Below are 528,674 nucleotides of genomic sequence, written 5' to 3'. Positions count from 1 at the left end.
TTGAGAAATATGTAATAAAACTGCAAAAAGTACATAACTTTATTCCAATCATGTGAAAACTTCAGACAAACCCAATCAAAGGACATTCTACAAAATAACTTACAGTACTCTTCAAAGTGTCAAGGTGAAAGATGAGGAAAAACTGAAGAATTGTTACAAGACTGGAAGGGCCAAGGGAGAAACACCTAAATGCAATGTGGAATCTTGGACAATAAGATCTCGACACCAAAAACACAGTGAGAAAACTGGTGAAATTCAAATGGGTCTGGAGTTTAATTAGTAGTATTAAATTAATGTTAATTTCTGATTTTGATCATTTTCTGATCATTTTCCTGCACCATTCATACAACTTAAGCAAGTCTGAAGTTTGTTCAAAATGTGAAAATTTTAAAAAGGTATAGACTAAGAATTTCCCTCAAAGGAAGACTTGAGGTCATATTGAAAGATCCCACAGAGTATCAGAAAAATTGACCCTTAATCGAATCTAAGACACACTCTGGAAACATGACTAGACTATAAAGATAAAAGTTCTCAGGGCCTACAGACAAGAAAAGATCAAATAACTAAAAAGGACAAGATAATTATACTGTGTCAGACTTCACATGCAACATGCGAAGCAAGGCAACATGCAAAAGCAGACTTCCAAAAACCTCTAGAAAAGAAAGTAACCCAATCATTTTAAGTTCGGATTGTCCTCTGAAGTTCCAAGACCACAGAAGGTTTTAAGCATCCAAATATGAGTGTTTTTGAGAAAAGCTAAAAGATTCGTTTTATCTAACCACAAGTTGACTGGGAAGACTTACGCAAAAAGATCAATGGAGTAGGAGCACCTGGGTGGCTCAGTCATGTGTCAGACTCTTAATTTTGGCTCAGGTCATGATCTCAGGGTCCTGGAATCAAGCCTTGCTTCAAGCTCCCTGTTCAGTCTGCTGTCTCCCTCTCCCCACTTGCATGTTCTCTTTCAAAAAAAAAAAAAAGAAAAAAAAAAGAATGACTGATGGAATGAAGGGAGTAACTCTAGCTCAAAAAAAGTCTTGTTCCTAGACTGCTAATGCTTTCCAGTGACTAGCAGAAAGAACATCCTCTCTGGAAAGTGCATCTAAATTATTTCTGAAAATATTTCAAATAAAGTGAAAGGACATGATGAGGCAATATATATAAGCCAAAATCAATAGAAAAATAATAGTAATGGGCCACAGGGACTCTAGATACTAAAATTGTGACTTTCTTTAATTTGAAAAAGAACCAATTAGAAATTCTAGTACTGAAAAAATTAAGAACTTAATGGAGCTGTTTAACATCATTTGAGACACAGTTAAAGAAAGCCTTGGTGAACTGGATTAAAAGAAGAGTTTAAAAGATAGAAAGTGGGTAAGAGACATAAAAGTCATAGAGGACATTGTGAAAATGTAAAGTACACTTGGAGTTCCAGAAAGGGGAGAAGGAATGTATCAGAGACAATATTAAAGAGATAATAGCTGAGGATTTTCTGCAAGTGATGAAAGACATTGAGCTGTAAATTCAAGAAGTCAGCAGAACCCAAGTAGGATAAATAGAAAGGAATCCATACCAAGACAAATCATATTGAGGGGCACCTGGGTGGCTCAGTGGGTTAAGCCTCTCTGCCTTCGGCTCAGGTCATGATCTCAGGGTCCTGGGATTGAGCCCCGCATCAGGCTCTCTGCTCAGCAGGGAGCCTGCTTCCTCCCCTCTCTCTGCCTGCTTATGATCTCTCTCTCTCTGTCAAATAAATAATAAAATCTTTAAAAAAAAACACAACACATCATATTGAAACTGAAGGCAGGCAGGAGGGCGAGGGGGGCGGATGGCAGACTGTGGAAGGAGAAAGAAAGCTGCCAAAGGAATGAACTACCTTCAGAAGATTTCTGATTTCTCTGGATGCTTGGTGGCTCAGTCAGTTAAGCATCTGCCCTCTGCTCAGGTCATGATCCCAGAGTCCTGGGATTGAGCCCCCCGCATTGAGCTCCCTGCTAAGTGGGGAGCCTGCTTCTCCATCTCCTGCTCCCCCTGCTTGTGCTCACTCTCTCTATGTCAAATAAAATCTAAAAAAAAAAAAAAGATTTCTGATTTCTCAATAGTATATTGGAAACAAGTAGACAGTAGAAAAACATCTTCAAAGTGTTGAAGGAAAACTCAACAGAAATATTCTTTAAGAATGAAGGCAAAGTGGGGCGCCTGGGTGGCTCAGTGGGTTAAAGCCTCTGCCTTCGGCTCAGGTCATGATCTCAGGGTCCTGGGATTGAGCCCCACATCGGGCTCTCTGCTCGGCAGGGAGCCTGCTTCCCCTCTGTTTCTGCCTGCTGCTCTGCCTACTTGTGATCTCTCTCTCTGTGTCAAATAAATAAAATCTTAAAAAAAAAATAAAAGAATGAGGGCAAAGTAAAGACATTAAAATAAAAATTGAGAGAACATAATAGCAACAGATCCTCCCTAAGGAAGGAAAATCCCCCCCAGATTTTTTCAGAAAAAAGGAAAATAGCTCTGGTGGAAGATTAAATTTCAGTAAGAAACAAAAAAAAATTGTGGTGAATATGTAAGTATAGCTATGTGAACATATTGCATAAAGTGACTATGATAATGCATTATATAGAATTTCAATATGTATGTATGTGAGTGTTTGGCAATGATAGAATGTAAGCTACAGGGATAAATGAAATGTTTCACATTTCTTACATTGTCTCAGAAGAGGGTAAAGGTAATATTTACCTAGAAGAAAACAGTTACAATGACCTTGGATTAGGCAGTAGTTTCTTAGAAATGACACCTAAAGCACAAACAACCCATTGCCCCTCAAAAAAAAAAAAAAAAAAGATAAATTGAACTCCATCTATATTAAAAACTTCTCCTTCAATGAACACTATCAAGAAAGTGAAAATTCAGAATGGGAGAAAAATATTTGTTAATCATATGTATGATAAGGCTTAATATACCAAATATATAAAGAACTCTTACAATTCAACAAACAAAAGACAACCCAATTAAAAATGGACAAAGGACTTGAACCAACTTTCTCCAAAGAAGATACACAAATCGCAAATAAACTCTATTAACAAGGTATTAGCCATTAGGGAAATGTAAATCAAAACCATAGTATGACATTACCTCATGACCTCTGGGATGGCTTAGTCAGTACAATGGACAATAGCAGGTGCTGACAATGTGGAAGGATTGGAGCCCTCATACTTTGCAGGTGGGGATGTAAAGTAGCATTGCTGTGTTTGGCCGTTCCTCAAAAATTTGAACATAGAGTTAGCACATGACCCAGCAGTTACACTCCGAATTATATACCTAAGAGAACAAAAAAGAAATGTCATACAAAAACTTGTATACAAATGTTTACAGCTGCATTATCCATAATAGTCAAAATGTTACCAACCAGTGAATGGATAAACAAAAAGTGGTATATCCATACAATGGAATATTATTCAACCACAAAAGGGCTGGAGCACTAATGCATATTACAACATGGAAGAGCTTGAAAACAGGCTCAGTGAAAGAAGCCAAAGGCTGCACACAAAAGCCGGGATATCCAGGATAGGCAAATCCACAGGGACAGAAAGTAGATTAGAGATTGCCAAGGTTCTCGGCGAAGAGGAAATAGGGAATGGCTTGCTAATAGTAAGAGGGTTTCTTCTGTGGGAGATGAAAATATTCTGGAAATAGTAGTGTTGGCACAGTTTTGTGAATATAATAAAAAATAAAATGAATATAATAAAAGTACACTGAACAGCACACTTTAAAAGATGAATTTTGGGATACCTGGGTGGCTCAGTTGGTTAAGTGTCTGACTTGATTTCGGCTCAGGTCATGATCTCAGTGTCGTGCAACTGAGCCCTACATCAAGCTCCATGCTCAGTGAGGAGTCTGCTTAAGAGTCTCTGTCCCTCCCCTGCTCTCTAAATAAATAAAAAGATGAGTTTTATAATATGTGAATTATATCTTGATAAAATCAAGTGACAATCATGTGCTCTTAAGGTATTAATACACATTACAATTTCTCTGTCTTCATTTTGACAAATCCTGCCATGTAATATGGTGGAAAAAAGTACAAGCATTAGAGAGAGGCAGATCTGGATTCACATCCAGCCCAGCAGTCACAAGATATGTGGTCCTGGGAAAATCAATCTCACTGAAATCACTTTCCTGACTGGATGAGATAATACTTCACTGCAAGTTTGTGAGGATAGGTGTGATGTACAGAAAGATACTTGTAAAGATCCAGAGCAGCCGGATCTTCCAAAATCATGAGCCAAAACAACAAAAAAATTAATATGTGAAAAAGATGCAATAGACTGCTGACAATCTTCACAATAAGCTTATGAAATATTTAGGTCTTTTTATAAACACATGGTATTTACATAATGAAAAAAAAGCAGTAGGACCAGACTGCTTGCTCATTTTACCTCTTTGGCTTTTTACTTCACTTAATATATGAAGCTATTCAATACTTTCTGGTAAGTGAAATAAGATTAATATTATACCTTGGAAAGTAAATTTCTACAGTAATTTAAAAAGTCTTTAATATAGAATAAGAAGAGGGTAAAACTTGAAACTAATATGGAAGTGGAGACTGCAATAAAAACCAGTAAAAAATAATACGAGGGGCACCTGGTTGGCTCAGTTGGTTAAGCATCTGCCTTCAGCTCAGGTCATGATCCCAGGGTCCTGGGATTGAGTCCCTTGTCAGGCTCTTTGCTCAGGGAGCTCTTGCTTGTGCCCTCTTGCTCTCTCTCTGTCAAATAAAGTCTTAAGAAAAAATAACGTAGGAAAGGAGTGAAAAAGAAATGTGACCAATAGAGAGAAATAAAATTACATAAGAATGTAGTCATTTGAATTCACATTTACAGAAATTACATTAAATTCAAATAGTCTGAATTCCTGGTTAAGAAAAAAGTTGTCAGACTAGATTAAGTAGAAAACCAAAATTTGATGTTTACCAGAGACACATCCAAAATAATTATGGCTATATTCTGAAAGAGTGCTAGTGATATACACTGATGTATATATAATAATAATGATAAACTATCTGGAGTTTGCCTTAAAATAATCTGAGGTGAAGGTGGGAAATGGGGAGATAGGAATATAGATGAAAGAAAGCTGATTATGTACTATTATTGAAGCTGGAGGATAGGTACATGGGAATTTTTATATTATTCTGTCAACTTTTACATGGTTTGAAATTTTCCATAACAAATTATGACAAAGTTGAGCTTATCACTCAAATAAAGGAAGTATTATTTAATACTAAAATATCAATGTAATTTGCTGTATTAACATGTAAAAGAGAAAATGTTAAGATCTGTTGATGCAAAAAATGTGACAAAAATCTAACATGCATTCATAGTTAAAATTATTAACAAGTTAGGCATAGAAGATAATTTCCTTAACCTAATAAAGGTTGGATACAAAAAAAAATGAAGAAAAACAAACAAACAGAAAACCTACTACAAAGATCATATTTAATGTTGAAACATTGAAAACCTGCCCTTTGAGATTGGGAACAAGACCAGATATCCTGTATAACTGCTCTGTTAAACATTGTAGTAATGTCCTAATAAGGATTAAAGAGGAAGAAATAGTCAGTATTCAGATTCAGTAATGATGTGATTGTGTACACAGAAAGTCCAAAAGAATCTATAGATAACTTATTCCAATTAGAGTTTAAATAGGTTACTAGAAATAAAATGAATATAGAAAAACAATTATTTCTATTTACCAAAAAGTTGTTTAGAACATACCATCTACAAAAGCATACAAGTATCAAACACCTGTGAACTAATCCAATAAAAGATTTGTAAGACTTCTTTAGATAAAATGATATTGAGAAAAATCAAAGATATGAATAAGAAAAATCTAATAGATTTACATGTTATGAAAGGGTTGACTTATTATTTATACAGATGTTATTTTTCCTTACATTGCTAGACAATCAAAATTCAAAGATACGTTCATTCTGAATTTTATATGGAAATGCAGAAGTCCAAGTTAAGCCAAGACATTCTTACAGAAGAACAAAGTTCTTTTAGATAAGACTTGCTCTGTTATCGAAACTTAACAGTAGTTCACTAAGAATTAAGATTATGGGAGTGCCTGGGTGGCTCAGTGGGTTAAAGCCTCTGCCTCTGTCTCAGGTCATGATCCCAGGGTCCTGGGATCAAGCCCCACATCGGGCTCTCTGCTTGGCGGGAGCCTGCTTCCTCCTGTCTCTCTCTCTCTCTCTCTCTGCCTGCCTCTCTGCCTACTTGAGATCTCTGTATGTCAAATAAAGAAATAAAATCTTTAGAAAAAAAAAGAATTAAGATTATGTGCAGCTAGGGTAAGGATAGATAAATAGACCAAAGGAACAGAGTGAGAGCCTGGAAACAGAGCCATGCATATGTGAACACTTGATTTATAACAAGAGTAGCACTGCACAGCAGTGGGAAGAGAAGGGGTTTTTCAGTAAATGATACTGGTATCCATTTTGGATTGCATCACACCATACCAAAATCTATATTAGGAAGCTGCTAGCCGTAAATGTGAAAAGGAAAATAATAAAGATCTTGGGGGATATGATAATCATTAATGGTGTCCACCAAATACTTTCTAGTTCATTGTCAGGTTCATGTTAGGATTATAATTTCCTACTTCCTTGAACTAGCTATAGCCATATAACTTGCTTCAGTCAATGTAATATTTCTACAAGTGATGTGCACGCCCTTGTAGAATCTTAAAATCCAGTGAATGATTCATCCTGTTGTTTTTTCCATTGTTAGGGCAACTGGTGATCCTCTAGGGGCTGGCTATTCTGTTCAGTTTGAAAATAAGCCAACCCTGTACTGGATAAGCATGAACAAAAACAAATCTTGTGGTGTCTGGGTGGCTCAGTTGGTTAAGCATTGGCCTTCGGCTCAGGTCATGATCTCAGGGTCCTGAAATTGAGCCCTGCATTGGACTCCCTGCTCAGCAGAGAGTTTGCTTCTCCACCCCACTAGCCCTGCTCATGCTCTGTTTCTGTCTCTCTCTCTCTCTCTCTAAATAAATAAATAAATAAATAAATAAATAAATAAATAAAATCTTTTAAAAAATTAAAAAACAAAAACCAAAAATAAATCTAGCATTTTAATATGATGAGATTCTTGTAATTGCTTGTTATTGCAATATAATCTGAATTATCCTTACTGATAGAGAAATTGCTATGAGAAATGGGATTTTTTGTGACAAAAAAATAATAAAATATATGACAATGGTTTAAGAGTTGATGGTAGATAGCAAGAAAGCTGATATTGAAGTATGAAAAGGAGTTCTATGTTATCCAGGGGTAAAATATTTGTTAAGCTGTTGTCTGCAATAATTTATAAGATGAATAACATACTTAACAAACTTGTAGCTATAGGGGAAAGGGTTGGAAAACAGAATGTGTTGCCTGCTGTTGGCTGCATTACACAAGGCATTACAAGAGCAAGTGAGCTTGGAAAAGAACTGACCATTTTGTAGCAGTAATGAAAAAGAAAACAGTCCAGAAATTTGGGGAATTGAAGAGTTGGAAAACACAGCTTCTCTCAACTGCAATAACTAAAAGATTAAATTGAAAAAGTTTTTAGTAACAGTAAACTCAGCCTCTGGCAAAGATGAAATGAAATTATAGTCTTGACATCATTGTTAAAACCTCTAAAAGGCTTTGTGAAAGTACTTGTTTCAGAGTAAAGATCGAACTAAGGGTGTGGTGTGCAATATATCCTTTCAGTTGGACAAAATGGCTTACGGAAAAGAGACTAAAAATGTGGCTCTCCCAATGAGGTCTGATAAGTTTAATTTACTTACAAATAAGTAGAAAGAGAATCATGGAAGCCAGAGAACAATGATATAGAGCAAATCTAAGAAGAATGTCTAGAAAAGAATTGTTGCTAGAACTTTTAAAACCTGGAAATTACTGGACACCAATAGATAAAAAGTCTACTATGTTTTTTAAAAAAGATTTTATTTTTATTTATTTGAGAGAGAGTGAGCACAAGTAGGGGGAGCAGCAGGCAGAGGGAGGGGGAGACGCAGGCTTCCCATTGAGCAGGGAACCCTACGCAGGCCTAGATTCCAGTATCTTGGGATCATGACCCGAGCCAGAAGGCAGATGTTTAAAGACTGAGCCACCAAACTGCCCCAAAAGGTCTACTACATTTTTAAGAGAGTTATATTAAAGAAACCATGAATCAGGATATTAGAAGTCTGTGACTCTTGGGGCACCAGGTTGGCTCTGTCGGTTAAGTGTCTGGCTCTTGATTTTGGCTCAGGTCATGATCTCATGAAATCAAGCCCTACTTTGTGCTCCCCGCTGGGCATGGAGACTGCTTGGCATTCTCTCTCTCTTCCCCTCTCCCTCTGTCCCACCCCACATGTGCTCTCTCTTTCTAGAAGGAGAAGGAGAAGAAGAATTATTTCTATCTGAGGTAAAATATTTTATTTCAATGTTATGGAGTTTTTTATATTGCTCCACATATTAACTCATATATTCTAGTTTGTTTCCTTCAAAAAATAGATTATATATTTTTTGCTATCCACTTGCTACTAAATTTTCTTTGTTGTCCACATTAGTTGTATCATCTGGATGCTTTACAAGAATCATAATTATATAACTTTATCTCCAGGGTTTTCTTTCCTTATATGACATTTGGGGGTTTTTTTAAGGTTATATTTTTTTCAATGACCTTTACATTTCTTCAGATCAATGCCCTTCACTTTAGTTTTTCCAGAGGGGATATCCATGATAAATGATTATGTAGAGATAATTCCATCACCTCAGAGACCCAAATCTACACAGATGGGTTGCTTGCCTAGAATGTACATTTTAGACAAGCAATTTCTCCTAAGTGCTCTTATTATTTAAAGGAAGAGTTGCTTCAAAAAATTATTCTCTCTGCAGTTTTCAACTATTAATTATTTATAAAATAAGAACTTATGGTTCCCATCTATGATATTATTACCATATATTAACTGCTGTTGATAAAATTTGTCACACATAATTTTATTTCTCTAAAAGATGATACAAACAGGAAGGTTCTTTCAAATCTGTTGGGGAAATTATACTTTTGGTTCTTCTGTGTCTTTTCTCCTATTTGGTGTTTCCGGATATCAGTTCAGTTTTATAGAGGAAAATACACAAAACAAATCCCAGACTGCATGGTAGCTAGCCAGTAGGTCTCCTATCATATACATGTCATTAGGCATTTCTCACACCTGTTTTGTAAGCTCACTGATATTTAATCTGGTAGGTTAAGAGGTTTTTTTTTTAAAAGATTTTATTTATTTGACAGAGAGAAAGAGGTGAGAGAGGGAACACAAGCAGGGGGAGTGGGAGAGGGAGAAGCAGGCTTCCTGCTGAGCAGGGAGACTGACCCGGGGCTCAACCCCAGGACGCTGGGATCATGACCTGAGCCGAAGGCAGATGCTTAACGACTGAGCCACCTGGGCATCCCAGAGGGTTTTTTTTTTTTTTTTAAATATAATTTACCCTACTATTAAAGTGCACTTCCCATACATCAGTTATCCCACAATTCATTTTGCCAACTCTACCTAGAGGGTATAATAGAGAGAACATGTTAGATTAAGACCCTGAATTGGTGGATGAAGAAGGCTAAGCCTGTTAACTAATTACCCTTGTGATTGAGAAAAGCATTTGTGAAAGTACCTGTTCTTATGGGAAATTATCTGAAATGGATGAATACGGAGAATTGAGTGGACTGTCCACTGCTCAGCATTTCTGGTAAGACAGAGAGATGAGAGAATATGGGCACAATTTGAAACGATACCTCAAAGGTGAGGTTGGTTGTGTTATTACTATTGGTATTCATTAGGAAGTCACACACACACACTGTCTTCTCTTGACTCTTGGCCCCAGGAATCCCTGTTTACCATTCTACTTCCTAAAGCTCATCCTTCCTTTTTTTCTCTCTTTAAAAATGTTTTCTCCCAATATCTTCTCAGTTTTCAGCTACTTTGTGGCTTTAGCTGTAATTCCTTATACTCTTTAAGTACAATTTTCTTCCATCAGATTATCAGTTTTATCCCCAAAACATTTTTAAACAGCCTGCTGTTCCTAAAGCCTTGCCTTAGATATTAGATATGATACAAAGCGGAGACATGAGCTAATATTTTTGGAGGGCCTGCTATGAGTAAGAAGACATTGTGCTTGGCATTTCATCCACATTATCTTGTTTAATTCCTATAGCAACCTTAGTAGATACTATTTCTCATTTTACTTATGAAGAAATTAGGCTTACAGAGGCTGATTGGTGCAATGTCCCACAGTCAACAAAGGAGCTGAGATTCAAACTCTACTTGAATTTTAAAACCCATTTTCTGTCTTCAATATTTTGCTATATCGAAAATGACTGAGGTGATTGCAATGTTAGGAATGTTCATAAACCGTATTTCTAGGCAGACTTAAGTAATTGTTAGAATGAAGTGCCACAGGAATGCCAAGGAGGATTAATTCCACCTGGGACATCAGAGAAGCTCAATGGAGAAGACGGCTTTGAAAGTGCCTTTGAAGGATGCATAGAATTTCATTAAACAGGTAAAAGGGACAGTGAAGGAGCAGCGGAATAAAGGCAGTGTAGCTCTACAGCACACGCTGTTATCTAGGGAATGGAGGCCTTTCATGCCAAAAGGAGGAGTTCACCTTTATAAGCGATGAGCCATCCTGGGAGCGTGAGCAGGGGACCATTCCAAGTTTTGAGGGAAAGAGCACCACAGCACTGTGAAAGAGAATGAAATTATTTTAGTGATGCACGTGAGAAATAATCAGAATCTGAGGGAAATGCAGGAAAAACTAGGGAACCACAAAAATGTACTCAAAAGACCAGTCTAGTGGATGCTGGAGGTGAGGGATATGAAGGAGTTAAAGGTTACTGAGGCTTCTAGACTAGGTGACTGAGAGGGTCATGATTCTAGTTACCACAAGAGGGAGCACAGTGGAGGAGAAGTTTCAGTGGAATAATGGAGTTGAGTTCTTGGTGCTAGTGCCATGCGCGGGGAGCTTCCTCACAGCAAATTGTCTGGAGCTAGACTCGCAAGCTGGGATGATTTCCATGGGGCCATGAGGATAAGACACAGTAAGAAAGAGTAGGGGACAGAGTCCTGGGAACACCTCTACTTAGAAGTACATGTCGGGTAGGGTTACCTGGGAGAGGTGGTGGTACTTGTTAGATTAGGCAGGCCAGGCTCTGACTGAGGGATTTGAGGATTGGGTGCAACTCTTAGTGAGTGAGAAGCCAGAGAACGAGTGAATGGTCCATGTTAGGGAGAGGCAGGGCTGAAGATAAAGGTTGAGCGCACCACTGGGGGGCGATGTAGCAGGAAAAATTTTAATCTCTTCCTACTTGAGAGTTTGTCTCTCAGGGGAGTCGTAAGCAATGGTGGGAGTGCCTCAACCAAGAATTCCGAACACACTGGAGAGTCTGGCTTTAGTGACAGTTCATGGAGGGTCTTCTCCTGCCATCACCTGTCTCCACACACACATCCCTGAATGTGCTCCCAGACCCCGGGCTTTTAATTCACTCTCTTTCTACTTATTGTTACTTTCCTTACAAGCAAACTGAACTCCCCACTGTGTCTGAAGCCTGATGTGGGGCTCGATCTTAGGACTCTGAGCTGAAACCAAGAGTCGGTCACTTAACTGACTGCGCCACCCAGGCGCCTTGGAGAACTTTCTTCTTTTCTTTCTGGTGCTTTCTTAGGATTTCTATCTCTCTGCTTACATTGCCCATCTGATTTTCCATGCTGTCTATCCATTGGAGCTCTTGGCATGTTAATCAAAGTCGTTTTATATTCCCAGTCTGATGATTACAACATCCCAGCCATATCTGGTTCTGATGCTTGCTGTGTGTTTTCATATTGTGTTTCTTACCGTTTGGTATGCCTTGTAATTATTTTTCTTGACAGCCAGACTTGATGTACTGGGAAAAAGAAACTGCTGTAAACAGGTCTTTTCGTAACATGATGGTGTGGTGTTGGGGGAGGGGAAGTGTTCTGTAGTCTTAGGATTAGGGCTCAGGCTTTTACTGAGCCTATGCCTCTGGACTGTGAACTTCAGAGGTATTTCTCAGTCTTGATCTCCCTTTTATCTGGGACAAAATGGCCAGAGTTGGTATTTCCCTTCCCCAGGTCAATTAGGCACTGAGAATACCCCAGCAGGTTAGGCTCCGCTTAACGAGTTTCCCCTGTGGGCAGGTCTTGGTAAGAAGAACGCTGTGCCCCGATGCAATTTAAAATGGTTTCTTTTCCCCTCCCCCTGCCAGAAATATGAGGGATTCTTCTTTGATACTTACTGTGGGAACCTAGTCAAGCTCCTGGAGGTAAATCTCGTAATATTGAGGGCTTCCCTTATGACCAGAGCCCCCCTGAGTTTTTAACTCTGAAACCTGTCTACACAGAGTTTTCAGCTAAGTATCAACTCCGGGCAGGTGTTCTAGCCTGGCAGTGGCTCCCACAGGTTTTTCTCCTCCTGAATCTCTGCTCTAGTCAGCGGCACCTCCCTGTATTCGCCTGTCTGTCCAGTCTCGGGGGCAGCGGTTTGCCTCGTGTCCTCCCCCGCGCTTATGGATCCCACAAGAGTTGCTGATATTTCAGTCCATTCAGCTTTTTACTTGTTAGGGTGGAGTGCTGACTTTCAAGCTTCTTCCCCGTGGAAAGGAAAAGCAGAAGTTCCAGAGCATAGACTTTAAAATCAAATAATCTTCTGATTAGCTATTGGACCACGGTAAGTTATTTAGCGTCTCTTGGTCTCCATTTTCTCATCTATAAAATGGGAGTTATAGGCACAGTGACTTCTGTGATCATTGGGAGGATTAAATAAGTTAGAATGGAGGCTCCCGTGATGTTTTAGATGCTGCAAATATCTTCTCATAGTTGGTTATCTGGGTGCACTTTGAATTCTGCCTATAATGTTATTTATGGAAGAAAAATGTTTAATGTTTGATGTCTAATTGTTTACTTTGTACTTTGGGGAGGACTTGTTTACATCAGTAAAGAGTACTTGGAAACCCAGAAGAAAGATGGGCAAAGGATAGGAATAGGCAGTTCACCAAACCAGTAATCTAAACGATTGGCGCATCTATGAAAGAAATGCTCTACCTTTCTAACAATCAGGGAAATACAAACTGAGAGCATAATGGGATACTACGCTAGAGAGCTGCATTTTGGCAGTACCTAGCAAAATTAATGTGCATACTTGGTGACTTAGCTATCCCAGCCTTGGATACGTAATCCAGAGAAATATTTTGCACCGGAGATGGATAGGAGGATGCAGTGTTTTTTGGTTATTCATTACAGAAGAAAAAGATGGATAAAAAATTGGAACATACTCATTGACTAAACTCTGCAGCAGTCAGAAATAATGAACTCGATGTGCACACAGCATGGGAGAATTGGTCAAAACCATGGTGTCAGGTGGAAAAAAAAAAGAGTAAGATCTATGGCATAAATCATTTGTATAAATTAAAAATTTATACACATTAAAAACTAATTTTTTCAGCTTTATTGAGGTATAATTAACAAATAAAAGTTGTATATGTTTATGCATACAGTATGAGACTTTGATACATATATACATTGTGAAATGTTTACCACAATCAAGCTAATTAATATAATCATCACCTCATATAGTAATCATTTGTAGTGCGTGTGCTTGTGTGTGTGTGTGTTGAAGATGTTTAAGATCTCCTCTCTTAACAAACTTCAAGCACACAGTATAGTATTGTTAACTATAGTCATTGTGCTGTCCATTAGATCTCTAGAGTTCATTCATCCTGTATAACCAGAACTTCCTACCATTTATAATTTTAAAGAGTACATTAATAGCTAAGGATAATCACAAGGACATTCTCTAGTTACTTATGTCTGGGGGCAGGGGAAGGACAGAGAGGGAAATAGAGGAATTGCAGATGCTAGAAACAAACAAAAAAAGATGGACCTTATGTAGACAGGGGTTATCCCAACTCTCTGACCCTAAGTCCAACCATCCCCAAATGGAGACATCCTTTGTAAGGACGATTAGTGTTAGCCACTGTAACAACACTTACTATCATTGATAGGTAACAGTGCGAAGAAAATTTGGGTGAGGATGATGCAAATTTTATGAAACAAAAATATTCAATGGAGAGCTAAACATCTTTGTAAATTAGGTCAAGTTAAATTAAATTTGATTTCTCAAATCATTCACCTACTGTGAATTAGGTGAATTAACTGATTAACCAACTAACCGAATTGGTTAATGCCAAATTAGAACTGCCGTTTCAAAATGTAGTTTACAAATGTTTCAAGACATGACAGCACTCTGTATTCTCCTTTCATGTTTATCAGTGTTATTTAAAAACTTGTTATGGAGAACATAGAAAAGTATGCAGTTCACAGTAGTTTATTTTAATGAATGGTCATGAAGTAAAGGTGTCATCATCACCCGAGGCAAGAAATGGGACAGCACCAGAGAAGCCAGAAGTCTCTCTGTGTCCTTCCTCAAATACTACATCCTTTCTCCCTGCCGGTGATGTCTCTGTCTTCTAGTACCACAGCTTACCTTTTACCTGTTTTTGAACTTCAGGTTAGCACTTTCACATGCTTTATTTAGTGCAGTAGGAATTTTAAAAACAATCTAGGCTCTATATTAGATTTATACCCGAAACTTCGTCTTATAAGTGGCATTTGAAAAATTTTTAGTTTCCAACAAATGTATAGAAGCCATTTTTGTGTGTTGGCTTTGTATTTTAAGACCTTATCAAACTCACTTTTTACTTCTAGGAATTTTTATACCTTTTTTGGGATCTTCCATGAGGACAATCATGTCATCTGTGAATGGGTCCAGTTTTTTCCTTTCTAATTTGTATGCCTTTTATTACTTTTTATTGCCTCATTGCACTAGCTAGGATGTCGGGTGTGGTATTTAATAGCAGTTTTAAGAGCAGACATCTTTCCCTTGTTCTCAGTCTTAGCAGAACAGTATCCAGTCTTTCACCCACTAAGTATGATGCTAGCCATAGGCTTTTTGTAGATGTCCTTTAATAGAAGGTCTTTTCTCTTTCTAGTTTGTTGAAAGTTTTGACTGTGAACAGATGTTAAACTTTGTCTAATTCTTTTTCTCCATCAATTGATACTGTCTTCAGATTGTTGATAGGATGGATTACATCGATTGGTTTTTGATTATTGAAACCAGTCTTGCATTCTGAGCATAAGCCCCATTTGATGATGCTGTATTTTTTTTAAATCTATATTGCTGGATTCAATTAGCTAATATTTCATTGAAGGTTTGTTTTTTTTTTAATCTATGCTTATGGGAGATATCAGTCTGTAGTTTTCTTGTACTGTCTTTGTCAATTTGTGGTATCAGGATAGTGCTGCCCTCATAAAATAAGTTGGAAAGTATTTTTTCCTCTTCTGTTTTGTGGAAGACATGGTGCAGCATTTGCGTTATTTTTTCTTTAAATGTTAAATGGGATTAAGCAGTGATACAATCAGAGGCTGGAAATTCTTTTTTCAGAAAGATTTTGACCATAGATTTAATTTGTCTAATAGTTTTAAGTCTACCTAGATTACTTATTTCATTTAGGGTAAGTTTTGGTAGTTTGAGGTTTTTACAGAATTACTTCATTTTATCTAATTTTTGAATTTATGAGCATTGAGATGTTCATAGGGCTCACTTATCCTAGTAATGCATATTTAATTTATAGTGATGTCTTCATTCCTGATCTTGGAAATTTGTGTCTTTTATCACTTTTCTTTTCAGTCTTCCAAGATGTTTATCAATTTTATTGTTATTTCCAGACAACAAGCCTTTGGTTGTGTTTTTTCCCTGCTTTCAGTTTTACTAATTCCTACTCTGACCTTTATTATTTCCTTCCTTCTGCTTCCTTTAGGTTTATTTTTCTCTTCTTTTCTTCATTTATTAAGGTAGAAGCTTAGATAACTCGTTTGAGATCTTTTTCCTAATATAAGAATTTAATGTTTGGAGATTTTCCTGGTTTTTCTTTTAGTTACTGACTTCTAGTTTAATTCCATGGTGATCGAAGAACATATATTTATGACTCAAATTCTTTTAAATTTGTTAAAGTTTATTTTATGACCAAGGATATGGTCTTGGTTGGTGAATGTTCCATGTGCACTTGAAAGGAATACATATTCTACTATTGTCAGATGTCAGTTAGGTAAGTTGGCTGATGGTGATTGTTCAATCAGCAATTATATAATCTTCCTGATTTTCTGTGTACTATTTCAATCAATAACTGAGATGCAATGAATGTATAGAAATTGCACAGTAAGTTGTCCATCTCCACAGAGAATGGAGCAAAACTTGATGAGTCTTGCAATGAGACACTTGGTTAAATGTAAGGAAGAACTTCTTAACTGAAGGGCAATTAAACACGGAAATGGCTTTGCATGGGAGGCTATGGACTCTTGCTCCCATGTGATCTTTAGGATGAGGCAGCAGCTGTTGTGGTTAACATAGACTCACAGAGAACCATCTTGGAGTGAGATGACTGAACCAGGTAGTCTCTTGAGGTCCACATCCTGGCGATGATTCATTTTTGGTTCTGAGAAGTAGAGGGAAACGACCCTTTATTCTTCTTAGGAGTTGATACTGGTTCTCTAAGACTCATGATGTGATTGTAGCCCTCAAACAGGCTTTCAAAAGTGTCGTTTTTATACCTGAATCAGAATTACCTAGAATGACTATTCAAAAATGTACCCCAGACCTGGTGATTCTAGAAGAAGTTCCCAAAACTATGCATTTTAGTAAGTTCTCCAACTGGTCCATATGCATACTGCAGTTTGAGAAGCATAGTCATTTAGAAATGAGAGGCTTTCTTGTTCTGCTACAAATGGGCCTTTGAGACATATATAGTTTTGAATGTGATGACTGAGGTCCCTCCTAAACTTATTTCCTGGAGGGGAAATACATGTGCTAAGAATGGAACTACAGAATGGAGATACTGAAGAATTTAAAGAGGATTGTGGTCAGGATATTCTAGGCCAAATGGAGGCATAGATGAGAGAGAATGAAAAAGGGATTTATGGGATCCTAACATTTGCCAGGTACTTCCATTACGATAAAAAAAAAAAATCTCTTGAAATTATTTTTGTCCCTCTTTGTTTTGTCTTCTTGAAATTTTCTATCCAAACTTTTTTTTTTTTAGAAAAAAGTTGAATAGTATCTTTTTTTAAGCCAAAGAAAAGGAATTTTTCTTTCCATTCCATAGTCAGAATAGATTGCAAACCCATAATATCCCTAGCAGCTATGGAATGGATAGCCATCTCTTCTGAAATATTTTGGAAAGAACCAATGGAGCTGGTAAAAGTACATGGAAGAAGATCTCAGTGTCGCCCAAGAGACAACTCAAAGCAATTTAATATCATAAAAAGAATCCCCAAACACCCAGAACTCCCAAGTTCCACTTTGACCCTGTATTTTAAGAGTTGTTGTGAAAGTCCTTGATGAAAAAGAACTAGGAAGGAAAAACTCATACGTAGAACATTCCAGATTTCCTCTCCAAGGTCACTGGAGATTCTGTTGGAGCAGGTCCCCCCAGCCAACCATGTAGGCTACACCTCAGTTCTGGGTCACTTTTGAAATCTTCTCCAGACTCCTGCCAAGGTCTGAATTGCTTGTCCCTCTCCTCCTCTTGGCATTTACATGTATATCTGTTTCAAGTTTGACTGTCTTTGAGTGACCTCCTCTTGTCCTCCCAGGCTCTTTCCCCTCCTTTCTAGATTGGTGCAGGACAGGTAATGGGCTTCTCTGGATTTTTGGCTCCTCTGCCTTAGACACAGAGCCCTGACCCTGTTTAAGTTAACTGTTGAGTTGGGGTCCAGGGACAAGTCTGCTACTTGCATACTCTGATCTCTGAAACATGCTGGTGTTTGCTATTTAAACAATCTCAACCAGCCATTTAAGCCCAAATGGAGTAAATTCTTCTTTTAGCCCACATCCACAAAACTTGCCCCACAGTGAGCTGCAGCTAGTCTTTGTCAATGGTGGTTGCAAACTAATTCTAAAAGTTTCTTCCAGTACATTTACACAAAATAAATTTTTCCCTTGGCAGAGCAGCTTGGTTTGATTTGGGTTATTTGACTACAAAAGCCCAGAGGCCAAGCATTTATTTAGAAATATTAGGAATCAGCAGCACAAATGAGATTGAGTTTTCGTGAAAAGTTAAAGATTTCTCCTTTAGGGAGGGAGTTCACAAAAGACCCCATTAGCCAAGCCTCACCAGTAATTAGTCTGATTTCTCAGGCAAGAGGCAGGCTAATTGTCTGCCATCCATTTCAGAGGCCTAGAGACACTTTAAAACCTACCACCCATTGAAAAATATCTTTGGAGAATTTCCTGCTGCATCTAAGTTTTTTTCTATTTACCAAATTTCAAACTGAGATCAATATGTGAAAATATGAACAAAATGGCTGATTATAAACGTGTCTTTTCACACAGCAAATCCACGGGCCTGGTAGGACACACGACTATAAAGAAGTGGGAAGGGGCTGCTACTTAGTAAGCAGTACTGTGAGATACATGTCACAATCCAAGTTTAATACAAGAGGGAAATGAAGCTCAAAGAAGGTAAATAATTTTCCCCAAGTCTCACGATGAGTCGGTGGCAGAGGCAGGATTCAGTGAGCTCCAGTGTGTGTGGTTTCCACTGCCCAGCAGAGAGGTGGCGAGCCCAGCAGCACTGACTTCGGGGTGTTGGAGGCTGGCTAGTTTGCTGGCTGTCTGTGGACTGGCGGATGGTCTAGTTGTCATCGCACGATCCCTCATGAACAGAAGCCAGTGACCGGGTGCACCCGATAAGACCAATGTCAAAGCCAGTGTAGATGAACCGGCTTAGGTCTAACACAGTCTCACCTGTGAATCTGGACTCATCTCCTCAGTGGTCCCTCTGGGGTATATGTAGGGAAGCACACAGACTGGGGACTCAGAGGCCTGGGGGGACGAGGCTCCATTTAAAGAGTGGAGGAAGCTGTAGCAGCCCTGGGGCCAGACACTTCGGAAATGCCCAGAGGTTTCTTTCCAAGCAGACGGGAGACCTTGGCAGCTCTGGTGTAGACAGCTCACTCACCTCCCCACCCCCCAAAACATTCTCCCCTGCATTCAGGGGGCCCCCAGACTGCGGCACAGCCATGCTAGACAGACAACGCCGACCTCAGGGCTGCTTCCTCCTTACCTGACATGGGAGGGGGGCGCCATCAGCCTTGGGTAGTCCGCTTGACTTGCTGCTCCTGCTTCTAAATGGTGGTGCCTAATGGCCTCTTCCACTTCCTCTCACGCTGCACCCCAGCTTCTGTCAACAGTCACAACACTGAAGTGGGGTGAATCCCCTTTACCTTCTCTTGTGTCCCCAAAGCTCCAGGTCTCCCATTTACTGAAGAATTTCCATGGGTTGTGCTAGCCCTTGATACCTCCTTCAGTCTCCTGGGCTCCTAGGAACCCCACAGAAATAGATCTTTGATGGGCCTGTCCTGCTGGCCCCTCAAAAACTCCCAGAGGTGTCTGAATTTGTAGGAGGGTAGAAGGCAGGTCTGTGAGTTTTCAACGTTGGGGTATCTAAGGCTTCGCCACTAAAATGTTGATCTCAAGGCCTCTGATCATTCTGCCTCTGGTAGGTCTGGTGTGCTAGGTAGGGCCTCGAGACTGTGTTTTCAGTAAGCTGTTCGGGGATTCTGGCACAGATGGTGGATTGAGGAACGCTGGTGTTTGAGCCGCAAGTCTGCCCTGTGTTGACTGTCTGTGTCCATCTGTCTGCCTGGATGCCAAGCTTCTGATGGGCAGGGATGATGGCTCATTCTTCTCCACGCCTGCATGTCTACCCCAGTGCCTGGCTCACAGGCAAATGTCCAGAGCGTGAATGAGTGGAGGTCTGGTGTGAGGACAATGTTAACCAAGTTAAAGAACTGTCTGAAGAAATCATCTTGTCCGTGGCTCACAGTGTTGACGGCAGGCCACCTCGGCTCTCGCGTGCTGAGAGTAGGGTATAGACAGAGGGCAATGGGAAAAGAATTTTAGAAATATAGAGAGTTCACTCCTAAAAGGAAAATGGTGTTCAGGCAACAGGCATTTAGGGCCCAAATCAGAATCCACATTGGCTCAAGTAAGCGTCTCTGGAATTACAACAGAGAGGACCTCGGACAACTCCAGAAGAGCGGGCAACAGACCCAGGTTGTGTGATGACGACCTGCAGAAAGGAGCGTCGCCCTCCTTCCCCCGACACTGCCCCAGACTCTGGTTCCTTCATGCCTTCAAGATTTCTTAGAGGCGAGTTCATTGTTTAAAGGCATTTTTATTTGTTTGCAGTGTTTGTTGGAGGCCAAAGTGTTTGACCTCAGTGGAGGGATTGATAATTCCTACAGCAGAGATTTGGCCTTTGTGGTAAAATTGTCCTGTATGCACAGCCCTTTGATCCAATAAAGGGTGTGTGTGTGTGTGTGTGTGTGTGTCCGTGTCCTTATTCAACAGTGAAAGTGGAGGAAGTCCTGAGCAGACCACGGCTTCAGTTGGGGGAAGCTCCTTAGAGCAAACAAGGTCTTGTTTAGGTGGCTTTCTTGGTGAGGCTTTCTCCCACCAAGGAACCCTTCTTCCCCCACAGCAGCCATGTCTCCCAAACCGCACCCCCTGGATGTCCCTTCCCTTTGGCTCACCAGAGCCTTCATAACTGTGAGACCGTGTCCTGCGACATCACTGAGTTGGGGAGCAGATACCATCTTTGGGATCAGAATACCTCATGGTTGCAGAGCTCTCGCCACGCCTGCACTTCATGCCCTCCCCTGAGCGCCTGATACGTACCGCCTGGCTGAACTTCCTGACCAAGCTTCGCACACAGTGCCTCCACAGAGAAGGAAACTGAGACTCAGGGGCAGTCACTTGCCCTGGGAACCGGGATTTAGACCCAGGTCCACGCGAACCCCCATGCCACACTCAAACTTCTGTGCTGCATCTCTACTTTTTGCTCAAACAATGGAATTTAAATTTGAATTTAAATTTGCATTTGTTGATTATTTAGTAATGATGGCCAATTTGTTTGTTTTCCAAACCAGACCCAGGATGGGCTTGTGTCTTCCTCAGTCCATCTGGATTCCTTTCCTCTCGTGGAGGCCCAGAGTGGTTGTCATCATAGAACACTGGCCTCAGAATTATAGGTAAGTTCAAAACTGGTCCCGGCTCGCGAGGACTGATGCGCCCGAGAGGCTTCACGGAGATGTGGCCTCGTGTCCTCCGCCCAAGTTCCGAAGGTTCAGTGAACAGAGGAGAATGGAAAACCTGTAGCCATATTTTTGAACTTTTTGTCTGGGAACAATTTCAAACTTTACAAAAAAGCCACAAAGATAAAAATACTACAGGAGCACCTGTATTGTCTTCATTTTCCTCCACTTGCTTTATTGTTTGCATGTTTCTCCCCCACTCCTTATATGTGCGCATTTATAGAAACCATTCAGAGGAAAATGTCATATATATAGAATATACACCTGTATTTATTTATCTCTCTAGCTGTGCAGATGTATATGTACATGTGTAAATGTAATTCTTTTCAGAACAATGTTGAAGTAAGTTCCATACTTCATGGCCCTTCACTCCTAAATATTTCAGTGTGTGTCTTCTAGGGCTACAGGTATCCTATTACATAACCATAGAGCCCGGTGAAGCGCTTTATCTGATCTACCCTCCACAAGTCAGTGTTGTTAGTTGACCTGTCAATGCCCTTTACAGCACTTCCCCTATTGTATGGGTTCCAGTCCAGGGTCAAGTCCCACATTTGGCTGTCATATCTTTTTAGTCTCCTTTAATCTGGTTTTTATGATGTCAATCCCCTGTCTCCCCCACACCATTTTTTTTTCTTCACAAATTTGTGTATCTTTTTTGTCCGGGGGCAATGCTAATCTTTCCAGTATTGTTCCAGCGTTCGTCCATCTGCTGCCAAAGTGAGTACTGGGTGCCATTTTGTTTTATGCCGTGTTCCTCCTTCTGTGTTTGATGTCCCCCGTGGTTACGTTGGTTATGTAATCACAGCCAGAATTCTGCCCGGATGAGGTGTGTCCTGTCCTCCACATCTGGAGCCACACCATGTCATCTGTCCCATGCAGATGATAATTTGGACCACCCAGTCAAGCTGTCTTATAATTTCTCCATTGCCTGCTTGCTGGTTTTTTTTAACCTCCCTTGACACTGGTAAGCGGTATGTGGGGAGTCACTTCAAGAAGACACAATTAGTCTCTGAAGAGCAACTATTGTAAGAACACTTTTCCCGTGCCAAGCGCTGTGAGTTACAGATGTGGTCCCTTTTCATCTTGGGGATGTTCCTTCCATTTCTCCTGACCACAGGCCTGTCTTCTCTTGGCTCAGAACCCTCCCTTGGTAGGCTGTCTCAGGAGCGGGATCGGATCTGCCGTTGTTACTGTTGGGATTAGGCAGCTGCAGATAGACCTGGAGCAGAGAAAAAGAGGAGAGAAGAGATGTTAATCACAGGGCCTCGTTGAGAGGGGGAGACCGCCTCCAGAAGCCCGGCTCAGCTCCAGGAAAGAGAGAAACCAACTGCAGGGGATGGGAGTAAGGAAGTTAGAGTCACTGAGCTGCACGAGGAAAGCTTGGCCCGGTTCCGTTAAACTGAGCCCCCGACCTCCACTCTGTGGGTCTTGCAGCCTCGGCTGCAGCATTCTCGGGGGGCCAGGAGCACCCAGGAACATCTGAGGGGGGATGCCCTCTGGAATGGGGCCAGCAGTTGCCAAGGCTTCTACAAAGGCCACAAAACCCAACAGCCTCATGACAAAGAAGAACAAGTCCCCACTTCAATTGCTTCAGAGCCCCAGAGGAGCCGCTTGAACTCCTGTTCAGACCCCGGTTATGTGCAGCCATTCCAGGACCAAGTGGATGCCAAGGTGCCCGACTGCGCTGAGCTGTACGGGAAACACAAAGCCCTCCAATCAACCACTGAGAAATTCTACCCAGGACTGACAGAGCTAGGTCTTCATCCAGCTCTTCTGCAAAACAAAGACATAAGTAAAAGTGTCTTCAGCATTTAATTCTATTGCATGAACCCCAAATAGGCCTTTGATCCACCTTTGGTTGGTGGGTCCTGTCTGAAACCAAACCCTGCATATAGTGAATAAAACAAAACAGAGAGAGTTTATTGCAAGACTTTTAAATGGCAGACTGGGAAACTCATGGCTATGGGAGAAGTGAGTTCAAGGTTCCTTACAGACTAAGATATTTTATGGGGTAAATGCAGAAGTTATTTGGCTTTTTCAGCTGATGGGCTGCCTAGCAGTCTTCTTTCTTATTTGGATCAGGGTAGCTGAGTCGGGGAAACAAGTAAGTCCTGAGATGTCATGAACAGACTTAGTGTTTAGGGATTGGCTGGTGCCTTCTGCTGATTTTTTAAAAGACTTATTTATTTTCTTATTTTAGAGAAAGAGAGAGAGAGAGAGAATGTGGGTGCGGGGGTGGGGGGGGGGCAAGGACAGAGGAAGAAGGAGAGAGAATCCTTGAGCATAATCCACTCTGAGTATGAGCCCAATGTGGGGCTCCATCCCAGGACTCTGACATCATAACCTGAGTCAAAATCAAGAGCTGGCCGCTTAACTGACTGAGCCACCCAGGCACTCTTCCTCTGCTGATTTCTAAGAACCATAAATTCCTGTAAGGTTAGGTAAAGTTTCCTTTAGGCACCTATGCTGGCCATTTCCATTTTGTCTCTGACATAGAGATTCTATTTTGTTTTGGTTCAATGGTCCCTAAAGAAGATCTGCCAAGAACCATTGTGAGGGGTTCTCTACCTAGTCGGGAGGGTGCCCTGGAAGAAAACAGTGCACAGATGTTTTTCTACCCAGCCATCCTTCCATTCATTCTTTCAGCCAATGAATATTTCTCTCTCTCTCTTTAAAGATATTAAATAATCTCTATACCCAACTCAGGGCTCAAACTCACAACCCTGAGATCAAGAGTCTCATGTTCTACTGACTGAGCCAGCCAGGTCCCCCTCAATCAGTGAATATTTCTTGAGTAGCTGCTATGTACCTAGAGACCCAGGTCACTGAGCTGGAGATGGAGAGGGGAGAAAACTTCTTAACAATAAAAGCAGAAACAATTCTATCCTGACTGGGTGAATAGATGAAATCTTTACTTTTCCTACCATTAAGAAAACATATAGCTTCTAATGATGTTTAGAAATAAAGAATCTAGAATCTTCTAAAAGAAAAGAACTTTTTTTCTCTTACTCTAGGGAAAGAAAATAAAGAAACATAAGCTGATCTTTAATTAGTTGACCACTAAATCTATGAGACATGGGGCTGCTAAAAGGGTGGTATTTCACTTTGACATTGGGCTTTATGACTGGACACAATGCAGACCCTAGAGTGATTCAGCATTTTCCTATCCCCTCTGTGTTGAGCTTGTGGAAAATAGGTCAAGTAAGCCAGAAGCTTCCCAGAGGGAAGAGGCTGGAAAGAAGCTCATGGGCCAGCCTGTCTGGGGAGCAGGGGGTGAGGCCATGAGACACAGGCACCAGGATAAGAACCCCTGTCTCTCCAGGGGATCCCCCTACAGCCATTGTGCTAACAGATGATGGATGCTGCAGCCATCCTTTGCCAGTGGATTTTTGGGAATAGAAGCAGCAGGGTTTTTTTCTGAGCCAATGCACAGACTCCTGGGAACAGTTGAAGCTTCTGCTGTTTAAGGAATTAAATGGTTGGAAGCTCACTCATCCATTGAAAACACTCCCCAGGATTATACTGAAATGTTGGGCAAGGGTTTTTCCTGGTACAGAGAAATTCTGGGACTGAATGGGGCACTGCTGGAAGAGACTCCAGAGAAAAAGCCATGCTTGGGAGCCAGTTCTGCAGGATGGGAATGTGGTGGCTGACAGCCTGACTTCCCCTCATGGGATTCAGCCCGTTCAAATCCAAACCCATGGAACAGAGTTCTTCCAAAAAGGCCTGGGACAAGAGCTCATGCTTTTAGTCATTCTGGCTATATTTTCAACCAGGCTGATGCCCATGATGATGCAGAGAGAAGGAAACACACCAGAAGCCTAGTCTCTGTTGTGGGAAACCTCCCATTCATCATCCTTACCAATACAGGACAGGGCCAAGAATCACAAAGTAAGGAAAACAAATTAACCAACAAAACAACTGAGAATCCAGCATTGATGTTACACAATGTTCCATTGGTTTTGTTTGTTTACACCCTAAATATTTTCAAAAAGAGCATCAGAGCAACTTCAGATTGTTTACTTGTGAAATCTTCCAGGGCCCCATTCAGAATCCATTTATACAAACTTTATACATAATTCTCATCCATTGTCTAAACTCTCAGCTATAAAAAGCAACAAATAAATGTGGAAGAACCTACTATAGTAGGTAACTGATAACAGCAGGAAATGACAGGTGCCAACAAGAAGAGAGACAAAAAAACTACAAGAGCCAGAAACCAAAAACCAGCCACCTGGGCCCATTTAGTGTAGGCTTAAATAACCCTTGGAGTCTTAAATCTATTCTGGATTGGGCCATTTATGATATCTTTATGAGTAACCTGGAGTCTCTAAGAAAAGGTATGATTATGTTCATTTTGCCTTGTTTATGAAATTGGAATGTATTTGTTTAGGAAGATTTTTGTCTCATATCATTAAATGATTAATGATTAATGATTAAATGATTAAACTTTCAAGTATCGGAAGACTTAGTCATCTAGAAAGACTCATGGTACAAGGTTCAGAGAAGCCCAAATAGCAAATTTTCAGCTTGAACACAGGTGTGTTTGGGGTTTATCAGTTGATTCTTGGTACAAATTATACTTCCCATCTTGAAAGGTATAATTTGGGACTTCACATAGACCTTTGCAAATAGCATTAATGTGATTCACACAGCAATGAATCAGAACCTCAGGATCAATTTTTCAGTTGGAATCCATATGCACTTAAAAATGGATTTAGTGCTTCCCTAAATTAAAAAGGAAATTTAGAAATAGAATTCAGGGTGTTTCATCTACTATAACTATGTATCCTTTTTATTGGTTATATCCTGGATCCCTGAAATTGGTTGGTGTAGGGAACACTAACCATAGTCTTTTGCTGCTAAGAGTCCATTCCCCTTCTTACTTACAGGGGAATTGTGGTGTAGAGCTGGGCCCAAACATCTTTCCTAGACTCTAAGGGTATGGGCATATGACTAGGATTGCCCAAAATTGGCCTTGCCTCTTGAATCCACAAGAAGTGCTAATAATTGATGAAGTCTATACTATTTTCATAAGATAGGGAGGGATATTGGGAGAGATGGCTGCCCACAGAAAAAAGCAAGGTAGCCTGTGGTATCAATTGTCTGTGACATGATGTGATGTGTGTGTGACAGAAAGATCCTCATGTCATACTTTGGGCTATGAATGGTGGTAAGCCAAGGGAAACAGAAAACAATATCAGAGAGAGACCCTGGATCTGCCCTAACATTAATATACTAGTGTGAGACATGGGTTGGATCTAGTGATGCAAAGGGTGGACATAATTTTGATAATAGCAACAATAATATCTTATATTTTTAAAGCCTACTATGTGCTAAGGAATTAGCATGAATTTCTTATTTAACACTCATTGTTAACATATCTGGTACAGCCTATTCATATCCCTATTTGACAACATCAATCATGATTGTTATCAAATTCAGGGGCCATTATTAAGTTCTTGTTTTGATCTTTAGTGACATAGAATATATGAATCTCATTGCCTTCTTTAGGATTACCTACTTTGTTTTCTAGGGCTTTATATTCTTTTGGTTATCCCTTTTTTCTGGCCATGCTCTTTCTTTTGTGGTCTATACTTTTTCTGCTCTCATCAGTTATGTAGGGGGGTGTCTGTCATTCTAAGCCCTAACACTCTGTATGAGCAGTCCCATAATTTATAATACCACCTATACATTGATGAAGCTCAAATAATAACAGCTTATTGAGTAGTTTCTAGGTTTCAAATTCTTTTCTAAGGGTTTCACATGTAATAACTCATTTAATGCTCACCACCTTGAAGTAGGTCCAGTTTTCATCCTGGTTTTATAGATGGAGAAATGGAAGGAGAGAGGTTGTCCCAGGTCACAATGCTAATAGGAGGTGGAGGCAGAATTACAATCCATGTGGTTCAGCTCAAGAACCTGAGTATGAATGAGAGATTAGACAACAGATAAAAATTAAGTAGAAAAGCGAACATTTATTTAGAATGAGGAAAGAAATCATAATAAATTGAAAATTTAAAGGGTTGACAGAGGCTTCCACTTTTGGCTAAGATGGAATAACAGGCACCACATTTGCTTCCTACCATATACAACCAACAACACTACAGAAAAATGAGCAAGAGAAATGAGACAGTGATTTTTCAAGAGATTTGATATTGAGAAGCCAAGGACACTAATCTCCAAGAAATGGGAAACAAATAAAATAAACCTTATAGTTGCCCTAACTTACTCCTTTGAGTGTTTCCAAGCTACAGGGCAAAGAAGAAAAAATCCAGGGAGAACTTGGTTGATTCCCTGGATAAAGAGGCTGAGTTGAGCTAAAGTTCACAGAGTACTGGAAAGGACAGAGCTGCACAGAGAGAGAATTTCAAAGAACAGATTGTTCCCTTTAAGTATTTGGCAGAGCATGCCTTAGTGTGTGTGTGTGTGTGTGTGTGAGAGAGAGAGAGAGAGAGAGAGAGAAAGAGAGAAAACTATACAAGGCCAGGAAAAAACCAACAAAAAGATGGGAAGGAACAATACCTGGAGTTTGTACAAGGCCAAGAGTTGTACCTCCTCCCACCACACAGACTGGAATTCTTTATAATTTTCAAAACATTAGGTAAAATAATCAGAAGCACATCGCCTAAGAAGTGGGAAATAATTAACTCTAGACTGAAGACTAGTCTGCTCTCACCTATGAAATCTTAGAAACAACATGACAAAGAATCAAACTGTTTCCTAGTAATTTAACCACATCTCAGAACACAGCCAATAATATTTATATTCAAATTTTCGAATATTCAAATATTCAATAATATTCAAATATTCAGTATTTATTCAAATATTTAATATTTATTGAATATTCAAATATTCAATAAATATTCAAATATTTAATTCCAAAAATATCCAGCAACCAACAAGAAAAATTCATAATTGGCATTTAATATAAAATTACCAAGTATGAATAGAAGCAGGAATATATGACCTGTAACAAGGGGGAAGAAAAGTCAACCTAGAAACTATACAGATGTTAGAATTGGTGGGCAGGACATAGGGCAGTCATTTTAACTGCATGACATATGTTTAAAAAGTTAAGTAAAGATGAGAGTCATTAAAAGATGCAAGTTAAATTTCTAGAGATAAAAACCATAATGCCTGAAGTGAAAAATATATTACAGAGAATTAATGCAGAAGAATTAATTGCAGAAGAAAAGAGTGGTGAACTTGACAAACCATGAGAGACTGTGACTCTGTGTCACATGTGACACATGTGGCTGTGGACTCTGAGAAACAGAGGGTTTTGGAGGGGAGGGGGTGGGGGTTGTGTGAGCCTGGTGGTGGATATTATGGAGGGCACGTGTTGCATGGAGCACTGGGTGTGGTGCATAAACAATGAATTTTGGAACACTGAAAAAAAATTAAATTTAAAAAAGGAGAGAGATTTATCAGTTCTGAAATGAAAGAGAGGAAAAATAATTTAAAAAAATAAACAGGGACATCTTCAAATGGCCTAGTATATATAAGCAATTAGGGTTCTGAAAAGGAAATGATCAAAGAAAAATTATTTGAAGAAAAATGGTCCCTAACTTTTTAAATATCATTAAAACTACACTGACCCTGACCACTTTTTAAATATCATTAAAACTACACTGACCCTGACCACAAAAAAAATGAAGGAAACTACACCAAGGCACGCCCTAATCAGATTGCTGGGAAAATCTTAAAAGCAGCTTAGAGGAAAAAGGACAGGTTACACTCAGAGGAACAAGAATAACAATGATGGTAAGTTTCTCATCAGAAAACACACATACACACAAGCACATAAGGAAAGCACAAGACAGTGGAGCAACATGTTAAAAAGACTGAAAGGGGGGGGGGAAAACCCTGTCAATACAAGATTTTATACACAACAAATATATTTTTCAAAAAGTTAAGGCAAAATAAAGACTTTACAAACATAAAATTCTGAATAAATTTACCACTTATTGACCCATAGTACAAGAAATAAAGTCCATCAAGCAGAAGAAAAATGCTACTAGATGGAAATAAGAACCTAGAAAAAAGACCGAAGAATATTGAAGGTGATAACTATGTGGTTAAGTGTATATGGTTTTAAAAATATTTAAATCTAATTTTGTAAAAGATAATTAATTGGTCATCAGTCATCAGGGACATGCAAATCAAAACCACAATGAAATACCACCAGAATGGCTATAGTCAAAAAGACAGTAACAAGTGTTGATGAGGATGTGGAGAAATTGGAACACTTATAATTGCTGATGGGAGTGTAAAATGGTGCAGCTGCTCTGGAAAATGGTATAGCAGTTCACAAATGGTTAAGCAGAGAATTACCATATGACTCAGCAATTCTACTTATAAGTATATACCAAAGTGAAATGAGAACTTATATCCACACAAAAAACATGTACATGAGTGTGTTGACCTTTTTTTAAAAAAAAGAGCCAGCTATTTTCTCAGTAAATTAGTTTATTTGGAAATAGCAGAGAACTGCAATTTGGGATGAGCCAACTATGGTGAACCATAGGTAAGATCAGGGAACAGAGGAGAGAGGCTTGCTTGTACAGGGAAGGAAAGAAGCTGGTCGGGGCGGGGGAGTGCTGTTATAGATTCTGAATGTGGTGGTTTCTCATTGGCTGGGCAAGGAGGAATCCTTCCTTCTTCCGGATGGGGTATGTAGAGTGAGCTTCTTCCTGTTAGGGAATTCGAGATATGCTTATTACAGTGAGTAATAGTTCTTGAGAGGGAGTGCATCAGAGCTCCTGACTCTAGTTTAAATGAGGTTTCCTGGGGCGCCTGGGTGGCTCAATCGTTAAGCCTCTGCCTTCAGGCTCAGGTTACGATCCCGGGGTCCTGGGATCCAGCCCCGCATCAGGCTCCCTGCTCAGCAAGAAGCCTGCTTCTCCCTCTCCCACTCCTCCTGCTTCTGTTCCCTTTCTCACTGTCTCTCTCTCTCTCTGTCAAAAAAAAAAAAAAGTAAAATCTTTTTTAAAAAATGGGGTTTGCTTTATTTATTTTCGGAGTGTTCATATCAATATTATTTATAATAGTTTCAAAGTGGAAACAACCCAAATGTCCATCAACTGATACAAGTATTTAAAAAAGTAATATATTTATATAATGGAATATTATTCAGCAATCAGAAGGAATAAAATATTGATACATATGACAACATTGTTAGGTCCGTTATTAAATGAAACGAGACTGAGACAAGTGAAAGTTATTTAAAGCTTTATTCTATGCCAAGCATTAGAAGTAAACAAAGTTGAAGTTATGCAAAGCTTTAAACTATGCCAAGCATTAGAAATCAGACTGACCGGCCGGGGCTGCTCCGAGGAGAGCGACCCTTCCCAGCCTTACAGACTAATTTTTATAGAGCAAAAACCTGGCCACATATAGGTAGCCACTGAGATTGTAACATTGTATAGTCATGTTAGGCCACATGCAGGTGGCCAATTGAATTAGAATTGATCCTATAGTAGCTGTTTGACCTAACCTATTACTCTGGTCAGAATTGGTGCTCAAGGTTGGTGCCCAAACGGCGGGGTTTACATTCTTTGGTGGTTAGGGAAAAAGTATGTGTGTTTCTTACTGATTGGATGTCTCCACCTGGCCTGACTCGTCCTTGTATTCTGGGCTCTGTTATCAGGAACTGGCTGACCATATTTTACTGGTTTCCCAGACTTGCTTCTAAGTAAGTTTCTCTGGGGGGACAGGGTCGGTTTAAGTTTTACTGCACAAACAATAAAATGGCTTTTGACCAAGATGGAGTCGCTCTGGCTAAATAGGCCCTTACAACATGAATTACACCTTGAAAGCATGCTAGGTGAAAGAAGCCAGTCATAAAAGATCACACATTATATGATTCCATTTATAGGAAATGTCCAAAATAGGCAAATCTATAGAAAGGAAATTAGTAGTTACTTATGGCTGGAAGGATGGAGGATTTGGGAGATAAAGGAGAAAAGGGGTTTCCTTTTGGGGTGATAAAAGTATTCTGGCATTAAATAGTGGTAATGATTTCACTATCTGCAAATATACTAAAAAACACTAAATTGTACACTTTCAAAGGGTGTTTTGTGTGGTATATGAATTATATCTCAATAAAGCAATTACAAAAATGATAACTGTTTAAACAAAAATAATAACAATTAATTGTGAGTTTTATAACATATGCATAGGTAGGATGCATGAAACACAGTATAAAGGCCTAAAGGGAAGAATTGGAAATATACTATTGTAAGGTTCTTTTTTTAAAAAAAATTTTAAAAAATATTTTATTTATTTATTTGACAGAGAGAGACACAGTGAAGAGAGGGAACACAAGCAGGGGGATTGGGAGAGGGAGAAGTGGGCTTCCTGCCAAGCAGAGAGCCCGATAGGGGCTCCATCCCAGGACCCTAGGATCACGACCTGAGTCAAGGCAGACGCTTAATGACTGAGCCACCCAGGCGCCCCACTATTGTAAGGTTCTTATACTCTACATAAAGTGATATAATTTTACTTGAAAGCATATCATCTATATTAATGAAGTAGAGAACAACCCCCCAAACCAAACACTAAAATAAGGAAATGAAGAGTTATAGTCAACAAGCCATGTAAGGAGAAAAAATGAAATTGTGTAAAGTACTCATTCAAAGAGGAGGCAGAAAAGTAGAGGGAAAAGATTAAAGAACAGACGGGACAAATAGAAAATAAAAAAAATAAGAGAAATAGACAAATCTTTGATTACAGCTAGAGATTTCAATACCTCTCCCTAAAAAAAAATCAATAGAATAAGTAGATAAATAAGAAAATCAATGAGAATGTAGAAAAACAAATCAACACCACCAGGCAACCAGACCCACCCGACATTTAGGAAGCGCACCATCTCTGATCACAAAGGGGAACACATTCTTTCTAGAATCCGTTTACTAGGGTAGGCCATGTTCTGTAGCACGGAATAGTCTCAACACATTTGAAAGAATCCAAGCCACTCAAAACATGCTCTGTAATCATAATGGAATTAAATAAGAAACCAACAAAAGAAAGATCTCTGGAAAGTTTCCAAATCTTTAGAAACTAAAGAATATACCTCTAAATGGGTCAAAGAAGAAATCAAAAGGAAAATTAGAAAGTATTTTAAACTGAATGCAAATACAGCCACAACCCATGGGAGAGTAGGTAAGAGCAGCTTACGAGGGGTAATAAAGGGTCCCAAAGTTTTGAGGGTAATGGCTATATTCACTATCTTAATTGTGATATGATTCACTATATTGAGGGTGATAATTTTATGACTTTATAGAAATGTCAGAACTTATCAAATTGTGTAGTCTAAATATGTGCAGTTTATTCTGTAGCAATTATGTCTCACTAAAGTAGTTTGAAAAGTCATTAAAAAGCTGACAGATGCTATAAACATAAAATAATCCAGAAAATAACAGATTTATATTAATTAACCTTCTGGCACATCTCTAAAGTCCTTTTTTTTTCCTAGAAATTTTTGGTGAATACTCTTTAATTGCCTTTCTAGATGGCAAAGATTTCGTAACATTTTATTTTACAGCTAGAATAGAAAAAAATTCAGTCTTTCCTCTATCATTGTTAATCAGAATTGGTTTTTAAATTTTTTATATTTGAGAAAAGTTTCAAACTATTTTACTCCACTGGTGACAATTCTGCTTCTGCTTGGTATCATTAGATATCACCAGTAGAAGGTGATTAAGATGCACTAAAATGAGATTTGTATATGTTTTCATTTATGACGTACATGCTGGTTTTAGTGCTTCTCTAGGATTGGCCCCTATTAACAGAAGAACTTCGATATTTTCTCTCTTCTGCAATTTCAATTGTATAAGCTGCATTTTAAAGTATAATTACTGAGTGCCTCTAGGTACCAGGCACTATTCTAAGTACTTCAGGTATAGGGGCACCTGGGAGGCTCAGTGGGTTAAGCCTCTGCTTTTGGCTCAGGTCATGATCCTAGGATCCTGGGATCCAGCCCCGCATCAGGCTCTCTGCTCAGTGAGGAGCCTGCTTCCCTTCCTCTCTCTCTGCCTGCCTCTCTGCCTACTGTGATCTCTGACTGTCAAATAAATAAATAAAATCTTAAAAAAAAATAAGTACTTCAGACATAGCCATGAATGAAATTGGCAAAAAAAAAAAAAAAAAATCCTTGTCTCCATGAAGCTTATATTTTAGTGGCAGGAGACATAAAAGAAAGTGATAGAACTCAAAATTTATAGTATAGATATATCATTAAGTGCTCTGGCAAAAAATGAAGCAGGAAATGAGGACGAGAGTGGAATTTTATACAGCACGGTTAGGGGAAGCCTTGCTGAGAATGTGACTTTTGAGAAAAGATCTGAAGAAGCTCAGGGTGAGAACCATGAGGTTATCTGGAGGGAGAATGTTCTCTGCAGAGGGACAGCACATGCAGAAACTTGAAGCTGGCATGTGTGGGGAGTGTGGGGAGTAAAGGAGCTCCTGCAGGGTGAAGAAGATGAAAGAAGTAGGAGAGGAAAGCAGAGGTGTAGCATTCAGAGCTGTGGACAAGTGCAATTTTTACTCAGGGCATGCTGGGAGCCATTGCAGGATTTTGAGCAGAAGAGTGACACGATCTGATCTGTGTTTTAACACTATCACTGTAGTGGGTTGAACAGTGGACCCTAAATGATTTTCAAGTCTTAATCCCCAGTACTCGTGAATGAGAATTTATTTGAAAATAGAGTCTTTGCAGATATAATGAAGTTAAAGATCCTATCCTATTGGATTTAGGATGGGCCCTAAACCCAATGGCTGTTGTCCTTATAAGTAAGAGGAATGGACACGGAAACACCCAGAGACATGGAGAAGAAGATAATGTGAAGACAGAAGCCAAGGTTGGAGGGATTCTACAAGACCAAGGGAGGCCAAGGATTGCCTGCAACTGGCAGAAGCTAGGAGAGAGGTGGGAACATAGAGATTCTCCCTCAGGAGGCTGCAGAAGTCAGCACCTCTGCTGACAGCTGGATTACAGACCTCTGGCCTCCAGAATGGTGAGAGAGTAAATTTCCGTTTTAATCCACTGAGTGTGTGTGTTAAAACACTGAGTGTTTTAATCCACGGCAGCCCTAGCTATAAGTACAGTAACGTTGGCTTCGGTGTGGAGAACTGACTGGAGGGCAAGTAAAGGAAGCCCCTCGAGAGGCTACTACACCAGTCCAGGTGCTCAAACACAATGGTGACAGAGCAGTAGTGAGACACAGCTGAGTCTTGGAAGTATTTTAAAGGTAGAGCCAAGTGGCAAGTTGAGAGAAAGCAGTTTGGTAGAAAGGTGTGTGGAGGCTAAGCAGCTAAAGGGGTGGACTGTGCTGGTTCTTAAGTTCAAGTTTCTAGGCTCATGTCTCTCTGCAGACTAGCCTTCCGCTTTGCCAGTTTGTTCCACATTAAGCTCTGCTGACAGGAGGTGCTAGGAGGGTTTGTAAGCCTGGGGAAGGAGGGGAGACATGTTCCATCATGAGGACTTCCTGTTCCTCTCAGGGACCCTGCCACAGTAGCTGGTTCCAATTTCCTCACCACCACCACCCCCAGAACCAGCCTCATTGGGCCCCCTCAGAGGCACCAGCGCCTGCTGGCCCTGGTTCTGTCGTCACAGGTCTAGCTGTGCAGGCCCCACCTTGCAGACTGTAGGTTCAGATAACCCCAACCCTTCTTCTGTTCCCCTACCTCTTGGGGTGGTGGGTGCTTCCAAAGCTGACCGCCACGGTGTTACCTCAGGGGTCTTCTTTTGCCTTTTCACTTAACAATGATTTATATTCAACCCTCTCTGTTAAAACAACTGTTGTGGCATCAAATTCCCAAACAGACTCTGATTAATGCCAAAGGTATCAATGACTCCAAGAAACACGTGCATGGGGACGCTGTGGGAATAGCAGGTTTGGAGTCTGGGTTTGAACAACTTCTGTTTGGATGCCTATTAGACAGCACGAGATAACCAGGAGAAATGCTCTCTCTGAGTTTTGAGTTCAAGGGAGAAGTTTGGGCTGGAGATAGCAATGCGAAGGTCACTGACAGAGACAGGCCTTTAAAGCCACAAGACGTCAAGCCTGTTTGGAGACAATTTGGTCTTATTTTTCTTTTTGATGCCAGTGTCTCAGCACAGATCCTGGCACAGAGAGAGGCTTGAATGAAGGGTGTAGGGTTGAAAGAATCAGCAAACGGCTTAGTTGAGTTGTTGTGCTTGCAATAGTAAACTGTTTTGAAGATGAAAAGGAAGTTTCTAAGGAATGGGAACTACCGAGGACATGAGGAACGGGAGGGACCCCTCACAGTCCACTTGCGTGTGGGGCCAGGTGCAGAAACCAGTGTGACTGGCTCCAAAGAGGGCATTTTCCTCCAACAGCAAGTCTCTCCTTGGGATTTTTTGGGAAACCAAGGCTGATTTCTCTCGGTCCAAAAATAGGGGTTTGGAAAAAGAGGCTCCAGTCCCCAGCAGTTAGTTCCACATGAACATCCTCTGTCTGAGCTTCCTTACAAACAAAACTTGGCCTTTTCGTTTAGTGTTTCTTTCTTTTACTCACCCTGGCCTCACACTTACCATCCGCTTCAAGTTCCAGTGAATTATTAATTATTCATCCCTCTTAGTCCTTTATCTTGGGAGCCGGACTTCCTCGGGGTTAGTCTCACCTGTGGTCAAGGTGAACAATGGCAGGTAAGGCCCTTCCTCCTCTGGCCAGGAGCTGAGTGAGTGACAGTGATGGCTGTCCTCCCCACCCCCACCGCTGTCCCTGGTGGCCACTGAGGCCTGGTGCAGGCTGGGGGCTGCAGGTGTCAGATGGCTGTCACCATTCTGTGTTTCTTCTTGTTCATTGCAGCGGCATCATCGGAGGTGAGCAGGGAAAGCCCCGAGGGAAACAAAACAGGGTAAGAGAAAGAATCCCCAAAGCCATGTCTTCTCCACTTGGAGAACTGGACTGTAGGTCTGGTCGATGAGCCTAAGTTGGGCTTGATCTTTCTGGCATGTGTTTTTGTTTTCATCCTGAAGAAGAGTGTATACACACATACACACACACGTATGTATGTATGTATGTATGTATGTATGTAATATAATTATATACCTATATCCTGAAGAAGAATCCTTTCATCCTGAAGAAGAATTTATTTATATATATATACAGAATATATAGAATATCTTCTATATATAGCAGATCTGCTAATCATGTGATGATGATTCTGTTAGGCACGACGTAAGAAGAATTAAAATGAGTGAGGTTTAAGTAAATTTGATTTAAGATACGATTGAAAACCACTCATTGTGCACCCCTCCACATATATGTTTGTTTAACACATTCTTGTCAGAAGTGTGTTAAGCAACAGCTGTGAATTTTGGTGTAACTATGTTTGTATAGTAAACACGAAATTTTTGCCTGCCTTCTAATTAGATCCTTTGGTGAAACAATGTTTGCTGTGCTCTGCGTGTCCCCTGCTCCCCCTGTGAGGGGTCCTGCTTTCCAGCCTTCCCTTCCTCAGGCTGTGTGAGACCTTGCCTTTGCAGACGAGCCCTGAGGAGCCATGCAAGATGGGGTGTCCATGCAGACGGAGGCCGTAGACTCGTCCTTGCTGAGCGGGAATGTTGGAAGCAGGCGGGTTGCTGAATTGCTCAGACCTTCTTGCTCTTTCCTGGGGCTTAGAGGAAATAATCTACCTGTTTTTTTTCCCCTACAGTCCCCACATTTTAGCTTGCAATCAGTCTCGCCACATTTTGGGAGGGCTTCAGGGTTGCAAGCACCGGTAGGCGGTGGAAATAAGGAGGACTTGTCTCCTTCTCTGCCCAAGGGAGGCTGAGCACACTTCCTTCTTCCCCATCTCCCAGGGTTGGCATCGGCAGGGCAGAGGGACAGGTGGCTGATGGAATACCATGCAGTGTCATCGGGAGAGGAGGGTGAGATGACAGGATTCAGGAGTGGGAAGCAACAGCAGAGAAGCAGGTGGTTTTCCCTCCCCTCATCACAATCCCTGTTCCTGAATTGATATGGGCCCTTTGGCGGGCCTTGAGCCAGGGTGGGAGCACCCTCCAGGCAGCCCGTCTGCAGACATGGGGAGACAGGGAGACTGGAGGGCTGGTAGTCAGGAAGCATTCACAGAAAATCGCCTGTCTTCCCAGGGCCATGTTTTAATACTCACAGAGCCCACCAACAGACTCTACACAGCCTTTTTGGAGAGTTTTATGATGATTTTTAAGTGACTGCAGAGCCTGCCCTGTGATCACAGACATCTCAAGAGCTCGCTGTGTTCCCCTTGAGTAATGTTTAACAGAAAAGTTGGTCATCGGCCCCACCTCCGTCCTTGTGATGAAGCAGAAGCAAATTGAGCAAGCACGGTTTCTTCTGAGGCAGTGGACTCTGTGAGAGCTGGGGCGCCGCTGGCCCTTGTCGGGAACACTCAGGGCAGTTTGCTGAGAGAGGCCCTTCCCAAGCAGGTGCTTCTTCTCCCACAGAAGGGAATGCTCTGTGTCCTCATCCCCACCGCCCCAGCCCATCCCCAGACCCTCAAGGTGGCTACTTCTCCTTTGGGAGTAACTCCTGGTGTCGTCAAACCCTGGAAACATGAAGAATACTTTCTGGGAGGTTACCCAGAAAGGTGGGGGACCGCTCAGTGGGGGTTGTTAGAGACCTTGTTCTCCTTTTCTAACCAGAAGGAAAACAGTCATTCTCCATGTGACATCAAAACCCTCACTAATGAGTAAGAAATGAATTTAGTTTGCATAAGATATTTTTTGTATCATAAGAATTTTTTTTTGCCTGAGAAGATGATGTATTTTGGGCTTTTGGCTCTGACACATGGCTTGGGTGTATTTTTAGCCAAAAACATTTATTCTAGAACATTTGAATGCCATCAATCTGCTTTTCTTCAGAGATGACCTTGGAGTCAGCCAGAATCTTTGGTTGGTTTGTGACTAGGTACTTTTCCCCCCCTTTTAGCCAAAGAAACGCCTTTTTTTTTTTTTTAAAGATTTTATTTCTTTATTTCACAGAGGCACAGCGAGAGAGGGAACACAAGCAGGGGGAGCGGGAGAGGGAGAAGCAGGCCTCCCGCAGAGCAGAGAGCCCGACATGGGGCTCGATCCCATGACCCTGGGATCATGACCCGAGCTGAAGGCAGACGTTTTATGACTAAGCTACCCAGGCGCCCCAAGAAACGCTTTTAATGTCAAAACAGGAGGTGATGTGACAAGTTAATCAAATACTGAAAAATGTGTAGTCAAAAATTTGTGATAGAAATTATTACTATTTCCCCAATTCGCTCTATACTGCTAAACTCATAATTCCTTTACATTTTTTTAAATAAATGTGTTTTTTTTGTTGTTTTTAAACGTTCAGGAAGCAGTGGTGCTTTTTACTATTTATAGGCCCAGCATAACTTTCCAGTGGCCTTGGGCTTGTGCACATGTTACTGAGGGTTAATTTATAGATACAGTGTGCTGGGAAAGACAAGTAGGATAGAGGCTCTTGGCTCATTAATTGGCTTGCCCAGGACCCCGAGACGGATGGATCCTGGAGCCAAAGGAGACTTAGATTGATTTCAGGGAAAATGCCAACTTGGCCCCTCTCTCTCTCTCTATCCCTCTCTCCCTCACATACCTCTGATTCTCTACTTTAGCCACCCCTTTTCTTACTCTCTCCTTTTTGGGAAAACTCCACCAAATAGTGTATATAATTGCAGGCAAACACACATACACACACTGAAAAAGTTCTGAGTGAGAGGATTACATAAGATTTTATTTTTTCCTTCAGCCATGTCTATATTTCTCAGTTTTTTCAGTGAGCACACATATCTTTTTTCATCAGAAATTTTTGACAAAACCGAGAAGTAGGGTACTGAGGAGTAGTCTCACCTCAGATGAAGGTAGAAGGCAACTTTCCCTGGGATGGAAAAAGCAGGATGCCCAAGATTCTCCCGCATGCAGCTGTAGTATCTGTTTGGGGTTGAGACAGCACAGTGGTCACCGTCACATCCCCAGGCCCGGCATGGCAGCTGTCACAGCGCGGGCTCCTACTCGTGTGTGCAGAGTGAATAATTGGAGAAGAAACTATGGTGAAAAGAAGGTGCTTTTGGAGGAGGCAACTAACTGTTCAGTGTCCAAACGATGCCACCAAAGATTCAGTCTACTTGACATTAAAAGGACAGTGTCCTTTTAATGCTTTGATTGCATATAACTTAGGAAGGATCTAATCAGACTCACATGTGAAACCCTACTAGTCTTTATTAGAGAGAATATTAGCGATGGGGTCTAGAAGTGGTTGTCTCTCTCTCTCTCTATGTATATATAGCATATATATATATTTTTAGCCGAGAAAGCCCTTTGTTGCAATCCTAAATACCAATATTTGTCCGATGCTAAAAATATCTAGGACAGCAGTCGTGGGATGTGGGGGAATCTCCATTCTTTTGGCATTTGACAAGCCTGTTCCTTCCAAGGGGGGAAATAATGGATTTAACCGGTGCCAAACCCGCTTGTGGAGGGAGGAGCCTGACCTTCCAGTCTCCCCATTCCACATCATCTGGGTGTTCAGCCAGCCGGGACTTGAGGTGTCTGCCTGTCTCAGCCAAGTGCCCTTGCGGGGAACTTCCAAACTCCTTGGAAACAAGTGCCTACATGTGTCTGGTCTAAAGACTATAAGAGTTCAGCCAGTTAGGAAACATTAACCTGCTTCAAATGGGAGACTCACCCTGGCTACAGCTTTGATGGGATGTTAAAGCTCTGCCAAAGAGATCTTTCTAGAAACTCTAATTCTAAAGCAGAACACTCTGGGATTTTAATGGTAGAGAATCCACATCCATAGTCTTTTTCCTCAAACCACTTATCTAGTCCTCCTGTCTCCTCAGAACTCAGTTCTGTCACTCTGATGTTTCTAGGCTATTTTTTTTTGCCGAGTTGCTTAGAAAAAAAAAAGAAAAAAAGAAACAATCAGTAATAACTCACAGAGCTTGTGTTGGTGATAATCGTCTAAGGACTTGTGTGCAATTCTTGCTTATCAAGTGGTCACTTTGCTTATGTGGCAGGATGAAAACAATTTTGTGAGCGAGTCATTTTTATTTATTTTGGTCCTATACAAAGACCTTAAGGTTTTGGTTTTTTCCCCCTATAGTGAGTCCAAAGCAAATATATGTTTAAAGTCGAAATAATAAGAAAGAAGACTGAAATTTCAACAAGGGGAATTTCCTTAAGCATATTTTATGCTCAGCATGAACTCAGTTGTGTTTCCTTGTGTGGGTAATCTGTGGTTTGCTGTCAGTCTAGAAGCTGACATATCTCCCATCTCATGAGCATTCATGGAAACAGGACTGCCTGAGAATGGTCTTGCTCCTGAAGAGGGATCCCTGCTTGGCACGGATGGGTGACCTTGAATGTCCCCGCTGTCACCCCCCTGTGCTTACTGTAAACTCCTCTTCAGCCTTGAAGCCCATTTGAAAAACTAGAGCCCTCAAATGGATACAAATGAATTTAGGAAGGTTCTGACCTTCTAAAGCCTTTGTGGCCGCTGCTGGCTGTCAGGGACCCATGAAAAAAACATCTATTCATCGTCCCTGCCTCCCGCACTCTCCCTGCCTCTCCTTATTCAAATATAAATTTGCTAAAATGGTTAAAGAGTAAGTGAGTAAGTAAAAACAGTCCTGCTTCCTGTGCAGAAATTACACGCTTGTTTTGATGTGGGCCATTTATTTCTCAGACGCTTTGCTGCGCGTTATAACGTCTTTGCAGTCCACTGAGCCGCCTTGATTGGATACTGGGAGGAAATGGTTTCTGAACGTAATTTTGTGCTTAATTTATAGATTTGAGGCCCATGTTTTTATCATTATTTCTGCTAGCTTTTAAAACTCTATTAATACTTTAATTATGAATTTTCTTTGTTTTTATAGCCTGAGGCCATCTGACGGGCAGGCAGAAGTTTTAGAAATAAGTAGATATGGTTCACTTAGAGAGGAAAAGAAGAAAATAATCAGAGAACATAAACTATGTGGGGGAGGGACTATAATCATAATTTAAATGGAGATCTGCCCATAGCACAGAGCTTGGTAGACCTGGCCAGACCGTGGCTCCCTGAAATAGTGGAACCTTCAGGGACACTTGTCCTCAGTGCCATGGACGTGAGAATGTTCTGAACCCTCATGTGTTCTTGATATGAAAAAGGAGTAAAATGGTTCAGGAACCTGAAGGCCTGGGGATGCTAGTCTTGACTGATACCAGCTGGCCACGTGAACTTGGGCCATTTACCTACTACCTCTAAGCCTGGGTCTCTACACCTATACAATGTCAGTAAGAGCTCCTATCTCCCCCGTCATTATGGAGGCTTTATAAGGGAGAAATGACAGAACAGACATGAAACTACTTATTAAGCTAAAGAGTGTTGTGCAAATACAAGTCTTCAGCCAGGATCTAATGGCTTCTGGGCTCGATAGGGAATATGCATTTTATTTGGCCGTCACTGTATTTTTAAAAATAGACCTAACATTTAAAAATAGGACAATTTACACAACATTTTGGGTTTCTGGCTTCTCTTGCAAAACCAAGCCTTCAGGCCACCTGGACCCCGTTTCTGTGTGGTGGCAAATTGGCCTGAGTTGAACTGCGGCGGTTCCTTCAATGAACCACATGCTTTCCACTTCCCTCAATCTCTGCCCTTCCCTGAGCACGGTGATGATGCGAGCTGTCCCCTTCGCCATTCATGTGCCCACCTGGCTCCTGGGTCCATTAGAGTTCACGATTCTTGAGGAATATGTTGGACAGGCTGCTTTGATTTTGAGGCAAAAAACCCCCAAACAAACCCATTGCATTTGGAATGTGAAAATCAGAGCTAAACCCACAGCTCTGGTATTTTTCAGATGGAGTCACTTGGACAGATCACTCTATCTTTTTGAGTCTTTTTTAAAAAAAAAATATTTATTTATATGACAGAGAGACACAGCGAGAGAGGGAACACAAGCAGGAGGAGTGAGAAACTGAGAAGCAGGCTTCCTGCCGAACAGGGAGCCTGAGGCAGGGCTCGATCCCAGGACCCCGGGATCATGCCCTGAGCTGAAGGCAGACGCTTAAGGGCTTAGCCACCCAGGCACCCCTGAGTCTTTTTCTTTCTATGTAAAGTGATAACTGGTAACTGCCTCGTAAGATTTTGTAAAAGCTTTACACAAGAGAAGGACCTCAGCCCATTTGAAAAACCAGAGCCCTCAGAATGGACACAAAGAAAGAGCAGCACATTTATGTATGTATTAGTAAGTATACAGGTATTTATTCCCCCAATGAAGCATCGTGTTATAATCACCACAAAAATCTCAGTGACCTATAGCAATACATGCTATTTTTGCTTAGGAGTTTATACATTGGATGGGTGGCTCTGCTGATCTTGGTTGGGCTCTGTCATGTGTCTGGGCACTTTTGCTGAGACCCCTGTGCCAACTCAGCTCTGGCCCATGTGTCTCATCCCCCAGCAGGCTAGCCTAGGCTTGTTCTCAGGGCAACATCAGAGGAATAAGAGGGAGAAAGTGAAAACGTGTAAGTGCTTTTTCAAGCATGTGTTTGTGTTATATTTGTTAACGTCTTCTTGACCACAGTAAGTCCAGTAAGTCTTGTGGCTGAACCAAGAGTCAAGGGTTGGTATAGAAATCCTCACCCAGAATGGGAAGGCACTGCGAAGTTCTGTAAGAAAGAGATCCAGGGAGGAGAGAGGATTTGGAGCCATTTTTCCCATCGATCTGCCACAGGTAAAAGAAACTAAACTCCTGAAACAAATAAATTCCCAAGCCATATAATGGCTCAAAAACAGTAGAAGCTCATTTCCCTTTAACAGTACAAGTCCTGGCTAGGGGGCAGCTCTCCTCACATAGTGATCCAGGAACCCAGGTACCTTCCACTGTCTAGCTGAATCATCACCTAGGTCCCATCATTGTCACTGTCAACCCCCGGATACCAGGGGTTGACCAAAGTCCTTCCAAAAAGGCTGGGTAGTAAATATTTTAGCATTTGGGGGTCATGTGATCTCTCTTACAGTGACTCAATACTTCCCTTATAGTGCAAAAGCAACCATAGACCATAGGTAAAGGAATGAGGGTGACTGTATTCTGATAAAACTTTATTTACAAAAACAGACAGCAGGTAAAATTTAGCCCAGGAGTCATAGTTTACTAGCCCCTACCCTAGAGCTATAGGCCTGATAAATACCGGGTTAACCTGCTAAGTTAACGTAGAAAATAGTTTTATTAAATATTTTGGCCACAGGACAAGAGGAATTTCCACCTTTTCATCCTGCTATATGTATTTCTTTGCTATCTTGTACTAAATCACTAAACCAATTCTCACATACACATTTTTCATACAGCAGCTCCCCACTTTGAGGTACCAATTTCTGCATCAGTGAGAGTAGATTAACTGCTAACAGCCCACTGCACCCCAAGCCCCAAGACGTCTAATAGCACAGACATAATAGGAAAGTCATATGTAACAGTTAATGCAGGCATTCCTGGTCAAAGAGTCTCCTCCTTCACATGGAGATTCAAGAATATGACTCTATTTCCTTTCCTCTTGGGGCCTTTCCACCCTCTCATTTGGGACTGCCCCTAATAGATAAAAGAGGAAAGAGCATAGAGGAAGCATATCTATTTCTAAAAAGCTTGGGTCATAAATGGCGCATGTTACCTGTCATTCTTTATTGGGCATAATGTAGACACATGGGCAGGTGTAAGTGCAGTAGAGGCTGGGAAATCAGTCTGACCGCACATCCGGCTATAGTCACATTACCATGAATGAAGGAATGGCTTTGGATGGACAGGGGTGTTCTTTAACTCCTATGGAATGATTCTTAAAAATATCCCAGTGCCTTGTGAAAAAATGTTTATCATCACTAGCCATCAGGGAGATTCAAATTAAAACCACATTGAGTACCACCTTACACCAGTTAGAATGGCCAAAATTAGCAAGACAGGAAACAACGTGTGTTGGAGAGGATGTGGAGAAAGGGGAACCCTCTTACACTGTTGGTGGGAATGCAAGTTGGTGCAGCCACTTTGGAGAACAGTGTGGAGATTCCTTAAGAAATTAAAAATAGAGCTTCCCTATGACCCTGCAATTGCACTACTGGGTATTTACTCCAAAGATACAGATGTAGTGAAAAGAAGGTCCATCTGTACCCCAGTGTTTATAGCAGCAATGGCCACAGTCGCCAAACTGTGGAAAGAACCAAGATGCCCTTCCGCAGACGAATGGATAAGGAAGATGTGGTCCATATACACTATGGAGTATTATGCCTCCATCAGAAAGGATGAATACCCAACTTTTGTAGCAACATGGACGGGACTGGAAGAGATTATGCTGAGTGAAATAAGTCAAGGAGAGAGAGTCAATTATCATATGGTTTCACTTATTTGTGGAGCATAACAAATAACATGGAGGACATAGGGAGATGGAGAGGAGAAGGGAGTTGAGGGAAATTGAAGGGAGATGAACCATGAGAGACTATGGACTCTGAAAAAAATCTGAGGGTTTTGAAGGGGCAGGGGGTGGGAGGTTGGGGGAGCCAGGTGGTGGGTATTATGGAGGGCATGTATTACATGGAGTACTGGGTGTGGTGCATAAACAATGAAATCTGTTACGCTGAAAAGAAATAAAAAAAAAAAATCCCAGTGCCTAACAGAGTGCCAGGAATGGAATGAATGTTTGGTAAATACTTATAGAAGGAAGGAAGGAAGGAAGCAAGGAACGAAGAAAGGAAAGGAGGAAGGCTCCAGTCCATGTGTATGATTGCCCATTTACCAATAGACAGCACTATCTACAATATGCTTTCCCATTTGGCAACATGGTTTATTCTTCTTGGTACTAAGTAATTATTTGTGTCCCTTGAGTTCTGTAAATGGTATACCACAACTGTACACATGTTCCCTTTGACTTTTATAAACCTAGAGGGAAGAGAATGAAACATTATTCATGTGACTTAAGGAATGAATTCATTCCTCTTGTCACCCAAGTGTAAGTCAATGGGGAAGGAAGGAGGAAGAAACAATATAAGAGCAACTGAGTCACAGCCTCCGTAAGCATCTAGAGTCAGGGTCATCATGGTTTGCAGGGTAGTGGGGCTGTGCCTGTGCCTTCCCCCTTGCACCTTTAAAGTATATCTAAGTGGACTTTATTAAGGTAAATACTTATAGAAGGAACGAAATACTTCGTCACAAGCCCTTGAAGAAAGGCAGATGGCACAGTCCAGGGGCTGCCCATGTCTGGCCGAGGGAGAGGCCCCTGAGTCATTGTCTCTCTCTGGCTGCACATGTGACACTGCTCTGCTCAGTCACCTTTCACTGCCTGCTGCCGCTGTGGTGACTGTGTGGGACGCTCTCTGTTGAAATCTCAAGAGATCCTGGCATCTCGAGCAGTGGGGACAGTGCTGAGGGCGCAGGGACCGAGAGATCCTGGGCACAGTGCTGTTACTGCAGGAGGGGAGAGAAGGCTGGAAATCTCAGAGAAGTCTCAGGGGAAGAGGAGAGGATGGACGGAGAGGTCTACTGGTGCAGTTTGACATGATGGGAAGTGGGCTGGTATCTGCTTTGGGCCCTGCCCCAGTGTACCCACCAGACTAAAGGTCTGAAATACCGTCTTAGCCTGACCTTTTCTCACAGAGCTGGCCTCCAGGTATAGGTATGTATGGTCCATTAGACACAGTGAGGACTGACTACTGATGAAGGGTGCTGGAGCTGGGGCTCCCAGCTGTGAGTGGTGATCACTTTTTCAAGCAGGACCCCAGGCCCCACAAGTACTACCTCCAGGCAGGGTATGTGGGTCTACAGAGGAAAAGAAAGTAAACATTAAAAAAAAAACAAAACCAACAACCCAAAACCCAATTTCCAGATTATATCAAATCTGGCCAAAGAACATAACATCCATCTAATACTTGAGATAAGTGGTCCAGGAAAGAATCCAATATTTCCCAGTAGGGTAAAAGAAAATTTGCTTTTGAGCATTTTGACACTGGCATTCTGGCTTGAGTGGAAAGGATGGGGCACAGGCTCTGTTTTATTACGTCGCGTGTCGTTCATCCCCGTGCATCCCACTGCATCATTTCCATTTCATGACCCGAATTCACGCTGAGTGCTCACAGCCCACTTGTGTTTCTTCAAGTGGAATGCTGGCTAAGCTGTAATCACTTCAACAACCACTGGGAAAAAAACTATGCACAGATATACAGTGAGAAAATACATAAACAGATTTAAATGGAATACTAAAAAAGATGTTCAAATCATCCAAGAGAAGGCACAGAGGAGACTAACTCCAGCTAACAGTAATAGAAGGCAGAGATTGTCAAAATGAATAAACACATATATCCATGCACATTAGAACAACAGACCAAAAAAAAACCCAAACAATAGAACAAACAGAAAACAATAAAACAGGAGACCAGAATCCAAATTTATCAATAATTATGTCTAAACACACCAACCATATTCTGTCTATAAGAAACTTACTTCAAATATTGTCATACTGCTAAAGGGTGGGGAAAGATTGTGTTAGCTTTCTATGCTGTGTTAACAATGCAAATTTAGTGGTTAAAAACACACACACTTGTCATCTCACAGTTCTGTTGGGCAGAAGTCTGGGTGTGCCTGAGCAATATTGTCTACCACATGGTTTCACCAGACTGCTGCTGGGGCTGTGTGCCATCATGTGGTTTGGCAGAATTCATTCTTTTGGGGCTGTGAGGTTGAGGCTTCTGTTTCTTATGCACATAAATTTATCATCTTAGATGAAATGGACCAGTTTTCAAAACAAAGAGAAACTAGCAAAATTAAGCCAGGATAAAATAGATAATATGAATAGTCTTATAACTACCAAATGTAATTGAGTCCATAGTCAAAATCTTCCAAATACCAGAGGGTTTTACTAAGTCCACCAAATATGTCAAAGAAGAAATAAATATTACATAATCTCTTTCTGAAAACACAAGAGAAAGAATTCTCAACTCATTTTATGAGGCCAGTACTACCCTGATATCAAAACTAGACTAAGGCAGTAAAAGAAAATACTCTAGACCAATATCTTCATAGACACTAAAATCCCCAACAAAATACTAGCACATCAAGTCCAGCCGTTTAAAAAAAATATATATATTGCACCACAACCAAGTGGGATCCATCCTGGGAATCAAGGCTGGTTCAATATTTGAATACAAATCAATGGAATCCATCCTAACAACAGTCAAAGGAAGAAAAAGCACATGATCATATCACTTGTTGCATAAAAAGCATTTGAAGACAGAATTTCACATTGACTTGTGATTAAAAATTTGCAGTAAACTAGGAACAGCAAGGAACTTCTCCACCTGATAAAGGGCATCTACAAACAGCCTCAAATGTGGCAAAACCAACGAAGGCTTCTTAGATTCCAGACATTACGTGTCAGTTGCCTTCCTTGTCCTAGTGTGGTCTAGCCATCAAGTCCCAGGAAACACAGCTTCCAGAATTGTGCTCATTAGTTCCAACAATCCAGAGCCCAGCAGTTGGTGTGGACACAGGTGCAGCAGAAGTGAGCCCTGTTCCTTAAATCACGTGGCACTGGCATCAGGACTGCACACCTGTCGTCTTTCTGTGATGACACTGTGCCCGGACAGCGCGGTGAAGACATTAGGCTGGAGAAGCAGTTTGCTGAGCAAGGACAGAAGCTCTAAGAACAAGGCCACGTGGTGTGAAGCTGGCAGTTCAGCTGAGCCCCGGCACCTCCTGGAAATCAGAGCTGGCCACCAGCCTCACCCAGGAAAATAGCAGAGACTTAGCAATGAGATTTCTGAAAGTCCATAAGTACGTTAGGGTGGGGTCAGAGCTGTAGAACCAGCTGGAACACATACCTATAGCTAGCAGCACCAAGGAACAAAGTAGCAAGAAAGGGCTCCTTAACAAGACCAGGGAGATTTTTTTTTTTTTCCTATTATGAAGGGACTCAGAAATAAAAAAGATCTGCTTAATTGATGTTACAGCCTGCCAGAGATTGCAAACAGCAGAGTCATAAAGAGAAATGTCTCATGAAAGTTATTCTCTTGTGCAAATGGGTGCACTCGAATTCGTGGTCAGGCTCCTCTGCTTTTGAGCCGATTTCTGTCAGCCAGACTTCCCATACTTTCTTCTTAATGACCTGGAACTTCTGATGTTTCCAAGGTCTTCCTTGAGAAGTTTGGTCTTTCAGTCAGTTCAGGCAGAAAAAAAAAAAAAAATGAAAAGTTCACTGATGAGGCCAAGGTGGAAGTATAATTTGAGGGGTTCTAATTCTGGGCACACACTCAAAAACGGGTATGGGATATCTTTTTCTTCCTTGGCCCTACTGGAATTGCTCATGAAAAGCTTCAGTTTAATTGTTCAGAGAACGTGTCAAAGGGATGTTTACCTGTAGCTCTAAAGTTGGGCATTTCTGGTTCTCAACAAGATCTCAGCAGAGAGAAGCATAGAATGTTGCATAGAAGGAGGAGAAGAAGGGGGGTGCCTGGGTGGCTCAGTGGGTTAAAGCCTCTGCCTTCGGCTCGGGTCGTGATCTCAGGGTCCTGGGATTGAGGCCCGCATCGGGCTCTCTGCTCTGTGGGGGGCCTGCTTCCCCCTCTTTCTGCCTGCCTCTCTGCCTACTTGTGATCTCTGTCTGTCAAATACATAAAAATCTTAAAAAAAAAAAAAAGAATGAGGAGAAGAAGTGGTGTGAAGGTCTCCAAGAGAAGGCAGCTGTTCTTAAAGAAAAACCCACTGGAGTTCTCAGTGGCGGACAGAACCCCCAAGGTCCATACCTGAGAATCATGGGCTTGGACGCAGTGTGGTGTGGTGGAGAGTGCCTGGCCTGGGAGTCAGAGAGTCCAGGTTCAGACCCAAACTTGGTGGGCTAGTGGTTGTGGTGGGCTCTGGAGTCAGGTGGTCTGGGTTCAAAGGCTGGGTTCAAAGGTCCCACTGTGTGACCTTGGGCAACTTAGTTCACCTCCCTGTGCCTCAGTTTGCTTACCTATGTATACAAGAGATGATGCCTGTCCTTACCTGGTAGACTTGTGAGAATTAAAGGGATGGCTTCTGCACCCAGGGAAACTCTGGAAGAACACTTGCTCATGGCGATGGCCATAGAGTATCTGTTCTTGTTGAACACTATGTGCGTCCTAGGACAATTCCTTCTCAGGTGCCGTTCCCTCAGCTATAAAGCGAGAGGGCTGGGTTAGGCCATTTTCCTCAAAATGTGGTCTGGAGACTTCTAGTGTCAGAATAATCTAGGCCATCAGTTTAAATAAAATCTCTTAGAGTAGAGCCTAAAGATGGGCATTTAATAATTCTTCCAAAGTGATTCTTGGGCATGTTTATTCAATTGTAGCCATCCCTGTGTAATTAAAAAAGCTACGGAGTGTATTGAGGGGCTGTGGGAGAAAGGGAGAATGTATGTCCGTCAGGGTGCAGGTATGCCTCTGACCCGTGAATGGAGGGCCAGGCCAGAGTGGGACACAGGCTGTGCCAGTCCCCGCTCCCTCCGGAGTGGGAATCACAGCTATAGATGGATGAGCAGCCTTTTCCATGAGTGTTCAGACTGGCCGTGGAATCATCCATGAAAAGTCCCCTTCCCAGTTGTATGGACTCAGGTGAACCCTTGAATCTTGGTGATGGTAGCATTAAAAGAACCCACTTGTTGGGAATCAGAATGAATTGCTCTCTTGTTTATGCCCCCATCTTCATTATTTCTGTCCTATTTTCATTTGCATTCTGCCATGTGTGTCTCCCCCAGAAACAACAAGCCCCCTAAATTCAGGGCAGTGTTTTAATCCATCTTGGTGGTCCTCTCTCCTCACTTGTTCTGGCATTTAGCATGGTGATTTGCACATGGCCATCATTTCATAAATCTTCGTTGAATGATTCAGCAGAGGACCCAGTTTGAACTGAGTCCCTGGGATGGAGTTTACCTGTCTGTGATCCCAGCACGTACACTTGTAACTGATGAGACCCACGAACACAAAGACAGTGGAAAAACCCTACCTCCCTCACAAAAGCCTTTGCAATATTAATACCATGGAAGATATAAATCTTAATTAGTAGCAGGAAAAAGTGATGATGTCTCAAGGTTCTCAAAATGTCAGCTGGTGGCTGGGCAATCAATTCATTTGCAGCCACTAACCATTGCACTGTGTTACTGAAACCAATACTGCTCATTAAAGGTGTAATGACAATCAGCCAGATCGCTGCTAATTGATTCTTAATACTTCAATTACTTGTTTTTATGCCAGCCAAATTTAATTGAAAGGGGTCAGAGAGTACTACAGGGCTTATAATTTTTAAAGGATTTGCATGTATTAGCTTTTATGTTTATCTTTCTCAAAATCCAAGTAAAAAAATCACCTATATTTATATATACTTTACTCACTCATTAACAGCTTTTGGGAGGTGAAGTTAATTTTTTATGACAAATAGACATAAATATTTCATCAACAAGAGGGGAATTTTATTACTTTAAGACTTTGGTTCCATATTCTATTTCTTTATCGTACGTTTGAAAATAACCCTAGGTTGTTTCCTATCTTGAGAAAAAGTCTCAGTTGATCATGGCCCCCTTTCTCCAATATCTTGTTTTCCCCTTCCTTCACTGGTATGTGTTTGGGGAAAGTAGTTTACAGCTCCTCTGTTCTTCACCCCTGCAATGTGGTTTCTGCCTCTGTTGTTCAGCATCTTTGAAAGCCACCATTAACCTTCAGTAGTTAAGTCGAGGGGCTGTTTCCTGTTCCTCAGTCTCCTGGTAGCCTTTATCACTACTGACCACTCTGGTTGTCTGTGGCTGGGATTCCTCACTCACCCCTCTGCCAGAAATAGTTTATGGAAGTGGGGTAAGAGCCTGAAAGACAGGCAGGGAATATGAGCATTGGGTCTATTGTGCTTAAGAGGGTAAGGAAAGCCCTGAAGGAAAGCAGAAGAGGTGGCTTCTTTCCAGGAAAAGGCCAATGGCCAGTGGGTTAGAACACCCTGGAAAAGGAAAGGCCATAGAAAATTCCAGTTCAGTTCTGGGCCACTGTCAGTATTTAAGGGAGCAGAATGGGAGCAGGTCTCTGAGAGGGTAAGCAGATACGGGATTTCAGATGCAAAGCAGGCTGTGTTCAGAGGTAAAGAGAGGCCTCTCAGCCTTGGAAATAGGATTGTCAGGAAGAAGAGAAAGCTGGCCCCCACATGGGTACCAGACCTGGGTACCAGACCTGGGACAAATCCCCATGTGGAGTTGATTGGAGAGCCTTCATGTAGGGTAGCGACTTGAAAAAACTCCTTGTTTCTCCTTTACTATCACTACTTATCACACCCCCATCACTTCTGATACCAGATGTGTGGCTTTTCCACACCAAGCAATTCTGATACTAACTGCCTGGAGTTAGAGCTGACCCAACAGGTTAAGGACTCAGGGCTCAGTTCTACAAGACTCTTCTCCTACCATACACACACACTTCAGACACCAGTTGTAAGTAGTAGGCCCCTAGGTTACCCATAGTGCACCTTGGCTACAAATCTGAGGTTCCCATGACCTCCTCCTTGGATTAGGTCATTGGCTAGAACAGTTCATAGAACTCAGGGAAACACTTACTTACACGTACTGATTTATTATGTATAAAGGATATGATAAAGGATACAAGATGAATCGCCAAGTGAAGAGATACATAGGGTAAGGTCAGGAAGAATCCCAAGTGCAGTAGCTTCTGTGCCTCCCTATGGGATCAGGGTGCACCACCCTCCTGGCTTGTAGTGTGTTCACCAACCAGAAGTAGGCTTCATCATACAGACATGATCAATCATTAACTCAATCTCCAGCCCCTTTCCCATTCCTGGGAGGATAGGGAGAGGGGCTGAAAGTTCCAAGCTTCCAGTCATGGATTGTCTTTCTGGCCTCTATCCCGAAGCTAACCATGAGCCCACCAAGAGTTGCCTCATTAGAGGATAGACACTTCTGTATTACCCAGGACATTTCAAGGCATTTAGGAGCTCTGTGTCAGGAACCTAGGTCAAAGACCAAATATTAGAACAAAGAAAGCTTCTTGTGGTTTGAAGATTTAGGAAATTACAATGTTTTGAGATCTCTGTGGCAGGAACTAGGGACAGAAACCAATATACGATTTTCTTTCATTATTTTTTTTTTTCTATTATTCCAAGACAAGGCCATTTGAAGACAAGGCCACCGCTGCCCAGGGTTTTTTCCTCTTTTAACTTTTGGACATTTGAAGAACAGCCCTATTTGCCAGCTTATAACTATAATTTGCAGATGGCAACCATGATTACAAGACACTGGGGAAGGACAGACATTCCCATGGCTCCTCCTGGTCTCCTTTCCCTATGTTCATTCCTTATCCCTCTTTCCCTCTCTCATATTTCTGGCTTGATGATCTGGTCTCTCAAATAGTTTCAGCTGGAGAGACCGCAAGCTGTAGGGATTGAGGGCTTTGGAGTTAGGCAGACCCATACTGGAAAAGCTACCCTCTACTCAGCCTCTGTAGGTCACAGTTTCCCCATCTGTAAATGACCTTACTCAATTGTGAGAATTACATATAACAAGGCTTTAGAAGAGCCCAGAACAGTGGCAGTCACATTGCTGGTCATTGCTTATTTTAAGCTCTTTCTTTCTTTCATCCCTATTCCACATTCTCCAGCCATGAACTCATTCCCAAGCTCTGGGTGCCACACTTCCAGTGGCCTGGGGACATCAAATGAATGGCTTTCTCTTTGTCAGATATTGTGCTAAACCCTGATTTATATCATATCAGCTGAAATACTCCCATTTCAAATGAAGAAAGAGAGACTTAGAGATTGTGTAACTTGCCCAAAGCCACACAGCTAAATTCAAACTCAGGTTTGTTTGACTTCAAGGAGCTCATACTTTTCATATCATTTTCACTCATTCATTATCATATTTGAACTCATCTTCCCCAACCAGACTTCCTCCTCTCCAGAGGAAGCATACAAATAAAGAGTTCAAGTTCTCTTTGACTTTTCCTTTCTTATCACTTTTAGCACCACTCCTTTCCCCCCATTCAACCATTCATCATTTTGTCCAGTTCATTATATTTCTAGTGGGTCCCTTCTCCTCCTCTCCTTCCACCATTGCCTTGACTCAGTGGTCAGCTCCCAGGGTTGGAATTCCCAGTCTGTTTCCAGGAGGTACATTTTTTCCTGCTTATTCCCTGCAAAGCATGGTCCTGTGGTTCACAGCATAAATCCTGGAGATAGACTCCTGGCTGTGAATACTGCCTCTGACCCATACTAGCTATGTGGCCACAGGCAAGTTTCTGTACCGCTCTGTGCTCTGGCTTCCTAGAATCTACCTCAAATGGTTATCATCATGGTCAACTGAGTCAGTGTTTATAAAGCAATTAGAACTGTATCTGCCACATAACTAGCAGTATATAAAAATAAATAAATTGTAACCAGACAAATGGTCTGGGTTAAGAAACTTCTTAACCCTAAAGAATTCAAGGCCAGGGTTATCCCAAAATATTTACCCAGGCAGACTCTGCTGCTCCCCCAGAGGAATCCTCTGCTGGCTCTCATTGATCAAATGTCCCTTTTGCTTTCCAGCTCTGAGCCTCACATACCTGATTTTCAACCTACCCTTCCTTCTAAGTTCCCTACCCATTCATCTAGGTCCCCTCCAGGAATCTCCTTTTCCATGCAGTCTTCCCAATCCATAGTGCTGGGCCCTGCTGGGACTTAGAATGTATTGCACTCATTTTGTAATTCCTTATGACCTGCCGGGTGATATTTCTTATACTCCATTCTTGAGCATTTTGTTTAACTTGTCAAAGTACTTATGTTTTGTCTACACGATTTTAATTACATGTTTTACAGAGGTAGAGACCCTACCTTCTGCCTCTTTATGTTCTCCACTGTTTCTGGGAAAATATCTTGCATGTGATTGATGTCCTGTAAATATTGTTGATTGTATCATGAACCACTTTAAACAAAAAATGGCTAACATGAAAGTTAAAAACAAAATTAAGTGTTACTTGGTTTCTTAGTGGGAGCTTTGTTACATTTTTTAAGGTTTGGAAGTCTTTAATTAGCAATGCATTTATCCTATCTGGTACTTAGAAACAGAAGATATTAGCATTATAGTACTTTATTGTTTTCTTGAAGTGTTACATGATGTGTAATAGAAAATTGTTTGACTAAATTATTTACAGTTAGATATTTTAAAACATGAAGGGGACATTTGTAAAAAAAATGGCCAAAAGTCAAGTGAAAAGAATATAAATTATTACATAATTTAATTTTAAGATTACACAGAAAACCTCAAGAGACCTTAGCATCACTTAGTTCTCCTTGCCTTTGGAAAGAACTGGCAATTTCCAATCTATCTACTGAATCCGTAGTCTCTCTCTCTCTCTCTGTCAGTCTCTTTCTCTTTTTTTTTCAATAGTCAGTTCACTCTAGTAACCATTTTAATTTCCAGTGCCTTTCACTAGTAGGATTTTTTCTGTCATTTTCAGATGCCCCAAATTCTTTCTGTCAAAAGGCAGAGCAGGGGGGGGGGAGGGAAAAATAAATACAGTTTATTCCAATGTCTGGTACAACTCTTGAATATAGCAGATAAGGACCATGTCATCTCTCTGGTACAAGTTCTTTATTTAATCTTCTTAATCTTTTCTTTGCACTGAAGAATTCGAGATTCTTGAGCTTTTTCAGGAACTTATTCTCTGACACTTTAATTTTGCAGCTCTCTTTTCAACTCTCTCCAGTTCCATAATAAAAGAAATTAAATGGAGTTTTGATACCTAGTGCTTTTTTAGGAGGAACTTTATTGGAAACTATCCTCCTCCCATTTCTTTTCGTGTAAAGATGGACTATACAAGAACTGAAGAAGTCATGGGGTCTGTTCATTATTCCACATTAGCACGTGCCTCTGTGTGTGCTGTGTTCTCTCCAAAGATCTGACTTTATCCAACATCAGTAAGAGATGTCCAAATTCCCTTCCTGGACTGGAGCTTGTCTTTCTGGGAATCTGGTGTGATGGAGAAAGCAGAATGGGTATATGGTGAAAACATGGCTTATAGCATGGGAATCTTAAAGACCATTTAGTCCAACTTCTTCTAGAGGACATCTGTTGTTTTTGCCCATTCAGTTTCCTTTCTCCTTTCATCTGGGAATGTAAGTCCCATTTCCGATGGGGAACCCACTCTGTGTGGCTTGAGTGTGATGGACCCTGCCCCCCCCCCCCTCAGGAGTGGGTAGTCACTGAGGCCTGGCCAATCAGAAGGCTTCATTTCTCCATTCATACTGATTGCTTCAGGGCTAGACACGTGACCCAAGCAAGCTCAGAGGCCTCCCTGGGACCTTGCTCTTGGAGCTTTTAGCCCACTGAGGGGAATATAGGTGGGATACCCTTTTGTTGATGATGGGTACCTGGTTTTCATGTAGGGAAATCCTGTTAGAAAAACAGAGAAAACCCTGATCAGATCTTTTTTTTTTTTTTTTTAAGATTTTATTTATTTATTTGACAGAGAGAGAGATCACAAGTAGGCAGAGAGGCAGGCAGAGAGAGTGAGAGAGAAGCAGGCTCTCTGCTGAGCAGAGAGCCCGATGCAGGACTCGATCCCAGGACCCTGAGATCATGACCCCAGCAGAAGGCAGCGGCCTAAACCACTGAGCCACCCAGGCGCCCCACTGATCAGATCTTTTGAGTGAGGTCTGAACTCCTTTTTTTTTTTTTTTAAAGATTTTATTTATTTATTTGACAGACAGAGATCACAATTAGTCAGAGAGGCAGGCAGAGAGAGAGAGAGGGAAGCAGGCTTCCCGCTGAGCAGAGAGCCCGATGTGGGGCTCGATCCCAGGACCCTGGGATCATGACCTGAGCTGAAGGCAGAGGCTTTAACCCACTGAGCCACCCAGGTGCCCCTGAACTCCTTTTATCCCAGGACATTTCTGGAATGTGAGTCAAGAAACTACTTTTTTAAGAAAGGTAGCTTGGTATGTCTGGGTGGCTCAGTTGCTGGAGCATCCGCCTTCAGCTCAGGTCGTGATCCCAGCATCCTGGGATCGAGCTCCACTTGGGTCTCCCTGCTCAGTGTGGAGTCTTCTCCGTCTCCCTCTCCCTCTTCCTCTGCCTCTCCTCCCTGGCTTTGCTGTCTTATTCTCTCTCTCAAATAAATAAATAAAATCTTAAAAAAAATAATAAAGGTAGCTTAATGTCTTCACTCTTCTCTCCTTACCTTTATCACTAAGATTTGTTTGCTGATCACAAAATAATTCTGTAAGGTTTTTACTGTAATGCAACATAGCAAGAAATGCATCTTCATCATCACTTGTGGTTCTAACCACGAGAAAAAGAGGGAAAAAAAGCTGGTTGAAAGTATGTTTCTGTCGCTTAGAAATAGTATACACGTCATTTTTATACAGGAGGACACTGACAGTCAGAGAGGTACAGTGACTGTGGTAGCCTCTTAATTTGAATTCTTGCCGCTGGGTTGAGATTCCTCCTTCCCCCCACTTCCAGCCTGCTCTTCCCCTTTTCTCTCTGATGCCAGAATAATCTTTCTAACCCATTTACACGATCATGTTATCGCGCTGCTTATGGTAACCAGCGACTCTCCAGTTGCCTGTGTTCACAGCATGGTTCACAAGACCCTATGGAACGCGGTCTATCTATGTCTCCACACTCCTGCCTCTGCTTCTCCTGGATATTTATACTCCAGTCGTGCTAAAGTACTTGTGGTTCCCAAGCATGTCGGGCCATTTTATGCTTCCTTCTTTTGCCACCTAGAATTCCTTTTGTCTCGAATGCTTTTTATGTTCTTTGCAAACTTGGAGCTTTTATTTGTCCTTCAAAATTAGCCCGATAAAAAATTCAACCCAGTCATCATCCCTTTCCCTGAAGGGGCTCGGTACCTAATTTGAATTCAAGTGACTTCCCTGAGATAACTCGGCAGGTGGCCAGGAGTAGAACCCAGGTCTCCTGACTTCCAGCCCGATGCTTTCCTGGCCCACAAGACCCGGAGCTGGAAAAGCCGTGGGCCCTTGATTCCGCACCATTTACCAAAACCCACCAGTCGCCCTGGATCAGCACCGTAATCACTCCCCTCCCTGGCATCTGGGATGAGAGCAACAGACTTCATTTTACAGGATTCTTAATGTGCTCCCAATTATTGCTCTCTTTCAGATTATGCTAATGGTATAAAATGCACAATGCTGCTCATTTTTCTCTAATCTGTTCATACATAGTGGTAGCTCCCGGCTCTAAGCATCTGGCCTGCTAACTGCATAGTAAATAATAGTAAACATGCTGTAAGTCTTAATGAACTACTTGAATGAAATTGTTTCTGTATAATCAAGACGCTATTGTGGTTATTAATAATATCAGCCATTGTGAACAGGTGCCTGGGCCCTGCTCTGTCCCAATTAAGTACGAATTGCTGAGGGAAGAGCCTGTGTTTTTGAAAGCTCCTGTGGTGATTCCAACAGGCAGGCAGAGATGAGAAGCCGTGAGCTGGTACGTTCCTCCTGAAGGGGAGATCTGGCTAGGATTTACAAACTTTTTGAGCTACGGACAAAAATAAAGTTGTAAGGAAAAGATGTGACCTATTTCAAGAGTTATGAAATGGGTTTATTTTTGAATTGTTAAGGCTAAATGTTGTCTCCACCCCTAAACACCTTTTCTTCATTTTCATATTTTCCCCTTATTATCTCATTAAAATATCCTCATAAACTGCTGCCTCATTGGCAGGGCAACCTGGAGGGGTTCACCTGGTGAGGGCGACCTTTCCTGAAGACTTTGTTCTACTTGATCATACAAGGTGTTCTTGACTCTTCCCATTCTCGGTAGTGGGAAGAATAAAAAGGAGTCTCTGGAAAGGTCTCTTGGCTTCTTCCTCTTCCCTTGGTCTCGCCAAGGTCACAGTGACCTGTGTGTTCTTATTCAAATGTAGTAACTACACCGTTTTGTTTCTACATCTATCTTCTCTTGAATCATAGATTTCTCCTTCTGGTTAAGGTAACCCACATTTAAGGATATTTGAAATTAAAAAATAGCTGAGAGATCATCCTCATTTGCTTTTCCTAATGTGCCTGGTGTACATAGAACCAAGGATTCAGTGTATGGATATCTTGGCAAGTGGCAACAGGGCTTTCCTTGTTTTGAGATCCACTTATGGAAAACCAGACTCCATAGAGCTGCTCTCAGGCTTATGAATGTTGCCCTATGTTTACCCTTTCTCTGGTTCAGAGTTCTTTATTTCCACTTGTCCAGTTTTCTCTCACAGAGGAGAAATCCATCCGCATTCTCCTCCTGTGCTCCCCAGCCACAGACCTCAGAGCCCAGGCCACAGCAGTATCACAAAGGCACAACAAATGGGTGCGTCCCTCCAAAAGGCATTGCTTCTTTAAAACAGACACAGCCCATGTTACTGTGGGAAGAATAAAACAGAAATTCATTTAGAAGTGTTACTAAATTCATAGTAACTTACGAGGATGCGTTTCTCCAACATCAGATGGTGAAAGTACAGTGTCTGTTACGGTAGGAAGTAGAGTCAAAAATTGGTAAAAGCTTTTGGCTCTAACAAACGGGTCTCTATATCATTTTCATTATTGTGCATCCAGGAGCTGGCAGATGGTGTTCTCACTCTCACTTTCCCTGCTGTCTGTGTCCACTTTACAGTCATTGAATTGGTGAGTTTAGAGCAAAGTTCCTAAATCTGAGGGGTGCAATGCCCTCCCCTCAAAGACAAGGGCTTATTGATGCCGTGATTCTCAGCCCTGTGTCCGTGATCTCCCAGGGAGAGCGGGTGGGATCTGGGCGGGGGCGGGGGTGTGTGTGCATAGGCCAGAGGTGGAGGCAGAGATGACCTGAAAAGAGCCACAGTGGTGTCTGATATTCTCACTCCTGCTCAGATAGTCGAGGAATGTGATTTGAGAGTTGGAGGGTAGTCACTATTTGATGGCAGGATCAAAGAGGGTAAAAGAGTTGGCTGCTGTTTCATTCTGGCTCTTTTTGCTTAGCCTACTATTCATTCATCGAGATTTTGTTGAGAGCCTCTTGGGTGCTGAACACTGTATGAGACAATGGGGTTATAATAGGAACGAGACAGACAAGGTAAGTATCAAACAAAAACAACATCTCAACAATGCCGTCTTGGAATATGCAGAACAATTATGAACAGAGAAGCCCGAGAAAACCCACAAACAGGGCAGCTCCTTAGCCGCTGGCTCTGGTAGTCCAGCCCACAGTGTGTGTTTTTCAGAACCACTTCAGCTTCCTCCAAATGGCTTTGTTTTGTTTTACATGATTCCCCCCAACTCTAGTCACTTCTTTTTATCTTTGTAAAAGAAGTTTTACTTATAGTGGTAAAAAAAATTTCTTGGGTTATTTCTATTCAAATACAAGTTGCTCTAACAAGTCCAAAATAGTTATTAATAATTTAAAATATTTATAATTACATTAAATTATAAACTACTTCAAGCATATAAAAAAGAGCATAAATTTAAATTTTAAATTTTAAATTTTAAATTTTAAATGAAAGTAAATCCGGGGTGCCTGGGTGGCTCAGTGGATTAAGCCTCTGCTTTTGGCTCAGGTCCTGATCTCGGGGTCCTGGGATTGAGCCCCGCATCGGGCTCTCTGCTCAGCGAGGAGCCTTCTTCTCCCTCTCTCTGCCTGCCTCTCTGTCTACTTGTGATTTCTCTCTCTGCCAGATAAATAAATAAAAACTTAAAAAAAAATGAAAGTAAATCCTATGGCCCATCAATACTACTCCAAGGCATTTAAGAAAAAAACGCATGTCCACAAGAAAGCTTTGTCAAGACTATTCATAGCAGCTCTGTTCATAATAGCCCCAAACTGGAAGTAAGCCACAAATCCACCAACAGGAGAATGGATAAGCTGTGAGATAGCCAGAAAAGGAATACTACTCAGTACAAATAAAATAAAATAAACAACAAAAGAACTATTGATAAGCATAACAACCTGGGTCAATATTTTTTAAAAAAATACACTGAATGAAAAAAACCTAACACAAAACAGTATATATATATATATATATATATATATATAAATTTATATAAATATAAATTTATATATATATAAATTTATATATATATATAATTTCCATTTCCATTATGTGAAATTTTGAACTGGCAAAACTAACCTATGGTGATAGAAATCTTATCAGTTGTTATGTCTGAAGGGGTTAAGGATTGGCTAGGGAATTGAGCACAAACTTGCTGGGGTAGTGGAAATGTTTTCTCTTGAGATGCGCTTGACAAAATGAGATTGAATGGTATGTATAAGATTTGAGTATTTTACTCTAGACAAATTATATTGCAGCTAAAAAGTAACAAAATTAAAGGGGAAATTTTATAAAAATAATACGTTTCTGTCCCTTTCCCCATTATCTTGACAGGGCCTTGAGGAAAGGCAACAAGAGTCTTACTCATCTTTTAATTCTCTTTTTATTTTAATGTCTACAACAGAGTAAAGATAAAATGTTTGTTGAAGGAATAAAGGATGATAATATCCTATACATGTATAGTGGTTTCACATTCAGTCTTAGTTAATCCCTGTAGTCACCCTGACTTCACAGATAAGACTCAGAGAAGTAATGTGAACCCCCTGAGGACACACAGCAGAAGAGTGGGATAGGTAGGACTTGGATGTGGGACTCCTGATAATCATAATCATCTGATTCCAAATCTAAAGCTAGATCCATGACAACTCAATTTATGACATTCAATAATTACTGCATTGTTTTCTTTAGTCAGTCTTGTCAACCTAACATATATTATGCATATATAACTTCCAAATTTAAAAAAGTATAATGAAGGTTAGTAGGAGGTAAGATTTAGCATTGTTTAATTGCCCTTTAATATGAATTCCACTATATTCAATCTTTTCCTGCTATTTCAAGTGTAATTTTAGTAACTTCTGGCTAGAAATATCTCACCAAGGAAGTAACTGAGAATGAGAGATAAAGAGAGATCCTTTCCGTTGCTTTAAATCAGGTTGTCATTTAAGCTCCTGAGTAGAGCAGATTTTTTTCAGGCAGCTCTGCTAGTGTCTAACAGTGTTGTCTAACAAAGAAAACCTGTAATCGACTGTCCATCCTTAACTTTCTGGGCCAGAGGAAACCTCTCTGTACTGAATTTAATAATAATTAACCTCATGTCAGGACAATAAAAATCAGCATGCAGGTGGTTGAATGTTTCTGTGCCCTTTTAATGCGTGAGTAGGAAGAATTGTCTCCTATTTATTCCACACCCACTGTGAGCTGGGAGCCAGCTGCATTAGGCTTGTTTTCTCTCTAATCCTTGCAACAATAAATGAAGTAGTTATTGTAGCCCCATTTTACAAGAAAATTTTACAAAAAATTTTACAAAAAATTTTACAAAAAAAAAAAAAAACAAAAAACTGAGGCTCTGAGGGTTTAAGATGCTGTGTGCTAAACACCACATACACTAAACAGCCAAACCCTTACAGCTAGTAAGTGGCCAAAGCCAGGATTCAAACCCTGCATTCCTCCACTCCCAAAACATGTTCCGTCTGCTGCTTCCGTGCCATACCCCTCTGGATAGGGCTCGATGCTAAGTGCCAACTACAGTTTTAGAAGGGGGGGTAGACAGAATAGCGGCCTTGGGAGATGTCCATATCCTAATCCCTGGAACCCGTGGATGCTAACTCACACGGCCGAAGAGACTTTGTAGATTGATTAAATGAAGGATCTGGGGAGGGGAAGATGACCCTGGATTATCGGGTTGGGCCTGATGTGATCACAAGGGTCCTTGTAAGGAAAGAGGGAGGCTGGACAGTTGGGGTCAGAGCCAGAGGGATTTGAAGATGTTACGCTGCTGGCTTTGCAGGTGGAGGAAGGGCCATAGCCAAGGACTGCTGGTGCCCCCTAGACATGGACCAGGCAGGGCAACAGAGGCTCTACTAGACCCTCCAGAAGGAACACAACCCTGCTGGCACCTTGAATTGAGCCCAGGGATACTTTTTTCAGGCAGCTGACCTCCACAAGTATAAGGTAATAATTTTGGTTTGTGTTAATTTGCAGCAGCACTAGGAAACTAATACAGAAAGGCAGAGTTGTTACACAATACAGAAATTATCTTGACACGTAAAGGGAACAAATTAATTATTTTTATTTTAGTAGCCTGTATCTGGATTAGGAATCCCTAAGGCCAATGACAAGTTAAAATAAGCTTGTATTATAAGAATTTTAGTATGATTGGAGAAACCAACACTATCAAGCCTTCTCTATAGAAACGGCAATAACAAACAAGGTAGGTTGCATTAAAATTCATAGAGTACTGAAGTAATTTGCTAATCTATTACTTTCTTTCCCATCATGGACATTATCTACTGCCATCATAATTTACAATATTTATTACACTCATTCATCATTCATTTAGCAATGATTGGATGCCTACTATGCAGCAGTCATCATACTCGTGGGGATATAGGTAAGTGGATAGATAAACAGACACACAAATTCGGTGGTGCTCCGAGTTCTGACAGGCAGATTTTCATTTTCAGGTTTAATTCACTTACCGTCTTTGAATTAGGTGGATGTATAAATGTTTAAAAGTTTATCAGGCATCTGATTACAAGAGAATATAAATAATTCAATATAGAAAATTACCTCTTTAGAGTTGATAGAAGTGGCAGATAATATAAATTTAATATAATATAAATGAGGAATTTCAATTTTATACTAAGTTGCTTTGATGATTAATCTTTTTTTCAAAAAAAGAATTAAAACTCCTGCCACAGAAAGAACACTCTGACATCTATTAGATCTTATAAAAGTTTGATTTATTTCTTTGCTATCAGAGTTCATTTTGAAAGTTAGGGGAATATCTTGATGTGAGGTGATATGAAAAAATCATTCATGCAATATAACGACTCAGTTGGAATTCAAAGTCCCAGTCAGATTGCAGAGCTGCTCACTTATCATTATACTTGCTTAGCAGGGGACCAAATGGTTGGTCCTGATGGTTATGATGTGCTTGCTGTTTAGGGCCTAGATTAGCAGAGAATTTAGTTTACATCTGACTTTGGCTTAAGAATGCTATTCTAAGAGTCCACTAATGTAGGTGACAAGGCATCTCTCTACCCCTCTGTTTTTTCTATTACATGAGGACGACATGTTTTCTGAATCCTTTTCATCTGCTAAAATGGTATTTGTTCCCCAAAGAGTAAACCATAGTTCAGTTGGAATTTCCCACCACCATCCCCATTCCAAAGTAGTTTTTTTTTTCATTCCAAAGTAGTTTTAATAAAAGTATCAATTAATTGTCAGTTAACAACAATTCAATCTAGTTGATGTATATTGATGGGGCACCTCCATACTTAAGAACTTTGCTACCTGAGGTTGAAGACTATGAATAAAATATAAGACACAAAGGACCCATCCAGAGTTTTTGGTGTGAATTATGGAATGCTGTACAGCTTGGTGAGAAACTGTGCCTTTGTGACCATTAGGAAAAGTTTTCCTTTTCTCAGGATATGAAGCCCCATGCCAGGGCACAAGTGTTTCAACACCCTCTTGTCTCCTCAGCTGGGTGACTTTGGGCAGTGTACAACCTCCCCAACCATACTCAGAAACCACAGTAAGATTGTCCCCCTTTATGATCTAGCTGGGGAAATAACACTACTCTGTCTATTCAGTTCTTATGAATTACTTCTAATGGGTGCATTGCTAATTCAGTTTGGATCAAATCAGAAGAACTAGGAGATTTTCACTCTTAACAAGTCTTGTGAGGAAACCACCATATGGCTGTTTGCAAACTGTTTTTGTCTTGTCAAGTTTGTTTTTAAATATTCAAAATGCTTATGAATTTTACAAGACTTGCATACAAAAGGGAGGTCACTTAATCTCATCTCTTCATTTAGCAAACATGTTTTGAGAACTGTTGCCAGACATTGGGAGAACAGCAGTTGATGGTAAAGAAGACAGTCACCATTTTTGCCCATATGGAGACAGAATCTGGGGGAAAAAATGTGGTAAAATAGAAACAGTTCAGATCCTGAAAAAGAGTCTTCTTATTTGGTAACATTAGGGACCTAGTGAGCAGGAGGAGTTGGGGCAGTGATTCAGATGGTTACCAAGGAAAACTTTCCCCGTTGAAAAAAAGAGCAGGTGTGGGGATATGGGTGTGCAGATGTGTGTATCATTGTCCTTAGCCTTTCTATTCTGACATGGAAAGAAGAAGCAGCTGAAGGCTTCCCCTTGAAGAGATAGGACAGACAGAGAGTTGTCAGCAGTACTTAGGAGAATTAAGAAGGCTAATGTGTTGGTCTTCCTGAAAGGACATAAGCAGCTAGTTAAGACTTAGAGGCTAGGGGCGCCTGGGCGGCTCAGTGGGTTTTTAAAGCCTCTGCCTTCGGCTCAGGTCATGATCTCAGGGTCCTAGGATCGAGCTCCGCATTGGGCTCTCTGCTTGGCGGGGAGCCTGCTTCCCTTCCTCTCTCTCTGCCTGCCTCTCTGCCTCCTTGTGATCTCTGTCCGTAAAAAATAAATAAAATAAAAAAAAAAAAAAAAAGACTTCAGAGGCCAAAGCAATGTGAGAGCTTCCCTGGGAGCCATGAGCGTGCATGTTCCCTGAACTATTCTGAAACCTGAGTAAGAAAGAGAAACGTCTATGCTGTCTTTTACTTATAAGAAGAACAAATGATTGAAAAAAACGTCATTTAGCGCAAGAAATATTCTTAATATATTAAAGTATTTTGATTATTCTCTATGCTATTATGTTCTCCCCCAAATTTATGCATAAACCTTGAAAATATTCAAATCCTTTGACCCAAAAATTCTGCTTCCAGGACTTTGGCCTAAAATCATCAGGTATGTATACAAGAATGTACTTCACTTAGAACTTGTTAGAACCGCACATTCTGGGGCTCTTCCCCACAACTAATGCCCAAGACTCTGGGTTTGGGGCCCAGAAACTTGTGTTTTATAACTCTTGTGGGGAATTCTGGTGCACTCGAATGTTTGAGAACCACTAGCTATGATTCTCAAATGTTTCTGTGCATTCGACTCCTCTGGGAAGCTTTTAAGACTGCTGGAGCTCAGAGCTACACTCCCAAACAATGAAATCAGAATCTATCATAGCGGTGGGATCTCAGAATCAGTATTTTGAAATCTCCCAGGTGGTTCCAATGTGTAACCAAGTTGGAGAGCCCACCACCTCATGGGATGGATTAGCTCTGTTTGTCTAGGCCTCCTGCACTATCTTGTCCTTTTCTTCCGAAACACTCATGAGCACAAGGACTCTGCTTTATGTCACTGGGAGCTGTCGTGCCCTGGCACCACTGAATGGTGACAGAATGAATCCAACTGTGCTTTGATGAGAGGGTGTGTTAGAAGGATTAATTAAAAAATACCAACACCAAAGGATGTCAACATGGTGTTATCCAAAATATGACTGGTGCAATCTCATATTAGTTTCTAATGAAGGAAGATGGTCCTTTACATTGATCAAGGTTTAAAAGTGTAGGAACAACTCCCCAGAACAATCCCTCACCCAGGTGTACAGGACCTACATAAAAACCACTGTCCTCAGTCTTTGTCTCTGTCCTTCCGCCATTCCTTCTTTCGTGTTTTTTTCAGACACAGATGAACTGTGTGTGTGTGTGTGTGTGTGTGTGTGTGTGTGTGTCTGTGTAGCTATTACAAAACAGGTGAAATCCAAGCCTTCCAATCTTTAAAATCTCAAGTTGAACATACTATTTGCTATTTTTCAGTGGCCGTTCCACTCAGGATAGACTTAATATCCAGAGATCTTATTTCCTTTTACCAAAGAGATCTACTTTTTTCAAAAAGTACCAGCTGATGACTTTGGTTAAGTTCTCATTTGACTTAGAATGTCATTTGGAATTGAGGGATAAAACCCATGAAATGAAAATACGGATATTAAAATAGAGCAGAAAATGGATTATTTGGCCCTGCCAAAAAAATGCATCTGTTTAGAGTAAAACTTAATAGAATGTTCTTTGGAAAAATTATCCAGGGGAAGAAACCCAAAAGGAAGCTTTTTTCCCCTTGCTTTGCAATTCTTTAACCACCAAGTGTAGTGCCTGGCGTTCCATAAATAGATGAAGGTGACTAAAAGGTTAATCTGCAGTATTCGTTTTCAAATGTTATAATATGCTTTGCTAGTTTTGGGATATTTCTGCTGTGTAAAGACTTTAAAAACTAAAGCCTTTCTTTTTGATGTACTTACCTTCTGAAGGTGTTTTTGCTTGCAGTCTGGGCACACTTTTGTCTACATGTAGGCACATATGAATGGACACAATGACATTCTTGCTATTTCTAGGTTTTTGGAAAAATAAATCTCACGTACACATTTTTAAAGTATATGGATTGCCTTTGTTATATAAATAAGTCACATTCATTCTTCCGTCCTTCATCCAGTCAGTCATTTCTTTCAACATCTTATAGTCACACACCAGGCCTTATGTTAGGCCTGCAAGTTTGTGACCTGATAGGCATGGTCCCAGTCCGTGTGTCACTGACCATGTAGTGATGTCAGCAACTGCAAAAGTCATCTATGACATTCTTTTGCTTCGGGGTTCTTGAGTCATTACTTACTTGACGTGTGTATATCTTACTTTTGATATATTATTATTATTATTATTATTATTATTTTTTCCCTAAATGAACAGGCTCAGGTCTATGAGGCCAGAAGGGAGCTGAGGAACAGGTTTTATTTAATTAATTAATTTATTTAAGATTTTATTTATTATTTATTTGACAGAGAGAGATCACAAGTAGGCAGAGAGGCAGGCAGAGAGAGACAGAGAAGCAGGCTCCCCGCGGAGCAGAGAGCCCGATGTGGGGCTCGATCCCAGGACCCTGAGATCATGACCTGAGCTGAAGGCAGAGGCTTAACCCACTGAGCCACCCAGGCGCCCCTTGATATATTATTATTGATACTATTATTATTATCTTGATACCATTATTATATATTATTATTTTTGATACTTTTTTTTTTCTGCCACTCATAGATGAACTTTCTAAACAAGCTACCTTCCAACTTTATTCCAGAGCAATTGGACATTCCAGAATCAGCTGGTGATTCTATAGTAACACAAATTAAGTGTCCATTCTGCAAAATATCTCCTTGGAAAAAACAAAGGTTACACTATGTAATTCGTGGATTTAAAATCTTCATAGTGCTTAGTATTTACCTCCATTAAAAAGAGCAGCTCATACAAATTTAAAATTAATGGATTCGATCCAGTTTGCCTATTGTTATTTTTGAGCCTGTTACAGAACAGAAATTATGCAAATGGCTGTCAGGCTGCCACTACTGCACTCACACTGGGAATGCACCATAACTCGTTTCTTAGAAACACTTATCTGGAGCAGGTCGAGCTCTCAGCCATTTGCAGGGGCATGTCCCTGACTTCAGATGGTTCACTTTGAACTAATAAGTATTGTTAGAGGATTGAGGGAGGAGGTGGGGAGATAGGGAAGGAAGGCAGGATAAATTACTGGGACCCTATAATCTGGAAGGGCCAGGGAAAAATCTCTGGCAAACCTAGTTTAGCTGGTCCTCTTGACCAGGCAGTCAGTGACCTTTGAAACTGTGTCCTGCTGCCCTTCTGTTCTGCTCTTTTCCGAGAAAAACAGTGGCATCAAATTTTAACCCTCTAGGCTGCCTGAAAATTCCCCCATCAATTCAACTTCATCTCCTGATTATGCCTCTGGCTCTCCTCCTGGAATGAGGTCTTCTTCATATCCTGTTACATTCATTCATTTATCCATCTGGCACACAAATGGGATGATCAAAAAGTTCAGTCCAACTATATGATGCTGTAGTTGTATAAGCCAAAATGCGAGCATCTGTTATGTGCACCATGAGGAATACAAGAACACAGAACACATTATCCTTATTCTTAAGATTCTTAATGACAGTAAATGGAAACACAAAAAGTTGCACTGACCAGAAGACGTAGATCTTCATTCTCTAAACCATGCTCTTATAACTGCATTCTCTGAGTGCTGTTCCTGCCTGTGCACGTTAATCCTTTGTACTTCTTCCTTCAAAACCATAACTATGTTTATCTACTCCAGGAAGTCATCCCACTGGAGCTTGGTTCCGGGTTGAATCGACTCTTCCTCAGAAATTACGGATGCAGCTAATGCAAAGTTACTTGGCTCTTGCTGTCTGCTGCTTTGCAGTCTTCAGCTTATTTCACAAGGGCCTCCATGCCACCTTGGCTGACCAGAAAAGGAGCTCACTGTGGGCTGGCAGGTCCTGCTTTCCTGTTTCTAGCTCCTCCTCTGTTCTGTTAGCTGGCTGCTCTGCGCAGAGCCCAGGGCATGCTACTGAATGTTGTTGAAAGTCACTTTTCCTTCCTTGGGAAGCCAAACCAGAAACTCAGGTGCGTCTGCCTATGGGCTTTGCTTAGCGCTTGACTTAGAAAAAGATGATGTTTGTACCATGTCTGGAATGAAGGGGTAATGCACCCTCAAGTGGGGAGAATATAAAGTTGGCGTTATTACGTGATGTGCACGTGGGACCTAGGAAGATGGTTTTGATTCTGCTGCTTCTGCTGGTAGAAGACACTAAGCAGATCAGGTTCACAAGCCATTAGCATCATGTTAATCTTGGCTAGCAGGGAAGCAAAGCCACCAAGGATTTCGTAGATTTACCAGCCCCTCCCACAATAGCCTTCTGAGCCTAACACCACTTGGAACCTCGGTCATAAAAAAAGTCGTCTGGTGACAATGTGTCTGTCATACATTCTGGTCCATACGCTCCTCAAAGACACCATTTTCTGGCCATGAAGTGTTCTGCTGCTTTTTGGAGCACTGAGAATCCAATCTCGGATAAGCCGGATTCAGAAAATAGGTCATCGGTGTGAGTTGCAATTATTTTCCTTCCGGCTTGCTTCTGTGTTTGCTTTAGATTGCTTTTCTGCAAAGGGCAGGCGCAGCTGGCTTTGGCTGGTGTGCAGCAGAGGTGGGGGGGCTGGGGGAGGGGGGGACACACGACCACTCTAGCCTCAGGCCTTTATGAAGCACCACCCAGATTCCTGGAGCTTCCGAGCTTGAATCTATCTGCCTTTTGCCTGGGCTGTTAAGTTCCCATTAAAGGAGTGAAGAAATACCCTCCTTGAGTATTGATTTTTCACACACACACACACACACACACACACACACACACACACATCATTGTTCATAGCCACTTGATTTGCCACCTGCAGTTTATAATAGAACGGACGTGTGGGATTATAAACCACTTTATTCTGCACAGAATTTCTCAGCTTGAGGCCAAATTGAAGGGCATTAGTCATCAGTAATTTGCAGTTATTTTTAATGTATTTCACTCGGAAAGGTTTAAGGCAGCTAAAGCTAAGTTCCCCATGCTTTGGTGAGGAAGTGAAAAATCTGATCATTTAGTTAATCATTGGTCATAGCTGAGGTTGTGTATTTTTCCTAAGTGAGTGCAACATCGTGACTGATTTGTGATTTGGTAACATGGCAATTTGAATGATAGTAAATAATTCAATTATGCCATGACTCTCCACCCCCATCCCCAATATTTGTATAGGTTTAAGGTTTAAAATTCATGGAACGTTAGAGAAGGGAACTTAGAGATCATTGGGATCACCTTGGGTGCTCTGTCAAATGCCAGTTCCCACCCTGCCTAAGATTCGGTGTCAGCAGCCCTGGGTGTGAGCAAGTACAGTGAGCAGTGCCTGCAGTAAACTTTGAGAAACAGTGATTTTCGTTCAACCACCTCATTCTTCGGAAGAGGAAACAGAGACACAAAGAGATGAAGAGACTTAAGATATTTGCTGGGATCCCAGAAAGATAAGCCTGTCGCCGCAGACCAGGTGTCCTGCTTTCCAGTTCAGTGCAGTCCCTTGCTTCTCTTGCTCTGGAATTAGCCTGGCACCGTGCGGTTACCGGCTTTGTCCGCAGCAGCCAGACTTGGTTCCCTTCGTGAGCACGCGCAGTGGGGAGAAGGGAGACCTTCCTTTTACCCTTGCTCCTGCTTCCTGGCCTCCCTCGTCGTCGTGGGGTGCTCCTGTAGCGCCTCTCCCTACTCCCTCGCCCCATCAGGGCCACCTGCCCAAATGGAGGTCCAACGTAAGATTCAATAGCCGAGAAGCCCCACACAAACCAGCTTTAGACTTTCTCTGCTGCAGCTTGGGAGTCCGCCGGAAGAGCCCCTCACAGAGCTCGCCTCCCTCCTCAGGCGGCGCTCTTCCTCACTCCTGTTCCAACTGCAGCCTATGGACGGCTGCGGGGGACGCCTCGCGGGACCCCAGCCCATCCCACACACTCCGGCCCACCCACCTCAGGGTCCACCGTGAGTAAGGTGGTTCCAGACGATTCCTCAGAGGCCTTGGTAAACAAATGGAGCCGTGAATGGCGGGAAGGAGGTTGCCGTACTGCAGGGTGGGAAGGAGCAGGCGGAGGTACCCCCCCCCCCCGAAACAGCAAGGGTAACCAAACAGCCCCGAGGTGGCAGGGAATGCTGCGTGCTGCGTGGACAGCAAGATGGCAGTGGCGAGTGACCCGCAGAAGGCGCGGCCAGAAAGGGAGAGAGGGGTCTCTCAGGCCGCGGTGGGAGAAGGCTGGATCCGGTGCTAGCTACAGTGGCATTTTACACAACTGTGAAAAAGATGACACTCATAGCTACGTGGAGAACAGACTGGGGGCGGGCCGGGGGTGGGGTATTGCAAGAGGTGAGAACTGAAGTCGAGCACCGGCAGGGAGCCCGAGACTGTGGGCCAGGAGGGACGAGCGTGGCCTGGTCACCTGGAGGAGGTGGCTGTGCTGTGCTTGGTTCCCTGGCGGAGGGGCCTGGCTGAGCTGGCGAAGGGTCTTTTTTCTCATTTGCGCAAAAGGCTCCTTGGTGGCTTGCGGTGGCCCCGATTGTGGGGCAGTGGTGGTGGTTGTGGCAGATATCCATATTCAGGAATTTGTATTTAGAGCAGAGCTGACAGGATTTATTGATTGTCCACAAGGAGTGCTGATTAATTACTTACATACAGGTGAAATAATTTGGAACTTGTTAGAAAAAAAATCTTGTAAATTTGAAAGATTTTCTTCCCATCCATATATCGTTTTCAATGATCGGATCATATAGTTTTCCATTTTGATCCATGGTGTAGCTTGTTGACTGTCTTAATCAGTTTGGTCGGCTACAACAGAATACCGTAGACTGGGTGGCTTAAACAACAGAAATTTATTTCTCATCATTCTGGAGGCTGTGAAATCCAGATCAAGGTACCAGAACAGTTGAGTTCTTTTGAGAGCCCACTTCCTGGTTTACTTTGTTCTCACATAGTAGGGAGAGAGCACTCTCTCTAGTGTCTCCTTATACGAGTAGGAAGCCCATTTATGAAGTCTCCACCCCCATGACCTAATGACCTCCCAAAGCCCTCACCTTCAAATACCAGCATATTGGGGATTAGGGTTTCAGTATATGAATTTTGGGGTGATACCTGTAAGTAAAAAAGTCTCATTTACCTGCCTAAAAATGCATCTCATTTGTGGAAACACTTGTACTTTACAAAAACCACGGTAGCTGAAAGAGCATTAATGAATAGAACACATTCTGTAGAATCCTTATTTTTACTTAGAAAAATAATTTTAGTTTTCTCTGGTGAAATCTTATGTTTCAAGGTAAAAAGCCATTGCTCATACTCTATGGAGTAAATCAATTGTAAATAAATAAGTAGATGCAAAAATAGTATCTGTAGCAATTAATGCTTCGAGGAAATAAACAGGATTATCTGAGAGAGAATAATAGGGGAAATTACATGGGATGGTTTTAACTCATCTCCACCATTGTTTCTCAAAGTAGGTGTAGAGTTGATTGGTAAACTTTAAAATTACTTGAGGGTTCTTGATAAAAATATAGATTCTTCTACCCACTATTGACTCAAAACTGCTGGGGAGTGAGCCCAGAATATGCATTTTAAATAAGTTGCTAAGGGATTTTTATGGGTGTCCCTGGGTCCTCCCAAACTCTCCCAACCATGGTTCCCATCTTAAGTCCCCCATTTTCCATTCTCTACTTTTGCTCCATCTGCCTGGCTAGCCTACTCATCTGTGTGTATCCAGCTCCAGTTCCTCTTAAGGCCCAAGTCAGATGCCATCCCCAGATCCTCCTGGCTGGATGGACCATCTCCCTCCTTATGTTAGCTATAGTATATAGTCTGCAGTCCATAGTGTATACTTATTGCTGTATAGTAACTTGCATTTACGCTGTATCCTTTCACTGTATGAACCATATACTAGGTCAGGACTGAGTCTGATTCATTTTAAAGTCTTTCAATGGCTTGCTCAGAGTGGGTACTCAAGTATGCATTTTGTGGAATGTCTGGCTAAGCTTAAGCCTAGCTCTCTTTGGACTTTGTGCTTTTATCACTTGACCGTGTTCTAAATGTCTCAAGTGTAGCAGGCCAGCTTTGTTCTAAAAACGGACAACCAGTTCTTTGCTCAAGTTCATGTTGTAAAAGGTAACACTGAGAAGTGATGAGTGAGAACACAGGGATTTCTAGCCAGCCACTGTGGATGCATCTGATAGCCTGTTTTAGAAAGGCTCCCAGTGGCTGTATAATTGAATGAGGGTTCCCTACAACTGTATTCAACAAGACATCATAGATAGGGTGGAAAGAGGCTTCCCAAGTACTTTGCTCTGAAAAAAAAAAAAAAAAATCCATTGTGATCACACCTGCTGGAACTGAAGAAGGCATTGCTCCTTTTTCTGCTAATAATAACTTGGACCGTTCTTAAGGGATCTTCAAGTGACACCTCCTTCAGTCTACTGTCTGCATAGCGACCAAAGTAACCTGTTAAAACATAAATTAGATCATGTCCTTACCGTTCAGATTCCACCAATGGCTTTTGATCTCAGTTTAAGTAAAAGCCAGATCTTTAACTTACAAGGGTTGATAAAGACCTATGTGATTTATCTGCTCCTCCCTGTCCATATCTCTCTGATTCCACCATCCATTTCTCTCCCTTGCTTATTCCAGTGCAGCCACAACTGCCTTCTTTCTGTTCCTTGAATATGCTAAGTAAACTCCTGCTTCAGGGCCTTTGTGCTTACTGTATTCTCTGTCTGGAACAGTTTCTCCCCAGATTTTACTCTTCCATCTTTTCCTGTCATTTCTTTTTTTTTTTTAATTTTATTATTATTATTTTTTAATTTTTTAATAAACATATAATGTATTATTAGCCCCAGGGGTACAGGTCTGTGAATCGCCAGGTTTACATACTTCAAAGCACTCACCATAGCACATACCCTCCCCAATGTTCATAACCCCACCACCCTCTCCCTACACCCCTCCCTCTGGCCACCCACAGTTTGTTTTGTGACATTAAGAGTCTCTTTTGGTTTGTCTCCCTCCTGATCCCATCTTGTTTCATTTATTCTTTTCCTAACCCCCTAGCCACCCCCGCCTTGCATCTCCACTTCCTCATATGAAGGAGATCATATGATAGTTGTCTTTCTCCAATTGACTTATTTTGCTAAGCATAATACCCTCTAGTTCCATCCATGTTGTCGCAAATGGCAAGATTTCATTTCTTTTAATGGCTGCATAGTATTCCATTGTATATATATATATACCACATCTTCTTTATCTATTTATCTGTTGATGGACATCTAGGTTCTTTCCATAGTTTGGTTATTGTGGACATTGCTGCTATAAACTTTCGGGTGCACATGCCCCTTTGGATCACTACGTTTGTATCTTTAGGGTAAATACCCAGTAGTGCAATTGTTGGGTCGTAAGGTAGCTCTATTGACTTACTTTCTCCATAGCAACATGAGGGGTTCAAAGATGGATGGTGCTGGGTGTTCTTCTCACCTCTTTGGTGGAAGTAATTCTTTTGCTCCAGGCAGATATGGTCAGGACTCATGAATTCCCTCTCCAGATGCCCATGGCCCCTCTATAGTGCCTTCAATTTATCCCTCTTACCTGGAAGCAGTGCTGGGGGATGTTTTTGGTTGTCACAATAGAAAGGGGCTGGTACATAATGAGCTGGGACACACAATTCTGAAATTTATGGAATAGCCTTGCACGATGATGGGCTTTCTTATTGAAATGCCTAAAATGGGGGTGCCTGGGTGGCTCAGTGGGTTGAGCCGCTGCCTTCGGCTCAGGTCATGATCCCAGGGTCCTGGGATCGAGTCCTGCGTCAGGCTCTCTGCTCAGCGGGGAGCCTGCTTCTCCCCCTCTCCCTCTCTCTCTGCCTGCTTCTCCGCCTACTTGTGATCGCTGTCTGTCAAATAAATAAATAAAATCTTAAAAAAAAAAAAAAAGAAATGCCCAAAATGTCTCCGTTATTTTTTTCTTTTTTGAATGTCTTTCACACAGTCCCCACTCCGCTAATCCAAGGCGTATACTTTCTTCAAGGATCAGCCGAAGTCATTGCTTTGAGACTCCAACATTTAGCACTCCCTGTTTAACTATACTCAGTCTCTTCCTTTGTTTCACAAATGTTCGTTGAGTGACAGCCAAAGTAAATGCAGAGGGGATTCATATGAATTAGACAGTCTCTGCCATTATGGTGCTTGGGACCTCATTTGGCAATTGAGGTTTATTCACAAAATGACGCCACAGGCCAGCTTATCATATATGAGCACTATAGAGTTTCAGAGGAAAAGGAGCTGCCTATTCATGGAGGGATAAGGGAACATGAGCTGGCTCTTCAAGGACTGGTAGGAGTCGTGATTAATGGATATGGTGGAGTGAACAGTCTGATGGTAGAAATCATTTGGGCAAAATTACATCCAAGGATGATTCAGGAAATGACGAGGGGTTTTGTTGAAAATCATCATAAGCTTGATACAGAGAAATGAAAGGAGTTTTAAGACAGGAAAGGAAGGCTGCATTTAGGTTGCTGAGGTCTTAAATATCTGACTGAAGAATTTAGACTACAATGAATTTAGTAATAGGAAGTCATCGTAGGTTACTTGTTTAAACAAGGTTGTGACATGAATGAATCAGTGGTTTTGTGTGTTTATCTGCAATGATATTTATAGCTAAGAGTGGTTATGAGTTGGGATGGTGGAATTTTGAGTGTTGTTCTCGTTGTATTTTTCTTCATTTTCTTAGTGCTCTATGAAACTACAGCTGTTGTTTTTTAATTAGGAAATCTTTATTGGTTCTTAAAGTTCTGATTTTTAATCTTGTATTCAGGAATTTATTGAGCACTTATTATACAATGGGTATTTGCCTATGAGGCATAAAAAATTATGAAGGCATGACCCCTGTTCTCTAGGAGACTACTTGGAGAAGACCAACATGTGATCTGTAAATGTCAGGCATTGTGGTAACTGCTAGAAAAGAGTATTGATATGGTGAGACCATAAAGGAAAGGTCACCTCTAATGGGAAGATTAGGAAAGGCCTTCTAGAAGAGATGGCATCTAAGCTGTACTTGAATGGTTCTATGTAGTCTTGTGCAGGTAGGTTCTGTTTGTTAAGAAGTCAGTTCCTAAAAATGGCTCTAGTCTCTTACCAACATTTACCATTTTATCACATACTTGCTTATATGTTAGTTTGGAATTATACTGTAGTGTGTTCATGCTTATATGGTGTTTTCTTTTTCGAGGTGTCTCTGGGTGTTTATTATATTTGATATTTGTGTAACTTTCCCCTTCCTCTAAACTTTCACCGTTTACTTTTCTGATTTCTTTTTAAAAATTATTCTCTGAGTTTAAAAGCATTCCTCTATGATTTGTAATTCATACAGAGCTTACTATAACATTTAGACAAAATATTCTGAATAACATGCAGAGATGGAAATCTTTTTCATAAATTTTCTCACAAGTAGAAAATGTTGTTGGACAAGTTTCTATTTAAATCATACTTGCTAGGCCTGACTGACTGCAGGAGTTCACAGGGTACATGCTTCAGATTGCTTCATTTTCAGCAAGGTAAGGCAGCACCTCCACTGTGGAATAAAGCAAGGTATTCAAAAAGGGTCCAGGCCAGGCTCCTTTGGGGTTGTTAGAAATTAAAACTAGCTTATAAGGGACGTAAATTTGCTTGTGAGAAGAGGCAGCTTCTTAAAAGAATGCAGTAGGAAATTTCATGGATGTACAAGGACAGACAAAGCTTAGCAGGCCTCAGAGGGCCTGGATTTAGAATTTGTAGTGAACCCCCTTGCCAGTCCTCTTTTTAGCATGGTTCTTTTGGTTTCTTCCTTCTCTGTTTTCCTCTGCTTCTCAGATGGGCTTCTACGGCTTCACACGGTTTCTCTTCTCCCATGACCTCAGCAGGCATCTGGACCAGAATGATCTCCTCTATAGAGAGCTCTTATTTGCTTAAGAAAATGGTTTAGCTTTTAAAATAAAATAATATATGTGCTAACAAAAAAAAAAAAGAATGAATAGTATAGAAAGGTCTAAATTTTCTAAAAATTATATTAATCTTTCCCTTTTCTAATTTCTCTGACTCCTGGTACCTCTTCCTAAAGTTTAAGAATTTTTTTTGTAGCTTTCTGGAAAATATGTATGTAAAGATACAGATATATAGATACACATAAACATACACATAAAATAGTTATACATGTAAATATTCTTTTTATTTACACAGAAGTTATCTTTACATGATGTTCAATAATTTTTAAAAACCATAATTTTTTATTTTGTTATTTTTTCCATATTAATTGACACAAAATTTATTTTCTTTCTTTTAAATGGTTACATGTGTTTGGATAGTATTTCATTTTATGTAATTCTTATGATTTATTATGTGATCTTTCTTTAATGATGGAGCTTAAGGTTGTATCTGGTTTTCTTTTTTTTTTTTTTTTAAAGATTTTATTTATTTATTTGACAGACAGAGATCACAAGTAGGCAGAGAGGCAGGCAGAGAGAGAGAGGAGGAAGCAGGCTCCCCGCTGAGCAGAAAGCCCAATGTGGGGCTCGATCCCAGGACCCTGGGATCATGACCTGAGCCGAAGGCAGAGGCTTTAACCCACTGAGCCACCCAGGCGCCCCTGTATCTGGTTTTCTATTAGAAACAATGCTACAATAAACATCCTTGTATATTTATCTAGTAGAAGTTTAAACTTTTACATTTGTTCTATGCTCAATTAAAGTTAATTTTTGTATATGAGAGAAAAAGGTAGAGGTTCCTCTTCTCTTTTGGTATATGGCTATATAATTGTTTCAGCATTTTTTGTTGAAAAGTTTTCCTTTTTAGTAATACAGAAATATTATTGATGTTAAAATATTGACCTTGTATTTTATAATTTGGATAATTTACTAATTCTAGTAGCCTTATTATAAATGCTATCAGATTTTTTATGTAGATGAACATGTCATCTGCAAATAAAGTCCATTTGTTTCTTCCTTTCTAATCTCCAATGTGGATGCTTTTCATTTCTTTTTCTTGCCTTATTGTACTGGTTTCCCTGCAATGTTAAACAGAGGTGGTGAGAGCAGACATCTTGCCTTGTTCTTGATCTTAAGGTGAAAGCATTCAGTTTTTCACCATTAGATGTGATGGGAACTCTAGGTTTTTTGTAGATGCCTTTATTAAGTTGAAGACGTACATGTTTATTTCTGCTTTGCTGAGCATTTTTAAAAAAATCCTGAATGGATGTTGAATTTTGTCAAGTGCTTTTTCTGTATGTGTTGAGGTGATCACATGGATTTTCTTTTTTAGTCTCTTAATATGATGAATCTAAGTTTCCTTCTCTGATTAAAATTAAATTTAAAATGAAGTACTTGAAAATAAGTTTATGTTAGATATATCTATATCTATAACTGTGTTGTTATAGCTATATATATATATTAGATATCTATGTAGTTATAGATATATATCTGATGGGTTAGCCATCAGATATTTTAAATATTTTAAAATATTTAAAATATTTAAATTTAAAATTTAAATTAAATAATTTAAAATTAAATTTAAAATTAAGTACTTGAAAATAAGTTTATGTTAGATATATCTATATCTATAAATGTGTTGTTATATATATATATTAGATATCTATGTAGTTATAGATATATATCTGATGGGTTAGCCATATTGATTGTATTGTGTATATTTCTTATTACTTTGTCTTCTTGTTCTGTCATGGTTAACCATGTCTATTACTATTATTGTCTTTTGTTGGTTTCTTCTAGGGTTTTTTTTTAATGAATTTCATCACTTTGTTTTTGGTGGTGATTTTTAACATGTGTAAGTACATTATTGACTTAAACTCTGGTGATTCTAATAGTGTGTAGAACATTTCCTGGTGCATAGTAATTGCTTACTTATTATTACTGAATGTATAAATAACTCTTTATGTTCTTTATATGTTCTTTAATAGTTTTTGCCTCAAATTTGCTCCTTTCTGATATTAAGATTATGAATTTTTTTCTTTTTCCTTACTATTTTCCTGGTTTATCTTTGATGTCTTTTTTATTTTTAAACTTTCTGAGCTATAAAGAGTCTCTTGGAGAGTTTATTTTAGATGTGGATCTCTACAGTTTGGTTTGTTCTATATTTTGGCCTCATTAATAAATATATTTATTATAAGATGAATACTTTCAAATTTACATTATATTTTCTGTTTTTATTTTATTTTTTTTAAAGGATTTTATTTATTTACTTGAGAGAGAGAGAGAGAGACAGAGCACACATGATGGTGGTAGGGGGCGGTCCAGGAGAGAGGGACAAGCAGGCTCCCTGGTGAGCACAAAGCCCAGGATCCTGACCTGAGCTGAAGGCAGACACCCAACAACTGAGCCACCCAGGAGACCCATATTTTCCGTTTTTAATGATTCCTTCATCCCTACCCCAAACTCATCCCTTACCCTATGGATTGTCTTTTCTTTGTATGGTGTATGTATGTGTCAAATGTGAATAAGTGTACTTTTTTATGATAATGTTGAAAATTTATAGTCTATTTTTTGGTGTTTAGAGATTTCTTTTATAAATTTACATAGTGGCTTTAACCTCTACTTATCAATTAATCAATTATCTATTAACTACATACTGAGATGGATAAGAAAATTATCACATAGACTTTGTCCTTATTTTTGCTAATATTGTTATTTTACTTGGTTAACTTTAATCATTTCAAATACTTAAGTCTCAATTTCTTGATTTATCATCTTTATAAGTAAAGAAATGTTAGGAAATTCTACCTTTATTTTTTCTTCTACCTCTCCCCAAGTTGCTGAATTTGGTTTATTATTGCTTTTTATTGTTGAAATGTGTAACATTGCATGTATGAAATAAGTGTACTTCATACTGTCTTTTAGCCTAATTTCTAAATGTGTCTAGGTTCAGTTCTCCCTATAAGACTTTTTACTAGAGTTCCACATTTATCTCTTGGTTTTCTGGATTTGGGGCTCAAGTCATTTTTTTTTTCAAGAGAGAGTCACAGAGTCATTGAGTTATTGCGTCAAGGTCTGTTGTCTTTATACTTGAACAACAATCTGGCTAAACATAAAAATACTTGTTCAAACCTTTTTCTCCTTCAGAACTTTGTACACATAGATTATGTATTTTTTTTTTTTTTTGTACTAAGTATTGAGTGTTGCTGTGGAGGGCAGCCTGAGAGTTTGTTTTGTTTTGTTTTTTGTTTTATTTTGGGGTAACTGAAAAATTCTCTCTCTGCTGTGTTATTCAGTAACTATATCAGGAAATGTCTATCTCTATAAGACCTATTCATCTTGTTCCCTGATGTAGAGGTGTTAGGCATTAGGTGCAGTCATGGTTGATGGATACTGGTTTTGCTCTTCTTTCTGAAATATTGTTTCAAGTGCTGAGCTAGGGTCATCTCACCTGTCAGGAGGCGTCTTTCCTACATATCTTTGGAAATGCAGTTTGTTTTCTAATAGAACCTGGTTATTTCTTCTACTTCCTTTTAATGACCCAGGGAGCCTAGTTTTGAGTGATTATGCAAGAGTTTCTTAATAAATTCTTATTGAATATCTAAGTGAATGAGCCTTGATTCATTTCCCTGCTATTAATTCTCCCTCTCTGATTACTTCTTTTTAGATAGAGAGTGTTGATAAGGTTTTTTAGCATTCTGTCTACTCACCATCTCCAAAACCTACTACGCTTCTGAGAGAAGAAAGAGCATGGTTGAGCACAGCAGTAACTGTGGGATTTTCTATCTCTCACTTTCCCTGAATGCTGCTTTTCAAAGATTATGGCATGAAATTTTGTCATTTCTTTTATTTAATTGCTGCTAATATGTTATTGTTTTGTTTGCTGGATTTCAGCTTTTTGTTGTTAACATTGTTCATTCACTTAGTTTTAAGGAAAGTCAGTACCTGACTTCATTTCTCCATTTTGCCCCAGAAGTCATAAAGGTTTTCTAGACAAGTTTAGAACCTCAAAATCAGAGTTGAGTTTGTTATTCTTACATATATTTGTTGTAGAACCTAATCGGGGGTTGCATACAATGAGCATTTAGAAACTACTGAATGCACAGGACTAAATTTTATGGTAATTTTGTCTAATGTATGACCTATTATTGAAAGACGGGGAGATGGTGTACAACCACCTTGGAATTACGAGGTCTAGCTTTGGATTAATCAAAGAAGTGACGGGTAAAGCACAAGGAAAAAGCCAAGGCCCTGGAAGAAATGGCCACACTTCAGAATGAGGATGTTTAGTGCTCACTTCAACCCTGGAAGAATTGAGATCATCTATTTGTTTTTGACCCCATGTTCATGCCAGCTCTTAGAGCCTCTGAAAAGATACAGGTGAATGAACAAGGAATTTATCAAGAGCATTTTCCTCCTTTGAATTAGTTTTTTTCCCCCTTCTTCAGTAAACACATCAGTTTTAAGGGCATCATGTGAAATTTGTTCCATCAGTTCCTTTTATTGCCAGAGTCAAAGCTCACCTTAGACTATTCTTCATTTTCTTTCTGAGCCTTTCATCAGCTGCACAGGGGCCGCCCACACAGCTAGTTAGTACGCATTTCTCTCTTCTTTTATGCGACTCCGTGTTTTTAGCCTTGGGCAAATTCAACTTCATGCCATTGGGCAGTTTCTTTTTCAGGGACATGATGAAAAGGTTTATAGATCTTTGTGATGATGAGTCTTTTTGTTCATTTCAGTGTCTGTAAATTGATGTTCCTTCCTTATTCTTCCTTCAGAAAGAAAGAGCAGAAGTTGAACGGACAGAAGAAGGTCACTTGCTGCTTCTGCCTATTGATTTTCCTGTGCTATTCAGCGGTTCATTAGTTACTCCTAACTATGGTTCTGTATTTAATGTTTGGGCTGGGACATCAGCCATAGAGGGGCACTGACTATGCCTCAGTCAGCGAGAGGGGGAATGAAAAGGTGACTTTCTGATGGTCTGAGTGTTGGTGCTTTAGTGTCAAATTCTGGGGTATGTTTTTGTTGGTTAAAGGTTTATTGTTTCTTACATGAATAAAGTGCTAGCCTACATGGGACTTTGAGACTTTTTAGAATATTATCAAGAGTGGTGGTGGGGAAACTCTTCAGGGAGGTAGGGTTGACCAGGTGTATAAATTCCAGAATGTACACTGATATACCTTAGTTAAACTGAATTTTAAAAACTTCATTATGGAAATTGAAAAACATAGAAAAGTTAACAGAATATAACCATGAACTGCACCCCTGCCCCTGCCATATACTCAGCTTCAGTAATTACCACTCATGGCCAATGTTCTGTCATGTATACCCCTTCTTATTTTTTCTTCATATTGTTACACCTGTAAATATTTCAGTGTGTACTGCTAAAAGGTAAGGAATCTTTTTTTTAAAAAAGATTTTATTTATTTGATAGAAAGAGACAGAAAGGAGAGAGGGCACGAGGGAGAGGGAGAAGCAGACTCCTTACTGAGCAGGGAGTCCAGTGGGGCTTAATCCTAGGACCCGGGATGATGACCTGAGCAGAAGGCAGATGCCTAACTGACCGAGCCACCCAAGCACTCCGATAAGGAACCTTTTTGAAAACATAGCCAGAGGGGTGCCTGGGTGGATCAGTGGGTTAAGCCTCTGCTTTCGGCTTGGGTCATGATCTCAGGGTTCTGGGATCGAGCCCCGCATTGGACTCTCTGCTTCTCCTCTGCCTGCCTCTCTGCCTGCTTGTGATCTCTGTCTGTCAAATAAATAAATAAAATCTTAAAAAAAAAAAACCAAACCCACAAATACGATTATAACAACTAAAACAAAATTTAAAATTCCTTCCTTAATAATCATTAAATAACTAATTGGTGATCTGAGTATCTTATAAATGTTATAATTTAATGTTTTTTTTGTGAATCCACATTTTATTTCACAGTTGATATGTATTATAAGCCTCTTTTAATCCTGAGGTTATCCTTCTCAATTTATTTTTATTTGCAACTTATTTTTGGAGAATATTGGATCATTTGTCTTGGAGAGTTTCTTGGAGAGATTTAAGTCTGGATTTTGCTTATTGTACACAGACTGTATTATTTAACATGGGCTCTGCCTTTTTTATTGAAATATAGTTGACACACAATGTTACATTAGTTTCAGAGGTACAACATAGTGATTGACAGTTCTATGTAATACTATGGTGTGACTGTCCTGCTCTTTTTTATTCATGTAAATTGGTAATTAAGAAGCTTGATGAGATTCGGGTTTAATTTTTTTGGCAATACCATTTCTTAGGTAGCGGGATATTCTTCCTTTGGGAAGCCTAATGCCTGACTTTGTGTATATGTTTGAAACTAGAAATCTGTGGGATTGTGTTTGACAAAACCTAACTATGGGATATTCCATAGCTTATTTTTTAAAGTACTTTGTCTGCTGATGATTGAAACCCAAACTCCTGAGGAAGTCTAAACATTCAATTCTGATAGGATAAAGCAGCCACTGAGCTATTACTTTACAGCCATATGGGAAACTCCTCACTGCAGTGTGGTGTGTAACCTGGGCAAGCCCCCACTTCTGGTGGGAAGAGGGATCCAGAACTGAGCTGCTCTCTGGTGGTGTGAGCCCTGTCGCTGCTGTTAACTGCAAGCAGCAGTCATGTTTGGTCCATTAGTCCTCATCCACAGAAAGATATTCTCAACTACCATATGGGGATGTGGCTTCTGACCTCTGCAAGTTTACCTCCTCACAACAGAACAAAACAAGAAAAAGGACAATTATTCTTAACTTCCAAGAGACTGTGTTACCATAAGGGTAAAGTCTCTTACTAAATCAATGAGTATGTTTCTCCCTTGGCTTAAATAATGAGAGTTTGGGCTGTCTCCTAGATAATTGGCTAATCATGTGTGATAAAGATAGGAATATATTCCTTTAATATGATATAACCCCTTTTCACACAATGCAAAACCAGAGAGTGTTCGTCGAGTCTTTGCTTGAGAGCAACTGCACACATAGACTTGTGCAGGCGGATAGGACTTCTGATTGGTTTGTGAGCTGCTCGAGCCTACCCTGCGCTGAGAACTGTATCACTTTCTTCTGCTGAGACAGACTAGTCCTGTTTGTCTTTCAAAGACAGTAGCCTGTATAACCTGAGTTTTGTAGCCTCCTGAAGTTACCCCTTCATTTCTAGACCAAATAAATGACTGGGGTCCTGTTTCAGGGCTTGCAGGAAGCCCAGGTGCCCCTGCAGGGACTTCTGAGGTTCTGCACAGGCCTGAGGTGTCGGGTTCATCCCTGCACACATGGCTATTTCCATGAGGTCCAGCTCTGTCACGCCCCAGACACGGACATAGACAGAAGTGCGGTCTCCCCCAAGGTTAACATTCTGAACAGGAGCAGCTTTTTGGCTCTCAGCAGGGCTAGTCCAGCTGCCCCTTGAGAGCAGATTACTACCATATTTATAGAGCTGTATAAGCAGCTACTGTTGGGGCTATTTAATCAATTGTCAGAAAGTTGATAGAGTCAGGTATTGATTTTAAAGAGAGAAGGACAGGCAACCATGTTATTGTGCAAATGTTCTGTTGCACATTTATTTAACCTTATCTATGGATGCCCAGACAGACGTGATGGGCATGGCAATGGAACCTGGTCCTCCCTCTGTTCACCTATCATTGGTGCTAACTGTAGATGAGCTCCTCCAGGTAAGTTGTTTTTGTTCTGTGGGGAGCAGAGATTGCCATCCATTAGGTCTGTGGGGCATTTAGGCTCCAGGTGCTTGGGAGTAATCCCACCACAGAACTTTTAAATATTTGGTGCAGTTGGTCAGGCCCGACCATTGCTAACCAGCTGACTCCCTTCATTCTATTCTGTGGACAAAGATCACAGGATCAGGCCCAGGGAGTCCTGGATTCCCCTTCTTGCATTGCCTGTAAACAGTCATGACACCAATCTGGGTTTCATTTTCTTCATCTATAAAATGGGAGTGCACTAGTTTGCTAGGGCTGCTATAACAAAATTCCCCAGACTGAGTGGCTCAAACAACAGAATTTCCTCACAGTTCTGGAGGCTGAAGTCTGAGATAAAGGCATTGGCAAGATCTTTCTGTCTCTCTCCTTGGCTTGTGTATGACCATCTTCCCTCTAGGTCTTCACATGGTCTTCTTTCTGTGTATGTCTGTGTCCTAATCTCTTATAAGGATACCAGTCATATTGGATTAGTGCTCTGCATATGACCTCATTTTCCCTTAATTACCTCTGTAAAGAAATCTCCAAATATAGTCGTATTTGGACGTACTGGAGGTTAGGACTTCAACATATAAATTTGGGGGGGATACAATTTAGTATATAACAGGGAGTAAGGGGGTGAAGTGGGGATGCTTGAACAGTGTTTTGGGTTTTTTTTTAATAATGCTCTGAGGGGGCTTCAGAGACTATCTCAGTTTTCCCAGTTCTGAAAGGCTTCCCAGGACATAGTATTTTCAGTGCTAAAGCAGTCCTAGGTGAACCAGGATAGTTAGTCACCCTACATGTCTCCCATGGGGGCACAGGGGTCCCCAGCCTGCCTCAGCCAGACCTGTGCTGCTGCTTTCAGCTTCAACATCAGCATCCTAAGTGAGATTGAATTTAACAAAAGGGTTTTGTGGCCCCAAATCATTAGAAAACCACTTGATTCAGTGGCCTCTAGAGTCCTCTCCTGATGCCACATTCTGTGATTTAATTTCATTTGCACACACCAAATTCCAGCCTTTTGTCTGAAACTATTAACTGATTGGAGTAAAACTAATTTGGTTCTCATTTAGTTCATGGCTAAAAGTGAGATAAAACAAAACAGGAAACCATTAAGCCTTGCCAATTCGGAAGCAGAACTTGGTACTATTCTTTTATGATGGCAGCTGCCCTCTCTGGGCTCTCTTTATGCTCACTTTATTCTTACTCCATCTCCAAATCCCAATAGCAACTCTGTGAAGTGGGTCGCATCACCAACAGCAGCAGTTCCATGATGCAGATGAAGAAACCAAGGTACAGAGAGATGAGTAGCCAGTTCACGTCTCAGGGTTGGTCAGGAAGGGCCAGGATCATGCAGACAATTTGACTTGAGCACTACTGTCAGGACACTGAACCTGACACTACTGTCAGGATACTGTCAGCACATGTGAGTGTGCCGGCTAGTGGGGGAGAGACTACACTGGCAAGTATAAAGTGAGTCCATCTAGCTGATGGGCCAGATTCTTCTCTCCAGGAAGCACATTTCACTACCCAGTACCCCCTGAGCCTGTCTGGCCTTGACCAGTACTCCTGGCTGGTCCAACTTTTTGCTGTTGTAGAAGCTAGGCCTGGAACAGTTCTCAAGGTGTTGAGAAGTTTGGGGGATCTCAAACACATAGAAACAAATAGAGACAAATTTATTTCCTTGCTCATTTTTTTTTCTGATGATGTTAAGGAATACTTTGTGCTTGTCTGTAATTCTCTTCCATTATTTGATGATCTGTCTCCCCCCGCCTTTTTATTTTGAAAGTGCAAGCGCGGATAGCAGTATCTGGCTGAACTTTTGAATAACTCTTTATTGTTTCAAGTGTAATCATCCAATAAAAAATATTAAACATATTTAATAACTAATAGCATAGGTACTGTACAGATGGCAAAAATAGTGAAACATGTGGTAAGAAAGATTTTTTGTAAAACACTGGCCAGGAGAAAAGGCTGGAATTTATTGGAATCTTGAAATGAGCAGATGAAAGGCAGGAGTTGTTTGGGGTCCAGCCAGTGTTTTGGGGTCAGTTCCTCAGCCCAGGGTCAACTTTGCCTGGGCTCTTGAGGTGCTGATTGTAGGCTCCTTTGGAAACTTGGTGTGCCTGCCAGGTGAGATCTGAAAAGACAGGTTCTTTCCGGCATCAACCCCATATTCACTGGGATTTTATTTTGTTTTGGTGATGGTTTTCATTATCTTTGAAATGCCCCTGTTATAAAGGGTAGGGATGAAAACTGGTTTCTTGTGCCAGGTTAGAAGGCTGCACCTTGGGAGGATGCAGTATAGAAAATAATCAGAATTAGAAGTGCAAATTGGGATGTCCAGGATGAGGCAGAAGTGCTCACAGTGGATGGCTACCAGGCCACTGTGTGGGGATTGGATGCTGAGACTCTTGTTGTTGGAGCCGGATTGGCCCCTCCCCTGCAATTAGAAACAGACCAGGTTTGAGACCCTTCTTCAGGGAGCAACTGAAGTTAAGCAACTGAAAAAAGGCTTTTTTCATGGGATTAGTCCTAGATGACTTAATTTGCCTGTCAAGCTTCCTGCTGGAAGCTTGAAAGTACTTGAACTCCAGAGGGCTGTGTTCTTATTAAATAGGCAAAGTGAGTTTGCAGCTCCTGGTTAAGTACTCAGTGTGGTTCCCACACTAGGCTATTGCTGTATAGATAGAATCTGAGCTTAACTAATCCTCACAGGACCCAAAACCTGGTCAGCAGTGGGTAGAGGCACCAGATCCTCCTTCATAGCAGTCTAGACTTTGCACATAGAGGTTGGAGACTGGAGTCCAGTGACCATCAGGAAGGCCTACTTGTGGTTACCAGAACCTGAGCACGAAGATCTTAGACCTTTAGCTTTCAGACTCTTCCCCCAGTAGCAACCGTTTTGGCCCTTTGGCTCCTTCCTGTAGGGGTTATATAATCTTATCATTTATAATCATTGTTTTAAAAGATATATCAGAGTCATGTTGCCCACTCCTCCACTTTCTACCCCCATTACTTACGAAGGCTTCAAATACTTTTTTTGTAATCTACTTAAAAGGGGAAAATAAAAAAGAAAAAGTACCATAATGTTGCTAATTAAGAAATAAGAATATTCTTGTTCCGATGGGCGCCTGGGTGGGTTAGTGGGTTAAGCTTCTGACTTCGGCTCAGGTCATGATCTCAGGGTTCTGGATCCAGCCCTACGGTTGGGGCGGTCCTTGCTCAGCGGGAAGTCTGCTTCTCTCTTTCCCTCTGCGCATTCCTCTGCTCATGCTCCCTCAATCTCTGTCTCTCAAATAAAATAAAATCCTTTTTTTTTTTTTAAAGAATATTCTTGTTTTGAAAGCCCACTGCCCCCAATCCTGTGATCTGTTGCACATAACAAACTTTTTTCCCCATCAGGAAACATCTGTATGGATTGTTTCATTATAACCCCACAATGCTTGGACTTGAATCGCTTCCAGATCCCACTGATACCTGGGAAATTATAGAGACCATAGGTAAAGGCACCTATGGCAAGGTCTACAAGGTAACCAACAAGAGAGATGGGAGCCTGGCCGCAGTAAAAATTTTGGATCCAATCAGTGTAAGTAATGGAAGTAAATTGCAACCACAATATAATTCATACACATTAAGCTTTCAACTTCTTTCCTGGTTTTAGTTATGATTTTCATGAAAACTGGCATGAAATTCAAAATGAGTCATGATTTGTCAGCTTATCTGAATGAGGGGACTCCATTTGGAGTTAAAAAATTCTTTGAATTTCTGTTTCTTATCCATTTTACTGTTGTTTTGGTTTTGACCCTCTGAGTTCTTCAAAAGTTATTTTCTTGGAAAGGGTTATGTTTCTCACTCCCTTATACAGAGTCTAGTCTCTTTCTAAGTTGCAGGATGGTCTAGACTTGTGGCATTCATTCATCTTCTTTCAGAGCACTGAACACCTTGTAATGCTGGAAGCTGTCTTGCACAGTGAGGTTATAAGGTGTTCTAAACTGAGTTGGGTCCCTTCAAGCTACTTCTCCTTAACTGCTTTGGAAATTCAGACATTTTAAAATAAAAATAGATATTTTTAATAGTGTTATTAAAGAAGAAAGGATGTAATAAGGACATTTTATTGATGTAAAAATTAGAAGCTTTTATTTGAATGTGAATGCCTATTGTTAGCTATTTTCAAGATACAGTAATGATGACATTAAAAATATAGAATAAATATGCTTTATTAAATTATATCATACCCGTACCCTTCCTCAGATGTTAGACTTAATCCAACATGCATTTTTTACTCTGTATAGGATATGGATGAAGAGATTGAAGCAGAATACAACATTTTGCAGTTTCTTCCGAATCATCCCAATGTTGTAAAATTTTATGGGATGTTTTACAAAGCGGATCACTGTGTGGGAGGACAGCTGTGGCTGGTCCTGGAGGTAAGAGGTCCCGTTGGGTAACCATCCATTTAAACAGAGCACCAGGGACAAGCAGATGCATTGTTGCCTAAAGAGTGTAAGATACTCATGTGAGGAGTTGGTCCCTCCTGTGTGTCACAAGTACCTTACAGATGTGACTTTCTCCTCCGCAGTTCTTATAGGTAGGTTGTTAAAAATGTTCATGTTTCTCTGCTTCAGAAGTTTAATAATTTCTTCTCATCCAGAGTGAATACAGGAATGCAGTTGGAAAAGGCTATTTTTTTCCTTAAACTGGGAACGTTTCACAGAAAACATGTTCCAATTGATTGCAACTCATTTTCAAAAATTGCTAACCCAAGGTTTATTTGGCTTGGCAAATCTGGATTAGCCCATTCATGTTCATTAATCTTTAGCTTAGATTATGTTCCCTTCAAACAGACTCTGAGTGTCACATGTGCCAGGTTTATTGGAGAGTTCTTACAGCAGCTAGACCTGGGTGGAAGTGAGGAAGGCAGGACTGGGCAAGGGAGACATGGAATGATAATGTAGTTGCAAGAGGCTGCTGCGCATTCTCCGGGAGATGGAGAGCTGGGATGCTATGGCAGAGCGGTTCTGAATTGTATCTCTGCACCAGCCAGTCACAGCTGTGGTGCTGCCTTGGGAGGGGTGTTACCTAAGTGGAAGCAGTTCCCTGTAGCTGGGGGAAGTTCCTGGTGAGTGGTACTGCCAGGAGCTGGGAGCTGGGAACAGGGAGCAGGCAGTCTTCCTGGCAGCATGTGCTCTGAAGAAGGAATCTGGGAAGAGCACCACTGTATACACATATAATGTGTATACACTGTATACACTGTATACACACATATAATGTATACACACTGTATACACACATATAATGTATACACTGTATACACGCATATAATCCTGCCTTTTTCTTTTTTATTAATAGTAATGAATGTGTGTATCTGGGTGCAAAAGAGTCGGTCCCTACAGCTCCATTCCCTGTGAGACCTAAAATGGGAAAGACATAATAATGGCAATATATGAAATTAGTATATTAGGATAGGTCTGTTGCCTTGTGCTCACTAGGGCCACCTTGATTTGTTCTGGATTCCACTCCTCTGAACAGACATACCTCTGTGCCTGACTTCACATATGCAATCCAGGAGCACAAGCACATATGTGAAAGCTTAAGAGAGAAGCACTAAAACAAGAGGTCGGGTCTCAATACATCTTTAGCTTCTTGTCCCAATCTTTTGCTTGGCTCTGAGAGGGCCTGGGCATGGAACAATATATTACTGGCTGCCATGGCAACTGTGTACGGGGAATTCATTTGTTATATTCATTTGGGGTAATCTTCAGGGAAACCAGTTTGAACATTTCTGTCAAATCAATTGCCTTTCTCAGAATATAAATATGTAAGGGGTTTTGGTTTTCAGAGATCATCTTTGTCTATTTGGTTGGCTGGTTGTTATAGAATATATTCTTATAGTATCTTCTTTTGGATTTTATTATTCCCTACCCCCACCCTGAGAATATATATTTTATCCGCTGATGAGCTCTAGAATAACATTAATTTTTAAAATCCAGCTTTTCTTGGGACATGCGAAGTATTGTTTCTAGGGTCTCTGATTATATTCTTCTTCAGCTCTTAAGGATCTCCATGTTTCAAACCTTGTTGCAATTTCATAATGGAAGAACAGTGACCAAGAAATCTTAGTTTCAGTTCGTTTTTACTTGCTGACTGATTAACGCTCTCTATTCAAATATGGAGGACTGGAATTTCCAGGAATTTTCTGAGGCCTTAAAAGGGGCCTCCCCTTGATGTGACCAGGCAGGCAGATGGGCTGCTCGTACCTGTGGCCCCCTAAGAATAAATGCTCTTCCTGATGAGGAGTGACTGAATATCAGCCCCTCAGGCATTGGCAAGGCAGCTTAAAAGGGCTGGACATGGTCTTGAAAGATGAGAAGGAGCCCAGAACTATGAACTAATAAAGCTCATGCAATTGCTCCCCTGCAGACTGTTCCTAGTTTTTTTCAGGGTGACAAAAGGCAGTTAATGAGGCTGCCTTGAGATACTGAATTATTCAAATCTCAGCAATACAATATGCTGATATGTATGCCTTTTGCAAGTTGTTTTGGCCGATGCCAGAGTTGGTAGTGTGGAGAACCAGATGTCCTTAGTTTTTGGGTTTTTTTTGTTTGTTTGTTTTGTTTTGTTTTTTTATTCCTGGAATGGGCCATCTTTGCCAGGCTGCTGGGTGGTTAGGTGTGTCCAGTACCTATAATATGCTTATAAGAAAAGGGACTCTTAGGCTCCTAGAACTGGCTGGAACCTTGGCTTTTCTTTAGGTCAGTCCCCTGGTATTCAGTTGGAGAACAGAAGCTCAGGGAAAGAGTGACATGCCTGTGGTTACATAAGGAATTACCTGTGGCAGAACTGGTTGGAGAGCCACACTTGAGAATTTTTCTCCCATCACGTTTTGCTACAGCCTGTGGCACTGCCTTTTGGGTCCTGGGAACACAGACTCCGCCTCTCTGGCTGTGATCAAAGCAGCTCCTGGACACCCCCTCCCCCCCCAGGCAGCGGAAAGACCGTGAGGGTCTACATAGCACCCTGACCATTTTGCTTTATCTGCAATTTTTTAGGCAGCTTTACACAACAAATTTATGGTCTGTTTAATATTGCTCATCTCATTATATATACTGAGATTAAATTTATGTCACTTTTGCTCTTCCCTTGCTGAATGAAATGAAAGGACCAGGGAGAAGCTATTCTATAGAGCAATTCTGGAGGATAGGAAAATGTTATTAATAACCCCCTTAAATCACCACAACTCTGAAAACAAAAGCAAATAAAAATATCATTTCTGAAATTCATTACTAATTGTTAGCAGAAAGTCAACACACACCTACTGTATCAGAAAGGTGTGGAGAAAAGACACACATAATAATGTTTTGGAAAATTTGTGAATAAGTTTTAATCTAAATATTAAATTTTAAAAATCTGTAAGTCCTATTATCTCTCACCTAAATGGAATATAAGAATTTAGACCTTTAAGAAAAACATAATACTTAGAAAAAATACTTAGTGCGGTGCTAAAGTATAAACTACATTTTCTCTTTTTGCCTTTTAGTGTAAAATGTTTGGCAGATAGAAACTATTAATTTCAGCATGAATCACATGTTCATCTTAAATGGTTTGAAGTTTAAAGAACATAAGTGAGTCTGTAAAGTGAAATATTTATAAAACCTGATAAAATAATTAGCTTTTTTAAAAAATCTGGTTTTTTCTATCAGATCTGTGTATAAGTTAACTAAGCTAGGCTGAAGTGAGGGGAGACATCTTTGTCCAGTTTTTGCTTTTCTTTAAGGCCCTAGGAAGTCTGGTATGGGCTGATTATCACTGCAAGTGTCATACTTTAAACCATTTTCACCCGCTGATACAGTGACATGAACCAAGTTTATCGCGTTAACAAATCAGGATTGTAGTAGGGCTCTGAGGGTTTGGATAATAGGACAAGTATGTTTTGGTTGGCCATAGATGGTTAGCAAGCACTGCTTCGGATGGCGGCCTCTCGCAGGGTTCTAGAACGAGAGTCACTGGGTTGCTTGGGGGAGGAGGAAGCTATAGGACCCTTGGGAGTGGAGAAGGGAGGAACTTTGAAATACAGTAGTGTTACAGCCTATGTATGTGTATTGTGTGTCCTCAGCAAAAGCAAGAGAGAGAAGCTGAGGAGTGGGAGGGATTCTGCCCCCCCCCCCCATAAGCAAGTGTCCTGGGGAAAGATGAGATGGGAGGTGGGAGTCTCAGGACCCACCTACCTCCCCACTCTGACTGGAACTCTAGGTTGCAAGTGACACAGTTTTCATTCTTGTAGTGCAAGCCATTGACTTCACCTGGTATCAGCAAAATAAATACAATCTGCTCCAACGGTGTGCCGGAAAAAATCTGTTGTTCTGGCTTTATTGAGAGGAGGACTGCACCAGCGCAGTGCTTCCTAATGTCACAGGGCTGCAGGGTTCTTGCCTTATGGAGTCAAAGAATGAATCTTGTGGATACAAGAGGGTGAAGTGAAGTGAAAGTTTATTTACTTATTTATTTTTAATTTGAGAGAGAGAGAGAGAGAGAGTAAATGACCATGAGAAAGAGCATGAGGGGGAAGGACGCATAGGGAGACAGCTCAGCAGGCTCCTGCTGAGCTGGGAGCCTGACTCCGGGGTCAATACCAGGAGCCCGAGATCATGACCTGAGCTGAAAGCAGATGCTTAATGGACTGAGCCACCCAGGTGCCCCAAAGTGAAAGTTTATTAAGTGAAGGTGAGAGCAGAAACAGAAAAAAAAGCTCTCGAGTCAGAGCGGTCCCAAATGGGTTGCCACTGTGGGGTTTTAGTGGCAGTCTTTTATTGAGAACTAACTGGGAAGCTTGTGACCTTGAGATTCTTGTGCCCTGTTGGTTTGAGCAAGGACTGTTGATAACACCCTTGTCATTTCCTGTGATTACAGTGTAGCTGCCAAAAAAAAAAATTACTTGCTAACATTCAGGGCCAGGTGGTCTGGTTTGTGCCCTTATCTCTGGTTTTGTACCCCTCAGCATTTCTCCGAATTTGGAATTTCTGTGAGCCTGGTCATGTAAGCCCCTTGCCTGAGCAGTGTCAGGGGAGTCAGGGCCTGCTATCTCACCCTGCCTATACCTTAACCCTTTCCTTACTCACTAAGGCATCTTACTGAGTAATTTTGATGATTCTTGACTTTTGCTTTATGCTCCCTATTGAGCCCAACACCCTTGAAGGATAAAATCCACTGAACAAAAAGACACCGAAAAGAAATTCCTCTTAATTCTGCAATTTGACTGGGTCAAATTAACATGCCAGTACAGAATCTACTTTAAAGTTGGAGCTTTGACTAGAGTGAAGTTCTGGTGATTGTACTGCATGGGCCATTCTTTAATAACATGGAGGAAAGTTGATGGCTTATTGAGCAAGGAACATTTTATTGCTTGAAATTATGGCCATCTTAGCAAATGCACATACTGTGATTGAATCAATATTCAACGCTGTTTTAGAAAATAGATGTGGTACATAAATGATTTTTCTATTTTTCTTGGTTTGGAGCAAAATGCTCATTAAATTCTAGATGCATCCAGCTGCCACATTTCCTGAATGCTGAGGCCGTAGGGAAGTAAGCAGGGATGGAGACACACCTCTGTTTTTGACTCTGATGGCAGGCAGAGTGGGTGGGAAGGAAGGGCTGCAGGCGCCAACCTTCAGGGGTGGGGCAGGAGGCTTGGTTGCCTTCTTAGAATTCTAAGGGGACTGTTTATGTGCTGCATTTAAATGTAATTTCTTGTCATGCTTTTAAAATGTTCATTTCATTTCACCGAGCATTTACACTGGGAAGATAATTGTCAGCGTGTCCCTGCTTTCCTTTTTTGTACAGAGGACCCAAGGTCCTTTTCTGTAACCCATAGGTTACAGAAATTTTAAAAATTTTAAATTATACTGGGGGGCTTTTCAATTTCACAGGACAGCTTCCCCTAAAGGGACCATGAGCAGTTTAATTTTGTGTTTCTGTGAATCACAGGAAGTGACACAGCTCTTAAATTGTGACATTTAGTGAACAAAAGGCACCTACCAAGTAGGATCCTTTTGTTGTTTTTAAATCCACAGCTCTGTTTTGATCCTGCTATGGAAATGGCTGCTCTTAATCTCTTCACACGTTCTAGGGCTATGAAGAAAGTTTGTAAGTTGGCTACCTATATAAAATATCGCTGAATAGACTGTGTTTGTTGTAGAAGTGGCTACAGTTAAAGTAGGGCATGAGAGACTAAAATGACATTTTGGAGGAAAATTCCAGGGTTGAGTTAGCTTGGATCATCACCCAGCATTTAATTTAAATTTTCTCTTGGTAGAATTTTAACAGCGCACTTGGAGTTCAACAAACCATGTGCTTCCCGGAGACAGGAGCCAGGCTCAGGAGAGGCTCTGTTTGAAGGTGTTATAGTGCCTTGCATTCCTATTACTGTTTTGATGTGGTTTGAAGTGGTAGGGTTCAGAGCCAATGGCCAAGAAAGAATTTTTGAGACGTTTTTGGTGCAAAAAGGTGGTGTTTTATTAAAGCACAGAGACAGGACCCGTGGGCAGAAAGAGCTGCACTGGGGTTGTGAGGTGTGACTGATTATATAAAATTTTCTACTCTATGAAGGGGAGGGTAATGTTAGGACCTCAGGATATTGAGTCTGTAGGTTCTGGAGTTTGGTTTTTTCCTTGTAAATCATCAAGACAGTTGCAAACTGATGGAGACTCCTGTCCTGCATGATCATGATCTCTATCAGTTAACCATATGTTTCTCTCTTTCCTTTGTTCTAGGGCAGCCAGGAGTGCCTGAGGAATGTCATATATCTACCACAGGGGTGGGGGTGTGGGGTGTTGGCTTGTGCTTTGCTCTCAGCCTGCCTTTTGCTCCCTTATCACTTTGGCTTTGGAGGATCAAAGAACTTTATTGATTTTTCCTTTACTCTCACAAGATCCCTAGGCTCTCCTTCACCGTGTACATCCAGTTGGCCAGAAATGATAGCAGGTTCTATCTCATAAAAGCCTCCTATATCTGTCCCTGAATCTTCATCTTCATGACTCTTGACTTTTAGACCCTCCCTTTCTTGATTGCTTGAACACCTCCTAGCAGGTGTCAGCTTCTGTTGTCTTCCTGTTCTGTCCACTCTCTAGTCTGCTGCCCAGGTCTTTCTAGACTATAAATCTGAATAGAGACCTCTTGCCTAAAACCTGCTGATTTGTTTACCCTTCCTACCTAATGATATATTATGGTGTTATAATAGATGTGTGCGCAGTAATAAAGCCTGTACTCATTAGCAGGGCACACTTGTCATTTTGTGTTTCCCACCTTCCTTCCCCATCTCCCTGCCCTAGGAATCTGGTACTCTTTGTCCAAGAGTAGCTGATTATTAGAATTCATAGGTGCCCTTCCCCTTCTTATCCATTAAACTCATTTGTCCTTTAAATTCATTGTAAATGTTGCATCCTCTAAGAAGATTTCACAGACTGTCTTCTCTTCACCTTGTCTCAGTAGAGGCCACCATTCCCTCTTGGTGCCACCACATTCCCTAGGCATACCTCTACTTCCTTGTGCCATGCCTTCATTACTCATGTGTCTATGAGTGTCTGTGGTGAGCTTTTTGAGGTCAAAGACTGTGTTGTATTGAGTAATGGGTTATAAACTGGACCGTCACAAACTATTGAGAACAAAGTGGTAACTTTCTTTTCAATAACTGAACTCAACTTTGTTCTTGAGCCCCTAGCCCGCCTAGAGGAGACAACTGATCTTAATTTATTCTATTAAACTTAGTCCAACTGGGTGACTGCTTTGGAAAGGGGCAAATTCTACTATTTATATTCCATTTTCACAGTCCAGGTCAAAGCTAAGTCATGGGGATAAAGAGTCAGTATTTGTAGAAACTTTTCTTTCCTCTTCCTCTTCCCTTCATCCTGGATGGCATCTGGATCTGTGTACAACAGATGCTAATGTAAAGCTATAGCAGTGAGGACAGGGGCCTTGAATTGTGTGTGAACCTAAGTCCCTGTATTATCTGGCTTTGGTATCTGCCCATGTCCTTGGTCCCTGATACTCCTTTTTATCATGAGGTCCTTACTCTCTTTGTCCTTGTCATTCAAACTCTAGTCTTGTCCCTGTCCTCAAATGGACCATAAAGTTCTGAATCTTCTGTAAGTCATGAATGAGCTATAAGGAACTGTTAAAATCCCAGCCTTGGTGAGCCTCACCCTGCCCTACTACCATTTCCATTCAACACGGACACCTCTTCATTGGCATGAGCTTCCTATGAGGAGGTCTCCCCTTAAATTTATAAGAGAAAAGAGGGTCATAGGAAATTGAAGTTTCTGTGAGAACTGTGTCCTTACTTAGAACCCCTCAAGAGGGAGCACTGTCACTCCAATCTTGTTCTCTCAAGCTCTCCAAGCTCTATACCACCAGCTCCAGAAGGGTTTTTCTTTTTCTTGAGAACTTACCTTCTGTCATGTCATGATCATCATTTGACTTGTCACTTCTCCAGTATTTGTTCCTTGAAATATAGAATCTAGTTCAGGGATTTCTGGACAATTATTTTGGTCTGTTGAAAGCTTAGCTTTTAATACAGATCATGGCACTGAAAATGCATTCATGGCCTAAGAGGATATTAGATTGAATATTGAATGTTATTTGCCCTTTCAGGGTCATGTAAAACATAGTCATAATCAAAAGAATGTGGAATCCTTTGGAAGACAGGATCCTGGGATTCACAGCATTAGGGACTTCAGAGTGATGGGTGTTGAATTACAAGTTATACCTGACATTGGTAGAGAGTAGATTCGAAGAACACTATAATTGCAAACTGATGGGACCATCATAGCCTTCAATGCATTTCACCGCTTTTAGGGTCCCTCCTAAATCATTCTTGATAGTAATTTTATCATAGTTTTAAAGATTGCTAATTCTGTATTAGATTTTTAGTCACATATTATTACTTTTGAGCGATTTAAATGGTAAAAAATGGGCAGACTCAATTCCAGGTTATTTTGATAGTTAATGTGTATGCAAGGTGTCTGCCGTGTATGTAACAGGGAATAATACATATCAAATAAAAACATCGACTCACCCTTTGTTAAAACATTACCAATATTCATAATTAGAGTGAAATAGATGTATCATGTTGACAAAGAGTTGTCTTCTTTTAACAAAGGTGCTAATCTGTGTTCCTTCCCTCATATTTCCTTGCTTATGAAAGGCCAGTTGATTCAAGCAGCCACATCCCAGGGGGCCTGCCACGTGTCACTAGTTAACTCTTTCCCAAATTGCTGACAAATTGCCAGGAGGAAACCTAGGTCTAGAGTGGGGTCTTAACCTCAAAAGAGAAAGAATGGCTCTGATAATCTGAAAAAAGCTCTGAATTTTCTCAGAAAAAATATAAGATGCATATATAACATGCTGGCTACAATTTTAGGTTTTTAAATGTCCTGCTCAGACCAATTAAGAACCTTTAAGACAGCATGTAGCAAGCCCAAACCTGCATATTGACTTCTACAGTTAGTAAAAATTATCCTTGAAAACACTTAAGTTTCCACTAAGGTATAGTATGCCCGGTTCATGTACTCTCAAATCTCAGTAGCATATAATATATAACAATATATAATATGTAACAATATATAATATATAACAATATAGAGCGAATATGCAAGATACACTTTTGCAGTGTTTTTCATTACAGAAAAGAAGGGCATAAAGTTGCTGAATGCCCATGGTTGAATAAGAGAAGAGTAAATGCACAGATGAAGCAACTGCACCCCATAAATTTGACATGCAGGGCTTCTGGCACCTGTAGTGCTGGTCCTGGAGACAGAAAGGGTTGAAATGAAATTTATTTCCTCCCAAGTGTCAACGACATCTATCTTTGCCTCTTTTGGTCTTCTCTTATCCTTAAAATGTGTGTGTGTGTGTGTGTGTGTGTGTGTGTGTGTGTGTGTTTAAATAGACAATATTCATGTAAAATGAAAAATATCCAGTAACTCACCATGATTACTCATGCGCTTTCTCTTTCAAATGTCTAAGTAATTTTGTGCTTTTATATTTCACTTGACAGTCAACTTTTTGGACAGGTACTTTCACTTATAAATCATCACCCTGAATAAATACACACACATACCATAGGTTTGACTGCATAGCGTACATTTGAAGTTTAATTATTCTGACCTGGAGTTTTGTGATCTGTAAATTTACTACATCAGGTCAATAATCGGCTTTTCTTCTTAACATCTTTTTCTTTTTCTTTTGTATGTGTTCTCCCCCTGTCTCTCTCCTTGGCACCTCCTCATGCAGTTGTGCACTGGGGGTTCAGTCACCGAGCTGGTCAAAGGTCTGCTCAGGCGCGGCCAGCGGTTGGATGAAGCAATGATCTCATACATCTTATATGGGGCCCTCTTGGTAAGACCGTCCATCAGACTGGGGATCACATCTGAGGGAGCAATTTGTAATCAGTTGGATCACCATTGCGTATTAAGTGGAAATGGCCCTGTGATAAGCAGGGCGGTATAGCCAAATGTCGAGGTTGATTGGATTTTTAAAGGTAGGGTAATCGTTTTAAAATAACCATTCACATTTCCCCTTTGTCTTTCCTGTTGTTTTGTGGTGGTGGGACACCACGCAGGGCCTTCAGCATTTGCACAATAACCGAATCATCCACCGTGACGTCAAGGGGAATAACATTCTTCTGACAACAGAAGGAGGAGTTAAGCTCGTTGACTTTGGTAATGACTGCTTGTCGTTTGTTTTCTTGATGTGTGCAGTTTAGCCCAAGGCAACAATTTATTGCAATCTCAGAAGACTGGGGCCTCTCTGCTATCCCATAGGCTGAGGGACTTTTCCAGTCAGACACAGACTGGAGAGTGGGGGTTTTACCAGATGGATCACCCTAGGAGATGCTGTTTGTTAATCTATTTTCAGCTTTAGAAGCAATTTTATTAAAGATAGAAAATAAAAGTGTTTCAAAAGAAGAATTTGATGGAAAAACTTGATTTTCTGGGAAGAATGTCTCGTCTCAGGGCTGTTGTCTATAATTTACATTTTGTCATTTCTTCTTTTGCATGTGAAAAGAGAAAGCAGTTTGGTCTTTCAAATGACTTTTTCTAGCCTCAGGCATACTTATTCCCAGTGAGCAGAAGGTAAACTAGTCCTTTGGGTCTGGCAGCTAACATCCCTTTAAATTGTGATTATTGCTGCTACATGTGAGGCTGGTTGAACTGGAAACATTAACAGGAAATGGAAGTGTGAGAGGAAATGCAGAGCAATATCACCTAAGGCCAGAGACCTATTAAATATCTTCTTGCGATATTCATTCATGTATTGATAGTCACAAACCAACAAACCATTTGGTTTTCTTTTTAAAGCATATTGAATGTTTTAATCTTCTAAATGTGTTCAACACCAGTTAGTACTTCAGTATGATTGTTACAAATAATGAGAAAATATTTACAGAAGCACTTTTTAAAATGTTCTTTATAAACATCAACATGGTAGGAGAAAAGATTGATAATTTTGAATATTCATTGTTTTGTTGTTAGGAAAGAATTCAGTGTTAAAATGTATTAGTGAATGATTTGCTCAGAAGAAATTACTCAAAAATAAATGAAGTTACTTTGAGTACTGGTTTAAGAGCAAGCGAAGAAAAATAGTAGAGGGATACTTTGTTCAAGTCTTACGCTCCTCCTCCTTCTTCCTTTTTTAAAGATTGCATTTATTTATTTGGCAGAGAGAGAGATCACAAGTAGGCAGAGAGGCAGGCAGAGAGAGAGGGGGAAGCAGGCTTCCTGCTGAACAGAGAGCCAGATGCAGGGCTTGATCCCAGGATCCTGAGATCATGACCTGAGCCGAAGGCAGAGGCTTAACCCGCTGAGCCACCCAGGCACCCTTTACACTCCTCCTTCTATATGAGGAATGGTGTAACCCTATGAATATGCTGTGGATAACGTCAGATCTGTATTTTACACATGGTCCCAAGGGCAGTCAATGTATTGTGAGGGAAAGAGCCTAGAAGGATGAGGATGGGGATTAATGCTGTTTTATCTACTCACTGGCTTTGTGATTTGGAGTAAGTCTCCTAATCTTGCCAGTAGAAGGTTCCTAAACGTCCAGTTGCTGCTAAAGAAATTTCTAGAAATTAAAAACAGAAAAGTAAAATTTGTTTTTTAACCAAAATTACAGTAGAGAATTTGGCAAAATTACAATTATCCATGGTCGATAGAGTTTAGAGAGTGCACTTTGGAGAATGCAAGTGTCCAGCAATGATCCACCAAAATAACCCATGGGTCCTTGGCAAATCTGTGCCTGATTCAGGTTTCTAAGTTTTCATCCTCAATAGTGTTAGTGGCAATGCTTATCATTCTGTTAAGGGCTGCCTTAGATTTCTGCTTGGTATAAAAGAACACCTTATATTTGTAAAATATTTTACTATTTTTAAGTTGTTTCACATTTGTTTACTTATTTGATTTTTAAGAAGAACTCTTTGTGTTAGGTGTGCCAGGTATCATTATCTCCAACTTGAGGATAAGAAAACAGGCTTAGAGTGAGGGGGTTTACTTTAGGTCATACAATTAGGAAAAGGCATAATTGGGATGGAAAACAGGTCTTCTGACTCCTCATCTGGTACATCTTTACTTCTACTTTATTCACTTGTTGTATAAAGAAGAGAGCTGTCTGAAGACTAAGATAGATAAAATACACTGGAATTACATTAAAATTCAGATCCTCAACACTGAGCCCATAGATAATAATATTTTTAGGCAACTTCTTTTTCCACTTGACAAACAGTTTTCTTGCCAGGTTTCTAGGATTCTAGGTAAGATAAGGGATTAGAAGCTTTTTATGTCTACACACTGATGCTTTATTATAAATAATACTGATTTTCTTCCTCCATGAAATGAAGCACTACTTTAAGAAAGAAATCACCTGAAATATTTTGGAAATATAATAGGATTTTTTTGGGTTTAGTTCTTGATATTTTCTTTCTTTTCTCTTTTAAAGACTTATTTAAATATTTATTATTAGAGAGAGAGAGTGCATAAGTGGGAGGGGCAGAGGGGCCGGGAGAGAGAATCCCAAGCGGACTCCGCACTGAGCTTGGAGCCAGACGCAGGGCTCCATCTCACGACCCTGAGATCATGACCTGAGCCAAAACCAAGAGTCAGATGCTTAACCAACTGTGCCACCCAGGTGCCCCTTGATATTTTCTTTTGATTCCAATTTTGTAGTAATATGGATAGGAATGTTCATTAGGGAAAAAATAATCTAGTGGTTTAGATCGAGTGGTAAGTAAATGCTCCCACACAGTGATCGGCAAACTACAGTGTGTCAGCTGAACCTGACCTGCCTCCTATTATGTGACCTGTGAAAAAAGAGTGGTTTCTGCATTTTTAAATGATTGGGGGAAAAAAATCAAAAGAATATTTTATGACCTGTGAAAATTATATGTACCCATAAATAAATTTTTATGGAAACACAGCAACACTCTTGTTTCTGTGTTGTCCATGGCTGTGCTTTTTGCTCTCCAGTGGCAGAGCTGAGTAGTTATGGTAGAGACCACATGCCTCTCAGAGCCTATTGACTATCTGACCCTTTGGAAAAAGTTTGCCAACCTCTGATCTAGCACAACCTTCTGTTCACTGCTGAATTTACGGTACTCTTTTCTTATAGGTGTCTCAGCTCAACTCACCAGTACGCGTCTACGGAGAAACACATCTGTTGGCACCCCATTCTGGATGGCTCCTGAGGTAAGCAGAAGACATTTATCTGTCTGTTAAGTGTGTTGGTACTATGCCTTTTCATGAGAAAATCATATGCTTCCCCAAATTTTCGGAACTGTAAATTCTGGTTTGGGGAGTGATAATGATGGCACATAATCTGGGAAAAGCAGGATTAAGTCTTAGCTAGCCTATAAGTTACCTTCATGCAATTAGAAAAAGGTGTTCCCAGAATATGCAGCTCTCTCCAGGGGTCATGCCTTAGCAAGTTTACCCAGCCTTGTATAAATCAGCAAGTCACCTTCCCTGATAGGTACAGCCCCAGTGACACATGGCTTGGTAAAGAGAAAGATTTCAGTTCCAATTGGACTACAGCACTATATCCAGAGGTCCTGGTTGTTTTTTGTTATGAGGTCGATAGCAATTTCTCTTGTGTGCTTTTTTGGCTCTCTAGTAAAACCTGGGATTTGGTCCTAATTTAGTTCTGGCATCATCACAGAGCCCTCCGTGAGATGAATCATGTGGACGTTTGGGGAATTTTCCAGCGAGATAAGGCCTACCCTGAAACACCGACACAGCTTTGCTTACACCGTCAGCATTTAATTCCACAGCCTCTGCCCTGAGCAGGTCTCTGGGATTAAGCAAATGGGAGCTTTTAATAACAGTACTCAGGCCGTCTTCTCCTTAAAGGTCTTTCTATCTCCATTCTGCCCCCATGGCCGTTCTTCCTCTATGTGACTGCACAGGTGGTCTCCTACCACCGTAATCGGTTCACACCAATGTGCTGAAAGTTTTTCAATGGCTCACCGTTGTCTATGGTCCTTTTTCATACTTGGGTAATGGACAGGCTCCTTTTGGAGAAAAAGAAAAACCCTGTAGATTTCATTGTTTACTTAACTCTTAACTGTTTCTTAAATAGGATTTCAAAAACATGAAACTAGATATAAACTTCTTGTGCCTTATGTTTATAGAACTATAAAACTAAAAGGGAAAAAATGTGTTATGAAAAAGCTACAAAGCCAGTATCATTCAAATAAACACCTTTAATTTAATGAGCCAAATGATACTGTTTTATGAAACTTAGTTGTCCTCTGCTGTATGAATATGTTTCAGAGTATGACAGCATATATTATTTTCAGTTATCTTGTCCTACTTACTACTGTGTACCATGTAATGACCCAGTTCTCCCACCACTTTGCTCAATTTCAGCTAGGGTAATCTTTGTTCAAACAGCTTCTCCTTTGGTCTCAGACTGGTACATTTCTGTTGGCTTATGCCAACTTAATAATAAACATAAATAGGGGCACTGAAATTGTGAGGCAAGTGGTCATCCAGATGATTTGGAATATGTTTTTATCATTGTTCCTGCCATTTTATTACCAATAAAATTATTGTAACAAAAACATAAAAATTTTCATAGGGACCTTGTGAACCCCACTTTGAGAAACACTGTAGGACAGAATCAAAACTCCTTTAGTTGGTAAACAAAGCCCTTTGTATTCTAACCTGTATCTACCTATCTACCCTCTTCTCAGGTTATTGATTCCTAATTTACTTGTTCTTAAGCCTCAATAGTAGTGAACAACAAGTTCACCCCAAATCCATGTTGATATAGCATTCCTTTAAACCCTTCCATGCATTGTTATATCTTCTGGAGTAACCCTCAGAACCATGAAACATTCCTCTTTAATCTTCAAGTGTTAGCGCAAATGCCTCTCTCCTTGTATAAAACCTTCCTTAATCCCTGGCTGACACTGAGGCTCCTATCCCTGTTTCTGTTGCAGCCTTTAGAGCCCCCATTAGCACACTGTGACCATCCTATTATAATTGTCGGCAGGGTTTTGCAATGTCCACCTCTCAACATAGTGCTTGATACACTAGGTGCTCGGTGAGCATCTCTTGGATGAATGAATCTATTGGTTAAAAAAGAAGCCAGAGGAGAAGATGAATTTGGAGGATAGTTTGAGGAGGCTTTACAACTACGGGTATCAACAAATTTTTCTGTAGATTTTGATTGATCTGTTATTAAAGCATAACGGAGGCCACTCAGCTTATATTTAGGGTGACGTAACACAGAAGATGGTGTTTTTGTTCTAACCCACAGCAAGCTAGTGTTTCCAGAATCACAAAATGTAAATAAGAGAAGCCTGCCCTTGACTTTCTACATTTCTCATGAGGTGTTTGTGACTTCGGTTTCATTCAGGTTGAATAAAATATTTGGGAATGTTTCTAGAAGGGACAGTATAGTGGTCTGTGGTGAACTTCTGTTGTCCAGATTGTCTGGAACTGGCTGTGTTCTCAGCAGGGAAAAGCCAGCATGGCATCCTACCTGCTGGAGTGTTTAAGTTGAGGAGTAGGCAGATGGCCGCATGGAGACCTTGACGGTGCCTTTCAGCAGCAAGTGCCTGATGGCTCGTGCCTGCCTCAAAGATTCTCTCAGGATGCCTGCTTCTGCCTGGGTATGCTGTCAGTCCCAGGCTATGGTTCTTGAAACTTAAGCCTACACAACCCTCATGTTTTTATTTTCTAAATGGAGAATTACTCTTTCCAACAAAGCTGCTTTTTGCTTCATAACTCTCCATAAAAATGTCCACAGGAACAATCTTCCATTTGTCAGGTGGATTCCACAAACATTTATACCCTCCCTGGCGAGCAAAGCTTTGGGTCAAGAGCAGTTCTTGAAAGTATAATCAGCAGAGGTTCAAATGAACATTGTCTTCATATGACAGCCTACATAGTATATTGATCTTAATATGCATTCAGTTCTCTAGTGTGAATAAGTGGTGTTCAGATTAAACATGACAACAATGCATGCAGTGCCAATACCAGTGGGATGAAATTACAGGTGACCAGTGCTTTTACTTTGAAAATGCAGCTGAAAGATCCTTGAACCATTTATTTTTAAGAAATGGGACCTAATTATTCTTTTCCCAATTTTATTTTCATTTTTATTTCACCAGCTTGAGTAACTTCAATATTTAATTCAAATAGGCTATACTACAAACCAGGTAGCTAATGGAATGTGACCATAGCACAATCCAATGTTGATGAGCAGTCCTAACGTACAGTTCACTGGGGCAGCTCAAGGCTGCGGCAGGCATTTACTTGCAGGTTATCAGCACTCTCCATTTATTCCCTCTCTCTGCCTCATCTGGATATGATTAAAGTTGAAAAATACCGGGTAAAAGCAGTATCAACTCAGCAATATAGAATAAGAAAAATTCTAGGGGTGTCCTTCATGTGCTAGTACTTCATACTATGTCAGGGAAGATAAGAAGGAAAGAAAACACTCAACATAGAAACTATGTATTTAACAGACGACCCTGAGCAAAATGACCTAACCAATAGGAAATTTAGTTTCTCGTGTAAGAACAGAAGTAGGTAGTTGCAGAGTTTGTTGATTCAGCAGCTAAGTGAAGCCATCAAAAATCCAGACTGCCCCCTGCAACCTGCACGTCTTTGTAGTTAGAAACTGACTTGGGGACAACCTTGCCTAGGCAGTAGTGGCTCCAGCATTCCAGTAGCCACCAGTTAAAGTACCCTTGGTACAAACAGATACCCTCCTTTACTTCCATGAGGCTGATCTTGTGTTGAAGAAGGTAAAGAAGGTTCTCTTCTGTCCTGGGGGTCCAACGCTGTCGGCTCTGTATTCATTTTCTAGGGCTGCCATAGCAAAAGTAGTACAAACTCTGTGGCTTAAGACAAGAGAAATTTATTATCTACCAGTTCTGGAAGCTAGAAGTCCAAAATCAGGGCATCAGCAGAGCTGTGCTGCCTCGGAAGCCTCCAAGATCCTTTCTCTCTTCTTCCTAGCTTCTGCTGGTTTGCTGGCGGTCTTTGACGTGTGGCTGCACAGCTCCAGTATCTGCACTCTCCCTCTGTGCCTCTGCCTTAACAGGGCAGTCTTCTCATAAGGACGTCCATCATATTGGATTAGGCGCCCACTATGCTCCAGTATGACCTCACCTTAACTCAACTAATTATATCTGTAGCAACCCTGTTTCCAAATAAGTTTTCATTCTGAGGTTCTGGGGGTTAGCACTTCAACATTTTTTTTTTTTTTTTTTTTGGAGGATACAACTCAACCCATAACAACCCTCCAAATACTTAACACCCCTCCTCTGTAGTAAATAATTCAAGTTTCCAAGGTAATCAGACAGTCATTTGGAATCTACAGGTCTGCATGTTAGAGGAGCTAGCTTAGAGAGCCCAGCTTTGGCTGTCTGTACACACACACTTGTGCTCACACACACACCATTCTCTCACAGCCTCAGGTGTTTAAGGTAAACACAGTTCTTTCTGGATGTACTAAGCATAGCAGACTGCCTTCCTACCTGGGTACCTAGCACCTTCAGAATTTTGTTCTGTCCTATCTGATCTCTAGCCAAGCATTTTTTGTTATCTTCTAAGATGTTTGACACAGGTTACCTCCCTCAACCCTCTGTTTACATTGAGCTCTGGTCTCTGGCCTCTTACTTTAGCCTATGTCTTAGATATTTATATATATTCCTATTAGCCATGTTTATTGTCTCTTTTCTCCTCTACTGTCTCCTGACAGCCAATTTCATTTTTAAAAATTTTATTAACATATAGTGTATTATTTGCTTCAGGGGTACAGGTCTATGAATCCTCAGTCTTACACAATTCACAGCACTCACCATAGTACAGACCCTCCCCAACGTCCATAACCCAGCCACACTATTTCTCCCCCCGCACCCCCAGCAACAATCAGTTTGTTTCCTGAGATTAAGAGTCTCTTATGCTTTGCCTCCCTCCCCGCTCTCATCTTGTTTCATGTTTTTCCCTCCCTTTCTCCCACGAACCCCCACCCTGCCTCTCAAATTCCTCATATCAGAGAGATCATATGATAATTTTCTTTCTCTGATTGACTTACTTAGCTTAGCATAATACCCTCTAGTTACATCCATGTCATTGCAAATGGCAAGATTTCATTTTTGATAGCTGCATATTATTCATATATATATATACACATATATATACATATATATATGTGTATATATATGTGTATATATATATATGCCACATCTTTTTTATCCATTCATCTGTTGATGGACATCTAGGTTCTTTCCATAGTTTGGCTATTGTGGACAGTGCTGCTATAAGCATTCAGGTGCACGTGCCCCTTTGGATCACTACATTTGTATCTTTAGGGTAAATACCCAGTAGTGCAATTGCTGGGTCGTAGCTCTATTTTCAACTTTTTGAGGAATGTCCATGCTGTTTTCCAGAGTGGCTGCACCAGCTTGCATTTCCACCAACAGTGTAGGAGAGTTCCCCTTTCTCCGCATCCTCGCCAGCATCTGTCATTTCCTGACTTGTTAATTTTAGCCATTCTGACTGGTGTGAGGTGGTATCTCATTGTGGTTTTGATTTGTATTTGCCTGATGCTGAGTGATGTGGAACACTTTTTTATGTGTCTGTTGGCCATCTGGATGTGTTCTTTGCAGAAATGTCTGTTCATGTCCTCTGCCCATTTCTTGATTGGATTATTTGTTCTTTGGGTGTTGAGTTTGGTAAGTTCTTTATAGATTTTATAGATTTTAGGTAGTAGCCCCTTATCTGATACTGACAGCCAATTTCTTATAATAAAAGGCATAATAATATCTCACATTTGCGTATAACTTTTATAAATATTATTTTTTAAGTGCTCACAACTATCTGTGAGGTTGCCAATTAGACATGAGTATGTGACTTTATAGATAAGGAATATGAGGCTCTGCCAGGCTAAGTGCCCAGGGATACTGAGTGGTAGGGGTAGGTCAGTAATGGTGACTAGGATCTATATTTTGTGACCCACTGAACTAGATTTCCAATACAACCCATGTCCACTGTCAGTGTTGGTATTGCTCCACTAGTATTTGCATCACATTCATGCCTCATAATATCCTGGTCTATAGCAAAATGGGATATAAGCCTACTTGATGTATATTGACAGTGATGGTGGGGGTTGGGGAAATTGGGGAAATTGATCCTTCATCTTCCCTTCCCACTGTCACATGTAGCAAAGAATTAAACTGAATGTTTGTAAATGACTGAAACTCAAGAAAAAGGATCAAAGTATCATTATTACTGGGGACATTTGTAGACTATGTCAGAATAATGCCTTAGTGTTAACTGATGTGCATGTGTGTGGCCATGCTGATTGGTAAATTATTGAAATACTTACATTCTGGATGGTGAATGGCTGGCATCCAGAGCCCCTTGAATTCTCCTTGGCCATCAGAGGTGCCTGTCTCTTTCCTTTGGACACCCCAGATCTTCTAATGGTTCAGCCACTATAGATAGTATCTGTCAAGTAAGGGACCTCAAGGACCAGCTCCAGTGCCATGAGCCAGCTGGGTGTCAGAGAGTTTGAATATTGTACCTGCTAAGCAATGTATGATGGGAAGGGGACTTTCACTTGCTGAGGGTGCATTAATGTATCAGGAACTAGCTTAGGGATGCTTAATACATGATTTCACTTCAACAGCTCTCTCTAGTAGATGCGGTTTTCTCCATTTTACCACTGAGGAACGTGAGGTTCAAAGAAGTCATGCTCAAATCCACATACCTAGTGAGTCCTGGAACTGTTTGGCCTTACAGAGAGCATGGAATACAAGTCCCATTTGACAAATGAAGAAACTAAGGCAGGGAGAGGCTATTCTCTGTGCCAGTTCAGAGCAGTCTTTGTCCCAGAATTCAAGTTTCCCAACCCACTAGCCCTGTACTCTTTCACTTTAGTGTGTTCACAGAGCGTGTTCAGTGTGGAAAATGTGTGCTGAGATAGCTCATACAACAAAGACACACAGAGATGTAGTGGAAGAGTATTCTGAAACTGGAGCATGAGACCATCGTTTTAAAAGACATACACACATGAAGGACCTATCACCAGTAATTTATAGTTGACTACACTTTACAGTCCCACCAGTAAGAGAAGTAGCCCGTATATTAAGGATGCAGTTTACTCAGCATTTTCCGAAAACAACTAAATGTCTGTTTCTGTATTAGAAAGCAGACTTGTGGATAAAGTAAACATTTGCTTTTTTTTTAGAAAAAAATTTTTTTGTTTTTACTTCCATCCGCTCATTGTTGCAAACAAGAGCTAATCAGCTGAGCAGAGAAACAGATGCGCTGTGACGGCTCCAAAACTGGGTCTCTGCCTGAAAAAGGGTCGTTGACAGGGGACGGTTGCCATAACAACAAGCTGACACCAATGCAGAAATATCACAGGCTTTTTGTACTACTCTTGCCTTCATTAATTATGCTTTTCCTAGCTAAATGATACGATAATGCTATTTCCTTTAGTACTGCCAGGACTAGAGATGACAAATGAGATATTTCGTGTTGAAGGGCTCAGAAAGCCATAAAAACACTACAGAACTGAAATAGTATTGTCGTTATTACCATTTTGCTTCCTAAGCTCAAGTTAATGGATTTGGTCCCCAAATAAGAGTTAGCATTTATTGAGTGCTTACTATGTACTAGGTACTAAGTGCATTATTTTTTATTTTTGTTAGAAAATGATTTTTTATTATTTACTTATTCTTTTATTGAAGTGTAGTTGACACACAGTGTTACTTTAATTTCAGGAGTACAATATAGTAATTCAACAACTCTGTCTGTTATGCTATCCTCACCATAAGTGTAGCTATTGTCTGTCACTATAAAATGCTATTAAAATACCATTGACCGTATATTCCCTGCGCTGTACCTTTCATCCCCATGACTTATTCATTCCATAACTAGGACGCCTGTACTTCCCATTCCCCTTTACCTATTCTGCTCATCGCCCCATCCCTCTCCCCTCTGGCAACCACCAGTTTGTTGTCTGTATTTATGGTTTTCTTTCTGCTTTGTTTGTTCTTTTGTTTTGTGTTTTAGATTCCACGTGTAAGTGAAATCATATGGTATTTATCTTTCTCTCTCTTAGCATAATGCCCCTGTGCATCTGTGTTGTCACAATCTCTCATTCTTTTTTATGGCTATATGATATTCCATTGTATATAAAGACCACATTCTTCTTTATCCATTCACCTATTGATGGACACTTGTATTACTTTGTATCTTGGCTATTGTAAATAATGCTGCAGTAAACATAGAGGTGCAGACATTTTTTGGCACTAAGTGCTTTATATGAATGAATTCTTTTATAATCCTCACAATAACTCCATAAATTCAGTGCTATTACTAGTCCAGTGGTTAGGATTAAGTAAGTCACAGAAAGACTCTTCTTGTCCTTGGACAAGGTATTATGATGTCACCAGGATTTGAACCCAGCTATTTAGCTCCAGAGTCCTTAACCACTACACTAACGCAAACAGTTTGTGACCACCAGTGTACCAGATAAGATTTAAACATTTTCAGTTTTATAATTATTTTAGATAAGAATGATCCTTCCTAATATGTTGAGGGAAATGTAATAATTCAACATGATGCTAAAAGCCAATGTGATTAATCCCCAAGGGAAGGATCTGAAAAAACAAAATGACAAAGTTCTTCAGAAGAGAATTTAGGAGATTTGGATTTTAGTTTTAGCCCTGCCACTCATTTTTAGAAAGTGATTGTGGTTCAGTTATTTTAATATGGCTTCAGTTTGGGGAGAAAAGTTAAGAGCACACATTTTGGAGTCAGACCTGGGAGCAAATTGTAGATCCTGCTTACCCACCTAACTGTGGACCTTAGGCAAGTTCCTGAATATTTGTGATTAGTAAGGTGGGGAGAAATTAGAAGAGGTAAAATGAGAAGGAAAAAAAAAAAAAAAGAACAGCTTCAAAGGACAAAATTAAACGATGCACTGAACATGTTTTGTGTAGTCCCTGGCATAGTAAGTATTTTTAAAAATGGTGGTGCATATTGTCTGCAACCTGGCCCTCCCTAACTTGGTCTCATCTGTAAGAAGAAGAGATTGGCTTGGGTAGTTTCTGCCTCCAAGCTCTCTTCTATTTCTCAGAGAAGATTTACAGGTTTTAGGGAAAAACCTCTTCTAGCTCACATATTCCATGGCTCTGGTGTTCCTCTGATGATGAAGACAGGATCTCTCCAAGCTCTCAGTAAGGGAGAAGCGGCATAAATGGTGAGAACGTCAGAGTCCATTTTTACCTGACATTTTTTAAATGGCTGGGGATTATTGGGTCCCATGTACCAGTCATATCTCTGAAAGGAATGCAGGCCTTGTTTGCTCAGGAGATTCAAGTGAGGGGTTTAGCACCCAGATCACTGACTGGAAGACTTGTGTGTCTTCCCCCAAGACATTCATTCCTGAGATTCTGTAGTCATTTGTCTTCCCTGATTTCCTCCAGAAGCTTGTGTCAGCTTCTAAGAAACAGTGGGGATTCCTTTCCTTCTTATTCTGGGCTGACCCTACCTGCATTCCCACAGTGGTTCTGCCTTGAAGGGCTCTGAAGCACAACCCAGGTACTTGGGGCTCTGATGGGTGAAGGGCCCAGGGTAAGGGTAAAATGATTGAGTGCAGCCCCAGCCTTTAACCTCAGCTTCAGCAAGAGGTCCCCTCTCAGCTGGAGCTCTGCAGGGAAGTTGAGTCATGTGTCATATGTTAGTGCAGAGGTGGGGGGCTGGCCCTGGAGGTGGTAGTGACGTGTTGTCACCCTCCTCCTGGTGGGTCTAAATATAGAACTCCATCTGAAGCTTCAGCTCCCAGATGTGCAGAAGCATGTGAGGGCCAGAGCAGAGGCCTCTTACCTCCTCTCCTCCCACCACCCCACACTCAGTGCTGAGCAAGTAGTATCAAAATAAGGGCCTCTGTGAACAATTGGAGCTTTCAAGGCTGTCCTCCCACCCCTCCCCGGAAGGGCCAAACTGTTCCCACAGGGGCAGAAGTACTTGCTGAAGGAATGTCAGACCTGGCCTTGGCTCTTCCAGAGCTCTGAGTCCCAAATTACCTGGTGGCTACCCTCCCATCAGGGCCTCCACTGCCCTGCCCAGGGCCCAGGGGCTCAGTCCCATGAAAGGGAATTCATGCCTAGGCCAAACTTGCATTTGGTCTTTTTCCTGATGGTCACTGAGAAAGCAAAGGGAGGAGGGTATTCAGCCTCAGGAAAGGGGTGGGGCTGAGGCAGGAGCCTTGGGGTGGGGGTGAAGCTGGAGCAGGTGGGGTATGGGGAGACTAGTATTTGTAGTGTTCTATTACGTCCCAGGTTTTTTCCATACCTTCTTTAGTTTTAGAAGGTTGAAGGAAATGACTCCGTGGTAGGAATGTATGACATTCCCAAGGGCATCCTGATTTGCATGGTGACATCAGCCTGTGAGAGGACAGAATCCAGAGACAACTTGCAAATAAAGGGGTATGCCTATGTTGGAGCATTCAGATATTTTATTTGATTTGCTTCCTTTCCTTTTCTTCAATTCTATTATAGAGGAGAAAATCTCTACCCCCCCCCCATTAGTTTCTTTTCTTTTTTTAAGATTTTATTCATTTACTTGACACATAGAGAGAGACCACAAGTAGGGGGAGAGACAGGCAGAGAGAGAGGGGGAAGCAGTCTCCCTTCTGAGCAGAGAGCCCGATGTGGAGCTCGATCCCAGGACCCTGAGATCATGACCTGAGCTGAAGGCAAAGGCTTAACCCACTGAGCCACCCAGGTGCCCCAGATCCCCGTTATTAGTTTCTTATTGTGGGCTCATGCTTCCATTCTATTACCTACTAGCTGTGTGACTTTGGGCACGTTTCTTAACCTTTCTGAATCTGTTTCCTCACTGGGGTAATAAAACCTGACCTAACAAGCTGAATGACCTAATGCCCTGAATTATAGAACTGCTATTCATTCTTTCCTTAACTGAACCCTGGTAGAAATGGAACATTAGCTGGCAAAGGGCAGGGGCAGCAAGGAAGTGAGAGGCAGCAGTAAATCCATCTGCTTAAGTGGAGAGTGTGCTTACATGCTCCCAGGTATGGAAGTTACTGTGGCTATGGCTTATGGTACATGAAAGCTCTTTGGCAATGACCTAGTGTTCCCTGTTTGATAAGAATTCCCAGGAGATGCCTCTCAGGAGGGTAGTGGGGGAACCATGGATCTTGCTTCTGGTATAGCCACAAATCAGCTGTGTAACTCTGGACAAGTCACCTCCCGCCCCTCCCCCCCCAACTCTGGGACTTAAGTTTCCAGGGGGGTTGAGTGAATCCTAAGATCCCTTCTAGCATCCATTTCTGGTAGGGAAAGCTGCTGCAGCAGGGGAGGACAGTGGGATTATCCTGGGTTTCCAAGCAAATGTGTTCATTTAGAGCCTTTTTTCTTTTTTTAATTAAACAACAGATATTTATTTCTCACAGTTCTAGAGGCTGGAAGTCCAAGATCAGTATGTCTGCAGATTCAGTATCTGGTGGGGCCTCCTAGCCTCCTGGTTCACAGATACCATCTTTTCGCTGTGTCCTTACATGGATTCAGAACGTTTTGAATACTAAGGACTCATAGAACAATATGGGCACACTAATTTACCTTTCATAAAGGAGTTCTGTGAATATTGGTCCTGAGATGGATATGGGGCTTATCACATGAATAAGAATAAATGACACGTTCCTGGGGTTTGGGGGAATTTAAGTGCAAAGTCAGCCTGGCCTCAAATCCAAAACCAGTTCACCTCTAACCTCTACTACCATGGTGGGAAGTTGGTATTGTGCAGGCATTAATTTGAACCTTGTTTTATTGAATGTTAGCAATCCTGAGAAAAGACTTGTAAACATTTTATTTTAATTCGAGACCTTCCTGATTTTCATAAGGATAGTTTAAAAATAATTTAAATTATTTTTGGTAGTTTATCGGTATATAAAGTATAGTTTCAATTCTAGCCTTGAGTTGTATGAAAGAACCCCCCCCCAAAGAAAACCCAACCAATCCTATCAATTTCAGATCTTCTAATCCACATCCCCTTTGGAAAAAAAAAAATATATCAAGCAAATCTCAAATGTATCCTTCCTTGAAGTTATATTTCATCCAAAGGAAGAGACTTCATATATTTATTCAGTATCTCAGCTTGTAACACTTTAAGATGTTTGTATGTAAATCTGGTGAATAATATTTGCCACTGAAATATTTTTGACTGGAATTTCCAATTCAAGAAAAGTTCTGTTTCAGAAATGTTTAGGATCGATAACGTATATCAATTATGCTACATAAATTGCATAAGCAAAATTAGGAATCCTATTTGCCGGTGCACCTCTCAGCCCATCTTATTTGGCAGTGTGTTGACTGAATTTTTGGGTTCAAGGTCGGCCAAGGATTAATAGCTTTAGGTCTATTTGCCTTGCCGATTTTAGAGCTGAATTTAGCTCTTGAAATAACAGCATTTTGCCTGCGTACTTGAGTGAAATTTTAATCTTGAGCTCTGATTATAATTTTGTATCACACCATCAATTCTAGTAAGGTAAGAAATCAGAACATATAAGGCAAGCCTAACTGCATTTTTAATGACATTTTAAAATTTTAGTGGGAAAATGAGAGTGTCCGAATGATATCTATTATTTTTTAAGTTCGATGAACTATTTTTTTATAAGAGTAAAAAATATTTTTCCTTATATTAGATGGTGCTCCTATAATACTACTTGCTTGAAAGTATTGGTTAAAGTCACATTATTGAAAGAGATTTCAGCCCAGCAGCTCTTTGATATATAATTTGATAAATGGTTTAAGTTAAATATCTTGTCAGAGAAATCTAGGTTTTCTGAATGCAGGAGCTCATATGTTACTGTCTTTTATCCCCTTTACATCTATTCTAATACAGGTGTTCTTTTTAGATAATGAAGACCTTGAGATGAGGAGACTGTTTTGTTCCCTCAGGTTCCTATAGCCCGAGTCTTTTTGCAAGAGATAGAAAGTGGATCTTACTTCTATCTTCGGAGCTTTATCAGCAAGCCCTACTCTTGGTCGAGGCTGAAATGAAACTATAATCATGGGGCATTTCATGGGATCGTGATGGCCTAAGAAAGTGAAAGTACTACCTGGAGCCTTGTGCTTACATAGAAAGGGATATTGTTGGGAAGGGAATTTCTTTAATTCTTCTTGTGTTAATCTCATGGGAACCTGGTTTCATGACCAAGATACTACCTTTAACCTGCCAACTTATTGATGAAAAATCCCAACATCCAACAAATACTCTAGAGGAATGAAAGATGTCCTTGAAAATTAAGGCAAACTTTTCAATACTTATTTAGGTTTTCAAGACAAAAAACAGACAATATTTGCTTTTTGTTATAGAAAGAATTCATGCTCCCTCTAGACACTTTAGAAAATGTAAAAAGGGTTAAATAAGTAAACAAAATAGGTATTACCCATACATCAGTGACACAGTAATATCTCTAATTAATTTTGATACCATAGAAAAAGCTGGGTAACCAGCATTTTCATAATCGGTACATCAAACAAGGCCCAGAGAAAGGAGTTGCTTGGTTTGCATGGGAAGAAGAGGTGCAAGGAGTTGAGGTAATTTGCCAAAGTAATCTAGTAAGGGATTGGGAGAACCAAGATGAAAGTGCCTGGCTCTGGGATTTTCTTTCACCAGCCAGAGGTACAAATTTTCCTACAATCCAAGAGCTACTAAGAGTTGTTTTTTCTCTGCCATTCCCCTGGTAACTGAGGAAAGGGTCACTTATCCTCAACAGAAATCTGCTGACCATGCCCAGTGGTGGACTAGGAGATGATATGCATCAAAGCAGTTGTGTTATCAAGTTGTGGGTGCAGTTTTAGCCCTGAACTCCTTCGGAAGAGGGGAGGAGGTCCTCCCTCTGTGGGGTGGGAAGGAATGACAAGGGAGATTTAGAGGGCCTGGAACTTTGGAATACATTAGCCTGAAGAAGGCTAAAGAGAACTGCCCTAACAAAGAGGTTTGACTGCTAGCCTTTGCTCTAAAGACCAGTAGAGCTAAACTGTTAGTGAAAACTGATTTCTTGTTCTCATGCCCTTCTAGAAAGAAAAGTTTTTGGCAGCCAAGGAAGTAATGACTGACATTTGGGAGGCTCAAGCCCATCTCAGGTTAAAATAGCTATTGCCATTGGACACTGTGGCTGCTAATGCATAGATATTGCTAGTAATCCAAGCATTAGTGCTTTTCCTCTTCTTAAAATAAACAGCAGTGTAGTCTAAGGGTACCAGAAAAGCCATAAGTTCACATTTCAAGGTAGGAACCCAGACATACTCCATTAACCGGCATCCAAACCATTGTTCTGATGTTGAAGCTTGTCCTTCCTAACAGGCATTATCACAGCAACCAGCATCTTTTCATAGACTTTAAGACCTTTTACAAAATATTGACAATAAAGTCTTTAAGGTTCCAGCCTTCCGGTTCACACCCCAGAATAATCTGTTTGCTCTAGCTAATTTGCATGGAGGGGTTAACCTCTGTTTGAGATCAACCCCAAAATCACTTATTTGGAAAGCATAAAGCCATAAGAGTATATGAGCTGGAAGGGATAGCAGAGATCATTCCTTCCCACCTTTCCGTTTTATAGATAGAAAGTGTGAGCCCTATAACTCAAGAAGCCTCAGCTCAAGAGTTTTTAAGGGACTTGCTCAAAGGCACTCAGCTAGTAAATAATGGAGTTCAGACTTTCTGAATTCCATTCAGATTCCAGTCTGAAGATTTTTCAACACAGCTTCCCTGAAGTGTGCCAGAAATTGATGTGGACAGGAAGGAAAGAAAGATAAGACATAATCCTTACTGTGGGTTACTTCTGTTCACTTAAGGGGTCGCTTTACTGAGATCATCAAGGCTCTGGCCCCTTTAAAACATAAAAAAAAATGATGAGGTTAATAGTAGATCAGCACCAAGTGGTTAAAGCTATTTATTAAAACTCAGAAACAGGGGTGCCTGGGTGGGTTAACAGTGGGTTAAAGCCTCTGCCTTTGGCTCAGGTCATGATCTCAGGGTCCTGGGATCGAGCCCTGCATCGGGCTGTTTCTGCTCAGCAGGGAGCCTGCTTCCCCCTCTCTCTCTGCCTGCCTCTCTGCCTACTTGTGATCTCTCTCTGTCAAATAAATAAATAAAATCTTAAAAAAAACAAACAAACTCAGAAACAGTATAAACACTGATATGCCAGAGACTTGGAGGTTGTTAAAGGCAGCTTGCAGAATTATGTAAAGATTTATGTACCTCTGAAACTTATCAAGACTCAGAGAGTTAATATTTTATTTTATTATTATTATTTTAAAGATTTCATTTATTTATTTGACACAGAGAGAGAGAGAGAGAGAGAGAGAGAGAGAAAGAGAGAAAACAAGTAGAGGGAGCAGTAGGCAGAGGGAGAGGGAAAAGCAGATTCCCTGCTGAGCAGGGAGCCTGATTGGGATTTGATCTCAGGATCAGGATCATGACCTGAGCCGAAGGCAGATGCTTAACTGACTGAGCCATCCAGGCACCTCAAAAAGAGAATGTTTTAATCTTGGAGTCATTAGGCCACTAGCAAGTACTGTACTAGGACTCTCTCTCTGTTTTGAATCATTTAATGCTATGCTCTTAGCCTTTGCTGGGTACACTAAACATTTGTAACTGCCCATATACATGTCTCATGGGACATTGCAGAAGGCACATCCTCTTCACATCAACCTCCAACATGCTATGGGCCTTTATTATTTTTTTAAAATTTAATAAACATATAATGTATTTTTATCCCCATGCTATGGGACTTTAAAATCAACTTTGGAGAATCCATATTTTATAAAATTGACATTTATTAGCAGGTTTTCTATTCACAACACTGGATTAAGATAGACATACAAATTTGTTAAAGTTTATGATAAACAACCTGGTATCTGCTTCTGGTACTTATAACTGTATTAAAACTACAGATTTTGAGGAGTTTTGTTGGCAACTAACAATAGGAAGATTTACTATAGAGTTCTGAGATGTAAGATATATTTACTGTAACATAAAACTTCATGTAGTCACTGAAAACATGTATTTTATTGTTACCCTTTAGTATATCGTCTGCTTCTGATCTTAAGAGAATTTCACTTTTCTTATCGCATTTATGTGAAAAAAAGTGAGTTCCCAAGAGTACAAGCGATTTTTCTACATCTGGTGAGGGGTAGAACTCGGACCCAATTTGAACTTGTCATACTGCCTGCCAAACTGACTTCTCCTCCTGACATCCCTGACGGCACCATCATTCTCCTGATCACCCAGGATCAAGATGTCAGTCTTTCTGGGTGTGTCCCTTTCCCTAACCTCCCATATTAAATCCCTCTTCAAGGGAAGACCAATCCTGCAGGTCTTCCCTTAGCTCTTTCTTATACCTATTCTGTCCTCCCTATTCCACTGCCACCAACATCGTTTATACTCCTATGATTGAAGCAGAGGCTTGAGGTCAAGGAGTGTATGTATACACTTGCCTTGGGCATGTCTCCTTCTTGGGGTGGTGATAGTGAAGTGAGGTGAAGAGATATAAGAGACTGAGGTGTTTGGGGTTCTGGGCCTGAGTCCATGCCATCTCACTCTGTTTCTCTCTACCCCTCATGTTAAACATGACTTACAGAACCTGGGAAACTTGATCTCAGCACCATATACTTATTTGCTGTTGCCAGTCTCCTTTTCTTAGGAGAGTAGCAGAACATCTGATTCAGAGAGCTCTTTGAAAGGTTGCCTTCTCCTTTGGGCAAGGGAACCAAAGGCCAATGGACCATCTAAGCATTCTTTTTTTTTTTTTTTTTTAAGATTTTATTTATTTATTTGACAGGCAGAGGTCACAAGTAGGCAGAGAGGCAGGCAGAGAGAGAGAGGAGGAAGCAGGCTCCCCGCTGAGCAGAGAGCCCGATGCAGGGCTTGATCCCAGGACCCTGAGATCATGACCTGAGCCGAAGGCAGAGGCTTTAACCCACTGAGCCACCCAGGCGCCCCCATCTAAGCATTCTTAATGCAACTTTATTTTACCTAGAAATAAGGAGAATACTGTGCTGAGGAGAATGGGGTTACTTCTTCTTAAGAAATAGTTGTAGATTTTGGTGTTGGATAGAGAAGGAATCCAGGTCCAGGATGTGCTGACCCCAGCTGTGGTGCATCCTCTTAGGGTGTGTCTGTGAATCCCATCACACACGTAGCTCACATAAGGGGTCTTTTACTTCTGTGCAGGTTTGCTCCTGAAAGAGACTCCTTCCAAGGAGATGGGAGTTTAAGTGACAAAAATCTCAAGAAACCTGGTTAATTTATTCAAAATATGAGTGCAGAAGCTGATAATTCAGCCATTCTTTGAACATAACCTTTATTGTGTAGAACACTTATCATATTGTAATGATTTGTTTACTTGTCTCTTCTCTGCCTGGATTCAAATTCTGGCTTTGACAATGACTAGCTGTGGGCCATGGGTAAGCTATTTAACTGTGCTATGCTTCAGTCTCCACACCTATGCAAAGTGAGGATAGCACCTACCTCAAAGAAGATTAGGAAGATTAAATTGTGAATTTAAATTCACAATGTGAAATTAAATTGTGAAGATTAAATGTGTGAACTTAGCTTTCCCTCCCTAGGACCTGGTACCATGCCTGACTCATGAGTACTCAGTAATTATCTGTGAATTATTTTAGTAGCAAAATTTTCTGTAAACTTCTTTGGAAGGCTGATCTTAAAGAATTTCTTTGTTGAATTACAAACTAAGTTTCGGGAGGAGAATTTGGCCAAAAGATACTATTAGTCAGATGGAACCGAAGATAAGATCTGTCTGTAAAGAGAAGTTGAAACCAGATAAATGTTTTGAATATTTTATGACTGCACTTGTGAAACATTAGGATATCTCCGTTCTCACATTTGGGTGGGTTCTTGGACTTGCTTTCTGTGTCACATCCAAGATGGCTAGAAGTTGATTTGAATTTCCTCCCAGAAAGTGTGGACTTTGGGCACTAGACGCTTTTTGTTGTCTTGCTTCCCCAGGCATGGTCTCCCTCTAATATCCCAAGCATTTGGATCTCGTATCCTTTATTGGACATGCTAGTTCACATTGTCTTAGGACATTTAGAGTGGACATGGTTTGTCATTTACTTTTTATAGGTTCACTTTAAATTTTAATTGGCTGTAGCTTTTGCTGGAGAAGGACAGAGTCTTATTTTTCTTTCCCTCTTAGGAACATGTAAGAATGGTGAACTGTTTGCTGATTGATAGGTCTAAAATTATGTTTGTTCCACATGTTTAGAAATGTCATTTCTGAAAGGGAAGGTGTTGAATAGTCTTCTCTGGAGATCTTTAAAAATAGCAGTGTTTCTCACCTGATTGGGGTATGGAAGGGAGGTTTGGGGAGGCTGCGAAATGGCTTCTGCTTCTGAAGTTGGAATTATTTGAACTTTGGTTTGAATGCACACTTGAAAATCATGTTTTTAAAATGACAGGATATTGGGGCGCCTGGGTGGCTCAGTGAGTTAAAGCCTCTGCCTTCGGCTCAGGTCATGATCCCAGGGTCCTGGGATCAAGCCCCACATCAGGCTCTCTGCTCAGCAGGGAGCCTGCTTCCCTTCCTCTCTCTCTGCCTGCCTCTCTCCTTACTTGTGATCTCTATCTGTCAAATAAATAAATTTAAAAAAAAATAAATAAAATGACAGGATATTCTATGGCAGGCTAGTCTATTCAGAGGATAGGGCTGGGTTCAGGCCAGGGATGCAGGAACATGAAAAGAGGTACTTAGGTTCAGAAACCAGAAGAGAAGGGTAGAGGGCAATGATAAAAGCAAAAGCACCAGGTCTCAGGCAAGACGGTAGGCATTATTTGGCATTGCAAGGCCAATTAAATGGGTCTGACTAAGAGGAGATATAATAGTTTTCTGTCACTACCATTGTAATATTGCACATGTGAGGCTTAAAACAACACACGTTTGTTCTCCAGGTCATTAGTCAGGTATAAGACTCACCCAGCAAAAATGAACTTCTCCATCTGGAAGTCTCACCGGCATCTCAGACTTAACATGTCCACAGTGGAGCTCCTGCCTTTTAACCCGAAGCTGCTTCTCCTCCTCCTGTCTTCCCCATGTCATCAAATACCAGTTCTATTCTAGAACTGCTCATGTCAAAAACTGTGGACTCGTCTTCAACTCCTCTTTCTCATAAGCCCCAGTCAGCAAATCTAGTTTGCTCTGCCTTCAAAATTATGTGATCAGTCTGATTATTTCTCACTGTCTGTAGTTTGGATTCTTGTGGTAGCATTTTTTTTTTTTTTGTGGTAGCATTTTAAACTGGTTTTACTTCCTCTACTCCTGTCCCATTTTAATGTATCCTCAGCATAACAGCCACAGTGATCTGCTAACATGAAAGCACAATCTGTCACTCTGCTCTTCATAGCCGTTTGGCCCATCTTACTCAGAATCAAAGCCAAATACCTTCCAGTGGCCTAACAGGGCAGGCAGGCCTGTCACTCTGGCCCCACAGGGCTCTTCAGTGATGTCACTTGTCTACCGCATAGGTCATTTAGAGCAGTACAAAATTTCCTACCTGCCTGTAGCCAAGGGTCATCCTTGGTTGAGGAGACAGACTTGGGGTCAAATAGGGACACCAGGTACTTCCACATTTTCTGGTCTACCCCAGCTTTCTTCCAGTCCCACTGTGACAGCCCCAAGTCTCAGTGGAGGGGCTTTTCCTGTCTAACTCAAAAGGCTGATAGAAAGAGGTTTCCTCACAGGGTTCCATGCTCCCCAAACCAGGGACAAGCCCAGGGACATTTCTGGTTCTGCTGCTCTTGTACACAGTCAGCCCAGTAACGGATGCAGCTGGTGCTACTGAACTACAAACCAGTTGCTGGGGTTTGCAGAAGGGGCCAATAGGGCATCCCTATTCTTAGAGAAAAGGGATGGAAGGGAGTGGTTCCTATTTTATGTTAACGACATCAGTCTTCCAGAATTCCAAACATCTTTCTGCTCAATTGGCCACACTCCTGGGGATTTTGTGCAGGAAACAAGCATCTTTGCAAACAACTGTTCCTTGCTGTTAATTCAGCAGCTGGTAATAAGGTGAAGGCAGACAAAGCCTTTCCTTAAGGGATGTCAGAGCAGGCTTAGTGAGGTATGAACCCTCATGCTTCCTCTTGCACTGTGTTTGCTACCCGGAGGGTTGAATGCATGCTTATTGTACTGAAATATTTTAAAAAGTTAATGAACATCGAGCTGACAAATCAGTCACATACAAATAACATCTAGATGACACATCCCTTACTATCACTGGGATTCAATATCAGAATAACCAAAGGAACTAAGAGGGGGCTCGGATAGTCCATGGGTCTTTTAGGACATCAGAGGTGGCAGTGGGGTTGACGTGTTTTGCTTTTGTCTGATAGGTCATTGCTTGTGAGCAGCAGTATGACTCTTCCTATGACGCTCGGTGTGACGTCTGGTCCTTGGGGATCACAGCTATTGAACTGGGGGATGGAGACCCTCCCCTCTTTGACATGCATCCTGTGAAAACGCTTTTTAAGATTCCAAGGTAGGACACAAGATGGCGCTCTTGGCTCATTAGTTCTTTGTGAAAGAGGCTGGTTAAGAGGAATAATAAATAGTTCGTGAACAATTTCTGGCTAAACCAGAGAAAGCCTGATTATAAAGTGTATTTCTTTTCTGGGAAAATAGGGGGAGTGGAGGAGGAAAGAGGATGGATATTCCTGAAAGACAACATATCCCAAGAAAATAGGACGTGTTGTAACCATTGCATATATTTTCAGTACTTTGATTTTTCTGAAATATTCCTTTATTGTGCTTTGCACCAGAGGACTAAAATGCAATTTTGGATTAAGTAATCTGTTTACATACTGGGGTTTTCTTTTTTATTATATAATCACATCTGGTCATTTTGTTTGTTTGACTCTTTCTCAAATATTCAGGAAAATTTGGGGATGAAAAAGTATGTATTATATTTTCATATCTACTCAGAGCAGCACTAAAAAAAAATCAGAAAAGTGAATCAGTTAAACGACCTTCTCTCCGTCCCGATTTCCATCTCAATGGGACATTGTGCTGAAAGAGGTCCGTTTGGAGGGCATTTAAATGCCAGTATATTTTCTATTGTATGTATTCATAAGAGGTTTGTGCAAGAGGTTTGGTTGTTTGTTTTTCATCGAATTGGGCTGCTGTTTGGCTACTTAAGCTTCTGGTTACCGAAAAAGAAGCAATCAGGGAGCTCTGTCCAGGGCTGGGTTGCAGATTAAGAGATTTATACTCTCGAAAACATTTCTCTCTCAAAGGAAGACTCTGGGCGGGCTCACTACTTTAACAATGCAAGTGTTAACCTTTCCTTATCTGTACAATCACACAGCCTTTAAAAATTTCGCTTGATTGCAATTTGCATTTCTGATTAGGTCTATTTATATGCAGATGAGGCTCTGTGGCGTTCATCATCATAATGTTATCGTTTTATACCTAATCCAGATGTGAACAACCACCCACCATTATTCCAAAAATGATTCCACCCAACTCAGGGTTGGTCTTTTTGCCTTTTCCAAAGTACAAAAACAAGTCCAGGCAATTAGAAGAACAGACAAAGCGACTGACTTTTAAAATTAATGGTCTGGTGATCATTCAAAACGATGTAAGAATGCAGGACCAAAACCAGTATTGTATGCAGTAATATGTCAGAAAATGAGAAATGGTGTCTGGGATGATTTGTATATGTGCTTTGATTTTTTACAAATCATTTACTTTTCACAGTTTATTTACTGAGACCACATAATTTCCCAAAGAGCAGAATTAAGGTGTGGCTTCTGATTAGCAAGATAGTACTTTTGATAAGAGATCATCTACTTGGGTGTATTTTTTTCTTTCCGTTTTTTAACATGTGTTTGTGTACAGACCACCTGTTCAAAAATGTCGTAGGGTGGTAAATGTGAGGCAGCGTAGAAGGGCTATGTGAGTGTGCGTGTGTGTGCACGCACATGCGTGTGCATGTTTAAATAGACTTGGTCTCCATTGACTCCTCTGAGCTTGCTTCTGCGCAGCCACGTCTCTGGTCCCTAGTAATCTCTGGATCCCACTTCTTCCATCTTGGGAGAAACTTCCAGATCTGAAACACAAATAACCAAGCCCCCAGTGTCTGCTTCCAGGCAGGGTGAACCCCAGGAACAAGACAATTGCTAGAAAAAGATCTCAGGGGCAACAAGGATTCTTATCCAAACATAGCTTGAAACTTTCTTTTTCTCCTCCCAATGTAACCTCCTGCCCTTTTACAACATCTCTTGGTTCCTGCCCAAGTGATGAATCAGATTGAACTAGGTAATGTCAACAATAATCAGTCAGCAGATCCTTAGTGTGATTATATGTGCTGAACACTTGCCATTGTCCCAACCTTAACAGTCAGCTTGACATTCCCTGGGCAGGAAGGATAGAGGTGTTTTGTGTTGTTGTTGTTTTTTTAATGTAGCATAATTTTATACACTGCATAGCTTTTTATACTCATTAAGTTATTTACTTAAAAATTACCCTGATAATTAGAATCATGCAGTTCTCTTACAAAGTATTGTGAATTGACAAAGCGCGTGTGTGTGCATACTATTTTAATTTTGAGTGCTAAAAATGTACATTTCCTCAGAAAATCTCTCTGATAGAGAGGAAAAATTAAGCATTTACGTATTTTAAATAGGCACTCAGATTTACCTGTGTGCTCCATGGGGTTCTCTCTCTCTCTCTCTCTCTCATTCTCTCAGCATTTTCTTCCCTGATGGAGAAAAGAAAATGGCAAGTAACGACAAAAATCCTTTGAATCCGTTTGGCTTCTAATTTTTTTTCTTCTTTGGTTATGAGTGTTTTAGGTATTCTGGAATTCCCTTCAGTTAAGCAGTGAGGTCCATTTCAGAGTATTCTGGGATCCAGAACACTGTATGTGGCTTCTTGGCACTGTATGTGTCTTTCCTCACTTGCCTCTTCCCTTTACAACCTTCTTAACCAGTAATAAACTGAGTAAATTACCAAAATAAGGGAAGAAAAGAAACCCTTTACTGAGTAAGGGAAGACCTGACTTTCACAAGTTACAAAGGACTTAGGAATCAATGAAGTGTTGCTTGCATGTGAGGTGAGAGCCTCAGATGTCAACAAAGCAGATAATTACATAGGTTCCCTGGACACTGTCAGGAACTATGAAGCGAGACCTGCCTGGATGTGGTTGAATTGCCTGCACCCAGGTCTCCTTGCTCTTCCCTTCTCTGCCTCCATTTCTTTGGGAGCACCTTCCCCTTTCTTTTGACCTTCACGTTAGAAGATGACACATGGAGTAATCGTGACCTGTCTTTGAAATACTGCGTGACTCACGGTCTTTCTCACATCGCAAACACACAGAAATTATCTGCTGTTATGACAGCACCCGCTATTTGCTGAACCTTTCAGCGTGTGTCATCTTGTCTAATGCCTTTGCTCCAAAAAAAGTCACCCCTCTCTGACAGTTGCTGCTCTGTCTGCTGGTATTTTTCTCTAGAAGTTATAGGAGAGGCAAAGAATGAAAACCCTTTCTCTGGGCATCCGTGGATTTGACACCATCTCTCTGATGACTCTCCTGAGGACTCCTTTAAAATTTCAAAGGCTTAGAAGGATCTTGCAGATGACCTGGACATATATTTTTTAAATTTTTTAATTAACATATAATGTATTACTTGCCCCAGGGGTACAGGTCTGTGAATCATCAGGTTTACACACTTCACAGCACTCACCATAGCACATACCTTCCCCAATGTCCATAACCCAACCACCCTCTCCCTACCCCTCCTCCCCGCCCCCCCAACCTTTAGTTTGTTTTGTGAGATTAAGAGTCTTTTATGTGTTGTCTCCCTCCCGATCCCATCTTGTTTCATTTATTCTTTTCCTACTCCCCAACCCCACCACGTTCCCTCTCAACTTCCTCATATCAGGGAGATCATATGATAATTGTCTTTCTCTGATTGACTTATTTCGCTAAGCATAATACCCTCTAGTTCCAGACCTGGATGTATTTTTCACTTAAAAGGAGATCTGTTTCATAGATGTGATTGCAACAACCCATAGAGTTGGGAGAGGATCTTTATCTCAACATATACACTTATGTTGCTCTCTTGGCAATCAGATAGCTTTCCTTAGCTTGGAATCTTTGGCTAATGACCTCTTTGACCTCCATGGATGGGAATCAGAAAGGCAGTGGGGACCAGTGCGAGTGTATTTATTGGACACCATCTAACAGCCCTATTGCTTGCCCATTTATTTGGGGCCAGATAGAGGCTGATTCTGTCCACTGTCTTACCACACATCAAGTACTTCCACTTCATTCCTTGTGGAAAAATGCAGAATGTTTTCAGGGTTCCTAGCCAAATGTCTTTGGCTGGGAGTAGATGGGACAGAATGGCCTGAACATTCCAGTCTCTGAAGCCAGTGATTTTCCCTTCCTAAAGAGAAGTTTCCCTACAGTATGCTGAAAAAAGAACCTCATGATAATTACCAGCTCATGTTTGGGCTTGTTTTCATCACCAAACTTAGGTTGTTCCGAACTGTACCCAACCTGTACATTATTTTCCTAAGACTGCCACAACAAATTGCCACAAATTTGGTGGTTTAAAACAATACAAACGTATTCTGTCACAGTTCTAGAGACCAGAAGTCCGAAATCAAAATGATGGCTGAGCCATGCTCCTTCTGAAGGCTCTAGAGGAGGATTCTTCCTTGCCCCTTCCAAGTTCTGGTTACTTCTGGTATTCTTTGATTTGTGGCAGCAGAATCCCAATCTCTGCCTCCATTTTCATGTGGCTTTCTTCTCTGTCTCTTGATGTCTTCTTGTCTGTCATGTCCTAGAAAGTTACTTGTTACTGGTTTAGAAAAACCCATCCTAATCCAGAATGATCTCATCTCAAGACCCTTGTCTTAATTACATCTGCAGAAGATTTTTTTATCTCAAATGAAGACACATTCTCAGGCTCCAATTGGACAATCTTCTGGGAGCCACAGTTCAACCCACTATACCATCAACTTTCATGTTTTCTAAATTCCCTGAGAAACTAATTTGGGGTAGAATCTAGGTAGCTAGCTAAATGATGATGGAAAAATAGTAATAGTTTAGATTGTGGCTGGCGTGGTGCTATGTGTTTCACAAATATAAATGCATCAATCCCTACAGTGACCTTGTGAGGTAGAGACCATCACCACCCTTTTTTTTTTCCTTGAGGAGAAAAATGGAAGCCCAGGGAGAAAGCCCCTGTTTATGCACCCAGGAGGAAAATGGTTTGAATCTGAGAACTTTGACTCCAAAGCCTACATGTTTTACAACTATAGCTGATCCTTGCACAGCAGTGGCACCAACCCTCTGAGGTTGAAAATCTGTATTTAATTTTTGAGTCTCCTAAAACAGAACTACTTATAGCCTACTATTGACTGGAAGCCTGACAGATAACATAAACAGTCAGTTAAAACACATTTTGTATGTTATATGTATTATATACTGTATTCTTACAATAAATTAAGCAAGAGAAAATGTTATTAAGAAAATCATAAGGAAGAGAAAATACATTTACAGCACTGTACCATGTTTACTGAAAAAAAAAAAAAAACTACCTGTAAATAGACCTACTCAGTTCAAGTCCATGTTGTTCAAGGGTTAACTTTGAACATTGAAAAGTTAAAGCCCCTTTTATGTTTATTCATCGATGAATTATGAGTGAAGCACTAAGGGGACTGGAGTATACAGAAATAAATGGGACATCCTAGTCTTTAAGAAGCTGATAATCCAGCATCATTCTTTTTGCTCCCAATTTAAACTGCCACTATAAACCCAAGGGTTAGAATTTTATTGGCATCAATGATTGTGTCAGCCATGAAATTGAAGAACAGAAATCAAGAGTGTCATCACAGGTGAACGTAGGTCTTCCTTGGCTCATTGATTGATTTATGACCCCCAGACCAAAGATCCCTTTCTTCTCCAAACTCCCTTCTAAGTAACTGCCTTCTAGTTCCTAATTTGGAGCACTTAAGACAAGTGTTTGAACTAAAGAATTGAAGAATATATGTTATTTAAAAGCAGAGAGGCATTTCAGGTTATCACTGGTACCCAGAAGTTCCTGTCCCATCCTACCCTCCTTGGAAAACCTGCACATGCCACATCAGGGCTACTTTGGTAGAGCCAGAATCTCCTCCCCCTTCACCTAACTCTTTTTTTTTTTTTTTTTTTTAAATAGGAAAAGTTCATTTTGGTTCTTGGGTAAGTGGAAATCTGTTTCTGGCATCCTCTCATGCATTCTCTCATGGAAACTATTTTAAAGTTTAAGGAGTTTAACTTAAACTAGAGTTTAAATAGAAGGAGGCAGTGTAACACCTAAAGTTCTCACTTTGAGTGCATTATTACCCTTGTGGCCATGTAGAGTTTTATAGTTGAGTCTGAGGATTTAGCCTATCCCTAGAACTCTACGCTTATGGGGAAAAAGGTGTCTAAGCTCTAAACTACCCATTCACAAAAGTGTTTTAGAACACAGTTTGCTGGGAATTTGGGGATGACTATGCCCTCTAACCTAGGACATCTCTAACTGTTCACTCTCAGTTAAGCTCTGGTTGAGTGTTTGAGTTGTAAGGCAGGGTTTGTCAGTTTTTCTCTCAAGTGGAGCACAGTTTTACTGTTTTCTCCCCTATTCATTGTCAAAGGTGAAAAGGGAAGAAATTGGACAGCAGAAAAAGAGAAACAAGGAGGAGAAATCAAGAAGGATACTCTTGGGGTTCCTGGATGATGTGGGTGGTGGGCTCAGAAGAGGTAAATTCCCAGTTGAAATATTTGTGAGTTTAATTGAAAGGTTTCCTCAGGCACCCACAATTGACTACAATTGACTCTTGTTCTGAAACAGAATCCTTGAGCTAAATTTTCGTCAAATTTCATCTGGATTTCTGTCATTTTTTAAAGGTAAAGATTCTTTTTATTCTGACTTTACTAATTCACAAAGCAAATTGTTCCTACGTGGGAAGCCTGCTCCTCAGCTGCGAGAGGATGCAGAGGCAGCAGGGAGCCCTGAGTCACCAGTAATTGTCTTACTATTACAGAATTGTCACAGGACATTTTCCCTTAGGGCTGTGAAATATAAGGAAAAGAAATTAAAACTAAACTATTGTTGTTGAAGTGTAATGAGTGAGGGGGGTGGGTGTTTAATGGCACAGTAAGGCTAGATTTGCCCCAGGGAATTTTGGTTTCTCTTCACCAACCCAGGTCACTTAGCTATTGGCCTTTTGAGCAATGAACCCTCACAATCTCGGCTTCACTCCTAAAGCAAGAAGAGCTAGAAGAATTAGCATCATTTAGCATTTTTTGAGTGCCTAACAGAAAATAAAGTTTTGAAATACTCCAGTGGAAAAAGCAGTAGTCTTTTATGAGTCTTCTTCTTTCCTTGGGAGATTTCTAGTCCCATTTTTAGTGGATTGTGGTCCCTATCCCTCAGGATGCCTTAAGGGTGTCCCTTCTCCCCCATTTCCTTGGGAACACAGTAGCTGGAGGCAGCTGGAAGAAATGCCCAAGAAGGCTTCCACTCTGCGGAACATGTTTCCAAACTCTTTTTTAATTTGACTTGAGCAGCAGGGGCTGTTAGTTCCTGTGGAGGTGCAGCTTGCTGCCCCCCTGAATCCTGGCAGACAAGGAGAGTTCAGCTCTACAAGGTTTCACGGGGATCAGGTGGCAAAGCAGAAGTGTGCCTTCAGGGACTGCCAGTCCCTATCCATGTTGAGTAAGAAGCCTATCCCAAGAGAAGGGAAGGGCCTGAGAAGGAGAGGTATTGATTTACAGCACTATCTACATGCTTTCTCCCTCATTACCCTGATTTCATTATTTTGGCACCACTTACTTTGGCTAATTCCAGCTTACCTCCTAAATGATGGAGAGATGGGCAAAGAGGATAGAGAAGGAAACAGAGCTCAAAATAGTACCAAAGGGTTTGAAGTACCCTACTTTCCTCTTGATTCCAGAAAAAACTAGGGACTAAAGGTGAGGAATATTTATAAACTGTCTCGATAAGTTGGCATAGTGGTAGGGCAGGGGGCAACACAAGGAGGAAGAGAGATTAGGTAGTAGTCTAGAGGACGGGTTTTCACAGCAGAAACTTTCTTTTCCAGGAGAATCTTAGAGTCAGATGAAGCCAGCGTCATCAGAAAGAAAATGTAGTGTAGTGGTCAAGCATTTGTGTATCAGTTCTTTACTGGTATGTAACAAACCACCCCCAAACTTAGCTGCTTATAGTAGGATTCAGTTATTATATTTCATGAGTCTGTCAGGTCTCAGGGTGGTTCTGTGGATCCTGGCTGGGCTTACTCATGCATATGTGGTTAGCTGGGGATTTGGCTGGGGTCTGCTGGTCTAGGATGGCCTTGGCTAGGATGTCTTGGCTCTGCTCTGTGCGGTTTCTCATCCTCTAGTAGGCTAGACAGGGTTGTTCTCACATTGGTGACAGGATTCCAAGCATAGATGCAGGAAGGGGTAGAAAATTGTCCCATTTTTGCAATCAGTTTACCACTAGGTAATTGTTCTACAGTCAGTCTATGTGGGTTCAAATACCAGCTTTATTGCTTTCAAGCTGTATGAACTTGACCAAGTTACTTAATGTCTCTGTGGTTCAGCTTCCTCCTCGGTAAAATGAAGGTGTGAATACTATCAGCTTCACAGAATTGTTGTGAGCGGTTAATCAGTGTAAAGTGCTCAGAACAAATAAGCATTTGATTTTTGCTGGGTGCTTCCAGAAAAAAAATCTCTGGGTATAGTTGTATTTTAAGGAATTTGCTTTCCCTTGTATTTCAAGAATTGAAAACTCCTATTCAAAGGAGCCATCCTGAGATCAGTCATTTGAAAGTTTAACTAATTGATTGATTGATGATTGTATGGGGAATTGAGAGAGAACGAAGACTGATTTTCAGTAAATCCTTACTACTTCTACTGCACCTGTCTGAAGGACTGGGCCGTGAATATCCATTTCACAACTCCTTTGTTAATAGACATACTCCTAAGAGATAGGGACTCTCTCCCTACCCCCATACACACCTGTGAATGTGATGACATGAACTGTCCATTGGGAACCAGAGCTGGCCTTGGTCTCTACTCCCCGTGTCTACGACGAGTAGTGATGCTGTCATCCTCTGAAGATTACTGAGGCTGCAGTGCTTTTCCTTCCCTGTCAATTCCATCTTTGTGATGGCTTTGTGCTTGGCTTTGAGTCGTGTGATGGGGGTTTGGCTGCCTCCCCCTTTAGCTCCCTTTATAGGGAGGTCCCTTTAGCTCCCTTGATAGGTACAGACTTTCCCCAGGTTCTGGAAATTTCTTGTCCCCAGGTAAAGGGACAGGAGTAGGAGTTCTAGGCAGCACTGAATCTAGATTGGGCTCCAGTTTGCTCCCATTTTTTTCCACCAAAGAGAATGACTTTTTTTCTAGCCCAGCCTGGAAAGACTAAAAACATTAGCAACCGGAGATAGAAACCCAAGCCAGTCAAGGGGATTGTAAGGAGAGCACTTATTTGTTTCAGATGAGTTCAGGTTTCTTGGCTGGGAGGAGTGATAGCCCAGGTACTGAGAGAATATACAGGTAAGACTGCTGACCCACTATCAGTGATCTTGGAAGAATTCTGCAGAACAGGAACAGTGTCCAGGAAGTGGAAAGGGGAGGATGTGCTACAATTCTTCAAAAAAGGAAAGAAGGCAGAATTTGCAAATTACCACCTGGTGAGCTTGACTTTCATTATGAACTAGTTACTAAGATTTTTCTTCTTTTCCTTGAATAGTTTGTGAATTCTTAGAAACAAAAGTTGTGATCACTAGGAATTAGCATGGGTTCACTAAAAGTAAGACATGTCAGGTTAATGTCCTTGTTTGGCATTAGGGCAAGACTGGTACAAAATGGAGAGTGTTTTAGACATAATATATTTGTAATTTTGCCTTTAGGTAAAATCTGTTGTGATATCTTTGTGGCCACGATAGAAAAATATAGGCTAAAGAATGGTGGTAGTAATGGGTCATACCCAAGGAAGATTGTATTAAGGAATGTTGAATAATGGTGTCAGTGTCAACGTGGCAAAGGAAGTCCTAGAGGCCTCGGGCAGAGGCCTCGGGCAGGGTCCTGCTGACCACCCTGTCTGTTGAATGTTTTGCAATTTGTAATGAGTTAGAGGACATTGTTAGCCTATTAGACACATTCATGGAAGGGTAGCTGGTATGGTGGATGACAGACTGGGAACCCCAAAAGATCTCAGTTGTAAAGAACAATGAGGGTTTCTAACCAGTAACTCAGAAACCCTGGTGAGCTCTATTGGCTGCCAGCCATGGCTTCATAACCCACAGGGGAAAAATGAATTTGATTGTAGCTGTAAGTCCAACAGAGTCAAACAGTAAGATAATCCTGTGTGGTTAACATAAGGTTTAAGAGAACAAATACCACCCCACCCCTACATTGGCTATGTCCTAGTCAGACCCCTTTGGAATAATGGCTTCCTTCTCGGTACCATACTCAAACTATTTCAAGAGAGTGCTACCCAGGCAGAGCCCTAATGCTCCTGAAGTTGGCATTTCAAACTGGGATGGACACTTGGGTACTGTTTCTGGTCCTGCTCTGTCACCAGTCCATCATTTCACCCGTCAGAGGGGCAGAAATGGCACCACCCTTAAGCAGAATGCTTTACACTCAGATAACTGGGCCTATATAAACTATTTTCTTCAGTTTCCTCCCTACATTCTGAAGGGGCTCAGTACAGAGGAATGTGAGTAGTCACCCAGCTGGTAGGGATGGTCCCTGCAGTGGTTCCCTATAGTTCCCTGCAGTAGTGAGTTACCCAGAACAGGATTCCTCAGTTTTAGCTCTAGGTTAGAATCCCCTGGGAGCTTTAAGCAATAGCAGCACCTGGATACCACCCCCAGAGAGTCCAGTGTAATTGATCTGGGGTCAAGAGCAGCATTTATATAAATATATAACTAACTTACCCAGATACGTATTTGTAATAACATGCATATATATATTTTTTAAAGATTTTATTTATTTGACAGACTGAGATCACAAGTAGGCAGAGAGGCAGCAGAGTGCGGGGGGCCGGGGAGAGCAGGCTCCCTGCCAAGCAGAGAGCCCGATGCGGGGCTCGATCTCAGTATCCTGGGATCAGGACCTGAGCCAAAGGCAGAGGCTTTAACCCACTGAGCCACCCAGGCAACCCTGTAATAACATGCATATTGTTTTATATTTCAAAGTTGCCCCAGATAATTCTCAGATCAAAAAAAAAATTTAAAGATTTTATTTATTTGGGAGAGAGAGACAGATTAGTGACAGAGATAGTGAAAGAGAGCACAAGTGGATGAGAGAGGGAGAAGCAGCCTCCTGCTGAGCAGGGAGCCTGACGTGGGGCTTGATCCGAGGACCCTGGGATCATGACCTGAGCCAAAGGCAGATGCTTAATAACTGAGCCACCCAGGCGCCCTCAATTTTTTTTTAACATTTTATTTTTAAGTAATCTCTACACCTAACATGGGGCTCAAACTCACAACACTGAGATCAAGAGTCACATGCTCCACCAACCAAGTCCACCAGGCGCCCCTCCCCAAGTGATTCTAAGGTATAACTGGGGTTGAGAAAAATCCTGCCCAGAAATAACCATTTGACTGTTGTTTGTTTATTTGTATTTCAAAGCTATAATCTCTGCTGGGAATTCTGGTTCCTGCCTTCTCCATCCCCACTCTGTGGTTGAGAATTGAGAAATAACAGACGATACAGATAAAACTGTATCGCACATTATGAAGAACATTAAAGTAGAAAAGAGAATTCCTGCAGAATAGTCAACCATGACTGCTTTGGACTAAATGGTGGTGTGTTCCCCACAAAAAGGTACCTTGAAGTCCTAACCCTTCAGTACCTCAGAATATGACCTTATTTGGAAGATGGGGTCACTGCAGATGTAATTAATTAAGTTAAAATGAGGTCATACTGGAGCAGAGTGGGCCCTTCATCTAACAGGACTGGCATCCTTACTTGAAGAGGGAAATGTAGACGCGGACACATACACAGAGACACACGAGGACAGGGACACACAGGAAGACAACAGCGCTACCACAAGCCAAGGAATAGTCTAGGCCACCAGAAACTGGAGGAGGCAAGGAAAGAGCCTCTCCTAGAGGCTTCAGAGGGAGTATGACTCTGCTAAAACTGATTTTGGACTTCTGGTCTCTGTAATTCTGAGGGAATGAATTTCTATTGTTTTAAGCTGTCTAGTTTGTGGTATTTTATAATGATAGCCCTAGGGAAAAGATACAGTGACTTCATGTCGTTTTGAGTCTCTTGCTCCCGGAGCGCTGCCAAAGGCATGATTAAGGGTGGGGAGTTGGAGGAGGAAGGGAGATGCTCCGCCTAGGAGAGTCCTGGGGGTAGGGGAGGGTTAGAATGGCCACCCCATCAACCCCTAGGTGGTATTTTTGTAGAAATCAAGACATACTTACATAATGTACCTAGCAGGACTCAGTGTGCTTCTAGATAGGAAGTGGGTACATGAGAGGTTTCTCTTCTCCCTTGTTCTAGACTTTTGAGCCAAGAATTCCTTTCCTCATGCAGACCTGCCTGGCCAGGGAAGGCTCCCTTCCTTCACAGTGTTCAGTGTGGAAAGAGAGCTCTGGATTTTTTTCTCTGAGTTCTCCCCCAGACTCAGGACTTCTGGAATGGGGTGTGGAATGAAAGTAGATGGTTCTTAACTGTCAGTTGGCCGTCTTAGAACAAAGGGGACTGTGTGGTACAAGTAGTACTTGGGCATTGAGAAAGAGTTGTGGTGGCCTACCTGAGACAGGTGCTGTGAGGCTGAGGCGGGTTTCCTAGAAAATCCAGGTGTCTACCTGGGCAAGACCAGGCACTGTGGAGATGATCCAAGGAGCAGTATCCTCTGCTTCTCATGTCTTAAAGGGCCTTCACGCCTGCACAGAGGGCAGGTGGGCATCTCCGAATTACATTTTGTGCTGGTGTGAGACGTGGGCATTGATCTCCACCAGGCCTCACCCAGGTTTTGTTCTTTAGCTTTACGCAAACAAGTGGCCAGTTCAGGGAATAGCGAGGCAAACGGGGTGGGGTAGGAGGGTTCCTCCTGGACCCTGCCACCTTATTGCTTCTTTTGTATCTGAACCCTCAGCTCCCACTTACCTTGGTTTTGTATTCTTTTTTTGTTTTTCATTATTTTTCTTTTTCTTTTCTTCTTCTTCTTTTTTTTTTTTTTTTAGAGAGAGAGAGAGCCAGCATGGGAGCAGGGAGAGAATCTTAAGCATGCTGGGCATGGAACTCACTGTGGGGCTTGATCTCATGACCCTGAGATAATGATCTGAGCCGAAATCAGGAGTCGGACTGCCAATCCCTCCTGCCCCTCTTTTTATGCCACCTGTCCCTTGGGCTGGAAGCTCCTACATGCACCCCACATTACTTATTAGTCTGGGTGGGTATGGCATCTTCTGTCTGTCCTTACTTTACAGTTCATACTTAGCTCTGATGAAAGTATCCCTTTGTTTCCTTCCTTCCAGAAGAGTGAGGGAATGGGAAGCATAGTACCTGAAGAGCTGAGGAGGTGTCTGCCACCAAGTCACAGCGATCCAGGCTAATTTGGAAATTTCTGGAAGCCATTCAGCTTCTGCATGATAATACTGGTTTATATTTATGTGTTTCTTATGTCTTCAGGCTAAACTCCAAAATAGGAAGATCTGAGCTGCACATCCCCTATGTTAACTTCCTATTGCTGCTGTAACACATTATCACAAACCTGATGGCTTAAAACAACATGAATTTATTACCTTATAGTTTTTAAAGTCAGAAGTCTGACCTGGGGTCTCACTGGGCTAAAATCAAGGAGTGACCAGAGCTGATTTCCATTCTGGAGGGTCTAGGGGAAAATCATTTTCTTGCCTCGTCCGGCTTCTGGAGGCTGCCCACATTCCTTGGCTCATGTCTCCTTCCTCCATCTTCAGAGTCATCAGTGGCTGGTCAAGTCTTTCTCACATTTCATCAATCTGACACTCATTCTTCTGCTTCCCTCTTCCCGATTAAAGGATATTGGTGATTACACTGGCCCTACCCAGGTAATCCCCAGTAATCTTTCTATCTTAAGGTCAGGTGATCAGTAACTGCAATTCCATTTGCAAACTTAATTCTCCCTTGCCATATAACCTAACATATTTACAGATTCTAGGGATTAGGACGTGGACATCTTTGGGGTCCATTATTCTGCCTACACTGTCCCCCAAAGTATTGCCCAGAAATTCTAAGAAATCCTCAATGGTGTGCTCCATTTGTGCCCACACCCATTTTGAGCTACCATCATTATGTGGCCTCTGCCCTCATTTCTTTCCTGTCTGGCTCTTCTTTGCCCTTATATGTTGTCCACTTAGTAACCATAAGAACACCCCTGCTTGTGGGGCTGCTGGTTCTGATTACTCTTAAAACCTCCAGTTTCAGGATGCCAGAACTCTGTGTTTCACTCAGAAGATGGGAAGTAAGCCCCTTCCTCAGCTCTGAGCCACACTCTGTCAGTTGGGTCCCTGAGCAGCCCTACTTTTGCTCAGAGCCTCTCCATTTTGGTCAGCTTCTGACCCTCTTCTATCAGAGTAGCATCAAATCCCTCCTGAAAAGCAGTTCTTTCTATTTTTGTCCTCATCCTTTAATCAGTCCAGGGAACCAGAGAGGAAACAAACCCATACCACTTCCTCCACTTTCTTCCACACTTCCCCTGCCTCAGACCTCACCCTCTTGGCCTCATGGGTTCCTTATATACTCATTCATGTCAACATAAACTTGAGGGAGAAGAGGAATAAAGTAGAGATACTGACTGTTCCAGTGGTCCCCAACATGGGAGGATACAAAACAATTCATCAGGGTGCAGAGAGAAAATACTAGGACTTCTATTTATTTTTTAACTAAAAAACAAGAAACAAATTATACTTTCCTCTTACTATGTCTGAAGTTCAACACTAGTGTGTTTACTCAGTCTAAACATTGGATGGTTTTGTCTGGTTGATCTGCAGATGAATCATGAGGGAGTTCCATCAAGGGGTTCAGGAGGCCCCACTTGTGGGTTCAATTTTAGAGTCCTAGAAAGCACTGAAGTAAAAGGTGCCTTGTTAAGTGGTTATATGGCAAATGCCATAGAATTTCTGCTAAATCTTCACAAAGTGGACCAGTGTCTTTAAAAGATTTCTTCAAAGAAACATCAGATTGAATCTAATTCTAATGCAAGCATAAGTGAGCAACAGAAAAAATGCCTGAGATGATGAAACTTTTCCTCTTAGGACAAGCTCTTCATCAGCCATGTCAGGCTAAAAACAATGACAAGGTAATCGTATTTACACGGAATAGTTTTTAAAAATTCAAAATTACCACAAAGACTATCTGAACTATGGATTTATGTTAGTGATGAACCTCTTCCTTAGTGTGTATCATGCAGGAAGTTATTAGTATGGTACCATCAAACCTCTAGAGTCTTACCTGCAGAATTCTTTTTAAATTTAAACTCAATTAACTAACATCTAGTGTATTGTTAGTTTCAGAAGTATAGGTCAGTGATTCATCAGTCTTATATCATACCCAGTGCTCATTACATCACTTGCCCTCCTTAAAGCCCATCACACAGTTACTCCATCCCCTCACCCCTTTCTGGCAACTTTCAGTTTGTTTCGTATAGTTATGAGTCTCTTATGATTTGTCTCCCTCTCTGATTTTGTCTTATTTTATTTTTCCCTCCCCACCCTTATGATCTTCTGTTTTGTTTCTTAAGTTCCACGTATGAGTGAAATCATATGATAATTGTCTTTCTCTGATTGACTTATTTTGTTTAGTATAGGACCCCCATAAGTCAAATTAAAACAGAATTTACTAAACAAAATTGCAACATTACCATTGTTGCAAATGGTAAGATTTTTTGATGGCTGAGTAATATTCCCTTATATATTATATATTATATATATACTGTTATATATAATATATATACACCACATCTTCTTTATCCATTCATCTGTTGATGGACATCTGGGCTCCTTCCATATTTTGGCTATTGTGGACATTGCTGCTATAAACACTGGGGTGCAGGTACCCCTTTGAATTACCATGTTTGTATCCTTGAGTAAATACCTAGTGGTGCAATTGCTGGGTTGGAAGGTAGCTCTATTTTTAACATCTTGAGGAACCTCCGTACTAGAGTGGCTGCACCAGCTTGCATTCCCACCAGTAGTATAAGAGGGTTCCTCTTTCTCCACATCCTCGCCAACACTTGTTGTTTCTTGACTAATTTTAGCCGTTCTGACTGGTGTGAGGTGGTTTATTATTGTGGTTTTGATTTGTATTTCCCTGATGCTGAGTGATGTAGAGCTTTTTTCATGTTTCTGTTTAACTGCAGAATATTTTGGATAATGTTAAAAAAACATTTCATCTCATCCATTCTTAAATTTAGTAACACTTGTACACAATTGATAAGAAAGAAAATTGTTATTAGAGGGTATATTCAAAAATGTCTTACTGGTAAAATGTGTAATCAAAAAAAATTAGAGACCCCAGTCTAAACCAATAGCTTTGGGCCCCATTTCAGCCACTGTAAATTGTTCTTTTATAATTGTTTGTCTTTTCACAATTTACACTTACTGCCTTATACGGATTTCTTTGCATCTCCACTGCAACTCTGATAAGTAGAGTTTTGTTATTTTAGAATTGAGCATTGAGGGCTTAAAAGACTTATGGTTTGCTCCAAGACATATAGTTAATAAAAACTAGTAAGTGGCTGAGCTTCAAAGGGCCTGTAAATTTCCTAAGATTGAATGCAAATGGACTGTTTTTAGGAAGATGGTTGTGTTTCATGGGTTGAATTGTATTCCTTAAAAAAGATAGGTTGAAGTCCTAACCCCCAGTACTTTAGAATGTGACCTTATTTGGAAATAATGTCTTACAGAGATAGGTAAGTTAGAATGAGATCATTAGGGTGGGCCCTAATCCAATATGATTGGTGGTCTTATAAAAAAGGGGGTTAATTTGGACACACAGAGAGAGACCTACAGAGGGAAGACAGTATGAGATACAGAGAGAAAACCATGTGAAGATTGCAGTTATGCTGGAAAGCCAAGGAACATCTGGGGTTACCACAGGCTGGAAAAGCAAGGAAGAATCCTTCCCCTACAGATTTCAAAGGGTACGTGGTCCTACTGATACCTTGACTTTGGACTTCTAGCCTCCAGAGCTGTGAAACAAGTAGCTTCTGTTGTTCTAAGCCATCCAGTTTGTGGTACTTTGTTATGGCAGACCTAAGAAATTAGTACAATAGCTTATAGTTCTGAAAGGGGTCTAGGACCCCAAAACATTTAAAATCACTGATAAAATCCAATGCAGCTATAAGCAGAAGAAGAAGCCCAGAGGCTAGAAGTGAATTTTCTTAGGTGATAGGGCTAATTAAGAGAGATACATGGCTGAGTCCCACATATTCTGACTCCTAAGTTCAGCTTCAGTGGCAGGAGAGCTAAATGTGGGGAGATTGACCTGTCCCTTTCATCACTAGATTTGGTATCAGTCCTGCCTTAGTGGTCTACCGTGACCTGGCACAGCTCACCATTCTTCTAATGACTTTAAAGGAACAAATGGAAAGTGTGTTGCATGTTTGCCTTGATGATGAGGCAATTCCCTGGAGATCATGGTCCTTCTTCTGGCCCCACCCTTCACTTCCTTCCCAAAGTTCACATGTTGGCACTTTTATATCTATTAAAAAGAAAAAAACCCCAACTGTAAATATGTATGTATATCAACAAGGAAAGAATTAAATGACTTGGTAAGGATATACTCTCCAACTGGAAAGTGGTCGAAAAAAAATTAATGTGCTGGCACACAATTACACATAAGGAAAGAATGACCCCAGGGTAAAAATGTTTGCCAAATGAGTTTGGCAAAATGTAAGACTTTCCTAATTAAAACTTTTTCAGGTCTTTAGGAGCATATGTGTAAATAGTGACCTACTTAAAAATGAAGTTTGAGCTGATGCTTGGAATCACCTTATTCAATTAACTTAAGTGTATACTGTGATCAGGCACTGTATCAGATGTAGCAATGAACAAATCAAATTCCCTGTCCTCATGGAGTTTATAATTTAAAGGGGGGAAAGAAATAATAACAAATTATATGCTATGCTAGGTGATGATAGGTGCCTGAACTAAAGAAAGTAAAGTGGGATAAAGGGAATAGAGAGTGACAGCTGGGGTGGGATTTACTATCATACAAGGTGCTGAGTGAAGCCTGTCTGATAAGATAAAGGGAAGAGTCTAAAAGGAGTGAGGGAGCAAGCCATGCCTTGGGAAAGAGTAAGAGCAAAGGCCCTGAAATAGGAAGGAGGAGGGCTCATTTTAGGGATGGTAAGGAGGCCAAGGCAGCTGGAACACAGAGAAAGGGAGAAAGGTAGGAGATGATGGAAGAGAGAGCTAGCGACAGACTATGTAAGGCCTTAAGTCCTCCATATGATTCTGGATTTTTCTATGAATGAGATAGAAGACCATTATGAGTTTGGAGTAGTGAAGTGACATGAAGTGATTTCCGTTTAAAGATCTGGATACTACATGGAGACTGGAATGCTAGTGAATAGGAGGGAGGTGGTGGTAGGAATAGAGGCAGAGAGACAAGGTAAGAGGTTCTTACATGTAATAATCCGGGTAAGAGAGAATGGCAACTTGGATCAAGGTGTGAATGATGTGAGAACTAGTTGGATTATGGATATAAATTGAATGCAGAGTTGATAGGATTACTGAGGGATTGGATATAGCACATGAGAGAAAAAGAAGATACAGTAAAAATTTCAAGGTTGTTGGCTAGAGAAACTAGAAAGTGGGAGTTGCCATTTTCTGAGGTGGGGGTGACTGTGGGAGGAGATGATGTTGTGGGGGATAGGGCAGGAATCAAGACTTTTGTTTCAGACATTAAGTTTAAGATGAAAATTTGTCCTCCAAATAGAGATAATGAGTAAGCAGTGAGACATAGGAGTCTGGAGTTCTATGGAGACATCTGGGCTGGAGGCATAAATGTAGGAGTCATCAGAGTGTACATGATATTTAAAGATTTTATTATTTATTCATTTATTTGGCAGAGAGAGAGAGAGAGAGAGAGCGCAAGAACACAAGCAGGTAGAGCCTCAGAGGGAGAGGGAGGAGCAGAGAGCCTGACATGGGGCTTGATCCCAGGACCCTGGGATCATGACCTGAACTGAAGGCAGATGCTTAACCAACTGAGCCACCCAGGCATCCCGAGTGTACATGTTATTTCATCTCATTGGTCTAGTAGTCTTCCTGGCAGTGGATGTAGATGAAGAGGGTAAAAGGTCCTGAAGGCTAGTTCCACATTTAGACATGGAAAAGAAGGAGAGAAAGCGGGAAAGGAATTTGAGAAGGAGTGGCCATTTGAGGCAAGAGAACACCTGGAAAAGGGTGGTGCTCCAGAAGCCACAAGAAGGAGTTGAAAGAGAGAGAATGATCAACTGTATCAGATGCTCCTGAGTTAAGTAAGAGATTGAGAATTGACTAGTAGAGTGGTGGTAGAGAATTTGCAGCTACCTTGAAACCACTCTTCCAACATTCCTGGATTTGAATCCCTAATCTTCTACCTGCTGGTTGTGTGATTTGGCATAAGATATGTGAATTCTCGTAACTGAGATAATGTCAACATTATTGGGTGCTATAAGGAAAAGAAATGATGTGGCAAAGTGCCCTAGCATGCAGTTGGTGCTCAATAAGTAGTAGCTACTATTATTACTACTGTCACATGCACTTACAAGGATAAATACAATGAAAATTGGGAAGCAGATGTTTGTTGATTTGACCTATGGTGATGGCCTGATTTTGTAAGAGAGTAGTGGCGGGTTGAGGACCAGAAGCCAGTGGCAAAAGTTAAGCTGTAAGTGGATTTGAGGGCAGTTAGCACAGCTTGACAGTGAAAGGGCCTGTCATGTGGGAATATCAGGTTAGGCCGAAGGGCAAGTGGAGAGTAGAAAATGAAGGTATGTGAGAGGAGATCATCAATGAGGGCAGGGTTTTAAAAAGCCTTCTTTAGATTTTACAGATTCCTATTTAGAATGCTGTGATTATAAACCGGAAAGCCATTGGGTTTTATTGTCATGGCAGGACTCAATCTCTTTATTTAACTTTTTTTGCCTCCTGATGGAAGGCTCTTTTGTCCTCGTCTCCCAGTCTTCCTCTGGTTGGAGATAGACACTTAAAGAGTATGTAGCTCCTCTAGATTTTTAAGTCTTGGCTCAATTTCAGAGAACTATGAATTCTTTGCCTATAAATCGTACCACTGGAGACTCCAACACTCTGAAAAGATTCATGCATTCCAGAAAGATTCTAAAAGAAAGCACTTTCTGTACAGCTTGGAAGGTAAAAGTGATAAAAACCTATATCATATGTGCATTTGGGAGGAATTATAGCATGGCTGGGGCCAAAATCAGCAAATTAGACAGGGACTCAGGTCTCTATGCCAAGATGCAGGTAGTTATAAGCAGAGGACAGTCAAGGTTTAGATGACGTAGGGTCCAGGAAAAAAAGTGAAGGAGCCAACAAGTCAGAGATGTTAAAACCAGGAGCTTCAAGGTAGATGGAGATAGGCAGGGAGTTCAAGGAATTTAGTCCCCAGGTTGGATTATGGCCCAGGTAATGCCAGGCTTTGTAGATTGAACAAAATCTGTGATTCTGTTGAAGGTTTATTTTTAGCTTCTACTCTTACACCTTGATTTCTCTCTTTTCTCTAGTTCGATATCCATTGCTTCATCACTTAGCTCATTCCCAAAAGTATTTAAAACCATTTACAAAAACACAGACTATACAACCAGATAAAATATGTGAGGAAAAGAATTTTGCACAAATAGAAAACAAAGATAGGAAAAAGATTAAGCCAAGGCGAGCTTGATAAACAAAATGCACACCTTAATTTCTTACTCACTCATGGACTACTCATTTGTTTCTGAACTTTCTAGTTGCCAACCCAAAAAGCAGAATACATTCAGTTGCACAATTTGCAGTGGTCAGAAGAATAAAAACAAGTAGTGTGCTCAAGATGGGTAACATAATAGACAGTGTTTTTACTATCATCTTTATGATAAATCCAACAACAGTTTTTCAGTATAGATTGGCATCATGACTGTAAAGAAAAAAGTCAGTTGAAATTAATAAAACAATGCAGCTCACATGTGTAACTTTCTGGTGGGTTGGCCTAATACAGATTAATTTTTGGATTTTATAGAGTAACAGATTGAATGCCTACCTTGGCTGTAAAAATACATTGAAAGTCAACAGTGCATTTAATTTTAATTTTTAGACTAACTTTAATCTATTTAATCCATTTCCTGGTATACTCTGAGTTTAAAAAAATAGATTTCTAGGTAACTGATTGATTTGGTTTATTGCTGGTTATAAACTAACTATATTTTTGTAGTATATCTACAGGAAATTATTACTGCTTTTAGAATACTTCTTTTTTTTTTTTAAGATTTTATTTATTTATTTGACAGACAGAAATCACAAGTAGGCAGAAAGGCAGGCAGAGAGAGAGGGGGAAGCAGGCTCCCTGCTGAGCAGAGAGCCTGCTGTGGAGCTCGATTCCAGGACCCTGGGATTGTGACCTGAGCTGAAGGCAGAGGCTTTAACCCACTGAGCCATCCAGGTGCCCCTGCTTTTAGAATACTTCTAAGTAATTCTTTTTTTTTTTTTTTTTAAAGATTTTATTTATTTATTTGACAGTCAGGGATCACAAGTAGGCCGAGAGGCAGGCAGAGAGAGAGAGGAAGGGAAGCAAGCTCCCTGCTGAGCAGAGAGCCCTATGTGGGGCTTGATCCCAGGACCCTGGGATCATGACCTGAGCTGAAGGCAGAGGTTTTAACCCACTGAGCCACCCAGGCGCCCCTCTAAATAATTCTTTTAAAAAGATTTTTTTAAAGATTTTATTTGTTTATTTGAGAGAGAGTGTGTGTGCCTGCATGCGTGCCTGAGTGGGGACAGGGGCAGAGACAGAGACAGAGACAGAGAATCTTAAGCAGACTGTGCACTGAGTATGGGGCCCTATACGGGACTCAGTCTCATGACCGATGAGATCATGACCCTTGAGATCATGACCTGAGCTGAAACCAAGAGCTGGACACTTAACTCAGGTGCCCCTTTTAAGTAATTCTTTCCATGGCTCGTCTATTTCTTAACAGTTTTTGTGTTTAAAGAAAAAATAATTACTTTGTATATAGAAGTATGCTTGCCTTTTTTTTTTCTTTTTCTGTCATGAAGGGAGTGGAAGGACTGATATAAGTGAGGGAAGGAAAGCCCAAGTTTTAGAGAAGCATCATAATGAGGGATCTCTAAAGAGTTCATTCCTCCTAGTTTATGACAAATTCTCATCCATGGAGTCAAAAATTAAAGGAAGGTCTATAAAACTTTAGACAGTCTTATATGGTTTCTAACAGATTTCTTCTGATGGTAATAATGTAAAATAGTGGATAATGGACAGAGTGTTTGAAAGAAGGAATCCTAATGGAAACTGCTCAGACTATTAAATATTGAATAACATGTGGTTATGTACTTAAGGCTTTGCTTTTCCTATATAATAATTCATTCAGTTTATTGAACATAGAACTTGTAACTCTACTATAAACTTGGGGGCTGGAGAGGTGAGGAGATACATTTTAAAATACAAGGCACGCTCACTGCTCTTCAGTCTTATAGTCATCTAGTTGGAAAGACATAGGAATCAGATAAATAATGCAAGTATGTAAAGGAGTACCAAATGAACAATACTCAAATAGACAGAACATATTTGTAATATCATACCATGAAAAATTAATGTCCAAAATATATAAAGAACCTCTTCAAATAAGTAAGAAAAAAAGTAGTCCAATTGAAAAAGGCAAAAGATAGAACTTGGCATTCTATGGAAGAAATACAAATGGCCATTGAAAACCTGAAAATCTGCTTAAAATGTCCAATTGCTATACATAAAAACCAAGAAAATGTAAAATAAAAGAATGGAACACACTTGAGATGCTTCAAAGGGGCACATAAGTTACCTGAATCCAGTTCAACAGAGGGCTCAGTGGGGCGGTGAAGGTAAGGTGTGAGCTGAGGAGTTGCTGTTTGCTCACATGGTTGCATATTTCACAGGCTGCTTCTTGATGTGAGAGACTCCTACCTTATGGAGTGTGAGTCTGGTGTTTAAAGATGTGTACTATGGGGCGCCTGGGTGGCTCAGTGGGTTAAAGCCTCTGCCTTCGGCTCGGGTCGTGATCCCAGGGTCCTGGGATCGAGCCCCGTGTTGGGCTCTCTGCTCAGTGGGGAGCCTGCTTCCCTTCCTCTCTCTCTGCCTGCCTTTCTGCCTAATTGTGATCTCTGTCAAATAAATAGATAAAATCTTTAAAAAAAAAAAGAATCTTTAAAGATGTGTACTGTGAAAAGAAGGGCCATACGCACCCCAATGTTCATAGCAACAATGTCCACAACAGCCAAACTGTGGAAAGAGCCAAGATGCCCTTCAACAGATGAATGGATAAAGAAGATATGGTCCATATACACAATGGAATATTACTCAGCCATCAGAAAGGATAAATACTCAACTTTTGCATCAACATGGATGGAACTGGAGGGGATTATGCTAAATGAAATAAGTCAAGCTGAGAAAGTAAATTATCATATGGTTTCACTTACTTATGGAACATAAAGAATAGCATGGAGGACATTAGGAGAAGGAAGGGAAAAATGAAGGAGGGGAAGCAGAGGGAGAGATGAATGATGAGAGACTATGAACTCTGGGAATCGAACTTAGGGTTTTAGAAGGGAGGGGGGCGGGGGGATGGGTGAGCCTGGTGCTGGGTTTTAAGGAGGGCGTGGATTGCATGGAGCACTGGATATTAGATGCAAACAATGAATCATGGAACACTACATCAAAGACTAATGAGGTACTGCATGGTGACTAACATAACATAATTTTTAAAAAAGATAAAGATGTGTATTTTTCTTATGACAGTGTCCCCAAACATGTCATCTTGATCTCCAGAAACAGCCTGGGAAAAAGTCTGTTGGGCTGTCCCTATGGGAGTGAGTGTGTAGTCTCCAAAGTAGCTATCCTTCAGAGATCATCTAAGTAATTTTGACTATACATGGTTTTCACTTTACCACTTTAGAATCTGAACTTACCCTGAACCCTCTGGTAACATGTGATTTTACTACGTCATTTCTGTTTCACTCATCAGACTGGTAAAACTGAGGAAAACTGCTAATAACAACTGTTGTTAAAAGGGGGGGGGCGCCTGGGTGGCTCAGTGGGTTAAGCCTCTGCCTTTGGCTCAGGTCATGATCTCAGGGTCCTGGGATCGAACCCCACATTGGACTCTCTGCTCCACGGAGAGCCTGCTTCCCCCTCTCTCTCTGCCTGCCTCTCTGCCTACTTGTGATCTCTGTCTGTCAAATAAATGAATAAAATCTTAAAAAAAAAAATGTGGGGAGATGAGCACTCTCACCCTCGATGGGAATACTGGTAAACACTTTTGGAGGGCAACTTGATAGTATCAAAATCTGAAAAAAAAAAATACACTTCGGCATAGCAGTCTGCTCCTAGCAATCCATCTATAGACATACCACAGAAGTTCATGATAGGAATGTTCATTGCTGCAGTTTTTGTCTTAGGAGAAACTGTCAGGTGGACAGTGGCTGAACAGCTATGATATATTCAGTCTATGGAATAACGTGCACCCATTAAAAAGAATGCATAGATCTGTATGGCCCAACCTGGAAAGATTTCAAAAACAGAGATTCTCAAGCTTTAGTGTGCATTAGAACCAGCTGTAGGACTTGTTACAAGACAGATTTCAGGGCTTATTCCCTGAGTTTCTGATTCAGGAGGTCTAGTGTTGGTGGCAGGGCAGAAGAATTTGTATTTCTAAAAAGCTTCATGTGATAATGATGTAGTTGGTCTGGGGTCCATACTTAGAGAACAATTGTTCCAAAAACTCAGTACTAAATGGAAAAAATCAAGTTGAAGATTGTTATGTACAGTATGTTTCCAGTTATATGAATCTCTGCATATTTGAATGGACATGTAATGGAAAAAGGCTCAAGGGATATACATCCAACTCTAAACAATGCTTTCCCCTGAGAGGCCTCACTTTTACTTTGATTCTGTACTTTTGTATTATTTCAGTTTTTTATATGGAGGATATATTTATATATTACTTGTGTTAAAAGGAAAAATTATAAAAAGAAACAAGAGAACTAGTAAGTCTGTTCAGTAGTTTTAAGAGAAACAGGACTAGAGTTTGGATGAGAATGACTGACAATGATAGCGTGGTGGAGATAAAAATCATGTTTTTTACTCCAATGTTGCTCAGCTTTTATACAATCTGGGCACACAGCTGCTTAGATCTGAGGTACCTGTTTCTCCCTGGGCCTGTTTTCTCAGATTTTGGATTTCACTTTTCTGTTCTTTGGTCTTAAACCCAATGCTGTTTTAACTTGTGGTATCTAACAACTTGCACGATGCTCTGCCCTGCATAGAAGTCTGCCATAGCCTGACCATCCCTGCTAGAGCCACCATTCTGTATTGCCTCCAGCTGTTGCAAGGTTGTTGGAATGACAGCTGAGGATAGAGCTCGGTGAGGCTGAGGGGTCAGAGCTGTGGCCCAAGGAAAGGAGTTATTCACCTAGGGAGCTATCACTTATGGCTATTGCATGAACTTAGACATTTGGTAACTTTCATCAACCTTTCTTTAGCTGAGATTGTATGGTAAATGTGAGAGAAGAGAAAAAAAGATATCTTACTCCAACTACCACTACTGCTACTACTACTAGTTCTACAATCATGGAGTTGTGTAATGCTTCACCATTTATAAGCTGTAGCCATAGGTATTTATTTATTTGTTAAAGCTTTTTTTTTAATTTTAAAAGGTATTTATTTGTTAGAGAGAGGGAGAGAGAGAGAGAGAAGCAAGCATAAGTGGGGTGTGGGTAGAAGGGAGGGAGACGCAGGCTATCCCTGACATGGGGCTTGATCCCAGGACGCTGGGATCATGATCTGAGTCCAAGGCAGACACTCAACCAGCTGAGACACCTGGGAACCCCCATGTATTTTTATCTCAGTTAATTCTCAGGCTCTGAAAGTAAGTATTATATTTATTTTCCAGATACGGAAACTGAAGCCCATAAAGATTGTTACTAAATAGCAGATTCGGAATTTATATCCAGTCTAATAAACTCAAGTCCTTCCCAAGAATTTAGAAATGAGGAGGTCCTCTTCCTTTTCTCCTCAAGGTATTATTTTAGTGTTTGCTAATGGGGTAAAGAAGTGGATGGGGTACAGGGAATACAAAAGTGGTGAACATGTTTTAGCTCTAAAGCTCCTAATTGGAAAATGGCATAATCTTAAAATAAATATTATCATTTTGTTTTTCAATAATTGTACACATTTCCTTTCGACAAAATAGAATTATATAGGTAGCTCATAAATCTCTTGACTAGGGAGCCTTCGGTGCCTACAGATATAGATAAATCATGCTGAGAGGACGCTGAACCATGAAATGATTCTGTTAACATGTCATCTGTCTAGAATACATTTTCAAATCTCCAACAGAAGGGTCTAAATTATGAAGGGAGGTCGCCTAGTAAAGCTGATACTTTGGTATTTGATACTTTCAACCTCCTCCATCTGCTGCCTCTGCTTGTGTTGAGTCTGTCTCAGTGGGTAGAGTACAGCGTGGCCTAATGCTGAGAGTTACTGGAATGAACCATTTTAACATGCAATGAACCCAGAAATTCTTTAAGCTAAATTATCTTGTGAAAAGTGATACATTAGTGCTACTTATCTGATCTTATTAAGAAATTGTGAAAATTGCTAAGTCATAATGAGAATTTTGACCACTGAGAAGCCAGATTTAACGGCTTTATGCCCAGCACTGACTCGGATTCTACCTGCAATGAAATTTGGAAACCTTCTTTAAAATTGCTTTTGTTTTCAAGTTGCTTCGAATGTAGTCTCAGAATTTGGTGTGGGGACTGGTAGATTTGGGTAACTCTGTACCCAGGTTCAGTATATAACAATGTGACAATAGCTTTTTGTGTATAGGTACCTTTCTGACTGGTGAGGGACTATTAATGTTCTACATTTTACCTTAATGCCCCTACCGCAAAGGACGTACCACTTTACAAATGGGGACAAAAGAAAATGCTTCATTATTTACTTAGTTCATGGAATGTGCTCTTCCATTAGTTCTCAAAGCTTGGTCCCTGTATCAATAGCGTTAGCATCACTGGGCAGAATGGTAGAAATGCATTATCTCAATTCCTAACCCAGACCTACTGAATCAGAAACTCTGGGGATGGGCCCACATACCTGTGTTTTAGCAAGCTCTGCTGGTGCTTCTGATGCACCCTAAGGCTTAAGAACTCCTTTCCAAGCTCTATACCACCGCTCTGTTGTGGTCCTTCATCAACATCCCACCCAAGCCGATGGAACAGTTCTCCCAACTGGTCTCCAGTCTCCACAGTCAAACTGTGCAATTCATTCTTTAGATCACTATCAGCCTTCTTCTTCTTCTTTTTTTTTTTTTTTTAATTTATTTGACAGACAGAGATCACAAGTAGGCAGAGAGGCAGGCAGAGAGAGAGGAAGGAAAGCAGGCTTCTCACTGAGAACAGAGCCGGATGGCGGGGCTCGATCCCAGGACCCTGGGATCATGACCTGAGCTGAAGGCAGAGGCTTTAACCCACTGAGCCACCCAGGTGCCCCCACTGTCAGCCTTCTTAAAGAAAGACTGATTTAGTCTTGTCACCACTGGAACCCTCAACACTCTGAGATCCCAAATTTCCCCCATTTATTCCACTCACTCACAAACAGTTGGCCCAGACAGTGGATGCAGTAAGACCACAGTAGGGATAGAGCCATAGGTGGGGAGATGGTAACCATTGTGGGAAGGAGCATTGGGCAAACTGCTCTTTTCTTTTCTTTTAGATGGGGATGGTGGGGAGTATGTATTTCCCTTGGGATCAAATTTATATTGCCAGCCAGGGTGCAAGCTCAAGAGGGTCATGATTTAAAAGTGAGTCTCCAGGAAGGATCCAAAAAGGTTACTCAGCCTGCTTTGGGTGTAGGTTTGAGGGCCCCCTGGAGCCAAGTCAGAAGTGGTCCTCTCAGCTCTCTGAAGTCTGGCCCACCTCACCCAAAGACTATCCTGGGGTTTGGAATGAAAGCCTCAGCTGATAATTAACAGAGTGATTTAGCCGGGAGCAATCTTTCTGCATTTCTCTCTTGGGCAAAGATAGGGTCTGAGAATTCTGGGACTTTGGGACTCTGAGTTCTTAAGAACTCTGAGTTCTTAAGTTTATTATATCAACAAATCTAGAGTCTTTCTCTTGCCTCAAATCTTTGAATTACTTATAGGATGAAGTTCAGATCTCTTGTTATAGCGTGAAGGCCCTTCATATTCTGGTTCCTACTTATTTCCTCTTGTCACTCTCCAAATGTACTCTGCTCTCCAATTATATCAGATTAAGTTCCCTGAAGAAGATATGCTCTTGCATGGTTCTTCGTGTTTTTCACATACTGTATTCTCAGCCTGGAATGATCTCATGTACTCCCTCTTCCACATTACCCTTGGACTCTGCCACTAGTTGCGCTGGTGACCACCTATTAAAACCTGGTTAATCTATCACCTCCTCTATGAAATCTTCAAACCCACCAAGCAGGATTGGTCTCTTGTATGCGCTTACCACATAATGTTGGTCTAATAAATACTTTTTGTGATAATTGCCCTGTCCCTAGAATAAGGTATTTCCAAGCTTGAGGGACATTTAGGTGGGTCAGTTAGTTCAGTGTCCAACTTTTGATTTCTGCTCAGGTCATGACCTCAGGGTTGTGCAATTGAGCCTTGCATCACGCTCTGTGCTCAGCAGGGGGTCTGCTTGAGATTCCACCCCAACCCTCACCTCTGTTCACTTGTGCATACACTCTCCCTCAAAAATAAATAAATCTTAAAAAAAAAAAAAAAGATATTCCTCAGCTTGAAATGACCCCAATTTCCTAGGCCAAAGGTAGTAAAAAGAGGCCAAAGATAGTAAAAAATGAATATTTTATTTAAAATTTTTTTTATTATTAAAATTTTTTTTAGGGGCACCTAGGTAGCTCAGTTGGTTAAGCATCTGCCTTCAGCTCAGGTCATGATCCCAGGGTCCTGGGAACAAGTCTGGTGTTGGACTCCCTGCTCAGTGGGGAGCCTGCTTCTCCATCTCTTCTGCCTCTCCCCCTTGTTCCTGCTCTTTCTCTCTCAAATAAAATCTTAAAAAAATTTTTTTTAACATAGTTGACACACAGTTTTACATTAGTTTCAGGTATACAAGATAGTGATTCAATATCTTTATGTTATACTATGTATACTTTATATTATGCTCACCACAAGTGTAGCTACCATCTGTCACCATACAATGCTATTACAGTCAATATCATTGACTGTATTCCCTATGCTGCATCTTTTATTCCCACAACTTATTTGTTCCATCACGTGGAAGTCTGTATCTTCTACTCCCCTTCACCCATTTTGCCCATACTTCCAACCCCTTACCTCTGGCAACCCCCAGTTTGTTTTCTGTATTTATAGGTCTGATTCTGCTTTTTGTTTGTTCATTTATTCATTTGCTTTTTAGATTATACATATGAATGAAATAGTATGATATTTGTCTTTGTTAGTCTAACTTATTTCACTTAGCATAGCACCTCCTAGGTCCATGCATGTTGTTGTAAATGGAAAGGTCTCATTTTTTTTTTTTGAAGATTTTAATTATTTACTTATTTTAGAGAGAGCGTGCAGGTGTGGGGGCAGGGGCAGAGGGAGGTTTCAAGCAGACTCTCTGCTGAGTGCAGAGCCAGACCACGGGGCTTGATCTCATGACCCATGAGATCATGACCTAAGCCAAAACCATGAGTTAGAAGCTTCACTGACTGAGGCACCCTGGTGTCCCAAGATCTCATCCTTTTCATGGCTGTACAGTATTCCATTGTGTGTATACCACCTCTTCTTCTTCTTTTTTTTTTAAATTTTATTTATTTATTTGACAGACAGAGATCACAAGTAGGCAGAGAGGCAGGCAGAGAGAGAGGAGGAAGCAGGCTCCCCGCCAAGCAGAGAGCCCGATGCGGGCCTCGATCCCAGGACCCTGGGATCATGACCTGAGCCAAAGGCAGAGGCTTTAACCCACTGAGCCACCCAGGTGCCCCTATACCACCTCTTCTTTATCCATTCATCTATTGATGGACATTCAGGTTGCTTCCATATCTTGGCTGTTACAAATAATGCTGTAGGAAATACACAAGTGCATATATCTTTTTGAATTAGTGTTCTCATTTTCTTTGGTAAATACCCAGTAGTAGAATTATTAGGTCATATGGTATTTCTATTTTTAATTTTTAGAGAAACCTCTATACTATTTTCCACAGTGCCTGTATCAATTTAACATTCCTACCAATAATACACAAGGGTTCCTTTTTCTCCATATAATCGCCAACACTTTTTGTTTCTTGTCTTTTTTATTTTAGCCATTCTGACAGGTGTGAGGTGATATCTCATTGTGGTTTTTATTTGCATTTCCCTGATGATAAGTCATATTGAGCATCTTTTCATTTGTCTTGTCATTAGTATGTTTTCTTTGGAAAAATGTCTCTTCAGATTCTTCTGCCCATTTTTAAATTGGATTGTTTGCTTTTTTGATGTTGAATTGTATAAGTTCTTTATATATATTGGTATTAACCCCTTATTGTATATATCATTTGCACATATCTTTGGAGATCCCCGCTTTAAATGGGGGAACCATAGATTAAGGTGCTGGGCCAATCAGATTTCCTCTCTTGGAAATTTTAACTGAGACATAGAGGGTTGTTCCAATTGGAGGTGTAATAGAATACCATAGACTGAGTGGCTTATAAATAGCAGAAATTTATCTCTCACAGTTTTGGAGGTTGGGAAGTCCAAGATCAAGGTGCTAACAGACTCAGTGTCTGAAGAGACCTGCTTCCTCATTCATAGGCAGCCATTCTGTTGCTGTGTGCTCACAGGGTAGAAGGAGTGGGGGACCTCTGTGGGATTTATTAAAGACACTAATCCCATTTATGATTGTTCTGTTCTCATGATTTGTTCACCTCCCACAGGCCAGCACACTAGGGATTAGTTTCAATGTATGAATTCCTGGGATGGGACACAAATATTCCATCTGTAGCATTATATGAGCTGAAAGGCTGGAAAGAGTTGGGGCTGGGGTGGCCATGTTGGATCTATACCAAGATGGATAAGTAGAGCAGGCTGGGAGGGAGAGGGGGTAGGGGAGAGAGAGGCTAGGTAACTTTAGGAGGAGTTGGTGAGACAATATGGTGTAAGGATCCAATCCAAATTTCTTGCCCTTTTTTTTTGCTCCCAGCCTGGTTCACTTGGGGTCTGTTTGAATGTAATTTTTGTTTTCAGGTTCACTGGAGTGCTATACCCTTAAATAAAACTCCTTTTTCTCAAGCTATTTGAAACAAGTTTTTCTTAGTGCAACCAGGAGAGCTTTGACTAGCTTATCTCTGGGAGCTTTCTGAGGAAAGGCACAAGGCTTCTTCTCTCTTTATATTCTCACTTCCATATAGCACAGTGTCTGGTGTTAATAGGCATCAGTATATATTGAATGAATGCTGCTATAGAGTGTTCAGGAAATTATTCTGTAGAATTAAAACTGAAAGACATAGGAGTGAGGTTGGAAATTGACCATGGAGACAACTGTTTGGAGTGATGGAAATGTTATGTATTTTGATTCTGGTGGTGGCCACATGACTCTGTATGTTTGTCAGAATGCACAGAACTGTACACCTAGAGAGTGTGAGTTTTGCCAAATGTCAATTATAATGCAATAAACTCTACCTAAAAAAATGAATCTATCGGGGCACCTGGGTGGCTCAGTGGGTTAAAGCCTCTGCCTTCGGCTCAGGTCATGATCCCAGGGTCTTGGGATCGAGCCCCGCATCGGGCTTTCTGCTCAGCAGGAAGCCTGCCTCCCCCTCTCTCTCTGCCTGCCTCTCTGCCTACTTGTGATCTCTGTCTGTCAAATAAATAAATAAAATCTTAAAAAAAAATGTATCTATCGAAAAGGAAAGAAAGCATAGGAAAACAGGATTTTCTTCATATAACATATTAATTTCTCTTAATAATAAATCTTAACACTTTTTTATGTATAGTTTTACTCAATTCTCATTTTTTATTTTCTTGTGACCTTAGGCTCCAGGTAATAGGGATGTTAATTATGGAATATGATTTTCCTTTTGGCATCAAAATGTCACCAAAATAGAAGGTACTATTTCTCCATTTTCTAGTTCTACTGTTCAAAGAGAAATAAATCCACATTCCTAAGCTCCAGTTTCTGCTAGGCCCTCATTTAACATTTTGCCTATTCACTATTTGAGACCTTTAAATAATATTGATTATTATTATTATTGTCCTAAGCCAGCATCTCCCAGACTTAAACACTGGCTCATAGATTGTTTAAATAGGCTAATTGAAAACAACAGTTATGACTTATGAAAGTTGCTGTGATCAGGTGCATTTGGGCCTTTTGGTTTAAACAAAGTAAACAGGCTTTTTTGTTTATTTCAGGACTTTTTGATGTCTTAGGATAGAGTCCACCAAATGAGATTTTGAAAGTTGCACATGTCTCCAATTACTGTCAATCCTGTTTCATCCCAAATTTCCAAATGTTGTCATCTCCTTCCTACATTTTACTTTGGAACTTGGTTTAATTGAGTCATTAGCATTACTATTACGCATTTCATGTGTATTATGTCCTATACAGTGGTCAGTTGCATCCATTTTATTTTGTTTCATTTAGAAAGATAGCATTAGAGCCTCTTGAACTTTCTATTCACATATTAGCTTAGTACTACCTTATTTTAAAACTAAGTTTGGTGTTTATAAATAGTACTCATAGTCAGGGCAAGACATTCTTGCCTTTTGTTTTGATTTCTGAGGCATGTTTATTAAGGAATTGTTTCATGCTTTGCAGAAAACACATAGTGTTGTAAAACCAGTAAAATCTATGCAGAAAACAAAACAAAAAATTGATTAAACCAGTTATCTGACATTCTATGAAGGTAAAGGAAGAAATTTTTATTTTCAATAGTGTTTATATTTTGTTCACACAGGAAAATTAAACAAAACAAAAATAATGTATCTGCATATAGTTACAGTGGTTGTGAAGCTTTAAGTAATCCCCATCATGGGGCTTCTGAGTGGCTAAATTGGCTAAGTGTCTGCCTTCTGCTCAGATTATAATCTCAGGGTTTTGAGATTGAGCCCTGTGTGGAGCTCCCTGCTCAGTGGGGAGTCTGCTTCCCATCTTCCTCTGCCCCTCTCCCTGGCTTGTGTGCTCTCTCTCTCTCACACAAATAAATAAATAAAATCCTTAAATAAATAAATAAATAATCTCCATCATTTATGGTTTTTTAACAGCAGAATTGTTTAATCTTTGCTAAATCCAAGCTGCTCTCCTCTCTGTAATGAGTGAAGATTCTTGGAGTTGTGGTTCCATATTTTTTCATGCTAGCCAATGTCATCTTCTGGAAGATGTCATTCATAATTTACTTATGAATTGTATTCCTGACATAGTAATTAATTATTGCTTTAGATGAGTGGAGTTATACAAAGAGCTGGTATAGATTTCCTATCTGTACCCACTGTCATAGAGATTTTTGCCCAAGTCAGGAGTGGGTGATGCAGAAACTGGTGTGGGATCAAGTCCTCACTGAACTGTTCCTACAATGGTTCATTGAAATGGCAAATGGGTCACTTAGAGAGCCTTGCAGCAATATGACTGAGTCCTCTGTTATTTATAGATTACTTGCTCGTAAAACCCAAGCAATATTAATTCTGGTTTCATGATGTCCCAAAGAGCTTTCTAGAGTGGAACCTATATGCTTATGGTTATCTAAGAGCTCCCAGAATCAACTTTGGTAAAATGAGAAAACATTTTATATGGTATGTAAATCCTATAACTTAACAGTCGTGCCATCTTAATTGTACAGTCTGTAGCAGTAATTAGGTCGTAAATGTGTGGGTAGTCACGTAAATGGCCAATTATAGGAAGCACAAAAATAAATCATTTAATCATTATTAGAGTCTCAACTGATGACCATCAAAAGGCAAGTAGAAGTTAGTATTCAGTTCCTCACAGGTGGATAACGTGATGCCTGCTCAATACATCCCATTGTTTTTCTTGTAAACATAGTTCTCTGACGTCCATTCTCTTTCATAGCTGCAATTGCCTATGTAAATTTCACCAGCAGAAAAAGAATCAGGACTCTGATACAAAGGGCTGTGTTTTGGATTTATTATTTACTTATTTATTTGCATCAAAGTTCCTATCTCTAGTTTCTGTATATTTTAGTCTAAAAGATGAAGATTGTTCCATGAGTCCCCCTCCCAAACCCCCAGATGTGGGCCATTTCATGCATTATATGGTAAATGGGCTCCAAAGGTAAATTGTTACTGTGCAAAAACCTGCTGCTTAGGCAAGCAAGGGCAGCTAAGATACAGTGAGCACCATGCTGTGTTGCTCCAGTGGAAAATGTCCTGCTGACAAGGCCACTGCTGGAACTGGGTGTCATCAAGCAGCACAAGACCCCTGCAGCACCTGGAGAGGGTTGAGTGGAAGGGCCCTGCTCTGTCTGTTGGCCAGGTGAGCAATTAAATCCAGGGCTCCAGCTGCACCTAGAAACTCAGGTTTACCGGCAGGTTTGGTGACTTTGGCAGCACAGATACTCTATTCTAGTGATTGTTATTGTTAATGACATCATTACTGGAGTGTTTTTCGAGTGTAATATGCTTTAAATAGGATTTTCCAAGAAGCTAAAATTTAATGGTGTTTTTCATTGACCACAGCTGTTCTGTGGTGAGCTCTTGGGCAGTCAGCATCCATGGGTCACATACACATGAGTGATTAAATCAGTATACATCAATTGTTGATTCTCAAAGAGATTCTTGATTTTTGCATAATATAACATACGAGAATAACTGTGCTGTGGCTGAGTGTAATTGCACAAAGAACTCACTGGGCACTGCTTTTACAAATGAAACATTTTAGAGGGAAATGTGACCTTTATAAATGGCTTCGTTTATTCACTTAATTTAGGAAACTATTTCTTTTAGGCTGGTAATTTAAGGATAACTCTGCTAGGGACTAGGAATTTTGTTTTACCTGGACTATTTTATCTGATTACAAAAATAATATATACAGACTGCAAAAATTTACATTATCAGGGCACCTGGGTGTCTCAGTGGGTTAAGCCTCTGCCTTCTGCTCAGGTCATGATCTCGGGGTCCTGGGATCAAGCCCCACATCAGCTCTCTGCTCAACAGGGAGCCTGCTTCCCCCTCTCTCTCTGCCTGCTTGTGATCTCTGTCGGTGAAGTAAATAAATAAAATCTTTTAAAAAAATTCATATATCATACAAATGTATGTCTTGTAGAGAATGAAAGCCTGCCTCATCCTCCCCCTCAGAGGGTACCACTGAGGTATATATAGTCTGCTGCACATTTTTCATTATTTTCCATGCAGAGTGCACATACACACATATTTCTGCAACTTGCTCTATTTACTAGCATTTAAAGGAAATGTATTTTAGAAGGAAATTTTCTGATATCATAGTAGAAACTAACTTTTCCCTATATTAGATTTTTCAAATTATGTTTGTGTGTCTGGAATAGCTTAAGATAGAGGCATTTTCAATGCCAATTTATCTCCATAATTATCCAAAATCCCTGAGAGGCCATGGATGGTTTATTAGATAGATTTAGAAAGAGTAACTGCAGTATGAAGCTTTTTCCTACAGAGTGGGCCTCCAGTGCACAAAGCATTACAATTATTTGGAGACAATCTGTAGCCTTGGAAACAATATGGCAGTAGTGACATCAGCAGCAATTATGTGTAATTTTTATCCCCAGTTTATCACCAAGGTAACCAGAGCAGGTTTCCCTGCTTGAAATTTTAAGAATGTCATAGTCCTATATACAGCAAAGATGTAGGAAAGGATTATACTCAGAATCTATTCTATAATTCATTCCATTTCCCTTATAAAACAGCTCTTTGGAATTCAGATAGCACACATTCTATTTTAGGCAACAGCTGCAAGCTTTTGAAGCTATTAAGTAAGATTCCAAATATCTTAAATACTAAAAAGAATTCATTATAATGTTTAAATTTTATGCTATTTTTCCTTGTTAGAATATCTCCTCTTGCTTTGAACTGCAGTTATGGGAAACAACCCTTTATAAAAACAGAAGAAAGGAAGTAAATGAACCATCTTTTTGGTCCTTTGTAAAGCAGCACAAACTGGCTCATTCCTGAACCCAACTGCCACTAACAACAATGGTGATTTCCTCTTCCTGAGTTGAAAGATGCTGGTCAATTCTCTGTGCAGATATCAGAAAACTCACAATGAAGAGTAGTTGAAGATGGCAGTTAAATTGGCACAATACACTTGAATTCTTGGGTTGTTCCTAGTAAGTCTGGATAAGTTGCATCTGATTCTGAGCAAATGAATAAGTGAATGAATGAATGAATGAATAGATACATAGACATGCATCTTCATGCATTAGTGTAGCAGTACACTGGCTTCTCAGTTTCCCAAGAATCCCTTTTCCCCACAGCTGAGCAGCTCTTGTGAGTTCTTTGCTCACCTATTTTAATTCTAGCTCCTTCCGTAGGTAGAACTCCATGAAGCAAAGACCATAGGAGTGACCACTCCAGGGCTCCTTGATGATATAGGTGGAAAAAATGTTTGTACCAATTATCTACCCTTTCAAATCTAGAGAGAAGAGATTGAAGAAGAGGCGTAAGAGGTATGACTATCCTTAATGGAATCAGTTCAATTCAAGTGACCACTGAACACCCCTATTATACCCCTGCACAACACTGTGCATCTAACATGAATACTTAGGGGGCCCAGAGTCTGGTAGGAAAGGCAGATACCTAAATGTAATTATCGGTGGAACCGTATGACATTCCCAATATTCAAATGTTTTTGACCTAGAAAGAGCAGCAGTCTTTTGTGGTTCAGTCCGAATTGTCAGTGTGGTAACTCTGGTAACAGTGTATCCAGAGGGGGTGTCCAGTGGGGCTGCAGAGGAGGGAGGGGGAGAGACAGGCAGAGTGAAGAGTCAGGGAGATTTTTCAGAGGAGTTGAAGCCTATACAGAATTTTTGTGAATAATGGAGAGAAGAAGAAAGAGAGAGGAGGGAACCTTTTGGGAAAAATGTTTATAATAATATATTCCCTGGAGGGAGTGGGTTCTATTTGTGAATTTTGATTTAACTTTTGTGTTAAACATTAAAACATGCAACAAATCTTAGACCTGTGAACCTCCCACATCTTCCTAAATTCCTTGTTCTTAAATAAAATGTAATAGAGAAAGGTAAAGAACCCCCCATCTCATTCCTCTTTCTAGAGGTGACCATCACACTAAAATTGGTGTATATCTTTCCCATGCATTTTTAAAACTTTAATTACATATGCATTTGTTAATAACAATAGAACATTGTTTCAAATGGCACATAAACTGTCTCATAATGTATATGTTCATTTGCAGCTTGCTTTTGTATTGTTAAGCATCATGTTTTTGAGGTTTATCCATGTTGATACATGTAGGTCATTTGTTCATTTGATCTGTTGCATAATATTCCATTATTGGACTATGTCCCTTTATCTATCCTTGTCCTTATTGATGGGCATTGACATTGTTATTATAAGCAATACTATACTTGTCTCCTTGTGTCCATGTATGAGGATTTCTCTGGAGGACACACCTAGAGGTAAAGCAGCTATATTTTTTGTATATGCACATCTTCAACTTAATCAAATAGTATCAACTTGCATTTCAAAGAACTTATTGTCTTCATTAATCTATAGGAATTTCTTATAATTTATGGATACTAATCCTTTATTTTATGAGTTGTAAATATCTACTCTCCTGTGGCCTGTATTCTTTTTTCCTAAGGATTTTACTTATTTATTTGACAGAGAAAGAACTTAAGCAGGGGGAGTGGCAGGCAGAGGGAGAAGCAAACTACCCTGCTGAGCAAGGAGCCCAATGTGGGGCTTGATCCCAGTACCCTGGGATCATGACCTGAGCTAAAGGCAGACCCCCAACAGACTGAGCCACCTAGGTGCGCCGTGGCCTGTATTCTAATTTTGTTTATGATATTTATTATTGTGCAGAAGCTTTTAATTTTAGTGTGGTCAAATTTCTCAGTCTATTTTTCATTTTATGTATTTTTTGTATTATAGAAATCGTTATCTATCTAGAAGCCATAAAGTTATTCTCTACATGTTTTTTAAAGTGTTGCTTTTATTTTTTTTAACATTTAAGGTCTTTAACTTGGAATTTTCAATTTTTCGATAATGGGAGAAAGAAACCTAATTTTTGGTTATATGGAAAACCAGTTGTGCCAATACCATTTATTGATTTGATCTTTCCCCACTGACCTACAGTGTCATATCTACTGTACGTCTAAATCTTACTAGATGTAGATCTATTTCTTTTTTTTTTTTTAAAGCTTTTATTTATTTGTCAGAGAGAGCACAAGCAGGGGGAGTGGCAAGCAGAGGGAGAAGCAGGGTCCCTGCTGAGCAACTATCCTGATGCAAGACTTGATCCCAGGACCCTGAGATCATGACTTAAGCCGAAGACAGACGGTTAACCTAACTGAGCCATCTAGGTGTCCCTATAAACCTATTTCTAGACTCTGTATTTTGTTCCATTGGTCTATTTGGCAATCCTCGTATGAATACTGCCATAATTCTTTTACACTGTCCATGGGGTTCTTGCTGGATCAGCCCTGGGGCAACTGGCCTCTGTCTGTACCTGTACTACATGGTGTGGGAAGTTTCCCATTTATGCCTACTTTAGGGGTTTTCCCCAAATACATCTAGTCATGGCCACTACATTCCTTCTTCTCCCTTTTCCCCTTCTCAAAAATTATTATGGCTCTTCTTGGCATTTTACTTTTTCATATGAAATTTAGAAGCAGTCTGTCAAAGTTCTGTCCTATTGGGAATTTATTTGGAATTGTAAATATTTAAAGAGTAATTTGGGAAGAATGAAATTATTTAAAATATTTAGTCTTTCCATTTGTCAAAATGTTATAGCCCTCCTTTCATTTTGGTCTTTTATGTCCTTCAGATAACTTTTATACTTTTAATAAAAGTTTTGCATATTTAAAAAAAGATTTATTTTTAGATACCTAATATTTTTGTTTCTGTTTTAAGTGGTATTTTCTTGTTTGTTCTAATATTAGTTCTTACTAGTTCTGATGTTTATTTCTTGTATTATATTGAATAGAAGGGATGGTGGACATCTTTCTTGCTTCCTAATTTGGGAGAATGGTTCCACTGTTTTATAAATATTTTTTGGTGATAATATTCTCTGGGCTTATAAATTTTTTCTGACATTGCTAAAAGTTTATTTTTTTAAATAATGAAAAAAATGTTGAATTTTATCAAATGTTTCTTAAACATTTAGATGATCATGTATTTTTCTTCTTTAATTTGTTAATGTAATAAGTTAGTAACTATAATCAATAACTATATTAATGAAACTAGCTTTTCAGTCTTTTTTCTCTCTATTCTTTAGACTGGATAATTCTTTTTAAGTTCACAGACTTTTTCCTTTGTCATCTCTGTTCTGTATTTAATTCTTCTAGGAGTTTAAAAATTTGATTATTGTATTTTTCAGTTCTAAATTTTCTGTATATGCGTATTTTATTCTTCTGTTTCATTGTTGAATGTTTGTTACTCTTCCCATTCATTTCTGCAATGTTTGTCCTTACTTGTTAGAATATTTTAATAATAGCTGCTTTAAAATCTTTGTCAGATAATTCAAACATCTGTGTCATCTTAGTATTGATATCTATTCATTGTCTTCCCATCTGAGTCAAGATTTTCATGGTTCTTTGTGTGCTGAATAATTTAGGATTGTGTACTCAACATTCTGAGTAGTATATTTTTAAGATTCTGAGTCTTGTTTAATTCTATGGGGGAGTGTCGATATTTTTGTTTTAGCAGGAAATTGACCTGGTTGAGTTTAGGCCAAAATTTCCATCCAACCGTCTGTGAGTTGTGATTTTACCGTCAGTTTCAAAGCCTTTACAGTATCATTGAGATCTGGAGACCATCCAGCGGCCAATCTGGGACCTGGGTAGTGGTTTATCTCCTAGTTTAATTCTCTAAGTTTTTTGGTATGCTGTTTAGGATCGGATCCACACAGGGAGAATTTGGGAGTGTGTTCATGAGTTCATGAACAACTTTATGGGTTGCTTTCCTAAGCTCTCCCCTCTCTGTAATCTCCATGGTATAGTCTGGCTTCCTGGAGTTCCCGTTTTAATCATCCAGCCACGAATCTGGGGATTTATTCACCTTTCTCCATTATACACTTTCTATGACAGCACATGTATCTGGGGCCAAATGATTGGATGATAGAGAAAAAAGAACAGATATTCACTCTTCCTCTTTGGGACCAGAGCATATCTGATCAGAGAGGAAAGTTCTCTTCTTTCAGAGTGTTAGGTGCCAGTTCCTATCAGGAGACCCCCCTTTTTTTGCCTTTCAACCCTGAATTAGAGGTATTGTCCTGGAGCCTTCTCTGTCTATGCCAATATTCACTTCTGAGTTTTAGTCTGTCTTTAGGATAGTCTGGGGGATATGCAGGGGAAAAATGATTAATTCACCACTGGTTGAGTGCTGCTTAGAATTTGGATCATTTTTCTCAATATACCAGCTCCCATTTACTTTTCAGAGTCCTCAAATAACTGCTTCATGAATTCTGTCCACATATTGTAGCTGCATTCAGTGTGAGACAAGACTGTGTGTTTACTCCATATTTTTAAAGAAAAGGTTTTGGTTTGACCAATCCTGTTATTTCTTCGTTTTCTATTTTCTTAATTTCTATGCTTACAAATAAAATTCACTTCATACTATTTTATTTGGGCTTATCTTGCTACTTTCCTCTGTAATCTTTTATTGAAGACTTAGGTCAATGTTCCTGTTTCCCTTTTGTTACACACATAAATACAACGTGTTATAAAATTTCTCCTAAAAACCGTTTTTGTTGCATCTCACAATTTTGAATATATAGTTTTTTAGTGTTAGTTCTAAATAGTTACTAATTTCTATTTTTGTATTGTTCTTTAGTGCCTAAATTATTTGTAAGTTTGTTTTACTCTTGCAAAAAATAGTTTGCTATGTTTAAAAAAATTGAATTCTGGTTTTATTGTACTGTAGTTATACACTGTGCTTTGTATGACCTAAGTTTCATATTACTTATTGAGAATTTGTGAACTAGTTCATGGTCAAATGTGTGCTCTTTAATCATAAGGATATGCCATTAAATTTGGCATATTAAAAATTCTCACACTGACCTTGGATTGACTAATTTTTCCTTATAATTTTTCCTCTTTTCAACTATAGAGCTATTATTTAATTTTGATGAATAATTCCCTTTGTTATTATGTAATCTCCTATTAGTTTTCAATTAGCAATAATAGCGCCTCGGATAAACCTCATTGGCTACGATACTGCCACTGTGCAAAGCTATTCTCCTATTAGTTTTAAACTTTAATTTTATACCTTATAAATAACATATAGTTGGATTTAAAAAAATCAATCTGAGATTCTTTCATTGGTTAGTTTGTTCTGTTTATATGCATAATTTCTGGTATTTTTGGATTGATTTCTACTATTTAATTTTATTTTTTATTTTTGATACATTTCTTTCCTTTTATTGTGTATATTCTATTACATTGATTTTCCTTATTGCTTCCTTTCCTCCCTCTATATCATTTGGAAATTGTATATTAGATTTATATTTTAGTAGATACCCTTAAATTTTGGGGGGATGTTGGATACCCTTAAATTTTTAACATATATTAACTTAACAAGATCTAAAGGTAATATGTATCTTTACCTATTCCCTAAACAATAAAAGAACCTTAAAAAGATTTAACTCTATAAATCTCTCAATTCTTCCCTATGAATTTTCTATGTATTCTACTGTACCTCACTTTTAATCTCCTGAATTAGTCATTACTATTATCTGTTTTTAAAAAATTTACTCATGTTTACCAAATCTCTTTGTTCAATGTAGCTTCTTGTATCCTATTTTTTCATTCAGGGTCAAGGTACAACCTTGAATAGTTCATTTATGGTATTTGAGTAATAAGCTTCTCTATGTCTATCTTTCCAAAATATTTTTATTTTTTACTATAAAACATCTTTACTTTTGAAAAATAACCTATCTGGGAATGGAATTCTGTATTGAAAGCTATTTTCTCTCAGTATGTTGAAGACATTATTGCAAAGAATTCTAGCTATCCTCTCCAAACTTCTATCTGAAGCCCACTCTAGACTTGCTGAGCCAGTGGGCTTCACCCATTTTGGGGGTCCTGAGCTTATAGGAGCCTGCTGAAAGTCATACAACTTCCTATTTAGAAATTGGATGAAATATTGCCTCTTAATCTGAGAGTTTATGGAGCTCTGAAACTCATCCATGGCCCCAGATTAAGAAAATTTATTATAGGCCCTTCAAAGGTGGGATGTCTTTCCAAGTGGGAGAAGGCCCTATATATTTTTATGTTGGATTTTGGTCTTAATCCCATCTCTAAGATCCCACTCTGGTGTGCAGAGCGCTGTACTGTGTGTGGGTTGAGAACTTCTCTTATCTTTCCCATCTGAGGCTTAGCTGAAAGAGGAGTGGTAAAAAGAAGAAACTGGGCAGGTGCCTGGGTGGCTTAGTTGGTTAATTATCTGACTTCAGCTTACAGTGGGGAGTCTGCTTGTCTCTCTCCTCACCCACCCCCTGCTCTTGCTCACTTTTTCTCTCTCTTTCTCCCAAATAAATAAATAAAATCTTAAAAGAAAAAAAAAAGAAGAAGAAGTTGGTCCAAAGCAAAGGAGATTGCTAAAGGCCATCCATCAATCTACGTAGAAGCTAAAGGTGAAATAAAAGTTGCTGGGATGTTACTAATCTGTGTAACCACTGGTGACTAATTGTACAGCTCCACCTGCATGGTTTACAACAGAGTGCCATTCAGCTGGGCTTTCCAGTAGGATTACTTAGATGTCTCCATGTTAGTGCAGACCTGTTAAAGAAGATTCTTGTTATCCAGGTATTGGGGAACTACAAAATGGCATCTTGTGGGATTAAAAGGAGGTTGTAGAATTGAGCAGAACCCTATGATGGGAAGGTATCAGGGTCTTCATGGGCCATGAGACCACTCTTCAAAGCCCAAAGGAGCATACAATCTTTTCATCTACTGCTCTCCTTCACACATTGAATAGAATTATTAATGGGAGGGAGTCATAGGAGAAATTCATAAGAAGATACACAATTTCTCCTTCATCTTCATTTTCAGGAAACTGATCTGGCATTCATTGTGACTGAGGCATTCAGTGGGTGCTGGGTATAAAAATTCACCCTAGGAAAAGATTCATTCTCCCACTCCCCATCCCACATTATAGGTCTGAGCAACAGCCCCTCCCCCCCCCCACATATCACATTGTTGCCACAGACAGTTAAGAACACGTGGGTGTTCTTATACCTTATAAAATGAATTGAACTAAATTATAGCTTCCCATTTATAAAACAGTGGTAGTCTAAAGCTGCAGATGCAAGATTCAGAGATTGCCATAGTAACTCTGCTTTTCCCAGGAAGTAACTGAAAAATAAGGCACTTTTAACAAAAATAGAATATTGATGTTCATATCTATAAAGAAATTAATTTACTGACTGATAGAAGGGAAGACAAAAGATGAGCCATCGAGCTGCATTTTAATGTGATTGTGATTATATTCAGGGTGGCAAGCAGCTTTAAACATGTTCTTTTATTTTTTACAGCAAAGAGCACATTTCTTTTCAGCTTGGTTTGTATATAGAAATAGTTTCCAGAAATATATAGAGTAATAAGGAATTAGAGAGCACATCTGGTAAAACACTGAAAGGCTCCAATTTGTTTCTTGCCATTATCAGTTTGATGAATGTTAAAATTGCTTGCAAGATATTTAATCACTGTTCATGATTAGTAGAGCAGCAATACTATAGGAATAGCTCATGAATGTACTTTTAACAATTAGGGAACTCTAGCCTATCACAGGTGCCATCATGAGACCAAAGACTCAACTATATGAAGGAAAAATGATTAGGCAAGGAAATAATAATGATGATAATTGTGTTCTAGAAATAATATTTGGAGAGTTGATAGAATTTTGATGAAGGCTTGTAAGTGTGTGTATTTATATCTGTGTGATATAAATATATGCTATATATATTTCAGGGCTTGTTCTCTGGGAATTTTCGTCTAGAGAATTAGAATCATTCTAAAGGCAATTTGTTTTCTTTCCAAATCAGGTCCCAGGTGCCTAAAGAATGATCCAAATGAATGAACCTTTGTGAAATATTAGGTCCCATGGCAGGATTAGGGAGAAGAGTTTGAGAATAGGACCCTCCCCAGAAGCCAGCTAGATCATACCCCTGAGAAGTCTCGTATTGGTTGGCAAGAAGTGAGAATGTGATTCTTCTCTCAGTGCGATTTTCATTTTAACTAGAGAGGTAAATCTTTACACAGAAGGACTAGAAATCTTGGGACAAGATCTCAAGCAAGGTAACCTGGCATGGGAGTTCAGGATGGGGGGTGACTAAGGACTGTGTTGGACTTCACTTAGGATTTATATCTCATACCATGTTTCTTATGCTCTGGAATAACAGTAAGTTTATGCATCTGCTTCCCCTAATAGATTGTGAGCTGCCGGGGGAAGGATAGTGTTTTAATTATCTTTGGAGTCATGGGCCTAGCATAGTGCCTGGAGTAGAAAGAATGGTAAATGCCTGAATGATTGACTAATTAAATGAGTGACTACTCCACGGAGGCAGCGCCAGATCGCATTTTCTAGGACCATCCTTGCTCCCTAGACATTGCTGCTATCTTGGTTGACCTAACAGTTACCTTCATTGCTACCATGGCCCTTTAAAATAACTTTATGGTTTCTTTTCTCTTAAAAAAAAAAAAAGACAATGTTAATGAAATGCTTATTGTAGTCAGGTACTGGGTTTAGGACTTTCTATGTTATTATGTACATTTATTCCTTTCAAAAACCTTTGGTAGGGCAGGGCTGCTAATAATCCCACTTTTCACAGGACACAGATTCAGAAAGATTGGCCAAGGTTTCTTTCTTTCTTTCTTTTTTTTTTAAAGATTTTATTTATTTATTTGACTGACAGAGATCACAAGCAGGCAGAGAGTCAGGCAGAGAGAGAGAGGAAGAAGCAGGCTCCCTGCTGAGCAGAGAGCCCAATGCGAGGCTCAATCCCAGCACCCTGGGATCATGACCTGAGCCCAAGGCAGAGGCTTTAACCCACTGAGCCACCCAGGTGCCCCTTGGCTAAGGTTTCTTTCTTGCTTTTTTTTTTTTTTCTTTTTTTCTGCCAAAAGTTTTATTGTTTCCATTTGGTCTCAGGCTTGGGAGAGGGCTGCAGGTAGTTACAAACCTGTCTAGTGGCTTCAGGAAGAGACTCCCGTACAAGCCTTGGCACTGGGGGAGCTCAGAAGAGCCCCACCCAAAGGCCACTGGGCTCTGGAGGCTCCTAGTGGTACTTGAGGGTGAGCCTTTCCAAGAGATACTTGCCCAGCCCAGGCTGGGCAGGTGAGTCAGGCGGTTGCCCATCTTCTTGATGGGTTTCACCTCCTCATTCAGGAAGTGGCTCTCCAGGAAGTGACGGAGCTGGGAGTCGGCGTAGGGAGAACCCAGGCATGCAGCCCAAGAGGACCGGGGTCGGCCTCTTCTCTGGGACTCTGGCGGCTTCCAGGGCTGCACCCCGCTCTTCTTGCGTGTCCTGGGATGGGGTGTGGCTGTGGGTGGGTCCCCTGGTCCTGATGCACCTGAGCCTTTGCTCTCCTCAACAACTCGGGAAGCAGGGGCTGCTGTGCTCCAGAGCCACATCCTCGTGGGGTCAAAATGGAAGCCCAAGGAGAGGTAGTTGTAGGAGGCCTGCGGATGCCTGTCAACCAGGGGGTTGACGGCAGCCTCCACCTCAGTGGAATAAACCTGGGAGCTGCTGGTTGGTCGGCAATAAGGAGGTAAGCCCCCAAAACGGAGGTGGCTGGCCCTGGAGGCAGAGGATGGCTAGAGTAGGGAAAACTCTTTTCTGAAGGGAAAAGAGTCTGGAGGGTGGTCGCAGGCTGGAAGAACAGGCGTCTCCTGGGTCTGTTATACCCAAACACTCTTTTTTTAAAAAGGATGCATTTATTTATTAGAGAGAAGGGTCAGGAGACTCCCTGCTGAGCATGGAGCCCCAGGAAGGGCTTGATCCCAGGACACTGAGCCAAATCCAGAGTCTTTGGCTTAACTGACTGAGCCACCCAGGCACCCCAGTGCAAACACACTTGAAGCAAGATGCAGGTCTGAGGTACCGCTAGGCGCGCTGCTGGCTAAGATTTCAGGACCGAGTAGTTTAGCTTACGTTTTCTCCAGCTTTGTTCCCAGGACAGTGAGTATAAACAGATTTGAACCCAATTTTGGGATCTCAGAAATAGGGGTAAAAAGCTTTTTAGTGAGGGGAAGGAGCATTATGGAAAAAAGTTACATTCTTAGATTACAGGAAGAATTATGTGGGGTCTCTGATGAGATCTAAAGCATCTTCCGAATGCCGGAAAACATGCTTGCATTGTTGGGTTGAGGTTATCCAATCTCAGTGTGACAAAGGTGTTGAATACTGTCAGTGAGTGGTGGGGAACTCATTAATAAAAGAACCCACTGTTGTATAGGGCTTGCAGTTTTTAAAAGCACTTTCACATCTTGTTTCATCTGATCCTCAGCCCCTTCTGAGGTATGCAGTACAGGCATGGTAGTGGTTAGAGCTGGTCTATATTCTGGTTCCCTTCCTTTGGCACAGGGTTTCAAAACTGGGTCTCACCCTGGGAGTTGCTTTGACCAAGGAAATGTGAGTGGAGGTAACACATGACATTTCTATGTGGTTCATATGTTCTCTTTCCCCTATTTTGATGGACAGCATTCTTGATAGTGTAGGCTTTGTCAGTCTTTTTGCTGGAGTTCTGATATGTTGGGGGGGAGGTGGTGGTGGCCCATATTAAAAAAATGGAGTCATTATCTGCATATCAGCACCTCCCTTATTTCATACCATACTAGGTGATTTAGAGCCACAAGAGAAGACTCACTTTCAACCTTCAATTTAAGGATCCTGAATTCTTTTCTAAATTCTTATATTGCATATCTCATTCCAACCTCTTCCCCTACTCCACCCCTCCCCCCAAGTCATGTCCCTCTGGCGTAGAGTAATGTGGAAAGCCTTCTTCGGAGACTGGTAATCAGGCATAAGGCACTTGGTGGCTGGACCAGACCAGAATGGTAGGATAAAGGACTTAGTGCTACAGATGCAAGCCTACCTATTTCTCCTTTTATTTTCACCACTGGGGTTTAAAAAAGGACGGGGTTGAGCCTTAGAAGAAACAGTAACAGTGATAATAAGATTGAAACCAGTTCCTGGCTGTTTTCATCCTGACACATCTAGTTTGCAGCCAGCTTCAACTAACACTCATGAAACAAAAGTGAGATATATGGGGGCTATTTTTCTGCTTTTTTGGAAATTTGCCACATTATATCTTAAATGACTTATTTGGTAAAACTTGAGAGTTAGTGTTTGTTTTTGTTTTTATGGTCTTCTATCTCAAAACTAGCTAAAAGTGAAGATGAAACAGATTTCCACACACCAGGTCTCTCGGAGAATCAAAACAAATCTGGAGAAGAGGTGCTAATTACAAAAAGAAGGTTTGTTCACTTAGTTGATGAACCATGGTGGGTGCCGGCGTGGAGGCATATCAGGCTTTTAGAGGCTACATCTGTGCAGGCTGCCTGTTGAGGAGACATCCCAGCCTTGGCAAGATGTTCCAATAGACAGGGGAGCTGGAATCAACTGATGGCAATGAGAGTAATTTCCCTGAATGTTAAACCAATGTATTTGTCTGTGTGTGATGGTTCCTCAGCCAACAGTAAAGACCACAAGGACCCTAATTATCTGCACCATCTTCTCAACCAGGTTTTATTTTGGTGACTGAAATCCTAGGAAAAAGCATCCGAGTTGGCTAATGAAGATGTCCTAGACTTAAATGAGTCCAGACAATGTATTCATATGTCGAATTTGGGGATGTTGCTATTTTGAGTTACTTTGTACATCAATTGATTTATCTGAAATTTGAGGGAATCATGGGTCCCTCAAATTGAATTGTTAATAGTTACAGATGATTCTAATTTTATGTTCTTGGCACAAAACACAGTCACATTAAGGTAGGATGTTACTAATAAATTTCTCACATTCAAATGCTTTTGCTAAATTCAATTTGTGTTTAAAATGGTCAGATGGGGAAAGAGGCAGATTTAAAGAGAATGCCCGTAGTCAGAATCCTAGCTTCCATCAAACAAACAAAACAACAGTTGGAAGTTGTTGGAGTGGTTTAATGGCTAATCTTCAATAGTCTACTTGCAATAAGAAATGATAATTATCATGAGTAATTGTTTCCTGATTGTGTGGTACACAGTTATGCAGAAGGTGATGTTGGGGACACACAGCCCAGTATTTCAGGGCCTTTTTCTGTGTCCAGGTCTATGCAGGATGAGAAAGCCTACAGGAAACAAGCAACATAGAGCTGTCATAGAGGCAGAGTGGAAGCAGGAGGCTGGATTTTCCCTTTCAGGCACTGGCTAGATAATTACAGCTAGCAGCAGGAGGCAAATTAAAGCCTTACTGGGAAATTCTAAAGAGCTAGGTGTTTGTGAGCTTTGGATACTTCTCTGAAGCCCTGAAGCAAGACTGAACTGTGGGAGCAGGCGTCAGCAAGTCTTTCCACCAGGCTGGATGTATCCTTCAGCAGTTCTCGAAGTTCCTAAAACCCTCAACACTGCTGCAGATAATGAGATCTGCGTGACTTCTGATTTTAAAAAAGGAAGAGGCACAATGAGTAATAACAGTGTAAATTGAAATTTTGTGAAGAAGAGTCTTATTTTGTATGTGGTCTTGTATTTCTTTAACTCTTACTCCACATGGTATTTCTTAGAGTTAATATATAACCGTACACACTTGATATCTAGTTAATATGATTATGAAGAGTTTTAAAATTTTTTGACTTTTGAAAAATTACTATTATTATTATTTTTTAAAGATTTTATTTATTTATTTGACAGACAGATCACAAGTAGGCAGAGAGGCAGGCAGAGAGAGAAGGGAGGAAGCAGGCTCCCCGCTGAGCAGAGAGCCCGATGCGGGGCTCGATCCCAGGACGCTGGGATCATGACCTGAGCCGAAGGCAGCGGCTTTAACCCACTGAGCCACCCAGGCGCCCCTACTATTATTTTTTAAGTAGGCTCCGTGCCCAGTATGGGGCTTGAACTCTGAACTCATGACCGAGAGTCCCAGGCTCTACTGACTGAGCCAGCCAGGCTCCCTAATTATTAAGAGTTTTAAATGGGGAAAAAAACATTATATGGAATGAAAGTACACCTTGAACGAATTAGTTTCCTGTTTCCCACAACTGAATGAGTTTGACTTTGTTTGGGACCGTACAATCAATCTTAAGTATTACTGCCCATTAAGTATTAAGTAGTGGAAAACAGTCCCAGTGTCACTAGGGGATTTCAGAAGATCTAACTAACCAGCCCGTAGAGCAGTGGTTGGCAACCTTCTTCCTGCCTCCAAACTGCTGAAGGGTATAGCATACTCCTATTAGCAGGAGTGACTTCCTGTATTTGTGAAGTTCATTCTAGTGAAAGCCCAGATATGCCATGGTTGGGTAGGGGAAAGGTTTTACTGTCTCCAGGGCATGAGGCACATGTGGTTCGAAAATTTTTGCCCTCCCTCACTGAGATCATTACTTAGGGAATGAGTCTTACAAAAAACTCTTGTGCTAACTAACCTCTCAGATGTTAAGCATCTTATAGGAGAAAGAGGCGGAGGTAGAGATGTTGACTGGGAGGCAAGGGTGATGACGGTTTTGAAGTCATGATGCAGCGACAAAGAGAAGATGGTTTGACTTATTACCCTCCCTTTTTTAATCACTTTATTCCTTGATTAGCTTTTCTATTCTGAAAGGACTGCGATAGGTATTGATAAAAAAAGATTTTACAATTCGGACTACTGTGCATCTTTCTATTAGATGTAGTGACTGATTACAGCTTGGCTTGTACTTTCCCAGACATTTTCTCTTTTCTGGTATGCGTATATATGTATTCATGTGTTTATGTGCATTTATACTTTTCTTATGCACCTATTAATATATATTTATGTAATACACTTATTTGTAAATGTGGTTTTTGACCAAAACATCATAATGCTCATGTTTTACTTTTTTTTTTTCACTTACCTATTTTATCAAAGATCTCTTTCCTTGTCAGTACTTATATAGGCCCAGCTTATTCTTTTTAAAATGGCTGTGTTGTATCCCACAGTACCGGAGTTTTGTAATGTATTTATTCTTTTATAGATGGGCATTTTGGGTTGTTTCTTTTTTGTTGCTATTACAAAGTTTCAGTGAATATCATTGTGTGTACATTGGTATATCTGTGTATTGTTGTGAGCATTTCTATAAGGCAGTTAATAAAAAGTGGAACCCATGAGTAAAAAGATACATTTATTTTTAATATTGACACACATTGCTAAATTATTTGAAAAGGTGGCTGTACCAGTTGTATTTTTCTCACCTGTGTATGAGAACACCCATTTCTCTGCCTTTTTATCCACACTGAATATTATCAGTCTTCAACATTTTTTTCAAAGGTGGTAGGTAAAAATAATTTTATTTTCACTACTTTGATTATTGGTAGAGTTTAATATATTTCTATGTTTTTGGCCATTTGTTCTTTATCTGAGTGAATTGGTTGTTCATGCTTTCATTGATTTTTTTTATGGGGTTTATATATTCTTAGTAATTTGTAGATGCTTATAATATGACTCTAAACTGTTATATATTATAGGTATTTTTTTCTGTGTTTTTCTAATTTTATTTATCTTTTTCTGTATAGTATTTGAAATCTTAATGCAGTTAAACCTCAGATTTTCTGTTTATGCCTTTTGAATTTTATATCATGCTCATGACATTCTTCCCTATCTTTAAAATTTTGAAAGTTTTTATCTTATCATTTGAGGTTTTGTGTTTAGATAATAGAAATATATGGGTTTTCATATATTTAGATTTCTCGGCCATCTGGAATTTATTTTTATGATAAATTCAAGTCAGAAGGTAACTAGGCTTATTAAAATATGAGTAACCTATTGTCCCAGTACCACAGGATACATTCTTCATCCCCTTCCACTCTAAAGGATAGTTCATCCTTTCCCAATGATCAAAATGTCTGTTTATCGTACATTAAAATACCACAGACACATGGGTCTGTTTCTGCACGTCCTATTCTGTTCTGTGATTAAAACAGTGCCACACTGTTTTCATTACTTTAAGGGGTATTTTTTTTTTTTTTTTTAGCTGCAGGGTGAGTCCTCATTCCTTCCCCCCGCCAAAACATTTCTGGCTATTTTTCTATATTTACCCTTCCAGAGGCTATTCATTGTAGAATGTGGCAGTGATAATGTCAGAGTTCTTTAGGACTATAGTTGAAGTGTGAAGGCAAGACTCTTTGTGTCATAAACAGAAGGAATGATTTGTCTCAGTTAAAAATGGGAAGTCATTCTTTCCTGTCTCCCATGTCTGGCCTGTTCCGGCTCATGGTAAGTACTCAATAAATATTTATTGAGTGACTGGCTAGGGTAAAATGATTTGAATGTGCTGGCCTCCTATTTCCAGCCTTTTGTTTGCCCTATTGAACCCCATTGTCTCAGAACATACTGTGGTAATAGTTCTGGGAAAACATGAATGTTCTGTTCTTGCAACATTGCAAGGAGAGGCTGTAATTGCTGTAGGCAGTGCCCCTTGGAGGCCTTTCTGACATGTAGAAACCTGAAGGCAAAAATCAAAGAAACCATTGCTTTCTGTAATTATTTTTGTAGCCGTGTTGCTTAGCACGAGACATGTGCACCTCCCTTCTCTTTCTTTGCACAAGGGCACCTCCCTGGTACTGGTGAGTATAGATCGATTCTCCATGCCAAGGTTTGTGTCAACGAATGTGCAGAAATCACTGCTACCACAACAGTCTTGACTTGTGTAAGGATCACACTGCCTTCTCCTTGATCTTTACTTCTGGGTATATGTGGGTCTCTGTGCTTCATGGTCCAAGGGGGCCAGGGTCACACACTGATTTTATTTCTCACCTTTCTCTCAAGACCCCTTTTATTTTTTGCTATATTAGAAATACCACTTTAATTCTGTATTATGGTTGATGAAGGACCCCCTTCTCACATTCCTGCACACCTTTTTTTGATTACAATATCATGCTCCTCCCCTCCCCAACCTTGAAGGAAGACAACAGCAAAAGGCAACCAAACATAACTTGATAAGCTTGTTCTTTGTGGGGGGCGGGAGGAGCACAAATTCAAATGTAGTCAGAGGCCAAACAGAAAGTGAAAGTAAGAGAAACAGGTTCGTGTTGTCAAATTAGACAGTAAGAAGAGGAGCCTGGAGCTAGACTGGAGAGGTCATGCCCTCCCGAAAGACATTCAGAATCTTATTTTTAAGGCCATGCAGGCCAAACAAAATATACTTTGTGGCCGAATCTGGCCATTTACCAAAGATTTACTCTCTCTGTTGAGTCTACAGGGCACTGGCTATTCTCAAGGGGACCTCTTGGGATCTTTGAAATCATATATACCACCATGGCATGTCATTTCCTCATAAAATGCCACAGAGTATGTAAGACTTTTAAGTGTCCTCTTCAACAACAAAAGAAAATGCAGTAATGAATATAACAAAGTTGACTAAGGCCACTCACATATCCTCACAATTTGAATTAGTGTCTCTGTAAAATTGTAAATTACTACATGTAATAAGCCTGTGGGTGGCTTGCAAATAGTAAAAACTGTTAGGGATAAATTTTTCAAATGCCAAGGTTGTATTGGCTTCCTTTTTGCCTCCACCGCAGGATCTTTGCATGCCTTGTTTCCAGTGAATGGAATGTTATTTCCAATTGCCCCAACCCTTCCTTCCTCACTTCAGTTATTAATTCTAACTTACCTTTTCTATCTCAGCTCATTTTTTACATCTTCAGAAAAGCCTTTCCTGATCTAGTCTAGAACCATTTTCTTTCATTCATGATGCTTATGCTTCAAGAAAATGATTATTTGATTAAGGTCTGACTTTGCCATTAGACTGGTGCAGGTATGCTTACCATTTTCTCCCCAACAAAGTACCTTAATACATAGTAGTGTTTCCTCATTGGACCTTTTCTTGCTGTGGCATGAATGGATGAATAAAGGTTCTGTAGACATTTTATATATTTATTTATTTATTTATTTTTTAATATGTAGTTACTGGATTTTTTAAGGCAAAATTCACACAACATAAAATTAACCATTTTAAAGTGAACAATTCAGTGCATATATTTGAGTGTATTCACAATGTTGGTATAAGCACCACTTCTATTTCTAACACACTTTCATCTCACCGAAAGGAAACTATGTGCCCACTAAGCAATTATTCCCTATTTCTCCTCTCCCCCAGCCCCTGCTGACCACCCATCTATATCCTGTCTCTATGGATTTACCTATTCTGGATATTTCATACAAATGAAATTATACAATAAGTGACCTTTTGTGTCTGGTTTCATTCATTTAGCATAATGTTCTCAAGTTTCATTCACATTGTAGTGTATCAGTATTTCAATCCTTTTTATGTCTAAATATTCCATTGTATCTATATACCTTAGTTTGTTTATCCATTCATCTATTGATGGACATTTGAGCTGTTTTCACTTTTTAGCTATTGTGAATAGTGCTGCCGGGAACGTGAACGTATTTGTTTGGGTGCCTGTTTTTAATTCTATGGTAATTTTACATTTAACTTTTTGAGGCATCACCAAATTGTTTTCCACAGCAGCTGCACCACTTCACATTCTCACCAGTAAAGTCTAAGGGTTCCAATTTCTCTATATCCTCGTCAACCCTTGTTACCTTCCAAATTGGGGTTTTTTTGTTGTTTGTTTGTTTTTTGTTTTTTTTGCTTTTTGAGAGAGAGGGAGAGAGAATGTGCACAGGATGGAGTGTGGGAGGGGCAGAGGGAGAGAAAGAGTATTAAGAAAGGCTCCACACCCAGCATGGAACCCAATACAGGGCTCGATGTCATAACCCTGGGAGGATGACCTGAGTGGAAATCCAGAGCCTGACACTTAACCAACTGAGCCACCCAGGAGCCCAGTTATTTTCTACTTTTAAAAAAATTATAGCCATCTTAGTATGAAGTTGTGAAGTGTTACTTAATTGTGGTTTTGATTTGTATTTTCTGAATGATTAATGGTGTTGAATGTATTTTCTTTGGGGAAATGTCTATTAAAATCCTTTGCCCATTTTATAAGTTAACTGTCTTTTTGTTATTGAGTTGTAAAAGTTTTATATGTGCATATATATTTATGTATATACATACATTTATATATGTGTGTGTATATATATATTTATATATATATATTCTGGATACTAGACTCTGATCAGATGCATGATTTGCAAATATTTTCTCCCATTTTATGGGTTTTCTTTTTAATATCTTGATGGTGTCCTTTGAAGCACAATTAATCTATTTTTTCTTTTGTTGTTTGTACTTATAGTGCCATATCTAAGTATCAGTTGCCAAATCCAAGGTTGTAAAGATTTACTCTTATGTTTTCTTCTAAGAGTTCTGTGGTTTTAGCTCTCCTATTTAGATTCTCATCCATTTGAATTGGTCATTGTATATGGGGTGAGGTACAGATCCAACTTCATTCTTTTGTGTGTGGGTATCCAGTTGTCCCAGCATGCAACAGAAGGGACTATTCTTCCCCCACTGAATGATCTTGGCACCCTTGTTGAAAATCAGTTAGCCATGGATATAGGGGTTTATTTTTGAACTCTCAATTCTATTCCATTTATCTATCTGTCCTTATGCTACCATCACACTATTTTAAAAAAATATATTTTATTTATTTATTTGAGAGAGAGAGCGAGGAGAAGGAACAGAGGGAGATAGAGATGCAGTCTCCCTGCCAAGCAGGGAAACTGATGCAGGACTTGATCCCAGGACTCTGGGATCATGACCCAAGCCAATGGCAGACGGTTAACCAACTGAGCCACCTAGGTGTCCCAGTACCACACTATTTTGATAACTATTGATTTGTAAGTTATGGAATCTGGAAGTGTTCATCTTTTAACTTTATTCTTATTTTTCAATATTCTTTTGGCACAAATAGTTTTTTCCTTGCAACTGAGACTGTCTTATTTCTTTGCATACCCTCTTCTCCATCCTTTGTACCACTTAAATAACCATGTGCCCTAAGATGCTCATTTTTTCAGGTTTTTATCTTTTTTCATAGCCGCAAAAAAAGTTTCCAGGGAGAAGTTAGGGTTTGCTATGATTTTATGACATGAACACCTCTAAGACTGGTGTAGAATTTGATGAAATGATAATAGGGAGCCGAAATCTGGCACAGCCTCCTTCTGTGACCCATTCAGCTGGGACTCCCATGCAGCATTTTGCAATGGTCCACTTACTTATCAGTGATTGATCTGTAAGCAGTGGAAACATGAGGAAGGTACTCCTAGTATTTAATACTACTCCTGGCCTTCAGTAAAAGCTTTCTATGCCTACTTAGTATGTTACTGAATAAAGAAATCCCTGACCAGAACAGTTTTAAAATTGTGATCCATGTTTGATCTAAACCAATAGGCAAAATGCCATCAAAGCAAACCCTGCATGGAAGGCTCGTGGTTAAAAGTGGAAATGTTTATTTTGCAATTAGCTAAGGCTAAGGAAGACTTTTCTGAATATTTTATTTGGCACCTCCATGTAGTCCATGCAGACCACTATGCTAACCACCCTCCCTGGAGGTTAGGGGCCTATTGAAATATGTTCCATCTGTTAGGGAAATTACGCCTACCTGTGGTTTGGAGGACATGTTTACCTACAATTGTTGTCTGAATTATAGTAGCACTTAAAGCTGCTGAGTTCCTCAGTGCCTTACACAGAATGATGATCTTATACCCACATATCTACAAATGCGTCTAAGTTACACATAGAGGAGCTATCGATATTTTATTTGTGATGTAACTATGTTGTTTATTTTTTTATTTTCATTTTTTTAAAAGATTTTATTTACTTACCTGACAGAGATCACAGATAGGCAGGGAGGCAGGGGGAAGCAGAGCGGAGTGCCCAATGTGGGGCTTGATCCCAGGACCCTGGGATCATGACCTGAGCCAAAGGCAGAGGCTTAACCCACTGAGCCAGGTGCCCCTGTTGTTTATTTTTTAAACCACTATGTTTTTCATGGAATTTTAGGACTTAGACAACTGGTTATCTATTTTAAAGAAGAGTAATAAATATGTTAGAATTGCTCCCTTCACTACTTGGAGTAACTGGCATTCTTGCTTTCCAAAGTTTTAGTTTTTTGATTATAATAGAAACAGAAAGTTGCCTGGGTGGCTCAGTCAGTTAAGCGTCTACCTTCAGCTCAGGTCATGATCTCTGGGTTCTGGAATAGAGCCCTGCATCTGGATTCCTGCCCAGCAGGGGAGTCTGCTTCTCTCTCTCTCTCCCCCTCTGCACCTCCCCACCGCTTGTTCTTTCTCTCTCTCAAATAAATAAAAATCTTTAAAAAACATAATAGAAACAAAATATTGCAGAAGTATTTTATTAAAAATAAAATCTTTTGTTGTACTTCTGCATCCTTGATGCCAGGTTTGATCTGTCTCTCTTGCTTTGGCATGCTATTTCAGTAACAGGAATGATTGGATGAAATACTGCAGGCACATTGCATTTAGCCTGAAGGGTGACTATTAGCAAGTGAAAAGGTATTTGTCTTTCCCTTCCATCTTATAGATGAGTTTTTAGTGATCCAAATCTGTCTGTCCTGTCCAAGTGAAGCTGGAAACAAAGCAAGAATAAATAGTTCTTGGTCAGGCCCTAAGTGAAATGCCATACCTACCATTTAGGCCTGTAACCTGATTTCCCTCCATTGTGTTGAGAAAAAGGTCAAATATGGGCCAGCTGTTCCAAAGGAGGGTTTGTTTTTATTGTTTCAATCATTTTCTTACTTATTTTTGTGAGTAGGAGGCTATGGTATAATTCAGTTAGGAGATACTCTAAGCAGATTAAGGAAGATTTACAAAGTCTCCTGTAGACTGAGGAGTATATGAGAATTCTTACATCTTGGTTCCCTGATACGCAGGTTTGCTTGAAGATGTCTGACTCATTGAAAAGCTCTATCTAAAGATACACCTGTGGTCTTCATATATTCAAAAGGCACACCCCCTTGCCTTGACACTGGGAATGAGGTCACAGTGAATGCTCATGCCACACCACCTGGGTACCCTTGCCTGCCCTTTTGTAGTGTCTTAATGTTGTAGGGACACAATTGCTGGTATGGTCTAGGATGGCTAGGTATGGATTGCACAAACAACCCTGAATCAGGGCTAGTCCAAGGCAAGGTGGGAAGTAGGTTGAATTTGTCTTTGTGCTCAGCTTTGCCATCCTTTCCCAAGACCTGCCCTACTTGTGACTGTCCTCTGCACTCCTCTTGCTGCTCCTATACTTTGTGTTTTAGCACCCCACTGAGAGGGTTCTCGAAGAACCACACCCAGCACGTGGGGCCTTTCTTGTTCTGTTTTGTATTTGCCTGTACCTGTGTCCCACACTCTGGTTGACTGTCCTTGATAAGGCGATAATAGGTTCAGTAATAGGTTCCAGTGGCCTGTGAGACAGTATTTCAGAGAACCACAGAACCTTGTGACTGGATGAAGGCTCAGCGTTGCATTGTGGGTGGGAAACTCCTTTTGAAGTTGACCTGCCAGTTGCTCACCCTGACAGTTAACATCTGTAAGCTAGTTGTTTTTCCTCTCTGAACTTCGCTTTCTTCCTCTGTAAAATGAGGGTTATGACCTTTCCTTCTGAGGGGAAGTGGTCTGGATTATATGGGATATGTACCGAACTCATGGGACATAGTGGCAAGCATATAGTATTAGGTAAGTAAATAAGAGTTCCTTTGCAAAAAAAGAAAAAATAGGGTGGAGTGAAAGGAATACAGAAATCATCTCATCTGTCCTCTTGGAGAAACATACCCGCTGTAACCTAGTGAAGCAATTCCAGATGTAGAAGCAGAAATATGTATCTGAGCTCTTTGATTCAGGGGTGTGGACTGTACCCATCCTTAAGTCCAGTCCTGGTTCAAGTCTGATCTTGCTACTGTATGATCCTGTGATAGAATCTTTGGACCTGAAGACCCAACGTGTTCCTGAAAGGGACCTGCTTCCTGCAGATACACAGGCCAGCCACCTGGACACCAGATTTGTTTTCAATATTAGCAACCCTGATGTTTTAAAAATACCTTTGAGGATGTTTGCAATCCATTTTGTATGGTCTTCTCCTCTCCTGACAGGGCTTCTTTTTTTCTCTCCACACCCACCTCTTGGCCACCCTCTCATCCCGGCAGCTGCAGGGAAGATTTCTCTCCAGCTGTCTATCAAGTCTTCAAAAGCCAGCCGGAATGTAATTGTAATCTATTTTTCCACTCCTCAATAGTAGTGGGTGAAAAACACACACACGCACACAGCTCAAAATTGCCAGGAAACGGGAGCCAGAGCTGCCTCGTGACTCACACAGAGCCCTGCATGGATAATTACTGCCATTCATTACTGGCCCAGGAAAGAAAACAAGGGTCCAATTGGGTTTTAGTGAACCAGAAGCCTGACAGATAAGAGGGAAGAAGGGGCCTGTGCTCCCTCCCTACTGCCTCCCCTCTCTGATATCCCCTCATCCAGTTCATTCTCATGTGCCATTCTCAGAAAAATAACATCCTGCTGGCAGTTCCCCTCCCAGCTCACATCTTTTATTATGCTTATTTAATGTGCAGTTTAGAATTGGTATTGGGGCCAGATTTTACCAAGCACTTCTCCCCAAAAGGCCTCAATAACCTTGAGCCAGGACCTGACTTGCCCATTTTCCCGGTTGAGGGTTACATAGGTTCTATTTCATCAATTCATACAACCAACAGTTGTCATGAATTCACCACAGAGTGCTAGATTCTGTGGGAAATGAAGCTGCATTCCTCCTGATGAAGTGTTTTTCACTCCCTGCTTTAAACCTGCCTTAGTAACCTCTCTTGCAGACAGGTAGTGATGCCATTTACTGACTCCCAGTCAGTGTATTCTTTCCCTCCGTTAAATTCCTTCAGTTATGCTGTTCTGTCTTGGGATCTTTCACTGGATCTTTAACTTATGGAGAACAGAGAATATAGCCAAGAAAAGGGAATATATATATATATACACACACACACACACACACAATATGTCAACATCAGCTCTGAGCACAGAGTTTTATATATTGCTAGGTATTGTTTGTAGGCACTCAAGCAGCATGGGATGAATGAATGAATGAATGAATGTTCAAGTAAGGAACAATGTATTTTAAGCTAAATGTCTTGGGATGGCTGTGGGGAGAGGCAAGTCCTAAGAGAAGAGTAAGATTTTAGTTAGTTGATAGAGATAGGAAGTTCTTCTACAATGGGAGTCCTGGGGGGTACCTGGCTTACTCGATTTGGAAGAGCATGCAACTCTTGATCTCAGGGTCTTGAGTTTGAGCCCTGTGTCACGTGTAGAGATTACTTTAGATAGATGGATAGGTAGATAGATAGATGGAAAGAAAGATTGATTTAGAATGGGAAGTGTTGGAAGAAAAGCATCTCCTGCTGGAAGTAAATCTCTGGAAATAGAATGTGTTTAAAAAAAAAAAAAAGAACATACTAAGGCTACATTAATCAGCATTATTCAGTTTGGTCCACAGTTATGCTCCTTAAGGGTCGTTGACCGATATCCATGTATTTCATTTAGCATCAGCCATTCCTTATAGGAGCTCATTAACTGTGTGGAATTTGTATTATGTGGTTAAGGCCTTGAGTGATATTTTCAGTGCAGTCAGGTTTTACTTCACATCATACACATCTTGCCACTGTTCTGTTGTTATTTTTTGGATCCTAAGATTCTTAAACAGCACACAATGTCTCAGCTCTTTTACTTTTGAACAGACTGAAGTTACAGGAATCAGAAGCAGCATTTAACTTATGATTCATGGGAATCTGCTTTATTTTATAGACAGAATCACTATTAATTGTCATTGAATTTTTAGGTGGAATAATTTTCTAAGTATTCCATACTGGGAACCCCAGGTGTTACAACCTTCAAAACTCTAACCATACATGCACATGTTTACTCATACACACATACATATATTTGTGGGGGGGTATAAATAATAATGAGGTGTATCTAATTTAAAGTTGATTATTTGAATTTGAACTCTTTACCAGTTGCTACTAAACCAAATTATTCCCCGGAAAATCAACTGAAATTCTTCAAATGATCACTAAGTGGATCATTTACTCTTCCAAAGAGCTTTTTTGTTGTTGTTGATCCCAAGAACAATCTTCTCTAACTGCATCTTCTGAATACTCACATAATCTTTATTCTAAAATCCAAAAAGGTTTATCTTGTCTACACACCTGTATCTGAGTGGCAATTACCTCAGAACATTGTATTTTGATTTGTAATGATCCGTAGAGGATACCATACCACCTCTCTTGGTAGCTTATTGCCATTCCTAATAATCTAGATAGTCATCAGATATTTCCTGATGTGCAGTCCACATCTCTCCTGCTGCTTTGGCTTATTCCATTTGATTGCTATGATACTGATGTTATCCTGTTCATGGTCCTTTTCTTGAGGCCAGGCAAACACAGCATTTATAACTAAGTTGATAGTTACAGTTATATTCCAGTTTCCTTAAGTGCCTCCATCTTGAGCAGCCCTCTGAGTCCCAATTTTTGTAATGTGGCTGAGGAGCTGTGAGAATGCCATCTGTTTGCAAGAATGGGGCCATACACTTAACTCTGAAGATGGCACTACTCATCCAAACTAAGATTGGAGACTTAGAGAAGCTTGCTTGCACAGCTAGGTTGACCCTCACTTTGCAGGGAGATGTGACTATTTGAAAGTAATTGAATGGAAAGATGAGCCTGGTATGGCATTTATATAGCATTTTTGTTTATGGAGTGTAATTGCTATACTCAGCTTTGTATAAAGCATGGGAGTAATAAGATCAAATTAAGGAAAGCTACTTAGCTGGAATAGCAGGGAAATTCCCTAATGAAGAGATCTGATAGACCATGGAATAGTCTTCCCCAGGAAGGCTGGTCTCATTGAGATGTGGTTACTTACCATGGAACTAAATCGTCCCCCACTGGATGCATCTCAGGCCCTTTTCATTTTGGTTTGTGACTTTGATTCAATTGGAAAAGTCTCACATCTGTTGTTGACTACCAAATGTTATGCCTCTCAAATTCTAGTTGTGGCATAATCATCTAGTGAGCTTTTAAATGTGGATTCTTAGACCCCATTCTCAAAGATTCTTTTTCATCAGGTTTCTGTGTTGTCTTGGAATCTTCATGTTTACCACATTTCCTGGATGATTCTGATGTACATGTGTTGTAAACTCCATTTTGAAAACCAATGAGCTAGGGCCACTGTGGGAAGATTCCCAATCTTATATTATGTAGACCTGTGAATTTTTATTTGTTCCTTATCCTCGTTCTAATAGTCCACTTTGTCCTATCAACAGGGTTCTTTTTTACTTACGGAGATCATGTTTGGTGGACAAAATGTTTGGTGAAAGGCTAGAGGTTGCTCAAAGATGTGTCCTGCTCCAAAGAACCCCCCAGCCTCACACAATCTGGCCTTCCCTCTCTTTCCTGTGAGGCAGCTTGGTGTAGGGCACCATTTCTCAAAGTTCTATGGCATATTAACAGTTACAAAAAAAAAAAGGGTTGGTGTGGATTGGAGTCTGATGATATCTAACACCTATAAGCATGAGAATCAAGGTCCAGGCCTTCCGGAGAGGGGGCTAGAAAAATCTGTGTCATGTGCTACAGTTCTCACCAAGTGGGCAGAGCATTAGCCCAGTGGTGTAACTATAGTGTAATTTTAGAGAAACCCAAATATACCAAGGGAACAAACATAGTGGAATTGGAACTTGGGAAGAATAATTAAAAGGATCACCTACTTGGGGCTTATTACTCTTATGCTAGATTTCAGACTTGCAGTACAAAACTAATTCCAGACCATATCCACTACTGATGACCAAATTCCTACATCAGCAGTAGTAATAATAGCAAAGAGTTATTAGGTGCTCACATTATGGCAGGCTCTGTTCTAATCATTTTATATATATTATCTTAATTCTCATACTGCATTCACTACAGAGTAGGAACTATTAGTATATCTATTTTATAGATAAGAAATTCAAGATAGAGAGGAGTCAAGTGATAATGCCTAAGGTCACACAGCTAATAAATGGTGGTCTATAGACTTGAATTCATGAAGCTTGACTCCAAAGCTATGTTTTTTCCACTATGCTAGGCTGCCTCTATTCCACCACAAGGACAGTATGAAGTATAATAATTGAAATGACAAAGTCACTGGAACTCAGCATATTTAATATGGTAAAAGAAAGTATCAGTAAACCTGAAACTAGGTCAGTAGAAATTAACTAGTCTGAATAAGACAGAAGAAAAAGAACCAAAGAAAAATGAAAAGGGCTGCAGAGACCTGTGGGATACCATCATAAATTTCAGCAGACTCATAAAGGGAATCCAGGAAGGAGGTAAGAGAGATAAGGGTCCAGAGAAAGTATTTGAGAAATAATGGGTGAAAACATCTCAACTTTGATGAAAAACATTAGCATAAAACAAAAGCTCAATAACCCAAAGTAAGATAAATACCTATACACATCGAAATCAGTCTGTTAAAGATGAAGACAAAATCTTGAAATCAGCAGGAGAAAAATAACTGACAATATACAGAGGAGCATCAATATGGTTTATGGCTAACTTATCACCTCACTCGATCTGGCCTTGGTAATCAGACGACAATGGAATGACATATTCAAAGTGCTGGAAAAAATTGTCAACCAATAATCTTGTACCTAACAAGCCTATCTTTCAAAAATGAAGGCAAAATAAAGGCAATCCTAAATAAAGACTGAGAGAATTTGTTGTTAGCTAACTTGCCTTATAAGAAATACTAAAGGTTGTCCTTTAGGCTGAGAGGAAATGATAGCAAATGATAACTGAAGTCCACAGGAAGAAATAAAGAGCTGAAGAAATGATGAACATTTGAGTTACTATGAAAGACTCCTTAAATATATTTTTCTCATTTTCTCTCAACTTCATTGAAGAGAAAAGATTTTGTGAAGCAATAATTATAGCACTGTGTTCTTAATATTAGACAATACTGCATCCAGGACCCAAACCGTTAAATTAGTCTAAGAAGGGCACTTTTTAATAAATGATATTTTAAATGAAGGTATAAAAAGTATATTTATGGCATCATGCTCATAAAGCAGGAACTACAAACTACATAAATTACTAGAAGATATACAGGGCTGCAGAAGTTATTTATTGAGCCTCTTTCAATCCATGACAGACACAATACATAAAAAATAAGTGATGGTATAAGTTTTTGTGAAAGTTTCAGAGGCACTTGAAAAGGGCATTCTCTATTTGTAAGGGACAAGTTTTGATCTATATATTTTTATATGAGAGTAATATATACTTATATTACATATGTTATATAAATGTACTATACATATATACTTATTTAATAAATATATATTTATTTTTGTCTCTAAAAAAAATCTACTTGGAAATTGAAGAATATATTAGAACATATTATCAAAACACTGTATATCAGAATTAAGGGGAAATAGTTAAAGCAGGGATTAGAGGCAAATTCATAGCCCTAAATACTTATATTAATAACCAAGAAAGAATGAAAGTAAATGAATTAAGCTTCCCATCCAAGAAATTAAAAAAAAAAAAGACCTAAGTAGAAAAAAGTAATAAAATAGAAGTGGAAGTTAATGAAGTAAAATATAGGAAGCAGTAGAACCAATATATAAGTCATGAGCTTTTTTTTGATAAAAATAACAAAATAGATGACTTGTTATCTAATCACGAAAAAAGAAAAACATAAACGACTTTAAAAAGAGGTAAGTAACCACAGACACAGAAGTAATTAAAAGAATTATGGGAAACTACTTTACTCAATTCATTGCAAATAAACTTGACACCTGCACAAAATGAGTTGTTTTTGTAGGCATATATAATTTAGTAAAAGACAGGACAGGAGGCAAACAAGAACGCAGCATTATCCTCTAGTTACAACTAGGATGAAATGAGAGCTTTCTTCTGGCATGGTCTGAGACCTTAAGAGAGGACAGTCAAATGGGCATTGTGTTTACTCAATGAGTTTCTGATGTGTTTATTCATCTTCATCTGTAGTAATATGCAATAGTCCGTTATAACCTCCCATTTGCTGAATATGCTTGTGTAAATATATCTGCTGGCATTGAATGTTCCTGCTAGAAGAGTAGCAGAACTATGATAGTATCACACAGACTGTCACCCACACCCACCCCAGGAAGGGACAACAGAATGACTTTAAAAAAGGAATCTGTGAAATAAATACAGATTCACTCATTAGTATGTCCCCAGCATCCCTCCTCCATATTTCTGTTCCTTCAAAGGTTGCTAGGCAACCCAGGAGAAAAATAGCCAAAGCCCTTGTAAAGAGAAGACATGCTTACAATGTCAGAAAAATAAATGTGGGCTTGCTCACTTGGGCTTGCTCACAAACTGCCAGGACTTGAGACATAATTCATTCAGTAGCAATGATTGTAATTGATTTTGAGGATGGTGAAAACAATTGACCATAATCTACACAGAGGAGACATGACTCAAACCACCCAAGTGTGAGAGAGGGTGCTGCTCTGATGGTACCTTTTGCCCTTGAAAAGGGATGAATGTTCAGTGGTTCCTGCTGGGACCAGTCTTTGCCTAAGTCTGATTCCATTCTTGTAGTTATCACAGTCTTTCTGAAACCTCTTTAGAGCTCACAATTGTTAACACCCAGACCTCCTTAGGAACTGCTGCTTTATCTCCCCTGGCATTTGGTATATTAAGTGGAGCCTGCTTCTGTGGGCATTGGCATGCATATTGTCTCTGGTGGCCCAGGCTCAGATTGCTCTAAGGAACTGCACAGCCTTCCTACCTGGTGTGTATGCCAGGGTCTGCTCACAGTGACAGGTGTTGATATTCAGCTGTTAATTTCCCCCATTAGAGACAATGTGGTAGGATCTGATGATACAATCTGTTCGTCTTAGGTCTGCCCTGGTTTTTCCTGTCTAGAATATATTGCTAACTTTATTGAAACAATAAAAGAAGGAATAGATTTGCAATCTGCCCTTTAAATGGTTTTGCTTTGCTAGGAAAAAAATCCATAGCAGTCAAATTCTTTTTGTCTATTATAAATTTATTAACAGTGTGTTGTAATTAGGTGCATGGCTTTGCCTCAGAGGACAAATGGTGCTTCTTGAACTGTGACGTTAGTCTGATTGTGGTAAAATGACCCATTTGGTTTTACCAGCTGTGACTTTGGAGGGAGCTGATGACAGAGGATGCATAAAACTCAACAGATGAAAACATTCCCAGCTCATACTCCCGATTACTGATCCTTCCGCATCCCAAACAAAATATTCTTTGGATTTGCTTGCTAATGTCTTGGTGATCTAAAGAGTACTATGCTTGAGCTGGCTTATCAAATTAGCCCCCTTTTCTCCCATTAATATGATATAAATTGCTCTGGCAGACTCTAAAGATGTTGTGTTGTCTAATTAACCAAAAGGAATTCCTAAGTGGGGAAGCAGGACACGCAAAGGTTGCAGTTGTGCTCTTTGGGATCAGGCAGCCTGCACTGAAAACTGTCTAGCTTCTCTAAGCCTTGGTTTATCTAGGAAGCAATTGTGTAACATGCCTCACAGAGTATATGTGAGGGTTAAATGAGTAAATTTTTAGCACAGTGCCTATACATAGTAAGTGCTCAAGAAATTAAGGATAAAGACCATAGAAATACTATTAGACTCCACGCAAAAATAATCCAGCTGAAGGAAAGTCATGGGTTCCTGGCTGGCTTGAGAGAATAGGGGGGAACCATTAATCAGCTCCCTTCAGCCTGCTCACTATCTATCAATTACGTGGGTGGGAAAGGGGGCCCAGAAGAAAAAGGAGTTCCCCTGTATGGCTGTTATCCTGGCCATTATCCAAAAAGAATTTTGAACCATGCTGACTTTCATTAATTCTTTTCTAAGAGAAATCTAAGAGGCAGAGAGAGTCTGGAAAGAATAAAATCAGGTGTCATACTACCAGACTCCAAAGTTTGTCAGCTTACACAAAATTGAGACCATAGAAATGGAAAATCACAAGTCTGTGGTTGTGGTCCTATCTGCTCACTGGTCCTTGTTTGGGGTGCCTTTTTCTAAGTTTTTATTCTTGTCTTGCCATTTATCCCAAGTAAAGTTTTGGCCAATAAAGGTTTACAGTAAGATGCTTTCCAGAACATTCCCATTTCAGTAAGGAGCTTCTGGGATAGAAAACAGTGAGTCTTAATGAGGAAATTTCATGCACCATAACAAAACAGATTTTTTAAGTGGGGGAAGTTTCCATTAACTCTTCATTACCTCTGAAATATATCGAATAAGTGCACCTAATGTTGGAGGATACTGGACTCATTCAGTTGATGATGGCTGGAAGTAGTCTATTGCAAGCCTGAAATAGAAATTTCCTAAAGAATTTTAGTTTCATCTAAAAATAAAAAAGAATACTGTAACACTCCAGCATCTCTCTGTTTTCCCATTCACTTCCTTCCTACACCCATTATTAATTTAGTGCTTTTTGGCTCTGACTCTACCCTTCTTTGCCCTGCTTTGTGATACTGGAGTAGACGCCATAAACATTCCTCCTTTGCCATATGGCAGATGTTAGGCTTTGTCAGTAGAGGGCACTGGAAGGCCACTGCAGGAGGAAAGGGACCTCTTCCTGGTGTTGGTATACTTTTTTCTTCTTGTTTCTGTGGCTTTTGGGACACCCAGTGGTGCTCACTCTACATCGAGTTTTACCAGTACTCACTGAGTAGCTTCCCACTTAAGTGTCAAGGGCATCTGGGCAGGTGGTTTCCTGTTTGCCAGCGCTGGCTTGTCTTACCTTAGAGAACTTCAGCACCTGTGGGTCATGGTCGCATCCTTTCCAGAGAGGTCTGGATCTCAGTCTTGGTTTTGGGTCAGGGGCTCTTCTCAATTAGTTTCTTCCTTGGGTATTCTGTCTCAGCTAGAGGTAGTAGCTCTTTTCCAATATCTGCTCTTCCCGTACTTGTTAGATTTCTTTACTCCTCGGTATCTAATTTCCTATTACAAGTAAATAATTATTTATATTAAAATTTCCCTGTTCAAATTAATAGTGTTTTTCTGCCTTCTGATTGGACCTAAACTAAGATCCTCGAGGATCAGATGTGATGTACACAAATGGTGAGTTTGGGGAGGCATATCCTAGCTCCTTTCACTTCTCCCTTCTTATCACTAAAAAAATAAAAAATAAAAAGATACTTCAGGAAAGAACAGCATGTCTAGCATGTCTGTTTAGCATTGCCTATCCCTCGGCCCACTACCCTGTCCTTCTGACTTTCATGCCACTGTATAAAGCTGTTCTTTCCTAAAATGTCACCCTAATTGGGGAGTGACTTTGTACCGCCAGAGTTCTTAGACAGACTGTAATATTCACCTTCAGTGAGTGGGTTCCCACAGAACCCACATAAATAGTCCAGAATTTGATGATGGGGAAACATTTAGAGAACAACCTGGTGTATTCGAAACATATCTCTTTACAATCATGAATTAACAGATAATGCATTTAAAACTGTGTGAGAAAAATAGACTTGTGACTTCGACTCTGTGCATGGAAAAGGAGAAAAAGGGTCATTAGCCAGCCCTTGGGCAAGATCTGTTTCCCTGATACATTAGACTTTAGCAGTGGGATTTGATGGCATTGCTGAGTTCTTATTGAAGGAAGAAATTGAAGAACCAGGTGTCAGCAGATGATCACATTGGCTCAGACAGTGAGCCACACACCACTTTGTCCCCTCCATCATCTCTATTGACATGGCACCTTTTATTGTCCTTGACTTTCTCCTGCGCTCAGCATGCATGGCTGAATTGCTTGTGTGTCCTATGTGTTTGCATAGGAGAGTACAGTGGAGAGAAAGGTACCCCAATGTGTTTTAGAGAGAATGAGAAAATGCAACTTTTGTGAACATTTGAAACGTCGGTGTAGTGGCCAAAGAATAATAAAGCTCTGTAACACACCCAAGATCAAACTTAGGCCTGGGGTAGTTACCCCTGACATGGGGAATGTAATGTAGTCTTGAGATTCTGAAATGACCTTTGAAACAGATTCTTGCAGGGCTGAAAAGCTGGAGGAAGTGAACATCTTGTCACTTACTGGTGGTAAATAGTTAAGAAGGGGTTTGTTATGAGCCCTGTGATTTGATGTGGTAACTTTATATTTCAAGGATTATAGCTTAACATCGCAGATGGTGTTATTTAGGGACAGGGTCAAATTTGGTTATTAAGAATCAGAATCAGGGGTGCCCAGGTGGCTCAGATAGTTGAGTGTCTGCCTTTGCTCAGGTCACAATCTTAGAGTCTCAGGATTGAGCCCTACATCGAGCTCCCTGCTCAGCGGGGAGTTTGCTTCTCACTCTGATCCTCTGACCTTACCCCCTCTCATGCTCTCTCATTCACGCTCTCTCAAATAAATAAATCTTAAAAAAAAAAAAAAAGAATCAGAATCAGGGATGCTTGGGTGGCTCAGTTGGTTAAGCATCTGATTTTTTATTTTGGCTTTGGTCATGATCTCACGGTTGTGAGAATGAGCCTCTTGTCATGCTCTGCACTGGGTGTAGAGTCTGCTTAATATTTTCTCTTTCCCTCTGCCTCCCTCCCCAGCACCCTGGCCCTGGCTTGTGTTCTCTCTCTCTCTCTCTCTCAAAAACAAACAAAAACCATTAAAAAACTCAGGTTTAGCCATTTCTTCAAGTCTGCATTTCCTTATAAAGGCTACCATGTCATGTAAAACTTCTTTTAAATAAATTTGTATGCTTTTTTCTAATTAATCTGTTCCTTGTTACAGAGGTCCCAGTCGGGAACCTAAAGGGTAAAGGAAAAGATGCTTTTCTTCTTCTACATTTATTTCCTACCAGACACCTCATCTAGTGTTCTCCTTGCAGATGTCTTCCTCTCCTTTTCCCTACTTCAAAGGATTGACCCTGATAGGGAGATGCCTTTATGGTGCAGCACTTAGCACGGATGTCTTTTCCAACTGCCCTTCATATTTACTGAGGTGCAGTGTATAGCATTGTGATTCTGATTTTTTTTTAAAGGTTTTATTTATTTATTTGAGAGAGAGAGAGACACAGCGAGAGAGGGAACCCAAGCAGGGGGAGTGGGAGAGGGAGAAGCAGGCATCTGGTTGAGCAGGGAGCCTTATGTGGGGCTTGATCCCAGGACCTTGGTATCATGGCCTGAGCCTAAGGCAGATGCTTAACCACTGAGCCACCCAGGCACCCTGTGATTCTGATTTCTGTGTCATTTTCATATCCTCTATTTTCTGATTTTAAAGAAATATCTTCAACTATTTAATTTTTTCAAATGATTCCTCTTTAGCAGATTTATAGCATATATATTTTGAATAAATCTTGGTCTGTGCCCCATATATCAGGGTAATTACTCCGAGATACTCACTGTTCAATCCATGTAGCAAATTCTTGCAAGTTGCAGAATGGAACCCAGCAGCAGGGTTCAAAGCCTGACACTGGTGAAGTTCACCAATTCAGAGTTCCCATTCACAGTGTGTTCTGTGGAGTGGTGACTTAGGGGCGCTCTCCACAGCCTGCAGGACCTTTTCGTGGCCACTTACTCCTCAGCACTCCTCAGCTCTGGAATTGCTTACTGGGCTACCTTGAGAAGGTGAGTCAATCTTTGCCTATTCTCTTCTGCATTTAAGTTACATAGTAAGATCCTAACTGTTCAGTGACAAATGTTCGGTGTTTGTCACCTAAGAAACCTTTTAAAAGTTAGAAATCACGTATGACATGCGGCATGTGTAAACCATTTCAGCCTTCGTTCTAATAGTGAAAAAAATAGAAACTGTCTGAATATCAGGCAGTAAATGGATAAACTATAGTATGCCTATATTGTGGAATACTATTTAGGTATCAAGTTGTCATGGGATGATCTTTAAGCCATGTTATTGAATAGAAAATAGAAGTACCAGGACACTTATATGTAGCATTTAATCCCATTTCTACCATCCCCAACTATGTGTATCACAAAATTTATATTGTATTTATTATATACTCATTGCACAGCAGAACAGTCTATATGCATTTATAGAAAATACTAAAAACGCATATAAAAAGGTCTAAAAGATTACAAGTCACACTGATACAGGCGAGACTCTGGGATTACAGGTGGTAGCAAGGAGGTACTTTGCTTTTTGCTTCCTGTTGAATACATGCAGGATGAGATGCCCCAGAATGTGCCACTTTGGCATAAAGATTACTTTGTGTTAAAGGTAATCAAAACCCAGTAGATGCAGGAAAAGCTCTCTGCCTCTCCCTCAACTGCCTCAGTTTACATTGGGAGGGAGAGACTGGACCAGGAAGAGAGTTAGGAATAGAGACTCTCCTTTATCTAAAAAATGATCTGCATAATAGGGCAAACCTTTGTTTTTCTAAACATTTCCTTTCACTTTCTTGCTAATGGTCTTTCTCCTCTTTGTGTTCTCAGGCTCCTATCCCTCTCCTTAGCTCTCAGAAGCTTCATGTTGCTTCATTGTCTTTGGAACTCCATGTTGGGGTGGATTCCCCATGCATATGCTATTAAACTGGACTTTCCTTCTTAGTCTCTCTCATGTCAGTTTGATTCTAAATCCAGCTAGAAGGACCATACAGCTGAGGAAGGTCTTCTGCCCTGACACTATTTTCCTGCGCTGGGGAATTTTCTATATTAAGATTTTCTATATTAAGATGGAGTCATATATTGTGAATGAAAAATTTTAAGTAATTGATTTTGAACAATTAAGTTATGCCCTAGGGAGAAGAGCAACTTTGGCTAGAGCTAGGTGGTGATAACTTAGGGACGAGACATAGATACACACCTAGCCATTCAACCTCATTAATGAATCTACCAATTGTAGATCAGGATGGCAGATCTGCTGCTGTGGTTAATACTCTCAGAACAGTTAATTGTGCTCAGCTTCTTACTTTATTGCTTTTATGAGTAAATAAATAGAATACCATTGGAACACATCTAAGAGTTTATTTAACTGCATGTTAATGATTACTTATTAGTTATTATACTAATGTGTATTCCTCTTTATATTCTCCCTTTCGTTCCTTAACACCCTTCTCCCCTCATCAAATGGTGTATGTACCCTGTAGGACCTGCCTCAAAATTCACAGCTCCCAGGAAGCTTTTCTTAATTAACTCAGTCTTATTGAGAAATTTTTTACTCAGCATCTCTTTGGTGAGTGTGCTTTTGTGTTTGAGGACTTCATTTTGCACCTTCTACAGGTGTTGCTTGCTAATTGTTTTTCTGTCATTTTTTGCATGTATGTTCTCTTCATCTTCCAGTGTAACGGACTCTTCGTGAAATAAAATACGGGAAACAGTGAGGAGTATGGATATCGAGATAGAAATACTTGTTTAAAACCTGACCTGCCCACGTTTTGTTAGATGTTTTTAAGAAAATTTCTTCTTTTAAGCTGCATTTTCCCCACCTGTGTAACTGGAGTGATAATTTCTATTTCATAGGATTGTTTGGCAAGGAGATTGGTGGTACTTAGCACTCAACATGTGGTAGTTATTAGTATTGATCTCCTCTTATCTCCAGCCCACCATGCATATGTGTATAATGGTCCTGACATTAGATAGTGTCTGTGATGAGATTTTAATCATGATTTATTTCCTTCTTTTGGTCAGATATGTTCAAAGATCTGGGGACATTCAGGGTTCAGAAGAATAAAGATGAGGCTTGTATTGTCAAATCCAACCTGAATCACCACCCAAGGGGATTCCTTTGTTCCTCAAATCCTGCTTGTATGAATAATTTAGTTAGAATTTGCTCACATCCAAAGGAGCTGTTTCACTTTGTCTAATTTTACGCCACTTTGGGGACCAAGTCATATTTTCTCCTGGCATCATTTCTTGGCTTACTTACAATAAATGGATATTTGTGTGCATTCATTCATAAAGTCATTCATTCAGCAAAAATTTATAGAGTGCTGCTATGCTGAGTACTAAAGAAACACATGAAGCATGAGTAGGAGCATGAGTAAAAGCATGTCCACTAGGTGGACAAATTGGGGATAGCACTCTGAACTGAAGGTATAGCATATGCAAAGGCCCTGAGGCATGAAATAACAGGACCTGCTTTAGGAGCTACAAGTACTGTGCAATACAGTACTGCAGCATCAGGTGCACACGGGGAAGTGGTTTGAGATGAGACTGGTTAGATGAACAGGGAAAGCCATTTGTATATCAGGCAGAGGGGTTGAAATTTTATCATGCTGGCAGTGTGGATTTACTGAAGAATTTTGAACAAGAGAATAACAAGGTCAGATTTGTATGTTATAAAGAAATTCTAGCTGCCAAGTGAAAGATGGATTAGAGGGAGATGAGGATGGAGGCAGGGAGAAAAATAAGGAGGATATTGGAGTAGTCTGGGTATGAGATGAAAAGTGACTGAATTAGGACATGAGAGAGGGGATGAGGTGATTAGAAAGGAATTTAGGGAGTAGAATAGATAGGACTTGGTACTTGATTGATGTATTAGTTTTCTATTGCTGTCATAACAGATTACCACAAATTTAGAAGCTTAACATAGCACAAATTTATTATCTTCCAGTTTTATGAGTTAGAAATCTGACATAGATCTCATGAGGCTAAAATCAAGAGTGTTGGCAGGGCTGCACCTTTTTCTGGAGGCTCTAAGGGAAAATTTGGTTTCCTTATTCATTCCTGTTGTTAGAAGAATTCAGTTCCTCACATTTATAGAATTGAGGTTCCTATTTCTTTGCTGAGTATCAACAGAGGCCTGTTGCCGTCTTTCAGAGGCCACGTGCATTCTTTGGCACCTGACACCCTTTCCTTGCCTTCAAAGCCAGCAGTGACAAATAGAGTCCCTTTCACTTTTCAAATCTCTCCTGCCTCTTCTTTCTGCCTCTCTTTTCTGCTTTAAATAAGTAGAGATTGGGGCACCTGGGTGGCTCAGTTGGTTGGGCATCTGACTCTTGATTTCAGCTCAGGTTGTGGTCTTGGGGACATAGGATCGAGCCCCGTGTCATGCTCCTCACTCAGTGGGGAATCTGCTGGAGATTCTCTCGCTCCCTCTGCCCCTCCCCACAATGCTCATGCTCTTTCTCTTTCTCTCTCTCAAATGAGTAAATAAATCTTAAAAAACAAAACAAACAAACAAACAAAAAACTAAAGGACTAGAGTTTAAATTGAGTCCATCCAGATAATTTAAGGTAATCCTTCATGTCCTTAACCTTAACCACATCGGCGAAGTCCCTTTTCAGCGGAAGGTAGAGTATTCATAGGTTCTGGGCATTAGAATGTGGACTTCTTTGGGGAGCCATTTTTCTGCCTTCTCCAATTGGATGTGGGGTTATGGGAGAGGGTAGAACCCAAGTTTCTGACTCCAACAACCAAGTGGAATGCAGATTTAGGGGAAGAAGAGAAGTTTGGTTTTGAACATGCTGACTTTGAGGTGCCCCTGGGAAATAAAAATGGATCATCTAGAAAGTAGTTGGATGCACTAACTGAAAGACAGAGGAGAAGTCAAGGCAGGAGATAGAGATTAGGGAGCCACTGACATGTGGTGAGCTCTCAATTAATGTGGAGAATGGGAAGAGAATAGGGCCAAGAACAGAATATTCTAGATGCACCAGAGAGAGCAGCACTCAATAAAGGAACTCAAGAATAGCCTACCGGGTCTCAGTTTCTTTGTGACACATTTCTTCCTTTCTCCTCTTCCTGGCCTGTTTTCTCCTCATTCCCTGGTTTTCTGCCTACTCATAGTTTCTGCTTCCTAAAACTTTAGCGTGTTCATTGTGCTCTGTGACCTCTCCCATATTCCCTGTCATCATGGATCTCTTAGCTTCAGCTCTCTTTCTAAACTCCTTCATTCTTTTGTTAGTTTTGTGTTTATTTTTTTCAGTGCAAGGTGGGGAAAAAACCTAGAGAGAATCACATTGACCCGGATTATCATTTTGCATCATACCCTGGCATAGGCCAATGGTTTAAATGGGGATTGGCTACCCAGAGGCCAGGTGCTTGCCCCAGCCAGCTCCTTCTCCATTTCAGGAACTAGAATGAATTCAGTGCAGCTGTTCAGAAAAGCAGTTTATTAGGCTTTGGGAGAAGAAGGTTAACTTGATTCCCATTGTGTTTGCTGGACCCAGGTAAAAAATGGGTAAATAATAGGTTCAGGACTCTCTTTAATATCACCCCATTGCTCCTAGTCTCATCTAGCCCTAATGCTGTCTGTGTGCAGCAGATCATCTTTATAGAAATTGAACTTGGGGTCCAAATCACAGGAGTAAAATCCAGGCAGGCAAAACTCAGATCAAATACAGGTTTCCCCTGCTACCTGAAAAGTAGAATGTTCCTATGAAATCTTTTTTGAGCCAAAAGAACGTAAAACAAAGAAGCGATTGCCATTAATTTATTTAATTGCCATTCCAAGACCAAAGGCTTTTCTGATGCCGTAGGACACATATTGGTAACGAACACACAACATAAATCGAGACAAAGTACAGATGTTCCCAGACAGGATTCAAGGCTATGACAGCGTGATGCTGAGAAGTTGAGTGTAGTTCCGAGGGAAGGAGCTTGGTTGGGCCTCTTTCATTGCTCGGGCTTTGCACTGTCCCTATAATGGCTTGCTGCAAAACAAACACTGACCACTATTTTTGCTTTTTGCCTTTTTTCAAAAAACAAAATGTATGTTTATAAACATTATCCAAATGAGAGCTGGTTATTTAGATTCACAGTCCTGGCCACTCACCACTCACCATTCATCCATTCTGCAGGCTCTTGGCATCCATACATGTAAGTGGGGGGTGCCTGCTTGCCTCTGAATCACAGCTATGCACTGACTCTCCCATCGCACTGAATATGAAGCATCTCTTCTTTTGGAGAGAGACCTGCTGGGGAGGGTTGCAGCTTGCATCTGTGGTACTGATAGCCAAAAAGGTACTACTGTTACTTTTTGGTGCTCCTTCTGGATGGCAAGAGAACTGGAATTTATATTGCTGTTGCAAACAAAGTACCATAAAGCCTTTCAAATTCCTTTTAGTTTTCATTACACACAGATAATCATCTTTCACAAGATCTCTATTTACTGAACCTGAGTATGATAGATCAACTCCAGGAAAGACAGAGCACCTACCTACAAGGTCTAATAAGCTGCTCTGAAACCAAATTCCTATGATGCTGGAGCTTCCAAGAAGTTTCCTTGTGTGGGGTTCATGTGAGGCCACCAGAGATTGGTGATGGTCTGGGTGAGTGGTGATCTCCTGCTCTCTCCTCTCTGCTCTGCTGCAGAGGTTCAGGCCAGCTCAGGAACCCATCGCCCCAGCCTGTAGTTCCTGCTGATAATCAGATTGAAAACAGGAAAGTGCAGTGTTCTCTACACAGGAGTGGATGCTTGCCATCCATTTCTCCAGTGGACTCTTGCTGGGTCACTCTTTAATTGCAACAGAGGGCTGTCCCTTCATGCTCAGCTGGCCAGTGTTGAGCCTACTAAGGTTGTTTTAATGAAGTCTGTTTATTCTGTCTACAAGTGACTTCTTGGTCATGGTTAATTGCTTTAGGGTGCATTAAGTCTATTAGATAGTAAATTGCTTAAGCATGTCTTCTCTGTGGAACTGACCTCAGTGAGAACAGAAGGAGAAAACCTAAGAAGAGCAAGGAAAGTTCAAGTTCTGGAAAGGGCTCTAAGAGAGGATGTAGGATAGCCTCACTGAGAGAGGCTACACTGAGGCCCACAGCTGGGACCTCAAAGAGCTGGAGCCAGTAACAACAGGTCAGTTCAAATAAGCCCAGAAGCAGAAGTTATATGATGGTATTTTTATTATTTAAAAAATATAAGGGAAAGATAACGACAAATATTGTTGAATAAAATGAATGAGATAGAGGCAGCCTCCGAAATAACTGAAGGCCAACCTTGAGCTGCTTATTCTTTCTAGCTGGGCACACAGGTAATTTTCCTTTGGGTCTTTGAATCAGAAGATCTGAAAGGTAATTAAGTTCTAATGTGTAACAGAGAAGTCATATACTTCTCTCTTATCACTCTTCCTTCCCTCCTGCTCTCTCTCTCTAGATCCAAAAGAATCCTAGAGTCTAGCCTCAAAAAATTACTCATATTCTTTGAACTTCCCAGACTTTTTTATACTTCTGTGACTTGGCACATGTTGTTTTCTAAGCCTGTTGTGGCTTCCCTCTCCTCCTCTGTCTCGAAAAATCCATCCTAAACTTAAGGGGTCCGTTTAAGCTCATCTTCTTCAGAAAGTCTTCTGGGACTCACCAGATTGGGTAATTTTTTTCCTTAATTATGCTCCCACATGTCTTTGTGTATTTCTACATCATTTATCAACTTATGTTCTCATCATGTGATAGGATAATACTCTGAACTATTATTGGCTCACTTATGATTAATTGCATTATAACAATGGCCTAAAAATGATGGACATTTATTTCTCTCCTGGTAAGGAAGACTAATGGGAAGCAGTCTAGAGCTTGTACAATAGCTTGCCATGTCATCATGAATCCAGTTTCCTACCTATCTTCTTTGCCATACTCCACTTATAGCTCTCATTTTCAAGTTTACCTCATGTCCAAAATGGCTGCTCAAGCTCCAGCCATCACATCCATACTCCAGGAAGCAGTAAGGGAGAAGAAGGAACATGGCATATCTCCCCTCTTTTAAGAAGGGCTCCTAGAAACACCACTGAACAGTTTTATCATTGGCCAGAACTCAGTCACATGGACATATCTAGCTGCAAGAAACTCAGGAAAATGTAGTCTTTATATGGCAGCATTGTGTCAGAACAAAAATTGTACTTAAAAAAATGAGAGAGGTATTGAAAGGCAAATTGCAATAACATTATCTGATACTTTTTTAAAATTTCTGTCATTCTCACTGCTTCCCATTCTTCCACCTATTGAAACTGAGCAATCTATATGACTTCTCTGTTATGCATTAGAATTTAATTACTGGGAAGCAGTTAGAACCCAGATGAAAACAAAGATAACATATGTAATGTGTTTAAGGTTTACAGTCATATTTTAGATACTCAGAAACGTAACTTTCTCTGTTTGGTATGTTTGATTTGCCCAGAAGCCCCTACTTCCATTTATGGCCAGGAAAAAAAACGCTTACCAATTAAAAGTAATGTCAGTTCTGTTTTAAAATTTAATCTCTGGGTAAATACTAAGCCAAATGCAGGGCCCTTACCTTCCCCTTAACCTGCCTTTTCACCAGGAAGTTGCCTGGTTACCAGAATCTTTCTGCAACTCTCTAGTTGTCTTGAACCTCCAGTACTTAGTTATGTTATTTGTCTGTCACCCTCTCTACCCAGGGACCCCATAGGGTCTGGAACACTGCCTGAGCTGTTTTGCTTTCTCCAGTGCTTATTGCAGAAGTTGACATACAGGAGGAAATGGTTAAAAATTTGACTGATAAATGTGTGAGTGTACTTTAAATGCATCCCAAATTAATTCACATGGTAGTATAATGATCTGAAAATCCTTGTAAAATTTCTCTAAAGCCCCTAGCACTAGGTTTATAGCTTTCTTTCTTATGGCCTTAATAATACTCAGCTCTCAGTTATAGTGGTTGTGTGCTTGCCTCACCCCTCATTAGTGTCTTCTTGGAGAACGGTCCTGATCTGTGTAACTCTCACAGCTCCTGGAGAAAGCCATGGACATAGTAGGCCTTTAATCAGAGAAAATGAAGGACTAAATGAATAGGGGCTGGCACTTTGTAATTTATCACTAATGAATGACCCCCACCCAGGAAGAAACAATGGATTTTATCAGAGCTATTTAGAACAATATCAGTAAAGACAAGTTGATATTTTGCCTTTAATTAAACACTTTTTTTTATAAGAAAAAATTGCTTTTGTTTTTCAGAAATCCTCCACCTACTTTACTTCGTCCGGAAGAATGGTGTGAGGAATTCAACCACTTTATTTCACAGTGAGTATTTCTTCCACTAAAAATTGCTTATCCAGCAAGGCCTTGAACAGTGATTGGAAATCCAAGCTGTGGAATTTACTTGGCACTAGAAGTCGTTATGCCTTTTAGCACGTTATGACACAGAATTTGTTCCAGTAAATGATAGAAGATGCTTCTGTAGGATTTGAAAAATAGGAAGTTCCGTTTGACTTTTGACTATAATCAGACCTGATTGTATGGGTCACATTTATCTGAGAATCTACTCACATTTCTCTAATCTATTTGTCCTGGGGCAAATACTGCCAGTGGCCTTTTTAATAAGGGAGGACAGACACTCAACATCTGAAACTGTAATATGCACACTAGGCCCAGGGAAGAGACAGAGGGTGGCAGCCTTCAAGTGGGGTCTTAAAGCTTGGAAGTTGGGCTTTGCTCTAGGATCTCTGGGGTGGGAACACAACTCCAGTTCCCAAGATGATTGAGCAGGCACAGTGGGATCTCTGGCGTGAGGCACCAAGGTAAACAGACCCAGCCATGGCTCAAGGTGGGGAGAACAAGATGAAAACCCAAGTGATGGGTGGCATGTCCAATGGGAACTATGTTACCAGGAGCTAGGCAAGATAGAATGGGACTAAGACAGGAGCAAAACCAATAGTAACACCAATAGGATGGTGACTCAGTTCTGGGAATATGAGCTTCTGGCCTGGCCCCTGGTCTGGTAGAAAACCACACAGATCTGGGGAAGATGCTAGAAGAGACTGTGTGACCCCAGGCTAGGGGCCTGATGAACTGTGTGGGCAGAAATCCAGATGAGGCATTACAAGGCATATTCAGGTACAGGGACTGGGAAGAGGTGTGCTCAGTATTTAGTAGATCAAACAAGGTGTTCAGAGGTCATGGGAGGAGAAAAGAAGTGCCCAAAATAGCTCATCAACAGTACATAGGGAAGGGTCAACACAAATTGCTCTAACGTATGCTTATGTGTAGACTTAGCTTCCTTAGAAAAGCAGGGCAATGAAAGAAACTGAGTCCCTTGATTATCTTCCTTGCTCTCATCATACAGATCAGTAATTCCTTATCCACAATTCTAGAATCCAAAAAGCTCTGAGAAATGAAAGCGTTTTTGTTTTTTTTTTTTGTACTTGACTCATTTAGCTACAGGCCCTGGCCTTATGTGAACTGATTTGGTGGCAACACATGACCTAAACTGAAGTGAAACTATTTATAGTCATTATTTATCTCACTCGGTGTGAATATTCATGTGAATTGTTGCAGATTTATTAATGTGTTTGATTATAGCGTGCTGCCCCAGATCCTGCTGGGGAATATTATGTAACATACAGTAAATGCACTGGTTTACATTTCTAAAATTTTATAAAATTCTGAATTTCAAAATATATTTGACCCCAAGGATTAGTAGAAAGAGCTATAATCCTATATTTAATTTTTGTTTCAAGTGCATTATAGTTCACAGTCCCTAAAATTGTTTGCTTGTCCAGCCCCTCCTGGACTTGTTCCATCTTTCTTAGTACTCCAAGAACTCTACCAAGCAAGGCTGTATTGGAATGTGACCATGAAATTCAAGGCTAGGGCATTTCCTCACCCCTCTAGTTCCCACTCTGGTGTTTCTACAAAGTCTGAAGAATGCAGAAGCAGCCACAGCTCAAGGTGGCAATGGCAGGCAATAGTGAGAGGAGCAACAGATAGAGCAAGAAGGATGATGCTCATGTAGGAGCAGAGGATGAGGCACCTCCTGGGATTTGGGAGCCAAAGGGGGAGGAGGCGGAGAGAACTGGAGAACTCAAGACACCCTGGTTGCTGGGAGCACACCCCAGGGAGAGAAATCCAGGGCCTCTGGGTTCCAGTGATTTTGCTAGCAAAGGCTGGATTTAAAGAGTTTTCCTTTTTGTTCCATTGCTGCATACAGATTCCCTTGATTGACCTTCTGGAAGCTGTTGGCTTAGAAAAATCCATTACATATTCACAAATATGCCTTCCTATACCAAGCTCTTGTGATGCTTCTAAAATGTGACTTGACTCACCAAATTTTATCTTCTATATATATTTTCAAGCATATATCCATGTTCTTAAACCAAGCATGGTATTGCTTAGATGGATTTGGGAATAAAGGTACATACTTGATGTTGGGGTTGGGACTCTCAGGGTTAAACAGTGTGCAAATACCTTCCAACTATTGATTTCTCTTTGCGGCAGGATCCTATTATATGCCCATTTAAATATGCTTGTTTTTCCCAACACTGAGAACTCCAGATGCACTCATTCTGATTTGCTTTAGACTTAGAGGACCTTGATATTAGAATGGAAGACAGAACACAAAAAAATGATGCCTTTAGTATGCATACCATCAGGGGCAAAACAAAAGCATCTTGTTGAAATGGCTGGAGAGGGAGAGTCTGAAAACGTTCTTATGAACCAGTGAAGGTAAATAGAAATCAAGTGATTTGTGTGCTTTACCACTAATTTAAGATATGGAAAAGTGTCCTCAGTCTTCTGTTTACTTAATGAATTGCCCTTAATGGTTTTATTAGTGAAAATATTCTGTATTATAGTTGCTCATAGATTCTTTCCTGACTTCAGCTCCCAATCCTGCTTTCCCCATACCATCTTAAATTCCTCAGCCATGAGTTCTTTTTTTTACAAGATTTTTAGGAATATGAGTCTCAAGATTAGGGACTAATTATTATATTTTGTATCTTTGTGTAGAAACCTGCCCACTATTCCCAAATAATAACCTTTGGTTACATAGGTGAGCCTGCATACCCCAGGCTGTCATTACCCTACCAATTGAGTTTGACTTTACTATTTCATTCTGTTTATTCAAATCTCTAATGAAATACAAACAATGACACTCACTGGGTTAGAAATGTCTATTTAAAGAGAGCCTTGGTTTGCGTTTATACTTATCTTGCTCATATTGGGAGAGAACTGGGAACAGGATAGAGGATTAAGGCCTTCAGATTATAAACTTCTCATTATTGGTGGGACTGGGGTGGGGAAGATGATTTTCTGGTAATTTCAGGAAAGATGTTTTTAGCTGGAACTTTTCAGATAATTGTTTCAATTCCCATTGTAGACTGAATAACAATGCATTGTATTAAGGTAAATAAACTGATTCTCTCTAAAGAATAAACAGGACTAGAAATTCTTTAGCAGCTTTAAAACTCTTAATACCCTATCCCCATGCGACTGCTAAATCATAGCAGAGGTGAGTCAATAATCTTGATCTTTTTTGGTCCACGTTGGTTACCACTTACCAAGGACCTGTATGGCTTCTCATTGATTGCTGCGGTGGTCCAAAGGGACTGACCTGGCTATAGCCTACTGATTATAGCTGTGTAGACAGGGGACAGGATGTGTGTGTGTGAGAGAGAGACAGAGAGAGAGAGTGTGTGTGTGTGTGTGAATGAGAGAGGGAATGAATATGAATGTACATGAGGTGGGGTGGGGGCAGGACATGAGTGCTAGGAGGTGGCTTGGTGTTTTTTAGGTTTCCAGTCTTTTTAATTTGGAGACACTAGGAGAGATTTTAAGAAGGTCGCAAATCTTATCAGTAAACATGTTTTGTGGTTTAAAAAAGAAAAAAAAAAGAAACATCAGTTTGGTTCTAAACCTTTGGTCGTTAGTGATAATTGACTCATTTATATGTGTTAGTTATGCATTTGTCAAAGCATGACTCCTGACAGCATAGTTATGATAAATTAAACATGATCCTCACATAAATTCTGCATTGCTTTTTATCCGTATGCTAGGACCCTGCCTGGTGTTTTGGTCACCCACATAATGTGTGGTGGACTTTGTAGAGATTTCATTATCAGCCCTTTCCCCTATGGCTAAAGCTATTTGCATAACAAGTTTATCTGGTTCAGGTTTCAGCCAGACTTCTGTTTTGTCAGGAGGCTCCATTCAGACATAGCCTTTTGACAAGATGACAGTAATTTTCCTTTGCCAGCTTCACCTTCATCCCAAAGGATATCACTTTTTTTTTTCAATTCAAACTAATTTCACATCTTTGACTAAACTATAATACTTCCCCAACCATTGTCTAAAAGGTATCTGTGAACTATGCTTTTTCATTTTGTGTCTAAAATTTTGGGGTTTTATTAGGAGTTAGTTTTAGGACTTTATCATCAGCTCCTGAACTGATCAGAGAGACAATAAAGAAGGATTTCTCTGAGGCAAGGGCGAATCTACCAGGAGCACCAAGGCTTCTCAGCTTAGGATTTAGTGATGACTCACACTATATGGTCTCCAGCACACACTGCTTTCTTGGGTTGGCTGGCCTGAGCAGCTAAGCATGCAGGTGTATCCATATCCCAAGGTGAGCTTTGTGGCTGATCCTTACCATTTAGTCATGTAATGAAGAGGTGGCCTTTTCTATCCCTCCAAATGACATTCACGTGGCTACAAGCAGTTGTATTGCATGTTAACAAGGTGTGATCACTCTGAGCTACAAAACCGCTAAAACTAATGCACATTTGCAAAAATTTATTCCTTAAAAATGGAAACTCAGAGCTGGAACATTTGCTTTTCCCTAGGCCTGAATGTTTATAAAGGTAATCATTTATTTTGGGGTGGTTGCTTCCTTCACATTGATTGTATTTCCTTCGAGGCAACCACTCTTAGCTCTTCTCCATCCCCTATTATGTTTCAAGGCAGCTTTATTTCGCATGGTTTTTATAATGTCCATGAATAACACACTTGGAATGATAAATATCCTAAATTAGTTTATTGATTAAGCTCCACAAATATTCTCAGCTTTTTAAGTCTTGTTAGATTCTCAGGTGGCTGTGCAAAGGGTTAATACTTCCTGGAGTGGAAGGATACAATAACCTTTATTTACATTACTTTACAAATTGGTAATTTTAATTAAAATGAGCAGTGGTATCTCCAGTGACAGACTCTCTCCATTTTAGATTTATTTAGCCAATGATTAGCTATTATGGCTTCTTGAATTAATTAGCATCTCTTGAGCTACAGGGAATTAGTGAATTAATAAAAACTCATGTAGAAGCACAAAATTTAAAAAATTCTAATTTAAAGCACCCCCAAATCCTTCTCTCTCCTCTTAACATATATTGATCAATATACTTACAAATGCAACCCAACTTCTTTCTCACCTTGAGAAATTGGGGTTTTTTTCCCCTCTTCATGAAAAGAACAGATAAAGCTGTGTGTTTCAAGGTTATGTTTCCCTGAAGAATGTCTAATTTATATTACCTAATAGATCATCTAAAGGCACCAAGGGCCTGATTTGATCCCCCTTAGACCCTACTTAGAAACTCAGCCAGTAAAATCCGATTTTCTCATGATGTAAACCAAAACGTGGTTCAGTGTCATTTGAAGTTTGGAACATGGTACAGTGCCCACATATATCTGAAATATACTGTTATCATAGAAACCTTAGCAATGAGGGTTTTAGCCTTATCTGAAAGAAGCAAGAGGCAGAGAACCTGGGTGGCTCAGTTGGTTAAGCGACTGCCTTTGGCTCAGGTCATGATCCTGGAGTCCAGGATGGAGTCCCAGGATTGAGTCCCACATGGGGCTCCCTGCTCATCAGGGAGTTTGCTTCTCCCTCTGACCTTCCCCCTCTCATGCTCTCTCTCTCTCATTCTCTTCCTCTCAAATAAATAAATAAAATCTTTAAAAAAAAGAAGAAGGAGGAGAAGCAGCAGCAGCAGCAGCAGCAGCAGCAAGAAGCATAGTAAAGTGGGTAATCCAGACTCTAGGCAGCATATTCTATTTGTCTCCCAACAAACTCTGGGTTTGGGTCTTGCAAGAAATCAGATCTGTAGCATATGTTGTAGATTTCACATTATTGCTTATAGCCCATTATGTCAGGTGACTTTTAGATAGGTTATCCTAGGTGATATTCTGTTCCATTTACCTCATACTGGTTTTTCTTTCTTTCTTCTTTTTTTAAATTCATACTAGAATTTTGTAATATAAATCAAAGAGAGTCTACAGTTGAAGTCAACAGAAGTGATGGTGAGCTCTGTGTTTTGTGTCCATGCATAAGGTGTGGGTTTGGGGCTGGGGTGGTGGGCATGACTCATACCTCTGCCCATAGCCTTCCCCAGAGCACCACCTGGTTCATCAAGAAAAACAGTGTGTGCATTCAGCTGTGTCACTTACTAGATGTGCCCCTCTAGGGAAGGTATTTAACCTCTCTGACCCTTAGTCCTCATTTGTCAAGCTGGGAGAGAGAAGACCTGACTCATAGGGTTATTGTAAGGATTAAATTATATAATGTGTCTGTAGAACCTGGCAAATAGCTTTTACTCATGCTAGGCTCTGTTCTTAACATGTCATGTAATGCAGGTAATTCTCATAGTCCTATGAGGCAGTTCTCATATCTCCATTTTACAGAAAATTGACATAGAAAGAGGTCAAGAGTTCTGAGACCACAGTTAATAAGTAGGGGAGCTGGGATTTGAAGCCCCAAAAAACTTGTTTCAGTGTTCATAATCAACAATAGTTATTATTTTTATTATTCTTTGCATTTGGTCTGTGCCACTATTCTGAAATTGGTTTTTCAAAGTGTCACTGGCTCGCTCTCCTTTCAGAACCATCATGGTGTGTGTAGCTGACTCCATTCCTTTGTATGTCTCTCACAAGACCATCAGCTAGGAATTCCTGGCCAAGAAACAAAAGTGGAATTATCCCATTCCCCAGTGGTTTCAAATGAAAACTTACACTAAAATCAGGTACAATTCCAAGAGGAGATATTAGAAAAGAATGAAGCTGGATCTGTAAGGAATACCACACGAGATGCCACATATATTTATGTTGTGGCAAAGTCATTAGCAGCTTACTATATCAAACTACAAACATCACTGCTATCTGCACACTTGGACATGTTTTACTGGGAAAATTATTTCTCTATTTGTTTCTTTGCTTCTGTGCTAGTAGTTTTAGTAATAAATAAGAGACCTTTTTGTTCTGAAAAATAAGCGTCAATGACCTTCTCATTTTTAATACCTCTGGAGTATTTCAGTCTTCTGTCCACCTTCTCTTTATTGAAGTTTCAGCTCACTAACTTCCACAGCTCTGGCACAACACATAGACACACACACTCCTCCACTCCCTTCTGAACAGCAACAGTACCACCCCCCCAAACTCAACCTGAGAAAATCTGCTCCAGCAGGAGTCAAAACAGAAGGAGTGCCTGGCATGTACACTTATCTTCTCATGTTTGCCCCACGAACAGTCCTACTTCCCCATCCCATCCCGGGGCACATCTTGTTCAGGCTCAATGCCTCTGTCTCTGCTGTCAGCCAGCCACAAGTTTCTTCATGGGGAAGGAACAGGGGGACAGGAAATGGATGCCTGCACTCTGGGAGGCAGAACCCATAGTGCTTGATAACTAATGATGGGAGGAGACAGGTGCTACAGAAAAGGAACAGTTGAACGTGGGGACGCCAATATTTTCATTTGGGAAAGGGACTTTTTAGAGAATATATGTTGGAGAGGTTAAGAACACTAGACCTAAAGTCAGATTGTATTCTAGCATTGCCACTTAGATTTTTAAAAAATTTTTTTTATTTATTTGAGAGAAGAGCGAACACACAAGCAGGGGGAGGGGCAGAGGAAGAGGCAAACTCCTTGTTGAGCAAACCCCCAATGCGGGACTGGATCCCAGGACTCTGAGATCATAACTTGAGCCAAAGGCAGATGCTTAACTGACTGAGCCATCCAGACACCTGCTACTTAGATTTTTTGCCTTGGACAAATTACTTAATGTTTCTGAGCCTCAATGTCCTCATCTGTAAAATAGGAGTACTAATATTTATATGATAACCTCTTGGGATTAAGACAAATTCTGCTGTAATAGAAAATCCCAAATAACAATGGCTTAAATAAGTTAAGTTTTTATTTTCATTTCTTATGAAATAATCTGGGAGGCCGTGTAGGCACTGCTCTAGTGCTACCCCATTAAGTGTGATTTCCATTCCCAAGGTCACCTCATGGGCCAAGATGGCTGCTATAGCTCCAACACTTACCTACTTATTACAGCCAGCTGGAAGGAGAGAAAAATGAAAGTTTCCTTACTTTAAGAAGACTTTCTGGCAGTTTCATGCAGCATATCATTAGCTACAACTCAATCACATGGCCACATCTAGCTACAAAGGAAGCTAAGAATTGTGGTCTTCTAACAGGGCAGCCCTGGTCTCAGGATAGTACCAGCATGATGTCCTTAAGTAGAATGAAGAGTGTATAGATAGGTTATAGCCTGTAATCATTCTACCTTATAGAGTGTTGTAAGAATTAAGTGAGATGTAGAGGGAGAGCTCAACAAATGTGAATGATAATGATGAATATTATAACTAAATAGTGGTATCAGCAAAAGAGATGTGAGAGTCAGGAAGGAGAGCCAGTAGTGTCTGCAAGGTGATGAGTCACAACAGAGTGGTCATGAGAAGGGACAATCATGATCCCCACTGAGGCTGATCTAGAGCCCGAGAGGGATGGGGAAAGTAAGGATAAGGTGGGAATATGAGGTGGCCAGGTTGACACCTTTCCTGGATCTTCTCTTAAAAGCTGTGATCTTCTTCTCATTCAGTGCTAAGCTCCCAGGTTTCTGCCTGCTCCTCCCTTCCCTGCCTACTGTAGTTTCCACTGTGGAATTTCCACAGGCTCTGGTGCAGAAGGAAATCTGGCTCTGGGTCAGTAAGAATTTTAATTAAAAATGGAAATGAAGGCTCATGTCACCAGTACTACCTTCTTCCAGCCCACTGATGATTTCTGGCAGGGATAAAAATAACAGACATAGCCTGTTGACACTAATGAGGAAAGGGCTGTTTGTGTTTGTGTGTGTTAATAGATTCAAAATTTATAACAGCAATATTAAATATAATGAGCTATCATAGATTCTCTTGGTCTTCCATCTCCTTTTGGGTGTGTGTCCAGCTTCCAGCTGACCTTCTAGTATTGTAATTCAGAATCTCCTAAGGAAATAAGGAACCTCATCAAATACATGCTATAGGTATCATACCAGGTCAGTGAGTTGGGTGAAAATCCTGTATTGACTTTTTAAAAAAGACTTTTTTTAAAAAAAAAGAGCACGAGAGAGAGAGAGAAGGGGAGGGCGGGGAGATCAAGCACGTGCACACTCATCAGCTGGGGAAGGGGCAGAGGGATAGTGAGAAGCAGACTCTCCACTGAGCAGGGAGCTGGATGTGGGCTTGATTCAGGATACTGGGGTCATGTCCTGAGCCAAAAGCATATGCTTAACCGACTGAGCCACCCAGGTACCCCTCCATAATTGATTTTTAATGTGAAGGACAATTGAATGATTTTTAAAGAAGAATTTTCTTTAAAAGGTTATATTTTAGTGAATAGTGGGAATTCTTGCCTTTAAGGGAAGCCCAAAGCTTAAACACTTGGGCTCAAGTGGTGCTACTCATACATGTACAGAATGCTTGGTTTTGATCAACCCATGTTATGGGTTGAATTATGTCCCTTAAAACTCCATATGTGGAAGTCCTAACTCTCAATATCTCAGAATGTGACCTTATTTGGAAATAGGGTTATTTCAGATATAATGCATTAGAATGAGATCATATTGGAGTAGGATGGGCCCCTAAACTAGTATAACTGGTATCTTTATAAAAGGGGAAATTTGGATGCAAATGTGCACACAGACAGAATGCCATATGAATATTGGAGTTAGGCTGTCATAAGCCAAGAGACAACCCAAAGCTAGGAGAGAGGCCTGGACCAAATCCTTTGTTAGCACCTTTGAGGGAGCATTGCCCTACCAACATTGAGTCTTGATCTCAGACTTCCAGCCTCCAGAGCTGTGGGACAATGAATACCTCAAGTTTAAGCTACTCAGTTGGTGGTAACTTGTTACTGCAGCCCTAGGAAACCAGTACAGTCCATGACTTGGTGGTTACAGGATACCTCATTTGATCTCTCCAAGCCTCTGCTTCCTTAGCTGTGGGTGAGGATAGCAGTGTCCACCGATCTACCAGTAAGGATCAAATGTAAAAAATTTTAATACAGTGGAACATCATCACAAAGTCAAGTATTAGTATTATACCATAATGCCATAGCATTTTCTTCCTTATTTGTTTCCTTCTTTTCCCCTTCCTTCTTCCCTTCTGTTTTATTTTTTAAATACGTCTCAAATGTTAAAGGTTTATATGAAATTCTTCCCAAGCCTACTGCCTAATAGTGAAAGAGGGGTATTTCCATAATTATCAATGTTTGCTGGCCTTCAAGAATCAAATTCATATTCAGTGCTAAGACTTCTTTGTCATATGTGCCTGTCTGAGAGAAACAAATTACATAAAAAGAGAGGGCAGATTGGTGTCATCTTGTATCCCCAAGACTGACCACCTGATTGCCTTCCTAGAATGCTGTGTTAGAAGGATTCTGAGGCTATGTCCAGGATAGAGGATCATGATCACTTAGTGATATTTTCTATGACACTGAACTGGAGTAACCGTATAAAGGTAGCTTATACCTTTGTGGTCCTAGAATCCACTTTTCTTTTTAATTATAACCAAGTTCTCCATGAAAATCTTTGTTCATGGCAAAACTCATTTAGCCAAAGAAAGCTTACATTCAGCCAAATCAAGTATAGCCTAAAAGATACCTGAGAGTTAAAATCAAAGTAGTTGAATAAATCTGGGGTTGTCTGTTTCAGGGGTACAGATAATATTAACAGTAAGATTTATTTAAAGCTTGCCATGTGTCAGATGTGGTGAAATGCACTTCACACGCATTATTTCAGTGATTGTAACTGCTGCCCTCTTAGAGAGGTTACTGCTCAAGGTGAACCTTTTAGAAAAAAGTGACTGTCCTGAAATTTCACAGCTAGAAACTGACAGCTAGGATTCAGACCCAGGTCTGTATTATAGTCCAAGACTTGTTCTCAAGCTCATGATGCTCTGGGCTGTGTGTGTGTGTGTGTGTGTGTGTGTGTGTGTGTGTGTGTGTGTTTAGGTGAAATTTACATCAATAGCGACCATTTAAAGGGAATAATTAAATGTTATTTAGTACATTCAGCGTGTTGTACAACCACCCCAATCTAATTCCAAAACATTTTAATCACTCCCCCAAAAGCCCTATTCCATTAAGCAGTTATTCTCTGTTTCCCCCACCCCTCTAGCCCCTGAAAAACACTAATCTGCTTCCTGACTCTGTGGATTTACCTATTCAGGATATTTCATATAAATGGAACCATACAGTGGGTGGCTTTTGGTGTTTGTCTTTCACTTAACATAATGTATGGAGGTTCATCTGTGTTGTAGCATATGTAAGTATTTCATTCCTTTTTATGGCTAATTACTCTGTATCTTTGAGGAGGAATGTCAGAATTTACTCCATCATGCTCTACCACTTGGAGCTATGAAGAGGATCCAAGTTTGGTTGCTCAGATATCTTTAATAGTTTTCCCTGTCAGACCCCCACATCATATCATAGGTGACCAGACTATTGTAAAGCCTCCTTCTTCCCCTGTACCTACATAGGTAAGGGTATTTGGATATGGTCTTCTGTTCCTCTTGATATCTGGGGCCAGAGCACCCAGAGGTTCTAGGAGTAGGAGCACTGGCTACAGCCTACATATGTTGTTTCCCCAATCTCCCAATTTAGAGTGGTGGTTTTGCTATCTGGCTTCTTTTGGATCCCCAGAACATTTCATCATACAGGTGTCTGGTGTTCTTGGATGATGATTCAGCTCTTACTGCAACTAAAGCAAAAGCTTCTATTTTACTATTTTTGATTCTGTGACCATAGTCATTGTGAACTCTCCTCCACAAAACAGAATGATCTTTCTGAAAGCCAAACTGATCAAGTCATGCCCTACTTGTAATCATGCTGTTGCTCTCCATTGCTTATAAGACACACACAAAGCCTTTAATAACACACAAGGTCACTCAGTATAAGGACTCTATATATGCAATAGTATTCTCTCCTAACTTGCTTTACATTCTAGCAAAATTGAATAAGTGGTGCTTCCCTTTAATTCCCCAGGAGGATTCAAAGGTCCTTTCCCTCATTCTTGTGTATCAGCATGGCACATTTCACAAATATTCATAGCAAGGGGGGCAGAGAGGAATGGGTCAAGCCATCCTGAAATTGTTTATTCACCAGTTTCCCCACTCAAGCTGTAAATTCCTTGAGAGCAGAAAGTGTATCTTACTTGCTGTTATCCCAAATGTGTGGCACAGTTTTTAGCACATGGCACGTGTTCCATAAACATCAGTTCCTTTTGAAGAACCAAAAATTACAGAGAGGAGGCAATACGTTCAAAATCATACATAGCATATGATGGACTTGGGTTAGAAGTTCAGTGTCAGGACTCTTGGTCTTCGTAAACTTTTCATAACTGCAAACATAATATTAAAGAAAAGAGTGTGAGGTGAAAAGAGTGATCAATGCACTCCCCAACACACTTTCCTAAACCAAAACTAAAAGTTCAACCATCAGAAACATGACAGGCTTGTTAAAAGTGGATTAAAAAAGAAAGAAAAAAACAAAAGGTTTGTTAAAAGTGTAGCCATAGTTAGCTATGGATCCTTTTTTTGGTTGCTTTGAATAAATGAAAATGATGTCAAAACAAATCTTCCCTGGCAATCTCAGTGGTTATTCCTTTCCAATGGCTTCTGCCTATTCCACTCCATTTCCCCCGCACTGACCCCCTGCCACCCCACTTTTCCTATTTTCCACCACCATGTACTCCATCACCAGGTTCAGAATTCCAGAGAAAGGTTGAAGAAGAGCCATTTCTGAATCCAGGATTAAGATAAAGAGCTATGTCTGCATGGCTCATGATGTTTCAGGACCACGGCCAGTGACATGATAGGCTACCGGGCGTGCAGTTTCCTTCTAACATAAACATTGCCATGCTGAGGCTTCCTTAAGGGAGTAAGTATGTAGGTGTGATGGGTAAGAATCAAGATTTTGAAGCCTATGAGCTAGACTTTGTTTCCTCTCTATAAAATAAGTGCAGGGTCATATCTCTTAGATGTTAATCTTGATCATATACATTATTAATACATTCTTCAGAGCAGTAGATATTACCAAAGAAACAATTTAGGAGGGCAGTAAGCAGAAGAAATTATTGGATAATTTTGAGTTTGAAGGATTTTTGTCTTTGTTTCTATGCACAAATTTCTGTGACAGGGGATCTTTAACTTTATACTTTTCAAAAAAACATAACAAAGGAAGAAAAGAAAGGCCAAAAATATTACTAGGGAAGGAAGGAAGGAATCCAAATATTGAGACAGATGAAAATGGAACAAGAACACAAAATGCTCAGCTGAGTGGAAGTCATAAGTCTGCTGGGATCAGAAGCAAGCAGTGATGGCTTTAAGTTTGGCTCCTCTGGGTAAAAAGACTAAGAGAGCCCCAAGCAAGATAGTGTCCATAATTGGACTCCTTCCTAAAGCCAGTGTGTGGGGTAGTTCTTACAGGCTGATGAAAAGAAGCTGAGGAAGAAAATGGGATAAGGGAGAGGTCATATGAGGCTGTGCTCTAACTATAGCAGTTTCCTCTGTGTGTTCTCCAGCAGCTGGGGAATTGCTGACCATTGCCCAGGATTATGGCTCTTAGCCAACTTCTGGCTGAGAATGGTAGGATATATAAGCAGCTAGACCCTCTGCCTCCACAATGATGAGCTCTTCCGTATACCTAATAAAGCCTTGGGACAGGAGCACAAAAATGGCATTCTAAAACCTGGCTATGGGCTAGAGACTTAGGGATCCAAGAAGACACAACCCTAAAGTCAATACATTAAGAGGATGAGCACAGAAAGAAAGTGAGAGGAAAAAATTCTCCTCTTCAATGTGAGCCTGCCAACTGAAATTTCAAAACACATAAAGAGGCTAAGAAAGGCTAAGCTAAGAAAGACAACTATTCACCACAATGAATGAAGCATAAATTCATTTGAAATGAAATAGTTTCATAGAGCACTCTGAACAGGTAAAATAAGTAACTTTTAACCCTAAGAAGGAAAATGATTTGGGATAAAATCTAAACAATCAGAATTCAAGGAGGGGCAGTGTTCAGTTCATGGTTAAGGCATGCATAGATTCTTGTGCTCAAGAAGAGGACAGAACTACTGGAAAGTTTATAGTTAAGTAGATATTTTAAACATGCAGAATAATGACTAAAACTATAGGAAAACAATGCCTCGTTTCTAAACCAACAGAAGGAAAAAAGGATTTAAGAGAAAACTCTGTCAATCCAACAGAAGGTAGGAAATGAAAGGGAAAAAAAAGAATTAGAGGGGAAAAGTGGTAAAAAGAGATTTGTACTGGTATCACAGTGCTTTTGAATTATCAGTTTTCCCCAAGATCTCTAGTCCATGAGCATTGATATTTAACAACTTGCTGAATAGGGCTGGGAGGCTGATTCATATCATTTACTAATTTTGTGGTGTAAATAGCCCCACCATAGCCAATTTCAGGCTACCAATGTAACAAAGACAAAGTTCCTGAAAATGTAACAATAATATCTAGGGAACTTGCGTATGTTGGCCCTAGCACACTGCTATTTGGGATAGACAGGACTTCTCTATGGTCTTCATTATGTATATAATTTTTTAAAAGATTTTATTTATATATTAGAGAGAGAGATCACAAGTAGGCAGGGAGGCAGGCAGAGAGAGAAGAGAAAGCAGTCTCCCTGCTGAGCAGAGAGCCAGATGTGGGGACCCGGGACCCTGAGATCATGACCTGAGTGAAGGCAGAGGCTCAACCCACTGAGCCACCCAGGTGCCCCAAATTTTTGACAATAAAATAAAAATTAAGAAAACCATTCACTGCATTTTCCTTCTTTAACTGAAACCATATGGAAATTTATTGGGAAAACAGGAGTTGGTGGCATTGTGTTATTAGAGTATTTATCTTACAGTTGTGGAAGGCTAGTAATTTATGATCCTTGCTTGCCAAGCCAGATCAATACAGAGATAAATGTCCTCAGCACAACAGAATTTATATCTTCCACATGATAATTGACCACTGTGTCATACATTCAGTCATTCATCTCATTATCTGATGTAATGAGCAGAAGTCCCAATATGTATGTGATTTATTAATATACACTACTGTGAAACCCAGGCCTGATCTAACTTGTTACCTATCCTTGGCAACATAGTATACAGTTGTCTTCCTCTGACAGTAGGATACCACAAGGATTATTCACCCCCTTTTCTTTCTTTCTTTCTTTTTTTTTTAACACGAGACATCTGTTTAATTGGAATAGATAGGGGAAATGCCTGAGCTGACATTATTCCCTCTCTTCCTTTTTTTTTTTTTCCCTTCCTTCTAATTGTGGGTTCCTAGTCCTATTCTTTTTTCTTTTTCCTTTCCTTAGTTCCCCTTTCCTTTCCTCTTTATGCCTTCCTTTTTCCTTTCCCCTTTTCTTTTCTCTTTCCTTTCCCCTTTCCTTTCCTTTTTCTTCTCCTTTCCTCTCTTTCGTTCTCTTCTTTGTGTCTTTTTTCCCCAGAGCACAAGTGGCTTGTCACAGAGTGGGGTTGTTGGTAAATGGTACTGAAAGGATCTTTCATGTTACTGATTTATGACATGAGTATATTTGGCAACACAAGTCATTCCACATCACCTATCTATGCATGTCACTGAGTTACAGTGGCTTGAAGCTCAGGACACATGATAGCAGGGAAGTAGCATATTCCCAGGAGAGAGAGTGAACAGGGAAAATGGAAAAGGAAAACAGAAAACTAACCTCTTAGAAACCTATGCATGGAGTCACTAATAGTGGGAGTAGTAGACATCCCAACCCCCACCCCTTTCTTTCTCAACCCCTGGGAACATTTGTTGCCTGCAACGTCTGTGCTTTGCTTTGCAAGGGTTAATCAGGGGACCTATTATTCAGCAAATTAAAGGCTTGGCTGCGTGAGAGTTCCTTTCAGAAAGGATTAGGGTCTCTGATGAGGCTTTGATGTAATAGATGGAGCTGTTCTGCTCCTTCATGTTAATGGAAAAGTGTTAAGGACTCCCTAGGCTCTCTTTGGCAGTTGGTGTCTTTACTTATTCCCTTGCCTAAAAAAGAAAAATATTTTATCTTACAAAAATTTAGTGCTTGAACAAGGCACTGGATTGACATCCCTAGGGGGTGATGTGTTCATTTCTTGGCCTAAAAGCACAAAGGCTTACACTAACTGGCTTCCTTGGGTGGCCACTTCCTCAGGAAGAACCTTCTCTCCAAAGTGCAACAGAAACAGTCATTTAGGTCTTAGAGTTCATTGCCCTCAGAAGCATTTTTTTTTTTTTGCTCAGAAGTTGGGCAGAGGGATGGCAGGTGACAGGCATGGTGATGGTTTGTGTTCTCAGGCATGTAAACCGAGGCTTCCAATAGCTATGCAAAATCCTGATTTGCATGACATTTATAGCTACTTATTATCTGACAGTATTTTCTCCAGGCTTTTCAATAGTGGTTAGGTTATTAATGAAAATCTGGCCTAGTTTATTTTCCACAATTTGATTTCATACCATCAGTAATATTCATACAATTGGCAATCAGCCAGTGTTTAGTCTATCTAAGTCTTTACCCAAAAAAGCACATATTAAGGGAGGGGTGCTAAATGTGAGCAGACACGATGTCAACCAGACTGTTCAAACTCTTGGCCATTATTGTTCCTCTCAATCTAATCTTCCTCCTGTCTCCAACTCCACCATATATTGTGGCCTGAAATCTTAGTTGGAAGCATTATTGTTGTCATTTAAAAAGTAAACTTGATGGTCCTATTGTTTCCATGCCCACTTGTGCAAAGCTTCAGTCCTCTTCTTGCCTTCTCCCAAACCCCACCTGTGGGATTAAATTGCTTCCTCCTTTGGGTTGCTTTTCATTCATGGGCTAAAATTTTCAGCAATTTTCTTTCCATTCTTGGCAATGAATAGTTCAGTTGACCTTTGAACGGGGGAGGGGGTGGAGGCACCAATTCCCCACACAGTTGAAAATCTGCAAATAACTTTTGATACCCAGAAACACTACTAATAGCCTACTGTTGACTGGAAGCCTTACTATTAACATAAACAGTCTATTAACACATATATTGTGTTATATGTATTATATACTGTATACTAACAATACTAACAATAAAGTAAGAGAAAAATGTAATTAAAATATAAGGAAGAGGAAATACATATACAATCTTATGCTGTATTTATTGAAAAAAATCCACATATAACTGGACCTATGGAGTTCAAACCCATGTTGTTCAGTGGCCAACTGCCTTTCCTTGATGGATGCCAGCATCTGGGCACTGCATTTAGCATTTTAAGAATCAAGAGCCCTGACTAAAAATTTACCAAGTTGCTGGTAGATTTAGCTCTGGATTAAGATCAGAGGGTTCTAAAGAGGCAAAGAAGCTGTACTCAGAAAACTATAAAGTACTCATGAAAGAAATTGAGGAAGACACAAAGAAATGGAAAAATGTTTCATGCTCATGGATTGGAAGAACAACTATTGTGAAAATGTCTATGCTACCTAAAGCAATCTACACATTTAATGCAATCCCTATCAAAATCCCATCCATTTTTTTCAAAGAAATGGAACAAATAATCCTAAAATTTATATGGAACCAGAAAAGACTTCAAATAGCCAGAGGAATGTTGAAAAAGAAAGCCAAAGTTGGTGGCATCACAATTCCAGACTTCAAGCTCTATTACAAAGCTGTCATCATCAAGACAGTATGGTACTGGCACAAAAACAGACACATAGATCAATGGAACAGAATAGAGAGCCCAGAAATAGACCCTCAACTCTGTGGTCAACTAATCTTTGACAAAGCAGGAAAGAGTGTCCAATGGAAAAAAGAGTCTCTTCAACAAATGGTGTTGGGAAAATTGGACAGCAACATGCAGAAAAATGAAACTGGACCATTTCCTTATACCACACACAAAAATAGACTCAAAATGGATGAAGGACCTAAATGTGGGAAAGGAATCCATCAAAATCCTTGAGGAGAACACAGGCAGCAACCTCTTTTTTTTTTTTTCTTCTGAAAACAAGTTTTATTTAAATAAGGGTTTAAATACATTACATAACATTAAAACTGAAGGAAGAAATAAACCAAAAAACCAGTCTGTTACTTCACATGGCATTGGGCAGCTGTCGCTAGTAAGTTGCAAGCTCTACAGCTAGCTATGTGACTGACACATCAGTTTGAAATTTGTTCCCTTGTCAAAAGTTTAACTCAGATAGAAGGTTGGCCTCACATTCTGGTGTTTGGACATCGATTAGCTAGGATATGTCTGGTCAAAAAGACCTGGTGGCAAGTTAGATGTCCTAGGACGCCTCAATAGAGGGAAGGTGGCTTCCCTAAGCTCTGCCCACCTGGTCAGGTTGGAGACACCAGGGATCGAGCTTTGACTATCAGTGACTCCCTGTAGCAGCACAGCTGCGGTTGCTGTCTTACCCCATCCTGTCCTCTCAGCTTCACCGTGAACTGTTCAGGTGGTGACATTCTCTTAGGGCAGGGAACAGGCAGCAACTTCTTTGACCTTAGCCACAGCAACTTCTTCCTAGAAACATCGCCAAAGGCGAGGGAAGCAAGGGCAAAAATGAACTATTGGGACTTCATCAAGATCAAAAGCTTTTTGCACAGCAAAGGAAACAGTAAACAAAACCAGAAGACAACTGAAGGAATGGAAGAAGATATTTGCAAACGACATATCAGATAAAGGGCTAGTATCCAAAGTCTATAAAGAACTTATCAAACTCAACACCCAAAGAACAAATAATCCAATGAAGAAATGGGCAGAGAACATGAACAGACATTTCTGCAAAGAAAACATCCAGATGGCCAACAGACACATGAAAAAATGCTCCACATCACTCGGCATCAGGTAAATACAAATCAAAACCACAGTGAGATACCACCTCACATCAGTCAGAATGGCTAAAATTAACAAGTCAGGAAATGACAGATGCTGGCGAGGATGCGGAGAAAGGGAACCCTCTTACACTGTTGCTGGGAATGCAAGCTGGTGCAACCACTCTGGAAAACAGCATGGAGGTTTCACAAAAAGTTGAAAATAGAGCTACCCTACGACCCAGCAGTCGCACTACTGGGTATTTACCCTAAAGATACAAATGTAGTGATCTGAAGGGGCACATGCACCTGAATGTTTATAGCAGCAGTGTCCACAATAGCCAAACTATGGAAAGAACGTAGCTGTCCATCAACAGATGAATGGATAAAGAAGATGTGGTATATATATATACAGTGGAATACTATGCAGCCATCAAAGGAGTGAAATCTTGCCTGTTGCAATGCCATGGCTAGAACTAGAGGGTATTATGCTGAGCGAAATAAGTCATTCAGAGAAAGACAATTATCATATGATCTCCCTGATACGAAGAATTTGAGAGGCAATGTGGAGGGTTTGTGGGGGAGGGAAGGAAAAAATGAAACAAGATGGGATCAGGAGGGAGACAAACCATAAGAGACTCTTAATCTCACAAAACAAACTGAGGGTTACTGGGGGGAGGAGGGTAGGGAGAGGGTGGTTGGGCTATGGACATTGGGGAGGGTATGTGCTATGGTGAGTGCTGTGAAGTGTGTAAACCTGGCGATTCACAGACCTGTACCCCTGGGGCTAATAATATATTACATGTCAATAGAAAATAAAAAATTAAAAAAAAAAAGATCAGAGGGTTCTGTGCCTCTTTTCATTGGCCACCCAGGGAAAATTTTTTTTAATAGTTCCTTGATAGAAGACATAAGTTGGGATTGAAGAGTGTTATACAACAGAGCTATTTGAAACTCATTGGCTGTGCTTACTGGAGGGAAATAGTATTCATTACGTTATATAGAGTCATTTCTATGAAAACCCAGGGAAACTATATCTCTAGTCTCCCTGCCAGTCATCATTATCATATCTTCATGGTTCTACAAACAGTAGTCTGTTTTTATATCATGGATTTTAAGAAATACAGAACAGGGGCTCCTGGGTTGCTCAGTTGGTTGGGCATCCGACTCTCAATTTTGGCTTGATTTCAGCTTGGGTCTTGATCTCAGGGTGGTGAGATGGAGCCTGACATTGGGTTCCAGGCTCAGTGCAGAGCTTTTGTCCCTTTCCCTCCTCCTCTGTCCCTCTCCCTGCTCCTGCCTGCACTCTTTCTTTCTCAAATAAATACATAAAATCTTAAAAAAAAAAAGAAATATAGAATAGATTGCTTTTTCCCATTCATGTTTGGCTGCTAGAGAGCCCAGAGCCAAATTTGTGGCCACCTTTATCAAAGTAATTCACTTGGTATTCTAATTTCTATTTTTGTTCCCTAATTTCTCCTTTATTTCATTTTTCTTGTCTGCTTATGATTATTTTTTATCTTGTCTTATTGCATATACCTTAAGCATGTGTTGTTGTCGGATGACTTAAATTATTTCTAGAACAAGATGAAGTTTTAAAAATCAATTGTATACACTGACATAAATGTAAATTTATATCAGTGTATGTAAATATATGTAGAATGTATGTGTACATAGAATGTAAAGTGAAGCAGCCACTTTAGAAAGCAGTCTTGCAGTTCCTCAAGAGGTTAAACATAAAATTACTGTGTGATCCAGTAATTCTACTCCTGGGTATATATACCCAGGAGAAATGAAAACATATGTCCACAGAAGAACATGTATGCAAATGTTCATAGCAGCATTATACATAATAGCTTAAAAGTAGAATGAACCAAATGCCTATCAGCTGATGAATGGATAAACAAATATGGTATATCCATATAATGGAGCATTATTTAGCCAAAAAAAAAAAAAAAAGATGCAGTATTGGTACATACTGCAACATGGATGAAATTTGAAAGCATTATGCTAAGTAAATGAAGCCAGTCATGGAAGACCACGTATATAACAAGAAATATCCAGATCTGGCAAATCCATAGAAACAGAAAGTAGATTGGTAGTTGCCTGGAACTGAGAAGGTTGAGGAGAAATGGGGAGTGACTGCTAATGGATACAGGGTTTCTTTTGGGAGTCATCAAAATAGTCAGAAAATTGATTATGGTAATAGTTACAGAACTGTATAAATATACTAAGCCTTTGCTTTAAAAGGGTAAACTGTATGATATATGAATTATATCACATTAAAGCTATTGTAAAAGTCATCTGCAGTAATTAATCGACTATGAGTTTTATGGAATAGTTTTTGCTGTTTTTTTTATACTTTTAATTTTCACTTAGTGCCAGACAGACACATAAAAGTTAAGCCCACTTATTTTCAGCAGAATCTGTAGACTTGCTTGAGATTGCAAATCTCTAAGAATAAGGATGTTCATCTTCAAACAATGCGATTCCTCTCCATATTACCTAGTTCAGTTTATTTGATCCACTGGGCAAAGTCTGTGTTCAGCAGCAGATTCCAAGCCTGTGGGCACAAATGCTGTTGTTTTATTTCCATTCCTTTTTGTCTCTGCCTTGTCTATGTGTACTCTATCTCCTCTCCTTTGTCATCTTACTCTACGTGGCAGTGAAAATAAATGAGCAAGAGTGGTAAGAGAAGTAAGAGGATGAATAAGAGATGTGGCATCACTTCAGGCGCAGAAAGAGAATGTTTCAAGAAGGTGGGGCAGGTCAACAGTGGCCATGAATGACAGCTTGGATGCGACTGAGTAGAATGAAAAGTAAAAAGAGACCGTTGAATCTGTAACATAAAGACCTGGGTTCCTCTGAGAGAGATTACATTTGGGCAATGAAGATAAAAAGTAGAATATTATGTTGACCAAGGTTTAGCTGCAGTTACATCCTGTAAATTTAAATTTAAGTTGGTCGAAGTTTCTACCAGTGGCCCCTTCTCTTTTCTTTATACACTCCTGACTTGTCTTCAAGTTTCACAGCTACAATCAACACCTTTCCCTTCCTATTTCCTCAGTTCAGACTGTATGCTTCCTAAAGGGCCACCCTCTTTTCCTCCCTCTGATTTACTCTATAATGTGTTGCCTGTTCATTATCTAAAGCAAAGGTCTAATTGTGTTATCTCCCATCTCAAAAAAAACCAGTTCAGTGCTAAGAAAGAAAACTCAAGTTTACCAGCATGGCCTTCTAGGGTCTGGAAAATATGTTCCTGGCCAGATTTTCACCCCCATTTCTATTACAATTGCATTATTCTGTTCTGCTTTGTCTCCATATGAGCCATGCATTTTACCAATGGGCTTCTATTCCTACTGTACCTTCCACTGGGAGTGCCCCTTTCCTACTCTTCTGTCAGTATCCCTTTCACTTTTAAGAACCAAGATTCATTTCTCACATGAAACACCTGTTCTTCTGCCTAGAGTTGTTTACTTTGAGCTACTCTAGTGCTTATCCATCTCAGCCTTTATTATTATTTATGTTCATATCTATTTTACTACTTGTTTACAAATTCCATAAAAACTAGCATCTCACTCTAGGCATCTTTTCCCCACAAGCACTTGGTAGATCGCCATTTACAGTAAATACATAGTAAGTGTGAATGAATCAGTGAGTTCAGTTCCACCTGGTTCACTAAATATTTCATGTATGTAAGTTTGATATTACCCTGGAAGATATGTTTCTTATGGAAGCATATAATATCTTTTGTTTGTTTTGCACTCTCCTAGCTTCCACCCCAGTCCTAGGTAGTCCTGAACTTGTAATAGTCACGCACTATAGTATAGAACTGGTTGTTTATTTCTCATAGGGGATGGTTGGGTACTGTCCATTGCTTCCCCTAGTAGGGAAAAAAATGCATACAAATGGGAATTAGGGATTTAATTCTGGGCAGGGTAGCAAATGGGATCAAGGGAAGGATTAGAATTCATATATCTCCTAGCATTTAAGCCTGGACCAAGAAAAAGACCATAACTGTTTATCAAAGTGGTAACTGATTTTTAAATCAGAATGTCTGGAAGTAGCCAGACATTCAAAAACAGGAGTGCCTAAGGGATTGAACTTGAAAATGCCAGAGTTCTTTGCTTTTGCTGAATTGTCAGACCCTCAAAGTCCTCTCTTCCCCCGGAACTTTCTAAGTTCTGATTAGGACATCTATCAGACAGGAGTTTTGTCTGCAGTGGTGGGAATTGCATTGAGAAAAAGTAGCTAATTTATGGACACAGTATTATTCAAGTCTAACTCAAGGAGCCATTGCATGTAGACATTTATTTTTATAGCACTCATGCTGCTTGGAATTGGGCATGCCATGGCTATCTTCCCCCAATGGATGACTTACTGTATCCCCAGCACCCTAATGGCTGGCCTGTATGGCTGGCACTTACTGAATGCTCACTGTGCCAGGCACTGTACATGGATTATCTCACTTACTCCCCATGATGACATTATTACTGCTTTACAGATGAAGACACTGAGGCTCAGAGAATTTGATTAACTTGCCTATTAACACATATCCATAAGAAGTAGAGTTAAGTTTGGGGGCACCTGGGTGGCTCAGTGGGTGAAAGCTTCTGCCTTCGGCTCAGGTCATGATCCCAGGGTCCTGGGATCGAGCCCCGCATCGGGCTCTCTGCTCAGCAGGGAGCCTGCTTCCTCCTCTCTCTCTGCCTGCCTCTCTGCCTACTTGTAATCTCTGTCTGTCAGATAAATAAATAAATAATTAAAAAAAAAAGTAGAGTTAAGTTTGACCTCAATGTCTGGCTTTTAACCTTTATATGTTACCACCCCGACACTAGGCACCAAATATTTTTTCTAAATGAGTGAGTACATTCGCCATGCTTGAGAGAATCATGTGTTTGGAGATTAAGGACATCATTATTTAAATAAATCAACATACTATTTTAAATATTTAAGACTGGTAATATTTAATATGTAACTATATCATATGCTACATGAATGTATATTATGATAATAATTAACATAAAGATTACTGTCTTTTTAAATGGACTTGCCAACACCTAGATTATTTTGCCCTGACTCACTCACATGTTCCATAACCACTTCCTTCTGAATTCAGCCCTCACTTCCCTCTTGGATTACTCCTCATCTTCCTGGAGTGCTTCAGGCAAATATTTCTTTAATTTTCACCTGAAGTGGAGACCTTTCAAAGAAACGAAGGCCAGTGCCTGGTTTACTGGCTCAGTCTTGGGCTGACCTGCAGCCAACCTCAGCCCCTTATAGAGGCCCCAAAGGCAGTAGTGTGGCTGCTAGAGGGGAGACTCAGTAGCACTTGCAGGAGCAGCGAAGACCCAAACCTTTGAGACTGGCAGCTCTGCAACCTGAGAGTGGGAGCCATCCCAGAATTCCCATCACCTGGAGATGACAGGTGATTCCCAACGCTTTGAAGCAGAGGGTGGGATTTGAACAGATTAAGAGTCCAATAAGCAAGTCGCTGAGCTGTGCAATGATGTAGCAGTTCAATTTTTTGGAGGCAACCTGACTATATGGCTAGAATTGCCTGGAAAAATATTTAATTGCAATGTGCTTTTCACAACCAAAGAAGAATGAAACAAAACCAGAATAAGAAGGTGGTGACTTGGGGCCACTGGTTACAGTTCTTAAGACTGCCTTGGTTGTAGGACACAAGTATCAGGACCTTTCCTGGCTGTGGCATGTCCAGGGGAGGTCATACTCATCTTGGTTTTCTGCAGCTGCCATATGATACTTTGGAAGCACAGATTAAACAGTAGGAATGTCAGTAATGACTATCATAAAACCACCACGTTCCCCTGTCACTTATTCCATTGGCTTCTTGTGGACAGACTTAGTATGCCCTGAACTCCATCTAGACTTGATCTTTGCCTTTGGCCTGGTTCCACTTGGCCTTTCTCCTCACTTCACCTCTTTGCTTGGCACTTTTACTCCTTTTTCCTCCTCTGCCACTAATTCTGCCCATTGTCCATAGTATATATTGTCTCCCTCCATCCCTTCCAGCTGTGACTCCCAGCTAGTGCCCCAGACAAGCAGTACTTGAGGATTCTGTCTTTTGGCTTCCACCCATCCTGTGCTTTTTCTCTGGTTGCCTTCTTCACCTTTGAGCTTTCTCTGGATGAGAAAAGTTGTTTCTTCTCTGTCTCCAGCCTCCGGTTCCAGGAAATGCTGTGTTAGACATATTGTGCTGCTCGCTTTGCTGGAAGCTTGGGCTGACTTGTTGACTTTCTAAGCCTGCATCTGGGTTCTCCTTGCCCTGGCATCTCTAGCAAGGTGGCAGCTGCCCTGTTGTCCTGTAGCCTGTTGTCTCTCTCTGACTTTGCCACACAAAATCTGCACCTGTTAGCCCATCTCAAAAGCAGACTTAGCTTCCTGTTCTAAAGCCCTCTGTCCTACCTTCTCAGGGCTTTTTCCTTTCAGCGAATACTGTTTCTTTCTGATTAATAACCACAGACCTCCCTCACTGACTAAAGTGAAGGCAATTCTGGTTCCCACTTATCTGTTTCAGGTTAGGAGCCCACTTTCTCACCCCAGGTGTGAAGTTAACATGCTATTCCAGTCTCGCCAGCACGACTTTAAAACACAACACGTGTAGTATTTGTCAACTTCATGAAAATTGAAATGCAATTAAATATTCCACCAAATGGAGAGGTGATGTTTCACTAAAATAACATATGCATCGTCGTCAAGTTTCTTAGCCTGCCTTCTTTGGAGGCATTAGTCATCTTGGGAGAATGCCTGTGTTTGTCATAGTCCTGTCTTCCAGAATGGAAATTTCCTTCCAAGACAGAGCACCACAGGCTCCAATATTTAACCTATAATTAGTATATCCCCTAGAGGATTTTCTCCTTTTGATGCAGAGGCCTCTTTGTCACTCAGGCTTCTGTCTGAGGATGATAGGAACCGCAGGGCAGCAAGATGTATCATGGGGCAGGCAAACGTTTGCTCAGATCAAAAATGTTTAGATATTCTGTACCAATGCAAACATTTCACAATCGAAAACTGCAAGAAAACAGCAGAAAGCATAACAGAATATTAAAAAAGAAATGCGAAGAGACATAAATCCTAAGTTCTGATCTAGTTTTGCATGGAATAAGATTGCTTTACGCTTCTGCTTTTCTCAACCAGTTCACCAGTAATTTTAGTTTTTGACTTTTCAGCTGCTCTTTATCAAGTGTGTTTTACTCATTTAAACATCTGCCTGGGACTCTTGATAGTTTCCTCTTGCAGGCATCTGATTTTTTGGTTATGAAATGGCAGTTTGCAGCAACAAGGCAGCTGTGTCTTGACAGTGTTATCGTTCGGGAATGGAAAGAACACTGGCTGCGCGGGCTCTGGAGTACAATGCATGAGCCCGACCTTGTTTCTTGCTAGGAAACGTCTCCTTTTGGCCTGTCTCCGGCAGGGGCTGGGCTGGGAGATCCCAGCAAATGGCTGCAGCAACCTGTGTTTAATGTGGTGACACTAATGAATTCTGAGAATTAATCTTCAGCCAAGAAAGTATGATGGAAGGTACTAGAATTTCAAATTAGGTAATGGATTCGTTTCCTTCAAGACTGGAATTTGCTTTCTTTTCCCTCTGGTGGACTTTTCTTTCCTATTCAGACCACCCACTATGGTCTTATAAGTCCAGGAAATATATCTTATGGTAGTTAAATTTTTTTTTAAAGATTTTATTTATTTATTTGACAGAGAGAGATCACAAGTAGGCAGAGAGGCGGGGGTGGGGATGGGGTGGGGTTGGGGGTGGGGGAAGCAGGCTCCCTGCTGAGCAGAGAGAGCCCGATGTGGAGCTTGATCCCAGGACCCTGAGATCATGACCTGAGCTGAAGGCAGAGGCTTTAACCCACCGAGCCACCTAGGCGCCCTGGTAGTTTAAAATTTTTAATTTATTTGTTTTGTTCTGTCTTTTAGCACAGAGATAACTACACCTAAATCCAGATTTTTATTGGATTAAAAACCATGATTAGTTTGATTAAAATGATTAAAAACCATCTAGGAGTGAAAGAATTATTTAAGACTTTGGGAAAAAGTAGTATCCCTGAATCTACTCCTTGTTTAGTTTTTCCCCAGGGTTAAGGACTCTGGAAAGAACTGAACTTGGGAAATGTATTTCCTCCGCTTGAGATACTGACTTCTACAGAAACAGCAGCCTATAGGTGTCTCAAATGTGCTGTTGACAATCAGGGACTTTGTGTGTGTCCCCTCTGTCAACTGAGATGAGGACTGTGCCACCCATTGTGAGGGTCTAGTACTGATTTCTCACAACAGTCTTTTGAAGGATGTCATTTGGAGGGCTCTGCATTGATGCAAAGAGGGGTTGGTGGACAAGTCAGTTTGGAAAGATCAAGCTATTTTCTTTCCCCAGAAGTTCTAAGAACATTTACTATGCACATGTACATTATACAACTCCAGACTTAACTTGTTTAGACAATCATCAATGTTTCTCAGACCTTTTTGACCAGAACACTAGTTTCATTTTTCAGTGGAATGTGTTACGTATCTAGTGTTTCATCCAATTCACTGCACACTGGCTGGACCCTCTTTCCCATTCAGAGGTCAACATTCTGTGCATTTGTTTATAAAAACTGCTCAGTCGCTGGCTGGGAGAAAATATTCTGCATCTGGAATTTGCAGTTCCTGGTTTAAAAAGCAATCCTGAAATGAATAAGCATATTATAACTCCTTAGTTTTCAATGTTTGTTCTCCAAGTCAAGTTGGAGGATTCTACCATGTTTTCATGAAGAACATGGAGGCTGTCAGGTGTTCTTATGGATCCCAGTAGTTGGTTCTATCTTAATCCACTAAACCCTGCCTGGAAGGGGAATAAGACAAAAATGACAAGCTGAAAAATGTAAACAGTATGGGTTTAGAGTCTTAAGCAATAAAGAATATACTCTAGTTAAATTTGGAAAAGGGACTAAAGCAAAGAATTATTGTTAGGCTTTTAAAGGAGTCAGCTTAGGGGGCACAGGGGGATGTTCTGGTGGCCTTCTGAGTTCCTGGCTACACAGCTTGCCCAGTCTGGCTTCTTACCTTGTCCATCCAGTTTACCAACTTTGAAATGTCTTCTACCTCTTCAACAACTGAGTTCCGTTTAGTCCCAAAAACATCCTCTCAAGCTGGCTTCACTTCTCACCTCCTGGACTAAGGCCTCCCTTACTGATGCTCCCCGCCCCACCTACTGTTCTGTGCTGGTGCATCTGTGCCATTTTAAACAGTATCGTGCACAGGAGGAAAGGTTCTCCCATGGGAATCAGAGAAGAGGCCTCATCTCTGTCAGGACTTGATCTGAACTTCCTCACCTTGTGAAAAAGGGGGTTAGAATAGAAAATTTCAGTCCCTTAGCTCGAAACCCTATACTTTTGTGTGATTATTTCTTATTCTGATTATAGAAGCAAACACTGGCTTTTGCTGTTTCCTGTGTTCCTCTTTTGCGTCCATCTTTCCAATTAGATTGTAGATCCTTGAGGAAGATGGTCTTGATTCTTTATGAATTAATTAATTTTGGCTAATTATGGCTGTGTAATAAATGTTTGCTGAACAAATGAAATGATATATGATTCCAATGACCTAGTAATGTGTGACTTTCAGCCATATCTGTTCCTAAGGTAGTACTGTCCTCTATCAGTAAAACAGTAGTTCCATTTCAATCTGGTTGTTTGCTCCCCATGAGAGAAAAGTATGCAGAAGTGTTTTAGAATAAGGCTATACCCTCAAGGTCTTTATGCCCTTCTCCTAAAAATCCTCCAGTGCAGCTGGATATGTCACAACTCTGTTTAGCATTCTTCCCATATACACTCATTTTCAGTTTTGCTGATTCAATGATATGACATTCAGCCCACTCAGGTCTTACTGAGAGAACTAACAAATCCTTTTGAACATTACTTCCACAGAGTAGAATATCTACCATCTTCATTTTGGTGATCTTCAAGAGATAGTAGATTCCCTTGTTAGTTTCTTTTCTGTCTGATTATCTCACTTCATGATTTAGTTGCCATTTCATACTCCCTCTGTGATATAGAGTGAGTTCCTCTTCAAAATACCAAATGACCCAGCAACCTTACTGGCAGCCTTTCTCCCCGCAACTGGATGCTGAAATTATGAAGCAAGATACAACACCTTTAATTACATCCCCAGACTCCAGTAGAGAACTATTTTCATAAAACTGCACTCTGGGTTTCTTGGCCTCTGTCAAACCCTATCCAAAGAGCTTTAGTAATTGAAGTACCAGAAGGACCTTATTTCTAGGCCTCATCTGGAATGTCTCCCAAGGCCTCTAACCTGTGGAGGAAAGTAGAGGCAGTTCCATCCCAATTTCTCATTCACATACTCTGAATTTTTATTAACGGACGTGGCTCCCACTCTCAGTATCAGACCTGAGTTTACTCATTTGAAGTGTTGGCTCTAGACAGCAGGCAGTTGAGGGCTGCTCTAGTTCTTCTGCTCAAGGCAAGAAAGATGTAGTGTTACCTGCCCCAGATCACTGGGCAGGCTTGATTCCTGGACTTCCGTCCAATGCATGCCCTCCAGGGCTGTAGGGGGCATGTGAAGTCACCATGTGCATCTGTCTGCAGTAGGAACTCTCAGAGGACACAGACTGTTTTGCATTTTAGGGGTCTTCATCTACCATCCCTCCAGCTAGAAGGACAGGGCCACTATACCTGTACTACTTACCATACAACTAGCAGGAGGTTCCTTATTTTCCATGTGCTTGGGGAAACCGTGTTTATTTTCCTTTGGTAGTCACATACTCATGTGCAGATGAATATACATGGAATCCAGGGAAGACTGCTAATATAAAGATGTGAACATAGTATTTTTTAAAGATTTTATTTACTTATTTGTTAGAGAGAGACACAGAGAGAGGGAGCACAAGCAGGGGGAGTGGGAGAGGGAGAAGCAGACTCCCTGTCAAGCAGGGAGCCAGACACACGGGGCTCGATCCCAAGACTCTGGGATCATGACCCAAGCTGAAGGCGGACACCCAACCGACTGAGCCACCCAGGCATGAACATAGTATTTTTTTTTTTAAGAATGTGCACTTATTTCTTTTATTTTTGGTGGGAAAAGTAATAGATTATACCAAAGTCCCCTGAACCCATAAAAGTCATATGATTGATTTCTTCCCATGGCAAGGCAGAGGTGGTATTTATAGTCATGCAGGCAGCAGAATGGAGATAATCTAGGTTCTTTTGCCTTTTCTAACTGAAAGCTCCAGTTCCAATAGATAGGAAATCCCTTGCATCCATTCTAAAACTGACTGACTAGGAAATTTACCTTCAGGACTAGGAGGTGAGGGATATGAAAGTGGTTTGAAATTTAAACTGCAAAGGTTAAAGCCATTTTGTAAATCCAACAATTAAGGATTGTTTTAAGAACTCTGCTTAAATGTTTAAGAAGATGTTCAAGGTGACACTGATTTTTTTTTTTTTAAACCATTTGTGAGTGCATTTCTTTATTTAAAATACGTTGTGTTTTAGATGTTGCTGGTATATCACTGTTGGGGAAACTGGAAACGTTTGTTTCAGAGTGGGCAGGATGGCATTTTTATCCTAAGCTTCCAAAATGAGCTAAAAGCTGATAGCTTAAAAGGGCAGTTGTTGAAATTTCTTTCTCCTATCAAGGGCAGCTACTCAGAATGGAAATGCAATGGTAATTGGAGGGGTATTCATCGGATTCAATTTCACTAGAAATTTTCTTGTATCAGAATCATCTTGGGTAACATAGGGCATACAGCAAAATATACTAAATCATTGTTTTCTTTGAAAAGGACATTTGAATCTGAAACGGAAAGTGGTTACACCAGTGTGGTTTTAACCAATTAACCGCAGAGGAATTTAAATGCAACCCAATTTTTACCATTTTCAATGGTCTTTTTGTTCCCTGTTTGCATAATTCCATTCCAGTTCATCTGAATTGTATTGTAGTCACTTCCTGTTCTGAGGTTTTTCTGCTTCAAGAAAACATTAGAAATCAAGGTGTTGGAGTTTCTCTGTGATGGTTTCTTTATGATTAGTTTCTTTCCTTGCAAACTCCTGAATGCATTTTCCCTACCATCAAATAGTGGACATTTCATCTATTAGGATTTTATTTGAGTGACAGCATATATTTTTATATGTTTCTAAGATATATAAACTTACCAACTTGACTCCATTGTAAACATTTTTCTGTAGTGAAAGTTCAGACAAAAAATTCAGTCTGATCAGTCTTTTTTTTTTCAGTGTTTTGAGTACTTCACATTCTGTTGATGGCAAAAATTTACTGTTTTCAACATGGACTTAACCCAAACTAAAATAGATTTCTGATGTAATTAATTCGACCAGCAGGGAATTATTTTTTTTTTTTACCCTCTGATACATATGAATAAAGAAAGAGCTGTGTCAGGTTAGTGATCAGGTTTTATAAATGAGCTTTTTTGCCTCGTCTCTCTCATATTGGCAGGGGGACCAGGTATCTAAAATTGTACTTTGGATTGTTTGTTGGTTTTTGCAAACAGGTGTCTTATTAAGGATTTTGAAAGACGGCCTTCTGTCACACATCTCCTCGACCACCCATTTATTAAAGGAGCCCACGGGAAGGTTTTATTTCTGCAAAAACAGCTGGCCAAGGTCCTCCAAGACCAGAAGCATCTAAACCCTGTTGTTAAAACCAGGTATGGTAGATGGCATCTTCCTACTTGTTTTCTCTGGTTATTTGTAAAAATGGCATGTCATGTGTTTTGATTTGCTCAGCATTAGTGCTGGTAATTATCACATCCCTGCATTTTTGAGAGTTTCATTTACATGACATTAAGTACTCCATACTCAGTGGATGAGATCAGAAGAGCTTTAGAAACAAGCTGTCTGTTTGTGCTCTTATGGCTAATATCTCTCAACTGTGGCTGAAATCCCACTCTGCCCTCATGTTCTAGTTAAAAACCAACATGCATCTATATTTATATTTAATAAATGTCGGAATTTTTTCAAACCAATAAAGGTAGCTGTATGAAAACAGCCACGGCTGAGTTCGTGTGAGAAATCTTAGCCGTTGCTGATTAAAAAGCAGAAATCTAAGCTGTAACGTGATTTTGGAAAGATTACAAGTTAAACACGGAGGATTTTTCTCTAATGTGCTCGGAGACCCTATTTAGTTAAAAATTCCTTAGAGGCAATTTAGTATTTTTAAATGACCCACCCCAACACAGGCTGATATCTGTGCTATCCAAAACAACTGTGTTTCTCCCTCCCTGCCCCATTTTTCTAAAGGGTAGATTTAAAGAAATAAATGTTTATTTTCAGGGACAGTTTCTTAAAATGGTATTTTGTGGCAGTCTCTAAGAAATAGATCTTTGGTTTCTGTCCAGAGGGTGGCAGAATTTCTCTTTAAAAAATTTTTTTTAAATGCAAATAAACTTGCTTCCCAGCTCAGCAATTATTCGGTTTTATAAAACTGGACAGGATGCAGATAAGCTCTAATCCATTATTATTAAAGGAACATTTGAAGGACTGGAGATAAAATAAAATACCACTAGCCACAAGGAAATATTCATGTATTCTGCAGAACACTGTTTACAAATCAAAAAAGCATGGGAACTCTTGGAGCTGGAGGCATAGTTTCAAGGTGACTATATCTTGCCGATTTTCCTTACCACCACCAAGTTTCCTTTTTGGATAGCTCAAAACAAATTTTTTCCTACTCTTTCCCCCTTTCTCCTCTCATTTGTGTTTCTATGGCTTGCCCATAGGGTAGAGAAATTCTTGTAACTTGGTACCTTTTTGAAGAACGCTCTCGAACTTGTGTTTAAGCCCCGGGGAACTAAAATCCCTTTTCTTCCCGTTTTTCTTCCTGTACACCAGCCACTGTCCCAAAACCACACACCACTCCCCCAGGACAGACAGCACTAGCACCACAAATGAAGATGAAATCAAATCAAACAGACCAAGCCAAAAAACAGACCCAGCATTTAAATGCTCTAAGTCGAATCAGTCTTCTCCTTTTCTCTATGTTCTGAAATCTGCTGCAGAACAATTTCTAAGACTTAAGTTGCAAAGTTATCCAGTTTTTCACATTTGCCTGATTTTGCCTGTCCAGATGTATATTCTCTTTTTAAAGATGTTCCTTCTTTTAGCATTAAAAATCAGACTCCAGTCTCTCTCACCCAGTTTCTCTCATTTCTCTTTATCTTTAAACTTCTTTGCTATCAGAAGCCTTATTTGGTGGCAAAGCCTTCTTACAGGGGCTTTGTAATCTTCAGTTTCACTCAGGAGTTTGTGTTTCTTTCAAAGTCATTAAACACACACACACACACACACACACACACACACACACAACCACTGGTGCCTGTCTGGCTCAGTAAGTAGAGCATTGCGCAACTCTTGATCTTGGGGTCATGAGTTAGAGACTACTTTGGGTGTAGAGATTACTAAATAAGTAAATAAATAACAAACCCACAACCTCACAAATAAGAATCAAAACTTTAAACAGCCCTCTCCTTAAGAGGTAGGAAAATTAATTCTAAAGGAAACACAGTACCTGTAACTGACAGTTAACCTGCCACTTGTCCCACGTTGTTATGTCCTTGTAGCAACTGGCAAGGAGTTGGCTACATAGGTGTTATTTTTTTTTTTAAAGATTTTATTTATTTATTTGACAGAGAGAGAAATCACAAGTAGGCAGAGAGAGGGGGAAGCAGGCTCCCCACTGGGCAGAGAGCCCGATGCGGGGCTCGATCCCAGGACCCTGGGATCATGACCTGAGCCAAAGGCAGAGGCTTTAACCCACCGAGCCACCCAGGCGCCCCTACATAGGTGTTTTTTAAGCCCACCCAGAAAAGCTCTCCAATATCATTTGATGCTGGTGACTGAGTATATCTGAAGTTGTGAGTTTGCAAGAGAAGGTGGGGCAAAGAAAGAAGATTTGAGGCAAGTACATAGATGAGTGAGGCAGATGCCCACCTATCACTTTTTTGTACAATTACCGTCGCCTGGCAGGCAGCGTGGTGTGGTGGTTGAAGCCACTGGCCTGGCAGGGTTAAACCCCAGCTTAGCTACGCAGGGACAGGTTGTTAACATTGGTCTGTTCAGAGGTTTCATCATCTTTAACATGGCAGTTCTTTTGAGGGTCAGGTGAGTTCATATGTAAAGAAATAAGTAGCTCTTGATACAGAGTTAACCCTCACAGTGTTATCTGTGGTAGAAGTAGGATACCGGGGTTTGTTTAATTCAGAGTCTTTCATTTCTTTAAATACTACCTACCGCTTAGCCTTAATTTGTATAAATTCATCTCTATTTATCATAGAGCATCATAAAAATAAACAGTACTGAGCTACTGAATATTAAAAACATCAATTTCTATCTCATTTAAAATATAGTTTATTCATTTATTCATTCAAGAGACATATGTATGTGTGCATGTGTCAGGCTGTCTGCTGAACAGAGGGACTACAAAGGCAAATCAGATACAGTTCCTGATAAAGAACTCATAAGCGAGTGTGTGAAACAGACAAGAATCAGATGAGGACAGTTCAACATGAAAAGTACCTGGATAAAGGGATCCTGGGATACTTCCCGGAACACCCGGGAGGAAAAGACCCCTGGAACAGGTGGGAAGATGATCCTTGAAGCATCCTGAAGAAGAAATAGAAGAGTTGAAGAAGGAGATTATTCTAGGTAGAGGGGGATAATGAGCAATGAGCAAAGGGCAAAGGCACAGAGGCTGGGGAGAGCTTAAGGAATTTGGTGAACACTTAATATTGGCTTTGCTGGAGCTTGGCATGGAACAGAGGGTGGGAGAACCAAGGCAGACAGGGGCCAGGTCATGATGAGCCAGGGAGCTTGGATTTGTTTCTTAGGCACTCAGAAGACACTGAAGGTTTTTAAGCAGGCGTGTGCTCCAGGAAGGTCATTCTGATTGCAGTGTAGAGAATGGATTGAAGCTGGGCAAGGCGGGAGCCAGAGAGACAAGTGAGCAGATTATGGCAATTGCAAATAACAGAAGATACTGAGAAGTGTTACCCCAACTGGGCAGCCTCTCTGCCATGATTAAGACTGCAATCAAACAGAAATTATAAGACACTAAGAGACAGAGATCAGTAAAGAGATTTTGCTTCCTCTTCTTAACCTACCAAATGCAATGCCAAGTACTTCCAGATATTACATAAAGTTTCCAGCTTTCTGTAAGGGTTCTGCAGTATTCCAGACAGCCCTGGGTCCCCCAGCTGGAAAGGCTTGTTTAGTTTTGAGAACTAAATACAGAGAAATGAGACCTACAGACTACAGGGAAAACTGTCTTACTGTTCCTGCAAAGTCAGGGAATGTTCTGTCAACTTTAGTATTTTCTCTATGGGTGAGAGAAGTTAATGGTTTGAGGGGAAGAAGATAAGTTCTTAAAGGATGGGGCAAACTTGGACAGGTGAAGGGGAGGATCTTATATAGAGGAAGCAAGAGGAAGTGGGAACAAGGGCCTAAGAGGAGGGTTGACCTTAGGAAGAACGTCTAGGTTGGGAAAGACACAGAAAGGTTAGATGAAGCAATCCAGAAAATATGAGGGGTGAAGGTGGGGATAGGGAGAGGGGGGTCCTATAAGGCACCTTATGGTGAATAGCTTTTGTCTTTCAAAAAAAATTAAGGTGGTTTCAAAGTTGGGAGTGGGCTGTGGACACCAGGAAAATGTTAACTCTTTAAAATAGCCACCAAGAGGAATATTATAAAGGGTCCACTAAAGACAGACATGATGATTGCTCAGTAGCATAGAAAACCCAGGAGGAACTTAACTGAATAGCATTCCATTGTAGTGAAGTTTGTCACTGTTTTAACATAATGCATGTAGAGCATTCAGGAGAGCATTCAGCACCAGAACCTCTCAAAAAAGGTACCATCACCACCACTGCCTTTCCTGTCTATTATCTCTAGAAATTCTTAGCAACAAGGGACAGGAGTAGAGAGAGCAGATATTCTGGTCTTCTGACTGGAGACTAGCTTGACAGACATGATGGGTGGACAAGGGAGCAGGGGGATAAAGATGAGTAGGAGAATATCCTTGGGGTCTTTTTGGAATTTGGAAGAAAGTGAAGTCAGAAGTGGCTTTCTAACTTTTGAGGCCTGGTCTGGGTCAAGAGACTGGCAGTTGCAGTGCTGAAAAAGAGCAGATTCCATGAGTGGATGATGAGAAAGGAATTGTAGAACTGAGATCTTGGGAACTTTTTTTTTTTTTTTAAGATTTTTTAATTTATTTGATAAAGAGAGAGACACAGCAAGAGAGGAAACACAAGCAGGGAGAGTGGGAGAGGGAGAAGCAGGCTTCCTGCAGAGCAGAGAGCCCGATGCGGGCCTCAATCCCAGAACCCTGGAATCATGACCTGAACCAAAGGCAGATGCTTAATGACTGAGCCACCCAGGGGCCCCATTTTTTTTTAAGGGAACTTTTGAGAAATAACTGGGAACAAGTCATGTCTGAACTTGTGGACAAATTCAGTGGCACTAGAAATCAAAGTTGTTAGAGAGTTGACAAGTTGACGGACCCTGAAATCAGCATGTGGGAAGAATTAACAAAGTGATTGGTGGGGGGCAGAGAAACCAAAAACTGACACCAGGGGAATGGATAGAGAGAAAGGAAAATGGGGGTCAAGTGCTGGAGGAGGTGATATATAAGGATGATGTGACATTTTTAAAAGGGCAAGATTGGTTAGGGAGAAGCATCGCTGAGAAATGCAGAGGGGAGTAGGGAGGATGCCCCTTCCCCTACCTTTTCACCGTGAGTAGGTGGGAAATGAAGCTGGGGCAAGAGTGTTACAGGGCAGTGGTCTACTTCAGTTCTGTAGAGATAAGTGTTCAAAAGCAAGGCTAGGGATCACTGGAGCTTATTCACTATAGAGCAGGAGCTGCAGTGTGCCTGAAGAAGGGCTTGAATGCTGAGGCCCCATCTCCCTTCTCCTGGATCTAAGCATTCTTCTGAGTGGTCTAGCTGTGTGGAAAGTGAGGCCGTGATCCATTTCCCTTTCACATTATGTATGTGAGGCAGCTGTGGAGAGCACCATTGTGTTGAAATTTGATACTCATTTCCTAATGCTGATTAAGGTGTATGAGTGTAACTGTTGGAATTTAAGTTTCTCCAGTAATTTATAATTTTGCCATAATATACATTTGATTCATGTATGGTAGAGAAGTTATAAAACCAAGGCTTACTGTCTCAAAGGAGGTTAAAAAACCCTAAAAGGGTGCCTGGGTAGCTCAGTGGGTTAAAGCCTCTGCCTTTGGCTCAGGCCCTGATCCCAGGGTCCTGGAATCGAGCCCCACATCGGGCTCTCTGCTCAGCAGGGAGACTGCTTCCCTTCCTCTCTCTCTGCCTGCCTCTCTGCCTACCTGTGATCTCTGTCTGTCAAATAAATAAATAAAGTCTTAAAAAAAAAAAAAAAGCCCTAAAATCCTGTAAACAATCTTTGGGGGCTATCTTTTTTTTACTTACTTGTCTGGGGTGCTTTTAAACAATTTGGCCATTTCCTTTACATCAGCTCCCATTTCCTTGGCCTTCAACAGGACTTTTCCCCCAAACCAGTTTTATAAATCCCTGACTTCATCAGTATAATCTAGTATCTTATATCATCATTAACGTTCAGAGAAGTAGACACGAAAATATGTTTTGTTTTAATTACCTCACAAGAATTAGTGGGAAAAGAGCAAAACTACTGTCTGGAATGTGAGTAGAGGTAGGGAGGGTGCTGGGTTGACTGTGCTGTGATTGCCTCCTACTTTCCAGTCTCCTGTTGTGGGCTCAATGTCAATCCTTAGTAAAATTACGAGATCCAGCATGTCTTTCCCCTGAGGGGGCTTGGGACTGACCAAAACCACAAATGTTAAATCCTCAAATGCCAGGGGTCTATTCTAAGTATTATTTGGTAGAAGAATTAAGTTGCTGGTTGTTTTCTGCTCTGTTTAATGGATTTTTATTCTACCCTTGCAATTTGCCTGAGGCTGATTAAAATGATGACCTCAGCTTTTCTGATTTTCTTTTCAACCTGCAGCAGTGACCTTTAAAAACAGATTCTCACTGTTTAACTATCTAGCCTTCCCCAGTAAGCCTTGCTCACTCACTTCCTCTTTTACCTGCAAACATGTACACACATCCACGTCCACCATGTTACATACACTCATGAGTGTAAGTGAATGACTTCTGAATGATTACTTTATCAAGTGCTGAGAATGCTTGACATAGGAGGTGAAAGATCTTTCTGTGGCCATGACAGAAAGATCTCTCCTCCTAACAGATACAAAATAAATCCACACCATTATAAGTAGTATCTGCTGTCTATCTATATGTCTGTAACTGAATGAACAGATTAATATTTAATTTTTTGGTGTTGTCACTAATTCTTGCTGCCTAGAGAAGGTGAGCATATCCACTTCCGTTTAATATGATTGATGATAAGATGCTAATTGATTGGAATTCTGGCCCAAACCATGCTGTGATGAAAAGATAGGGAGATATTATAGTAATTTCTCCCCAAACAATTCTGTTTTTTTAGTCTGTGTATTGTAATGTTTGTTGGATAGATACAAACTTACATTTTAGGTCAAGATAGAGCTCATGTAGTAGTTAAAGTTATCTAGGTGGTATCTCTATCTATACTTGACTCTCAGTAAAATGGTATCACACCTAGATGGTCTGCTATTGTTTTTCTCATTCTAGGTCCATGATTATATAGTTAGTCAAATAGAAGTTTTTCTTTCATCAATTTGTTATCAAAGGGTATATTGAAATGTTAATAATGATTTGGAAGAAATATAATAGTACTCTTTCTCTAGTTTTTAGTAATATTTTCTTCACTATATAGACTCCATTGAATGTAGTGATAAGGGAGTTCCTCTGATCTCTCAGGTACCTCTGATCTATTCAACTTGTCAGTTTGTCCCTGAGCTCTGTCCATGGCCACAGAAGCCTTTGTCTTAGAGTCTTGAGGACCACCACCTTTGATCCTGGACCTTTTTTCTTACTCCTTCTCTTCTCTTCCCCCTTTTTTCTCCACCATCAACAGATTTTACTTCCTTTAGTGTCTGGAATCTGATGGGAGACTTAGTCATTCTCTACTCCTTCCAGTTCTACTCTTGGATGGAGGGAGGGCTCTGAGCCTGAGTGTGGAGGAGCTGACAGGGAGGTATCCTTCACAATGGTCCTGTCACAGCATGACTGTCCCCAAAATACCATCAGGCATTTCTCAGTGCTGTGTTTAATCTCTCTTACTAGCACAGCTCCTGTAATTATTAGGCTAAAACATTTTTATTTCCTTCCCATCTTGAGTTATGTTTTAGAGTGCCTCCTTTTGCTTTGTTCTTCATCATAGTTGGAGATAAAGGAAAGAATGCACTACACCTATGTGAAGCCCTGTTTTGACCTACCTACATGGAAGTCGCTGTTTCCACAGGCATAGTTGACAGATAGGAAGAGGCTAAGGGATTAAGGGATTACTTTCAGACAAAATATATAATATTTGTCAAAATCCTTCATAGGGCCAGCAGCTTGAACAAAGAAGTCTGTAGCCCATTGATGAGATATTAAAGAGCACGCATGCACAAATGGCTTTAACTATAAAGCTGGCATAGAGATGAAACTATAGTGAAGGCAGCAGTACTTCAGGAATTTATTCCAAGAGAACAGTCCCCCCATTGTCTGAGCCAGTTTGGTACCCTCTACAGCTTGTTTCTCACTCATGGGTTGGGCCTAAGACATTCCAAAGTCTCTCCCGTCTTCTGCTTGATCTGTGCCTACCTTTGTCTTACAGAACTTTTAACCTCTGCTTGTCTCACCCACTCTTCAGATCTAGTTCTTACTCTCCACCCATTTCTTTGGACTTGATGTTTCAGACTTGCCCTTGTTCCCAGCTCACCTAAGCCAGGGATTCTGACACCAGTTCCCCCTTTTCCCGATCCTTGAAACCTAAGGTCGGTCCTACTCACTATCCTGCATCCTCCATGAACTGAAACTCCAGGAACCAGCCCAAGCCAGGACTTTGAGTTTCTTCCTTTCTAAGCTTTAACCCCACAGACTCCATATGTCGAGGAGGCCAGACTTGACAGCCAACATACTTAGAGCCTCATAAAAAACAAGTAAGAATCTAGCAAAAAGCAGTATAGACTTTCCTGGGATTTGAAAATGACTTTTGAGTCATTAAAACTTATCCTCTTGATTTAATAGAATGCCTTTCGCTATTCATCCATCCACTTATCTATCTATCCATTTCTCTGAGCTTTGAAACATTCATTTCAAGTACCTTGTAGTTGGAAGTTCATAATTTTCACATTAAGGAATTCTTCAGCAGATTGATAATATATGCTATTCTCAAGTAAGGCACTAGATGGAGCATGTGAATTTAAAGGAAATGTAAGCTGGTAATTGCCAGTGGCAACAAATAATTTAATGAAAGGAAACTAAAAAAATTAAACCAAGTTATTTTTATTAATTTCAACTAAAAATAAACAAATGTAAAATAATATAATATTTTTATGAATGTATGTAAAGTCTAGGGTAATTTTTAAAAAACAGATAAAAGCTGGAATAAGTAATTTTTTCTTTTTTTTTTTTTTTTGTCTTCAGTAGACTCTACAAACCCCATAGCCAGAGGAAAATGAAGTAGGTGGCAGTTTCAGAGCACTAGTTGGGGAAGGTAGAGATGGGGCTAAGAGATTTTTTTTTTTGCTGGTTGAGAAAATGAAGTGATTTTGATAGAGTGGAAATACCTTCCATCAACATCAGCTTCTAGATTGCCAGCTTCAATTTTGGAAGCAAATAAGTCTAAGCAATTTGATTGCCAACAAGCATGGGGAGAGGTGATACGTGGCTAATCACAGCAGGTAAAATCTTTCAAAAGTTGTTTCTAAAATATTATAAGGGGAAGGTTCTTATGAGAATCAAGCTCAGATTGCAGACAGCATCCGCACGATTCCTGGAGATTAAATCTGTGTTGGCAGATAGACAATCTTCTGCAGGGTTCAAAAGATGACAGTTTCGATCCTGGTGGTATATTGCATTGTACATGTTCACCTTGAAAGTCACAGCTTTCTCTAGAGTTTATTTATTTGTGATATTGCAAGTGAGGTTTTGTCAGTATTTCCATTTTTGGTTGGCTATAAAAATGTCATCCAGCATGAAACCTGACATCCCTGTAGGTCATTTGGGCTGCCTTTAAGTTCAGGTCAGGAGTTACTGGAGGAAAAAAATAATCCATGGGAAACTTGCCATTGATTCAGTGGTATTTCAGATTTTGATTTCCCCAGTCTTCCTGTTACTGTTTACTTCTCAAAGTCCCATGCATTCTCTCTGAGGTATTTAGTTGCATTCAGTAGGGAGGCAGACTGGAGAGAGTTTACTCCATCTTGACTGGAACCAGATCTGTGGATGATTTTTTAATTCCTCATTTTCATTGTTGAAGATGTATAGAATAAACTCCAACTTAGCCTATTTCATACAATTGCAGGGTAGGGATTTAGAAAGGGGATAAGGTAACCATATTTAATATGAGAATTTAATTATTTTTTAAATGTATATTTCATCTCATGTTGAGCTTCCAGGGAAAGAATGTTTACATGAAGAGGATTTGGCCAGAAATAGGCACCCTCCTGCTATTTTATTTAGCAAAGTGGCTAGCTAGAAGTAAGCAGCAGCTCTGAGTTTTAGTAAAAATTTGTATATTAGTTCAATCTGATTTCTCTTTGACATCACTAATATGTTAGGACACAGATGAACAAACCCTTCTGTTTAATAATTTTTAAAATTCTTAGGTTATAAATTTGATTTTATTAAGTAAAATTAAGCTTTATCTATCTTGGATCTCTATATGGATTAGCAGCAAAACTGGCTCTAGCTCTGGAAATGACTAATACCACACTTCAGATACCCCTTCTTCAAATCTGTCAGTGATGCGAATTAGGAAGTAAAATTTAATAGGCAGGAAGAGGAAAAAAAATCAGTGTTTTCTTTGTCCATTTCCTTCACATTATGAAGTCAAGATTCAATATGTAGAGCTGTTGAATTTACTTCTTCCTTTTTACCACCTGTGAAATGCATGTAGTAAGGGACAGAGTGTACAGTGGGATGCTATGATGCCCACCCGGCACATACAGCAACACGTTGAGTCAGACTAGCTTCTGGGACCTGGCAAAATAAAATTGTATCTTGTATCCTATGAGCATAGCAGGTGACAGTGAAGGACCACGCAGTGATGCTTCGGAACTGATAGTGCCTGGAAGGGATCTTACACATGATTTTGTTCAGTTATTGGTATTCCAAGTAATATGTAGAGTAGTGCAAATTGTTGATTCCAAGTTTTGGTAATACTTGGTACATGTTTTCAACTCTTTTGTATTTTTATATCCACGACCATATTGCTTTCACAGCCCCCTATGAGATAGACAGTTGTGAGAGGATCTGCTTATAGATGAAGAAAACTGAGATGCAGGCTGATTGCTCAGTGGCCCACACATTCCTCAGAACCCTGAGATGAGGACCCAGAGCTTTTAACTTCTAAGCTGCTGCTTTCCCCCTATACCATACTGACTAGTGATACCTTTATGAAGGAATTACAGGAAGGCCTACTTTGACTTGAACTGATTTTATACCTTAAAGAACTATATTTTGGTATGCTAAAGGGGATTGGCATTGTTTGCCAACCAAGTTTTTTGTTTTTGTTTTTTTTAATTTTTGCCAACCAGATTTTTTAAATGCTTGTGGAATAATGCCCCCAAGAGAAAAATCTCACATATGTACACAAGGGGATACATATAAAGATATTCAGTGTTGCTTTATTTTTAAATAGCAAAAATCGGAATCAATCTAAGTGTTGATGATCATAGGACTGAGTAAATAAATTGGTATATATTCATATGACGTAACATTACCCAGTGATTGAAGTGACCGAAATGTGTATATGTATATAGTTTAAAAAATCATAATGTTGAGTGGAAAAAAACAATTGTGCAGAATGAAACAGTATATCATTTTTATAAGCAACATACAGAATATGTATATGGCTCACGTGCATGACCAGTATTTAAAAAATAGACTGGAAGGATACCCACCAAATAGTAGTCATTCAGGAAAGGGGAGTGGGATAAAACATGGGTAACAGAGATTTCAAATAAATAAGGTAAAATGTAAACATTTTTTATTTATTGATATTTGCTTGCTTATTCTCTCAGTTTTAAATATTTTTCAAAAAGTTGGGGTTGATGCTGGTGGATAACACGAGGGGACCTCAAGGGCAGTACCTGGGTGAGGATTATATTCCTCCCAATGAGCAGAAAGAACATGAGATACTTATTTCTGGAAAAGTTGTGGTTGGCATTAAAGAAGAGCAAAGAGAAATATTAGATGGGCCCATTCGGCAATATTCCTCACTGTGGTAGAAAGGAGGCTTGAGGTCTGGAGCTCACCTTGCCCTGGATAGCTCTACAGCCACAGGGAGAGGGCCCTAGGGCTTGGGGACCTGGACTGAACTTGCTCTTTCTGTCCCCATCACTGAAGTCTCTGAACACATGTGGGAAGATTGTGAATGAAACATTCTCGTGGTCTACATTCTGCTACAGTTCTTACTATATTAATGCCAACGTTCTCTGCATAAATTTCTAGGCATGAAAGAATGCATACCAGAAGACCCTATCATGTGGAAGATGCTGAAAAATACTTCCTTGAGGATGACTTGGTCAATTTAGAGGTTCTGGATGAGGTACTAAATATTTAGTAGGCAATTCTCACTGCTGACATTTGTTTCATGTGAATGATCTGACCTCTTTCTTGTAGACCATGTTCTCCTAAGGTCGCATGAAAATTTAATTGTTTGTATAGCCTTGAGGTGAAGCTCATGGAGCATTTGGTTGCTGTGACTGTGGTCCTGTGTTGTGTTCATTTATAGTCCCCCAAATGTCCTAAATGATGAAGAGGAAAGGATTTGAATTTTTTCCAATACAGCCCTTTATATTGTAAGCCTAAATGATTTATTACATCACCAGAAATTATTTTCTGTTTTAGAGAAAGTGCAGTTTAACTCTGAAGTCAAGATAGTTGTTTGTCAAAATCTTGCCATTTGCAATGATGTGGATGGAACTAGAGGGTATTATGCTAAGTGAAATAAGTCAGAGAAAGACAATTATCACATGATCTCTCTGATATGAGGAATTTGAGAGGCAGGGCCAGTGTGGGGAGTGGATCTTAGGGGAAAGGGAGGGAAAAAATGAAACAAGATAGGACCAGGGAGGGAGGCAAACCATAAGAGACTCTTAATCTCAGGAAACAAACTGAGGGTTGCTGGAGGCAGGGGGATGGGAGGATGTGGTGGCTGGGTGATGGGCCCTGGGGAGGGTATGTGCTATGGTAAGTGCTCTGAGTTGTGTAAGACTGATGATTCACAGACCTGTACCCCTGGGGCAAATAATACATTCTATGTTAATTTTAAAAAAAGATAGTTGTTTGTTCTTCATAAAGAGTAGCTTTATTTAGGGAAATAGTGGAGGATAATACAGCTTGAGTTCTAAATTTGAAAACTGTGATAATCTCCATTTAAAGTATGCATGTTTAATAGAGCTGTTAATTGCACTGGAACTGCTTTTGCTGATTCTAACTCCAGAGACCTTTAACTACAATGCATGAATCACTAAAGTGTAACATAGAAGTGTTCAATTCCATATTCCCACTACATAAATTTTAAGTGTAATGCTTTTAGAAAAGAAGTTACTATTTTTTCTATACTTTTATTAAACCAAATTCTAAGTAGAGCATTTTGATTGGATAAGACAAGTTCTTCGTAATAATGAATAAAACCCTTGTTGGCTATCTCAATGTCCTTTAGCAAGTCCTAAGTAGGCCTTATTCTTTCAGCATATTCCTATTTTTTTTTCTTCTTCCAAGCCAAAAATCTTCATTGAGGATCCTTAGGGTCACTGTATGATTTAAATTGCTACTTTCCTCTTTTAGAAAAAAAATTCTTATGAGGCTAAATTTGTTATTTTTAGAATTCTTTCTTGGTTAGAAATAGTGTTTACTCTCAGTACTATCTATCCTCTTCTTAGGATACAATTATTCGTCAGTTGCAAAAGCGTTACATGGACTTGGTGATCTACACATATGTTGGAGACATCTTAATTGCCTTAAACCCCTTCCAGAATCTAAGCATATACTCTCCACAGGTAAGGGGTGCTGTAAGAGCATGTTGCTCCTTAATAGGAAATTAAAAAACCACAAGGGAAAGTGAAAAGAAGGGAAAAACAAGAATAAACTGCTGCTGCTTTAGCAGTGTATACCCCAATCTGCAGAAGATAATACAACACAGATGGCATTCTTCCATTTCGTGGGTAACTTTTCAGAACAAGATATAATGGTAATAGCAAACATTCAGTTAGTGCTTTCCACATGCCAGACATGGGCTTATCTCACTCACTCCTTGTAATCTTGTGAAGCAGGCATGATGATTAAAGCTGTTTGGCAGATGAGGAGACTTAGTATGGTGAAGTTAACTCCCATGCAAAAGCTCATGAAACTAGTAAGTGAAGAACTGGGATTTGAACTTATGCCTGTAGACTCCAGAGTCTGTGGCTCAATAGCCTTTCTGATGCTATAATTCCCCTAACAAGTGACAAAGCCTTGGTTTCATGGGCAACAGGTACCAGTGCATTAGACGTTATCTTTAAATTAATTTTTTTCCCTTCAGTTTTCCAGACTTTATCATGGGGTGAAACGTGCCTCAAATCCCCCCCACATATTTGCAACAGCAGATGCTGCTTACCAATGTATGGTTACTTTTAGCAAAGACCAGGTAAGAACTCTCCTTCCTTCCCTGCCAACTCACCCAGTAGGACATGTACTGTCTTCCTCTGCAGCTCTTATGTCTTCCTGAAAACTCCATTCTGGTTGCTGGTGCTGATTCAAGGAAATAGAAAATGAAACAGTGGCTCAGTGGTACAGGAATGGTGGTAAAGTTACAGCAGCCAGAGAATGTGAAAATTCTTTTGGAGCTACATGAAGCATTGGCGTCATAAGCACTCATTTTCCCTGATAAAATGTAATAAGTGTTTCTACTATGAATATGAGAGCATAGAGCCAACACAAACCTGATTACGTGACTACAACTGTAATAAAAACAGAATGTAGAATGACATAAATGAAATTCCTTCTTATTAAGGTCTCGGAATTTTCATGGTTCGATATTTTTTGTATGAAATATTGCACACAGGTTGACCATGATCAAGCCCCACACCATTTAACTGGTGAGAAATTGTGGTGGATTTGGTAGAGACTGAACAGATTTTAAACTCAATGCTAGTTAACTACAAAGCTCACCCATACAGCTTCCCTTTTTGGACCTTCAACTCAAGGGGGTGATATATCCAACCTTAACCCTTCCTTTACTTTCACTATGTATATTTTAGTTTGTGTCTTTAGTCTGTTTGAAATACAAGTAATAAAGTGAGTAAGAAATTTTTTCGAGAGAGTTACTGTGTGTAAATTTTCTGACACCTGTGAAGTCCCAGTTTTGGGTTTGTTAAGGAATAGATGAAACTATAACAGCGCGAGTTACAAAATAGAGTCTATGGATTCACTTCCAGGTTAGAAACTTGGCTTCTCTGCATTCTGACCTTTTCCAAAGACTTGTGAAGTGTCCATAGATTTCATAGAGAGGGAGTCAGTGGAGAGAGACACATGTATTTCTAAATTTGAGAAGTTTCCCCTTTGGGTTTTTTCTGACACTGAAGGTTGTGTCTTTTCCAGCACCAACCAGTTCTTCGATTCTCCAACAGCAATTGGATGCCCAACGGTTTGATTCATTCAATTCTGATACTCATTTCCCAGAGTTAGTACAGATCCCACATAGTCAGGGCTCAGCCCCAAAGACTGCCCCCATCTCAGATGCCAGCCACAAAAGGGGTACCCAGGCTACCCACACTTCTGCCCAGCCTACAAATTCAGGGGTTTCCACAACCACCCTCAAGTCTGACAATTCACTAGAACAGCTCACAGAACTCAGGAAAACACTTTACTTAAATTTACTGGCTTAGTATAAGGTTACAACTCGGGAACAGCCAAATGGAAGAGATTATCCAGGGCAAGATATAGGGGAGAGGGGTGGTGCAAAGCTTCCATGCCTTCTTTGGGCACGTCCCCTCCCAGCCTCTCAAAGTGTTCATACCAGAAGCTCTCTGAATCTTGTTGTTTAAGAATTTTTATGACTCAGTCAATCTCTAGTCCCTCTCTCCTCCCTAGAAGTTGGGGTGAGGGGGCTGAAAGTTTCTACTCTCTCATCATGTATTTGGTCTTTTTGGTGACCAGCACCCACTGGGAAGCTATCTTGGACCCTACCATGAACCCCCTGGTTAGCAGTTAGGTTTGGTTGAAAGGGACTTTTTTGTGACTAACAAAAGATGGTCCTACTGCTGCTATGATTCAGGATGTTCCAAGGGTCTTAGGAGCTCTGTGCCAGGGACCAGAGACAAAGACCAAATACATGTTTTTTTATTATACCACATCCACTAATCTTCTTGATACATAAAGAGCCCCTAGGAGTGAACCAAACAAACAGGCAAAGGATATGGTCACAAAAAAGAAAATATGAATAACTTTAAACATGTGAAAAGATCTCAGCCTCACTCATCATAAAATAAAATAAATGCAAGTTAAAACTACACTTGGTCTTGAGACCAAGACCGTTCTCTTACGTTTCCAATTAGCAAAAACCCAACGTACCCTATTAGTGAGGCTGTAGGAGAACAGGCACTTTCGGGAATTGGTCCAGTCCCTAGGAAAGCAATTTGGTACTACCTATCCAATTTATAAATGTATTTATCCTTGACTTCAGCAACCCATTTCTAGGAATTTATTCTATAGAAGAGCCTGCATGTAATATAATGCCCTACATATAGGGTTATTCATTGCAGTATACTCCTTATGTACCCATCAATATGAGACTGGTTAAATTGACTCTGGTACATCCGTACAATGGACCAAGCAACAGTGAAAAGGTTGAAGAAGTTCTCAGTGTATGGAAATGGAAAGATTCCTTAGATAAATCATTCAGTGAACAAACGAAGGTGTACAGTGGTGGATATTATATGAAAACCATCCCTAAACATACTGTGCTATGAATTCTTCACTCTCACTCCTTTTTCTGTGTCAGTGCATTGTCATCAGTGGAGAAAGTGGCTCTGGGAAGACAGAAAGTGCCCACCTGATTGTTCAGCATTTGACTTTCTTGGGAAAGGTATCGACCACCTGTCTTATGTGTCATGGCTAGAATCCTTGCCAGTGTAACTGCATATTTTATAAATGATGGAACTACTGGTTTTTATTAGTTGTTATGTAAAAACCTTCCATCTTTATTATGTTTACTTCCTGATAGCAAGGCCTCTTAAGATGTCAGCATGCCATCCCTCTTTCACGTAGTGAGGAAAATAATGCCAGCACGAATTTACTAGATTATCAGCAATTAATTTTTTATGTTTTCAATGTAATAGAAACATTTCGCCATTAAGTAGCAAAAGTGGTTAAACACTAGGAACAGGCTCAGGGAAAGCCACTAAGGCGATTAAAGGATTGGAAAACAGAAATCTCTGAGCAAAAGTTGAAGGGAATGGAAATTTTTAGCTTGGTGAAAAGGACGTTGAAGGAATGACTTAAAAATAGTCTAGCAGTTTCTTAGACTCAGAATTAGTGTATTATGAGACTAAGAATTTAAGGAGTATTTTCTACAGATGAGGTTTATTGAATGTTATAATGGATGACTGAGAAAAGCTATGGGATCTCTCTATTTAAAACTCTTTCTAAACTGTTTAGGCATTTTATCTGTCAAGGATTTTAAGTGAAGTGTGACTGGATGTAAAAATTGAAAACCTAATCTAGCCCCATCTGATGCCCGTGCACCTGGGGAGTTGCTCGTCTGAGAAAACAGTGCTGGTGGTTGATGCTAATTTCCCCAAGTGAAGTTCTTCCCAAAAGGATAATGTGAATTTGTGGGGGCAGGGAGGGATGCCTGGCAATTTTGCTAAGATCATATTTCTGGAAGCTCCTCTTGACTGTTGTCTGTTTGGCACAGGCCAATAATCAGACCTTGAGAGAGAAAATTCTGCAAGTCAACTCCCTGGTGGAAGCCTTTGGAAATGCATGCACTGCCATCAATGACAATTCCAGCCGTTTTGGAAAATATCTGGAAATGATGTTTACACCAACCGGAGCTGTGATGGGTGCAAGAATCTCTGAGTATCTCCTTGAAAAATCCAGAGTTATAAAACAGGCAGTGTAGGTGCATGATTTTGTCACTCTGTTTTGCTCTGCAAGATAGACCAGGAGGCTTTGGTCATCTTAATGGCCCCGTTTCACCTTTTTCTTAGCATCCATGCCCCCCAACCCACCCCCAGGCTGTCCAAGAATAAGGAATTATTTAAGCAAAGGATAAGTGGTAATTTTTAACCTAAAAGATATTTGCAGACCAAGTACAAGGGTTGGGGTGGGAGTACTTTGGAATTAGTATGCTCATTTTTTGGTTATGCCAGGGAGAATTTAAAACATTGTGAACACTTTTAAAAACATTAGGTACCAGGGCACCTGGGTGGCACAGCTGGTTGAGCATTCAGCTCAGGCCATGATCTCAGAGTTGTGATCAAGCCCCGCTTCGGGCTCCACACTTGGCTTGGAATCTGCTTGAGAGTCTCTCTCTCTCTCCCTATCCACCTCCCCCGCCCCTGTTCTCCCTCTCAAATAAGTAAATACATCTTCAGAAAAAATCACTAGATACCTTAAAATTGAACTATTAAAAAAAGCATTGGTCATATTCCACATACTACTTTTTTCCCTAGATTGAAAAGGAAAAAAAAAAGATTTTGTTTTAAGAAGAGCAGTCTAGCAACAGTGATCAATAGTATGGAATTCTCTGGATTCAAATGCTGGCTCTGACATTTATTGCCCTTGGTTATGTCACTTAACCTCTCTGTGACTTACCTGTGAAATGGAGATGCCAGTAGTAACTACCTCATGGGTTTTCTGTGAAGATTAATGATTTCATGTATATAAAGTTACTTCAAAAAGTGCCTTGTGCAGTACAGTTTATTAGAGGGCTATCCTTGCTTTTTATTATTATTGCGGGACCCCAGACTTCCTTAGGAACATGGTCCATTCATGTATTTTCAGTAATTATCTACTGAATGCTTGTTGTTTGCTAGCGTTGTGCTCCCTGCTGGAGTTGCAGGAGTAAGCAAAATAGACAAGGTGGCAATATTCATGGAGCTCAGAGTGGGTGGGGGTTGGGGAGGAGGGAGGATCACAGGCATTAAACAAATAAATAAACTTAAAGGCAGAAGGATTAGGATAAGTCCTAGGAAACAGTATAAGGTGCTGTGAAGGTAAAGGAGAAGGAAGGGCACATAAGCTAGACCAGGAAGAGAGGGGCTCCCTGTGTATGAGACAGTTAATCTGATTCTGAGGATCACTATGGGTTGGCAAACAAGGTGGTGCTCCTCCCAGTAAGGGAGACAGGTAAAGATGAGCTTGAGACCAGATCATTTCGTCTGGGCTTTGGAACCAGGCTGGGGATTTTGAACCTTATTCTAAAGGCAGTAGGGGTGTGCCTGGCTGGCACAGCCAGTTAAGTGTCTGCCTTTGGCTCAGGTCATGATCTCAGGGTCCTGGGATCGAGCCCTGCATCAGGCTCCCCGCTTAGTGGGGAGCCTGCTTCTCCCTCTCTTTCTGCTGCTCCCCATGCTTGTGCTCTCTCACTTGCTCTCTCTGTCAAATAAATAAATAAAATCTTCAACAAAAATAAAGGCAGTAGGAAGCCATTTAATGTTTTCAAGCAGAGGAGTCACAAAACCCAAGTTGCATTTCAAATGACTGCTCTGGCTTCAGTGGAGAGAATGGATTGGAGATGCAGTAGGGATCCTGTTGAGACCATTAGGAGGCTGTCTGTTGCCAGATCCCTGTGAGGCAGAATGTTGGCCTGGACCGAAAGCATAGCAGTGGAGAGAGGTCGATGAATCTAAGAGCTACTGTGCAAGGACAATCCACAGCACTTGTTCCGGGGTCAGAACTCAAGCGTCCTCCTCTGTCACACATTTGCAGTTGCTTCACAAAATAGGGGCTGGCGTGCAAATTAAACAAATGAACAAAAAGACAGAGTGACAGTTATTTTAGCTTCCCTATGGCTTCTTGATTAATTTTTATGATGTCCCTTGCTTCTTTCTCCCCAAATTAGGATGATTTTAAAATTTATGGAGCTACCGCTGACATAACAGAAAATACAGTTTTCTGTGTACAAATGTAAAGCGGTCTTTTGCAAAGATAATATGAAGAGAGTTCCAATCACAGCTATGTCATTTGTTGTATATGTCACTTAATATAATATCCTCATAACTTACTTTCCTTATATGCAAAAAGGGCATAATAAAATCACCCATACAGGGCTATTATGAGAATCAAATGAGATATGTGATTTATACCAAACATAGAATCTGAAACATAATAGGTATCTAATATACCATAACATTATGATTATTTAAATTTATTCAATATGACAGCAGCGCTGAGGTAAAATAGGCTGAAATATTGGATGAGGGAAGAAAATGGGGCTTGTGAAGGTCCTGTTCACCTAAGCTTTCTTGTCTGCTCCCTTCTAGGCACATGAGGGATTTCCCTTTTAGGTATGCTGGGGTTGGATGTGGTCATATGACCAGTTCTAGCAAATGAGCGTTTAATGGCAAGAACTTCTGGCAAAGTGTAAGATGGTGGCTGCTTCATAAGCCTGGGCCCATGAGTGACTATGATGAGTGCAGCCCCCTTCCCTTTGCTGGCCCTCAGTGGACATGTACTCTGAGCAAGAAGTGACCTTCTCTTAAGCCACTAACATTTGTGGGATGTTTGTTATTGCAACCAAACCTAGCCAAACCAGATATATACAGGGGAGAAAACTAAATTAAATTTATGCTAGGGGTGGATATTGGTAGGCAATGTTCAGAAGAATTGAGAACTAGAAATATCTGCAAAAAAAAACTATAAGAAGGCAAGACCAATATGGGTCAGCCAAAGCCTCCATGTTGTTATCAGAGCTTAAAAAATAAGTGGCATTTGTACCACGCATACTGATTCATAAAGCCCTAAAAGGACTTTACCATCTCTGTGAATAGATGTATAGTAACTAAATGCTCAAGTTAGATACCTAGGAGGCAGAATCCAGATCCCTTTCCCTCACTGCCTTTCATTCATTCTCTCAGGATGTTCTTTTACTTATTCCTCAAAATAGACCTTTAAGCTTACCCTTGTTCCCCATCATCACTATCATCGCTACCTATCCAAGTCACTTGCTGTCTCACCTGGACCTCCTGATTGGTCTCCTTGTATCCATCTTGGCTTTTTATAGTCTAGTTTTCATCCTGCAGCTAGAAGGTACTTTTTTCAACATGGATCTACTCATGCCATACACTTACAGTGCAACGTGGGTCCAGTTTAAAATGCTTCAAAGAATTCTAACTGCCTAATTAACAAGGTCCTCATTATGGCCTAACAAGGCTTGGTGTGGGCTGGCCCTGCCCACCTGCCCACCCCCTTCTCACTAGCTTTTTTTTTTTTTTTTTATTCTATGTGGGTGTCATGCTCAGAGCCCTTGTGTATATGTTGCTCCCTGTCTTTGGAATGCTTTCCCCCTTCTTTCTGTAGCTCCTTCCAGGCCCTTCTCATGTTTCAATGTTTGGCTTAAGTGTTATTTCCTTAAGAGAGTCGTTCTCCTGACTTGACAAAAGTAGGCCTAATCCCCCAACGTTGTTCTTCATCTCAGCCTTTTGTTTGTTTCAAAGCCCTCATCACAGGTTTCCCTGTTTCCTCAAACTCTGTCACTAGAAGAAAAGCTCCAGAAAGTTTGAAATCTCCTAGTCTTGTATTCCTGGCACATGGTGCCATCCCACCATGATTGGCACTTGGTAAACTTATTAGTTGAGGGAACAAATGAGTGAGAAATGGCAAGCAGAGGCATCTAGAATACAGGACAGAAGTAAGAATACAGGAGAAGAGCTTTGATACAATAAATGACCAAAGGAAGACCAGAATACCTAGGAGAAACTGAAGGGAAGAGTGGGGCCCATGTCACAGAAGAGAACAAGGAAAAGAAACAAGATTTCTTTCCAAAGAGCTAAGTTGGCCAAGGTGAGGATTTGCTAAATCCTAGGGATATCAACAAAAGAGACTGTCTGTCCTCCAGAGGAAGGAAAGGAACCCAGAGCAGGGCTTTTTCAAACTGTCTATGCCAAAGGACCAGTTAAAAATTTCTCAATCCATTGTGAACTAATACCTTGTAAAATATAATGGAAATGAATTATCCAAAAAATTATTATACTCATGGATGTCATGGCAATGTTGTGTGGTATAAAATATCTAGACATGTACACTGACAGCAATCCACAGACCACACTTAGAGTAACACAGATCTGAAAGGACCTTGATGGCTAAAAGAGGGTAGACAGCAGGAGACCAGGGGACTGGTGCATGCCACTTTGAAAGAATATAGGTTTGAAAGAGTGGAGACCTCAGTTCTGGGACCAGTTTTGCTCCTAACTTGCCATAGGACTGGAGACTCACTTCTTGTCTGGGGCCCCAGTAAAATAGGGAGATGGCTGATAGCTCTCTAAGCTGGATAACAGTTGTCTCTTAAACAATGTGGACTACAAATAGAAAGTAAGTGGCACAGAGGCTAGTCATTTGGGCTGTACTAGAAAGATCTCTAAACATGTGTAACCTGAGCTGTTACATATGAATGTTCCATTCTCTGAAACCTACTTCTATGTAAAGATAAGTGTGTTTAATAATGTGACACTGTGACAATTACTTTACTAATCCTATCACTATTCCTATTCTATAATTGGGTTGTGGCCTATTAAATTTGCGTATTTGAAAATGCAAATTTGCCACAGGATAATATTTTTCATAGAACAGAAATGGTATAAATTACTTGAAGGGCAGAAGCAGAATATGTTATTAATAATATCCTTTCCCCCCTTTTTTCAGGGGAGAGAAAAATTTTCACATATTTTACTACATTTATGCTGGTCTTTATCACCAGAAGAAACTTTCTGAGTTCAGACTTCCTGAGGAAAAGCCTCCTAGGTAAGTGTCAGGGGTTTTAGTTGTTGATTTTTAATGAATGTGTAACTAGCATTTGAGAAAATTTAGAAATAAATGGAACTGTTTTTGCTAACTGGATACTGATAGTCTCTTAAGTTGAAATACCCAGGATGAGATGGCAGGAACTATATCTCACCATTTTCATTTTCGAGAAAGTTCGGAAACTTAACTGTAGCCATTTTACTCAGCCATGTGTACCATTATTCCACTTCACTATTAGACTGAAAGGGAATTGCCCCGGCAAAGAAGGAGCCCAGTGACGGCCTGGTATTCGGGGGCCATTTGCCAAGTCAATGCTCATTGTATTTGGTCCTACCCCATTTAGGTATATAGCCGATGAAACTGGAAGGGTGATACACGACATAACTAACAAGGAGTCTTACAGAAGACAATTTGAAGCAATTCAGCATTGCTTCAGAATTATAGGGTTCACTGACAAGGTAAGTGATTGCCAAGAGAAAAAGAAACTCAAGTGTTCATATTCTTGGATCAATGTGAGTGAAGATGTGAATGTTCTAACTTGGAGGAGGATCTTTTCCTTTCCCCCGTCATCTGATCATGTATAAGTTCTTGCTCCTCAAAATATAATCAGAGGACCGGAAATACTGTCTTCACCTGGGAGCTTGTTAGAAATGCAGACTCTCAGGGCACCTGGATGGCTCAGTGGATTAAGTGTGACTTTTGAGTTCAGCTCTGGTCATGATCTTGGGCTCATGGGATCAAACGCCAAGTCGGACTCCACACTCAGTGGGGAGTTTGCTTGAGATTCTCTCTCTCTCCCTCTGCCCTTCTGTTCCGCATGCTCTCTCTCTCTCTCAAACAAATACATAAATCTTAAAAAAAAAAAAAATCAGGCTCAAAAATATAAAAGGGGGGCCAGTGCCTGGATGACTCAGTTAGTTAAATGTCTGACTCTTGATTTTGGCTCAGGTCATGATTTCAGGGTCGTGGGATCAAACCCCATGTTGGACTCCATGCTGGGTGTGGAGTCTGCTTAAGATTTTCTCTCCCTCTGCCCCTCCCTGTCCTCCCTCTATAAAAAGAAAGAATGCAGACTTGTAGACTCCCAGGCCCATCTAAGAATGGCTGAACCAGAATCTGATTTTAAACAAGATGCACAGGTGAATATTAAAGTAGAAATACTGTCATAACAGCCTCATACCTGCAAATTGTTCCCGTTGTCACCAGTTCACTACAGCTATGATAACAAACACCAAAGCAATACTGCCCTTTTCTTGAGTTGAGGTTGTTCCAGGCATTAAAGTGAATTGTGTAATAGAAGTATGGGGATATGTAAGTTACACCCAGCCACAGAAATATATTTATGCTAGTAGTTCCTTATGCACCAAAACAAATTAATTTGAAGCTTTTCAACTTTCTTGCAGTCACTTCCTTCTCTGTGGTACGCAGATGCACATTATTACCTCTAGCTCTAAGTATTGTACTATTCTTACCTTTCTAGATACAGGCTGTCTCTATTAAATATATGCCAGGGGTGACAGAAGATATTTATAACCCTAGGTTCAAATATTATTCTGTGATACATTTATGTCATAGTTTCTGGGCTTCATGCCATCAATTTGGCAAAATACACAGATTCTTTTGCTTTTCCAACAAAGGTGGTGAATGATTAGGAGGTAGGTGAGACTGTTAAATCTTAAGGGATTAGATTACAAGACACTCCAGTTACCCTGGGACAGCCACTCTGGGTAAAGGATTGCTTCTGTAATCTAATGAGTTTGGCCAGCCCTTCCCGCCCCAGCATGGCTGATTTCAGTCATAATAATACCTTCCTTTTTTCTGAGCAGCTGTTAATTTTCTCTTTTGGCCTCCCACTGACTTTAGACTGACAGACAGTGGAAAATCCCAAAGGTCAGATAAAAACAGAACTGTATTTCCCTTGGCTCCTTAGAGGAGAGCAATTATACAGGTTCAAGCCTTATTAAAGGGCCTTTATGGTTATTAATTTATGGAGCTGGTTATTATCAAGATGCATCACCAGAAGAGTCCAAGCATGGTAGAGATGGCAGTAGAGCAATTTAAAGTCACCTGGGTCATGCCAAAGTGTTCAGGAGCATACTGCCTTTAAAGGGTACAGGATAAAAGGATAGAGAGTTAGCCATAAGGTTAATAATATTTGGCTTTCTGGGTGCCTGGGTGGCTCAGGTGGTTAAGTGTCAGACTCTTTGTTTTGGCTCAGGTCATGATCTCAGGGTCATGAGATCCAGCCCCAGGTCAGGCTCCATGCTCAGTGTGGAGTCTGCTTGAGATTCTCTCCCTCTCTCTCTCTCTTCCCTCTGCCCCCTTCCTGCCTGTGTGCACGCACATTCTCTTTCTCTGAAATAAATAAAAATCTTAAAAATATTTTGCTTTCAATGATTGTAAAGATAGTTACAGAATACTGTGAAGAGATTGGTCCTAGCTCTAAAAGAGGGTTATAATGGCTCTTTTCTAATAATAGAAATATACTGCAAATAGTAATCAAACAGATGCTATTTTAAGAAAACAAAATTAAAAACAAAACAAATTAAATATGCCACGTCTGTGTCCTTGAAGTAAGCTCTCTCTAACCCTTGTGGAAGAAAAGTGGAGTAGAAATGAATGAATGCATGAATAAATATGAAAAGAAAGAAATGTAAAAAGTGGTAAACATACTTGATTTCTGTCTGATCTGGACTGTAAAATGAATAACCAGAATGTAAGTGTATGTATATGCTTTTATGTTCACCATGTCCTATATTAATTCATATTGGAAATAAACTTATGTCAGTTAGCAACCTTGGAAATGGAAGGAAGAGGTTGGCTCGTATCTCTCTGACCCTAAATTTTTTGGTTATATCTTTGTGTTTCTACAGACAACTTTTTTTTGCTGAATTCACTCAATTCACTTTATAAACTCAAAATAGTTTGGCTAAATTCAGAAAGACTCAGTAGAATGTAGTCAGGGAGCAGATGCCAAATAGCTGATGTATCAGAACCTTTTCTTAAGTTTATCTGAGGGACATTTCTAGACAGAGCTTAAATGAACTGGTCAATTTAATCAAAATTATGGTCACTCTTCTTTCTTATAATGTCATTAGTTCCCTGCAGGAATGTTCATAGTATTACTCAGATTCTCCCAAACTCTTACAGCAAAATTTTATGAGTAGCAAACCTCAGTGTGGTCTCGGGAGCATGAATTTTAATTCTGGGACACCAGCCAAAAGTATCTGAAAGAACACTTGACCCTGACTTTATTGCAAAGAAGCCTCCCTGGTAGAAGGAGACTTCCACTAACAATGATGGCTCTTTGCAGGGGATTGGGCAGGGGTGAGGGGTGGGGTGGGATTATACCTAAAACTTTATTATGAAGATCCAGGCTTTTGGAGTCCTATTTTTTTTGAGTCAACCATATTATTTTTGCTCAATATTATGCTTGTCTTACTGGTATATGAATTATCATAACATATTTATATTTAATACTACATGAAACATTTTTGGTAGGTTATCTGCATGATGGTCAACATTGGATATTTACTGCAGATGAAGAGGTTAAGGAGAAGGCTTTGAGATTAGGGCAGAATTTTCTCCCTTTCTTCAAGATAGATGATGAATTTGGGAGAGTATTGCTGAAGAGAGACTGAAGGGTTATATGTGAAAATATAAATTGGGGATTTCCAATGTCTTAATGACAGACAATAGGGCTTACCATTGACTTTTTTTTTTTAACACTACTTTATTGATGTATGATTGATATACCCCCCCCCAAATTTTTTAAACCAGTCATTGGCTTTCAAGATACAAATATTGTGAGCCTTTGAAAAGGACCTGAAGATAGGTGTTGGGCTAGAGCACCTAAGGGACAAGACCCTTTAATTGGATCTAATGTACTTAGGGCAGAATTGGTTTAAAAAAAAGAGAGAGAGAGACTTATAAAAAGGAAACAAGGTAAAGAGACACTGAGAGGGCAGGTCAGTTCCTAGGAAGGTATTGGGAAACAACTACCTTGAAAGGGCTGTAAACCATGCTAGGAGCAATTTCCTTAATCAGCTCCAGGCTAACAGAAAACCAAGGTGCTTTTCAATTTTCTACTTAGCCTCAACTTTATTGAAAGAATACCTAAAACAGTGAAAGGAGTGTCTCCTGAGAAAAAGAAAAAAGGAGGGGCACCTGAGTGGCTCAGGTAAGATCCCAGGGTCTGGGATAGAGCCCTGCATCGGGCTCCCTGCTCAACAGGGAGTCTGTTTCTTCCTCTCCTTCTGCCTGTCACTCCCTGTACTTAAGCTCTCTCTCTCTCTCTGTCAAATAAATAAAATCTTTAAAAAAATCTTTAAAAAGAAGAAGAAAGCAGCAGCAGCAAAGACCATTCATCCTGCATGGGATATTGATAGAGAAAGGCTCTTTCTTCCCCACTTCTACTGATTGTTGGTGAAAACGAATTCATACTCACCAGCAATGAATTGGGAAACCAGCTAGAGGAGTCATTAATCTTCTTCATAGTATTTCCTGTCCTGAATGACATTATTTTGGTTTATCATATAGTAAGTTGGAAACCTAAGAAATAAAAAGATAGAGCATCATAGCAAGATTTGGTAGCAAAGGCAGGGATGCCAGGAAAGGCTGCATAGCTGGAGACCAGGCAAGAGGAAATAAGCAAAGTGAGGAAGGTGAAAAATCAGGCTAGTGTAGGGAGAAAAGAAGAGGCTTGATCAAGAAGTTCTGTGCGGGGGTGGCGGGGGAGGAGAGGTGTAATCCCTCAGATGAACATACTACTGATTGTCTTCTACCATAGAGTACATGGGTGATGTTTTGACTTCAATGTAATGGTGGATGTAGGTTCCTAGGCCAGCTAATTAATAATGCAAGGGTAGGACTTAAAGAGCCAAGTGGAATAGACTAGAAAGGTAGCATAAAAAAATCACCCTAAGATTGATTCCTCCACAATGAGGTCAGCTTTGGATACCCTTCTCAAGTTCCCCTCTCTGAGCCAAGGAAGGAGACCCAGCCTGTCATTAGCTTGTGTCATTCACAGTATTTGAACCCTAAAGTTTTCACTAAAGGTCATGGGTAGTTTTCTTTTTTAAAAGAGGAAATGTCTGAGCATTTTGCTAAAGAGAATATTGCTAGAGAAACAACCAGAGCAGATCTGCTATTTCCTTTGGGGATAATGGTGAAATGCCTGGAACTGCCATTTCCTGGGCGACCAGTGGTGAAATGCCTGGAAGCCCTATTTGGAGAGGATTCATGGCTTGTACTGTCATATCAGGGGTATGTGTGTGTGTGTGTGTGTGTGTGTGTGTGTGTGTGTCTGTAAACACATTTTTTTTCCTAAGAGTATTGAGGGTTTAGTTAACTTTCTGAGATAACCGGACACAGAAATAACAGATCTAGAACTCACTGCTATAGAGTCTCTGTTTACCCTCTGGGAAGTTGCTTGCTTGTTGCATTTCCAAACCTCACATTGTATTGATCAAGGTAATGAGGTCTGTCATGCTAAATCCAGACTAGTCCCAGAAAACCCATTTGGTAGATGTTCTCCTTAGCCAGTCTTAAGTTGTGTGATTAAAACAGTAATTTTTGACACACAAAAAATGACATCTTGCCTTTGATTTAGAAGGTTGAAGAACAGTGTTTATCTGTAGTAGAAGCCTGGCTTAAAATCCTCATTTGTCTCTGTAGCATTATCAGGTATCCAGCAGATGTCACTATTACAGTCTGTGTTCAGTGGAGGGCTCACTCCACTGAACAGATAAAGGGAACAGTCCTTTATCAATGGTCTAATGACAGTTCCTATTAGTTTGCTGCTATGTATAGTACTAAATCAACTTTCTCACTTGAGTGTATTTTGTGGAAGTACTTTCTCCATCTATAAGCATAAGATGTAGAAATTTCCTGGCTGCATATTTGTCTCACCTACCGGAAATGCATATGTTTAAATAAGTAAATACACTTTTTTTTTTAACCATTAATGCTACTTATGTATTTAACTTTCAATATAAAAATAGGACTTAGATAATTTACATTTACTCACAATACTTCTGACATCAAATGCATGGAGTTTTTTTCCCCCTCACACCAATTCTCCTACAATTCGGTTCATTTCTGATACTGTCTACCTGGACTTAACATCAGATCACACAAGTTAGGGGCTCAGTTCCACAAGGTTGGCCCCACTTCCAACACTAATTGCAAGCCCTAGGGTTCACCTACTGACCTAGTGGCTATAAAATGGGAGATTTAGAGTTCCAAGACCCCAAACTTGAGTTTAATAATTGGATAGAAGGACTCAAAAAATTTGGGAAAACAGTTTACTTAGTATTACTGGTTTATTATAAAGGATGCAACTCAGGAATAGCCAAATGGAAGAGACGCATAGGGCAAGGTAATGGGAAAGGGAGTACCACCTTCTCTCACCACCTCTCACAACCTGAAATTGTTCTGGACTTCATCGATTAGAGATTTATTCCATTACATGGGAATAAATGATTAAGTTATTGTCAGTTGGTGATTAACTCATGGAAGTCCATGGTTCAGCCAAAAATTCCAACCCACATGTGTAGTCTCTAGCAACCGGCCCCATTCCTCAAGAGTTACTTCATTGGCACAAACTCGGTTACGGTTGAGGGGCTTATTGTGAATAAGAGGATACTCCTTTAACACCTGTTACTCATAATTCCATGGGTTGTTTAGCTCTTGTGCGAGAAATCAGTATGAAGACCAAATGTATGTTTTTATTATATCAGAATATCACAGATAATTTCTAGTGAGTCAGAGTATTTCCCGACCTCATTCATAATTCTGTACTCTATTATTTAACTTCAAAATGTTCAGTGCCCCTGATAACTATTTCATAAAAGCTATATTCAAAAGTGGTAAAGGAAACATCTCCTCTCTCATTTTGAAGAAAGAACATACCTGAATTTAGAGCTGGTATTAGTTAGGATAAATGGCTAAAGGTGGCTTAAAGAACAAAGAAGATCAGTGGTCCCTTATGGAAGCATTTCAAAGTGAGAGGTTCATGTTGCAGAACAACTTTGTTCCATGCAGTCATTGGTCTCAGGAATCCTAGACAACTGTGTGGGAGGCTGGGTTGTTGGGAGGTCCAGCCAGCAATAATGGGAAAGAAAGCATGGAGGAGGCATGTTTGCTTTCGTAAGGCTGGGCTCTGAATTCGCCCACATCATCCTACTTGCTCCTTTGTTGGGAACTGAGTTCCACTGCCTAACTGCAAGGGAGCTTTAGAAATTTGTTCATGTGCCCAGGAAAGAGGGGTATTGGTCTTTGGTGGACAGCTAGCAGTGCTAGTGGTTTGTTGGATTGGCAGTGATCAAACACAGTTTTTGCTGTCCTTTTCAGGAGGTGCACTCAGTGTACAGAATTTTGGCTGGGATTTTGAATATTGGAAGCATTGAGTTTGCGGCTATTTCCTCTCAACATCAAACTGATAAAAGTGAGGTGCCCAATGTTGAAGCTTTGGAAAATGGTAATTGTTTGATATCTGTGCCCTGTGTAGCCAAATTGCATGTTTCTTTCACTTTGGTAGTGTTCATCTTGGTAGTTTCTCGAGATGCTGTGAAATATAGTGTGGGTGTTTTCACTAACTAGGATTTTCCAAAGGATGACTTGTGGAACATCAGTATTCTTTCCATAAGCTCTGCCAAAAAGAATTCCATAGCAGGTCTGGCAGTGGTGTCAACACTGGCTACTTTTGAAAATCATCTACAATTTTTTGAAAAAATGCAAGAGGTGGATCCCTGTCTGAATCCACTGTATCAGCAGCTGCAGGGGACAAGCAAGCGCCTGTTTAAAGTTCTAAGGGTAATACTGGTGACACAGGAATGAGAACCCTGAATTAGAAAAAAAGTGATTTAAATAAACACGTTTTGTCTTAAACTGCAGCATCTTTCACTGCCTTTAATAAACTAAGATGCTTCATGACTCTTGAATACAGTCCCCAACTCTTTGACCAAAGACCATCTCCTCTCACTTTTTCTCATCAAACACCTGTGAAGAGCTTTCAGAACCACTTGGGAGATACTGTATCCATCCAGATACTTCTTGGGGTTAAGGACCTGGCTTCCTTGCTTTTGCATCTGAAGTGCCTAGGCAGAGCCTGGCACATCGTAGATATTGAGTCAGTGCTGGCTGAATGGATGGATGGATGGATGGATGGATGGATGAGTAAATTCTCTGGTGTCATCATTACCCTTTATTGCAGCTGCCTCCGTTCTCTGTATCAGCCCTGAAGAACTCCAAGAGGCCCTTATCTCATACTGTGTGGTCACCCGTGGTGAGACCATCATCCGAGCCAATACTGTCGACAGGGCTGCAGATGTCCGAGATGCCATGTCCAAAGCGCTGTATGGGAGGCTCTTCAGTTGGATTGTCAATCGCATCAATACACTCCTGCAGCCAGACAAAAGCATATGGCAAGTTCCCTCAGGAAGCAGAGGCCTTGGGAGAGCTGTCAGTGGCCCCGATGTCTCTCAGGATGTGCAAGAGGAAGTGTTAGGTCCTCTCCTGAGTTTCCTTTAGTGAAGCTCTCAGGTCTTTTCCTTTGAAAGGAGAAGGGGATCCAGGAGAATGGAAGAGGCACATGACTGACAGCTATCATAGTGTAGTGTTTAAGAGAACAGGCTTATCTGGGAGCTGGGCCAACTGCGTTTGCATTTTAGCTGTATAGTTTGATTGGCTCCCATGTTCTAAGTCACAGTTTTCTCCTCTGTAAAATGAGGGTAATAATATCCTCCTCATAGTGTTGTTTCATGAAAAGTTTTAGAGCTCCGTATCTTATAATATTATTGCTGCTGCTACTACTACCTTTTCTTTCCTAAGCATTAGTGGTTTCTATGTTGTGGAAGAATTAACAACATCAAATTCTAGAGTATTCTTCCAATTAAGCCCAATGGGTGGGAAGGTCGAAGAATGAATGGGCAGCAGTTCTAGCCCCTTCAGACCGAGTGGTTCCTCTCTAATCTCTATATGGAACTTCTGAGTGAGATTTTAAAGGACTCTACTGTTTAAAAAAAAAAAAAAAAAAGTTGGAAATACCGTTGAAAGACTGTAGGAAGGACTGGTGTAAGACACAAACTGTTTCTTCCCTTAGAGGCAGCTGAATGCTGCTTTCCACAGGTGGTTGTGTATGTTGGTAAACACGTGGGTCCATACATTTTCATCATCTTGAGATGAATGTTTCCTCCCCTAAAAGGCTTTTTTCTTCTCTCTCATGCAGTAGTGCAGATGATGGTATGAATGTGGGGATCTTGGATATTTTTGGCTTCGAGAACTTTCAGAGAAATTCATTTGAACAGCTCTGCATAAACATCGCCAATGAGCAAATCCAGTACTATTTCAACCAGCACGTTTTTGCTCTTGAGCAGGTAACAGTGAATTCTGAAGTAATTAAACCTGATGGGGAAGGTGTCTCCAGGCTGCCCACAATTTGAAGCAGAAACCCTGTTAGGCTGACAGGTAAAAGATTCTAAGGAAAAAACACTGGTGAGACAGTCTGTCAAAATAAATAGCTGAAATTTGCCAGAGAAAAAGTCTTGATTTCTGTGGAAAGTTACCTTTCCTCTCTTGAGTGGAGCTGGTGACAAGCCAGTTATTTAAATGTTGCTTCCAAACTATTTCATGCACACTGTCCAAAATGCTACATTCTCTTCTACTTTATTTGACTAAAAGCATCTATGATTGTGTGCAGAATTACACAGGATGGACTTGAATTCAGGGCACAGATTCTTGTGTTTCCTAACTCCCAAACAGGCCTTCTCCACCCCCCATCTCCTGCACACCAGATCCCACAGTAACTTGGGATGGGGCATGGCTCCAGGGAGGAGTAAGCTATGTTCTTGGTTTTCTCCAAATGTAAGTCTTTCCCTTATGAGGTTAATGGTAAATAAAACAGAGTGTGAAGCTCATGTGCCCAAAGGCTAGGAGGCCTTCCCCTCCACCCCAGTTTCTACCCCAACCCAAAACATTGTCCTGTATGAAGTAGTTCAACAATGAAATATTCTGACTGAACCCTTTGCTTTAGGAGAAAAGACACACACACACTGTACTGTGATTACATAAACACAAAGACATGGAGTAAAAATATCAGTATTGGTTTTATCAGTGGAACTGGATAGAGCTGTATCACCCTCCTCTCCCCTCCTACCCTGCACAAAACTCAACCTTCTTTCACTCAGCTCCTTGCATTTGTTCCCTGGGAAAACTGGAGTTTTCTAGTTTTTCAGTTTGAGATGATTCCATTGTAGAATGCTTTATAGAAAATAAAAGTCTGCTTTCTTCCTGGTCTAAGCCATATTTATCAGCAAAATAATTTTTTTTCAGTTGCCCTTTCTATTCCACGTCAGTTTCTAAATCATGACTAACTGAGTTGGTGTTTGGGAGACAGCACTGTCCCTTCTTTTGCTGCTTCAGCTGTCTGCCACAGGCTGCATGTAGGCCAGACTTACACCCAAAGCTTCAACAGTGGGATATGCAGAAGAGCCTTTTACTACAGTCCTAAGATAGCCTATTTCCCACATACAGTCAGCATTGCCAAACACGGAAGTGCATGCCAAAGCAGCCTGGTGCTACGTAGGCCAGTTTCAGGCTGGAGAGACTCACAATCTATGTTCCTCCAGGTGGAATATCAGAATGAAGGCATTGATGTTACACCCGTGGTGTATGAGGACAATCGCCCACTCCTGGACATGTTCCTCCAGAAACCCCTGGGACTGCTTGCGCTTTTGGATGAGGAAAGTCGATTTCCCCAAGCAACTGATCAGACCCTGGTTGGTAAGTGTCTCTTGGAAAAGGCATAATACACTCAGGAGAGAACTTGGTTCATTGGTATTTTGACTTGGTATTCTGGCCCTCCCACTAGGTTGTGCAACTATAGAGCCTGTTTTTAATGAATTGGTATCTTCAGCAAATGTCCTCATAGATTTTTGTCTTAAGGCAAACCCATCACCAAGCCCTCCTCACTTTCCTGTTGCTGCCAATTTCATTTTTATTCCTTCTTCTCCCTTATTTCCTATAATCAATACTTGCTTCTTGTTCTTTTCATACCCTTCTGTCATTGTTTGGACCCATCCATGTCTAGTCCAGGTTTGAATAGAAGACTCTTCTGGTCTTTTGGCCTCTAGGTTCATACTTATCCACTCTACCCTAAACATCCCAGCTAATTTAGTCTTTCTAAAACCTCCTTTTCATTAAATTACTGTTGTCTGTAGGATGCCAATAAGACACTTCCTCCTGACATTAAAAAAGGCCCTCTACATTTTATCCCTGTTCCTCTAATCATCAGTGTTCTACACAATCTCATCCCACACTGAGATTGTGAGATATTTTGGGTAACAAAACACGAATCTTTGCATCCCTTTAGTACTTAGCACAGTTCCTCAAGCAGAGTAGACCCTGAGTTACAACAATAGCAAAAATTTATCAAGGGAGGAACAGAAAGCTCCAAGCCTTTTCCCCAGATAGAAAATTTATTGGTGGGAGAGATTCCCTTTTAGGCGTTGAAATGGTCACACTTGATGGTTTTCTTTTACCTATAAAGTCATCAGAAGTTGCCACAACTTGGTTTGCTTGCCTTCCATGGGATATCTTCATGGTTCTAAAGCTAATTGACCAGAGTTCTGGTGTCATCAGTGTCCATGCTAGGAGTTCTTAGAACAAGAGGTCTTAGGGCGTAGCCTGACACTGAAGACAACATGAAACAACTAAGCAAAGACTTGACTGTAAGCCTGTGTCATTTTTCTCCATCGTTGTACATAGAGTGATAACCTCAGGTTGCCCTGAATATCCCTTATTCTGGGTCACTCCTGGCTCAAGGAGCACCTCTTTGTTTGAAGGAGCTGACAGTTCTCATTGTAACTTGTAAACATGACAATCCACACAGATAAATTTGAAGATAATCTACGAAGCCAATACTTCTGGAGGCCTAAGGGAGTGGAGCTGTGCTTTGTCATTCTGCACTACGCTGGGAAGGTGAGGCCAGTGTGTGTCTGTGTCAGTAAACCTGAACTGGACACGGGGTAAGTGCCCCTATTAACCTGTCTAGCTGCTCACAAAATTACTTGCCAACTTCCTTCTCCTTTCAGTTCTTTAAGAACGCCTAATCATAATCCCCAAACTTTCTCCGTGGTTCTGCTTTCAAAAAGTTGCCCCTAGCCAAAAGCCATTTCTTGCTGGGCTGGCTGCGGTGCTGCCTTCTGCTTCTCACCTGAGCTTTGGCCTAGAAGTGACAGCTCTCCAGAGGGAAAACACGGTGTCGCGTTCACAGTGCTTAGCCCTGAATGTGTACATTCTGAAGTCACTGGGAAATGTGCAGGGAAAAGAGGAGGGTTAATATCACAGTGGGGCTCGGTTTTTAGCACTTTCTGTGTCTACAGGGCACCAAAAATGTCTAGACAGAAAGGAAGAAAATTCCCTTCATCATCCAGATGTTAAGCTTTTTTAACACTAACCAAAATTTCCACCTTTCATTATTTATGCCTTAGTCTCATTTCAAGTTTCTGAAGCAGAGGAAGCATAAAGTGACTAATTTAGGAAATTCTCTTGTCCTGCAGCCAACAACTCATTGCTCGAGTTACTCTTAGAGGAGTCATTGGAATTATGGCTAATTTGTTCTGGTGGGGTGTGCTGAGGACCTGGGTCCAAAAAAAGGGTAGCAGTTCAACAAAAGACATTTTGGATTATATTGTTGATTCAATAGTAAGATTAGTGAAATTATTTTTTATATTCATATCATGGTATTGAAATTAATTTTATCTGACTGGAGGTTGGCTGAAAGGCAATTCTAATATAAGTAAAGAGAATTGTTTTTCTTTCCACATAGTGCATAGTGTATATTTTGGATCTTTGTTAGAAATTGCAACCCATTCACCGTAGCACTGATGTCTGACCATATATTAATGTCCTCCATGTCTGGAATACCCAAATCTATCCTGAGCCCTGCCCCCATTCCTGTCCTCTTCCTCGCACCTGCCTATCTGTCTCTGTGTCCTTTTACTCCAATATCCTATTCACCCCTCTTCCCCTTCTCTCTCTTCTTTCTTGATTTTAAGGGGCGGAGGGGGGAAGGATTGTTTTCTTTCTGGGATTAGTGTCCTTTCCTGAATTCATTATTTCTCTGGAGTGTTCTTTAAAATTTCTGTGACCTGGATCCCTTCTGTTGTAAGAGCTGAAAATGGCTCCGCATCCCTGAGCAGTCACTCACGTGCAGTGAGTACCTCGGGGAGCTATGACAGTCTGGTGATTACGAGCAGGGAGTCCAAACTGCCTGGGTTTGGAAGCCTGCCTGCCACTTGTGAGATGTGTGACCACAGTCTGTCATTCAGTTTCTCGCTGAGTCTCTGCCCACCAGTAAAATGGAGATAGGTGCTTTATGCACATAGTGCCCAATCTGTTTTCATAGTTATTCTCACATGATATATCTTTGTTATGCCTCTTTTCTTCAAAGCACACCTGAATGAGAAGTTAAGATAAATTGGCTTGTCAGAAATTACAGTTTTTTCCTCCTTATCTCATGGTCTGGATTTAGAAGCATGGCTGTGTCATGATAAAGTCAAGATAAAGTCTCTACACGGGTCAATGAGTGACTGACCTCAGACAGCTTGCCGGTGTCGCCGACAGTGAACGACACTGGCTAGTTTGCTGTTTGCCGTATCTGTTGCAGGTATTATATGATGCTTCTGGGGTTCTGGAGAAAAACAGAGACACACTCCCTGCTGATGTGGTTGTGGTCCTGAGAACGTCAGAAAACCAGCTTCTGCAGCAACTCTTCTCGATTCCTTTGACCAAAACAGGTACATGGAGCCCCCTGACCTCCCTGGGCCTGACGCTTCCGCAGGCACTGCTAGTGTTTCCCTGTCCGTGTTGAAATTCGGCCAAGGCTGCACTACTACCATTTGGAACTTTAAGCAGGGGTAAAGGTCCATCTAACTAACTTCAAGAAAAGGAAAGTGATTATTTCTTTTGCAGTGTAATTGCACAGCATCAGTGTATATGTGCTCTGTATACGCGCGCGCGCACACACACACACACACACACTTTTTTTAACATTAGCTCTTAGACTTCTCATTTTCTCTGCTTGCCTCTTTTCATTCTTCCATTTATAAAACCACATGTTATCATTCATTCATGCTAAGCACTCTAGGGTGGTCTCAGTTGACCTAGAATTTTGGGGAAGCTTATTTCTGTTCATGTATGATGCTAAGTGAAGGGAATGTGAGGAATCCAAAGGTCATCCAGTTGTGGGCTCTCAGAGGTCACCTGGCCCAACTCACTCCCCAGTGAGTGACCCCACCCCCCCACTCTCTTAACCAACCTAGAGTAGGTCCATCACTGGCCTGTATGCCTGGCCACTCACAGCCACCTTCTGCTTAATGGCTTCTGTTTAGCCTCTCATTCAGTTCTTATAATGGGAAGCAGGAAACGAGGGCCAAAGAACAGAACTTCCCTGTCTTTGCTGTTTTGCCAGATAAATTCCCATTCAGTCAAGTTCCTTTGATTTACCTGGGATCTGCTGCCTTTGGCTGGGCAGCCCACTAGGCCTTCTCACAGCTTTCCTCTCAAGGGCGTTATGTTCTGAGGGTCTGTCTGGAAACAGCTGTGGGTATGCTTTTATGAAAGTAGGAGGAGAAGCCTCTTAGTCATTGTTCATTATTTCCTTTTCTTTCTTCCCATGTCCCTCTTGAAATCATTGGCACCATGTCTAGTTTGGGGCCTTTGTATGTTAAACGGGAGTGGCTGCCAGGTCTGATTTTCAGCAACAAGCAGAGGAATGAAAAGCTTGGCTAAGAAAAAAGCCGCAGTCCACAACCTTTGCGTCATCTTTACTTGGAAAGAAAGTTGAAACCAGTTCTTAACTTTCTTCAAACATGCTCCTTTAAACAAAAATAGTAGGGTGCCCATGAGAAAGCTGCCTCTGCCTTTCTTTCCAGACCTCCCTTGAGCAGAGCCAGGATTTGATTCTTTATCTCCTTATGAAGACCTTTACCCTCAAACCTTGGTTCTAAAGAGATGGTGCATCCTACGTTAGAGGTCAGGGTGGTAATCAAGCTTCTAAATTGTAAAACGCTTACTTTTGGTTTTAATGTATTACAGCCTTTGAAGGTGGGAGAATTTTATTGGACAGAAGTGGTTTCTTAAGTTTTTGCTGAAATTACAAATACTTGTTTCAGAGTGGCCAGATGTGAGCAGGGCTCCCTCACCAGACACTTAGGTCTTATCAGGAAACTTAGGTGCAGGGGCAAAGATACAGCCATCACTAATACCCCTAATACGTACACTTTGAAGTGAAATCTATCCAAATGACTTGTCAGTTGGCATTTATACTCTCTCATAAATATGAGTAACGATCTGTCAAATCTGTTCACAACTCTGGAATTTCCAGTTTTTCAGCCGTTGGCAAAATAAAAACAATTTCGCAGCCTGGGCCACTAGGTGGCGTGATGCAAGAAGTCAGGCTCTGCCGGCAAGCCTTGTGTTTGCCCTTGATCGCCTAAATGGGGGAGACGAACAGAAACAAAGAGATAGCCTCTGCTTTTTTTTTTTTTTTTTTTTCCCCCTGAAAGAGCTTTCCTCCTATCTTGTAACTTTGTGAATCTTGCCTTCAAACTGCATTCCATATCTCCTGAAGGAAACAAAAGTAAAAAAGAAGACGGGAAACAAACATGTTTTCCTAATAAGCTTATTAGGACCTTGTATTCCTGAGTCATGCATTGTGTATAATAATTTCCTTTTGAAATCTTAAGCTTTATTTTCTCCACATTTTGAGTACAATTTAGAAGCCACAAAAACCCATCAAAACTAATAAGCATAATTCTTTTTTCTTTTTCTGAAATTATTCATATAAAAATCCCTTCAATCAACATTTATAGAACAGCTTCTAATAATAAGACACCATTTAGGCAGCAAGGAGGAGATAAAGATAAAATGGCTTTGCCCTAAAGCAACAGTGACTTTCCTTTCCTTGACTTTCTGTCTAGAATTTGTGTCCTTATGATGATATTTGCCTCCAAAATCAGTTCTAAGGAGATTGTGTATCCAGTGTTGAAGGACAGAATATTAAGATTCTAAGTTTTAAAACATCCATATTCTATATTTTTTGGTTTTAGTATATTACAGCCTTTGAAGGTGTGAAAACCTTCCTGGACAGAAATAATTCGTGCTGTTTTTACTGATATTGCAAGTACTTGTTTCAGCACGTGTCTCTTATGAAAACAGATGTGGGTTGTTCATCTCAGCATTCTTGCTGGAAGCAAAGTCCCTCACAACCTGAATATGCCAATATTTTCAATGCATGAGAAACCATATTCCTGGGTTGTTTTTATTTTGATTTTTACCCTGCTTCAAACCTTTAAATATTTGTTTTATTAAAATTAAATGGGTCACTAGTTCAATGAGCGTTGACATGGGTAGTTACTTTTCAAACTTCTTTAGGAGATGAACTGCAGAGGGGAACGGAAAAAAATCAAAGTTGGGATGCTCAGGAGGATGTTAGCCCTAGACTTTGAAAAGAGGTCCATCGTTGGACTCCTTAGCTTTGAGAGATGAGATGTTGGCCGTGCTCTGGCTCCTGGTCCTCATGGCGGTCACATCTACCTTTGCTTTATAATATCTGTTATGCTGTACATTTGTTCTGCACACTTTTCTGTACACGCATTCTGTTTCACAATAGCACTTTTATTTTCCAGGAGATAGAGAGGAGATCTTAAAATGCAAAGAAAAACTTCCATTGTCTAAGATTTCCCATTCTGTTAAGTTGAGGTTTCCTGGTAGCTAGACTGTTGCAGCCCTTGTTTTCAGAAGCAGGCATCAAAGAACTCTTGGTTGACACTCCTGTCTCTGGGCTGCTGGGCAGGTAACAATCCCTTCATTAGTGTTTATAAAACAGAATTATTGGTTCTCTTGGTCTAATCTCTTAACAAGGCTGAGAGGATTAACCTCTGTGTGTCTTGTGTGAAACCATAATATAAAAGCAGAGAGAGTAATCCAGTTGACCATTTCCTGTTTCCTGTATCCACCTTCCTGTTCATGTTATACATCCCCAAATCCTAAAAAGGTTAAAAACAGACCTGTACCCCTGAAACAAATAATGCATTGTATGTTAGTAAAAAAATAAATAAACATGAACATCAAAAAAATATAGATTCCGTTGTCAATTATACCTCAAGAAAAAACCTTTTTATAAAGAACAAACAAAATGTGAGATATGAAGTCAGGAGGCACAGGGTCACCAGGAAATAGGGCTCCTCCCAAATTTCTGTAGCCACCTTAGCAGCAGCCCCTTCCCCTGGCATGCAGCTGTGTGTAATGAGAGAGATGCCTGTGCCTGACAGACACACTGCCGTTCCAGGGAACTCACTGGCCACCAGGCACACGGAGGCAGCTGCAGGCAGTATGGATTCAGAATTAACGAAAGTCTCTCTTGCCTCTAGATGGGCCACTTCAGACGTGGTGAAATTTTCTTTGTAATCCTTCCTATTGATAGGAAGTTCTCTGAAGATTTCGTGGGTGAAAATTTGATGTGGCAGCAACATTGCTTTCTAACCTTCAGCTGGGACTTTTCAAACTGCACGATCTAGGTAGAAAAACATTAAAAGGAAAGATGTTGTAACAAGGTTTCATCACATATTTTCTTGTTTGGGGGACGTTCCTCTTGCTACTAATAAATGAGAGAAAAGTTCAAAAGGCTCAAGGAAAGAAAGAAAAGAGGAGGTTTCAAAAGGAACTTGAAAAATCCATTTCTGTCTTTGAATTTTGAATTCTGACTTCCAAGTAGGGGTTTGGGGTTTTAAAGGAGTTCGAAAGTTGGAAGAAACTAGAAAAAAAAAAAAAAGAGAGAGAGAGAGAGAATATTCCCAGAGGGAATATTCCCTCTGGGAATATTCTCTGAGCCTTCAAGTCTGGTTTTGCTTTAGAATTTAGAACTGAATTTGGCTCTGTTTTCTCCTGTCCAGGCTTTCCCAGGTAGTTCCCTTGGAATTTGATTTGAAGTGAAATCAGCAGTAAGTTCTCTTTATCTTGACTCCCATTGGTTCCTCTTTTTTTTTTTAAGATTTTTTTTTAAAGATTTTATTTATTTATTTGACAAACAGATCACAAGTAGGCATAGAGGCAGGCAGAGAGAGAAGGGAGGAAGCAGGCTCCTTGCTGAGCAGAGAGCCCGATGTGGGGCTCGATCCCAGGACACTGGGATCATGACCTGAGCCGAAGGCAGAGGCTTAATCCACTGAGCCACCCAGGCGCCCCCATTGGTTCCTCTTTTTATTTGGATGAGGGGGCAAGGTGAGCCCCCATGTTATATCTGTAAAGGACTAACACCATCACTGCTGAAATACTTGATGTTGCTTGTTCCTGATTCTGTCACTCCCCAAATTCAGCATTCAGCTCTGAAGAGGATGCCTTTTGGTAACTATCTCTGGAAGTTTTCATTTTCCACTTATGGCTTCTCCTCCCTGCTGGCAATTCAGAAAATGATCTAGCAGGATGAGCTGACTCTAAATGACAAGGTTCCAGGGTCACAGACATGGACAGTGTTTGCCTCCTCCTGAAACAGCAGATCTAATGAGCTGACCCTGTCAGGAAGCCCTGAGTGGTGAGTTCCTCCTCACACAGAGGTCTGCTTCTTTCTATTTAATTTGAGAGTATTTCAGTCAGTAGATAATTATATATTTAGGTTCTGTCTAGATATGGTGTTGTGCATCATTGCTTTCTAGAAGGAATAAAAGAAAATCCCAATTCGAATAGTCATCGACAGATAGTGTGTGTCCTAAATGTATAAAGTATGCACAAAATAATGTAAATTCTGAATAGGCATGTAAATCAATAAATGGAGACAATATAAGCATTGTGTCTATTTAAGTAAAAATAGAAGGAAAAGTCATGGAAATGCATGTCAGTACGGGATAAAATTTCTTTCAATTATAAAGACTTCTTGGAAGAGTTTTTTTTTTTTTAAATTTTTCAGTTTTTTTAAAAGATTTTATTTGAGAGCAGGAGAGAGAGGGAGAACATGGTGGGGAGGGGCAGAAGGAGAAAGAGAGAGAGAGAGAGGCAGGCTCCCAGCTGAGCAGGGAGCCCCACGTGGGGCTCGATCCTAGGACCCTGGGATTGTGACCTGAGCCAAAGGCAGACGCTTAACCAACTGAGCCACCCAGGTGCCCTTGAAGAGTTTTTTGTTTTTTGTTTTTTCTTTGTTTGTTTGTTTTAATGGAGAGGAGAGAAAATTGAGCAGTCTGGGAGTAATGAGGCATCGTAAGCCAGGGTCTACAGCACTGGAAAGGAGAGGTAGGCAGTGAGATAATTAAGTGAATAGGCCATGAGGGAAGGACTCAGGGTAGAGAGAAGGAAGCAAGATGGATAAATGATGGCAGTCTACTGAGCCAAGGATAGGCTTCTGATGCCAATCTGATACACTGGGTGGTCAGAGCATGCTCTTGGAGAGAAGAGTTTCAGGATGAGAAAGGAAAACTTGTGCAGGGGTGTTAAAGACTGACCAGGGAGAACAGGGTGTGCCCTACTTGTCTGTGTAGAGTGTGTCAGTAGATGCTCAATAAATACTTCTACATTCTACATTTAGATCTAGAATCCATTTTGAGTTAATATTTGATGAGGTATGAGGTTGAAGTTCATTTTTCTTTCCTATAAGTATGTTCAGATGCTCTAAAACTGTTGAAATGACTGTGTTTTCTTCACTGAATTGCTTTAGCTTTTGTCGGAAATCAATGGTTATATTTGTATGGGCCTGTTTCATTGATATTTGTATTTAATTCTTCATCAGTACCACACTGTCTTTACTATTGTAGCTTTATAGTAAGTCTTAAAACAGGTAGTGAGATCCCTCCAACTTTATTCTTCTCTTTCAAAATTGTTTTGGCTATTTCAGTTCCTTTGCCTTTCCATGTAAATTTTAAAAGTATATTTTTGTATTTAAAAGTATATATTTTGTATATCTATACAAAATCATGCTATGATTTTGGCTGGAATTGCATGAACCCTATAGACCAATCTGGGAAGAATTGACATCTTCATTATGTTGAGTCTTTCATTCCATAAGCACAGTATGTCTTCTTGTTTGGATCTTATTTAATCAGTACAGTTGGCCCTTGAACAACATAGGTTGAACTGCGTGGATCCACTTATACGCAGATTTTTTGGTAAATATAGTACAGTACTGTAAACATATTTTTCTTATGATTTTCTTAGTAACATTTTCTCATTTTTAGCTTACTTGACTGTTAAGAATATAGTATATAATATATATAGCATATGAAATATGTGTTAATCAACTATTTATGTTATTCAGTAAGTCTTCCAGTCAACAATGGGCTATTAGTAGGTAAGTTTTGGGGGAGTCAAAAGTTATTTGTGGATTTTTGATCATGTAGGAATTTGGCACTTCAACTCCTGTGTTGTCCAAGAGTCGTCTGTATTTTGTTTCACATACAGATCCTGTACCTGTTTTGTTAGATTTATACCTAAGTATTTCAACTTTTGGAGCTAGTATACATTTTTTGTTTGTTTGTTTTTAGTTGTCCAGTTAGTATACAGAAATACCGTTGATTTTTGTGGATTGACCTTATTTCCCCTTGCTAAACTCAGTAGTTTTGTTTTTACTTTTTTAGATTTCTAGTGGTTTTCTACATAGACAGTCATGTTGTCTATAAGTGAGAACATTTCTTTTTCTTTTCATTCTTAGGCTTTTTATTTCTTTTTCTTGCCTTATTTCACTGGCTAGGACAGTATAACGTTGAATAGAAGTGGTAAGAGGAGAGACATCCTTGCTTTGTCCCTGATCTTGGGGGAAAAGCATTGAGTCTTTCACTGTTAAGTATGATGTTAGCTATAGGTTTTATGTAGGTGTACTTGCCTTGTTATTCCCTCTATCTGAAATATTTTCCTCCAAAACATACCCATAGCTAGCGCCTTCATTTTCTTTAGGTCTTTTAATCGCAATCTGCTCTTCTTGCTAAAATTTTAACCTACTCAAAATTTTATATTCCTATTTCCTGTTTTGTTTTTCTCCTTAACACTTACCACTACTTTATATATAATATACACTTACTTATCTTGTTTATTGTCTGCCTTCCTCCACCATAATGTAAGTTCCAAGATGGCAGGGATTTTTGTCTGGTTTGTCCATCACTGTATTCTACCTGACATATAATAGACATTCAGTTTATGTTTACTGAATAAATGATGGATGAACTAAATCTACCCAACCACCTGCATCTCTTCCTATTTCTGTCTTCCTTCCAAATGACTGGACTATGCCTGCCCTTATTATAGGCCAGCTCTCCACTTGGCCTCTCTATTCCTTCCCCTTTCATTAGCGTAAGGACTTTGATCATGCAGTTATTCCTCTTCTCTTCTGCATCATCTATTTACCCCTCTTTTTTTTTTAAGATTTTATTTATTTGACAGAGAGAGAGACACACACACAGTGAGAGAAGGAACACAAGCAGGGGGAGTGGGAGAAGGAGAAACAGGCTTCCTGCTGAGCAGGGAGCCTGATGCAGGGCTCGATCCCAGGACTCTGGGATAATGACCTGAGCTGAAGGCAGATTCTTAACAACTGAGGCCCCCAGGCGCCCCTGTTTATCCCTCTTAATGTGATCATTCTCAACATAGTGTTTTCTGTCTTTTTGACTCCTTGTTGTATGTTAAATTGTGTCCTCCACCACCACCACCAAGTCCAAGCCCCAATACTTCAGAATGCGACTTTATTTAGAAATGAGGTCTTTACAGAAGTAATCATGGTAAAATGCGGTCATCAAGGTGGGTACTAATCCAATACATTCGCTGCCATTACAGAAAAGAAACATTTGGATGTAGAGACGCACACAGGTAGAGTGCCATGGGAAGATGAAGGCAGAGAGCAGGGTGATGCATCGACAGCTTCTCCTACCTGAACCTCTGAACTAAATTCTATTTCTACTCTTGCCTTTTACAGCCTAACAGCTAAACTATCTTTTCAAAAATATAACTCTGAGCATCTCACTCTCCTGTTTAAAGCTTTCAGTGACCCTCATCACACCCAGTATAAAATCCAAACCCCTGGGGCACCTGGGTGGCTCAGTCGGTTAAGTGTCCAGCTCTTGGTTTCAGCTCAGGTTGTGATCGCAGGGTCCTGAGATTGAACCCCCTGTGGGGCTCCCCACTTAGCAGAGAGTTTGCTTCCCCTCTCTCCCTCCCTCTGCCCCTCCTCCTGCTCATTCACTCTCTCTCTAAAATAAACAAACGTATCTTAAAAAAAAAAAAAAATACAGGGGCGCCTGGGTGGCTCAGTGGGTTAGAGCCTCTGCCTTCGGCTCGGGTCGTGATCTCGGGGTCCTGAGATCGAGCCCCGCATCGGGCTCTCTGCTCCGTGGGGAGCCTGCTTCCTCCTCTCTCTCTGCTTGCCTCTCTGCCTAGTTGTGATTTCTCTCTGTCAAATAAATAAAATATTAAAAAAAAATACAGACTCTTTTCCTTTTCTATAAACTCATACATGACTTGTCCCTGCCCTTCTTTCTGTTCCCATCTCTTGAACTTTACCCCTCACTTTCTGACTTCCTTCTATTCCTCAGATATTCCAAGCCTTTTCCTCACTCTGCAGGCAGCTGCTCAGTCTGCCTGGAACATTCTTTCTCCAGATCTTTACAGCTCTGCCTCCATCCTGTGATCTAGGATCCTGCTCAGATATCACTTCCAAAGGGAGGCTTTCTCTGTCCATCCAATGGAGAGTGACCCCCACACTTCCTACTCAGTCTGTTATGTTACCCCTTTAACTATCTCCATTGGGATCTAACATTATCCTCTCTGTCTATATATCACCTCCTTCCCCCATCCCCTATGCCACACTGTAAACTCTTTGAGAACAGAGACCTTATCAACCTTTTTTTTTAAACCATGGTATACCCAGGGCCCAGAGCAGTGCATAGTCAGTCCCCAATAAATGTGTGTTAAATAACTTGGTAACTCCTGCAAGGTAGAAACTAAAGCTAAAATCCAAATCTTGACTCCCAGTTTAAGGCTCTGTATTAATTTACAAGGGCTGCCATAACAAGGCACCACAAATAAAAAGTGACCTTAAACAAGAGAAATTCATTGTCTCAGAGTTCTGGAGTCTCGAATTCCAAGATTAAAGTGTAGGCAGGTTTGATTTCTTCTGATGCCTCTCTCCTTGGCTTGCAGATGGGTGCCTTTTCAGTACCCTCACATGGTCACCTTTGGTCTGTGTGTATATGATGTGTCCCAATCTCCTCTTCTTACCAGGACACCAGTCAGATTGGATTAGGGCTCACCCATTTGACCTTAATCACCTTTTTAGAGGTCCTATCTCCAAATGCAGTCACACTCCGAGGGACTGGGGTTAGGTCTTGAACATATGAATTTGGGTGAGGGGATACGATGCAACACATAACAGATCACTAGGAGCTGAGGGAGCTGTTTGATATGAGCTCTTTCCCTGTGGGACACGTGGGGGCCACCACCTTTCCCCAAAGGACAGCTGTGACGTGCCAGAGAGTGTTTGTAGCCTCACCCAGTCAGGGAAGGAGAGCTCTGTTCTCTCCTTTTCCTTTCACCCTTCCGCTGACTGGAGTATCTAGTCTGGAGAAGAGAGAACATTCCCTAAGCCATGAAGGCCATCAGTCCAGTCTGGAGGGAAAGGGAGGATGGGAAAAAGAGCTTTGAATTGGTATGTTAGCAAAAGTTATAAACAAATAAGAATGAATCTTTAAAACCAAAAGTAATCTCTAATAACAGAAAACATCTGAAAATCTATGAACTGGGGCACAAATATGGTTAAGGGAACTGCCATCCTCACAAAAAGGCAGGTCAGCGTGGGTGAGGGAAATAACAGGAAAAGGCAGATATGTTTCTTGTTTATCCCCAGTGAACTGAGATGCCTCCATATGCTGATTTCATGCCCCAGGCACAGCAGAGAACCACAAAGCTTCCCGTACATGTGACCTTAGGAGGCTGGCAGTTTCCATCACTCACTGTGGATTCCTCCCAGCACCAGCCTAGAGCGGGTCAGAGTCAGATTTTTGTCTCAGGAATAGGGCAAGTCACTCATGAATAACAGAAACAGCAAATGTTAATTACATGGGCTCTTCATCTCCCAACCATCTGTCATCAGAATTGCAGTTCAGTGCTTGGTCTACCCAGCTCTGCAGTTCTGTAACCATCTTGTCTACCTGAGAAGACAGCTGGCCCCATGAGAACAGAGAGCGTATCTTCTGTTTTATGTATATAGAGACCATGTAGTTGGGATGGTTCACAGTACTTCACAGCTCCACGCTGTTGCCCACCTGTGTTCTGCTTTCTGGAATTGCATCTGTCCCCCACCCATAATGCTCATCATCACACCATCACACCTTCCATCCTTCCCCCTCTCCTGCCTCTGAATCCTTTTTTTAAATCTCCAGAACTCAGCCCTAGCCTTACCTCCTCCAGGAAGTTTTGGGTTGTGTCCAATTCCTTGCACCACTAGAATGTAAATTCCACAAGGATAGGATATTGTCTGTTTAGTCAGCTCCTCTTTCCAACTCCCAGCGAAGGCCCTGGCCCATAGGAGGTGCTCAGTGGAGTCTGTCTGTTCAGGCTAGGCAGTGCAATTTAGGACCAGAATTTCCTGGTGGTCCTGAAAGCCCTAGAAGCCCGTCTGAAATATTGGACCATCCTGTTATTTATGGCATCAGTTGGAAGCCCATCATCAGACATCTGTGTTCACAAGTTGTGAAATTCAGAGAAGAACTCCACTTAGAATTGCCTAATCTGAATCTGGAACAGGTGTGGAGCCCTGTTTGGACTCAGGTACCAGGGAAGTGCAGGTGAAATTGCAGTTACATCTGGCATCTGCAGTGGATTGCTAGCCCCCTTCGTCTGGAGGGGGATGGAAGGGGCTGTTCCAGAAGCAAACAGAAGCAAACAGCACACACAGGATTAAAGGACAGACTGTGCTAGAGAGTGTGAGATCCATGTACTTGCTCAGAAATGTCACCAAACTCCCTTACCTTACTGCTGCAATCTGTTGCTTCTGTGAGGTTCCAGGAGGGCAGCATCCTCCTCTACCCTTTGACGGGCTGGAGGAGGAGGCAGAGCATCCTGGCAACAGTTAGACAGCCCCGGGAGAAACTTCACACCTCCTCACCTCCCCCTTTGTCAGTGGTTTTCAGCCAAAGGCCTTGCTGAAGACAAAAATGCATGTGTAGGGCCGTGGTGGTGGGCAGAAAGCATCTCTTGTAGTTCTACCCTTTTTTCTCCTATCCCTGGATGCTTTTAGGTTTTGAGTTTGCATTCTCCAGGAGCTGTTTTCTTTGTGTTTAAATATAAGCAGCTTAAGTGTTTCTTTCTTTTTTAAAAGTCCACCTTCTGTTTCTTCTACCCCATTAGCCATGGTAGAGTGAGGAGCCCTGGACTGTAAATCGGGAGACTGAGATAGAGATTGCTCCTTTTTACCCCTCAGATTTAATTCTCTGAACCACCTTCCCATCTGCACATTGAGGGGTTTGTGTGAAGAACGTCACCTGATTAGATGGAACCTTAAGGTCAAACAGACAAACCTCTAATAATCTCTAGCCCAGACCTTCAGTCTGGAGTTTGAAAGCTCTCACTGGGCCCTCTTGTGTGTGTTGGTCTGTAGAACCATGCTGTCCAGTGTAATGTAAAATGTTCTATTATCACATTTTAAAATGTGAAAAGAAGCAGCTTGTCTTAGTCTGTTCAGGCTGCCATACCAAAATACCCAACTGGGTGATTTATAAACAACAGGAAACTTTCTAACTTTAAGAGTTCTGGTGGCTGGAAAATCCAGTCTCAAGGTGTCAGCATGTTTAGTGTCTGATGAGAGCCTATTTCCTGATGCACAGAGCCTTTCTCCTGTGTCCTCATATGGTAGAAGGGTCAAGGGAGCTCTCTGGGGCCTCTCTTGGAAGGGTACTGATCCATTCCTGCCTTCATGAAGCTCCTGATCACCTCTCAGAGGCCCCACCTCCCTGCTCAGAAACTTGGTCTCATTGGGGGCTGGGGGTGCATGGCTCTCTCATCACAGTGGGGGTTAGGATTCAACATATAAATGGAAAGGGACATAAACATTCAGTCTAGAGCACAGGTGGAGGTGAATTAATTTTAATAATGTATCAGTGTATCCAAAATAATATCATTCAACATATAATCAGTATAAATCTTACTAATGTGATAAGTTTTACTTTTTTTGTTGTACTAAGTTTTTGACATCTGGTATGTATTTTATGCTTATGGCACATCTTACTTTGGACTGGCCACATTCCACGTGCTCTGGAGCTGCCATATTGAGTAGCTGTTGCTCTAAAGGATCGCTGTCCTGGCCACAGAAGTGCCTCCTCGTTCCTGCTTTCAAAGAGAAGTGCAGAGATGACAGAGAGCCCTTCTTGCCGGTCCTCCCAAGGAAAATGAAGTCTTGTCTCTTCATAAAACAATATTTTATTGTGTCCAGATTGGACATTAAGACTATTTTCCTGAGTATGAGAGAAATTGGTCTTCTGGATTTGCCAAGTTCTAGCACATGCTTTTAAAAATTTCTCTTGACTCTGTTGGCAAAGATAGAAATATTTCCATATTATCAGTAGTGAGAGCAGTGTTTCCCAAAATGTGTTTCATGAAGTACTGGGTTTGTGGGATATAAAGAGGTGTGAGGTGAATAAGAGATTTCCGTGGTCAGAAAGTATGGGAAATACTGACTGTGAATATCCAATACATATCTTTATTGCAGAAATGCCAAGAGATGTCTCTCATGCACAGGGCTTCCAAAACCGCTTTTTGTGGAAAGCATCTTGAGGGTCAGGAGTCAAGTGGGACCTGCTGAGGCAATGCTGATCAGAACATTTTCTCCCTGACTTCCTTTTCCAGGGCAACCTTGTTTTGTGGGTTTTAACTCCATTCCCAAAAGTTTCTTGTGCTTTCTTGGCTCTAGGGACCCTGTTGATGCTATGTTCTTAAGAAGGAAAAACTGAGCTCAATAATGAGTTGCGATAATGGCTCTAATATTGGGAACGTTAGTATCTATTGTGAATCAGATCTACTGTCTTTCCTCAACACATTTTAATAGTTCTTTCATAGCTCCTAAATGTGACAGTGAATGTACATTTTAGTTTAAAGTGGCAGTTCAATTTAGAGACTTTCTGTTTTATTTCTTTAATGATCCTGTCAAGTATAACAAATGTGGCAGCTGTGATTTTTTTCAAAGGGTCAAAAATGCAAGAAAAGTAGGTTCTGCTTCTCTCAGCCAGCATCCTTCTCATTCATAGAAAAGAAATATGTTCATATTTAAGATGAAAGGTTCTTTGGTTTTATTTCATAGCTCATATTGGAGAAAAAGTCTCAAGGCCATTTACAGTTTATTAATTTATCCCACTATAAAATCTCTTTATAATGGGGCTTTCAGGTCATTTTAACCCTCCTCCTCCCTTCTCTTACTAAAAGATAACTCCAGGCACTTCGAATCAAATGAGTTAGAAACAAAGCCATTATAATTATAATTATAATCTCTCTACTTAGAGATGGATCACAATTTAACACTTTTTCCCCAGGAATTTGGGTCATATTAATAGAAACTGCATTTTTCTCTTTAGAATACAAGGCTAGCTTCTGACAGTCTGGTCCATATGTTAGAAGCATATAAAAGTTAATCATTTGGCTGTGGTGCCAGCTTGTGTGCGAAGAAAAACTGTAAACCACAGCTGTATGGAGTAACAATTGTGAACTTTACTGGTTTGCACGTGTGAGACATCAGTAAACCAAATAAAATGTCACTGAACTGAACTTGGGAGTTGGAAGTGGGAGAGAGGACTGCTAAGATTTTATTAAGGTTTGTACTTAGCAAAGTCGCTCCATTCTTTGTGTTTCACAAGGGTAGTTCAGGTTACACAAAAACTGAATCAGCTGTTTCCCAGATGATTAGGTTTGGCTTAGCCACAGCAAAGGTGATTGCTTAGTAATCATTGGGATCACTGGGTGGTTGACCTGGTTTGGTGTGTAAATGACAAAAAAAAATCCAGACATCATCTAAAATCAATTGGGTTCAGTCAGTTTGGTCAGGCAGCAGTCCCATCAATTACTCAGTGGTCTGCCTTGGATATGATCAAAAACCCTGTAACTACTGCAAAATCTTAAATTAGGCCATCCCAGATGATGGGCTTTCTTAAGTGTTCCTGCTCAGTGCTCTGCACTGCTGATATCCAACCTCAGGCAAGAAACTTGAATACTCTCTGCCTCAGTTTCCTTTCCTTATAGATTGGGGGTATAGCTCACAGAATTGTCACATTAAATAGTTCATTTCATACACTTAGCACAGTAGCTACTATCCTGTAAACATTCAGGGAATGTTAGTATTTAAGAATTGTTAACTCTTTTCTAATCTGTGGCTAAGTTACAAATACAGGGCCAGATAAGTGGATTTCTACATTTATTTCCTTATCTCTGATGCATTTTTTTAAAAAGATGGATGTTATTACATAGTACTGTGGTCTTTCTTTCTATCTTTCTTTCTTTCTGTTGAGAGTTTGTGATTTCTGTGTTTTAAAAATAATAGCTTAAGAAAATAAACAGAAGAAAATAAACCCTTAATCTTAACTCTTAAATCCTCAGTTTGTTTGCTTTCTTTTCTAGTCAAACAACCCAACATTTAATGAGGCTCTGGGCTGTAGAAATTGGATATTTTATAAAACTGTGATTAACCAGAATCCCTAATTAACATTTTTGTAAATCTCAAAAGGTATGCTGAAGAGATTGTCACTGAGTCAAGTTATATGGCTTTAACTAAAACTCCTTGCCCACTAGGACTTCTAGGGGTTCCATGTGGCTCCAATCAAATCCCCTATACCAGCAACATCTGCATCTATACTCACCACTGAAACTCTGTTAACTATAAATTTAATAGGAACACTTTGTTCCCAAAGCTCAATAAACATTTGTCCAGCCCTCTGGATGATAAAACCCAGATACAAAGAAAGTAAGTAACCCATTCAAGCATGCCTAACCAGTAAGGGGCAGAACTGAGACAAACCCCAGGTGGTTTGACCCCAGAACTCAAAGTCTTCACTTCACCTCTGCCATACAGACCTCAAATAACTTGAGCAAAGGGTCTGAAATATGAAAGGCGCATAGCATGGACAAAGACCGCAAAAAGGTCAGGATATTTGGAGGAAAGTGAGATGAACTCTAGGGGCTGCTCTTAGAGAGTGTTAGATGTAATGTTAAATAAAAATTTAATGCACAATTTATTCACTCATTAATTCACATGCATTTGAATGCTTACTCTCTGCTAAATAGACCACTAGGTATAGAGTGGTAAATAAAATACACCTAGTGTCCTCCCTCATGGAGCTTAGACTCCAATGAGAGACACAGTGTTAATTAGATTAATGGGTAGCTTTCAGTGTAACATCAAGGAGCACTTTTAGCTTTGATGAGACATTCTCTAGAAACATTTAAACCATAAATCTGTTTCATTCAGATTCATTACTCATCTGTGGTGCTACATAACTCTGCAAAATGGTTCACAGTTAATTGCTTATCTCCTTAGGATAATGAGCCATGGCATTCTTGGATGAGTGAAGGAAGAATTGGTGATACTGCAGTTTGACGGGAGATAGTAGATAGGATCCATCTCTAGAAGGCAAGGGTAGAAATCATCTAAACAATTTTTCCTTAGCATCTACTATGTGTAGGACACTTTGCAAATTTTAGCAGGTGCAAAAGGAATACTTTTTGATGAGACATTCTCTAGAAACATTTAAACCTTCATTGAGAATAGAAATACTTGGTGTCTGGCTTCCAAGGGCTTATGATCTCTATAAGGAATCATTCCTAAACAAAAATACCCACGTAAGGTAGAATATTTATTTTGACTTGAAAGGACTCAGACACAAGCACACTGACTAGCTGCAGCCTCTATAATTAGCACAGATTGTGATGCTTGTAGGGTTACTTCATCAGAGAAAGAATCTTTTTTGCTGACCTTTATTCTTAATAGGTTCTGTTCTTTTAGAAACAGTCAGTAATTATGGCATCTCTAGTATGTAGGATAAAACTTGAATTTACAAAGTTTCTGAAATAAAAGTGTTATTTTTTATGCTATATCATAAGGCCAGGGTCTCAAAAAGGCTAGGCCTGTACTTAAGAAATAAAAATAGATTAATTTTATCTTTCAACACCATGATGCATATGCAGTTCAGTAGAACTTTCTGGGCACTGTCATTTTATGAGTTGGTAACAACAACAAAATAAAAATCATACATATAAGAGAGAAATGTGGGTGTGTGCATGTTCAGAAGACACATGACAGTGTAGCTTAGATATGAGTAATGCTGTCCACTTAGGTGTGTTGTAAGTTTTGTTGCCTGCAGAATGTGGCCTTTCCCTGTATGCCTTTCCTTATCTTCTGGATTCTGTAGTTTTTCTCAAAGATGTGCACCTGGATGTTCAGACTAGGTCCTTTAAAAAAGGAGCTGGATGATATGGAATAGTCATTCTTTGGAGTAAAGCAAAATAACTGGTAAATGTGAAAAACAGACTTGGGTAACTACAGATTGAAAGTTAACCTCGGATGCTTGCAGAGACTCAATGGAAAAAAGATTTATGTAAGTGATGGTTGCATTCGTGTTAGTACCCAGTTCTTCAAAATGGCGAGTATTTCCTAATGTCGAATGGAAAAGAAGCAGGATCGGGGTGCCTGGGTGGCTCAGTTGGTTAAGCGACTGCCTTCAGCTCAGGTCATGATCCCAGAGTCCTGGGATTGAGTCCCACATCAGGCTCCCTGCTCCTTGGAGAGTCTGCTTCTCCCTCTGACTTTCTCCCCTCTCATGCTCTCTCTCACTGTGTCTCTCTCAAATAAGTAAATAAAATCTTTAAAAAAATAAATAAATAGAAGAAGTAGGATTTTTTTTTAAACTAGGAGACTGTATATTATGAAGATGTTAAAGATAAGCACATCGAATTCCTTAATCTTAATACATTGTGGGAAGGGAGAAGAACCTAAACTTCTGTCCCCTCTGGCATGTGCTAAGAAGAGTGGTATAAAAACTGGGGATCTGAATAAGGTCACTGTAGCCATAATAGCAAAGTGAAGGAGGAGGAACTAAAGAGATCACAGAATCAGAACCATTGCTGTTGCTGAGGGTGATCAGCTGTGAAGAGAGCATTGACAAATTATATACCCAGGTCTCGGTAAATATCATTTATGCTTCCTCCATTTATCTAAGCCATGCTATCATCACCACCCCCTCCTCCTTCTGTTGCCTACCAGACTGCCAAGAAACAATAATACATTGTGCAGAATTTAATTGTGTCTTTTTCATCTTGTTCTTTCTTATTTCCCCTACCTCAGGATTCTTTTAAGATTTTACAACTGTAGGTAGAATTTCAGAGTTGAATGGAAGCCCAACATGATTTGATCTTTTTTACTCTAATTTGTATCCACCATTGCTACTCTTACTTATTTGCTTGTTGGCCAGCCTGATGTTGGCTTTTTTTTTTTTTTTTAACAAAAAGCAAACAAAAAAAACCTTTACTTTTTAAGAGCAGTTTTAGTTCACAGTAATATTGAGGGGAAGGAACAGAGATTTCCCATATAACCCCTGCCCACACATGCATAGCCGCCTTCATTATCAGTATCTTCCACAAGAGCCATACCTTTGTTACAGTGGGTGAACTTATATTGACACATCATTATTACTCAACGTCCATAGTTTACATTAGGGTTCACACTTGGTGTTGTACATTCTTTGGGTTTAGACAAATGTATAATAACATGTATCCATCATCATGGTATCATACAGACTATTTTCACTGCCATAAAAGTCCTCTGTGCTCTGCCTATTCATCCTTCCCCCATCTCCTGATCTTTTTATTGTCTCCATAGTTTTGCCTTTTCCAGAATGTCATATAGTTGGAATCATACAATATGTAGCCTTTTCAGATTGGCTTATTTCACTTTGTAATTTGCATTTAAGGCTCTTCCAAGGCTTTTCATGATTTGATAATTCCATTTCCTTTTAATACTGAGTAATCCTCTATTGTCTGGATGTACCTTAGTTAATTTATCTGTTCACCTCCTGAAATACATCTTGATTGCTTCCAAGTTTTGGCAACAGGAGTTTGTGTGGACATAAATTTTCAATCCTTTTGGGTAAATATTGAGGAGTGGGACTGCTGGATCACATGCTAAGAGTATGTTTAGTTTTGTAAGAAATTTCTAAACTCTCTTCCAAAAATGGCTGTACTGGGGCACCTGGGTGGCTCAGATGGTTGAGTGTCCAACTCCTGGTCTCAGTTCAAGTCTTGATTTCAGGGTTTTGAGTTCAAGCTCCACACTGAGCATGGAGCCTACTTTAAAAAAAAGAAGAAGAAGAAGAAGAAGAAGAAGATGATGGCTATACCATTTTGTATTCCAACTGGCAATGAATGATCATTCCTGTTGCTCTAAGTCCTTGCCAGCCTTTGATATTGTCAGTTGTTCTTGATTTTGGCTATTCTCATAGGCGTGTAGTGCTATCTCATTGTTACTCTAATTTGCACTTCCCTTTTGACATGTGATGTGGAGCATCTTTGTGTATACTTGTCATCTGTATATCTTCTATTGGTGAAGTTTCTTTTAAGATCTTTGGTCCATTTTGGGGTGCCTGGCTGGCTTAGTCAGAAGAGTATGTGACACTTGATCTCAGGGTTGTGAGTTCAAGCCCTACCTTGGGCATAGAGATCACTAAAAAAAAATAATAATAATAATAATATAGTTTAAAGAAAAAAAAATCTTTAGTTCATTTTTCAACTGGGTTGCTTTCTTAATGAATTTTAAGAATTCTTAGTATATTTTGGGTAACAGCCCTTTATCAGATCTATAACTTAAAAATAATTTTCTCTGATGTTGCTTTTTGAACAATATTGTTTATTGCCCTGACTAGCTCTCTGATTCATAGCCCAGGTAACTTTCTCATATATCTTGGCCACAGATGTCACATAATCTCTTTCTGGCACCAGGTCGACATTATGCAATTCTTATAGTTCCCCCTCTAAAAGATTCTACCCCTCTTAACACCACATTGCCTGGTATTGATCTAAAAGCTGCATAGCCACAAAGGATTTGCTTTGTGGGTGTTGTGGCAGAATGCTAGGGCATACAAGTAGAAGACCACTAATACACGTGGACTCCTCATTTGACATATAATAAAAGTGAGTCACAGAGAGTAGAGTAAAGTCAATGGCACACCTGGGATGAAAATCTGGATTTCTCACTCTCAACTCTATCTAGAGTCCTTTTCATTGCTTCCATGCTGAAGAGGGAGAACCAAAGGAACATTTATAGTTTCAAGCACTCAGTTGTTATCCTGTGCAATGGGAGTTAACAGCATCTTATTTCCTGAAGCCCTCTTTGGCTTTCTCTGTTTTCACTGAAAACACAAGGAAACCCAAGTATTGTGCTTCACACAAAGAAATCATGCAACAGACTCATCATCAACAGATAAGGTGTATTGAGCAGAACTTCTAAAGGGGATTTTAAAATCTGCAGTGATCAGTTTATTCTCTCCTGCCTGGGCATTTTACTTAGGATTCTAATCTTAGATATGGAACGTCACTTTTCTCTGCATCTACTGGATCCACACTGAGATTTTACTCAAGACTTTGGCCTCATTATTGCTTGTATCAACTAACTGATATGAGTCCCCTGCTGGTTTACATACAAACCGTCCAACTTTGGCCATACAAATGGTTGGAGACTACCTGAAGGCCTGGAAGAGCAAAATAGCAAAGATTTTGTCCATGGTCTCAGGGACTTATGAAACCTTAGGAGAGCTTTCCTTTTCCATATTTTCTTCCTCCAGAGATTGCCTTCATAGTATTTTCATTGGTAGGAGGGGTAACTTGTGTTTATGCTTATAAGGGAAAAAAAATAAATATTTTTTGCTATTATTATATGTCTAATATAAAAGTGAGGAGCCCCTTGGGAGTTTAATGAATAGGGTCTCTGAAAGTCTCTGGAATTTTTTTTTTTTAAGATTTTATTTATTTATTTGACAGACAGAGATCACAAGTAGTAGGCAGAGAGGCAGGCAGAGACAGAGAGAGGGGGAAGTAGGCTCCCCGCCAAGCAGAGAGCCCGATGTGGGGCTCGATCCCAGGACCCTGGGATCATGACCTGAGCTGAAGGTAGAGGCTTAAACCCGCTGAGCCACCCAGGAGCCCCTCTGGAATTTTTATTAATAAACTTATTTATCTTTAGTTTTTATTTATTTAAGTAATCTCTATACCACACATGGGGATTGAGCTCATGACCCCAAGATCAAGAGTCACATGCTCTTCTGACTGAGCCAGCCAGACACTCCAGTCTCTGGAATTTTTAAAAACCTCTCTTCTCACTAAGCATCTGCATCTCCAGGTAGAATCCTATCCCTTTCCTGTCAAACTCCTATTAATCCTTCAAGATCTAGCTCATTTATTGCCTACTCTTCAGCTTTTTTTCTCATTCTCACAAGAAAACTTAGTCTTCTGTCCTCTCATGTCACTTCATTCAGGTTTATTGTAACACTTGCCAATCAAATTGCAATGAGTTGTTTATATGTCTGTCTTTTCCCTTCCCCCCAGCAGCTTCTCTGGGCTAGCCTGTCCTTGAGACGAAGAACTGTGTTCTGTTCATCTTTGGATGAACCACGGAGGGCCCTTACTGTTTTATTTCAAAGCATGAGTAACTTGAGCACCATTAACTGAAAGTGCCTTTACTTCCAAACTACCCTCTTGCCCAAACCCTGGATGGTCCCTAACATTTCCATCAACAGAATCATTCTGAGAATGTTTTATTCCTAAGAAGGCTTTCCATATCCTGCAAACATCTCACCTGAGTGAAGTAATACAGTTCTCTATCCATGAACAAATGAGATCTGCATTAGTTGTCAGAAGAGAATAGTAACCTGAAGATTTGGAACATGAGGTTTGATGGAGGAAGTCTATACTGCCTGGTCAAGTTCAGCAATGGGACAAGCAAGTAGGGGAACTAGCTGCTGGAGTAGGGAGGAGATACAGCCTTAAAGCCATGTGCGCCTCCAGAAGTAGAAATGAGAGTGTGAAAAGGAATGTGTGGAACTTGAATACATCCTTTGCCTAAATTACAGTTTGTCCAGGACCAGCACTGGTTGGACTCAAACCTGTTCTGCTGCATAAAGGATGTTGCTGTGATGCTAGAATAAATGTCACATGTCAGCGATGAGTGGGTTCTGGCAAATAGGTGTATGTGAATTTCATTTTTTTTTTTTTCCTGGATGGATCAGGTCTTCTTTGATAGATATCAACAGTCTAGGCTCTAGTACTTTTGTGAACACATATCATGTCATCTACAAGCAAACTGCACCAGAAAACATGGAGAAGGCAGGAAATATGAAGAGCTTTTTCTTCTTTTTAAAGATTTTATTTATTTATTTGACAGAGAGAGACACAGTGAGAGAGGGAACACAAGCAGGGGGAGTGGGAGAGGAGAAGCAGGCTTCCCGTGGAGCAGGGAGCCCAATGTGGGGCTCGATCCAGGACCCTGGGATCATGACCTGAGCCAAAGGCAGACACTTAACCAACTGAGCCACCCAGGTACCCCAATCTTTTTTTTTTTCTTTACATGGCTCTACTAGTAGGGAGATTCTTGTCATGAGGATGGACTGAACTGACAGCTTCTGCCAATGTGGCAATAAAATGCAGAAAACAGAGGGCCTCTGCTCCACTATTGACCAAGTTAGGAAAGGGAAGCCTGTTGCCTCCTTGAATTCTGATGATCCAGTATAGTTTTTTGGTGGGCTGATACCTGCTCATGAGTTTTAAAGCTTAAAGGAGGAAAGAAGGAGTTGCTATTTTTCCTCAGCTCTACAATTTTGAAATCTCTGGGTCACCAATCTTTAAAGCTGTAGTTCACATTCTAAATGAAAAAGAAAAGCCATCTCACAAAACAAACTGAGTGTTGCTGGGGGTGGGGGGGGATGTGGAGAGGGTGGTTGGGTGATAGACATTGGGGAGGGTGTGTGCCATGGTGAGTACTCTGCAATGATTCACAGACCTGTACCCCTGGGGCAAATAATACACTATATGTTAATAAAAATAATTCTTTAAAAAGCAGCAAAAACATTGGTTTGGCTTCCTTCTAAGCAGATAGTCCAGAGGTGTTAATTATGCAGAACTTCCTAAGATGCCAAATAACTGCCAATTAAAAGTCAATACAGGAATGAGAGAGGGGTTTCTTTGGGCTTTGAATTGTCCATGTGCATGTTAAAGGTTGTGCACTCAGAAAAGAGAGTGAATTTGTTATGTTGTTTATCTTTCTTCTATAAAAGAGCTGGGAGGACAGGGTGGTGTTTTATTTACTCGTGTTGCTTTCCCTCCACAAAACTACAGACCATTCGATATATTATCAATGCTCTTTGCTTGAGAGATTAAGTGGGCTGGGAACTCTCCCACCTCCTCGCTGCCCATTTATTGATATTCACCCTCAAAGCCATAGATGAATGCCAGGGGAGAAAGTTAAAAACTTGCAGAACAAAATCTAACAACACACTTTTTCTTTTGGCCTCCTCCAACTGTTTCATATTTTTTAATAGCTGTTTTAAGTTATCTCAGTGTATCAAATCTAAAACAAATCCTTATTACTGTTAGGATAGGTAGGTATATAAAAACAAGCTTTTTTGCATACAAAGCACTATGGTGTGTTTTATACAACTACTGAATTTGACTCCATGCATTTTTACGAGCTGCGGTGTTATGACCGGAATTGGAACTGCGAGCACAGCAGGCATCCCACCGGCCCTGGTCTGCCCCACACTGGCTTTGTAAATATCACCCACACAACCTGTTGATGAGACAACGTGGACTTCATTACTTACCACAGTAACGGAGACCACCACCTCTCAAAGTTTTGGCAGTGTCCTGGAGAAGGAAAAGCAGGGTCAGAACATTCTTCTTCTTCTTCTTTTTTTTTTTTTTTAAGATTTTATTTATTTATTTGACAGACAGAGATCACAAGTAGGCAGAGAGGCAGGCAGAGAGAGAGGAGGAAGCAGGGTCCCTGCTGAGCAGAGAGCCCGATGTGATGCGGGGCTCGATCCCAGGACCCTGAGATCATGACCTGAGCCAAAGGCAGAGGCTTAACCCACTGAGCCACCCAGGCGCCCCAGAACATTCTTTTTTAAGGTGGGTCTTTCAAAGTGAGGGGGCTTGATTAGGGTTGGGTAAGGATCACAAAACAAAAGTCTACAATTGATGGGAAGAGCAAGGAGAGGACTTTTGAGCCCAGGGATTCAAAGAATCCTAAGGGGTAAATCGCTGTTGATATTTTCCATTCAAGAGTTGATGGTCTAAGGTCTTGCAGGGAGTTCCTGTAATGAATACTGGAAAAAGAAATCCATGCCAATGGAGAGTCGTTTTCCTGTAGACAGTATGGTGTGGTTTGGGTTCTCAGTATCCAGACAGACTTTTGGATCAATGGTTTCAGTTCTCAGATCTAACCAGATAACTTGCTCTGCTAATAGATGAACTGAAACTGATTTTTTTATTTGCCGCTTCTTTCTTAGTAGCAATTTGGCATGAGACTTTACATTTCAGCATTGCTTTGCAGTAATTTATTGGCTTATGAGCCTATTCCTTGTTTTAGGGAAAATTTAAACAAGAAAATTTTCCAAGTGCCTACTAGCAGTTACCACGGGAACCCTGCAACAAATTCTGTAAACCCAGAGAGGGCAGCAGAGGGAAGCCGAATTCTGTGCGTGATTATTTAAACAGCAGCCATCATTTTGGACAATTTTTAAGAAGCAACTGAAGATGAAATCATGGGTCCTGGGTACCTTCCAAGAGATGAAATCCTCTGAAGCAGGCAGGAAATTGCCATCGTTTAAAAGTTCCAGCTCCGTCTTCAGACCACTTGTCTCTTTCTCTTTAAGTTGGAAACAGAGAGATTGTGTGGGATCATTTTAAGCTCCATTTCAGATTCTTTCTTAACCCAGTTCCCACATAGGATATAAATTCCTTTAGATGGCTCTGACTTCCATTTTCTCTTCCCAACACACGTCAGTAGTCACAGTTTCGGGGGCTTTGGGGGCATTGAGGCATCGTTAGCCAAAGAGGCTATCGAGAGCTGAAGCTGGGAGGATGCTTTGAAACAAATGTGAACACTGTATTTACATTTAAATTAAAATGGGAATTTCTTATAGCTTATGTTTCTGCAAGGTGTGTGCAGTGCATCTGCTGAGGTCTATTGTTTATTCATGCTGTAAATCCTTTGAAATGTGTTAAAATGCTTCCCACTCATTATAAAGCTCCTGCCACCCCTGGATTATGACTTTGATGTCACCAATCCTGCTTCAAAGGCTTCTTTCTGGGCTATTAATCACAGTTTAGCCTCTGAAGATATCGCCAGAGAAAACATTTGGACATCTTTGTGCTAGACTTGCTAAAAACTTTGAGATCTCAAGTGTCTTGCATAGGCACAAATTGCAGCATTTCCTTTCATTGACAACTTTTTATTTTGCTACAGAATCAAATGACATTGTCAGTAAAGAAGCAAACAAATCTTCAAGCACTGAGTTTGGGAGGCTAGCGATAGAGAGGAGATTAAGAGTATGTGGGTGGTGAGGGAAGAGCGTCTGAACAGGCCACTAAGATCCATTAAATGTTAAAAAAAAAAACAAAAAACATTGGGAATCAGAGTGGCCAAGACATGGAGGTTCAAAGTAGAAGTTGCCTTATCATTTTTTTCTTATCTAGCATTAAATTTTAGACTGACTAGTTCTCATAGTAGCAAATTAGTAAGATTCCTTGGTATTCTCTTGCCTTCTACTCTCTGTTTTGAGACCTGTGTGGATGGACTATTCACAGCAAGTAATGATAATAATAATATTAATAATAATCAGTGCCGGCTAACATGAAATGAGCACTTACCTTGAACAAGCTCTGCATTGACAGTGCTTGTCATGAATTACCCTCATGGAATGCCCATAACAACTGTCAGAATGAGGTAGTACTGTCTTCATGTTATAGATAAGGAAACCAGGGCGCTGAGATATTAGCTAACGTATTCACACCCCAGGCAAATGCAAAAACCCATCAATCCCCAAAACTCAGTGGCTGATGCCCATGCTCTCTGTGTCCTCTGGTTCACTGCATGGCAGGCTTTCTCCCCGTGTGCCAGGGGGCCCATTCTTCCAGATCTGCTTACTGATCAGTGTCTGTGTCTTAAACTTTTACAGTGGGGTTCTCAATTGCCCAATTTCCTTTTTGGGAAAACTCCCAGCATCTTTTTTCTTGCTTAACCATCTCTTTCAAAGACTTAACAGTGCCCTAGTTTGAAAATTTTTTTTCATTGTGATAAAAACACATTAACATGAGACCTACCCTCCTAACACATTTTTAAGTATATAGTACAGTATCGTTCATTATGTGCACATTGTTGGAGAGCCGATCTCTAGAACTTTTTCAACTTGCATTACTGAAACTCTACCCACTGAACAAAAAATTCCCCATTTCCCTGCCCTCGCAGCCCCTGGCAACCAACATTCTATTCTCTGTTTTTATGAGCTTATCTCTTTTAGATACATCATATAAGAGGAATCATGCAGTATTTGTCTGTGACTGACTTATTTCACTTAGCATAATGTCCCAGGTTCATCTGTGTTGTCTCAGATGGCAAGACATCCTTCTTTCATAAGGCTGAATAATATTCCATTGTACACATCTACCACATTTTTTTGTATCCACTCATCCTTTGGTGAATATTTAATTTGTTTTCACAGCTTGGCTGTGGTAAACAATGCTGCAGTGAAAATGGGAGGCACATACCTCTTCATGATTCTTTTTCCAGTTGTTTTGGATAAATACCCAGAAGTGAGCTTATTGGATTACATGGTATTCTATTTTTAATTTTTTAGGAACCCCCACACTATTTTCCATATTGGTTGCACCACTTTATATTCCTACTAGCAATGGGTGCACCAAGGTTCTAGTTTCTCCATATCTTTGCCAATATTTGTTATTTTTCTGTTGTTACTGTTATTGTTTTATACAATAACATCCTAATAATATAAAGTGATATTTCATTGTGGTTTTGATATGCATTTCCCTGATTCTTGGTGATGCTGGGCATCTTTTATATAGCTGTTGGCCATTTTTATGTCCTCTTTGGAGAAATGCCTATTCAAGTCCTTTGCCCATTTTTACTTTGTTATCCCTTTTATATTTTTCTTAAAGATTCATTTATTTATTTTGTAGAGAGAGCGTGCATGCACACACACACAGGGGGAGGGGCAGTGGCAGAAAGAGAATCCCAGGCAGACTCCCCACTGAATGTGGAGCCCAATGTGGGACTCAATCCTACAGCCCAGAGATCATGATCTGAGCTGAAATCAAGAGTTAGATGCTTAAACAACTGAGCCACCCAGGTACCCCTCCTGTGCCCATTTTTAAATCAGGTTATGTTATTTTATTTTTTGCTGTTGAGTTGTAGGAGTTCCTTATAGATCTGGGAAATTAACCCCTTATATGGTCTGGAAATATTTGGTCTGTAGGTTGCCTTTTCCCTCTGTTGATTGTTTCCTTTCCTGTGCAGAAACTTTTGATTTGATGTAAACCTGCCTGTCTATTTTTGCTTTTATTGCCTGTGCTTTTGATATCCTATCCAAGAAATCATTGCTAAGGTCAGTGTTTTTTTGTTTTTGTTTTGTTTTTTTCCCCAGGAGTTTTATAGCTTCAGGTCTTACATTTAGGTCTTTAATCCAGGAGGAACTGAATTTTGTGTCAGATAGGTGTCCAGTTTCTTTTTTTTTTGCACTTGGATATGGAGTTTTCCAAACACAATATGTTGAAGAGACCACCCTTTCCCCATTGTATAATCTTGATATCCACCTTAAAGACGATTCACCATATATACATAGATTTATTTCTGGACTCTCTATTCTGTTCCATTGTCCTGTATGTTTTTCTTTATGCCAGTACCATTCTGTTTTGATTACTGTTACTTTATATAATATATTTGAATTATACTTTATATAATATATTTATATAATATATTTGAAATCAGGAAACAAGAACCTTTCAGCTTTTCTTTTTTTTTTTTTTAAAGACTTTAATTATTTATTTGACAGAAAGAGATCACAAATAGGTAGAGAGGCAGGCAGAGAGAGAGGAGGAAGCAGGCTCCCTGCTGAGCAGAGAGCCCGATGTGGGGCTCGATCCCAGGACCCTGGGATCATGACCTGAGCTGAAGGCAGAGGCTTTAACCCACTGAGCCACCCAGGTGCCCCACCTTTCAGCTTTTCTTTTCCTTCTCAAGATCATTTGGAGTTTTGGATCTTTTGTGGTTCTAGAAGATGAATTTTAGGGTTTTATTAATGTTTCTGTGAAAATGCCATTAAGATTTTGATGGGGATTACATTAAATCTATAGATCTTTTTGGGTATCATGGACATTTTAACAATATTATATCTTTTAATCCATGAACACATAAAATATGCCACCAAAAAATGTGCCACTTTGGCATAAAGATTATTTGAGCTGAAGGTAATTGAGAAGATGTAGATATAAGAAAAGCTCCCTGCCTTCCCTGTTTACATAAAAGCAAGACATAAATTTGTAGAGATATCCCCCCACCCCTCTCTACCGGGAAAGGCAGAAGTTAATCACCAGAGACAATTCTAGACCTTTATCAGCCCAGAGACAGCACCAGAGGAATCTGTATAACAAAACTTTACTAACTTGCCCTTACCTTCCATTAGCTTCCTCATATATTTACTTTCCCATAATTTATTGCCCCTAAAAACTCGAAGATCTCTGGTCACTTGCCTAGAAATTTATTGTTATTTTGTTAAGATACTGTGTGAGCCCAATTCTTACTACCCCTTGAGTTACTTATCACCAAATACTCCTGTGTGTATGTGTATCTATTAAGAAATCTCTGTTTATTTTTCTCTTGTTAATCTGTCTTCTGTCAGTCTAATTTGCCCTAGGAAATTAACATAAGATGAATAGAGGAAAAAGATTCTTTTCCTCCCCAAGAATAAGGTGTCTTTCCATTTATTTGTGTGTCTTCTTTAATTTCTTCCATGAATGTTTTCAGAGTACAAGTCTTTTGCCTTCTTGGTTAAGTTTATTTCTAAATATTTTATTCTTTTTGATGCCATTGTAAATAGGATTTTCTTTTCAAATTTTCACTGTTAGTGCATAGAAATACAACTGGTTTTTTGATGCTGATTTTATATCTTACAATATAAGATTGCTGAATTGATTTATTAGTTCTAACAGGATTTTTGGTAGGATCTTTAGGTTTTCTGTATATACGATCATGCCACCTATGAACAGAGATCATTTTACTTCTTTCTTTACAATTTGGATGTCTTTTATTTCTTTTTCTTGCCTGATTGCTTGAACTTGAGTGCTAGTTGAATAGAAGTGGTGAAAATGAGCATTCTTGTCCTGTTCCTGATCTTAGAGGAAAATGCTTTTGATCTTTCACTGTTGAATATGTTAGCTGTCGGCTTTTCACATATGTCCTTTTTATGTTGTGGCAATTTCCTTCTATTGCTAGTTTACTGAGTGAATTGGGGAGTTTTTTATTATTTATTTTTTGCTTATGAGACTAATATAAATACAATTCCTATTATAAATTATAATTTATAAATTATTATAATTTGTTTATAATTTATATCATTAAAGTTTCAAAATTCAGATTTTTCCAAATTTTTCATATTCAGAGCAGATCATTTGGAAAATTAATAAAACTACAAGGACATAAAGGGAAAAAATTACTCATAATTCTGTTCCTTAATTTTTCCTTTACTTTAGCCTTTTTGTCTTTCTTGCTCAGGTAACTTGGCCCAGACAAGAGCCAGGATAACAGCAGCCTCAAGATCTTTGCCTCCACATTTCAGTGCTGGGAGAACCAAGGTGAGTAGCAGGTTTGGACTCAAAATAATGTGGACCCTGGGGTGTTCCTGCCTTGGGGGTAATCCTAGAGTAGGCGACTTTAGTTTCTCTGGCCCACGGGAAGTCTGGTTAAGAGATGGAAAGCATTTAGGAAATCAGAGGTTAGGAAATTTGAAACAGCAGCATGGAATCTTTAAAATCCTGTGTTGCAGAAGAAAATGTCTCCTCTACCATTTTAACTTTAGTTCTTTGGGAACTGAATTAAACTCAACCTGAAAGAGTAACAGAAGAGAAAACAAATTTTAATTATATATACACACAGGAACTCAAAACATTTACTTAAAGGGGTAGTTAGAATTTGAGGCTTATCCCTCTTAATAATTAATTATTATTAATTAATAATATCTTAATTATCCCTTAATTATCTCTTAATTATCCCTCTTAATAGGGGATGAATGGGGAATGGGCACTTGTGGGAGAACAAATGACTTTTGGGAAAAACAAATGGTCCCTTAGGAGAATAGATGGGAGATATGATAGTTTTGTGACAGTGTCTATTTAGGCAATTTCTTGGAAATCCCAGTGCTCGTTTCTCATCTCTGGTGATAGGAGTCAGTCTTCCATGGCAGGTTGTGAAACTACCAGGGAGGAGATTTATGGCAGTTGGATGATTTTGAGAGACCCTGTTTTTAGCCAGATAAGGGGAGTTCAGAAAAAGCCTCTTCTTGCAACTGTTGATTCTCAAATGTTCAACTCAAAATAATACCTATGCCACCATGGCATATTCTGCACCCCTTCATGTGATTCTCAGGAAGACCACGTAAGATACAGAACAATGACACTTGAAAGTAAAGTCTATCTAGGAAGAGATGAAGTGCTCTTCCTTGAGGCTGTCACCAACCTACAGAGGAGGATAACAGGGACCAAAGAGAGTCAGCAGGGAGGAAAGAAACCAAACCATTTCCTTTCGTTCTGCTTTGCTCTCTGAAAAATAAGGAGTGTACTTGTCTGTGCAAAGGGAATGTTAGAAGGGTTAATAAATATCCCACTGTAAAATTTTTTAAAAAAGATTTTATTTATTTATTTGACAGAGATCACAAGTAGGCAGAGAGGCAGGCAGAGAGAGAGGGGGGAGCAGGATCCCTGCAGGGAGCCTGATGCAGGTCTCGATCCCAAGACCCTGAGATCATGACCTGAGCCAAAGGCGGAGGCTTCAGCCACTGAGCCACTGAGCCACCCAGGTGCCCCCCACTGTAAAATATTTTTAACTATTACATTTTTCCAGCCAATGTTTCACAAGGATTTCAAGGATTGGCTGGTTAATGTTCATTGTATATACTAACACCAACACCCAATTATCTAAAAGGTAATGGAGTAATAAAATAAGTAGATCACATTTCTGAATTTTCATATATTTCATATATAAATATATATATATTTATATATAAATATATATTTCATATATATAAAAATATATATTTCATATATATAAAATATATATTTCATATATTTTTATTTAATAAAAATAACAACTTCAGCCACACAGAATACTGTTGAATAGTCTCAAAATTGATACAGACATAGATACTGATATTTAACTTTTTTTGAGAATGAAAAACTTACCTATACATAATAGGGACTCAGATCATTTTTGTTAACAATAATTTTTATATCCACGTTGCTATTATAAACACATGTATTACTTTTTCAGTCTTGTGAGTTTGTAGCAAGATATTAGGACTATATAACATGGGTTATATGGACCCCTAGGAGAGATTTACATCAGAGTTTCATTGGTTCTAAGAGCCTCTTGATATTATTACATGTAAAATTTGTAAATACAGTTGATTCTTATTCTTCATGAAATTATGTTCTATAAGTTGCTGTGAACACTGAATCAGCCAATACTGAAGCATTGCTCCTAGGGGATTTATGTGGTTAGGTTCCCAAAAGCCTCTGCTCACAACATTGTTGTCAACCAATTAGTACATAATCTTGTTTCATGTGTGTTTCTATTTAGAAGCACATTATTTAATATATATTTCTTGCAGATAATTATATGTAGTATTTTTTATATAAAATAATATTTTATTTTTTAAAAGATTTGTTTCTTTATTTTAGAGAGCACAAGAGAGAACTAGAGCAAGAGCAAATGCAAGTGGGGTGGGGACTGAAGGATAGGGAGAAAATCTCAAGCAGATTCCCCACTGAGCATGGAGCCTGATGCAGGGTCCTGAAATCATGACTTAAGCTGAAACCAAGAGTTGGATGCTTAACCTACTAAGCCACCCAGGAGCCCTGAAAATAATATTTTAATTACACTATTTGTGTCATTGAATAAAGGGCAACAGCACTATAACTCATGCCTGAATGAAGCTTATCTAATGCACATATGTTCTCCAAGAGGTATTTAATAGCCTTCCTGCACTTAAAAACACAAGACAGCACTCCAGCACCATGCTTGGGGGCTATTATATACAGTGAAATCATTGGCCAAAAGCACAAAAATGCAGAACATTTGGCACTTCAATAACCCAGAAAAGGATACTTGCTTATAGCATGAAGCTAAAACAGGAATGCAGAGCATCACGTTGTTCAACCTGAGCTGGAAACACATGCATCAGGTGATTAAAGTTTTCTCCACTCTGTATGTCTATGAATGATCATGAAAGCATTGCAGGTACTGATTTGGGGGTTAAAAATAAATTTTAGAGGGGGGAGGAGTCAAGATGGTGGAGAAGAAGCAGGCTGAGACGACATCAGGTAGCAGGAGATCAGCTAGATAGCTTATCTAACCATTGCGAACACCTACAAATCCAACGGGAAATCGAAGAGAAGAAGAGCAACAATTCTAGAAACGGAAAATCGATCACTTTCTGAAAGGTAGGACCTGCGGAGAAGTGAATCCAAAGCGACGGAAAGATAGACTGCGGGGGGAGGGGCTGGCTCCCGGCAAGCAGCGGAGCAACAGAGCACAAAATCAGGACTTTTAAAAGTCTGCTCCACGGAGGGACATCGCTCCGGAGGCTAAACCGGAGGGAAGCCAACTCGGGGTCAGCATAACCCCAGGTCCCACGGGGTCACAGAAGGACTGTGGGTGTCTGAGTGTCGCAGAGTTTGCAGGTATTAGAGCGGGGAAGCCGGCTACAGAGACGGAGCTGAGGAGTGAGCTCTCAGCTCAGGGTTACCTTGAACCGGTCGCAGGCTGGGTGAGATTGGAGCGCGGCCGGAGGCCACGGAGATGGAAGCAACCAGGCGCTTTTCTCCAAGTATGAGCAATTGAGCACTTTCCTCCAAGCGCGACCAGAGGCCAGGGAGACGGGGGCGGTAGGGCACCTTTCTCTGAGGGCGCACTGAGGAGCGGGACCCCGAGCTCTCGGCTCCTCCGGGCCGAGAGATTGGGAGGCCGCCATCTTCATTCCCGTCCTCTGGAACTCTACGGAAAGCGCTCAGGGAACAAAAGCTCCCGAAAGCAAACCCAAGCGGATTACTTAGCCCGGCCCCTGGCAAGGGCAGTGCAATTCCGCCTGCGGCAAAGACACTTGAGAATCACTACAACAGGCCCCTCCCCCAGAAGATCAACAGGAAACCCAGCCAAGACCAACTTCGCTCACCAAGAACAGCGGAATTCTAGAGGAGGAGAAAACAAATCTTATCTGGACAAAATGACAAGGCGGAAAAACTCACCACAAAAAAAAGAACAAGAGGCAGTACCGAAGGCTGGAGACCTAATCAATACAGACACTGGTAATATGACAGATCTAGAGTTAAGAATGACAATTCTCAAGGTTCTAGCCGGGCTCGAAAAAGGCATAGAAGATATTAGAGAAACCCTCACTGGAGAGATAAAAGTCCTTTCTGGAGAAATAAAAGAACTAAAATCTAAATAAAAGAACTAAAATCTAACTAAAAAAGCTATTAATGAGGTGCAATAAAAAATGGAAGCTCTTACTGCTAGGATAAATGAGGCAGAAGAAAGAATTAGTGACACAGAAGACCAAATGACAGAGAATAAAGAAGCTGAGCAAAAGAGAGACAAACAAATACTGAACCACGAGGAGAGAATTCGAGAGATAAGCGACACCATAAGACAACACAACATTAGAATAATTGGGATTCCAGAAGAAGAAGAAAGAGAGAGGGGAGCAGAAGGTATATTGGAGAGAATTATTGGAGAGAATTACCCTAATATGGCAAAGGGAACAAACATCAAAATCCAGGAGTTGCTAAGAATGCCCCTCAAAATCAATAAAAATAGGTCCACACCTCATCACCTGATAGTAAAATTTATAAGTCTTAGCGACAAAGAGAAAATCCTGAAAGCAGCCCGGGAAAAGAAGTCTGTAACATACAAGGGCAAAAACATTAGATTGGCAGTGGACCTATCCACAGAGACCTGGCAGGCCAGAAAGAACTGGCATGATATACTCAGAGCACTAAACGAGAAAAACATGCAGCCAAGAATACTATATCCGGCTAGGCTATCATTAAAAATAGAAGGAGAGATAAAGAGCTTCCAGGACAAACAAAAGCTGAAAGAATTTGCAAACACCAAACCAGCTCTACAGGAAATATTGAAAGGGGCCCTCGAAGCAAAGAGAGACCCTAAAAGTAGTAGATCAGAAAGAAACAGAGACGATATACAGTAACAGTCACCTTACAGGCAATACAATGGCACTAAATTCATATCTCTCAATAGTTACCCTGAAGGTTAATGGGCTAAATGCCCCAATGAAAAGACACAGGGTATCAGAATGGATAAAAAAACAAAACCCATCAATATGCTGCCTATGAGAAACTCATTTTAGACCCAAAGACACCTCCAGATTTAAAGTGAGGGGATAGAAAACAATGTACCATGCTAATGGACATCAGAAGAAAGCCAGGGTGGCAATCCTTATATCAGATCAATTAGATTTTAGCCAAAGGCTATAATAAGAGATGAGGAAGGACACTATATCATACTCAAAGGGTCTGTCCAACAAGAAGACCTAACAATTTTAAATATCTATGCCCCTAACATGGGAGCAGCCACCTATATAAACCAATTAATAACAAAATCAAAGAAATACATCAACAGTAATACAATAATAGTAGGGGACTTTAACAGTCCCCTCACTGAAATGGACAGATCATCTAAGCAAAAGATCAACAAGGAAATAAAGGCCTTAAATGACACACTGGACCAGATGGACATCACAGATATATTTAGAACATTCCCTCTCAAAGCAACAGAATAAACATTATTCTGTAGTGCACATGGAACATTCTCCAGAATAGACCACATCCTGGGTCATAAATCAGGTCTCAACTGGTATCAAAAGATTGGGATCATTCCCTGCATATTTTCAGACCACAATGCTCTGAAGCTAGAACTCAATCATAAGAGGAAATTTGGAAAGGACCCAAATACATGGAGACTAAACAGCATCCTTCTAAGAAATGAATGGATCAACCAGAAAATTAAAGAAGAATTGAAAAAATTCATGGAAACAAATGATAATGAAAACACAATGGTTCAAAATCTGTGGGACACAACAAAGGCAGTCCTGAGAGGAAAATATATAGCGGTACAAGCCTTTCTCAAAAAACAAGAAAGGTCTCAAATACACAATCTAACCCTACACCTAAAGGAGCTGGAGAAAGAACAACAAAGAAAGCCTAAACCCAGCAGGAGAAGAGAAATCATACAGATCAGAGCAGAAATCAATGAAATAGAAGCTAAAAAAACAATAGAACAAATCAACGAAACTAGGAGCTGGTTCTTTGAAAGAATTAATAAGATTGACAAACCCCTGGCCAGACTTATCAAAAAGAAAAGAGAAAGGACCCAAATAAATAAAATCGTGAATGAAAGAGGAGAGATCACAACCAACACCAAAGAAATACAAAAAATTATAAGAACATACTATGAGCAACTCTATACCAACAAATTTGACAATCTGGAAGAAATGGATACATTTCTGGAGACATATAAACTACCACAACTGAACCAGGAAGAAATAGAAAACCTGAACAGACCCATAACCAGTAAGGAGATTGAAACAGTCATCAAAAATCTCTAAACAAACAAAAGTCCAGGGCCAGATGGCTTCCCAGGGGAATTCTACCAAACATTTAAAGAAGAATTAATTCCTATTCTCCTGAAACTGTTCCAAAAAATAGAAATGGAAGGAAAACTTCCAAACTCATTTTATGAGGCCAGCATCATCTTGATCCCAAAACCAGACAAGGATCCCATCAAAAAAGAGAATTACAGACCAATATCCTTGATGAACACAGATGCAAAAATTCTCACCAAAATACTGGCCAGTAGGATCCAACAGTACATTAAAAGGATTATTCACCACGACCAAGTGGGATTTATTCCAGGACTGCAAAGTTGGTTCAACATCCGCAAATCTATCAATGTGATACAATACATTAACAAAAGAAAGAGTAAGAACCATATGATACTCTCAATAGATGCTGAAAAAACATTTGACAAAGTGCAACATCCCTTCCTGATTAAAACTCTTCAAAGTGTAGGGATAGAGGGCACATACCTCAAAATTATCAAAGCCATCTATGAAAAACCCACCGCAAATATCATTCTCAATGGAGAAAAACTGAAAGCTTTTCCGCTAAGGTCAGGAACATGGCAGGGATGTCCGTTATCACCACTGGTGTTCAATATAATACTAGAAGTCCTAGCCTCAGCAATCAGACATTTTAAAAGAAATTAAAGGCATCCAAATGGGCAAAGAAGAAGTCAAACTATCACTCTTTGCAGATGATATGATACTATATGTGGAAAACCCAAAAGGCTCCACTCCAAAACTGCTAGAACTTATACAGGAATTCAGTAAAGTGTCAGGATATAAAGTCAATGCACAGAAATCAGTTGCATTTCTTTACACTAACAACAAGACAGAAGAAAGAGAAATTGAGGAGTCAGTCCCATTTACAATTGCACCCCAAACTGTAAGATACCTAGGAATAAATCTAACCAAAGAGGCAAAGAATCTATACTCAGAAAAGTCTAACGTACTCACGAAAGAAATTGAGGAAGACACAAAGAAATGGAAAAATATTCCATGCTCATGAATTGGAAGAACAAATATTGTGAAAATGTCTATTCTACCTAAAGCAATCTACACATTTAATGCAATTCCTATCAAAATCCCATCCATTTTTTTTAAAGAAAAAGAACAAATAATCCTAAAATTTATATGGAACCAGAAAAGACCTCAAATAGCCAACGGAATATTGAAAAAGATAGCCAAAGTCGGTGGCATCACAATTCCGGACTTCAAGCTCTATTACAAAGCTTTCATCATCAAGAGAGTATGGTACTGGCACAAAAACAGACATATAGATCAATGGAACAGAATAGAGAGCCCAGAAATAGACCCTCAACTCTATGGTCAACTAATCTTCAACAAAGCAGGAAAGAATATCCAATGGAAAACAGACAGCCTCTTCAACAAATGGTGCTGGGAAAATTGGACAGCCACATGCAGAAAAATGAAATTGGACTATTTCCTTACACCACACATGAAAATAGACTCAAAATGGATGAAGGACCTCAATGTGAGAAAGGAATCCATCAAAATCCTTGAGGAGAACGCAGGCAGCAACCTCTTTGACCTCAACCGCAGCAACTTCTTCCTAGGAACATCACCAAAGACAACAGAAGCAAGGGCAAAAATGAACTATTGGGATTTCATCAAGATCAAAAGCTTTTGCACAGCAAAGGAAACAGTAAACAAAACCAAAAGACAACTGACAGAATGGGAGAAGATATTTGCAAATGACATATCAGATAAAGGGCTAGTATCCAAAATCTATAAAGAGCTTAGCAAACTCAACACTCAAAGAACAAATAATCCAATCAAGAAATGGGCAGAGGGGGCACCTGGGTGGCTCAGTGGGTAAAAGCCTCTGCCTTCGGCTCAGGTCATGATCCCAGGGTCCTGGGATCGAGCCCCACATCGGGCTCTCGGCTTAGCGGGGAGCCTGCTTCCTCCTCTCACTCTCTCTGCCTTCCTCTCTGCCTACTTGTGATCTCTGTCTGTCAAATAAATAAATAAAATCATTAAAAAAAAAAAAGAAATGGGCAGAGTACATGAACAGACATTTCTGCAAAGAAGACATCCAGATGGCCAACAGACACATGAAAAAATGCTCCACATCACTCGGCATCAGGGAAATACAAGTCAAAACCACAATGAGATACCACCTCACACCAGTCAGAATGGCTAAAATTAAGAAGTCAAGGAATGACAGATGCTGGCGAGGATGCGGAGAGAGGGGAACCCTCCTACACTGTTGGTGGGAATGCAAGCTGGTGCAACCACTCTGGAAAACAGTGTGGAGTTCCTCAAAAACCTGAAAATGGAGCTACCTTATGACCCAGCAGTTGTACTACTGGGTATATATCCTAAAGATACAAACGTGGTACTCCAAAGGGGCACGTGCATTCGAATGTTTATAGCAGCAATATCCACAATAGCCAAGCTATAGAAAGAACCTAGATGTCCGTCAACAGATGAATGGATAAAGAAGAGGTGGTATATATACACAATGGAATACTATGCAGCCATCAAAAGAAATGAAACCTTGCCATTTGCAACGACATGGATGGAACTATAGGGTATTATGCTTAGCGAAATAAGTCAATCAGAGAAAGACAACTATCATATGATCTCCCTGATATGAGGAAGTGGAAATGCGATGTGGGGGGGTTAGGGGGGTAGGAAAAGACAAAATGAAAGAAGATGGGATCAGGAGGGAGACAAACCATAAAAGACCCAATCTCAAAAAACAGACTGAGGGTTGCTGGGGGGAGGGGGGACGGGAGAGGGTGGTGGGGATATGGACATTGGGGAGGGTATGTGCTATGATGAGTGCTGTGAAATATGTAAACCTGGCGATTCACAGACCTGTACCCCTGGGGATAAAAATACATTATATGTTTATTAAAATAAATAAATTAATTAAAAAAAAATTTTAGAAAGTAGGCACATCCACAAATATAGAACCCACAAAGAATGAGGAGCAACTGTATTTTTTTTTTTTTTTTTTGGAAACACTGGCTCCCACTAGATTCTGAAAGAGACCATGACACAAAAAGATTAAAGACTCCCCTGTAATACTCTCTATCAGCCCACATTACTGTCCTTCCCTCAATTTGATCTTGTGGCTATTGGATTCTGCCAATACCCTGCTCCCTTGCCCTCCACACCCAGAATACCAGCGCAGTTACCTTTCTCTACACTGCCTCCTGTTGTTCAGGCCTTGCCTGTGTGACAAGTGTGCCCTCTAGTATATGGCATATGTTTACATCATTATCATAATAATATATATATCAGTGAGATGAAAGAAACTCGTGATTTGGTTTCATTTGGAAGAGAGATGAATTGAAAGTTCTAGTTAAGGCACCAGAAAATACGTTTCACGACAGCAATAGTTTTTTCTGTCTTGGCCAAGGTCAGATAACACAGGTGGTCTTTTCAGGAAGCTGGCCTCCAACACATTCAGCAGCACCACACCGTGATGCATGGATAGTGTCAATGCCAGTCTTGCTTTTCCATTCAGGGTTGTGCAGGCTTTGAGAGGAGTGATGCTGTAGGGCTTTTTTCTTTAAAGGGTGGATGGATCACTTGAGAGCAGTAGAAATTCTTGACAAAGATGCTGTCAGGAAGATAAATATAAGCACCTGTGAGGTTTCAGTATGCAAATAGTGGGCACTTACTGAGATCAGGAAAAAAATCTTTCTGTTTTTTTCGGCAATAACTGAAATCTAGATGGTTTATGAGACTTCTTGGAATCTGTCTTTATCCTAGAGTAAATTTTGTTGACAGATGAGGCAAGTCGTTTTAGTAATACCATGCTTTCAGACCCATGTTGTAAGTTATATCAAATCACATAGAAAGGCAGTATATAATGTTTAAGAAGTAAGGTTTTGGAATCAGAACTGGGTTCAGATGTAGGCATGGCCAACTACTAGTTGCAAGACTGGAAAATTTCTTTAAAATCTCTGAGCCTTAACCTCCTTATTAGGTACAATAGGAATAATAATAGTACTTACCTCATAGGATCATTTTAAAACCTCACTGGCATAATATAGGCAAAGTGGTTACTATGGTGATTTTTTTTACCTTGGAACAATAGATGTTTTATTATTCATGTTTTGATACCCATCTAAAACTCCATGTGTGAAGTCCATACATATGCTGGAGCTCGCTCATTTCCTGTGCACTTGGAGTCTGTGTTACAGTTTGTAAAGCTGACTCAGGACTACTTTAAACACTAACCAGTGCCTCTTTCAAGGAATTGGGCAGGACATTTGTCATGTGGGCAGAAAGCAGGCTTGCTCAGCTCCAGTTGACTTATATCGTTATATAAATTGGCACTGGATGAGAAAGGATATTGGGTTAGACACACAGTGGTTTGATCCAGAATATTGGTTCTACTGATCATTTTGAAATTGGTTTCATTGGAAGTATTTTCCCTGCCAATAAGTAAAAAGATCTCTTTGCTGTGTTGCATGGGCGCTAGTACTTGCCGTCTTGCCATTGAAGAAAACTGCATCTTTGACATTCATCACTAGACTAGAACTAAGTCAATCATGGTAATAATGGAAGGGAAACTGATACACTTCTTGCATGTGTGTGAGGTGGTAGCATTTACTGAGCAGTTTTCCTAATAAGGAAAACAGAGGTTTTGAGAAGTTGAACAGCAAGTCCAAGTCCACACAGGTAGTAAGTGGAGGAGCCAGGTTTTGAACCAGGATGTCCGGTTCCAAAACTCTGTGTTCCGTAGCATATATCCTCTAAACCCAGTGAAGCTTTTCTAGGGTCTTTTCCCCCTATCTGAGGTAAAAGCTTATCAGATCCTCTGGGGAAGACTGTTTCTTGGGAATGCCCTATCTTTGAGAAGAACTACATGCTAGATGATGTTCCTAATGAAATCTACTTTCTGGATTCTTTCTAAAAGATTTTTCTTTTTTAATTAAATGAAGCTATTTTTAACTAAATTAGCTCAGGATGACAAACTTTTATGTCAGACCACAACCTTCATTTCTGTTTTGGTTTGGATTTTTTGGCATTCCTTAGGGTTCATGGTAGACCTGGTGCAGACAGAGGTGAGGTTTGTGCTGACTCTCCTAGTTTGAAGGACCAAGAGACTCAACTTCTGCTATGTCCGTTGTCCAAAGTCCCTCTTTCAGATCCACTCCATGTTCAGGACAACCTCATGACTATACAAGAAGTCCTTGACCAACGTAAGACCTTTCCAGATTCTTAAATTAGCAAGTTACTTATTCTTTAAAATGCAGTACTAACTATGTAGGTGATAAACTGTGGACAAGCATTAGTACTTCCAGGCTGTACATAATGCCAAGCGGGTTTTTATTTCCTTCCCAAGAGTTACTCTGTATGTGAGTAGAAGGACAGAACTTGGTCGTGCTGGTAAGTTAGGGGAGCCCAACAGGCTTATAACTTTTGGAGTGCAAATTAGTGCTTCATTCTGTATTTTTCCAGTTTGCTGCAGAGGACAGGTATTGGTCTTGAAAACAGTTCTTATTATACCTTTTAAATTATGTAATGGCACAATTAATATCCATCGAGGATTTTTGTGACCACTAAACTGTTAAATTCTCAAATGCCAAGGGCCTGTTGTATGTTCTGAGGGAAGCTAACAGGTAAATCCTACTAAGAGAGAAATATGGATGAGTTTTTAAGATGCATTTTTACTGCGCCCTAGGGCTTCCCTGAAGGGCTATCATTCCCTGACTATTTTGAATAAAAGGGGAAGGAAATGAGGGAGGAAAAGCAAGGTTCAAAGTAAGACAGGGTTCTTCAGGGAATGTCTCTGAATAAAAGGAAATGGTAGAGAAATTCCCAAGTTTAGAATGTATGTGTGTGTGTTTGTGTATGGGGGTGTGTGTGAAGGTCAGGTTGAGGGGAAAGAAATTAAGGAGAAAAAAAGTTCAAGAAAACTTAGAATTTACAGTTTGGCAGAAGGCAGACCCCAACCAACGTCCTCTTTCCTTCAGTCCTGATTTGCTGGCCCCAAACCTCACCAGCTCCGAACTCCATCTTCCAGAGAGGGATGCGATGGGCAACGACTTCCAGAATGCAGTACAGTTTCTGCAGGTGGGGTGGGTGGTGGTGTCTATTTTTCCCTTTTCTCTCTTAGAACAGCCTTCCTGCTCAACACCAAGCTTTCATTTCCTCCTTCCTCATTAAAAAAAATTACAAAGTCAAACTATAGGCGGTGGTACCAGAGCTTCAGCTGCATGCAAATGAACTGATGGCTTTGGAAACGCATCCGACATGCAGCCTAGGAAAGGAAGCTGTCCTGCCCCCTGCCATCGCTTCACGAAGAGACAGCCCCATATTCCTGCTCACTATTCAGGTTGCTCTTCTACTTCTTAAAAAGTTAGCTCCCTATTTATTCCTTTTCTTAAATAAACTTTTCTTGAAGCCAACTGAAGTTTTCCTTCCACTATGCACCATTTCCTAACTACCCCTCAAGGTAGGTCTCATTATTTGTCCCCACCTTCATGCCCTCAACCCTTCTAGCACCCTCTTTGCACTTTTGCTTAACGAGGTTGCAGACATCCTCACTCCGTGGGGTGGTGGCTGCCCTGACAGCCATCCACCAAGCAGAACACACTTGCTGACAGCAGCATCTCCAGTTCAGACATTCCTGCTTCATCCCCTTGCCACCTGTTCTGAGCAGATGGGAGGCTGCCATGGCAGAGGCTGGTGCTAAAATGCCACTCATGCACTTTGCAAACCAAAGAGCTTATATGTGCAGGAGTGGGGGTTTTATTGTTGAAGTACAAAAACAAAACAGGTTGTTTCCTACAGTTGTTTTCATTCATAAATTTCTTCCAGTCAGCCTAGGTGGTTGGGATAGATGATTGGGAACAAGTGTATCTCAAGCTCCAGTCTCCAGTGAGCACGTGGGAACTGTGCGATGTGGGAGGGTGGCAGGAAGGTGACTGCAGCTCATCTAATTCCCTGCAGTCCAACCTGGGCTTTGAGCCCATGTCTTTGTAATCACCCAGCCTCATGGGTTGTTGCCCAGTTTTCTTTTAAGAAATAGTTTGGTCTCATGCAACCTTATTGGAGAACTTAACAGGGGCCCATTAGAACATCAAGAAATACAGAAATAATAGTGATGTGGATTTATACCAATACTTCACAGTATGGTATTTCACAGAATGTAGTCTATTCTCAAGCGAGTAGGATAGTGCAAATTTTGTTTTTCTTTTATAGGTCTTCAAACTTCTCCCAGAGTTTTCACTATTGTGTTCTAAACGTCAAGGTCCCACGGGTATTTAACCAAAAAGCCTTTCAGATTTTGGAAGAGCCAGAAAATGCCTATATCCTAAAACTACTTCTGTTTGCCTCCGCTCTAGGTGGACACTCTGGAGGTGATACGACATCCCGAAGAAACCACCAACATGAAGAGGCAGACCATGGCTTCTTACTTCCGGGTACGGAGTCCTTTTGATCTCTATTCTACCTGTTTCCAAAAAGGACTGCCATCCCTTCCTGTGAGGGGCCCAGATATGATGGAATCAGTGAAATAAGAGCAAAGCACAAGAGTTAGTTAAGGTGGGAGTGTGGGGAGAGAAAAATTATAGTGGAGAGCCCACCTCTACGTATATGTTTTCTGATTTCAGAAAGATCAAATGAAATCCCATGTGTCTACAGATGGGACACTCTCTGTCACTGGCACAGAGCCTGTCCATTCAGTGTGCTGATTCTATTAGTATTTGAGCTGCTCCTTGGCCTTAAAGCTACTGGAATCCACTGCTTTTCCAGCATATTTACTGAAAAATAAAGTTAATAAAATTCCAGAAGGTGGCTTATTAAGTTCACATCCTGAGGGAATCTTAGTTTTAACTTTATTTTCCTAGATCAAATTGACCCATTGCCAGACACAGTTATTTCCCATCTCTGCTGCCCCAATTCTTGATATTTCATCTAGTAAAATGACTCCTTTGAGTAAAAATGTTGTGCCTAGAAGGGCTCTGTTAAATGCACATTATATAGGAAAGATATTAAGCAGACACTTTTTACCAATTCACACAGATTTGTTTATCTTCAAATTATAAAGCAGTAGGGTTGGAAGCCCCTTAGAGATCATGTCCCACTGGGAACTAAGGTCTAGGCAGCTTTGTGGTGGAGAATGCTATTAGGCCAAAGACAGAATTACTGATCTCAGGTTGTAGGGTGGAGTTGCGATAGGAAGGACTCATCAGGGATGGGAGTCGAGTGGTCATGAGCTGGAGTTGCTGAAGCAGGCCGGAGGACAGGACCTGGGAGCCAGCACCATGGGGGAAGGCTCCATGGAAAGCTAGCAGGTTCAATTAGCACCCAAATCCAAGAAATCTGACCTCATCAGCTGTATACTTCAGAAGTAGACTAAAATTGGGCCCAGAGGGTGTGAAGTGGGCCCAGAGGCCTTTGAGTCCAGCACTCTACCCTCATGCTGATTCTTGTTACAGCATCTCTGACAGGTAGATATTTAGATCTTATTTCATCACTCTCATGGTTGGACATTTCTAATTGCCATATATTTCTTACCTTGAGACCTACCCTAGTCCTGTCCACTTTAGTGGCTGTATCCTCCTAGTGTCTTGGGGTACAAGGTGTGTGTGTGTGTATGTGTGTGCGTGTGTATGTCCCCATTCCGGGGGATTTGGAGGCTTTGAGCCACCCTGTGGGATCAACTTCAAGATCCTAGAGGCCCTCTCTCAGAAGAAGCCACCTTTGCCTTATGATTTTTCAGAAATATATCCATGACAATCAGTTTGGTTGTTAATTCCAAGAAAGAGAATATAGTGGCAAGCTAGGTAATACCATTTTGGATCAGTGGAGGTGTGATTATGAAATAAAGGGACTGATTTCCTGTGTAGCTGTAATTGCCCCTGAAGGTGTGTCCACAGAGAAGCTCCAAAAGTGGCTGCACCTTAGGAGCAGCTGAGGCAGTCCCACACAGCAGTGCTTCTCCATGCGCCCTCTTTCTGTGGGAGCCCCCCGCCAGCCACTAGATGAATGTTAGTTGACCTTCACAATAGTCTCCTTTTCTTCAGTTTTTCTTGTTTTCTTTGTCCTTTTCCTCTCTTTCTTATTTCTCTTCTGCTTTATTACCAGTGGTATCAGTAGGATTTGCTTAGACCTTCCGGTGGTTCTTAGGCTGAAGAAGCAACTGACCCCTTTCCTAAAAGCTAGACCTTTTACATTACAGGTACAGTTTATGGAGTACTGCGTTAGCATACCACATAAGCTGGTTCTGGTGATGGCATTACAGGGTAACCTAAGCATGTTCTTCGACAGCTAAGTTTCTGCCACATAGGGATATTGCTTGGCACTTGGTGATATTTATGTTTTAAAGATTCATCTATTTGTTTTCTTTATTTTTAAAAAATTTATTTATTTGTTAGAGAAAAACCATGAGCTGGGGGGAGGGACAGAGGGAGAGAGAGAGAGAGAATCTCAAGCAGACTCCATGCCAAGTGAGGAGCCTGCTGCAGGGCTCAGTCCCACGACCCTGAGTTCATGACCTGAGTCGACATCAAGAGTTGGATGCTTAACTAAATGGAGCCACCTAAATGCCCCTCATCTGTTCATTTTGGGAGAGAGAGAGTATGAGTGTGAGCATGTGAGCAGGGGGGAGGGTCAGAGGTAATCTCAGATGCCTGGCTGAGCAGGGAGCCTGACACAGGGCTTAATCCCACCACCCCAAAATCATGACCCGAGCCGAAATCAAGAGTCGGACACTCAACCAACTAAGCCACCCAGGTGCCCTGGCCCTAGGTGATGTTTCAAGAATGATTTTGAATCCACAGGCAACTATAAGTACTCCTCAGAACCTATATTATCACCCCCTATAGCTGGTTTCTTTTTCAGCCTTATAAAGGCCTGTGAGTTGTTTACAAGCCCACAAACTGCTCTAGAGGTCCCCGTGGGCCTGTGCCGTAATTATCCATTATGTTTGTGGTAACCTCATTTCCTGTGTATTTTTCCCCCTGGTAGTATTCTCTGATGGATCTGCTCTCCAAAATGGTGGTCGGACAGCCCCACTTTGTGCGCTGCATTAAACCCAATGATGACCGAGAGGCCCTGAAGTTCTCCCGAGAGAGTGTGCTGGCCCAGCTCCGCTCCACAGGGATCCTGGAGACAGTCAGCATCCGCAGGCAGGGCTATTCCCACCGCATCCTCTTTGCAGAGTTTGTGAAAAGGTCAGGCCAACATCTTGGGAAATGCATTCTGTTAAATATAGCTGTCCTGTGGCTATCCCTGTCCCCTGGGACTGCTCCTCCTGCTTGTTTGCCTCCTAACATGTAACGGGCTAGTTACCAGCTACCATTTACTTGCTGAAATGTTGCATTTTTATTGTGCTCCATCTAAATTGCTGTGCTCTGGAGGACAGGATAAGCACCCTTCTGACCACTTTTTAAAAAATAAAACATCCATAGATATTTATATATTACATATATCCTTAGGTTTCAGAGCCTCCAGATATTTAATTGACATGGTGAAAGTGTTCCTTCTTAAGTGGGTCAAGATTCTAGTGGATGTGAATACACCCAAGCAGCTGATCCTCTCTTAGGCTAAAACAATATTATGGTATCATAGGATTGTTAACATTTATATAGCACCTAGAATGCCCTAGATGTATAATCTCATTTGATCCATAGAAAAATGCTGTAAGCTATGATCTGTTATTATTCCCATTTTACAGATGAGGAAATTGAGGCACAGAAAGAAACGTAAGTGACTTTTCCAAGGTCCCATGCTAGTAAGTGGTAGAGCAGAAATTTGAACCCATGCAGTCTTCAGCATCCATGTTTAATCTCCTTGGTCCATTGCATTCACTCAATGTTTATTGAAATGTTTTGGTGTTTTTTAGACCCAGAAATTGACTTTATCTAGGAGTGAAAACCTGTTCTCATCTATACAAGGTCATAGGGATGCATTCTGTGTCATGTGATTACGGGTAGAAGTTTTATAAAACTTTCTGTGAGGAAATAGATAGAGGGCAACAATAACAAGAAGCCACCTGTGAGATACACTGCTATCTGAGGACACTCAGAGAGGAAAATTAAAACCCATTTTAATTTTTTTTATTTTAATAAACATATAATGTATTTTTATCCCCAGGGGTACAGGTCTGTGAATCGTCTGGTTTACACATTTCACAGCACTCATCATAGCACATACCCTCCCCAATGTCCATTTCCCCACCACCCTCTCCCATCCCCCTTCCCCCCCGCAACCCTCAGTCTGTTTCTTGAGATTGAGTCTTTTATGGTTTGTCTCCCTCCCAATCCCATCTTTTCATTTTTTCTTTTCCTACCCCTCCCCAAACCCCCCCACCTTGCATCTCCACTTCCTCATATCAAAGAGATCATATGATAGTTATATTTCTCCGATTGACTTATTTCGCTAAGCATGATACCCTCTAGTTCCATCCACGTCGTCGCAAATGGCAAGATTTCATGTCTTTTGATGGCTGCATAGTATTCCATTGTGTATATATACCACGTCTTCTTTATCCATTCATCTGTTGATGGACATTAAAACCCATTTTAAAATTTGCACCCCATCAGCCATCTTTAGTTTCTTTTTACCTGTTTTCTGGAACTTGTGCCCAAGGTCATTTTTCCAACTTTTTCTCCAGGAAGAATGGATTCTAATATGGTATCTTGCTTCATCGAGGCTTCAAAATACCACTACATTCCATGGAGAAGAAAGGGCAAAGAAATTTCCTTGCAGTTAGAGTTTTTCAATTAAAAATAACAAAATGGCTTTTAAAAAAGAAGTATCTTTGAGCTTCTTTTTCCTCTTAAACTTGGAGGTGGAAGGAGAAAAAAAAAGACTGTTTTAGCACATGAATGTGACTAGTCAAGTATTTTTAGCCACTAAGTGTGGAATACATAAAAATATTTAAGAAAACAGGTCAAATGCTAAACAGATTGGCGCTTCTTTGTTTGTAATCAGAAAGCCATTAGGCAAGTATGAACAAGAATTTCAAAATGTCAGTAAATCTGAAGGTATCAAAGATTTCTGAGCCAGCAAGTTAATTGGTATTTTGATCCTTTTGAGCAATTTAACAACAAAATAGATGAGTTAGCAGTTTTCTTCCTTGATGTTTATTCAACAAATAGGTGCGCCTCTTATCTTCCTGTTTGGGAGAGCTGTTTTGTAAACTCTTAGCGGAAATATGCAGACAAAACGATCAAAGGCAGGGAACAGAGTCATTCAGGTTTATTGGGTAGAGGTAAATAAAAGGTAAAGCGTTGATTTACGTTATTCTTTACCTTTTTGTACTTTCTGGCCTTCGGGACAGAATCCAGAAAGACAGTGTTTAGGGGATTATGTTATTGGGTTCTAGAATGGGGAAGTATTTCCCAAGTTACCCAAATCTGCCACTTGGCCAAACCTAAAATACTTCCTTACCCCATCATCTTTGAATTTTTTGGCAAAATGACTTGGACGTGCCCTTTCTGTTTTCTATTCATGGAGCCTTGGGGGAGAGAGGTTGTTCCCAACACCTTCTCATCAGTGGGGCCAAGTGGGTTGGAAGTTTTTATCTATTCTCATACAGGTATGGAAGAAGTCACCTGGCAGCACTGGGCAGGTAGCTGAAGCCTCCTGAAGTCGTACTGTTCAGGGACATCACAGAAAATGACTGAATATTCATTGGCTTCATGGTCACTGGTCAGAAGCATGGTCAACAGAAGGTCTCTGCTGGGGCAAACACATAGGACAGCATGTATTGGGATGTGTTCTGGCAAATGCACTTTCAGTTCAGAGTCTTACCAATAGTTTATTAAACTATTGCAATGAATAGTGCAACTTAGTAAGGAGATCAGGGTTCTGATCTCCTTTTGGGTATAGTGTTTGGCACATTACTTGACATTCTGTAAAAGATATTTCCTTGTCTGCATGAGAAGGCAGGATTACGCAGAACCCACATTCTAAAGATTTTCAGGGATCACATGTAGATTCCTTGGCCTAACTTGGCTTCTGAGACTTCCAGAAAGACCCACTTCCCCCCAGTCAAGCTCACAGGCGGGAGAACAATATCTCCCAGGACCCAATTCATAACAGTTGTTAAATCAATGTGTTAAACGGAATAATCTTTACTCCCCTGACCCAGGACATCACAGTTTTGTACCCCATGATAAAGAGAATTTCTACCTTAGAAAGATTACTTGTCTTTCATGTGAAATTTTTTATTCTGTGATCATAGGACTATTTGAGATCTCCCTTATGTACATAACACCTTAAATTTTCCTTAAGATCTTCCCTTTCAATAGTTTACTATTTCTCATTATTCTCGTCCTATGTTTTCACTTTGTAATTAAAATGAAATCACTAAAGTATTGTAAACTTGTAGAATTCCCTGGCAGTGGCAGAAAAAGTATACAATTACATAGTAGAGTTTGGGTCTAAATGTGTGGTTTAATGGAATAGATACTGGTTTTTCATAATCATTGAGGGTGGAGGTGATCCTCTCAGCAGCTGCAGAAACAAACCTACATTATTTCCAACAAACCATGCTGTTATTCAAAGTATTTCTTATTTGGACTTTCCTTCAGAACTAAGCACACAATTAATTTATTTTACTTTTGCGAACACCCAGTTTGATCACCTTTTCTATTAGACTTGACTCTGAATTAATCTTAGCTCTTTCTGAAAATTAACACATGTACATGACAAAAATTTACCAACTTGGAGGCTTTTATCTGTTTTTTTAGGATTTTATTATTTGAGAGAGGGCACATCCATGTGGGCAAGAGAGAGAGAACACAGAGGGAGAACTAGACTCAGAGAGCGTGACATGGGACTTGATCCCAGGACCCTGGGATCATGACCTGAGCCGAAGGCAGATGCCTAACTGACTGAGCCACCCAGGTGCCCCAACTTTGAGGCCTTTAAATGGAAGTCCAGATATAGATTCTAAAAATGAGTCCTTGAAATGTTTATGGCGAAGAGAGCATGTAATGTCCCAAGGAGCTGGAGAATGAGTGATTTTTAAAAGGAACCACAATTATTAGAACTTTTTTGTTGGTTCGGGTATGACCTTTTTGTGAATGAGTTACCTGATTTTATAACCACCTTCCAAGTAGTAGCAGAATTTCTAGCAGCTACAGAGAAGCCTTGTGAATGCCAAGGATTATGGACACAATAGTTGCCTCTGAACATTTGTGAAGAATCAAAGTGCCCTTGTGAGAACTGTCTCATAAAAAGTCATTTATACACCTCTGCCTTTACTTATGTATCCATATCGCGAATAGAATGCCTGGCACAGAGTAGGTGCTCAAAAAATGTGGATCGAATGATTCTAAACCCAATGATGCTGAAGGCAAGAGTGTGCCTCATCTGTGTTCTTAGCACCTTGTATGGAACTTGCCATATAGGTAGGTTCTCATTAGACGTTTTCTCTTGGTAACAGGGAGGCTGTATTCATGGCCAGGAACTAAGAAGCCCTGTAGGTGACATGTATGTCCACCTCTTGGTTTCATCCTGGGACCACTCTGGGAAAACCCTGAAGGAGTACAAAGTTAAGGGTCAAAGTCCATATATGAAAGGCTTGAAAATCAAGGTCAACTTAAAAAATGTCTGGATGTCTAGACACACTCCAGACCCTCCACCAGCAAGAATACCTGGGTCTCAAAGGATTGCTCTAGAATCCAAGAAAGTGAATTCTTCAACTCTGGAGATGCCCTCAGTAAGGAGCCTTGTGTGTCCTTTTCCTTATAGTATAAATAAATAAAAGCAGTAAAGAAAAAAAGCGACAAGAATAATGTACCTTTATGGAGGGCATGAATTACAAAAGAACATATGACACAGAACATCCTAAACATTTATTCTCTCCTTTTGACTACTCCCTGCTGTACTTTTCAGAATACTAAGGTAGTCTCCCAGCTGAATTTGGGAGAGCCTCCAAATGTGTCTTTCTAACTCCAATCTGTTTACTAGCCATTCCTTACACTGCCACCAGTTACGTTTCTAAAAATGTAATCCTGTCATTCTTGTGAATAAAATTCTGTGCCTGCTCCTCACTGCCTACAGGATAACATCCAAAGCCTTCAGCTCAGTAGGTAAGGCAGGTGCTCTCTCAGTAGGTAAGCTCCAGCCAACCATTCTCATTTTTCCCTACTGTTCTCTTTCTCACAACCTAGGCTGCTGTCAATCTAACCTTGGACCCTCCAGGCCCATGCACAGTGTTGACCTTTATACCTCCTCTTTACACCTTCTCCCCACCTCTCAATCTCTAGCCCAGACCCCTTTTTGAAGCCAGCCCAGGTTCCACAGAGCCGGCAGGCCCTACATCCTCTGGCCCACATCTGGATGTTGATATCTCTGTATTAGAACATGTACTTTCATTTTTATCCAAACATGTCTGTCTAGCCCACTAGACTTCAAACTTCTGTGGGGATGGAGTGGACTTCACTCATTTTTTTTTTGCTTCTGGCGTCTTGCCTGGTATAATGCGTGCTCCATGGCGGTGTTTCACGTTTCCCAAATGAGGGAATGTATCAGTCAGGAATGCATCTGATTGTGAATAACAAACAAACATTTTCAGCACTTGAACCAGGGTTTCTCAATCTCAACATGCTGACATTTTGGACCAGATAATTCTTTGTTGTGGAAAGCTATGCCTGTGCCTAGTAGAATGTATAACGTACAGTAACATCCCTGGCTCCTACCTATTAAGATGCTGATCACCTCCTCACCACCCCCAAGTCATGACAATAAAAAAACTGTCTCCAGATATTGCCAAACGTCCCCTGGGGACCTAATTTCTCAAATCGAAAACCAGTGGCAAGTAGGTTTAGTTGTTAGTTTCTCACAAAAAAAAAAAAAAAAGAAAGAAAGAAAGAAATTAAGAGGTAAGCTATTTTTCATATTAGTTCAGCTGTTCACTGATGTCACCAGAGACCTGAATATACCTTCTGACCTCCTTTCATTCCTTTTTACCATCTTTACTATGTGGGTTGGCTTATAGTCTCATGGTCACAATGGGGCTGCTGCCTCTCCAGTCATCATGTCTATAGTCAAAGAAAGAAAGGGGCAAGATGAATGACTAAGCCAGCTATATTTGCCCCACCCTTTATTAGGAAAGAAAACATTTTCCCAGAAGCCATTTCACATCTCACTGGCCTGAACAGAGTCATGTAATCATTCCTAGTTACAGAGAAGGGCTTAGAAAGTAGGGCACAGGCCTGGGGCTGGGAACATTGTCACCCAAAAGATAGAAACTACTGTTCTTTTAGCCAGGAAGAAGTGGGAATAGAAATGAGAGACACATTAATTATGCTTATCACAGAAAAGAAATCTCGTGTTTATTAATTGAATGAGGGAATAATTGAATAAGAGGCTGAATGAATTTGCATAAATATTTTCAGTTCCCCATGACCCACTCATTTCTCATTCCTTGCTCCCTAGCTTCTTGCTCAATATGGTGGTTTAAGAACTAGCAATAAGTATAGAAGTGCCTGAGTAAAAATAGGCACGAGACTGAGAACCCTTTAATTCCATTGCCATAGAAAGATGTGTTTGCAATTTTAAGCCTGCAACAATTCTTTTACCTCTTGCAAAATGAACTGAATATCATCAGTTATCACTGTGAAAACTCCACCTGAGGACAGGGTCCCTGACATTCCCTTACAGAGAATCAAGGTTAGCACTGGCTCATAGGACAGGAAATGAGAGAAGAATCAACACATGAAAGAATCCAGACATCTCAAGAAAGGCTGGAATCCCAAGTTTCAATTTTCAAATAACAAAGCTTCTACTTTTTTCTCTGAGTATTAAGCAGTGAATAGGAAAGCACAAATCCTCCAAGAGCTAGGATGGTGATACCATGCCTTGTCTCTCACAGGACATTCCTGGATTTCTTTTGTTTTTACCTGTAGCTACACAGGTGAGAGCCTGTCATCAAATAGATCTTAGTGTGCCATTCAGATAAACTAGTAGATTTGCAGCAAAGTGGACAGAATCCTCAATTTCCTGCAAATTGATTTGCATGTTAGTGAGGGACACATTATGAGAATATGTAGGGAAGATAATGGACGGCTTCAACATTGTGAGTAAGCATGTCGCATAGTCATGAGAACGGTCTCTGCATTTATCTTCTAAGGGCAGCAGTGGAGTGGTGGCATTCTCTGGGACAGATCTCTAACAGCTGCTGCCCTTGTATACTGTCTTTCCTGCCCATTGTTCTGTGTTTGAGAGAATGAGTCAGCCACCCCTCCCCAACTGTAGGTGAGATCTTGGATGACTTCTCTCTCTTAATTCTTATATTTACCATTTTTATAATCTTGGTTAGTGTACTAAATTAAAAAAAAATCAAATGAAAAAGCTTTAAAAGCTCCTTTTACAATATCACTGAGAGACTCTAACAAGTAGCCCAGTCCAACTTTCCATTTCAGAGATGGGGAGGCTGAGGCCAGAGAGGTGAAGCAGCGTTCCCAAGGTCCCACCTCTAAGAGGTTGGCAGTATCAGGCTCTGTGACTACCTCTCTCTATTCTTAGGGGACAGAATGGGCTCATATTGGCCTTGCCTGGGCTGTGTTTTTTGGATGATTAAAAATCCTGAAACCCATTCTTTCAAGGTCCTGTTTTTCTTGTGGAGCCCACATTGCTGACAGCTGTCTTTCACTATTCGAGTATTGGAAAAATCATTTCTGTAGTTGATAGCTCTGCAAATTCAGCCTGAAATTTGTAGTGGTGACTTGAGAAGTTGAGACAAGAGGTAGTATCAGTCAGACTCTTCTCCAGAGGCTCTGCGAAGAGGCTGTAATGATACTAACAAGCTGTCTTTCCTTATTTTTCTAATGATCTGCACTGAGGACAGACTCATGAAATAATCCATTCATAGGAAACAACCCAGGAGGACGTAGAAACACAGCAGGCGATGGCTCTGCTGTGGCAAGAAGAAATAGCAAAGGAAGCAAAGAAGAAAGATGTTATGGAGTTGTTAGTATCCATGTTGTTGAGAAGACCACCACTCTGGACCTTTGGATTGGCTGCCTGGCTTACTCTGTGAAAATCAGTGGCTGAATTAAAACTCTATGTCCCTGCATGGAGGTTCCTTAAAAAAATGAAGTGGAACTGCGTTATGTTAAGTAATGATAACGATGAAGCAGCAAAAACAAACAAGAATAGGAAAATAATGAATGGAAAGGAGAGAAGGTGGAAGAAGAGAAAGGAGAATGTGAGGAAACCTCACACGGAAATGGCAGATGAGCACCATGTCTCTCCCTAACCCCAGCTGCAGACCTGGCTCCTCAGACAAGGCAATGGCTCCATAGCCTAGAATTCCTGGCCCTGGAATTCCCCAACACGGTGCCATAGGAAACCACTGCCCAGTCCATCAGCTGACCCACGGTTGACCTTGTGCCCATTTTAGCAAGTTCTGTTCAGTTGACAGTAAATATCTGCCCACCCCTGAGTACCATGGTTTAGGGATGACTCAAAGGAAAGATTGCTAGCCACTCTTTTGTATACATTTGGGAAAAACATTTTTGTCAAAGAAAAGGATGAAGATAGGAGAGAAGGGTATTTATTAACTACCTGCTGATGGTAGGCTTCATGCTAGTGCTTTCAGACATCATCTCACTTAAGGGCACCTAGATGGCACAGTCAGTTAAGTGCCCAACTCTTGATTTCGGCTCATGTCGTGATCTTCGAGTCCTGAGATCAAACCCTGCATCAGAATCCATTCTCAGCAGGGAGTCTGCTTGGGATTCTCCCTCTCCCTCTGTCCTTCACCCCTCTCTCACTCACTCACTCTCTAAAATAAATAAAACTTGCTTATAAAAAAATACTGATAATATCCCCCCAAATACATGAAATTATTTCAGTTTCACAGATGAGGAAAATGGCTCAAAATCACACATATTGTGTTGTATAGTCAGGATATGAAATAAGAGTCTACCTGATTCCAAAGTCCATCTTCAAAATATTTAAATGAGACCATTGAACATAACCCAAATATTCACTGTGAAATCAGTCTGTAGAATTCAACTGTGAAAATAGTAATGATTTTACTAGCTGTAAAATAGATTGATCAGTTTAAAGTTTAATTTTCTATTACAAATTTGTGAATAAACTCAGCCTCAGTCTTGAATTCCCACTGTCTTTTTTTTTTTTTTTCTTTAGAAGGCCTCCCATTTAAAGCTTATGTGGAGGCAGCAACAGCATCAGAAACATTTATTAAGCACCTATTGTGTGTGCTAAGTGCTGCAGTAATACTGAGTTAGAAGGAATTTACGGTCTCAGGGCTTCCACAATCTAATAGCACAGATCAACGTGACTTCTTATCCCAAGGCCCAAATTTAAGAGTCTTCCTAAGAATATAATGGCTTTTTTTTTTCTTTTTGTAGCAGATGGTGGCCAGCTGTTCTGTCTTTACTGAAGGCCAAACATGAAGAGAAAAAATTAAAATAAAGGGGCTTATGGTAAATATAAGAAAGAACTTAAAAACTAAATCTGGATTTTCATACACACTAAAGGGAAATGGGCAATTGGGGGTAATTATCAAATTATCCAAGCCAGAATTGCCCAGTTCCCTCCATTATCGACGTAAGAGAAAATTATTTATATGGGTTGAATTGTTCAGATAATTGTCCTGTATTTTGGATATCTGAGTAGACAGTCTGGGTGGTCACTAATGTTGATTGAGGGTCCCTCAAGGAATATTTTTAAATAGGAAAAGTGTTGATACTTTTGCTGCCTGATTGGGGATGTATCTACTTAGATGCAAGTGATAGTAATCAAGTTAATAGATACATGATTCTTTGACCAGGATATAGGCACACTGTATTTAAAAATTTTTTAAATCTACTTAATGCTTAAAACTAACTTTTAATTGCAAAAATAATGTGTGACTACCTTTTCCTGTAAAATTTTTAAATATTACATGTAAGACTAACATCTTTCTTTGTGCATCACAAATTGCATTTCCCAGGATCCTACTTGCATGATGGCCCCTCCCTATGTAGTTACTGTTACTCTTTTGGTAGTGTTAGCCTTTCAGAATACACACATTCGTGCATACACACACATGGGGGAAGAAAGAGATCAAGCAAGGGGAAAAAAATACACTACATGTTTAACTCGAATCAAGTATTTTATACCATTTGGTAATTTCCTTTTCTATTTAGCAATACGTATTAGAGATAAAACTATGTTGTTCTGTAGCTCCAATGCATTCCTTTTTAACTCTCTCTTTAAAATTGGTAATATTCATGTAGCTATTCTTCTGTTAGTGGAAATTGACATTGTGTCCAGTTGTTTGCCATCAATGCTCAAACAATCTTACATATTAAACTCGTGTGAGAATTTCTTTAGGGTAGAATTTGCAACTAATTGACCTTTCAGGGGAAAGTGATGTGCTCCAGAAAGTCATTTGGTCCTCACAAAGAAAAGACCATGAAGAGACTTGGGAGCCAGTTTCTTTCCTCAGATGGATTGTGTCATTGTAGGCAAGTCACTTCTGTCCCACGGGGTTCTGTTTGTTTAATAAGTCAGTGGTTCTTCAGCCTTCCCATGCATGAGAATCTGCTGAGGCCTTCTTAAAACAGACTGCTGAGCCCTACCTGCAGAGTTTTTTATATAATTTTTATCTAACATAGATAACTCTTAGTTCTTGCTCTTCTTTCTCTCTCCTGTCCCCTTCTAGGAGTATGGGTAATCATTAGGAGAACATAGAGAAAGGAAATTCATTGTATGTATTGTCTATTTTCAGAGGACTTCAGTGAAAATAAAAGGAAAATTCAACCTCACTAGTAATTAAGGAAATGCACATTAAAACCACACTTAAATTTATCATTTGATACCTATTTTGGCAATAACCAGTAAGACAGATAATTCCTTGGATTGGCATGGGATAGAGAGCAACAAGACTTTTAGGCTTTTCTGGTGAGGTATTTATCTGTGTGATCACTTTGGAAACAACTTGGCTTTTTTAGTAAACTCCGATATGAACATTATACTAACCAGTGTTTCCACTTTAGAGGTTATTAAGTAGGAAAGTGGCCGTGTTTCTGAACCTCTGGATCTTTTAGGATTGCTTGGTAGCAGTGGGTCTACCTAAGTGTGATGACTTCCTGCTTCAACCTGCCCCCAGGTTTGTGCTCCTTTGGGTCAAGTGTCTACAGCCTAGATTTTTGTACTTCTTTCTTCCTCTTGTTAAAAGATAATTTCCAGAAAGGTAGCATCATGAGTCACATATGGACATAAAGATGGATGTGTTTAAAGAATATATTTTATTTATATGATATGAGGTAATCAAGCAGATATTATCACTGGTTCAAAGGAAAATTTAAAACTGCATAAGCTTAAATGAATTTAAGAGAATGTTGAGGTGATTTGGAAATGAAGATAAAACTGGATTTTCCACAGAGGGAAGTCAAAATCATCACAGAACTAGATAGAGTGTATATAGTTATCAATTACCCACAATTTACAGAGTTGCAAATTAGCTCAAAGAAGATGAACAGGGCTAGAATCTGATGACCCAGAAGGGTGTGCTAAAGATGGTGTATGCAGTTTTCCACCTAACTACCAAAGCCTTACTGACACACTAGTTCAAATAGAATATTGTTTGGATCCCCACACGTGTCAAGGAGCACTTGACAGCTGGTGTTCAGATGTAGGAAATCAACACTTCACCAAAGTCAGAAGCCTAATATTCCAAATTGCTATAGACACAAGTTCTAATGAGCTGAAAAGTGCTCGAGTGTCAAAGGTCCTTGTTAGAAAGTCAAAGACACTACCAGGTAGATAGTAAGAGCTAAGAGTGGACGCAGGTTAGATGAACGTAAAGAAGCTGAACATGGAGTTAAAAGACATGGGCAAGCCTCAGGCCTCCACTTACTAATTTGTGACCTTGAGCCAATTCCTCCTCTCTGGCTTTCTCTTTTCTACAAAACAAGAATTTTTGTTGATGACTCTTTAAGTTCCCTTCAGTATCTAAATGTTTTTTTGAGGAGCAAGCCAGTCCCTTCCACAGATGATCTTGTGGGAATGCCTAGGCATGAGGATTTTTGACAGAGGGCAGGGCACATCTGTTTGTGAACATGAGGAAGAACAGCTAGATGGGGCCAGGGGTGTCCTAGATTCCCAGTATACAGGGAGAAACCCCAGCATCTATGGGAAACTTGGAAAGTTCAGTGACAAAGCGAGAAGAAATGTTAGGGAGGAAGAAAGTTGCTAAAGAACAGCCTGTACTATTATAGGAAATGTATTACTAAGGTTGGCTCTATCTCTACTCAGTGGGGGAACCAGTACTGTATTAGTCAGGGTTCTCCAGAGAAATAGAATCAATAGGGTGTGTGTGTGTCTGTGTGTGTGTGTGTGTGTGTATACACTGAGAGAAAAGGGATTTATAAATGATAATTATTTTTTAAATTTCAATTTCCAATTTGTTGTTTGTATATATAGAAATACAATAATTTCTGTATATTGATTTTTATCTTACAACTTTGCTAAACTCACTTACTAGAACTTATTAGTTCTCATATGGGGTTGTTTTTTTTTTTTTTTGTAGATACCATTGGATTTTCTACATAGACAATTGTGTCATCTTTGAATTAAGACAGTTCTATTCATTTTTAATACAGACACCTTTTCTTTCTTTCTCTGGTCCCCTTGCAGTGCTAGCACAATGTGGTACAATGCAGAAGTTGCAAGCGTGGACATCCTTGCCTTTTTATCTAATCATTAGGGAATAAGTGTTCAGTCATTCACCATTAACTCTTTTAGTTTTTCATAGATTTGTTAATATCAGGTTGAGGAGGTTCTCTTCTATCAATCTGTTTTTTTTTTTTTAAGATTTTATTTATTATTTGACAGAGACAGAGAGAGAGGGAACACAAGCAAGGAGAATGGGAGAGGGAGAAGCAGGCTTCCCACTGAGCAGAGAGCCCAATGATGGACTCGATCCCAGGACCCTCAATCCCAGGACCTGAGCTGAAGGCAGATGCTTAATAACTGAGCTGCCCAGACACCCCCAAAGAACTGCTTTTAGTTTAATTCATCAAACTGTTTCAGGAAGTAAATGTAGAATAGATCTTACCAAAAAGACCCCTCTTGCTGAGAGATCTTTTGTCTTGGTTCCTGTCAGTTTTGCCCTTATATTGATACACATAGGAGCTCAACCAAAGTGCTTTTTTAACCATGGTACCTGCCAGAATTCCAAACTACTCCATGGAGGGAATCCATTAGACTTATCTGACATGATTACTACAGACATTTCTCTTACATGTTTCTTCAGTACTTTTTGAAACCTTCATTTCTTTGCAGTATTGTTACCCATCTCTTTCTGAACTAAGCCAAATGTGAATATTATCATCATAATAAATTAAGAGATTTGGGTTGAGGGATCAGAAATCAAAGTTAAGCTCTAATATTTATGTTAGTTCAGAATTCATTCTTGCCTATTTAGAAATTAAAAATTTAGAAAAAAAATTAAAAATTAGGGAACCACCTAGAGATGCCTGAAAAACAAGTAGAAATCCGTGATTGGAGAGCTGGAACATATCTTGCATTCCTTTTATATCTTGCACAGGACGCGTCATTCATTAGGTTCTCTTTAAATACTTCATCATCAATAGTATCAAGCCTGGGCTAATTAAAGCTAGGGGAGCTCATGTTATAAATGACCAGGCCTAACAGAAAGAATGTAGGAATTCCTGGTTTTACCTCTGACTTTTAAACCTTAAGCTATCTGTACTCCAGCTTTCCCAAAACATTCACGCATAGATATTTGCCATCCATTCCCACCATCACTGTGTACTCCAGAACACAGTCTTTTTACATCAGCAAAAGTCAGGTCAGAGAAGCCCTGACTGAAACAACAGTCCTGGAGAAACTGAGGCTGAAGAATCTGTGCCAATGCCACGAACAGCCCAGATAGGCCTAAGCCGGACTCCCACTTGTCCCTCCTCCCCCTGCCTCCAGTAGGCATCTTCTGTGAACAGGTTCCTGGGCTTGGCCAAATGACCTAGCATGGTCCTGGCCACCATTCAGGGGATCTGTGAGAGCACTATCCCTTCTCCCTGACAATGGAAACAGACTCCAAGCCTTGAAAACATCCCAGGATCTCCGAATGCAAACATTTCTGGCAAATTCAACATTATATCCTAACCTGTAAAACAGTCTTACAGCACAAAGATAAAGTGAAATGACTGAAGTGCTAATCAAGTATGTTTAGTTTTCCAGAAACTGAAAGATAGGGACTATTTGGCAAGAAGAAGGGTCATATTTTGTGTTTAGGTGATTTTTTTTTTTTGAAAAGTAAAAGCAACTCTACATTTAAAAGTACAATAATTCTAAAATAACAGATCAGCCTTGTGTGAGGAATGGCAGGAAAAGCCTTTGACGAGGAAATTAAGTTTATTTTTAAACTTTCAAGGGGTTGAATTTAATTATAGATGGCAGCAAAGAGCAGAGAATAGATTCTTGAAAGTTTTTTAAAGAAAAACTAAGGTAAGGTTTTTCTTCTATAAGGGTACTCTACTCCATGGTGTGTGTGTGTGTGTGTGTGTGTGTGTGTGTGTGTATTTTAACAGGGAGAATAAAGAATAAAGAAAAGGAGAAGGGGAAAAACCCTTTTTGCAGTGGTCTTTCAATCTATCCAGAAAGTATGGAAATTCATTAAAATGTGTAATTCAGGAAAACAAATGTGGTTTTGGTGATTATACCAAAAAACATCCCTACACCGAGGTCCCTGGGTGGCTCAGTCGGTTAAGCCTCTGACTCTTCGTTTTAGCTTTGGTCAGGATCTCAGGGTCCTGAGATTGAGCCCCACATTGAACTCCATGCTCAGTGTGGAGTCTGCTTGTCCCTCTTCCTCTGCTCCCCGTCCCCTGTCACCCACTATCCCCCGACCTCTGGAATAAATAAAATCTTTATGAAAAAAACATACCAGGTACCTGGATGTCTCTGTCAGTTAAGCATCTGCCTTCAGCTTGGGTCATGATCCCAGGGTTTTGGGAAGGAGTCCCCCATTGGGCTCCCTGCTCACAGCTGGCGGGCTGGGGGGAATCTGCCCCCTCCTCCCTACTTGAGTTCTCTTTCTATCTCAAATAAATAAATAAAATCTTTAAAACAAAACAAAACAAAACAAAAAAACCCATACCTACTCTGTACCTTGAAACTGACATGTAGCTCAGCATACTGATTCAGTGGTGTTGGACTATGATCACTTTTGCTATCTACAAATTCCTCTAGAGGGGACTTTTCAGAACAGAGTCAAAATTTATACAATGGGATTACAAATTATTTTATAATAATGCTAACACATAAAATGATGACTTTCACTAGAAGGGCTGTCTAAATTTCAGTTTTCTTAAAGGATTTAAATATTTTGATTTTGCATGAGATGCCAAATATTCATTGAACATGAATTATAAAGCAATATTAAAAGGGAAATACCCATAGCAGGAAATATAAAAGTAAGTAAAAGCCAAGTTAATAACCGTAAATTGTATACCTTTCACTACCTAGTATGCTAATATTGGTGCTCAAGAAATATTTGCTATTAAAAAACAAGGCATGGCAGTGAGTCCAGAGAATATCTACTATACGGAATCAAATGATAACTAAAAATGTGTTATTTTATTCTTTTATTTTGTAGGTATTATTACTTGGCATTCAAAGCACATGAAATGCCTCTTGCTAGCAAAGAGAGCTGTGTTGCTATCTTGGAAAAATCCAGATTAGATCACTGGGTGCTGGGAAAAACAAAGGTAGTTCTTTCTTTTTTGTTCAGATTGTCACCTGTGATGCTCTACGCTGTATCTTTCTCTCTTGTCAGTGATATGAATGGCTCTGTAAGTTGTGTGGCTTAGCAGACAACACCCCAACGTGACACTGACCTTTGCTAGTCTTGGGTCAGGAGTCCTCAGAAGAGGAGGGTTTGTCTCCTGTTCTGCATGTAGTTTGAGAGAACCACTTAGCGTTTCTAGAATGAAAACTTTGATTCTTTTAAAAACGTCCCTTTTTAAAATGTTGCTTATTCCAGCACCTCCCTGGAAATATACAAACCTTATTAATGACAGTAATGAGTACCTTTTACAGTTTTGTCCATTTTTCATTAGACTCATGTTGTGTTTTTTACTGTGTACCCTGGTTAGTTATCTCGTCATGTGTAGCTTTTCATTTGGGGAACATCCTATCCGTGTCCCAGATTTTTACGATCTGTTCTGAATTGCTGTACAAAGCCAGTCTTAGCCTGCATGTGGATAGCAACACGGTTGTTCCTCAGCAGGAATTAGATCACTGTGGGTCATTTAGGTTGTTCTCCTTCTGAATGTCCATTGTTGGCCACGGATCAGTTCTGTTGGTTAGTGCCTCCATCAAAGGCTGTGGAGATAGACAGTAGAAATCAAACTGAGAAAACAGAACTCCTGGCAGATATAAGCAGACTTGGAGAGCATTTGGGATCTCCTCAATCCCATTAACCTCATCATCTGTTTTTATCAATAATCAAGAATTGGCTCAACCTTAGAAGGGGTATTTTGTCTGCTCCCAAGAAGTCAGTAATGTTAGCATAAAAGAAATCACTGTAAACTTTATGTAGATAATGGTTTTAATATTTTTACTAAGAAAACTCTGCAGTAGACTAAATTTCTGTTTGGGAGCCCATATGTAATGCTAAAACTAATATCTCATTTCAGGTTTTTCTCAAATACTATCATGTCGAGCAGTTAAATTTGCTGCTGCGAGAAGTCATAGGCAGAGTGGTTGTGCTACAGGCGTATGCCAAGGGGTGGCTTGGAGCCAGGAGATACAAAAGAATCAGAGAGAAGAGAGAGAAGGGGGCCATTGCCATCCAGTCAGGTAAATAGTTCTGAATCTTGGCATTTCATCAAGTACTAGGGCCACTCACCTGTTGCTTTTCTCAGTGGCTTCTTCTCTTTTTCCTACCCTTCCTTCCCTTCTTCCTTCCTTTCTTCCTTGCTCTAGCAAATATTTATTGAGTGCCTATCACAGGCCCTATGGTAGATGCTGGGAATATAGCCATGAGCAAGACGACCTCAGTCCCTCTGACCTCCGCATGATCAAACAACCCGTCACAAGACACTGGGGTCAGTGACTCGGTAGAAGTAGTGTGAAGTGGGCAGAGGGAAAACCCAAAGCATACAGACCTGTGCCCCTTCTCCCAGATGACTGATGTAATATACATCCCAGGCCCATCACCAAGTTCTCAGCATCGGAATTATTATAATGCCCTTTCCCAATGGCTTTCTAGCACAGACAGAGCTTATAAACCAAGGGAACGGGGCACCTGGGTGGCTCAGTGGGTTAAAGCCTCTGCCTTCGGCTCAGGTCATGATCCCAGAGTCCTGGGATCGAGCCCCACATCAGGCTCTCTGCTCAGCAGGGAGCCTGCTTCCCTTCCTCTCTCTCTGCCTGCCTCTCTGCTTATCTGTGATCTCTGTCTGTCAAATAAATAAATAAAAATCTTAAAAAAATAAAAAAAAATAATAAACCAAGGGAACAAATCACCAGGCTCTCTCATATGCCCAGCCCATTCAGTGTCTCTCTGCTCATGTGTGTGTCATTTATGTTACAAACAGCATCTGAGCTTCTGTGCTGCTGAATGGTTAGGAAAGGGTCAGATTTTGAACATAGTGGACAATTTCCTTCATATTCTCATAACCCAGACTCCTGTTGTCCACTCTGGACTTCATGACCGCACTCAGCAATTGGAAATCTGTGATGCTAATGGGAGGGACAGAAAGGTGAGGTGGTCATGCTCCTGGTGGGCAGCTTAAGGCCCCAGTCCTTTGTCTATAGGACCCAGCACACCCCCAGAGATTTCTTCTCTCCTCCTCATCCATTTTCCTTCCCTTATGCCTTGCTGTTGCATAGTTTCTTCTCCCGAAGCACAGTTCTTGGGACATGGTTCACCTTCCCAAATGCAGGTATTGTGCTACTAATTATTCCCTTTGACCCCCTTCTTATTTGTTTATTTATTTATTTATCTAACAGCACAAGCAGGAGGAGTGGGAGGGAGAGGGAGAAGCAGACTGTCTGCTAAGCAGGGAGTCTGGTGTAGGGCTTGATCTCAGGGTCCTGGGATCATGACCTAAGCCAAAGGCACACGGTTTACCTACTGAGCCACCCCAGGCCCTGACTCCGTTCTTCATTTTTCACTCTTTCAAATTTCATGTGTGTACCTTCCTCCCAAACAAGAACAATCAAACTGGTCAGGCTATTCCATTCTTTCCTACCATCCCGACAAACCACCCTTCTCCCAAGTCCTGAACACAGAGCTTCCTCCAGGGATTAGAATGACAGGGAACCGCCTCACCTGGGCTAGAGGTCCCCAGTGATTCATAAGTTGCATCCAGAGTGTTCTGGAAACTCACTGCCAGAACAAAAATAACTCCTTCTCAAAAGCATCTTGGAGGCCCAGCCAAGAGTACAGAGAGGCCCCTTTTCCCCATCATTGCTCACGTATCGCTGCTTATTTTGTTCAGTGAGAAAGCAAGAGGGAGGACAAGAGGGGTAATAGATTGGAGGGAAAACAGCTTATATCAATTCACTGGCACATTCTTAAATTAATGTCATTCCTAGCACATGGTTTTATATTTTTAGCCTGGAGAGGATATGATGCTCGGAAGAAATTTAAGAAAATAAGCAACAGAAGGAGTGAGTCTGTGGTTCCTATTCAAGCAGGTAATTAAAACATCATTTTCATAGCATCCACTTGAAAATATTCTGTGATTGAGTTCATACAATTTTTAGAAAGCTGAGAGGTGAATAATTCAGGAGCCCTGGAATTGGAGTTGTGAGTTCTAGTGGGGGTTCTGGGGCTTGTTCTAATACACCCCGGGTGTGATGATGATAAGGCTGACAGTGTGCATTTGCTGCTTGCCATCCTTGTGTAAGGAGCCTCTCAGTAAGTGCTCTAATATCCCTGAGTTTATAGAGAGGGCAACTGCGGCACAGAGAAGCACAGTAACTTGTCCACAGTCACCAGCTGGTCAGTAGCAGACTCAGCATCTGAACACAGGCAAGTCGGATAAAGTCAACTTCGTATCCTGCCAACAGAAGAAATCCCTTTCCTTTTTGTCACACATCCGTTATCTGTGAAATGGAGAGCGCAGGCCCAAGTCTGGTTAAGTCTGGAAGGTTGGAATTCTCCGATCATGCACAACACTCATCATTCAGCATCAGAGAGATAAGAATAGCTCCGGGACTTTCCAGGCAAATGGGATTCCCCACACACCGACCTGTATCTGACTAAGGTGGTCCTCTGGGCTCCATGGAGTTGAGCTGGGCTCAGCTTGGGCCTGGCTGCCTGAATGCTTCAAGGTCTGGTCCTGCCTCACCCGACCTGTTCCTGGTTCCTCGGTGGCTCTGCTCTTCTGCACATGACAGTATCTGTGCTGCCTGCCAGCCTGGGTTCCTGTCATCATTGGAAGCTGGATATGCCTAAGTGAGGCCCTGGGAAGAAGTGGTCCCCAGACCATGCCTGGAGCTCAGAGAGTCCAGAATGTAGAGACAGAGCGAGAGAGCATTTGCCAGTCCAGTGACTCTGCAAGCCTGAAGAGGGGTAGGGTTCCAGAAACTGCTGCTTTGAAGCAAACTCTCAAATAAAACAGCTGCAACCTTTTTGAGGCGGTCCCTGCCCAGAAACTGGCTCCAGGAACACTTCTCAAAACTCTCTTCTGGCCACTGTAGAGACCTGACATCTTCATTCGGGACCAAAATATTTGGAAGGAAAGGATGTCATTTAGATGCAAATGTGTAAGTTTTAACACCATCTCCTAGGAATTCTAAGCTCTACAACTTCAAAGAGTTCAATGGAAGAAGGATCCAATTCTAGTTGCAGCTTAAGAAAGAGTACTCAAAGTGCATTTGATCCTTCCTTGACCACCTCCACACATCACACCACACGGCACACGCACACGCACGCACACACCCCTCCCCCCACAGTCTCCGGGACTGATTTCTGATCTTGCAGTTTGGCCCAAAGCCCAACATATGTTTTAAAATACAAACTTTGGGTTATATATTGTTGATCCACTGAGTCCAGTATATAGGATTATAAATCACCTTTTCCCTCTCTGAAAATGATCTTTAAAGGGTTCCCTGTTTGCACTCTGTTGTTGCCAAGTGAGAGCTGCATGAAAACAGAGATAGGTTTCCTTCATCATCATATCAGGCCAGCCGTGATGGCACCTTTTCGGTAGAGCACCTTTGCGGTAGGTACCGTGGAAAGATAATCTTGCTTTGCGAAACTGGAGAGAACACATGTCTTCAAGGTGCTTTTTTTTTTTTTTTTTTTTTTAAGCTTTGCAAGCACCTCCTCCCTCCCTTTTCTTTTTAGTCCAGCAGCTTGTGTTCCCACTTATCAAGTGGCATAGGGGAACTTCCATTAACCGAGTCCACAGGGGCTTGGGCGGAGAGGAGGACATTGAGGGTGGGACTAACGCCACCCCTCCCTTTTGGAAGTAGTGTGGCAGCCAGAGCGAAAGCAGACAGTCTCTTTGCTCTTCAGCCCAACACCACAGACGTGAGTTGAGGTGCTGGCATTGTGCTAGCAGAAAAGATGCCTGGATAGGGTAACAGCATTTGCAGTTTTATGGGCAGTTTACTTTCACGTGAGAACATTTTCCTTATCTTTATATTGGAAAGCATGGTTCTGTTGATCTAAAAAGCAAAGCAGTTCATTCCAACTTCTCTGTTTGGGTGGGGGTGGGGGGGGTGTTCTTCCCAGAGCATAATCTTCTCATTACAAGCTCTTCTTCCCACCACTAGGATGTTTCTGAATAGAACAAGCCCCAGACCTAGCAGTTCCCTTACTTGGGAACCCTACAGGAAGTGGCTTAGGGAGGTTATACTAGCATGACTGTTTCTGATTGTTTTCAAAACTTACTCTTTCATTTATGTTTTTTTTTTCAACAAATCATTTCACTTGAAATTTAGATTCTATGGAATGCATTTCTTTGTATTTCAAGTTCTGGCCCATTGCCTTTCTTTTTCTTTAGTGGTGTTGCTAAGATATGTTATATATTTTTAAAAGAGCAGCCCTTGAAATTTAGGAAGCATTTGGCCTACATGTTGCTACAGAGCAGTGCATATGGAAATTTGTTTTCCTTTCATCTCCTTCCCAATAAAAGCAGCCGCACAGCTTATCCCTTTAGCTTCCTCAGAACTTCCTTTCAGAATTCCCGATCTATTACAGCACGTTCACATACCAGAAACAAGATGCCTTTTCATGCTGTCAACCTTTTTCATCTGAAATGTAAATTAATTCTTGCTGGTATGCCTTGACAGAGATCAAAGTCAGGGTATTAACCTTCTTGGGCTTTCTCCGGGAATCTGTCCCCAGGACTGGGCTGCGGCTGGTAAGAGGCCAGTGTCCCTGTTATAGGGCCCTCCTCCAGGCAGCCCTCCATGGAGATCCACCATTTCAAAGGTGCAGAGTCCTTTGGTAACTGATCTCATCGTTACTTTAAACTAGGCGAGAAGTGATCTGCCTGGTTAATTCCTGAAATAGAGAGGGAAGGAGTTATACACACACACACACACACACACACACACACACACAGTCCTGTTCATTTTAATTGTGGGCCCTTCACTCAGATTCCTGGAGCTTGTTTAAGTTGTTTTGACAGCGAGTGATCTCGGTTTGATAGAGGGAGGGACAGGGCTCCAGATTGGAAACCTCTCCCCTTGCTCAGTGGGTCATTTCTTGCCTGTCAGTCTTTGAGGTAGGCCACATTTGCATTTTCAAAATAAACAGATGCCTTTCAAATACATGAGCTGGTGGTCTAGAGATCTCTGTGGGCCCAAACAGTTCACCAGCCAGTGATCAAATGCTGGAAGAGAAAACAAACGGAAAAAAATACCCTAGGTACCTACGCATCCATTTTCTACGTGTATAACATTGTACTGGCAATAAAGGGTCTCTGAGATGTGAGGAATCTCCGGGAGAGAAAGCTAGGGATCCCAAGCAAAAGCCTAGTTTACCAGCAAAAAACTTTTTTTTTTCTTTGCCAGGGGAACAGGTTTGAATGTCATCTTGGTGAGAAGTGACATGTTTTGTATGTTTTTATTATTTGTTAATGCTAAAAATAGGCTCTTGCCAAAGGAAAACATACTTTTAAACACCAAAGAATTTAAAATTGCATACTTTTTTAATTAGAAAGATAAGATGACACATACTAGTTTTCAGATAGATGGGGTATTCTAAGTAAAAAGTAACAGTTATATGTCATTCCCTTTTAATGAACTCTTCACTATCACAAACTGGATATAACTAGATTTATTCAAATAAAAGTGCATCTATTCCTTAGTAAATACTATCAAAACACATAACCTGCTGAGAATTTTTAAAAGGTCTACAATATCTCATTCTTTGAGTTTTTGAAAGCACTGTCTTGAAAACTGCTCCCCTAATTCAAGATCTGTTCTTTAAATGAGAGCAAAGTGGTGGGCTTCCCCACCACTTCCCCACATTTTCCCATGAGGGAAAATGCCTCAAGTAGGTGACAGTGGAGCCCTAGGAGCTGGGACCAGAATTTCAGAGTGTCTCCAGGAAGGAGCAGGCTCTTCCAGTCCCCCTTTCCCATTCTCTCCAGACGCCCAAGAGCAGGAAGAGCCCATTGGTTTACAGCACATTGTCATCTAATTGCTGTCATCTAATTGCTGTGGAAGTGCAGTGGAAAATGTTTCCCCTCTTTGTCCTCCATCAACGTCCCACTTACACCCCCTCCTTGGCCTTTCCAACAACCCAGATAAACGATGGCCATTTTTCCTTCCATTGCCTTTTGGGGGCAGTGCTTTCTGGAGCCTCAGCCATGACTGTGCTAAGACAGGCTTCCTTGAGCCTGTGAACAGGCATTTTAAACCAAATTCAGCTGGAACTGCCGGGAGCATCATGTGACACTGGGCAATGAGAGTTACTTTAAATGGTGCTTCCAGAAGGGAAAGCAAGCATGATGCTTGCTTGCATCATGCCTAGATAGGTTCCAGCACACTCAGATACAATTTCAGATAGGAACCTATCAGAGGCTATTTAAACTTCTTTTAAGAAACTTGACCCTACTTCATAACAAAACCAGATTTTTGTGTTTAAAACTGCCTGAACTTGGGGCACCTGGGTGGCTCAGTCAGTTAAGCATCTGCCTTTAGCTAGGTCATGATCCCAGGGTCCATGGATTGAGCCCTGCATTTGACTCTCTGCTGAGCAGGAAGCCTGCTTCCCCCTGTCCTCCCCAGTCATGCTGGCTTTTCTCGCTCATGCTCTCTGTCGCTATCTTTGTCTCTCTCTCTCTCACTCAAATAAATAAATCTCTTTTTTTTGTTTGTTTTTTTAAACTGCCTGAACTTTTAAATCTGTTTCAGGTAAGGCCTCATCTGGGTCTTTTCTAACTTCAGAAGGACGGTTCCTTTAGAACTGTTGGTGAGTTGGCACTGACTGGGTGGTTGTAGTCATTTCCTGGAACTAGATTTCCAGAAGTATCTCTAGGTGTACAGGACAGCTATATTTTAAATTTGGAAATGTCTTTCTTCACTCACTATTTTAAAGTATCTACTGTATGCTGAAGTGACCATGGTGAGGATGGGATTTAATTTGGGGCATCAAATTTCCCATCTCCAATACCAAGAGCGATGAAACATGCTATTCCTCAGAGAGATGCTGTTTGTATAAATCAGATACTCTGTGTAATGTCAACACATACTGGGAGGGAGTTCTAGAAAACTCTCGTGTAATACAAAGAGTCAAAATCTTTCTAAAATATGGCTGAGGATATACAGTGAAATAACCCATGTTTCTTGAAGGTGAAGATGATTACAGAAGATAGTTTTCATTCTGACAAAGCTGTGCATAAGCAGATTGTTGATTGCAAGCCAAACAGTAGAGGAAGGTCGAGTGAATGTACCATTGAAGGCAAAGGTCCACTCAAGTACACTTTTGATCACTCCTCTCCTTTTATTTCTATTTGCTATTCTGCCTCTATTCTATTGTTTCTTCACTCACTCCACTTCTGCCTCTTAGAAAGATTTCTGGTCACTTCACACAAATGCTTACCTCCTCAAAATGTCAGAGAAGACAGGTTCCAAACTATTCTTGGCCATTGGCCAGGAACCAGTTTCTTCTCTTTCCTATTGTTTTAGGTCATATCATACAAGAGTAAAGTAACATCTAGGGGAAAGCGTTAGCTGGTGTATCGACGCTTGAGATGAACTATGAGGTACCCACTAGCTCCACTGCCTTCTAAATCTTTGTTTAATAGAAGACAGAGTACCTTCAGGTTCGTGCAAGGAGTCTGGCCCAGTCTACCTGCACACTGCCTGGATTTCTCTGGCTCTCTGTAAGTGAAAAGTTGGGACTGATTTCTGACAGCTATAGACTTAATTAACATTTTGGAGGGGGGAAATGTTTTTAGGGACAAGTGTTGTCCTTTACTTTGGGAATATGTGCCCTGTTTGTGACAGGACACATGCAGACACATGTAAGACATACAGAGCTCCTGAAGCTTGATTTAAAGGAAATGGTGTATAACAGCGAGAAGGCCTGGCCTGACCTTCAGGGTTTCTTCAAGAAATGGGCTCTGCCAAAACTCACTTGGGCACAAACAATGGAATTCTTGCCATGAAAAACTTGGAATGCAAAGGAATGTCCTTTGCTATGAAATCAAATTATTGTCCATGTTAGAATGAAATGCCCAGAGTGCTATTCACCTAATTCACAGAGAGGAAGCTGTGAAGAGCCAACATGGGCTTGAAGATTGTGACTGATATATTGACGGCACAGAACTGTGCTTAAGATGAAATTTTGGTGCAGCAGTCTGCACCCCCAGGACTCAAGATTAAATTTTCAGAGGAAGTCGAGGAGTACTTCAACTTTGAATCTGCTTCTCCCTTCTGGACCTCATACAGAGCTCCAGAATCTGGCTACGAAGAGGTGCTGCCCAAAGTGGCATCTTAACCACCTCAACCTGTCAACTATACTCAACATGACTGTGATCAATAATGCACTCAAGTTGCCTTTATTCTAGATCTTGAAATTTTTTTCACATTTCTTTTCTTCATATGGAATCATGGTTATTTGGGCTATATCCACATAATAGTAAAGAAACATTTAGGGACAAAATTAACTGCTCTGGCAAGAGTGATTGGACTTCTTTTCCTCGAAAGACTCCTGTGCGTGGAAAGGCAGATTTTGTTTTCCCCCTTAACAGATGAAACAGAAGCACAGAGAATTTAAATAAGTTCTCTCTCCTTATGTGTTATGTGAGCTTAAGAATTGGCTGGGCTCCCTGGTGGCTCAGTTAGGTGAGTGTCTGACTCTTGGTTTCGGATGAGGTCATGATCTCATGGGTTGTGGGTTCGGGCCCCATGCTCAGTGGGGAGCCAGCTTGAAGATTTTCTCCTTCTTTCCCTCCTCCTGTGTGTGCTCACTCTGGTGCTCTCTCTCTTTCTCTCTACAATAAATCTTTAAAAAAAAAAAGAAGAAGAAGAAGAAGAAGAAGAAGAAGAAGAAGAAGAAGAAGAAGAAGAAGAAGAATTGGTATCAAAGCCCCCTTCTCAGTCTTCACCCAGTGCTCTTTCCTGTAGACCACCATCTGTCATTTATTTCTGTCTTGGATATGGCACATGGACATAGGGTACCAGCCAAAGCTTTGGAAAGAGTTTCATATACCAACCTAAGCAAGTGGACTTTGGAATCAAAAAATTTTACTTTAACAAAAGACCCCAAAAAACTCTGATTAAAAAATGGGCAGAGGACTTGACATACTAATAGCCAACAAACACATGAAAAGATGCTCAGCATCACTCATCGTCAGGGAAATAGAAATCAAAACCACAATGAGATGTCACTATACATCTGTCAGAATGGCTAAAATCAAGAAGATACAAAATAACAAGTATTGGTGAAATACATGGAGAAAAAGGAACCCAGGTCCAGTGCTGGTGGGAATATAATTAGTGCAGCCACCATTGAAAACAGTATGGAACTTTCTCAAAAAATTAAAAATAGAAATACCATATGATCCAATAACTCCACTATTGGGTATTTCCCTGAAGAAAATGTTTTCATTTTCTTCAAACTCAAAAAGATATATGCACCCCTGTGTTTATTGCAAGATTATTTTTCAATAGTCAAGATATGGAAGCAACCCAAGTGTCCCTTGATAGATGATCGGTTAAAGAAGAAGCAGTTCACATACACAATGGGATATCATATAGCCATAAAGAAGGATGAGATTTCTGCCATTTGCAACAACATGGATAGACCTAGAGGTCATTACACTAAGTGAAACAAGTCAGACTGAGAAAGACAAAGGCCATATAATTTCACTTATATGTGGAATCTAAAAAAACAAAACAAATGAATAAACAAAAAGTAGAATCAAATGTATAAATACAGAGAACAAACTGATGGTTGCCAGAGCAAAACGGGGCAGGAAGATGAACAAAATGGCTGAATGGGAGTGGGAGATATAGGCTTCAGTTATGGAATGAGTAAGTCAGGAGAATAAAAGGTACAGCACAGGGCATATAGTCAGTGGTATTGTAATAGCCTTGTATGGTAACAGATGGCAGCTACACTTGTAGTGAGTATAGCGTAATGTACAGAGATGTTGAATCACTGTGTTGTACATCTGAAACTTATGTAATGTGTGTCAACTATAGTTAAATTTTAAGAAAAAGGAAAGAACAACAAACAAAAAGCAATCAACTTGAAATCTCTGCTGTGCCATAATTTGTCATACGGTTTGAGGGAAAATTACTTAACTTTTGAGTTTTAGTTTCCTCACCTATAAAATGGAACTCCTGAAGGCCTAGTTCTCAGGACCATTGTGAAGGTGATTACAGAAAATACATGCAAAGCATCTCCCATGGTACCTGTCCTGTGGTAGATAGTCAGTAAATGTTAGTTCCTTCTCTGCACCCCCTTCCTAAATATGAACTTCACTGGGAAATAAATCTGTCTGTATAGTACTCTTCAGGGATGAGCATAATAATAATATAACTTCAAACAGATGAAACCATTTCTCTTACTTTTGGAGAAAAAAAGTAGTACCTGTCAAATCTTAAATGCAGTTACAATAAAGCCTTTATAAAAGAGAATTTTCTGAATCTTAAGTCTTGCTTATCTAACAGGGGAAAATTAAAATACAGTAGTATCATATGAAAGATTTGAGATGGTTTTGTTTTTGTTTTTGTAAAGAACTGTGCTCCATCGTGCCAAGAGCTTGATTCATTTATGTAGATAAATTTTTCACTGGCCTCAAATGTGTTAAGATTTAGGTGGTATGCCAATGACATCATTTTTCCCATTCACTGGTTTGAGGCCCTTCTGCAACTTGTAATGTAAAATAGCAAGTCCCCCCATCACCCCCTTCCATAAAGTCAGAAATTCTAAAATCCAGGAGTTAAATATCACCCAGATTTGCTGCCTGTTGGTGTGGAAAGCAAGTTGCTTTTCAGATGTCTAAGGAGTTGGAAGATCTCAGTGTGCATATCATGCTTAACCCACAGTGACGGGTGATTGGCAGCCTAACAGCTGAGCGACAGCCATTTGGCTAGGAGTTCAAACCCCAACACGAAGAGCCATAGCAGGATCATGGCTTGATTTGCTGTGGCCATGAAGTCTAAATCACCAAGCACAGAGGTGGAGGCAGAGGTGACAGCTGGTAGCCATTCTCGTCAATAAAGTTGTGACGGTTGAGAGGTACAAGCAACCAGAGCCTGCTAATTTCATAGACTTCGAGCCAAGTACTTAGTGTCAAAACCAGCTATGGTCAATGATACAAATGGCTGTGAAGGGTCCCTCTTCAACAGCAAGTCTCTCCCTCCTCGTGGGTTAGAAATGATTGGATCCTGCTTTCTGGGAACAGTCAGTTTGAGGAGACTTTATCTTTTAATTTTTTTATGTTCTGGTGATTTTTAAAAAGTCATATTTATTGAGGTATAATTTATATACAGTAAAACTCAAACGGTTTGATAAAATTGGTTGAACACGGTCAGGTAATCCCCTTCACAATCAAGAAAAAAGAAAATTTCCAAAAAGCTCTCTCCCGCCCATTCTCTGACCATCTCCCCCCACCCTTAGCTCCCGGGGACCACTAATGGATTTTCTGTCCCTATAATTATGCCTTTCCCAAAATGTCATAGAAATAGAGTAATACAGTATGTAAACTGCATCGGGCTTCTTTCACTTGGTATAATACTTTTATGATTCATCAGTGTTGATGCATTTAAGAGTAATTTGTTCTTTTTCGTTGCTGAGCAGGTTTCTAGAGTATGGGTATACCACAGTTTTGCCAATTACTAGCTGAATGACCTTTGTTTCTAGTTCTGGGTGACTATGAAGAAAGCTGCTATAGACATCTAGAACTTTATCTTTTTAGGAAAGATTTATAGGAAAGTAAATAACTTTGATTTATGGGAAACCAGAACTGTATAAGCTGGAATGATCATAGAGGTGGGAGTTTTTTCCTTCTTGATTAACAAGCAGAAATACTTATTTTCCTAACATGCTATATTTTTGCATAGCAATTCCTAGTTTATAGGAACCTTATTTTTGTAATTATCTCAGTAACCCTGAGAAGTAGATTGGGAATCTAACCCCATTTTACAGATGGTGACTGAGAAACCTCCCTGCAGTACAGACTGCCTAACTCTTGATCTGGTGTCCTTCCCCCAGACATTCTCTGAACATCCTCTCTGTGCAGAACACTCTGCTAAATGCTTTTGGGGTGGTCACAAAAGCAACATAAAATTTATTTTTTCCCCATCGAGAGGGGACAGTCTGATGCTCCACATCATGTCAGCAGGTAAATGTAAACTAAAACAACAATATACTGTTACACACCTATTAGAAGGGCCAAAATCTGTAACACTGACAGCATCAAATGCCGGTGAGGTCATGGAACAGCAGGAACCTCATTCGTCACTGATGAGAATATTGAATGGTGGTGCTACTTTGGAAGACAGTGTGGCAGTTTCTTACAAAACGAAACATACTCTTACCATATGATCCAGTCTTCACGCTCTTTGGTATTTATCCAGAGGAGTTGAAAACTTATATCCACACAAAAACCTGCACACACATGTGTAAGCTAGCTTTATTCATAATTGCTAGAACTTGGAAGTGACCGGAATGTGCTCAGTAGGTAAATGGATAAATAAACTGTAGTACATCCAGACAATGGAATAGTATTCAGTGCTAAAAAGAAATGAGCTTTCAAGCCATGAAAAGGCATGCAGGAAACATAAATGCATCTTACGAGGAGAGAGCCAGTCTGAAGAGACCACGTACTGCATGATTCCAACTATGTGACATTCTAGGAAAAGCAAAACTGTGGAGACTGTACAGAGATCAATGGTCGCCACGATGTGGGAGGGGGTTAGTAGGCAGAGCCCAGAGGATTTTTTACAGCAGTGAAATTACTGTATGACACCAGGATGATGGATATATGTCATTATAATCTGTCCAGACCCATGTCATGTACGACATCAAGAGTGAACCATAATGTAAATTACAGGTTTTGGGTAATTAAGAAGTGTCAGTGTAGGTGCATCGATTGTAGCAAATATGCGGCTCTGGTGGGAGGTGTTGGGAGCGTCTGCATATGCGGGAGCAGGGAATATATAGGAAATCTCTGTAACTCCCTCTCAGTTTTGCTGAGAATCTAAAACTGCACTTAAAAATAAAATCTTTTAGAAAGGAGGTGGGAGAAACAGTCTCAAATGGAACCAGGACGGACACATCTGCCCCAGGCTTAAGAGGAATGCTAAGCTAGAGGCAACTAACACAAGCACAAGAAACAAACAATCTATGAGGCTTGCTCTGGTCCTTCTCGGAAGCAGGCGGGGCATAAATTATAAGAAGTAAATACACCCAAGGCTGCTGGGAGTTGGAAGAGAACAGTGACAATCCCTGGGTGCTTGAAGGCAAGGGGAATTCCCCAAACAGTGATGTTCCAGAGAAGACAAGAAACTGATCTCTAGGATAAGGGAAGACCTTCCTCCTTAGTTCCCAAGTTAGAGAAAACAATTACCAGGCAAGACTTTCTTTGAACTCCGTCAAAGTTTGACCAGGATAATGACTGGCATTAAGCACGGGAGAATCAAAGTGGAGAATGTTCTTGTAGGCCTGGAATTACCAGAATTGTTTTATGTTGAGACCAGGGTTTCTGATGTGACTCTTGAAAAAAAAAAATCTGTCAATGAGATTCTGTTCTTTAAAAAAATAATTTTACTTTCTCAGTGCTGCTTTTGGTGGCATTTGCCTGTCAGACCTCCCACAAGTTGGCCTCTTTCTGTTCTGATAAGATGGCTGTTGACCAGCTGTCACTCCAGCCAGAAATGACACGGGCTCCTGCTGCAATTGGCCAGCAGTGGTGAGGAGGGGAAGGTTGGGCTTTTGTGCCTCATCTGTATGCGCCTCCTCTGCCAGATATAGTAGGCACTGTTTGCCAGACCCATTATGAGGCCAGAAAAGTTATCCAGCCTAGATCTCCAACCAAGAAATCTACCTAGACAGTGCCCTTGCTGGAAACCTTGCCTCTGGGTCTGTCCTCCAAGCGGGTCATCAAATGCCAGTCCAGCCCAGAGCCTCCTCCCATAGCACCTGATCTGTGGGACCTTAGAGGCCCAAGCACAGAAAGAAAGTCTGAATTCTTAACGCCACTTATAAAGGAAAAAATAAGAGCAGAGTTTAATGATTTTTAAAATGTCTACATAAATGGGGCTGTACCATGTAATATTTAGGAATTCAGGCTTTAGGGCAAAACTGCTTGGATTTGAACACTGGCTCTGCCACTCTAGCTGTGAGTGACTCTTGGCAAGTCATTTAACTGCTCTGGGCCTCAGTTTCCTTAACTGTAAAATAGGGAAAATAGTGGCCTCTACCTTTTAGAGTTACTATGAGGATTAATGAGTTAATTTTTGTAAAGGGCTTAGAATACTGCATGGAACATAATAACCCATACATCTGTGTTTGTTAAATGAAAATAATGGGACATTTCCCTAACTCCTGTTCTTAACATTCCCCTACCCCCCCAACAAAATCAAGCTGAATACATGTACCTAATCTTTTTCTTCTGTTTCTTTTTTCTTAACATCTGTCAGCTTTACCTCTTCGTGTCAGTTTCCTAGGGCTGCCATAACAAATTACCCCAACTTTGTAGAATAAAACAAAAGAAACTTATTCTCTCACAGTTCAGGAGGCTGGAAGTCCAAAATCACCAAGTTTGGTTTCTGTTGGACGCTCTGAGGGAGAATTCTTTCCATACCTCTCTCCTAGCTTTCGGTAGTTCCTGACAATGTTTGGCATTCCTTGGCTTGTAGACCCATCACTCAATCCTTAGCTTTCATTATCACTGCATTCTGCCTGTGTCTGTGTCTTCACATGGCCTTCTTATAAGGATACTAATCCTCGAACTTAAGACCCACCTTATTCCAGTGTGACCTCATCTTAAACTAATTACGTCTACAAAGATCTTATTTCCAAGTAAGGTCACATTCTGAGGTTCTAGATAGATAGGAATATTGAGGGGACTCTAGTCTACCCAGCTCACCCTCTTAAAAGTTTTAGGGTGTTTTTACATCTGTTATCTCTTTTTATTCTTACTCCCTGTATTAGTATGTAAGCTCCATGAGAGTAGGGACGGTATCTTTTTAAGTATAGTCTGAGGCAGCTGGCATTGCTTAATGGGTTTGCTGGCCCACCTCAAGGGACTGGAGAGACATGGTGCTGTCAGGCTGGGTGTGGGAAGGTGATATTTGAGGTAGGAGAGTCATTCAGAAGGAGAGAGAAGGACAGGATGGAAAAAAAATTAAAAACCCATCCAAAGAAATCCCATCTAAAGAAATAAAAACAGAAAAAGGTCAGAGGTCCCAAATATTCTAATATGGTATATCTGGAAGTACTACCAGCAAATTTGAAACAGCCAGAGTCAGAAAGAAGGTGAGGGATGAGAGAGAACAAGATTTATATCACAGGTCAGAGGAAAAGGAGATGGGGCTGCCTCAGGGCAAAGCCTGCAGCATATCTCCTCTGCAGGGATTAGGGGCCCTGCTACCAGTGTGGTTTCTTCTAGAGCCAAGGGATCCAACTGGAAAGAACCAGCCCTCTTCAGATACCTGAGGTAGTCTGAGGCTACCTCAGGTATCTGAACATCTTCAACCCATCATGCCCTTGAAGGTCATGGAGAGTGGAAGAAGAGACGTGACTGCCAGGACAGACCCTTCAGTATTTTTCCACTCAAGTCATGAGCTGTTTTGGTAGAGAAGTATTTAGGTATTTATCAATATGAGCTAAACTGACTGGACAATGAAAAGCTGCGATTGTGAGAGTCCTCAACCTAGTGGAATGTGCAGTCGATCTTTCCCATGACAGCGTTATTGGTTGTTGACCCACAACCATCAGTGAACAGGACTACAGGATGAAAGGAAAGGACAGACATGAGTAAGGGGCAGAGATGTGGAAGAAAGGAGTAGACCTTATCCCTCCTTTACTTCCCTGGTGGTATAACTGAAAAGGAAATAGGAAAACCATACAGTTGTGCAACCAGAAGCCCTGTCCTGGTACACTTAGGCTCCCTGTTTGACTAACACATCATTGAGACAGAGCTTATCCAAATTATCAAGTCACCAAACTAGTAGGGAGTCCAGTCAGGACAGTTTCCACTTCCCCTATTTTCTACAATTAGGCCCTCTCCAGCCACACTGTATTAAATCTTAAAAATAAGCCACAGATCTGTTGGTGAGGTTTATCGTGTTGGCGCCTAGGACCGTGAGACAAGCGTGGGTTTCCCTAGCCACACTGTGTCACGCACTTCGGTAGTGAATCCAGGTGTGGGAGCATAAGCTTGATAAGTTCCTCCTTTGTTTCATTCCACAGGGCACCCTTCAGACCAAAGCAGTGATCTGCAGCCCACTGTCACAGGGGAAAGCAAGGGAGGTGCCCAGGATCAAGACCACAGTGAACCTAGGGACCACACAGGTGAGGTCATTAGTGTTTGGGGATGGGTGTCTTGTATTTAGAGACATTCCAGAGAAGGTTCCAGAGATGGAAATGACCACCTGATATGGACACTCTGTTTTTCTATAGGAGACAGCTGGTTAAATTCAGGGGCAGCCTTATAGAGGATCCCAACAGGTGATGTCACAAAAGGGAAAGAGTAGACAGAGATAATCTCAGCTTCCCTGCAGCTTCCCCCTCTGCCCACTGACCTGTTTCCTGGGGAAACTGGTCTAGTTGTGGCTCTCCTTACCTATTGCCTCTCCTCAACTCCCCCTCTTGGAGTGGACGTGGACACATTTCTGTCTGATCTACCTTGGTTCCGCTTCTCAAGAAGGTCTTTCTATGACCATCACATTGATACATGGATCTCAAACTATAAATGCAGAACATTTATGGTGGGGAGGAGCACCATGGACAAGAAATTAAAACTTGAGTACCTGGTCTAAGCCTCCCTCCATTAGAGCATTTGATGGACTAAACTAGTTTTTAAAAAACATTTTAAAAATACCAGAATCTTTCCTTTTTGCAGTTTGAAGTTTTTGGACTTCTGCTGAAAGAAGCTGTGATTTTTGAAAATATGGCCTTTAATGCTAATGCCAGCATTTTCTGAAACATAAAGATGAGTTGCTCTGAATTTTACAGTAGAGTTTGCAGTTTATCTGCCAGGCCCAGTGAAGAATTTCTGCACACTTCCCACTCCTTTGGAATCTGCCACCTAGCCTCTGTTTAGGAAATACAGAACTGGGACTTTATCTTGGAGCAGGGAAGTTATGGAGTGGTAAGAGGGGGAGCCCAGGGAGCAGCAGGGTTTCCTGAATTCGAGGAGATTGGGGATGGAGACAACGACACACTTTCCATTTTCAGAAACAGGATGCCTAGCTGTTACTAACTCATGGCCTTGACACTTTCTATTTAGTAGAAGTCACAAATAGGAGGTCTTCCAGCTGTAATCACCATGGAGGTGTGTTTTGTTTGGCCAGACACAGTTTAACAAAACTTTGAACCCAAATGTCTCCATGTGGGGTGTACATTCTCTGGTTCACTCAGACCCCACCACTTCCCATCCTCTTTGCCTGACAGTGCACACATTTATGTTACCTGGGAGGCCCCAAAGCCATTTGAGTTTACACTGCCTGCTCCCATGTTTTCAGCCAAATGCCTTTCCATCTTATTCCAAAATGGTCCAGTGGAGAATTGGCTTGACTTTCCTGGGAAATATGAATGGCTCATTGAGTTCAATCCAACTTTGGAAGGATTCAAGTCCTTCAGAGAAGTCCCTCCCCAAACTATTCATTTCATTGAACCGAAACACTTAGGGATGCTCCTCTGAGGAAAAGAGACCCCATCCGGAGAAGCCTCTGTTATCCCACCTGTATGCACCTCAGGTCAGCTACGCAAGCTCATCATTGAATTTTTCCGCCATGTCACTGCTCTTATTCCTTCACTTACTCTCTTCACTTTGAGTGACCACCCTATTTTACCTTTCTGGTTCTCTCTATATCTTCGTTTCTCCAATCTCCTGGTTCAGTAATTAATTTACCAAAGAGATGCCAGATGATTCCAACTGTCACCAGGACATACTTAAAAATATTTCACAATTTTGGGTTTTGCTTTCAACTCAATAGTTTGGCCTCCTTCTTATTTAAGTTTATGTTTTTACTCTGACTCAAATCCTTCTCCCTGCTCTTCAGGCAAAGCTGGGGGATGGAGGAACAGACTTCATCTAAGCTTTATTAAGAATATTCTGAAAGTTTTCTGTTTGATTTTTATACTTCAAATAACTCCTAAAAATCAATATTTTGATGACTGAAGTGTAAATGAATAAGAAACATGGAGTAAGTTTTCCTTTCAATTACATGAACAGAAATTCTGTGGGTTTTTATTGGAAACCCAGACAAAGTAACTGGGAACATTTGCTAAGTTCCAAGGAAAGATGGTGAAGCTTCTTCTCTGGAGGTGGACGTAGCACCTTTCTCTTGAGAGTCCCAAACCAAAAGGGGCTTGGTGATCTTTTCTGGCTTTGCTCTTTCCTCTCTGAATTACTGTTAGGCTGTTACTGCTTTTCTTTATTCCGAAGATCTCAGATAGGTGGAGACAACAGCAATCTCAGCTTTCCACCTGGGTGACACCATTTGGGCTTTGATCAGTGTGTGGTAGCTATTGGTTCTGCCAAATTGGGCCAGAGCACAGGGATAAAGATTATTCCTGCCAACGTTCCTTCTTAATAAGGAAGCAGAGTTATTTGTGCCCCTGAAGTAGGCTCCTCTTTCTCCTTTTAAAGGCAGTTCTTGCTTGTATGTTGCTTGTCACAGTATTACAAGTGAGCTTAGGCCAAACAGTGTTTTAGAATCTCCAGGAGGGGGAAACCTGCCTGATCCTCTCACTTGAGGAGTTGGTCAGTCAAGGGATGGCAGGGAAGGGAAGGAAGGGAATCAGTTAATGAAATTCTGGAAGGCTGCAGCTTTTTTTCTTGATTTCTTTTGCTGCTTCTTTCAACATTGTTGTTTCACTGTTTGGTCGTAATGTTTTTTGTGTAATAATAAACATATAATAATGTTCCACTTAAAATTTTATCTTTATTCTTTTGGTGTTTATAGCAATAATAATAACAAGAGCAGATGGTCTTATCTATCACTGATAGCTCGAAGAATTACATTTCTTTTACACATGAGATATTTGTGTCTAAGGAACCAAACTAATAACACAGAATCAGAGCTTACCCTTTCCAGAATAGACAACTTAAAACAATTGATTTCTATATTTCTTTTTCTGTACACTTTGTCATGCTATATGTTCAATCATCATAACTTCAACCTTATAACTTTTTTAAAGATTTATTTATTAGAGAGAGAGAGAGAGAAAGAGCCCCAGGATGGGGGAGGGGAAGAGTAGAGGGAAGAGGAGAGAAGAGTCTTAAACAGACTCCCCACTGAGCACAGAGCTCGAGGTGGGGCTCCATCTCACAACCCTGAGATCATGACCTGAGCCAAAACCAAGAGTTGAATGCTTAACCAACTGCACCACCCAGGCACCCCCAACCTTATACATTTTATGCATCTTCTGTAGTATGTCACAGTTGCCAAGTTTACAGATATCTTCATGTTTATATTTGGTTTGGCTGCTTTTAGATGACCTGAAATAAGGATAACAAATAGATGCACTCTCTCCCCTATCCCAACTGATTAGTAGTGACTATGTGAAACTAATTCTCAGCCCTGGCAAAACGGTAAAATCATCCGGAGAGCTTCTTAAAATTAACGCCATCCTACCCCAGGACAATTTCAGAATCTCTAGGAGCTGTGTTTAGGCATATTTAAAATCTTCCCAGGTGATTTGAATATACAGCCCAGATTAAGAATCATTGATCTGGAGCAGTGTCTGTCAAACTCAGCGTGGATCCAGATCACCTTGAGGGCCTATTAAAAACAGGTTGCCAGCTCCCACAACTGGACATTTTAATTCACTAGGTCTTGGGTGGGGCCCAAGAATGTGCATTTCTAACAAGTTTCTAAGTGATGTTGATGCTTCCTGTGTTGTCCTCATGGAGTCATGACCATGTGGCACCTGCACCAGGGGAACTTCTGATGTAAAGCATGTTAAGAAGGAACTTGAGGGGCACCCGGGTGGCTCAGTCGGCTAAGTGTCTGTCTTCAGCTAAGGTCATGATCTGGGGTCCTGATCCAGGTCTCTGCTCAGTGGGGAGCCTGATTTTCCCTCCCCTCTGCCTGCCATTCCCCCTACTTACGTGCACGTGCTCTCTCTCTCTGTCAAATAAATAAATAAATCTTAAAAAAAAAAAAAAAAAGGAACTTGAACCTGAATTAAGATTTAGTGGAAAAGAGGGGCATGATTGATTAGATATGGCTAGGCACCCATGGTCACAGAAAAGAGAAACTGTATTTGTTACTCCCACTCTTGAGAAACTTATCAGTGAATTGCCCTCCTTCACAGTGTTGAAATGGATGACTCCAGAAGTGATTCCCTAGTTACAGTCTGTCCTATGCACATTGGGACAGTCCATTCCCCGATGTACATTCTGCATCAGCACCAGCCCCGCCCTGCCCAGCTGGAACTGGAAACTGGCCTGCTGTCTAGCCCACTGCCATTCCAACTCCTACACACCACCGTGGCAGTTGAGCTCTCCTGGGGGCTTCTAATCTCTGTCCACCATCTCTATCTCTTTGAGAAAGGTAGCTTGTTTTCCCGTACCTGTGAATTATTTTACCGAGTTTGCTGGCTGGGATCACAGAGCAGGTCAGTCTTGATGATGTGTCGTAGACAAAGTCGTAGACAAAGGCTGTAGAATAGCAAGAAGGCAGGGAGAGAGGTGCTGCGGAGTATGGATAGGTGCTGAAGCCTAACCCTGCCTCTGAACCTAGCCATAGATCTCTAAGTTTTTTGTCTGTTTTCTTGTTTGTTTTCTGCCCATTCTGAGGGGCTCCCATAGATCGTAAAAGAAGTCCACAAACAGAATTCAACAGTGGCCATGCAGAGACTTCAAGCAACTCTCCTGTTGTCACTGAGAAAAATCGGTGAGTCATATCCATACTGTTCTCAGTCTTACACTCAGGTGCTCGGTGCCCAAGGACACTGAAACAGAAGTATTTCTGACAATGTGTTATATTGAAGAGTTGGAGAGAGTAGAGCCAAAAAGTATTTTTTATCAGATTCTCCCAGGTCAGAGGTCATTCCTCTGTGGGCAAAAAGTCTTTATTCTGCAGGGCAACCTGGACACAATCCTGCTTTTTGGGTTCTCTTCATAGTAAAGCAGGTACTTGGCCTCATTCAGTTAAAGTGATTTTTCTCAATTGGGGACAGTTTTGCCCCTCTTTCCTCTGGGACATTTGGCAGTGTCTGAAGAGATTTTTGTTGTCACAGCCTCAGGGGGAGGAGTTGTGCTGATGTCATCTGGTGAGCAGAGGCCAGAGGTACTGCTGAACATCCCACCCTGCACACCACAGCCCCCTCACAACTAAGAATTGTCCAGCCCAAAGTAGTCCAAGGTGGGAAAACCTTGGGTTTAAGATAAAGCAAAAAGGGAGTATAATTGCCCATTTACCCACAGTTTCTAGTTAAATATAACTCAAAATAAGTGGAGCATTATAGCCCTTCTTCATGGTACACAGGAGCTGCTCGGGTCTGCAGAGGACAATGTCCGTGGCTAAATGTAGGCTCAGGTCACTTTAAGTCAGCCCAGGCCAGGCCAGGACATCAAGCATGGGAGACTTAAGGAACTCTCAGGCTTCCAGTTCTTCAGGGATATCTCCATAACCTACCTTTTCCCAGAAGATGTTTTTAGGTTCTGTCATACATGTCACCAGGAAGAGGATGCAAGTACAGGAAAGAGCAGACTGTGGCAAAGGGAAGGTCTAACTAGGATGAAGCTTGCCTTTCATATTTTCCTCTAAATCAGTTGAAGGGACTTGTTCATTAAAAATTTATGCCAGGATTTGGAGAAAGAAGCAGATCATTAGAAACTTCTGTGCATCTTTTCACTTGGAAAAAGAAGTGGTTTTGATATGTAATTTTAAAAAATATTTCTTAGTTTTTTGAGATTTCTTATTAATATTTTTGAGACTTGATGAATTACATTATCAGTACTTCTCTAGTGGTCTCAAACTGTTGTTGGACTGCTTATAAAGTAGACTACTTTCCCAATAAAACAGCTCATTCAAGGGCACTTGAGGAAATATTATAGGCCTGTCACCTCATACTAGAATAACAAAGTTTAGAAATTCTGATGCAGCAGGAAGACCACTGAACTTGGCAGGTGGAAGACTTGGGTTCTGGTCCTAGTGCCATTTTCCAGCGCTTTGACCTTGGACGACTCAGTGACCCAGTTTGGTAAATGGCTCTGGCTCCAGCCCAAGCCTGACCCCCGTCAACCTCAGCTGGTGGCTGACTTTGCACAGTATCAGGGTTGTGCTGTGAGCAACTTCAACTTGGTTTCCTGAATCTCAGAATCTCTCATTCTCTTCAGCTGTTCTTCCTTCCTTTGCTGTAGTCAAAAGACTACAGGTCTTTTCCTTGAACAGACTAACTAATGCCTTCATTCGTGGTCCTGTCCTCCAGGCCCTGGAGGACACACTTGCTTCCACAGCTTTCATTTTCTGCTGTCTCTTTCCCTTTTGCTTATCCCTTTCCACATCCTACAAAAGAGGCTACTCTTAGCCCTGGCCTCCCTCTTGCTTTTACTATCAGACTGTCTTAGACTGATATCCAGGTCATCTACTTCATTCCCTCACTTACCCCTCCCTTTTGATCCTGAAATCTGATCTGTGCCCTCCCCATGTCTCTACAACTGCTCTTGGGAAGTTCAGCTCCCAGTGGCTAGAACCTCATCTTCATCAGACTCAGCAGAATCTCTTCCATGGCCATGCTAGCTTCAGGTTGCCCTCTTCCTTGAGTGTCTGTGGACCTGCGGACTTCACACTCTTCCTCTAGGATACCCTGGTCTCTGTCTTCTCTGGCTCCATTCTCCTCCTCCACCCACCATTGAAATGAGGCAGTTCTCCAGGTCCTTGACTTTCTTCTCTGCTCTTCACCTGGTGATATCCTCTCTTACTGGTATGTTCTGATACCAACTCTCAGCTCAGTGAGCATGGTTCTCAGGTCTCTGTTCTGAACCCCTTACTCCCATGCCCAACCCTGCTAGCCATGTGTTTCTGACTTACACACCAGGGCCTTGGCAGAAAAGTCCCCAGCAAAGCACCTTTTGTGCCTGACCCTCCCACTGTGGTGAGTTGCACAGACACTCTCAGGGGACTAGGTTTGAAACCTGGCAGTCAGTTTTTCTTTCTGGCAGTCATTTTTGATCCCTGCCTCTCATGCATCCCCACCACCAGTCATTTTCTTAGAGTCCTTCCCTGGTCCGGGCCTGCCATTATCTCATCCCCTCTGACTCTTGTTTCTTGTCTTTATAGACCAGCTTTTATTTCTGACACCTGATCAATTGTCCTTAAGCATATTCTGACTTTTCAAAGAACTTTAATGGCTTCCCATTTTAGACCAAAAGAGGTTCAGACTTCTCAGTGTGCCGTATCCAGCCTCTTTCTGTCTTGCTGGACTTTGTCTTCCAGACTCACCTCCAACTTGTCCCAATATGCACCCTGTGCGGTCAGACTTACTGTTTGACCAATGCATCTACCTCTGTTCTCTCTGCTCATGCCTTTCTGTTCAGCTCTTAGTGATCTCATCAAGATACATTGTCTTAGCCCTTTCCTCCATGATGACCTCAATGCTCATCAATGCTCCTTGAATCTCTGTAGTCCATTTTAACAGAACTACTCAAAATCCTGGTTCGAGACAAGATAGTGAACTTTTATCAGAATGTAAATCAACCCACAGCTTTCCTCATCAAGAAAGTTTGCTGTGTAAAAAATATCGGTTCAGCTAAATAATGTACTTGGTGATAAGTTGATTTACATTCTCGCACAAGCTCCTTAGGACGTTGTGAGCAGTAATAGCTCACAGTCAGGGCTCTGGTGATAAACAGACCATGCTTTGGTTTATCGATCTCTGTCGCTTTTCATGAATTGCCTGGTGTTGTGGTTGACTGTATGCTAGCAGGTCAACTTCTCAAAGGTGAGGACTGAATCTTACTTCTCCCTGTTTCAAGTATGTGCAGTAGGAACTCAGTCAAGTTGACTTGACTTCCAACACCCCTCTTAAGGCTCAGATTTTTATGAAAGAAATGTTCTTCTTGCTCCATCTTTGGGTGGTGGCAGCAACAATAGGATACCAAATAACTCATCAGCTAGGACATGCATGCCCCAGGGAGCTAGAAGTCTCATTTTGCCCTCTGTGCTTGCTGATCACCTGAATGCCCTGTGGATCAATCCAACGGTTGACAGGAAGGAAGCCAAGGGGAAGGAGATGCCAGGGGAAGGAATGGGCAGAGTAAGAAGAAAGCTAAATCATGCCGATGTTGATGTTCTTAGCAGCAATTAACAGACCCTCCAACCAGTATATTTAAGAATCCCTCAGGACAGAGGTCTAAACACAAAACTTCCAGTGCTGGTTCAGCTGCTCGGGGATGTCATTTAAGACATGGGCCCTCTTCAGCTCTTGGCTACTTTCAGTGCATCAGCAGTGCCCCCACTTAGGGTCACAAGGTGGCTGAAGCAGCACGAAGCATTACTTCCTCACCTGGCAAGGTCCAAAGAGGAAGGAAGGGCTGGATGGGAAGGGGGCTCTCTTCAGGAGTCTGTCTCTGTTTCCCAGAAGTCCCTAGGACACCCCTTGCATCTCACTGGCCAGCGATTGGCAGTTTGCAGGGGTGGCCCTGCCAGGGAGCTGCAGGGCAAGCTGGGAATGTGAGGATGGACGTTTGCAGCTTTGTAAGAGAGCATGCCAAAAGAGTCCTGGAGGGGTAGTGTAGGGAGCAGATAGGTACCAGGGAAAGATAAAGGGCAGGCAGAATCAGAGGGAGGAGTTCATAAGGAAGACCCAAACAAGACAAGAAATATTGCCAGGAATAAAAACAACATAATCATTTGGATTCACTCAACATTTGTTGTGAGTCCAGATCTTTTCCCACAGTGATCTCATGTGATTCTCATTCTTGCCTTTCTGGTGGTATCACTGACTCCATGTTACTGATAAGTAAACCAAACACGGAGGGCTAAGATGAGTATGTCCCACATGCTGGTCCAGAGACCAGTGCTGAGTTGTATGTATCAGATTTACCTACTCCTGCCCCTAATCAGCTCATTGGGAGGGTCACCCAGTGTCACACAGAAAATAAATGGCAGGTCTGGGTTTGAAATCAGAACTTCTCTCTCCAACACTAAAAACAACTAACATTTGACACTTATTAACAAATTCCTGGGCACTGTACTAAGTGTTCTACATGTATTACCTTATTTAATCCTCATGTAACTACCTGATGAAAGAGGTCCACATTTTGTAATTTCTGACATTAAGTTATTACGAGTCATTTGCTCTCTGGTGGCGGAGTCTGGAGGAGCCCTGCAGAAATGGCCCCTTCAAGGGAAAGAAAAGAAGGAAGAACAGGTCCTCAGCCTTGGACCTCAGGTAGCTAACAGAGAAAATGTGTGTGGTATCTGCCACATCTTTGCGTCCTTCAGTGACACTTCTGTCCATGTCACCGATCTTTCTGACAAGGAAACCATCTGCCATGTGACTGGTGGGATGAAGGTGAAGGCTAACCCAGATGAGTCCTCTCCCTAGGCTGCCATGTTGGCTGCCCAGGGTGTAACCCAGAGGGTCACATCTCTGGGCATCACTGCCCTCCACATCAAACTCCAGGTCACAGGAGGAAACAGAACCCGAACTCCAGGACCTAGGGCCCAGTCAGCCCTCAGAGCCCTTGCTTGCTCAGGAGTGAAGGTCAGGTGGGTTGAGAATGTCAATCTCACCGCCCCACCCCATCCCCCCACAACACTTGCAGGAAGCAGGGTTGCTGTGGTTGCTGTCTATGAACAGGATTCCTCAAATTACTGTTTTCTGTTAATCAGTTGCCTTCGTGGAAGCATAAAAAAACAACAACAACAAAAAAAACAAGTAATTTGCCAGCGTGGCTTAGTCAAGTAACAGAGTCGGGATTTGGATGCAGGCCTTCTGACTCCAGAGCTGACCCTTTTGAGATACTGTTACATTCTGCTGCCAGTCTAGGTTCCAGGCTCCAAATGCTTAGCCCATGGCTTTTTCCTGCTCTGTGTTCTTTATCACTGTCATTGTAACAAATCGTAAATCACAGCCAGCTAAGGAATAAACCCTGATTGGCATAAAACTGTCGTCCTGTGATGCGTGGAAAAAATGCCAGCACTGAAGTCTGGGGACAAAGCCTCGTGGAGAAGATAGGTCCTCCACTCTGTGTACAGTGGGGTGGGAGCTAATGTGGCTAAGGAGAAGGCACCTCCAGGTTGAAAGTAGAAATCAGTGGCTGGGGTGTCGCTCCTCCGCCCCACTTCCTCTGTGAGCCTGTAACTGTGTACAGCAAATGACAGAAAGGAAATAGTCTTTTATGTCCTGGGGCTTTGTTCCCCTGATGGTGATCCTCTATTTTAATGCTGATAAGTACAATAGTGAGGATTATGCTCCTTAATTTAATTTGGCCCACATATGGCAAAGCTCTCGCTAGGCTTTTATTGGACATTCTTTAGCACAGCCGGCCTGTTGTAGTGTAAAAAGAAGCCCCTATCCTACAAGGGAGGCAGGAGATTGCTAATGCTGGCGCACGTGTTTCTGCCCAACAGCCTGTAACACACCTCCGGAGAAGCTGCTTCGTGGGGGCCGCTTGAGTGAGGATTCAGACTCAGAGTGATGGGAATCTTCATGACTCAGGAGGCTCAAGCAGAGCTGGCACCTCGCGAGAGGGGAAAACGAGCACATATTTCTCCCGTGTGTCATCCTTGCAGCTCTGGGGCTTGGAGCCAATTGGGCTGACCTCAGAATCGATGAGCCAGAGGAACAGCCTCCCAGTCAGGGCCGACTGTGGGCCAGATTTTCATGTGGGCTGTGAAAGTACAGATTGCCACATCTCTTGACACACAGTCTGTGTAGGGGGTCATCGCAGAAATATGTGGCATCACGAAGAAGATGAAACGAAACAGAACTTTTCTTACATATCAGGAGGACCTTTCCTCTCCCACCCTTCAGTCCCCCATGCTTGGTTTTCCTTCCACTTCCATTTCACCCCCTCAGGAGGCTAGTGCCCTCCGGCGAACTTTCTACCGCTATGGCCAAGTCAATGCACTAAGGCATTAGAGGATCTTATGTGGACCCTGAAGGAGATAGGCAGCAGGCGTGGGAGCAGTGGTGGAGGCGGTGGCCTTCTTCGATGAAGCTCTGGTGATGTGAAAGATATTCTGTGTGTTATCTCATCTGGGTGGAAAGCAGATGGGCCTTGGTGACAGTCCTGGGTTTAAACCTTAGTTCAATGCCTTATAAGCTATGAGTCACTGGGCAAATTCTTTCATCTTTCTGAACTTCAATATGCTGGGCGGCAAAACGGCAATGAGTGTGGATTAGAGATGATCTACACAAGAGAACTAGTGTAGTTCTAGACATACAATAAATGCTCAAGGGATGAAGACTAGCTGCTGTTGCTTGTGGTGATGGAAGTGGTAGCAATAATGGTAGTAATGGTATTTAAAAGGTTACTGTAGGGGCACCTGGGTGCCTCAGTCAGTTAAGCATCTGCCTTTGGGTCAGGTCATGACCCTGGGGTCCTGGGATGGAACCCCATGTTGGGCTCCCTGCTCAGCGGGAAGCCTGCTTCTCTCTCTCTCCCTCTGCCACTCGCCCTTCTTATGTTCCCTCTCTAATATAAATAAATACAATCTTCCAAAAATAAATAAAGGGTCACTGTAAAACTAACCTGATATGAAGGGTCAAAACCCCTCTGGCTTTGGTCTGGGGCTTTAGATTAAAATAAACATTGAGGATTCCAGCACTTTAGAAACTTTGAACAATGCTTACTCTCTGCTTTAACTTGAGAACCAAATTTTATTTTTTTATATTCCTGGCTGTAATCTCAGGGATAAATCTGAGGTTGACTTTGGGCCTGACTCACCCTTGCCAGTATGGCCAGGATTCCACTGGCACACCCTTAAATGATAACTTTCAGAGCTTACTCAATTATTAGGTTCTTCTCTGAGTTTCTTGATTTTTAAAATATTAATTGGTCACATTTATTTTCAAAACCTTTTTGAAGCCAGAAACCTTATCACCAACTGAAGGGAGCTGCAGGGAAAAAATCTGTTTTGAGTTATATTTTTCCTTGTGGATTTGCCTATGGCTGTACATAAATATTTATCTGAACTATTTCAACAAACCTTAAATCATCAGTGATCCTTATGCAAAGGAGTCTTTTAGAAGGATTGTGGATGTCAAGAATGTCAGCAGTCCAAGTTCTCTTTATAGGACCAGATTCCAGAGATTGGAGGCCTCCTTTAAAATATTTGGAGCTGTTTGGTGGTTTTCAATATGTCTTTTGTTTTCCTGTTTCTGTATATCTGTTCATGCTGTTCCCTCTGAAAAGAATTTCCTTGACAGTTCCTTCTTTACCTATTGTTATGTTACCCATCCTTCAAGGTATCATGTAGGTAGCACCTCCTGGAAGGCCTTGAAACAGACTAAAGCTAGGAGAAGAGCATTCCAGGTGGGAGAAAGTGTGAGCCATGGTCCAGAGGCAGGATGCTGGGGCGCTCTTGGAAGGTGAGGGGTCCAGCGGGATGAAGGTTGAAGGGGACAGGGTGGGGGTGGGGTAATGCAGAGAGTACTGTAACAGGCAGTAAGGCAGATGGGAGCCAAGATGTGGGAGGCTTAAAAGATGCACAGAATATTTTGGACCGTGTTCTATAAGCTGAAAGATGTACACATACAGCCATTGGATAGAATGTGGTCTGCAGACGTATTTTGTTTGGCCCACACGATGTTTTTGAAAGTCTTAATTAGTTTCCAACATATAAAAATAGATTTCCTGGAACAATTCAGATTTCTGATGGCTTTTGAAAAATTGGGGTATCTAGCAGCAGCCTGCCAGAACCGTGTAGAAGCTGTCTTCCATTGATACCTACTCATGGTCTGCTTAATTCATGGCCTGGCCCCACGAGCATCTGAATCTGATTCCTGCCCAGTGTGTGCAGAGGCACCTTGCAGGCAGAGGAAGCAGTTTAGGTCACAGACTCTGCAGCCAGATTGCTTCTGTCTAGGCTCAGGTCTGTGCATCCAGCTAGCTCCACGACCTTGAACAAGTTAGAGCATATGTCTAGTCATGGCACCCGTCTCCTATGGCTGTTGTGAGAATAAACTATACGGAATGTTTAGAAGACTACCTAGCATGTAGTAAATGCACAAAAATGTTAACTGCTATTTCTATATTCTACATGAGATAATAAACTCCAGGGTTGAAACTGTCACTCACTTCTGAGTGATTCCACTAACTAAATCTGGATCTAGAATCATGGGCCATCATAAGCATAAAGGTAATTGATGAATGAATATGTCCTCTTTGAATTTTTATTTCTGGCAGAACCAGAGGTAAACTTAATTAGTTTGACCTCAAGAAAAGCTTCTTGTTTATGTTGAGTTTGACTTGAATAATAATAATAATAAAATCAATAATAATTGATTTTTGATAAATTAGGGATCTCTCTTTCTCAGAAACCTAACAGAGCTAACAAAATAAGTGAAGGGAAATGTTAACATTGTCTCATTTTTCTATGATGGATCTAACTGCCTAACTCAAAATAAGATCCAGGTCTGGGAAGATGCTTAATTATGTGTTTTCTTTATGAAGCTCATTTATTGGCAGGTAACTTTCTATGGTTAATATGTTAATTTAGGGTTGGTTCAGGGGCAGCTGGTTTGCTCAGTTGGTTAAGCGTCTGCCTTCAACTCAGGTCATGATCCCAGGGTCCTGGGATTGAGCCCTGAGTTGGGCTCCCTGCTCAGCAGGGAGCCTATTTCTCCTTCTTCCCACCCCCCACTTGTGCTCTCTCAAATAAGTAAATAAATAATCTTTTTTTAAAAAATTAGGGTTGGTTGCTAGGAACCAGATATAGTAAACTTAAGCAGAAATAATATTAGAACATATTTTTGACTTAGGTTCTCTGACCACCCCCCCACACACATACATGAGATCCACACTTCAAGGCAATGTTTTGCACCTGATATCTTAGACAAACATAAAGCATCTTCAGAAACGATTTGTACGGTTTGGCATGAAAACCAGTGTTTGGTATGTTTACCATATCCTACATATAGCTGAAGTTGAAACACCATCCCACCAAGGCCTCTAATGTGTCGCCTGAGGACACGAACACATTTGCCATCAGCAAATGATGCTGTCAGCAAATGATGGCATGAGTTCTGCAGAGTTGACCTGCAAAGTTGGATTCACTTTCTCTCTGGAAAATTTGAAGATTTATAGGGAACTTTGGTCCAGTGACATTTAATTTTATTTGGATGAATATCATTTAAAACTGAATCATGTATTAAGGTTCTAAAATGTTACTCTTTAACTTTGTACTTTAAATGTCAATTAGGTCTTATAAAAAATCAGTTTCTCTCTCTCTCTCTCTCAATATCTCTGTCTCTCTCCTTATACAGTTGATACTTACACCTCTAAAGTTCTGGCTTCTCACCTAAAGGACAATTTCAAGTAATGACAAAATCAGGCAGATTCTTCTGACCATTTCATTACCCCTTGTTCCCATTTTACATTACCCATTTTGTGAGTGTAGGAATTTCTAGAAATTTAGTATATCTCTGATATTTACTTTGCTTATATCCTAACCCATACCCTTATAATTCAGGCTCAGAATGAGTTTTTGGCAAAAATACCTTTTCATGCTGAACTTACTTTGAAATAAAGAAAAAGAACTTGAGAAAAGAAAACTTGCTCAAGTTGAAAATACTGCAGGAAACAAAATGTGTGTAAAAATGAATTCTGTATAAAAGTGTTTTATCATCAACAGTTAAGGAAACCTAGACCATAATCCTGCATGTAGAAGGAGGATTAACATTGTACATTTCCACAACCTTATTAATTTCATTTCATTTTCTTCTTTGGGTTAAAAGGAAAAAGTAATCAGCGTTTCTGCTCCAAGTGTGTTTTGTGAATTCAGTGGCAGTTGGCTTCTACCTGTAGGGCACAAACATTCCACTCTATTTCCCTTTAGCATTGCCCCCGTCACTTTAAACTAAGAAGAAACCTAAGCAAGTGTTCGCCACAGAAGCTGTTGACAGTAGTAATGCCACACTTTTTCTCTGTGTATCTCAGTGACTTCTCAGACTTGTCTCCTCGATGAGTAGACAAAACAGAAGGAGGGATGAATTTTCTTCTTTTTATCTGAATGGTGTAGGTCAGGAAGACAGGAATAGAGAGAGCTTTGGTGAAACAGGGCTCTAGCGACTGCTGTGATTGGGAAATTAGATAATAAACAGACCCTGTTACCAAGATTCTAATGGCCTAAAATCAACACAGTCTGGAGACACAGGCAGGAATGGCCTTCCTCGCTCTGGCCCAGACCTTCCCCAGAGAGCTCTTTGTGTCAACAAGAACAGCCAGCGCTCCTGGCTGGCTCCCAGCACTCAGAGTGGGGCTATCATTTTTGTTTACTTTGCAAATATCTTAATGGGAAGTGGTTCAACACCACCTATGGGTTAATCTGAGGGGTTCTGCTTGGCAGCTGTTAGCTCTGAGAACCACATGGCTGCTCTCGGGTGGAGGGAGTCAGGCTGACGGGGTAACTACCCAGTGCCAGGTTGAGGCATCTCTTTTGCTTATTGGATTTACAGACTGGCAGGAAGCACCTTGTTGTCTTTTATTTTTAGTTTGTTCCTCCTGGGAGCATAAGGATGTTATTCTCAGATCCAATCGTGCTTTTCCATCTTGGGCACAGCCATTGTCTCCATTCGTTTCACTCGCATGCCGCGTACTTCTTTCACCTAAGTGCGTTCTCATAGGATGTGGAATTTAATATTTAAAGTGGTGGTGTGGTGGTGGCGGAGGGGATGGTATTGTTGCAGGAAGAAGGATCTGGTATGTTAGCCTGCCAGGAGGGCAACACTTCAGCCCTGTCTTCACGTGGGATCTAAAGACTGGAATGAACATAGCTTTCTTAAGAATCCCTGCTCCGCTGGACCCTTCATTTTCTCCTCTCTTCCTGAATTTGGCTTTCACTTGTCTTGACCCATGGGAACGCTTGCCTGGGCGACTTGGCCAACTCATGTTTTTCTGGATCTGTGTCAGTTGACATTGGCGCAAATGAACTCTTTCTTTATGCTTTCCTCACTGGACTGGAGGCAGGGTTGGACGGTTGCCACAGGGCAGGTTAGGGAAGTTCCTAGACTGATGACAGACTTGTAGACAGGTTCCAAATGCCCCATTTGTAAAAATGCAGAAGATTTCCACACTTTGTAGGGCTGCCTGGCACTTGAGAGGAAGGACTCTCTATAGTCCACTAGACCTGCTGCTACTAAGGGAAAGATCTTGATGAACGTATTTTCTCCATTCCTCATCACTAAATAGAAGACAAAATGGTACAATGTCTACCTAACCAGGTCGAGAAAGTTCAATGAGATAACATATATAAAGTATGTGGCATCTCATCTGACACATAAAAAGCACTCAAATAATAAAGAGGGAGTTATTGTCACTCTCTCTGAAGCATTCACCTTTCTCTGTGTACTTTTTAGTGTTCTACATTCTTTTCTGGGCATTCATTTTGAAGTCTGAGATTCTTAACTCTTTAAAAATAAGCCAGCGCCAGGGTGTTTGGGTGTCTCAGTTGGTTAAGCATCTGAATCTTGGTTTCAGTTTATGTCATGATGTCAGGGTTACAAGATCAAGGACCATGTCTGGCTCCATGCTTGGCATAGAGTGTGCTTAAAATTCTCTTTCTGACCCTCCCTACCTCGCTTTCTCCCGCTCTAAAAAATAAATTAAATTAATTCATTAAGCCAATACCAAATTGAGGACAATTTCAGTATCAAAGTAAATAATGATAATAAAATAATATAATCTATTGAATAAAATAAGAATCCATTAATCCACACTGATAGAAAAAAAGGAAGGAAGGAAGGGAGGGAAAGGAGGAGGATGAAAGGAAGTAACAGTGTAAGCTTTTCTTTGCAATAAAATGTGAAATAATAAATGTAAAAGGAATGATGAAAACAGAAAATCATTGTTTGGCAACTACCAAAATAATCATTGTTTTGGACAAGAATCATCAGTGGGTGCTAAAACCAGTAGGTGAAAGTTTAAGGAGTAACAAGCTTTTCACATACTCCCTGAGGAAATCTCCATGAGATACTTAGCAATTACAATAGGGTGGGGGGGGGGGTGTGATCTGGCAGACAGCGCTTTAGCCAAATGGTGAAAGTTAGCATCACCTATAACTGGACAAATTGACAGCATGTGCCTCCTGATACAATGCACTGAGGAGAACACAACCTCACTCCTGTGGATTTCCTGACAAATGTGTGTAACCTGAATCTCATGAAGAAACAGTAGACAAACCAAACAGACCTCTTCCAAAATTACTAACCCTTAGGCTTCCAAATGAAAGACAAAGGATGATGAGGGACTGTTCCAGATGAAAGGAGACTAGAGAAACATGACAACTGAATGCAGTGTATGGTCCAGAATTTTTCTTTTCTGTAGAGGAAGACGTTGTTGGGACAGCTGGCAAAGTCTGAACATTCTATACACCAGATGACAGAATGTATTAATGTTAATTTCTTGATTTTTTTGGTTACTGTACTATGGTCATATATAAGAGTGCCCTTGCTTTTAAGAAGCACACACTGAAGTATTTAGGGATAAAAGAACATCAGATCCAACTGACTCTGAAATAGTTCAGAAAAAAAATATGTATTTTTTTGTGTATATGGGATATCAGTATACATGTACCAAGAGAAAGAGAGGAGAGAGAGGATAAGGCAAATGTGTACGTTGCTAATATTTAGAGAATCTGCTCGGGAATATACAGAATCCCTTCTGTTGTTCTTTCATCTTTACTATAAATATGAAATTAAGTCGAAATAAAAAGTTAAAATTTAAAAAAAATCAAGTCAGGGCTGCTTCCTGCTCTTTGGCTGGGCACTTCATCAGCCACTTTCTCTTTAGATCCCACTTCCCCTCAATCCAGACCAAAATGTGTCTTCACGTCAGCATTGCCCTGCATGCTGTCTGTCCTTGAGCTTCTCCACTGTGACACTGCTGACTGCCACACTCTTATTGAGGCTTTTTCACCTATTTATTTTTTTAATTCCCTGAACTGTTCCTCCCCACCCTTCTGCCCCCTCCCTCATCTGCCTTTGGGCCTATCATTAAGACCATGCTCATCATGCACTTTATTTTAGGATCTTTTGCTTCTCATTCTCTGAGCCGAGACTTGCTTTCAGAATTCAAAGAGGAAAACTGGGTTAAATATTCTCTTTTGGGGGTGTACTGGTGACGAGAGCATCAAGCAAAGGATGTGGATGTTAGACTTGTCTCTTCCTCTGACTTGAATTGGATAAGTCACGTCAGCCTTTCGGGCCTCAGTTTTCCTACGTACAGCATGAAATCGGTGTGAAGTTTCCTTTGTCTCCACGAGTCTGTGCCCTGGCCTAATTCAGTCTTCAAAGTGCTAGAACTATAACTCAAAATTAACTCAACCCACAAGTCACCTTGTGACCCCACCCAAAGTAGAGACAGGTTCCAGAAAGGAAGCCGCCCCAGATACCTGTCATTATCCTTCTCCCTTCTGTCAAGCCTGAAGTTTCCCCATTGAGGGACTTGTCTCTCAAAAGTACAGAATTATAAAGACTAATATAACACCTTGCTATGTGTGTGTTTCTAAATTCTGACCATGCATATATCTCCCGATTCTTCTAAAATCCTACTGTCCTATATTTACATTTCATTCTGCCTAAAAACACCTTCAGTTTGGCAAGAATTTTTATTCATATTTTCCTGATGAAGAATCTGAGGTACTGATTTGCCTGAGTTAGAGTTGCCATATTTAGCAAATAAAAATGCAGGATACTCACTTAAATCTGAATTTTATATTAAATTTTTTTTAGTGTATGCCCCATGAAGTATTTGAAAAAACTTATAACAAAAAAATTATTTGTTATATACTTAGAATTCAAAATAGGCCATTAGGTGGGTATGTTTTAGCACCAGCCCAAGTGCTCTGGAACTAATATGTCATGACTATGTACATGTATATCATAAATATATATCATAAATTGTGTTGCTAAACTTTACCAGTGTTTACAGTAGACTTCTGGCCTCTACATGCTGTAACATGTAATTTTTTTAGCCTATAGGAGCTTTCGCTTGAAAATATATCCAAGGACATCAATTCCTATTTATTTATTAAGGGCTTTACTCAGATATCATCTACTGTAGCCATTCAATCTAAAATTGCAGACCCTGTCTCCAACACTTCTTGTGCCCCTTTCTTGCTTCAATTTTCTTTGGCATTTCTGTTTAATGTGCTGCATATTTACTTCTTTCGTTCGTTCATTGTCTGCTTCCCCCACTAGAATGTAGGTTCTTAAGAGGATAGGAATCTTAGATTTCCTTGTTACTGCAGTAGCCCCAAAAATAGCAAGAGACAAAGGTACTCAATAAATATTTGTGGAACGAACAAATGATGTCTGGGAGGTCACTGAGGACCTTTTATTGCCCGTGTAATATATGTTGTATTTATAACTATACAGAACCTTAAGGAGTCTTTCCACCAAATTGGAATCTTGGCTGTGGTGCAGTGTACATTATCTTAATGTTAATCCATGGATACAAGGTAAAAAAAAGTCAGCAGGTCAGGGATCAAGGGGTATCTCTAGATGGAATTGGACTTAATTTAATCTACTCCCTGGCAAGTTTTCTAGAATTAAGTATTAGTCAGTCTAAGCAACATTTGAGATCCCAAATATGACTGTGTGACTATCTGAAAGAGTCCAATTTAAAAAAAAAAATAGGTGCTGGAGGCTGCTGATTTGGGTTTGGAACAGGATGTCTGGATGCCACCTGTGCAGATTATTCAATCAACCCAAGCTTCAGCTGTGAAGAGGGGACCCTAGTAGGACCTAGGCTGCTGGCCCCGACACAAGGATTAAACAAGATGATCTGGTCAGAGTCTCAGCACGGTAAAGTGTGTTTGGCCTATGGCCGTGCATTTCTTCAAGTCACAGTGTTCTTCCTCACTACAGCATCTGAATCCCATCCCTGGGTCTGAGGCCGGTTTTCTCTTAGCTCCCTTGGTTGCTGACAAAGAACTGAAGTAAGTTTTATGGGTTACTTTAAGTATGGGTTATTTTAAGGGCTCTTAGTTGAATGTCCTTTTTTCCAATAAGGGAAGCATTCTCAGCAGAATGAAAAAAGGCATGACAGCTGCCTGCCGTAAAGTAGTAAAGGAGAAAAAAAAGAAATAAGAATACAAGAACTGGCAAATTAAGGCTGTCTGGACTTATGGTTGGGGAAAAGCAATGAAGCAAACATATCAAATTTAAAGGACTCAGTGGGACTTGGGAAATTAGCATAAGTACATACATCTAACTAGTAGTGCTAACTTCGAGCAATGGCATTATAAAACATGTATCAGGTTTTTTTAGTCCTTTGGATGAATTTGTCCTTGAGCCATGTTCTAAAACTTAACATAATTATGTGTCCAAGAACAAACAAATACCGATCTATTTAAGTAACTTACATATTCAACTTATTCAGCAGTGATACTGATTAGGATACTGAGATACAGGGCATGCCTTCAAAATCTTTATGAAAGCTACCAAGTGGCCAAACCTAATGAAAAACAATACAAAAGCTGTGATCATTCTTCCTTGTTTCCCTTTTTTCCTGCAATACTGGTGATCTTATTTTGTATGATTGTTCTTTGTTTTCACTTCTGTATTCTTTGTGTTTCCTTCATGTTATATACCAAAGCCTAAGAATAATATTTTCCTTCTTTAAGAATCAACAAATTCCTAAAGTATCCCAGTTAAACTAATAATGAGGTACACCTCCCCATTTTTTTGGCTAAAGAGGTAAGCAAAGATTAAAAAGACTGATAATCCCCAGTATTGATGATATATGGGAAGTGGGTCCTTTCATAGTTTTCAAGTATGAATGTTAGCTTTTGTTGCCTTTTAGAGAAGATTTTGGTGATATAATTCAAAAGCTTTAAAACAGGTAAAGAAGGGGCCCCTGGGTGGCTCAGTGGGTTAGAGCCTCTGCCTTCGGCTCAGGTCATGATCCCGGGGTCCTGGGATCGAGCCCCACATTGGACTCTCTGCTCTGTGGGGAGTCTGCTTCTTCCTCTCTCTCTCTCTGCCTACTTATGATCTCTGTCTGTCGAATAAATAAATAAAATCTTCAAAAAAAAAAAACAAACAAACAAGTAAAGAATTTGTTTACCCTTTGACCCAACTGCCTCAATTAAGATTCATCGAAGAAAATAATTACATGAGTATTCATAATTATATGCACAGAATAATTCATAATCCATTATTGATAATATCATGAAATTGGAAACAAATTTCTAAAAGTAAGATATTAATTAAATCATTTATGATAATTGCCCAATATAATACTATAAAGCCATAAATATGACTTACATGCATATTTACATATGTGCATATTATACATAAAGACATCGAAAGATGCTTATAACTACCAAATGGAAGTTAAAATGGCAAACATATCATAAGCCTTTGTTTTTTAAAATGTATATTATATGCATAGAAAAACAACTGAAAAGATATATAGCAAGATATTAACAGGAGTTATACCTGTGAATGGAAAACATACCTGAGCTTTATTTTCTTCTCCTTGAGTATCTATTTTAGGTAGTACAACAATAAATATATGACATTTTTTAATCGGAAAAAAAACCTTTTTAAATCAGAGAAAGAAAAAGGAAACATTTTGCCACCAGTTCTTTTAGTCGTTTACTTTGGGGAGAAAGTCAAAGATTACTCCACTTTCATTGATTAGTGATGGGTGAATATTCAGACCTTTTGGGAATTTGGAGCATTTTCAGTACTAAAATATAAAGAAGAAAAGACAAAACTGATGAACACAGCAATAGGAACACCTCTGCTATCTCAAAAACCAAGTGGCTTGTTCTTTGCTCTCCCTCCCTTAATCAGAATGTGATAAAGCTGACCGTCAGTAGTTGATCTGCAGACCCTTTTCATTGGTCAGGATGTGGCAGCAGATGGGTTAGTTACTGCACCAAGTTTTCAGTGTGGTTTCACTCAATATATTTTGGAATGTACCAGGAGCCTCCAACTCGGCCCAGAGTGGAAGAGGTGGCCAGGGTGGGCAGAAAAGGCTCTTCTCAGGAGCGGACACCTAAGCTAAAGTGTGAAGGTGCAATGGCCAGACAGGAGATGCCATTCCAGGCAAAAGCACAGAAGTATGACTACAACCCTGAGGAGGTTCAGTGGGGGCTTGGCAAATGCTGATGCGTTGTGATGGTGGCAAAGAGCAAACAAAAGCATTGTAGGGGCTCCTGGGTTGCTCAGTCTGTTGAGCATCTGACTCTGGGTTTCAGCTCAGGTTGTGATCTCAAGGTTGTGGGATGGAGCCCCACATCAGGCTCTGCATTCAGCACAGAGTCTGCTAATGTTTCTTTCTCCTTCTGCCCTTCCCCTCCTCTCTCTCTCTCTCAACTAGATAAATAAATCTTAAACAAACAACACAAAAGCATTCTAGAAATCCTAGCTTTTTAAGTTTTATAATACAATATGCATCATCTTACACATTCTGGGTACCTTTAAATTTAATGTGATAATTTGTGTTCTTTGTAGAACATTTTGTCTTCCAATCCTCTGTGTCTTCAGAGCTGTTTAAATAAATACAAGCAGTAAAGAGAATATGCAGTGAATATCTAGCTGATGCAGATTTGGGAGGAGTAGATGCACAGTGACAATACGGGGAGATTTGGGTCTGGTACACCCGCAACCCTCACGATGTTCAGGTGCCATGTGAGAACTAAATAAGAATGCTTCAGTGGCCAGTTGGGGTTTGACCTGTGGCCAGTTTGTATGGAAGTCCTGTTAACACTCAGGTCAGCACAGGATCTTTTACAAAGGACAGTGTCCTTTGCTCTGATGTCATGTTTTAAATGTCTTTATTTACCTTACCTTGAACTTAATTGAAACCATTTGCAAAGATGTTTATGTTTTCTATTATCCTTCATGGTGATTTCCATAAGGAAAGTTGTATGACTTATTTGTCTGAAATGTGCCTCCCTCAAGATTCATGCGGATCTTACAATATTAAAGTATCTTGGTCTGAGCGTATATACTGGAGGGTGGATTGGCTGCTGCTGCTTGGGAACAAAAAATTGGCCTCTGCTTATTAAGAGCTCCATATACAACAGATTTTTTTTTCAGGGCTATCAAAGAATCAGGAACAAATTTGCTTGGTTATGCTGATTAGCCTTTCTCCCAGGGCTGTCATGGAAGATACGAATTTACGATGAGAACTACTCCCAAATCTAGAGACAGCAGGAAGCTAACAGAAATCAACCCACAATGAATTAGCAGCGACCTATCCTGTTTTGAAATTAGAATGTGCTTTCAAGTATGAACGACTAATGGATTTCTTCATTTGTCTACCAGCCATTCTAAATTATAATTGATAAAAGTAAGACCTAATCTTGCAGATTTCATCAACGTTAATAAAAACTGCAAAAAGAAATTTAAATGAAGTTTATAAAATAGAGGGTCAGAGCGTGACTAGTGTGTCTCTACTCCCATCCAGGAAAAAAGTTACTGATTCTAACCCTAAAGTAGAAAAACGTCAGTTACAAGACTAGATTGATTGATCAGTGCTCAAAGAGTACTCTGCTTCCTCTGTTTTAATTCTAATGCATAAATCTGTCTCCAGATTATTTCAGCCAACTAGTGAAGGGGAGAGTATGGTCCAGATTATACCACACACTGTAAAATCACACGCTGGCATTCTATTTTTCAAACATGACTCTTCTGAGTTTGGTTAATACAACTCCACTCTAAAAAAATCATCACCTCTCAGAGAACTGGCAGACTGAATTTTGGAGCCTATTAAAGCAGAGACCCAGTTTGGGAGCGTGGTGACTTCACTGAGTGCTGCCAGCCCAGCATGACAAAGCCAGCTGGCCTCATGCATCCTTGCTGTAGAAGAGAGATGCTGGGGCGTTCTCAGCAGCCCCACTCCCTTGAGCCAGCCGGCACCCGGCCTCTCATCCAGTCACATTGGGATCAGGGTTTAAGAAAGAATTCTCTGTGAGTTTCGTTTGGGGGGCTTTTCCAGGGCAGATGCCCAGCGGAAGCACTGTCAGTGAGGAGTGAGATTTGTTTCTGTCTCCCCGAGAACGCACAGCTGAGTGAACTGACGGCAGCAAAGCAGCAGAGGGGCTGAGCCCTGGAAGCAATCTGCTTAAGACGTTAGTCATGGATTCTGAGAGGCTAGAGGAGCCCTTGGAATATGCAGAGAATCATATGTAGATAGACACCTGCCTCCTAGTCACTAATTCTGCTGTTTAGCATGTGATTCCTAATGGAGGCTGAGGACAGTATTATATTTTTTAGTTTTCCTACGGATTCAAAAAAATCTCACACTTTACAAATGAATAAGTCCTGGGGCACCTGGCTGGCTCAGTCAGTAGAACACGCAACTCTTGTTCTTGGAGGTTATGAGTTCAAGCCCTACATTGGGCATGAAGCCTCCTTAAAAAAATCAAATAAATAAAAATGAATAATTCCTTAATATCATCTAATGCCCATTCATTGTCAAATTTCCAGCTGTCCTAAGAATGTCCCCTACACCTCTTTGTCCAGGTCTGGATCCTGTTCAGGTCATTACCTTGCATTGAGTTGTTATGTCCCTAAATCTCATTTAATAGAGAATACTCACTTTCTCATGACACTGACTTTTTAAGAGACTGAGCTAATTATAGCTCACCTTCTCTATTTGTTTGCTTGATTCTTTGTGGTCTTAGCGATTCCCTAGATACCCTGTGTTCTAGGTAAACTAGAAGATTGAAAGCTTTGATTACATTCGAGTTAAATGTTTTTGACTGAAACAAAAAATATAAATGTCAAATGCTTCACATTGCCTCACATCACAAGACAATGTTGTCTAGGCATTAGTGGTGCTAAGACTGGTGCTGGATTAAGATGTACCATTACCTTGCTCTCCTGACCAATTAATCTTTGGACTCAGTGTGAAGGACTCAGTGTGGAGGTACTTTGGCAGCATAGGACTGTCCCATTAACTATCAAGCAGTTCTCAGAAGGTGTGATGAGCTCTTGATAATCCTTGCCTAATTCAATAATTTCCCTTTGGAATCTCTTTTTCTATGTCAGCAGATTTTATGCTGTGCTGTTTTTTAACATTTTTATTTTAATTCTGGTTAGTTAAAATACAGTGTTGTTTTAGTTTCAGGTGTACAATATTTTAATTCAACAATTCCATACATCATCCATGCTCATCAGGACAAGTGCCCTCCTTAATCCCATCACCTCTTTAACCCATCCCCCCACCCACCTCCCCTCTGGTAACTATCAGTTTGTTCTCTATAGTTAAGAGTCTGTTTCTTCTCTCTCTCCCTCTTTTTTTTTCTTTGCTCATTTATTTTATTTCTCAAATTCTACATGTGAGTGAAATCATATGGTATTTCTTTCTCTGACTTAGTTTGCTTAGTATATACTCTTTACTTCCATCCATGTCATTGCAAATGGCAAAGTTTCATTCTTCTTTATGGCTGAGTAATATCCCATTATGTATAGACACCAAATTGTCTTTATCCATATATGTGTTGATGAATAAGTGCATCCATAATTTCACTATTATAAATAAAGTTGCGATAAATATAGGAATGCACGTATACCTTTGAATTATTGTTTTTGTATTTTGGGGGCAAATACCCAGTAGTGCAATTGCTAGATTGTAGAGTAGTTCTATTTTTAACTTTCTGAGGAGCCTCCATACTGTTTTCCACTGTGACTATACCAGTTTGCATTCCCACCAACAGTACAGGAGGGATCCTCTTTCTTCACATCCTCGCCAACACTTGCTATTTCTTGTGTTTTTGATTTTAGCCATTCTGACAGGTGTGAGATGATATCTCATTGTAGTTTTGATTTGCATTTCCCTGATGGTAAGTGATAATGAACGTCTTTTCATGTGTCTGTTGGTATCTGGATGTCTTCTTTGGAGAAATGTCAGTTCATGTCTTTTGCCCATTTTTAATTGGATTATTTGTTTTTTGAGTGTTCAGTTGTGTAAGTTCTTTGTATATTTTGGATATTAACCCTTTATTGGATATGTCATTTGCAGATATAGTCTCCCATTCCGTAAGTTGTCTTTTAGTTTTATTGATTGTTTCCTTTGCTGGGCAGAAGCTTTTTATTTTGATGTAGTCGCAGTAGTTTATTTTTTATTTCATTTCTCTTGCCTCAGGAGACATATCTGGAAAAAAGTTGCTATGCCCAGTGTCAAAAAAGGTTACTGCCTGTGTTCTCTTCCAGGATTTTTATGGCTTCAGGTCTTACAATTAGGTCTTTAACCCACTTTGAATTTATTTTTGTGTAAGGTGTAAGAAAGTGGTCCAGTTTCTTTTCCACATGTTACTGTCCAGTTTTCTCAACACCATCTGTTGAAGAAATTGTCCTTTTCCTGTTGGATACTCTTTCCTGTTTTATCAAAGATTAATTGATCTGATAGTTATAGGTTCATTTCTGGGTTTTCTACTCTGTTCCATTGGACTCCATGTCTGTTTTTATACCTGTACCATATTGTTTCAATCACTATAGCTTTGTAATATAACTTGAAATCCAGAATTGTGATGTCTCCACCTTCGCTTTCCTTGTTCAAGATTGCTTTGGCTATTCAGGGTCTTTTGGGGTTCCATATAAATTTTAGATTATTTGGTCTAGTTCTGTGGAAAATGTTGCTGGCATTTTGATAGGAATTGCATTAAATGTGTAGTTGCTTTGTGTAGTATATAGACTTTAACAATATTTGCTCTTCCAATCCATGGGCGTAGAAATGTCTTTCCATTTCTTTTGTCATCTTCACTTTCTTTCATCAGTGTCTTATAGTTTTCAGAGTATAGGTCTTTTACCTCTTTGGTTAAGTTTATTCCTAGGTATCATTATTTTTGGTACAATTGTAAATGGGATTGGTTTCTTAATTTCTCTTTCTGCTGCTTCATTAGTGGTATATAGAGGTGTCACAGATTTCTGAACATTGATTTTGTATCCTGTGACTTTACTGAGTTTATCAGTTCTAGCAGTTTTGTGTTTTTTTTTTTTTTTAGAATCTTTCAGGTTTTCTATATATAGTATCATGTAATCTGCAAATAGTGAAAAGTTCTTCCTTTCCAATTTGGATGCCTTTTATTTCTTTGTTGTCTGATTGCAATGGCTAGGATTTCTAGTAGTATGTTGAATTAAAGTGGTAAGAGTGAACATCCATGTCTTGTTCCTGACCTTAGGTGAAAGCTCTCAGTTTTTCCCCATTGAGGATGGTACTAGCTGCGGGTTCTTCATATGTATAACCTGTATTATGTTGAGGTATGTTCCCTCTCAATCTAATTTGTTGAGGTTTTTATTATGAATGGATGTTGTACTTTGTCAAATTATGGTACACTATTTATGCACTAGTTATGACATGAACCAAGTCGTCTGTTTCTTGATCCTTGATTCCTTCACCTGTAAAATGGGTATAAAAATATAACCAATTCACATGGCTGTTAGAAGTGTTATATGGAATGACCATATATCCATTCTTTGATGCCTGGTGAGATATATGCATACAATAAGCATTGGTTATTTTTTATTATTGTGCTTTTCCTTATTATTGTGCTTGTTACTTATTTCATAAGTGACAGCTTATGGAGCATTATCATTGACTGCCAGTCTCAAGTCCTTGAAGCAGATGACAATATATCAGATAAGTTGCTGCAAAGGAGTTGAGGCAGTTAGACTTTTGAAGAAAACTATACCATTTTTTATTTTATTTTTTAAAAAGATTTTATTTATGTGTGAGAGAGAGAGTACATGCACAAGTAGGGGGAGGTGCAGAGGGAGAGGGAGAAAAAGACTCCCTGCTGAGCAGAGAGCCTGATGAGGGGCTCGATTCCAGGACCCTAGGATCACGACCTGAGCCAAGGCAGACACAACAGGCTTAGCTACCTAGGTGGCCATAATGGCAGATTGGGATTTGTTTCAAATAAGGTCTGCTCAGATTAGAATTTCCTAAGGCATGTTATAGGAACCAGTAGGCCTCCAACATACTCCCTGGGAGAAGGGTGCCATTCTAAGATTACATCTGGGAAATGCTGTGTGTTGTTTTCTACTGGTGGAGTTTCATTGTGCATGACATTAAGCCAAAGGTTCTGGAAAGCCTCTTGAGAAAGAAATCTGCTTTAGTCAAGTATTTGCCTAATCAGGTATTTTCTAATCTATTTGCCTATGGATACTTCCCATCCCACCCTTGTTTTTATAAAACCAAGTAATACATGTAAACATTATATTGAGCTGCCTTAGATTCTCCCAAAGGCTTGAACGAGGAGGGGCTCAGACTGCTGAGCTGACCCTCAGCGGAGAGCTGGAAGATGTCTGCCCCTGGCTTTTGGATCCTACAAAGCCATACAAGTGAGCAGAGTTCTTAAGAGGTTTCATTTCCATGTTGGGGCTTGTAGGGTAGAAATTAGAAATCCCATAGTAATGTGACAGCTAAATTCTCTTCCTTCAATTGTCTTCAAACCTTTCCAGGACTCACACCTCGAGGACCTCAGAGTCCATCTGTCGTTTAGGTATCCCAGAACCGTTGGGACTTGCCTAGGCTGACAGGAATGAGTTCCTTGGCCTGATGCACAGAAACCAAAGGGTATAGAGGGTGTCAAGTTTCAGAGGAGGACAAAGGATTTGAAGTCAGACCAAAAGGGGTCAGTGTTTTAGCTCTGCCAGGTAGTCACCTGGTCCCTGGCCAAGTCCCTTACCCTCTCTGAACTACAGTTTCTTCATCTATATAATAGGGACAGTTAAAGCACTTAGCTCAAATGGTTGTGAAATTCTCATTAGATTATAAAAGCACTTTTTAAAATATGAAGTGTTATTTAAAAGCTCATTATGTGCTATGGTGAGTGCTGTGAATTGTGTAAGACTGATGATTCACAGAACTGTACCCCTGAAACAATACGTTATATGTCAATTTTTTTAAAAAGGGGGGGGGGTAAATAAATAAATAAATAAAAGCTCATTAATTTAATGTTAATGTTAAGGGTATTCTTGCTGATCTTCTTATTTGAGGATCTACTAGTCATTCTTTTATTCATTCAACTTGTCAAATATTTATTGAGCACTTTGCAACATACCCGCTCCTAGGGTTAGGTGCTGATGAAGAGTATAGAATAAAGCAGCTCTGATCCCTGCCTTCTTGGAATGCACATTCCATAGTGGGAGACGTATGATAAACAAATATGCACACAAATAAGTGTATCATTATACTCTCCTGTCTCCAGGTACTGATGTGATTTTTTAAAATAAGATATTGCTTATACTCTCCATATGGATGTATCTTGAAGGTATTATCCATGAACTGTTCACAGAAAATACAGAAAATGAATTTATCAGTTTAAATAAAGAATACAATTTTTAATATAGAACTAGAAGATATCTTAGGAATGGTTTATCTCAATCCCTTCATTTTACAGGTGAGGAAAATTAGAAACCAGAATACTGTAGAAATATCCCCAGTCTGTGTGTGTGTGTGTGTGTGTGTGTGTGTGAGAGAGAGAGAGAGAGAGAGAGAGAGAGAGAGACTAGGGATCTTGACACAGGAATTAGAACCCAGATTTCTTTTCCCCTAGTCAGTGCTTTGCACTCTGCTAGGTTCTATCTGAAAGGGCCAGCTCGTATTTTAACAGTGAGTGATAATTACCACACTTTTATACAACGGGTTTCAATTACTAGAAATTAGGGACACAGTACAATTGATTTTTCCAAACTTTACTCCATAAAACATTAGTATTTTAATAGGTGTTTGTAGATTATCATTTTTTAAGTTGCTTGATCAAATTAGTTTGAGAAATTACACCCACCCTCCAACCCTGACTTTAGGAATCCATAAATGAATGTTGTGATAGTAAAAGATCATTCCTGAACTGAGGAAACCTCTTAACTATGTACAACTCAGTATTTCCCATACTTATTTGACTACAGAATCTATTTTGAATTATCTAACAATGTGATTACAGTGTGCTGGCTGGGAAGTACAAACTTAGCATCAGTTTTGTTGGCTTCTTGGTAAAGTCTGTGAAAGCCCAATAGTGAACTAAATTGTATCATACAACTTTAAAAAGGGCAGCTACTACAGTCTTAGAACCTCAGGCTGACTAGGACTATAGCAGTAACACTTAGTAGGATGCATTTTCTTCAGTTGACCATGTCCTTTTAATTGAGGACCAGAATGGAAAACAATGGGAACATAGTATGTTCTGATACCTCTTTGGAGGAAAGCAATCCTCTTTAAGTTCTTAAACATGATTTCAGGCCTTTTAAAAATGATTATTTTTCTTTTTAGGCATCCACAAACCCAGTGTTCTCCAAAAGGGTGTGATGTCTCTGCAGGACATTCAAATAAGGTAGCTGGACACCTTGATTCCAAAGTGACTGTGTATCTTTATTTCAGACTTGTCCAAGTCGATGGTTGTGAAGCCTGTCTGTGGCTGCTTGGTCAGGTCATCCAAACATGAAACTGTTAGTGATATTTTGAAGTCTTTGAGACAAAAGCCCAGCTTGCTAAAGAACTTTGGTTCAGCAGAGAGACAGGGAGGTACAGTGAAGAGAGAATCAAAAGCCTGGAAATTTGCTGCTGAGAATAAATGCTAGCTGCTCCCTGAGGTGATTTGTCTGTGCACTCCACTCTCTACAGATGTTAGAGCCTCTTTTTGAGTAAGGACCCGAGGTTCTTTGGTAGCACTTTGATATCCTGCTCGAATTCAATATGTGAAATGGAGGCGTCTCTCTGTGACTTGGAGCCCACAGCAGGCTTTGAAGTCTGATCCAATTTTTGCTGCCTACTATTTGATGTTGAAAGGATGAAATGAAGAAAATGTACAGTTTTTGCCAGTAACTCTGCTGAGCATATGTAAGATTAAAAAAACAAAATCCTTTGGATGATGTACTTAGAAATGTTAAGTAGATTAATACCTTCCTATAGGTTTTCTTTTTTCTTTCTTAGGGATAAAAATTAAGTATAGGAGAAAATCAGCACATAGCTGTTTTTTATATTCTGGACTATAATTAATTTAAGAGAGGGCTAAGTTGACTTGTTCAGAGGAAGAAATAAATGAATTAAGCAAAAGGTGCTGAGACTCTGCTACTAATTGCCCCAAGGAGAGCACCTCCACTCAATTCTCATGCAAGACGGGGGCAACTCACATGACCCCAGTATACTTAGCTTCTTCCCCATATCATCAGGGTTAAAGGTCCCTTAGTTAAATGGAAGCTATGTCCTTGACGCTGATTCATCCAAAGATAAAAGTAATGTTTCTCTTATTGGGTCTTTCCAAAGCACTCCGTTTCTGGGACTGATCTGCTATCTTCTCAGACATGCCATGCTGCCCCAGGTTGCCCAGGACCAAGTCCCTCAAGAGGAGCCCCTGCAAAACTTGGTAAGAACATTTTGAATTGCATGCTGTTCCTACCTTTTGCATGCTTGTGTACTTTTTGATGAGTTGGTTAGCAGGACTATCTAAAAAGTAGGACTCAGTAATATGACCTAATGTTAGCAAAAAATTCAGGTTTGTGCAGCCATTAAGGCTGGAAGAAAAACATGTATTAAAAGTAGCCATGGGGCACCTGGCTGGCTCAGTGGGTTGGGTCTCTGCCTTCCCCTCAGGTCATGATCTCATGATCTCATGACCTGGGGTTGAGCCCCACATCAGGCTCTCTGCTCAGTGGGGACCTGCTTCCCGCCCTGCCCCCCCACCCCGCCTGCCTCTCTGCCTACTTGTGATTTCCCTCTCTCTGTCAAATAAATAAATAAAATCTATTTTTTTAAAAAATAGCCATAGAGAGCCTGGATGGCTCGGTTGGGAGATTGCCTTCGGCCTAGGTCATGAACCCAGAGTTCTGGGATCGAGCCCTGCATCAGGCTCCCTGCTGAGTGAGCAGGGAATCTTCTTCTCCCTCTGCCTTCCACCCTGTCTGCTTGTGCTCTCTCTCTCTCTGTCAAATAAATAAATAAAATCTTAAAAAAAAATAAAAATAAAGGTACCCATTTACTGCCTCCTCATGCCACTCAAGTTTACTTCTCTGAGGGAAGAAAGTGAATATCAAAGACCATTATTTCCCTTAACTTGTTAAGAACCTCAAATTAGGAAACTGCCTCACAATTTCATTTTGTCAAAGGAAAGACAGACAACTGGTCAGCTTCCAGTGGAACAGATCATTTTGGGTCAAAATCTAGGGCTTGTAAAGAATATAGATTTAGAGAGTAGTTCTGCTCTTTTGGCAATACATTTGGCAATTCTTTCAGCAAGAGTACACACATCTTGCTACACTCCTTTGGGAAATAGCTATTTATGGCCCCCTTTCTAAATTTTTTGCTACAGAATATGGTGAAAGTTAGTTTGGGGCTTATGTGTGGCTATAATGTGTGGTTTATGTGTACTTCTGGAAGATAAAATAGAAGCATGATCGTAAGAAATACTTAAGAACCAGAAGAAACTAAGAGCAGTGTGGACCTTCCAAAGAAAGAAACTTTTTCAGCTTAAAATACTGACATTACACTCAGTATTGACTTCATCTATTTTTCTGGAATATGCAATAAATTCTCAGGTCTCTCCAAATTTCTTCTTAGCCTGTTTTTCAGTAACAAAGTAGTACAATATGAAGTGGAGAATGTACAATGAGTGTGTAAGGACCTTCAGTCTATATGGAACCTAGGCTCTTGGAGAGAGACAAGAAAAGATGAGTGAACTATAGCAGAGCCTTTTATTTTTATTTTTTTAATTTTTTAAAGATTTTATTTGTTTGCCAGAGAGAGAGAGAGAACACACAAGCAGGCAGAGAGGCAGGCAAAGGCAGTGAGAGAAGCAGGCTCCCTGCCGAGCAAGGAGCCCGATGCGGGACTCGATCCCAGGACCCTGGGATCACGACCTGAGCCGAAGGCAGTGGCTTAACCAACTGAGCCACCCAGGTGTCCCTAGCAGAGCCTTTTAAATGGGCATGCAGAAAATGATATATCTATCAAAGGGAATATTTCCCCCATGGTGTTCAGTGTTCCCACACAGCCAGATAGTGTTTAGGAATAAGGCCACAATGAGGTAGGGATAGGAGTAGTGCAAAAAAAGAGGGAAATTTAGGGAAATGACAATGTGGTAGAGCAGAATCCGTTATGCAAGAATTTGGTGGGCATTTGTCTCTATCCAAACAGACAATCTCTACCTTTTAATTGTGTTGTTTAGGCCATTTATATTTAATGTGATTATTGATGTATTTTGGCTTAAATCTACCATCTTGATGTTTATTTTCAATTTCTCCCATCTGATCTTTGTTCACTTTTGGCATTCTACTTTAAAATATATGTAAAAAGAAAAATTTTAAGTATGATTGAGTAGCCAAAGGCACAGATTCTAGAATGAGACCTGCCTGGATTCAAATCTCTGTTCTCCTGTGTAGTGTTAACTGAGTTATGAAACAACTCCCTATCTCAGTACTTACACATGTCAAATGAGGAAATGGTAATTCATAGCTGAGGGGTTGTCCTCAGGATCCAATGAGCTGGTAGTACAAGCAAAGAGCACAGCATGGTGTCTGGTTCATGACAACGTACATTACTTCAGCTGCTGCTGTTGTACTCATTGCTATTGATATTATATAAACACAAATTTAATCTATAAGTATGAAAAACAGAGAAATAAAGTTCTTATTGTAAGGCACTGAATTTTGGTAGGAGTTTATAGGGAGTAAAAATATATTGTATTTTGAATTAACTATTAAAGAGATTTGTTGGATTATAATCATCTTTCTTGGTCTTTAGGAAAGTATCTCCAAAGTCAAGCTCACTAATAAGCTACACATCTGACTTGCTATAAGTGGCTTAGATGCACTTTCCTGTCACACTTGTTTTTTCCCTCCAATCTGGATGGTTTTCTCTTGGGTTTGGCACTATCACCATTACTTCTCCTTACACTCTTGTAAATAGCATCCAAAGTAGTCGTCCTGCTTCCATTCTTTTCCTCCTTCAACTTATCTTCTGCACAGGTATCTGAGGAGATTTTCTAAAGCACACTCTGATACTAACATTCCCTTCCTCCATATTCCTCCATGGCTCCCCATTGCTTCAGCATCAACTCTAAATTTCTTGGTGTGACATTCAAGGCTATCTCTGTTATGGTCTTAATCTTCCTTTCTAGCTGTATCTTCCACTGATCTCTCTTCCTCATTCTTTGCTTCAGAATATCCAAACTGTTCTCTGCTCTCCAAGCATACCAAGTATGTCCTTCCTCTCCTCTGTGACATTGCTCACATAGTGCCCTGTGCCCCATCTAGCCTTCTTCCTGTTCACTTTCAGTCCTCTCCATTCTTCTTCTTTTTTTTTTTTTTAAAGAACGTGAGTTGGGGGGATGAGGGCCTGGGGGTAAGGGGAGAGGGACAGAGGAAGAGGGAGAGAGAGAATCTTAAGCATGCTCCATGCCCAGCACAGCCCGATGCAAAGCTCAATCTCACGACCCTGAGATCATGACCTGAGCCAAAATCAAGAGTTGGATTTGGATGCTTAACTGACTGAGCCACTCATGCTCCCTGGTCCTCTCCATTCTTGATTCCCCATGGTTCCCTCTTCTGTGCCCCTTGACTCTTCTTTTAGTACTTATCACATCCTGCCTTACATTGTATTTTCATTCATCTACTAGATTTTAAACTCCCTGGGATTGTATCTTTTCATTTCTCTATTCTCTCCTCACAGCCTAGCCTACATCTTCTAACTGAATTCTTGAGCATCCAAAGCCATGATGAAATATAATGGAAGCAAGAATGTAATGAAGCTCTTGAATGAGGCAGAGAAAAGTTTTAAACGTGTTTCTAATAATCCTGGAATAAAATAAATGTCTTTTAGTCACCCCCAAATAGGATAACATACCACTAGAGCAGGTTAAAATGATCCAACTTGTTTTATTTTGTTGCTGTTGTTTTGAGTGGGGGAAAGAAAAAGGTTTAGGCAGGAAAACGCATTGTGTAGAAAGTAGCAAAGATGGATCAAAGAGCAAAAGCTCTCCAGTTATATTTTCAAGCTTATCAGCTGCAGAAATAAGAGTATATTCTGTAAGAAACATTTCAGCAAGTTATACTTTTGTGTTTAATTTTTTGCCTTGAATTACCCATTATTTCAACCTATATTTCTATGAAAGACTGAGCGAGAATATTGTGATCTTTCAGTATAAAAAAAAAACCCCACTAACATTCAACAAGTTAGCCTTGTAACTTGCAATGACTACTAATAACTTCACTGTTGTATGGAGTGGTCTGGTGGGGTGGGGGATGGAGGGAGGTGGGGAATAAATCTAAAGCTCCTGTCAGGCCAGCTCTGTTCAGGGCAGGCAAGCAAAGAAGTATACAGATGTGGGGCTTGTACAAAGGCTGTCTTCAGCCTCTTAGTCAGAGAGTCTCAGAAGTAGTCCTTAATTTGTCCATCTGAGCCTGACTCATCTTCACATAGAAGAGGAAAGCACAATATACCCAGGAAGTACATAGTAAGAATCACTTTGCAACTAATCCAAGCACTGAAATTATTTAATTAGACCTGATAGGCATATAGACAGACTTGGTCTGATTTTACTGTTTAAAAATGTATTCTTTAGACATTTGTCCTTATATTCATTATTCATCTATTTGCTCAGCAATTATTAATACTTGCTAAGTGCCAGGAACTGTCCTGTTCTCAGACTTCTTATACTGTTTTAAAAGATCAGTTTTGGGTTGGTTGTTTTAATTTCCAGTTTGCACAGATACTTTTGTGAATACAATAAAAAAGAATTATAGTTCACCCTTCAACAACACAGGGGTTAGGAGTGCTGACCACTACACAGTCAAAAATCCATGTCTAACTTTTGGTGCATCAAAAATTTAACTACTCATAACATACTGTTGACCTGAAACCTTACTGATAACATAAGTAGTTGATTAACACTATAATGTGTGTTATATGTATTACATACTGTACTCTTATAGTAATACATTTTTCTTAATTTTTTTCAGTATTTCTAAACTGTGCAGTTCATCTAAGAGCTTTTCCAAATTGTTGCAAATCTGAAAACAATTTCCAATTATCTTTTGGGGAAAAGCCATGTATAAGTGAACCCACACAATTCAAACCTGTGTTTTTCAAAGGTTACCTACTAGTTACATAATCGCATACTTAGATTTTGTATCGATATCAAAATGATCTAAACTTTTCTAAATTTCTTACTCTAAATTATTCTAAATTTCTTTACTAATTGTTGGGACAAGTAGCAAGAGTTAGCCCACTCACCACATACTGAACTAACACTGTTGTAGGCATGTATGATAAATCAGGGAATAACAGTAAAAAATTCCTGTCCTCACAGTGCTACGTTCCAGCAGAGGGAGATGAAAATAAATAGTAAGCATAGTACAAAAGTCAGTGGTATGGGATGTTAGAAGGGTCAAGTGTTATGAGGGAGAAAATACTGCGAGGGAGACTTTCGGAGTAGCCAAAGTATGGAAGAGGGGGTTGGGGATGGTTGCACTTTTAAATGGGGTGGATAAGGTTGGTTTCACTGAGGAGGCTTGAAAGTGGTGAGCAAATTAGCCATGCAGTATTTGGGAGAAGAGCATTCCAGGCAAAGGGAATACCATGGCAAAGGCCCTAAGGGAAGAGCCTGCATGAAACAGGGGAGGGGTAGAAAGAAGCCCTGTGGTGGGAGCTGGGAGAGCCAGAGGAATGGTAGAAGGTGAGGAGCCAGATGATACAGGTGAGGAGCCACATCAGCACCTATTCTTCTTCTTCTTCCTTCTTCTTCCTCCTCCTCCCCTGGGGGTGCACTGCCTGAAGGAAATCAAGGGCAGAAGGCTGGGCACCAGACATGGGGGCTGAGACCCACCTCTCAATTCATTTCTTCGATCTGACTTCCAAGGGATCTTATTCTAGTCCTCGCATACACTCCCACCAGCCATGCTGTTCATTTTGAGCTATCTTTGGTCAGGGGAGGGGATCAACGGCTGTGTCTAAACAAAACTATCTTCTGAAAGAAGGAAGGAGAGGTCAACTCCATCAAGGTTTTTGTTTTTAATCCATTTCTTCCCCCTAGAAGTTGACCTATCATCCTCAGAGTCCGGCCCTCCTGACTCTCCATCAACCAGCTTCTGGCCTTTCTATCTCCCAGCCCTTGTCTTTGTTTCTCATCTTTCAACCTACTCCTCCAGCTCAGGGTTATTGCCAGTGGCCACACTGGTGGGCTAGGGTCACTCTTCAGCTGCTTATCTCATCTTTTCCCTACATTTGACTCGGGGAGTAGGGCCAAAATAGCTGTGGTGGGGGGAAGAAACATGGAGTTGGTGAGCCCAGCATGTGTGTTGGTTTGAGGGGGGAGGGATGTGAGCAAGTGCAAACCTGGCGAGGCTAAAGGCAAAGAGGCCATCCTGGAGTCCAGCTGAAAGCAAGATGAGGGATTTGGTCTACCCATCTGTCCACCAGACAGCCCCCACCACCAGAAGCTGGCATTGGGATGGTGGGAAGGTCACGAGTGGGGTCTCTGAAGTTCCTCTCTCAAACTGGCTGGGCTGAGGTCAACCTCCCCAGCAGGGGCCAGGGGAGGGCTCTTAAAAAAAAAAAAAAATCCCCCTCCTCCTCCTCCCCCTCCTCCTCCCTCTCCTTCTCTTCCCCTCTTCCTTCTCTTCCTCCTCCTTCTTCTTCTACTTCTACTTCTTCTGCTTCTGCTTCTACTTCTTCTAACTTTTATTTATTAAATAATCTCTACCCCCAATATGGGGCTTAAACTCACAACCCCGAGATCAAGAGTTCCATGCTCAGGGCACCTGGGTGACTCAGTCATTGAGTGTCTGACTCTTGATCTCATCTCAGGTCTTGATCTCAGGGTCTTGAGTTCAAGCCCCATATTGGGCTCTGTGCTAGGCATGGGGCCTGCTTAAAAGAAATAAAAAATAAAAAAAAAAATAAAAAGAGTCGTAAGCTCTACCAACCGAGGCAGTCTGGTGCCCCAGGTCAGTACTTCTTAATGACTTAACAGGCACCCCAGGGATCTAGTCCAAATGAAGATTCTGATTCAGTAGGTCTGGGTGGCTCCAAAGATCCTGCAACACTTACAAGCTTCCAGGTGGTTGCCAGTATTGTTGCTCTGAGGCCCACAACAGTGAGGGTATAAACTCAGTGAAATGCAGAGTGCCAAGCATTTTCAGCCCAGGAGTGACTTGACCTGAGTTGTGTTTTAAAATGATTACTCTAGCCCCTTGGTTAAGGATAGACCACAGACCTCATCAGTAAATGAGATATTCTGGGTAAGTTTCATTTTCCAGACAGCTGAAACTTTCTAAAACCTATCACTCCCTTTCATTCTAAGTATAATGAATATAATTCTGTAGTGTCTCAGAACATGATCATTAACAACAGTTATCACATGGGGCCATAATGCAGAGGGAGTCCTAGAGACCACTGTGAAATGGGACCACCTACCCTTTCCTGTGATACCTCACCTAAGTGAGGTAGTTCTGCATAGAACTGAAAGGTTTTCCTCGATGTGGGATTTTCAGTGCGAACACCGGGACAGCTCCAGGCAAATAGAGACGAGTTGGTCAGCCTGTTACAATACTAGAAGTTGAACTTGATTTGGGGAGGAACTATTTTTTTTTTTTTTAATTAGATCACTCTTCCAGGCAAGAAAAAGCCTTAGATCCATGGGACAGAATTGCCTCGAACTGCCTGCCTATGTTTGGAAGGGGTTACAAGCAGCTTACCAAACAGCAAGCACTGTGACCATAAAGGGTTCAGATGTCACCCATTTGACCAAAAGAGCATGTTCCTGCAGTGGAGTCTCAAAGGCAACATAATCCCTATTGGGAAAGCACATGGAAACCAAACCCTATGTAGAGGGATGGCTGCTGGCCTCTGTGGCCTGCATCCAATGCCATTATGGAATGTCACACATGAGACTTCGAGGCCTCTCTTATGCCCTCACGTATGGGTAGTCTTTAGTACTCTGAATTTTTCTTCCTTTGGCTTCCATTGGCCTGAGACATCTTTTCTTCTTGCCCAGATGCCACAGAATTTACCGTAAACCCTCATCAGTGAAACTGGTAAATCCTGTCTCAGGACTTTTCCCAGTGAGATAGTAAAGGAATTAGAGGCATAGAATTCTTACTCTGTTAGCATGGGAAGTGGAAAAAATCACCTCCTTGTTAAAGGATCTTTTTTGATGAGTGGTGCTTAAACTTCAATGTGCATCAGAATCATTGGGCCTACTCCATAATCTCTGGTTCCGGATGGCAGAGGGATTTGTGTTTTTATCAGGTTCCTAGGAGACATCATAGCGCTGGTCTGGGGACTACCGTTTGAGAACCACTGCTCTAGATAACCCCTATCTCTGCAATACTACATTGAGTGAGAAAAAGTGAACCGTATATGTATGATTTTCTATTTGTTCAACAAACACTTATTGAGCACTCACTGTATATCAGTCACGGGCCCAGAAGTGAAATAAGATATTTAGAGAGTGTAATGTATTTCTAATATCTTGGTCTTTGCAGCTGTTATTTTCCAAAGCAGGTTTGGGAATACACAAGTGTCCTTATTTATCTCAAGTGGTCTCATTAAATTCTCAGGAAGTTGTCAAGAACAAAGTTACATTTACTTGTAACTTTGCTGTAGAGGAGGAGGAGGGGAGTGTTCCAGATTTTTATAAAGTGTCTCAATTTCTAAAATTACTAGGAATTATTGTTTTTAAAGGATATTTCTGTTTTGTAAACTCCGCCAGGCTTTGCCAGCCTCCCTTAAGGCAAAATTGCTCTAAACCCCACCAGATCTGAATATTTGCACAGATCTCTAATATGTATGTCATCACCAGAATGTTTGTGTTCTGGTTTTTTGCAAAAGAATTGAGGCAAGGCCAGCATAAGGATTGCAGGGTTTGAGGCTTGTGGGCATGAGGGTAAAGGATGGAAGGAGAAAGAAGAGAGGAGATTATAGCTCTCCTAATCCCAAACTTCATTTCTAATTTAGCCTGATTTATGTTAATCATATACCTTTCTTCTTTTGCTTAAAAGACTTTTATTTTTTTCCCCAGATCTGGATTTGGGGTTGTTTTGTTTTTGTTTGGCTTTATTTTGTAATTTTGGAGAATGCGATTGGAGTGCTGGCTGGCTGTTTACCATGAGGCTTCTGTCCCAAACTGCGACTTTTAGGAGGAATTTGTAGGTTGACTACCAAGAAGAGAACATTCATTTTGGCACACTATTTTCCCCCTGGAATGTGGGGATCTGGATGATAAGAAGAAGGGACGCAGTCTACAGAGGTCAGCATCACCACCAGCTGAGGCAGCAAGATCCCAGCCTTGCCTGAGGAGTCGAAGCTGGAGGGGAGGTGACCACAGTCCAGGAGGTCACTGGTCAGCCACCATTCCCAAGGCCGCATGGCTCAGGGAAGGCCTTGTGACAGTCTGTTCTCATTTCTGCAACTCATTAAAGCACGTTATGAAGTTGCATAGTTTGGGGCCATTATTTCTGCTTAGATTGTGACTGCAAACGTATCTGAGGCAAGTTCAGCAGGAACTTTTCCGGTGCTTTCCTGAGCATGTCAGGTCAGGATGCACTTTCTGCGGATGCCAAGTGAAGTTCTGGCGTTGACCCAGGACATCAGGAGCGCAGCTGCCAGACAATGCGAGGCGGGGTGTGTGAGGTGAGTTAGGGTACTTCGCTTCCAGAATGGGAGGCTGATGGCATGGCCATAAAATGTGCTGATAGGAATTTTATTTTTAAATTCTTTTCTTACTTGATATATTTGAAACAGCACATACTCTCTAGACTACCCTGTTAACCTTGGCTGCCTAGTTTGTTTTATTTTAAAGGATTCTTTTCAACTTGAAAATTAAACATACAGTTGTATAGTGGTAGGAATGAGGAGTGGAGAGGTTTTTCTTTTTACTTTTGCTTGTTTTCTAAGATTAGGAGTAATACATTTTTTTTTTAATTAATGACTTTTTTCCCTAGTAGTTTGGGATTTTCAGAAAATTGAACAAAGTGCAGAATTCTCATATTAACCCTTATGTCTTCCCCTCCCTCAAGTTTTCCCTTGTAACATCTGGCATTATTGTGGCTCAGTTGTTATAATGATGAGCCAATATTGATATGTTATTTACTAAAGTCAAGAATTCACAGTAGGGCTTACTCTGTGTTGTACACTCTGGGTTTTGACAAATGGGTTTTGACATATATCCACCACTGTGGGATCATACAGAGTAGTTTCACTTGCCGAAAAATCCCTTATGGCTCCACCTCTTTATCCCTCCATCCCTCCCCCTAAGCTCGGGGCAACATCTATTTCAGGAGTAAGGGTGGGGGTTGTTTTTTGCTTGTTTGATTTTGTTCTTTTATTGTTTACAAATTTCCCCTTTTCCAGAATGGAAATATACTTGGAATTATATACATAGCTTCTTCAAATTGCCTTCTTTCAGTTACCAATATGCATTTTAGCTCTTCTGTGTCTTTGCACAGCTTGATAGTCCATTTCTTTTTATTGCTGAAAGTACTCTGTTGTGTGGCTGTTTATCCATTGTGTGGATTGTTTATCCATTCACCTCTTAAAGACATTTTGGTTGCTTCCAAGTTTTAGCAATTATGAGTAAAGCTGCTGTAAACATTTTTGTTCAGGTTTTTGTGTGAATATACATTTTCAACTCTTTGGGGTAAATACCAAAGAGTGTGATTGCTAGATTATATGGTAAGGGTATGTTTAACTTTGTAAGAAGCTGCCAAACTGTCTTCCAAAATAGCTGTACTATTTTGCATTCCCACCAGCAGCAGATAAGAGTTCCTTTTGCTCCAAATCCTCGCCAGCATTTGGTGTTGTTAGTGTTTTGGATTTTGGCCATTTTAGTAGGTGTGTAGTAGTATCTCATTGTTGTTTTAATTTCTATTTCCCTGATGACATATGACTTGAAGCAACTTTTCATACGCTTATTTGCCACTTGTTTGTCTTCTTTGGCGAAGTATGTGTTTAGATCTTTTCCCCATTTTTAAATTGTTGTTTATTTTCTTATTGTTAAGTTTTAAGAGTTCTCTGTATGTTTTGGATTCCAGTCCTTTGCCAGATATGTTTTACAAATGTTTCTCTCAGTCTGTGGCTTGTCTTTTCATTTTTTAAGTAGTGTCTTTAGTAGAGCAGAAAGTAATTTTTTATATGTTATAGCCAGGAAAAAAAAAATGTTTTCAAATCAACCTGACTCCCATCTTGGCTTAGCACCCATTCCCCATCCAAGAAAGTATTAGTAGTCTGAAAGGAACAAGATAATCTGACATTTAGATGTTAAACATATGAGAACCTGACACAAATGTGTTTCCCAAATTAAATATAATCTATTTTAAGTGCTATAGGGAGGCAAGACAGACACATTCCAAAAGTTAATAAGAAAAAAAATATGCCTATATGCAGAACCATGCTAAGATTTTTTTCCAGTTTTCATTTTTCTTTGAGTTTCCTGTTTCCTTGCTACTTGTACTAATTAACTCACTAGAATTCCTAAAATGACCAAGAAAACTCCAATTGTCAGCTTCCAGTAAAAACTGTAATTAGCAGAGGAAAAATTATTGGCTTAAATCAGAGCGGGCTGGAAGAGTGAAATGAATCCTTATTACTCATTCATTTAGATATTCAGCAGATATTCGTTGAGCACCTACTAAGTGGCAGACACTACGTTGGATGCTGGTGGTGTACAAGGCAGCAAGATCTAGGATTGTCCTTGTGAAGTTTACATTCCAAGAGGGAAATGGACAAGTAACTCCAAAATCAAGTCTCCTTTGAGGTGTCAATAAGAGTGAGCACTGATCTGAGCTCCAACAAGGGTACCACATCTCAGAGAGTGGAGAAGGGCCAGGTAGGCTTAAACCAAAGCCAAGAACTGAAAGGTGGGGGGTCAAGAATCTGCCAGGCAAAGAGGGGAGAAATGTGTCTCCAGTCCTCTAACTGTTCCCTTTCCACACCTGGAAAAGCTCACATGGGAGAGATAGGAGATTTTGATTGTTCTTATTTTTTATAAATTTTTTTAAATTCTGAAATGTAACATGCCTAAAGAAAAAAAAATTTTAAACAGAGATAGGCAGTGTAAGGAAATATTATAAAGGAAGTGCACACATAACTACAACTGAGATTGCAAAAGAACTTACCACACCTCAGAAATGTCCTGCACACCCTTTCCTGATTTGACTCTCTTTTTCTTCCTAAGTATGCATCCTAAATATCATAGATCTATTTTGCCTGTTTTTAAACTGCATAACTAGAATCACACAGCATATATTCTTTGGTTTCTAGCTTTTTCTTCTTTTTTTCCCTTGGATTACATTTTTTAAAATATTTTATTTAGTTAGTTGACACAGAGAGAGAGAGATCACAAGTAGTCAGAGAGACAGGCAGAGAGGGAGAGGGGAAGCAGACTCCCTGCTGAGCAGAGAGCCTGATGCTGGGCTTGATCTCAGGACCCTGAGACCATGACCTGAGCCAAAGGCAGAGGCTTAACCCACTGAGCCACCCAGGGCACCCCTTAACATTACATTTTTTAAGATTAACTTGTTTATTTTTATTGCTACAGAGTATCCTACTTTATGAATACAGTTTTCTGTCACTGGGCATCTGAGTTGCTCCCAGTTTAGACCTCTTACAAAAAAAAAAAAAAAAGATGCCCACGGATGACGGTCCCACACCCTCAGTAGTATGGCACAGCAAGGAGACTTAAATAGACATCTCAGCCCTGCCACTCTAACAGCTTTGTGACTTTGGGCAAGTTACTTAACCTCTCTGTGCCTCTTTCTTCTCATCAATAAAATGGGAATAATAAAAATACCTATAACCTGGGATATGCATGTAAAGTACTTCCCACATTACTTGGCATATAGTAAGCATTCAACAGAAGTTTGCTCCTGCGTGGGGTTCTGTTTCTTATTCATGGGAATGGTTCATTTTCCTTTGGGTAAGTTCTCTACCAAGTTTATATGGCCTCACTTATCTGGATCTGGAATTATAGAAGGCTTTGAGATAATTCTCCTCAACCCTCTTATTCTACAGATGAGGAAACGGAGTCCCAGGGGGTCAACACAGAGCTGGGTTCTAGGGAGAAATCAAGGAAATCGTCCCTCTGGACCACTCTCATGGCCCAGACTGCTCTTGATGGTTCCTTGGACAGCCACTTTAGCTTCTTACATGTATTTTCCTCTTTGTTCTACAAAGGAAGGGGAAAACAGAAATCCCAAAGGGTTGAACAATTAGCTCTATGGGCAGCAGTAGACTGTGAAGTCAGTTACGTTATGCCCAAGCTATTTGATTGTGTGTTGGCCAGAGTTTACGATTTGATGGGCTCCACCCTGGTTAGGTTCAGAGGCAAGCAGGCAAAATAAGAGACATAAAACTATGCCTAAGGGATTACTGACATTAGGTATAGGTGTTCTGTTTAGCTTAGACTACTGTCAGATTTGCATTAAAATTACTTGTTATTTTTTTTAAAGGAATATATTTCTTTTTGTACTGTAAAGATGAAGTTGGGGTAATGACAGGAAGGAGCAATTCAAGGTAAACAACTGACATTAAATGAGTCCACAATTTACTTCCAAGCAAGAACAATTCACAGTGACTTTCTCTTCCCCTGCTTCAAGTCTGCATTCTTTCCTAAACCAGACTTTTCTGAGCAGTGCCCACCGCCAGCCCCAAAACTTTCCAGTCCCGTATTTTGCCTACTTTTCCAGGACTTCGCTGGTATTTAAGCCTTTGCTTAGCCTGAACTTCCTTGGTCTCTGTTCCACATTCCTAAGAATGTGAGTACGTGTGTTGTGTGTGTGTGTGTGTGTGTGTGTGTGTGTGTGTGTGTGTTTATATGTGTGTGATACTCTGGCAGCTTTGAGGGAACTCCAGGTCAGGACTTGTCCTTCAAAAATAAGACTCTGGGGAACCTGGGTGGCTCAGTGGGTTAAGCGTGGGGGTTAAGCATCTGCCTTTGGCTCAGGTTATGATCCCAGAGTCCTAGGATGGAGCCCCATGTCAGGATCCTTGCTCAGCGGGGGGCCTACTTCTCCTTCTCCCTCTGACTGCTGCCCCCTCCGTTTGTGCTCTCTCTCTCTCTCTCTCTCTCTCTCAAATAAATAAAAATCTAAAATAACAACAACAACAAAACCACAACAACAAAAATAAGACTCCAGATTATCAGTTTAATGCATGAGAATAGAGCCTGCACAAGGTAAGCACTTAGTAAACATTTAGCTGCTGCTGCAATTTCTTACCCCTCAAGTGAGAATCACTTCTGAAAGGAGCAGTTTCCAAGTTAACAGTTCCTCCTTTCCTTTCAAATTGTCAAGATTTGTGGAGTATGCTAAGATTTTTATAAACTGCTCTTGGTTTTTCCTCGATGTCACCACAAGTCTCAAGAGTTTATCACCATGAAACTTTACTGTATTTAAGAACAGTGGGACTAATTTGTTGGTATTTTCTGGGTCTGGCAATTTGTGTAATGGGAGGAGTTCTGTTTCATTAATCCACCTAAATAGTATAAGGACAATACCCCTCCCACCAACTCTGATCTCCATTTCCTTTCTTCACTCTCCAAAAGGGTCTGTTCAGCTGCTTAGCAGTGAGCAATTACAACAGCCAGTCTACCTAGACATTAGGCTGGCTTTGTCTGACATATACATGAAGACTCAGTGTTCCCAAAGGGACCCTTCCTTTTTAAAGGAAGAAATTAATGATATCCCTTTTCATTAAATCGGTGCCAGGTATTTTTCTCTAAGCAGCCTATTTAAAAGAACAAATTCAAACAGGACCAAGAAACAAATGCAAGAGATCCACAAAGCTCTTAAGGGATGAGTTTACATACTATCCTAATTTCAAAGGAGAAGTTTTAATGCCTGGACACAATGGCGGAGTGCTCCCAGTGGGCACACGCCAACTTTAAATGTCAAACTCTGCATTTGTGTGGAAATCAGATAAGTGCCAAGAGCTCTAGGTTTGTTTCTGTCCTTAACTGATTTGTCCTCCAAAGGACAGTTCATATGCTAACTCATTACACAAGGTCCTGAATGTTTGGGGTGTGGGTGGGGGATGGAACATCCAAGGATTCACTCCAAATCTCCAAGGATCAAATTACAAAGTGTCCATTCCATTTCTCCTTTACTGCCCTATTTACCCATGCTCAGAGCAGTTCAGCTCACAGCATCACGCTTGTACTCTGTCTTCTGATTTTCAACTTGGGTTGCCGCCTGGAGCCCAGAGCTCTTCTCATCTGTGGTAGGCTGGTCATTCCTTGCTCTAGACTGCATCCTCTTAATCAGTCCACTAATGGAACCCACACTTCATGTAGCGATTTCTATTTCTTCTTCACCGGAAAAAAGTACATCCCTGGTCTCTCCCCTTAGGGAGTTAGAATAGGTGCTCCCTTTAACCTACCACTCTGAGCAAATCAACCCAAATGAGCATAGGGGACGCCTGTAAATAGCTGCTGAGAGATTAGAAGATGGAACACACACTGTGTAAAGGCTTTGTTTACATTATCTGTAGCCAGCAAATTATAAACATTGACCTCAGAGTGATTTTCTCTTCAGCTCTTCTGACAAATGGTCAACCAGGATGATTTCATACACTCTTTTGCAGACCTTTTTCATCATGAGACTCTTGGAGAAGCCAATGGAATCCATGTACTCTGAACCTAGAAATATGTTGCATATAATTTCAAGGACTCTTTGAATACCTTCATGTTCCTATCAGTGTCTTCATCCCAGGTTAAGAATCTCTATTCTAGTGATAGGAATTGGCTAATTTTGAAGACTATCAATTTCATGATTAGAAAGCTTAATAGAAGGGCTTCTTTTTTATTCCCAAACTGAACAACAGCAAGGATACTTCTTTTAATATATGGTAGTACTTCAAATATTTGTAGACTGCTATAGCTTTCTGTTAGACTTCTCTTTGAGTTCTTTGGCTCTGCAATTCATCAAATGACCCTTAAAACCTATGACTTCATTCAGTAAAGTTTTATGCCAGAATCTAAGGCCTTAGGACTAGACTAGAAGATGCATTTGCATCTAAAAAGGATGGAGCTGTGGCTTCTCAGAAATGCCAAGGCAGGTTACTATATAGTCTTTTTCTTCTTCATTAGCAAAGGGGAAAAAATGAGCTTGAGAAGAGAGATGACTTTCAGCAAAGGACGCATTCAACACAAAACACCACAGAGAGGGGACCTGGGGAATAAGAGAGTATTTTCTTTCTTTACTCATTCTGTTGACCTTCCCTCTGATTTCTTGCTAGGACTCTCTAGTGGTCAGATCATTGGGAAGCCAGACTAGTCCATACAGGTCAGCTTCTGGGGCAGAGAAGATGATAGAAAAGGATGGAGAATGGATCTGTAAGGAAGGAATGCTACATCACTTAAACAGACCCAATATAAGGGTATCTGGATGGTTCAGTCAGTTAAGCGTTAACTCGTGATTTGGGCTCGGGTCATGATCTCAGGGTCGTGAGATCCGGCCCTGCCTCGGGCTCCACGTGCTGGACATGGAGCCTACTTAGGATTCTCTCTCTCTCTCTCTCTCTCTCCCATCTGCTCCTCCGCATCCCCCCTCAAAAAAATAACAAATAAAAAAAGGACACAATGTAACTTCAATTCCCAATATAAAATTCACAGCAACTCACATAGAAATGAAAACTACTTATCTAGAAGATTTTTTTTAAACAGTGCATCGGTTAAGAATCGTTCCCTGCTTTAATAAACAGACACTGAAATACAGTGACTTTGATAGACAAATGTTTACTTTATGTCACTAGAAATCCAGGGAGGGTACAGTTTCTGGCATTGGTTCAGGAAATCAAGAATGTCAGGCAAAGCCAAGCCTCTGCAACTCTCCTGGCTTTCTTTCATGATCCTAAGAAGAATGCTGGAGATCCAGCCATCATGGCTACTTTCTTTGCAGGAGAGCAAAAAGGATTTTCCTGGAAGTCCTACCTAATGACTTCTTTTTACATCTCATGGGCCTCCTTTATCTACAGAAGAAGCTGGAAAACATAGTTGGTCACATTGTGCCCCATATGATATAAGGGTTCTGTTGGAAAAGAAACAAGAAAGAATGGAAGTTGAACAGACAACTAGTAGTATCTATCCTAGGTAGAATTTAATCATATATTAAATTCTACACATATGCCCAGGACATTGTTTCATGCTTGTTTCTGAACTTGGGAATTCTCAAGTCTTATGAATCAGATATTCCCTCCTGAATGATGAGATTTAGCCTCAGCTGTTTCATGGAATATCAAGGCCTGCAGGCAAGAAAAAGGCCACTTACAAGAGTTGGCTATCAAATTCCAAGGCACATATTCAAGTGTCTTGTGGAGAAAGTTTGTGCAGATGAAATGAACCTCTTTCTTATAGAGTCTAAAAGTGAGAGAAATGGAAAAGACACATTTTGTTAGCATGCTGGTGGAAGTATAAAAGAACAGTTTTTGTGCAAAAATATTTTGCAGTGTGTATTAAGAATGCTTAAAAAATTGTTCAAATACTTTATGCCAATAATTCACTCAGAATTTGCCCTTTTAAAACGTCCAGAAAAAGTTAGGAGAACAATTGAGTAAATTTTTTTTAAATTTTTTTTTAAATTTATTCATTTGTTAGAGAGAGAGAGCAAGCAAGCACAGGCAGACAGAGTGGTGGGCAGAGGCAGAGGGAGAAGCAGGCTCCCCACCAAGCAAGGAGCCCGATGTGGGACTCGATCCCAGGACGCTGGGATCATGACCTGAGCCGAAGGCAGCCGCTTAACCAACTGAGCCACCCAGGCGTCCCACAATTGAGTAAATTTGATACAATTCTATTGTGAAATAATACATGATAATTAAAAACTACATTTACAAAGCATGTAAGATAGTAAACATGAATTGATTTTATGGTCATAATATAAAATAAGGTTCTGCTGTGGTTTTGCCTGAATATTCCAATCCTCTACATCTCCCTTTCTTTTAATATCCAACTGGAATGGCTGTAGCTGCCATCCTAGTAGGACTTAAACATCCCACTCCATTGCTGTCTGTCACCACCTCGAACTTCAGAAAAAAAAAAAACAAATACTCCTTTCTTTTAAGATTTTATTTTTGGCGTGCCTAGCTCAGTTGGTTAAGCATCTTCCTTTGGCTCAGGTCATGATCCCAGGGTCTTGGGATCAAGCCCCTCATCGGGCTCCCTGCTCAGTGGGGAGCCTCCTTCTCCCTCTGCGCCCGCTCCTGCACACATGCTCTCTGTCTCCCTCTATCTCTCTCTCAAATAAATAAATAAAATCTTTAAAAAAAATTTTTTTTAAAGATGTAATTTTTAAGTAATCTCTATACCCAATGTGGGGCTTGAACTCATAACCCTAAGATCAAGAATCACCTGTGCCAACCAGCTGCCCCCAAACACCCCTTTAGAGAGAAATTGACAAACAACTTAAAAGGCAATTCATAAAAGGAGAAAATGTAAATGACTCATGACTATATGCAAAATTTTTGACCTCAAAATTTAATATGAGAAATGAAAATTTATTTTTTGCCTTTCAAACAGGTTAGACTAGAAGAAAAGGATGATGCATAGGCTGTCAGTAATACAAGGAAACAAGCATTCATAACGTTGTTTGTGTCAGGGCCAACAATCTCTTCAGAGGGCAGTTTGCTCATGTATCTCTTGATCCAGCAAAACCTGCTCTATAATCTTATCATCTCTTCATGATTGACTAAGAATATTGGAAGCTGTGCATTCTATTCTGTGACTGGTTGTATTGACATATAAACACAACTCAGTGATGTTATTTCTCAGTTGCTCAGAGAATGATGGTAGATGAAAAGAGAAACACAGATGTACTTGACATGGGACATGGTGTCTAGCACATAGAAAGCACTTAATAAATGTTAACTGAGTGACAAATTATTTCAGAAAGGAGTCTCTTTGGAGGAAATTAGTTTTGTTTCAAAAAGCATCTTGGATCTTGCACTTTCGTTGCATATTGTAAATATTTCTGGCCAATAGTTGTAACCATGGAACTAGAGCTTAGGAGATGGGGCACAGCCATCTGTCTAGAACAGTGGGAGACTTTAAGAAATGGGATTTCTTTCTTTGTGTGTGTGTGTGTGTGTTTTAATACAGTCAAATTCATTATGAAAATAAATGCAGTCTCTAAATAAGACTGGAGAAAGAGATTAGTAGTGGGCCTTGGAAAAGTCTGGAGGGGGGAAGGTAGATTGAAGCAGGTGGCTCTGTGGTTTATTTAGCTGTATCCAATGCTTTGGATGTCAGGAAACTAAACTGCGTCATCTGATTGGTAAGCATGATCATTTTAGATAAATTAGGGTGGTCTGGAGAGATGGTCTGAGGCCCTACTAAAAGGAGGGTGTAGTTTCCTTTAATGTCTTTTCTCCTCCTCCGATCAAATATTTTTCCCACAACACACCTGAAAAATCCCCAAACCTTTGTTGCAAAAGAATTTGGCTATAATAATCAGTGAGGACAACTTGGAATATTGGTCTTTATATCAGCACATTAGAATATGCTTGGATTTTAATGATGAAAATATGTTGGATTAGAAACTTGTGCAAGTTTCAGTGTTTATTTTCTTAGTAATTCCCAACAGAATGTGTTCAAATCACTTAATACAAGAAAGCATCTAAAATAGAGGTTAAGACACTTAACTGTTTCTCTTACAAAGGGAAGGATGAAATAATGTTTTTCAGTTAGAAAGACTCTGGATAGAAAATGCCATTTAGGTACATAACATGGTAACTGAGAAAAAAATGAGTTTTATTTGTTTAATCTTTTTTTTTTTTTTTTTTTTGAGAGCACACACATGTTGGGGGAGGGGGCAGGGCAGAGGGAGAGAAAGTGTCTTAAAACAGGCTCCACGCCCATCTTGGAACCAGACATGGGGCTCAATTTCCTGACTCTGAGATCATAACCCGAGCTGAAATCAAGAGTATATACTTAACTGACTGACCCCCCCAGCACCCCCAAAAATGAATTTTAAAATATGGCTAGGGCATTATTATTTTGTTGACTGTAACACCTGAGAATTTTTACCCTGTGAATTGTATAAGCAATAATGTTAAAGCTTACATTTTAGTCTCCTTTTAAATATACATTATACCTAGAATTTTGTTGCTTGAATTTTTCAAAGCTCTGCTTATCCTGTTAACTAAATATTATTATCCATCTTATGGAGGGAGTTCTAAGAGGCCAGTAAGAAAAATTCTACTTCTTTGACAACATTTTCCACTAATTTATTACCGTTATCTGCACTAAACTTACTAAAACATTGAAATCGATGGAGTTATTAGATCATGGTAGTGAAAGAAAGCTCAATTTTTTAAAAATTATGCGCCAAGTGTGAATGGGTTTGGCATTTTGAAAAGGGTCTCCTTCTCAGTAAGTAAATCTTCTCTGTATAATTCTGAAGTTCAAATGTTTCTGATTAGTGTTCTGCTGACTTATTGGTACCTCCTGGAAGGCAATAAGATTAGTAGTGTGCGTGATTTCCTCATATCTCGGCATGATTGAGTCCAGGTTTGGGAGCAGGGCAGTAACCCAGCTGAAGAACTGCAGCAGTCTATACACGAGTCAGACTCAGAGCCTTAGGACTTAAACGTGGGTGTTTGTCAACCATCTAGCCTTTGATAGTGACAGTTTTAAATAAGACACCTAGCCCATGGCATGTGGGAAACAGGTTGTACAATTTTTTAAGCAGCCTTCAGTTAAAACAATTTGAACTGTGTTTCTTGCATGTATTGGCATGAAGGAGATGTCTTCTTGTCATTCGGAGTCTGTTTCCTAAGAGCAAAAATAAAATGATGCAACAGAGGAAAGAGAGGGAGTGATTCCGGTTATAAGCTTGATGTTACATAAGTCTGATTATCATGCTATAATAATACTGTATTTGTAATAAGTGTAGGGCAACCCAATCAGGTGGAGGCCAGCAGCACGGGCGATGAGGGAATTCACTAGAGGCCGAATAAAGGAGACAGAAACTTATTGAAGACACTGCAAGGGAGCAGTGGGCAGGACAGCAAAGGAGAGACTGTCTGCCAGGAGGCAGTGGTGGGGGGCTGTAAAGGAGGAAATGAGGAGGTATGGGAACATATGGAATTTTCCTTTTTTGGTGCCTGTGTCTGGTTATAAAGTAGCCCGTTGGTCAGCTAGGGCTTTTGGTTTTTCGGCATGGATCACCTAAAGGGCCTGTTTACATTTAGCCTGGTGGTCAGTTTGGGCGGTTTTACCTTACTCAGCTTTCCACTGCTCAAGCCTGTTGCCTAAAAGCATCCTCTACAATAATTATAATATATGGTGGTGGGTATTGTGGAGGGCACGTATTGCATGGAGCACTGGGTGTGGTGCATAAACAATGAATTCTGGTACACTGGAAAGAAATTTTAAAAATAAAAGAATAAATAATTATAATATAGTCTACTGAAACTGTCATTCTAATACCAAAATCACAACTAGATGATTGTTCATGAAATCAACAAGAATTTCAGTAAGATCTTTGTGAATTTGAGTTTCTCAACTGAAAATGTAACTTTTCTCCCCTAATATCCCATACCAGTGGGTCTTAAGTGATTCTAGTGAAGAATGTGGGAGATTCAAAGAGGACTTAGAGAAATGTTTGAAGCTCTCTTTGGACCTGCAAGTATGACATTCCTTTGTGTATATAAAAAGTCAAATAATGGAATGCTTAAGACCGTTAACAGAGACCGGAGCAACAAAGAGCAAGTCACTGAGCTTTACTTTTTTTTTTTTTTTTTAAGATTTTATTTATTTATTTGACAGAGAGATCACAGGTAGGCAGAGAGGCAAGCAGGGAGAGAGGGGGAGGCAGGTTCCCCGCCGAGCAGAGAGCCCGATGCGGGGCTCGATCCCAGGACCCTGGGACCATGACCCGAGCCGAAGGCAGAGGCTCTAACCCACTGAGCCACCCAGGCACCCCTGAGCTTTGCTTCTGATCAGCATAGGCTGTTTTGTTTGGGGCCCTTGGCTGAGATTGCGAGGGAATGATCTGCTAAATGGCTCCACTCTCATGCTGAAAGGTCTCCAGGCAGAAAGCTCAGTGAAAAAAATAACACACAGCCAGAGTCACAAACGGAATGCCACTGTAGAAAAGCCACATTTTATTGTTTCTTACAGGGAACAGAGATAACTTCAGGTGTTTGGAAATGGGGCCTTAAGTAGTCTTCACACAGCCAAGTTGTAAAAAAACTTGATGATACTTAGAAATGGGATGAAGAGTTGCGTACATTTTTATGTGCTTTTAAATTAAAATTTCAGGGGTGCCTGGGTGGCTCAGCAGGTTAAAGCCTCTGCTTTCGGCTCAGGTCATGATCCCAGGGTCCTGGGATCGAGCCCTGCATCAGGATCTCTGCTCAGTAGGGAGCCTGCTTCCCTTCCTCTCTCTCTGCCTGCCTCTCTGCCTGCTTGTGATCTCTGTCTGTCAAATAAATAGACAAAAAAATTAAAGTTTCATATTCCATTTAGCAACTTTTTAAAGAAGTAGTAGCATTAACGTTTCCTGGAAACAAATACATTTTACAGCAGTTCTTCAAGTGAGGCACTCTGGCGTTCTGCTGGGCCCCGGATAAATTGTGGTCCTACCAAGATGTTGCAGCAGTCAGGCGGGACTGGGCCATCGGGGCGCCCCTGTTGGCCGGGCTGTGCCGTACAGATAGTCTGACTTGCTGTGTGTGTCGTGATATGGCAAAGGCTAAAAAACCTGCTTTACGAATATACTTTGCAAAATCCCTGAATTCTAAAAAAAGAAGCATGTTAAATTATTTAGGAAGTAAATACACAGAGGCAGAAAGAGGTAGTGTAGCATCCCCAGGTAGAATGCACAGGGTGTGCGGCGATAACGGGGCAGAGAGTGAGGGTAGGCTGGTGCAGGAAAGCCAAGGACTTCCCGAAGGGCTTTTTTGCTTCCTTTGCTTGACCACGCTGACTTTCTAACAATAAATACTCAGAAATGTTCTAGCAAATGTTCTGGAGTGAAGGCATATGGAGCGTTTGATTTTGTTTATGTTTAAAATATGGTTTCCACACAGATGGCATTGGTTTAGCTGTTGTGTGACTTTGTTTGGATCTTCTTTTGCTCAGAAAAAGAGATGAGAACCATAGCTCTTTGAAATGTCCAGCTTCCAGGTTTGTCTTCTGTAGTTTGCTTCACCACATTTGCAGAGGTATGGGCTTTTGTCCCCAAAATATCTTCATTTGTGAAATTACAGAGACTTTCAACAGTGGTTTCAGCTGGATCTTGGAATATTAAGGGTAAGGCATAAAAGGAGGCCATGAAATTCCATGGATCATGGATTTAAATATTTAGATTTTTAGATTCGAGAGGGCAGTTGCTGTAGCAGGAATCTAGCCATGATACTAGAGCTGAGGAAGCAACTATTTCTTTGAAAGGTTGGATGTCCAGGGACAAGGTCTACAAAAATGAATTCAGTGACATATGTGTCCTATTATATAAGTTGGTGTTTAATATCCAAAGATATTTTTAGACATCCTCTCTTCCATTTTTCCCTTTTAACTTTGGGGACGACAAATGGGGGGAGAGGAAAAAAACAAAAAAAGAGAAACAAAATCTTACAATACTAGAAACTCATAAAATTGTGAATGTTACCTTTTTTGTCTGTTAATCATTATGCCTACACTTTTGGATGACTTGGGGCCTGAATATTATTGCAGGAAACAGTGGAGTGCTAGGTTTCTTTCCTCTTGTCTGTGTATTGCTTTCTTTTTGTCTGTGTTCAGCTTGTCCTAATGGCTCTTCACCCATCTTTCCAAGAGTGAGCTAAAGTCAGTGTCTCACTTTTGCATTCCCCACCCCCCCGGGGGGGGGGGGCATGGAATGCAGCTTCCAGTAATATTCAAATAATATGTTTTTCTCTTCACACTAGTGTGGTATCTTGAGTTAGAACAATCCTATAATAAGATACCCCCTTACATCAACACACTTACATCAAGAGCCAGCCCCTAAAGAATTTTGCAACAGAATCCATGAGGCTGGACTTGAATTGTGTGTTAACCCATAAGCCGAAGAGTCATTTCCTTCCCAGGACCTTATGAAAGAAAGACTCTGTAAAACCGATTATCTTCTCAAGATTTAAGTTTTGAACGGTGATCCATAGAAAACTGGGAGTTGTGGAAATGTTCGCTTTTATTTCCTAAATCCTAGAATTCAGGTGACTTTGCCAGTTGTTTGTTTTGTTGTTGTTGTTGTTGTTGTTTCCTGCAAGATCTGGTTCTGTTAACAGTGTCCTCATTATAGGGAGATGTGGATTATTTGAACATGAGAGTGTTTACTAAATGCTTTATCCACCTAAGCCTAATTTAACTAACCTGGAAGAGGATTAAGGAGACTCAGACACTGGTATAATTGTGGGGCAAGAGCCAAAATTAATCTGCTGAGCTACACAACTATTGTTTCAAATGTTTGGGAATCAGATTTATACCTCGTATATGATCTTGGGTAAAGACAAAGGGTTTTCCCATTTGTAGAGAGAACAAACTTCTCCCAGCTGCTGTAATAGGAGGTGTGGTGTTTAAAGGAAAAGTATCTATTGGTTTGAAGGGTTGGAGTTGAGTTGTTTGTTGGTCTTTTTATTTAGCTTCTTCTCTTATGCTAGAAAACATTATTTCACTGAGATAAAATTAATCTTTTTTATATTAGATCTTTGTGAACAAAATAACCAAATGCCCCCATTTCACAGATAAGGAAACTCCTGTTTCTTTGTTTGTTTTTTTTTAAGACTTTTTTTTCTTTCATTTATTTGACAGAGAGCATAAGTAGGCAGAGCGGCAGGCAGAGAGAGGGAGAAGCAGGCCTCCCACTGAGCAGGGAGCCCGAAGCAGGACTCGATACCAGGACTCTGGGATCATGACCTGAGCCGAAGGCAGTCGCTTAACCAACTGAGCCACCCAGGCGCCCAGAAACTCCTATTTCTAAAGGTTAAGTGCCTTGTCCACACTCACACAGCCAGAAAGTGTCAGAGCCGAAATTCCACACAGACTTTTCTCACTGCCAAGCTGGGCTCTGGGCCACCATGCTCTGTTGTCTTCCCTGGCAAACGTATTTTATCCTACTCAGGGTCGTAAGATATATCTAGTTCATTTGGGCTGCTATGACAAAAATACCACAGACTGCATGGCTTAAACAACAAACATTTATTTCTAACAGTTCTGGAGGCTGAGAAGTCCATGATCAAGGTGCTGGCACATTCAGTGTCTGGTGAGGGCCTGTTTCCTGGTGCACAGGCAAGGGTCCTTCTGCAGTGATCGCACATGGCAGAAGTGGTAAGGGAGCTCTCCTGCATCTCTTTTCTAAGGCCACTAATCCCATTCTTAATCACCTCCCAAAGGTCCATCTCCAAATATCATCACACTGGGGATTAGGATTTCAACATACAAAGTTTGGGAGCTGAGGTGCAAAAACTTTTGGTCTATAGGAGACACCTAACCCTGTTTTGGGGTAGTTTTTCTTAATCATTGTATGGCTGGCTAGGCTGATTTTATTCAGCAAGTGACCATTCTGATTATTTGTCCTTAAAGAGATAACCACTGATATTTTATTCTGGCTTAGATTTGGATTCTTTATTTGCAATTTTTCTTAATTGTTTTGCAGATCTCCACAGCTCTCAAATGTTACATAGATATCAGTATAAATATTTATTCTACAAATTAGCAGCACCCAGCAACCCACCTGTAAATGATAGGGGGGAATTTGCAGTTCCCTTAGCCTTATCTGTAAACCTATTGCTACCCTTGTTCCCTAATGTGCTGCTAGTTGGAAGGCAGTCCTTGTGACATAAATGTTTATCCCGTCATCCTGAAAGACTCACCAGTAACATCTCCCTTACTGACTTAGAATTACCTCCTTAAAAGCCTGCTGTTAAAATAACCTTGTGTTTCTCAAAATAGGTAACACTTAGATAGAGTTCATTTATCAGACCTGTTAGCTGGCTTACACCTAGCAATGTGGACTTTCTGAAGGAACTAGAGATGTTGGTGGATGTTTTTGAGCAAGAACAAATAAAAGACTTGTTCATTTCTGGAATATACATTCATCATCTGTGATCCAGGCCACAGAAGGAGAAAGATGAGTATGATTGTACCTGCTTTCATGTGGGATAATTATTATTATGTTATTATACACAAAATGAAATCGGAGCCCAGTGTTAGGGCATTTCATGTAGACTTGGAAGTTAGGGAAGAGGTCAGAAGTAGATGAGCCTGAACTGGTTCTTACAGGGCGAGCAGATGGAGTTTTTGTGTTGGAGCGGAAACTGAGCTCTAAGCAATAGTTGGAGATGAGCTGGAAAGGTAAGTTAGGTATTAGATCAGGAAAGGCCATGTGTGCTGAACTGAAGAATGCCATCTTTGTTCTGAAAGCTATGGGGAAACATCGAATATACTACGCAAAGAATGACATGCTTGTTTAGAAAATTGCCTCTGGCTACCATGTGGAAATAGACAGGATGGGGCAAAACCAGACATGAGACTAGTAGAGAGGCAGTCGCTGTGGTCCAGACGAGAGTTGTTAAGGTGTGAATTAAAGCAGTGAGATAGATGGAATGATTCTCCCAGCAGGGATAAAAGTGGAGTTTGCAAGGCCTGGTGACTGATGTACAGTGGGATTAGGAGAGGGAAGGGTCTGGAATGAAATGCCTTTGTTTCTGGATTGTGCTCTTCCTGAACACATTTAGAAAAGTGGTGCCTTTCCAGCAATTTCTTTAAGGCACTGAGTCTCAAAGGCAGCTGTAGATTATGATGAAATGATGCTAGAGAGATAAGTGTGAAATAAGGGTCGGATTTTTTGGTATGGAAATGAAACACTGCTGGTCAGTTTGGCATTTCCTCTTCCCACCAGCAGCACAGGCCCTGCCCTCATGGCCAAGATTGGCACCTGCTCACACATAAGCTCCCCTGGGCAACATGGCAGATTTTCCACTGGGTGACGCACTTGCTTAAAAAAAAAAAAAAAAGACAGATTTATTTATTTATTAGAGCAAGCAAGAGAAAGCATGAACGCGAGCAGCGGGAGGTGTAGAGGGAGAGGGAGAAGGAGAGAAGCAGACCCCCTCTGAGTGGGGAGTCCGATGAGGGGCTCGATCCCCAAATCCTGATATCGCGACCTGAGCTGAAATCGAGAGTCAGTGCTTGACAGACTGAGCCACCCAGGGTCTCCTGGGTAATGCACTTCTTGAAATAATTTCAACAAACACAAATATCTATAAACATATGGCTTAATTGAAGAAACAAACAATGTAATATGTGTTGTGAATCTGTGCCTGGTTCTCATTTTTCTAGGCCAGTCTCTTACGAGAAATAATTCATGTCACGTCTAGTTTTCCTTTAGATATTCCTGGCCCTTTTATCCCTTAGTAATTTGCCATATAATTTCCGGTCTTTCATATTTGATATCCCAGCTGTGCCTTACACAGTTGATTTCTATGTGTCGTCCTAGTCAGGGGTAGGGATCAAGTGGAGGCTTTATATTTTCTAAGCTAGACTGTAAACTCTCTAAAGCAGAGCCACTCTCAGTAGAAGATACCTGTTATCCTGGAGATTGGACTGCTTCTAGGAAATACTTTACGTACATAGACTAAGTTATACTGAGCAAAGTTTGCCTGAATTGTGAAACTGCATTATCTAGTAACTGGTGGGATGTAGGATACTTGTCAAAGTACAGAAACTATAGAGTGGCAACTGAAGTGATTAATTCAAAGTGAACACTTGATTGCATTCTTCCAGAAAGGGCTACACCTGGGCTCAAGAACATAAGCCTTCCATAGTCCAAGAAGGCTATCAATTCCATTATGAGTCTGGGAACCTATCTGTTTTTTAAAGTAAAATGAACAGCTGACAAAAAGCAATTAACTTTGTAAATAAGCAGGAATAATTTCTGGCATTTAGTGGCATGCAGCTTATAGACCTTGGACACAAAATTCTCCTAAAAGTATTTTGTATCATTAATTGAGTAAGTTCTAAGGGGAAGGAATGCCTGTGCTAGCATAAGCTAGAAAAGTATTTCAAGTCAAGAGGTGAGAAAATAATGCTAATATATTTTTCACAATATATTTTAAGAAAAGGGAAAACAAGTCTGAGTGACTAAGTGTGCCCATCAGTAGGTATATAAATGGTCCTGTTAAGATTAATTTCCATCAATCGGCGATAGTTGTCCTTTCCCCTCTCCATTTTTTCTTGAGTTAATTAGTAACTATAGTCCCAGTTAAGTTTAAAGTTCCTTTAAAATGTGTTCAATAACTGCCTTATAATTATTTCTTTTTTTTTATTTTAATAAACAAATAATGTATTTTTATCCCCAGGGGTACAGGTCTGTGAATCGCCAGGTTTACACATTTCACAGCACTCATCATAGCACATACCCTCCCCAATGTCCATTTCCCCACCACCCTCTCCCGTCCCCCCTTCCCCCAGCAACCCTCAGTCTGTTTTTTGAGATTGAGTCTTTTATGCTTTGTCTCCATCCCAATCCCATTTTTTCATTTTTTCTTTTCCTACCTCCCCCCAACCCCCCCACATTGCATCTCCACTTCCTCATATCAAAGAGATCATATGATAGTTGTCTTTCTCCGATTGACTTATTTCGCTAAGCATGATACCCTCTAGTTCCATCCACGTCGTCGCAAATGGCAAGATTTCATGTCTTTTGATGGCTGCATAGTATTCCATTGTGTATATATACCACCTCTTCTTTATCCATTCATCTGTTGATGGACATCTAGGCTCTTTCCACAGTTTGGCTATTGTGGACATTGCTGCTATAAATATTCGGGTACACGTGCCCCTTCGGAGCACCACGTTTGTATCTTTAGGATATATACCCAGTAGTGCAATTGCTGGGTCATAGGGTAGCTCTATTTTCAGGTTTTTGAGGAACCTCCACACTGTTTTCCAGAGTGGTTGCACCAGCTTGCATTCCCAGCAGCAGTGTTCCCCTCCCTCCACATCCTTGCCAGCATCTGTCATTTCTTGACTTGTTAATTCTAGCCATTCTGACTGGTGTGAGGTGGTATCTCATTGTGGTTTTGATTTGTATTTCCCTGATGCCGAGTGATGTGGAGCATTTTTTCATGTGTCTGTTGGCCATCTGGATGTCTTCTTTGCAGAAATGTCTGTTCATGTCCTCTGCCCATTTCTTGACTGGATTATTTGTTCTTTGGGTATTGAGTTTGATAAGCTCTTTATAGATTTTGGATACTAGCCCTTTATCTGATATGTCATTTGCAAATATCTTCTCCCATTCTGTCAGTTGTCTTTGGTTTTGTTAACTGTTTCCTTTGCTGTGAAAAAGCTTTTGATCTTGATGAAATCCCAATAGTTCATTTTTGCCCTTGCTTCTGTTGCCTTTGGCGATGTTCCTAGGAAGAAGTTGCTGCGGTTGAGGTCAAAGAGGTTGCTGCCTGCATTCTCCTCAAGGATTTTGATAGATAACTTTCTCACATTGAGGTCCTTCATCCATTTTGAGTCTATTTTCATGTGTGGTGTAAGGAAATAGTCCAATTTCATTTTTCTGCATGTGGCTGTCCAATTTTCCCAGCACCATTTGTTGAAGAGGCTGTCTGTTTTCCATTGGATATTCTTTCCTGCTTTGTCGAAGATTAGTTGACCATAGAGTTGAGGGCCTATTTCTGGGCTCTCTATTCTGTTCCATTGATCTATATGTCTGTTTTTGTGCCAGTACCATACTGTCTTGATGATGACAGCTTTGTAATAGAGCTTGAAGTCTGAAATTGTGATGCCACCAACTTTGGCTTTCTTTTTCAATATTCCTTTGGTTATTCGAGGTCTCTGGTTCCATATAAATTTTAGGATTATTTGTTCTATTTCTTTAAAAAAAAATGGATGGGATTTTGATAGGGATTGCATTAAATGTGTAGATTGCTTTAGGTAGAATAGACATTTTCACAATATTTGTTCTTCCAATCCATGAGCATGGAATATTTTTCCATTTCTTTGTGTCTTCCTCAGTTTCTTTCATGAGTACTTTATAGTTTTCTGAGTATAGATTCTTTGCCTCTTTGGTTAGATTTATTCCTAGGTATCTTATGGTTTTGGGTGCGATTGTAAATGGGACTGATTCCTCAATTTCTCTTTCTTCTGTCTTGTTGTTAGTGTAAAGAAATGCAACTGATTTCTGTGCATTGACTTTATATCCTGACACTTTACTGAATTCCTGTATAAGTTCTAGCAGTTTTGGAGTGGAGCCTTTTGGGTTTTCCACATATAGTATCATATCATCTGCAAAGAGTGATAGTTTGACTTCTTCTTTGCCCATTTGGATGCCTTTAATTTCTTTTAAAATGTCTGATTGCTGAGGCTAGGACTTCTAGTATTATGTTGAACAGCAGTGGTGATAACGGACATCCCTGCCGTGTTCCTGACCTTAGCGGAAAAGCTTTCAGTTTTTCTCCATTGAGAATGATATTTGCGGTGGGTTTTTCATAGATGGCTTTGATAATATTGAGGTATGTACCTTCTATCCCTATACTTTGAAGAGTTTTAATCAGGAAGGGATGCTGCACTTTGTCAAACGCTTTTTCAGCATCTATTGAGAGTATCATATGGTTCTTACTCTTTCTTTTATTAATGTATTGTATCACATTGATGGATTTGCGGATGTTGAACCAACCTGGCAGCCCTGGAATAAATCCCACTTGGTCGTGGTGAATAATCCTTTTAATGTCTGTTGGATCCTATTGGCCAGTATTTTGGTGAGAATTTTCGCATCTGTGTTCATCAAAGATATTGGTCTGTAATTCTCTTTTTTGGTGGGATCCTTGTCTGGTTTTGGGATCAAGGTGATGCTGGCCTCATAAAATGAGTTTGGAAGTTTTCCTTCCATTTCTATTTTTTGGAACAGTTTCAGGAGAATAGGAATTAATTCTTCTTTAAATGTTTGGTAGAATTCCCCTGGGAAGCCGTCTGGTCCTGGACTTTTGTTTGTTTGGAGATTTTTGATGACTGTTTCAATCTCCTTACTGGTTATGGGTCTGTTCAGGTTTTCTATTTCTTCCTGGTTCAGTTGTGGTAGTTTATATGTCTCCAGAAATGTATCCATTTCTTCCAGATTGTCAAATTTGTTGGCATAGAGTTGCTCATAGTATGTTCTTATAATTTTTTTTATTTCTTTGGTGTTGGTTGTGATCTCTCCTCTTTCATTCATGATTTTATTTATTTGGGTCCTTTCTCTTTTCTTTTTGATAAGTCTGGCCAGGGGTTTGTCAATCTTATTAATTCTTTCAAAGAACCAGCTCCTAGTTTTGTTCTATTGTTTTTTTTAGTTTCTATTTCATTGATTTCTGCTCTGATCTTTATGATTTCTCTTCTCCTGCTGGGTTTAGGCTTTCTTTGTTGTTCTCTCTCCAGCTCCTTTAGGTGTAGGGTTAGGTTGTGTATTTGAGACCTTTCTTGTTTCTTGAGAAAGGCTTGCATGGCTTTATATTTTCTTCTCAGGACTGCCTTTGTTGTGTCCCACAGATTTTGAACCGTTGTGTTTTCATTATCATTTGTTTCCATAATTTTTTTCAATTCTTCTTTAATTTCCTGGTTGACCCATTCATTTTTTAGAAGGATGCTGTTTAGTCTCCATGTATTTGCATTCTTTCCAAATTTCCTCTTGTGATTGAGTTCTAGCTTCAGAGCATTGTGGTCTGAAAATATGCAGGGAATGATCTCAATCTTTTGGTACCAATTGAGACCTGATTTATGACCCAGGATGTGGTCTATTCTGGAGAATGTTCCATGTGCACTAGAGAAGAATGTATATTCTGTTGCTTTGGGATGGAATGTTCTGAATATCTCTGTGATGTCCATCTGGTCCAGTGTGTCATTTAAGGCCTTTATTTCCTTGTTGATCTTTTGCTTAGATGATCTGTCCATTTCAGTGAGGGGAGTGTTAAAGTCCCCTGCTCTTATTGTATTACTGTCAATGTATTTCTTTGATTTTGTTATTAATTGGTTTATATAGGTGGCTGCTCCCATGTTAGGGGCATAGATATTTAAAATTGTTAGGTCTTCTTGTTGGACAGACCCTTTGAGTATGATATAGTGTCCTTCCTCATCTCTTATTATAGCCTTTGGCTTAAAATCTGATTGATCTGATATAAGGATTGCCACCCCAGCTTTCTTCTGATGTCCATTAGCGTGGTACATTGTTTTCCATCCCCTCACTTTAAATCTGGAGGTGTCTTCGGGTCTAAAATGAGTTTCTTGTAGGCAGCATATTGATGGATTTCGTTTTTTTATCCATTCTGATACCCTGTGTCTTTTGATTGGGGCATTTAGCCCATTAACCTTCAGGGTAACTATTGAGAGATATGAATATAGTGCCATTGTATTGCCTGTAAGGTGACTGTTACTGTATATTGTCTCTGTTTCTTTCTGATCTACTACTTTTAGGGTCTCTCTTTGCTTAGAGGACCCCTTTCAATATTTCCTGTAGAGCTGGTTTGGTGTTTGCAAATTCTTTCAGCTTTTGTTTGTCCTGGAAGCTCTTTATCTCTCCTTCTATTTTCAATGATAGCCTAGCCGGATATAGTATTCTTGGCTGCATGTTTTTCTCGTTTAGTGCTCTGAATATATCATGCCAGTTCTTTCTGGCCTGCCAGGTCTCTGTGGAAAGGTCCGCTGCCAATCTAACGTTTTTACCCTTGTATGTTACCGACTTCTTTTCCCAGGCTGCTTTCAGGATTTTCTCTATGTCACTAAGACTTGTAAATTTTACTTTCAGGTGACGAGGTGTAGACCTATTTTTATTGATTTTGAGGGGCATTCTTAGCATCTCCTGGATTTTGATGTTTGTTCCCTTTGCCATATTAGGGAAATTCTCTCCAATAATTCTCTCCAATATACCTTCTGCTCCCCCTCTCTCTTTCTTCTTCTTCTGGAATCCCAATTATTCTAATGTTGTGTCATCTTATGGTGTCGCTTATCTCTCGAATTCTCTCCTCGTGGTCCAGTATTTTTTTGTCTCTCTTTTGCTCTGCTTCTTTATTCTCTGTCATTTGGTCTTCTATGTCACTAGTTCTTTCTTCTGCCTCATTTATCCTAGCAGTGAGAGCTTCCATTTTTTATTGCACCTCATAAATAGCTTTTTTGATTTCAACTTGGTTAGATTTTAGTTCTTTTATTTCTCCAGAAAGGGCTTTTATCTCTCCGGAGAGGGTTTCTTTAATATCTTCTATGCCTTTTTCGAGCCCGGCTAGAACCTTGAGAATTGTCATTCTGAACTCTAGATCTGTCATATTACCAGTATCTGTATTGATTAGGTCTCCAGCCTTCGGTACTGCCTCTTGTTCTTTTTTTTTGTGGTGAGTTTTTCCACCTTGTCATTTTGTCCAGATAAGATTTGCTTTCTCCTGCTGTGGAATTCCGCTGTTCTTGGTGAGTGAAGTTGGTTTTGGATGGGTTTCTTGTTGATCTTCTGGGGGAGGGGCCTGTTGTAGTGATTCTCAAGTGTCTTTGCCACAGGCGGAATTGCACCGCCCTTGCCAGGGGCCGGGCTAAGTAATCTGCTCGGGTTTGCTTTTGGGAGCTTTTGTTCCCTGAGCGCTTTCCATAGAGTTCCGGAGGACGGGAATGAAGATGGCGGCCTCCCAATCTCTCGGCCCGGAGGAGCCGAGAGCTTGGGGTCCCGCTCCTCAGTGCGCCCTCAGAGAAAAGCGCCCAACCGCCCCGCCTCCCTGGCCTTGAGGAAAGCAGTCAATTGCTGGAACCTGGAGAAAAGCGCCCGGTCGCTTCCGTCTCCGTGGCCTCTGGCCGCGCTCCGAGCCCACCCAGCCTGCCACCAGCGCAAGGTAACCCCGGGCTGAGAGCTCACTCCTCGGCTTTGTCGCTGTAGCCGGCTTCCCCGCTTTAATACCTGCGAGCTCTGCGGCACTCAGACACCCCCGGTCCTTCTGTGACCCCGCGGGACCTGGGGTTATGCTGACCCCGCCTGGGTTTTCCCCTGGTTTAGCCTCTGGAGCAATGTCTCCCAATGGAGCAGACTTTTAAAAGTCCTGATTTTGTGCTCCGTTGCTCTGCCGCTTGCCGGGAGCCGGCCCCTCCTCCCGGGGTCTATCTTCCCGTCGCTTTGGATTCACTTCTCCGCAGGTCCTACCTTTCAGAACGTGATCGATTTTCTGTTTCTAGAATTGTTGCTCTTCTTCTCTTTGATTTCCCGTTGGATTTGTAGGTGTTCACAACGGTTAGATAAGCTATCTAGCTGAACTCCTGCTACCCGATGTCGTCTCAGCCTGGTACTTCTCTGCCATCTTGACTCCTCCCCCTTATAATTATTTCTTGTTAGTGCTTAGAGGGGAATATGTCTTTCACCCCATTTTATGGTGGGAGAAACTAAGGACCAAGAAAGTGAAATGACTCGCTACAGCTCAAAACAAACAAAAAGACTTCCGGAACACTAAAGCACTTCGGATAGCATGCATGCATTTGTTAAACAGAAAAGCTTTCTTGGGGCGCTTGGGTGGCTCAGTGGGTTAAAGCCTCTGCCTCTGACTCAGATCATGATCCCAGGGTCCTGGGATCGAGCCCCGCATCAGGCTCTCTGCTCAGCAGGGAGCCTGCTTCCTCCTTTCTCTGCGATCTCCGTCTGTCAAATAAATAAATAAAATCTTTAAAAAGAAAGAAAAGAAAAGCTTTCTTGTGTTCTATTTGCTGAAGTTAAGTAAATTATAAAGCCTTGAACTAGTTTTGTTCTGAAATGTGACCACCTTGATGATATGCACACATGGTGGGCTCACATGAACCTTTGTCAGGTTTAAGCGATACTTAATTGTAATTGGCTTCGTTTTCAGTTGGCCATTATTTAATTTATTGAGAATGACCAGTGTAATATACATTTTTTAGGATTTCAACACAATTTGGGGATTTTTTGCAATGCAGATATTTTCCTTTTGCCCAAGGCAATAATAGACAGGGATGCAAACACTGCTTTAAAGACGGTGTCTGCTGATTTACATATTTTAAAAGTATTAAGATCAAAGGTAATGAGAATTTAATCCATATGGCACACAGAAGATAAATAAGAATATTAATACTGTATCAAATACTAATTAAAAGAAACACATGGATATAATTTTAAGAATGTAACACAGGGATGAAATATTCTTTGTAAAGTTAAGACCTGATTCTTTTGTAAAAAGGACAGTTGGTGAGTTGGCTTTTTTCCCCTCAGGGTGAATGACTGGCTGGTTCGTGTACATATAGCTTTCATAGAATCATGATAAGAATTATGAGACAATTATTGTGCTTTAACAGTTTACAAAGTGCCCTTACATCTTTTTTTCCTCAAAGAAAAACTTTTAGCTCCTAGAATTCTTACCCCCATTTCAGTGAAGTGAAAATATGCTCATAGAGGCACATGACTCTGGCCCTAACATCAATTTTGATCTTAATCTTCTTCTCTCCCTCTCCTCCCAGCCACCCTCTGCTCTAATGATGATGACTCAGAAAGGTACAAGAAAATAAGCAATTTCGGTCGCCTAGAGTAATGGGTGTGTACACAGTACATTTTTAGATTATCTATACAACTGTTTGTATACTTTATGCTAGTCATCTCACTTTTAGGAAGCTTATTTTAGAAACTATTCAGAGATATGGCCACATGTTTATGCTTAAGGTTGTTTGTGGAAATTTTAAGGGAAAATTTTTAATAAACCAAGTGTCCAACAAAAGAAGAGTGTTTAAATTATAGTACCTCTTACATGATATATTAGGGAGCTGTTAAAACCATGTTTACAAAGACTATTTACAGTTACCAGTAAGTGTTTGTTTTTAAATGTTGAAAGAAAAAAAATAGAATGTAAGATATATGGTATAATTTTTCATATATATTTCTATATACCTATATATTTATATTTATTTTATCTGTATCAGAAGTCAGCAGTTCTATAAAGAACCAGATAGTAAATATTTTAGATTTTGTGGGTCACAGGGTCTCCTTGCTTAGCTCTCCTGTTGTAGAGTAAAAACCACATAGACAGTACATATCAAATAATCATGGCTGTGTTCCAATAAAACTTTATTTAGGGACACTGAAATTTTAATTTCACATAATTTTCATGAGCCACAAAATATTATTATTCTTTTGAATTTTTTCAGCCTTTTAAAAATGTGAAAACCATTCTTAGCTCATGAGCCATACAAAAACAACAGGTTTGGCCCAAGGGTTATTACAGTTTACATTATGGAAAGAAATAACTTTTATATTTTAATGACTTAAAATAGCCAATTACCTCTGAGTAACAAAATTGTAAGAGGTCCTTATTTTCTACCTTAATATTATTAATTATTATTACTTATGCCTTCTACATTTTCTTTTTCTTTCTTTCTTTTTTTTTTAGAGGGGATAAAGTAACAGAGGGAGAGGGAGAAAGAGAATCTTAAGCAGGCTCCATGCCCAGCACAGAGCCTGACATGGGGCTTGATCTCACAACCCTGAGATCACGACCTGAGCCAAAATCAAGAGTTGAATGCTTAACCGACTGAGCCACCCAGGGGCCCAGGTGTACCTCTACACTTTCTATAGTGCATACATAACACTTTAATTAATAGGAAGCAAAGAATATACATAATTTTTCAAACACTTATTAGCATTTCATGAACCTCCCTGCATGGGGCTTCATGCTACCAAGACACAGCCACCCCCCCCCCACACACACACACAGACATACACTAATCTTTTCTTCAGCTTTCTCCTGAAGAATTTGGCCTTCACCAAATTCAAGCTGTTTGGGGAGCTTTCCCTTCCCCAGAACTTTTTAGTAGCCCAGTCATACCACATCAATGATAGGAGCAAGCTTCAGGCTTGTTTTTGGCAGCGTTTGCCCATGTCTACTCACAGACCAAGGTTCACAGTTTATGAAGGTTGACAGTTGGGCAGAAGCTCTTGTTCCTGTTAAAGTGGTAAAGCCTTGTATCAACTTTTTCCAAGTAACTTGGGCAGTATGTGTCAAAGCTGATTCTGTGAGATGCAAGCCACCAGCATTCCCTCAGCCGATGATGCTGTGGCTCACGTAATCATGAAGTTTCCTGGTCTTCCTCTGTCTGCATGGCATGTTGGCAGCCCAGACAAAAGAGCCACATTGTTTTTTAAAAGAAAGAATTTGTCCAGGTTTAACAAATAGTAAGTGGTAGGGGCAAGGTTTGAATAGAAAACCCCTCTCTACTATGCCCATTGACTCCTATACTCTCGTGGCTAGAAAGATCTTTAGAGATCTACAAATAGTTCAACCCTTTAATTTACAAAAGGAAGTGAAGATTCCAAAAACTTAAAAGCTTGCTCTAGATGCAAGGCAATCAGTGTGAGAATCCCAGCTGATCCCAAGCTTCCAGACTCCTTGTACAGTGTTCTTTTGACTTCCTCCATAGGCACCATTGGATGTAGACAAGATCAGTGGGCGGGTGGGTGGGTTGGTTGGTTGGTGGGTTGGTTGGTTGGTTGGTTGGTTTTAATCTCCAAATCATTTTATTTTGTGTGTACCCTTCCCTTCGTGGTTCCTTTTTTAAAAATACCCACAATCGGGACGCCTGGGTGGCTCAGTTGGTTAAGCAGCTGCCTTCGGCTCAGGTCATGATCCCAGCGTCCTGGGATCGAGTCCCACATCGGGCTCCTTGCTCGGCAGGGAGCCTGCTTCTCCCTCTGCCTCTGCCTGCCACTCTGTCTACTTGTGCTCACTCTCGCTCCTCTCTCTCTCGGACAAATAAATTAAAAAAAAAAAATAAAAATAAAAAAAAATAAAAATACCCACAATCAATTCTGTAGGCTAAAATGTGAAAACACCAGAAGCTTGGTGCCCTTTTATAAAAGCACCCCATGTGTGGAACAATGTAGCTACAAGAGGAAACATTCGTGTAGTTAGCTTGGTCAAAAGAAGAGTCAATTTATGAAGGTTTGGTGGGGTGGATAACTGTGAGCCCTCATCTGTGAGAACATGTCCCTGACCAATCCCTCTCCACAGGAGCTTCTCTGCTGCCCTAGGTTCCTTCCAGGTCTTTAGACCTACTTCTCCTAGTTGGCCTACTCTCTGACTACAGCCTTATCTAGAAAAAGGGCAGAAAACTAGAGCCAGAGGTCCCGGGTTCTGGTCCTAGTTCTACCTCTTCACTCTACAGTCCCAGGAATGTTTTATGGAAAAAAGCTCAGCTGAAACTCTTGTCTTTCATTTTCTCTCACTAGCCAACATTTCTTGATCACCTGGAATTATATGGAGGTCACTTTGCTAGGCTGGGCAGGGGACAGAAGGAGAAGTCAGTCACAGCTCTGGTTCTCAGTGTCAGCAAAGTGGCAGTAACTCCCCTGTCCACTTCCCAGAGAGCTGGGTATCCGAATTAAATTATCTATATGAAATATTTTGAAAACTCAAACACTATGCAAATGTAAGAGGCCATTTTTATTATGCATCTTTGTTTCTTGCTAAAGAGTCAAAGGCGAGAGGCTGAGGCTTTCATAATGTTTAACCAATGAAGGAGGGTAGTGGGAGGCCCTGATAGAGTTTCAAGATCTCGGGTTTCTAAAAATAACAATAGACTGTCCTCAGGTCTTTTCCTCCTACTGGCCTACCAATATGCTAACATAAAGAGCTGAAGGCAAAGCTGATGGAAGTTAAGTCACTTCTAGGTTATGATTAATTTAGACCTGTATGTGTTCTAGTGGCTCTGAATTCATATCCTCAGGATATTAGAAATAGCAACCCAAAAATTAAAAAACAAACAGGTTCCTATGCCTTTACAACAAAAAGAACAAATTTAGAAAAATTTTTCCTATTCAAGTAAAGGTTTATGGTTTTTTAGGGTGTAGAGGGGAGACAGGTTATAAAGTACAATTCTAGCTGAAGTCAAACAAAGGTCAAGGATTTAACCACTCTTTAATATTTTACCATATTCACTTATACTGGTTATATACCTGTGAGGGGCTAATACACATATATTAAACTGCATTTTAAAGAAGCCCGCATGGTCCTTTATGATCACACATATGTTTAATTACAAGATTACATCATTGTAAGGCTTTTGCTGGCAAGTAATCACACACCTAACACAAACTAGCTGAAACAATAAAGAGGATTTATTGGCTCACTTAACTGAAATGTCCTAAGTACATGAGGTATGACTTGGTCAGGACCTCAGGCTCTGTTCTTTGCAATCCCCTTAACACTACTATCCTACATAGATAAACTTTATCCTCAGTTTGGTTCCTCTTAAGATGGCAAAAAGGCTGGCAGCAGTTGTTGACTTTACATCTAAACAAAACCATGGCCCAGAATTTGACCGGACTACCCTTAACCAATCCCTGCAGCCAGACGAGTGCTATAGACCAACTGGCTGGTGCCTGGGTTCTATGTACCATTTATGGTAAGGAAGGGAATGGGTTACCCTGATATAGACCTATTAGAGCCCATCCCTGGATCTGGGAGGTGGCTCAGTGCCTCTCAAATGATGACTGCTGTGCATTTTGGAAGGTGTGGAGTGGACTCGGAAGATACAACAGTGTTCATTATATCCGTCATGGGCCAGTGGGGAGATGGGAACCACACCAATTATTTTAATGGAATCTAACAACTCTTCAGTTGTCAACCAACATTAAAGAACTGAAAAGGCCAAAGGGGGGCACTGCAGTATCCCAGAGATAAAAAAAAATGTTAAGGCTACCACTCTGAAAGCTTCAGGAGCAAATAGAAGATGTTGTGACTATGAGAACTTGGGCTTGGAGGAGGAGCCTCCTGGAGCTGAAACCCAGACCTCTGAGTAGGGTCATGTCCAGCTGGTGCTGGTGTCTGAGGGAATGCAGTGAGGCTGCTGCTGGTACAGGAGACACAGCAAAATGTAGCCAACTGCAACTGTTGGAACCACCCTCACTGCTGGGATGAAAATCTCTCACTGTGGTGATGATGACAGAAACCAAGAAAAGCAAGAAGAAAATGTGTGTAGCTGCTGTCATCCTTGTTACTGTAAATGAAATGCTCATTAACAGATAGTAGATGCTTATCATTCCTAATTTCTTACTCTAACATCCCTCAGTCAAGATCTCACCTTGTTGAGATTCTTTACCTGGCAAGGTAGCCCACACTTCATTCCTGAGGGGTCTGAATTTTCAGGGGTTCTTCATATTTCTACTTACTGTTTTTTGCCATGAACTTTTACTGTTGGACCTGGAAGTAGTGAGAGGTACCCCCAAAATATCCTGGGTTCCAGAGTCCCATTTCCCCCCATTGTGTAACTGTTCCCTGATAATCAGGATCAGTCCATCCTGCGAAGTAGTCTCTTCGCCTGATGGTGCAGTGGCATAAGGAGTCCAGAATGCCAGGCGGCGGGCGGTCTCATCTTCTAGTTCAGTGGGACCATTGTGGCATGCCCTGGTAGAAGCATGCCTTTCTTGGATACCTAGACCTTTGAACCAGAAAAACTCAAAGTTGTGGGGACAAGAAGCAAAAATTCTATATAAAACTATTTTAATTATTTAGAAGGTAATAAAAAAAAATCCAGAGTAGACCCATTATCTCTAATTTATTGCTCCCTTGAAAATATATTTTTATCTCAAACTTTAATCTCCTGGAGGGCAAAGTCTGTGACTGGTTCGAGTAGGTATGTCAGGGGATCCTCTTCTAACACCTGTATCCTGATAGCAGTCAGTAAATGCTGGTTGAATGTGTAGGTCAATAAATAGCCAGAGATGGCCTAACTTGTTAGTATGAGAGGACTAAAAATCTTTTTGTTTTTATTTTAATATTGCTAGCTCACACATGAAAGCTCGGAGTCTTCAGTCTCTGGATTCATGAATAAATTCTAGTAATCTGACTCAGCAACCCCATTTATTGTTATTGGGTTGAAAATTGCAAGTACATGAGTTCCTCAGAGGAGAGAGGTCTCTATTCCCCTCAGAGTGTCATGGCTTTGGGGTAGTGTTTAATATTACTGTGCACTTTAAAATGGAATATCTTACATTTTAGGAGATTCATTTTCTTGCACGTGACTTTAAACAGGGAAACATTTCATTAGCTCCTCTTCCCAAGTCCTGAGGAGCTCCTGAAATGTGAACCAAAGCAGTCTTCCACCGCCCGGAGCTCCTCCACAACATCAAACGCTTAATGAAAATGTTTTCCTTAAACCTCAAGCATTTCCAAATATTAAATGTGAAGAGGAAAGACTTTGCTCTAACTGCAAATTGTTCTACAACTGCAGGGTATGTGAAAGTGTGTGTGTGCACACGTGTGAACATATGCATGTGTGTTTTTCCTGTTTAATACTTCTGACATAAATTTAATATTATGCCCAAACGCTCTCTAAACACAGCGATATGAACAATACCTGTCTGAGGTATTATCAAGGGTTCATTAGGAAGAAGTAGGAGGAGTATACAGCCTCCCCAGAACACAGCCAAGCTGTCAGCCTGAGAAAAAGTAGATTCTCACACACCCAAGGTCGATGCCCTCTTGGGACTGTAATGCCTAGAGACCTAACATGGGTTGTTTGGGGGAGGAGCCATGCGTGGACACAAGGGGTGACCAAGCAGATTAATTTTAATTAGCTCGATTTTACTAAAGCACAGTTTTAAGGGCTGGTCTGGACTTTAAAACAGAACAGCTGTTCTGCATTTGAAATTTCACCCTCTCCTGAGCTGCTGTGAAATAGTTGTGTTTTAAATAAGTAATATCGAAAGTAGTTCCCTGTGAGGAGGTATTGGAAACTTAGTGAACATTTTCTGTTAAAGGATTTCAAAAGCATCCAAAGGTAAATACAGTGAACACTGTTAATTACTGCTAAAATTTGCATTTTATGTAATTTATGCTTTGTTAAAAATGTATTAAATATCCTAAGCTGTTAATATATTCACTGCATTATCCACAAATTGCCTCATTTCTCTGAAGTAACTGAAAATATTCACCATGTTCACTTGTAAATCTTGCTGTAAAGAGTAGATGTTATGGTCTCAGTAAACAGCCCCCTCCACCCCCCTGGAATTGTGCTGTTGCCTGCTGGTGGTGGCGTTACTGAAGGAGCCCCACACAGCTTACTGAAGGCTTGGATCTTTAGTAGTAGGCTCCAAAGAGCTTAGCATTTTCTTAGAAAAATGACCTCGTTGCAGAAATTCTATATAGTATAGGGAACAAGTTATTGTTTTTAAGAAATTCATATCCTAATGAGTCCATAAATCCTGGGCAAACTAAAAGTTTATGGTTTGAATGTAATTACTCAGCATATTTGTAGAGCTTGTCACTATAGAAGTTAACTATTCGTATAAAGGCAATAAGATACACTTCTTGGTTGTATAGCAAGATGGAGAAACTATGACCAGCAAAGAACTGGAGAATCAGCATCACCAGATTTAAAGATTTGTAATTTACAAACAATACATTTTTGGACAAGACCTTTTCAAGTTATTTGAGCACAGCGGGGGCACTGCCATTGCTTCCTCCCAAGGCCCAGAAGTTGTCAGGGCCATTGTCACAGAAGCAGTCCCAACATGGGGCTGGAAGTCGGGAGTAACACCCATCCCTGGAGTGCATGACTCTGGGGCTGCCATGACTACCTCCGCAGCCAGAGATGCTCCGCCCTCATCATATTCAACCCTGAGGGAAGTACCTGCTTCTGGCTGAGGGGCCGTGATCCAGACTGCTCTGGAAGCCCTGCCTGCCTAGAGAATTCATTTCACTCTGCTATCCTGGAAGGACAGAAGTGACAGAATTGTGATGTTCAAAGAATCTTTGCTAAGCTATCTCTTTTCTTAAATTTGTTGACCAGCCATGCTAAAGAAAAGATGGAATTATCTTGTTACATTTTTGTAAAAAAAATGTATTAAAAAATTGGAGTCAAAAAGAATGGTATTATAAAGAGGTGTCCTATAGTTAATAATGTTACATTGATTTTTTTGGATTTTTCTTGTGGTATTCGTCAGCTTTTAAAGATTTATAGTTGTGATTTTTTTTCTTATTCAAAATTAGTAATCAAAAATAATATTAGACCTAGTTTACATTTATAATTTTACATTCTTTTTCTAAAGACACACACACAATTATTTAAGCTTCAGGCCCCAACAGAGTTTACATTTACATTTATTTACACATAAATAATATGTGTTTTTAAGTTTTATGTAAATACAGAATATATTTATCATTCTGCACGTTTATTTTTCCCTACTTTCAGTATTTTTTTTAAGATTTTATTTATTTATTAGACAGAGAGATTGAGATCACAAGTCGGCAGAGAGGCAGGCAGAGAGAGAGGGAGAAGCAGGCTCCCTGCTGAGCAGAGAGCCCAATGTGGGGCTGGATCCCAGGACCCTGAGATCATGGCTTGAGCCAAAGGCAGAGGCTTAACCCACTGCACCACCCAGGTGTTCCTATTTTTCCCTTTAAATGTTTCCATTTTTTATCCATGTTGATACATGTAGCACTGTTTCATTAATTTTGTGAATGCAGCATTATATCTATTCTCCTTTTTATTGATGTTTAGGTTGTTCATGAGTTTCACTATTACAGATGACACTGTGACAGATGTGTAGGTCTCCTTATGTACGAGCATAAACATATGTTACCTGGGTTATCTCTTTCTCTAGAAACAAATCACTGAGTCACACAAAATATGCATCTTCTATAGTTCAGAATATTGCCAAATTGCTCTTCAAAACTAAAATACAAATTTGTACTCATACCAGAAGACTGTGAGCCTTCCTTTTCTCCATAACCTCACCAGCCCTTAGGATTTTCAGATTTTAAAAAATTTTTTCCAGTCAGAAACACACTTTGCTTGTTTCAGACTAATAATAAAGATAAGCACTTTCTTGTATGTTAATGGACATTAGAATTTCTTCTTATGAATTGCCTAAAAAACCTGTCCTTTGTCCATTTTTCTATTGGGTTGTCTTTCTTTCATTGATTTATCACAATTATTTCTATACTGTGGATATTAATTTTATGAGTTAGATGCACTGCAGATATATTCTCTTGGTCTGTGTCCTGTCTTCAGTATTTATATATATAGTAACTTTTATTGAACAGATGAATTTAATTTTAACATAGCTTTATCAGTTTCTTTTCTTTATAACTTGTGCTTTTTTCTGTGCCTTAAGAAATCTCTCCCCAAGCTCATAAAGATATTAAACATTTTATTTTTATTTTAATACTTTCTTTTTTACATGTTAGGTACTCACCCTACCTCAGGTTTATCTTTACATATGACCAGAGAGAGGGATCTAGTTTCCTTTCTTTGTATATGGATAACTAGTTGGGACAGCCACATTTGTTGAATAGTACATCACTTCCTCAGTGATTTGTAAGGTAAATCATATTCCTTTCCTATTGCTCTCATAACAAATTACTTCCAATTTAGTAGCTTAAAACAACATAAATTTATTATGCTACAGTTCTTGAGGTCAGAGGTCCAAAACGGATCCTGCTGGGCTAAAATCAAGGTGTTGGCTAGGCTGCATTCCAGGCAGAGGCCCTAGGGAGTATTTGTTTTCTGTTTTTTTCTAGCTTCTGGATGGTTTCTGCATTCCTTGGCTCATGGCCCCATTCCTCCACCTTCGAACCTCACAGTTGCCAGACTAAATCCTTCCCACAGTGCCATGTCTCTGACACTGACTCTTCTTCTGCCTCCCATTTCCACTTTTCAGGAGTCTTGAGAGATAGGTTGAAGCTAAATATCTTATGTGACCCAAGGCTGGAGGTCACAGACCATTACTTCTGTGGTATCCTATTGACTAAACAGAATTCCAGGAAAGTGAGGACAGAGATCCTCGAGGCCCTTTTAGAGGCAAGCTACCACACTTCTATTTTCTGTTGCTATTGTAAATGGGATTTTTTTTTTGTATTATATTTTGAATTGGCCATTACTGGGTTATGGAAAACACTATTGATTTTTGTATGCTGATTTTGAACATCATCTTGCTAAACTCTTATTAGTTTCAGTAGTTTGTGGATTATCTCAGTTTTCCTGTATATCCGTCATACTGTAACAAATAAGAAAATGATATCTCTTCATTTCTGATTATGCCCTCCTTTTTCCTTGCCTAATCACAATGTGTAGAAACTTCAGTACCACATTGGATATAAGCAGAGTTAATGAGCATGACTGCCTAGTTCTTGACTTTAGAATGCCTCTAAGGTTTCACCACTGAGTGTGATTTTTGCTGTAAATGTTTAATATATTTGATGAGGTTAAGTACGTTATTTTCTATTCCTAGTTTGATAATACTTGAGTGTTACATTTCGTTGAAAGCTATTTCTGCATCTACTTAGGTGAAGTTCTACTTTAGAGCCTATAGTTTAGTCTACTTTATTTTATTTAAAGATTTTATTTACTTATTTATTTGAGAAAGAGAGAGAGCACAAGCTGGAGAAGGGGCAGAGGCAGAGGGAGAAGCAGACTCTCCACTGAGCAGGGAGCCCAATGTGGGGCTCCATCCCAGGACCCTGGGATCGTGACCTGAGCCGAAGGCAGACGCTTGACCGACTGAGCCACCCAGGTGCCCCTAGTTTAGTCTACTTTAACTTTCTAATTAGCGTGGCATGTTGGTATTGTAAATTAATGGACTTTCTAAATACCGAAATCCGTGAAATCTTGGAATTCTACTTGCTCATAGTGTATATTATATAGACTACTAAGTTTTACTTGTTAATGACTACTAGCATGAGCCACAGTTGTGTAGTTTCTTCTCAGAGCTTAGCACAGTTCTGTGGAATCAACATTTGACTTAAGCAAATGTTTTGCAAAGGTTTTTAAGCAGAGCCCTGCTTGACAGAGCTGCTGAGGGCTCTCTCACTGTGATGCTTTTGGGCGCCAGAGCACATGTACTCATCTCATTATTAGTCATTACACTCCACACAACTTGCCTATGCGGGAAAAGTGAAGTCAAACTTGAACCCTTGTCCTTGGGGAAAAGAAAATATGTAAGTTTGAGCTCTATAGGAGAACAAGATTTAGTCCTCAGAGACTGAGTTCTTTTTTAGGCAATCTCATAAACAGTAGCTAAATATCTGCAACAGCAGAACCGACCCATAGGATATTGCTCTGTATTGGGAGAACCATCAATTGGTAAGTCTTGGTTTGGAGGGTTTTTTTCTTAGTTATTGCTGTTAGGATTTAATTTTTGATACTCACATACACTCTGGCACTTATCTAATTTTTTTCACCTTTCCTATCATAGGAGCACTTGTAGGCGGGGATCATTCTATTTATTTAAATAACTCAGTAAACAGGAAGCAACTATTAATGTGCTAGGCATGTAGTATTAGGCTAATGGGACATAGTTATAAACAAGACGAAGGTAGTCCCTGCCCTCGTGAAATTTACAGAAAGGAAGAAAGATATTTAAAAATTATAAATGTGAAAGGAAAAGTCCAGGATTGAATGGGAGCATACAGCAAAGGAACATAGCCTAATCCACGGACTCAGAGAAGACTATCCTAGGAAGGCTAAAACTCAGCTGAGGCTTAAAGGAGGAGTAGAAATTAGGCTCATGCAGTATAGCAGGAAGTGTGTTTCAGGCAGAGGGAATGAGGCAGAAGCACAGGAGGGAAAAAAGAGAGAGAGAGAATACACAATGAACTGAAGGACTGGGAAAAGTCCAGTCCACCTGGCACATAATGTACCATTAATGTGAGGGATAGACAAGGGACGGGCTTGAAATCAGACTAAGGACTTGGGATCTTACACTACAGGCATTTTCTGTGACCCCTTAATAGGGCTCCTTGCTTGCTGATAGGTATTAATTAATGTTTGTTAAAGGATTAAATATGAAGGTCAGTTAGATTTCCTTCTCTCTGTGCATCTCCTTGGTAAGTGGAAAATTCCAAGCACCGTTTCTCAAATAGCTATAGCCATTGGGGCTCCAGAATCCCCACATGGGCAGACGGTAGGGACTGCAGGGTGGTTAGAGAGCTGTGTTAAGTTGTAGGCCCACTGCTTCTATGAAGATTGTGTATCTACTAAGATGGTTGTGGAAGGGATGCTGGGGCTGATTATGGGGGGTGGGGGTGGGCAGGGGCGCCAAAGCTGTGCCAAACTATCATTTGGCTCTGTGATTGGCTGCAGCCTTCTCTGCAAATTTGGATCTTGCCCAACCATCACACTTTTAGTGAAGCAACTTAACCTCTATCTGATTCATTACAAAAGCTAACACTTTATGTATAATATGTATAATAATAACATTGTACTTTTGATGGTGGCAGTACATGTGAATGAACTATCTTTTCAGGCAAGAATCTTTTGTGACAATTTTAACAAAGCTATAAAAATACATATATGCAGTGGAAAGGAGCCAACAAACGTGTGTCCTTATAACAAGTAAAAACAACCGAAAGAGTCGAGGCTCATATTAACCTAATCTAAGAGATACCTGGGCAGACGGTCATTAAAGCAGACTGTTGATTTATAAGTTACCTTTTACCCACTTTTCAGGAAGGAAAAAAAATCTTCGTAGGGGCAAAGGCTGTTTCACACAACTTAACTTTGTGAAGTTCTAGGACTGTGATCAGGTTCACGGACACTAACAGTAGGTCTGGAAGATTCCCAGTAGGCAAAGGGACAGGAAGGGAGCTACGGGGGTTTGATGTCACTCAGAGAAGCAGTTTGGGAAAAGTTGAGGGTGAGGATGTGAAGTTTGATATATTATCTACTGCTTCCTTTCTTCGAAAAAGAAAACAGAACAGTATAGGCTTCGAGACAACTGTGTGTGGGATGGAGTCAAGCCTTGGAAGAACATTGTTTTTGAAGGAAGACGACCTCACCACCCTTTTTTCCAGTCCTTTGGCCACAGCTGAGGGTCACTGTGCTCAGCCGCTCATCCCTCGTTCGGCCTGCTCTGACCCATGCCAGGGTGTAGCCCAGCCGGAGCGCCTGACAACCTACAGGCACCCAGTGACAATTGTACAGTTTCCCTTTGTGTTTCGCCTTTCCTCACAATTCCCCTTCTCTCATTTTGCCCCTGTTTCGTTCTTCTCCTCTTTTCTTCCTCCTCATCTTTTTCTATAAAAAATAAAAATCCAGCAGGAGGTGTGACCTTTAGGTCCCCCAGAAAAGTGCAGTGAGCACCCTGCAATAGGCCTTCAATATTTAAACCTTCTGTCAAGAAAAACAGTTGGTGTTGTTCTCTCTCAGGGCCCAGGGGAGAGACACAGTAGGACGTTCTCTCTCGCGCTCCCACGGGATCCCTTCCTGAGCTTGCTCGCTGGAGGTCGACAGACCCTTTTCAGCAGCAGCTTGCTTCAGAGGGTATAAAAGTCAGCACTTGGTGAGGGCACACGACCCCTCTCTGTGGCTGCAGAACTAGCCCCCGCCAGAGGATTGGGAGCCAGGCCCTCCCCCTGGACTGCACACCGCAGAGCCCGAACAGAATGCGGATGGGCTCCCGTTTCAGTGTTTGAGCTTATCTGTGTGGATGACTAACACTTGTGTCCCCTACCAGATTGACAGATTCTTAAGAGTGGGTATGGTCTCATTCCGCCTCTGGTCCCTGCCAAGTCCAGAGAGGTCTCGGCCTCACCTGTGGTCATGCAGCAGCGACCCTCAGTGAGCCGTCTGCTCCTTTCTTGCAGACTCTTCTCCCTCAGGGCCCTGGGACCGTGGCATCACTTCTGAGTTTGCCTTCACCGTATCACTGGCCACACTGAGGGTCTCTGTGAGAAACGGCAATGATAGGTCAAGCCTGGAGCATCCCTTTTCTGAATTTTCAATTTAGAATCACTGGTCTCTATTCACCCCTGAATCCAGGTCTTTGCTCAAGAAATCCATTTTTGAAGAGTCGCTTTGCTCTCTGGGAAAGTCAAGATGGGTACTAGGCTTATCTACACGTAGTAAATGACAAAAACAGTAACCACTATTTCATGAGGATTTTACTCTATGCCCTCACCTGGGTTAAATGTTTTTCCACATTATATCTTAAATAAGAAAACATCTTTATAAGACCCCAAAGTCCCACAGCTGGCAAACAGTACCACCTAACCTTATACTCGGGTCTCATGGTGAGGAGGGAAAAATTTCTCTCTAAAGATGTTATTTTTTATAGAGAGCAATAGCATTTGAAAAAATTAAACCTCAAAAAGCAAGCTGACTTCCGAGGCACCTGTTTTATATTCAGCGTAATCTAACAAAAAGCCATTTTCATCCTCTCCTGGGCCTGTCTTCCCTCTTTATCCTCCACCTACAGTCACAGTCACACAACGGCACACAACTGGACCAGTACTTAAAAGGTGGCAGCACCCAGATTTAGGGTGTCTTCTGTACCTGCCACCAGGCAGCTGACAAACGAAATGAATCTGGGTTTTTAAATTGGATTTTAAACTTCTCATCTAGGACATGGTCTCCCTGTGGAGTTCTATTTTTGTGGTATATCTCCCTCATAAAACATGAAAAATATTATAAAATTGAAGTGGAGGAGGTGTGGACAACTCTACCAGAGCTAGAGATGAAGCTTTTTTTTCTGGTTTGTTTTTTCTCGGACTCTGTACACCCATCAACCATTTTCATGAAGTATTTATTTACCAATTAGTCAGCTCTATGAACTGGTTGATTTAATGATCTCTCCTATGATTTATGCATAGCTTTTATTAATTGAGCCTGTGGAGATGAAGGGCGGATATAAATTAGTGTGGAAAATGTATCACTTGTTATTCCTTTAAGCAAATATAGTTCACTTCAGCTATCTTTGCTGTCTTTTCCCCTTTAAGTCTCTTGAATTTTAGGTAAAGGGGTACATAAGTACCAGGGACTACTCAGGGACTGGGTGTTGGCTTGGACCTTTCACACTTGTTAACATGGTTAACAAGACCTTTTATTGATCTGTAACTTGATTCTTAATAGCTAAAGGATTTCAAAGGGAAAAGGCAATAAGCTGAAGTTAAAAGGCAACTTAGAATTTCCAGCATTGCCATCAGCCAAACAGGCTACTGATGAGTTATTTTTAGGCTGTCTGCCTTTGATTCTGACCCTTAGGAGGAAAACTGAAATCAGTTTTCAGTAGACATTAGGTAGTTACCGTGGAAATCTGGGATGCTTTCAACAAGTCAGCCTGAGAACACTTCCACCCTTCTCAGATCCATGCTTCTGACTGTTCCTCCTCTAATACAGTACTTCTCAACCTTGGCTGCACATCAGAATTGCCAGGGAAACTTGAAAAAATGTCCACCTGCCTGGGCCCCACCTCCTTAGATTCTGATAGAATTGTTCTGGGTGTGGCTGGCCATTGGGATTATTTCAGATTTCTCCAGATGACTCTATTGTGCAGCCAAGGCTGAAAATTACAGCTCTAGGGATGTGCACAGAGGAAGCCTGATAAGTAAGTCTTACACGTACATTGCAGCATGTCCTCAGGTTGCAAATGTTTCTGTGAGCCTAAATAATACATCCCAGGTGAACAGCCAAGAGGGCTTTCAGGAATCACTTGAGCATGTCTTACTTTTACGGAGGAGCAAAAAGTATCTGTTCTTACACCTAGCTCACCTCTGGAGAGCTCAGGACAGGAAGGAGCAGCCCGTATGAACAGTCTGCTCATCCGCACCACCTGCCAGCATTTGAGTCTTGACTCTGTCAGAACCACTCTCACTTGCATACCCTTCCATGGTTTCCCAGGAGCTAACACTGTACATTGGTACAGCCAGTCTCACAGGATCACCCCCTTGTGACATTTGCGAGACGACCAGCCAGCATTAGGGGTACCATTTGTAGGCAGTAAAACAGACCCAAGGGATCCAAACTTTACTAAGCAGTAGAATGAAAACTAGAAAATCAAAGGAGGTCTTCTTCTGTTATAACCCACTTATAGATCTCTGCATGTCTTTGGCCTTTGACTTTCTGGTATGCAGCCATTTGTTTTGTCCCCTTTAGTTCGTGACCTAAGGTTCTTGGGCCCAGTCGATTTTCAGTTTCTCTGCACTAGACCCAACAGAAATAACGGGCTGAGAGCAGTACTTTTCACAGCAGACTGGGCCTCACCAAAGTGATTTATGTGTTTTTACTTGGAGACTATATTTTAATGCCGAGATTTTTCTGATTATCTCTTTGTGTGCACCCGCTCACCACATGGGCTCTTAATTTAGAAAATATTCAGCAATTACATGTGGAATTGATACTTTACATAAAAGCAAAAATGGTGCCTATTATGTATGTTACTGAAAATTTGATGTCTTTTATTTTTCTGGCAATAGATATGTGACCCAAAGAAATTGCTCATTATTTTCCATTTTCTGTAAGATGAAAAGTTCTTAATTTAAAAGCAGAGCTGCCCCTGAATAAAGGTCACATAGTGGAAATTTTGGTCTCAGATGCCCTGAAGACTTTTTCAGGCACCAGAGATACTGCTGTGTTCTCATAAAATTTAATTACTTATGACCCTGAATCAAATCTAAATTTGATTTAAACTAAATCTAAAATTTTTGAAATTAATTTTTATGTCAAAATCAGATACTTCAGGGGGTGCTGGGCTGGCTTAGTGGGTAGAGCGTGTGACTCTTGATCTCAGGTTGTGAGTTTGAGCCCCACGTTGGGTGTAGAGATTACTTAAAAATAAAATCTTAAATAATAACAATAATAATAATAATAATCTTTTTTTAAAATGAGATGCTTTAGCTTCATGGAACATAATTCTTCCAGGAACTGCCACTTTGATGCTTGATTATCCAAATATTTAACAGTTTGTGTAAGCATCACTTAAGTAAAAGCTTTGGAACTCAATTTGGATTTTTAAAAATGAATCAGTATATTGGCTCTCTGTCTTGCCAAGTCTGCCCAGTGCCAAATAAGCTGAATGTCAGCATGTTAGCTGTAGGTGCACTTTGTGATGTAGAAAAGTAATGTCAACTAACTGTAACAGAACGCATTTAGGTAGCATTTCATAACTACATTTGCAAAAGAACAGTGCATGACATGGGTCTTTAAAGTGGTTTTGTTGCATTCACACTTACACAGGTAATGGAAAGAAACAACTACTCCCAAACACAGAAACATAAAGGATTTATGTCTTTATTAGCTTGGTCAAAATATGACTCAAACTTTTCACTTTCTGTAGTTAATATTCTATCACAACCACTGTCCAAATTACGGTGAAATCAGAGGCAAAAGGTGTATATACACATATCTCTATGTCTGTATGTATAATACATTATTTCCTTTTGCATATATTTATATGTGCATATATATATGTGTATATATATATACACATATGAAATAGGACATTACTGTCCAGAACAAAATCTTTATAGAGTTACTTTCTTTTGAAAACAGCCAAAAGGCGTAGGAGAATGAATGTTTCTTATGAATAAAAGGACAAAGATTCAAAATTCAGGTTTTTTCCTCAAAAGTTCTATTTTAACTTTTCTCTTTTGAGTATAAAAGTTGTTACCCAAGTTGTTTGGAAACAACTGGAATTACTTTTCTGCATTTTGTTTTGCATCAAATGAAATTTTTCATTATGCCCACTTCCCCACATTATTTCATTTTGAAGCTACCTGTATTGAGAGAGACTGGCACAAAGCAGACCACAACCAACCAAACGCTCTTCTTCTGTCCTTACAACAGCTAAAGCTACTTTCTTTAAACTTTGTTCCAAACATTTCCATTTCTATTACCAGAAGTAATGTACTCTATTTTTTTTTTGCCTCTGAACTCTCTGAATCAGCAAAATCCAATCATTTAAGAGATCTTTTTTTCTTTATCTGTACATTTTCCTCCATGAAGGACAGGTCATGGAGCTAAGAAAATCTAGCTTAAAGGGTGGAAGAAAAAAGGAGGGGATTAAAAAAAAAAAAAAAAAGTCTGCTGCTCTCTTTTAAACCCAGGCAGGGAGGGTAGATGGGGTATTACACTTTTGATACCAAATTTAGAATTTTCTGGAATATGGGCTGTAGTATTCCAAGTGGCTTCTTTCCTTTAGGACCAGGATGGTGCTGGGGAAAACCCTTGGCCAAACTGCTGTCTTCACACTCACAGTCCCTCGAGACTTTTGACTTTGCCAGGGTGCCCTGGAGAGAATATGTCTCAGTATTCAGAGGCCGCAGATTCCTGCTACAATGGGCTGGTGGAGGAAAAAGGCCATATTACCACCTTTGCTCTCAACAGTAAAAAGTGTGAACAGCATCGAACTGGGCCTTTGGATACTTTATTATTTCTCCCTCCCTACTTAGAACTTTTACTTTTTCCCAATAGCCTCAGGCATGATAATTTTTTCTTTCCTGAGTGAAATCTATTGATACAATTATTTAATTTAGGTTTTTGATTGCTCTCCTTGGAGCACCAGCGGATTCCTGTGGATTTAAGAGCTTGAAGAGTGTCAATATGTGCCTGCAATTTTAGACCTTCAGAAATGCTAATCTCATTCCCAGAAGGCCTAAAACTCTTGGGTCTTTCTGTTAAAGGTACATAGGGCCTCTGTTATTTCCCATGATGATGCTAAATGAGTTCAAACCCCATTCTCTGAGATCAAAAATAAAAAATCAAAGAGGTGTTGGGTTGTAAACCACACCTTTTCACATTTCAGTGGACAAAAGAGATTTTCTATGAAAACGTGAGGTTAATGACAACAGAGGTCAGTGATGCAAAGGATGGCTAACAGTCATGAGTTAGCAGGTCTAGTGTGGGAAGAGAGAGGGAAGCAGAGCAGGACAAAAGACTTTTTTTTCTTTTTTGACAAATTTTCCCACAGATTTTCAACAAAGCCTGGAATCATAGAGCTTTAGAATTAAAAAGGATCTTAGAGGTGATCTAGTATAGGCCTCTTGATTTACAGATGAGCACCATACTTTCTAAAAGTCTCTTCCTCCAGCTTTTGGCTAAAAAAATAACATATATGCAGAATATACAAATATTATGTATTAAACTCATTAAAAATGCACTAAGCTTGATAGCATAAATTTAGAGCTTTACTTGTCTCTTACAAATAAAGTCTCTTATAAGACTAACAAGAAGTCTCTTACACCTACCATATTGCAATTAACATGCACTCCCTTCTCAACCCAGGAGAGTATACTCCATTCTCAACCCAGGAGAGTATACTCCATTTTCTAATGCTTACTCCACACCAGGCACCACACCCTCCACACACATACATTATCTTATTCGATCCTTACAGTAACCCTGTTGAAATAGATTTTTTTATTCCCATCTATACATGTGGAAACTCAGGCATGAAGAGGTTAAATCCCAAATCCTATAGCTAAGTGCTGAAATTTCAGCCAAGCCTATCTGAACCAAAGCCCTATCATAACCACACTGCCTCCAACGTGTATTGTAAAATCACTCTCACATGAGCCTTTCTGTTGATGCAGGTACTTTTTGAGGACTTTTTAGGTGGGATGGGGTGGAAATATCCCTAATAAGCTTTAAACTGGGTTCGAGATGATGGTTCAGGGCCAGCTTTGCAACAATAATGAAGCTGCTCTTCAAAGACAGGATTTAGGTGGTAGTCCCCAGTGAGATTCCCATTCTCTGTGCCCTGGATGAACAGGAAAGGGAACCAAAGAGTTGCAGAAGTTTTAGAACAAGAGGAAACATCAGAAGGTCTTTCCACCCCTTTAATAAACCCAAAAGAAAACTGAGACTTTGAGAAATTAAGAGACTTGATACCATCTTTAGGTTAGGATGAGATGAGTGAATGAATTGGCAGGGAAAGGGTAGAAAGGACAACTCACATTTACTGAGCACTTTTTGTATACCAGGCTCCCATGCCAGGTGCTTTTTGAATATCATTTCCTTTCCTGTCTCCCTCATTGAGGGCAGGGATGCTATTTGTCCTCTTTAGTGATTTAACCTTGGTGCCCCTCACACCGCCATAGTAGATGCTCAATAAATATCACTCACTATTTGAATACATTAATGAATGAATTCTCCCCAGTTTTAAGGAAAGACTTACCATCTCCATTTTACAAATAAGAAAACTGAGGTTCAGTGACTCACATTCACAGAGTTTACCCACTGACTCCAGAGCCCACAACTCCTTGCACACATTACTGTAGAAAACATACATCTCCAAGCAGATACACAAAGCTGAGTATCACATTTCACGGCCTCTCTCCCAAGTCTTAGCAAGAGCTGGAGAACAAGAGATCTGAGTGAGGTTTGTTAGTCCTATGATGTCATTATTCTCACAAAATATGCTGGGATCCACTTACAGTATGCTGTGAAGTATCATAAATAATTAAAAGAGAACTGCACATCTTAAAATAAATGCTCCATACACTTGAACATGATGCAGCCTTAAATGTCCACTGTCTTGTTTCCAGCTCTCTCTGATGTGCACCCTGGTAGTCATTAGTCAGGAGCATCTGTAAGATTTTCCTATGTCATGGGACGGCTAACCATTTTTCATGGAAAATCCATATTATTTCATGGAGCTCACTGATTTTGCACATTGTGATGTTCATAATAACACTGTAACCAACAACTGTTAGTGTCATCAGCCCAGCATTCCTTCTCCTTCACTTCCTCTGATATCACCTACTTCTCCTGGGAAATTGTCCCCAAGCACACATACTTCATGTGGTTCTGATGAGGCTCTCCGGCGAATTATGCTAACTTCTGGTCAAAATGCTGGGTATCTGCCCCAGGACTGGTCTATCAGAATTGCTTATCCCCCAGCCACTGTGATTGGTCCAGGGGAGGACATATGCTCCAAGTTAGGCCTGAGATTTTATCTATGCCGACCTCCCAGCCCCCAGATCACATCCTCTCACCCTTCTCCTCCCACTGCCACCACCACTGCCAAGTAGAGAAATCTGTATAAAGTAAAAGAGAGCATTGCCGACGCATAGGAAGGAGCAGAGCTAAGAGATGGAGGGAAGGGAGCTGTAGACATGCAAGGGACAGAAGAACAGAGAAAACCCAGGTTACGTGATTTAAAGCCCTGGAATCCTGGAAGGCAGTTCTTCTCCCAGACTCTTCCATCAAATGTTCCCTGTCTTACCTAAACTAATTTAAGATGGTTTCTATCGCTTGTGCCAACAGACATCCAATACATTTTCTAATAGCAAATGGGAATTTTACCCTATGTATTTGGGAAAATGAACACAATAGCTAACTTTGTGCTATGAAATCATTACCCTGAGGAGGATGGTATGTCCCAAGCAGCCCCCTGCCGTCCCATCAGCTAAGACCTGCACCTCCTGCACCAACTCCAGTCCCACCTGTGTTTCAGTCCCACCTCCTCCTTGCAGCCTTTCTTACTCGCTTTTCTCTGTGGCTCATGGCTGCTCCAAGTACACACTCTCTCCCAGCACATCTGCACCCATCATTGCTGAGCTGGATTGACACACTGTCACTTTTCTATCTATTTTACTAAAAGGAGCCCAGTAACAGGCACAGAAGGTGATCGTTAAATCCCCATCAGCTACTTCTCAGCTAAGAGGGTGGTGTGGAGAAGCCTGAGGGCAGAGTTATGCCCGGGGCTCCAGAATGCCTGTGCAGGAATTACAGGGGCTCTGACACCTCCAATCCCAGCCACCTCAGCGTTCACTAGCTGCGAGTTCAGACACGTTTCATCTAAAATGGGAGCAAGAACCACCGTCTTGCAGGGTTGTGGTGCGGGGAAAAGAGAATATATGCCAACCACGCAGTCCAGCCCCTCACATGCAGGTGTTCCAAACATGAAGCACTACTGTCTTACCTGAAGATGGCCGGATGTCAGTGGGAGTAGCATGGCCGCTAGGAAGGTAAGCCGTCCAGCACAGCTTTAGACAGGCAAGACTACATTCTGAGACCATTCTTCACCCTCTATCTCTGCAAACCCTCTTCTGTTGCCCCATTCTTGTTTATTGTTACTCTCTAAGGGCATTCCTGGGTCTCCTAGTTCCAGAGAATGTGCCATCTGCCCCTTCATAGGTCTTCCTTCTCACTTTGACCCTAACCAACCCCTATCCCTTTCTCGGCTCATCTAATGAATGATCGAGGTTCCTGTGGTCACTATTGCTAATGAACCCACTCTTCCCAAATATGGTTGCATTTTAGTGGGGATCCTTTGTGGTAAAATTGCCTGAATCCAGGCAACATTTTTGCCATTTATAACACCTGTTATTCCCTTGTGCTATATTTTGAATTTATATCTTCTCCTAATGGTGTAATTTATTTACCAAAATTAATTTTCTCACTTTTTTAATCATGGGAATGGTTGCCGTTAGGGCTTAACTCACCAGCATGATACAGTCAATGCTACTACACTGAGTGAGTTCATTTCAGGCCCAAAGGAAAGAAATTTAGAATTCCGATTCGCCTATGATTTTGACTGCGTTTGTTGTAATACTGAAAATAATCTAAAAAGCCCCAATGCAACCATGCTGAGCAGCGCCCCTATTTTAACCATCCCCACCTCGGCCACCCCTGCCCAGAAAGCTGTCATTTCTGGTACCAGGCCTGGAAGAGGGCTGGCCCTTGAGCCCCTCACTTCTCTCCTCCTAGGTGGTCCCTCTGTGGATCATTACCAGCCCCTGGGGCTCCCTCTGCCTTCTCTTCATTTAGCTCACTTTTACCTAAATTCAGCTGGGCCTCAGAACTCAATGTAAATCATGCAGAACACTGTTTCTAGCTGTTCCACATACCTAAGCATTACCACCCATTCCTAATTGGACTTGATTTGGCCATGAAATTCCTTAATTCTGACTGTATGTTTTCTCCCACCCAAAAGATTCATAGGAGGAAGAATGACTCATTTTAAATGAGTATCTCTTCCTCTGTTCTCTTTTTTCTCTCCTCTGCCCCCACCCCACCCACCAGGACTACATACCTAATCTGCCCTGCAGGGCAGAACAGGCCCTTGAAGGGGATAAGAAACAATGCCTTATGCGGCACCTGGGTGGCTCAGCCAGTTGATTAAGTGTCTGCCTTCAGCTCAGGTCAAGTTCCTGGGGTCCTGGGATCAAGTCCCACATCCAGCTCCCTGCTCAGCAGGGGGTCTGCTTCTCCCTCTCCCTCACCCTCTGCCTCTTCCCGCACTTATAGTCTTGCTCACTCTCTCCCAAATAAATAGAATCTGAAAAGAAAAGAAAGGAAAGGAAAGGAAAAGAAAAACAATGACTTTTGTAGAAGGCCATCTCCTAACTGAGGTGGGCCCAGGAAGCCATTGTTCTTAACATGCATTCACCAGGCACAAGCCTATGAAAGAAGTTTGAATTTCTTCAGAAATAACTCTCTTCCCCTTGCCAGCCCCTGCTCATTAGGTACTGTGATCTACCTTTGCCTCGGAGTGACCCTCATGCCATTGGTTTTCTGGCCACACATTTTTCTGCTTAGGAGGAAAATGTGACTGGAAAATGAAAATTGGTCTCCATCTTGGGCGTGTGGTACCAGAACTTTTGGTTGTCTGGTGTTGACCTTGCCTTGCCCTCAGCATTCTCATCTTCACTGGGGAATCTCCTCACTGTCTCGATGGAAGTAGGGAACACCATTCTCTCTTCCACTACAGAGTGGCCATAGAAGGGACCTTAAAAGAGGCCCTGGCAGGCTGGTGCTCCCCATACTCTAGAGTCAACCAAGCAAGGACGTGGCAAGGCCAAATCACCAGCGTGGCGGTAGCCAGGCCTCTTTCCATTCTCTGACTCTCCAGAGTGTCCCTTGATCCTGCCTCTTGTCCAGCCTGGGCTCTTTCTCTGCCTCCCCATCAACTTCCTGAATCCCTGACTTCCTCCCAGTAATTCCCTTTTTACTTAAGATGGTCTCAATTGGTTTCTAATGACTATATATCCAAGACCCCTGACTTATTCTAATACCTACCTCATGGTGAATGAATTTTCTGGTGAGTAGATGCAATAGTCCCTATTTGTGGTGCTTCTGCTGCCCACATTTCTGGCTTTGCGGCTCTGGTGTTTACTGCTCATTGCAACTAAAAAGCTTTGCTTCTGATATAATCAAGTGTAATAAGATGGCTAGAGAAAGAGCAGAGCAATATTGGAGTAGAGAACAAACAATCTGACAAGGATCTAGTTGTGCAACTTATTTCTCAACATAGCATCTAAACATCATAATCTTAGCATTTGGGGACAGCAAAAATGATTGATTTTGCAGAAAATATTTGTTGTTTAATTACAGGATCATGTGGGTCTTTTGGCAACCAGCAGATGCCAAAGCAGACTTTAAGCACCATCTTGAGAAACTTGTGATTTGCTTAGTGTGCTTTTAATTTAAAGCATATGGCTTCACATGCAACTGCAGTGTCCAAAATGAAGACATTAGTAATGAATCACTCTATTGGAGAAAACACAGTGCTCCCAGATCAGGGTCTTTCGGTATGTGTACTCAAATGGTTCTGTTTAGAGGCATAAACACGAAGCAGCTCTCTGCTTTAGCTGGGTGTTCCTGGGATGCATGTGACATCAAAGGCCCTCACAAATTCTCTTATAACGTGTGCAATGCTTGGCACCAGGGCCCACCTCCATCTAAACAAACAAAGTCCAGTTTGGTCACTAGAAAGAATGCCCAAAAGACCGTTTATATTATGGCAACTCTTCCTGTTTCAGTCTCCCAGACTACTAGCTTAACCTGAATCTTCCTGGGACTTGGGGAATCCAGCGATCCTGTATGGAAATTCAGAACTGCAGTGTTCTAAGAATCACATTTGTAACTGCAGACCGAGGACACCAGTCCATTAGACCACATGTGGTCAACCTAATGGTGAGGGACGGCCAGTGAGGAAGTGTAGAGCGTAGTGGTAAAAACGTGGGCTCGGGAGTCAAACGTGAATCACCTGGCCGTTTTCTCATCGTGTGAATTTGAGCACAGCATTTCAGTTTCTAGATCTATAAAATGGTGATAATGGTATTAATCTTACAGTGTTATTGTGGGATTTAAATAAAGTAATCCATGTCTAGATCTAAGCTAAAGATCGGGTACCTAGTAAGCTATAATAACATAACGAGCTATATTGTCATTGTGATTAAAGGCAGAATCTATTTGTCTCTGCCTCTTTGCTTCTAGTCATGTCATGCCTCTGCTTAATTAAATTCAAAACATATAAATTTACTAATGTGCCTACTGCAGTCTGGGTCCTATGTTTTAGATGCTTTTACATCCTTCTTGGTGTATTGTGTCGCTTGAAAAGTAGAGTTAGTATACTACTCATTTTCTTCAGTGTCTCCACCCATCCTGTCTTTACCTGACTTTATTTCACCCTGCAAGACCTTCCCCCCCACCTCTGTGGCACATTCCTTAGTCACCCTCTATCCCCTTACTTCCCAGTAGAAAGGACTATATCAAGTCAAGGCATAATTCTGTTAGTGCTGGGGGTACCCGTTTGTTCACATTCTGGACCATTGTGGCTGGCTGCCTTTACATCAGAGAAAAGGCATTTCAGAAGGTATATCCAGTCTGCTTTATTTTCCAAAGGGAGCTTGAGATAAGAAACCAATGGCTCACAAAGATTTATAATAGCTCTTTATCTATTAGGTGTAGTTACATGTTGCTAAATACAGATGTTACAAATATTTTTCTACTTTATTTTTTGCCTTTCAGTTTTGTTTGGGTTTAGTTTTTGTTTTTGGGTTTTAGCTATTTTTGTTTGTTTTGCTGTTTCTTGCTTCTTTTTCTCATTTTAATGTAGTCAACTAATATTTTCTTTTAGATTATCTGCTTTTGGTCTTACTTATGCTTAGAGAAATCTTTTCCAACCCTGTGGTTATATATTCACCCATATCTTCTTTTATCATTTTAACCACTATTTTTAATATTTAGATTTAATATAAATATCCTTGAAATGTTTACCTTTGAGCTATCAGAATTTATCTAGCACAGATGATTTACTTCATAAATCAATCGTTGTTGTTGACTATTTTCCCTTCTTGGAAGACCTGCCTTGCTACTTTATGACAGTGATGGCTCATGGAAGGCACCAGTGAAAGGAGGTAAAAGCTAAAAGCATCCCACTCAGCATACACAATAGAAAATTCTGAAGATAATCACTTCCTCGTTTGTATATAATTTAATGATTTGTTGTGACACACTTTAATGGCTTAGCCTTATAATTGGGTTTTCTGCTACATTTATAACAAAATTTTGAATACAGAGTGAATAATTGTTAATTAATGGGATTTGTCTTACTTTACAACAGTGCTGGGGCAAAGAAAGAGGGTTAAGAGTCACTCTTAGGTCCTTTTCACTTTTGTTTCTGCTGTTCTCACTCCAGCCAAGGTTTTCATCACCTTAGCTCGGACTACTGCAATGTCCTTTTTTATTCTTCCTTTTGTCCCTCCTCTAATCCAAACACTGCTAGTACTATATAATACTCTCCTGATCAGAAGCCTCAGCATCTCCCTAGGGCCCACGAGATAAAAGACAGAATCTTTAAAACTGACTTCCAAACCTTCACAACCAAACTTTATTTTATGTATTTCCAAAATAAAGTCTCCACTTCCCTGCCCCTGAAACACACCTTCCTAATTAGGTGGTGATTCTAGGGGTAGACCTACAAGCACTTTGCCTCCATACTACATTAATTAGGTCCATGAAAAACTCCCCCAAATAAAAGTAGTAGTATTGTTTGAAATTGCAAATACTAATTGTCCATGTACTATAAAGTGTGAAAGAAAACATCTTTAGAAAACTGCCATTTGGAAGAAAAATCTAATAGCATTTATCCAAGAAAAAACAAAACACCAAGCACTTACTGAGTAAGCCATTTGTTAACGCATACTTCTTTATTCTAAAGGATTACTTTTCTGAATGTCTTAAAACTTTCATATTCATTCTCTCCTATGACTTAAGCATATTATTCCTAGAGGTTATGGTTGCTGATACTCAAATTTCATAGATGAGTCATAAAAACACCAGCCATCTTTGCTTATCACAAACTATATAAAAATTGCATTTATTCCCAATCTAACTTGCTTTGGGATTTGGGCTAATAATTGTTTAATCAATATGGGTAGAGGTTTTGTGTAATCACTTAAGAACATTTTATGGTTTTATAACGCAACAAAAAACTTCCAGGCACCCGGCGGGCACAGTTGATAGAGCATGTGACTCTTGATCTCAGGATCATGAGTTCAAGCCCCATGTTGGGTATGGAGATTACTTAAAAATAAAATCTTTTAAAAGATAAAAATAAATAAATAAATAAATAAAAATAAAATGCCATGAAAAACTTAAGTGGTCATCTGTGGAAACCTTGTTAAATGGTGGTATAGCCATAAAAATGGAGCCATGGAAAGGAGTGAGGTATATTTCTATATAGTCTCATCAAGGAGCCTCCACATTACATCAAAATGTGAGAAAAGCAAGGCAGGGACGCCTGGGTGACTCAGTTGGTTAAGGGTTTGCTTTCATCTCAGATCATGATCCCAGAGGCCTAGGTTGGAGCCCTGCATCAGGCTCCCTGCTCAGCTGAGAACTTGCTTCTCCCTCTGCCTGTGGCATCCCCTTCTTGTGCTCTCTCTCTCTCTCTGACAAATAAGTAAATAAAATCTTGAAAAATAAAAAAAGAAAAGGAAAGCAAGGCACAGAGTGTAGAAGTATGCTCACATTTGAAATTTTATCAGTTGTGGTTTTGTTTTGGGGACAAGCACTATAGAGCCTCAGGAATATGTCCGCATAGACTGTGTCACACAATACAGCAATGGCACTGGTTGCCTCTAGAGCAGAATCTAGGGTTCTGGAAAGGACTTATTTTTCATTCTACAGTCTTTTGTGCTATTTGACTTTTTTCCTATACCTAAAATGTGTGGTTTTTTTATTAAAAATATTAATTAAACAATTTTGACTTAAATTTGTAATGATATTTTATTCTCATTTAACAACACTTAAGCTAAGAGGGAAGTGAACTGTACCAAGAGATACAGAAACCAACTAGGTCAGCATTTGTGGAGTTAGAGGGGAAAAAATAAAGCCCTCTTAAGCAGAAGAACATTCTTCAATGATGGCATATTTTTCAGAGCTTAAAAGACAAAATAAGATCAAGCAAGGTTAGAAAAAGCTATGTTAATTAAAGTGACCCAAACAGACACCTTCCAGAAATATTAGGAAAAGAAAGTGGAGGAGGAGATGGTTTTGCAGAAAGAGGCTACATAAAACGGATGTGCAAGATTATAACTAGTTAGCTAGTTCTCAAGCCTACATTTTTGCTGATAGTGAAAATAATCTGGTAGCTTCCAGGTAAACTCAATCACTTCCAGGATTTGTTGTAATATCTCTTTATTAAATACTGTTAATTCTGGGCTCTCCTCCCTCACCTTTCTTTCTTATCTTCTTCTTAGCCAAATTTTGAAACATTTTTGACTAGACGTATTGCCTCTATTCCCTCCCCTACAGAATCCCCTGGGCCCATCACTCTCCCGACACACTTGTCAGGGTGACTAAACACCTCCAGGTCACCAGATCCAGAGAACCTTCTCTGTCCTTTTCTTACTCTAACTCTCAGTAGCTCTGATAAAACTGACCACCTCACCCTTCATAAAACACTCTCTTTTCTCAGTTCCTGACTCACCCCTAGAGCAGTCCCCGAGCCTCATGCCTACTCTTTGTTTCCTACTAAAGTCTTGAAAGGCTAGAGTTCCTTGGGCCTCCAAGAACCCTTTTTCTTCTCCCTCTACATTTATTCCCCAAACCTGACATTCCATTGATGGGTTGATGACTCTGCAGTATCTATGTCCTGCCCAGATTGTTTCTCTGGATTCCAGAAATGCTTCCCACTTGATCTCTCTACTCAGATGTTTCTCAGGCATCCCACACTTAACATGTCCAAAACTGAACTCTTGATTTCCTCATGACCTCGGAACCTTAATCTTCCCTTGCTGTTCCCTAGTTCAGTAAATGGTGTGCCATCCAATCAATGACCCACACCAGAAATCTGGAAGCCATTAGTAACTGTTCCCTTTCCTTCACCCTCTATATCCAATCCATCAGCAAATTCTGACTTCCTGCACATCTCTTCTGTCTCCCTCTCTCCTTCTTCAGCACAACCTGGTCCAGACCCACCGTAGGCACAACCTGCCTCTGACCCACCGTAGCCTCCTCAATGGTCTCCTTGTTTCCATTCTTGTGCTCTACTTGTATGGAACTCCCACTAGAGACAGTGGTCTTTGCTAAGAAATAAATTCTCTCTTTTTTTCTTTCCATTCTCTTTCAGTACTTCCCATTGACTTAAAATTCAAATTCCCTCCATAGCCATCAAAGCCCTGCATGACCTGTCCACAGCACATTTTTCCAGCTTTATCACATATTATTATCCCTTTTCTCACTACAGTCCATCCCCACTGGTCAGATCTGATCTCCCTCAGGGTCATGAGTATGGTGTTTGCCTATGCCGTTCCTCAGCCTGGAGTGCTCTCTGACCCCCACTTCTACCCCTTTTCACATGGCTAGCTTCTGTCATTCCTGACACTTTTCTGAGGGACTGTCTCCCTCTTTAGTCCCCTTTCCTACGTAAATCCAACTGAAAACACCAAGATTTATAGTAACTGACCTGTTCAGAATTGAACACCATCATTAGAAGGAACAAAATCTCCATAAAGACAGAATCATGTCTGTTTGCTCACCAGTGCATCCCTAGGAACTGATACCTGGAAGATGACCTGTCCATTGATTATTGCTAACACTGTGGATTTAGGAATGTGTATTTTTTTGCAACCCTTTTTCTAGCTCTGATATGATCTTTTTAATAAAAAGGATCAAAGTAATAAATATGCCCTTCTCTTACTAGTACTTATGGTTGTACATAAGTACAACTTATAAGTGGTACTTATACTAAGTATATACTTACTAAGTACTTATAGTTTCATGAGTAGAAATTCATATTTCAGTTTTTCTCAGTTATAATAAATTGAATCATATGAGATTGCTGCTATTAGATCATATTTTTACTACCAAATGGCAATGTCAAAGGATCAAACTAATAAATCAATAAAGTATACATATTTAGTTTAAGCTCTTGGTCAGAATAGCTTAGTTTATGCTGCAGAAACAAATACCCCTCACATCTTAGGGGCTTGTCACCACAAAGGCTTATTCCTCACTCGTGATTCCCTGCTGTAGCCGTGGCTCTACTTTATGGCATCTTCACTTCTGGACCCAGGCTGCTGGAGTAATTTCTATCTAGATCATTACTGGTAGTTGTGGCAGAGACTTGGCCAATCATATCCTAGCTTCTACCTAGAAACACACACATCCTTTTGAGATATGTATATTTCACTGGCTAAGAGAAGTCACCTGATCACTCCTGAGTTTAGCAGGGTGGGGATGTAAATCTTCCTGCTGGGAGATGCACTTGAGTGGTAGCAACAGGAATATTTGGTATAAAAGTAACACAGTCTACTACAGTCATTCCAAGCAACTCCTGTTTTCATCTGGTGGTGGGTACCTGAATTTCAGACATATATCCTAGCATATGGTTTATGCCATTTTGCCTATTTGTGAAAGAAATATTACATAATAAAAATATCTACATTAGCATCCTGACTTGTATTTAGCACTTTATAAGTAATAGTGTATGTTTGTTGTATTTAGTGAGAAACTCTAGGTCAAGGCACAAAGCATGTAGAATTCAGGAATTCTAAGAGTGACAGAAATCTCTCTAGTTGGCTTGCTACCTAGAAAGATTTTGTTTGTGGGGGTGCCTGGGTGGCTCATCCGCTAAGCATCTGCCTTCAACTCAGGTTGTGATCCCAGGGTCCTGGAATCGAGCTCCATATCGGCCTCCTAGCTCAGCAGAAAGCCAGCTTCTCCCTTTCCCCTACTTGTGTTCCCTCTCTCAGCTGTGTCTCTCTCTGTCAATTAAAAAAATAAAATATCAAAAAAAAAAAAGATACAGTTCAAGATAGTTTAAAAAAAAAAAAAAGGCAGTGCCTGGGTGGCTCAGTTGGTTGGGCGACTGACTGCCTTTGGCTCGGGTCATGGTCCTGAAGACCCGGGATCAAGTCCCACATCTGGCTCCCTGCTCGGCGGGGAGTTTGCTTCTCCTTCTGACCACTCCCCTCTCATGCTCGCTCTCTCTCAAATAAATAAATAAAATCTTTTAAAAAAGAGAGAGAGATTTTGTTTGTGAAAGGGAAATATTATAATTAGGGGTCACTCACTTCTGATGTGCTGCTTTATTTTTTTTTTAAGATTTTATTTTTAAGTAATCTCTACACCCTGTATGGGGTTCAGACCCACAACCGCAAGATCAAGAGTCGCCTGCTCCACCAACTGGGCCAGCCCTGTGCCCCATGATGTACTGCTTTAAACTTGCAGACCTTTAAAATTACCATAGACAAAATCCAAGACTGTTTAAGGAGTTGTCTGAATTTTGAGAATAGGTACATTTCTGAAGACTTTCTATTCCGCTTCATCTAATGATACAGATAGTTAAAAGCATTAGGTTGTTTGGGAACATATTCTACGCTAATTTCATTTCTTACTTGCTATGTACTTTTGCTTTCTGCAAGATACAGATATATATATATATATATATATATATATATATATATATAGTGTGTGTAAGTTCCACAGACTTCTCAGTACAATTCACGAGCTACAAAAGAACTGAGAATCAAGGAATAGACATTAAAAGGACAGCACTTTGTGGGCATTGCTTTGAGTTTCCAGTGGGACTAGACAAGACCAAAGGTTCCAAAACTCACCAAGAGAAGTTTCCATAAATGATAAACAGTATTTCTCATACTTCAGATTCTTATGACTGTCTGAATGTCCTTTACATAGAAGCTCTTGGAAGGAAATCACCCCATAGGAAAAAACTCATAACTTTTCTCTTGGCCTCAATGTGCTCTGACTGGTTCATTCAAGCCTAAAGTGTAATTTTTTTTTCAGTGCTTCCAGCCTTTCTCATGAAATCAACCATTGATCTGAAAGTCAGAGATGCAAATCCAGAGAAAACTGGAAGCATTCCAGGGCCCACAAATAAAAGTTAATTACCTAAGGAAAAGTACAAGAAAGACTTTTGTTTTCCACCAAAATCTCCTCCCCAGGCTATTAGCTATGTCGTACATGGGCCCGATCAATATATTAGCGCTTGAGAACCAAAGTCCCTTGGAATAAATTAATCTGTCAGGGAGAGAAATAAACAAAGAACAAATTAACATGTTTTAAGACATTGCTTAAATTTTCATAAATACAGACCTTGAGATGGGATGATGAGTTCCCAGGAGCCAGAGCTAATATTTGGTTGTAATTAAGAGTTGCTCTTTTATGTTTCGTCTGGTGTAGGTGGGAAATCACCCACGTGCTTGCTGAGTTCCTTGCTCATGCTTCCTCACAAATGCCTCTGTTTACTTCATTAATAAGAAATGGATGTCTCACAAATTACACTGGCATGCTGAGCTTGTTTTACCTCTAGCTAATATTAAAGTAATGAAATGCCGTACACACAGACACACACACACACACACACACACACACCCAAACAAGCGGGTTTTCCTTCAGGGACATCCACATATTAATTTTTAGTGGCTCAAAAAGACCTAGTGACCTAATGCGTGATGCATTAGAGCTGTCTGAGAGGCTAAGGGAAAGGACCCCAGGATGCTCCTCACTGGGTGCAGGTGCGGAGTGTCAAAGCTAATGATTATCAGGAAGGGCAATACTATGGAAGTTACGCAATCGTAAAAACTATGGAAGGACTCATTTAGATATGAGAACCAGAAACCCATCTCAAACTAGCTTAGTTCGAAATGTGATTTATTGGGATTCAAACAATGGCATTAGGCCTCTCCCTCTCTCCTGTATCTCCCTTTCTCAGTGCTGCTTATCCCTTTTGGGCTGTCATTTTTCAATGTTGGTAAAATGACCACTGATCCTGTCTCAAGATCCCGAAGGACAAAGCCGCTCTCTCTTCCAGTGCCCTATCTCAGGTCTCTTAGAGGAACTTCAGCCCTGCCTGGCTTGCGTGCCCACCCCCCAAACGTACCACAGTGGATGGGAAAGGGAAACTCTGCTGGGCTAGGCCTGGGCTACAGGTTCAACCTGAACTTGGGGAAGAGGGAGAGGAGGGGAGATCAACCACATGGAAATATGTCAAATATGGTCCCCACAGTAAAGAGGAGGCTCTCGAACCGAATCAGAGGGCAAAACAATGTCCACCTGGAGAGTTTTATTTCCATTATATTCATCGTGCTCAGTTCCTCAGTGTAGCTGATTCTCAGAAGGGAGACCAAGGCAGAGATCTCTAGGACCTTACAGCAAGTCTGACTTTTGTTGGCAAAGTTATTGCCCTCTATCAGGTGGTCAGTAATTTTCCATTGAGTTCTAAACAGAAACTTCCAGGGGTTTTGAATACAGAAATGAGATACCTATGTACATTTCTTCTTCCAGCTATGGTAGCTCTGTCAAATAAAATAGTGTTCTTTCTACTTGTTGCTACATCCTGAAGTATTGTTCTGCTTCATGGGATGTGTTGGCTCTAAATATCCAGTACTTGCTAAGTTACACATGGGGAAAAGTATCAGAGAACAGTACTTTTCTATCAGCTGAGAACTTTTTAAAATGTTAATTTCTGTGTTTGAATAATTTCATAACTCAGCACCCTTGAGAATTTTGCATTTGGGTAGTAGATAAAATCTGAATTGCATATTTTGATGTGAGATGCCTGCTCCAATTATTGAACAATTTATATATTGTGAAGCTAGTTTATCTAACTCTCAGTACAAAGATACAGAGGTGAAAATATACTCTTCAAGGATGTGTTATCACAGGAAAGAGACTGAAGTCTCCAAAGCAAGCAGTTGCAGATTTGGGAGGTCAGAAAGTGTCAAAGAGTCTATTTGCCTTTTAGGAGGAGGATAAGCCTAGCTTGCAGTTTCCTAACCTTCATGTAGGACTCGCAGATTAACCCCAGCTAACAGCATGACAAATTCATCAGAACTACAAACAACCATGTTCTGGAATGGAGAGAATTAGCAGGTCGGCCCTGTTGGCAACTAGATGAGGCACCACCTAGGTCTTTATGAAACAGAAATTTGGCTGATTAAAGACATTCTGCCTCAAAATTACTTATATAGCTCCACATAGACATTTAACCCACATTTGAGGAATCTTACTTCAGGGAAGCTTCTATCAACAAGTGGTATGTCTTAAGTGATTATGCTTTTTTGCTTGTTTGTTTGTTTGTTTGTTTTAAGAAGGGCCAGAGTCATTTAGCAAAATGGGATCTCCAACAACCAGCTCTGGGGCTAACATTTATTGGAGCAGAACTGTATTTGCACAAAATGGGAGTGTCGAGGATGTTGGAACCTATGAGAATACTACAGATTAGAAATGGAATCAGGAGTAGTTTAGGGATGCCTGGGTGGCTCAGTCGGTTAAGTATCTGCCTTCCACTCAGGTCATGATCCCCAGGTCCTGAAATCTCCTGGGATAAAGTCCTGCATCAGGCTCCTTGCTCAGAAGGGAGCCTGCTTCTCCCTTTACTTCTGCTGCTCCCCTGCTTGTTCATTCTCTCTCTCTCTCTCTCTCTCTCTCTCTCTCTGTCAAATGAATGGATAAGTAAAATCTTTAAAATAATAATAATAAATTTAGAAAGAGTAGTTCAATATTTCCTCTCTGAGGCTCAGCTGCATTCCTAGGGATGAGGTAGGAGGAGGCAGAATTCAAAAGCCTCCTACTATTGCATCCAGTAAAATAAATAGAAGAAGGCACACTAAAGAGAACAGCAATAATATCTTATAAATCTTTGAAAACAGTAACCTTGGGTATAGCACAATTAACTTCCATATACCTTCCCTTGTTTGTAGGAAACGTCAGATTCTCCCTCCCTGTAGCTTCAGTGAGGGGCTTATGTATTTTCTTTGCTTCCTCTGTGGACCTCCATCAAAATGTACACATTTCAAATTTCATGAATTGATTTTTGTGAATCTCATTTCCTCATTGGCTCAAGAGACCTTGAGGAACAGAAAAATGTGATGTCGTTAGCAACCTAGTGGATCCCCAGGCTGATCTCATGGGCACTGAGTCCCACCCATGGAGCAGCAGTGGGTTCCTGGGTGAAACCTTCCCTGGACACTTGGACAGGAAAGAGAACCTGGACTGAGCCACCCCTTCCCTACAAAGTTCCACTTCTACCAGGTAGCACAGATGCCAAGACATCCTCTTCTCTGTCACCTGGTCCACAGCTTTGGTCCAGCCCCCCACGAACCAAAAATTTTACAAGGAGGAACATATGATTGGCCAAGTGAAGCCTGGTGGAGAAAGGGTCACCTGTGGTGTGCATCTGAGTGTTTGTGGGGGTGTCATCAAACCTTGGGGAAGGAAGCCCAGCAGCACCAGTGCTCAGGACCTTAAGGACAATTGGCTAGTCATTGTGCCCTGCCCTATTATCTTGTTGTTGTTGTTCTTGTTAATAATCTTCATAACGTTCTAGCATACACTATAGATTCATTACGCTTATTCTTTTTTATTTTTAAAGATGTATTTATTTATTTATTTGACACAGAGAGAGAGATCTCAAGTAGGCAGAGAGTCAGGCAGAGAGAGAGGGGGAAGCAGGCTCCCCGCTGAGCAGAGAGCCTGATGCGGGGCTCGATCCCAGGACCCTGAGATCATGACCTGAGCCGAAGGCAGAGGATTAACCCACTGAACTGCCCAGGCACCCCTACACTTATTCTTTATTATGTTTCTCCCCTACCAACTGGTGAGTTCTTTGAGGGCAGAGATCTTTGTTCATTGCCCCATCCCCAGGGCCTGGCACAGAATAGACCCTGAATAAAATCGAGTAAGCAATAAGGGACAGATTTCACCTTCAGGGAGAAAAAGACATGTTTACCCTGACCAGCGGTGCCAGGGGTTAGCAGGAAGTCACGGTTCTGGTGTAGCGTGACCATTGGTATTTGGGTTCATCCCACTATGCCAAGGCTTGTGGCAGGCACTGCTTACAAGGAAGACAACTGTTTATGAAATGAGCAAGAGGTCTTTTTCAATTCCATAATGCTTAAGGACACCCAACAACCCTTTCTTAGCAGAGCATGACATGAGCCCCTGATGTCTTCCTGCTCACTTTACCAAAAAAAGGTCCCACAGAGCAGTTGGGACCAGGGGCCTCACCTCAGGGCAGCCAGAGATTAATCTGGTAATGGGAAAGAGAGGGCCATTGTCCAGCCCCTCTCTCCATCCACCTGGACTTTGGTGCTTCTCCTCTCTTTTTCCTTCTGTCCTCACCCCCATATTTTTTTCAAGCTCCCACAAACTGGCTGACCAACAATAAATTAATCATTATTAATCTCTCTCCCATATTCAGGATTTGCCTTTCAGGAGCATGAAAATAACCTTGCACCAATCAGTGGTGTGGAATCCTGAACCATTCAGCCTGCAGGCGCTTAGCTTCCATGACTACCGGGTCCCACTGGCACTGATGGAACTTCCCAACAGAGGTTATTCCATTTGAGACCTTAGGCTGACTTTCTCCAGCCTGCCTTGAATGCTGGTCACCGCTGGCTACTCCTCAAAACTCAGGGCACTCTAGTCGCCCCGTGGTGTCATTGCTTATCCACTGTTTTCTGGGTTTCCTCTCCTCTGGCCACCATTTCCCATAAAGTCTTGAGTGGAGCCCCATCAGCAGGACCTTGGGGTGAGGGAGGGGTCAGGGGTAAAATTCACATCCTGCCAACTTGCCATTGCTATCTATGTCTCCTTTGATCACCCTCTGTTCCTGTTGTTTGCTGACCTTATCCTGGTCACTTCATATTCAGTGAGCATTTGGGTATTTAATTTATCATCTTCTCTGTTCCCAAATCTCATCACCAACTAGAGAGATTTTTTCACAGCCATACAATCTGTCCAACTCCTAAACTTTACTGCTCCCTACCCTTTCACACCAGTGACCTTCATCTCTTTCCCACCCAGGCATCTACCTCAATGGCTACATTGACCCATCAAGAGCTGCTCCTCATAGGAACACAGCCTCTCTTTCCAGCTCTCTCACCGCTGTCTCAGCTGTTCTTCCATTGCCTTCCAAGCTCTGCTGGCTTGCCTTCTACCTGCCTTCAGCCTAGACTAGAATTCAGTTACTCTGACAAACTTTAGGTCCTTCCATCCACCATGTGGAATATCCAAGCTCCAGATTAATCCTTCCTCCTCTGCATTACACTTGTACTCCTAAGAATTATTGCTTAAAATTCTACCTGGGCAGTTTTGTGCCCTTCACAAAACAATCATCTCCAGTCCTGGCTGGACCTGTAATGCTCCCCAAATACTAGTCCCAGACCAGGACCCACTCCCATTCCATTCTGCATCTATTTCAAGCTTTCCCCACTCTCTTCAATCCCCTTACCCTTACCCCTCTCTCACCAGTGAAGTGTAAGGGAGCAATAGGCCATAACAAAAAGGGCGTGGGCTTTGTTGCCAATTGAATCCTGGGTTCTACTCTCTGCTTCTCAGAGATAAGTGAATTTGAGTAAGTTAGTACTAACAATCTTCCATACCAAACCAAGGTACAAATCTTTTATGAAGTTTTAGTGTGAGATTGGGCGGTAGACATCAAGTTTGGGTATTTTTACCTATTTAAAAGAAACCCTTCATATCCATTCCCAGAGACCCATAACTCTAATCAGTACTGGGTTTCCATGATTGAAAAGTCATGTTCACATTGTCACCCTTATATACCTAAAAAAAACTAAAAGCTTTCAGGAGAACTGTCAAAATTAGCATGAGCCCAACTACAGAACCTTAAGAACAGGATTTGTCCATGTCTTATGACCACAGTGTTCTCCCTCTGGGGATCTGTATGTCTCTTTTTAAACTCTGTTCTTTGTGACTAGAGCTCTAAGTAAAACACTATCTCTGATAGGCTGGCCAATAATGAATGTAAATTTATTTTACATTTATTTACATTTACATTTGTTAAGGACAAAAAATGATTGAGATTTGATGCTCAGAACTGCACATTTCTGCTGGTCTGTACCCACCTTGATTTCTTCTCTACATGATGTCCCTGAATCAGCAGCCAGTGTCATCTGAGCCCCCCATCACGTGACCCTAAATCTGAGATAGTATGGTGTCCTAGATCGTTCCCATTACTTTTTTCCTAGCCCAGGCATCTAGAACCTTACCAAAAGCTTCATGAGGATAATTTTAGCTACTATTTCTTAACAATATCAGGAAAGTACATTCACCATCTAAAAACAGATACAATCCTGAGTCCTTTTCCTTGCACTGGCTGCTTTGTAATCAGAACTAAAGGTATTCTGAAGATTAATGTTGGAACCACACAGTAATGAACTGGAATGCAAATTCCTCTCTTGAATTCAACTATAATATTATATTAGTGATTCTTACTGTGAGAGTAACAGCTCATTCTAAATTAGTATTGTAATACATCTTAAGGATCACATTGTAAGTTTTCTTTTTTCTATAAGTCTAACAATCTATGATCAAAAGAAATAAAATTCTGTACTTTAAACATATTTTCTTTCTTATGTATTTACAGTTAAGGAGGAGGGACATCCAAAAGTCTAAAAGGAAAAAAAGAGAGAAGCAACTTAATAATGTAAGCTAAAGTCAGTGATCATGTATATGCCCTATGTGACATCTATGACTGCCACCTCGTTATACAGATTATTTTAGAATGACCTTAGAAAGTGAGTCCCAGCTTGTTTTTAAATTTTCATTGTGTTGGGGCACCTGGGTGGCTCAGTGGGTTAAAGCCTCTGCCTGTGGCTCAGGTCATGATCTCAGGGTCCTGGGATCAAGCCCCGCATCGGGCTCTCCGCTCAGTGGAGAGACTGCTTCCTCCTCTCTCTCTCTGCCTGCCTCTCTGCCTGCTTGTGATCTCTGTCTGTCAAATAAATAAAAACAAAATCTAAAAAAAAAAAAAATGTTCATTGTGTCAAAAATTAACAGCTTAAATTATCAATTTGGGCACATCCAAAGTAAGGCTCTCTGCTTTTCTCCTCTTAATCACAGATCATACTATAGGGTATAGAGTACAGCTAAATGTGTTATTTGGTATGAGCCCTGCCCCCATACTTCAGGCTTCACACATTATCCAGCATGGATGTTCTGATTTCTAGCCATTATCAAACCATTAGACAGAGTTTCCTGGGCTGGTCCCAACCCAGGCACCAATGAATTGTCATTATGGCCAGAGACTGACCAGGAAATGTGGCTACCTGGCCCAACTCTCAAAAATGAAGGACCCCCTTTGAAAATAACACCACTGTTTATGTTTGAATCTCCAAGAAGGGATCTCCATGAAGTTGTTGTTGTTGTTGTTCTTCTTCTTCTTCTTCTTCTTCGTCTTCCCTTTTTTTTTTTTTTTTTAAACCCAGCTTCTACAGCCTCTTTCTTTCCAGATGGTGCGTGGAGCCAAGCCTGTCAGAGACCCTTAGTCTCCTGCTGCCTTTTAATGCTGGCCCTTGATTGCTAATGACCCCCAGCTGGACTGGCTCCCCAACCCATTTAACCCCACTCTGCTGGGTCCCCATCTCATGCAGGGTGAGAGGCAGTGAGAGCTGGAAGTGGGAAGGTGCCAAGTCAGCCAGGACCTCCCGCTCTTTCAGAGGTAGTGGCGCGTTTCCCGGCGCCATCACGGATGTCCAAGATCCCTCCAGTGGAGAGCTCCTGTTAATATGATTTTCTTTATTGTCAGATAAATGCTACGAGGTTTCTGATCGTTAATATTTTATTTGACTAAGCCAAGACACCAGAGTCCCTGAAACAGTGTTTCCTTTAGAGTCCAAGAGTGGAGAACTGCTGATATGGATTCCCTAAAATATGTTAGTTTGTAAACTTAAAATTAAATGCACTGAACCTGTCGTTTAGCCTGGTCAGACCGAGTGGTCAGAGCACAGTGTGTCAGTATACAAAGTCACTACACAGAAGCCTGAGTAAAAGTGGTAATTAATTTCCTTTTTAAGGCCTAAATCACTGTACAACGCAGGAGATATCCATTTTCAGATATGCTGCTAACAACTGTAAGTTTTTACTTTGTTAAGCTTGGCTTGTTTTTTTGTGACATGCTGGAATGGGCCTATAGCTATACTGGTCAAGTGACTCAGAGAAGTGCAATTTAAATGGGAAAAAAAGGTTGATGATGTTAATTTGTTGAGAGATCCTGAGTCCTGTGGAGAGACTCAGATCTCTTATGATCTCCTCATGACAAGATAACCTCCCATGAGAATAAAGGGAAAAGGAGGGTATGAGAGGCTATTAGTCTGTATATTGTTTCCATTATGGATTAAGCTCATATCAGATTGTAAGAAAACAGGGCAAAGAAGTTTAGTAGTTCTGTATGACCTGGAAGAACTAGAGTCTAAACTCTTGATTGGAGCAGAGAACTGAGACCTATGTGTCTCAATATTTTTATAAATCTTAAAGATGTACTAGATAGTTGGACAAAATATAATTTACAGTGTACCAAGGAAATTTTTTCCAACTTGCACAAAAATAGGACAATAACCCAAATGTAGTTATTTTCTTTTTAACTTTATTTCCCCCAGATACTTCCTATTTATTGGCTTTTGGAGATTAAAACGGAAAGAACCAGAGTGATCTCATTTTTTACCATCAATACTGCGTTGATTCCACTTTTGCATCTCATTAGTATAATGAAAACAAAAATCACAACTATGGTTTCATTTGGTCTATTATTCACATTCTTTACAATTTCACATACACACACAACACACACACATACAGAGTTCCAAATCATTTGTGCATATAATCTCCCCCAAACCAAGTCCATCATACTAACGACTGCTCTCTGTATGTAAAAATATTTTACAATTTGTGAACCTGAGTGGGTGTTTGTACAGCTGTATGGTATTAACCTGTGTGTTGCAGTTTTTGCTCACAGCTAGGAAGGGCGGGTGAGATTCAGGTGTGGTCTTTTAGCCCATCAGTAACCAAATGACCAGGAAAGGGGTTTGGGTGAGCACCCCCTTGTGCAGCATTGCTCATGAAGTGAATGAATCATATTACAGTGACGTTCTGGTATAGTTACCAAGAACATTCCATCCTGAAGCCTGATTGCAGTTTGATGGGTCTTCTTTAAATTCCAAGAAGGCCAATAGGGTCCATAGGATTTATGTCCATTTTGAAAATGAGTGGCTGGAATTTGGCAACCATAGCATCTTAAAGTTGGAAGGGACCTTAAAGAGTCTCTTGGCTGATGGTTCTCTCTCTTCCTGCTTTCACACAACCGACTCTCATCAGGTACATCTCTCACTATGCACAGACACTCACAGGGAAGGAGCATGACTTCAGGGATAACAGCCTCAAATCACCAGGCAAGAAAATGTGCAGTGGGGCTGCACTACCACCCTTTGTTGAAAAATCACTCCATCGGTCCAACCCCTTGTTTCACAGATAAAACGTGGCAGCCAGAAAAGTAAGTAGTTCACCTGGGTCACATACCAGAAAGTTCCAGAAATTGAACTACGCCCAGGCCTTCTGACCTCAAGTCCAGTGTTGGTTTCACTACAGCTGACCTGCCCTTTGCACACTAATAGCAAGAAGCAGAACCAGGTCCCAACTTAGAAAGCAAGGCAGAGCTGGGGACGAATGCCCCAGGATCCCCTGCCATGAGGAATCAAAGACCCAGTCACAATTAGTTTACTAAAACCAGCACTATCTGGTGTCCCATATCCTCAAGCATTTAAAATGTCGTTCCAATCTTCAAAGACATTCTTTCATTCCATTTTTATCTGCTTTTACCCAGGACATTGTTTCCCAGCTCCCGAGTAGTTCACTAGGTGATTTGCATCTCATTAGGAGTTCCAGAAATGACATCTCCCAGCCTGCTGCCTAGCATTGTGGGTCTGCTAAGCATCAGATCAGGTCTTGGATTTTTTTCATGTTGACATTTTTGAAAAAGCTGAATTAGTGCTGCTTTTCACTGAGCAGAGATTGGGTGGCCATTTTGGCCTTAATTCCTGCTCCCACCCCCCAACAGGGCCAAAGTTAGGGAATAGCCATTGTCAGGAACGGTACAGATGAAGTCAGTCATCCCCACGGGAAGACGCGTGGCTGGAAGGGAACGTTGCGAGAGCTCAGAATAAGCAGTTTAAAAACTCCTAAAAGCAGAGAGATGGGACATGATGCAAGCATTCTGAGTAGACGGGGCAAAGTAAGGCACAAAGAAAGAAACCAACAGCAACTCATTGCTGAATCCATATTACTGATTCTAAGCTTATGCCTTTTAAACATTTTTTACTTGTTTCAACCCTCCCGACACTCGAGCGCTTTTGCCCTACATTTATGTTTGACTTAAAAAGAGTTTAGTAGGTCAGAATGGCTTTTCAGCTTTGTCATTCATTCACACCAAAACCTGCCAAAGAGTGCTGAGAAGCGTCATACCTCTGGACACCAGAGATAATGTTTCCGTGGTCAGCAAAACTTTTCTCTTGGGATATGAAAAATGATTTTCCCAGTGTCCATAGCTTTAGCTCAAGCCATCTGACATGGCTTCCAGCACAAAGTGAATACCTCAGAGTGCTGGTAGTCCTCCGGAGCTGCTGTCCCTTCCCCACAATTTCTCCCACCCAACTGAAACTTCTCGACCACCCCTCCCACCCCTCCCACCCCTGGCGCCCCACAGATGACGGCTAGCTGATCTGTGAAATCAATCTAAGCTTTTAGGAGAGGTTTAAATCCTTAGTTTTTCCGAAGCTGGCTACAAGTTAAAATCTTCTGGAAGGGGATGGGGGGGAGGGGTGGCGCTGTGTTTAAAAGCAAAGCTCTACCTTTGACTAACTGAATGACTAACTTGACTAACGTCCAGGGGTAAGTCTAAGGCATCTGTACTTTTTATAAGTTCTTCAGAGGATTCTAACATGCAGCCAGGGTAGAGAACCACCCCCATATAACCAGAATTGGACTAACCCCTTAGGAGCACCTGCTCGGCCTTGGGTGCCGGGTTTTCTCTTTTCATGTGGTAATCTGTCATCTTCACCACAACCTTAATTGGGTGATCATCATCACCAAGTCAGACCTCTAGTAAGTGCTAGAGGTGGAATTCAGGCTCCAGTTTTCCTAGACCTGCTAGGTTTTTTTCTTTCACAGCACTGATAGTTCTCAAAGTGTGGGACACGGTCCTCTAGTGGTCTGCAAGTTGATTTTAGATGGTGTCTGAATGTGACCTTAAATAACACTGATTGTGTAAAAGAAAGTTAACTCCTTTTTCAGTTCTTGGTTTAAATTCTTCATATTAAGGAGAAAATCGTAACTGTATTAATAGGTTTTAAATTCCTCTCACACTTACTCTCCTTTTAACAAACCTTTTAAAGAAGCCCAGAACATTCTGTAGGAAATAGAATCTAGTTCAGGTGTGATAGTACTGTTTTATTTTCATTGTATTTACTTCATGATTTACTTCTGTTTATGGCAGATGGCACTGGCTTTCCACTTAGCACAGTAGTGAATAAGGATTCTTTTTTTTTTTTTTAAGATTTTATTTATTTATTTGACAGACAGAGATCACAAGTAGGCAGAGAAGCAGGCAGAGAGTGAGGAGGAAGCAGGCTCCCCGCTGAGCAGAGAGCCCGATGCGGGGCTTGATCCCAGGACCTGAGATCATGAGCCAAGCTGAAGGCAGAGGCTTTAACCCACTGAGCCACCCAGGCGCCCCAAGGATTCATTTTTTTAAAAATGTGTTTAAGTAAAAAAAAAAAAAAAAAAAAAATGTAGTTAATTTTAAAAATACTACATGAGGGGCGCCTGGGTGGCTCAGTGGGTTAAAGCCTCTGCCTTCGGCTCAGGTCATGATCCCAGGGTCCTGGGATCGAGCCCCGCATCGGGCTCTCTGCTCAGCAGGGAGCCTGCTTCCTCCTCTTCTCTTTCTGCCTGCCTCTTCATCTGCTTGTGATCTCTCTCTGTCAAATAAATAAATAAAATCCTAAAAAAAAAAAATTAAAAAAATACTACATGAAGAATAGTACAGGTGTCTTGAATATAGCAAAAAATGTTTAAGTGGTGGATGATGACAGAAGGTTGAGATATGCTTTCCAACAACATGCTCATTTTCAAAAGGGGTGTCTCCACACCTGGTAGCCAGTGGGAAGTCTCATCTTTCATCCCATCGCAACAGGCAGGCAAAGCTCATTCCATCCAGGGTAGGTCCAGCTGGGACCTGTGAACTTAGCTGCTGCTTTCAGCTCACAAGCAATCCTGAAACACAAATGACTAATAAACAGGGAGGAGGGGTAGGAAACAGACACTGTCCTCTCAAGTAATCAATGAAATGCAAATCAAAACACAAATGAGGTGCCATTTTTCACCTATTCAGTTATCAGATTTTATCTTAAGGATGTCATCCCATGCTGGTGAGGGCCTTCAGAAATGGATGAATCTCAGGTTCAGGTGGTAGAAGGATACTTGCTACATACTTTCTGGATGGCAATTGGGATAAATCATGACTTTTAAAGATATGTATAATTTTTAGCCAATTGTTCAACCTCTGGGAATTTATCTTAAGAAACTAATGTGGATTATTATCAAAGATCAAATTATGAGATGTTCCTCAAAGCACTACTTAGAGAAAAACACTGGAAACAACTTTCATGCTGAATATAGGAGATTATTTTGGTTAATCATGCAACATCCATTAAATGAAATACCATACAACCATTAGAAATGATGCCATTGAGACCAATCTGGAAGACAAGTAACTTGTTCCAGGATTTACTACTGTTTTGGAGATGGAATCACAGGGGGGGAGAAGAAAGATGGACTCTTGTGCTTAATTTATTTGAACATCATGTTCATTTATTACTTTAAAAATGTGACTCTATGGGCACCTGGCTGGCTCCGTTGGTAGAGCATTCAACTCTTGATCTCAGGGTTTTAAGTTTGAGCCCCATGCTGGCATGTAGAGATTCCTTAAAAAAATCAAATCTTTTAAAAAAAAAATGTAACTCTCAAAGAAATACACTATTTTTCGAGTAGGTTATATCATGGAAAATATGACTATCGTTAAGTAGAGGGGAAAGCAATAACAAATAAGTAAATTTTTTGTTGCTAGGAAAAGTGAATGCAGGGACACCTGGATGGCTCAATGGGTTAAATGTCTGCTTTTGGCTTAGTCATAGTCTCAGGGTCCTGGGATTGAGCCCTGCCTTGGACTCCCTGCTCAGCACGGAGCCTGCTTCTCCCTCTGCTTCTGCCCCTCCCCCCACGTTCCCCCTGCTCATGTGCGCTCTCTCTCTCTCCCCCAAATAAATAAACTAACTCTTTATAAGGGGGATGGGGGAGAAAAGAATAAAAGTGAATACATAGTCCTAGAAAAATCTTGAAAGGACATTAAGAAAAAAAATACAACAGTGACAATCAACTTTATTTTTAAGAGGCTAACTTCATCTCCACCCTTGGTAGACTAGTTTCCCCAGAGGTGTCCAAGGATAAGAGAGGCCCTTTTTCTATTGGAAGCCCTGCCAGTAATATCCTGACTGGCAGAACCAAAGAGTGAGCCACATAGATGGAACAGATCTTAACAAGAATAGTGAATGGTCACCATGCATTCATTCATTATTTGTTAAGTGTGTGCCAAGACCTGAGCTATAAAATAGTTTGAGGGGAAGTTATTACTACTTCCCTAACTAGTAAGGAGAAAATTCCATGTAGGCAGTTTATAACTCCACCATCTTCCACAGGCACTAATTTAACTCAGGGATGTTTTCTTTGTAGCAATTTTGCAATTTTGAAGAAGATTGCTCATGACATAACATGGCAACTGGGAAAATTTGTAGCTTTCCTTTCATCTTAGAAAGGAAGATCTGAATTACATGCACCCCAGGAGAAAATCTCTCTTTCTGGTTGTGTGTGTGTTTTACAAAAGCACACTGAATTCCTTAGTCCCTCCTGAAGTTAGACAGGGCGAGGTGAAAACTTCTAAGAATGTCTCTGTAAAAGAACAAGCATCATAGTAAAGGCCACGGCCTGGGCTTTGAGATTTTGAATCAAAAGACCTGAGCTAGCCCTGGCTCTGAAGGGAGACCAGAGAGAGGCTCATGCTCCCCGGACTCAGACCCCTTAGCTATAAAAGGAAGGGACCAAACCACAGAGATTTATCATCCTCCATGCCATGACTTAAATTGGAAAATCTGAACTCCCAGGGCATTATATCTTCCCTCCTGTTCCCTGTCAGGGCTCTGGGCATCCCCAAAACAGCCTGCACCTCAGGGCATATCAGGTGCAAGTGGTTTACAACACATTGAGAAGCTTCTTCCATAGACAGCATTTTTAAGGTAGTGCAGATTATTGCAGACTCTGCCGATGTGGCTCTTATCCGTAAGGAAAGATTTAGTATGGGCTGTACATTAAACCATCCAAGGAGTTTTTGTGTTTTTTTTGTTGTTGTTGGGTTTGTTTGGGTTTTGTTTTGTTTTGTTTTGTTTTGTTTTTTGGTAATCAGTGCCTAGGTCCTGACCTGGGTACCAGTATTTCTACTGGTGTAACATAAAGAAAATGATCTTTGGGACATTTGGAACCCCAAATTGTCCTTTGCCTCTAATTTGCTGTGTGATCTCTTAATCTCCCTATGCCTCTGTCATCTCTTTGGGGTTTGTCGTCCTTCCCAAAAATGAGAAGAAATGAAGAAAAAGCTACTTTGTAAAACAAGACTTGATCCATAAAAATGAAATGGTAAGTGGAAGAGACATCGGGCCAGAAAAGACAAGTCATCTCATTGGAGGCTAGTTCATTAAGTGTCCAGTGGAGTACCACGCAACATGGTCAGCAATCATGGAGGAGAAAGATTATCCAGCTGACAGCTAGGCTGCTGTCACCCCCATCCGCCCTGAGAACTTTGGTCACAGAAATGAAGTACCCCCTTTATGCACGGACTTGACAGAGCTCTGTAAATTAATTGCATAACTCTAATTCTGTTTTGTGCCCCAGGGATATATCTAGTAACCCCATATGGGATTTGCCATCTGTAAATCTAGAACACTGAACACTGTTTGCTTCATGGGGATGTTTTACTTGGCAAGTGGCTCTGGGAATGCCTTATCCACAAATGGCAATCAGATCAGCAGTCTTACCGCCCAGAACATCTTCCTGCCTGAGGAGGGCCCACAGGGAGGGCATACGGGGCTATGGTTCTCCCAGTGTGCTCTCTTCCTTTCCTCCCAGGAACCCTGCCCACTGCCTGTCCATTTCTCAGGGGCCCAGAATCCATGCTGCCCCACTAAGAAGGAGAATATTTGGTCTGTATGCCCCATCCTGCCCTCACTTGTGGTGGTCCTTCCCTCGTTACGATCCTGTTAGGAAATAGATCAAAATGAACCATCTGGAATGGGTGATAAAAAGTGAAACCCTAGGGGACAAACTGTTAGGGGACAGTCTGGAGGAAGAGCATTTGTAGCCAAAATACCTGTAACTCAGCAAGTCAGAGTGAGGAAATAGTTTCCTTCTTCATCTCTGAGACCCTAGGAGGAAACAAAAGGCCTTGTTTGTGACTTGAAATGGTGCTGGAATCAGGGTTGTCTGATTTAACAACAACAAAAAAATACAGAATACCCAGCTAGATTTGAATTTCAAATGAATAACTGATCACTTTCTAATATAAGTATGTCCTGAGTATTGCACAGGGTTTTATTAGATTAAAAAAAGTATTGGTTGTTTATCTGAAATTCAGATTTAATTGGGTGTTCTGTATTTGATCTGGCAACTCTAGTGTGGGTATACCTGCATGTTCAATAAAGAGAATTGAAATGTGAAATTTCCAGATCAGCTGTTTGAAGTTTTGAGATGAAGCCGGCAACTGAATTCAGCTGTTTGTCTCTCACCAAGGGCTTAGCCCGTTGGGTTGGGGATCCAGGAACATGCCTGACCCCGTGCTCCTGACTGAGATGCCGTTTACAAGTCTTCCATTTTGCAACGAATTTATCTGCAGTTTATTACAAGGTTCTGGGACAAAACTCCTAAGAGAAGGATGTACTCAGGTCTCAAATATGAAGTCAGAAGGTGCAAGGGGGAAAGAAGGTGCAGGGATTCTTGAAAGGGGAAAAGACCTATGTCAAACTGTATCCATGACATGATACACTTTCAAAAACTGTTAAGAGGAGGTAGCCCCCAGAGGATTACAAACTGGAGCATTGGCTTGGCTACAATCGTTTGTGTGAGCTAGAAATAGGCCACTTTCAGATTATGAACATCATTGTCTTCAAATGACTCGTATACTATTGTTTATCTTCAAACTTGAATTACCCATTTATCTACATAAACTAGTCAAATGAACTCGGTAAACTGCCACATAACCCTATTGTTTCATACCTCTTAGAAGCGAACTTTTTGCCTTGGAAGCCGAAAGACAGGGGTTCCAGCTTCCGCTCTGCCTCTTTGAGATTTAACTTTCTTAGCCATGCTTTCTTCATCTACTGAAAGAAAGAATAATTTTGCCCTACATGCCTCATTGATTTCTTTTAATTTTTTTCTTTTAATTTTTAAAGGAAAAATTCATGATGAACTTCTCAATGTGTACACCTATTTAGATTTAATCAATGTGATATATGCTGTTTTGTCTTTTTCTTCTTTTTCTGAATTTTGAATTTTCATCTTTCAACAGCATACCTTAATTTATCTTTGTTGGTGCCTTCGTGGGAACATGGGAATATCATGTTCATATCCCAGAGTTATCTTCTCCCCAATTATTAAATATTTGTCATATTTCTAGCTTTTTTCCACTACAAAAGTGTTATCATAATCCATCTTCATATACATTCTTTTTCTCTCCTTCTGGTCTCCTTCACTGGGACATGTTTCTTGGAACAAGTTGCTTAGCTTGTGTTATTTGTTGTCAAGTTGTTATTTATTCTGTCAGGCAAGGTGGAGCCTATGGGCTCATCTGTGTATGTGGGGCCCCTCCCACATTGTCTTTGGATCTTTAATTTATCCTAATTAATAGAAAAGCAGTAGTAGTTGTTTTAGTTGAACCTGTTTGTCAGGATGGCTAAACAATTTCAGTATCTCATATCATTTAATTGTATTTCAATATGTATGAATGTGTCTCCATCTTTCTCTTGCCTCAGCCCCTCCACATTATGGTTGGTAGACTTCTGTGTGTATATATTTTTAAATTTGTTTATAATCTTTCTAATGTACTTCCTTTCATCTTAGTTGTGTTACTGTCCATCATATAGAATATTTTACTTTCTTGTTTATATTGTAATTGAGCCCATCATTGTCATTAATATCATCTTCCATAGTTAAGATAATCCATTTCATTCCCTTTAAGGTTTTTATAGGAATATTTAAAATGTTTAACTATATAACACATCTGGAATTTATTGTGGCCTGTGAGAATCAAAAAGTGTATTGAGAAAAGTAAACAATTTAGAATTTTTTAAAACTAACTGGAGCCCAGCAGCACTAACTTATGACAAGTCACTCAACCTCTTAAGACCCTGTGCCCTTTACTAGACTGAAGACAGGGACCTTGTCTTATTTTCCTTTTTTTCCCCGCAATATCCAGCAAAGTACCTTACATACAGGATACATTTTATAAGGTCTATATTCAAGTCATACTTTTTGCATCTTACTATGAAATTGTTCCAACAGCATTTATTAAATAATGATTCATTTCCTAAATGTTTATTTGGTTGCTTATTACTGATCACATATCAGTGGTACTCTTATTTCTTCCAATGGCAAAATGCTTCAAAGTTACGGCATTCTGTAAAACATCATGAAACATGGAGATTTCTAAGCTACAATAATGAAAATTAAAACTTGATGCTAAATCAGACACCAACTTACATTAGATTGTCGTATAGTATAGATGCCATCAGAAACCAACCGTTGTTGTTTTTTTTTTTAATTTGTGGGAGAAATGTTAAAATTGAGAAAATTCTACCCAATAACTTAATTCCTTCTAAGAATGTGAAAAAAACACCCACCCATGGAACAGCAAGTTCATCGAGAGCAAAAGTTGAAAACCACATCTTATATCAAGCATACCCAATTGAGAACATAAATAAAAGCTTCTGATCAAATGTAAACACTACATGAAGTCCAGCTGAACTGGGCTGACCTCCAGCTGAACTCAGAAACTATTAAGATCAGCCTTTTGAGTTTCCAAGGTTGGAATTCCCATAATATTAGGAAGTCTAAGGGAAAATAGATGTCAGATCTCCAGTGTGTGTTCACCCCAGCAACCTTAACTCCAGGCACTTCTGTTCATTGATCTATAAATCAGAGGAGGTGACACAAGGGACTTTGTGTCCTACCATATCACAGTTTATGGATTTCACAAAGCAAGCAGGAGGTAGGTATGTTGGAACTATCAGAAAGAACCGATATCCATCCTGGATTCCTTATACTCTGAGGACAACGCCAGCATGAGAGCTGGAGTCCCGCCCTCTGCACGGACTTCCTGAAGATATGGACAGGGATATTTTTAAAGGCTACTGGAGCCCTCTGCAAGCAATGCGTCATTGTGCTATGCTAATTAATATGTTTTCACGGAGCTTACTTGTTTTTTTTTTTAAAGATTTTATTTATCAGCTAGAGATCACAAGTAGGCAGAGAGGCAGGCAGAGAGAGAGAGAGAGGAAGGGAAGCAGGCTCCCTGCTGAGCAGAGAGCCCGATGCAGGTTTCGATCCTAGGACCCTGAGATCATGACCTGAGCCAAAGGCAGAGGTTTTAACCCACTGAGCCACCCAGGCGCCCCTCACGGAGCTTACTTTTATTTACACCTTAGCTTACAAAAAAAGTTTCTTGTTAAGAAAAACAATATGCTGTAGTTTTAAAAAGAACACTTCTAGAACAGGAGGTAAGAGTCTAGGGTTGTGTCCTCACTCTACCACTTCATCTGGAATGAGTCATTCAACATTTGTGGGCCTCAGTTTTCTTTTCAAAAAAAAAAAAAAAGAATGCACGTTTAGAATAAATGGTTGCTAAATTCCTGTATGGTTCTAATCGCCTTGTTTAAGATAGATATGTTCCTGTTCGAGAAAAGCGCAGATGCAAAACTTCATACTTAGGAAACTGCTGATTTGCTCTTCATAATGCCCCTTGCTGAGTCATTCTTCACTTAAAAAATTCCCCCAGAATTTCCCTAAATAGTAGGAACCTCTAGTGAAGTCAAGCTATAGTCCCAAGTGCAAATCTCCTACTCTGTTTTATGAATATGATATACACTCAGTAGAAGAAAGTTATATCTCTTCTCTAGACTGTGACATTCGTGAACAATATCCTGTGGCAGCTCTGGGGCATGTGTTTGTGTGTGTGTGTGTGTGTATGCATATGTTGGCAAGAAGTTAGAACTGTTAAATCCTGATTCAGATAGAGTGCCAAAAGGACAGCAGATTCCACGAAAATCATCTGCTTGGAAAGGAAATAAATCATGACTTCATTGGACACGTGGTTTGCTTTTTTTTCTTTTAAAGATTTTATTCATTTATCTGACAGCGAGAGAGAGATCACAAGTAGACAGAGAGGCAGGCTGGCTGGGCGGTGGAGGGTGGAGGGGTGACCGGGAAGCAGGCTCTCTGCTGAGCAGAGAGCCCGATGTGGGGCTCGATCCCAGGACCCTGAGCTCATGACCTGAGCTGAAGGCAGAGGCTTAGCCCACTGAGCCACCAAGGTGCCCCTGGACACTTGGTTGTTAATCTCCAGTTCACTTTTGGTCCAGGGTTCTGAAATCGGGACTAACACAGACAGACTCCTCCATGAAGACATGCAATTATCTTTTCCCCTTCTCCTTTCCACTGTATTTCCAGAGATTGCACGGATCAATGGTACTGTTCAAAGCATTTCAGTAAATACTGGTTCAAGCCATTTTCCCTCCAAAATGTATCCCACTGAAAGGTTTGCTTCTCATCTACCCAGGAGTGTGTGTGCTCCAGATGTCTTTGAACCCTCACTGTAGGATGTGGTGCAAACTATCCCAGATTGCCTTCATTGTCCTAAGTTATTGCACTAAGCTACCACTCCACACTCTATAAAGGCTGACCACCAACCTCTGCTTCACCAGCATGGACGAACCAGTTTGCTTTCAGTCACTCTTGACAGCTGATTTGGATAAGAGCGACGGAGGCAAAGTTATAGTGGTCCTTGTTTACCCTTAGCAGTTCCTGTGTGTGCATATGTGTCTTAGCATGACATTTCTGCCAATATTAGCAGAACTCCAACATACCCGTTAAAACGGGACATGGTTTCCACTAAGTGCAGTTTTTTACCTGATTTTCCCAACACCTCGGATGGTTTACAGTGAAGTTTTGCTGTCTTGCTGCAGTTTCAGAAAATGGTCTTATACAGAAGCAGCGAACACCTCGCCGAAGATGTCAGCAGCCCAAAATGTTGAGTAGCCCTGAGGACACCATGTACTATAACCAGTTAAATGTGAGTTCAAAGTGGTCATAAAGCTGTTTCACTGGCTTTGTTTCCAGTTAATAATTCTGTTATTAATACCTGTTCCAGCCCCTCCAGCCCCACCCCCACTCTCTTATGCTCTCTTCTTGAACATGTGCTTAGGCTCTTTATCTGTTGCTTTCATGTCAGGATGTCTGCCTTCACGGTGAATAATTGATGTGGTTTATCAAAGACGAGCAAGATGCATGCTTCATCAGGCTCACTTGAGCCCTTTGATCAAAAAAATTATGCTGTGACTTCTGATATTATCAGCATCTGCTTGCATTCAACACAAAATCACTTTGAATTAAAAATTAACGACTTGCTGCTTTGCTTTGACTGTGTGTTCTTGGCCCTCTCCACAGGGAACTCTAGAATATCAAGGGAGCAAGAGGAAGCCAAGAAAACTTGGGTAAATATCTGTCTTCTTAGTTCTAAGCAACTGTAAACAGAAGGGGTCCTTTGTGATATTACAGAAAATGCAAAACTTTCCAGAGAAGCTTCTAAAAATATGCAAATGAGGATATCACCCCTATTATTGACATTGGAAACTACTTTTCACAGTAGCAGCTTTATAAAACTTGAATCTATTCTGTCCGAAAAAGCTGAAATTGCCACCTAAAGGCAAATGTTATTTTTCACAATTATCCCAGGAAATTGTGGTTTCCCTCGTAATTGCAGACGTAGCAGACTGTATAAGACTCTCCCACAAATAAGAGCATTCCACGCAATGCAAATAGGCCCTTCCCACATCACCCTACCCCTGGGCCTTAAAGGTACACAAAGGAAAATCTCCCCCAGTGGTTAGAGGACTCATCTGGTTTGTTAGTATCCCGATAGAGAATATAGTGACATAGGTAAGTGGTACCAGTTTGAGAACTGGAGGAGGACAGGAGGGAACTTTCTCTTCTAGAGGGGACCAAACAGGGACAGACAAGTCAATTCAGGCAGACAAACTATAATTTGATCACAACTTCCAGACCCCACTAAATTGGGCCCATTATTGGCCTGTGACCCTGAGGTGAAATGCTTTGTGGATTAGACCTCAGTTCCTGTGTTTTGGGAGAGCCTGAGCTACCTACCCTAAGCTGTCCTTCCTTCCCACTGAGGGGACCCAACCCTGTTCTCATATGCAACTTCAGCTGCTGTAGTGATAACTGTACCCTTTGTCCTCTTTTTCTCCTGAAAACTCTTTTCTTTGTTGCAGCCAAGTCAAAGTGCTTGATGGAGAAGACGAATATTACAAATCTTTGTCACCTGTGGACTCTGTTCCCGAGGAAGACAACCCATCCTGCCCGTTCCTTTCTTCCTCACCCTCAAAAGGAGCATCTTTTGCTCAGCACTGAGGTGTACTTTCTGGCCCCCCAAGTCTGTTCAGGGTAAGAACAATCATGGTAATTGACTGACTATCATTTAATAAGAAAGCAGTGTGATGGGGCCAGCTTCTTTGGACACATAGTCTGGGTCTGAGCTTTACCAAATAATTTTCAAATCTCCATTGCCCTCCCCACATCTGCAGTGCAACATTTTCTCAAATCTCCATTTTCTCAATTTTCTCAAATCTCCATTGCCCTCCCCACATCTGCAGTGCAACATGAACTGGGCAGTTTTTCCTTTTCTCATCTCATGGGTACCTGTGGGACACTGAACACCCTTCTAGACTACAGCAATAAGCATCATTCGTGCCCTCAACGTCTAAGAGAGTAATAAGCCAATCGTGAATGTGATGGTATTCATATTTCCTGCCACATCATTCCAGGCAAAATCTGCCCCTGTGAAAATCCAGGCCTCCCTTTCCACCTCACTTCTCCCCTACACTCCCCTCCTCCTCCGAGAGATGCTTCAGGCCTCTCTCCAGAGTCAGAATTCCACTGGAGAGTGTCCCCACTCAAGGTCTCCTAGGCCAGGATAATTTTTTGTGTTTAGGGGGAGAGGTCTAATCTTTCTCTAAGGCTGATGAACCTCTCTCTTGCTAGTTATTATGCTGATAAAGCCTTGACTCTTTACTCCCATCACCTTCACATTAAAAACAAAGGAGTTAGAGGGAAAGAAAATTTGGACCTGTCATAGTCTATGTCACATGGTTTAGTAAATTCCCATTCTCTGGTCAGCAGTGTCCATGAGGCAATAAGTGATTTTCGGGAAAGGATCTTATCTTGTGCCTGTCTTTGTGGGTCCATTCTGTGCCTGGCACAGAATGGACATCTAGTAAATGGCCTTACATGAATGGTGAGACTTCACTTAGTTACATATGTGACAGGAAAGTAACTTTCAATTGTGCGTTCCTCATGATTAATCACCTCTCTTAAACCGTAAGCTCTGATTTTTCACTCCAGGTTGCTAGTCCTGTTACAATAATGTTATACCATATATTATAATACTCAATATGATTCAATACAACAAACATCTTTTGAGCAACTACTCTATGCAAAACAATGTGTGAGATTGCTCTATGATGTAAAAACAAAAACAAAAAACCTACAAGACCTTTTCTCTAGAACAGATGTTCTCAGCTTTTTTTTCTCTTTTTTCTTTTTTTTTTTTTCTCACTTTAAAATACTTGGCAGATCGTACATGTGGGAGTACCCAGATTTGGGGGGAAAATTACTGGAAAAAATAGAAAAAATTGTTACCAGAGTTACAGAGGGGACAATTTTAATACACATTTTACAAAGATAAAATACTGAAACAAGGCATCTAAAGATCTCAGAAATTATACTTTTAAAGAAAAAGAAATAGGTAAGGCCAGTTATCCAATAGTTAAACTTTACTTTTTAAAAAGTGAGCCTTGATTTTTTTCCTCACATATTCACCCCAAAGGTAATGTTTATTAAGGTATACAAGTACAGCAGAAGAAACATAAATGAACTTCATTGTTTAAAAAATATGTAGTATATGTAGCTTTTTAACATTATTTTAAGGTAAGTATTTTTGTTTTGGAGTATAGCATAGGTGTACAACATAGTGATTCGACAGTTCTGTGCCTTACACAGTGCTCACCACTCTAAGTGTAGTTCCCATCTCTCACCATACCACATATTTGACCATATTCCCTGTGCTTCACTTTTCATCTCTGTGACTTAGTATTTAAAACAGGAAGTCTGGGCCCCCCGGGTGGCTCAGTCAGTTAAGCGTCTGACCCTTGATTTTGGCTCAGGTTACAATCTCAGGGTTGTGAGACACTGGGCATGGGTCTGCTTTAAATTCTCTCCCTCTCCCTCTCCTCTCCTCCATAAATCAATCAATCAACCAATCAATCAATCTAAAGGTTTGTTATCTCCTAATCCTCTTCACCTATTTCACTCATCCTGCCAACCCCTCCCCTCTGGCAACTACCATTTTTTTCCCTATATTTTTGAGTCTGTTTCTGGTTTTTGTTTGTATGTTTGTCCATTTGTTCATCTGTTTCTTAGATTCCACATGTAAATGAAATTATACAATATCTGTATTTCTCTGACTTACTTTACATAGCATAATACATACCCCTGTAGGTCCATCCACGTTGTCACAAATGCCAAGATCTCATTCTTTTTTATGGGTTAGTAATATTCCATTATGTATATATAATACACACACACATACATATACACAGTACTTCTTCTTTACTCATTCATCTATCAGTGAATTTATAGGTTGCTTCCATAGCCTGGCTATTATAAATAATGCTGCAATAAACATAGGGTTGCATAGATATTTTTGAATTAGTGTTTTCATTTTCTTTGAGTAAATACCCAGTAATGGAATTACTGGATCATAGGATATTTCTATTTTTAATTTTTTGAGGAACCTCCCTACTTCTTTCCACAGTGTTTGCACTAATTTGTATGCTCAGCAACAGTGCATGAGGGTTCCATTTGCTCCACATCCTTGCCAACTCTTGCTATTTCTTATCACACCAATATGACTGGTATAAGGTGATATTCCTTTTTTTGGAAGTTTTACTTTTATCACTGACTTGTCTACTTTTGATTTGCTAATATTAGCTGTTTTTCAAACTGTTGAGTAAAAGTATTCCTAACTTCCCATTTGTCTGTGTACAATATAATACTTATCTGCCTTGTTTCTAATTAAATATTTCCATAAATAAATTAAAAGGAAACAAATGATCATAAAATTATAATTTAGAAGATCTGTAGTAATTAGTCATTGCCACAGCTCTTACTCCTAACAGTACTTTAGAAATAGGGTTCACTATGAACTACACCATCAACAGATTGTAGATCTTACTCTTGGACTAGTCATAATGCCACAAACTCAAGAAACATTTCTTAGATCAAGTATATGAGAATGATACAACTGGGAATCTCAGAAATGTCTTGTGAGCTTTATCAAAGTAATATGCATATGGCAAAAACAAAACAAAAATCAGAGAGTCCAGAGGGTTTATAATGGAAATCAATCTTCTTCTCCCTGTCCCCTACCTTAGTCCCTCCCCACTGAAACCACCATTTTTTATTATTTCTAATTCTAATTCTTTGAATGGTTTCCATCAAGTCTGTGAATAATTTACTTCCATCTTCTTGGTTTATCATTTTCAATAATATTTACTCTCCCCCTCTGTGAAAGTTGTGCATTTATTTCAGTTCTCCCCCCCTTTCTTCTTCCAGTGCTTATAATTTGATGCTTAAATTTTTGTTGATTACCTTTTAAACTTTAAATTATATAATTAGACACCTATTTTTGTATGTCATTGACTTTAGATAGTATCTCTTCAAGAATACCTGACATGAAGAAAACCAACAAGGTGAAAAATACTGTCAAGACAAAATAACTGACCCCAGACGAAACAGAAATCATTCCGGGAATACCACAGTTTTTAAAAGCTTCACTGCAAAACAACTGGTGTTCATGTTGTGAGCTGCTGATTTTTCTTCCATTTTGGTTCATCTGCAGACATGCCTCCATCCACTTTAACTTCCTTTATTTTAAAATGTCATGCAAATACAGAAAAAGGCACAAATCAGAAGACTCAACTCAATAAGTTATCAGAAAATCAGTATCTACATAACTGCCTCTACAGTCAAGTTATTTGTGTAACCACTCCTACAGGCTGAAGGTTATTAGAAACTATCTAAATAAACTATCTGTGGGTCCATTAGAACATTGTCAGCACACTAGAAGTCTCCCTCTATCCATTCCCAATCACCCACCTCTCCAAAGGCAAGCACTCTCATGACTCAGGTGGTAAATATTTCCTTGGTTTTCTTTATAATTTTGCCACTTACACACATCCCTAAACACTGTAGTTAAATTTGGCTTCTTATGTTAGGTTCTAGGAACTTTATGTAAATGGAATCATGTAGTATGTAATCTTTTGGGTTTTGTTTCTTTTATTTGGTGTTATATTTGTGAGATTCATCTATGTTGTGGAATATAAATGTAGCTCATTCATTTTCAAAACTATGTAGCATTCCAGTGTATGAATATGGAGCAACTGACTTAGCCATTCTGCTTTTGATAGACAAATATGAATTATTTCCAATTTGGGGTTATTCTGGACATTACTACTATTAACATTGTTGTATGTCTCTTGGTGTCTATTTGCATACATTTCTGTTAGCTGTGTACCTACGACTAGGATGGCAGAATTCTAAGGTACCCATATCTGCACTTCAGTAGGTAATACCAAACTGTTTTCCTAAGTGATTTTACCAATTTACAGTCACACCTGTGACATAAAAGAGCTTCCATTGTTCTGTATTCTCTCCAATTCTTGCTATTTTCAGTCGTCATACTGACACTCCATTGAGTATATATTAGAATTTTACTGTTGATTTATAGCTTACATATCTCTGATTAATAGTGATATTGAGCACATTTTCATACTTTAGTGGCCATTTTAGATGCCTTCTTTTGTGATATGCCCAGTTTAACTTGGGTTAACTATTTTTTTTCTTTTAATTTGAAGAAATGTATTATATGTTGTTAGTTATATGTGTTGCAAGTGTTTTCTCCACTAGATGGTTTGTCCCTTTTATTCCCTTAAGGTATCTTTTGCTAAAAATTAAAAAAAAAAAAGTTTGTAATATTAATATAATACAACTTACCAGTCTTTTCCTGTTTGATTACTACTTTCTTATAGCCTATTAAGAAATCTTGTCCAGCCCCAAGGTCATAGAAGTGTTTGCCTTTAGGATTTTCTGGAGGCATTATTGTCTTGCCTTTCATATTTAGATCTTCAGCTCACCCAGAATAAATTTTGTGAATACTGTGTGGTAAGGACAAATTTTCATATTTTCTAATAATGGATATTCAGCTGTCAAAGGCCCATTTAATGAAAAGGCCATCTCTTTTCTACTGCTCTAAAGCACTATCATTTACATAAATCAAGTAATCATTGATCTGTTCTCAGATTCTCTATTCTGTTCTGCTGACCTGTTGTCCTTGCTGTGAATCCTATACTTTCAAAATAGGCTTTGGTATAAAAGTCTTCTAACATGGTTTTTCTTTTACAAGAGAACCTTGATTAGTTTGGGCTCTTTGCATATTTTAGATTCAAATAATCAACTAATGGAAAAAAAGAACTATTGGTATTTCTTTGGAATTATCTTAAGTCTGTAAGTCAATTTGGAAGGAATTGTCATGTCTACGATATTGAATTTTCCAAACTATAAGCATGGTATATCCTTCTATTTATTTAGTTATTCCTTCTCTTCCCTTAATAATGACTAATAATTTTATCTGTGAAATCTTACACATAGTTTGTTAGTTTTATCCGTATGTACCATATATAATTTTATAGTATTTAGAAGTGTTTTTTTTAAGTTTTTTAACTATTTGTAGCCTGCTCTAGATTAAATGTTTATGTCGCCCCAAAATTCATATGCTTAAATCTAATTTCCAATGTGATGGTATTTGTTGGTGGGGTCTTCGGGAGGTAAGTAAGTCATGAGAGTACAGCCCTCATGAATGGGATCAGTATCCTTTTAAAGAGACCCCAGAGACCAGGCTTGCCTCCACCACATGAGGACACAGTGAAAAGATGGCTATCTATGAACCAGCAAGCAGATGCTCACAAGACACCAAATCTACTGGTACCTTGATCTTGGACTTCCCAGACCTCCAGAACTGTAAGAGATAAATTTCTGTTGTTTAAGCCACCCAGTCTATAGTATTCTGTTATGGCAGCCCAAATAGACTAAGACATTGCCGTTATGTGAAAATGCAATGGATATTTTGTATTTGAGATCCATCAACTTTGCTAAGTCATTAATTCCAATAATGTAGCTAGATATTTTTGGATTTTCTACATAGTTTTACCCCCTGCAAATAACTATAGACATTTTCTTCCTTTTTCATACTTCATACTTCCTTTTATACCTTTTTTTCCCCCTTGACCTACTGTCTGTTTTATAATGTTTTTGCTGCATTATAAACCACCCCAAATTATTTCTTACAAGTCTGTGGTTGGATGACTACATCTGCTGATTTGAACTAGTCTTGCCAGGATCCATTTGTGCATCTGCGGCTAGCTGCAGTTCAGCTAAGAGCCTTTGCTGATGTGGGCTGGGTTTCTTACATATCTAGGGCCACAGCAAGGACAGCTTGGCCACCTTAGTTCTATTCAACATGATTTCATCCTCCAGTTTGTTATTATCCCCGGGGGCAGTGCCAGAGTCTCTGAAAAACAAAGGGAGGAGAGGGAGAGTGAGAAAGAGATCTCTTGAGGCTCAGAAATGGCACATTGTCAATTTAGCCATATTCTTTTAACCAAAGCAAAATACAAAGCCAGCTCAGATTCAAGAAGGGCTTCAGAGTCCCATTACATTGCAAAGGGTGTGGATACAAGGAAAAGTAGAGAATTGGAGTCTTTTTTTTTTTTTTCTTATTTAAAATACCAGACTGACCTGGCTAAGATTTTCATTACAAGGTTGGTTAGGAGAGCTAATTCATTAATTATAGTATTTGCTGTCCATTTCTATTCTCAAGAGGGTTTTCCCCTTATAAGTAGATGTTCAATTTTATCACATGGAAATTTTTTGTGTTTTTAAATAATTCTGTGATTTTACTCCTATGTTTTGTTAATGTTATGGTTGATATGGTCATATGGTTCTTAATGTTAAGGTTATGCTGATTTTCTAATATAAAAGCAGCCTTGTATCCTTGCAATACATACGACTCTATCATGTTGTATTATCCTTTTACATTTTGCTGCATTTGATTTGTTAATTTTTAAAAAATTATATCTGTGCCCATGATGAAATTAAAATGTAAATTCTTAATTCTCATAATATGCCTACTTGCTTTGCTCTGGAAGATTTTGTGTAAGAATGACATTAGCTCTTTCTTAAAATTGTTTTGATTCACTACAAGAGCTTTATGAAGGAAAGTTTTAATTATAGATAAATTTCTTTAATAACTTATGACTACTCATATCTTCCACTTCTTCCTGTGTCAGTTTTGTTAGGTTTTCATTTTCTAGAAATTTGTCTGGTTTTCCACATTGTCAAATTTGGTTAGAATTATTCAAAAATTTTCTATACATATTTTTAATATTGTAGAATCCATAGTCAGCTCCCCTTCTTCCTTTTGTGATGGTGATGATTTTTTATTTCTTTTTCCTTAATTATTCTTACCAGGTCTGCCAATTTTATTAGTGTTTTAAAGGAAATAACTTTTGATTTTACTTATTTTTTTTTAATTACCTATTTGTTTCCTACTTCACTAACTTTTGTTCTTGGGCTTATTATGTTTCTGCTTTGGTAAAATTGGCTGTTATTTTTTCTGGTTTCTTTGAATCTTAACTTTTCTAATATATTTATTTAGGCTATAATTTTCCCTCTAAGTATGGAATTAGCAGCAAATGGAAGTGTTTTATTATCATTTAGTTATGATTTCTTTTTTAACTCATAAGATTTTCAGAAGTTTATTAGTTTCTAAACATATAAGGATTTTCTCCTATACTTTTCTTGTTGGGCTCTAGCTTAATTATTCTTATGGCCAGAGAACAAATTTAGTATTATTTCAAGACTTTGATATTTATTGAGACTTTATGACTCAGCATTTGATTTTTTTGGTAAAACTTTCACAAATATTCCACATATACTAGAAATAAGGTGTATTCTGCAATCTTCTATATATGCACAATAGGTCCAGTTTGTTAACTCTCAACTTTTCCATGCTCACTTATTTTTCTTTTACTGCTTTTTCTGTCAGTTGAGATGTATGTTAAAATATCCCACTATGATTATGAATTTGTCTATTTGTCCACTTAGTTTTTTTTTAAATTTTACTTATTTATGACAGAGAGAGATAGCAAGAGAGGGAACACAAATAAAGGGGTGATGGAGTGGGAGAAGCAGGCTCCCTGCTAAGCAGGGAGCCCGATATGGGGCTCGATCCCAGGATGGCGAGATCATGACCTGAGCTGAAGGCAGACGCTTAATGACTGAGCCACCCAGGTGCCCCTCTCCATTTAGTTTTGGCAATTTCTTTCTCTATGTATTTTAAACCTATATTATTAGGTACATATACATACTTTTACCTTTTTTTTTTTTTTACTACCTACCCAAGAAATTACAGTATGCATCCTGACTTAGCCAAAATCTAATATTAATTGTACTTTTTTACCCTCTTCTTGGACAATTCAATAATTCAAGGACTTTAAAACACTACCAAAATCCCTATCTATGTTATATATTCCTCCTTGATTATATTGACCCTATTGCGGTATATTTTCTTTTTAAGTAGGCCCTACAGCCAACATGGGGCTCAAACTCACAACCCCAAAATCTGGAGTCACATGCTCTACCAACTGAGCTGTCCAGGTACCCCTATTGTGGTGTGTTTTAATTTCATATATATTTTAAATCCTGCAAGATTTTATTATTGTTTTCATTTCTTCCACATCTCAGACCTTTATTCTGAGGTCCATTTCCTTCTGCCTAAAGAGCACCATTAATGTTTTCCTTACTGTGAGTTGCTGCTATAAGTTTTAGCTTTATAACTAAGAAATGTTTTCGTTGCATCTTAATTCTTGAAGGATATTTTTGATGAGTGTAGAATAATATATTGGTAGCTATTTTCTCTTAGAACTTTAAAGAGCACTTCATTATCTTCTGGTTCTCATTGTATCTGATGAAAAGACAACTGTAATTCAAATTGTTGTTCCTTTGAAGGTAATCTGTCTTTTTCCCTGACGGCTTATAAGGTTTGTCTTTTTCTTAGGTTTCTAGCAGTTTTAATCTGTTGTGGTTCTCATTTATGTTTTTTATTCTCTTGGTTCTTATTTATTGCTTATTAGAAATTATAGTTGTGAAATTGTTTGTGAAGATAATTTGAGACCCAAGATAATATTCCCTTCCTCCATAAAACAGTAGTATTTTGCTGGGGTATTAATAAATCAGGACCACTTTAATCCAACTGCAGAATCTATAATGGTTTGAAACTGACCTACAATCCTTGTAAGAGTAGTCTACATCTATTCCAAGAGTAGAACTCTTTGCTATCCCAAGTCACTATGTGTGTGTGTATGTTGGGAACATAGGTTTTTAAGATTCCAACTTTTGTCCCCTTGGCTTCCCCCTGCTGCTCAGCCTCACAGCTTCTTAGTTGTCTCTTTAGAATTGGCAAATGACTCCAAGAAAAGTTCCCCCCAGTGCCAAGCCCTTCTCTCAGAACTTCTGTTTTTTTCTAGACCTTAATTCAATATTTTTTTCATTCTCTTGCTAGCTTTTCAGTGCCTTAAGTCCTAGTGTATTTTAAATTTTGTCCTTATTTACTATTTGGCTCAAGGAGAGCACAGTTTGAACTACCTTGTCCTTTATTACTGCAACCAGGTGACTTCTTCTACCTATTTCTCATCTTCCAGAAATATATTGAAATCTCTCTTCCCTTGATCATTCTCTTTTCTATTCTCATCATTATTGTGAGTTTATTCTTCTTAGTTCTACCTTACTGCCATTTAAATGAGATCTCAGGAAATAGGAGATACAAATGTGTGCACGCTATATCTGCCAAGCTGTCACCTATCCTATTTAATAATAAATTATTCTAATTGAATCATTTACAAATATTAGTATTTGAACTATTATTCTTATAATAAATTATTGAGAAATAATACACATACCATAAAACTCACCCTTTTAAAGTATGTAATTCAGTATATTTGAACTATTATTAATAATGAATTATTAGTTTCACACAATTAAATTCCAGATAGTACTGTTTTAAGACACTATTGTTGAGCTGATGTAGGAGTTTACAATATAGAAGAGGAGATATGACACATATACAGATATTTACAGTAGGAAATGGCAGAGTAAGTAAGAGCAGAGAGGAAGCATAAAGAAATGTTTCATAAAGGAATCAGCATTTAACCCAAATCTTGAATAGATTTGGTAGAGCAGAGATGGGCAAAGACAGAATAAACTGGCATCCCATAAAGTAAAACACAAGGGTAGCTGCTAGCCCTTGATGCAAATTAGCAAAAAAAAAAAAAAAGTCCCTCTCCACCCCCATTCTAAGCGTCTTCATCTTCGTAGAACTAGAACAACCAAGTGTCCTGGAAGAGCCCAGTCAGCCTGAGGCATCAAGAAAATTCGGGTCCTGTTCTGGTTTGACGAAGCATAGAAAGTAAATAAGAGGTAAAACTGTGGAAGTTGTTTATGGAGGAATCTGAATACTGTGCTAAGGAGTTTGTACTCTGTTTACTGGGCAACAAGAAACCACTGGGGACTGTGTTCAGAGGAATGCCATGAACAGCTGGAATTTCCAAATTCCAAATTCCAAATTCCAAAGAGCTTGTTGGCAGTATTGCAAAGGAGCGAGACGTGAGAGGCGAGGAGATCAGTTGGAAGACTTATGTGGTGGCTGTTCAGCAAAAGGTATTAAAGACCAAAGCTAGAATGACGGAAGGAGAATAAAAGAAGTGTGAAACCAGTACATCCTGTAAAAATATCATTTGCAGATTGGGTAGTAAGGACTGGGGAAGTAATGGGTGGAGGAAAGATAAATTAAAGATGATTCCTTACAGAAGAAATAAGTTGAAATCTGGAACTTATCTGCAATTTATCAGCTGGGTGACTGGGACAGTCACTTTAGTTTCCTGTGGCAGCTGGCTAATTTTCCAGAAGCTCAGTGGTTAAAAAGGAGGAAAGAGGAAGAAAGGTGATTCAAGGGGGGTTACAGGATTGGTCAGATTTGTAGGATGGAAACAGGCTGAAGAGAAGGGTAAGGATTAAGGTTCACACTGAAGATGGGTGACAGTAATTTTTTTATGTTAATGGAGTAGCTGAGATTCAAAGTTAAATAAAAATCAGTGTAATAACTGGACTTCAGGTACATGTTAATCATTAAAAGAGTTTTTGAAAGGTGGTTTGCTCAGAGCTGTGTTTGTTGGTTTTTCACACTGCCAATGTTGATTCCTGAGGCTTTGTAATGTATTTATTGTCAGTTCCTGATGACAGTTAAAATAACCTTCAAGAGAAAGGGACTATCATATATATTACTTACATATATTTCAAAGTTCAGAGAGTATTCCTAAAAGAAATGTTGGGGGATTCCTTTTTTTTTTTTTTAACATATCTTGCTCTTTTTCTATGTAGCTGTTATTGACTTTCATTAGTGTTCATCCTAAGGCAAATTTGTGTGAAGTAGAAGTTTTAGAGAGATGCTGAGATATTTCCTCTTAAATATTTTCTTCGTATCCATGACTCACTCACAAGACCACATTTAATCACACCCAGTAGTCTGAATCATTTGATCCATTGATGATCTCTCTGTAAGGTCATGGACTGGTTATTGATCAGGTTAATTGGTTGAATGACTAACCCGGTCATCAGTTTAGACTGCATCTATGTGTAAACACCAGTTTGGCAATTTAACTGAAGTGTCCAGCCAAATCATATTTTCAGTATACTCAGCTTCTGATAAAGGAAGAGAAGGATTTTGTGCATTTATACATGAAATACAGGAACCAGTGACAACTTATGAATAAAATGAGAATTTGGGAAGGGCCTATGCTTATTAGCTCATTGGGTAATGTTTCCCACTTATGTGAAACTCTGGTATTTACTGTTCTCCACACCAGCCACTTGATCGATAACAGCAAACAATGCTAATCTTCTGAGTCACACAGAATTTTTTAAGTAGGCTCCATGCCCAGTGTGGAGCCCAGTGCAGGGCTTTAACTCATGACCCTGAGATCAAGACCTGAGCTGAGATGAAGAGTCATATATTCAACTGACTGAGCCATCCAGGTGCCCCCAGAATGTTTTCTTCATTCACGCTCTCTTGTAGCTTTACTGGGCCATGTGTCATTGAAAATCAAAGAAGAGGAACAAAACTAAAGAAAACAACAAAAGGCTTATTGCCATTCCCATTACAATGTTAAAAGCAAAGAAAATATTTCTACCAATTAACCTTCCCTTGTTAACACTGGAGGGTTGGCTGTCACTTGCCACATCAATCCAGGAACATAAAAATGACATGTCACTGCTCTGTACACCTGAACATTCTACTTTAGAACAATAAGAAGACTTAGAAAATACTAGGCTAACCCCACTCTTCTTACAGATGACAGAGCAGAGAACCAGTGACTTACCCCGGGGTCACACTGTGAGTCAGTAACAGAATAAAGACAAAAATCTAGGTTAGTTTATTCTACATTCTGAAGTCTCTGTACTGAACTATCCAGCTTCCCAATAATGTCATATGATCCAGGATCAGCCCCATTTATACACAGGTTAATTGGTTCTAAGCAGATAATTTGCTTAGAAAAGAGATTTTCTTGCCAAAAATATTTCCCTAATTCTCCCAATGGAAGACTTTTGATGCCAGCCCTTTATTTCAGCCATTATTGAAATAAAAAACATTTGACACATTTATTTATTTTTTTCTCCTTTTTTTTTTTTTAGAGGGGGTTGGGCCAAGGAGCAAAGGGAGATGGAAAGAGAGAATCCATGCCCAGTGTGGAGCCCGATGCGGGGCTCGATCTCACAATCCTGAAATCATGACCTGAGCCGAAATCGAGTCAGACACTTAACCAACTGAGCCACCCAGGCCCCTCTTAATGCATTTATTTAATGCAGTTTCACTGGCATTCTGGGGTAGTCTTCATACCAGCTATGCTAAGTAGGTAAAAGGCATAAATGGGAAGCTCAGGAAGGTTATGTTACCTGACACAGTCAGAGAGCCTGTAGCGGGGAGCAATATGTAAACCCAGCCATATCAGAGTCCCAAACCAGGCTCCTTCCAGGAGCCAAGCAGCCTACGTTTTTCACTGTCCTTCAAGAAATGCTGATAGTTCGATGACAGTCTGCCCATGGTCACAGTAACCAAAATGCAGTTCAATATAGAATAATGCTGAGGATTCCATCGGATTTTTATCTCAGAACAATATAACAGACACACTTGAGTAGTTATTATACGGCAAGTCCGGTGCTTGACACCTCTCGCTCCATTCAACCTTCACATTAACCAATTAGATAGATACATGCTGTCATTGTCATAATGCCATTTTGACAGGAAAGTTTCAGTGATGTGCCCGAGACCCTGCGGTGTGGTGGCACCGGGAGGTGAGCCCAGACAGTGTGACTTCGGAGTGCCCCTTAATCCCTACTCCATGCTGCCATGTAACACCCACAACCTCAGGAAGAGGCCTGCAGAGAGGGTCAAGTGGCGGCTCCGTCAAGGACATTGACTAGATTACCAAAGGCTCAATGAAAGCCAAGTTGAGAAAAAACTTGAACTAACTGTTGGTTTATAAAACAGGAAATTACTGGAGGTCGTGAGGCAGTGCAGAATAGCCTTGCTGGGGATTTCCAGAGAAATTCCTGATTTCTTGGTGACAGTTAACAAGACAGTGACAAAAATGGCAGTGAGCTTTCTATGTGGAAACCAACCTGCACCATCTTCTATCCCAAAGAATGCAAAAAACTATTGTCGCAATTTACACTTTTGTGTAATGGGTTTCTCAAATAAGTTAGCTTCTGAGAGCTGACCCTGAAGCAGTGCTCTTGGAAAAATAAGTTTGCTGGGGATCGATGGGCAGCAAGAAGTCAGGGGCAAGTTGTGCAGAGGCAGCTATAGGCATGGAGCATCAACAGCGCATACGGGCAAAGTGAAGCTGAAAGGAAAACTGGGAAACTCTGGAGAAAACTCCACTGGCTCTCAATTCTGACTGTCGTTCCCACTGTAAAAACCTAAACTAAAAGACCCAGTCCAATATCCAACTGACATAGTAATATAGCTCTAAACACATACTGTCTCTCTTTTTAAGTCTTTCATTGAAAATAGCATATTATTCCTATGTCACATTAATTTTTGGTTAAGTCAGTTCTGCTTTCATTCACAGAACATTCAGACTAAAAAAAATCAATACACCTCATCAGCCTTACTCCTCGGCTATTGAGGGTTTAATTCCAGGGAGAAAAATAAATAACACCAAATTTCTCAACTACTGAAGTGCAGAAATTGTTCCTAATCTTGGCCATCCAGGGAAATGGTATTTCTCAAGGCTAAGTTTTAATAGGCTGTAGGCTATGGGTCACTTCTGGCCCACATCCTCCTTTTACGGATAAAGTTTTATTGGAGCACACACACACCCATTTGTTTACATATTGTCCATGCCTGCTTTCACACCACAATGGCAGGCCCCCAAAGCCTAAACTATTTACTATCTTGCCCTTTACAGAAGTTTGCCAATGCCTGCTCTAGACTGTTACCTAGAGAACTGGAGGGAAAACTTTTTTCTAACCACTTTCCAACCGTTCTGGGGGTTACTGAAAAGGTTTGGCCTCGTGAAAAATCCTTGGACAAGAAGCCTAGTAATATGGTTCTATTGCCTTTTTCTTTTTTCTTAAGTTGCATGATTGATACTAAACGATACAAATAGGCCTATGGGGTATGAGTTCATGATGTAATCCTATCTAAGGAACCATGTATTATCAATAACTGTGAGCAGAAGGAAGGCGGTATGGAATGCTTAACAGATCACCAACAACCCTTCAGAAAAAAAAGGGGGGTGGGGAGAAACAAGGTTGAGGGGGCTGGAAAGAGAAAGAGCAGAGAGATTCCTTTCAAAGCTGTAGTTCCCTCACCTGTCAAGTTAGGGCATTAGGCTTTTCTCTGGAGCCTAACCTAGGTTTCCAAGGACTCTCAGTCATTAACGTCCTTGGCTTTTCCTGAACCATCACAAAATCCCAAGACATTATGTCCTAAAATCCAGCATCCTGCATTCACTCCCAGATTTGGATGTGTTATTGAACGGCACTGTCAACAATCATCAAACCACTGAAGTGTCCATTCAGGATGCTAGATCACTCCAGTCACTTATGTGTAATATGTCTGAGTGAGTTTAATTGCTAGCAAATCTACCTCTCTTCACCAATACTAATACATAAGCTTAATGTGATGAGATACTGTTCTCCTCTGAGCACGGCAAGATTCCATAGTTCCATAAAACCTCAGCAGTATATTCTTAACTAACTAACCTATCCATTTGGGGTGAAGTTAAGAGCATCAAATAATTGGGCATGCAACTGGGTAGTTATAGATTCTTGACAATCGTGGCAAGTAATCATATGACCAAATAGCTCAGTTGAGATTGAAAATTTGTATAGGTCTCTGAAGAAGTGTAGTAGGAATTATCTGTGTATCTCTTATGTCTGTATTATGTAGCTGGAAACAGGGCTTGAGTTTATCTTAAAATATGTTCATGTATTCAGCAAATGTGTGTTAAATGACTACTCTAGAGACACCTGGGTGGCTGAGTTGGTTGAGTGTTGAATTCTTGATTTCAGATTGGGTGTGATCTTGGGATTGTGGGATCGAGCCCGTCATTAGGCTCCACACTCAGCACAGAATCTGCTTGTCCCTCTCCCTCCACTCCTCCCCCTGCACACACACACACTCTCTCTCTCTCTAAAATAAGTACATAAATCTTTCAAAAATATTAAAAAATAAATAACTGCTCTACGCCAAGAATTGCACTCACACCTCCAACTATGCAACTACACTATATGTGAAACCCTTATATTATTTTGAGTTTCTCTTGTGTCCATATTCTTGTTAAAATAAGCCATACTAAGCAAGTTCTGTGATTTTTCTGCTAAATACAGAGCTGTCCTCTTGAGATTCTCACACAAAGATCACAGGGGGGAAATCACTTCCTGCAAGGACATCAGAGGCATTATTCACTTTCACCTAATAGCCTTAGCTCCAGGGGCTCAGAATGTCACATCATATTTAAACAATACTTCAGTGCTAATGCCCACTTTTCCCATCCCATTGATACCTGGAAAGGAAGGCTGCATGTTTAGCTTCAGGATATGTCTGAAACATCCATGAGAATAAAAGAAAGGGATGGGGGTGGTCACAGAAGCTTAGTTGTTTCCTTTACCTCCAGAGAGCAGAGGGAAGTGAGAGCCACTTTTCCCTCTTCAGAAATAAAAGAGAGGTCAGAGGAGGTTCTTGGGGCCTAACCCAATCCAGGTGAAGTAAGAATAATGAGTGCTAACCCAGTGCTTCTCCAAGTGTCTCTGGCTCAGAATATCAGAGCCATGTGGGGAGATTGCTAAAGACAGCCTTTTCCTGGGCCCACCCGGACCTAGGTGAGCAGAACTTCTGGAGGTCACAGGAGGGATCTCTACCCCAAATGACTCCTGTGCCCAAAAACTATGAGAACCCCTACTGCACATCTTTATAGCTTGAGTTAAATTACAAGTCCTTAACTTTGAATGAACTGAAACATTGATTTAAACCGGTGTAGAAGATATTAGAATGGAGTTTATTAAAACTCAAGTCCTTAAAGCACCATCTTGAACAACAAAAATTGTTGGGTGTCCGACTTTCTCCCTTCCCGCACTCCTCTTTCCAGATCCCTCTATCACTCTCCCCACTCCCCCATCCTTCTGTTCTTCTTTTCTTCCTACAGGAAGAGGCCTTAGAGCTAACAACAAAGCAACTGTAGCAGCAACTGCACAAAGACTAAAGGTGAGATGCAGAGCAGGCGCAAACATTTCCAGCTCAAGGCTAACAAAATATCCCCAAAAAGAGAACAGCAGAGAGAGCAAAGCATTTGCTTTTCTGTTGTAAACATTTCCTCACTATTTAAATATATATTACCTTCTGTCTATAAAAATTAACAAGACTGGGAAGTTTATGCCTGAAATAGGAACTTCCTTCCAAATTATCTCAGAAGCGCAACTTCTTTTTTTTTTTTTTTTAAGATTTTATTTATTTATTTGACAGAGATCACAAGTAGGCAGAGAGGCAGGCAGAGAGAGGAGGAAGCAGGCTCCCTGCTGAGCAGAGAGCCCGATGCGGGGCTGGATCCCACGACCCTGGGATCATGACCTGAGCCGAAGGCAGAGGCTTTAACCCACTGAGCCACCCAGGTGCCCCAGAAGCTCAACTTCTTAATAATTATAACAACAATGTGTGCTATCCCCACCAAGAGAACAGGATTGTTCCCCAGTCCCTCTTTCTAACATATTCCTGTGTTGTCTAAGCAGACTGACAACCTGTGGTCCCTTCCATACTCAGCCTGCTGCTCTCAGAAGCCTTTTGCCCCATTGGCAATTCTTCCATCCGTGGCCCAGTCCTCCCTCTACCTTTCTAACTTATCTATTGTCCCTATTCTCCTTTACACACTCCACCTGGTTTTAGAAAGAGAGATGCCTCCAATTTTATGCCATCTATAGGAGACAGCAATCAAAGACACCCCAGTCAGATGTTCAACTATAAACACAGCTCTTTTGGGCCATGCCTTCTCTTGTTCCTCTCTCTGACCCGCCTTAAGTGTGCAGTTTTTCTCCTGGGCTCTTTATTTTTCTCTAAACACTGTCCTTTCCATACATTATTGAAAACATTCCCCAAATGAGACAAAGGGCTTCCTTTGGGGACATTAGGTTAAACAAAAGGCATTTAATGATAAAGTCATTTTAAATCATTTTTTAAAGGAAGTCCAAGTGCCACCTGGACTTTGAAGAAAAAGAACAACAGTTGTCCTCATAATATTGTCTTGTGGGGTAACCCAGACAAGTTTCAAATTACACCAAAATAAGGGAGAGGGGTGAATAAGAGCAATATAAGAATATATGTTTAATCCTGAATAACAAACAGTCTTTCTGGTGTTCCTCCTGACCATATGAAAAACACACATGGGTGTTAAAGTGGATATTGTATAAATACATTGTAGTGGTAAAATGAGAAAAGTAAATGGAAACTATGCAGGAACTAATTTAGCATGAGTTATTGGTTCATACCTGAGAGAAGAAAAACACTAGGGAGAATCTTAAATCAGACCATGTGAGAAGGCCATCTGTAAATTAATATTTTAATCCATGCCCCCCCAAAAAACATATATGAAAAAATAATAAACTGTAAATAGAAAACTTTTCCTACTGAAAAGTGAAATTGCTCTCCAAGTTAAGTCATTCATCATTTATCTGTACTAATGAAATGTTAAAAGAAAAAAAAAAAAGAAAGAAAAAGACAAGCCCAAAATAGAGTCACTTGCGCTAAGCCCCACGCCAGCAAATGAAGACTTGATACCTAACCTACCAGCGGTTTCAGTCTTCCCCAGAAATATAGTCTTAACCAGTCAATCTGGAATTCCTGAGTCAGCATTAGTGAGGCAATCTGCCTGAGAGACCCCTGCCTTCCTCCCGTGAAAGGTGACCTTGCCTGAAATAACCCACTTTGCTAGAATAACACTCTTGCCTGCCTCCTTCTGCCTGTAAATGTCTTTCATTTTATATAGCTCCTTGGAGCTCCTTTCTGTCTGCTAGAAGGGATACTGCCTGGCTCGTGAATTGTTGAGTAAACCCATCTAGATCTTCAAATTTACTCAGTTGAATTTTGTTTTTTAACAGAAGGAAAATAGCACATCGGCCCATTGTTCCATGAAAATAACATCACGGTTAGATTTTGGAACAAATTTTGAGTTAGTCATTTTAACAGGGATGGGTGTTCTGAGAATTCACTGAATTCCAGACTAAATAGTCACTGAATCAGGAAACATTTAGCATATTCTTGCTATGTGTAGAATGCTCACCAAAGTGCCATGGGTGTGGCAAAGACTCGGAGCCTTATGACTTCGCTTAGAACACTTTCACATTTATATACCATTTTTTCCCCAAAATGAGTTTCCTATTTTCATTCATTCAGTGTATTTATCCATTTATTGTTGTATTCCTCCATTCAGTGAATCTTTATTAAACACCTACTGTGTGCCAAGCACTGCTCTAGGCCTTGGGATACACCAGTAAGCATATAGATAAAAACAGACAAAAAGCTTTGCCCGTTTGCTGCCATGGAGCTTCAATCCGGGTTGAGGGGCAGCCAATAAGCAATAAACATAATAAATAAACTAACTATATAGTGTATCTCAAGTAACCAAACATTCTGGTTTGCTCAAAATAGTCTCAGATTATGTACATTATTCTGGCCCCCTTCAATTCCAGTTAATGCTCCCTTTCACTTGCAAAAATGTTCCCTTTGATCAGCAAGTTGCATGGTCACCCTTCATGTTTGAAGATGCTAAGGACCGTGGAGAACAAGGAGAGTAGAGAGTGGATTGCAGCTTAACAGGGTGGTCAGGATGGATCTGATTGAACCAGAGACATTTGAGTAAGATTTGAACAAGTGTGGGAGTTGGTCAAGAGCATATGATTTTAGAAGTCTGTAGCCTTATTATAAAACATTGAAATAATATACACATTCTCATGCTTCTCTTTAGCACATAGAAGATTTTAAAACATAAATTGTATCATATTGCACATACCATGTGGTATTTTTGAATCAGTAAATTTTATGGACAGTTTCACATCGGGGTATACACAGTAGTACACTACGTAGTCATACTCCTTTCCCACTTGGACACATCTCTCCATCTAAATGGATTCTGCTCTAGTAAAAGAAGGGAGCCGCGGCTTTGGAGTTCAGATGGAGAGAAGGGGGCCTGGGGTTAAACCTTTCTTGGTAATTGAATCTATGCTAAGTCTCCATGCAAGAATTCTTGCAGGATACAGAAAGTTTCTAGAGTACGAATATACAGAGATAACAAGGGTGCCACGAAGTAAGCAAAGCAGATTAGGAATATTTTATGAATAATATTTCTCCAAAATGTAGAAATTGATCATCTCAACAGAAATGAAATCAGTGGGTGAGGAAGTGTTTGAGAGACTAATATAAAAGTACTTGGTTCAGTTCCCATCTTCACTGGGGTCCATTCCTTTCCCCCCACACATAGAAAAGAGGCTGGTTGGTGCCACTGACAAGAAGGGTTGATTCCTATTTTGTTTCTCCTTCTTCCTGACCCTTCTTCCACCCCCATCTGAAGACTGGGGCCATCCTGATAACACACCAAGCTAAGGGTATGCTTAGGGACAAAAGGTGGGAACAAGGTCATGATTTATGACAGAAACACTTGTCCCTGACCAGCATATTGTAAGCTCCAGCTGATCAAGTTATGTCTTTATGAGTTAAGCGTACAATTAATTTCTTTGAGGGATGCTAGTTTGATGATAACAGTACATTTTATCTTCAGTCTGTCACCAGGCATGAGTTTGGTAGAGAAGCCATATCATTAAGGCATATGTAGACCCAGATTCAGAATATTGTAGCAATTGATTCTTCCTTTGATGATTTATATTATTATAAAGGCATACAGGCTGGCACTTGGTGCTCAGGACTTTAAAGCTATCTGACTGAAAAATGAAAAAATTCTATCACCTGGACATTGTAGTCTGTTATACACCAGTCATCATCTGGCTTTTTCCAAATAGTATCAGTGTGTTCCCCAAGTGTCAGGAGGACAAGCTCAAAGACTGGAACCTCCACTTCTCAGTCCTGTGTTTGGGGCATGTGGACATAGCCCAATATATAATTCCTAGATGGAGGAGGGGAAAGCGTTAAACAAATAGAATAAATCCTCGTTAAATTGTTCTCATTTAGAACGGAGTCTGTAGGACCCTCGGTGGTTCAAATAAAATTCCTTCTGAATCATCAGGATCTTATCCATGACTAAGAAGAATCTGATTAACTTTAGTAGCTTTCCCAAATTAGGAGTTCAGGGAAATAAGACCTTCCCTCGGAGCATGAGTTCCACGAGCAATTCATTCTCAGAAAGCAGTGTGTTTACCAGTCTGTAATGTAAGTCTGCCATGAAATAAGTTGCTTTCATTAGTGCCTTCGTTTTCCTTCCTAGAGTCTATTTTATATCAGATGGTATTTTATGTAGAATAAAGTATGCTTTTCTTGAAAATTTACCTAATTTAGGCCTTATACAAAGCCCGACTGTCTACAGTGCACACACACACACACCCCATTCTAAACTAGTGAAAACTTCCTGCACTAGCAGCATTACACAAAGCCATGTAAAATAGCACAAGTGTTTTAGCATGCAGCTCACAAGCTAAAACAACTTGGGAAATTTGGGGAAAAAAACAAAATGGATGTCTGTCCCTAATTCTTCCTAGTAAATGTCCTTCCCTTTGGACCTTTCTCTGTTCTTAGACAAGAAGAGAGAGATTAAGGTGAAAATAACAAGGAATAAGAACAGACAAAGCTAAGATAAAAAAAAAAAAGTTTATTAACCACCTGCTAGATGGGAAAATCCTTCCAGTTCATGAGCATCTGAATTGCCCAAGATTTTTTACAAAGAAACGTAAGTTCTACACAAAGATAAATTGCTTGAGTTTCAGATTCACAAAATCTCCAAGACCACCTAATGCTATAAAAAGAAGTATGAATACATGATCTCCATTTTTACTTCATAATCTGAGCTAGAGAAAATTTACTGCTGCATGATTACCCAGGCCTCATTACCTTGCGGTTAATTAGCTAACATTTGTAAAGTGCTTTGAAGATGAAAAGCGTCGTATAAATGCTAAGAATTATTAAATAATATGAGAGGAAAATCATAAAATAGATACATTGTTAACATTAATTTGTATTTTATCTTTTCTTATTATCTGCCCCCTAGCTTTTGACATTTGGGGCAGAACTAGGTATATAAAGGCTGAGGGAGTTGCCTGGTTTACTACAACCCCGAACTACAGTATTAAACTAGCTCCAAATTAATACTTGCCAAAACATGAGCTCTCAAGTAAAAATAACTCAACTGTCCGGAGAGGTTCCCCACTTGCACTCAAGAGTTATCTAGTTAAACATTCGCATCCCCTCCAACAGTTAAAAGGAAAGGTGTTTTAATTTAGAAGCAATTAATCAACGTTTCCGCTTTATTCAAAATAATGCAAAATAGGCTAATGAACAGTAAGATCAGCCAAACCATTTCATGGGAAACATATGATTCTACTTTGCGCCCATGCTCCGAGTCCCAGAGCCTGCCGCTGAATAGCTTAGGACGGTATATTATGTAGTGTTGACTGTTCCCTACATGTTGCTGTCATCAAAGTGAGTTAAACTTTTCTCAAAGCTGCAGTTCCACTCCCTGTCATCTCACCTCCTCCTTCCCCAATCCTCCATGGACAGAAGGACAGACAGAGGCAAACCTGCCTGCAAAAGTCTTTGGCAGCCTGCCAGGGACTCATCCACAAAGAAGAAAAAGCTCTAGCCAAATATTCTTAAAATATGCTATATCATGAAAGCTTTCAAAGAAACAGGAAATAATAGATCAAGTACATTCAAAGTATTTGCAAACTGTTTAATTGGGTAAAGGCAAGTCAAACTCTTCTCATCGCGGCAACGTTATCGTAAAGCCCACTTCAGTGATACGAAAGTTAATCCCAAATCCTGTTACAGGAAACTCATCCTTATTAAAGTAACATTAAGTGCTCCTTTTTTATTGATCTTCCCCTTCAGCTTAATGATAGAAACTTACTGATGTTTTAATAATAACCTCACAAGCTTTATCTCATTTTACTTTGCCTTGGTACTAAAAGATGCTGTGGAAACTAACTTAGCATAAACATTTTGCAGATGTCTTTAAAGGCCAGGGGGAGGTTAAAAAAAAAAAAAAGATTCAATTGAGCTGAGTGTTAACAAAGATGGCTGAAAAACTAAAAGATAAAAGGGAGGCTCCAGTGTGAACATCAAAGAATTGTTAATGACAAGAAATACCATTAGGGTTAGCATCTCTTTTGTTTCAACCCTTTCACACCTGCAGTGTGTCGTGAGCTAAGCCTTTGTTCCAAAATCTGAATTACCTCCATTAGCATTTATAGAAAAATGGTTGCAAAACAACGGAAACATACTTTTGGCTCTCCCCTTTTGCTTGAAAAGTCAGAAATTAGTTAGTTATCTGTGGGTTTCCTTCTTGTTCCTGGGTGTAACTATACAGACTCTAGAGGTGTAAGGTAATGGGTTGCAAATAAGCTTGGTTGAAATGTGAGAATAGCTTTGTACCTAAAAAAGAGAGGTAATAGAAACAACATGGAGAAGCTACATATGCAGCTCAGGCATTAGCAATAGCAAAATCAGAGCGTGAAATTCAGATTAGCCCTCCCCAGGCTGTGAGAGGAAGGGGGTATTGCAAGACTTGGCATGGCTAAAGGTGTAACCTGTTTTATTTGGCCCCTGAAAAATTTTAACAGATGGTGGGACCAGCTGTCTTTTTCAGCCATTTAATAAACTCTTCGGTGGTAACAGTTTGGAAAGTGGGGGTTTTTCGTTTTAGGCCAGAGGAGAAAATAAAGAAATCTGTCCCAAGTTGTCTTTGCCAAGTAGTAAAGCCTGGAAACGTTATGAAAAGTTAAAGGGGAAAAAAAAAATCTAATCAACTATATTATCGTCATTGTATCTTTTAAGGGAACAGCAACTAAAACAAATTCCTCTCTGCCAAATTAGATGACTAACTACTGGCAAAATGTATTTTGTATTGGTGCCTTGTCTGTGATTGTGTCCTTATCCAGGATTTTAATTTCGATCTTTCAAAAAGAGATGCCTGGTTATCACGGACAAATTAACAGCACTTTAAGGCAACTAGCCACAGCTACAAAAAGGAGCAAACTGAACGTTTATTAAAGTTAGTACACATAAACAGTAAATACTTTGCCATAATGACTGAAGGAGTAAATTCCTTCCAATTTACGTAATTAGTCTAAAATGGCATATAACTGTCCTCATCATGTCATGTAAATTACAGAGCCCAGCTCCAGACCTTCAGAATGGGGGAAAAAATGTTCATGTCAAGTTATTTTCAGGACAAGACTTAAGAGATTTTGCTTTTGTGCCTCCAATATTTTGTAAAATTGGCATTTCCCTACCAGTTAAACTGCAACTCTCAATTAGGAGAGATACTGTTTATTTACAAAACTTCTCCCCTGATTGGCCGTGGACACAACTCTTTGCAAACGTGGGTGATTGCTGGCTAAGCAACAGCCCCTTCTATTTGACGAAGCTTTATTCTATCAACAGACCTATTACAGATCCTAGAGTGTTTGCATTAAATAAACTACAAAACATAAACTCTTTTTAAATTAGGAGACATTAGACACACCTTTTTAGATGCCTAAAGCATGTGAAATGTTCATTATATTTAGTAATCTTTGCTTAGCTTTCAGCTTGCTAATTTGGGGACTGCTAATGATGTGTGTCGTCTAAACAGTAAGAAAGGTATAGGTGACAGAGAAAGGAATAATGAAGAATTCCACCTCTAATAAGTTAGCTCAGTCATCTAGAATAAGTCAGTTCAGTTATCCATCTAGTCTCCAAAATTAACAGAATGCCATTTCTAATTCTCAATTGCCATAATTTGTGAAGTGCATGGGACAAGTTACAGTTCTTCCTTGGGGGTTACTTTCTCTAGTCCGTAACGCCACACGACCATTCATTCAACTCATGTTTAATGAGCACCTACCACAGGCCAGGTGCTGTGCCAGGAACTGGAGATACGGAGGTGAACATGAGAAACCAGGCTCCAGCGCTCCGAGAGCTGGCATAACCTCTTCTTCACTGTGTCAAGAGTGAGAAAAATGCTATAGACGTAAAGTTGGATAGGCTTGGTCTATCCAACTTAAAAAAAAAAAAAATCTAAATGATGCAGATGAGTCTGACAACTAAATGTAGGGAGAAGGAACTTGCCCTCCCCTTTTAGGGGAAAGCCACGAAGGAAGAGAGCTGAAGCAATTACATGTTCTTTCCAGCAACACTTAGCAAACCTCTGGCTTCCCCTTGCATCATTTTTGTTGTTTTCCAGTCACTGGTTTCACACAGATACCATTAGCCGCCCACTAAAGTGTGATCTTCCCAGAAATTCTATGTATTATCCGTATACATTAGGGCGCTTTTCTAAATCATTAGGACTAAACAGTTTCAAGTGGGAAAAAAAATAAAGAAATGGAGTTTAGCTTTTAGAAATGGAAGCATTAACACTGTCTGAAAACTAGGTTGGTCTCATGGCTAGAATGTGGATCTCGTCCACTAATTCCAGTCCCTACGTCCAAAACTCCAACACCTTATTTCCCTCTTATAAGCCACCTACAGGTACCAAAGTCCATTTAAATACTGTCACCAGTTCATCAGATTCTCCAGAACATAGAAATGTAGTTGGCCGTGAGCAAGAGAAAAGAATGAGCGAATTCGTGGATTTTACATGTACCGCAAAATCCACCTCTTTCTCTATAGGGAATTATACTTTTATTTTTCTGTCAATAGGATCAGATCAACAGGTGATCTGGGATTAGGGAACAGCATGGGATTTGGGACTAGTGGCCCTTTCCAATGACTTCAGGTTAACAACATGAGGCTCCCTGTCTGTCAGTGAGATAAGCACCCAGAGCTTGTTGCCTTGGCCACGGTCTTAGACACCCACTGCCGGGGCTGACCATGTCCCCTCCCAGCTGCCAGCAGAGCCCCAGCAGTGATCCTTGGAGTAGCCCATGGAAAAGGGAGCACCCAGAGCAGCAACCCTAGGACTCATCTCAGTGCCACTCCACCAGCCGTCGCAATAAACCAAGTCCTCGTGTTTATGCTGCTTCCTTCAAATGTTTTCCCATCAATAAATGCTAATTTTGACATCATTTTTCTTACCACAGCATCTCTCCCGAGATAGTGAACTGTAACATGCCTAGCAAAGACAAAAGCAAAAGTTGATTCTAATGAAAAACAAGGAATGATGAACTAATGAAGCCCATTAAAAAGTAATAAATAAATAGCAACCTATACATTTTCTTAGGATTGTCAAGAAATGTCATCAATTTCAGAATTCTCCAAATATCCAGAAAACTCTGGGATTAAAAACAAACAAACAAAAAACAGTGCCAGAATGCTTTATGTTTGTACAAGGCATTTTTTAATAGGAAAAATTCTTTTCTTAAAGAAAAGATATATAAAAAGATGTATAATCAGTAACAGTTAAATTCTTAACATTTAAAGGAATAGTTTGACAAATTAGTGAACAAATTAGAAGTACATGCAAAACTAAATTGTTTCTAGTTTAATTACTACAATTAACATAATTACAAACATTCAAAAAGGATGGACTACTTGATTCAATGGTTTTCAGAATGTTTTCTGTCAAGAGCTTGCCTTCTTGTGCAGTCAGAAAAGTCTATGAAACATCCAGGGAAGGCCTTTGCTCCCCCTCTTCCCGCTCCCAACCCCAAACACCTAGGCACCTCTGAACACCACTGAACACCTAGGCCTGTAGGCAAGTTGAAACTTCCGTCTCACTGATCTTGCAGAGGACAGATTTATGAAACAGGATACCAATTTGTTGTCAGTGGAAACTCTAAAAGATCAAGATGACTGGGAAGGATGAAGTCCACAAGTTAGAGGGGCAGTAAGCACATTTCTCAAAGTTCCAGCTGAGAACCACCGGTCTTACAAACAAGGCAGGTCAGACAAGGGCGCCCCCTCTCACCGCCCCCAAACCCCCTGCTCACTGACCTGAGTCTGCACCGCCTCCAGCAGCGGGCCCCCGCCTGGTGACAGGTTCTCCTAGAAGGCCACTTGTGTCCACTGGCAGAGCACCATCTTCTTAGAACTGACAAATACTTCATCCTTCAAAATTGTTTCCAATATTCTACCATGATCCTCTGACCTTACAACACTGTCCCAGGGCAAGCAAAACAGCAGTCATCACGATACCGCTCAGCCTGCGCTAGTCACACGTTCACATGAGAGTTGGAAACAACGTTCCGCAGCCATATACGTGAATAATTTCTTGGTCGTTTGAGAGATTTCCAGAGATACAACAATCTCATACATGTACATGTGATCTCAATTTCAGAGGGAGGTATTTTCTTCCTGTCACTAATTTTGGCTCTACACACCACTCGGGTTCTGAAAATCTCCATATAGTAATAAAATCAATACTCTAAACTTGAACTCCTAGTAGAAAACGAGAGCAAGATAACTAAAAACTCCTTTCCTCCTGGCATTCTCTTTGCTTTGACTTTAAGAAAAACTTCTGAAGAAAAGGTACTGTCCAGGGCACTGCTTTTTTTATTTCATTTCTGACAGCAGAATTCAGAGCCTAACACTTTGCATTAATTATATTATTCTTTTGATAATAAAAGGGATGCCTCTGATTCTTTGAAACAGTTGTGGCCAGATGGAAGTATAATGTGCATATGACAGTATGTGTGAAAGTTGCTGGATTGACTGCTCTGGGGACCAGAACTCGTGATTCCTCTGCGACGCAGGGCACAGAGAACAGCGGCGGCTTTCACGCTGGTCTCTCTGTCAGTCAGTCTCAGCCCTGCCCTGCTGGGGCCACCGGCTCCGAGTGGAAGAGCAATTCCATCTCCCCCAGATTTAATCCTTGCCTGTCTGCGGAGACCTCACCAAGGGTGCCAACTGTAAGGATGGCTTTGGATTTCCAACACCTGTCCACCAGGAACTGGACTTATACCCCCAACTCCTTTCATGCGGCCACAAGACAGACATCAGATGGTAGCAACTTCTGGTCCCTCCTGAGCGGATGGGTCTCGTGGTGTCCAGCACTCCCTGCTCTAGCCTCACCGGTTTCCAGATATTTATCACAGTGTGGCATAGTGAAGGCAGACGGAGACAGCAAACGGAGTCTTTTTCAGGAAGCCTTGCTGGCATCAACACGGCTGTGATTTTGATTGTCTCCACAATCCTTCGTTCTCATTGTATTTACATGTTTTTAAAATTTTAATAGTAATTTCACGCATGTTCTAAGCCTTTAGAGTTTTAAAGCCAGAAACTCATGTGACCTAAATTCACTTCCTAGCAATGGTAAGTGCTAATAACACTTATTGAGCTCTTAATATGTTCTAAGCTTCTTCATGAATTATACTTGAATTTTATTTACCTAAGTCAGCTCTGGCTGCTATAACAGAATACACAGACTGAGTCAAATTTATTTCTCACAGCTCTGGAGACTGAGCAAGTCCAAGATCAAGGTGCCGACCAATTCTGTCCCTGGTGAGAACTCTCTTCTGGTTGGCGGAGGGTTGCTGTCTTCCTGTAATCTCACATGGCAGAGCGAAGGGGAGAGCAAGTTCTCTGGTTTCCTCTTACAGGAGCATGAATCCCATCATGGGGGCTCCATTTCACAACCTCAGCTAAAGTAGTAACCCCTTAAAGGTCTCCCTCCAAATACTATCACCTTGGGGATTAGGCCTTCAACACATGAACTGGGGGGTGCACGAGCATTCGGGCCGTAGCAATACTCATTCATGCTAACAACACTACTCTGAGGTTGGTGTTACTGTCCCATTTTACAGATGAACTAGTGAGACAGAGGCCAAGCCCTAAAGTTGTGGAGCCAGCGTATGAACCCAGGCAGGACGACACCCACATCCAAACTCTTATTTACTCTTCTAGACTCCCTGCCACACAGCACAATGTCACGTGGAGCATTTAGGAAATGTCTGAGACATCTGGTAGCCACTTTTTCACTTTCCGTGGTCTGAGAGTTCCTAGCCCTGCTCCCTATTGAAATGGCCCGAGAAGTGAATGGAAAAATTTGCCCCAAAAAAATGAAAACTATGTCTTCACAAAACCCTATGCATGAATTTTATAGCAAGCCTATTGGAAATAACCAAAATCTGGAAACAACCAACATGTCATTCAAGAAGTAAATGGGTAAATTCAGCCATATCTGTGCAAGGGAACACGACTCAGAGATAAACAGGAGGCAACTGCTGATTCATGCAACAACTTGAACGGCTCTGAAGGGCATTATGCGGAGTGACAAAAGTCAACATCAGAAGGTCACACACCATACAGTTCCATTTGTATGATATTCTCAAAGGGATGAAATTAGGATGGTGAAGGGCAGATGCCAGGGGTTGGGGACGGCCAGGCATGTGGCCCAGGCAGGACTCTACGGGTGGCAGGAAGGAGGTGTACGATGATGAAATGGGTCTGCATCTTAATCGTTGTGACGGTCACACTAATCTCACGTGACACAGGGACATGGAACTACTCTCACTGTACCGATGTCTGTATCCTGGGTGTATGTACCATAGCTATATAATCATTGGGAACACTGGATGAAGGCTAATGGGACATCTTGGCACTGTTTTTGCAACTTCCTATTCACCTGTAATTATTTCAAAATAAAGGTTTTTTTGAAATGCCAAAAAAATGGCCGGGCCTTACAGATTCTGATTTAATTAGTCCGGGTAGGGCCTGGGTGTCCATACCTTTTGAGAAGCTCCTCAAATGATTCTCACCTGCAGCTGGAGGCGAGCTCCTCTGAGCTTGTGCCCAGAATCCTACAGCTGGAGGTATTCTCTTGAGTTCAGATAACTGTCTTCAAGAGCCCTGAGTAGAAGAACATAAGAGAAAGCTTATGAGTTCCCCTCACTGTTACCCAAGAGAAGACATGTCCTTGGGAGACCAGGACAGCAGACAGGCCCTCGTTAATTATGTCATGGAGCAGAGAGAGTGAACAGTGAGCAGCAGCATAAATCCCCATTTGGTTCGCCTTACTGACGTGACCCCTGGAAGTCTGAGCCCAGATGTCCACAGTCGGATTGCTGGTCCTGCCATAAGACTTCTTTCCCTCCTGGAGCGCCCCGTTAGCAGGGCCTGTTTCAAGGGCTTGTCTATCGACTCTTTGACCATGGCCTCATGGGAAGGGTCACTGAGTCCCAGCTGGCTAACACTGATTTACCATGTGATAAACTGTCTCTGGGACAGGCCTCATACAGAAAAGTGCCAAGCGTCTTTTCATCACCTTGCAACCCAACGCACATGAATGTTTTCAAAGGGGTTATTAAATTGGTATTGATTAAGTGCAGGTCAAGAAATCAAGCACTTATGCTTGGCAGCTGGCAGATTAGGTTTCCGCTGAAAGTCTCCAAAATGCCCGAAAGAGTTTCAATTCAAGAGAGGAAATAGATATTGGGCATCTGAAGCTCCCCAGTTTCCCTGGGACCGCTAGCAAGATGGGAGCCACGTGTGCCCCCACATTAACACAGTGGCCACCCATGGAGCCTTCTGGGCAGCTGCAGGAACGAGCCCTGGAATGCATTTTCTGGTAGCAGCATCTGGGTAAGTGGCAGACTTCCTGGCTGCCTCTTTTTCTTTTTTATAGCCTCTTGGCTGTCTGTGCTCAGAGAGATGTTCTGGCAGCTGGGGACCCACCGTGGGGCAGATTTGGGGTCAAAGTCCTAATGAGCAGCTTTGTTCTCTTAAACACTATTGTCATCCAACTCACCTATTACTGTGAATAATTTCCTAATTTTGGCCATAAAAACAAGTTCTTAGACAATCTCCAGTAATGTGCCTTTTTATGTCAATCAGGGGAGTATTTTCCTGCCTCCTCTTTGTTTGATATGGAAATGAGTCTGATAGCTTTATAGCGAGCTGGGAGTTAGAGCATGGGAGAGGAAGAAAATTGTGTCCACCGTAAAGGTGGCTTCTTCTCTCTTCTGCAAGTCTTTGAAGAATTAGTTCTTGGAAAACAAAGACTCTCAAACTAAATGAACATCAGATTACAGTACTCAGGGCTGTGCACAAATACATTCTGGGTGTCTATAAAACACATATAACATTTATTGTCTGATCCCACTATTTAAGAAGCACCTGGGACAAAGCTTTCTTGTGCAAGGAATTAACTGGGTTGAAAAGTAAAATCTTCACAAATTGTGTGAAATTCTGGGCCCACAGTCATCTTGTTCTGGTCAAGGCAGATCTGCCTCCAAATCCCCAAGCCTGTAGCAACTACAGGCAAATGAGGCCGACTCCAGGCACAAGAACACAGGGGTCCCAACTTGGGGCTTCCCCTTTCTGGTCATTCCACCATTAATACTGCCCTTTCTAGAAATCCCAGCAACTCCCGATTCTGCTCCACAATCCCAAACAAGTCTGAGAAAATCACATGCAGTTGTTGAAGTCTTAGTTGATTGTACTTTATTTTTTTTTTTAAAGATTTTATTTATTTGTCAGAGAGAGTGAGCACAGGCAGAGTGGCAGGCAGAGGCAGAGGAGAAGCAAGCTCCCCGCTAAGCAAGGAGCCCGATGCGGGACTCGATCCCAGGATGCTGGGATCATGACCTGAGCCGAAGGCAGCCGCTCAACCAACTGAGCCACCCAGGCGTCCCAGTTGATTGTACTTTAATGGGCAGAGTGTCAATCAATGTTTTACCCAATTAGGCATTTGCAATCTAAGACGGAAAGACTTGATTCTGTTTTCAGGTATTTTGAGCACCCGGACAGGTGTTGGGGCCTGGAGGGACAATAGCAGACTCCGTGATTTTTCACTAAACTCAGCGGATTGGAGAAGGTAGGCCTGAGGTAAACCTGTTTTAGCTACTCTAGGGCAGAAGTATTTGTATTTATTCACTGGCTTCTTTTAAAGTCTGGGTCTTTCCTGTCTCTATGTTCCCATCTGGCTCTAACCCCTTCCCCCCACAAGCTCTAGTCTCCCTCCCCCCACTCTATCCTTCCCCCCATTTCACTGTCCCCCTCCCCATATCAGTCTCCCTTTCCTTCTCCTCTCCCATCCCTTCCTCCTGCCCCAACCTCTTCCCACAGCTCTGCCCCACATTCCCAAGGGCACGCTTTGTTTTCCAGCATAATCAATGCTATTTTCCCTTCTACCTAATGCCGTTTTAAACCTCTTCACCTTCTTTTAGAATGTCCCGAAATGCAGCCCCTCATATCCTGCGGTGGAAGGAGTACTTGAGGGGCAAGTCTCCAGAGCCTGAGTTCTGGCCAGGTCTGCTCTGCTAACCTGCTGGGTGACCTTGCAGGAGTCACTTCTCTAGACCTCAGCTTTAACACCCATAAAATAATAGATTGGATTTCAAGGCCAATCTCTCTCTTAAAATTTAATGATCTTATATACCTTCAGATACAAGTTTTCCTTAAAAAGAAAAAAGTGTAATTACTTCAGACTTTAAAAAGCAGGAAATTCTGACACATGCTACAACATAGATGAATCTTGGGAACATGGAGCTACATGAAAGGAGCCAGTCACAAGAAGACAAATAGTTTATGACCCCACTTACATGAAATATCTAGAGCAGGCAAACTCATAGAAGTAGAATGGTGGTTGTCAAGGGCTGGAGATATGGGGCATTGTTTAAGGGGTACAAAATTTCAGTGTTGCAAGATGAAAAAGTTCTAGTAGTGCATTGCACAACAATGGGAATATACTTAACACTACTGAACTTAGACTTAGAAATGATTGAGATGGTAAATTTTATGTGTTTTTGCCACAATTGAAATTTTTTTTAAACTTCTCAAATTTAATGTATCTGTAATCCCCAACACATTATCGCCATGTGTTAGAAACAGAAAGAGAAGTAGAAGCAAAAAAACGAAAAAAAGAAAAAAAAATCCTTTAATTCAGGGTTGAAAATGAGGCCCAGGGTAAGTCAAGGCCCTCTGCCTAGGGGCCCAGAGCTATGACGGTGTGCATGCCAGGGGGCTGGACTTCTTACTATTTTGTAGTCTTAAAAACCTATACTGGTTTTATAAGACAATGGTATTAATGCTTCATATTATGCCAAGAGAGGAGAGAAATAATATTTTTGTCAATTATGAGTTATGTTAATAGAGAACAAAATACACCAGTATTTTTTATAGCTCTTCATTTTAGATTCAAATTTAAGCCAGCATATTCTTAATTTGTTGAGGTTTGAAGAGTGATATTGCCATTATGAGAAATAACACAGCAAGTTATTAAAACCCTCTCCAGCTGCTAGACCAGGAGTCCTGGGTACCACCTGCTCAGCAAAGGGAAAAACCAGGACAGGGCCCTTCCCCAGCAGGAGAACAGGATGGGCGGGTGATGCACCTACCCAGGGCCACACTGAGATGCCCCAGGCTGGGTTTTTGCTTTGCCTGTGCCCCAAGGGCATCAACCTACATTGCTTCATAATAATTCTGAGACCCAAGGACACCGTTCTAAAATATCAAGAGAAGTTAATACTTTCTGCATCTTAAAAACCCGTCCTAACTAAACAAGCCTAAAATATTGCCATTATGGGCTAAATAATAATTATTCTAAAGGGAGAGCTAAGTTAGAGTGCCCCAAAGGTATTGGAAAGTCACTGAATCCAAAACCAGGCAGCAATATCCTAATCTTCAGCATCCACCCCAAAAACAGTTTTAAAAAATCCCATTTATTGCTGTGCGATGAAAGTAAGGTTATTGAGTAACTGAAGAAGTGTTTCCAGTACAGAGTCCAGGTTTTCTATTTTAAATAGAATGTTTCAATTAAGTAAATATTAACCTCAAAATTGTCCCAAGTTTAGTAGGAACTTCCTTCTGTGGTTATAAGCGAAGGGAAGTAATAATAAAACACCGTTGACATGAGCACATAGTGTCACACATAAACATCATCAAAGCTCATCTCTTTTACAGGCCTTGGAGAAGGCTGTGCTTTTGAGCCCAGGGAATCTACCACATGCCCAGTGACCTTGCTTTATTGGACCAGTAAAGAATTTAGATAGTGAAGTTGAAAATTTCCCTTTCTCTCTTTCCCCCTGGGGCACTTCACTAGCTCAGTTGGTAGAGCACTGGACTCTTGATCTTGGGATTGTGAGTTTTTGGAGCCCCATGTTGGATGTAGAGATTACTTAAAAAAAAAAATTATCTCTCAATTTCCACACATAAACACAAGCACATATGATGAAGTAGTCTTACTTATCACATTGTATATAATTTTAGAGTTTTGCTTTATGTATTTAATTTGTAGGAACAGAATGGTATAGGGACTAGCAATAACTTTTCTTTAAACTGAATGGAATTTCATCATCTGGTAGCAGATTATTCCCATGTCCTTCCTGCCCAGAGAAAGAACAGTGAGAAGGAAATCCCTCACTGGATTGACAGTATGTAGAGTTGACATACAGATTAAGATGCCATGAGGACTGGGCAAAGATTGGCCTAACCTGAGACAAAAGACACACACACACATACACACACACTCATGCACACTACACACTCCAAAACAATTAGATCCCTAGAAGCATTAGCTGCTGGAAAAGGTAGAGAAGGCAGAAAAGGCTACACTGGGATACCCCTCCCAAGAGACTGTCCTGCTGCCAAACTGTTTATGATTTGAAAAATAGCTTTCCAGGGAGACTATATATGGGTGAAAATATGTGATTTGTATTGTTTATTGAATATTTTACTGGAAAAGGACCTAAGAGATTATTTGACCCAAGCCTCTTCGCAAGAGATTCACTGCTGCTTCCTTGTAACTCAGGAAATGTTTGAGCTGCCCACTGTGTACAGAGCAGCACACTAGAAGAGTAGAAAACCAAGATGCACTGAGATTTTATGGTAGTGGATTACAAGATTTTTCAAGATATTCAAGTCAACATTGCCAAAGTTGTGATTTAAGATTCTGTGGGGGAAAGAGAGATTAATTGGAAAAGAAAATGCTAAGAATGTTTTCAGAGCATCACTCTCCTGTAACACGTGGCTGCTGAGCAGTAGAATGTGCCCATTGAGACTGAGGAACTGAAATTGCAATTTAATCGGTTTAACTTGAAATATGAGGGATGCCTGGGTGGCTCAGTGGGTTAAACGTCTGCCTTTGGCTCAGGTAGTGATCCCAGGGTCCTGGGTTCGAGCCCCACATCAGGCTCCCTGCTCAGCAGGGAATCTGCTTCTCCCTCTGCCTTCTCTGCCAACTGCTCTCCCTGTTTGTGTTCTCTCTCTCTCTCTCTAACAAATGAATAGAATCTTTTAAAAAATTAAAATTAACTTGAAATATGAATAGCCCTGTGTGGCTATTGGCTACCCTATTGGACAGCACAGTCTTAGGGGATGTGAGGCCGAAGCTGGACTTCAGTGAAGGATAGGTGGGAGTTTGATAGATACAGAAAATAAAGATTCCAAGTGAAAGCCAAGGCTTGTGAATGTTCATGGAGGAAGGAAAGCTGTAGGCCTGGCCAAGCGGAGATTTAATATGTGGTAAAAACAGAATGAAGGCTAAAGTGGAAGCTAAGGCAGGAAGATTAAAACCTATGCTGCATCTTGAATGCAAGCCTGGAAAACATTCAATTAATTCCCTATTCAGTGGGGAGACATTTGAGGCTTTTGAACCCAGCAAAAATATAAGCTGCTCAATATTTGAGAAAAGTAATCGTCAGATTACATTACAATGCAACATGGATTTGAAGGCTCTTTTGATTACCTATTGCTGTAGCGCAAACCACCCTACATTTAACGGAGTAAAACAACAGTCATTTCATTGTGCTTGTGGACATTCCAGGTCAGAAATTTGGACAGAGCACAGAGAGGATGGCTCATCTCTGCTCCATGATGTCTGGCACCTCAGCTGGGGTAATTCAAAGTGCTGAGGGATGGAATCACCCACAGGCTTCTTCACTCCCACTTCAGCTTCTGGACTAGTGTGATTAGAAAGCTGGCTTCAGCTGGGACTGTTGACCAGCGCACCTAGAGGTCACCTCTTCTGTGGCTCGGGCTTCTCACGGCTGGGTGGTTCCAAGAAGGGGAATTTCAAGGCAGGGAGAGGGGCAACCAGAGAGTGAACATTCCAAGAGAACCAAGTAGAAGCCACTTGGCCTTTACTGACCTAGCCTTAATGGCTACTTCTGCTGCATCCCGTTGACTCTAAGCAAGTCATTAAGGCCGGCCAGTTTGTACAAGAGATTTAGTAGGGATCATCTCTTGCAAATAGTCTGCCATGAAAATACAGCCTATAGTCACAAGGGCCTTCTAAAGGGAGTTAAAGATAATGAAAGCTTCAACCAGGAAAATGAAAGCTGGAAAAGAAAAGTAAGAATTGGTTAACAGTATGGAAACAGAATTAGTAATGATGAAGTAGGGAGTGAGGAAGGGGAAAGGCCAAGTGATTCTGGACCTGAACCAATTTAAAAATCACAAATCAGATATCTTGGTAAGATGCGTTGGTTTAAAAATTGGGAAGAGGTGTTGTTTCCTGGGGATATATTTATTTTGGAGATCTGATGGGACATTCTTGTGGAGGAGACATCAAGGAGGATAGTTAATAATCCAGAGCTGGAGCTCTAGAGAAAGGTCAAAGTCAATGCTGGAGACAGACTTAGGAGTCATGAGAGAGGGAGACGATCAGGGAGTGCATATGGTAGGAATCCAATAAATACTGATTGAATGACATCACCCCACTGTGACTGGGACCAGAGTATCTGGACCAAATCAGTGTTTGTAATGAGAAGAAAGAGCATATCCATACTTGGGCCATTCCCTAATGGAGAAGTAAGGGTCTAGGAAAGGAGACCAGGAATTCAAGTGAGACAACTTCATAGTCAGCAAATGTAGCACAGCTTGGATTGGTTCATTCAGTAGCTGTCCCAATCTCTTACTAGGCCAGAAGGCTGAAAGTTATATTCCCTGGACTCTCTTGCAGCTAGGGTTCTGTGGTGTATGATTTAGACTGGGCCAGTCAGATGCAGCATCCCAAAATTGGGAGACAGAAGCACACAGCCGTGAGGCAGGAACTGCACTCCTGTTGCTCCTGCTGGTAAGCGCAGGTGCAGTACATTCGTTGTTTCTATGGCAGCTGTTAACAGAGGTCCTGATGTCACAGCCTTACCTACGTCGTTGTCAAAGAGGCAAGGTCCGCGTTAGGGGTGGCAGGATTCTGTGGCTTTCCAGAAGGCAGGCAGCTTTCTGATTCCACAGCCGCCTGATCCCAGCAGGGGCAGTGGCTCCCTTGTAAACCCGGGTCTGTGGTGTGGTTCTGGGAGGCATTCCTAAAAGCTCAGCTGAGGCTCTGTTTCTTCAGATCGCCACTCGGTCCCTAAGACGTTTGAATACGTTGCTTACCAATACGGTGAGCAAGAGATCCTGATGTAGGGCTTGGAGCCTCTTGTCGCAGCCACTTAGGAGAATCTTAGAAAAATAATGAATTAGGAATATTCCAGGGAGCAGCCATTAAAAGGTTAGAGAAGGGAAGTAGAGCAAACAGAGAGGGAGATCAGTGCTGATACCCTGAAAGGGAGCATCTGAGTAAAAAGAACAGTTCCAACTTGAAACTAAACTGAGATCCTAGAACCCCAATAATAAGGGCATTGTTTCTCAAAACCAAAAGACCCATAGGTGAGACTCTTGCCAGAGCTATAAGAAGTAAAGGTGACCTTTTAAATGGAACTGGGGACATGCAGAGACCTGACATTTGTGTTAGTCTGTCCTCAGCTGGACCCATAAAGATATCATCTAATATTTACCTGTATCCTTAAAACTGGAGCCTTAAAACTTCTAAAATAGAGAGCTGATTCTGTGTGCCCCCTGGTGGCTTGGGGTAAAGGTAAAGGGCACGGTACAGAAAAGAAAATTCTAGAAGTGAAAGAACAGTGTTGATCTGAACTGTAACCCTTCCCGTGAAAATCCACATTTCCGGGGCACCTGGGTGGCTCAGTGTGTTAAGCCTCTGCCTTTGGCTCAGGTCATGGTGTCAGGGTCCTGGGATGGAGCCCCACATCAGGCTCTCTGCTCAGCAGGGAGCCTGCTTCCCCCACCTCTCTGCCTACTTGTGATCTCAATCTCTCTGTCAAATAAATAAAATCTTTAAAAAAAGAAAATCCACATTTCTCCTTGGGTAACACAGATTAAAACATCACATGTGAGACTGGCATTCTTACCACAAAGCAAATAGCACCCTGTAATGTGGCCAACAAATTATCCCTGACTTCTTATTTAATAATATCACTCCAGGGGGCACCTGGGTTGAGTATCTGACTCTTGGTTTCAGCTCAGATCATGATCTCCTGAGTCCTGGGATCAAGTCCCAGGTTGATCTCTATACCCAGCACAGAGTCTGCTTTAGGCTTTCTCTTCCTTTCCTTCTGCCCCTACCCCCCTCTAAAATAAATAAGTAAATCTTGTAAAATAATAATATCACTGCAGACCCACACACCCAGTTGCTTTTCCAGTGATAGAAATTTGCACTCACTTAGGGAGACACTCTAATCTGATGGTTAAAAACAGTAGCCGGATTCAACTCCAATAACAAGATGTAGGATCTTGGGCATGCTATTTAACTCATCTGTGCTACAATTTCCCCATCCATAAAATCAGGTTAGTAAGAGAGCTGATGAGATTTCTTAGAGTTGTGGTTGGCCACAGAATCATGGTCCTCCAGCCACATGGTCACATAAGCACACTTACGAGTAAAAGTGTCTGTGTGTTCACAGACAGGGCTACCCCAAAGACTACCACCAGCAAACCAGAGCAGACCCATGATGCAAACCCATGACCTCACCAGCACTCCTTTCTCCAACTAAATTACCCAACTGTTCCTTCCATTCAGGAATGCTGGACTTGAAGGGTTGGAAATGAAGGGTCCAGATGTTATTAGCATTTCTTCATATGCACGCAGGATCTTTATTGAGCTTGCACCCAAAGAGATTTTCCTATATAATAATGCATGTTTTTATTTTATTGCTATATCCACTTTATTGCTCTATTTGTCACTTTTGTCCCTTTTAAGGGAATAAATGACGCCATAAACGAGTATTAAATCATGGAGACTCTTTCCCTCAGTACTCCCGTTCCCGATCAGCATAGAAAAATAATGCATAACTCAGTTCTTTCACTGTGTTGCGTGATCTCAGGAAACCACCTCACTTCTTTGGGCCTCACCACCTTTATCAGCCCTTCACACCCTCTCATGATGCTGGGACCCAACTGTGTCTGCCCTCTGATTGCTCTTCCTCAGCTCTGGATTCCAGACACTCCAAATGGCAGAGTTCATCTTCTATCTTGGGAGTCCTCCACGATGCCTGAGCTCACCTGAGCAGATGTCCTTTGCTATCTTGGGAGTCCTCCACGATGCCTGAGCTCACCTGAGCAGATGTCCTTTGTACTCCACACAGATTCAGTTCCTTGTACCTAGAAAGAAAGATGGCAGACAGAGCCAGAAAATGGTATCTTGTCCTCCTGCAGGCTCCTGCCATGACCTTCGGTCCTTGGGCTTCTTTGTGCTTTTATTTCTTTTGACATCAAGTGGCTCGTGTGACAAATCAAAACATAGGGTTGAAACATGGATATTCATGGATAAAATGAGAAGGAAAAGATATGCTTAGTAAATAAATTTTGGTGCTATCTTTTCCTAAGATGGATTTTTTTTGCAAGGGGACATTTTCTGTGCCTAAAGATGGCTCAGAGCAATGCTGTTGACAGCAATTTTTTATATTTTATTTATTTATTTATTTATTTGAGAGAGAGAGAGAGAGTAAGTGAGTGGGAGAGAGAGGGAGAGAGGCTGAACACAGAGCTCTAGGCGGAGTTCGATCCCACCACCACGAGATCATGACCTGAGCCGAAACCAACGGTCAGACGTTTAACCAAGTAAGCCACCCAGGTTCCCCAACAGCAATTTTATATGCCCAAAAATGCATGTTTATTTGTGGACCTTCCCCACCATGGGAGGCACCCCATCTCTTCTCTCTGCCCTGCTCAAAAGCCGCACTGGAGGACATTAGCAGTATTATTCTCTTTACCAATCAAGGAAGTAAGGAGAAGGGCCCCGTTCTTGTCTGAGGAATCCAAATGACAGCAGAGTGAACGAGAAGAAAAGATTTAAGCGTGTGAGGCTTGGATGTGGTCAAGTAAAACAGGTAAGACAAGATTTGGCACAAGCAGATGTAAGCATCCTGATCCGCAACCAGTTTCCAACTGTACTTTTAATGTGGGATCCCCTCACCCCAAACACTCTTAGCAATGATTTCACCTTGTACTTTCAGATTAATAAATGAGAAGTTTCTCCTGGGAGTTTTGTTTGGCAACGGCCCGGTCAGAAGTTCCCTACAGTTCGACTTGCTGGCTGTTCTCTGCCTGGGAAGGAGAGGTTCCTCTCCTCATTAGAGGGAGCTCTCAGACCTCTGCTGCAAACCCCCAGATTCTAAGCTTCCCACCTCCAACTCCCCACTTTCTACTGTTTCCTTTTTCCACATCCTAAAACACAAACACTGCTGGTTGTTTTAGCTGCTTCTTAATCCCATAATCTGCTTCCTGTGCCCACTTCAGTTCTGAAGGTAGAGCCTCAAAGTTTCCTCCTGAAACCAACAGACCCTGTTTTTACCACCCTTTTTTCTACCCCTCCACCCCACTGTGGCCTTGGACATGTCCGGTGGTCTTGCTCATTCTCCCGCCTCTGCTTTGTTTCCTCTTGCCTCTCTTTTTCCTTTGGCTACTTTGATGGCTCTTCTCCCTCTGTCCCTCCTCTAATGGTGGTTTCCCCTAAAATTCTGTTGTAGCGTTCCTCTATCTGCTTGATCTCCACTCACTCCAGTGAGCTCACTCACTCAGCCATCGCTACTCACCTAGAGTTCCCAAGTCCTTATCCTTGATTCCTGCCCTGCCTCCTTCCCATATTTCCAACTTTGCACAAACATTTCCCTGTGAATATCCAACCGAAATCTTCAAATCAACAGCCCTAAACTGAATTCAGTGCTCCTACTCAACTACAAACTTCTCCCTCCTTATTTTCCCACTTTTATCAACAACTGGACCATTTTTGCTGCCTCACGGGCTAAAACCCTGGGGTCTTTCTGATCTTTTTTTTTTTTTTTTAATTTATTTCAGAGAGAGAGAAAACAAGAGTGCATGGGAGCTGGGGGGGAGGGGCAATGGGAAAGGAAGAGAAAGACTCTCCAGCCGATTCCCTGCTGAGCACAAAGCCCAACCTGAGGCTTGATCTCAGGACCCAAGAGATCATGACCTAAGCTGAAATCAAGAGAACCACGCTTAACAGACTGAGCCACCCAGGCACCCCTCTTTTTGATACTTTTGGAACAACTTTTTTGAACTATAATTATGTATCATACAACTCATCGATTTAAAGTGTATTATTCAATGGGTTAAAACCCATTGTCTAGTCACAGAGTTGTACAACCAGCACAATCAATTTTAGAATATTTTACTCTCTGCAAAAGAAAAAAGCAATCCAAAAGCAATCATTCCAGATTCTCCACTCCTCCACCCTCCCTCCCGCTCCCCACCCGCACCCCTGGAAACTCCTAATCTACTTTTGGTCTCTGGATTTGTCTAGTCTAGACACTTCATATAAATGTAAACATACTATATGTGGTATTTGTGACTACCTTCTTTCACCCACGTTGTGGGGCATCTTGGTTTCTGCTCAGGTCATGATCTCAGAGTGGTAAGATCAAGGAGGGAGTGGAGCTCTGCACTCAGCACAGAGTTGCCTCGAGATTATTTCCCCCCTCCCCTTCCTCCCTCTCTGCTCCTCCCCTCATTCTCACCACCCCCCCCTAAAATAAATACATAAATAAAACCTCAAAGCTCATCCACGTAGTAACATGTACCACCATTTCATTCGTGTTTATAGCTGAGTAATATTTCATTGCATAAAAGCAACACATTTTGTTATCCATTCAGCAGTTGATGGGCTGAATTGGATTGTTTCTATCTTGTGGCTATTATGAGTGTGCTGCTGGGACATTGATGCCCAGGTTTCCTGTGCACATATGTTTTCAATTATCTTTGATATATATTTAGGAATAGAATTATAACTCCATGCTTAACATTTTGAGAACCGCCAAATGGTTTTCCAAAGTGGCTGCGCCAGTTTACATCCCTACCAGCAGTGTGTGAAGGGTTGTGAGGGGTCCAGTTTCACCACGTTCAACACTAGCTTTCCTGTCTGAGACATCCTAGTGGACGTAAACTGGTGTCACGTTTGTTTTTATGTGTGTTTCAACGATGGCTAATGATGTCAAGCATATTTTCGTGTGCCTATCTGCTTTTTGTATGTGGAAAATGTCAATTCAAAATCTTTGCCTATGTTAAAATTGGGTTAGTTGTCTTTTTATTGTTGCGTTACAAGAGGTTTTTTCCACATTACGGATACAGATCTCTTAGGAGATAACATAATTTGCAAATGTTTTCTCCCATTCTGTGGGGCATCTCCATTTTCCTGATGGTATTTTTGGAAGTGCAGAGGTCTAAATTTTGATGAAGTCCAGTTTATGTATTTTTTTTCTCTTGCCACTGTGTTTTTGGTGCATCTAAGAAATTACTGCCTAACCTGATGTCATGAAGACTCACTCCTATGTTTTTTTCTACAGGTGTTACAGTTTAACTCTTACATGTAGGTCTATGATCCAATTAGAGTTAATTTTTATGTATGCTGTAAGGAAAATGCCCAACATCAGTCTTTCACATGTGGCTATCCAGTTGTCCCAGCATCATTTGTCAAAAGTGAGATCTTTTTTATTTTTCCTTTTGCCTCTTATCCCAAATTGTCATCAAATTTTCCTCTTTAAAATGTCTGTCACCCTTTGACTACCACACAAGTTTCCAGTCCAGGTCTTCACCATCTCACACCAAGATAACTGCGTCTGCATCTTTCCTTCCAAGCTCTCAGCAAGCCGACCCTCCTAGGGAAGGACAGTGAAGAGCTGGAATTGAATTCACCTACTCAGGTACTCAGGAGTCTACACTGAATTTGCACTACGTCTAGAGGGACAATCTTCTCTCCCTATTTCTCTAATCTAGTCCCATCCTGTCCACACCAGCAGATCAAAGATGGAAAATGTCCTCTTCCCTGGTTATTCAGCTCCTCACTGAAAAGGGAATTCTCTTCCCTTCCTGTCCTTTCCCCCATTCCATTGTCTTCCTTTCTATGCACTCATTAAAATTCCCTAGGTACTTAAAGGCTCCTCCAAACCCCAGCTCCTTAATAAGCCTCCCTTAACTACTCCAGCCCTCACCATTGTCCTCCTCTGAGACCCTACTGTATTTGTGAGCTCTGTGACACCAAACACTATGCAAATGACATTGGTACACACAATTCCATTCTACCACCCAACACCAGTGAGCCTTTTTTGAGCAGCTACTGAAGTTCATAGCACTGTGGCAGGAAGGATACATGATGTAAACACAGTTTACTGGAGGAGGTCAAGGACCCTTCCTAGAAGTCCACTCCTTCATCTATTATATACTGATCCAATTTTGAAGTTTAAGCTTAAAGTTAACACAAGGTTTCCAGTTGAGGAAACTTTCCCAAACCAAGACAGTGTTTTCCAAAGGTTCCCAGCATAGTAATTTCTTGTGACTGAACGCACTCCGCTGGGTTAGTGATCGAGCTGCTGTTTCAGACGCAGGCTTTAGAGCGCCGGGTGATTTGGTCTGCAGCTTAAACTGTGAGACCAATCCAAATCCTCAAAGTTAATTTAGAAGGTATCAGATTGCAGCCCCTTCCCCCACCACCATTAAAACAAAACAACAACAAAAAAACTTCCAAATTGAAGAGGCAAAGTTCGATCCCTTCCATGTTGAGAGCTGAAAACAATAGGAGCTTTCTGCTCTAGCACGACTTCAAAAGGCTGCCGAGTGACTGCTCTAAGAATACTTGCTTGTAGAGGACTGAAGAAATGCACAAGACATCCTCCTGCGTCTCGGTGCCCCATTAGCACTCTGACCCCTCCCCTCCCAGCACCTTTATTAGAGCAACGACTGGTACTGCTATTAACTAAGTAGATACGGGCAATTGGAAGGTTGAGCCTTTAGCGAGGAGCAGGGGGATCCGGGAGGGGGTGGGAAAAGAAGGGAGAGATCTGGGCGGTTAAGCAACATCTTGCTGTAAAGAACCAATGAATCAAGAATTTGTTGAAATGACCTAAGTAATGCACAGATTTTTTAAAAAAATCAACTGGAGATGGGTGACCGATTGGGTTGATTCCAGAGGCGTGAGTCCCCGATTGTTGCAAAAAAAAAAAAAAAAAAATGCCCAAGGCGAGGAGGTACCAAGTTCGGGCGTGAAGTAGTAACCCAGAGTTCTCAGCACCTTTCTTTCTGGAATGGATCTGGAGCGCGCTGAGCGAATCCGCATACCGTGCGAGTTACCTGTGCGGGTTCACCTACCCGCCTCTTCCCTCTGGTGGCACCTGGTCGGCGGTCGTAGCCTGCCCGGGAAGAAACTGTGCTGCAAACTTCGCAGCCTCAGAGCCCTGCAGCTTGGAGAGCCGCACTGCCGCGCCAGCCGCGGCGGGGAGGCTGGTATTCAACCTCCCTGCCCCCCGCCGCGCTAAAAGTTTGCTCCCTATTCGCCGCTCCCCGCCCCTCCACCTCCGCCCTCCGGCTGGAGGACCACAGAGGAGTTCGTGGGTCCTCTGTGCACAAACACACCCACCAACAAAAGAAAGCCCATTAAATCTTCCCTCCTGTGAACTCGCGCCCCAGCGGATACCTCTTTGAACTGACCCCCGCCCCCGCAGCCCCCGCGCTGTCTGGGGCGCGCCCGGCCCTCCCGGGCTCACTCCTTCCCTCCCGGCTGCGCACTTTTGCAGCGCGCTTGGTCTTTGATGTTTCTTTACATTATGGCAGAGCAGCCACACTCTCTTCCCGGGCGCGGGGCTTTGTGTAACGGAACTGACATTTGGCCTTGATACCTGTATCTCTTGGTGATTGCAACAAATTTCTAAAATAAATATTGTACTTTGATCTCCCGGCATTGCATTTTTAATGGACGCTCCGAACATTACTTCATTAAGAGTAAGTTTTTCAGGAGCCCAACTGCAAAGTGAGGGAAGCTAAACAGCAGCTCGTAAAAGTCTTTCTCCAAACTTCAACTCGTGCTTGGGAGGGCTACAATCCTGGCGGGTTTTCACAAATGGAAGTGAGGCCGACAGCAAGGACTTCGAACAGTCAAGAAAGGGCCTACTGTGCGCCCCACAGTCCTAAAGACTTTGCCTATATTACCTCTTTGAAGCCTACAAACACTCCACAAAATGAGCACTACTATCACCCCCATTTTACCAATTGGGAAACTGAGGCAAAAGGGGTTGAGTAACTTGCTTGCCAAGGTCACCAACTAAAAAGCGTCAACTAGAAAATCTGGGTTCAGATCTTCTGAATCCAACCTTTTAACCACGAAGCAGTACTCTCTTTCGTCACCTGGCCCCTGGTGGTGTGGTTTAACTGGCTAATCGGGGAATCTTGGAGGAAAAGTTCTCTCCTGTAACAACTACGCAGGTGTGAACCGGCTTTTCTTAAGTTTGTGTTAAGACAGAGAACATATTCGGCAAATGAGACTGCTTTCCAGTCTGCTTGGCCCAACCTGGCCGGACCCCCGGGGATAGCGCGGTTTGAAGACCTCCAAGGAGAGGCAAAGGAAGCACGCCAAGGTCCCAGACCTGCTTGGACAGTTCCTCGGCGTGCGTGCGGGGGTGTGCGCCACGGAACTCCCTGGCCTCAGACTAGCGTCCGGGAAAGGGCGCCGTGGGGTCCCGGGCTTCACCCGCACTAGCCCCATGGATGGGGTGTGGAAGGAGTAGGATTGCCAGGTCTCGGAGCCAAACACGAAGTCCCCTCCCTTCCCCGCTTCCAGAGCACCCGGACCTCATCTTCAGGAGCCTTGGCCCAGCGAGCTGTGTGGTCAAGGCGCATCGTTCCTGGAGTTACGCCTTCGGGTGGGGTATGCTGTGAACTCCTCATAGTTTGGACGTCGTGCGGGCCACTCTTCTTCCGCAAGATGTTTCTATTTCTCTGGCAGATCCCGGGCGTGTGGAAATGTGGGTCTGGTGGCGTAGCCTCCCGACCTCTGATGGGAATGCAGAGGGCACCAAGATACAGCCCAGTCTCCGAATCAAAACCGGGTTGGGGTTGTGTTAGCCGCAGGCGCCACACGGCGCGTTGGGCCACCCGGTCCCTCCTCTCAAGTCAGTCCCGGCCGCGTTGCGGTCTTTCCGGAAGGCGGGCCGCAACATGGCTAGAAGAGCCCCGCACAGCCGGGGGCCTCCGAGAGAGGAGACCTTGTCTGCAGGGTGGGGGGGGGGGGCGGCGGGAAGCGGGGTCCACCAAGCCCGGGCGACCCACTCCTTTGCTCAGCCCCGTGAGCCGCGGCCGCCGGCGGGAGGCCTCAGCGGCCCTTCCGGCCCCTAATCCCCTTCAGTGCCGGGAGGACCCCGCGGCGCCCAGCCCCCCTCTTCCTCCTCCCCCCCGCCCGGCGCTCCCGGGTGAGGAGATTCCCGCGTTCGCACCGACCCGGCAAGACGCGCCTGGCGCCCTGGCCGGACCGAGGCAGGTGGCCCACCGTCCCTCCGCGGTCAGGCATGCGGGCCAGCTAGGATTCGGGGTGAGAGTTTCCCGGACCCGGGGCGCACGCCACGCGCCTGAACTTTCTTTTCTTTCCAAAGGTGACAAGAACAGCAGTTTTTATTGACTTTTCTTTCCGGTTAAAGGGCCTCCCTCGTACCGTGTGTGGTTTGTTCAAAACAAAAGGTTTCCTCGACCGCGCCTTACTTTTTCCAAGTAGTTCCCTGGTAGGTGTGTGCGCCTCCCAAAGAGCGCGCACTCGCTGGACCGGGTTGGGGGGAGAAATTGCTAGCACTGACCGGGGCTTCGGGGGCCTAATAGCAGTTAGCCGCCTGACCGACCCTCCACGACGTCCAGGGCTGCCTGCCCGAAGGGAGAAGAGCGACGTCACGTTTTTTTTCCCCTCTGGTGTATATTATGGTTCGCTCTGGGTGTCCTGCCAAGCTTAGCTTTGGTGGTAGGCGCGGTACGGGTGTTTTTCCCAGGCTCACTATTTGCAAAAGTTGCGGCCAGAGAAAACTTCCAGGTCGCCAGCAGGAATGTCACAAGCGAGCCACAGTGGCTTGTCAGGCAGGCGGCCCTGGAGCGTGCGCGCCACCCACCGCCGCCATGGGCGGCCGCCTGGCCCCGCCCCGGGTCACAGCCCTGCCCGCAGCTCCACCGCGGCGGGCGGGGAGAGCGGGCACACGGCTGGCCGGGCGAGGTGCGTCCCACGCCCCGCCCCGGGAATTCCCTCGGGTCCGCCGTGTGCGCGGGCCGCCGCGTGTGCTGTTCCCTTGTGGGGTGTGTAAGTACGGGGGGAGGGGAGAATTACCCTCATCTCACTCTCAAATTCCCGCTCCTGGAAGCCAAAGGCAGATTTCTCTGGAGATAACAAAGACACTTTGTCACTTTGGGCGCTGCCTCGGTGCAAATCTTTAATTGCAAGGGAGTTGCGGGGGAGGGTGGGGGGAGGATCGAGTGTCTCCAGCAACCCAAGCGCGGGTCTCCAGGCGGCAAGGCCCCCTTTGATCAGGAAAATCCAATTATTTGTGTATATACATTTCCCACATAGTGATTACTTCATTAATTGTCCCGCCTTTATCTCCTCCCTTCCCATCCCCCCTAATAATCAGTTCTTTTATCCCGACCAACAAACACACCATAGGAGCTTTGTGGATTCAAAGGATTTGCTTTCGCTTCTGAAAGAGCCGCTATTCTTTGATGATTGGGTAGCGGCAAACTTCAAAGCCATAAATCTTCCCTCTGACTGGCTGGCGGCCCAGCAAAGTCCTTATCAAATTCTTGGAGGTGATCCTGAAGCGCTCAGACCGCGCGCGGGGCGAGCGAGCGGGGTGCGACGAGGGGCGCTGGCGGGGAGGGCCCCCGAGCGCAGAGAGAGCGCCCGGGAGGGACGCTGGGCCGCGGTTCGTCCTCGCCTTCGGGTCTCCATGCCTCGGCAGCGCTCTGCTCCGCCGCCAGCGGCCCGCAAGCTGTAGCTATGGCTGCCGTGGCCGTCCTCCGGAACGACTCTCTGCAGGCCTTCCTCCAGGTCAGGTCTGGGCTCCGGAGGGAGCGAGGGAAAAGTGGGAAGGGAGGCGTCCGGATCGATCCTGGTACTCTGGGTACCCTGATTCTCAAAGGGACCCCTGCCTGCTCGGTGGATGCCGCTAGAGTCAGACTGAGGGGTGCCGACGTCAACTTCGTACCTAACCTTGGTGTCTAGAGTATGGCCTTTGGGGGAGGGCCGCGGGGATCCGGGGGTTGTTCGGCCTTGGGCAGAGAACAGGGTCGGAGCTCACCCTCTTGGGCCCTCCCGCTGAATTTCAGCCTGGGGTGGGCGGAGGAGGAGCGCGAGAGTAGCATGGAAAGAGCTTAAAAGATGGGAGGGAGGGCGGATGGGCATCTGGGCTGTGGGTGTTTCCACACCCTTTCTGACCGCGGAGCCGGGAGCGGCCCGTCGGATCCCTCTCCCCTCCCACCCTGTGCCTTCTTTCTCTGAGTCTGGATGCCGTCTCCTTGCACCAAGTAGTTTCATGGGAAGAGCAGGAGCGCTCCGCGTTCAGGTAGCGCAGGCACCAAAAGTTAACCGTACTGGTGGGTGCGTGCGTGGGGTGCAGTGGCGGGGGAGGGACATCGGGACGGGGGAGGGGCGGCGCTATAATAGCTGGCGTGGGGGTGGCGGGCCGGCCCGGAGACCGCGCTTGGAGCGCTAACCTTTTGTCTCTTCTCCGCCCTCCCCCGCCGCCGCCCATGCAGGACCGCACCCCCAGCGCCTCCCCGGACCTGGGCAAGCACTCGCCCCTGGCGCTGCTAGCCGCCACCTGTAGCCGCATCGGCCAGCCCGGAGCCGCTGCGCCCCCGGACTTCCTGCAGGTGCCCTACGACCCCGCGCTGGGCTCGCCCTCCCGGCTCTTTCACCCTTGGACCGCAGACATGCCGGCGCACTCCCCGGGCGCGCTGCCGCCCCCGCACCCCAGCCTGGGCCTGACGCCGCAGAAAACGCACCTACAGCCGTCCTTCGGAGCGGCACACGAGCTGCCGCTCACACCCCCTGCCGACCCCTCGTATCCCTACGAGTTCTCACCCGTCAAGATGCTGCCCTCGAGCATGGCCACCCTCCCCGCCAGCTGCGCGCCTGCCTACGTGCCCTACCCCGCACAGGCCGCTCTGCCTCCCGGCTACTCCAACTTGCTGCCCCCGCCGCCCCCGCCACCGCCGCCCACGTGCCGCCAGCTGTCCCCCAACCCGGCCCCCGACGACCTCCCGTGGTGGAGTATCCCACAGGCGGGCACCGGTCCGGGGACCTCCGGGGTTCCAGGGGGCAGCCTCTCCGGCGCCTGTGCCGGGGGCCCTCACGCACCCCGCTTCCCTGCCTCAGCGGCCGCGGCGGCCGCAGCAGCCGCCGCGGCTCTGCAGCGGGGCCTGGTGTTGGGCCCGTCGGACTTTGCTCAGTACCAGAGCCAGATCGCTGCGCTGTTGCAGACCAAGGCCCCCCTGGCGGCCACGGCCAGGAGGTGCCGCCGCTGCCGCTGCCCCAACTGCCAGGCGGCGGGCGGCGCCCCGGAGGCAGAGCCGGGCAAGAAGAAGCAGCACGTGTGCCACGTGCCGGGCTGCGGGAAGGTGTACGGCAAGACGTCGCACCTGAAGGCGCACCTGCGCTGGCACACGGGCGAGCGGCCCTTCGTGTGCAACTGGCTCTTCTGCGGCAAGAGCTTCACGCGCTCGGACGAGCTGCAGCGGCACCTGCGGACTCACACGGGCGAGAAGCGCTTCGCCTGTCCGGAGTGCGGCAAGCGCTTTATGCGCAGCGACCACCTTGCTAAGCACGTCAAGACGCACCAGAATAAGAAGCTTAAAGTTGCTGAGGCTGGGGTCAAACGGGAAGACCCGCGGGACCTGTGAGCCTACCCCAGGGCGACTGGAGGCCTCTCCGGCCTCGGATTCCCGTCCCAGCACCTCTTCGGGAAGGTTCCGGGGTTCTGTAGGCACCTGGCCGAGGGAGGACCCAACAGGCACTGGCGCCTTCCTGCTGCCCATCTCCCAAAGAGACGCCAGGCTCCCAGCTTCCCTGGCCCGGCTGCGGACAGGGACCCAGTGCCCAGGAGAAGCAGGGGAGGTAGGGTTGGGAGCTCTGCGTCACGCAAGGGTGGTTTCAAGCTCTGAACCATTCCCTCTGTCTGGGAGAGCTACAGCTTGGGGGAACCACACTGGGCCGGCCTTGTATATAGGAAACACTGCTGAGTTAAAGCAGAAGGACCTTGGGAGATTTTAAATAGTGCTCGGTTTTTGTTTTTTGGTTTCTTGTTTTTTCCCCTAGGATTGGCCGGGCTTTGTACAGGTTATTTAAATAGCTTTGTTAAAGAATAATTATTATAATTATAACATTAATAAAAATGTTACTTTTGTCCTCAGCTCCATGCAGAGCTACAGCATGAAATGTCTCTCTGTAAAACAATCAGCAGTTGCAGCGTGAAAATAAATACGTTAACTCCGGGGTCACCTCGAGACCCGGCTGAGCCAGTCTCATTTGATCTTTTCGTCTTTCGGGAAGCTTTATAAAGCGGTCAGGTTTCACTGCGAAGACGGTTCCTGTAGGCTGCCTGTATGGAGGTTTCTTGGTTTGGAAGGGTCTGGGCAAGTGTGTTGGGTGCGTGGACAGAGAAAGTGGGGCAGGGTCAGATTTGTGGTAAAGAGGGTAGATCATGCGGTCTTAGGACTTGACCAGAGACTGTCGGGCTTCTCTTAAAAGTTTGATACCTGCTGCATCTACAATACACGTTCTTCTATCTGGCAAGTTACCTGTGGCTTTCCATTTGGTGGTTCTGTGGGGACAGAAGTCACACTAGAGCTTTGCTTCCTCCTGGCAGTGGGTTATGCTGGTGTCTGGAGAGGAACCGGAGACCCAAGGATCTGTTCACAGATGAGACTTGGGAGAGTTATAAAGAAACTGGGGGCCTTCCTTCAAGGTTGGTCTTTGCCCAGGGAAGAAGCTGTCACCTCAGCCCCCTTGTCTGGCTTGTTTTCTTCTTAATCATTGTGCTGTGAAAATTCTAACAGTCTTGCTTCACAATAGCCACTTAGGAATTTCTGGCTGGGCCTGGAAGTTTAGTTTCATTTTGTATCTTGGGATTTTATTTTATTTTTTTATCATTGAAGTAGACCAAGATTTGCTCAGGGAGGAGCCGGGAATACTCATATCTAGGTTTCTCGCCTGTCTCTAAAAAAGTTTACAGTTGTTTTTTTCAAGTGTCTCAACTCAATTGGCTCCTTGATGTTTGCTATCATTTGCATTTTTAAACCTGAAACTGAAATCTTAATCTTCTGATTTAGAATTATCAAAGAACATTTGCTAATATGTCAAGGTAGCATCATTAATGGCAGATTTCAGTGGAACTGAATAGTTTTTTCATGGTAGCAGAAGTGTTTATACATTGATAGGACTTCACAAACTGTTATCTTTCCTTTTGTTTGAAGTCAACCGGAATAGTAAGTTCTTAAAAGCTAGGAGGACTTTACCTGAGACTTACAGAATTAAGTAAAACACAAACATCAACATAACAAAGGAAATTACTTTTATATTCCTAAGAAATAACATTTTACTTTAACTTGAACAAGGTAGCAAAAGAGTGTTAGAATCATTTGGAGATTTGCCTTAGAACCAGTTGTTCTCATTAGAGATTTTGGAACTATTTAATAACAGATTGGAATGTGAGTCTTCAGAAGTCTTTACCTGGGAAGCGCATTTTGGTTTGCTCAGTTTTCAAGGGTTTGCCAGTTTTGCAAGCAATAGTAATAGGAAAGTTGTACATTACACTAATATGTGTAATCTTAATCTAAGTGTGTAATCTTAATCTAAATCAAGATTCTTGAGAATCATTTCTACGAAGAGTTATAGAAACTCACATCTGAGCCATGCCCTGGGATAGACTTCAGAGCCAGAGCCAAGACTACTATCCTGGCAGATAGTAGGGAAAGAGAAATCCTGGTAGAGTGCAAAGACCCAAGGGCTTCTACTCAGAAAAGTTGAAGTGATTCATTCAAAAGAGAATGCCCTTGGTGGAAAAAGAAAAGTGGCCAGTTTGGAATGAGTCTGCTAGCTGTCATTGACAGCCATGATCATCCAGTATCTAAATAGATACAGTGTTGAAGATAAAGTTTCCCTGTACGTCTATCTTTATGATTCTTAAGAGAACTAGATAAAATATATAGAATTTATCTAAAAATACAATACATGTGGTATTTAAAAGCAGAACAGTCATTTGATGACAAAGTAACTTTCTTATGTTTTTACTTAGCTAATCCTGCAAACTTAAAAAGCACAGTAAAAGTACAATTTCTTGACTAACTTGGTACAGCTGGAAGACTGTTTCTTGTGCCACTGCAAATTACTTTAGAACAGATTATCTAAGTGGAAGCCAGAAAGTCACAATGATATGATATTATTCAAGTGTAGGAAACCATTTCATGTTTATACTGAAAAATTAGCTAACAAACAGAAATAGAAGTTTGGCAGGGCAGAAATGTATTAGATTTTATAAGCTGTTAACATTGGAACTGCTGCCACATGCTTTGTTTCATAAAACTACAACCGATACCATTTAGAATTTTTAAAAAATTTTAAAATAAATCAATATACCAAAATAATACACATAAGTGATATATAATTGAGCACACTTAGCAGAAAATTTAATAAAATTTGAGAAAAATTCAGAAACATTGCCATTAAATGTAAACTAAAATTTATTTTTTATTTTGAGTTTTGTTAACACTTAAAAAAGGAAGTTTAATCTACCAACTATATTCAAGGCTTTACTTAAAGACCTTAGCACCCAAGTCAATAAAGTTTTAAAAACTAAATGAAGAAAATATGTTCATGATGGTCTCAAGAACACTTTTAAAGCAACTGTTTTAGTAGCATGCAAAAATATAACGAAGTGTCATATTTTAGAAAATTCTAAGATTAGTGCGATATGATTATTTTAAATTGAACTCTCAATTGATAGATGAACCATTTTGATCAAGAACTTAGAAACATGGAGAAATTGAGTTAGCAATTATTTAGGTAATTTGGAATTGTTTGTTCCTGAACTTGTTAACAATGCTCCATAGTTTTCTCAAGGGCAAATTGTGCAAATTTACCTTTAACTGAATAGTTATAATTTTGTAATAGTTCTGGTAATGAATGGAAGTAAATTACGTTACAGAAAATATAACTGTATCATTTACTATGTTAGGGTAGTTTCAGTTAGAATTTAAATCTTATACCCATATTGTGTATATTGTTTTAAGTTATTTTGCTGTAAGTCAATCAAACAAGATATACCAATCTAAAAACTAATTTTGATGAGTATGCTTCTTGCAGAAACATATTTGAAACAATGATATTGTAGGAAAGGCGGTTTTCCACCCTGATTTGCACTGTTTCTCTTCTAATACTGTGGAGTTTTAAGAAATCCTTTTAAAGTTGCACCTTTAGTGTTTCTCATTTATTTGGGTTCTGCCATGAGAGTTTCACAGAATGTTATGATAGCAGTCACAATGACTTCGACTTCATGTAAATGTCTAGTAAGCTGTTTAGGGCTCTAAAATTACAAACCACTTTTACTCGCCTTAGCTCTTCACATTAAATATTGATAAGTTGAAGTAAATTGAAGATGTCTCACTGGGAAATAATCTTGTGTTGTGGAATCAAATTCAGCCCTCAAGCTTTGTTTTTCTAGTAGATGGAATGATGGTTTGCTAATATCCCAAATTGAGGGCTACTCAAAACAAGTAATATTTATGTCCTATCAGAAAACATTATCTACCTCTGGTTGCATGATAGAGGGGAACTTTAGAAGAGTAGGAAACCAAGAGAAGCTGTGAAATATGGATATATATTGGCATAGTTTGATGTACCAGGAGAAAAAATTAGGAAAAAATCTAGATAGAAATATGCATGATGGCAATGAAATCTATGTTTATATTTATATACCAAATGGACACATTTCAGTATTAGGCCACCGTAGTGGTTACCTAATTGATGTGGTATCCAATATACATAAACAATATATTTTTCCCTAGTGATGTTCAGACTCAACACATTTTTGCATAAAGATCTTTGTGTCAATTGCTCCTCCCTTGATTGTTTTGAAAGAATCTACAGTGTTTCAAATTAGTTTACAGACATTGTAAAATGGCTTACATAATGTTCCTTACTATAACAAATAAGTCATACTGTTCAACAAAGATGTAATCAAACAGCTTATGGGCCACCACAACTTTTTCAATAGTTTCAATTTTACTATTACTTTTTCAATAGTTTCAATTTTACTATTCAAATTTACTATTACAGTTTACTACCAATTATAGATTTGCGTGTGATGATTGATACAGTGTATATTTCCATGCTGACATTTCGAAGACTTCCCTTCCTAGACTTTATATACTTTTCCTTCCAAGCCTTTAGTGATTATACTGAAGTATAATCCCCACTGGGGTATTTGACACTTAATTCTTAATTTAGTCCATGCATGTGAACTGCAGTAGTTTCTGCACAACACATAATAAACTATATTAACTAATATATTTTGGTTGTGTACCTAATACAAGAATTCAAGTCAGGGGAAATAAATCAAGTTCCTAGTTTGATATATGGAAAATCTGCAGCTTTCTCTTTTCAAAAGTTGTTTCAGTGTTATGAAGATTCAGGCTGCCTATTTATGAAGTGGAAGGGTTGTTGTTGTTTTCTTTTTACCTTAAAACTATTCATCTGATTTTTTTCATTACTTGTCAAAATTTTAACATCAAAAAATATACTAAAATCACCCAAAGTCTAAAGCAGTAGCAGCTACATGTTACCTGACTTTTTAATAAAAAGTTAAACCATTTGGTCACACGGGCGCTCTCTAATGATTTTGTGTGTAGTATATTCTGAGACACAGATGGGAAACATCTGGCCCTCAGCTTAATTTTATCCAATTCACAAGGCAAATATCAAAGCTGAATCCTTATTTATGCTTATGGTGGGGAAAATGTGTCCTAATTTAAAAAGTATTTGGTGGCAATTTCCTAAAGTCTGCATAAGGTACCATGAAAGCTTATTTCTCTTATTTCTGCTTTTGCAAGTTTTATTCTTACATTCTGTATTCTGTTTTCTTTTTCCATTCTGTATACCTCTTGACTTGTGGAGGTCATGTGTCTTCTATATATCCATGTTCATCTCTAGCATGGAAATTCAGTTTGTGTAATGTGTCTCTCCTCCTTTGCTCAAAGTATGTACGCCCATTATCTGACTCTGCTCCCTATAATGCAGAACTTGACAGGGTTCCAAACTGTAGTTCTTTCAAATCTGTTGTATTTTTAATAGACATTTACATGCCTTGGCCTAAATTTTACATGTAAGTGAATTAAATTTATAATTCTATTTGTAGATTCATGTTTTATTTATGTAGTACCTGTGTGATGTTTACTGTGGCTTTGTGAACATCAGTGGGAAAAATATTTTCACCGCAATTGAAAGTGAAATTGTAAAATACGATAGTGGGTTCTGGTTTGAAGTAATCCCAGGTTGAATAGATTTTAATTAGTAAAAAGCATACAAAAGAAATAGATTACCTAAATCTGTAAACATAGCCCTTGATTTATTGAGCTAAAGTTTTAATGAACAGGATGTGAACTAAGACCTGTAAGCATTTAGCTATTTATACATTTATCTTCCTTACTGAGGTTATTATATTTGAGGGAGACTACTTTTTCTTTTGAAGCCTTTATTCTTCTGTGATCCTTGATGAAGTCCATATCATTTCGTCCTAGTACTGCAGTAACTGCTGAGAGCGTCACTGTGGTAACAGGTTTTGTGCTGAGCCTGGGCTTGGAGTAGGAAGCTGCTACGTTTTCTAAGGAGAAAGTCCTCTCTTCATCGGTCAGGATTCAGGCTTGTCCGTGGCAAGTCTGTGTGCCCTGAGCAGCTAGCAGCTGGAAGCAGTGGGGCTGTAGTTGCCCCCCTTGCTTCGGAAGCAGGGAGAGCTAGAAGTAGGGAACAGGGAAGCAGCCCTGGGTAATGACAGACAAGTGGACTACCCTGTTTAAGCAGGCTTTATTTCTAAAGGGGTTGAAATAGGGCAATTGCGTAGAAGCTGAATGTTGCTTTTTTTTTTTTTTTTTTTAACCAAAGGTGAATATAAGTAGGCTGTAGGGAACATGAGAGCCACGTGGACTTGGATGATCTTTATGGTCATTTCCAAAGCTGGAAAGCTTCAACTCTAAAATATGTAAGTCCAAAAATTCAAATACATTTGATTATGGCTACAATGCAAGAGTAGTATGAATGTTTCTGGCATTCTGACATCTGATTTCAGAAATCGAGTTTTTGAAGTTGTAGTTTATTCTTAAATAGCTAAATATTAAAGGGAAGCAAGGGTGATTTAGGGTAAACCAACTTCTATGCAAGTATTATCAGAAGTCAGTCCCATGACCTTAGTATTGGCTTTGGTTTTTTTTTGTTTTGTTTTGAAGATTTTATTTATTTGAGAGAGAGTATGAATGAGGGGAGGGGCAGAGGGGGAAGAAGAGAGAATTTCAGGTAGACTCTGCACTGAGTGCAGACCCCAACACTGGGCTTGTTGCAGGGGAGAGGTGGGGCTTGATCTCACAATCCCAAGGTCATGACCTGAGGTAAAATTAAGAGTGTGAAGCTTGCTTAACCGACAGAGCTCCCCTGGAGCCCCTAGCATCGGCTTTTGAAGAGAACACTTCTGGGCACCTCAGTCTTTGTAAGTACTATATTATTATGCACATTCTCAAGTCCTATTTCTGTGTATGGAAATTTTACAGTAAAATTTCAGAATTCGAAAGTATAGATAACTTTCTAATAATTAAGTAGATGTATTTAGATTTACAAACCTTGGCCTAGTTGAGTTTAAGGAAACTGTGCTTGCCCCACACCCTCCGAGTCAGTTAAGATAATATGTACAATTAAAAATACATGAGGGGCAAAAAAAGAAAAAAAGAAAGAAAGAAAGAAAAATAGAAGAAAAGAATACATGAGGGGCACCTGGGTGGCTCAGCAGTTAAGCGTCTGACTCTTGATGTTCGGGGCTGTGAGGTCAAGTCCTATGTTGGGCTCCAGCTTGGCATGGAAACTGCTTAAGATTCTCTCTCCCCCTCTACCTCAGCCCCTCCCCCCTCCCTCCCTCTCAAAAACAAACAAACAAAAAATAATTATTTGATGTCTACAAGATAAGTTACAGTGAGTATTCAAAGATGAACACAATCTTTCAAGGAGTTTAGAAGAGTAAAAAAGATAAGATTTATACAAAGATGAGTGTAATACAAGGCCTAATTCATGCTCAAGGTGGCCAACCTACCAAATTTCTATTAAGATGCAAAGGAAAGAGAAATTACTTCAGGCAAAACAATGATAAAATATTTTATGCCATAAATGAGTAATCTACTTTCAAAAACAATGCATAAAAGGCATCAGCAGCATTCAGAATCCAGGTAGGTTTAACAAAGGGGCTAAGAGTTCAAGTCAGCGTCCTTCCCAGACCGGCAGCATTAGGATCACTGGGGAACTTGTTGGCAATGCAAATCCTTGGGCCTGATTCCAAGTTACTAAATCAGAAACTGTGGGAATGTGGCCCAGCAGTTTGCGTTTTCCTAAGTCCTCCAGGTGATTCTGGTCTACATCAAACTTTGAGAACCACTGGCTTAGAAAGCTGCATATGTAATCATATGATTAACCTATGGAAAATAAATTCTAGCCAAAAGCATTTCTCACAAGATACTCTGGGGAAATGGAGAATGGATAAACCACTTGACTAAAATTCCTCACCCAACCAAGAAACTCAGCTGAGACTCATCTAGCTCCATGAGAAGACAGGAGTGATTCTTCCATGCATGTTATATAGTTATATAGACAATTTTCCTTTGATAGTATTTAATATAAATAGACTTACGTTTTTGAATCATAAATAATATATTTTATATGTTAGTGGAATTTTCCTCAGAAAGTGGAACAGTGACTTTCAGCAACATCTGTTTTCTCTCTCTCTTTTTTTTAAGATTTTATTTATTTGTTTGACAGAGAGAGAGATCACAAGTAGGCAGAGAGGCAGGCAGAGAGAGAGAGAAGGGGAAGCAGGCTCCCCGCCAAGCAGAGAGCCTTATGCGGGGCTCGATCCCAGGACCCTGAGATCATGACCTGAGCTGAAGGCAGAGGCTTAACACACAGAGCCACCCAGACGCCCCAACATCTGTTTTCTTAAAAGAACACTCAGCTACCTGAGCAGTTTGGGTTTTTAGTGTCATTGGATGATTAACAACTAATTATCTTAGGGCACATAGAAACTTGCCACTGCAGGTGAAAACCACGTGCACCCTCCATGCTGCAGAAATGCAGTGAGGGCACTTCCAGAACTCAAGCCCAGGTTGCTTCAAACTTATTTTCTGTCAAAAATAGCTTTTAAAACTACAGACAGGGAAAGGCAGAACCCTAGGGATTCTCTGTAGAGCCAAAACTTCAGCAGCTGTAGGTAGGTATTTATCTAAACCCAAAGTCAATGCTTTCCCTGGCTGTCACTGCAGTCCTCATTAGCCCATCCCTCTGCTCCATGAAGCCTTTCTTGCTCCTGGTGTATCTCAGGGCTGTTACTCAAACCAGACTATGATTTTATAAAATTTCTTTGAAAAACAGTTTATTTCTGACCTTTCAAATTATAGAAAGCTGGGAGTTACTGGTACCAGGGAAGCTTGTAACATAAATGGGGAAACTCCATCATTGTTCCCAGTGAATGGCTATCTCTCGGCAATTCCAAGTCTAAGCAACACAAGCATCATGGATTTGGGGTTCGTTAGGAAGACCTTCATAACTGACAAGAAGAAGCTAGGGTGATGCTGACTATGACATTTCCCCAAGGAGTTCCCCAGAACCCTGAATGATCAAGGGAACTGTCCATAACCAGGCAAATCTCCCTAACTAGAACTCATAGAAATAGAATTTAACACGTTAAGTTGGAGGAGACTTTTAAAATGACCCAACCTGACCCTGTCATTTAACAGGAGAAGACAGAGGGCTTGCTTGGTCAATGAAACAGTCATTATCTATAACATATCAGATATTAAGAACACTCCAAAGAAACCCATCAGCCTAGAAGTGGGAGAGACAGTTGGGGATCACAAAGAGTAGAAGACGACTCAGGGAAGTGGCATCAAGAAGAACCTTTGGCCCTGAGCTGGCAAAGGACTGGCTTTCACCTTTTTGCGTGCATCAGAATTACCTGGGATACTTATTTAAATGCAAATTCCCAGGGCTACATTCCTAGACCTTTGGATTGATTTGGTCTAGGGATGAGGCCCAGGAAGTTTCAAATAACCATTACCCCAGGAACTCTAAGAAGGTGGTTAGAAGACCACCATTAGAGAAACACTTCTTGACCAAAAAACTTCTAATGGATGGGGCAAGTTCTGAACATTTTTATAATAGCAAGTGATCAGGTAATAAATCCATACCTAATTTTACTTTTTAAAAAAGTTAACAGCTAATGAGCTCAGACCTGAGACACAAACATCCCAGAATCTTAAAGAAAGGTGGTTTACAAGCTTTATCTTATTTACCCAGGTCTGTGCCAAATGCCATAGAAGTCATGATCTTTTCCCTGTCAAAATGTTTGTTGTTATTGGGGTGCCTAGGTGGCTCAGTGGGTTAAAGCCTCTGGTTTTGCCTCAGGTCATGATCCCAGAATCCTGGGATCAAGCCCCTCATCGGGCTCTCTGCTCAGCAGGGAGCCTGCTTCCCTCTCTCTCTCTGCCTGCCTCTCTGCCTACTTGTGATCTCTGTCTGTCAAATAAATAAATAAAATCTTGGAAAAAAAAAAGTTTGTTGTTGTTGTTGTTGTTTTATTTTTAGTAAATTCTACCCCCAGTGTGGGGTTCAAACTCACAACCCTGAAATCAAGAGTCACATGCTTTACTGACTGAGCCAGCCAGGTGCTCCTTTCCCTGTCAAAATGTAAGAATGAAGACACTAAATGGTTTAGGTTTGCTAAATTCTTAACTAAAGTTGGTTAGATTCTGAACTGAAGTCAGGAAAATTGAAGTAAACAGATATGTTCTACATTTCTCATTCTGGGCTCATATCTTTTGGTGAAAATTCAGGATCAGGGAGTTACTGAGTTTTACAATTGAAATGATCTCAAGAGTTCACCAGCCAAAAGCTTATCATTGTACACATGAGGTAACCAAGCCATCAAAGGAAGAGAAATGCTCCTAGCCACAGTCAGCAGCCCAGGGCTCCCTATATTCCCATTGGTCTCATAGCCTATAATGACTTACAACCAGGTTGTCTTATATATAAGATTAGAGAATTTTTCTACTATAATGTTTATAGGTAAATATCTAGTGAATAAATCAGATGTTTCCAAGGACTTTTGTTTATTTTATTTAACAGCACAGGGCTCTTAAAAAAGTAATATAAATATTTCAGATCACTTTTAGAAATACAGACACTCTTTGAAAGTTATTTCTTCTTCAACAAAAATTTATGGAATGCCTCTTGTGTGCCAGGTACTATTTTGGATATTGAGGATGTAGTAGTGCACAAAATTCTAGCCCTCATAAAGCTTACATTCCAGTGAAACTACAGTGTTGAATTCCTAGCCTCTTCCCTGATGTCTTCCCTCTGTATCATTCCATTCACATGCAGGTTCATTTATTCCAGAAATACTTACTAAACATTTGCTGATGCCAAAGACTATGCGTATCCACCATGCAAAGGTCTTTGTCCTTGTGAAGCCTACAGTCCAGTAGGGGATGCAGAAAGTTAATAGGCAGTGTCTAGAAGAACCAGGGAAGCAGAAATGGTTCACTACTGCTTACCAGAGCCTGATATAGTGCCTTGCACATAGTATATACACAATAAAAATTTTTGTTGTTGAATATAATGTGGTATGATAAGTATGGCTAGTACAATGAGGATGCCCTAGGTTTAACTAATATTTTATCCCTTCTCAACAGCATCTATAAGAAGTGTGTTAGGGGTACAGACTAGGGTTCCTTTCTGCCTTTAGCTGCTTGGGTGGGGGTGAGGTGATGGTCCTAGGAAGTTGTTAACTGACTGCCTCTTCTCCTCTCAGGATCCTGGAACCACTGGCTTCTCTGAGGCAATCTTAACCTCCCAATGTCTTAATAGTCATTCTCTTGCCTTCCCTAAGTCTCATTGCTCCAGCTTTCAAAGGCATTCTCCCTACCACAACCTTTCTGGATATTGTTATCAAAATTTAAGCTCATTTAGATTATGTTATATGTCTAATCAAAGAAAAAAAATAAAGCCATAAAGGCAGGGGATGGTAGAAGCCAGAGCTGGGCAGAGAAGGAAAGCTTCTCAGATTGAAAAGGGTAGTGTGTGTCTGTGTGCATGTGTGTCTGTGTGTATATGTGTGTGATATGGAGGATTCATGGACCTAGGGATGTAGGAGGACCATACCTCAGAAGAAACATGTCAGGTGCTACTAAGACTAGATTCAGAGAGCATTTGGCAACAGTCTTGGCAAAGATTTTTATGTATTAGTTACCTTTAAAAAAAAAAGATTTTATTTATTTATTTGACTGCTAGAGAGAGAGCACAAGTAAGCAAAGCCGCAGGCAGAGGGAGAAGAAGAAGCAGGCTCTCTGCTAAGCAGGGAGCCCAATGTGGGGCTTGATCCCTGGACCTTGGAATCATGACCTAAGCTGAAGGCTAACCGACTGAGCCACCCAGGCACCCCTAGTTACCTTTTTTTTTTTTTTTTGGCATAAAAAATACAACAAATTTAAAGGTCTAAAACAAGATACATTTATTATCTCACAGATTCTGTGCACCAGGAGTCTAGACAGTGCTTAGCTGCAGTCTCTGCCTCAGGGTCTCCGATAAGGCTGCAGTCAAAGTGTTGGCCAGGGCAGAGGTCTCATCTGAGAGCTTGACAGGTGAAGGATCTGCTTCCAAACATAAGTGATGGTGTGCAGATTCCATTCTCTGTGGGTTGTTGGACTGAGGACTTCAGTTCTTTGCTGGCTGTTGCCTGGGGACGACCTTCAGTTTCTTGATACATGGGTCTCTCCAACAAGGCCACTTGCTTCATCAAAACATGCAAGTGAGGAAGGCAATAGAGTCCATTAGCAAGATGAAAGTACATCTTTTGTGAGGCACCTGGATGGCTCAGCTGGTTAAGCAGCTGCTTCAGCTCAGGTTGTGATTCTAGGGTCCAGGGATCGAGCCCCACATTGGGCTCTCTGCTTAGCAGAAAGCCTGCTTCTCTCTCACCCTCTGCCCGCCACTCTGCTTACTTGTGCTTTCTCTCTACCTCTCTGTCAAATGAATAAGTAAAATCTTTAAAAAAGTAAAATTAAATTGAGAAAAGAAAGTACATCTTTTGTAATTTACTCATGGAACTGACAGCCTGTCAACATTCTATTCACTGGATGAAAGTAATCCAAAAGAAGTAATTCAAGGATTTAAACACCAGGAGGATACTCTAGTTTCTCTTCAGATCGCATAAATCTTTCGCCTTTTAAACACCAGGAGGCAGGAATGATTGGGGGGCATTTTTGAGGATGCCTATCACAACCTTTGACATAGCTTGTCAAAAATAATAATAATGAAATCACATACATAGATCATAAAGACTAAGACAAGTTGTTCCTCAGCATCAGCCATGATGCTTCCTCGCTGGTAAGAGACTGCCAATTGTCCCCTAGTATCTATCTTTCCTTTCTTCCTTTTACTAATAGTAATCCCCAAGGTTTTTTTGTTTTTGTTTTTGGGTGTAGATGCTGTGGCTGGTACAGAGAACAGACATTTGGAATGAGGCTTTGGGATTGTTTTTAAGTAAACTCTACCCCCAGCAGGGGCTCAAACTTATGACCCCAAGATTAAGAGTCACATGTTCTATCAAATGAACCAGCCAGGCACCCCAGTAATCCCCAACTTTTAAGGAGGCATATGGCTGCCCATCTAGAGACTACATTTCCTAACCTACGTTATAGTCAGCTTTAGCCATATGACTATTTTCCTGTCAATGGGATGTGAACCCAAGTGATATACACCACTTCTGGGTAACATCCTTAAAATTGCACGCTTCCACTTTTTCTCCCTTCTGAGGCTTGAATGCAGGAGGAGAGGAGACATCCAGCTCAATCATGTGGATGCGGGTAACACTCTGGAAGATGGCAAGAAAACAAAAACAAACAACAACAACAACAACAAAAAACCCCAAACAAAAGGAATCAGGATCTCAGGACCATCACCTAAAGCAGAGCAGCCCAAATTTCCCAGGCTGCCAGCCAGCTGGGTTTTTATATAAGAGGAAAATAACTCATCTTGTTTAAGCTATTGTTATTTGGTGAGTGTTACAGTAACTAAACCATTATTCAAACTGGTAGATCACACAATACTTCTAGAGGCAGTTTTTAGTTGTGCTCCTGCTAAGTCTGCCTGTGGCAGCTGTGAATTACATTCCTTTTAAAGAGGTTACATGGTGTCACCTTTCCAGTTCCTCCTCATCTGTGTCTGCTAGAGTCCTTAAAATGAGTTCTCAACCCAGAAAAGGGACCCTCTTCGGATGCTGCTATGGAAAATTCCATCACTTTGCCCATGTTCAGATACCCAGAGGACTTAATTCATTCAGTTTCTCTTTTATTTCACTGTTCAGGGACTCTTCTTATGTGGCAGTCACTGTTTTAGGCACTGGGGAGACCAGAGTCAACAGGACAGACAAACTTTATGTTTTCAGAAGGCCAGCATGCTAGTAGGTAGTATTTACACAATAAACAAATAAAAAAAGGTAATTTCAGGGAATTTTAAAACAAAACAA

The 528,674-nt window shown here is 40.8% G+C and overlaps 2 protein-coding genes across 3 annotated transcripts; both read left to right on the top strand.

Moving 5' to 3' along the window:
* Positions 1 to 87,677: 87,677 nt before the first annotated feature.
* Positions 87,678 to 465,359, top strand: MYO3B (myosin IIIB; the record flags this gene model as incomplete). Its single annotated transcript, XM_080799209.1, has 34 exons — positions 87,678 to 87,824; positions 88,531 to 88,665; positions 98,525 to 98,629; positions 98,853 to 98,952; positions 101,894 to 101,970; positions 122,191 to 122,336; positions 200,163 to 200,228; positions 231,548 to 231,703; positions 243,646 to 243,742; positions 245,082 to 245,198; positions 245,720 to 245,824; positions 248,180 to 248,263; positions 249,095 to 249,297; positions 254,044 to 254,142; positions 254,486 to 254,600; positions 261,496 to 261,622; positions 262,358 to 262,568; positions 263,372 to 263,519; positions 264,771 to 264,924; positions 266,033 to 266,121; positions 267,812 to 267,941; positions 296,981 to 297,060; positions 310,454 to 310,531; positions 313,080 to 313,285; positions 328,705 to 328,816; positions 329,747 to 329,909; positions 331,674 to 331,754; positions 345,952 to 346,065; positions 350,510 to 350,606; positions 376,121 to 376,181; positions 377,150 to 377,213; positions 463,898 to 464,004; positions 464,379 to 464,425; positions 465,221 to 465,359. 34 exons carry the CDS (start codon positions 87,678 to 87,680, stop codon positions 465,357 to 465,359), a joined length of 3,960 nt encoding a protein of 1,319 aa, XP_080655335.1.
* Positions 465,360 to 512,298: 46,939 nt separating this feature from the next.
* On the top strand, positions 512,299 to 515,363 carry SP5 (Sp5 transcription factor). Of its 2 annotated transcripts, none has more exons than XM_080799485.1 (2): positions 512,299 to 512,896; positions 513,604 to 515,363. In XM_080799485.1, the coding sequence occupies exons 1-2, from the start codon at positions 512,846 to 512,848 to the stop codon at positions 514,747 to 514,749; spliced, it is 1,197 nt and encodes a 398-aa protein (XP_080655611.1). In that variant the 5' UTR covers positions 512,299 to 512,845; the 3' UTR covers positions 514,750 to 515,363. The 2 variants fall into 2 exon arrangements, with proteins under 2 accessions (XP_080655611.1, XP_080655610.1); XM_080799484.1 differs by having other exon boundaries at positions 512,299 to 513,410.
* The last annotated feature ends 13,311 nt before the right edge of the window (positions 515,364 to 528,674 follow it).

This window comes from Martes martes, assembly GCF_963455335.1.
Source record: "Martes martes genome assembly, chromosome: 3".
Classification (NCBI taxonomy): domain Eukaryota; kingdom Metazoa; phylum Chordata; class Mammalia; order Carnivora; family Mustelidae; genus Martes; species Martes martes.
The sequence above is the reverse complement of the archived record's forward strand: the minus strand, read 5'-3'. Positions and strand labels throughout refer to the sequence as shown.

Coding starts and splice junctions, on each gene's coding strand:
- SP5 (XM_080799484.1), top strand. CDS start 513,243: ATGGGCATCTGGGCTGTGGGTGTTTCCACACCCTTTCTGACCGCGGAG. Junction 513,411..513,603: donor CAGGAGCGCTCCGCGTTCAG/GTAGCGCAGGCA, acceptor CCGCCCATGCAG/GACCGCACCCCCAGCGCCTC.